General features: G+C 36.6%; 2 protein-coding genes across 4 annotated transcripts; one reads left to right on the forward strand and one right to left on the reverse strand.

Moving 5' to 3' along the window:
* Nucleotides 1-5690: 5690 nt before the first annotated feature.
* Nucleotides 5691-329514, reverse strand: LOC145684271 (uncharacterized). 2 transcript variants are annotated; one of them, XM_081756414.1, is made up of 35 exons: nucleotides 329394-329514; nucleotides 300162-300662; nucleotides 283633-283748; nucleotides 258761-258873; nucleotides 255716-255893; nucleotides 245891-246055; nucleotides 242938-243084; nucleotides 237718-237927; nucleotides 230373-230431; nucleotides 222679-222886; nucleotides 207152-207407; nucleotides 188364-188539; nucleotides 177151-177290; nucleotides 173476-173739; nucleotides 169577-169811; nucleotides 165985-166116; nucleotides 157204-157428; nucleotides 145838-145998; nucleotides 143038-143220; nucleotides 137705-137872; nucleotides 130941-131057; nucleotides 125821-125960; nucleotides 120878-121021; nucleotides 108440-108578; nucleotides 96068-96200; nucleotides 88427-88620; nucleotides 84643-84808; nucleotides 72386-72474; nucleotides 65697-65939; nucleotides 60693-60828; nucleotides 47633-47813; nucleotides 29231-29469; nucleotides 19903-20076; nucleotides 16480-16698; nucleotides 5691-6304 (listed from the first exon to the last, which is right to left on the reverse strand). In XM_081756414.1, exons 1-35 carry the CDS (start codon nucleotides 329407-329409, stop codon nucleotides 6140-6142), a joined length of 6132 nt encoding a protein of 2043 aa, XP_081612540.1. In that variant the 5' UTR covers nucleotides 329410-329514; the 3' UTR covers nucleotides 5691-6139. The 2 variants fall into 2 exon arrangements, with proteins under 2 accessions (XP_081612540.1, XP_081612541.1); XM_081756415.1 differs by lacking the exons at nucleotides 5691-6304; nucleotides 16480-16698; nucleotides 29231-29469 and having other exon boundaries at nucleotides 19921-20076.
* A 38507-nt stretch (nucleotides 329515-368021) lies between these two features.
* LOC145684272 (nuclear protein AMMECR1) lies at nucleotides 368022-434049 on the forward strand. Of its 2 annotated transcripts, XR_014131266.1 has the most exons (5): nucleotides 368022-368309; nucleotides 375151-375261; nucleotides 396648-396853; nucleotides 409791-409933; nucleotides 420395-420530. XR_014131266.1 is itself a non-coding variant. In XM_081756416.1 (4 exons), exons 1-4 carry the CDS (start codon nucleotides 368104-368106, stop codon nucleotides 420559-420561), a joined length of 690 nt encoding a protein of 229 aa, XP_081612542.1. In that variant the 5' UTR covers nucleotides 368027-368103; the 3' UTR covers nucleotides 420562-434049. The 2 variants fall into 2 exon arrangements, 1 of the variants encoding a protein (XP_081612542.1); XM_081756416.1 differs by lacking the exon at nucleotides 409791-409933 and having other exon boundaries at nucleotides 368027-368309; nucleotides 420395-434049.
* Nucleotides 434050-477031: the final 42982 nt, after the last annotated feature.

The raw sequence follows: 477031 nt of genomic DNA on the forward strand, positions 1-477031 counted from the left end.
TAACAACTGGTGTCTGTAAGATCCATCAGAAGAATTAAAATAACAACCTGGCTACGAGTTTGATTTTCTCAGCATTTTTTGCAAGTACTACGACATAACCTACTGTAAATGTAATATGTTGCGAAACTGTTTTTTATCGATTATGTTAATAATATTGTAAAAAAAAAAAAAAAAAAAGTCAATCCATTCTTGAGACAAAAAATAAAATGAACATGGTTACAACAGCGAAAGATAATCTTACCTTATAGGTAGATGTCACTTCATGTTGTTTGATCTTCATTCATACACCCACAAAATGATTCGTAGAAAACACTAAATAAGAAAAAACTAGAGTACACTATTATTTCTTCTATTTGCCTGAAAAAAAATATTAACTGTTGTTTTAAGCAGTAGCCTAGGTCGGAAAAGTTCATAATTCAAATCTGTGTACAAAACTGTTATCCAATAGCAATCGTGCGCGCGCACAACGTAAACAGAAACACATCAAGTACCAACATGTTTTTGCCACGATAGTGACAATTTCAGAATGTGGAAGGTTTTTATTAATAAGAAATAGCAGCAATAATCATCTCACACAAAGGATTCTTTTGTACATCTTGTACTTTTTATTGTTAATCATGAATATTAGAATTAATTTCTTTTTCACACTTCATGCGCTTCATAGTCTAGATATCTGTCAAACGGGTGGTCTTCTGTTCGTTGCGAGGAGTGAAATTGGGGGCGTTGCTAGTAACTTAACTCATCGTCTGCTACCGGTCTCTTCCCGCCTCGTTATCATAATATCAGTGCAGATGGCAGCACGTTCCTGTGCTGCTTAATGCTAACATAGTTGCCATATGCATATGACATATTGTCATTCTTAAAAAAAAAAAAAAAAAAGTTTCGAGAAAAAAGTCGAGAGGAGATGAAAAGCACTTTTCGGGAATCGAGACGAGATTAGAATTAATAATTCTTCGGAAATGGAGACGAGACAAGAAAACGTTATTTCTCCTCTCATCAACAACATTACGTACGTAGTGTTCTGCCCAGGGCCGTAACTTGTGGGGGAGCAAGGGGCTATTGCCGTCCCAGAGAAGCTCCCCGCCGTTCGAGCCCCATTTTAAGACAAAATTTTTTTACTCTATTTAAGATACGAACATGAAATCATAAATGAAACATCAAACCCGTTCACTACATTACATAAACAAAACAGCACACAAAAGGTCAATAAAACAAAAATGAGTCGTGTGCCCATTTTAGTAAAAAAAAAAAAAAAAAAAAATCTACTATTAGGGGACCTAGAGGTAATATTTATTCGCACGGTTTTGAGATTTGTCAATATTGTTCCCTTAATTAATTTCTCATGTACGGAACGGGCCCAGGGGCGTAACTAATGGCCCCGCAGACCTTGCCGTACGGGAAGACCGACAGGTTCCGGAATCCCATAAAGAGTAAGAGACGGATGGAAAGAGGGGGCCCAAGAATTAGAAAAACAACTTTTCTAGGGAGCCGAAATACGCATATTAATGCTTGTCCCCCCCCCCCAGAAAAATTCTCAGTTTCAGAGCTGGTTCTGGCTGCTCACAGGTGTAGAACATTAACTTTATTTCACTTTAAATATTAGATTTAAAGTGTGGGAAGTACGGTATATTCTAAAAGTATATAATGCTAAAAATTCAATCAAACACTTTATGCCTCTTCTTATAAACTACAGAATATATATATATATATATATATATATATATATATATATATATATATATATATATATATATATATATATATATATATATATATACAGGGGCGGATCCAGGATATGATAAAGGGAGGGGCTAAACCATAGTATACCGCTTTATCGAGTGTAAAGCAGGATTGAAGCCCATTTTATCCAGTGTATACCTGAGCGTCAAGGGGGGGGCTACAGCCCCTATAGCCCCTCCCTTGGATCCGCCACTATATATATATATATATATATATATATCAGTTTAGCACCGAACGATTATGCCCTTCTAGACTGAAGGAGACTAATGATTAAGGCAAGTGAATGATTGATGATGGAATAATTGGTAGAATGAAAATTCGGGAGGAAAAGGAAATACCTCGAGAAAACCCAAGGACACTATGTTGTCCATCACAAACTTACTTGGCCGGCATCGAACCGGGATCCCACACACAAAGACAAGTCTTCTACCACTGAGCTACTGTGGGTCCCATACTACAGAAATAAAAAAAAAGAAATATATCACTTCGTATGAACTAGAGAAAAAAAAAGTTTCCTCAACAGACACCTTCTTCGTAAATTTAGAAACGTTGACGGTAAATTCCTTCCTGACGTGTCGTTCGGAGGAGGATCTGGAAGGGAAAATCTGTGTGGGGGGGAGGGGGCGGCCAGAACCCAGACTATGATAAGTATATTATGAGTATACTGTAAACTCTCAAAAATATATAAATAATAAATTATTTTTGTCACTCAAAAACCTCGGGAGGCTAAGGCTCCCCGGCCCCAGCCTAAATCCGCCACTGATGTGGTTCTTGTCAAATTGTCTTGTGCGGTAGTCATTAGTCTTAGGAGAAGGTAGCATTTCTTCACTAGTCAGGTTCAGAAAAGTAACGACGGGCACTATATTTAGACATCAGTTCCAGGCAGGCACACATCAAGTAACATAATAATAAGGGAACAAAGTGCTGTGAGAAAAACATCAGTTTTCTTGTCGCATTGTTCGAAATAATTCACGAAGATAGAGAGAATTTATGGGAAAACTATGACCACTGCTTTTTCTCACATTAACTGCGAGCCCAGCTCCACGTACGACTCAAGTGACTAAAAAACGGCTTGGATAAGGTGCCGAATGTAACGAAAAACTTACCGTCTATTTTCCATTAGTTCGGCGCGAAACGTAAAAGAAAATACGCTTGCAGCATGAAAATATTCATTTATCAAGTTCTATTTAAATTTTCATTCAATTCATGAATTAGGGGAGTACGGTGGCCCAGTTGTATAGCGCTTGCCTTTGGTGCATGGGGTCCCTGGTTCGATTCCCGTACAAATAAGTTTGTGGTGGACAACATTGTGGTCGTGGGTTTTCTCGGAGTACTCCCATTTCCTTTCCCACATTTCATTCCACCAATTCTTCCATCATCCGTCACAGTTAGCCTAAAGTGTATAGCCTACTCGTGGGACGTTAAACTAAAAGATTCCATTTCATTTAATTTTCAATTTACGGATTTTCCAGGGCAGAATTACAACAGGTTATAATAATAATAATAATAATAATAATAATAATAATAATAATAATAATAATAATAATAATAATAATAATAATAATAATAATAATAATAATAATAAGCAAAGGCGACCTCGGGACAGGTCATGAAGGCCCAAGGGCAAGGGCGCCCATCAAGGGGGAAAGATGAGGCGCTTGGCCCCCTCTAGAGGAAATTGTACTTCGGAAGATCGAAAACCCAATAGATTTTTTCAGAATAGTAACCGCGAAATTTGAGACTACATTTGAAATGTTGCTTATACTTGCCCCCCTCCCAGGAAACTATAACATGGGCGCCCTTGCCCAAGGGCTGTAAACATGGAGTAAAGAGCAGTCAATTTATTCACCTCAACACTTGAGGGAGCAGCATTATCGAGTCGCTTGTGCTGTCATCTTTTGACGGTTAAATTTAAGCAAATGGGTACCTCTTTTTCTTCTCTACCAATAGATGTCAGCATTAGTTATTCTATTGAGCTTTTTGAACCAGATTACGTTTTCGTTGGTTAAAGTTGAAAATAGTAACGTTCCAGTGATAGTCATTTTTTTTTTTAGGGAGAGGGACAAAGAAAAAACTTTAGGCTAGGGCTAGCCAACACAATTTATTAAAATAACAATGGTACATTTACAGAATCCTTGTAGACCCTAATGTTAAGCTCTATTAATGATTGAAGTTTCTCGTAATCTGGTTACATCTGATGCGTGGGACTCTCTGGTTTGATTCCCGATTAAGTAAGTTTGTGATGTCCCTGTGTTTCCTCGAAGTTCTCCCATCCTTTCCACATTCTCATTCCACCAATTTTTCCATCATCATTCACTTGCTTTAATCATCGTCTCCCTTAGAGTAAAGGGCATAATCGTGGGACGATAAACTGAGAGATTTCATTTTATTCTCATTTTCATAATCTGGTTTCGAACTAAGGATGCACTGACTCACAGTAATGAAGTTAAATGTTCATTTGTCAGTCTTTTTTTTTAAATACAATTCTTTCTTAGTAAAGCTATTCTTCCTTTTATTCGTCGCGGGCCTAATAGAATTTGGCCCGTGGATCATAGTTTGTACACCAGTTATACACCATTTATAAATACAATGCCCCGTGTTGACTACAAGTTTTAGAGACAAGACATAGCAAATGCGTCTCCGGATACCAGAAACCGAATTATTCTGTACTAACTTAAAACGATAACGTTGTATGTTGTCACATATTTTCCGACGGCACACTTGAAATAGAAAGGCTCAACTCTACCAAGGGCGCCCATGTTCTGGTTTCCAAGGGGGAGGCAAGTATAAGTGACGTTTCAAATATAGTTTCAAATTTTGCAGTAACTAATGTAAAGATTCTATTGGGTTTTCGATATTCCCAAGTACAATTTCCTCTTAGAGGGGGCAAGCGCCCCACCTTACCCCCCCTGATGGGCGCCCTTGAACTCTACTAAGACATTAATATGCTTGTGAAATTTGGAGCCCTTATTTCCAAACTCACATTGATGACTTAGAACGTGTTCAGTATAAAATTCTTTGTTATTTGTATTTTTAAAAAGTGCAATAGATCAGCTAAATTAAATAGAGTATCTTATTCTGCTTTGTTGTTAGAATTTTCCATGCCTATGCTAATTACTCGTAGATTGCATGCACAAAATATTTTATTGTATAAGATAATTAATTATTTTGTGGATGTGCAAGATTTTTTTGCAATAGGCCTATATTAAATTAAATGTTAAATCTGTACGTTTAAGATTACATATGCCATTTTCTATAAGGAGGTCAAATATCGTTCAACATCAACAGTCGCCAGCAATTAGATTGTGTAATCTTCACAATCAGTTAGTTATGAAGGATGTAAAGATTGATTTTTTCCATGCCATATGCGCAATATATACGTATCTATAATTCGAAATTACTATAAGTAACAATGTTCAATGTAACTATGTGCTTTAAACTTTATATATCAATAGTCATTCTTGTATTTCCATCATTAACTCATCATATTTTTTAATTTTCTATGAATTTACATATATTTTGTATTATCCTTATTAGTTCTTTCCTACTTTTTGTATTCCTAGCATCATTTCTTTGTATTATATTCTTGTATTCACATATCTTTCTTATAATTTGTCTTGTATTTGTAAGATTTTTCTTAGAATTTTGCATACTTTCTTTTATTGTAATTTAGCTCATGTATTCTTTTATTTGCCACTTGTTAAATGGAGCATATAGCTCTGTCAAGGACATTGAAATAAATAAATAAATAAAATAAATAAATAAATAAATTTAATTAATTTTATTTTATTAATTATTTAATTAAATTAATATTTAATTTAATTTTGAAAATAACTATTCCCAGTTTTGTTACATTCTTTATTGTTAAAGAAAAATACATTATTTACTACTGTTACGAGGGTCAAATGAAATTCATAGCAGGAAAACAAGATACAATAACTGGAAGTAAATACATTCTAGCACTAATCCTGCATAAAACTATGATTATTGTACTTATTTGGAAGACGAACAATCTACTCCTTTTAAACAACTGTTTTACAGATATTCAACACACTAATAAGAGTCGGAATTAATAAGAACATATCTACATTTTACGATCCCTTACAGATAATGCAAATTAAATAACAATATACTGAGTATGAACTATCAGAAACATACAACACATTTATGAAACTTCGCAAAAAGTCATAACGCAATGCTTAAGGCATCCGAATCTATCTAATAAAATTAATTTTACACTTTGAATCATATTCATTCGATTCTCATATAACGGTACTGAATTAAATTAAGCTCTGCAACTAGCTGGCTTTATCATTTGTACAGAAATTATCTTTATCCCTAGTAATCACATATATCAAGCATAACATCATTATTTAGTCTATATTAATTGCATTGCCGACTAACTGAAGGCTTCGGAATTAACTTTTTCCTTAATAAGCTCCTCTGCCGCTGGGTAATGTTCGAGTAAGTAGCTCCAGTTCGAGTAATCTAAGCTGATTACAACAGTTACAGTTTTCGCTATGTAACTGTAATTGTAAGGTAGGCCGTCTTGTATGCCTTGCAACTAAAATGAAAGACATGAAAATATTAATTATTAGATTATAATAAACTTTATTTACTTTTGCATATACTGTATATAGTGGTGCTATTCAGCCGGTTTGCTTGAACCGGTTGTTAAAATACGAGGGTAAGTCAACTGAAAACCATAAAAGTAGAAATAAAAATCCGCATATGGCGCCAGTGAGCTGTAAGTTGGCATGCCTGTTTACGATAGTATGCCGGATGTCTCCTAGGTGGCAGCAGCCGGCAGATGCACAAACACCGGCGCAACAACAGTTCCAAAATGGCAGCCCCACTAGCCACATGCACCAGCGAGGAGCAGCGTTCTGTGATTCGGTTTTAGCGAAGTGAAGGTGTGAAACCGATTGACATTTTTAGGCGAATGAAGGTTCAGTATGGAGATGCGTGTTTGTCACAGCCACAAATCTATGAATGGTGCCGGAAATTTGCAAATGGTGTTACGTCTGTGGCCGATGCTCCACGCCCCGGCCAGGCTCGGCGCGTAGTGACTCCAAAGACCATTGCAGCCGTTGAAGCCATCGTTTTGGAAAACCGCCGTGTGACAATAGACGAAATAGTAGCACGTGTACACATGAGTCATGGATCGGCACATCATATTGTGAATGATGTTCTCCAGTTTCATAAGGTGTCTGCAAGATGGGTGCCCCGACAACTGACGCCTGAACTGAAACAGCGACGTGTTGATGCGTGCGAAGACCTTTTGTGGCGTGCTGAACGTCACGGTAATGCCTTCCTGTCACGAATCGTCACTGGTGACGAAACATGGGTGCATTACCATCAGCCTGAAACAAAGCGAGCGAGCAAGGAGTGGCGCCACTCCTCATCACCGAAACCGGCGGCAGGAAGTTCCACTCCGATGAAGAGGTACGCAACGCGGTGCACGAGTGGTTGCGCCGTCGCCCAAAAGACTTTTTTTCTGCAGGTATTCAGGCTCTTCCGAAGCGCTGGCTGACTTGCATTGAACGAGGAGGGGACTATGTTGAAAAGTGATTTACTTCTGTACCCTGTGTGACCAATAAATAATATTTAAAAAAATAATTATGGATTTCATTTGACTCCCCCTCGTATTTCGAGTTCGCAGAACCGTTTGTTATACCCAGGCATAACACTTAATTCCACCCAGTTATACCCAGTAAGACGTAATATAGTTTATGCTAGGATAGCCATTGGACAGGTAGTATAGAGCTAGTAACTACGCATTAAGGGCATGATATAAAGAAAAACTAATTTATTAGAACGATGAGTAACAAAAGTGTATATAAATTTTAACCATCACCAAGGTGCCTATGAAATGAATAATAGTATCATGACTCTTATGAGGTTCGCATTCTCGCTTTCATGTTAAGACTCTCTTGTGTGAATTTCACTATGGTAACCAACAAAGTTCTTATCAGCGTACTTACAATATGATGGTGTCCATTGCTAACAGAATCTGCACAGCACTTTCCGAAACCACTAATCTCCGTTTCGAGTAAACGCGACTAGTCACTGAGAGGCGTATGGTTGATAGACATTTGATGATTTAACTAAATTGTCTAAGGTTTATATAGTTGTTTCCTTGCACTTTTATTTCTATTATTCGAGGAAACTGAAAGTTGAAACTAGGATTGTTTATGAAGTAATTTCGATTTCACTTTTCTAAAACCTTCCGCGTTTATCAGCAAAACATGTCATTTCTATTTTAAAATGATTTCACTCTCCTATATTGTCTTTGATATTTGAAGGTGACCTGTTTACTATATATCATCATCATAGGTATTCTGCCTTTATTGGCAGGTCACTTGCCGCAGCTGAGAAGCTTCCGTGCTCCACGGTCCTCCGCTAACCTCTTCGTATTCACGTATGATCTTTCTGTTTTTATATCATCCATTAATTGTAGTCTCCTTCGTCCCCTCCCTCTCTTTCCCGCCACCCACATTTCGAAGGCTTCCAGTCGATTTTCATCACCTTTACGTAATGTCCACGTTTCCGCCTCATACAGGACAACACTCCACACGCTTTTACTTTAGTTTAAAATCTCAAAATGAGGAATGTCTTACCAGGAACAAGTAAATTTTAGTTTAACTACGTATCTTTGTTATTAGAAATTCTTAAACCTACATGTTAAACATGTGATCTCTCAGAATAAGTTATAAGCGTTTATTTCTTAATCTCAAATGCTCAGATATCAAGACTGAGAACTGAATCTCATGACTGTAGTGTTTAGGATTATTTATATTTGAAACGCATAACAATTGTTGATCCATTGCTAGATTAAGGTCTTTCCAATATTTTTTGACGACCATCTATCTTGGATAATTCGTTTCCGAGATGTTCGCAGTGCTACCTAACTTCGTTACACCACCTTGTATTAGAATGCTGGTTGGTCCCTACTGGTTATTTATGGTATCCAGTGAAAAATGTGCTTTGTCTATCTTGTATGGTCTGTTTCCTAACAGAGTTATACGAGTTATATTCGTCGTATCTATTTATTTGCCTATCCATTTACTATCTCTCTCTACTGTGTATATATATACCAAACTGGTTGCTAAAAAATTAGAATAATACCAATGCGGTTTATTAAAAATATTGTAGAGTTTATACACAAGTAGTAAGTACATTTTTTAACTTCTGAGTTTCATTATACTAGAAATATACCAATTAACATGGAAAGTACGTTAATCACAAGGTTAGGTATCACTACTGGTACCTTCCAAGCGGTTACGCCAGGCCCGTATTTAGGTAAGTGCTATTTTGTGCTCGAGCACAGGGCGGCAGAATTTAGGGGGCGGCAAAATTTCGGATTTTTTTAAAATTCACAATAAAGTAATATTTTAAAAACTAGCGACCCGCAGAGTCCCGCGCAAGCGCGAGAAAATATGTTCATGTGTTTGATTCGCGCTAATTACAGTAGTTACTAATTAGCTAGCTTATCTGATTATTTTAAAAAGTCATCCCCTCCCACCCAAACAGTGAGGATGAACCTGAACATCATGAAAATTGATGCTGTTAAACTCATCGACCTCAAAAACTATGAACTCAACAGTAATATCTGCTGTTTTCGATTACTTTTAAAATCTCGCCTCCTCCCTGGGGAGTGGAGTGTGACTTGAAGTTGAATTGGATTAAAACTGTCACTATTCATCTCAGCGACCCCAAAAACTGTGAATTCAACTCTAATATAGATAGTTTTCGGGGAGAAGAATTATTTAGAGCACAGGGGTGCACAATATATAAATAGACCTTGGGCTTCGCCCTAACACTCGCTGTTGCTATTCGTGTTATAAACATGCTGGGCATTATACGGAGTCGTTTTACGCGTGATTATCATCATACTAAAACTTTTGACTCACGAATGATTAAAACGACCGCATTAAGAAACACATTCCTGATCTTATTACATGACTTACGTCGAACGCGACCAGCCACAACTTTTCTCCAGAATTATCCAAGCACTTTAAGAGAAACCTACGAAGAGAGAATATTAAATAAATACAGTAGGACCCGGATAAATCGCAGCTGAAGGGAAGGGACAAAAATTCGACTTATCGAGTTTTTCGAGTAATCAAGGTTCGAGTTATCGAGGTGGCCGCAACAAAATTCGAGATACCGAGGTTCTGCGTTCTTAATTAAAAGTGACTACATAACCTCAATAACTCGAAGTTTTATTCATTCAACCTCTATAGTTCGAAGTTGTATTCGTTCAACCTCTATAACTCGAAGTTTTATTCATTCAACCTTTATAACTCGAAGTTTTATTCATTCAACCTCTATAACTGGAAGTTTTATTCATTCAACCTCTATAAGTCGAAGTTTTATTCATTCAACCTCTATAACTCAAAGTTTTATTCATTCAACCTCTATAACTCGAAGTTTTATTCATTTAATCTCTATAACTCAAAGTTTTATTCATTCAATCTCTATAACCCGGCGGGAGCTCATGTGGTTCGGATTCCACGTTAATCAGTAGGTCCACGTCTCATATAGCCTCGCTGCTGAAAGGGACGCTAAACTAAAATCAACTCAACGCAATCTCTATAACTGGAAGTTTTATTCATTCAACCTCTATAACTCGAATTTTTATTCATTCAACCTCTATAACTCAACGTTTTATTCATTCAACCTCTATAACTCGAAGTTTTATTCATTTAATCTCTATAACTCAAAGTTTTATTCATTCAACCTCTATAACTCGAAGTTTTATTCATTTAATCTCTATAACTCAAAGTTTTATTCATTCAATCTCTATAACTCAAAGTTTTATTCATTCAACCTCTATAACTGGAAGTTTTATTCATTCAACCTCTATAACTCGAAGTTTTAATCATCTAACCTCTATAACTCGAAGCTTTATTCATTCAACCTCTATAACTCGAAGTTTTAATCATCTAACCTCTATAACTCGAAGCTTTATTCATTCAACCTCTATAACTCGAATTTTTATTCATCCAACCTCTATAACTCGAAGTTTTATTCATTCAACCTCTATAACTCAAAGTTTTATTCATTCAACCTCTATAACTCGAAGTTTTATTCATTTAATCTCTATAACTCAAAGTTTTATTCATTTAATCTCTATAACTCAAAGTTTTATTCATTCAATCTCTATAACCCGGCGGGAGCTCATGTGGTTCGGATTCCACGTTAATCAGTAGGTCCACGTCTCATATAGCCTCGCTGCTGAAAGGGACGCTAAACTAAAATCAACTCAACGCAATCTCTATAACTGGAAGTTTTATTCATTCAACCTCTATAACTCGAATTTTTATTCATTCAACCTCTATAACTCAACGTTTTATTCATTCAACCTCTATAACTCGAAGTTTTATTCATTTAATCTCTATAACTCAAAGTTTTATTCATTCAACCTCTATAACTCGAAGTTTTATTCATTTAATCTCTATAACTCAAAGTTTTATTCATTCAACCTCTATAACTCGAAGTTTTATTCATTTAATCTCTATAACTCAAAGTTTTATTCATTCAATCTCTATAACTCAAAGTTTTATTCATTCAACCTCTATAACTGGAAGTTTTATTCATTCAACCTCTATAACTCAAAGTTTTAATCATCTAACCTCTATAACTCGAAGCTTTATTCATTCAACCTCTATAACTCGAAGTTTTAATCATCTAACCTCTATAACTCGAAGCTTTATTCATTCAACCTCTATAACTCGAATTTTTATTCATCCAACCTCTATAACTCGAAGTTTTATTCATTCAACCTCTATAGCTCGAAGTTGTATTCACTCAACCTCTATAGCTCGAAGTTTTATTCATTCAAACGCTATAACTCGAAGTTTTATTCGTTCAACCTCTAGAATTCGAAACTGTGAAAGTTGTGTGAAAAATAAAACACTCTACATGCATTGTTTCGAAGGGGAGCTTTCATGTCTAGACATGAGTGAAACACAATTACAGTACACATTAGCAACAATGATAGGACTAGCAACAATGACAATAATACATAAAAAAAACATAGAGCTATAGCTTCGAGTTATCGAAGTCACATCAACAGAAATTCGAATTATATAGAAATAAACTTCGACTTGAAGAGGTTCGCAGATACAAAAGTTCGAGTTATCGAGGTTTTTAAATATGATTATGAATTCCTCAAAATTCGAGTTATCGAGGTTGCAATATCTGAATATTCGACTTCTAGAGGTTATTTTATCATTGAGTGTTGTGGAGAGTTCAAAGGAATATGAAAAAAATCGAGTTATCAAGGAATTGGAGTTACCGAGGTCCAACTGTATAACTCTAGAAATTAACATTTCAATGGACATCCAGCAAGGCAATAGTCTTAAATGATGAAAATACAAGCATGCACAGCATAATAATGAGCTGTTATTTGATATGAAAAGATTTGAGCTGAAGTACATCAAAATTACTCCATACTCGATATCATATTTACAACAAATTGTTCAAAAAATTCCCTGCATGTCACTTAATGGTAAACCTACATCTTTTTAGATATGGAAAACTAGTGGTAGTTGTTCTGACCTCCCTAAATGACGCCCCTGTTTCAAATATAAGGTACTTTTGACTGCACTTCAATTAAATTTTCAGATTAATTAATATAGCCCCTATCATTATTATCCAGTAGTATTTCTTGCATTTTATTATTTAAGCAGGGTTCCCACTGATCTGGACAAATCTATTTTCCTGACTTTCCCTGATCTTTGGCAGGAAATTCCCTGACTTTCATGACAGGTGTCGGATGACGTTGATATATAAATAAGGAATAAATAACATTGAATATATGAGAACATTTATTCTATAGAGACAAATAATAATAAATTGCTCATATGTACATCACTTACCACCCATAAAAATCCGAGCAAGTTTCCATACTGTGATCATTAATAGTTGGCTACGCTGAAATCGGTGTACAATTAATGTTAGAAAAAATATATTTTATAAAATTTCCCTGACTTTCCCTGATTTCCAGTCTTTTCCCCTGAGTTTTCCTAACCTGCACCATTCTCCCTGTCTTCCCCTGACCAGTAGGAATTCTGTTAAGACTATTACTTTGCTTGATTTCCTTCGAAATATCAATTACTAGTGTTATATTTGATTTAAAATTATCTTTTCCTAATTTTGGGTAATATCACGAACGTGTTTCTAAATACATAAATTATAATCATGCGTAGTAAAATTCTTAGTATGACATTGTGTAAGGGTAAAACTACCAGACGACCAAGAGTATCTGAGAATTATGAGCGCGTTAGGAAAGCTTTCTTAGGAAGTCTTAAAAAGTCTCTTAGGAAGGTCAGTCGTGAACTTGCCATGCCAGTAATGACAGTTTGAAAATTCTTAAGAAGACGCTTACATAAGCTTCCTTGCCTCTTATAAATGATACAGACTTTAAATCGTACTGACTAGGATGTGCATTTCAACTTGGCAATTAAAATGTTGCAGCACGAAAATGTGGCTATGCGAAGTTGGAAGAACATAGCGGTAGTGACGCATATTGACAAAAAAAATAAATAAATAAACCACGTGCTTCATCACAAGCACCACCAAGCAGCTGAGGGCTGTCGTCTCCGACGAAATACGAGAAGAACACGAAGAGAACACCTTCACCCCCTCCACAGGCTCCACGTCCATAGGCTGGATATAAAAGAGGATGAATAGCACCAACTGATCACACTTGACCTATCTCTTCAAGCTGCTCTGGGTGGGAAAGGTTCCCTAACCTTAACCCTGCGCTGCTTTCCGGCAAGAAGTTCCTTACCCATCTCCGGGCTGCTCTGGGCAACTGGCCATAAAAGAGGACACATAGAGACAGAAAACATCAGTCACCAACTGATCACATTCTACCTATCTCTTCAAGCTCCTTTGGGCGGGAAAGGTTCTCTAATCTTACCCCTGCGCTGCTTTTGGTCAAGAAGTTCCTTACCCATCTCCGAGCTGCTCTGGGCAACTGGCCATAAAAGAGGACACAGAGACAGAAGACATCAGTCACCAACTGATCACATTCTACCTATCTCTTCAAGCTGCTTTTGGTGGGAATGTTTCCCTAACCTTACCCCTGCGCTGCTTCGAGCAAGAAGTTCCTTACCCGTCTCCTGGCTGCTCTGGGCAACTGGCCATAAAAGAGGACACATAGAGACAGAAGACATCAGTCACCAACTGATCACATTCTACCTATCTCTTCAAGCTGCTTTTGGTGGGAATGTTTCCCTAACCTTACCCCTGCGCTGCTTCGAGCAAGAAGTTCCTTATCCGTCTCCTGGCTGCTCTGGGCAACTGGCTATAAAAGAGGACTCATAGAGACAGAAGACATCAGTCACCAACTGATCACATTCTACTTATCTCTTCAAGCTGCTTTTGGTGGGAATGTTTCCCTAACCTTACCCCTGCGCTGCTTCGAGCAAGAAGTTCCTTACCCATCTCCGGGCTGCTCTGGGCAACTGGCCATAAAAGAGGACACATAGAGACAGAAGACATCAGTCACCAACTGATCACATTCTACCTATCTCTTCAAGCTGCTTTGGGCGGGAAAGGTTCTCTAATCTTACCCCTGCGCTGCTTTTGGTCAAGAAGTTCCTTACCCATCTCCGAGCTGCTCTGGGCAACTGGCCATAAAAGAGGACACATAGAGACAGAAGACATCAGTCACCAACTGATCACATTCTACCTATTTCTTCAAGCTGCTTTTGGTGGGAATGTTTCCCTAATCTTACCCCTGCGCTGCTTTTGGTCAAGAAGTTCCTTACCCATCTCCGAGCTGCTTTGGGCAACTGGCCATAAAAGAGGACACATAGAGACAGAAGACATCAGTCACCAACTGATCACATTCTACCTATCTCTTCAAGCTGCTTTGGGCGGGAAAAGTTCTCTAATCTTACCCCTGCGCTGCTTTTGGTCAAGAAATTCCTTACCCATCTCCGAGCTGCTCTGGGCAACTAGCCATAAAAGAGGACACATAGAGACAGAAGACATCAGTCACCAACTGATCACATTCTACCTATCTCTTCAAGCTGCTTTTGGTGGGAATGTTTCCCTAACCTTACCCCTGCGCTGCTTCGAGCAAGAAGTTCCTTACCCGTCTCCTGGCTGCTCTGGGCAACTGGCTATAAAAGAGGACTCATAGAGACAGAAGACATCAGTCACCAACTGATCACATTCTACCTATCTCTTCAAACTGTTCTGGGTGGGAGAGACTCCTTAACCTTGCCTCTGCGCTGATTCGGGCAAGAAATTTCTTACTCATCTCTGGGCTGTTCTGGGCAGGAGATATTATTCCACAATTGCGCCGCATTGGGCAAGAGATTCCTAACCTACAACTCTAAACCTCCGCGCTGCTCTGGACAGGAGGTTTAAATTATAGAGGAAAGATTATTAGAGAAATTACTTATTTATAATCTAGTGTACAAACTGTATAGAAAATATTGTAATAAAAAATGTGAGGAAAATCTCTGTACCGTTACTTTACCATGCATTACAATACAATGTAGCGTCCTCTTAAGAACTGCTATACTGTCATTACTGGCATCAAGTTCACAATTGGCTTTCCTAACAGACTTTTTAGAACTTTAAAAGAAAGAATCCCTAAAGCGCTCCAACATTCTCCTCAGACACTCTTACTCGTCTCGTACTTTTACCCTTACACAGACAGCCGGTCGTTTCAAACTGGTTATGCCATCGACGAATGTTATTGGTATTTCAACAGAGTACAACAGAGTTCAGAGTAGACTTCCTCACGGGTTCTCCAATTGACCCATTTTTCTCTACCATATAGGCTCGCCTCTACCTTATGCGGAACATGTGCATTTGCACAGAGCCGCAAGTTTCAAGGGATGGCAAAATCTGTCATAACTATATTAAAAAATAAATGTTTCTTGTTGGAAACAGACTTCATGATGATGGTAGTTAAATTTACTTAGCTGACCTTCTATTTGAGGATCGTACTACATTCATAAATCATGTTTAGGTAGCATTATCTTAAGATTACATGGATAGTGCTAAAGCAAATGGTCAAATAAATTCTAGCATGAATTGCTTGATTTTTGTCAAATACAAAAACTCAATTCTAATACAGTAACGAACACTGTTCCATTGTCTTTATCACAAACAAGGTCCTAACCATTGAAGGTGGAAACAAGTGATTTAAAGAAAAGTTAACAGATGTAGAAGGAAAATTAAGAAATAAAGATAAAAGAGCTAGTTGCACTGGAATTGAAAACGGATATATTGAGATTGAAGCTCGATATTGAATTCTATAAAAGGATTACCGTCTTCCTCTGCATGTGTGTTTGCTTTATCTTTTACTAACATACGACCTAATAGATTATTATTTAAAGAAAACACAAACACAACAAGAATCCCCAAAGTAACTATTTGTAGTGTTTAGACCTTTCTGAGTGTGGGTGCACTTTCCTTCCGTGGGTTCACTTCATTGTTCATGATGGGGAAGGATACTTAAAATCATAGTTTTTAAGATTTGTTCTTTCTGGAGAAAGAGGGGCAGCAAATGATACCATTTCAGGGAGCCGCAAATTGCCTAGGGCCGGCCCTGCCACCATGAATTAAATAAAAGTTCCCCGATAATATAAAACTATTGTCTAGAGCTGCTAATCAACTATTCCTAAACATTTCTTGTCATATTTTAGAAACGAAATGATCTACGTGGAACTTTTTTTTCTATAAATAGATAAATCGAGGTGCTACCATTCCAAAACACTCTCCAGCATTCAAAACATTCTCCTCGAAGTCATTCCCTTGTCCATCCGTGTAGATAACAGCAACACTACCTTCCTCTATAAAATACATTGTATTATTCACATCTCCTTCTTGTACGATGTAGTTATCTTGGAAAAATTTCCATGGCTCACATTTCGAAGCTATTTGTCTTAATAGGGTTGGTGGAAGATCTCCCAAGATAGGATTCTGAAATAAAAATAAGTTAGATAAAATAATCCATGTAATAACGATTACTAGGTAGATTACGATTACTATTACCATATTGTAAACTTCTTGGTAGGTATAACAAAGTTTAATAACATCAGAGTCCGGAGTCGACTCCCATTACCGGTTTATTTATAAAAATCCCCTAATTAACAACAGTATTTACAGAAATAGTATGGTACCACTTTTCTCTAATTGTAAGGTAGAAATTAGGTGGCCCAAGACCGTGGGGTCGTTGATAGGATACCTACAGAGCCCCGCAGCAGGCTAAGCAGAATGGCGTAGGAAACTCTAAAACTCCGACAGGCTAAGCAACTGACGTTAGGATCCCGACAGAGCCCCGCAGCAGGCTAAGCAGAATGGCGTAGGAAACTCCAAAACTCCGAAAGGCTAAGCAACTGACATTAGGATCACGACAGAGGCCCGCAGCAGGCTAATCCACGCAGATAGGAATAGCCAAGAGTTCCGAAACAGACTAGAGGCTTTGAGGGTAGGTTAATCCTAGTGTACAAGAAAGTAAGAGGAGGGACACCAGAAAACTGGTGCCGCTCCACTGGCTGCTGTCCAATATATAGGCGTTCCAAAGCAGCGGTGGCGCTACTGTTGTCCTGACGTCACGTGATTTGTAGGATGTGTTGATGGTCCGTCGTCTGCTACTTGCAGTAATCCCACGTGGTATGTAGTACTCCGACGTAAAATCACGTGGTGATGTTTATAAACAGGAGCATGACATTGTGCACAGAAGCACGTAGTATATTACAATATACGTATTGGAACACAAATAACTGTATAGATCCGGGTCCGCTAGTGCAGGTCCTTGCCGTGGAAAATCAGCGCACGGGGCGACAGTATACGACGGCGCCCCCATACATATATTCCAAGCAATTTTTCCTATCTGTTTTCCTTTTTCTCCCGAATTTTTCGCCCCCTTACTTCGGCGCCCGGGGCCGTCGCCCCGCTCGCCCCCCTACGGCACGGCCCTGCGCTAGTGTGATTCTCTAATCATCTCTCTTGGAGACGAGATAATATAATACGAAACGTCCCATATAGTAGTATTCCCCGACGTTGAGATGTATCATGACCACTCCGTCCCTGGCTCAGAATCCATGGTGGCATTATTCATACTACTCGACTAATATGATAGAAATATTTCACTACTTCAGTCAATGTATAAGAAAACAAAAGAGCTTTCGCATGCCAAGCATCTTTATAAATCAAAGATATTAAACTGAATTGTTTTGAAACTAGTAATTATTTTCTGCTTAAATTTCTAAAAGCTGTGCTTCATTTATAGTCAAATTTGGACTGGGATAGTTAATCAGTTTATGAGTTAAATTTATCGTTGTTTCTTTTCCTTGCTATTTGTCTTTTGAGTTGTACACGTTCACTGCTTAATAACCAATAAAAATTTCAAAATTTTATATATCCTGTTTCAGATTCAAAGCATTTGCATACGTCAACCAGAGTTCTGACTGAATGATTCAAAGAGTGGATTATTTCTTGCCTATAATTTGATGAGAATAGTTTTTTTTTATGAGGAGGGGGGAGTTTACAGGTCATTGCTGCTGCTTGTCTAGTGCTCCAAAGTCACTCGCAAATATTAAATTTCACTTCTTTTGTAAATCGATGCTTTAATGCACAGAGATCATACTGCATTTGAGATACTGATAGTGATACTTTATCCAGATACCAAGTCTCAATTTAAAATTTTCGTAAATTTGAATTTACTACCTAATTGGTTTGAATTTACCTAGGATTTTGTTACTTCATTGTACCTCAGTTAAAGATGTTCAAGCAACAACGGACAATTACTTGAAGGACCTTCCAAAAACCTCGTTCGAAGAATGTTACCAGCAATGGAAGCACCGAATGAAGAAGTGTGTGAATGCTGAAGCGGACTACTTTGAGGGTGATAACATCCCAGAAAACTAATTCTGTAAGTACACTGATTTATTGGAACAGTCTTGTTTGTTTGTTTGTTTGTTTGTGCGTGTGTGTGTGTCACACCTCGTATTACTGGCTGATATATCGACTTTTTCTTTTTGTATTTTCACCGAAATCTCAATATTTCGGTATTTTTGAAGACATTTGTATATTTTTCAATATTTGATATTTGAATTCAAGTATCAAAATATCGATATAAAATATTAACTATTACTCGTAATATATGAACAATTTGGTATTTTTCACCGATGTTTTGAAATGGTTTTCGATATTTCAAATTTTTGGTTTTTCGTATAGAACTTTTGGTATCTTTTATATTTTTCATTCTTTTGATAACTTAATATTTGTCATATTTTGATATTTCGAAATAATGGTCAAATTTCGATATTGTGTTGATATCGATTTTCGATACCCAAATCCGGATATTGCATAGTCCCCTATGTTCCAACTTCAAAATTAATATCTGTGCGACACGTGGTGTATAATATCTGGAATTATCGTTGAGGCTAACTTATATATGATGTGTGGTCTCTTTTGCTTAACAGGATGTCGCAGATGTATTTCAAGTAATGATTATACAGGGTGTCCCACATAAAACCGGAACGTATCATATACTGATTAATCATCTCTAGTGAAATTGCTTGTGAGATGCCAACACTGTCTCGAAATTTGGATACACTGTATTTTTATCGGAAAGTTGAGTACTGCAGTGTGTCCGTGCGTCAGTTGTTCTGATAAGCTCGTATTGTTAAGTTATTGCAATGTGTTATGTGTTGAATCAGTGCTTGTGGTAACAAGGAACATTTGTGACAAAAATGGTGAGTTTCCATTAGAACAGCGAATTGAAATTGTAGAGTTTATGAGGATTATTCGATTTAATCAATTGAAAAACAAAGTGTATGCTGATAATCCTCACACAATAGGCGATCTTAAACAGAGCATTACTAAAGAAATTAACAACATCACGCCTACAGAATTACAACGTGTTGCTGGTAACGTCATCAAACGAGGTCAGCGATGCTTGGATGTTCATGGCCACCACTTCCAGCATCTCTTGTAAACGGGTAACTGTTTAACGTTACTATTATATATTCATTTGTTAGTTCATTGTTGCTGTTAAAGTGTTACTTGAATCTCGTGTGTGAGGCGTACCGTTTTATGTGAGACACCCTGTATAAGTAGGCTGTTAAATGATACCCATCTTTGAATATCATGGTGCGTTATGTCAAGATATGAGCTTACCTGATGTAAATACTTCCCATATACTTCATACTTAAGAGAAGTCATGTATTCCAGAGGAAGTTCCGTGCACACGGCTGGGAATTGTATACCACTCGATTTAATCCATAACTGTTGCACGTAATCGGAAATTTTATGAATTATAACACCACTTGCATCATTCTTCTTTAAGTACGCCTACAAGGAAAATAATATACTATTAAATAAATCCATTCATACTAGGTCTACCTGAAAACAAGATTCCATTAAATTCTGTTAGGCTAGGACCAGATTAGACTGTTTCCACTAAGTTTATTCATTTTTAAATACGATTACATATGCTTAAGATACTTAAAAATAACATACTTTAGGATCAAAATACTATCTGCCATGCGATATAGCTCGCCTGGGCATCTTGAACAAAGATCTCTCTCGTCATGGCAACATCTGCTTCGTTAAAAATTCCAAAATAGTTGAAGCTGATGAACAGTAATAAATCAATTAGTCACTGATTTCAGTCTTATCAGCTTTGTCTTCGTATTGGTCCAGTTGAAGAACACTCAATGAAGAACAGTGATCAATCAAATAATCTCAAGTTCGGTCTATGAGCTTTGTCTCCATAATTTATGCCTCATCTAATTTATGAACAGTCATGATTCAATTAGTCACTGAATTAAAGTCTATCAACTTTGACCCCATATCTATCCAGTTGCTGAATACTCATTAATTAATTACTTTCTAAATTTGGTTCAGGAGGTTTGTCCTCATACCCATCTAGTTGATGAACATTGACCAATCAATTACTATGTGAATTCGTTATTGAGAATATCCACTTTGTCTCCACACCAGTCTAGTTGAAGAACATTATCGTTAACTAATCTCTCAATTTACTCTATGAACCTTGTCTCTGTACACATCCAGTTGAAGAACGATCATCAATTACCTAATCTCTCAGTTCTGTCAGAGAGTTTTGTCCCCATATCCCTCTAAGTTTATGAACAGTCAACAATCAATTGGTCACTGAATCCGATATATCAGCTTTGCTCCCATATCCATGAAATTGATAATAGTCATAATTCAATTAGTCACTGATTTCGGTCTATCAGCTTTGTCTCCGCATCCGTCCAATTGAAGAACAGTAATTAATCAAATAATCTTTCAGTTCGATCTATGAGCTTTGTCTTCATACCCATCTAGTTTAGGAACGGTCATGAATCAGTCAGTGAATTCGGTCTATCAGGTTTGTCCCTGTATCCGTCCAGTAGAGAACAATCATTAATCAACTAATCTCTCAGTTTTGTCTCTCAGTTGTGTTTCCATATCCATCTAAGTTTATGAACATAGTCACTGAATTCGATCTATCAGCTTGGCCCCCACATCCATGAAATTTATGAACAGTCATGAATCAATTAGTCGCTGAATCCAATCTATCAGCTTTGCTTCCATATCCGTGAAGTTGATGAATAGTCATGATTCAATTAGTCACTGATTTCGGTCTATCAGCTTTGTCTCTGCATCCGTCCAATTGAAGAACAGTAATTAATCAAATAATCTTTCAGTTCGATCTATGAGCTTTGTCTTCATACCCATCTAGTTTAGGAACGGTCATGAATCAGTCAGTGAATTCGGTCTATCAGGTTTGTCCCTGTATCCGTCCAGTAGAGAACAATCATTAATCAACTAATCTCTCAGTTTTGTCTCTCAGTTGTGTTTCCATATCCATCTAAGTTTATGAACATAGTCACTGAATTCGATCTATCAGCTTGGCCCCCACATCCATGAAATTTATGAACAGTCATGAATCAATTAGTCGCTGAATCCAATCTATCAGCTTTGCTTCCATATCCGTGAAGTTGATGAATAGTCATGATTCAATTAGTCACTGATTTCGGTCTATCAGCTTTGTCTCTGCATCCGTCCAATTGAAGAACAGTAATTAATCAAATAATCTTTCAGTTCGATCTATGAGCTTTGTCTTCATACCCATCTAGTTTAGGAACGGTCATGAATCAGTCAGTGAATTCGGTCTATCAGGTTTGTCCCTGTATCCGTCCAGTTGAGAACAATCATTAATCAACTAATCTCTCAGTTTTGTCTCTCAGTTGTGTTTCCATATCCATCTAAGTTTATGAACATAGTCACTGAATTCGATCTATCAGCTTGGCCCCCACATCCATGAAATTTATGAACAGTCATGAATCAATTAGTCGCTGAATCCAATCTATCAGCTTTGCTTCCATATTCGTGAAGTTGATGAATAGTCATGATTCAATTAGTCACTGATTTCGGTCTATCAGCTTTGTCTCTGCATCCATCCAATTGAAGAACAGTAATTAATCAAATAATGTCTTAGTTCGATCTATGAGCTTTGTCCCCATACTTATCTACTTTATGAATAGTCATGAATTAATTAGTTACTCAGTTCGGTGTATCAACTTTGACTCGTACCCAGCCAGTTAATGAATACTCATTAATTAGTACTCTCCCAATTCGATCCAGCAGGTCTGTCTTCATACCATCCAATTGATGCACTTTGACTCAATCAATTACTATGTGAATCCGGTGTATTCACTTTGTCCCCATACCCATCTAGTTGAAGAACAGTATCATTAACTAATCTCTGGATTTAGTGTATGAACCTTGTGTCTGTGCACATCCAATTGATGACTATTCCTCCATCAATTCTGTGGGTGCATGCAACAACCCGATTGTGACATTTTTTAAAAAATGAAAAGTGAGTTACCGCCATTCATGAATTCTCCAGAGATCATTCGACTTCCTGAAAAAAAATAATAATGCAGAGTTGTGGGAAGTTTACAAGTCCACCAAAAGCTGGCACGCACATCGTATCAGGAATTGGAAATAACGCTTGTAGCGTGCAAAAACCTGATATCTTCTCGCTGTATTCTACTCTTCCTACTCTTAATGCAAGCAACATTGTAGTGGCCGCAGCGACAGTATAAGATAAAACAGCAATAAGGGAACAATTATCGGAAGCGAAAGAAGATTGTACAGGTAATTGATGTTCCCTTTAATAATTATGCGACTTGTACGTCCAGTACGCTACATAAAGCCATTTCGCTAGCAACATTCCGCACTCTCAGGGAGATTTTCGTGAAAGATTTTAATCTTCATTTTGTACATCCCAAACTGCATATGTGCAAAACGTGTGATAAACTTGTTATCGGCATCAACAGTGCAAGCGATGCAGAAGCGCGAAAGAGAAGTGAACAAGAGAGGGAACTTCACTTACGGAAAGCTGAAGCCGTTCAAACCCAGATGGAACACGATTTTCGTGTTGCAAGAGAGAATCCACACGTATGGCTTTTGACATGCAGCAGGCACTGCCTATACCACATATATCCACTAATGTTGTTTCTTATTGTAGGCAACTTTGGACACATAATCTGAGAGTACATGACTTAAATGGAGGATCTATGCACATCTGACCAGAAGATGTAGCAAACCGAAGTTCGCAAGATGAATTTAATGTTAATGTATATAATGGTCTGTATAAAGAATAATAATGAAGTACTTGAAGGAAGAAGAAAATTAGTAGCCTGGTACGATTCTTGTGGTGGCTAGAACAAATACAAAAAATATTATAACATTCTGATACCTCTTAGTGCACGACCTAAGGATTTTTGACGATGTACACTCATGTCCAAGATTATTGTCGCATGTCTATAACTGTCTTCTTGTAAGAATATAATTTGATAATGATTTTGCAGAGTACTATTAATACTGATACTTTGTGTTGTAGCACTCCCGTCCTTCTCCAAGAAAAACGTACACCAGATTTCCTTCAGATCTTTGACGGCAGCATCGCAACGGAAAATTGTTAAATCATTGTATTATTTCTAGGTCGCCACCGCGTGTAGAAAACCGCGGAAAATAACGCTGATTCCGGTTCGGTGGAAAGTAAGTGTGGTACCGATTAAGTTCCAAAATCACACTGCACGGGACAGATTTAACACCGTGTCTTCAAATACGCGGATGAGCGATTGGATGAATTATTTATACTCCCAAATGCAAAGAAACAATTATGACACTTAAATTATTTCAGATAATAAATACATAAAAGTAATTATAACGCATAATATCTTTATGGAAGTTCATCTTCAAAGCTAACGCTGAAGTACAATGGATATTACATAATTAATAACAATAGCAATGTATCATTAAATATTGAAACATAATAAGAAATCAACATTTTCAGAAAAGCGACATTACAATTGAACTTCACAGAAGAAATACTACAGAGATAAAAGGTAGGCATCCGACTGTCTTCTTTTACAATTCCATATATCGGCAGCCTTCATGGTACAGTTTAAATTTAATCATTGTGGTGCATTTCCGAAATGTAGCAAAATTAGGTTAAGTTCAGAAGTTTTGTAGTAAGCTTTCAAGAGTTTAAATTAAGTTAAGCTGATATAATGTTATTCAAGTTTTGCATGCATTTTCTAATTTAGATTAAATTTTGGGGTTAAATTCCAAAGTTGGGCGTCCGTTTCTAGCGAAATTTTTAAAATTTACAGGAAATATATGGATAATTTGATCGTTTGTGTGCTTGATAATATATATGAGTCTCGAAAAATCTGTTTATTTGTTATATATAAGCGGTTATAAACATGGGACTATATGGCGAGCGGAGGGAACTACTTGGCGCAAGGTAATCGAACAGTTGAATTATGGGAAAGAAACGAGCATTTATGTTACCAACATGGCGAATGTACAAGGGCAATGAACTAGCAGTTTTAACATTTGTGAAGGAATACATTGATAACGAGCAAAATCTTTTAAAAGTTTGTGAAGAGCACGGACTAATGAATCTAATAACAAATTGCAGAAAGTGTGGAAAGGAGATAACAGTGAAAAAACTTGACGAAAGCGGGCGCCCAACTTCGGAATATATGCCAAATTTTGAATAGTTACTCGTATCCTGTGCAAATAAAGACATGATAATGTTGAGACAAAGATAAAACTGTTAGTTCGTTAGATTACCGAAGATGTGACATACGTCATCATGTATCATTTGCTTCAGAAGCCTAGTATAACCCAATCTTTCTTCATACAGTTAGGTCTGGCGTCTTCATAACGGGCGAATGTGCATTCTAAATAAAATTCTTATCTTTATATTAAATAATTATTTAAATCTTTTGCCATATGCATTAATTCAAAATATGTATACACCATACATATTCCATTAAGTGTATAACTATTAATACAGTATTTAACTTCATTTAACAATTATACACACTCTATTCCTGTTATTACACACAGATTCTACGGTAACTGTCATGAAAAGGCTTAAAGTACAGACTTACAAAAGAATTATTTAGAACAGGATCTTCATTAACACAATATTATCGTGAATATTGCTATGCCACAGTAGGTAATTAACGTGTCTGAAATTTTGTTATATCCTTTCGATTCGTGCTTCATCGTCATGTATTACAAGCAGAATACGAATAAACTCATCAGTTTATGTAAAATTCCATCATGAAAGCAAGAAACTGGCAATTTTGGATTATTGAAAACATTTGGAGTTAGTATTTGCGCATTCTGGATTTAATTAGTGGCATGGCTATGCAGTAGCATAGGAAAAGGGGAAGCAAAGCTTCCCGAAGATTTGCTTAGTTAATCATTTTATCCATCTTCGTAACACACAAAATAAATATTTTCAGACAATATATAAATTAAATTTAATATTACCTTGAAAAAGGCCACTAAATATTATTTTCTTCAAAAATAAATTTACTGAGTTATGAGCACAATTAAAACGTATTCAAGCATCAAGTTACTCTCTATTTAAATTATATCATTCATTTCATCTGAAATCGGAACTGAAATCGGAAGTATTGTATCTACAAATCGATTTTCTTCTTTTTTCCTACAATATGATACAGACCAACGATCACATTCCTGTAGTACTTTCAATTAGTTATTTATTGGTGCAGATGTTGGTTACATCATGTGTTTCTCAATATCAAAATTTATATTGGTTGATGATTCATGGACAAAAGAACAAATAAATTGAAACGAAATAAATAAACAAGAAACAATGAAAAACCATTAACAACAGCATAGCTGTGATGCTGGAGCATAACAGTGTATAATCGGGAAATGTATATTTGTGGTAAATTTTATAGGAAATGAATTATAAATACGAAAATTAGAGTGAGTAAAACAAAATATTGCTAAGTGGATAAGAAAGTTTTATTTTCGTTTTATTGTTCTTCTTTACTGCTCTTTTGACATGAAATTTGCCACATACATATATTTGCCGATTGTATACATTTTAACATTGTAAGAAATACTGGGCGAATTCGTTATCAAATTATATTCCTACAACAACATATTTATAGATATGCGACAATAATTTTGGACATGAGTGTACAACACAATTTTCCATTACCTGGACACATTTTCCTATATTATGACTGGGATTTTGGAATTATTGGAAATAAGAAGAAGTCTACAACAGCAGTATACACTCCACATCAGTGGATAGACATGATAGAACATCAAGAAGAGCCAAACCTTTCCAAGTAACAGAAATGATGAGAAATGTGTTTTTTTTTCCTTTGTTCCTGTTGTTTCATCATTAATTTTCCGCAAAGAATGTGTTTAAGGTAAACCAGTTTACATATAGAATGTTTCCAAAATTAGAATTACCGAAGAGAAAACCTCACTTATATTCAGCCTCACCAGAATTTCGATACTACTTTGAAGGTATTCAGAGTGTTGCCCCAACGGCAAAAATATATATATATAGTTTTCTGCAGGTCAACATACCGAAAGAGATCTAGAAGTAGAAAGCGAAATAGAAACCGTAGCAAAGGAAGAAAGTGGTGACAATCAAGAGTAGTGTCACTATCATGTAACATCAGGTTCATTCACGCTAAGAACTGTCTGTCTCTATCCAACAATTGTGTACGTAATATTTTCGCACATAACCAGACAGCGATTTGTGGATATTTTGTTTATGATCATTTACTAAATACTAAAACCACACTGTAATGATCAAAGCAATAAATGTAAATATTATATCCCGACAACTTTGCGACTGTCTATTTCACAATGCTTTAATTGTAACATTTCAGGTTCTTGCATGCACCCACAGAATTACTCCCTTTCCCTTAATCCGGTCTGTCAGGGTTGTGCACATATAGTCAGGGTTGTGCATGATTGAAGGATAGTCATCAATCAACTACTCTCTCAATTCGACTCATCAGCTTTGTTCTCATACCCATCAACTTGATTAACAGTCATGAGTCAATTAGTCACTAATTTCGGTCTATCAGCTTTGTCCCTGTATCCGTCCAGTAGATGAACGGTCATCAATCAACTAATCTTGCGATTTGGTCTATCAGCTTTGTTCATATACCCATCCAGTTGATGAAGTCATCAATCAATCAGTCACTGAATTCGGTCTATCAGATTTGTCCCTGTATCCGTCCAGTAGATGAACGGCCATCAATCAACTAATCTTGCGATTTGGTCTATCAGCTTTGTTCATATACCCATCCAGTTGATGAAGTCATCAATCAATCAGTCACTGAATTCGGTCTATCAGATTTGTCCCTGTATCCGTCCAGTAGATGAACGGCCATCAATCAACTAATCTTGCGATTTGGTCTATCAGCTTTGTTCATATACCCATCCAGTTGATGAAGTCATCAATCAATCAGTCACTGAATTCGGTCTATCAGATTTGTCCCTGTATCCGTCCAGTAGATGAACGGCCATCAATCAACTAATCTTGCGATTTGGTCTATCAGCTTTGTTCATATACCCATCCAGTTGATGAAGTCATCAATCAATCAGTCACTGAATTCGGTCTATCAGATTTGTCCCTGTATCCGTCCAGTAGATGAACGGCCATCAATCAACTAATCTTGCGATTTGGTCTATCAGCTTTGTTCATATACCCATCCAGTTGATGAAGTCATCAATCAATCAGTCACTGAATTCGGTCTATCAGATTTGTCCCTGTATCAGTCCAGTAGATGAACGGCCATCAATCAACTAATCTTGCGATTTGGTCTATCAGCTTTGTTCATATACCCATCCAGTTGATGAAGTCATCAATCAATCAGTCACTGAATTCGGTCTATCAGATTTGTCCCTGTATCCGTCCAGTAGATGAACGGCCATCAATCAACTAATCTTGCGATTTGGTCTATCAGCTTTGTTCATATACCCATCCAGTTGATGAAGTCATCAATCAATCAGTCACTGAATTCGGTCTATCAGATTTGTCCCTGTATCCGTCCAGTAGATGAACGGCTATTAATCAACTAATCTTGCGATTTGGTCTATCAGCTTTGTTCATATACCCATCCAGTTGATGAAGTCATCAATCAATCAGTCACTGATTTCGGTCTATCAGCTTTGTCCCCTATCCGTCCAGTTGAAAAAACAGACATGAATCAACTAATCTTTTGGTTTGGCTTATCAGCTTTGTCTCCACATCCATATTTGATGGGAAGTCATTAATTAACTAACATCTCAAATCAATTTGCCAATTTTGTATCCATATTCAGCTAAATGATGAACAAAATTAAATCAACTAGTCTCTTATTTCCGTCTATCAGTTTTGTTTCCATACCCAGCCAGCTGATGATCAGTCATCAATCAATTATTGACTGAATTCGGTCTATCAGTTTTGTGCCTAAACCCATTGAGTTGGTGAATAGTAATCAATCAGGTACTCCATGAATTCAGTCTGTCAGTCTTGTGCCTATACCCGCCATAATATGGTTGGTGAATAGTAATCAATTAAGTACTCCCTGAATTCGGTCTATCAGTTTTCTTCATATACCCATCCAATTGAAGAATACGAATTGCATTGCTCTCTCAATTTGGTATCTTATCATCGTATATCTTGCATGTACGCTCATGTCTAAAATTATTGTCGCATGTCGATAAATATGTTGTTGTAGGAATATAATTTGATAACGAATTCGCCAGGTATTTCTTATAATGTTAGTATGTGTATAATCGGCAAAGCCATGTATGTGGCAAATTTCATGTCAAAAGAGCAGTAAATAAGAACAATAAAACTTTCTTGTCCATTTAGCAACATTTTATTTTACTCATTCTAATTTTCGTATTTATAATTCTTTTCCTATGAAATTTACCACAAATATACATTTCCCAATTATACACATAGTATTAGTATTTAAATTACCCTGCAAAATCATTATCAAATTATATTCTTACAAGAAGACTGTTATAGATATGCGCAATCATTTTGGACATGAGTGTACATGAAAGATCGAGTTATAGTTTTAACTTTCCATATGTATCAGGCTTTACAGTGTTGTGTAAATATCGCCCCACTTACCATCAGGATACTAATATTGTACTCATACTCCACAAGATCTCCATTCTCCAATACAGATGACACATCACCAACAGCAAAAGCCAGAAGAAAGCTTGTGGTAAGAATCATAAATATACAAAACAATTTTTCTATTCGTGTATATCCGTAAATATCACCGAAGCCAACTGTAGTGAAAGTTTCCAAAATAAAATAGAATGACACGTGGTATGATGATAAAGGATCTTTAGGATCAATATGGTCTGGAAATAAATAGAATAGTTATAAGTAAAATATATCCACATTGTACAATATTACCCTCTAATGAATATACAGTACATACATATTGTAAAGATCTCTCGTGCAGTAGTAGGTAGAGCATAAGTAGAACAAATTACAGTCTGGAATCGTTTCCCTCCACCAGTTTTTATTATAAAAGTCCTCTAAAAACAGCATTTAACAGAAATACTACAATAATATAACTTTTCTAATATAAGGTAGGGAAAAGTGGCCCAAGACTCGAGCAGCCTAGAGCAAGACCTCTACAGAGTTCCGAAGCAAGCCAGGTGGAGTAGATTAAGAATTACCAGTGCCCCGAAGCAAGCAGAGGGAAGGTTGAGTCAGAGAGTTCTGACGCAAGATAAGCGACTGAGGTTAGGAATCACGACGGAGCTCCGAAGCAAGCTAGGTGGAGTACATTAAGAATTCCCAATGCTCCGAAGCAAGCAGAGAGGGAGTTAAGAGTCACAGAGCTCCGAAGCAAGATAAGCGACTGAGGTTAGGAATCACGACGGAGCTCCGAAGCAAGCTAGGTGGAGTAGATTAAGAATTACTAATGCTCCGAAGCAAGCAGAGAGGGGTTTAAGAGTCACAGAACTCCGAAGCAAGGTAAGCGACTGAGGTTAGGAATCCCGATGGAGTTCCGAAGCAAGCTAGGTGGAATAGATTAAGAATTCCTAATGCTCCGAAGCAAGCAGAGAAGGGTTAAAGAGTCACAGAGCTCCGAAGCAAGGTAAGCGACTGAGGTTAGGAATCCCGACGGAGCTCCGAAGCAAGCTAGGTGGAATAGATTAAGAATTCCTAATGCTCCGAAGCAAGCAGAGAGGGAGTTAAGAGTCACAGAGCTCCGAAGCAAGATAAGCGACTGAGGTTAGGAATCACAACGGATCTCCGAAGCAAGCTAGGTGGAGTAGATTAAGAATCCGTAATGCTCCGAAGCAAGCACAGAGGGGGTTAAGAGTCACAGAGCTCCAAATCAAGGTAAGCGACTGAGGTTAGGAATCCAAACGGAGCTCCGAAGTAAGCTAGGTGGAGTAGATTAAGAATTACTAATGCTCCGAAGCAAGCAGATAGGGGTTTAAGAGTCACAGAACTCCGAAGCAAGGTAAGCGACTGAGGTTAGGAATCCCGATGGAGTTCCGAAGCAAGCTAGGTGGAATAGATTAAGAATTCCTAATGCTCCGAAGCAAGCAGAGAAGGGTTAAAGAGTCACAGAGCTCCGAAGCAAGGTAAGCGACTGAGGTTAGGAATCCCGATGGAGCTCCGAAGCAAGCTAGGTGGAATAGATTAAGAATTCCTAATGCTCCGAAGCAAGCAGAGAAGGGTTAAAGAGTCACAGAGCTCCGAAGCAAGGTAAGCGACTGAGGTTAGGAATCCCGACGGAGCTCCGAAGCAAGGTAGGTGGAATAGATTAAGAATTCCTAATGCTCCGAAGCAAGCAGAGAGGGGGTTAAGAGTCACAGAGCTCCGAAGCAAGGTAAGCGACTGAGGTTATGAATCCCGACGGAGCTCCGAAGCAAGCTAGATGGAGTTGATTAAGAATTCCCAATGCTCCGAAGCAAGCAGAGAGGGGGTTAAGAGTCACAAAGCTCCGAAGCGAAATAAGCGACTGAGGTTAGGAATCCCGACGGATCTCCGAAGTAAGCTAGGTGGAGTAGATTAAGAATTCCCAATGCTCCGAAGCAAGCAGGGAGGGGTTTAAGAGTCACAGAGCTCCGAAGCAAGGTAAGCGACTGAGGTTAGGAATCCCGACGGAGCTCCGAAGTAAGCTAGGGGGAGTAGATTAAGAATCCCCAATGCTCCGAAGCAAGCAGAGAGAGGTTTAAGAGTCACAGAGCTCCGAAGCAAGGTAAGCGACTGAGGTTAGGAATCCCGACGGAGCTCCGAAGTAAGCTAGGGGGAGTACATTAAGAATCCCCAATGCTCCGAAGCAAGCAGAGAGGGGGTTAAGAGTCACAGAGCTCCGAAGCAAGGTAAGCAACTGAGGTTAGGAATCCCGACGGAGCTCCGTAGCAAGCTAAGTGGAGTATATTAAGAATCCTCAATGCTCCGAAGCAAGCAGAGAGGGGGTTAAGAGTCACAGAGCTCCAAGCAAGGTAAGCGACTGAGGTTACAGGGGCGTCATTTCAGACTTCGCTTGGGGGGGGCAAGAGCACCACCGACATAAGACTTTCATGTTTTGTACTAGTATATTAGTATACAATTGATTAAAATATATGTGTTCCTCAAACTCTTGGGGGGGGAAGTTGCCCCACCTGCCCCCCCTAAGTGACGCCCCTGGTTAGGAATCACGACGGAGCTCCGAAGCAAGCTAAGTGGAGTACATTAAGAATGTCCAATGCTTCGAAGCAAGCAGAGAGGGGGTTAAGAGTCACAGAGCTCCGAAGCAAGGTAAAAGACTGAGGTTAGGAATCCCGGCGGAGCTCCGTAGCAAGCTAAGTGGAGTATATTAGGAATCCCCAATGCTCCGAAGCAAGCAGAGAGGGGGTTAAGAGTCACAGAGCTCCGAAGCAAGGTAAGCGACTGAAGTTAGGAATCCCGACGGAGCTCCTAAGCAAGCTAAGTGGAGTACATTAAGAATCCCCAATGCTTCGAAGCAAGCAGAGAGGGGGTTAAGAGTCACAGAGCTCCGAAGCAAGGTAAGCGACTGAGATTAGGAATCCCGACGGAGCTCCGAAGTAAGCTAGAGGGAGTAAATTAAGAATCCCCAATGCTCCGAAGTAAGCAGAGAGGAGGTTAAGAGTCACATAGCTCCGAAGCAAAGTAAGCGACTGAGGTTAGGAATCCCAACGGAGCTCCGAAGTAAGCTAGAAAGAGTAGATTAAGAATCCCCAATGCTCCAAAGCAAGCAGAGAGAGGGTTAAGAGTCACAGAGCTCCGAAGCAAGGTAAGCGACTGAGGTTAGGAATCCCTACGGAGCTCCGAAGCAAGCTAGGGGGAGTAGATTAAGAATCCCCAATGTTCCGAAGCAAGCAGAGAGGGGGTTAAGAGTCACAGAGCTCCGAATCAAGATAAGCGACTGAGATCAGGAATCACAACGGATCTCCGAAGCAAGCTAGGTGGAGTAGATTAATAATCCATAATGCACCGAAGCAAGCACAGAGGGGGTTAAGAGTCACAGAGCTCCGAAGCAAGGTAAGCGAGTGAGATTAGGTATCCCAACGGATCTCCGAAGCAAGCTAGGTGGAGTATATTAAGAATCCCCAATGCTCCGAAGCAAACAGAGAGGGGGTTAAGAGTCACAGAGCTCCGAAGCAAGGTAAGCGACCGAGGTTAGGAATCCCGATGGAGCTCCGAAGCAAGCTAGGGGGAGTAGATTAAGAATCCCCAATGTCCCGAAGCAAGCAAAGAGGGGGTTAAGAGTCACAGAGCTCCGAAGCAAGGTAAGTGACTGAGATTAGGAATCACGACGGAGCTCCGAAGCAAGCTAAGTTGAGTATATTAAGAATCCCCATTGCTCCGAAGCAAGCAGAGAGGGGGTTAAGAGTCACAGAGCTCCGAATCAAGGTAAGCGACTGACGTTAAGAATCCCGACGGAGCTCCGAAGCAAGCTAGATGGAGTTGATTAAGAATTCCCAATGCTCCGAAGCAAGCAGAGAGGGGGTTAAGAGTCACAAAGCTCCGAAGCGAAATAAGCGACTGAGGTTAGGAATCCCGACGGATCTCCGAAGTAAGCTAGGTGGAGTAGATTAAGAATTCCCAATGCTCCGAAGCAAGCAGGGAGGGGTTTAAGAGTCACAGAGCTCCGAAGCAAGGTAAGCGACTGAGGTTAGGAATCCCGACGGAGCTCCGAAGTAAGCTAGGGGGAGTAGATTAAGAATCCCCAATGCTCCGAAGCAAGCAGAGAGAGGTTTAAGAGTCACAGAGCTCCGAAGCAAGGTAAGCGACTGAGGTTAGGAATCCCGACGGAGCTCCGAAGTAAGCTAGGGGGAGTACATTAAGAATCCCCAATGCTCCGAAGCAAGCAGAGAGGGGGTTAAGAGTCACAGAGCTCCGAAGCAAGGTAAGCAACTGAGGTTAGGAATCCCGACGGAGCTCCGTAGCAAGCTAAGTGGAGTATATTAAGAATCCTCAATGCTCCGAAGCAAGCAGAGAGGGGGTTAAGAGTCACAGAGCTCCAAGCAAGGTAAGCGACTGAGGTTACAGGGGCGTCATTTCAGACTTCGCTTGGGGGGGGCAAGAGCACCACCGACATAAGACTTTCATGTTTTGTACTAGTATATTAGTATACAATTGATTAAAATATATGTGTTCCTCAAACTCTTGGGGGGGGAAGTTGCCCCCCTTGCCCCCCCTAAGTGACGCCCCTGGTTAGGAATCACGACGGAGCTCCGAAGCAAGCTAAGTGGAGTACATTAAGAATGTCCAATGCTTCGAAGCAAGCAGAGAGGGGGTTAAGAGTCACAGAGCTCCGAAGCAAGGTAAAAGACTGAGGTTAGGAATCCCGGCGGAGCTCCGTAGCAAGCTAAGTGGAGTATATTAGGAATCCCCAATGCTCCGAAGCAAGCAGAGAGGGGGTTAAGAGTCACAGAGCTCCGAAGCAAGGTAAGCGACTGAGGTTAGGAATCCCGACGGAGCTCCGAAGCAAGCTAAGTGGAGTACATTAAGAATCCCCAATGCTTCGAAGCAAGCAGAGAGGGGGTTAAGAGTCACAGAGCTCCGAAGCAAGGTAAGCGACTGAGATTAGGAATCCCGACGGAGCTCCGAAGTAAGCTAGAGGGAGTAAATTAAGAATCCCCAATGCTCCGAAGTAAGCAGAGAGGAGGTTAAGAGTCACATAGCTCCGAAGCAAAGTAAGCGACTGAGGTTAGGAATCCCAACGGAGCTCCGAAGTAAGCTAGAAAGAGTAGATTAAGAATCCCCAATGCTCCAAAGCAAGCAGAGAGAGGGTTAAGAGTCACAGAGCTCCGAAGCAAGGTAAGCGACTGAGGTTAGGAATCCCGACGGAGCTCCGAAGCAAGCTAGGGGGAGTAGATTAAGAATCCCCAATGTTCCGAAGCAAGCAGAGAGGGGGTTAAGAGTCACAGAGCTCCGAATCAAGATAAGCGACTGAGATCAGGAATCACAACGGATCTCCGAAGCAAGCTAGGTGGAGTAGATTAATAATCCATAATGCACCGAAGCAAGCACAGAGGGGGTTAAGAGTCACAGAGCTCCGAAGCAAGGTAAGCGAGTGAGATTAGGTATCCCAACGGATCTCCGAAGCAAGCTAGGTGGAGTATATTAAGAATCCCCAATGCTCCGAAGCAAACAGAGAGGGGGTTAAGAGTCACAGAGCTCCGAAGCAAGGTAAGCGACCGAGGTTAGGAATCCCGATGGAGCTCCGAAGCAAGCTAGGGGGAGTAGATTAAGAATCCCCAATGTCCCGAAGCAAGCAAAGAGGGGGTTAAGAGTCACAGAGCTCCGAAGCAAGGTAAGTGACTGAGATTAGGAATCACGACGGAGCTCCGAAGCAAGCTAAGTTGAGTATATTAAGAATCCCCATTGCTCCGAAGCAAGCAGAGAGGGGGTTAAGAGTCACAGAGCTCCGAATCAAGGTAAGCGACTGACGTTAAGAATCACGACGGAGCTCCGAAGTAAGCTAGGGGGAGTAGATTAAGAATCCCCAATGTTCCGAAGCAAGCAGAGAGGGGGTTAAGAGTCACAGAGCTCCAAATCAAGGTAAGCGACTGAGGTTAGGAATCCCAACGGAGCTCCGAAGTAAGCTAGGTGGAGTAGATTAAGAATTCCCAATGCTCCGAAGCAAACAGAGAGGGGGTTAAGAGTCACAGAGCTCCGAAGCAAGGTAAGCGACTGAGGTTAGGAATCCCAACGGAGCTCTGAAGTAAGCTAGGGGGAGTAGATTAAGAATTCCCAATGCTCCGAAGCAAGCACAGAGGGGGTTAAGAGTCACAGAGCTCCGAAGCAAGGTTATCGACTGAGGTTAGGAATCCCAACAGAGCTCCGAAGTAAGCTAGGTGGAGTAGATTAAGAATCCCCAATGTTCCGAAGCAAGCAGAGAGGGGGTTAAGAGTCACAGAGCTCCGAAGCAAGGTAAACGACTGAGGTTAGGAATCACAACGGATCTCCGAAGCAAGTTAGGTGGAGTAGATTAAGAATCCCCAATGCCCCGAAGCAAGCAGAGGAGGAGTTAAGAGTCACAGAGCTCCGAAGCAAGGTAAGCGACTGAGATTAGGAATCCCAACGGATCTCCGAAACAAGCTAGGTGCAGTAGATTAAGAATCCATAATGCTCCGAAGCAAGCACAGAGGGGGTTAAGAGTCACAGAGCTCCGAAGCAAGGCAAGCGACTGAGATTAGGAATCCCAACGGATCTCCGAAGCAAGCTAGGTGGAGTAGATTAAGAATCCATAATGCCCCGAAGCAAGCAGAGAGGGGGTTAAGAGTCACAGAGCTCCGAAGCAAGGTAAGCGACTGAGGTTAGGAATCCCAACGGAGCTCCGAAGTAAGCTATGGGGAGTATATTAAGAATCCCCAATGTTCCGAAGCAAGCAGAGAGGGGGTTAAGAGTCACAGAGCTCCGAAGCAAGGTAAGCGACTGAGATTAGGAATCCCAACGGATCTCCGAAGCAAGCTAGGTGGAGTAGATTAAGAATCTCCAATGTTCCGAAGCAAGCAGAGAGGGGGTTAAGATTCACAGAGCTCCGAAGCAAGGTAAGCGACTGAGGTTAGGAATCCCAACGCAGCTCCGAAGCAAGCTAAGTGGAGTACATTAAGAATCCCCAATGCTCCGAAGCAAGCAGAGAGAGGGTTAAGAGTCACATAGCTCCGAAGCAAGGTTAGCGACTGAGGTTAGGAATCACGACGGAGCTCCGAAGTAAGCTAGGGGGAGTAGATTAAGAATCCCCAATGTTCCGAAGCAAGCAGAGAGGGGGTTAAGATTCACAGAGCTCTGAAGCAAGGTAAGCGACTGAGATTAGAAATCCCAACGGATCTCCGAAGCAAGCTAGGTGGAGTAGATTAAGAATCCCCAATGGTCCGAAGCAAGCAGAGAGGGTGTTAAGAGTCAAAGAGCTCTGAAGCAAGGTAAGCGACTGAGGTTAGGAATCCCGACGGATCTGCGAAGCAAGCTAGGTGGAGTAGATTAAGAATCCCCAATGCTCCGAAGCAGGCAGAGAGGGGGTTAAGAGTCAAAGAGCCCTGAAGCAAGGTAAGCGACTGAGGTTAGGAATCCCGTCAGAGCTCCAAAGAAGGAAAGCCTAGAGTTCCGAAGCAAACTAGAGGCTTTGGGTTGGGTATCTCCTAGAGCTCCGAAGCAAGCTAAAGGAGGGATTGAAATGCCGAAACTGATAGATGTCCATGGAATGTTCTCTGTTATATAGGCACTCCAGGTGAAACGAAGTCGTTGGTGTTTCCTCGTCGTTATTTGATTGGTGGTGTTACTGCTGTCTCCGTTACCTGCAACTGTAGTACTCCATAGTAAATTGCACTTGCTTGTTGTTTATAAATGGGAACACATGTTGGGTATTTGGAAACACAAGTACTGAGACATTACAATATAGGGTAGACCATTTTCTTGATATCCCTTACAACTTTTTAAAATCTATATAGAGAAAGTGCTGAAATTTTGTGTCGTAGTTGGGGAACATTGTTTGCCATACTAATCAATACCACGAGTTTAACACTATTGCAAACCCAACATAAAGTAATGTTTTTTTTTCAAATACTACTACGTGAGGTTATTGCATACTTCAGATTTACATAAAAAGTGAAAACATGCAGTGTCACGCTTGTTACGCAATGTTGCAAATTAAGGATATTACAGTGTTTCAAACTTCGATAAACAATCAAATTTTGGAGGATTGTACAACAGTAATAACTTAATGAGACGAACACGTCTAAAGTACCTTAACGTTGAATACTACGCTCGTCATATGACGCATTTCGAACCAGTAGAAAGAAAATTACAAGGAACTGAAAATTTCACTTTTTTCAAAAGACTTTATTTCGAAAAAGTGTTTGAATAAGTATCAGATCAAATTACGTACATGGTTTTCTACAGATAAAAAGATCATAATGCCGTTTACAGCAATTTCATATCTCAAACTATTCGGAAGGCACGAAACAACAATAAAATATTTATATATATAGCTTAAAATTGCGTATTATGGAAAAATTTTAGAACAATTTTTGACTCACTTTACTTCTATAACATTACAACAATGATTTTTGGGAGGCGTAAATACTCCTCGGAATTAGATAATTTTTAACAGTGTTACAAACTTTGACAACTTCTATCATATCTCCAGAACGGTTTGAAATATTAAATTGCTATGTACCGCACAGTAATCTTCACATTTATGCAATTAGATGATGTACTTATCTAAGTAGTTTTTCAAAGTAAAGGTTTTTGAAAAAAAGTCAAATTTTCAATCCCTTCGAACTTTGTTTGTTATCATAGTCATAGCATTAGACACTAACGTACGTTGGATATTGTAATGTACCATGTGCTTCTGTTTGTAAACAATGACACCTACTCATGTTTGTAAACAATGACACCTGCTCGTGTTTGTAAACAATGATACCTGCTCGTGTTTGTAAACAATGACACCTGCTCGTGTTTGTAAACAATGATGTCTGCTCGTGTTTGTAAACAATGACACCTGCTCCTGTTTGTAAACAATGACACCTGCTCGTGTTTGTAAACAATGACACCTGCTCGCGTTTGTAAACATCAACCTTACGTATTTACGATGGAGTACTACTCCTCACGTGGTATTACTACAAGAAGCAGGCGACAGACTCCAACCACCTACAAGCCACATGACGACATGGGAGCAGCAGCGCCACAGCCGCCTGGAGCGCCTATATATTGGAGAGCATTCAGCGGACAGGCACCAGTTGTCGATTGGTCACCTCCCCTCCTCTTCCTTGCCTGGAGCACCAAGGGAAACTCAATCTCAAAGTCTATAGTCTGCTGTGGTTATCTCTTGGCTTCCCTTTTATCTGGCCTACCCTGCTTCGGGACTCTGTTACTTTTAACCCGCTCACTGCTTACCTGGAGCATTGGGGTTTCCTACGCCACCGTATCTACTCGTAGTTTGCCAGGACCTCTGTAGAGATCCTGTCCTTAGGCGCACGGCCTTGGGCTACCTAATTTCTACCTCACAATAGAGGAAATTATATTGAAGCGCTTCTGAAAATACTGTTGTTATTAGAGGATTTATGTAATAAATTGGTAGTGGGAGTCGATCTCGGACTCTGATTAGTCAATCTAGTTCTACTTACCCCTTCAAAGGAAAGTACTTTTACAATATCCATTGTCATGATTGTCTCACTTGCGTTATTAGTGCTGAAGAAATTACCAAAAATCTGGATGTTGTAATTCCTTAGTTTGTAACACTGAATAGTAAATATAACTTTATAGGTTTTTTGTTTAACATGTAGATTTGAAATACATAATAACCTGACGTAGTGATATTCGAAAAAATTAACCTTTATATTGAGTTGACAACATTGTTAACCTTGTGATATCAAAGACTATACAAAAGCAATGTCCCTCTGCCGATATTTTCAATGGTATAAAATTTCAACGCTTTTTGTCAGTTAGTTTAAAAATTACAAGGGCGTGTCAAGGTGAATGGTCCACCCTATGAGAGGTATGTTCAAAAAGTACGGTCAATCATTTTATTAGAAACAAGGTAATAAACTTACATGTAATTTGATTTAATCTCCTTCAAAGTACTGTCCTTGGCTAGCAATGCACTTATCCCAACGTTGAATCCATGACTTGAAGCATTTCTAGAAGGCTTCTCTTGTTAGGGCGTTAAGCTGCTCTATCGAGACCCTCAAAACGTTTTCCTTTAAGCACGGTTTTCATTTTTGGGAAGAGCCAGAAGTCGAATGGTGCTATATCTGGAGAGTACAGTGAATGGGGACAGACAGGAATATTTTTTTTCGGTCAAAAACTGGCGGATCAAAAGCAAGGTGTGGCACGGTGCGCTCTTCGTGATAAAGGTGGAAGCCATTTGCCTATTTGATCGGCGGTTAAAATGCTTTTCACGGACTCATACGAGATGTTTAGTTCTTCAGAAAGCTCTCCAGTAGTCATTCACCTGTTTGAATGAGTCATTGGTGACACTTCTTGCATGTTTTCATCTGCTTTTGACTCGAAGGATGTCTCCGATCGTTGCTCGTATCCTACCGACTTCTTTCCGCTTTTGAATCATTCATAGAGGAAATATACAAACAGTAAACAGTCTTTAATGCCACCGCTTCATCGCCATACACTGATTTTGAGATTTCGTAGCTTTTTTGGCACTTTTTTTTTTTTTTTTTTTTTGCAGCTTAGAACAAAACTTAATGTTGGCGGGAGACAGACACTCTTAAGACATACTTAATCTTCTGCCTCTGGAAGCTAACTAACATGTCACAACTTGCTCAAAATCGACACTGATTGTACCAAAGCTTGAGGCTACCGAGCTTACTATTTGAAGTGGATACATCATCACTAGATGGCAGTGTGCAACTATAGTCACCGTACTTTTTGAACACACCTTTTACGAGGGTCATTCAATAAGTAAACAGACAGTCTATATTTTTAACACTAATCATTTTTTTTTTTTGTTTCAGGGGTGTTAGTTGGCAACCTTGGGATATGCTCTGATCTGCTGTTTCGTAATTTTATGTCAACATAACTTCAAAAATATCAATTCATCATGGCAAGTCCTCTAGAAGATTGCACCTTAGAAGAACAGCGCTCAGTCATTAGGTTTTTAGTCGCAGAAGGTGTAAAACCAAGTGAAATTTTTTCTCGAATGTTGAGACAGTACGGTAACAGTTGTATGAACCGTGCGAATGTGTACAAGTGGGTTGATCGGTTTAAAAGTGGCCGAACAAGTGTAGGTGATGAACCCCGATGTGGACGTCCAGTGGAAGTTTCTGGTTCTTCGTTGGAATCGAGGATTGACGGACTTATTCGTGATAACAGAAGAATTACTGTTGAAATGATAGCTGAGGAAGTTTAAGTGTTGGAACTGTTCACAATGTCATTAGGAACATTTTAAAGTACAGAAAAACGTGTACCAGATGGGTTCCCAGACGGTGCAAAGGTGGCTTCGGGGTAAATCGAAAGATTTCTTCGCCAAGGGAATTAGGAAGCTGCAAGAAAGATGGGACAAATGCATAACTGTAAAGGGTGATTATATTGAAAAATAGCCTTAGTTTTGAAAGATTGAAATAAATCTTTATTGAGCTATAGCAATTTGTCTCTTTACTTATTGAATGCCCCTCGTATATATATATATATATATATATATATATATATATATATATATAAAAGGTGGTCCTATTTTTGACTCCCGATTTTTTTTTAGTTTTACCCCCTAAAATGGTTCCATATCAGACCGAAGTAAATCGTGAACCCATGAGAAAAATTAACTCAATTGTACTATTATATTAAATGGTGCTCCAAGCGGCCTTAAGTTTTAAATGCGTTTACGTATACAATATGAGACAAAAGTATCTGATAGTTTGGAACGGCTAGGGGAAGAAGTGGCACCCTGTCTTGCCTAGAACTAATGGAAATAAATCCGCATCTATTGCTCTATAATAGCATCATGGCGATCATGCCGAAATCTATCATCTGAGATTCACATACAATTTTCTTAATAGGGAGAGGACATGTGACATATTTTGGGGTATCTTTTCAGTACAAATACATATCTGGTGTTATTTCCAACTTATCTCAGATCATTTAGTTGTTAGGCTATTACCTTCATAATATACGGTGTATGTTTATTAACTTACGATTGTCTTTCCAAATTTACAAGGTAATTTACCTTAATTTATATACTGTAAATCCATTCAAAACTTCGAGGTCGCTTGGGGCACTATTTAATATTATTGAATTGAGTTAATTTTTCTCATGGTTGCTTTCATCTAATATGAAACTATTATAGAGGTGAGGTGAAACTTAAAAAATGTCGGAAGTCAGAAAATAAGAACTCAAATATATATAAGTGGTACTGGGTGGTTTATGGCTAGTCGAGTCAACAAAAATATTTGAGAGGTCAAAGGTCAAGGGTCTTGGCCAGGGTCAATGACCTATATATTATTCGGCCTAAGCTCTAAACTGCGATAAACAAAGCCACGTGAAACTAAATATCGCTGATTTGCTGTTGTCCTACCAACGCTTGTACTCCTCCGCAAAATAGTTCATGTGATTGCATTATTACTTTTACTGTGAAGCTTCATATAAAGCTGCTATATTATTATAAATGACAAAAATATAATACGGATTACCTAATAATACTGCAATCGAGTGTGGCTAATGAAACAATAGAAATAAAACACTAAGCATGTGCAGTAATTATGGCGCCAACTCAACTGTGGATGGAAGTCTGAAAGATGACTGGCATGAATCCCGGTTCCGCGAGTGTTGTGGTGAAACACCAACAAGGCAAACCTTTGCTTACTAAGCAACAATTATTTACGAGCGAAATTCAAATACTTTTTTTTTAATCTTTCGAGTTTCTTTTCTTTCTTTTCTGCTGCTGCTGTAATTATTTGGACAACACGAGACAGTATTGTCAAAATGCACGTGTATAATTTGCTCCTCCCCGTGGGGAGTGGGAGTGATACATCACTAGCCAATCGTATTTGTGACAAGCGGAAGGATACAAATATTTTGTTTATCGGAGTTTAGAGCTTACGCTGAACAATGTATAGGTGTACCTAGGATCATCCCTCTTGATTTTGACAGAAGTCCCCTCAAATTTTGGATATTGCCAAATTTAAAAATTTGGTATGATATTATAGGATCAGGGTATTTACATCTGTAATTTTTGGGGGTCCATTTTGTTTCCTTTCATGGGTAAACAATTACCAAAAGTTCAAATTTCGGAGGTTTTTGACCCAATTTATCCTCTTTGATAAGGTCTTATTACCTTACATATGGTTATATGAATGCTACTACTCTCTATGCATCGTTCAAGTTCCACCGATCTTTGCAACTGGGAGTGACATCGCATGGGGAACTTACTTTCGTTTGTAAGTTCTGCACTCCAGTGTAGTAACGGTTTCAATCATCCATAAGAAGAAAAAAAGAAACATATATGAGCGGCTCGGGCGAACATAATGGTATGCCAGATTTTCTAACTTTCAAGTAAACTAAAAAATATATATATATCGACTATACCTATGCAATTCAGCTCAATGACATATGACAAACAAGCTCCCTCTCCCTTCTGCAGGTACATTTCCGAAATAAAACTACCTACATACTCTTCTATGATTCCATCACAATCCTTTCTGCGAGGGTCATTCAGAAAGTAATGCCTCCAAGCCAACTACTTGGCCAATAGTACTGCAAACATTCTGAACTGTTTATCATTAGTGTACTGATGTTTAAGCTATAGAATGTCACTTGTTTCACCTTCTTATATCTTCTCGTTCTAGAGTATCACCATGGCAACCAGTGGCGACATCTGGTTGAAACAGTGGGTTATCGTTGACGTTCATAGCCAGCGACAAGTCGTGGGTACACCATCGCAACTCAGAAACGAAGCGTCGGTCAATGGGGTAGTGCTACTTGTGCTCTCCTCCGCCAAAAAAATTCGAAGTTGTTCCGTCTGCTGGCAAAGTATTATTGACATTCTGCCTTATCGTGCATATAGTCCGGATCTTGTGCCTTGCGACTTTTGGCTTTTCCCCAAACTTAAGGATCACCTTAAGGGCCAACGCTACAGTTGTAACGCAGAGGTGGAAGCAAAAGTTCGGTAATGGTATCGCCAGCACCCACCACAATTCTTCGCCGATGGCATGAAAAACCTTGCTTTGAGTTGGTGTAAGTCTGTTGCCCGTAACGGAGATTATATTGAAAAATGATGCCACCATTTGTAGCTGATATTGCAAGCTTTCCACTGATACCTGTATCGGTGCTATCTGTCAAACACAAATAAAGGTATCACCTTCTGAATCACCTTCGTACCTAATAACTCAATTTCATCAGAAATGGTGCTTACAATCACTGGCGCAAATCCCGGGGGGGACGAGGGGGACATGTCCCCCCCAATATTGGACCTGGGGGGGACTGTCCCCTCCAATAATCTGATTTAAAAAGCGCTTTTTCGGATAAGTGTCCGACTGCCCCAAAGGAATGTAAGATGAAATTGATTTCTCTTGGCTTTTCCATTTTTTTAAAAAAAGAATCGTATTCTGTAGTATTTCAAACTGAACTTCGTGCTGTAGTAAGTTTAGTAGTCTCATCAATATGTATTAATTCCACTTCCGCTATTTGGGCACAAATTGCAATAAATGCCAGAGGAGGATATGCCCCTCTCCTCATGCTGGAAAGTTGTCTCAGCTGTAGGTACGGGCACAAATTCCGGGGAAATGGGGAGACATGTCCCCCCCCAACATTGGAACTAGAGGCTCTCCCAATAATCCGATTTGAAAAGTGCATTTTGCAGATAACTGTGATGAGTTGTGTCCGACTGCCACAAAGGAAACTTAGATGAAATTTGTTTCTCTTGGCTTTTCCATTTATAATGAAAATGAAGGCGTGCGACTGTGCGTGACGTAACCTCATATGAAATCTTATCTCCTCCTCTCCCCTAGGCCCTAGCACACGAAGAGTATATAGACTATCCAATGTCAGTAGAACCCATCTTTTCAGTAAATGCGCAGTTAATCTATTTGTAGTATCAGCCTAGGCATCTACTCATGCTTCGTAAGCTAACTAACTCTATAGCCTATGGGACCCGGAGGTTCAATGCCGCGTTCACAAAAGCTCTCCACTGACTTCTATTCTTAGCCAACTGGATCCAGTTTCTACTTTGTATTCCTATCTCTGCGAGATCCATCTTAATATTCTCTTCCCATCTGCGCCTAGGTCTTCTTAATAGTCGTTTTCCGATTGGTCTTACCGCTAACACTTTGAAAGCGTTCCTATTTTCTTCTATCCTGGCTACATGTCCTGCCCACCTAAGCCTCCTAGACTTGATGACCTTAACAATGTTTGGTAAGCCATATAATTTACGTAGTTCGTCGTTATGAAGTTTCCACCATTCCCCATTCCCGTTCCTCTTGGTCCGAATATTTCTCTCGGGATCTTGTTCTCAAATACTTTCAGTCTATGCTCTGTACTCAGTAAGCGTATGATTATCGTTTTATACATTTTAAGCTTCAAATCCCTCGACAGAATTCGCGACGACAAGAGGTTTTGAACTGAATAATAACACGAATTCCCTGTTTTTAGTCGACATTTAATTTCTTCGTGAACATGATTTTCGTCTGTTAATATTGATCCTAGATGTTTGAAAGTATCCACTTTATCAAAAGTATTATTTAATATTTTAACACATACATAATTTGCCGTATTACGGTCCCGACGCACTTCCATGTATTTAGTTTTCTCTGCATTTACTTCTAAACTTATGTCCATGCAAGCGTGTCTAATAAGACCTCTGCATTTCTTTCTATTTTTCTCATATCAACCCCTACTAAACTTACATAATCAGCGTACGCATAACCTGGTGAACACCGTTCAGCTCTAGGCCCTGGCTGCTATCCTTCATCTTCCTTATAGCGTATTCCAGGACAAAGTTGAATAATAATGACGACAACGCATCTTCTTGTTTCAGGCCATTCTTAACGTGAAAGCTCGTGGCCAAAACTTTTCCTACCCGGACTTTACTTTGGGATTCATTTAAACATGCCTTAATTAATCTAATTAGCTTTTTCGGTATTCCAAATTCTGTAAGAACGTTGTACAATGTTTCTCTCCTAACCGAGTTATAAGCCTTTCTAAAATCAATAAATAGTTGATGTACCGGACTACTGTATTCCCGCTTATTTTCGAGTATTTGGCGAATGGTAAATATTTGGTCGATAGTTGATCGATTTCGTCTAAATCCACACTGATAATCTCCAAACATTTCATCTGCGTATGGGCTCATTCTTGCTAATAGAATGTTTGAAAGGATTTTATAGGATGTTAACAGAAGAGAGATGCCTCGATAATTATTACAGTCAGTTTTGTCGCCTTTCTTGTGAATTGGAACAATGATTGATTCTTCCCACTCTTGTGGCAATTCTTCCTTGTTGTAGATAAGGAGAATGAGTTTGTGTATCTTGTTCAACAATTTTTTGCCTCCAGCTAAAATTAACTCAGCCGGAATTTCGTTTGCACCCGAGATTTGTGTTTCTTTAATTTCTTTATAGCGATTTTTACTTCTATTCGATTGGGATCTGGAATATATGGTTCTGCGGTGTGTATCTTCCTTTCTCCACGCACATTAGTTTTTGGCTGCGTGTTAAGCAAATCGTCAAAGAAATCTTTCCATCTATTTAAAATGCTATCTGTATCAGAACTGTTCCATCAGCTTTCTTTCATATATAAGAACGAGGTTGACAGCCTTTCTTAAATTCGTTGACCCCTTTATACATGTCCCGAATGTTTTTATTTTTACTATCTTCAAGTTCCTAAATTTTAGCTTTCAAAATATCGCGTTTTTTTGTTCTAAAAGTTTTGGAAGTTCCTCGCCTGGTGTCTACGAAATTTTGTGTAGTTACTTCATTCGGATTTTGTAGCCAACGTAATTTTGCCTGTTTTCTCTTCTCTGCTAGTTCGAACCATGGTTTGTTCCTACGTATTATTTCCGCGTGTCCCAATTTTTCTTTTGAGAGAGGATGTTTCGTAAGCAAAGAAAAGAATTCAATTGCTGGAATATTTTTCTCTCTAATCTTAAGGTTACATCTGTTAAGTAAAGAGTATGACATGCGTCAGATTTCTGAAACGATTCCTGTAATGTTATTGAGATTATAATCATTTTGCTCAAAGAGTATTGTTGCGTCACACATAATTGATATTCTTTCTTCATAGTTTTGGGGAAGTCGTCATTTATATTATTATATTACTATAAAACAATTTTAACGTGGATCTTTGTGGATGCCTAATTAGAAACATACCAATTATAAATATGCATGTATTCAGATTTCAGAATGTTTTCACGGCAGTGATTTGTAATACTGATATGTACTACTACTTCATCTACATCACCTAATATATAATATACTCTACAACAGTTGATCAGATTCATCTACTGTAATATGAGTTTCATCTCCCTTATCTAGAATAAGCCTCAAATCTGCCCACCTTCCAATGTTGAAGACAACCAATGGCGTATTTAGGATTTTCTTTTAAGGGCTATGCCCAATACAAGGAAGGAAGTGGGCAATTGCCCACCTGAGTTTGAGAATTAAATATATTTTAATTTATGCATAAATTGAAGTTATAATGGCAAGAATTACAGATCGATAAATCCTATATGATATGACACAAAAATTTAAAAGTGAATCTAACCCTTTATTCTATTCATACAAGAAAAAGAAAGCATCCTCTTGGCCGTCCTAATTTCCCGGGCTAATTATTCCCCCGTTTTGATTTTCTTTAATTCAAACATTTCCTTCTTTTAAAAATAACTAAACGATATAATTGTTCCTTTGTTATAATAACTAAAGTCCTGTCATGTTGATATCCGCGCATGTTGGTGTGGAACACTAGTTTCGCTTATCAACTCCTCTTAGTTTTGGTGTTACTGATGACGGCCAACTTGAATCACAACTGACAACGGTCGATAAAGTATGATAGGCGAAATGAAAGTAGTAACGTCAAGAAAAAGAAAGAAAAATAGAAAGGATGACAGAAAGAACAATTAAGGACGCTGTTCTTACATGGAATGAAATTTGACAAATACAGTATTATTTCTAAACAAAAAGCATAAGAAAATGGAAAGTCAATGACATTCTTAGAAATGGTAAGAAGGATTATTGTTGTACGTGGAATGCGTAAAACTAACAAATTATTTCAAGGGGGGAATGAGCCCGATAGCCTCCTAAATTCGTCACTGAAGACAATTCTGCTCCCCTGATCCTTCACAGCATTGTTTTTCAACTTCATAAATATTTTGAACATCGCTTATATATATATATATATATATATATATATATATATATATATATACGGGACCGTCTTACCCGTCCCCCCCAATGTTGAAGACAGATTTGCGCCTTTGCTTACAATTATGTTCGCCCGAGTCGCTCATATACTAAACTACTGATTGAAAGAGTTTTACTGATTTTGCTAATAACGTTTAATTTTCAACTTCATTGATAGAAATGGTATTTGTATCTTAATAAAACTTACCATTCTTGGCTGCCCAAGTGTTCGGGAAGCACACCCGTGATCGGCAAGCCAGACAATAGTAGCAACACGTGAAGAAGTGATACACCAGACTACAACGTATAAGAACCGCTGATAGCGTCATCAACGTCATATTCTGCGTTAATTTATCATAGTTGATTTTATAGCATCTTACAAGGATGACCTGCAATAGAAATATGTAACAGTTATTTTTAAGCAGGAATAATTTTAAATATTTTCTATAAGGTATTAGAAACTCAATTTTTGTCAATGCTATTCACTTGTTTTAGAGCCACGGTTGAATGTTATGATAATGGATTGAATTTAGATATACCTGATGTTTCAGTGGTAACTTTACATATGATTCTCCCTGTGAATGTTCTGGCTTTTTGAGGCTGTAGGAAGTCAGAATACTTCATATCGGAGGGATAGTAATTGACGTGTACAGTCCGCAGCAAAAAAAAAAAAAAAAAAAAACCTGCAACATGAGCATGTAAGTTTATTGTGAAACTACGCCTAATAGCGCAGGGAATCAACATAACGTCTAAGTGGCATGAATCACATGCACATTTATTTTGGAGCAAAAGACTTCGTCGTTTCACAATAAACTTACATGCTCATGTTGCAGGTTTTTTTGCTGCGGACTGTACACGAGACTATCCGTATCATAAATGCATTCTGGCGTTCATTTCACTTACTTGGAGCACTTCCTTTGTGAGTTGTGCGCAGTCTAGCAGTGATAATATAGTTTAAGTTAGTGTAAGAGCAGTGATTTATCTACACCCCCTAACACCCTCCCAGCACCCCCTAAAATTTTCGGACAACCTCCCGGAAATAAATTCCTGACACTCCCCCAACTAGGTGGGTACAATATTAAAAAGATTCATTCTCGTTCTGCCTAAAGGCCCCCCAGGACTTGCTAGAAAATATTTTAAATGATCTTATCTTTCCGTTCTGCCTAATCTTTGCCTAATCGGAATTCTATGCGAGGAGGAAATTTTTAGAGAAATATATCACCAGAAAGCTTGACTCCTAGCGTGTTTGTATGCAGATCGGAACCCATGTATAAAATGTTGTAGTAACGAGGGCACGAAGTAAATCCAAGCGTTCAAAATGCAAGGAAAGTTCTTACGAGGACAAAATCCATGGGACAAAATCATAGGAGTATATATTGGATGTACGTACCAGTGCACATCCTATGTGATTATTTTTCCTTTAATTATCATATGTTCTAAAATGTTATCTGTATTTTTTTCATCTAAAATAACTTTTTCTTTCTTTTTAAACACTGACAACTCAATAAAACGTAAAAATGTTATAATAAAAGGACAGATTAGCTCTAATTTCTTTCACACATACCCATATGAAAAGTTCTGGGTATTCTTATTTATTATACATATCTTTAATACATTTGAAATATGTTTAGCGTATTACAGTAAGACAATTCTTTTTAATTACGAAAAGTAACTGTGGTGCTATTTGATTTTTAAAAAGTCGTTCTTGTGTGGTAGCATATAGCAATCTTTTATTTTGAGTAATGTATAAATGTTTATTTTAATTCTGAAGTACTGATCAAGATTTTTTCAGCAAAGATGGAAATGTGAAATATATATATTTACTATAACAGTCTTACGTCTTTTATTGGGTTTTCAGCATTTAAAAAAAATGTTATTTCCGTAAAGTGAAGAATTTCAGATAACATTTTAGTTGAAGCATAACAGTTGAAAAAATAATCATTCTTTTATTAATCTGCGCCTATAATTCTGTTGCTTGAATTTAGTTCGTTTTGTCTGAATTTTCCTTTGGGTTTATCCTCTTGAATTTTGTCTTGCATTCGTAATAATCTGTTTCTAACAGAGAGGCTGTAAGAAAAATAACTATTTCTTCAAATTTCGTCATAAATTTTAGATGTTATTCTTCTTGTTCTCGGAAAAGTGACGAGGAAACAGTTTTTTATCAGCGGTATTATTCACATCTACTTTGATAAAGATGAATGTTATTCTTAAAAATAAAAATAATAATAATAACTGCGTGCAAATGGAAAATTGATTGACTCGGTTGCAAGAAATCTGTTTGACATTCTAACTAAAATGGACATAAAATAAACTTAATTCGGTATAATATCAAATTATTTCACATCAAGATTTTTATTCACTTTTGCAGTAGTTTATCTCTAACATGCTAAGAGGCGCAGTACGTAAAATATGCCACAGTTCACATCCTCAAGACATGTTTGGCCATATATTAAGTAAACAATGCAAAAGGATGCATAAGACGACTCTTAAGAAAGAACGTTAGTGTTTTATATCACAACTCCTTTTTCGGCATCACCTTATCAGCTGATTTCTCTTATATACATAATTCAATACTATATGCAATAGTATCATATATACTTCTATTTGCATATTTATATTGTCAATGTAACTAGTAGCAATACAAAATATCAATATCAGAATTGAAATACAGTAGAGTTACGATTATCCGAGCTAATGTGGACCGAATCTAATCGGATAAGCAAAAACTCGGTTAGCACGGATGTATTCATTTAATAAAATGTACAGTATTTATCATTATTGTTTATTGATTATTTCTCTTTATTATTACTGTATTTCTTTTTTATTTTTAGTGGACATACAGTACAGTATCTACATACGTACATAAGAAATTCACCAACGGTCACTTTACCTATCACTTGCTACCTTTTTGATAGTTTCACCACGATCTAATCGTTTAATAGCTGTAGGCTTATCTTCTAATGATAAAACACGTTTTCTTTTCCCAGCTATTTCTACAAATAGTCACGAGAACTAGAAGAAACACCCACGCCGCTCACACTGCTCTGTTGTTAGAAAATATGCTACGTCTTTTGTGACTTCGGCGGAAAACTGATACTCAAGACATGCAAGAATCAAAGCTCACTGGCGTAAATGTTTCAATGCCTGGCGGGGGTCGTTATCTTTACTAGCTTCATGTTCACTTTGTTGCTTAAACAAACGCCTGTAGACTACTTATTGTTGTAACCAGTCTAGTTTTTAAAAGGTTTTTTTTTTTTTAATTTTTATTAAGCTCGGATAACACGGAGACTCGGTTAATCGAAACTCTTCGGATAATCGGGGCTCTGCTGTACTTGTATGTTTTTTTGGAGTTTCGATCAAATAAAAAAAAGATAAGATAATCGGGAATAAGGGCCGTCTTGTGCATCCTTTTGCATTATTTGCTTAATATATGGCCAAACATGTCTTGAGGATGTGAACTGTGGCAGTTTTAGCGGGTTCGCCGGATAGGCACGGGTCTACCCCAAAATTTTGAAAAAATATATAAACACTAAGAGATACAATAAAGAGTAAAGATATTTTCTACTTTTTATATTAATGGTAAGCATCAACCACTGCTATAAAAGTAATTTCCGATTTTGTGTATCCATACGCGAGCGAGCGGGTCTACACAAAATTAAAATCTTAAAGCCGCCCCTGCTACGAGCCTTAGCATGTTGGAGGTGAACTACTGGAAAACCGAATAAAATTTTGTTGTGAAATGACTTGATACTAGACCGAAGTAAGTTTGTTTTATCTTCGTTTCAGCTACAATGGCAAACGGCTTTCTTGCAACTGAGTCAATCAATTTTCCATTTCTCTGCAAGTAGTTTTTTTTTTTTTTTTTAATCACATTAATTTTTACAGAAATAGATCGAAAGATTAGGAGGGCTTTTAGGCAGGACAGAAAGACACCATTAAAAATCTTAGTGTTTTGTTTTTTTAAAAGATTTTGAATTCTTGTTTTTAAATGCCAATGTCTTACTTTCGACTAGATAAATTTTCAAGCAAAGCACGTAACGCAAGATTGAATGGAAATCAACCTTTACACGGCTGTAATCGTCACAACAACATTTGGACGGACTCAGGGTAAAAGGTAACAAGTCACTTTTTTCTTTTACAATTTTCGGTTTTTAACACAGAGTTGTAGTATTTTAAATGGCGCTTTTTTGTATGAAAAGCCCTATGAAAAAAAAAAAAAAACGTGACCAAAAACAAGTACAAGGGACGTGCAAAAAGGGAATAATTAAGCTACAATGGAATCCACACTGGGTAAAAGGGAATAAGATGACTCTCCTGAAAAATGAATAAAAATGACTTGTTACCTTTTACCCTGAGTCCGTCCATTTGACCAATCAATTGCGAACGATTTCATCTCGACGCCACACAAAGCATGAGAAACTCGACCGCTAATTGGCTCTGGGTGAGGAAGGAAATCCACTGCTATCGTTCGTTGCATCAACAAATTTTAAAGTTTGAAAAAAAAAAAGGAAAAAGCTAATTAAAAAGACGATAATAGTATACGACCTTAATGCAAGCTTGCACACACACCCAGATTTTTTGAACATCCCCCTAAGTTCAAAATTCTGGATAAACCACTGGTGTAAGAGTCATTCGAGAACCCCCTCCCTGACTTCACATTTGTAGCAAGAGGCTGGAATTATGATCAAACTATCCTTTAGAGAAAGTAGTGGGGGGGGGGGAAGGAAGGAAATGGAAACTTTCTTTTCTTGAAGAGATTCGCGGAAACCAAACAACTTGAATCTCTTTATCAATTACGTGAAATTTTGTGTATTGACTTTCTAATTTCGGCTTTACTAGGATTTCTGGCTAACACATGAAAAGAAAAGCCTTGTTACACTGAGGGAAGTCAACATCATATTTATTGAGTAGTTCGTTGATGGATAGAACTATTTATAGAAAGTGTCTTAAGAAGTTGATATACAGGGTGTTACCAAAACTTGTCACAGTATTTTGGGAATAGATTTCTCACATCAAAATAAGGGGAAAAAAAGTTCATGTGGATCTGGGGTCGAAAGTGCACAGTTTAGTAGTTATAGGGTGCCGAAAACGTGAAAAATGAACTCTATAGTCCATAGTTCTACTACTATATTACCGATCGTAGTCGGGTCAAGACACCACTGAGAAACTAGTATGTGAACTTTCGAAATATACATCTTTCAAAACCTCCAGTACTTGCACAATCATTTTTTTAGAGAGAGGCAGTTTGGGAGTACTTGATCACTCTCCACCTACCTCTAAAAACTAATGTGCAAGTACTAGAGCATTCTCAAACATGGATATTTGGATAGTTAACATACCAGTTCCTCAGTGATGTCTTGACCCAACTACGATAGGTCCCATAGTAGTGGAGCTATGAACTTTTAAAGTTCACTTGTTTTACGTTTTCGGCATCCTATAACTCCGAAATTATCCACTTTTGAGTGCAAGTCCATATAAACTTTTTTCTTACTTTGACGTGAAAAAAATATTGACACATTTTTGTAACACCTTGTATATATATATATATATATATATATATATATATATATATATATATATATAAGTATCTTAGTAACGCCTAATAATACGATGTCGATACTTCAGTAGTTATAAAAGTGACCGCGAAGACTCGTGAAGCCTAGACTCTACTCTACACCAATCACAGAACTGCTTTTCCTCCCGTGTGATGCATCGGATGAATTCGGCACGATTCGTGCAGCTTCAGATGCCTTCCGAACGCACACTTGAGAAAACGTGAAATAACAGTAGTGCACCAACAACGTTGCCAAACTTAGAGGACATGGCAAACGAGCAGCGAAAAAAAAAAACAACACCCAGACTTAAAGAAGCATAATATGAACACTAACAATAAATAATTCGAATTGAATGGTAACAATATTAATAGCAAAAATATAAAACAATAGCAACAAAAATAAACAAAACGAAACTTAGTAGTAATCAGACAACACTGTACTCTTTGGAGATGTTATCCCTATAGTGCAAGAGACGAAACTGGCAAAATTTCATAGATGGGAGTTGACTTAGCAGGACACACCCTCCTATTCCATTGGATGTTGAAATTGGCAGATCTAGGTCAAACTTCACGACTCCGTGCGATCACTATAGTTGTGCAGAGATGACGCACTGTATGGTTTTGAAACAGAGTATTTCTGAATATAAGTTTTAATGGTAACAGTGTTTTCTCTATTGTAGATATATTTTGGTCTCTAAAATCAGTGTGTGGGCCCAGAATAGACTAAAAAGAGTGTACAGAATAGACGGAGAGTATCTCCAAAAAGAAACATTCTTATTTTGGTTGGTAGATTTGGAGTTTAATGTCCCGTTCACAACCGAGGCTATATAAGGTGTGAGTCTACAGCTTAAAGTCGAATCCAAACCACATGAACTCTAAACCGAGAATGAAACGCTATATTTTTGAATTGAGAAGAAAGACTTATAAAATGCTTCGTGTTGTACTGTATGGGGCAGAAACAGGGACATTACGCAAAAGTGATTAAAAAAGAAACGACTGGAAGCTTTGAAAATGTCGGTGTGGAGAAGAATAGAGAGAATTTGCTGGGTCGAGCGGAAAACGAATGAAAGGGTGTTCGAAATGGTGGGGAAGAACGATTTTAGATTAGGGATGACCATTTCCGGAAAAAGAGTTTTCCGGTTTCCGGAAATCACATTTTCTGTTTTTCCGGAAAATTTTCCGTCTTCCGATTTTCTGGAAAATTTTCCGTTTCCGTTTTTCCGGAAATTTTCCGTCTTTCGCTTTCCCGGAAAATTTTCCGTCTTCCGCTTTCCCGGAAAATTTTCCGTCTTCCGTTTTCAATTTTCCGGTTTCCGGAAAAAATATTTTCCGTTTTCCGTTTTTCCGGAAAATGTGGCCATCCCTATTTTAGATATGATTAAGAAGAGGAAGCGAAACTGGTTGAGACATTGGCTAAGAAGGAACTGTATCTTGAGTAGGGATGGCCAAAAATTTTCGGATCCGGATATCCCGGATCCAGTGAGATCCGGATCCGGACCTAGATCCGGATCTCGGATCCGATTCTCAGATCCGGATCTCGGATCCGAATCCCAGATCCGGATCTCGGATCCGAACCTCAGATCCGGATCTCGGATCTGGATCCGAAATTCGGATTTCGGATCTGGGTCCGGATCTCGTATCTGGATCCGAAATTCGGACCTGGATCCGGATCTCGGATCTGGATCCGAAATTCGAATCTCAGATCTTGATTCGTATCCAAATCTACATCTGAAATTGTGATGAGAAAATTGAATATCTAAAATTCGTTAAAACTTTTCTTTTTTTTAGGATTCACTGATATAGTAGGTTGCTGTGCTTTTAAATGTTTCCATAACACGTTTGTGTTACCTTTGTTGTTTATTTTATTTTATTTTAACCTTGCAATATTTACATGTTGCACTTTCTGTCGAAATCTCTTTAGTAAAATGTTTCCCAGTTTGATTTCTTCCCGTTTCAGAGTATAGTGAACTGTCCGAAAACTGATGTAAATTGTAACAAATTCTTCTGTTTAGCTCCTCTTCGAAACTTAATGTTAGCTTCACATTGAAAATATTTATTTTATTCTCAGAAAATAAATTTTCTTCTTTTCTCATATACAAATGAAATATCTTTTAGATAAGGCCCTTCTAATCGCAGGGATAGTAGACAAAACAAACTCTTTATTAATAGTAGTTTCTGACTCACGAGTCCAACCACCAACAAATGTAATAATGAATATCTTTCACTTTGAAGGTATATACAACAAAAAAATATAGACTGGTTGGCGTGGAACAACAGTAGATTTTTAAACATACACACGAGAATTTCAGGAGAGCGATATGGTGGTGTTCGTTGTATCACTTTATTACCTAACTTGTGGCTTGCCCTTCTGAGTTTGTTGAAGGAGTAAATATAAAAGAGATTTGTTATTTTTTCTTCACCCTCCTGGCTTCTTTAATCATACATTGCAGGACGAAACCAAAACATATCCATGCATCGTATCATTGAAGCGTTTTGTGTTTTGTATATTAAAGTGTTCAAAAATATTTAACATATTCGCATTTGTTCATGTGATCTCAGGTTCAATTCTCGGTGGGAACATACATGAGAAAATTGAAAGCTGAAACAATATGAAAATAGTATATAAAAGTCAGAAAATTGATATTAAAACTTTAGCTATCTATTGGGACTGTAAGACTGTAGTTAAATTAACCCACATGTTTCCTGAAGATATATTACGTCGTTATTGTTTATTTACTATAAGCTACCAGATACATCCTCAGAGGCCATTTTACACTGTAGTAATCAACAGATGAAAACATTGGAAAAGGAATGAAAGGAAGGTCTCCAGAGCCTTAGATCAAGGTACTAACCTAGCATTTGCCCAGTATAACTGAGGAACAACCCTGGGAAATCCTCAGTCAGGATGGCTGGTCTCCGAATTCGAACCCGGTATTATCCAATTGCGAAGCAAGAATCCTAACAAGTAGCCTGAGCTCGCTCCGTATTATTATTATTATTTAATTAACGTAATGTTTTAAAATTAGTGCAAATTAAACCGTATTTTCTTTATTGCTGATGTTATAGTTAATAAGCCTACATGAGACATCAGTCCCCCATCAAGAAAGAATACTAGAACTGGAATTCAGGAAGCGGAGGTGAAGAGATTAATAAGGATGAGGAAACTATGTACGATGCAAAAACTGAGTAATTATGACTTCGTCACAGATATATTCACTTACATACGTCAATTAATATTTCTCTGATACAGTGCACTCTTACTTTCTATAGTGGCAGGAAAATGACCCGCTTTTGTAAACGAACACACTAAGCACGTGAGTATAGGCGCAATGTCCGTGCAAAGAAACATAGGTAAAACTAGAAAAAATAGGCAAAGCGAGGGAAAAATGATAAACCGCCCTACAACTTAAAAAAAAAAAAAACTAAAAATAACTAAGCTTAGAGCTACGAAAGACGCGAGGCGAATTTTATTGAAAAGATTGTTTTTCCTTAGTGATTAGTTGTGCTAACTATGAACATGAATTAAAAAGAAAACAAGTAGCTAGCTCTGAGTTTCCCAAACTAGTTAAAAAGAAAATATTGGATAAAATTTAATAATAAAAAAGCCATTTATGATAATTAAAACAAACTAAATTCTTGGCACGACAGTCCTTTGGTTCCTACCAGCGGGCTTACGTTGAAAGTGGGGATGTGTAGTCGACGCATCGACACCCTCTTACTGAAGATAACTCCCCAATCGTCCTCACGATGCTGGGTCAACATCGAAATTGTTGAGTGCCTCTCCGGGAATTGAACCCATGACCACGGGCACCTAAGGAACGCTCTCTGTCTTCTATAGACGAAAAGCTATAGTTACCCACATTGTTTAATACAGAAATAAGTTCTGATTCTCTAATAGCTGCTGATGGTGATAGTCAAGGTTCACCGAAGCATGATCCCAAACCCAAACTGAGATATTGATGTCACTGGAATGCCTGAAAAGCCATTGTGGGTAAGTGAATTGCCCACTTGTCAGGATGAAGGGCGATGGTGATGTGAAATGCGGGGCTGTCAGAGGTACTACTTATGATAATTGGATTTATAATATTCTATGTTGCCATAAACCCTCTTCAGGAACAAAACTGTTAATCTTCGCTTTGAAAATGTTACATAAGGAGTTTTATTGCTATCATTAGGTTGCATTAGGAATTATCGGATTTATTTTAACGCTTAACTTTTACATCTCTTCTGATTTACGAATATTTAAATCGCGATTATCCCCTTAAGGTCAATTAGTGATATTTTAAATCATTTCGAACCAACTTTATATATGGTTAGTCTTGTTATATGGGAATAATTGAGACCAGAAGCAGTCTACAGGCTAAGTCCAAAAGAATCTTGGTCGACCTCCTGATAAACCACGTCTTTCAGCAAGGTGAGTTGTGGCAATCCGATACCTACATGAGGAAATTTTCGGTTCGGTGTGAAAGCTTCCGTAAGAACCAGCACTCTAATCAGTGAAATGTGCTTTGCTAATTTTTATTCAATGTGAAAGTACCTAACTTTATTGCAAAAAAAGAAAAGGCATTTATTTCAAACAAGTCGCCATTACAGTTTTCGTACTTGAACACAACACTCACGAAAAGTCATGTTAAAGCGCAACTTGTCTCTGAAAAAGAATATTTATCTGTTTTTAGTTTCTCGTGTTCCCCAAAGTACCGGTACATGCGGAATTAGTGCTCGCCTTCCGCTCGCATTACCTAGGTAAAACGGCTACGATCTTGGTACTAGCACTTGTTTCGGAGTCCAGGTCTCAAATATTTATCTTTCAGCCTGATTCTATGTATGAATGCGAAATTTCAAATCTAGATAAGGGGCACCAAAATTTATAGTTTATTCTCGGTGCTCATATTGTGATTTACTAAATAACTATTAAATCTAATTGTAAGGTATACATTTGATATTTAGAGCAGACTGAGCAAGATAAATATACGTAAAAACTAGTCAATACTTGTCTTAACTGTTTGTTTTCTTAACTGTCAATGAAATAGGTGTATTGAAAACATTTAAATATTCGAGTTTTGTATTCCGGTTTCAAATATAAATATGTGTATATTTCATCTCGGTCCTGCAACCGGGTGTACCTAGATTCGACATTCGAATTCTCATCCGGGTCAAATCAGATTACTTTTTAGTAAGGCAAGCATTTGATCTTTAGTGAAGAATAAAGGAGACAAATAGACTTGTCAATATCCGTCTTAATTTTCTGTTTTCTTTTTCACTGTCAGGACTTCGTGAAATTACTTTCGGTGAATTTTTGATATTCAAGTTTATCACAATTTGGGTGGGATGTGTTTTTGGATAAGAATCAAGATCTGAGATCCGGATTTCGGATGCAGATCCGAATTTCGAACCCAGATCCGAGATCCGGATCCAGATCCGAAATCCGAGATCCGGATCCAGATCCGAAATCCGAGATCCGGATCCAGATTCGAGATCCGGATCCAGATCCGAGATTTGAGATCCGGATCCAGATCCGAAATCCGAGATCCAGATCCAGATCCGAGATCCGGATCGAAAGGATCCGGACCCAATCAGATCCGGATCTTCGGATCCGGCCAGATCCGGATCCGGCCATCCCTAATCTTGAGGGACGTGTTAGAGGGTATGATGGCAGGAAAGAGAGGGAGAGAGCGACGGAAATTACAATTAATTGACAATATCAAAACAGAGAAAGCGTAGTGAAGAGGAAAACGTTAGCGAAAGACCGTGGAGCATGGAAACTTCTCAGTTGCGGCAAGTGACCTGCCAATAGTGGTAGGAGAATACATATGACGATAATCTTTATAGCCATAGTATTCTATCGATTTACTCACACTTAATCAAGTTAAACTTCGCCAGATGAAATATCAGAACTATTTTTCATAAACTTGAAAGTAACAATATCTTTCAACCCGACTTTTAAATGCATATGGTATATACTCTGGTTCTATAAAGGTAACCGAGAAAGTTCTGTCCATTTTTGCGAAGGTATGTGTTCAATTAGCCCTCACGCCGTGAGTTGAATGCGAATGGAGATAAGGCGAAGGGCAGTTGTTGATGTGGGTATATCCAATATACTACCTGGTTGTGGCAGTTCAGTTACACCGTGAACTTGCGTAAGGTCAGAGTGAACATGAGACCTCTACAGAGTATATGCTGTACGACTTCAAGCTGCGGTCAAACGCCGCTGACGCGGGGCGTAAGATATGCTAGGTCTTTGGTGAGGGTGTCGTGACTACGCGGACAGTGCAGCGGTGGTTTAACAAGTTGAAGGCCTGTGACGAAACACTCGAAGACGCACCACGTGCCGGAAGACCAACACATGTACAAAATTAAGATCTTCAGGTAACAATTGAGGCGAACAGTGGCCAGACATGTGAGGAACTGGGACTACAATTCAGTGTAAGTGGAGAAATCATTCGACAGCATCTCCATCAACTTGGGAAGCACTATAAGTTGCGTCGATGTGTCCCACATGATTTGATCTGGCAACGCGAGCAGACACCTATGTTTCTTTGCTGTCTTGTCTGAGGAAGGAGCCATTTCTGGACAGGGTGTTGGCATGTGATGAAAAGTGGGTCCTATACGAAGCTCCAAGCACCGCCATCATTAGTTAGCATCCAATGAGCCGGTTCCAAAACAGCCGAAACCAACACTGCACCAGAAGAAGGTCCTCCTGCGTGCCTGGTGGACTGGTTGCGGCATCGTGCATCGGGAATTGCTACCAGCTGGTTAGGGCATTAATACAACTGTGTGCTGTCAGCAGTTGAGCCATCTTCAAGAAAACTCAAAACTTTGGAGCCAGCACTTCCGAGTGGCAAAGGGATCATCCTGTTACAGGACAATTCTAAGTCCTTCGTGGCTAGGATAACCCGGGACACCATTCTACGCCTTGAATGGGAAGCACTATTGCATCCGCCATACTTCCCGAACATTGCACCGTGCGATTATCACCTGTTCCATTCCTTGAACAAACACCTTAGAGGACACCAGTTCAAATCCCTAGTAGAGGTGCAAAATGCACTTGATACCTTTTCTTCGGTTCATGGCTCATCAAGTTCTACCGCGATGGAATTCATGGCTTTCCAGAACTTGGCAGAAGATCTTCGATGCTGATGGGGACCATTTTTGATTTTCTAGGTACATGTTAGGTGACATCGATGTTCGAAGGTGGTGGGTGAAAAAGCGACAGAACTTTCTTGGTTTCCTTTATAGTTTTCAAATTGGTTTAAATTCACGAACTCATTTTAACAAGTAATGCTAGAGATGCTGTACTTTTAAAAAAATACTTCAGAAAAGGTAGCAGTACTGTGAACCATCGCGTACCACCAGAAAAAAGTGCTGATATTATTATTATTATTATTATTATTATTATTATTATTATTATTATTAGTTATCGTATGTCCTACACACATACGAGATTCGTCCAGAAAGTAAGTTTTTGTATTGTCACCTGTGCTGTATGTGTGGTAATAAATGTTTCAAGGTCACTGTGCCTTCTTTGTATTTACCGCCTTAGGGAAACTTATTTTCCGGACGATCCTCATGGTGTTCAAATGTCAAAGAGAGAAAACATTACAAATAAACTGTTAAGGCAAGGAAAAGATATTTGAAACATTTAAAATAGAAGTCAAAAATAAAGATATTAGAAGCATTTATAAATTAGAAAAATAAAAAATGAAGATATCCTTACTACTCGGAGGAATCGCATCAGACGATAGTAACTCAAATGTTCCAATATTTTGTCTTCAGCTGAGAATGCTGCCAGTATCTCCAACGGCAAAATAGAAATAACATCCAAATAAAACTTAAAATCATTACGCACGTACCTTAAATATGAAAAATAAAGGTAATTAAAAAAAAGTAAATACAAAAATTATTCGTAACAATTTGAGGAATGATCCCAAAAAATGGATCAAAAGATTGCGACCTTCGTCAATAATGAGTTTTTGGATCAGGGGCCACAAAATTTTTGAACGGCCCCTAAATCGAGTTTTCGTTTTCTTTCTTTTCCTTTTCTTTTTTATTTTTACTTAATAAACATATCGTACTGAGTCTGCCTTACTAAAAATAATACAAAATTTTCCATTTTTCTTTTGCTAATTTATTTCATAAGTGAAAGGAGATAATAAAATGCAACTTACCACAATCGTAGATAATGTTATTCTACAACAGAAAATATGGACTTGAAGAACTTTCAGTGTTGCCATCCATAGAAATTACAGTGTTGCCAGAATGACAATTCCCCTAAAAATCTAAGTTAAGGCAGCGACTAGGGGAATGAACTACACTGCATTTGATTATGTATAATGTTGTTTTGGTTTGTTGTGAACTACTTTTTAAATAAGAGTTGTATTTAGTTCGTAATAAACAAATTAGTTTTAACATAGAATTATTAAAATTAAATAACGTTATTTAAAAAGTAGTTCCCAACAAATCAAAACAACATGCTATGTAATCATATGCAGTTGAGTTCGTTCCTCTAGTCGCTATTTTAACTTAGATTCTGGGGGAATTGTTATTCTGGCAACACTGTAATTTCTATGGATGGCAACACTGAAAATTCTTTAGGGACATATTTTCTGTTGTAGAATAACATTATCTGTGATTGTGGTAAGTTGCATTTTATTATCTCCTCTCAGTTATGAATAAGCAAGCAAAAGACAAATGGTAAATGTTGTATTATTTTTAGTAAGGCAGGCTCTTAAGTGGTAGTTTGGGTTTGAGGCTACACTATATATAGCTCTCCAGAAATAAGGCCTACAAGAAAATTTTTGATTGAATGAAATATATTGGATTTTTTGCATGAGTGGCCACAAGCCTAAATTATGCCATTTTGATGGTGAATTTGACATCAGGTCTCAGAAGCGAAATATAGGACACAATTGGTTTCAAAGCCTTTTCACTCTCTCATACCTAGAGTTGACACCATCCTTGGATAAACTAACATTACAATAGCAATAATATTTACACAATGTTAATTACTGAAGCAGTACAATCTATTTTCCTTTCAATAAGATTAATTTTAATGTGTTTACGCACTAAAATAATAATTTTACATTTAAGTTTCTGTTTTATGAATTTGAACTATATCTCCTGCTTTTATATATTTTAATTTTATATACTTTATATCATATTGTTTTTATTGATTCAAATTTTGATTCTCCCTTTCTTTTGCAGCAAAGAGATGACGTGAAATTTATTATCATTATTGTCAGCTTTTAATTTGTCATTTGTCCTAACTATTTTCGGCAAATCAGAAGCAGACTACTTAAAATAATATAAAACTAGCATTATGGACAAATAACATAATACAAATAAATTTGGGAACTATAGAAACTAAAATGCATGTAGTGAAACAACTTGTAAAGCAATAAAAATATTAGCTCTACAGAAGTTTTATGATAAACTACAAGTCCTGGAATACCATGTCTTAACGCTTGCTTATTCCTTACCACCACGGACTCCAACACAAAAGGTCTACCGTCGCACATCTAAACCAACACTCTTACCACATCTGTACAGTCTTCGCTCTCGTTACATTTAACGCCGCATAGCGGACGCTCATCCGATTCTACATGAACTCTTACATAAGAAGAGTTACTAAAACCCCATGTATTGTTCGCAGGGCCGGATTTAGGCATGGGCCACGAGCCCGGGACCAGGGCGGTAAATTTTGAGGGGCGGCAATTTTAAAAAATTTTTTAAAAAAACTATAAAACTATTGAAAATACATATTTTACTGTTTAGACTGTCCAGACTGTTCTTGAAACTGATGGTGAATGCCTAAGAGAAACAGGCCTAAAAGATTAAGAAAAAGGAAGAAATTCATTGATGAATCAGAATCATCTGAATCAGAAGGGAAGAAAGGAGATAGAAAACCCAGATTATTGTCTTCAAGAAACCTTTGTTGTGGTCATTGACAAGCTTCTTCAGAATTGAACACAAGAATCGCGGTCTACAACTAATTTCTCAGCAGATTTTCCTCCTTAACAAATCCATGCAATTTGAGTGCCGAAGAAATCACCTCAGCTGCGACTTCTCTGCAGGAAGTGTATGCAGCTGACATCGAGGAATCTTCGTTTGTTGTTGAGTGCCTTCATTTAAAAGGACTTTAGCTCAAGAGAATTTGGGAAGTGCCGAAGAAATGTAACTATTACAACTTAACCGATTTCTCATATCGAAAACCCTTCAGGACTTATCCTAACATAAGTATTTTGTCTTAAAGTGGTATTATGTACAACAGCAACTAACTATTCGGCAGAAAGTTCATTTTACACACTCTCAAGAATCAAAAACTATAAATTTTAAGATCTACTCTTTCTCAGAAGAGACTGGTTCATCTAGCTGTTTTAGCCATCGAAAATGACTTGACTGTTAAACTTGATTTTGGTGACGTTATTAATGATTTTGCCAATATCAAAGTAAATCATTTTCGTAAATTTTTAGGTATAATAGTATAACTCTTTATATCATTTTATCACCGACCCGAAGCTCATTTTTTTAAATTTAAAAAGACATTGGAAAAGACAGACTTAATTTCAAACTTTATTAACCAACCCTCGTATATAAAAGGAACAATTTCCAAGCTTTCTTCATCAGTTTGGTATTTCGTGAATTTGTGTTGGTAGGCCTCACTTCGATTTTACGACCATATATGGTCGAGCAATAGGGACTGATCACGTGATAGTAACATGTTTGGTGAACGTCCCTCTGTGTCTGATTTTCAAGACAATCACTTTCCACCTACACACTTTTACAACCAAAAGCTAATTGGACGATAATTCTGGTCCCGACGCTAGGAGTGAAAATCGGGATTTTCCCGGTTGACCATATACAAGCTTTGGTTTGCTAAATAGAGTCCTCAGTGCTTCGCACGCCCGCCTGTTTGTCACTTCGAAGAGCACCCACCAAGACGAGTGGAGTGCATTGTTCTAAAGATAATACGTAGATGCTCCCCTCGTACGGGTTGAGCTTCGCACGCTGAATCGTCGCTTGCATATGTGAGAGTTAATTTTTATAGTTTATCGTCAGTGATATTTTACGCATCCGTATAAAATAATTATTCCAACAGTGTGTGGAAATCGCACGTGAAGCGAGTCGTATATACGTGTTCGCACTTTAACATTCGTTTGTGGTCTCAATTTTATGTGGTGGACTCTGGGTTCAAACCATTGCGCAGCAGGAAATAATTGCACCAGCTTCGATGATCGTTTATTCCTACCAGTGGGGAACTACATTGAGACTTCGAGATTAATCGACGCAGCGCCAAGCTTATTCCGGCTCCAGTACAGGAACTTTTTGTGGACCTTTTTTTTTTTACGCCCAGGACCCGAGTGGTATCAGCTGACCGGTCGAAAATTAACTGTGAGTAAGTGAAACCTTAATTTGTTGATAAAGCCACCTAGCCACTTTTTCATTGAAAGAAAGCAAATAGAAATGAAATAAGAGGTTGAAACAATCGAAGAATATTGAACAAAAGTTATTTGTTCGCTTGTAATCTTTTAATGTTCTTTTAATTTGCGTAAATCATGTTCAGCAACATTATATTTTTTGCACAGTTTAATTATGTTTTGTGATTTGTATTGTAGGATAATTTTTATTCGTTAACATTTGTACGTAAACTAATCATCTACACATTTTTCTATTTTTACGGTACGGCACTTATGTTTTTTTTCAACCGTCTTTGCCCAGCTTCGGTTTCCGATAAAATATATTTACGGATGGAATTGCCGTAGTAAAGCTGGGATGAATGCAAATGAATTACATGACAGAGAGAGAGTCATGCTTAATAAGATTCATAAAATTCTAACAACGGCAAAACACGATTACAATTTAGGATTGTTTTATATTTTACCGTATTTTATACCATGTAATGTTGAATAAGTTAGGCAGAACCCAGGTAAGTTTTAATGAATCTACTCTAAATGCTGGCCAGATACAGGAATTAAAATACATTACTACATAAAATGAGTAATAAGAAATAAGAAAAGTAATAACTAGTAATAGTAATAATTATAATTTAGTAGCGAACGTAAAAGTAATATTTTAAGAAATGGATTCAGGAGATTGGAGGTTTTGGAGAGTGATGCGATTGGTGTGGTTGGGGGCGGCATTTTCGCTAGGGCCTATGGGCGCAAAACATGGAAATCCGGCCCTGATTGTTCGTAACAATCAAGCGTCAAATCACAGAAGAATAATATAAATAAAGGCATATATTCCGAAGTTGGGCGTCCGCTTTCGTCAAGTTTTTTCGCTGTTATCTTCTTTCCATACTTTCTGCAATTTGTTATTAGGTTCATTAATCCGTGCTCTTCACAAACTTTTAAAAGATTTTGCTCGTTATCAACGTATTGCTTCACAAATGTTAAAACTGCTAGTTCATTGCCCTTGTACATTCGCCATGTTGATAACATAAATGCTCGTTTCTTTCCCATAATGCAACTGTTCGGTTACCTTGCGCCAAGTAGTTCCCTCCGCTCGCCGTATAGTCCTATGTTTATAACCGCTTATATATAACAAATAAACAGGTTTTTCGAGACTCTTATATGTTATCAAGCACACAAACGATCAAATTATCCATATCTTTCCTGTAAATTTTAAAAATTTCGCTGGAAACGGACGCCCAACTTTGGAATTTAACCCTAAATAAAAGACAAACTCGTAATAAACTAACATAAGAAAAGATAATACTTACATCCGTCTAATTTTAGCTAAATCTGTAATGATCTCCCCCGTTTCGTCTTCGTATGCTGTACGAAAATGTATAATAAATCTGTACCAGAAGAATGCTTCCACAGAATATACAATAATATACAGAACTGGACGATGATCTTGAAATGCTGCGTGGTACAAGGTCAGAATACAACTTATGTAGGAAAACGTCCCTACAAGAATGGTTTGCAACTGATAAGCAAATGTTCCCGGCATAAGCATAAATCTGTAAACAAATTTAAAACACTAGTTAATGATTTAGTTTATGATTTGATGAATCTATTGTATAGTTTCACCTTTTACGTGGACTATTACATTTACTTTTTTTATATATTGAGACTCAGCACAGATCAAGGACGTTATAAAATAGAGGATCTGCCTTTACAACAAAATTTTGAAGCCATACGTCACAGTTTCACCACCCCCTACTCTGCCCAATAAGGACGCAATGTTTTGAGCCAATATTCATGGCGACAACGAAAGTAGCCAATCAGACGATGGCGGAAACGAGAGTAGCCAATCAGACATGCCGATACTCGATTGTTTTTTGGCTTCATTTAGTTAATAGGATGAAGATACTTATGGGCAAATCATCTATTTTATAACATCCTTGGCGCAGATAAAGAAATTTGTTATAAAAGATGACAACAATCAGATGTGCTTCTCTGTTTTAACGGAATAAGCTTCCCGCTCGCATATTTGCACAGCTTGCTATGAATCAGTGAAAATACAAAGCACAAATCCCGTAGCTCGACAATGGTAAGCCACTGAGAACTTAAATTTTATAGTTAAAACCATTGGTCCTAACCAGGGCTGATTCTACCATATGTGCAACACGTGCATTTGCACGGGGTGGTGACAAGTTTCGAGGGGCGCCAAAATCTGTCATAAGTATATTGTTTAAAATAAATATTTCTTGTTGGAAATAGACTTCATGATGATGGTAGTTAAATTTACTACGCTGACCTTCTATTTGAATACTAGATTCATAAATCATGTTTAGATCTCATTACTTTAAGGTCACATGGGCAGTGCTAAAGCAAATGGTCAAACAAATTTCAATTTGAATTGAATGATTGTTGTCAAATACAAGAATTCAATTCTCAAACAGTAACGAACAACTGTTCCATTTAGTTAATTATCACAATTTTGATATGAAAACTAGTCTTGTCTTTGTCACAAACAAGTTCTTTATCATTCAAGGTGGAACAATTTAAAAAAAATAATATAGAAGAAAAATCAAGAAATAAAGTTAAAAGAGCTAGTCGCATTGGAATTTCAAAACTGATATATTGATATTAAAGCTAGATATTGAATTCTATAGAAATGATTACCATCTTTGCTCTGCAGGTGTGTTTAATTTATCTTTCACTAACATAATAGATTATTATTTAAAGAAAAATAGACCTAACGAGATTGTATTTGTAGTGTTTAGGCCTTTCTGAGTGCGAGTGCTTTCCCTCCCCTTCGTTGTTAATGATGAGGTAGCATACTTAAAATCGTGGTTTTGAAGATCTGTTCCTTCTGGAGAAAAGGGGCGGTAAATAATGCCACTACACGGAGCGGTAAATTGCCTAGGCCTGGCTCTAGTCCTCACCCATAACCAATTTTTATTTTCTGTTGTTGCAGGTAAGCTATCATGAAAAACTAACATAACATTCTACTTTGGCAACATGCAGCAATCCAATTCATCTTCAAATCCGAGGACAACTCAGCAACATATTTTCCTCATTCACACCAGGTAAATGCCGGGACGGTACCTAGCATAGAGGTCTCAGGTCACTTCCTTCCTTCCCTTTCCTCGGATAGTGTGATCGCTGAGGGACGTCATCCCTCATATCTGACAGGCTAACATGGCCATAGATGCTGACTTGAGAGTCCAGAAATCTAAATCCTAATCCTAACTCAGCAACATGGATTTAGAGTAAGCTGTTGTAGTCTATGGAAACAACACAGTGAATTGAGCTGAGAACCCAGAAATCTAAATCCTAATCCTAACTCAGAAACATCGATTTAGAGTAAGCTGTTGGTAGTCTGTGTGAACAACACAATAAATCGAGCTAAGAGCCCAGAAATCTAAATCCTAATCCTAACTCAGAAACATCGATTTAGAGTAAGCTGTTGGCAGTCTGTGTGAACAATACAATAAATCGAGCTAAGAGCCCAGAAATCTAAATCCTAATCCTAATTCAGAAACATCGATTTAGAGTAAGCTGTTGGTAGTCTGTGTGAACAACACAATAAATCGAGCTAAGAGCCCAGAAATCTAAATCCTAATCCTAACTCAGAAACATCGATTTAGAGTAAGCTGTTGTCAGTCTATCGAAGTAATGTGTGCTGATGGCTTCAGAGATTTTGGTGTGGTGATTGCAGCGGCCAGGTAGACTGTGAACCGTCACAACAAATGGAAACGCATCAGCCATCGAGTAACTCATCCCAAAAAACAAATGCATCATCACCAGACAGATGCTGATGCACAGAGGTATGGCAAACGGATTGTGTTAGTGGTAATCCAGAGGTTAGCTGCGAATATACTGAATAAGCAGTCGCGGACAGACGACTAGGAGTGGTCCTCCAGCTTGGGGGTTTGGGTAAGGCTAACAACCTCATCCTGTAAAAAAATAATAATAAAATAAAAAAGACATTTTTCAGAAACATTCACAAAAGCGTTGAACAAGGACTGATAACTTGGCACGACCTCAGCAAAAGAAAATGGACATGAGATTTGGAACATGGAATATTAGAAGTCTTTATAGGGCAGGCGCGTTAAAATCCGTAACGAGTGAGTTAGAGAAATACAGGATGGATCTAGTAGGAGTTCAGGAAGTTAGGTGGGAAGGAAATGGATCTATTAATTCCGGAAATTTTATCTTCTTTTACGGGGAAGGAAATAAAAACCATCAATTAGTAATAGGGTTTTTCGTTCACAAACGAATATTACCAGCAATTAAGCGCGTTGAATTTGTTACTGACAGATTATTACCCTTAAGGGTCGATGGTGTGATATTATTGTTTTAAATGTACAGTACATGCCCCAACTGAAGATAAGGATGACGATATAAAAGACAGTTTTTACGAAGAAGTGGAACGGATATTTGACCAACTCAAGAGATACCATATGAAAATTCTACTAGGGGATTCCAATGCGAAGGTAGGACGAGAGGATATTTTCGAACCGATTATAAGGAACGGAAGTCTGCATAAGGAAAGTAATGACAACGGTGTTAGATTCGTGAACTTTGCAGCATCCAAAAACCTAATCGTGAAGAGTACAAAATTCCCACATCGCGACGTTCATAAATACACATGGACCTCACCAGACGGAAAAACACATAATCAAATTGATCACACTTTAGTAGACCAAAGAAGGCAATCTAGCATAATTGATGTCCGATCGTTTAGAGGGGCTGATTGTGACACTGACCACTACCTGGTAGCAGCGATAATGCGAGAGAGGTTATCGTTGAATAAAGGTAATATTCATTGTCCGAAAACGGAGAGATTCAATTTAAAGAACTTAGAAGAGAGCTAGGTAAGAGAGAAATATCAGAGTGAAGTTTCGAATAGATTCTCGGCCTTAGAAGATTCGGAGTGTACTAGTGTTGAGGATACCTGGATTGAAATTAGAGATAGCATTAAAATTTCAGCAAAAGAAAAATTGGGACACGCGGAAATACATAGGAACAAACCATGGTTTGACCAGGAATACATTAAACTAGCAGAGAAGAGAAAACAGGCAAAATTACGTTGGCTACAAAATCTGAATGAAATAACTACACAAAATTTCGTAGACATCAGGCGGGAAACTTCCAAAACTTTTAGAACAAAAAAAGCGATTTTTTGAAAACTAAAATTAAGGTACTTGAAGATAATAGTAAAAATAAAAACATTCGGGACATGTATAAGGGATCAACGAATTTAAGAAAGGCTATCAACCTCGTGCTTGTATATTAAAGAAAGCTGACGGAACAGTTCTCACTGATACGGATAGCCTCTTAAATAGATGGAAAGATTTCTTTGACGACTTGCTGAACACGCAGCTAAAAACTAATGTGCGTGGAGAAAAGGAGATTCACACTGCAGAATCGTATATTCCAGAACCTAACCGAATAGAAATAGAAACCGCTATTAAAAAAATTAAGGAAACACAAATCTCCGGGTGTAGACGAAATTCCGGCTGATTTAATTTTAGCTGGAGGCGAAAAATTGTCGAACAAGATACACAAACTCATTCTCCTTATCTGGAACAAGGAAGAATTGCCACAAGAGTGGAAAGAATCATTCAAAGTTCCAATTCACAAGAAAGGTAACAAAACTGACTGAAATAATTAACGAGGCATTTCTCTTCTGTCAACATCCTATAAAATCCTTTCAAATATTAGCAAGATTGACCCCATACGCAGATGAAATTATTGGAGATTATCAGTGTGGATTTAGACCAAATCGATCAACTATCGAACAAATATTTACCATTCGCCAAATACTCGAAAAGAAGTGGGAATACAATATCCCGGTACATCAACTATTTATTGATTTTAGAAAGGGTTACGACTCGGTTCGGAGAGAAACATTATACAACGTTCTTACAGAACTTGGAATACCGAGAAAGCTAATTAGATTAATTAAGATATGTTTAAATGAATCCCAAAGTAAGTCCGGGTAGGAAATTTTTTGTCCACGAGCTTTCACGTCGAAAATGGCCTGAAACAGGGAGACGCGTTGTCGCCATTATTATTCAACTTTGTCCTGGAATACGCTATAAGGAAAACCAAAGATAGCAACCAGAGCCTAGAGTTGAACGGTATCCACCAGGTTATGGCATATGCTGATGATGTAAATTTAATAGGGGATGATAGGAGAACAATAGAAAGGAATGCAGAGATCTTATTAAACGCTTGCAGGGACATGGGTTTAGAAGTAAATGCAGAGAAAACTAAATACATGGAAGTGCGTCGGGACCGGAATACAGCAAATAATAGATGCGTTAAAACAATAAATAATACTTTTGATAAAGTGGATACTTTCAAATATCTAGGATCAGTATTAACAGACGAATATCATATTCACGACAAAATTAAATATCGACTAGCAAGGAATTTATGTTATTATTCAGTTTAAAATCTCTTGTCGTCGCGAATTCTGTCGAGGAATTTGAAGCTTAAAATATATAAAACTATAATCATGCCTGTTGTTCTATATGGTTGCGAAACATGGTCTCTTACTCTGAAAGAAAAACATAGACTGAAAGTATTTGAGAACAAGATCCCGAGACGTATATTCTGACCCAAGAGGAACAGGAATGGGGAATGGCGGAAACTTCATAACGAGGAACTACATAATTTATACGGTTTACCCAACATTGTTAGGATCATGAAGTCTAGGAGGCTTAGGTGGGCAGGTTATGTAGCTAGGATGGAAGAAAGTAGAAACGCTTTTAAAGTCTTGACTGGAAGACAATCGAAAAACGACCATTAGGAAGATCTAGGCGCAGATGGGAGGACAATATTAAGATGGATCTCGCCGAGATAGGAATACAAAGTAGAAACTGGGTCCAATTGGTTACGGATAGAAGTCAGTGGAGAGCTTTTGTGAACGCGGCATTGAACCTCCGGGTTTCATAAGCCACAGAGTTAGTTAGTTAGTTTTAGCTTGTTGGATTTGACGGCTCTTGACACGACATGATGCGAGATCGTATGACAGTTCAGAAAATTGGTTAACTGGACTGAACAGCGGCGAACAACTCCTTGTTTGAATGACTAAAGGCTCATATGCATGGGAAACAATTTCGAGGTGCCAACAAGGTCATTGTGTATGAAAGGAGTGGTGTAATGGCCAATTTCAAAAGAATTTTAAAAACTTGCATTTCTGTCATGGAAACAAAGACAGCTGCAATGCAGTAAGTAGTTCTTCCAAAGGACCAATGCTTCTACCATCAAAATTTTATTTCTTTTGTGTTTACCATTATGAAGCTATAGTGAATTGCGTGTTCTTTTTTGATGTGCATGCTATTCTCCATGAAACAAAGCTAATCAGTTTTTAAATGCATATAAAGATCCAGTGTTCGGTCTCTCAACTGACTCACACACAGGCCCGTATCCAAGGGTGTATTTTAATTATATTGTACTCTTTATTACAAAATAAATACAAATATTATTTAAAAAGAAGTTAATAAGAAACACAGACAGCATGATAAGTTATCAATTGCCGTTGAGTTCATTTTTCTAGTCGCTGCCATAACCTAGATTTTTGGGTAATTCAAATTCTGGTTACACTGTAATTTCTATATATGGCAACACTGAAAATTCTTCCGATTCGTATTTTCGGGTGTAGAATAACATTATCTATTACTGAGGTAAGTTACATTTCATTATCTCTTTTCACTTAGGAAAAATTGGCAAAAGAAAAATTGTTAACTTTTGAAAAATATTTAGTAGTCTGCCCCCTTATTTGTGTAACCGCAAGTTAGTTGTTACACAAGTGTTGTTAGACAACTGAAAAAAAAAAAAAAAAAGAAAGTTCACTCTAAGGAATTAGATATCTTAATTAAGCACGATATTAGCCTATAGAGTACAGCAGGGTGAAGGCTTGGGTGCAACAACTAGTGAGGACAATAAATTTATTAAAATTCAATAAAAAAAAATTGCTTACCATAAAACGATTTGAAAAACTTACCTTCTTTTCTTAACTACTTTTACTTCTCCTTTCTGTGTTTCTTCCTCTGCTCCAGCGTCCCCCCATCCACGAATAGATGGTATGAACTCCTAAATTTAGGGGGGGAATCTTTGTATTAGAACTAGTGAAACCTATATATAGATACCTATATATATCTATATCTATCTATCTATAGGTTAATACTCTCTCTCTCTGTATATATATATATATATATATATATATATATATATATATATATATATATATATACAGGGTGGTAGGTAACTCCACCGACAAACTTTGGGAAGTGATTCCTTACATGAAATAAAAGAAAAAAGTTATTATAAACATAGGTCGAAAAACGTCTCATTTCAGAGTTATCAACTGCTGAAAATTCGAAAAATCATGTTTCGGAATGCACTGCCTTAGAAACTATAGGACCTATAACAAGCGGTTTAAGGAATTACACAGGAACTAGTAGGCGAACTATCTAAATATCCATGTTTAGATAGTTTGAAAATCGGCGAAACGAACGCGATATTAGTATTTAAAGGAATATCTCTATATCTCAATTTCCTTTTTACAGTTCGTTTCGCCGATAACGAAGGATGGTAAAACATGAATATTTAGATAATTCGCATACTAGTTCCTTTGTAATTCCTTAAACGGCTTGCGATCGGTCCTGTAGTTTCTAAGGCAGAGAGCGTTTTGAAACGTGAATTTTCGGCAGTTCATAACTCTGAAAGGAGACTTTTTCGTCCCATGTTTATTAGAACTTTTTTCTTTCATTTCATATAAGGAATCACCTCTCAAAGTTTGTCGGTGGAGTTACCTACCATCCTGTATATATATATATATATATATATATATATATATATATATATATATATATAGGGTATTCCAAAACAACACTGACAATGTTTAGGAGGTGATTTCTGATATCAAGATAAGACAAAAAGTATAGACCAACCTGAATGCACAAATGCTTCCTTTCGGAGTTATAGGCTGCCGAAAACATGAAAAGAAATTGAAGGTCCATAGCTCCAAAACTATGAGACGTATCGTAGTCGGGCCAAGATTTCCCAAGCTAATATGTGCCATATCCAAGAATCCATGTTTCAGAATCCTAAGATATTCTCGCAACAATTTTTATAGAGGGAGTTTGGGTGTGGGCATATAATTAGAAGTATTTATCCTTTAAAACTTGTTGCCTGAGTACCTTACAATTCTGAAAGATTTATTTTTCGGAAGGGCACATATTAATTTCTAAGTGAAGTCTTGACACGACTACGATAGGTGCCAGAGTTTTGGAGCTATTGACATTTGAAGTATTTACTAGTATGATAAGAAAAAAGAACGATATCACCCTGAGATCGGAATGAACCTACATTTTTTCATGTTTTCGGCACCCTACAATTCCGGAAGGAAACATTTGTGCACCCAGGTTGATCTATACCTTTTATATTACCTTGATGTCAGGAATCAAGTCAAAAACGTTGTTATTGTTGTTTAGAAACATATATATTGTGTCAGAGTCCGTATATCTTATTTATTTCAAGTATATTTTAGTTAATCATATTTTATTAAAGATTTAAATTTTGAGTTTTAAGATTTATAACAACAGCAAAGTAACAGGAAAACATAATCAATGGAAAAACAGATTACATAAACGTTGTAGTTATTGCTTTTAAAACTTATGTAACGATGGTATGTAGCACGCTTTCTTTAGCAAATTGTTTTCATGACAGGAAATTAAAGATAAAATCCAATTAATGTCTGATCGGAAAGAATGGTCAGAATTCATTGTAAGTGAATTTGTAAAATGTTTGTGAACACCAGACACTTTCACGGGTATGTTAGAATTGCCAGGAATCGTGAGTCGAAGCATTCCAAGGATTGCCAGTCGTCGACCACAATGAGGAAACGACTGCGTTTCCTAGACAAAAAAGAGCACACGCCTCTGACGTCATGCAGAAACGGCGGATTCCAAAACTGAGGAAGTTCCACAAAACCAGGAGGACCGCAGGTCACGAGAGAGTTGACACCAGAGAGTTGAACGGAGAGAGTTCGACAGAGAGTGGAGAGACCGAGTCAGTCGTAATAGTCGGAGATAGAAGATATGGGTTTGAAGTTAAAAGATTCTATCTCATAGAATATCTAGTAACAGCTTTTCTTAAGTCACGCGCTTCAACGTTTTACTAGACGATCTCTGAAAGTTCATTATACGTTTCGAAGTATAATTAATGCTAGCCGTTGGCAGAACTTCGATGCATTCACAATAGATCGCAGCTTGTTCGGAGTTCGAACTTCGGTACCTTCCAGTGAAGAGACCAACAGCGAGACACCGCCCAGCCTGCGGCCTGACGACAGAGAGGAATCATTGGACCGGCAACTGCAGGAGTAGCAGAGAAGAACACCAACAGGTATGTGCTCCTTTCTAAACATTTGTCGACAGCTCAATGTTTGGTATGCAATGTTAGACCTGGCAATCTTCTAATTACCCGAATTAGCACACGACACTTTACACTTACTTACACCAAGTAATAAAAATACAACAGATATTTAATTGTCAAAATCTTGAGTTGTTATTCAGATATTGAAATCCCCGTAATATCATGAATCAAACCATTACCTCTCGCATAGTAGAATATTACGTTCCCACTCATTTCAGATAGTGAATGGAAGGTGACTTCTCTGGGTTCACACAAACACCCCCAAGTTTAGAAACGAACCAGGGAGGTTGTCAATATGTAGGGTGTTAATGAACTAAACTGGCAAACTGTATAAGAGGTGATTCGTCACATCAAAATAAGTGAAAAAATTCATATGGACCTACGGTGAAAAATGCATAGTTTCAGAGCTAGAGTTGTCCAAAATTGCGAAAAAGCCAAATTTCAAGGGAACCTATATTGAATTCGAGAAACTGTGGATGTTGGTCCTTATCAGCGTAAAGGAAGTCACGCATACGCAATCCAAAAATGCATATTTCATTAATGTTCAGTGGGTGTATAGATTATTCCCTACAGGGTGAAATTCCCATACATGCCATCAACCGAATTTTGAGATATGCTCTGATTTTATGATTGGTCAAAAGCAGGCAAACGATACGCCTCGATAGCAGTGAACACGGAATCCTTAGACGCGATTCGGAAGTGTTAAGGATCGTCAGCAGCACAGTCTCTCGTATTCGGGAAAACCCATGCTGCGATTTTTTCTTTCACGCTTATAAGTGAAGAAAATGTGAAATATATCGATACGAAATACATCGCATCACACGTTATTCTGAACACACACACACAAAGAAAAACATGCAGCTGCCGGTTCCTTACACTTCCGACTTCCCTCCGAAGCATTAGATGTCCATTGTTGTGAAGGCTTACCTCCTGCCTACTTTGGACCCAGTACCGGATCTAGAAATGTTGCCCCCCCCCCGTAAGAAAACTTGAAAGGACTCTCTATATTCCATACTTTTTTAAAACAGTACATGCTAATGAAATATCCCTAGTGTTCTGTTTGCTATGGAATAGAGATTCAAATACTTAATGTTTGACAAAAAATCGTTCCTCCTTGACTTCATCTCCGCGAATTTCCGTATAAGATCTCTCTTTTCAATGGTCGAAGCTGTCTCATGGTTGATTGCCAACATTCCCAAGTCCCTCATTCTCTCCTGTGTTATTAAACACCTCGAATAGCTCTTGATTGTGTTTAAGATTGAGAATGACCTTTCAACGGAAGCCACGGTCACGGGTACAGTCATCGATAAAGCAAGAGTAGTCAAAACTACAGAATAACTTGGAGCAATAGCATTAAACTCGACGTATAGTAATACCGCCAATTCAAGAACAGTGTTGACCTTCGAAATATGTTTGATAACTCTAGTGCGAAGGGAAATTAATTTCAATTGTAGCGACGGGCCAATGTCTTGCTTGCACTTCTATTGTAGTTTTTCTAAAATTTCTTCGTCTGAAAGGTTCACAAGCACTTTCTGGAATATGACTGAATATTCATCAAGAACTGTTTCTAACGATGTAAACCGGTTCTCTATTTCATTGTACGTGATATCTAGAAGTCTGTTGTAAACATTAACCCTAAAGCAAGCCTCTGTGCCCAAAAACCGATTATCTTCTACCAGTTCATCAAAGTTTTCAAAAAAAATAATTTTATCTATTTATTTATTTTTACTCTGGGTTACCTTTTCCCTATGAACACAGGGTTGACTTTCCACTTCCCAGTAACATCTGTGGCATCTTGTTTTATTTGGTATTCTTTCATTTTCTCAAGAGTGCTTAAAGCTTTCTCAAGATCAATTTATTTAGTTTGGAGAAGTTTTGAAAATATTTTTGACAGCACCACAGTCAGAAACACAAAATCGAAGGAATCCAGGACTATCACCAACCGCTCTGCTTCTGATACCTCGTTAACCTTCTTACTTGTCAGTGCAAGTTTTCAGAGAGTTTTCATTACATCAGCATACCTCAAACTGATAGCTACAATGGTCTCGTACTGTGAGGCCCATCTTATTGGAGTGAGCTTTTTCAAAGTTACATCTGATTCTCCTGTCAATGATGACAGAATATCCCATATATTTATACTTTGGCCAAAAAGTGTATACAAATTCTGGAGCATTGTGAAGTAACTGGTAGCTTCTTTTACATTTCTGATGGTATCATTAATGACAAGGTTTAGGTTATGTACCGCGCAATGAATATATATAGCTCGTTCCTAGTCTTTTTCTCCTCTTGGCTGTTCCACTTGTTTTACTTAGCTCCATACTAACGGGATAAAAAGCACCGAGCCCACGAGCGGGACTTGGGCCTAAAAAGCATATATCACTTTGGGTCGGGACCGGGCTCGGGCCGTGAATTTTTAACTATACAACCATATTTCTCGGGCCTTTTCGGGCCTAACTTTGTAAATATATTATACAACGATATTTTTTGGCCCGTTCTTTCTGGAGAACTTTTAAAGAATAATTGCAAAATTAAACCTCTAATTGCTGTAAATAAAAATACAATTTTGCGTTAATTATTAACTTTCTATAACTTGGGCTTATTTCGGGTTCATTTGATTATCACACGAGCTCGGGTCTGGTTAGGGCCTAAATGCTCAAATATATTTCGGACTCGGGTTGGGCCTCACGGTATACATTCACGGGCAGGGCTATAAATTCCGGCCCGTTTAGACCTCTAGAGTTAACTGACCAGAGCGCTACTAAACGAATTGCATCCGTCCACTTCAATAGTGTTGCAACTTTTGCAAGAGGCACAATGTGCGGATAAACTTATTTTTAAAACCCTCGAAAGTAAGAGACATCTGGTGCGTCGTTGTCAGTCTTGGTAGCTCATTATTTGGTTCAAATAATTAAACTATTTTTTGAAAATATCATTCTTTTTCAAGTGTCTTAAAACTTAGTATTTACATGCCAGACGCAGGGGAACCATTAAAAACCCTTGGGCCCCTTAGGGTCCTGCCCCACCGCACCGCGGGGTCTTGCGGCTTATAGATCCGGCACTGTTTGGACCCTCCTTGAAATCAGGGTATATCTGAGAACTCTATTGAGAGCATATCTGAGAATTATACCCTGTAGGAAATACCCTGTACAGCTATTGAAAATTGTTGAAATATGCACATTTGGATTGTGTATGCGTGGTGGATTCCTTTACGCTGATAAATACCACCATCCAGTTTCTGGAATTCGAAATAGGGCCTGTTGAAATTTAGCTTTATCGCGATTTTGGACAGCCCTAGCTCTGAAACTATGCACTTTTCGCCATTGGTCCATATGATTTTTTTCTCTTATTTTGATGTGAGGAATTACGTCTTACAGTTTATCGGTACAGTTCATTAACACCCTGTATATATATAGATATATATAGATATGTATACTGCATAGAACTCAAAATCTCTTATCTATTTGCAAAGACAAAGATTTTGCTATCCATATTGTTGCAAAGAAAGAGCAAGATTTATCACAGTTGTGTTTGAGCGTAAATGTATGTTTTGTGAGTGTTCACATTTATTTATTTATTTATTTGAACACAACGGGCATGATGCCTAATTACAGTGTTGCGTATAATGAAATTTATTACATAATAGTCTAATACAAAGTAGTTTTTAGATGCATCTACTATTACATAAGTTTGTTTACTGGTCTCCAGTCATCACTTTGCGCACTGTTCTTATAAACACATTTTCACTCATTCCAAATATATTGTAATGTGCCCAGCCATGTGACGTCTGCCTGCCACGCGCTGAATGTCAACGAAGCAGACTAATGTTACATACACTTCATATGCGTCACATGTCACCGAAGAAAGAAGACGTCATCTATGCTAGCGCCAGTGCCGAAAGGGACCCGAAGATTCGCCTTAAAAGGGACATCCAGCATCTCGGTGCCACTCTAAGCCCAAGATTGAGCGCAAACAATCTCTTCTACTCTGGACCATGAGATACTTCTTAACGTTTACTCTGTTCGGCTGCATTGGGCCGTGGATTACTTCTTTATAAACATTCACTCTGTTCGGCTGCTCTCGACTGTAAAGTGCTCCTTAAAGGTTAAACCCACACACTCTGTTCGGCTGCACTGAACCATGAAATACTACTTTATAACAAATCACTCTGTTCGGATACTCTAGGCTGTAGAGTGCTCCTTAAACTCAGTTCGGTTGCATTGGGACGCTGCGTGCTCCTCAAATCGATCCACTCTGTTAAGCTGCACTAGGACGTGCATCCTAAATAACACTCGAATCACGTAAATTGAAAAGGAAGGAATTAGAGATTCAACGGCGTCTTCGGGCTATTTTTATCAACTTTTTGAACATAAATAATTTTGTAATAGTGTACTATTCTTTTGTAATAAGAAGTGCTGAATAAAACACAAAGTACTTGTATTTTAACTGCTCTACCAGCCCGGCATCTACAAAACATTGCATGGTGATGAGCCACCAGAGATTCGGGGTAGGACATTTGTACTTGGATTTATCAATTAGGAGTACTTTTTTCGTCGGGTGTATCACTGAAGCATATTTGAGGTTTTTCTTTTCCAAAGTATTAATTAAGATGGATGACTGGTGAAATATATGCCTAAAATGAGAATAGGAAAAGCAACTTAGGACGAGAGAAACGACAATATGACGGACGCAGGAAGCACGCTGGGAACTCAACCTAAGTTACATTTAACATTCTTTATTTGACCAAATATTAGTAAGAACTAGTTGAATATACCCATGCTTCGCACGGGGGCTGTATTTGGAAGTCAATGTCTGTAGGAGTATCACCATTGATCTCAGCGACCGCGAAAACTATGGATTTGATACTAATATCGGTCATTTTGGGCTTTTTTTTTTACATGTCTCGGTATCCCCCTCTCCGCTGACTCCCGGCTCGCATACAATTGTAACTAAATTTGCAAGTCATCGCTAATGGAAGTGTCACCATTGATTTCAGCGACCGCGAAAACTATGGATTTGACACCAATATCGGTCATTTTGGATTACTTTTATATGTCTCGGTATCTCACCCCCCGCCCCCCAGTGACATCCGACCCGGAGCCGAATAGCGTGAATTTGGAAGTTAATGCGATCGGAGTTTCACCATTGATTGCAGCGACCGCGAAATCTATGGATTTGACACCAATATCGGTCATTTTGGATTACTTTTATATGTCTCGGTATCTCACCCCCGCCCCCCAGTGACATACGACCCGGAGCCGAATAGCGTGAATTTGGAAGTTAATGCGATCGGAGTTTCACCATTGATTTCAGCGACCGCGAAAACTATGAATTCGACACTAATATCGGTCATTTCTCTAATTTTACATGTCCCGGTAAACGCCCCCCTGAGACCCTCCTGGCTCGGATTTTGACAAAAACGTTTAACTCTGGTCTGGAGCTTGGACCAAGGTATTCGTGACTAAAATCTGGTAACTCTCGGTCAATTTGTCTGGTTCCCAAGCCGGTTCCGGTAAACTCCCCCCTTTGACCCCCATGATTCGAAATTTGAAAAAGGGCTTCGTCTTGATCTAGGGCCTAGGCCAAGGTACCCCTGACCAAAATTTGGTAACTCTCGGTCCACTCGTCTGGTCTTCAGGCCGCACATAGGCAGACAGACAAACACACAAACACTTTATTTTATTTATATTAGAAGATTACGAAGGACCCAGAAAAGTTATGCTCTTTAATCAATTTGCACTTCTCCAGTCGTGGGGATCGGACAAAAAGAAGGAAATTCTGCCGATGTACATACAGGACGTTACGCTTGGTTTATTCTTTCAATTACATAATTAAAACCAATTAGGAATATTAACTTATGAACAGCTAAAGCAAAAATTAAAAGCATTAAGTTGTCCGGAACTACCGAACATAAATACATTTTCTTTAATTTGACCACAAAGATTTTTTTTTTTTTTTGCAGAAAATTACATTGGAGTCATGTAATAGCAGCCAGAAGCTGCAACAACGTCTCAATTCGTTAGAAGGGGCCCAAGATCTTAAAGAAACGGGGCTTTGTGGAATTATTTCTAGCTATACATATTTTCATCGGCCAATTTTTATTCTGTATACCTTCCCATGAAAGCGAATCACATAAAACATCAATGTATAATCATGCAATTCCTAATTTGAATATGCAATAAAATCCTTATATTTGACCAATATTGCAAAATCCTATCTCACTGTCAAGTACTCACAATATTCAAATTTTGCAACCATAGCCGTCAGTAACACCTATACAAAATTATTCAACTCTCCAACCATCCCTCACATCGAACCTACAAACGATACAATCCTCTACTAGAACCTCTCAAATAACAGCTCAAAACTCATCACCTCATTCGCAACAACCTAACGACATTTCCCGTTCAGCTAGTCAAATGACCGATTTATAATTTGGTGGCCCAGGATACTATGCCCACTTCGGAATGGCATGAAAGACTACGAAATTTTAGCAATCAAAGAAGAAACGGTAAGGAAAATCGAAAGGGAAATAACAATAGCTAGATTTATAACTATACTAAAACTTTAAAAAGAGGACAAAATTTCGATCTGTGCCAAGTTCCAGGGAGCAAGTCAATGTCAGAAAAACGAATAAATCACGCCGTGGATAGCAAATTCCCGAAGGCTACCGCTATCACAACAACAGCTACTACTTTGAACAAATTAATACTAACCAGCATTCGTTTGGCAAATAAGAAATACAATCTAATCATTTAGTACTCAGATGGCAAACATGAAAGTAGAAGTCTAATATGTCAGGAAAATAAATTATTAATAAATGTGCAGGCAGACCACAAAAATATACAGCAATAATAGATACAGGATCTTTTTCTTTACGGTCTAAGAAATACTTACTACAAAACTGTAATTTGATAACACTTGAGACACCTAAAAGGGATCTCAAACAAAATCATCAAACTGAAATATATTGTTCTTATCAAATTCAAGATTGGACATACGACATACTCCCATTACTTCCATATTTGGGAAGATGACAATCTTAATCCTCTTTTAGGAACAAATTTATTGAAAAATATACTGCTAGATAAATATAAAAGATATATCTTTATATCATAACCCCGAAGAAAAAACAACTCTTTCAAAGGAGCAGCAAATAAAGAATACATTCGCTCAATGGATTGTTAATTTCATCCGTGAAAAAGTTAAAGTGACATATTCACAACAATGAAATAACAACTTCACTTAAGTCGTATTTCTTTCTTCCTATTTTCATTCCGAACAAAGATCCTGGCACAGCACATTTGTACGTTGCACTATTACAAAGACTGAAAGACCGATACGAATTGGATGCTTTATCAATGAAGATCCCGAGTAATAACTTTACAATTTTGTTATCGAATCCATCAAGTCATTAAATGACTTTACAAAAAAAGATACACCAGTGGCGTATACGCAGAGACACATAGAAGAAGTTTCTTCCAAAGTTACGGAAGAACAAACAATGAAAAATGTAAACAACGAATTTCAATGAAGGGCTCCAGAAGAAACACCAGAATGACTAAAGCAGACAGCCAAATCATTTTAACACAAATTTAATTGATATAAATCCAAGCCTACCATCAGAACACAGTAAAAATACAACATTTTTTTGCACAAATATAGAGATGTACATATATAGAGTTGTACAAATATAGCGATGTATTCCCCTATTCCCCAGACGATATGGAATATTTTAGGGGATATTTATTCATAAAATAAGGATAGATAAGGCAGCAATATTTCACGATAAATCCCCAATTCCCCACAGGGTGAGAGATAAGGTTGATAGGAAAATAAAACCGATAAAATAGATGTGAAAATCATTAACGAATCGAACGATAGCTCATTTTCCTCCCCCTTGTTAATAGTTAAAAAGCCAAATTCCCAAGATTTTTCGCATTGTCCTCAATTTGCAAAAAGCAAGCAAATTACTAAGTATTTGAGTATCCCATTTCAGTCCACAAGAGATGTTTTCAACATGCTAAAAGGGAAAAGAATTAATCAGTACGATCGATATTGCACAATCTTACTTCCAAAAAAACTTCACCAAAAGAGTACAACGTTCATAACATTTGAACTAAACCATACCCCAAAAACATAGTTTTTCATATGTGTGATGGGCATTGGCGGAGTTACGAATTGCCTCCTGGGGGGTAGACCTGTCTGCTGGGAGCATGGTAAATACAAATGAAAATTGAAGGATCTTATAATGGAATTTTTATTTTTTGTCAAAAAGTTGGGAGTAATTTCCCCCTGTGCCCCCATAGCTCCGCTATGGTGATGGGACATACAACGTCCGCCGAAGCACTATCCATTGCTACGAAGATGATTTTTAGATGCTTTATCTAACAGATTAACATCATTCGCAGATGATTTGGTAATTGGATCTCATACCCCCGAACAACAAGTCGTATATTTGGAACTTCTCTTCCAATGTTTAAGGAAACAAGACTTCCAAGCAAATAAAAAAACTCATATATTTTATAATGAATTGGACTATTAGTTTTAGAGCTTGGGAACAAAACGTAAGCATTTCACCAAAAATAGAAAAGAAAACTTGAATTTTTTAAATTGCTTACGAAACGTACAGTACCTTGAAAAGTTTTATTGGTCTCTACTCATATTTACGAAATCACCTAAAAGATTTCACAAATAAAATCAAACCATTTCAATTACTTCTTTCTAAAAATCCTAAATTCGAATGGGACACGACGAACTTTTCGAAAAGTTGAATTTAGACATTCTAAGAATATAATCTCTTCACCACTTCGATAGTAAACCGTAAATAAGAGCGTATTCTGACGCCTACTTGCATGCTACAATCCAGAAACAGGCATAAAATTTGAAATCTCGCTCTGCTCTTAGGATATAGTATAGATAAAATCTATTAAATTTCGTACCATGCAACTGTCATAAGGGTACATTATTTGACATACTTCACGACCATCCAATTAAGAGTGTTGCCAACCCAACAGAGTTTTGTCTAAATTATAGTCATGTTATTACATGTTTCAAATCTGCATATTAAACAAAAACTTAACAATACCACAACTATTTCTCAGTGTTACAAACTAAGGACGCTACAGTACCGCAATCATCCGTAAACATCCAAATTTTGGGGACCTCTACAATAGTAATAACGTAAATGAGATGAACACGTGTCAATACATATCGGAAGTATCTTAGAGTTGAATACTATAACCATGATATGACGTACTTGTAACAAGTAGAGACAAATCGAATACCATGACCATAATATGTCGTATTTGTAACAAGTAGGAACAAATCGAGTACTATGACCATGATATGACGTACTTGTAACAAGTAGGAACAAATCGAATACTATGACCATGATATGACGTACTTGTAACAAGTAGGAACAAATCGAATACTATGATCATGATATGACGTACTTGTAACAAGTAGGGACAAATCGAATACCATGACCATAATATGACGTATTTGTAACAAGTAGGAACAAATCGAATACTATGACCATGATATGACGTACTTGTAACAAGTAGGAACAAATCGAATACCATGACCATGATATGACGTACTTACAACAAGTAGCAACAAATCGAATACTATGACCATGATATGACGTATTTGTAACAAGTGGGAACAAATCGAATACTATGACCATGATATGGCAAATTTCTAACAAGTAGAAACAAAGTTACAGAGGCTTAAATATTTTACTTTATTCAAAAAGTATTTGCACATTACAAAATTTTATCTATTAATTTAAAAGACTTCGCACACAAGAAATGCTGTATTACTTACACTATTGCGACTTAATTCCCAAGAAAGTCGTTCCAGAGCCCTAGGGTAATCTTGAATAATGCTGTAAAACTTCATAGTATTAATGGCCAAAACCTCTACGTGGGTAGCAGCTACAATTCTCATGGAAGTGCGACTAGATTCCACGAAATCCAAGTTGCCAAAACAACTGAAATAGAGGATAATACAGAAAAATATCAAAGTTGTTGAAACGCGAAGAAACTTCTAGCTATGAAATCTAATGGATTTTAATCCGGAGACTGTGCTAGCCAGACTCTAGCATTTCTGTGATTTATTCTTCGACAAAAGAAACATATGCAATACCTTCTACATGATAACATGTTTAGGTAACAGAGTAAGTAGGGTATTTCTCAGAGTGGGGGTCTGTAAACTACTGCTGAGATTGCCAATTAACTGACTCAATTCAGTGTCTGTTTTCTCAGGTTAATTATGAGTCTCGATTACATCCTGTTAGATTCTTCAATTTTTCTAACAGAGGACGACAGCATTGCCACCTGATCCTTGATCCATATTCTTCACAGTTCTTCCTCAAGTTTTCTAACATATTATTGAGTTCTTTCTGATTACGTAACAAGCTCCATATCATCTACAAACCATATAAACGTAATCATTGTACCTCCTACCGAAATCCCGTCTTCATTATGCACGCTCTTGTTCACTATATTTTCTAGATAGATATTAAATAATATTGGCGAAAGACATCATCTCTGTCGAACTTCCCTTCCAATTACACTCTCCTCTCTCATTTCTTGCCCTATTCTAATAGTTACTAGCTGGTTCAAAACTAGATGGAAAACCAAAAATCACTGTTAAATAAATACAGTAATTGAGAACTACCTTGAATATTGAACATCAGGCAAAGCTTCTGCCCCTCGACTCCGTGGTTATTGCCGCATTCGGCGGCTCGCAACAGTCATTAAGTACACAAAGATTAAGCCAATGGTAACAGACCCCAAAGTTATTGCTGCATTCGGCGGCTCGCAACAGTCATTAAGTACACAAAGATTAAGCCAGTGGCTACAGACCCCAACGTTATTGCCGCATTCGGCGGCTTGCAACAGTGATTAAGTACACAAAGATTAAGCCAGTGGCTACAGACCCCAAAGTTATTGCCGCATTCGGCGGCTCGCAACAGTGATTAAGTACACAAAGATTAAGCCAGTGGCTACAGACCCCAAAGTTATCGCTGCATTCGGCGGCTCACAATAGTAACTATGTATACAGAGGGCATAATTGTGAGACGTTAAACTGAAAAATTTATTTTTTTCATGATTTTCTTCAGGTGTATAAATGTGTAACATTTTTACATTTCCTGTGTTAAAATGCATTCCAAGATATCTGCAGCCCACAGATGAAATGTACCAAATATTTGTCACAGCCTTACCAGTGTACTAATTGACGGGGGGATGCCAGGAATTTCCCCCTCACAAACATTTATCCGTCCTTTGGCGAAAAAAATTCATCCCTGGCAGGGATAACTTCTTCCCCTTCTAGAATTATTTCGAATAGTCATGAAGATAGAAACAATGGAACAACATTTATATTCTGTAGCAAAAACTAAAAAGGCGCACTTTTCTTTAAGTTGAAACAGTTTATGAAACATTTTTTTCTTCTCAACCTTGTAATCGTTAGAATCACACACTTTCGTCTCTTGCAGGAAATACATTACTTTTCCAGTAGCTAACTAAAGATGCTTGAAAGTGGTGTAAAAGTCACCAAATGTTTAGGTCTGCAATTCCTGGAAAAGTACTTGAGGGCTGATCAATAAAGATCATAAATGAATAAAACAATATTACCTGTATTAATCCTCCAAATGTTGATGGTATTTTTTTCAAAATAGTCCCCATTACATGCAATACACTTCTTCCGACGTTTTGTGAGTTATCAAGGACATACTGGAAGCCATTTTTGGACAGATCCTTCAAAATCGCCTGCGTAGCTTTCACCACTGCCCATGATGATGCGAAACGCCGTCCCTGGAGGTGTTTCTTCAAAGTTGGAAAAAGAAAGAAATCACAAGAGGATAAATCAGGGCTATATGGAGGATGGGGTACAAGGGAACGTTGATCTTCGCAAGATATTGAATAACAACATTGGCAATATGAGGTCTGGCGTTATCATGGTGTAGCATCCATTTGAAAGAAATGTGATCGTTTCCGATGAGTGTTACCTTGGAGGGTTTGCAATACACCCTTATAATATACTTCCGTGACAATTGTATGTGGTAGGATGACATGCTGGTACGCCATGCCTCGAATATCGAAAAATAAGATGACCATAATTTTGTTAGCAGAAGCAACCACTCTCTCGCTTTCTTGGGTGTTGATGATAAAGGAGACTTCCACACAGAACTCTGCTGCTTGGACTCAGGGTCATAATGATGAAGTCAACTTTCATCGGCAGCGATGCTTTTCGACAGAAACATAGCATCTTTTTGCATCTTTGATTTCTACTCCGAACAAACCTCCACACGCATAGCCTTTTGATCGGTAATGAGCACCGCACACACACACGTGACATATGCAGTTTGTCAGTGAGCAGCGTATGAGCAGAACCAAATGAAATGGCCATTCTTTGTGCTAGTTTTTTTAGCATGATTCGACAATCTTCTCTCATTATCACAGCAGTGCTGTTGATGTTCACTTCCGTCAGAGCAGTTACTGGAGCGCCGGATACACCTTCCTTTGAAGTTGATTGTTTCCCATCTTTAATCATTTTGAACCATCTTCGCGCTGTGCTATAGGGAAGAACAGACTTCCCATACGCCTCCTGTTACATCGCATATGCTTCAGCTGCTGTTTTCTTTAAGTGAAAGCAGAATTTCAATGCACTGTATCGTTCTTCGCGTGTCACTTCCATGCTGCCTTATGCGAAACTGAAACTCTGTGTGCTTGAACGGCTGCCAAAGTCACATTCCTGACGTCATGGCCTTTAAACTTGCTCGATCTATTCGTCACTTCTCCCACTATCATACGTCTTTCGTTTTCTGTGGCTTGCTGTTGTATTCACCTCATAAATAATGATGATCGGTCTTTATTAATCAGCCCACGTAGTTTCGCCTAGAAACATGTATATATTAGTAATACGAAGAGAATACTACTATTACTACCACTACTACTACTACTACTTTACAGGGTGTCTACTAAAATTCCAAAATGAAATTTCGTGACTTTTTCGTAACCTTTTCTTTACCAAATCATAAAATTTCCTAACATTTCCAAGAGCGAATTTGAGTGCGAATTAGGCAAAATTTTAATCCATGCGATAGAAACGTACTTTGCTTGCGATTTGGTAGCGTCTAAAGCCGACCATAGACATTTTTGGTGGTGAATATTGACATTTTATAGAACAAAACTTTCCAATCTGTACTTACATTTGTACAGTTACAAAAAAATCGTGACCCAAAAGCTAAATTTCGTGACTTTTTCGTGACTTTCGTGACCGTTTTCTGATTTCGTGACTTTTTCGTGACATTCGTGACCGATAGACACCCTACTACTACTACTACTACTACTACTACTACTACTAATAATAATAATAATAATAATAATAATAATAATAATAATAATAATAATAATAATAATAACAATGAGAACAATTTCTCCTGTTAGTGGAATTCACTCCCACTGAGAAAGATATTCAATTCACACTCTGATTATAATATACACCCAATGTTCTTTATACTGTAAATAAATAAATAAATCATTTTGATTAGTCTTTCTCAGTAGGTTATAGGTATTAAATAATTACAATTATATACTCATACCTTCCTACGTGTAAGTTGCACAGCTTAGTGCCATCAATAGCATACACACTGATTTTCCCCTTGTTTACAAACCAAATATCACTCAGCACTTGATCACAGTTGACAATGGTAGCTCCTTTGGTAAAATACTGTTCTTGGAAATTTGTGCTTATCATTCGTAACAGTGATTCGTGACCATGTATAAGAACAGGGGCCTGAAAAGTAAAAGAAAAAATACACGAAAATATTTAAGGCAGCAAAATATTTTTTTCCTGACAATTATGTTGCAACATTACGCTGTACCCCGTATATCATCTGGATATATACTCCTAGCAGACTCCTCCCTCGTAGGGTTGCCAACCGTCCGGTATTTTACCGGAGAGTTGAGTTTTTGATTTCCTTGTCCGATGTCCGGTACGACCTCAAAACCGAAAGTTAAATGTCATGTAACTGTTCCTCTTACTAGTTCTGTTCTCTATTTTATTCAGATCATTTTTTTTTTAAAACCGTGGAAAGTAGATTTAGTTGAATCTGGATTCTAAAATGAACCACATTTGACAACTGGCTGATCACGACCATAGCACAATTCCATTTCACACCGAAATTGTTGTTCCATCGCAGTGATGTCATCGTTTGCAAGGTGACAGTGATGCTAGTTTTTTTTTTTTTTTTTTTTTTTTTTAAATGTAGCACATTTGGAGAGGCATTTAGCCACACAAATATACGAAATGCTGATAGCCTTAAATACCGGTATAGCTTATTTTATGAAACACTTGCCATTTTTGGCCTTTTTTAGAGTTTAAGACAGGAAAAATTTACTGAACTTATCAAACCTGCTATAAGTGAACAAAATAACATTTTCAACAGCGCAGCTAGCACTGGTTCATCCTCAGCTACATCTTCCAATTAAATTATGGATCCAGATCCAGTAAAAGTATGTAGGCATGATGAGTCATTACCAGCCCCAGTGAAGCTGGTGAAACTTATTTTTCAAGTATATTTTGTGCATGTTATAATTATATTGTCAACTATATTTGCTTTTCTGTTTTAAATACAATGTATTATTGATGGTACACTACAAAAATTACATGTACCGACTCAACCAAAACTCGAATAAGTACGTTTAATAAATGCTTCCAAAAGTAATTAAAGTTATTAAATTCGAACTCTGAATCGCTCAATTTTAGGTAATCACTTTCAGATTGTTTACATTTTTGACGAGCGATGATGTCACAATCTTAAGAGTATACGTACTTGAGGAGGGTGTCTGATATTTACATTTTCAAAAGTTGCCAACCCTACTCCTTCGTTTTACGCCCAAATTGTCAGAATTTTCCTTAACTAAGTTCCTATAATAGCCCCCGATGTCGCCTGATTTCAACACTAGAGATACACAAAGAAAGCCTGGATTTGGGGGATGGAAGTTTTTCCCATAAAAGCTGGGTTTTTGGAGGGGAAAACGGAAATTCTCGTTTTCTTGACTTTCTATGGTTTCCTTCTTCATCAGACTAAATAAAAAAAAATCCTGTAAACAAATATATTTAGATCACAAAAAATTTTTAACCCTTCCAAGCCTATACATATATAAATCTATACACTTCGTGTAACAAACCAAACAGATGTTTATACAAACAACAGATATTCATGCATACAACACGCGACAATTAAACGGCATTTACGTAGTACAACAAAATTACTCCAAATACCAAAAAAAAAAAAAAAAAATGTATATTTAAATTGTACGAGACTTTATAATATGTTACCATCACATTATAAAGAGGTAAATTTTAATACCCAAAACAAAATTCGTACTCTGTTACTTTCTAAAGCATATTATTCAGTTCAGGAATTTGCAAATGATAACGATGTATGAATATGATGTAATGATGTAACAAATTTAACATGTGATGTTTGTTTATAATTGTGTACTACAAATGGTGTAATAAATTGTAATTACAATTTGCATTTATATACATATGACAACTGTAGAACTTATAGGAGATACTCTCCATATTGTAAGTCAAAACAGGCAAAATAAATAAATAAATAAATAAATAAATAATCTCTTTCGCTTTCCTATAGGGGATTCTATAAAACATCTTTACAACATTTACTATTTATAAGTACTAGGCTCAGCCCGGGGTTGGCTATCTTTATTAGTTTCCAGGGGGGGGGGAGGCACAATGGCTCAGTAGCAGAGCGATTACCTCTGCTGCATAGGGTCACTGGTTCTATCCCCGACCAAGTAATTTTGTGGTGGACAACATCCTATCCGTGGGTTTTCTCTGGAAACTCACGTTTCCTCCCATACTCTCATTCTACCGATTCTTTCATCATTATTCACTTGCCTTAATCATTCGTCTTCCTTAGCCTAATGGGCATAATCGTGTGACGCTAAACTGAAAGTTTTCGTTTATTGATTTATCTGTTTATTTATTTATTTATTTATTTATTTATTTATTTATTTATTTTTGTTTCCGAACTGGTATGTCATTGATGGCTAGCAAGTGTAATGCAAACTAACGTATCATGCTAGATTGTCTGACCACTCTTATCAAGTTCCTGAAAGTTACACATCTTGTCATATGCGTTACACAGGTTTCCTAAATTCATACAGGCAGACAAGAAAAAAAAAAAAGTATCATAAACCAAGAAAAAGAGATACAAAACAAACCAAACCAATAGAAACCAAAGTCACCTAAAAGAAGAAGAGTGGTTTACCAACTCTTTGTGTTTTGGAAGCACAAATACCAAAGTGAAATACTTAGGTGAGATAAATATGACCTCATTGGTGCAGTGAAACGAGCAACTTTTGAACGAAAAATTATTTTGTTTCTTAATGCATCGCGTATTTTCTCCTAAATATTGTACCATAATAATAATAATAATAATAATAATAATAATAATAATAATAATAATAATAATAATAATAATAATAATAATAATAATAATAATAATAATAATGTTAATTACTACAAAACATCGATAATTCAGTTAGATAGATAGGGGAAGAGAGAAAGCATAAATAACTTCACCATGGAATTATACGAGGGGTGTCCGGAAATATGTTTCCCCGCTCGTTTTCCCCCAGGAAAGCGAACAGCAATGTGGGAAACAAGACAGCGGTTGCGCGCGCAACACACCCAGACACAAGTGGGTATCGTTCGCTCGATATCCTGCAGATGGCGCCGTCGCAGCTCCTGCGCAAAGCGGAGACGAGTCTCTTAGTCTGAGCCTGGTAGCTATGGTGAGAAGGCGCGTTTTCACGTCGTGGTCAAAGGAGGAAGTACAAGCGGTTGTCCATTATGAATGAGCACGTGACGTATCGGAAGCAGAAATCTATAACCACCTCGTGGAAGTCTATGGGTCTGATGTGATGTCGACATAAATGGTGTGGAGATGGTGTCGCCAATTCAGTGAGGGACGGCAGCAAGAGCTGGACACACCGAGACCGGAAGGACGTGCACGGCCACTACAGACAAAAATGTCAGAATGGTGGATAAAGAAGACTCTCGGTGGTAGGCGCTTTGGAAGCAATGCTGAAGTCACAGAAGCTGGTCAACGCTTATTCCGTATGCAGAGCCCTTTTTTTTTTTTTTTTTAAGAGTTTTGAAGCTTATAGACCGGTATGACAAATGTCTCAATATACGTTGTACTTATATGTAAAAATAAAGGTACGCCTGATCTTTAATATCACATGCTATTTTTGGTCTTGCATCCCGACATCTGTCCACATTGAAAAAAAAAGTCCATTTCTTCCTTTCTTGTATAGTAACTTTGAAAATTACGTCTGTTTCCATAACATTTCCTTCATCAGGTCCATCAAGCAGCGTGAAAGATTTTCCTTTCGATTAACGCATGTAGTTTCAGCAATGTTTTCCTTTGGATTAATGCTTGTAGAGTTTCAACAATGTTTTCCTTTCGATTAACGCTTGTAGAGTTTGAGCGGCATTTTCTATTGGATTAACAATTGTATGGTGTCAGCAATGTTTTCCTTTGGATTAACGCTTGTAGAGTTTCAACAATGTTTTTCTTTGGATTAATGCTAGTAGAGTTTCAACAATATTTTTCCTTTGGATTAATGCTTGTAGAGTTTCAGCAATATTTCCCTTTGGATTAATGCTTGTAGAGTTCCAACAATATTCTTCCTTTGAATAAATGCTAGTAGAAGTTTCAACAATATTCTTCCTTTGGATTAATGCTTGTAGAGTTTCAGCAATATTTGTCTTTTGGATTAATGCTTGTAGAGTTCCAACAATATTCTTCCTTTGGATTAATGCTTGTAGAGTTTCAGCAATATTTCCCTTTGGATTAATGCTTGTAGAGTTTCAGCAATATTTCCCTTTGGATTAATGCTAGTAGAGTTTCTACAATATTTTTCCTTTGGATTAATGCTTGTAGAGTTCAGCAATATTTTTCTTTTGGATTAATGCTAGTAGAGTTCCAACAATATTCTTTCTTTGGATTAACGCTTGTAGAGTTCCAGCAATATCTTCTTTTGGATTAATGCTAGTAGAGTTTCAACAATATTTTTCCTTTGGATTAATGCTTGTAGAGTTTCAGTAATATTTCCCTTTGGATTAATGCTTGTAGAGTTTCAACAATATTTTTCCTTTGGATTAATGCTTGTAGAGTTTCAGAAATATTTTTTTTTATTAATGCTTGTAGAGTTCCAACAATATTCTTCCTTTGGATTAACGCTTGTAGAGTTTCAGCAATATTTCCCTTTGGATTAATGCTGGTAGAGTTTCAACAATATTTTTCCTTTGGATTAATGCTTGTAGAGTTTCAGCATTATTTTTCTTTTGGATTAATGCTTGTAGAGTTCCAACAATATTCTTCCTTTGGATTAACGCTTGTAGAGTTTCAGAAATATTTCCCTTTGGATTAATGCTGGTAGAGTTTCAACAATATTTTTCCTTTGGATTAATGCTTGTAGAGTTTCAGTAATATTTCCCTTTGGATTAATGCTAGTAGAGTTTCAACAATATTTTTCCTTTGGATTAATGCTTGTAGAGTTTCAGAATTTTTTTTTTTTTTTTTTATTAATGCTTGTAGAGTTCCAACAATATTCTTCCTTTGATTAACGCTTGTAGAGTTTCAGCAATATTTCCCTTTGGATTAATGCTGGTAGAGTTTCAACAATATTTTTCCTTTGGATTAATGCTTGTAGAGTTTCAGCATTATTTTTCTTTTGGATTAATGCTTGTAGAGTTCCAACAATATTCTTCCTTTGGATTAACGCTTGTAGAGTTTCAGCAATATTTTTCCTTTGGATTAACGCTTGTAGAGTTTCAGCAATATTTTTCCTTTGGATTAACGCTTGTAGAGTTTCAACAATATATTCTTTGTATGCTATTGCCCTAGTTTACCTTAGTAACAAGCGCATATATTAAACGGGATTTATATTGATAAACTATAACTTAATATTCAAGGTATCCGAGAAATCCCCATACCCTTAGGTTTGAGTATCACAAAGAGCAATTCGTAAGTGTAAATTTAGTTTATTTATTTCTTACATACAACAGCTGAGCACTTATATACAACCTGTGTCCAGTAGCTCTGTATGTACGCCATCGTCCTGTACACACGGATATATGCGTCTCCATGTCCTCTTTCACATGTTTCCGAGCATCTAATGAGTAATCTTACGAAAGTCTTTCCCCGTTTCTTCCAAAGATTGCAAGCAAAGATTCTAAGCAAGATTGCTGTACGAGGTGCTGCTTTGAGAAAATGATCTCTAAACGCAATTACTACCTATTTCCTTGTTTACCTGTGTGTGTGTGTGCTCGTTCGTATACACACCAACTATGTAACAGCAATCATTGACATCTGCCATGGCTTCACAACTGAAATGCTGCACGCAAATTTGAAATCAGGGATACCAGATAGAGCTGTCTGTGGTTATGAAATCAGTGTTACCAATACTAGAAATAAAATTACACTGACATTGCTCTCTCTGTGATACTCAAATCTAGACGTACGAGGATTTCTCGAACATTCTGTAGATATCAAAATTTAATTAAATTATAATATGAAACAAAGTTCTCGGAATTTTGGAAACATATCGCGTACAAGGAATGCAAAATGAAGCAATTAGGTTTTACCAAGCTCTAAGCTCTGATTGCCTAAATCTAAAGTAGTGGGTTCATTATTTTTCCTATGAAATTATTATTAAAAAACAAAAATGGATAATGGATCAGAGCGTTACATAAAGTGATTTTTTATTATACAAAAGAAGCAATCTACGAGGGTAGGTCAAAAATTATCCGCAACGTTGACATAACTCTTTTTACATTATTCATACTGACCACTGTCCTCGTGTATTTTATTGTTATGCTGTTGTGGTCATGCTATGAAAGTTTGATGCTAATTCCTCCATTTGTTTTCCTTTTGTTGCAGATAGATCATGGCCACTTCATGAGAAGTTTGCACCAAAGAGGAACAACAAATAGTGATCCGGCTTTTGTAGTCGGAAGGTGTATCACGAACCAATGTGCCACTTCATCAATAGTCACTTGTCTATCTAACAGAAACATGTCACGTGCACGCTCAATGTTGTTATCATTTGTGGCCGTCGATGATCGTCCAGCTCCTTCCTCATGCGTAACACCTGTGCGACTATTTTTGGATTTTTCAATCCATTCGTAGACACTCTGTTGCGGCAAGACGCTGTTCCCATATTGTGCCGAAAGTCTTTGATGGATTGTAGCCCCAGGTACCCGCCTTCCGACCACAAAAACCAGATCACTGCTTGTTGTTCCTCTTTGGTGCAAACTTCTCATGAAGCGGTCATGATCTATCTGCAACAAAAAGAAGACAAATGGAGGAATTAGGATCAAACTTTCATACTTTCAAACTTGTACTGGAGCGGCCATGATCTATCAGCAACAAAAAGAAGACAAATGGAGGAATTAGGATCAAACTTTCATACTTTCAAACTTGTACTGGAGCGGCCATGATCTATCAGCAACAAAAAGAAGACAAATGGAGGAATTAGGATCAAACTTTCATACTTTCAAACTTGTACTGGAGCGGCCATGATCTATCAGCAACAAAAAGAAGACAAATGGAGGAATTAGGATCAAACTTTCATACTTTCAAACTTGTACTGGAGCGGCCATGATCTATCAGCAACAAAAAGAAGACAAATGGAGGAATTAGGATCAAACTTTCATACTTTCAAACTTGTACTGGAGCGGCCATGATCTATCAGCAACAAAAAGAAGACAAATGGAGGAATTAGGATCAAACTTTCATACTTTCAAACTTGTACTGGAGCGGCCATGATCTATCAGCAACAAAAAGAAGACAAATGGAGGAATTAGGATCAAACTTTTAGCATGACCACAACAACATAACAATAAAATAAACGAGGACAGAGGTCAATATGGACAATGTAAGAAAAGTTATAGCTACACTGCGGATAATTAGTAACCACGATTGACGGTCAAAATTAAAAGGCCGGGGAAAAGTCACACTGCGGGAAAGTCATAAAAAGTACATTTTCTATCACATACACACTATTGTGATCACAATGCTGCATGATACTATTGTACAGTATATGATACTCACTATAACCTTATAAATACTTCATATTTTGTTTGAATTCAGCAAGTAACTTTCATCTATTTTAACTTTAGATAACGAAATTTTACCTACATTTTGAAGGGTGTTCCGATACAGTGCCAAACAAAAGTCCTCCTTGAGCAACGGATGCAATTTATGATGCACGTCACTGGCCTGTATACCTTTCGTTTTCGTCCAGATATGTTCAAAATGGTCAATGATAGATCTAGACATGAAAAGAGAAATGATAAAGAGTATGGCTTGTTACATAATTATATACATCCAATGTTCTTTACATTGTAAATTAATAAATATATCATCCTTATTACAGTCTATATATTAAAATGCTAAGTTTACATGTTTGTGGTCAAGAAAAGTTTATATGTTTGTGGTCATTTCTTTTGACAATGATATCTCAGAAATCATAAGCTCTAAAAAGATGCCGTTATCACTGATCAATTGCAAATTTTGTGTAGCTTGTTTAGTTCTAATTGAATATTTTTTTTTTTAAAAAAAAGTAGCCGTTATGTCTTTATTATATTTATTTATAATAGGTTTCAGATACAGCACTAGGCCATTTTACACTGAAACATTTTAACAATTTGATAGCATAACAATTCAATAACAATTTGAGGTCAAGATGGTACAATACAACAGCGACATTACAAAAAATAGCTTATTTATAGATGATCTGAAAGTATACTCACTTGAAAAAAACGTCTACAGTTCCTCTGGTAACTGATTGTAGGTACTGACAATTCGGTTTAGAAGGGACCTTTGGACAATATTAACTCTCGAAGCTCGAGTGTAAAAGAGATCACTAGACCGTGTTGTTCTAGCGGGTACGCGAACATTGATCTGACTTAACAACTGTTCACATGATATGTGGCCATTTACAATTTTTTGCAAGAATATTAGATCAGGAATTTGTTTCTCACTAGGGGAGGTTTGATATTGAGGGATTTTAAAACGTCATTTTTTGGAAGTGTTCGGAGGTGAGGTTCTGGGTAGGATACAATGGCTAAAAAGAAATGAATTACGAAATTTATTTTTTTTAGATGAGTGGGGCAAGCCATATACCAGATAGGAGAACAGTACTCAATAGTGGGAGCAACATATGACTTATAGAACAAGCTTAAGTAATTAGGATTTTTTATGTCAGTGAAGCGATAAAGGAGCCCCAGTTTTCTAATAGCAGTAAAAGATATTGTGCTTATATGATCAGCAAAAGTAAGCTTACTGTCAATGATAACACCAAGATCTCTGAAAGAGGAGACAGGATTTATGTTCTTATGACCAATTTTGTAAATGTCTTTTATAGGTTATTATTATTATTATTATTATTATTATTATTATTATTATTATTATTATTATTATTATTATTATTATTATTATTATTATTAGAAATCGTAATAGAAGCACATTTTTCGATGTTTAAGCTAAGTTTCCAAGAGTTATACCAGTTGAAAAGAATTGAAGCATCATGTTGAAGAGCAAGCGCATCGTACTCGGATTGAACTTGTCTGTAGAGTTTGCAATCACCAGAGAATGGAAGAATATTGGTAGAGCTGTTTGTGAACAAAGAAGGCAGATCGTCCATGTATAATAGTAATAGAAGTGGACCCAGAGCACTGCCTTGAGGAACTCCAGAAGTTACGGGAATAAAATCAGAAAAGTAACCTGAAACTCGTTGTGTCCTATTATTGAGGTAGGTTTCCAGAAGACTAAGCAATTTGCCATGTAAATTGAATCTAGAATTGAGTTTGTATATAAGAAGATTGGGTGGAAGGGAATCGAAAGCCTTAGCCAGGTCCAAATACAAAATATCCAGTTGAGAATTTTCTGAGAGGCTGTCCGCAGCATCGGACAGAAGAACAGACAAATTAGTAACACAAGATTTTCCTGGCAAATAGTCGTGTTGTGAGGAGTCTATAAATGAAGCAACAAATTGAAAGATCCTGTTTTCGATGATCTTTTCATAAACGAGTGAGAGAGGTGATAATAAAGAAATAGGTCGATAGGAGGACACATCATTTTTATTCTTACCAGACTTATGAATAGGAGTGATATTAGCTCTCTTCCAACAGTTGAGAAAGACACTTTCTGCAAAACAGCCATTTAGTAAATTCGAAAGGGGTTGAGAAAGCGAACTGGCAACACTGCGTAGGAAGCAAGTGTAAATATTATCTGGCCCTAAGGCGCGCTGCTGGGACAATATCAAGAGAAGAGAAAGTACTTAAGTCGGAGTGCTACTGATAAAAGACAAAGATTCAGAACAAACAGGTTGAAGAGGGTAGGGGAAGGAAGGAGATGTGGGAGGGGATGAAACAAAACTAATGGCAAAATATTCGTTAAACACCTTTGCCCTGTCTTTTTCATTTACACATGCATTTTTGTAGGTCAGTTCTGTCGGTATACGAGAACTATTTCTTCGGTTGTTTACTAGGGTTCAGAAACGCTTAGGGTTATTACTTGTATCGATTGTAATGTGTTCAATGTACTCCTCATACTTTCTTTTCATAAGATATTTACTATGTCTTCCAATATCTGTAAAGTTCTTGTAGGTATATTCACTGGGAAAATCCTTCCATAGCTTCCATGCACTTTTTTTGTTGCGAAGTATGCACTTTAGTTCCTCATCAAACCACGGGGGGAACTTTGAAGAAGGTATTTTACGGAAAGGCATAAAATCTTTATCCACAGCCTGTGACGTCAGTAAATAAGTCAGCTGCATCGTCAACTGAGCTTGAGGCAAGTAAGTACCATGGAAAAGTATGATGAACTTGACGTATTTCACTCCAAGGGACCTTTTTCCACTGGGGTAAAGAAGACACTGATTTTTGCCGTTGATATATTTTGTGTTTGACGTGAGGAAAGAACACACTGAGGGAATCGTGATCATATGGGGAAAAAGTTTAACTTAGGGACCACAACCGTCGATTTGTGGGTTGACACAATATAGTCCAGGTTACTATCGCCTCTAGTAGAATACGTATTATGCTGTGCTAAGCCCAGAGCAAGTACCGGTATAAAATTGTCAAAAACCAAGAGTCATTATTATAGTTTTTAGAATGTGGGGGAAAACCAGTCAATGGAGAGATTGAAATCTCCAAGAAGTGTTGCATTGCAGTCTGCTACGGCGGCAATCATAGAGTCACGACATGCTTCCAGTATGTACAACGGAGAGTTTTGTGTGGTCGATAAAAGCAGCCTATGAGTTGTTTTGGACCGTTTGGAATGTTTATTTCAACCCATAAGATTTCACAGTTCTCACTGTATAAGTCGTTACGTTCTTTACTTTTTACACCACCATCACGTGAACCCCTGTCCCTTCTGTATCTAGTAAAGCTATTGGAGAATGGCAGTTCACAATCAAGCACATCATCAGTCATCCAAGTTTCAGAAAAAACTAAACAGTCATATTCTAGAAATTCAGGTAAATGTATTTCGCAGTCAATTAGTTTGTTTTCAATGGAGCGAACGTTTTGATAATAGATAGAAAGGGCATGGCCCTCACTGGGTCCCGGATTAAGGTGGACATCACCACTAAGCAGAACGATCAGCAGTAGGTGGTGCCATCTATTGATAGATTTCTTACCTGAAGCTGTCTGCCCGGAAGAAGAAGGTTTCGTAATGACATTCCAAAGAGCCTTTGAAAAGGATGATGCAGGAAAAGAAAAAAAATCCTTTCAAAGCAAAACAGATCACAAACACAACACTGAGAGCCACATTGTTTTTCAATATCACACCATCGTACAGATACAGATAACCAAAACGCTCTAACACTCGGACAAACCAAACAAAAACTTAAGAATATCAGAGCAAAACAAAACACCGACACACCACTAGACGCCATCTTGAATTGAATTTTTTAGGGGTAAACAGGAAGTACTGACACTTTAGAAAGTAACGTATCATATCCTACGAGTTAAACATCCCAACACCACCCATTTGTATATAGGGGTAGTATATCTCTCCGGCGTTTGTTTCGCAGCTAAATGATAATGAAAAACGAAGGATAACCATTTCTCCAGTCTAAGATGAATCTTTATTGCTTGGAGTGTTTTGCCCAATGAACACTATATATCACTGACATTATAATTAAATGTGAAATGTATATATGCTTGTTATATATTGCATACAAGAAGAACGGTAACACTGATCATACATGAATTAGAAACTCCAACCGGAATTAGGTTCAAAACTTGCAAACGGTGCGAGATAGTTAAAAATAATCTAAAAAAATCTCCCCTTTACGGTACGCCCTGCCGATTTTTTTTTTAAAATCAAGACGTCTTTCACTTGTGTTTGTAAAGGGACATGTAGAGATGTTGTGAGAAATGACAAGGAGATTCATGCTCATATGTAATTGATGCGCTGTGTAGAGAGCGCAAGTTCAGCTAGTATATATAAAAATGAAAGTGACTCTTTTTTTAGCATAACTCTCAAATCACAAGACCGATCTCAATCAAAATTTCAACATAGATGAAGTTCGGGTCTGGGAGCGATGTTATTATTTAACTTTGACGGTACAAGGTAGGGGAGGGGGAGGATATATATATACGAGATGTGGCAATTAAATAACAAGACTGCCCATTTCCTGTCGCGCAGGATCGTGGGGGGAAGGTAGCTAATGATGTGCTGTTGATCTTGAACCTTCATGAGCAGTCACTGTTTGTTTCATGATTCTGAAAGCTTTTCTTTTCTTTGCAGGCTTCCACGAAGAGGACAGTGTTCTGTAGTAGTGCCGGAATTATGGTGAACAGTAAAGTTGAGCAGCGCATTAACATCAGATTTTTAGTGAAATTAAACAAAACACCGATGGAATGTTGTGCAATGTTAAAATAGGTGTATAGCAATAATGCTATGTCACGTGCGCGAGTTTTCGAATGGCACAAACGATTTTCAGAAGATAGGGAGGAGGTTGAAGATGGTGAACGACCCGGCCGCCCTTTGAGTTCAAGAACGGACGAAAATGTTCAAAAAGTTAATTAGCTTGTGAGGAAAAACAGACGTCTGAGCATTCGGATGATCGCAGACATGACGAACATTAACAAAGAGACAGTAAGACAAATTTTGCATGACAATTTAAACATGACAAAAGTTTGTGCAAAAATTGTCCCGAAAAACCTCTCTCAGGAATAAAAAGGCATTCGAAAGACCATTTGCTGTGACGTCATGGAACGACTCAAAGCAGAACCAGACTTGCTAACACGTGTCATCACATGTGATGAAACATGAATTTTCCAGTATGACCCCGAGACTAAGCGTCAATTCATGCACTGGAAGACTCCCACATTGCCAAGAATGAAAAAAGCATAGTAAGACTATTCATGGCTTTGGATTGATTATTTTAACAAAAGAGACACTGACCAAAGCTTAAAACCCACTTTATTTTAAATTATAATTTGTAACTGTTTCGGATATCTAGCATATCCTTCTTCAGACACTATCGAAAATAAATGAAAATACAGACATATATATATAATTATTGTTATCTTATAATTATTATACATATATGTCTGTATTTTCATTTATTTTCGATAGTGTCTGAAGAAGGATATGCTAGATATCCGAAACAGTTACAAATTATAATTTAAAATAAAGTGGGTTTTAAGCTTTGGTCAGTGTCTCTTTTGTTAAAAGAAAAAAGCATGAATGAGCAAGTCGAAAGTGAAGGCAATGGTCATCTTTTTTTTAACGATATCAGGGGTATCATCATGACTGAATGGGTGCCTCAGGGTCAAACGGTGAATCACACCTACTACAAAGAAGTCCTAATCAAGCTGAGGGAAAGAATAAGGAAGAAGATACCGGAATTTTGGAAGAACGATGCATGGATCCTCCACCAAGACAATGCGCCTGCCCATAATGCCCTTTCTGTGAAGCAGTTTTTAGCAGCCAAACGCATTCCTGTGCTCGACCATCCTCCGTATTCCCCAGACCTGGCTCCCTTGTGACTTTTATTTATTCCCAAAAGTGAAAAGTGCATTGAAGAAAACACATTTTCAGTCTGTGGAAGAGTTGAAACGAAAAACGGTAGAGTTTTTGAACAGTGTGACATCTGATGATCTATAGCATTGCTTTGAACAATGGAAGACACGTATGCAGAGATATATAGATAGGGGAGGGGAGTATATTGAAGGGGATAACAGTCAATTGTAACTTTCGTTGCAACACATCACATTTATGACACCATTCTCATTATTTAATTGCCACATCTCGTGTATATACAGGGTGGGCCATTTTAATTAATCCACGGAAATATCTGAAAAATGATAAAACATAGAAGAAGTTTTTGAAGTACACGTTATATATTGCTAAGGGGGAAAACCAATTCCGCCAAAAGTACCCCTCTTCGCCCCCCGTAAATGGGGATAACGGGGGGTAACTTTGAAATGTCAAATGGGAACATGGGTCGAGTAATACCTCGTTCGAAAGGTCTTGGAAAATTAAGTAACGCTGTACCAAAAGATGTTTCATGTTGTGCACCAGTTTCAAAATGGCCGCCATGATATGGTTCGGAAACTCCAGTACCCGTAGTATGAAAACCATGGAAGGTAAATGAATGGAACAAAATTGAAATACGTAAATATCATAGGGCATATCGAATGATGTAGTCCCTGTGATCCCAGTGGCCTCCCTGAAGGTGTCTTGTGGGCTAACTTCAAAATTTCAATGTCCGACCGGACAACGGTTCGGGCGTACGCTTGACCTATCCAATGCTGTTTGGAAGGCAGACTTCATGCATAGAGAATTGGTGCACTAAGTTAACGCGGATGGCCACAGTTACATTTTGATTAACTATAAAGGCGGATTTTCATGTGTCCTTTACCTCCGTGAGTTGCGAGCGATTGTGCTAAACAGCCAATGAAATCACGCATCGGAGATGGCGCGCTACACTCGCGTCAGAGTAGAAATTTGTTCAATTCTGACGGAAGTAGCGCGCGTACACTATTGTATTCACTGACTAACATGGCGGAAGTCGCAAACTTTCTATTTTACGCATGCGCATTAGCTAGGGAGTAGTAATTTGGCGCAATACACGCACGGATGTATGAAAACGAAAATAATTTACGGTGAATACGCTACATGTGATGCTTCCGTTCTAACGCGGGCATGAAAATCCGCCTTTAGCATTCATGTCATATTGTAAGCTTGAGGGACGAAACGGTGTGTACGTATATCCCCGAAATGCTTTCTGAATAAACAGCACGCATTGCATAAAAGTTTCTCTTCTTTTAGTCACTACAGCGTCATCCTTACAAACAAATGTTTCAACCACACCATATCTATTTGTAAGGTTAGCCTTAATTTACGAATTAAAGTAGAGTTCTCGTTTGAACTTTCACTTTATTTTCCACCCCACTCACATACAGAGCGCAGGGAGAGATTATTTTGCAGGATTTGGATTTCTCTCTATACATTATGACAATTTTACTCTAATATTTTTATCTCTGTTGTATTATTCTCGAGCCTTGGAACGCCTCCGTGGTTTTCCTATTTAATTTTCGTTATTTTCATTTATCTCTAACAGTATTCATACTATGGGCACTAGACGTTTTCTTAGACACAGTCACCATGTCTTTGTGATCATTTTGAAAACGGTGTCTCATGTCGAAAATTTTCTTACAGAAGCTGTTTGATATTAATTTGTCTATGTAACGTGATGTTACTCACTTCAAGCTGCTATTTGAAATTTTCAAGTTGGCCCCGGATACCTTTCAGTTGGCCCTTGGAGTCACCCCGACAACACCTCTCGATGTGCCTTACGTCAGTTAGCTACTCCAGTTTTTCTTTTGTTGATTTATCTCCAATCGCTTTCATACTACGGGTACTAAACCTTTTCTCTGACACGGATACTATGTTTCGGCAGCCTTTTGAGAACACTACCATTTCACATCAATCGTTTTCTCCTGCAATATGTTAGATTTTGCAAGATTTATCGAACGAGGTACCACTCGACTCATGTTACTATTTGAAATTTTGAAGTTAGCCCCCAATACCCCTTCAGGAAGGCAACTGGGATCACAGGAATCGTTATGCCACACCGTTCGTTATGCCCTATGATATTTACGTATTTCAATTTTGTTCCATTCATTTACCTTCCATGGTTTTCACACTATGGGTACTGGAGTTTCCGAACCATATCATGGCGGCCATTTTGAAACCGGTGCACAATATGGAACATCTTTTGGTACAGCGTTACTTAGTTTTCCAAGACCTTTCGAACGAGGTATTACTCGACCCATGTTCCCATTTGACATTTCAAAGTTACCCCCCGTTACCCCCATTTAGGGGGGACGGGGAGGGGTACTTTTGGCGGAATTGGGTTTCCCCCTTAGCAATATATAACGTGTATTTGAAACATTTCTTCTATGTTTTATCATTTTTCAGATATTTCCGTGGATTAATTAAAATGGCCCACCCTGTATATATATATATATATATATATATATATATATATATATATATATATATATATATATATATATATATATATATATATATATATCGGGTGTTCTAAAAATGGCGCCCACGGACCACAATGTACTATTCTACAGGTCAAAGTAAAGTGAAAATGTTATATGATGATATGCCCTCTGGGGCCTCCTTCGGACGCTGTGGGGAATTAAAATTTCACAATGTGGCAACGTCGCAGATTAACTTGGAGCCATTAGCATTACTCTACGAATACAACAAGCAGTTGAATCGACTGCTACACTAATAAGTGATGCTAGTGTCAATCAACATCGACTTTAGCTGACATCTGGAAAGAATGGATATAACTACTTGATAGATTGGTAGATCTAATCTATGGTTCTTTATTTTCGACGTTGCCACATAGTGCACTTTGTGTCTCCAGACGAGGGCTCGAAAAGTATACAAATATATATGTTTTTTGGCTTTATTTTGACTTATAGAATAACGCCCTGTGGTCCGTGGGCACCATTTTTAGAACACCCGATATATATAAAACTTAATAACTCTTGAACCACGAAACCAATCTCGATCAAATTTGCCACATAGATAAGGTTCGGGTCTGAGATGGTTTTTATCATTTAACTTTGACAGTGCAACGTAGGGGAGGCGGAGGGGAAAGATATATAAAAATGAACGAAAATGATCGATATTAGTGTCGAATCCATGGTTTTCAGAGTTGCTGAGATGAACAGTGACACTTCGGGTGACGTTAAAATACAAATTCAGTCCCGCAACTTAGGGAAGCGGGGAGCCTACGGCTGAACCTCGCCTCATGAATAAACGCATTTTAAATTCAATTCAAATGATCGAAAATGATCGATAATAGTGTCGAATCCATAGTTTTCGGGGTCGCTGAGACGAACAGTGACACTTCCGATGCCGTTTAAATCCGAATTCATCTTTCATTAGTACTTTATGTCCAAAATGAAACGTATTCTCCCCGTGAGAAAAAAAAATTTATTCTGCTATTGAATTTTCTCTCTCTAACAATTTTCCTTCCTCACCATTACTCCCAGAATTCACCCCATTTCACTACTTGCTTTCTTTTTCCACTAATCTCCTTCCACTTATGTGACTGAGTCTAATATGGCATCCGACTAGATACATTACAATTACTGATCTATTCTCTTTCTTTTCGATGAAGTATTTAGCGAAAGTGCTCGTAGTTTATCTTTTTGTTGGATTCAAAGATTCATTATATTTCAGTCGAAAATGTTCTTTTAGGCCTTATATCTGGAGAACTACATATAGTGTACCGAAACCCAAACTATCACTTAACTTAGTATGCTTATTTCGCAGAAATACGAAAACTCGATTTAGGGGCCATTCAAAAATTTCGTGGATGATCTTACTGTGACCTTTGCCATTTTCCATGATCAAAGATTAGTTATTTGTATATCACACGAACAATTATGCTTAACTGAATTTTTTGGTTTAGTCAAAAGATCCATTATTTCACACTTGAGTTGACTTTGAATGATCATTTTAGACGAAATTTATTACGAAACAGAAATCAAATTTTCAAAATTTCTTATATAATGAAAGCATAAACAATCTTATACCTTTCTGCTGTGATCAAGTCGTCTGCAGTAATTGTCATGTCATTGACTAACATGATGCAGTTGTTTAGTAAATTATATCCCACTGAGAGAACGTGGTTTAAAAGAACATCATTTCGTCATAAAACATCATTTCAAAGTGTACGTAAGGACGTGCGCTGCAGATTTTCCGTTAATTGATGTCCAAAGTTCAAAGATCTAATATATTTTAATCAAAAATTTTCTTGTAGGCCTTATATCTTGTAATGTATTCAGAATCTAGTCATTTATAAAATATTATTATTATTATTATTATTATTATTATTATTATTATTATTATTATTATTATTATTATTATTATTATTATTATTATTATTATTATGTTATTGTTCCCTTGCTTTGGTTATTTTTTTATTTCACGGCATTGTAGTTTTGTTTTACGAATTTAATTTTTCACTTGTTATCAACTGGAGCATGGTGGGAGTTTGCTGGCTCGCCATGTAAAAATTCTCAGATGCTTCAGTTGACGTAATTGCCTGGTGAGTTTAACTTCATTTTTTTTTTGGCTTATCAATTTTCTATAGTTTTGCGACAATATAATTGAGTCTTGCCAGTAATATACGTATTGCAGATAAGTTTATATATATACATATATATTTATGTGAATCTTACGAGTATTAGTTCATACATTCTCATACATAATAATTATAACTATTTGTCCTTTTTTTATCTTGTGGCTGACGCCATTTTTGTAACAAAAAGAAGGACTATTGTGTCCTCGTGGTTAAGGTAATTTTGAACAAAACAAAAAATTACATACACAACTTGGAGTAGACAAGTATTTGGACTAAATTGCGTTTAGTTTCTTGTTGAATATTTTTGATTATTAAAAAATATATATATACACAATTGTTAATTTTTTGACTTTTATATTTCTAAAACCAGCCGTATAACCTCAATAGTATATAGAATTCATATATGTATTTTGGCCAGAAACCAAATTAGATTCTCGGGAAGTTAATTTACTCATCCAGATGTGTGGGCTGTTTTGTCTCTCTGGCCTTACAGCCTGCTTTCCAATACATGTTTAGATTTATTCAATTTTGTCTTGAGTGGGTTGTGGGGATGGAGAGGGAAAATGGTTACAATCTAGAGAGCTACATATAGTGTAGCCAAACCCAAACTATCACTTAACTCAGTATGTTATCCTTATTCCGTGAAAAATACGAAAACTCGATTTGGTTGCCGTTCAAAAGTTTTATGGCCCCTGATCCAAATACTAATTATGGCTAGGATCGGGATCTTTTGATTCATCTTTTTGGATCATTCCTAAAATTCTTGTTATATGTTGTGTGATAGTGTTTTTCTTTTCTTTTTTTTTTTTTGATAAATTATAATACTATATATATCATAGGCACCGGAACCTGGGGGTTCAGACCCCTTCAGCCCCCTCCCCCAATATTATCAATGAGGAGGTTGAACCCCCCAATGTTTCAATTATGTTTTCAGGGGGCGCGGTGGCTCAGTGGTAGAGCGTTCACCTCCGGTGCTTGGGGTCCCTGGTTCGATCCCAGCTTGCGCCGTGTGGACTTTGTGGTGGACAAACACCGTGCTCGTGGGTTTTCTCGGGGTTCTCCCGTTTCCTCCCACTGTCTTCATTCCACCATTTTCACTCATCTCTCATAATCACCGTCTCCTTTAGCCTCACCGGCATAACCGTGGGACGTAAAACTTAAAGATTTCATTTCATTTCATTTTTCAATTCTGTTTTCGTGTTATCATTTCATCAAAATACTTTTTCCTGACTTAGTTTTAAAAAATTACCATTCAAGTGCATTTTTATTTTCAAAATATAGTAAATATAGTATTTGGTTTCTCTGAAGTATTTAGCAAGACAATTCTACACTATTCTATTTTAGGAGTGTTTCCCATTCAGTAGCGGCTTGTGAGGAAAGACATATCAGTAAAAATTACAATTTTATAGCTACAAAGTAAGGGAAGGAAACTTGAAGTATGTAGCAATTCTTACATACACCAAAAATCAGATCTTTTGTTTAATTTCTAGGATCAATCACAGTGAAAATTTTCTTCAACATGTAATTTGCCTAGCATCGAAACTTTACCAGTTACACTGACGAAGATGAGAATTGTGCCTTGAAACTCTATGTAGTAACAATATTTAATTTATGTCAAGAGTACCATTTTGAAATCTATTTAAATATTCTTTAAGCTATGTTAACATATACAATTTTCAAGTGGCATATGTTCGTGATGTGGAGGCTAACTTTAATTTTCGTTACTCTCATTTTTTCACTACCATTGTATAAAAATGGAAACACCCAGTTTAGCTATCAACTCTTAAATTATTAGGTTATTATTATTATTATTACTGTTTTATTGTTACCTATTAATGTATGAATCAATTAAATAGCGCATATCTTACTTTTGTAACTCTTTGTTTACTTCATTAGATTCCATAAAATTACTGAGTTCCTTCATTTTGTCCTGGTACGCTCTTAAGTTTGCGTCAGGACTCACGGTTGTTGATACAACACAAAGGACAGCCTCAAACAAAAGAGCACCTGCAAAAAAATTGAAAAACAAAAGAATTACACTTGCTTAGAATATAGACTTAAAGAAAAAATGAAAATGTGTACTTTCTGCATCACTGGAATGGTTCCTTTGTTCTTGTATATATACAGAATGTTAGAATAAACCGTATTATACGTTGAGAATTATATAAAGAATTACTTACCTACTAATATTCCTCAGTCTATCTTTTCATGCTGATAACGAATTACTCATTTACTAATGTTTCTCAGTCAATTTTTCTTCCTTACGATATCAAATTACTCATCTACTAATGTTCCTCAGTCAATTTTTCTTCCTGATGATGTTGAATTACTCATCTACTAATTCCTCTACTAATACTCCCCTGTGAATTTTACTTCCTGATGATAGCGAATTACTCATCAACTAATATTTCTCAGTCAATTTTTCTTCCTGATCATAGCGAATTACTCATCTACTACTGTTCGTCAGTCAATTTTTCTTCCTGATGTTAGCGAGTTACTCACCTACTAATGTTCTTCTGTCAATTTTTCTTCCTGATGATGACGAATTATTCATCTACTAATGCTCTTCAATCAATTTTTCTTCCTGGATAGCGATTACTCAGCTACTAATGTTCCTTAGTCAATTTTTCTTTCTTGTGATAGTGAATTACTCATCAACTAAAAATTCTCAGTCAATTTTTCTTCCTGATCATAGCGAATTACTTATCTATTAATTTTCCTCAGTCACTCTTGTTTCCTGATGATAGCGAATTACTCACCTACTAATGTTCTTCAGTCAACTTTTCTTTCTGATGATGACGAATTACTCATCTACTAATCTACCTTAGTCAATTTTTATTCCTTGTGATAGCGAATTACTCATCAACTAATATTTCTGTCAATTTCTCTTCCTGATGATGGTAAATTACTTATCTATTAATGTTCCTCAGTCAATTTTTCTTCCTTATGATATAATGAATTACTTATCTACTAATGTTTCTTAGTCAATTTTTGTTCTTCCTAATGATAACGAATTACTCATCTAATGTTTCTCAGTCAATTTTTCTTCCTGATGATAGCGAATTACTCACCTACTAATGTTTCCTTGTCAATTTTTCTTTCTGATGATAGCGAATTACTCACCTACTAATGTTCTGTTAATTTTTCTTCCTGATGATGGCGAATTACTAACCTATTAATGCTCTTCAATCAATTATTCTTCCTGCTGATGGCGAATTACTCACCTATTAATGCTCTTCAATCAATTTTTTTTTCCTGCTGGTAACAAATTACTTATCTACTAATGTTCCTTAGTCAATTTTTGTTCTTCCTAATGATAACGAATTACTCATCTAATAATGTTTCTCAGTCAATTTTTCTTCCTGATCATAGCGAATTACTTATCTATTAATGTTCCTCAGTCAATTTTTCTTCCTGATGATAGCGAATTACTCACCTACAAATGTTCTGTCAATTTTTCTTCCTGATGATGGCTAATTACTCACCTATTAATGCTCTTCAATCAATTTTTCTGTCTGCTGATAACAAATTACTTATCTACTAATGTTTCTTAGTCAATTTTTGTTCTTCCTAATGATAACGAATTACTCATCTACTAATGTTCCTCAGCCAATTTTTCTTCCTGATGATAGCGAATTACTAACCTACTAATGTTCTGTCAATTTTTCTTTCTGATGATGGCGAATTACTCATCTACTAATGCTCTTCAATCAATTTTTCTTCCTGATGATAGCGATTACTCATCTACTAACGTTCCTTAGTCAATTCTTGATAGCGAATTACTCATCTACTAATGTTTCCCAGTCATTTTTTCTTCCTAATGATAGCGAATTATTCATCTACTAATGTTCTTTAGTCAATTTTCTTCCTGATCGTAGTGAATTACTTATCTGCTAATGTTCCTCAGTCAATTATTCTTCCTGATGATATAACGAATTACAAAACTACTGAAGTAGATCATTCAACTTCGGTGCTCGGAGTCCCTGGTTCGATCCCAGCTTGCCCCTTGTGGACTTTGCGGTGAACAAACACCGTGCTCGTGGGTTTTCTAGGGATTCTCCCATTTTCTCCCACTTTCATCATTCCACCATTTCATTCATTTCTCATAATCACCGTCACCTTTAGCCTAACTGGCATAACCGTTGGACATAAAACTTAAAGTTTCATTTCCTTTTTTTCAACTACTGACGTTCTTCAGTTAATTTTTCTTCCTGATGATAGCGAATTATTTATCTACTAATGTTTTTCAGACAATTTTTGTATCTGATGATAGCGAATTAATCTACTAATGTTCCTCAATCAATTTTTCTTCCTGACGATATAACGAATTACTCAACTATTGACGTTCTTCAGTTAATTTTTCTTCCTGATGATAGCGAATTATTCATCTACTAATGTTCATCAATCAATTTTTCTTCCTGACGATATAACGAATTACTCAACTATTGACGTTCTTCAGTTAATTTTTCTTCCTGATGATAGCGAATTATTCATCTACTAATGTTCCTCAATCAATTTTTCTTCCTGACGATATAACGAATTACTCAACTATTGACGTTCTTCAGTTAATTTTTCTTCCTGATGATAGCGAATTATTCATCTACTAATGTTCCTCAATCAATTTTTCTTCCTGACGATATAACGAATTACTCAACTATTGACGTTCTTCAGTTAATTTTTGTATCTGATGATAGCGAATTATTCATCTACTAATGTTTCTCAGACAATTTTTGTATCTGATGATAGCGAATTATTCATCTACTAATGTTCCTCAATCAATTTTTCTTCCTGACGATATAACGAATTACTCAACTATTGACGTTCTTCAGTTAATTTTTCTTCCTGATGATAGCGAATTATTCATCTACTAATGTTCCTCAATCAATTTTTCTTCCTGACGATATAACGAATTACTCAACTATTGACGTTCTTCAGTTAATTTTTCTTCCTGATGATAGCGAATTATTCATCTACTAATGTTCCTCAATCAATTTTTCTTCCTGACGATATAACGAATTACTCAACTATTGACGTTCTTCAGTTAATTTTTGTATCTGATGATAGCGAATTATTCATCTACTAATGTTTCTCAGACAATTTTTGTATCTGATGATAGCGAATTATTCATCTACTAATGTTCCTCAATCAATTTTTCTTCCTGACGATATAACGAATTACTCAACTATTGACGTTCTTCAGTTAATTTTTCTTCCTGATGATAGCGAATTATTCATCTACTAATGTTCCTCAATCAATTTTTCTTCCTGACGATATAACGAATTACTCAACTATTGACGTTCTTCAGTTAATTTTTCTTCCTGATGATAGCGAATTATTCATCTACTAATGTTCCTCAATCAATTTTTCTTCCTGACGATATAACGAATTACTCAACTATTGACGTTCTTCAGTTAATTTTTGTATCTGATGATAGCGAATTATTCATCTACTAATGTTTCTCAGACAATTTTTGTATCTGATGATAGCGAATTATTCATCTACTAATGTTCCTCAATCAATTTTTCTTCCTGACGATATAACGAATTACTCAACTATTGACGTTCTTCAGTTAATTTTTGTATCTGATGATAGCGAATTATTCATCTACTAATGTTTCTCAGACAATTTTTGTATCTGATGATAGCGAATTATTCATCTACTAATGTTCCTCAATCAATTTTTCTTCCTGACGATATAACGAATTACTCAACTATTGACGTTCTTCAGTTAATTTTTCTTCCTGATGATAGCGAATTATTCATCTACTAATGTTCCTCAATCAATTTTTCTTCCTGACGATATAACGAATTACTCAACTATTGACGTTCTTCAGTTAATTTTTCTTCCTGATGATAGCGAATTATTCATCTACTAATGTTCCTCAATCAATTTTTCTTCCTGACGATATAACGAATTACTCAACTATTGACGTTCTTCAGTTAATTTTTGTATCTGATGATAGCGAATTATTCATCTACTAATGTTTCTCAGACAATTTTTGTATCTGATGATAGCGAATTATTCATCTACTAATGTTCCTCAATCAATTTTTCTTCCTGACGATATAACGAATTACTCAACTATTGACGTTCTTCAGTTAATTTTTCTTCCTGATGATAGCGAATTATTCATCTACTAATGTTCCTCAATCAATTTTTCTTCCTGACGATATAACGAATTACTCAACTATTGACGTTCTTCCGTTAATTTTTCTTCCTGATGATAGCGAATTATTCATCTACTAATGTTCCTCAATCAATTTTTCTTCCTGACGATATAACGAATTACTCAACTATTGACGTTCTTCAGTTAATTTTTGTATCTGATGATAGCGAATTATTCATCTACTAATGTTTCTCAGACAATTTTTGTATCTGATGATAGCGAATTATTCATCTACTAATGTTCCTCAATCAATTTTTCTTCCTGACGATATAACGAATTACTCAACTATTGACGTTCTTCAGTTAATTTTTCTTCCTGATGATAGCGAATTATTCATCTACTAATGTTCCTCAATCAATTTTTCTTCCTGACGATATAACGAATTACTCAACTATTGACGTTCTTCAGTTAATTTTTCTTCCTGATGATAGCGAATTATTCATCTACTAATGTTCCTCAATCAATTTTTCTTCCTGACGATATAACGAATTACTCAACTATTGACGTTCTTCAGTTAATTTTTCTTCCTGATGATAGCGAATTATTCATCTACTAATGTTCCTCAATCAATTTTTCTTCCTGACGATATAACGAATTACTCAACTATTGACGTTCTTCAGTTAATTTTTCTTCCTGATGATAGCGAATTATTCATCTACTAATGTTCCTCAATCAATTTTTCTTCCTGACGATATAACGAATTACTCAACTATTGACGTTCTTCAGTTAATTTTTCTTCCTGATGATAGCGAATTATTCATCTACTAATGTTCATCAATCAATTTTTCTTCCTGACGATATAACGAATTACTCAACTATTGACGTTCTTCAGTTAATTTTTCTTCCTGATGATAGCGAATTATTCATCTACTAATGTTCCTCAATCAATTTTTCTTCCTGACGATATAACGAATTACTCAACTATTGACGTTCTTCAGTTAATTTTTCTTCCTGATGATAGCGAATTATTCATCTACTAATGTTCCTCAATCAATTTTTCTTCCTGACGATATAACGAATTACTCAACTATTGACGTTCTTCAGTTAATTTTTCTTCCTGATGATAGCGAATTATTCATCTACTAATGTTCCTCAATCAATTTTTCTTCCTGACGATATAACGAATTACTCAACTATTGACGTTCTTCAGTTAATTTTTCTTCCTGATGATAGCGAATTATTCATCTACTAATGTTCCTCAATCAATTTTTCTTCCTGACGATATAACGAATTACTCAACTATTGACGTTCTTCAGTTAATTTTTGTATCTGATGATAGCGAATTATTCATCTACTAATGTTTCTCAGACAATTTTTGTATCTGATGATAGCGAATTATTCATCTACTAATGTTCCTCAATCAATTTTTCTTCCTGACGATATAACGAATTACTCAACTATTGACGTTCTTCAGTTAATTTTTCTTCCTGATGATAGCGAATTATTCATCTACTAATGTTCCTCAATCAATTTTTCTTCCTGACGATATAACGAATTACTCAACTATTGACGTTCTTCAGTTAATTTTTCTTCCTGATGATAGCGAATTATTCATCTACTAATGTTCCTCAATCAATTTTTCTTCCTGACGATATAACGAATTACTCAACTATTGACGTTCTTCAGTTAATTTTTGTATCTGATGATAGCGAATTATTCATCTACTAATGTTTCTCAGACAATTTTTGTATCTGATGATAGCGAATTATTCATCTACTAATGTTCCTCAATCAATTTTTCTTCCTGACGATATAACGAATTACTCAACTATTGACGTTCTTCAGTTAATTTTTCTTCCTGATGATAGCGAATTATTCATCTACTAATGTTCCTCAATCAATTTTTCTTCCTGACGATATAACGAATTACTCAACTATTGACGTTCTTCAGTTAATTTTTCTTCCTGATGATAGCGAATTATTCATCTACTAATGTTCCTCAATCAATTTTTCTTCCTGACGATATAACGAATTACTCAACTATTGACGTTCTTCAGTTAATTTTTCTTCCTGATGATAGCGAATTATTCATCTACTAATGTTCATCAATCAATTTTTCTTCCTGACGATATAACGAATTACTCAACTATTGACGTTCTTCAGTTAATTTTTCTTCCTGATGATAGCGAATTATTCATCTACTAATGTTCCTCAATCAATTTTTCTTCCTGACGATATAACGAATTACTCAACTATTGACGTTCTTCAGTTAATTTTTCTTCCTGATGATAGCGAATTATTCATCTACTAATGTTCCTCAATCAATTTTTCTTCCTGACGATATAACGAATTACTCAACTATTGACGTTCTTCAGTTAATTTTTCTTCCTGATGATAGCGAATTATTCATCTACTAATGTTCCTCAATCAATTTTTCTTCCTGACGATATAACGAATTACTCAACTATTGACGTTCTTCCGTTAATTTTTCTTCCTGATGATAGCGAATTATTCATCTACTAATGTTTCTCAGACAATTTTTGTATCTGATGATAGCGAATTATTCATCTACTAATGTTCCTCAATCAATTTTTCTTCCTGACGATATAACGAATTACTCAACTATTGACGTTCTTCAGTTAATTTTTCTTCCTGATGATAGCGAATTATTCATCTACTAATGTTCCTCAATCAATTTTTCTTCCTGACGATATAACGAATTACTCAACTATTGACGTTCTTCAGTTAATTTTTCTTCCTGATGATAGCGAATTATTCATCTACTAATGTTTCTCAGACAATTTTTGTATCTGATGATAGCGAATTATTCATCTACTAATGTTCCTCAATCAATTTTTCTTCCTGACGATATAACGAATTACTCAACTATTGACGTTCTTCAGTTAATTTTTCTTCCTGATGATAGCGAATTATTCATCTACTAATGTTCCTCAATCAATTTTTCTTCCTGACGATATAACGAATTACTCAACTATTGACGTTCTTCAGTTAATTTTTCTTCCTGATGATAGCGAATTATTCATCTACTAATGTTCCTCAATCAATTTTTCTTCCTGACGATATAACGAATTACTCAACTATTGACGTTCTTCAGTTAATTTTTGTATCTGATGATAGCGAATTATTCATCTACTAATGTTTCTCAGACAATTTTTGTATCTGATGATAGCGAATTATTCATCTACTAATGTTCCTCAATCAATTTTTCTTCCTGACGATATAACGAATTACTCAACTATTGACGTTCTTCAGTTAATTTTTCTTCCTGATGATAGCGAATTATTCATCTACTAATGTTCCTCAATCAATTTTTCTTCCTGACGATATAACGAATTACTCAACTATTGACGTTCTTCAGTTAATTTTTCTTCCTGATGATAGCGAATTATTCATCTACTAATGTTCCTCAATCAATTTTTCTTCCTGACGATATAACGAATTACTCAACTATTGACGTTCTTCAGTTAATTTTTGTATCTGATGATAGCGAATTATTCATCTACTAATGTTTCTCAGACAATTTTTGTATCTGATGATAGCGAATTATTCATCTACTAATGTTCCTCAATCAATTTTTCTTCCTGACGATATAACGAATTACTCAACTATTGACGTTCTTCAGTTAATTTTTCTTCCTGATGATAGCGAATTATTCATCTACTAATGTTCCTCAATCAATTTTTCTTCCTGACGATATAACGAATTACTCAACTATTGACGTTCTTCAGTTAATTTTTCTTCCTGATGATAGCGAATTATTCATCTACTAATGTTCCTCAATCAATTTTTCTTCCTGACGATATAACGAATTACTCAACTATTGACGTTCTTCAGTTAATTTTTCTTCCTGATGATAGCGAATTATTCATCTACTAATGTTCCTCAATCAATTTTTCTTCCTGACGATATAACGAATTACTCAACTATTGACGTTCTTCAGTTAACTTTTCTTCCTGATGATAGCGAATTATTCATCTACTAATGTTCCTCAATCAATTTTTCTTCCTGACGATATAACGAATTACTCAACTATTGACGTTCTTCAGTTAATTTTTCTTCCTGATGATAGCGAATTATTCATCTACTAATGTTCCTCAATCAATTTTTCTTCCTGACGATATAACGAATTACTCAACTATTGACGTTCTTCAGTTAATTTTTCTTCCTGATGATAGCGAATTATTCATCTACTAATGTTCCTCAATCAATTTTTCTTCCTGACGATATAACGAATTACTCAACTATTGACGTTCTTCAGTTAATTTTTCTTCCTGATGATAGCGAATTATTCATCTACTAATGTTCCTCAATCAATTTTTCTTCCTGACGATATAACGAATTACTCAACTATTGACGTTCTTCAGTTAATTTTTCTTCCTGATGATAGCGAATTATTCATCTACTAATGTTCCTCAATTTTTCTTCCTGACGATATAACGAATTACTCAACTATTGACGTTCTTCAGTTAATTTTTCTTCCTGATGATAGCGAATTATTCATCTACTAATGTTCCTCAATCAATTTTTCTTCCTGACGATATAACGAATTACTCAACTATTGACGTTCTTCAGTTAATTTTTGTATCTGATGATAGCGAATTATTCATCTACTAATGTTTCTCAGACAATTTTTGTATCTGATGATAGCGAATTATTCATCTACTAATGTTCCTCAATCAATTTTTCTTCCTGACGATATAACGAATTACTCAACTATTGACGTTCTTCAGTTAATTTTTCTTCCTGATGATAGCGAATTATTCATCTACTAATGTTCCTCAATCAATTTTTCTTCCTGACGATATAACGAATTACTCAACTATTGACGTTCTTCAGTTAATTTTTCTTCCTGATGATAGCGAATTATTCATCTACTAATGTTCCTCAATCAATTTTTCTTCCTGACGATATAACGAATTACTCAACTATTGACGTTCTTCAGTTAATTTTTGTATCTGATGATAGCGAATTATTCATCTACTAATGTTTCTCAGACAATTTTTGTATCTGATGATAGCGAATTATTCATCTACTAATGTTCCTCAATCAATTTTTCTTCCTGACGATATAACGAATTACTCAACTATTGACGTTCTTCAGTTAATTTTTCTTCCTGATGATAGCGAATTATTCATCTACTAATGTTCCTCAATCAATTTTTCTTCCTGACGATATAACGAATTACTCAACTATTGACGTTCTTCAGTTAATTTTTCTTCCTGATGATAGCGAATTATTCATCTACTAATGTTCCTCAATCAATTTTTCTTCCTGACGATATAACGAATTACTCAACTATTGACGTTCTTCAGTTAATTTTTCTTCCTGATGATAGCGAATTATTCATCTACTAATGTTCCTCAATCAATTTTTCTTCCTGACGATATAACGAATTACTCAACTATTGACGTTCTTCAGTTAATTTTTCTTCCTGATGATAGCGAATTATTCATCTACTAATGTTCCTCAATCAATTTTTCTTCCTGACGATATAACGAATTACTCAACTATTGACGTTCTTCAGTTAATTTTTCTTCCTGATGATAGCGAATTATTCATCTACTAATGTTCATCAATCAATTTTTCTTCCTGACGATATAACGAATTACTCAACTATTGACGTTCTTCAGTTAATTTTTCTTCCTGATGATAGCGAATTATTCATCTACTAATGTTCCTCAATCAATTTTTCTTCCTGACGATATAACGAATTACTCAACTATTGACGTTCTTCAGTTAATTTTTCTTCCTGATGATAGCGAATTATTCATCTACTAATGTTCCTCAATCAATTTTTCTTCCTGACGATATAACGAATTACTCAACTATTGACGTTCTTCAGTTAATTTTTCTTCCTGATGATAGCGAATTATTCATCTACTAATGTTCCTCAATCAATTTTTCTTCCTGACGATATAACGAATTACTCAACTATTGACGTTCTTCAGTTAATTTTTCTTCCTGATGATAGCGAATTATTCATCTACTAATGTTCCTCAATCAATTTTTCTTCCTGACGATATAACGAATTACTCAACTATTGACGTTCTTCAGTTAATTTTTGTATCTGATGATAGCGAATTATTCATCTACTAATGTTTCTCAGACAATTTTTGTATCTGATGATAGCGAATTATTCATCTACTAATGTTCCTCAATCAATTTTTCTTCCTGACGATATAACGAATTACTCAACTATTGACGTTCTTCAGTTAATTTTTCTTCCTGATGATAGCGAATTATTCATCTACTAATGTTCCTCAATCAATTTTTCTTCCTGACGATATAACGAATTACTCAACTATTGACGTTCTTCAGTTAATTTTTCTTCCTGATGATAGCGAATTATTCATCTACTAATGTTCCTCAATCAATTTTTCTTCCTGACGATATAACGAATTACTCAACTATTGACGTTCTTCAGTTAATTTTTGTATCTGATGATAGCGAATTATTCATCTACTAATGTTTCTCAGACAATTTTTGTATCTGATGATAGCGAATTATTCATCTACTAATGTTCCTCAATCAATTTTTCTTCCTGACGATATAACGAATTACTCAACTATTGACGTTCTTCAGTTAATTTTTCTTCCTGATGATAGCGAATTATTCATCTACTAATGTTCCTCAATCAATTTTTCTTCCTGACGATATAACGAATTACTCAACTATTGACGTTCTTCAGTTAATTTTTCTTCCTGATGATAGCGAATTATTCATCTACTAATGTTCCTCAATCAATTTTTCTTCCTGACGATATAACGAATTACTCAACTATTGACGTTCTTCAGTTAATTTTTCTTCCTGATGATAGCGAATTATTCATCTACTAATGTTCCTCAATCAATTTTTCTTCCTGACGATATAACGAATTACTCAACTATTGACGTTCTTCAGTTAATTTTTCTTCCTGATGATAGCGAATTATTCATCTACTAATGTTCCTCAATCAATTTTTCTTCCTGACGATATAACGAATTACTCAACTATTGACGTTCTTCAGTTAATTTTTCTTCCTGATGATAGCGAATTATTCATCTACTAATGTTCCTCAATCAATTTTTCTTCCTGACGATATAACGAATTACTCAACTATTGACGTTCTTCAGTTAATTTTTCTTCCTGATGATAGCGAATTATTCATCTACTAATGTTCCTCAATCAATTTTTCTTCCTGACGATATAACGAATTACTCAACTATTGTTCTTCAGTTAATTTTTCTTCCTGATGATAGCGAATTATTTATATACTAATGTTTCTCAGACAATTTTTCTAAGTAATACTATATGTGTGTACTTGTTGCTTATAGAGAGGAGTAGAGGAGGGGCAAAGTTGGCCAATTTTTTGAGTCTCAGTGTTCTGACGTAAATTATATTTACTTTCAGGATGGTTTCATATAAGACAAAATATCTTTTCACTGAATTGGTCTGCACAAATGTTACTTCATTGGGATTTGTGTTTCATAAGCGTTCAAACGATGTATGAATCATGACTCTGCGATAATTAGGGAGGGCAACAGAGTCGACAACGTGAAGGTCTGCAACAGCTCGTCGAAAATGATATACAGAGCGTTTTTATAGAAATTTTGTTCTGAATTTTTATCTTGCTTTGTATGGCTAATATTTTTTAATATTATTTTCACAAATGTATTTCCTCAACATTAGCTTCATTTTGTCAGTGTAGAGTGACTGTAAAGGTTGCCAGGTCTCCCCAGATTCTGTTTTTTCTTCATTTTTTAAAGGTTTTTGTTTCTTCTTATTTTACAAATAGGGCGGGAAATGCATAAGTGTTACCTCGTTCGAATCAGTGTTTCATACGCTATCCAACGAGGTATGTATCATTATCCTGTGATAATTAGGGGGGGTCACCAGAGCCCCGAACATGAAAGTCTAAGATTTCGTTCAAATCCCTGCTCGATGTAAAAAGACTAATCTTTACTAAAAACGGAAGTAGTAGAAGTCTAATACCACTTCCAGTTGAATAACATTTGAGAAAATATCACGCCATACAAACCAAACTCCTTCACGTGGTGTACACGTAACACTGCTACCTGCTCTCTACGAAGAAGGTGCCATCTTTTACTTGCGTGAAAATTCTGAGTTGGCTCTATGAGGAACAGGTCCCACTATTTTGAATATATTTCATAACCCAAGTTGCTTTTCAACAAGTAAACTCACCAGTAATAACTGTGAATACACAGAAGTGCATTTCTCCTGCAGTTTTGGCTGTTATATCGCCAAATCCAACAGTGAAAGTTATAACAGCTGTCCAATAGAGAGCAGATACATAGATATCAACTGTTGAGTTTTGATCAGCAGCTTCTGCAATAGGACAAAATAATAGCTTTAAATTAATTCATTTATACACGTTAATTGTCATAAAAGTAAGCAAAATAAATAGGTACATCTACTTCTTTCTACTTTAAAAATGATTTTTTTGTACTTTAAAAGGATCTTCTTTCTACTTAAAAATGATCTTTATCTACTTTAAAAAGGATCTTTCTACTTTAAAAAGGATCTTCTTTTTACTTTTAAAAAGGATCTTTTTACTTTAAAAAGGATCTTGTATTGTATCAAAAATTTCCATTGCAGTTCGGAAAGTATTGTAAAATGCAGTGGAGGACTTGCGTTTTTTGCGATGGTATAACGTTTTACTGCAAGATACATTATACTTATTTATAATAATTTTACCGCATTCCATAGTGTAACCTTTACTTCAGAATACATTCTTCTTTGTGTTAACCTTTTAAACTATGCTATGCATGTTGAAAGTGTTATAGAACGGTTTTGTCCGTCCGTCTTTCAATAGGTATCAGAGTAAAAACAGTAAGAAATATCGAGAAGAGGCTTTTTGTAATCGATTCGCCCTCCCGAGAATAGGTTCCATCTCCTCCGTTAACTCTCTATTCAAATTGGAAGTGGTTCATATTAGCCATTTCCGGTTTCAAGTTTATCACCATAGGACCAAAACAATAACAGATAACGAGAAACTATTATTTTTTTCTTTGCAAATGATTCAGCATCTTAAGGTAATATACCAGGAATATCCACAACACTCTACCATAACCTGAAGTGAACCATTACTATTACTTCCGGTTTCAATACTAATTTCCACAGATCAAAAACGCTAAGATATATTGAGTTGTGCTTTCTTCCAATCGACTGACTGTTCCAAGAATAGATCCCATCTTTTCCATTAATCCTCTATTCAAACCGTTAGTGATTCAAATTAACCATTTCTGATTTCAACACCTATTGCAGTAGAACAAAAATGGTAAATAGATAGCGACAAACGTTTTCCTGCAAATCGATTCATCTTTCTAAGAATAAATTCCGCCTTCTCAATTAACCTTGTTTTCAAACCGGAAGTGGTTCAAATTATCCTTTTTTAGTTTCAACGTTTGTTGCTATAGAACAAAAACGGTAATAGATAGCGACAAACAGTTTTCTGCAATGGATTCAAGGTATCAAGGCAACGTATCATCACAATCCGCAATGTTCTATCTAAACTGGAAGTGGTTAAAATTAACTATTATTTTAGATTTCAATACTGATTTCCGTAGGGCAGAAATGACAAAATATATCGTGATACAGTTGCTTTGTAATCGATACAGCTTTCCAAGCATAGGTTGTGTCTCTTCCTTTAATCCTCTGTTCAATCTGGAAATAGTTTAAATTACCGATTTCCGATTAACGATTAACGATTAACGACTTCAACCTTTATCGCGATAGATAGAACAAAATCAGCAAGGGATAGCGAGTAATGGCTTTCTAATAGATTCCCTGTCTGATGAACAGAATCTATCTTTGATCTTATTAATCTATTGCAACCAGTAGTTATAGATTTACTACATCAAGTCTGAGTATTGATTTCGCATAGTTTGGAAGTCTACTGACACTGTTTGGAAGTGGTTTGACACTGTAATGCTTATTACCAAAGAACTTACGACAGAGCCAAAAGTTTTTTTGCTAGAATACGAAACCATAGTTTTAAAATAGAAAGCGTTTGATAAAAATAAAATAAAAAAAAAACTGAAACTTGTTTCGTAGAAAATCGAACCCGGTTTGATAGAAAACCTAAACCAGTCTGATAGAAAACCGAACCGGTTTTGAAAACAGAAAACTAGTTTGATGAAACAGAAGCAGTTTTGAAAACCCGAACCGGTTTGACAGAAAACGTTTTTCAATGTTTTTAAACTGGGTTTGATTTTTCTAGAAACCGGAAAACCGCTTTTTGTGCCCTTCAGGGACGGCTTTAGGATTTTAATTTTGGGTAGGCCCGCTCCCTCGCTTCTTCTTCTTCTTGTTCACCTCAACCTTAGGTTGGTGGGCAACATGGAAATTTTAAAACTTTTCTCTCACTTGGGAGAGCTGTTTTTTACTGTGATGAGTTCTGTTGCTATCTTCAACATTCTTATCCTTTCATTGTATTTTCAACTGTCTATGACTTTCTGTCCTATCTTCTTATTCAAGACAAAACCGATTCCTGCCGTATCGTTTGCAGCTCCTGAGTAAATCATTCTGAAGTCCCCGTTTCACGTGTCTCCTCCATCAGGCCATCTAACTTCGCTGATTCCCAAGATATCTATCTTCATGCGTTCCATTTCTTTCTTCAGGTTTTCCAGTTTTCCACACTGTAACAGCGACCGCACATTCCAGGTTCCTATCCTGCAGGGTTAGGGATACATATATACATTTGACTGATTAATAACAGTATGAAATTACTTTTACAGTAGTGGTTGATGTTATTTATTAAATAATTATCTAGCATTAATATAAATAGATGAAAATATATTTACTCTTTATTGTATCTTTTACCGTTTATATATCTTTCAAAATTTTTGAACAGGCCCGTATCTACCCGGCCTACCTGCTAAAGCCGCCACTGGTGTCCTCCACTAATAATAACAGATGAAGAAATATCAATGGATTAAGAATAAATAGCAAAAAATTATAGCGTTTCACCCAATAGTAACAATAATGAATAAGTTTTGTACCTTTACTATATTATGTTTCTGTTGTAATATATATGTTATATTTATGTTATGTAATATATTTTATTATATTACAATAAGAGAAATTAGAAAGTAAAAACAGAATTATTGTACATGTTTTAAAGAAACAGACACACACAAATACACACACTCAACACACAAATATTATAGTGTTACACTACAGCATAATGTATACGTACAATATGTAATTTTGAGTGCTATGCTCTTACAGCTAATTGACAAGCTGCTCTATTAGCTTTTTTCCCTTTGTGTACATTCAATCCTGCTTCGATAACAATAAATTGTAAACTGCTCTTCTGAAAGCCACTACAGAGCTTGACTCACGTATCGAGGTTGACAAATCATTCCAATCATGACAGATTGAAATTATGTATAAGTTTGAGGAATAAGTAGATCTATGGAGAGGAGTTGCAAACTGGTTGTTAAAACGTAATCTTGTGTCCTTGTCATGGAAATAACTTTAAAAGTTAAGGTGTTTTAGAAGGTAAGACATAGTTGTCGAAATAAGTGTTTTATAAAGCAGTGCCAACGAAATGAGTGCAATTTATGTCGTTGTTGCATTTTTGGCCATTGTAGCTTTTCAAAGAATAGTGTTACATTATCAGAGAATTAAAAATGAAACGTATGCAAGCATTTTTGTACCTGCTGCAATCGGTTTTGCAAAGTATATCAACGTAAGTTAAGGCAGTGTCACAGTAGTCCAGATATGGTAAAAAAAAAGTTTGTACAAGAGTTTTTTTTCAACTGTATTGGTAGAAAGTTCTTTTAACTTGCTGAGGAAATGAAGAACTCCAAAAGACTTTTTGCACGATGTGTTAATTTGATCAGACCAAGTTAAATATTTGTTAAATATGACACAATATTCTTCACAGAGAAAGAAAAGGGAATATCTAAGCCGTCTAAAGTTATATTGGAAACAAGTGAAGCATCTAATAACGTAGTCGTACGTTTGGAAGCAATCAAAATTAACTTTAATTTTAATAGATTTACATTTTAAACAATTATTTGCTGACTATTTAGCCAAATTTCTCAAATCTTCGTTCACCTTTGTTATACATGCACCTATTTGCCTTCGTGAAGAAGATAGATACAACTGAATATCGTTCACATGCATGTGATACTTAAAGTATTTTAGAAATTGTGGTATCATTAACATAAAGACAGAAAAGAAGAGGCCCTAAAATACTACCTTGAGGATCACCATAAGGGAAGTTTCGCTGATCAATAACTAAGTTGGCAACTGCCAAATACTGTTTTCGGTCATATAAATAATTTTGGATCCACTTAGCATCTGAAGTAGAGAAGCTAAATTTCTGAACAAATATCTGCAATAAAATCTCATGGTTTACTGACTGGAATGCATTTCCAGTATAGTAAGCATGGTTATTTCCTTATATACAAGTGAAAGAGTATGTGTTTGAAGTAGCGTTGTAGCAACTCCGACCAACTACACCAATGAATGTTGTATTTATCTTAAAATAAAATGTTTAAAGATTTATTTGTCACGCTTTTTTTTTCTAACAGGAAGTTGGAGTTTGCATAGCTATATAAACGCAGTTGCAAGAGTGTTCATGCAAATATTAGTAACATTTTTATCGGTGTATCTCAGTGATGTAGCGCTCACTCTGGTGCGTGGCGTCTATGGGTCAATCCTGGCTTGTACCAACTGGACTTTGTGGTGGACAAACACCGTGTATGTGGGTTTTCTCGGGCTCTTCGGTTATCTCCCATTTTCTTATTTGCACTATTTTGTTCATTCCATCACCTTCTGCCTTGGACTCAGTGCAAAATTGTGTGTCTGGAGGGGGGTAAACTAAGTAATAATAATAATAATAATAATAATAATAATAATAATAATAATAATAATAATAATAATAATAATAATAATGTGGCTACTTGAACTATAGAACAAGCGTGTTTTCAATTTTAAATTATTACTAAGAAATTGTTAAGATTCGATCTTAATAGTATTAAAAAGGAATTTTGTCACGTTTTGCATTGTTCTGCATATGCCTCTCATATTATTTTATAACTTTGGGATCTCATTTCTTTTTAACTCTATAGATAGCGGCCAAATATCTATTCTCAACGTGTGGTAATACTTACCTAGTTGTGTCACCCAAGAACCTGGTGAACATTGCACTAAATAATCATCCTTTCCTACGTAGAATTCACACGTGAATGAAACGATGAAACTAGCTAAAGAGTTTATAAAGCACAGGCTTATTGGAACCCATTTAACAGATCTGGAAGAGTAGGGATGCAAATATACGTTAGAAAGTAAATAAAATTACTGAAATGTACTTAAATTTTATTTTTAAAAAAATCTGAACTGTATCGTCGATTTGAAATGATTCAATTAAAAAAAAAAAAAAGTTAACTAGAAATTCTGAGTTGAGACGCCATTTTAAGATGTTCTTAATTTGATTATATATATATATATATATATATATATATATATATATATATATATATATATATATATATATATATATATATATATATATAACCATAAAAACGAATCCTGACTTGGGTTTATCAATTCGATACGTTTTATAAAACTAATTAAATAAATCCTTGGGATTGGGTCATCCTTTTTTGTAAAACACTTTACAACTCTACAATTTCAAATAAAAAAATTCCTTGGCTGGAACGCCAATTTGAAATATTACTTATCAAAAATTGTTTTCATAAAATCCAGATTCTTACTGAAGTCATATGCAATATCTTTATTGTTAAATATCTTGTACCTTAGAATCTTTATTAACTATTTAACAGCTTTACTTTAGTAATAATTCGAATTCTAAATGAATCAATTTTATTAATTTCAAATATCGAGGAAAATAAAATTTGGATTTCAAGTTACAACAAATCAATAATAACTTATAATCATTATAAACTGGATTATAGTGCAAACAACCTTAAATAAAATGTACAGAGGAAAAATAAAAGAAACTTCTTACATATTTAATATACAGTGCGTTCCACAAATAACACTAACGCCCATCTCCTGAAGAAACCAAGGCAGATAGAAACATGAAACCTTTTGTAACCTTAAAGGGACGTAAAAGACAACATTATACTGATAAGGAAAATCCCTATGAGGGGGCATGAGGGGATTACGAGGAGTAATTACAAGTACTTCGACCATACTTACGGATGGCCGCCATGTTGGATAGGGACATGCTAGCGACATGTAGTTTCCAAAATTGGTCTCTACACGTGATTACCTTTCAAACAAGATACACACGGGGGTTGCTATTTAAAATTTTGTAGTTACCCCCCGTAACCTCCTTGAGCGCACCTCATGGGGGTTCTCCATAGCAGCAAAATGTTACCTTTTATGTCCCTTGAAGGTAGAAAAGGTTTCTTGTTTCTATCTGTTTTGTTTTCTTCAGGAGACGGGCTTTAGTGTTATTCGTTGAACGCATTGTATATATATATATATATATATATATATATATACGAGTGTTTCAAAACAACGTTTGGGAGGTGATTCCTGATACCAAAATAAGACAAAAAGTATAGACCAACCTGGGTCACAAGTGCTTCCTTTCGGAGTTATAGGCCGCCAAATACATGAAAAAATGAACTTTAAATGGCCATACCTCCAATACTATGAGATCTACCGTAGTCCGGTCAGAACTTCACTTAGGAACTAATAGATCTATGTGCGCTATTCAAAAATCCATGTTTCAGAATCCTAAGGTACTCGCGAAACAATTTTTATAGAGAGAGTTTGGCTATGGGCATATAATTTGAAGTACTCACGAACTATCTCTATAAAAATTGTTACGGAAGTACTGCAGAATTCTGAAACATGGATATTTAGATAGGGAACATACTACTTCCTAAGTAAAGTCTCGACCCGACTACGATAGATCCCATAGTTTTGGAGCTATGGACCTTTAAATTTCATTTCTCCATGTTTTCGGCAGCCTATAACTCCGAAATGACGGATTTCTGCACCCTGGTTGGTCTATACTTTTTGTCTTATCTTGGTGTCAGGAAGCACCTCCCAAACGTTGTCGGTGTTGTTCTGAAACACCCTGTATATGGTTTACACAGCATTATCTCTTTCGTCCATAACACATTAAATTAATTATCACTACTACTAACTACACGAAAATGGAGGATGAAATATTATACAAATGGACAGAGGAAACACATAAATAGATGAAATAAAAGAAAATCCAAACAACAACTATTTTAACATATTATGTAATATTCGTCCTGGAGGAAATTACAATTAGTACTTGAAGAACAAATTTTACAAAATAGAATGAAAACATTGAGAACCGGCGTTGACCTCAATCATTATAGATGAGTCATTACTATTGAAGGGCAGCAAACTGATAAGTTTGAAAACGCACACAAATGAGCCTAGCAAATAATCCTTTCTATTAATGAACTTGATATTTTATATATATATACTAGCTGAACCTGCGCTCTCTACACATTCACATATGAGCATGAACCTCCTTGTCATTTCTCACGACATCTGTACATGTCCCGTTACAGACACAAGTGAAGGACGTCTTGATAAAAATCGGCAAAGAGTTTCATAAAGAGAGTTTATTTTTTCTATTATTTTTTCAATATCTCGCACCGTTTGCAAGAGTTGAGCCTACCTCCGGTTGGAGTTTCTAGTTCATGTATGATCACTGTTTTCTTTCTTCTTGCATCCAGTATGTAATAAGCAAATATATTACAGACACAATTAATTATAATGTCCGTTATATATGGTGTTCTTTGGGCAAAATACTCCAAACAATAAAGATTCATCTTAGACTGGAGAAATGGTCATCCTTCGTTTTTCATTGTCATTTGGCAATGAAACAAACGCCGGAGAGATATACTAACCCCGTATACAAAGTGTGATATTGGAATGTATAACTAGTAGGATATGATGCTTTACTTTTCTAAAATTTCAACACTTCCAATGTACGCCTAAAAATGTAATAGAGAAATAACGGCCTTTTAAAAAATATTTAATTAGAACTGAACAAGCTACACAAAATTTTGAATCAACCAATTTGGAAAGGCACGTTTCTAGCATTTGTGGTTTCCGAGATCTCATTCTTGAAAGATTGGAGACAAACATATAAACTTAGCATTTTAATATATACGAGGTGTGGCAATTAAATAACAAGAGTGGTGTCATAAATGTGATGTATTGCAAAGAAAGTTACAATTGACTGTTATTCCCTTCAATATACTCCCCTCCCTTATCTATACACCGCTGCATACGTGCCTTTCATTGTTCAAAGCAATGCTGTAGGTCATCAGATGTCACACTGTTCAACAACAACTCTGCCGTTTTTCGTTTCACCTCTTCCACAGACTGAAGATGTATTTCCTTCAACGCACTTTTTACTTTTGGGAATAGATAAAAGTCATAGGAAGCCAGGTCTGGGGAATACGGAGGATGGTCGAGCACAGGAATGTGCTTGGCTGCTAAAAACTGCTTCACAGAAAGGGCATTAATGGCAGACGCATTGTCTTGGTGGAGGATCCATGCATCGTTCTTCCACAAATCCGGTCTCTTCTTCCTTATTCTTTCCCTCAGCTTGATTAGGACTTCTTTGTAGTAGGTCTGATTCGCCGTTTGACCCTGAGGCATCCATTCAGTCATGATGATACCCCTGATATCGTAAAAAAAAAAAAGAAAAAAAAAAGAAGATGAGCATTGCCTTCACTTTCGACTTGCTCATTCTTGCTTTTTACATTCTTGGCGATGTGGGAGTCTTCCAGTGCATGGATTGACGCTTAGTCTCGGGGTCATACTGGAAAATCCATGTTTCATCACATGTGATGACACGTGTTAGCAAGTCTGGTTCTGCTTTGAGTCGTTCCATGAAGTCACAGCAAATGGTCTTTCGAATGTCTTTTTATTCCTGAGAGAGGTTTTTCGGTTCAATTTTTGCACAAACTTTTGTCATGCAAAATTTGTCTTACTGTCTCTTTGTTAATGTTCGTCATGTCTGCGATCATCCGAATGCTCAGACGTCTGTCTTCCGCACAAGTTCATTAATTTTTTGAACATTTTCGTCCGTTCTTGAACTCAAAGGGCGGCCGGGTCGTTCATCATCTTCAACCTCCTCCCTACCTTCTGAAAATCGTTTGTGCTATTCGAAAACTCGCTCACGTGACATAGCATTATCACCATACACCTCTTTTAACATTGCACAACATTCCGTCGGTGTTTTGTTTAATTTCATCAGATATTTGATGTTAATGTGCTGCTTAACTTTACTGTTCACTATGATTCCGGCATACTACAGAACACTGTCCTCTTCATACAAGCCTGCAAAGAAAAGAAAAGCTTTCAGAATCATGAAACAAACAGTGGCTGCTCATGAAGGTTCAAGATCAACAACACATCATTAGCTACCTCCCCCCCTCGTGATCCTGCAGAAGGTGGGCAGTCTCGTTATTTAATTGCTACACCTAGTAGATACTATACTTTGAGAACAACCCCCGATGTTCATTTCTTGATGTGAATGTGATCTAACGGATATCTGATGGCAATAAAATAATTTTAAATATTGATATTTCGAACTAACAATCAAATTAAGCAAAATTAATACATAACTCTAGAAAGGAAAAAAAAAAGCAATTTTCCCTTTTACAATCCACATTCATTTCTCCCATGGTTCCTCCATTAGGTGAGTTCAGGATACATCTAACGTTTTATTAGTGGAGATTTTTTCAGGCATTAGCACGACATTTTCATTGGTACGCTAAACATATTTATCTCATACCAGTCTACAAAATGTTTGAAATTTAAAGTTTGCAATTAAATTCAGATTAACGCTGGCAACCTATATCAAAAGTTTTATTACTGATAATAATCACTTATCAGCCAACTTGCATGATCTCCAGTCGCCATGTTGGATTTTGAAGACTTTGAATCTTATCAGAGTTTAAAGAAGTTAGAATGTTACGTGGACATAGTTGAAACAAAAAAATTGAAACCTCGGCTCTCGTATACATTCTACTATCATTTGTAAAGATATTAAGTTTCAAAGAACATTTTTGTTGATATTAAAATATCAAAATATTAAGAAAACTATAAAAACAATATTGTCTTATGTTTTATACACACAATTATAATATGATTTGTTTTCTACATCTTTAAAGGAGCATACTTTTAAAAACTTTTGCTCATATAATATACAAATTTAACAAATATAGTAGCCTTTAAAGATATAACTGATTCTTACTTCAGAATATCGTTTTGCCGGAGAATATCTTCCTCTAAATATGACACTCCTAATACGAGCCGATGCATTTGCAGTTGTCTTAGCATTCTAACCATATTTTGCGCAAATGACATATATCTGTAATAGAAGAGATATGCATTTTTATATTTCCACAATTAAAATAGGTATCCTTTGGAAGAAAATGTTTCATGAATTTTTACATGTAAGCAGTGTTCTCCAGTCGAATTTCTTTTTACATAGGTAATGTTCGTCACAAAGAGTATCTAGCTGGATATATTTTATTTGACAATAGATCATTAATTTATCAGATTTCGGATGTAAAGCACAGAATTTGACTAATGTGGCAAATGTTAATAATATTGCAGCTACTTAAAAATGAAATGAAAACCATATTAGCTAACGATTGTAAGCAGCTGTTAAATGGAAAGGAAAAGAAGTAGATTTCAAGATATTTTTTTAAAAAATCTTCGATCTCCATGAAACAATGAAGAATTCTGAGTTTAATGTCAGTGAAGATGACATTGTACAATGAAACTATGCCTAGTGTTGCAAACTAAGGATGCTGCAGTATCGTAACACTTGTAATAACTAAAATTGGACAGACAGGGCAATGCATATCCAAAGTACCTCACAGAGGCGGCTTTAGAATTTTAATTTTGCATAGGCGCGCTCCCTCGCTTATGGATACGTATACACACATTTGATTGATTAACGGCAGTAGGAAATTACTTTTACAGTAGTGGTTGATGTTATTTGTTAAATAATTATCTATAATTAACATAAATAGTGTGAAATATATGTACTCTTTATTGTACCTTTTAGCGTGTATATATTTTTCAAAATTTTTGGGTATGTCCGTGCCTACCCGGCCTATCCCCTAAAACCGCCACTGGTACTATAGTGTCTAATACAATGATCATGATATGACGAATTTCGAATTGGGTAAGTCTATTTTTCTTAAATTCATAGCATGCGTCAGATACGTACTTGAACTTCCTATCACACCTTCGTACTTTCATTTTACTTAATTACCTATTTCAGCAAACTACAATCAAACCAGAATTTATTCTAAGTAAGAATAGTAAGTATAAATCCTTACTATGAAAAGAAAAAGAAGGAAAAAACGTTATATTTAGTTGCAACCGAAATGAATTATTCAATATTAAAGTAGAAAGTTCAATCTATTATATACATACAGGGCCGGATCCAGGATTGTCTGAGGGAGGTGTACCAATAACTACCAAAATTACCAATCATACTGATCCTTCTAAGTGACATGTGACAATATTCTTTGCCCCTGACAATACAAATGCATGGGATGGTGGAAAGTATTTTAAAGAGGGCTGCAAGTAGAATGCAGGACAAAAATGTCATTTTCCCCTCCTGCCTTCTATTTTCTTCTCTACTTGACAAATGTTATATTATTTTGCTTAGTGAATCCTTTTCCTTCAACCTTCAGAAAATCCACTCAAACTATTGATTTTGCAAAGTTCTGCTTTCTTTTAAGCCCTAAACGGAAACATGATAGCAGAAAGTTTCGAAAGTCTTGGTATTTTCACTGCCAGCTTCTAATTTTAGATAGTGTATATTTACAACGAAGAGGGGCGGGGGTGCACGTGCACTTTTGCACCCCCCTAAATCCGGCCTTGTGTATATATATATTTTCATTCGATCGGATATTGAAGTTGAGCACAATTTTTTTTTTCACTGTAGTGTCAACAAAATATGGAATATCAAGAATCATTGCTGTGTCTGCAATCTTCTACAAAAAATATGAAGCTTGGCTATTACATATTCTATTATCTACTACAGATGGTGATCAGAAAAATGGAAACACCTGAACGAAATTGCAACTTATCAGATTAATATGGTGTCGGGCCAACTTTCGCCTTCAGAACAGCCTTGATGCGACGTGGGATGGGGGTATAGAGGTCGTGAATAGTAGCAAGTGGAATTTTACACCATACCTCGTGCAGGGCATCGGCCAGTTCTATGAGAGAGGATGGAGTTGGAAATCGTCGCCGGAGTCGTGTTTCCAAGACGGACTACAGATGTTCAATTATGTTGAGATCTGGGGATTGGGCGGGCCAGGGGAGGTGTTGAACTTCATCCCGATGTTCCTCAAACCACTCTGCAACAACGCCAGCTGTGTGAATGGGTGCATTATGATCCTGGAAGATGGCGTCATTGTCCGGGAACAACATCCGGACCATAGGATGCAAGTGGTCTCCTAAAATTGCGACATAATCGTTGGCAGTGATTCGTCCGCTAAGTGTGACCACAGGACCCAATGAAAACCTTGATATGGCGGCCCACAGGGCATCACCGAGCCGCCGCCATGTTTCACAGTTGGGCGGAGACACTGCAGATCATAAGCTTCTTTGGCGTTCTCCACACATAAACACGGCCCGTGGTTGGGAATAGGGTGAAGAATGACTCATCCGACCATATCACACGTTTCCAGTCCTCAACGGTCCAAGTTGCATGGTCGCGGCATCATTTGCGGCGTGCGAAAGCATTATGGTCTCTGATGAGCGGTTTGGCCCGTGCAACACGACCCCGTAAGTTCATGTCATGTAATTCGCGGCGGACTGTGATTGTCGAAACAGGGTGGGGGAGGTGCTGATTGAGTTCCTTCGTCACTTGCTCCGCAGTGGCACGACGGTTCTGCGTGACAATGCGCTTTAATACCCGGCGTGACCTGTCACTCATGATTTTCTTCCGCCCACTGTTCCGCTTCCCCGATGTGGTTTTCCCGTGTGTTGTGTGGGCCGTCATCACCTTCGACACTGTCCCACGCGACACACCTAACACAGTAGCCACTGCCGTCACACTCACTCCACATAACCGCGCACCAATAATTTGCCCTCTTTGAAAATCTGGGAGGTCTCCCATTTTACACTACCTCCGTCTGCTGCAGCCACTGGACACTGCTGTTCCACTGCGCCTGACGTAGTATGGAGACCGACCTAACACACCACCACCAGCGGTCCGACGCTGCGGGCGCCACGACACCACTGCCAACCCATACATCTGACGTGTTGCCAACTACAGGTGTTTCCATTGGAGTGCACACTGCAAAGCATCATGCCTTTGTTTGAAAGTTATTTCAAGAATAACGACTCTGTTATTGCTACTCAGCGTCTATTTCGGCAACATTTCAACTTAAAACGTCATGGGAAAGTTCCGGATGGACGGACCATTGTGAGGTGGGTACGTGCATTTCGACCAACAGGTTTTGTTTGCAATGGCAAACCGGGAAGAAGTGAAAGAACTGTGCGGACACCAGAAGCCGTGGAAAATGTTCGTGCTGCAATATTGCGTAGCCCAAAAAAATCTGCTCGTCGTCATTCGCAAACTGTGCATATGTCCGATCGCTCATTCAGGAGAATATTGCACGAAGATCTTCAGTTTCACCCATATAAGCTGCAGATTGTTCAGGAAATTAGGCCTCGCGATTAAGTTTCACGAGAAACGTTCTGCTTAACCATGCGTGATCTCCTTTGCCAAAATCCACAAATGTTGCACACCATCCTGATGTCAGATGAACCTCATTTCGAGTTATGTGGTTCAGTGAATAAACAGAATATGCATTATTGGAGTGATGTAAACCCGCATAAACTGCACATCAAGCCCTTGCACAGTTCTCGTGTCACAGTGTGGTGTGGAGTTGCTTCCTTTGGGATTATTAACCCTTACTTCTTTGAGGATGACAGCGGTGTGGCTGTAACTGTCACCAGTGAACCCTACCTAAAGATGCTGCAAGACTTCGTTTTTCCCCAATTAGGTATGGTCGATGTGGATATGGAACAATTATGGTTTCAACAAGACGGAGCGACCTCGTATACAGCCAGAATTTGCATGGATTTCTTGCGATAGACATTTCCAGGTAGAGTAATTTCCCGTTTTGGTGACATTTCGTGGCCGCCTCGCTTACCTGATCTTTCATGTGCAGACTTTTTCCTTTGGGGCTACCTGAAGCAAGAAGTGTTCCGAACACGTTGTGCCACCATTGCTGAGTTGAAGGATTGCATCAGAACTGCCGTCGGCAAAGTCCCAGGGAATAAGTTACGCCGAGTTATGGAAAGCTTCCAACGCCGCCTAGATGGATGTGTTGTGCAGAGGGGGCATCATTTGACAGGAGTCATATTCAAAAAGTAATCCACACAATGGATAATGACTTACACATTAGTAAATGGCATACTTTTAACTATTAATTGACATAAGAGGTAATAAATAAATTACAGTTACTGCCTGATGGTATGTTTTTAATATCCTACTATGAACGCTGCCGCACCCTGTATATACTGACTGAGCAAAACTCATGGGATAGCAGGTCACTGACTCGCGGATGGACACAACGTGTGTTCAACGCCACCTGCAGGGCTCCGCAACGGCTTCAGTTGTGTGTAAGACGCTGTGGGAACTGGCTGTGTGAGTGATCCAGTAAAATGCAACGTCGTCTCGAGTTCATGGCATTCGAACATGGCATGGTGGTGGGTGCCCGATTCGATTTCGATTTCGGAGGTGGTGCAGGACTTCGGCTTCTCACGTTCAACCGTGTCGAGAGTGTACCGAGAATGGGTGAATGAAGGTGTCACAGCCCACAACAGACACCATACCGGGCGTCCAGAGGCCCTCAATGATCGAGACCGGCGACACCTGAGACGAGTGGTCAACAGAGACAGGACAGCAGCTGTGCAAGACATCACGGCCCAATTCAACATTGGCCGTGCCAGAAACGTCTCCCAGTGGACAATCCGTCGAAACATGCGTGTCTCGGGTATAGGAGGCGTCGCCCTACACGTGTGCCACTGCCAACCTAGCGTCATTTTACACTCCGGCGTGCATTTGCCACCAATCACCACGGATGGACACTGCAACAGTGGCGTGGTCCGACGAGTCACGTTGTCAACTGTACTATGCCGATGGGAGGCACTGTGTGGCGAAGATCGCGTGAAGCAATGGATCCCGCATGCCAAGAGGGCGTGGTCCAGACAGGTGAGGTATCAGTCATGGTATGGGGTGCATTTTCCTGGCATGGAATGGGCCCCTTATTGTTCTGAAAGACACATTGACTGGTCCGCGGTATCGTCAGCTGCTCAGAGACCATCTCCACCCGTTTGTGATGTTTCAACACCCTGACGCCATTGCTGTCTTTCAAAAGGACATCGCGCCAATATCGGCCGTGACTGGTTCGACGAGCATGCAGGTGAGATCCAACGGCTGAACTGGCCACCCAGAAGCCCTGATATGAATCCATTGAGCATATTTGGGATGCCCTGGAACTCAGGCTTCGGGCATTGGATTCTCAACCCACGAACAGGCTATAATTGGCTGCCACTATGCAGACTGTGTGGTGTCAACAGCCTCCGAACGTGTACCAGGGATTTGCAGATCCCGTTCCACGCCGTATCGCTGCGCTTTACAGGCCCAAATGGGGCCCGGCCACATATAAAGTGGGTATCCCATAAGCTTTCCTCAGTCAGTATATATACAGAATACATTGTAAAGTTCTTCCAGTATAAGAGTAGGTAGAGCTTTGGTATAGCAAATTATAGTTTGGTTGTTTTCATTATAAAATTTACTATAAACAGTATTTTGCAGGTATAGTACAATAATGTAAATTTTCTAATATAATGTAGGCAGGGCCGGATTTATGGGAGGTGCAAAGGTGTACGTGCACCCCCTTCGTTGTAAATATGCACTACCTAAAGTGACAAGCTGGCAGTGAGTTTTGCAAAAAAATCAATAGTTTCAGTCAATCTTCTGAAGGTTGAAGGAAAGGGATTCACCGAGAGCAGAAAATTAGCAATTCCAGGGCAATTACTCATTCACATCACAGATGCCTAATGGCATTTTAGAAAAAAAAAACTCAATTTAATTCAAATAAACTGGCAGTTACATGATGCACCCCCTCAGAAAATCCTGAATTCGGCCCTGAATGTAGGTATAGCGTTCTTTTTACTAGATGGTTTTGGGAAGAATCTTTCAGTAGCGAACTACGTGAGGAGGTGTAGGACATTTGCTACTCCACTGCAAGCAGAGAGGGGTTAGGTTTCCGACAAGCCTTCACTGTAAGCCAGGCCGGGTTGTGATTAGGTTTCTCTCGCTGCTCCATTGTAAGCAGAAAGAGAAGTAGTTTCCCACATGAGTAGAAGGAACCGTTAGCTCCATTGCAAGCTAAGGCTTTAGGTTAGATTAGGTACCTCCTAGGCTCCACAGCAAGTCAACAAAGAGGATTTAACCAGTCGAAACTGATGGCTGTCCATAGAATCTTAGCGGTTATATAGGTGCTCCGGGAGGTGGTAGTGCTGCTGTTCCCTCGTTGGCATGTGATTGTAGGTGTCGCTGATGTCTCCGGTCTCTGCAACTTATAGTACTCCATCGTAAGGTGCACATTGTTGTTGTTCATAACCAGAAGCACGTGTAGAATGTTTGTAAACACATACACATGGTACATCATTACCATATATATATATAAAATATCACGGGTGCCCAAAAGGGGGGCTATGACGCAAACTGCGTCATTGAAATATTTGGGGGATAAAAATCTATATAAATATGTTTGAGGGTATGTAAAAATTAATCGAAAAGATTTTTTTTTCATGTAAGAACACCTACGAATAGACAACTGAGGGGGGGTGCGTCATGGACATGAGGGGGTGGGCACCACTGATATATATATATATATATATATATATATATATATATATATATATATATATATATACACGAAGTTATCAAATAAATTGGAAACTTACAAAACTCTGCCGTGTAATTCCTTCTTTTGATAAATTATTCTTGCAAAAGGAATGCAGCCCAGGATATCAATAATTCCAGAATGTTTGATGTAATGCTTTGCCGTTTTCAGTGGATGACTCACTAATATGCCTTGAGAATCAAAATACCCTACATGCAAACCGACGTACCTGCAAAGAAGCATCCAAAAGTGAGATTGATCATGTGTATTATTATTATTATTATTATTATTAAATGTTTTTAATTTAGGCCTTTTATCACAAAGAAGAAAACAACAGGCGTTAAGATTTTTAGAGTCTATTCTAGAAAATACGTTATACAGTAAGTACTTAGTAAATAATATATAATACAGAGTACCAACTCACAGAAAAAAATGAAATGAAATCTTTAAGTTTTACGTCCCACGGTTATGCCGGTTAGGCTAAAGGAGACGGTGATGATGAGCAATGAGTGAAATGGTGGAATGAAGAAAGTGAGAGGAAACGGGAGAACCCCGAGAAAATCCACGAGCACGGTGCTTGTCCACCACAAAATCCACACGGCGCGAGCTGGAATCGAACCAGGGACCCCAAGCACCGGAGGTAAACGCTCTACCACTAAGCCACAGCACTCCCTACGAACTCACAGAGTAAAGAAAGCAAATTTATTTGTAAGAACGGTACAAAGAACTCTGTATTATGTGCGTTACTTACTATGTTTAATAACAGAAGATAGGACTCTTAGAAATTAGGGTTTTGTTAGGTTTCGAGTACTTTTATAATGTTTCATCCTGTTATAACAATAATTCATATACTATTCTCTTCTATAAATAGTTATATTTATATTTTAAGATTAGACAATCTAATCATTAAGATTAGGGCAATTTTAGTGGTTTTACTTTGTTATGTTTTACTTTATATGACTGAATTATGAACTATGAAATATTACAATTGTACTCTTATATTGTTTAAACATTGTATTTTAACCCTTTAAATTGTATTATGCGCAAAATATTAAATTACCCTGTGCAGTGCTATACTTGGCTATTACTGTTCTTAGAACTTTAAATATGAAATTAAATAATAATAATAATAATAATAATAATAATAATAATAATAATAATTATTATTATTATTATTATTATTATTATTATTATTATTAGTAGTAGTAGTAGTAGTAGTAGTAGTAGTAGTAGTAGTAGTAGTAGTAGTAGTAGTAGTAACAGTAGTTTTATTTATTGAAAGAGTTGGACTGGGTGCGTCGACAGCGAGGTCTTTCCCGTTTAGTTCGAACTCCGGAAAACGTAGACCGAGTGAAAATGGCAATTCTTGCTAGTCCGAAACGATCTCCTAGGCTACAGGCTGTATCGTTATAACCGTCACCAGGTTATAGAAGTATTTTTTGTGGACGCTCTGTGTATTTTGGAAAGACAGTAATTTTTTTTCGATTTATACTTTATTCTGCGACGCAAATAAGTTATTTCTTCGGTGGGAATTGCTTCTTTCCCACGCAATTGAACAAAGAAATCTTTATCGTCTATTCATATATATATATATATTTAAAACGTTGCTTTGTGGTGAGAACATTTCGGTGAGCAATAAAGCTTCTCAGTGTTTCTGCCCGACATATTAATATGCAAAAACTATGTTCTATGTTTATTTGGAACTGAATTAAGTGTTTTCTCCAATCATTCATGGAAATACTGCGACCCAAAGCACATGCCAGGTGTCTGAGCACCAAGGAGACGCCAGCGATAACGCTTTAGCAGTTCGTTATCTAAATGTTCCCACAATCAAGTTATCACAATGTCTTGTGCGTCGTGGCCAGTGGACTAAAATTAACGTCAACTCTTATTTATATTCTATATGCATGTGCATAAAGGTGATTTAGCCTGAGTGTTTTTGAGAATGAACAGCCAACATTGATCAGTCGATCAATGCAGCTCGTATCTCGAACCTCGGAATTCGAGGAGTGTTACTCCACGCTTCGAGGCAGCAACCACGCACGTCGCGCCGAGCATCAAGTATAATGTTGTGCTAAGGGGTATACGTTTTTAACCACCAGTCAATGACATAATTGTGGCTAGCCAAAATCAGTGAAATCCCAGGTTTACACAACTTGTGCGTATAAGTTACTAGCATATATTACCCGCTTCGCTGGGTTGAAATGAAAATTTAAATGCACAACTCCATATCTCATGTGTTTAATACCCGTGAAATATGCTTGCAGTAAATGTTAACATTATATCGCCTGTCATTTATGTTAACCCTCCGAGTGACACGGTCATGCGGGTTGCATATAAATACGTTTATTTTTACCTATGATGAACTAACAAAGGATTTGTACGTTATGGACACTTGAATGGTCAATTATCTCAAGACACTGGTAATTAAAAATTAAAGTGATATGATAAAAACCATCTAGGGTCCAAATCCTAATAACCCCCCAAAAATGAAAGAAATTGGTTCAGCCGTATTAGCGTGATGAGGGAACAAAGGATTTGTACGTTCTCTTTTATATATAAGATAAACGCGCCCTCCAACATTATCATTTCACTTTAGACTATCTATTTTTACTGAAGATTAAAGTCGACATTCGAGGATTGTTTGGAGCAGCAACTATACTACTTCGTGGGATTATCCTGGCGACATTTCCCCAGTGCTAATCCCCCAAGTGCATTAGTAGTGTGAGAAAAGTATATCTGATGGAATCATTATCTTAATCTTCAATTTTATTATATAAAATGACAAAGGGCTAAAGTATAGTGAGAAAGTAAAATGTGATTTTATTAAAGGAAATAATTATACATATGTAGGTTGTGTGTTGTGATTATTTTTCTAATCCTTTATTTGTTCATTAAATCGTATTTTAATAAATAAGCATAGTGTCGTTTAATCTAGTGTGTTTTTGTTGTGTGTATGAATAATGTTTGTGTTCGTTGTAGTCTGAGTGACCGTCTGATCATCCGTGAGGTTTTCGAGACGAGACATCCGAACCTCTCGGTGCCTAATACCCATCTCATTATTGAGACCGGCAGGCAATTTAGAGATAATTTTGTAATCCCTTTTGGGAGACGTCCTTCAGCGCCTTACCCAAGTAAGTCCAGGTATCGAGAGGACAGACTCATTGGCAGGATCATGGAGGACAGACCCCGGAAAACTGTTATATAAATAAATGGTACGCTAGCAGCGACCCGATACCAGGCGATTTTATCGTTATGTATGTCACGACGTACGCTTCATCGCATCTTACATGATGATCTCAAATTTTCTTTTTCATCACAGATCCAGTACTTCTGAACGCTTCAACCCATCGGAGTATAGTGTTTCGATCTGGGACTGTACCTCGACGTTTGACATTTAACTTTCGACGGAAAAGACGTTGAGCTGTGACCACAGAATCATTGTTTCTAAAGAACTGCTCGACCGCAAACACACGATGCTCTACGCTCCAACGCTCCATAGCACCTGGAACTGTATTGCCTGAGCTGTCTGCGAACGGTCGCTCAAAATCAACACCCCTACTCGTCGCCGAGTACTAGCGGTTTAAAAAACGTGCATTTTCTCTGCTCCACTCTGTATTATGTTTCTGGCAAATTCCGTCACTTCTACTATTCTACATAATAGCCTAAAATTAGCATCTTCTCTTCCTTTTCTTAAAGAAAAAATAAAATAAAATGGAATAATGCTCATTATGCCCTATCTTCGTCGTGCTCTTGGATCACTCTGTCACTATATAGGGTGGGGATCGGTTAAAGACGTGCGAATTCTGATTTCAGATAAGGGGGCGCGGTGGCTCAGTGGTAGAGCGTTCAACTCCAGTGCTTAGAGTCCCTGGTTCGATCCCAGCTCGCGCCGTGTGGACTTTGTGGTGGACAAACGCCGTGCTCGTGGGGTTCTCTCGGGGTTCTTCCGTTTTCTCCCACTTTCTTCCTTCCACCATTTCATTCATTTCTCATCATCACCGTCTCCTTTAGCCTAACCGGCAGAAACGTGGGACGTAAAACTTAAAGATTATTCTTTCTGATTTCAGATATTGTTAGCTCGAGATCCTGCGCTCGCAAGGTGTATTTTCCCTCACAGAGACGCACCAAACTTCTAAAGAAAATTACATTAATAAAAGTAAACACTAAAGATAGCTTACTTGTGTTATATACTAAAACAGGTTTGTTCAAGCCAAATTTATTTTAACATGAGAGAGCACATCTTAAACTATTTTCGACATCATTTCCATCAATATTCAAACAACTGTCATAGTGACCAACTTGACCAAATTTTCCTTAAAAAGGAAAAAAAAAAAAAAAAAAAAAGCCATCTCTCCGCCAGTGAAGATAGCCATCACTCCACTTCGTGGTTCATCGTGGACATTTGTCCACCCTTCACTAAACTGCCTCGCCCACTATCACACCATTCCCTCACTCATTGCATGTTCACCATAAGTCTCTACAACGTAACGTTTATTGCATACAAAAACAGGATAACAAAACGAATCCCCACCGTCGACGGATTCAGCAGTTGTTTTAAACATTGTTAAACGACCAGAGGACACAGTACACTCGCTACAACTCAAGAGTACTGGCGTCAGTGGAGAGGCAATAAATCAGTTAAACTTGCGCGCATGTGCGGAGCGCCAACATTAACGTTGAGGTGGTGTTTAAACGTAACAGTGCGTACTTGTCGGACACTGGTGGGATGTTTCGCAGAGGAAGATTTGGGCGAGTTGGTCACCCGCTCTGACAAGTGTTTGAACATTAGTGGAAACTATGCCAAAAAAATATATTTTAAGGTGTGCTCTTTCATGTAATAATAAATTTACTTTGAACAAACCTGTTTTAATATTTTCTTTCAAAACGGTACTTACTTTACGAACAAGCCTCGTATACAGGTGTCGCCTAGAATCATTAAGAAAATTCAAATATTTTATCATGTATAATAGTAATGTCTTTTAAAGTTCTGAAGAGTTTAAAAAATAAATGATAAATATATAATTAATAAAGAAAAATCATATTTTCATAAAATAACAATATATAGTTTATTTGTCTGCTAAAGTTTAGCGTCCCTTTTCACCACTAAGGCTACGTGGGACATGCATCTACAGTTTAAAGTGGAATGGGCGCCCTTGTCCAGGACCACGTGCATCAACGGTGCACGAGCTAGCAACTAGACCACCAGGCATGGCCAGTAATATGTAGTCTTAAGATAGCGCTTCCTACTATAATATCCTGCAATTTATGCCATTTATGTCAATATTGCCTGGTTTCCCATACCTACATGACCTTGTGTGCATAATTCAATGTAATGTTATCCTTAATAATTAAATGTAGCAAAACATTAATTGGAATTTAAAGATAACTTACAAATTCAGCCATACAATGGAATCCAGTAACCAACAAAATATATCTAAGAACGGGTAAGCCACACCAAAACAATACATAGCAGGATACAATAGTGATGAAATGACAGCAACTATTGTTTGGAAGAATTCCCAATAATGAATAAATGGACCATCTGGCTTGATGGTTCTTTTCATCAAGATGTATCTGAAGAATAAAGAGAAAGATAAATGAATTAACAACAATAATAAAAAGAATTCTAGCATAATTTTTTCAGCAGTGATCCTCAAAACCCTCAAGAAACAAATTTGTTAGTTTCTCGCATTCCAAGTATAACAATAATCCTTCTTACCATTTCTAAGAATTTCATTGACTTTCCATTTTTTTTATTTTTTATTTATTTATTTATTTATTTATTTATTTATTTATTTATTTATTTATTTATTTTGGTCTTTGTTCAGAAATAATATTGTATTTATAAAATTTCATTCCATCCAAATCGGCTGTCGTCAGTAACACCAAAACTTAGAGGAGCTGATAAGCGAAATTGGTGTTCCACACCAATTTATACGGATATAAACATAACGGGACTTTAATTATTATAGCAAAGGAATATTTACACCGTTTAGTTATAAAGAAAGGTAAATGTTTGAATTAAAGAAAATCAAGATGGGGAGGAATAAATAACCCGGGAAATTAGGTAGGCCAAGAAGATGCTTCCTTTTTCTTCCATGAATAGAAGTTAGATTCACTGTTAAATATTTGTGTGTATCATATCACATAAGATTCACTAGTCTGCAATTCTTGCCATTAAAACTGCAATCAGTATATATCAGTTTCAACTTGTCTCAACATTTTCTTTCAGGTAAAAACGTACACAGATAAAACTGAATATTTCCATTTTTGTAAAATGAAATCAGTTAAGTTGAAATGAGATTACAAATATTCAACGTGTGTTTGCAGGAGCGTCATTTCAGATCTGTCTGGGGGGAGGTAAGATTATCCTCCAACATATGGGTTTCACGTTTTTTTCCTAGCAGATTAGTAGACAATTGATTAAAATATATTGTAATGGACCACTTGCTTCTGTATACAATCAATGCTATATACTCCAATTTTTAAACATCACCACATGGATTTACAATAGGGTACTACACACCACGTGGGACTACTACGACCAGCAGATGACGGATCACTGGCACCTCCTACAAATCACATGATGACAGGACAACAGCAACGCAACCTCCGCTCTGGGACATCTATATATTGGACAGCAACCAGCGGACCGGTACCAGTTTTCTGGTCTTCCCTTATTAGACATACAGTGGAGTCTAAGAGATAACTACCCTTCCCCAAAGCCTTAGCTTGCTGCGGAGCTAACGGTTCCTAGACTTTACCTCTCTTTGCTGCTTACAGTGGAGCAGCCGGAGAATCCTAACCACAACCCAGCCTGGCTTGTAGCGGAGCCTTGACGGGAATCTTAACCCTCTCTACTTGCAGCAGAGTAGAGTGTGTCCTACAACCCCTTAAGTAGCACACTACTGAGGTTTCCTTCTCGAAACCGTCAGATCGAGGGGAATCTGTATTTACTTTGTACCTTATATTAGAGCACTTTATTACTATAAAACAAATGCACATTGTTTTAGTCAAATGTCAACTTGAGTAGTGGACATGCAGAGATCTTATTAAACACTTGCAGGGACATGGGTTTAGAAGTAAATGCAGATAAAACTAAATACATGGAAGTGCGTCGGGACCAGAATACAGCAAATTATGGATGCGTTATAATATCAAATAATACTTTTGATAAAGTGGATAGTTTCAAATACCTAGAATCAATATTAACAGAGGAAAATCATATTCACGGAGAAATTAAATGTTGACTAAAAGCAGGGAATTCGTGTTACTACTCGGTTCAAAATCTCTTGTCGTCGCGAATTCTGTCGAGGAATTTGAAGCTTAAAATATACAAAACGGTAATCATGCCTGTTGTTTTGTATGGCTGTGAAACATGGTCACTTACTCTGAGGGAAGAACATAGACTGAAAGTATTTTAGAACAAACTATCTGTAAATAATATTGTATTTTATTAGTTTATAATAAGAACCGGTAGTGGGAGTTAATTCTGGACTCTGTTTTATTAACCTAGCTCTATCTCAAACTGAGGTGGGCAATTCCCCCATCCCCCTGCTTTCCCAATGTCGCCCTTATTTGTTTTGGTTTAAAGGGTAAAAGGGAAAAATATAATTTCTTATTCACGTCTTGTGCATAGCCCCCCCCCCCGATACAAAATCCTAATTACGCCACTGCACATGCCTCTGATGTTCCTATTAATGTTCCGAATCAATCAATTACTATTTTTGAAATAAAATACTAACTATACAACAATTGACACTACTTGTCCTTTCTCACAGTTCGCTGTGCGCACATGGTGCTCAATGCTGTGTTGCCAACTTTTGCATCGGGTATTGAAACACGAAACTATTCACTGCAAGTAAATCTCAGTTTTATAAAATTAAATAACACAAAAGAGAGCTGGAAAGAATGCTCTCAATAACCTGCAGGTCCACTACTCAAGTTGACATTTGACTAAAACAATATGCATTTGTTTTATATTCAAATTGGCAACGTGCGGAAAGGGTGGATTGTTTACCATTGCAGAGCGAGAGAAATGAGCCACTGTAATTGGCTGAACGTGCTGTTACCATAGAAAGAGTTCTTCTTGCCTGATTGTTATGACCACGTGCAGGAAGGAGAAAACCGAGGAAAGCTACTGTCAGACAGAGCAAGTTGTATCAGATAGACTATATATATTCAAGTTTACCTTACAATTTTTAAAAATCCCATGTCTTCAAAAGGAGCATAGTAATCTATTTTCAGCGGACTTCCTTCTGAGAGATCATAAACAAACCACGAAGATTTTTCCTCTTCTACGACATCTTCATGAGATATATCTCCTGACTTATGGATCAATTTTGATAAATCCTACAACAAAAAAATGTATTTGATATTTAGATATTGTGGATTGAAATTTTACATAAGTTACATTACAATTGATTACTGATAATTTCATGTTAATACTTTTTATTGGTTAGACTTTAGACAATTTGTTTATTTATTGGGATTACAAATTAGTTCGGTCCGTTTTCAAAAGATGGCTCTGGGTGTTATGAATGTTTCATAGTGACAGCTGATTTCGGTGGTTTCAGAGAAGTTAGACATCTGTCAATATCATTCTTTTTTATATTTCGTTGAGTTTCATACAAAACCCCTGTTTTTCACTGTGTTGAATATGTCATATCTTTTGTTAACTAAGCACCATTTGCGGGAGTTTTAGTTTTCTGTTTTAATTGGAGAAGAAAAGTGCAGCTGAAGCGCATCAAATGCTTGTAGAAGTTTATGGTGACACTGGTTCAACTGATAAATCACGTAGGGAATGGTTTCGACGTTTCAAGAATGGTGGTTACAGCGATGAAGACAAGCCTCGCTCTGGACAGCCAAAATAAAAAAGTTGAAGACAAAGATTTAGAGGCATTACTCGATGGAAATCCGAGTCAAACGCAAGAAGAGCTTGCAGAATCATTGGGAGTTACGCAACAAGCAGTTTCCGTACGATTGAAGCCAATGGGAATGATTCACAAGCAAGGCAATTGTCTGCCTTATGAACTGAAACAGAGAGACGTTGAAAGGCGATTTTTTTCACTTGCGAGCAGCAGATTCAAAGGCAACAAAGAAAGGTTTCTTTACATCAGATTATGACTGGGAATGAGAAATGGATATTCTACGACAACCCCAAGAATAAAAAAAAAATATTACACTATGCCCAGTCAATCGTTGCCATCGATCTCAAATATCAACACCAAAGCCGAATATTCATGGTTCGAAAGTCATGCTGTGTATCTGGTGGGACCAAAAGGATGTATACTATGAGCTGCTACAACCTGACTACTCCACTATGGGCAATCGGTATAGGCTACAATTAATTCGTTTGAGCTGTGTGTTACGAGTAAAACGACCAGAATACGAGCAAAGACATGACAAAGGTATCGGCCTCATGTCGCAAAAGTCGTAAAAAAAAATATTTGGACACGCTTAAGTGGGATATTTTAACGCACCCACCGTATTTGCGGGACATTGCTCCTTCTGATTATTGGTTGTTCCGACGGGTACAGCACAATTTGGCAAGTCACCAGTTCACTTCTTTTGCAGAACCCGAAAACTGGCTTCTAGCTTGAATCGCCTCAAGACGAGACATTTTTTTAAGAGATGAAATTCGAAAATTGCCTGAGAGGTGGGGAAAAAGTAGTAGCCAGCGATAGACAATACTTCGATTAATCTGTTCATTCATTTTGTTCTGAAATAAATGCAGTTTTGACTACAAACAAACGGACCGAAATAATTAGTACTCCCAATACCAACTTATTTCCTACGACAAAAGTAAGACAAAACAAATTAAAGTACAAAACACTGAATGAAGGAATAAAATGTTTATGAAACATTAATACTGTAACATTCCAAAACGAAAGGCGAATGCAGGGCCATCGCGTGGGTTGTAAGCGCCCGGGGCGACAATTCCCAGGCGCCCCCTCCCCAGTGTGTTATGAGAAACAACCAGAGTAGTCTGTACTCCTAGATTTAGATATGGAATGTAAGATAAAAAAGTTGGTATTATATATTTAAAAAAATGAATGGCTTTTGTAGTTAAAACATAAAGTTAAGGTGGATCACCACCCGGAAGTGAGTACATATTTTAGCTCATTGCCTTAACTACTGCGCAATGAAACGATACATATTATAAATATTGTACTATAAGATAGAGTAATGTTTCAGCTACAGCACAAGACACTGATTCATTTGGTTGTGTTTCCTAATGTCGAAAAATGTAACAAATAAAAGAAAATATTCAATTCGTTTTACAATGAGCACACAAGATGGCACTTGCTGTAAAATCTTACTAGAAGTGCTCAGTTTTACGAAATGTTTATTTGTATGTGTAAATTATTTTAAAGTAATGATCTTATTACGAAATAGATATATTGTTTGACCGTTTTTCGTGTTATGTTTCATATTTTATTTAAATATTAATTTGCATTTAAGGAAATAGATTTTGATAAGAAACTTACGCAGAACGTCATAATGCGTTGTTGCCAAATTTGTACGTTTACTGTAGTAATCACATAAGAAAATTCCTGGATTCTAGCGTTGCAGTTCGAGAAGAGAAATTGCGGTAAGGGTCGAAAACTAATTTTTCTAGTAAGTATTCAAGTAGAATTCCACGGTTACTTCCTTTATTATCTGACATCAGTAAACACTCGACACTATCTGGCAACGCCTCATTATTTAAGCAGCGTTTAGCATAGCACGGGGAACACCTAGTGATCCACCTTAATGAAAACATGGTTTTGAATTACTGAAATCGAGTGCTATTCTTGTTTATTTTGAACTTGATACACATCAACATAGTATAAATAACGATACAAATATTAAATTCCAAGATTTAAAAAAAAAAAACTCTTCTCACAGAGGACTGGAGGGAGATTCAGTTGAATAATTCTAGGCCTAGACAATGTTTTATATTACTGGTGATTCTCAAGTTCAATACTCTATCGGGAGTCCCTCAAGGATCTAATCTAGGTCCCCTGTTTTTTCTTCTTGTTATTAATGATATTCTTCTGTGTATTAAAACTTATCAAGTTCTTCTTTTTGCCGATGATCTCAAATTATACTCCAAAGTAAGTTCAATTTATGACTGTGTGGGACTTCAACGTGATATACAGAGTTCAAATAATAAATTAATAAATAAATTAATAAATTAATCCTGAATATGACCAAATATAAATCTGTATCTTTCACGACGAAAGGAAATATAACTAACTTTACCTATAAAATAAGTGGCACTTCTTTGTCTACCCCAAATACTATCAGAGATCTAGGAGTTATATTTGATAGCAAACTAACCTTTGCTCTTTACGTTGACGCAACAACGAGTAGTACATTTAGAAATCTATGTTTAATTTACAGGATAGGAAAGGATTTCTACAAAGAATCAACATTTATAAGGTTATATTTTCCGTATGTGAGGTCAAATTTAGAATACTGTTGTACTGTTTGGACACCAAATGCCACTAAATAGTCTGATGCAATAGAAAATATACAGTTTATTTTTTTTTTAAAACCTTGCATACAAAAACACCGGTTTCTACCCAAAGTATGTCCCCTATGAAGACTAAGTAACGAATTTTAGTTTTCAAACATTAGAGAGAAGGAGATGGGTTTTTGACTTGTTGTTCTTACATAAATTATTAAACGGTAAAATTGACTGTGCAGAATTAGTTTCAAAAGTGTTACTATTCTGTGTCCCAACAGGTAAGACTAGAACAGCAAATATTGGGATATTCTACTGTAGAAAAGCAAGAACTAACATATATTACATAAGTCTCCTCTGTAGAGAATGTGTGCTTCATGCAAAGAAATTATTAGATTTCATGTAGTAGATGCATTTAGTATGTCCGAAAACAAGTTCAAAACAATTCTCAGGCAATAACTTCTAAATAATTATACGACGTATATTTGTGTATGTATAATAGTGTATGTTAGGTAAGTGTACACGACACTATAACTCGGCATTAAGACTGTTGTGTTGTCCTTATGAAATAAATAAATTTTACTTAACTGTAGCCTGATCATTATTGAAATATCTGAATTAACAATATTTTTAAAAAATAATTTACCAACATAATCTGAATTCCTTGAATTTTGTTGATTTGTCGTCCCGGCGCTTACCTGATCGCGACGGCCCTGGGCGAGTGTTACACTAATCCATAAATGTTTTACTTGTTTATTTATTTTTCATATAAAATATTTAAATATGAACTGTTGAATCTTACATCTAAAGAGTGCGGTCAAAAAAAGCATTAGCCTGAAGTCCCAATTTCATCTCCCCGTGAATTTGCTCGAACTTGAGTACAAGCGATAGCTTCCAATGCGTAGTACACGCCTGTGAAGGAACCAGAGTGGCCAGGTGTAGCGTTCCTGCGATATCGCGTTCCAAAGGAGTGGGATGCCACGAGATGTTGGTAGTATCAAGGCGCAGCTGCGTGATCGCCTCTTCACGCCCCGAGGGTATTTATATAAAGGGTGAATCTAACACGTTATAGTGGTCACAGACATAACTCCGTATCGTATAAAGCTCGTTGTTTCTATATTTTCTTCTCACAACTGATGTATTCGTGTTTGGTGCTTATATTGTAGTTGCTGCAAAAGAAAACGATTACACTGAACTCATTTTCACTGCTTTATTGCGCGTATTTGAGGAGAACTATGAAGGTCTATTGTATTGGATGCAAAACGTGAAAACGGAAGGACTCTGGTAAGTTTCAATCATTGCCTACTACCGTACGTGCGAGTCTGGAGCACGTACAGTAGGATATTGTTCCTACGTAGTCACTATTATTTGGTACTTCTCTTACGGTCATAACCATGAGTTTGTTGTGTTGTCCGGTTATCGATTGTCTAACGCTTCTCTTCGCATTGAAAATGCTTCCGATGATGAGGTTGTTTCTGATTGAGTTTCATAAACTAAAGTGCCACATCGATCTCAACCTCGATGCTGGCGCCATCTGGTAACATCCCACACTTTTGGAACGCGATATCTCAGGAACAGTGCATCTGACTACTCTGGTTCCCTCACAGTCGTGTTCTACGCATCGGAAACTATCGATTGCAATCACGTTCGGGTAAATTCATGAGGAAATGAAATTGAAGCTAAACTTGGCTGCACTCAGGGCCATCGCGTGCCCGGAGCGAAAGGGGTGATTTCCCCTGGCGCCGCGAACAAGGGGGCGCTGGCACGACAAATAAACAAAATTGAAATAATTCAGATTCTTCTGTCATCTTAGTATTTTTTAAAAAATTTAATGTTAATTCAGATATTTTATTAATGATCAGCTAAAGTCAAATTACCGGCAATATAAAACATCGTCTAGGATTATTAAACTGAAACTCTCTCCAGCCCTCTACGAGAAGAGTTTTTATCTTAGAAAACTGACCGAGATCTGCTAGTACTTACTTCTTATCCGTAAGACAGTTTGGTACAAACTAAAGAAACATCATTAGAATTCAATAACATTTCTTTATTCCTACTCAGTCCAAGAAATGCTCAAGTAATAGACATATTTACTCTCAACAATAGCACAGGAAAGACTTAATTCATTGGCCATAGTAGCTACTGAAAAGGATGAAGCCATAAAGTAGATTTCAAGGAGATATTCCACATTTTCTCAGAGAAAAGTGAGTGTTAGTGTTTGAATAAAGTATTATATGTCATTATCCAGTTAATTTTGCTCACTTCTATTGTAATTTATTAGTATTTTTATGTTATCATTATATGATCTTTACACTACATGTTTTTGAACAACGTATCGTTAACATCGTCTTGTAGAACAAACATTAACAAACCGTACATTTTGATTTTGAACATACACCCTCCATTCCAAAAGAAACCGAACTTTTGAAAACAAATAGTACCACTAATGCCATCTGTTGTAATATTTTACCGGTAGATGGCGTAGTCCCTCATTGACAACTGGTATAAATGTCATGACATTTGGATGCACGGCAACAAAGTTATTACGTTTCAACTGTCAGTGTGTTGTGTACATCGGTCGGAAAATAAGTTTCAAACAACGAGCTGCAATTGAGTTTTGTGTTAAACTGGGTAAAACTTTTAGTGAAACGCACCAAATGCTACAAAATGCATATGGTGATGAGTGTCTATCCCGTACGCAAGTTTACGAGTGGTTCAGGCGATTCAAATCGGGTAGAGAGACGCTGGATGATGACGAAAGATCAGGCCGTCCCAGAACCGGATTATCGGAAGAAAACATCGAAGAAGTGCGTGAATTCATCAAACATAACAAAAAATCGTCGGTGAAAGTTATTGAAATGGAATTAGGCATTCCTCAAACAACCGCATACCGCATTTTGACCGAAGTTTTGGGCCTTAAGAAGGTTAATTCGCGGTTTGTACCACACAAACTCACCGAAGACCAAAAGGTTGATCGAATTGCGCATTGCAAAGACATCGTTAAAAGTGCTCGGCAGGATCGAAACTTCTTGAAATCGATTGTAACTGGTGACGAGACGTGGTGTTTTGAATATGACCCCGAAACAAAGCGGCAAAGTGCTGAATGGAGAGCGCCGGATGAAGGAACACCCAAAAAAAGTCGCTTGGTGAAGTCAAAAGTTAAGGTGATGCTGATTTGTTTTTACGATTCAAAAGGAATTATCCACAAAGAATTTGTTCAGCCCGGCCAGACAGTCACTGGAGAGTTTTACTTGGGCGTCATGAAGCGTTTGCTGGCAAGAATTCGTCGTATTCGGCCCGAATATCGAGAAATCGGCAGTTGGACTCTTTTGGACGATAATGCACCATCACATCGTTCGCGACTTGTAACTGAATTTTTGGTCAAAAATCACATTATTCGGTTGCATCATCCGCCCTATTCACCAGATCTCGCTCCGTGCGATTTCTATCTGTTCCCAAAACTGCATTTGGCGATGAAAGGAAAGTGGCACGCATCGATTGATACCATTGAGAAGGCGACGACCGCCGTCCTAAAGACCATTCCAATAAAGGACATGGAGAAGTCGTTTGACAACTTGTTGGAGCGTGCAAATATGTGTATCGATGCAGAAGGGGAATACATTGATTAATAAAAATGATTTGTTCCAAAATGTACATTGCTTTTTTGTTTTTTTTTAAAACGTTCGGTTTCTTTTGGAATGGAGGGTGTAAATTATAAATGTAGGATTGAATTGAAGCAAACACTCACAAATAATTACAAACGTCACCTGAAAAAGTTACTTTAGTTATCCAACGCTATGATAACTTCACTGAAAAATTTATGTTAATCGCAAGGAAAGAAAAGTTTCTTTTGTTGGATTTCAGCGAAAGTCAGAAAACTAAAAAGTTTTTGTTATCACTTATACAATGGGCTTTAACATTTGCATCGTTACTTGTATATTCTATGCTATTATTAAATCTAGGAGTACATAATAAACTCTGGTTGTTTTTCATAAAGTGCAACGGGGCACCTGGGAATTCTTGCTTACAACCCACGCGACGGCCCTGGCTGTACTCTTATCTTAACAATAAAAGGAACATTTAGGCCTGCCATACACTATAGAATAGATCCTAGGAAATCTCTTATGATTTGTCCTGGAGTCAAAATCTCAACATGTATGGCATCAGATCGCATGTTATTCCCTATGTTCTGAACGATCCTATGAGATTTCTCTTGTTCAAAGCATGTGCTATTTCGGAAAGAAAATTCATAAGATTTCGATTTAAGCGACACCAGGTGAGAGAAAGTGAAAATAAATTTGTTTTCTCCTCGCCAGCAAAGATGCTATTTGTGCACTTATTGGTGCATACGAGGAGCGTATATTTTTATATAATACAAAGGCAACGCTCTATCACAACAGAGATGCAAGGCAAGAAGCACTGGAAAACATTGCTGGCCGAGTATGCGTTGTGAGACCTGGCATCTCTTCAGAGGAATTAAAACAGGAAAAACCTTAACATGTATGGCACAAAAGGGTAGGATTCCCTACGAGATATGTCGCAACATTTTTCGTAAGATAAAACCTAAGATATTTCCTAAGATTTCTCTCATAGTGTCTAGCAGTCCTGATTAGTGAGTTCCATGGAAAGGCACGAATCAAATCTCAGGAAATAAAAATGATAAAAAGCATGTCTTTAGCATTTTAGGTTTTTCCTTATTCATATATAATAATTAGAGTCCATTAAAATTGAAGAAGTAAGTAGTGTATGAGCTAAGTTCTCTAATGATTTCAGAAATACTGTTTTAGTGCATTCAGGTGACCATAAATCAAACTGAAATTCAAATCTTCTTTACAATTATCATTATTATTATTAGTGATGGGCATAAAAACCGGCTTTTCGGTTTCCGGTTTTTAGAACAACCGAAACCGATTTTTTGAAAACTTTCAAAAAAAGGTTTTTTTCCGAAACCGGTTTCGGTTTTCCCCAAAACTGTTCGGTATTTTACCGAATCCGGTTTCGGTTTTCTCCTAAACCTGTTCAGTTTTTCATCGAAACCGGTTTCAATTTTTCCAAAACTGATTCTATTTCTAACCAGAATAGTGTTTCGTTGTTCTCAGGAAAACGATTCTGTGTCTACAGAAATAATTTTGTGTTCGTGAAAAACCGAACTGGTTTTGAAAAAAAAAAAAAAAAAACGAAATGTCGGAAAAACATACATTGTCAGTTTTTCGGGAAAATATACATTACATTTCCGATACATTTGTTTATTTCTTAATTTACGCTTCCAAAACATCAACGACATCAGTATATAGGTATAGAACATTATCTATAATTCTGGTACAAAATGAGAAAAGGGCCTATCTAGTTTGCCATAAGCACCAGACTGTTTAACGTGATCCAGGTCAAAAGTCACGTTACGTGCTAAATCGAATCTGGAGATTCCAAATCAAGATGTGAGATATTTCAAGCACGTAACCTCCGCGTGGGGCGCCCTGAATAATTTGAAGAAGATGCATATACTTTATCATTATTATTGATTGCCCCTAATGCTTTATCATTATTATTATTACTTTATCATTATTTTCATTAAACAACTTGACTTTTGACAATGTTCTATTCATATTTATCTTACATGCTATACATCGTTTTTAAGCTCTTTATTATGTCTTTGCAATGAGCTTTCAATTAGCCATCTCCTTATTATAGTTTTTGAGATAGGTGGACGACTTCATTTTTTTCACTGATTTTCCATTAATTTTAATGTTCATGTTTCGTGATTTTTTATTCTATTTTATTTATTTATTTATTTATTTATTTTTGACTATGTTCCATCCATTTAAGGACAAATTGTTTTTTGAATATAGAATCTACATAGTCTCTTTTACATTTAAACTGAATTTCAGCCATCTCTCCCAAAGTCTGTTAACACCATTGCAACCCTTTGTCGGTATAGTTGGTTTGAGCAGAGTTGGAATCACCGTGATCTTGCTATATGAGTCACATGTGAGTCTTAGCTTGAATAAACCAATGACAACTCGTTTTCGTTGGATTCTGTGCAACTGAATCATCTGCTAAACCCAGGAGACTTCAACTTACGATAACTCCCGGTAGAAGGCGAAATGACGATTGTACGCAATGCAGTCAACTTCTTAAAATTCGCTTTACAACTTTCAAAAGGAAGGAGATTCTATTTCCAACATAATATATTTATATAGAAAATATGAACAATATCAAAATTCTTGGATACCATATTAGGTATTTACTTACCATGGTTTATCACAATCTTCACGTCAAGTCTTATACACGGTACGATTAAGAAATATAAGGACATACAACTCACACTAAAAATACAAATCGCTGAGCAAATCAACGTTTATTTAAAAATAATAAATGTGTAACAGTTTCGCCAACTAACTGAACATATTGACTTCATCAAACATGGAAGACAGTGTCTGAAACTTGGTTGGCGAAACTGTTACACATTTATTATTTTTAAGTAAACGTTGATTCGCTCAGCGATTTGTATTTTTAGTGTGAGTTATTTAAGTTCCGCCAACTGTAATAGTTTCGCCAACCAACTAAGTTTCAGACACTGTCTTCCATGTTTGATGAAGCCAATATGTTCAGTTAGTTGGCGAAACTGTTACAGTTGGCGGAACTTAAATAACTTACACTAAAAATACAAATCGCTGAGCGAATCAACGTTTACTTAAAAATAATAAATGTGTAATAGTTTCGCTAACCAACTAAGTTTCAGACACTGTCTTCCATGTTTGATGAAGCCAATATGTTCAGTTAGTTGGCGAAACTGTTACACATTTATTATTTTTAAATAAACGTTGATTTGCTCAGCCATTTGTATTTTTAGTGTGAGTTATTTCAGTTACCAAAGCGAGCATGAACTATTTAGTTATTGGAAGATCATAAAATGTTATTCTTCGTTATTGAACAACCTTCGATATAAACAACATATTTATACATTGCTAATCATGTAAATTTACGAAGATAATCAGCACCACCCAACGAATGCCCATTTATTTAGCCCAAAACGTTTTGCCACGGATACAACTTCTATCCCACAAGAGGGAATGTGCTTTCCCAACTGATATAGTAGCTAAAGCACGCGCCTTTAATGCACGGGAACTCGATCGATTCCCACTGGAAAAAAAAAACTTTGAAATTTGAACGCACTGCGGCGGTTCGAACTCTACTTTAAACTGTAGGTCCATTTCTCATATAGCTTCGGTACTCAAAAAAGGATGCTGAAGTCCAATCAATAGAGAAGGTAAAAGTGTTTTTCACTCAAACATATTTGCAATTTATTCCCTGTTAGCTTCTAACTGTTGATTGTATAACTTTGTTTACCAATTTTTACGAAGGGTCATTCATCGTTTTAAGGTACTAAGCTTAAAGAATCTTCACCTAACAAAATAATAGTAAATACATATACAAGGCGTTACAAAACTTAGTCACAATATTTTGGGAATAGATTCCTAACACAAAATAAGAAAAATAAAGTTCATATGGACCTATGCTCAAAAGTGGATACTTTCGTAGTTTTAGGGAAACGAGAAAAAAGTGAACTTCAAAGGTTCAAAGTTCCACCACTATAGGACCGATCGTAGTCGGGTCAAGACATCACTGAGGAACTAGTATGTGAATTATCCAAATATCCACCTTTTCGAACCTCCGGTACTTCCACAATCATTTTTAGAGAGGCTGTTTGGGAGCACTTGATCACTCTCCCCTACCTCTTTCAAAATTGGTGCGCAAGTACTGAAGCATTCTTAAACATGGATATTTGGATAGTTCACATAACAGTTCCTCAATGATATCTTGACCCAACTACGGTAAGTCCCATAGTAGTGGAGCTATGAGCTTCTAAAGTTCACTTGTTTCACGTTTTCGGCACCCTATAACTCCGAAACTAACTTTTGAGCACAGATCCATATGAACTTTTTTTCTTGTTTTGATGTGACGAATCTGTTCCCAAAATATTGCGTCACATCTTTATAACACCCTGTATAAATGGGTATAAAGTACAATAAATGTTAAAAATAAAACTCTATGGACCCAAATTTGGAAGTTCAACGTGCTAATTTAATGTAACCAAAAATACTTACAATTTCTTGTTTTTCGTCCTCAATGGTAGCTATTAAATCTCTTTCTATATCCACATATTTGGATACAACATGAAATAATGAAGCCCTTCGAATAGTAAGAATCTTACAGTGGGTTACTGTTCGTACAGTGTTCATACAAGGAATATCAAGGAACATTTCTAAATCATTGAAATGCGATCCGGGACCAATAACTTTAGGTTCTTCTCCAGATACGCCTGACTCAATCTAAAATGAAAGAAATAATTTTAATAACTAACAATATTCACCTATTATATGCCGTAAAATAATTTTAATAACTAACATTAACCTATAGTATGTCCTAAAAATAATTCTAATAACTAACAACATTCACCTATAGTGTGCCCAAAAAATAATTCTAACAACTAACAACATTCACCTATAATGTGCCTTAAAATAATTCTAATAACTAACAACATTCACATATAATGTGCCCTAAATTAGTTCTAATAACTAATAACATTCACCTAAAAATCCTAAGAGCATTGTTGTACTCCTAGAATGATTCTGGTAACCAACCATGTTGCCTTCAATAGCTACACAGTAATGAAGAGCTTCGGCTTCTCAACTTTTTAAAATTTATTTTATTTATTTATTTTTATATTTTATTCTACTTTAGTATTGTTTCCTCCCAAAACACTAAAATCAACAATAAGTTACAGATCAATACACACACTAACTCAGAATTGAACGGTACCAACATAAAAAACTAGGATATTACACTTAACACGTGTTTCAGTGAACTTAAAATATTTAACTTCACTTCATTTCAGTTGCTTTCATAATCATTTCTTTTTCTTTAATCCATGGCAAAATTTGGAGCAATTATAATTTATGGCACACAAATTCAATGTTCCGATTCACTGCTCCAATTACAAGTGATTTAAGTATATGGAGAATCACTTAAAGAAATCAGAGTAATTGGATCAGTGAATCGGAACAACCTAAAGCAATAGACAATGAAATGATAACGAGCATAAGTATAGAACATGTATACCCTCCAAAAAATAGATTCATTTTCAGCACAATTTAAATGAGAAACAGGATAATAACCTAAACCAGTGTTTCTCAAAGTGTGGGTCGCGGGCCGTTTCTTTGGTGGGTCGCGAGAAGTTTTTCCTTTTAATTGTGAAAATTTTATTTTGATGCAGAAACATATGTTGTAAAGTAAGCGCCATTCAGGAAATGAAAATTGAAAGCGTTTCTTAATGGGGTGAAGAGTAAGTGGTTACTCAGAACCCTGCTCTGCTGTACAGTCAGTAGAGATGCTGGGTTAAGATGGAAAGAGAATGGTTGAGTCAAAATCTGTCACGGGGTAGGGCATTGCGTTGAAAAAATAGTGTTAGCTCTGTGTTACCTTTACATGAAAAAAATTAGAAATATGATTTACAAAATTTAATTGGTTTGAAATACCACCATAAAAGTAGGTGGGCCACAAAGTACTTTTTAATATTTAATGTGGGTCACGGTAACAACAAGTTTGAGAACCACTGACCTAAACTAAAGCGTACCTAACTGTAAATTGAAAGGAAATATTCCACAAATTAGTCTATTATCTACAAGATGAGCCTATGTTATATACCATTACTATAAAGTGTACAAATTTACTTTAATAAGTTAACTCATTGTTATGTTAACTTACATAACAGCAGAGAAAAAATATCCCAACAATGAAATAAGAATAATGTTCCTCTCTTTATATCCAGGTTCTGAATTAAGACCCGACAATGACGATAAAATATTTGTTTATAAAATATCAACAAAATTGAATGAGTCTCATTTGAAGAAATTGTCATAAAGAAGAAATAACTCACCCTCAAGAGTAAATTACCATTTGTGGATGTTTCCATGAGAAATGACTTACCCCGTATTTTAGGGTTATTACTGAAACATTTATTTATGAAATATGAAAATGATCGTCTAGATCGTTATTGAGGTCGTACGAAAAGAACTTACCTTCAAGAGTAAAATCGTAGATGTTTTCGGGACAATTGAGTTACGTCATATTGTCAGATCATTACTTAAACATTCTTATTTCACGCACTTTCATTCAGTAAGTTTCTAGCTATGCTAGTAAGAACATCGTACTGCCTCGGTCTGTTGGTTTTGACGTCCCTGTTATCACGTGAAATGATAAAGACTCCTTTGGGCAAAAAGTCTGTCAGCTGGAGACATTTATCGTGAATTGTATGTTGTATACGGCCCAAAACATTATGAGTAAAGGTGTTGTGCGTCAATGAATCAGATTTTTCAAAGAAGGAAGAACAAACGTTCATGATGAACTGTGGAGTGGTGGGTCTTCCGTACTGAGTAATGATTTTGCCAAGAAAATTTATGACAAAGTTCATGAGAATCAGGACGTACTTGATCATTCTCAGAGCAGTCTAGACTTGATTCCTAATTTCGTTTCTGGACTAATCGCTGCCCAGACAGTGGCCAAATGAAAATTTTAATAAAGAGAAGAGATCACATAAATTTTGAATAAAATTACGTAAATTGAAATAAAAATTCATTAAACCATTTTCTGGTAGCAATATTAAGATTTTCCATAGATAATTTCTTTCCTGATCTTTTATCACGTCGCAAGCATGGTAGATAATTCCATTACGACACCCTGTAGGCCTATATGTGCACACGATTTGCATAAACACACACAATCTGGGCACTTGACATAGTTCGTGGACCACAAGTGCTTGCTGATATTAATTTCCTTACGAGAAGATTTTGTCATGCTTGTTCCGGAAGGCATACCCCCCCTCCCCCCGCGGAAAAAATATTTCAGGCTACGTGCAGTGGGCGTTTCTTTGCAGCTTATCAAAGCCCAGTGAGTAAGAGGGCAACAAACAGTGGTGATTATAAGTAATGTCCGGATTTGTATGTAATTACATATTTTTTTCCTTCATATGTAGGTTCGTCAAATCCTTAAATGTTTGTGATTCACACCTGTAGGATGCTTCAACTCAAGTTTCATATTACATATTTTTACACATTTTGACCAATAGTACATATTTCTATGGTTTCTACATATCTTTTTTAACATAAAACTGTCTTAAAATTTTGCGTTTACTGAAATTTTAATTTAAAATAAAATAAAAAAAAAACTCTCCAGCTGTGCAAGACTTGCATCTAGATTCAATTTTGTCATATCTATCTTTTCGTTTCTTTACCAAAAGAGAAATCTCTCTCCCCCCCCCTTTTTTTTATTTGTCAAACCATGTTTCGCAGAATTTTCGCCGATAACAAAAGAAATATATGAAGAAACAAGTAAAAATCCTCCCTCCGTGGTACATTGGCAGCGCCGTTTATTCTCAACTCTGGAGGAAGACAGATCACGTGCCTGACAGGCGACTGGCCAGGAAATTCCTAAAATGAAGTCTATTTAATTGTTATCGAAGGTCAAACAGGAAAAAGATGAAATCAAATCCTGCAATTCAAGTTAAAACTGTATGCTAGTGTGCTTCCAGGAATTTACTGCAAGAGTTCGTTCCAAGAAGCTGGCGACAATGGCAATATCATAGCAGGTAACCTAAGCTTTCAAAGAACTTTGCTTGTTCAACTGAATGACAGGAGGACAGTACTCTAGTATTGCAGTTGCAAAACGCACGTGTTCTGTATTGACCGTCGAAGTTAGAAATGGCTCCGGTTGCCTCAACTTTATCCGCGAAATTGCAGTCGTGGGTAACTATCGATGATGCGTTTACTACGGACGGTAAAGTGATGTTGTGCCAAGTGTGTGATAAAAAAAATTGGATGTTCAACGAAATCTTAGTTAGAACAACATGTACGAAGTGCACTCCATGCACAAAATAAAAATTTGCGAACTGCAGAAAAACAAGTACTCTTGACATAAATGCATCAAGATACTTCAGTGAGTGAGTTTTTCAGACTTGTCCCAAGCAATGATAGCAGCAAACATTCCTTGGAACAAAGTTCAAGTGCCAAAATACCGTGTTTTTCTGGAGAAGTACTGCGGACGTCGAATTCCTGACGAATCCACTCTTCGAAAGTGTTATCTCGAAGTTTGTTATAGGAAAGCTATAGACACCATTAGGGCAGAAATAGGTAGTTCATATATTTGGATTTCTGTGGACGAAACAACAGACGTTTTAGGACGTTATGTAGCAAATTTAGTGATTGGAAAATTAAGTGAAGATGCTCTATCTAAATCCTATCTTATTGCGAGTAAATTGCTGGAACGCACGAATCATTCCACGGTTGCTCGCTTTGTAAACGATAGTCTTAAAGTGGTGTAGCCAGGAGGAGTTCAGGAAGAAAAGTCCTTGTTCTCTATACAGACAGTGCAGCGTACATGTTAAAAACGGCTAGAGCACTTACAGTTTTTTACCCTCACTTAATTCATTTCACCTCTATGGCCCATGCTCTTCAGCGTGTTGCTGATGAGGTGAGAAACAACTTTTGCGAAGTAAATCAACTAGTTTCTTCCACGAAAAAAAAAAAATGTTTGTTAAAGCGACACAACGTCCTCAAGTTTACAAAGATCAACTGCCAGACGTGCCACTTCCTCCGGAGCCTCTGCTAACGCGATGGGACACTTGGATACAGGCAGTACATTTCTACAATGAACATTTTCAAAAAATTAAGCCTGTTGTTCATTCATTTCCATCGGAGTCTGCTGTGTCAGTTGGCATTGCTCAGAAACTGTTTAATGACTCAAAAGTAGCGTGTGATATCACATACATAGACAGCAATTTTGGTTGGCTACCTACAAACATTAAAAAGCTAGAGACTGTTGGGCGGCCTCTTCCGGAATCCATTGAAATCATAGAGGATTCAAAGAGAATGCTGCAAGGTGTGTATGGAAATGTAGAAGAAAAAGTTCGAAAGAAACTAAATGCAGTGCTGGAAAGAAACCCGGGTTACGACAGCCTATTGGCAGTGTGTAAGATTCTCAATGGTGAAACAAGAACCCCCTCCTGAAGATTTTCTCCCAACTACATCCCCCTGTTGAAATACGCTCCTATTACCTCATGTGATGTGGAGAGATCATTCTCTGCATACAAGAATATTTTATCCGATCGCTGACAAAATTTTGCTTCTGATCATTTGGTCATGTACCTTGTAACCCATTGTGTAACAACACACAGTTGAACTGCAGGCACATCTTTTGTAAGTACTTTATTTCAAATTAAAAATGTTCATTAGTAGAAATATTCTTCAATCTTAGTTCAGCTTGCATTGTTTAAAAGATATAAGACTGCTTTTCCCTGCATGAAATAAATATATATAAAACAATACATTTCGTCTTAAGTTGCTTTTAGTATTTAAATTTGTATATTGCGTATAATTCATTTCAAGATTGGGCCGTGGTGACGGATGCGCATTTAGTGTAATAGGTTCTAGATTTGAAACGGGACCACACCACACCACATGAGAATTCTGACGTACAATTGCCGTATGCATTGCTTTTCTCGGGGCTTTCCTGTTTCTCTCTAACCGATTCACATCTTCCTTCATTTGCGTCTGATTTTTATTATACTGCAGTCACGTCAATGACGTATGGCTGTCTCAGCTGTTCAAGCATTTCACTTCATTGGGGGACTTGCATTAAGCAGGATAAAGTGTAGTAGATTTTCCTTTTTATTTTCATAATTCGTTTAAATATTGCATACTCATACGCGTGTTAATATTATGTTTTCATAAATATGTAACATATGTAATATTACATATTCTTATATAATATTGCATATTTCTTACATATTTATAAATCGAGTTTTGTTACATATTTATGTACATATTTAGGGGGTTGATATTACATAAAAATACGGACTCTAATTATAAGTATAAATACCAGTACCAAGTATTTACCCTTCATACTGATCCTAAGAATGCTGCCAATAAGATCAATGAAACGATCGTTAATTAGTTAAGAACTAGAAACTACGATATATAATGTGAAAGAACTTAGAGAGAAATGAATAAAAATATGAATGAATTTATAGGATGAATTCATACGTAATACTAATGAAGTTTGTACTCATTTAAGCAACCGATCGGTAGGATATAGAATCTTCACTTTAGACGTTTCAATGAGATTTGTCACCTTCGTCAGTTCATATCCTTGCCTCCCTACAGTACAGGAAAGCTACCGACAATGCAAGTCTACTAGCAACGTTGGTGACACTACTAATATAAATAAAATAATGATAGTAACAGAATAAAATTCCAAACACGGAGATTTTAGAGCAAGAAAGAAAGAAAAAAAGAATTAAGAACAGATTACTGAAAAACTGTTATGTGTAATTGTTGAGAAAATGATGTAGCTTAATATTGTCAAGAAAATAATACTTGAGAATTAAAAAACAAAAGTCAACCGGACTTCACACTTTAGGAAGGAAACATAGTGAAAAAAGAGGGACAAAGAGCATTGAAAATTCACTCAGGAAAGAGATGCAAATTTTTATGTTTTTTTTATGTTTCTGTTGTTCGCACAGTCGAACAATTAAATTTTGTACATAAAAGTTTGTTAATAAAAATCTCCATCATAAAGGCGATAAGGTTAGTAGCGAGATAACTATCTAACGCTTGTAGTTTTCTACTTCCCGTTTATAGCGCTAGTAGTATTTGTTACGTCGTGCCTGAGACCACCTGCGGGGGAAATCAGTTGTTACGCGTCATAGTTGATCATCAGGTATGAAGGCGGTAGGTACTTAAAAAATTTTGTGCAATTGACTTTGTTAACTTGATTGAATGACTCTTTGATGTGATACGTGTAATAGTGTTAAAACTCTTAAAAAGGAGATACTTGAAAGTAATATTGCTGGTCTTGGCTATAATGAAGAAGCTATTTAAGATTTCTAACTACTAAAATCGGCAATATTCAATCCTTTGGCTCGAAGACATATAAAAAATAATTTTAAAAAGAAAAAGAAAAACAAGAAGGAAAAAAAAAGAAATTAGTGATTTGTTTCGTGCTTTCATTAACTTGATTGGTTTGACCGGTGTGTAGAATATATTTATTGTAGAATATAATTTTGTATTATCTGGTGTGTAGAATATATTTATTTATTTTCCATCAACACAACAGGCATAAGACCAATTATAGTGTTGGTGTATTACATAATATATTTAAATAGTTTTCTTAAGCATACAGTTCATATTACCTATGTCTATTTCTTTGTGTTCGATACATATTTTGTTTATTTTGTTATATATAGAGCTCATTCTCCAGATTGGTGATTTCAATAATACGTTGGTCTTTGCTTTTTTTGCAATAGAACAAGCCAGAGTTATCAGGACAAGTTTTAAGTGTCGGAACATGAAAATTTAGTGTTGATATGGGATCCGTACAATTTAACTCGTTTTGTATTATTTTACGGAGAAAAATCAGATCTATTACGTTTCGCCTTTGTTCATATGTAGGGATACAGAAGTTTCTATTAATGTTAGATAATTTTCATAATATGGATAGATTCTAGTTCTCTTGTACGTCAAGTATTTGATAAATTTAGATTGGACCTTTTCCATTTGGTGTCGGTATTGCTGTTGTGATGGGTTCCAGATAGCAGCAGCATATTCCATTTTTGATCGGATATAGGAATAATACATTTTTGTTACTGTGGTACTATTGTTAAATTCCTTTCCAGTTCTAATTATGAACCCTAACATCTTGAGAGATTTATTAACTATGTTCTCTACATGGTTATTAAATGTCAGTTTCCTACCAAATGTAAATCCAAGATCTTTGACTGAATTTAATCTATTTAGTAAGATCTGATTCATTGAATAATTAAACTTTATTTGATATACATATATATATCTTTGTTACAAATATTAATTTTTAATAAAGTTTTGCTTGTTATGAAAAATGTGCATATTTGTTGAAAAAAAAACTGAAACTGATAACCTGTTATAACGTTTATTTGGAACTAGCAAATCGTGTGTCACCGTTAATTTTCAGTATTCGTGAATTTGACTTGATAGTTCCTTTAACTTAATTATTTAAATCTAAGGAAACTTTGTGCAAAATAACGAATACTGCGAATTTCCTGGGGCATAAATATATATATGTGTACACAGTGGCGTATTTAGGATTTTGTTTCGGGGAGGGCTATGCACAACATGTGAATAAGAACTTATATTTTTACCTTTGCGTGCCGACAAATTTCAATGAAGATGTGCAATTAACAAATTTATTTCGGGAGGGAGGGCTTGAGCCCGAAAGCCACCCCGTAAATACGCCACTATATGTATATATAATACGCAGAACTATGCGTATATATATATATATATATATATATATATATATATATATATATATGCTGTTTCTTTTACTAATAAACAAAGATTAAACAAAGATTTAGATTTTTTTTAAGATTGCTATATTCAAGTTGATTCATTCTTGAATTCTAAATTATTCCTTTTAAATTAACATCCTTATATTATGCAGCCCGACTGATAGTTGGCTGCATAATATAATTGAACAAATTGAAAGAAACATTTTCCTTCCTGGGCAGCAGTGGCTCAGTGGTGGAGCGTTCACCTCTGGTGCATGGGGTCCCTGGTACGATCCCAGTTTGCACAAGTAAGCTTTGTGGTGGACTGTGTGGGCGGATTTTTTTTCGGGGTTCTCCCATTTTCTTTTACTTTCTTCATTCATTTCTCATCATCACCGTCTCCTTTAGCCTAGCCGACATAATCGTGGGACGTAAAACTTTAAGATTTCATTTCACTTTTTTTTTTTTTTTTTCATTTTTCTTCTTTAAAGAGAACTATATTCTATCTTAGATGAAGTACATCATTTACCTCACAAAACCCTTCCTCAATTACATAAAAATAAACTGAACGCTCATCAATACGTGTTATTATCTCATTCGGAGCAAGTGTAAACTCATCGGCTGTGTCTGCCACTTCCTTTACAAAATCTGGATCAACATCCTACAATAAAAGAAAATAAATCTTTACTAAGTTTAGATCAACATTTTACAATACAATAAAAGTAAACCTTTACAATTACATAATAAAAAAATGTTTTACTTACCTTAAACGCGTTTATTAATTTATATAAGATTATAAAGTTTTAGGGTTGATTGTACGCCCTGGTATACACATGCGTCAATCCCACCGGGGACGCTGAGGACGTGTTCCTCCGATATTTATAAAACGGTTGTCGTCCCCTTCCCCCTCCACCAATATTTCAAGTATCTTAGATCAACTATGACCCAAAAGGGGTTCAACTATGTAGCAGTTTGCTATGTTCATAAAACAATGTTAGACAATGTGGATATGAAAAAATAGCACAAAAATTTGTTTTCCATTGTGAAGAAAGACAATCAGTTTTTGGCCTTATGAAGGTGAAGGTGGAGTAAACTGTTAAGTAACAAACTGTTTTGTTTAGATAACGAGCAGCAAAGCGAGTTTAGTATAGCTAAAAACATAATTTTCAAATAATTTTTAAAACTATAGATTGTTAAACCTCATTTACATTAGTTCTAGGCCTAAAACCTGTTTTCAAAACTTCATTGTTTCTGGGTATTCACTTCACCCTACTTTTTACCATTATTTTGTTTTTGACAAACTCTTGGTATCATTTAAGTTTAACTAAAATTGTAAAACAAAAATGAATTTTACTGTTTAATTAAATAAACCAACAGTAAACTATGTGTGTGTTTTTAGTATAACATTTTCCAAAAATTTAGATTATCGAAGGTAAAAATAAAACACAAAAAAAATCTTAAGTTTTTGTTTGCTTTTTAAGTCAAAAATGCTTTAAAATGCAATGTACGAAGACCCTTTTTTTTTATTTTCAGGGGAAGAACCCCCGGACCTACTGCCTTCCTCGGGGTATTCCATACACCCCAGTCACCCCGGTAATCTGTCCCCTCCAAAGTTTGTAACAAACTTTTACAAATTTGAAATCAACACCCTACAATAAAACAAATTAACATTTACAAATTAGGGAATGACATAATGTAAAAAAGACAACTTAAATCTTTATAAACCTGTGATCAGCACCCCACAACAAAATAGACCATTATAAAATTGGGATCAATATCTTGCTATAAAGTAAAACAAACCTTCATAAAGTTGGGATTAATATTCAACAATAAGAGAAATAAATCATTAAAAAGTTGAGATCTGCATCCTACAACAGAAAAAAATAAACCTTTACCATTACAAAGATGAAATCAATATCCTGTAATAAAATAAACTAAACCTTTATACAAGGTAGGGATCAATATCTTAGAATGAAACCAACTAACTATTTACAAATTTAGAATTAACAACCTACAAGAAACCAAAACATATCTTTACAAAGTTGGAATAAACATTCTACAACAAAAAATAAACTTTTACAAAGTTATGATCAACTTCTTACAATAAAATAAAATAATCTTCTACAAAAGTGGGATCATCTTACTATAAAACAAATGAAACCTTTCCAACTTGTGATCAACATCCTATAAGAGGACAAACTAAATTTTCACAAAGTGGGGATCAACCTCATATAATAAACCAAAAACTGTCCTTTACAAATTTGGGATTACCTCACAATAAAACCAATGAAACCTTCACAAAGTTGCGATCAAACATCCTACAACAAAACAAAATAATCCTTTACAAAGTTGGAATCAATATCCTACAATAAAACAAATTCAGTCTTTATATAGTGGGAATCAACATTCTACAATAAAACAAAATTAAGTTGCAATGAATATCCTACAATAAAACAAACTGAAGCTTTACATAGTGGAGTTGTTCCTCTAGTCGCTGCCTTCACTTAGATTTTGGAGGAAATGATATTTTGGCAACACTGTAATTTCTATGGATGGCAACACTGAAAATTCTTGAGGTTCATATTTTCTGTTGTAGAATAACACTACCTATGATTGTGGTAAGTTGCACTTCATTATCTCCTTTCACTTTAAATAAACAAGCAAAATAAAAATGGTAAATTTTCTATTATCTTTAGTATGTCAAGCTCTTAGACGCCTAATGGTTATCTTCGTCTGCAATACAATGTGAATATCTCTACTTTACCATATTTTACTCTACAGAAATAAATGCAGTTGTTGATACTTAATATCTATTTTAAAAAATGTGAATTTTCTTTGGATAACTACATTTTACACAACAAAAATAAATTCAAATTTTAACACTAAATATTTAATGGTTAACTTTTGGGATTGTATTCTAAATATATACTCGTACGACTCATCAGAGCTTTTACATCTTTTGATAATGCTTAATGCTTAAGTCTTCATCGCAGCATTTACTACACAATTTAATCGACCACCTAGTACTATCGAATCCAGTCAAAATATTAAATAATTTCTAGAAAGGATATATATATATATTGTAAGGATTCCTATCATAATGGTTAAATTTGTAATTGTATTATCAGAAACTTTACCTCAGTTCATTACAACTGTCTTTTTCAAAAATAATCTTGTATATTATTTTTTTCAGTGTGGGTGTGTGTGTAAGGATCCCCACATTACAGCATGAGCACATGTTTACAGACGACATGTGCTATTGTTTATAAACAAGTAGACGTTACACGCATCAGGAAGACACGAAGATCAACACGATGGGAACCGAAAGAGGACGAACCCTGAAGAGAGCCTATAAAAGTGGAGCCAAAAAAGAAGGAGAAATCAGTGGACCACTGATCGCTATTCCTTAATAAGCTCTGGAGGTCGCATTGGACAAAAGGGATCATTTCCTAAAATCCCAGGAGGCTACCTTGAATCAAAGGGGATGCCTCAAAAACAAACCATACCTGGCGAGGCTGCCATGAGCTGAGGAGGTTACCCAAGGACCTTAACCTGAAGTCGCTACAAGACACTCCGCTGGCTGCCATGAGCGAAGCCTTTCCCGTATGGAACATTACTTCCTTCACCTCTGGTCATAAGGAAGATAGATAAACTTTGTAGACACCTTGTGTGTATTTTGTATTTTTGTAAAATAAATAGGTGAAGAGTTAGAATCTCGGACTATCTCGGACTAGGGCTAGAATCTCGAACTATCTCGGACTAGGGCTAGAATCTCGGACTAGAGCTAGAATCTCGGACTATCTCGGACTAGGGCTAGAAAAAATGCAATGAAATCTTTAAGTTTAACGTCCCACGGATATGCCGGTTAGGCTAAAGGAGACGGTGATAATGAGAAATGAGTGAAATGGTGGAATAAAGAAAGTGGGAGGAAACGGGAGAACCCCGAGAAAACCCACGAGCATGGTGTTTGTCCACCAGGACTAGGGCTAGAATCTCGGACTATCTCGGACTAGGGCTAGAATCTCGGACTATCTCGGACTAGGGCTAGAATCTCGGACTATCTTGGACTAGGGCTAGAATCTCGGACTACACAAATTATTACAATATATATGTTAATTTACCTTGAATAATTCCATATTCTGGAACAGAATATCTGCTTTTCCAAATGCCAATGCAGTAGCTCTTAATTTTTCCGTTGCACCATTTAGAAGTGGTTCACTATTCAAAGCATGATATCCTTCCCACTCTTCCCACTCAATAGTTAAATAGGCGTATACTCTTTTCTTAATGGTCTCTGGTAAATTATTTTGTTTCATATATGTTTGTATACCATTGACAGTTTCTTGAAAATCAGTCCTTGAAATACAGTATAGATCTCTGTTGAATTACTATTTGACCTTCTAAACATACTACAGAGTAGACACAAAGTTCCGTTACTCTTTGATAAATGCTAATATAAGTTTTCCCGTTATTCCTTAGTAAATGCTAATGTAAGTTTTCCTGTTATCCCTTGATAAATGCTAATGTAAGGTTTTCCATTGTTTCAGACTGTGTGAACTACTACAGACGTTCGATACAATACCAAAACATGGCAAAGTGATCTTTACCGATGAGTGTGCAATTTAGAGGAGTTCTCGCGCACGCAATGTTGTCTTTTGGTCCAAGAGCAATCCACACTTTTATGAAGAATTGGGACACACTTCCCCTAATGTGATGATATGGGCAGGCGCGGAGATTAGACGCGTGTTTGAGGCGTTCTTTTTCGACGGTGTTGTGAATTACCAGCGATACCTGGACATACTGCAGAACTGGTTTGTTCTTCTCTTGGGGGAGCACGGAATCAAAGAAACATGTTGGTTTCAGCATGATGGGACACCTGCCCATTACGCCTTCGCCGTACGCGAATATCTTACGGAAGTCTTTCCTGGGTGTTGGATTGGTCTTGGTAGTCCGGATCTGCCCGCACCACTTGCCTTGCCACCACGAAGCCCAGACCTAACCATTTATAACAATGCACTATGGTGGTTCATAAAGGGCATCGTTCCACAAAAACATTACGATACCACTGCCGAACTGACAGAAGCTGTGAAACAAGCTTTCACTCAAGTTACACCTGCAATGTTCCGCAAAATGTCGCACAGAATCTGGCGGCGTATTATCCTTTGTCATGAGAATGACGGTTGACAGATTGATCCTTTGCACACTTAATGTTTTCTATCTCAATAAAACTTTTCGAAAGCATTGTTGCTAATGTCATTCAGTTCTTTCCGTGTAGTTATTTACGTACGTTTAGTGGTTTATGTTACTTATTTTCAGAGGTAATGGGACTTTGTGGCCACCCTGTATATTAGATTGATACTAATTGTAAACAAGATTCATTAGATAAACAAAAGAATCTGATCTGGATCTGGATCCGAGATTCAGATCTGAACTTGGACCCGATATCTGGATCTCGAATCTGGATTCTAATCTTAGATCCAGATTTGTATCCATAACTTGAATCCTGGACCCAGACTCAAAATCAATATCCCGGATCCTCTGCTGAAAATTTCTGATTCTAACGAAGTGTCTATCTATTCTAACGAAGTGTCACCCGAAATATTGCATTTTTTCCCTTCCAACTGTAGTGCAGTTTCCAAAACAATTTTTGTATTATTATTTATAATCATACTATTTAACCTTTCGGTAGTCGCGTCTGTCTATGTAACACGGGCAGTCGCGCGTTGTACTTTTTACAACACTTAACAGTAAAGATGTTATTGACTTATATCCACATTGTGATCCCATTGTCACATTCAAAATAGTAAAAATAAATAAAAATACAAACGACACATGCAATAAATTCGGTCAGTTGCAATTCAGTCAGTTCAGTCAGTTAGTGACTTACAACAAAAACAACAACACTGTTGTACTTTTTACAACAGCGCGACTGCCGAAAGGTTAAGTTAGTATATAACTAGATGATATAAGATGTTGCTTCTAGCTTACTAAATCCATGAATTAAGCAACTTTAAAATGAACACTTATTTTCCTCCTAATTTCTTGGAATAAAAACTAATTCGATCTGCAAACTACTTTATTCTGTTGACTTACACCTATGAACCCCTATGCTCATAACTATAAATTATTATATTTAATAACCCATATAACTCTCAACGATCCTTTGTCATACCTTATCTTTTCTTAAGAGCATGTCTTACTAAAAAAAAAAAATACAAAATTTAAATAATAAAAAAATAAAAAAGTACAATAATACAATAATAATGAAATGCAACTCACCACAATCATAGATAACATTGTTCTACAACAGAAAATATGAACCCGAAGAATTTTTAATGTTGCCATCCATAAAAATTACAGTGTTGACACAATAACAATTCCCCCAAAATCTAAGTTAAGGCAACGACTAGAGGAACGAATTCAACTGCATTTGATTACGTATCGTGTTATCTTGGAATCCTATGAACCACTTTTTAAATAATAGTTGTATTTAGTTTGTAATAAACATAACAGTTTTTACATACAGTTATTAAAATTAAATAATAATGTTATTTAAAAAGTAGTTCACAGGATTCCAAAACAACATGATAAGTAATCAAATGCAGTTAAGTTCGTTCCTCTAGTCGTTGCATTAACTTTGATTTTGGGGGAAATGTTATTTTGGCAACACTGTAATTTCTATGGATGGCAACACTCAAAATTTTTCAAGTTGATATTTTCTGTTGTAGAATAACTTTATTTATTATTATGCTAAGTTGCATTTCATTATCTTCTTTCACTTATGAATAAACAAGCAAAATAAAAATAAATTTTGTATTATTTTTAGTGACAGACAGACTCTTAACGACGAGTCAACAACAGACTGTTACCTAAAAACAACAAATACATAAATGTGTCAATTTACTAAGACATTTTCGCCACCTACCATCCTCTCGGGTTTACCCCAAAATATTTTCCGTGGCTTTATCAATGTTAAGCTGCGTCCCCACATTCACCTTGAAACTGAAAATTTCCAATTTTCTTCTTCTTTCTCTTTTCCTTTCCTTTATTTTTTTCTTTTACTAAGTCATTATCAACCTTTTCATTGTTCTTTTCTTTCTTATCATCCTTTTTTTCTTGTACTAGTCAACGAACTCCAAAAAAAAAAAAAAAAAAAAAAAGGTTTGTTATTGAATTCTCTATGTCTGTATGTGGGTCTGTTATTTGCGAATTTTTAAATTTTGAACCTTCCATTCAATAGAGCCTCAAAAACTATCTGACAGAAGTGATGGAACTTTTCGCGTCACTCTTACCGTTCCCGAGATATTGGCCAAAAAATTTCCGATTTCGGGAGACTTAAGAAGCCATATCTCGGGAACTGTAAGTCATAGAGAGATGATATTGGGGTTGACCAATACCTAAGAGAAATAATGAACATCTTAGTACCAAATAGTAAACTGTGGCCACTGGTTTGACCGGTGACCATCGGTTACTATTCGGTACCAAAGTATTTACCATCCTCTTAGGTATTGATCAACACCAATATCATCTCTCCATGACTTACCGTTTCCGAGATATTGGCCCAAAAAGTTCCGACTTTCGGGAAATTTTACGAGCCATATCTCGGGAACCGTAAGTCATAGAGAGATTATTTTGCGATTTTTTTTTTTCATTTTTGAGCATGTGTCTTCGTAAAATAACATATTGAAGAACGTTTTAACAGAAATCTTAAACAAAACATGTGGGGAAAAAAAAAATTAGTACGCAAGGAAATTGTAGATATATTACAAGAATTGTTTAATGAGTATAATAATAAAGTACATAGAACAATTGGTATAAAGCCTATAGAGATTAATAAGAATGCTCTCGGAGCATTCTCAACAAGTATTTTTTTTTTTTTTTTTCCTGTAATTCTGCTCTCAGTTCGTTAATAAAGATTATAATGTGCTGGCTAAGCTGTGAAATTTGAGAACTGAACTTCGTATTGTAAGGAAATTCTTAATACGGTTAATACTTCTAAAAATAACGAAAGTTATCTTACCAAGCAGTAAGTATCAAGCTCAAGGTAGCAGATAATTCAGCAGCACAAAATGAAACCAGAAGCATTCCTAAGACAATCATTAAGTAAGTTATAATCATATCCTGTTTATTGTGTGGGGTTATATCACCGAATCCTGCGGAAGACAGTATTATGGAACCAACATACAAACATAATGACAGATGTAATCTAAACATGGGAGATGGGTCATCCACGTCCAGTTGCGTATTTGCTAGCACACTGTACCAACTATTATGTGAACACAACCTAAAGAGGAAAAAAAATACACGTTAAAATATCAGTGTGTCATATTTTTAAAATGGAGCGTAATAAATAAATAAAAATAAATGTTTTTTTTTTTTTTTTGGTTCATATTTATTACAAACTCATTACATTGATTACACAGTAATCTCTGATGGAACGATACAAGGTGTGACAACGCAACTCTTTTAACACTTCGGAGTTTTTAAAGGAAATTGTAGACTTTCAGTAAAGTAGCTACTGCTTCGGTGCTATTCGGTCAGAAGTTGTTGGTTCGCACGTCATTCTCTACAGAATGAAACCAGCTTTCAGACGGCATAATGCTCATAGCCCCGTAACGTACATGAAAGGAAAATTAGGGGGAAATCTGGAAAAATCCCTGCTAAAACCTCTTTTTGGGAGTTTTGGGCCTCCTAGAACGACCCCGTGTGAATGTACGTGCTTGTAATATATCATAAAAATGTGCGCGGGTATTCTACATATTTTCACTAAGCACCAGTCCGATATTGTTTCTAGTTACGAGAAAAAAAAATATTTCCAACCCTGTTGTACAAAATCGTCGAGAAAAGATAGGACCTGAAATAAAATTTTCCGGACAGAGCAATATTAATTCGATTTTCACGGTTGATGTATGATTTTGTTCAGAATGTTACTAGCTTTCAGACGGTATGATGCTCATGGTCCCGTAACGTACGTGGAAAGAGAAATTAGAGGAAAATCAAAAAAATTCCTCGAAAATCTCTTTTTGGGAATTCTAGGCCTCCTAGAACGGTCTCGGTTGAATGTACGTGTTTATACAGTAAAAAAGGTATACGGGTATTCTGCATATTTTTACTAAGCACCAGTCCGATATTGTTTCTAGTTACGAGGGGGAAAAATATTTCCCGATTCTTCTGTATTGTACAGAGAGAAAACGGAAATAACTTATTGTGTGCTGCAAAATCCAGAAACAACACTCGAAAACTGAAGAACTGTTTATCAGTAGTCCACACAAGCAAGAATGAAACGTTTGTTCTACTAGCACGCAAAAAAAAAAAAAAAAATCATTCAGAACAACGAATTGTTTCTTTTATCACAACTCCGCGAAACTTTCTGTTCAAAGTCCGTAGAGTCTAATGGGAGGAGGAGGTTGGGGAGGGGAAATAAACACATGGGTTAAGAGTATCTTATATCTTTCTATTTGTTTTTCAATTCCACACGATAATACGTAAATTTTATTTTATAAAGAACTAATGAAATATGATACTCAACAATTTAAAATTTTCCATACATTACGGAAAAGCAATAAAAATTAGATAGCGGTTTCAATCTTACACTAAATGAACATTTTTAGTATCATTTTAATGAACTATGTATATATTACACAGCGGGGAGGGAAGTGAAAGAAAGTCACCTACTCCAACTTAGTTTTGATGGCAGAGGAAGGTTTTTTCAAGTTATTTATACGGGAGTATGGTAGAATGCCACGAGGTGCCACTTTCATCTCATATTTGTCTCCGTTTCTGGAAATGGCACAAATCTAAGAACATGACAAGTACGGAATGACGGAACCACAACGTACGGGTAGCTTCTATATTCCATCAAGGACGCTATCTTTGTGAAACTGTCGAATGGTTCGGGTAAGGGCTGCAGAAAACTCTTCCAGACGTGGAAACCGACGTCCATGCATATGATGCTTCAACTTTGAAAACAGGTCGTAGGCTGATGGAGTCGTGACCGGACTATAGAGAGCAAGAGGTAGCATTTTCCAACCATATTTGCGAAGCTTTTGGCGTACAGCATTTGCGGTGTGCAGGCGAGCGTTGGCGTGAAGAATCAGTGAACTCGCCCTGAAGAACTGTGGTCGGGTTTTCTGTATTTTTTCTGCGCAGTTTCAGCAGAAATTGACAATAATGCGCTGCTGTGACACTTCTTCCACATGGAATTCTGTCCGTTATGATAATGCATTGGTGATTGTAAGCAAAAATCATTTGCTTAATCGCTGATTGAGATCGGCGGCACTTTTTTGGTCTTGGAGAAAAGGAGCTCTCCATTCGTTGAATTGTGATTTCAACTCCAACTCAAAGTATCAGATCCACATTTCATCGATAGCAATAATGCAACGCAGAAAGTCCTCATCTTCAATGTTGAATCTTTATTTCAGCTCCGTTGCAATGTCCAGACGTGCCTACTTCTGTTCAGCAATCAAGACCCATCGGACGGAATTTTTTCTCTTCTGTAAATCACTTGTCAGAGTTCGGTATACTGACGCAGATAGGATCCCTGTGATGTCAGAAAGTTCCTCAAGTATCACACGGCGATCTTGTTAAAGTGCGTCTGTCATAAGTTGCACACTTCTTACATTGGTTGATGATTTCGGCCTTCCTGATTTTGCATCATTCTTTATGCTCACACGACCACTACGCAAACGAGTAGTCCAACGATAAACTATACTACGGTCCACTGTTATCTCACCTCAAACTTCACATAAGGCACTGTGAATTTCTGTGGGAGTTTTGCGACATAAAGTTTCAATCTTCATGTACGACCTCTGATCTTCAATAGATACGTTACCCGAGACACTTGCATCCTCCATTTCCAACTTGTCACAGCCACATTGTATTTACTAGAGAGCACATAAGTACACGTCCTGCTGCCTTGAGACCTCAGCTTCAACTGACAAAATGTTTACCTCGATTTCATAATCTAATCCGCAGTTTCGCCATAGTGTGCATTATTTATGAAATGACCCTTGTAGTTACAAGCTTCATATTAGCAAGATGCAACTATTCAAACCATACTGGCTCAGCGATAAAAAATTAGGCCTATACTTTGGAGAGCAGGTTCAAGAGTTTGAGATCAGATCATGGTTGAAGTTTAGCTTTCCTTTGCAGCATTAAGGTTACATGAGACGTTTACATGGATGCAAACTACACGAAGTTTAGCTTTCCTTTGCAGCATTGTTACATGAGACATTTACGTGGATGCAAACTACACGAAGTTTAGCTTTCCTTTGCAGCACTAAGGTTATATGAGACGTTTACATGGATGCAAACTACACAATTCCCTCAAGAAACATCGATTCGAACTTTTAGGTGGTTATATACTTTTTCTAAGTTTACCCAGTACACTTCATTTTTTTTTCTATCAACGTTAATATTCGAGTAACTTTGCTTTTCTTCAAGGTCCATTCCACAAAAACGACGGACAAGAACCCCATAAACCTTGTTTTATAGTGGCAGGCTTCCCCTAGAATACCGCCGGACCACGAACTGAAAATGAAAAGTTATTTCAATTCTCAGAAACAAAGAAGCCATGGCCCCACTAATCAAAATTCTAGTAACGTCAATGTCTGTACCTTAAGTATAATTCAGTAAATACGTATGCTCTTAGTATTTGATAAAAAAAAAAAAAAAAAAAAAAAAAAGTAATACTTACTCGGTAAAGCAGGCTTGTAAATAGAAAAATATTCCAGCTATGTAGTCAACTAGCAGCAGATACAGTGCGTATTTAATTGGTCTTACGATTAGAAGATTGATATTAGGTCGATTTTCAATTTTCCGAAAATAAGCTGGTATCTGAAATGATAAAGAATGTGAATATTTACTTTTATTTACAAAAAAAAAAAAATAATAATAATAATAATAAATAATAATAAATAAATAAAATAAAATAAAAAAAATAAAATGAAAAGGTATAATTTTGTCAATAGAATTTTAAATGGGGAATTAAAAATTAAATAAATAAATCTATGTATGTAATACACAAATGCCCAAAATGGGAACTATAATACTAACCTTCGGGTAGCTTTCGACTCCAGCCCAGACCCCAAAATTTTCTCAACCTACGGCCTCGCCCCTCATAATTCACCTGTTGCTTCTATTCTTCGCACACAAGAATACATGTATGTCATTATCTTTTGCGAAAATTTTAAGCCCTTTCACACTTACAAGGTAAGAAACACAGTTGTCTCAGGCCTATCGCAATCAAACTCAATGGGAAAGTAGACCTTGATTAAAAACAATGTAATCCGTTGAAATTTTTTGCGACTTTTGCCTGGGGCCGGAATTATACAATTTTTGAAACTTTTGTTAATTTGTTTTTTTTGTACCCTTATAGGGAGATAATGGATCGTTTCTATTTATAAATACATAATACTCAGTAGGTACCTTAATTATATTGATATCATCAAAATGTTATTTTGTTTGTAAGCGACACTTTGGTTTTAATATTTACAGTTCGATTTCAATGTTAAATTACGAATAAAACCAGAAAATAATAACACAAGGAAAAACGTTTGTTAATTCTTCGGTTTGTCTATTATATAACGGTAAATTAACACAATATTCCTCAGCAATCACTGATAGATTTTTGCGCAATTTAATTTTGAGTATACTGAAAATTACGTTGAAAGAATAAGGAATGTAAGCACCTTATTTTAAAGGGCCATATATTTTTTGCAAGAATATGCAGAAAACTTCTAATAATTTGGTTTAAAATAAAGATTTTTATTATCCAAAGAAAATCCACATTTGGAAAAAAAAAAATTCTGGTAACGTAATTTCAGTAAATCTCGAGCTATCTACCTGGTGAAGATACTGACACCCGACGTTTCGAATGCAGACATCATATTCATTTTCAGGGATTGTATGTATATGTAGTGACTATTTCGGTATTCACATCTGACGTTTCGAATGCAGACATCACATTCATCTTCAGGGTTTGTAATGAAGAGACCGGAGACGAGAGCATGTATATGTAGTGACTATTTAGGTATTCACATACAACGTTTCGAATGCAGACATCACATTCATCTTCAGGGATTGTAATGAAGAGACCGGAGACGTGAGCATGTATATGTAGTGACTATTTAGGTATTCACATCCAACGTTTCGAATGCAGACATCACATTCATCTTCAGGGTTTGTAATGAAGAGACCGGATACGAGAGCATGTATATGTAGTGACTATTTAGGTATTCACAGCCAACGTTTCGAATGCAGACATCACATTCATCTTCAGGGATTGTAATGAAGAGACCGGAGACGTGAGCATGTATATGTAGTGACTATGTGACTATTTAGGTATTCACATCCAACGTTTCGAATGCAGACATCACATTCATCTTTAGGGATTATAATGAAGAGACCGGAGACGTGAGCATGTATATGTAGTGACTATTTAGGTATTCACATCCGACGTTTCGAATGCAGACATCGCATTCATCTTTAAGGATTGTAATGGAGACACCGTAGACGTGAGCATGTACTTAGGTATATACAGTGATTATTTAGGGACAGAGCTATGAATGGAGGCTTGTGATTTGCTGAGGGAAATGCTGGCCTCTGATTGGCTGAGGGATGCTATCTCCTGATTGACTGTTATTATGGTTACGAAAAGTGGCTTTGTTGAATGTCTGTTTCTGTTCGTGAGAAAGGCCGACCAGATATTGCTGAGTTGAAACCCATTGTCTCTATTGAGGCTGTTCCTTTCCGGTGAGATAGCTATGGCTTCCTTTTCAAGTCTAGTCGGCCCTTTTTAGGAAAAAAGCAGACACTCAACAAAACCATTTCCCGTAGCTACAACAACAGCCAATCAGGAGCCAGCATCCATCAGCCAATCAGAGTCCAGCATTTCCCTCAGCCAATCACAACTAGCTCCCATTCATAGCTCTGACCCTAAATAATCATTGTATATATATGCTCACGTCTCCGGTCTCTTCATTATAATCCCTGAAGATGAACGCGATGTCTGCATTCGAAACGTCGGATGTGAATACCCCAATAGTCACTACATATACATGCTCACGTCTCCGATCTCTTCATTATAATCCCTGAAGATGAATGCGATGTCTGCATTCGAAACGTCGAATGTCAATCCCTTCACTTGACTGATAGCCCGAGAAGTTACTAAAATCAACGTTTATTTGGCTTAATTCGAACTGTGGGTAAGAATATAGGGCTTTTCAAAGAGAGACTGTACACAAACTAAAATTATAACAGTAGCAATGGTACGATAGATTTACTGTAACAAGGTGCTTCTTTCATATTAGCTTATTTCGTATACACAAGATAGCACTTCATGCCAGTAACACTCCTTTCTCTTGTGTCTTGACACCCATCTCCCTCCTTTTTGATTACCTGCTTTTTTATATCCCTTTAGTGCCAAATCAAATTAAATTCGAAACCTACAATTGGCTTTCACCCCATTTTTATTTTTTCGGTCCAACTACCAAAGAGTATAGTGGCGTATTTAGGAGAGGCTATCGGGCTCAAGCTTCCCCCCTTCCCCCCGAATTAAATGTGTTAGTTTTTCGCATTCCACGTACAACAATAATCCTTCTTGCCATTTCTAAGAATTTCATTGACTTTCGATTTTCTTATGCTCTTTGTTCCGTGTAACGTGGGTTCCTGTCACCACGGCATGGCGCGTCCTCAGGTTGCGGATCGAGGAGAAGGCCTCTAGATATAGAGGTTAGCTGCGAATATACTGAATAAGCAGTCGCGGACAGACGACTAGGAGTGGTCCTCCAGCTTGGGGGTTTGGGTAAGGCTAACACCCTCATCCTGTAAAAAAAGGTACTTGTTCAGAAACATTCACAAAAGCCTCGGACAAGGACTGATAACTTGGCACGACATCAGCAAAAGAAAATGGACATGAGATTTGGAACATGGAATATTAGAAGTCTTTATAGGGCAGGCGCGTTAAAATCTGTAACGAGTGAGTTAGAGAAATACAGGATGGACTTAGTAGGAGTTCAGGAAGTTAGGTGGGAAGGAAATGGATCTGAGAATTCCGGAAATTTTACGTTCTTTTACGGGGAAGGAAATAAAAATCACCAGTTAGGAACAGGGTTTTTCGTTCACAAACGAATATTACCAGCAATTAAACGGGTTGAATTTGTTACTGACAGACTTTCTTTTATTACTCTTAAGGGACGGTGGTGTGATATTATTGTTTTAAATGTACATGCTCCAACTGAAGATAAGGGTGACGATATAAAAGATAGTTTTTACGAAGAAGTGGAACGGATATTTGACCAACTCCCGCGATACCATATGAAGATTCTATTAGGGGATTTCAATGCGAAGGTAGGACGAGAGGATATTTTCAAACCGATTATAGGGAACGAAAGTTTGCATAAGGAAAGTAATGACAACGGTGTTAGACTCGTGAACTTTGCAACATCCAAAAACCTAATCGTGAAGAGTACAAAATTCCCACATCGCGACGTTCATAAATACACTTGGACATCACCAGACGGAAAAACACATAATCAAATTGATCACGTTTTAGTAGATAGAAGAAGACAATCTAGCATAATTGACGTCCGGTCGTTTAGAGGGGCTGATTGTGACACTGATCACTACCTGGTAGCAGCGATAATACGGGAGAGATTATCGTTGAATAAAGGTAATACTCAATGTCCGAAAACGGAGAGATTTAATTTAAAGAAATTAGAAGAGAGCCAGGTAAGAGAGGAATACCAGATTGAAGTTTCGAATAGATTCTCGGTTTTAGAAGACTCGGAGTGCACTAGTGTTGAGGATACTTGGATTGAAATTAGAGATAGCATTAAAAGTTCAGCAATAGAAAAACTGGGACACGCGGAAATACGTAGGAACAAACCATGGTTCGACCAAGAATGCATTAAACTAGTAGAGAAGAGAAAACAGGCAAAATTACGGTGGCTACAAAATCCGAATGAAATAACTACACAAAATTTCGCAGATATCAGGCGGGAAACTTCCAAAACTTTTAGAACAAAGAAACGGGATTTTTTGAAAGCTAAAATTAAGGAACTTGAAGATAATAGTAAAAATAAAAATATTCGGGACATGTATAAGGGGATCAGCGAATTTAAGAAAGGCTATCAACCTCGTGCTTATATATTAAAGAAATCTGACGGAACAGTTCTCACTGATACGGATAGCCTCTTAAATAGATGGAAAGATTTCTTTGACGATTTGCTGAACACGCAGCCAAAAACTAATGTGCGTGGAGAAAAGGAGATACACACCGCAGAACCGTATATTCCAGAACCCAATCGAATAGAAGTGGAAGCCGCTATAAAGAAATTAAAGAAACACAAATCTCCGGGTGTAGATGAAATTCCGGCTGAATTAATTTTAGCTGGAGGCGAAAAATTGTGGAACAAGATACACAAACTCATTCTCCTTATCTGGAACAAGGAAGAATTGCCACAAGAGTGGAAAGAGTCAATCATTGTTCCAATTCACAAGAAAGGCGACAAAACTGACTGTAATAATTATCGAGGCATCTCTCTTCTGTCAACATCCTATAAAATCCTTTCAAATATTCTGTTAGCAAGATTGACCCCATACGCAGATGAAATTATTGGAGATTATCAGTGCGGATTTAGACGAAATCGATCAACTATCGACCAAATATTTACCATTCGCCAAATACTCGAAAAGAAGTGGGAATACAATACCCCGGTACATCAACTATTTATTGATTTTAGAAAGGCTTACGACTCGGTTAGGAGAGAAACATTATACAACGTTCTTACAGAGCTTGGAATACCGAGAAAGCTAATTAGATTAATTAAGATATGTTTAAGTGAATCCCAAAGTAAAGTCCGGGTAGGAAAATTTTTGTCCACGAGCTTCCACGTCGAAAATGGCCTGAAACAAAGAGATGCGTTGTCGCCATTATTATTTAACTTTGTGCTGGAATACGCCATAAGGAAAATCAAAGATAGCAACCAGGGCCTAGAGTTGAACGGCATTCACCAGGTTATGGCATATGCTGATGATGTAAATTTAATAGGGGATGATAGGAGAACAGTAGAAATAAATGCAGAGATATTATTAAACGCTTGCAGGGACATGGGTTTAGAAGTAAATGCAGAGAAAACTAAATACATGGAAGTGCGTCGGGACCGTAATACGGCAAATTGTGGAGGCGTTAAAATATTAAATAATACTTTTGATAAAGTAGATACTTTCAAATATTTAGGATCAATATTAACAGACGAAAATCATATTCACGAAGAAATTAAATGTCGACTAAAAGCAGGGAATTCGTGTTACTATTCGGTTCAAAATCTCTTGTCGTCGCGAATTCTGTCGAGGAATTTGAAGCTTAAAATATATAAAACGATAATCATGCCTGTTGTTCTGTATGGTTGCGAAACATGGTCGCTTACTCTGAGGGAAGAACATAGACTGAAAGTATTTGAGAACAGGATCCTGAGACGAATATTCGGACCCAAGAGGAACGAGAATGGGGAATGGCGGAAGCTTCATAACGAGGAACTACATAGTTTATACGGTTTACCCAACATTGTTAGGGTCGTCAAGTCTAGGAGGCTTAGGTGGGCAGGTCATGTAGCTAGAATGGAAGAAAGTAGAAACGCTTTCAAAGTCTTGACTGGTAGACCCATAGGAAAACGACCATTAGGAAGACCTAGGCGCAGATGGGAGGATAATATTAAGATGGATCTCGCAGAGATAGGAATACAAAGTAGAAACTGGATCCAATTAGCTAAGGATAGAAGTCAGTGGAGAGCTTTTGTGAACGCGGCACTGAACCTCCGGGTTCCATAGGCCATAGAGTTAGTTAGTTAGTTATGCTCTTTGTTCAGAAATAATACTGTTATTTTTCAAATTTCATTCCATGCTAGGACTTCAATCTTTTTTTCTTTTTTTCGTCCATTCTACTCTTCTGTTTACTTTTCTCAGTTGTTACCTTCTTTCGTTTCTCCTATCATATTTTCGACCGTTGTTAGTTGTAACTCAAATCGACCCTCGTCAGTAACACCAAAAAACTAAGAGGAGCTGATAAGCGAAACTGGTGTTCTACACCAACTTGTACGGATATCAACATAATGGGACTTTAGTTATTATAGCAAAGGAATATTTACATCGTTTAGTTATGAAGAAAGGTAAAATTTTAGAATTTAAGGAAATCAAGAGGGGAGATAAATAGCCCAGGAAATTAGGTAGGCCAAGAGGATGCTTTCTTTTTCTTCTATGAATAGAATAAAAGGTTAGATTCATTGTTAAATTTTTGTGTGTATCATATCACATAAGGAACGGTATTCACCAGGTTATGGCATATGTTGATGACGTAAATTTAATAGGGGATGATAGGAGAACAATAGAAAGAAATGCAGAGATCTTGTTAAACACTTGCAGGGACATGGGTTTAGAAGTAAATGCAGAGAAAACTAAATACATGGAAGTGCGTCGGGACCGGAATACAGCAAGTTATGGACGCGTTAAAATATTAAATAATACTTTTGATAAAGTGGATAGTTTCAAATATCTAGGATCAATATTAACAGACGAAAATCATGTTCACGGAGAAATTAAATGTCGACTAAAAGCAGGAAATTCGTGTTACTATTCGGTTCAAAATCTCTTGTCGTCGCGAATTCTGTCGAGGAATTTGAAGCTTAAAATATACAAAACGATAATCATGCCTGTTGTTCTGTATGGCTGCGAAACATGGTCACTTACTCTGAGGGAAGAACATAGACTGAAAGTATTTGAGAACAAGATCCTGAGACGAATATTCGGACCCAAGAGAAACGGGAATGGGGAATGGCGGAAACTTCATAACGAGGAACTACATAATTTATATGGTTCACCCAACATTGTTAGGGTCGTCAAGTCTAGGAGGCTTAAATGGGCGGGTCATGTAGCTAGAATGGAAGAAGGTAGAAACGCTTTCAAAGTCTTGACCACTGGCGGATCCACGTGGGGGGCGGAGGGGCGACCGCCCCCCCCAAAGGTCTTCTACTTCCTGCATGTATCATTCGGAAATACAAATATTGACTTCCCGGCCGATCCAATCTGTGTAACAAGCCTAGTAGAGTCTAATCAAAATGTGTGGTACTTAATGGTACTTAATACAGACATATTTGAATTGTGAATACTTCTGTCCCTAGTTCCTTGGGACGGTTACCATAAGCCGCAAACGAGAGAGAATGATTCATACGTTGAACGAACAGCTGTAGGAAGAAGGAAAGACGGCTCACTCTATGAACTAAAAATTATATTTTAAAATTGTGTCCTAGAAAAAAAATGTGGGGGTGGAATTCAAAATCTGAAACTTCAATTACCTTTACCTTGAATAAAAAGAAATATAGAATATTCAGCGCTCCTTACTGTAATGCTTTCTGAATCTGAGATGAGACTTTTAGGTTGGTTGATTGATTGACATGTATTTACGTCGTTCGTCAAAAGTGATGCTTTACAGAACGAGAACTAGAGTTTAAAGTTGGATCTGAACCACTATAGTGCGTTCGATGTTCACTCACCGGGTATCAAACCACAGACCTCAGCATCAAAGATCAACGGTACTCTCGCTAGATACTACATCAACAAAGAACTGTGACTTTTGAGGTTCAACACGAAAACATTCATTGTGACTTTTAATGGCATATCATCTTTTCTTGGGAAATAATACAAGCTACAAGCCGTTATTGTAGTCATATATAACAGAGGTGGTCCTGATCTTCGCACAGGCCAAACCGCTGAAGCTAGAAACTTGAAATTCGGACAGTAGATAGGATTTGTTATCTAGGATACCACTAAGGAAGGATTTTGGGAAATTCAAAGAAAGGAAGGGGGAAAGGGGTGGAAATTATTTTAATAAGATGGTCATCTCTTCAAATCTCTTAAGGTTAGAGACTTGAAATTTGGATTTGGATTTCTCATTTAAAGTAATTTGACAAGCATTTCAACATTTTTTGATAGTTTATTAAAATGGGGAAAAGAGGTGGAAAGAAAAGGGGGCGGGGATTGCAATTATTATAATAAGATATCTAAGAATCTTTGAAGGTTAGAAACATGGAATTTGGTATATGGACTTCTCACTTAAAACAATTCAACATGTATTTTTGTATTCTTATTCTTATTATTATTATTATTATTATTATTATTATTATTATTATTATTATTATTATTATTATTATTATTATTATTATTATTATTATTATTATTATTATTATAATAAGATGCCTGTATCTCGGGATCACTTACGGCTAGATATATGAAAGTTGCTAATTTGATTATTCATTTAAAATAATGAAACATGGATTTGAGCATTTTTTGCCACTTAACGTAGAAGGACAAAAACAGAGGTAAGGGTTCACTAAAATGTTTGTGAGGTGTTTGAATTACGTGACAGCGTTTTAGCTCAATCCAATTCTATATGAAAAACACAGAAGGGAGAACGCGAAATATTGTGCCACAGTACCACGTAGAAGCATTTGCTATATTGTACGAAGCCATATTTCGAACAAATTGGGGGGTCTGGGAGCGAAATTTCACCTAAGCGAAGGCTACTATAATATACTTTTATTGTTGTAAGCGTAACTATAATTATACATGTTTCTAAATGCTGCTTTTAAGAAATTACCTAATAGAGCCAATTTCCAACCGCCTGTTCCTAATCTGGTTTAATGCGTTTTTTTTTTCTTTACATACTCAAGTATACCACTGCAAAAGCGGAGTATTCGGACAAAATACCCTATATGGTGCTCATGGTCCCGGGTTCGATTCCCGGTGAGGGTACATTTTAATGAAAAAGGTGGTTCGAATTCCACTATAATCAGTAAGTGCACGTCTTCTTTAGCCGTCATGACATTGCCGTGAAACGTTAAACTCAAGCAACAAATCAAAATACCCTATGTACAGAGGTCTATACTTTTGTAATAATGTCCTATACTTGTCTTCTTGCTCTCTCCTATTTAAGTGGAAAATCCCTGGATGTACCAGAAATTGAATTCCTTACACATTCATCTTTAAATACATCAATTGAGTACAGTTGGGAGCTTTACTTGAGAAATGAACAATTCCATGGGTGTCAAAGTTTATCAGTCAGTGACTCCTTAACTCCTCGTGAATCCTGTGTTCTATACCAATCATAGAAATGTTTTCTTCACCTTTGATACATCAGAAGATTTTGGTACGATTTATATACCCGCAATCTTAACGCACACTTAAGAAAATGTCAACAATGTTGAAAAACTGAAATCATGGTGAAAAACTAAACGTAACGGAAATTCAACATCTTGCCCTCAGGAAATGTTATTCGCATAGCGCCAGAGATCAAAGATAATGTCCCTCTCAGAGAGGCACTGAAAAAGAAATGACACGTATACGGATCGACGACCGGAACGTACCCTCTCATTCTATTGGATAATGAAATTGATAGAGTTATGTCAAGCTTCATGTTTTCTTGCGATCACTTTAGTGTGGGAAGCTATATTTATATACACAGAGGAAAAATGGGACAGGCCTCGTGGCAATAACAGATGACAGGATAAATACCATCGTCAATATAGCATTTTTTGTGTGTGTGTGTAAGTACTGTCCAATACAGCGCATCTGATAAATCGCAGTGACTAAGTGTGAAGTGATTCATGATACCGCCACGCCTCCGAAACGGAAGTGCGTATTTAATTTAAATCTAGAGAAAGAATATAATTTCATTTAAAAAACTTACAAATTCGGGTCATAAAATATAATCTGGAAATCAAGTTTACACCGGATTCATATGTGTCTCATTTTTGCAAATTGAAATTCTGGTCACTTTGAGGCTATGCTCATCTTCCAGGAAGCGAACCGCCCCCTCCAAATGATTCTTCTGGATCCGCTAGTGGTCTTGACTGGAAGACCAATCGGAAAACGACCATTAGGAAGACCTAGGCGCAGATGGGAGGACAATATTAAGATGGATCTCGCAGAGATTGGAATACAAAGTAGAAACTGGATGCAGTTGGCTAAGGATAGAAGTCATTGGAGAGCTTTTGTGAACGCGGCATTGAACCTCCGGGTTCCATAGGCCATAGAGTTAGTTAGTTAGTTAGTTAGTTAGTTAGTTAGTTAATCATATCACATAAGATTCACTAGTCTGCAATTCTTGCCATTAAAAATGCAATCAGTATATTTCAGGTTCAACTTGTCTCAACATTTTCTTTCAGGTAAAAATGTACAAAGATAAAAATGAATAGTTCCATTTTTCTAAAATAAAACCAGTTAAATTGAAAAAAGATTACAAATATTTAGCATCTGTTTACAGGAGCATCATTTCAGATTTGCCTTGGAGGGGGAGTTAAGATTCCCCACCAACACACGAGTTTCACGTTTTCTCCTAGTATATTAGTAGACAATCGATTAAAATATATTCAATTCTCAAACTCAGGTGGGCAATTTTCCCCCTGCTTCCCCAATGGCGCCCTTGTGTGTTTGAGTTTTAAAGGGTGAAAACGAAAAATACAATGCTTATTTACGTGTTGTGCATTGCTCACCCCCTAAATAAAATCCTAATTACGTCACTGATAGCCTCTTACTCCTGGTTTTGTAATCTACCTTGCATTGCTCATGTGCCGTTCCATATACACTTACCTTTCCAAATTAGTTGTGTTCCGTAAACCAGACACAAACTCAAAGTAAGAAATAAGTTTTAAATTGGTGTTAAATATGTTAGCTTTTTATGTTTCAGTTTTGAGGATAGACTTTTAAGTATAATAATGTATACGTAAAATTACCTTCCAAGCTTTGAAGTATATGTAAAATTACCTTCCAAGCGTTGAAGTATGTGTAAAATTACCTTCCAAGCTTTGAAGTATATGTAAAATTATCTTCCAAGCTTTTAAGTATATGTAAAATTACCTTCCAAGCTTTGAAGAGTTTATTAATTGTTAGAAATGCTATCCATCTAGATTGTTGGTTGTCCTTTATCAAACCAATAAAAATAATTTCCAATGGAATTACAGAAAAGGCATCCAACCAAAACGAAATATGACCAAGCCTCAACATTACTATCTCTCTTACTGTAGACACAATCTCTAAAATAAAATAAAATAATTATCATTACATGTACTTTTAATTTATGTGGCAATAGTCACTAATAGTCATTGACTTTATAGCTAACTCGTTAGATGAAGGATGCCAAGTTGACGTAATATATTTATTGACTTTGAGAAGGCTTTCGACAGAGTAAATCATAAAATACTGTTAAACAAATTTGAATATTATAATTTTTCTTCAGCCCTCACAATTTTTTTTTCATCATATCTAAGTGAACTTAAGCACACAGTTGTCTATAAAGAATTTAAATCAGACGAATATTTCGCGTTATCAGGGGTTCCACAAGGCTCCAACCTAAGCCCTTTACTATTTCTATTATTTATCAACGATCTTCCAGACCATATATCCAACAGTGAAAACTTATTGTTCGCTGATGATCTCATAATATACTCCAAGATAAAATTTGTGCATGATTGTCTTGATTTACAACACGACTTAGAGATTATTACGAACTGGTGTTCAGTAAATAAACCTAGAGGAACATACACAAATATAACGTATTGTCATTCAGCAGGAACAAAAGTATTTGTATAATGGTCTATAGTTTTCTGTGCCTTAATTATTTATTACTTAATATTTATAACAACATTTTTAGAAAAAAAGCTATAAGTGGACATTCTAAAGAACTCTGAAAGTTACGTAACCGGCCAGTTATAATTTTTTATTTATGTTGTACCTTGACTTCAAATTTAACATTAATTGCCAAAGAAGATGAACAAAACAAGGAAAAAGATTCCTTCACATAATTTCAGGTCAGAAAATCTATTATAAAATGTTACGTATTATTATGTAATTTTGTGTGCGAATTCGCTTTATGTGTTGAAGACAATTCGACTTACATAATGAACTTCCTCATTATGTAAATGTAGCGTTGACAGGTTTCATCGTCTGAACCAAATTCCGTCTTGTACATGAACCTAATTTTTCTGGGTCACTCTTTTTCAATGGTGTTGTTTTACATCATAACCACGGGCACTTTCAGTAACAATCTCAGCATAAGCAAGAGTATAAAACCTCAAGATACTTCCGGGATAGGATGGTGTGTTACCAGATATCATATCGTTAGCTGTCTCGATGTAACTTGGAAATTGGAATCACATTTTATCTTCAGGCTCCGAATATCATAGTCTGTGTTAGTTAAAGTTCCGAAAAGTGACAGTTTCATCAAATAACAGACTTCTCTGTGGATCTCCACGATATTAAGTACCTGTGCTGAGATTGCGCCTCAAGTGACTGTTGTGGGATAATAACTTTAATAGAAAAAGCAGGTATGTGCTTAAGAACTCTGTCAGCTGCCAAGAATGTCTCAATATACAAAACAATTCACAAACACCACATAACAAGTAATCAGAAACATTAAATTAATCACACATTTGAGGTTTGTATCTTTTTATTCATGGCTAGAATTACCAAGGTTTATTAATGTTATATAACTCATCTATCAGGAGTATAGGAAAGAGTTGGTTATGTTTAAGATACAAAACCTCTCGCAATGCACTCCAATTAGGATTTCAAGTTAAGCATATCCACAGTTATTTCGAGATTAATCAGAGATCAATGAAAATCTAAATTGGTATGTGATTCGCTAAGGTATTTAAAGAGGTGAGAACTGCTTTTCGAAGCTGATGATGTTTCTTCAATATAGACTTCTTCAGACTTTCCCACTAGTTGGTACCTCTATCGATTTCTGATTTTATTCAGTTACTGCTTCTCAGCTGCTATATAACTACGAGTTTTTGCGAGAATAGCAATCAGCCTTAAGTCTTACACTTTGCTCCACCTGGCCACTCCTAGTGGAGGAGGAACATCGTCCTCACTGCAGACCTGCATAGCCAAGATTCGTGTGTACAACATTTGGCGGAAGTCGTGAGTGCAGGACATTTTGTTCCTATTCCACTGAGATCTTAAGCCCCTACATTCTCCCACCAAACAATTTCGGCCCTTGTCAGGACCAGTAGAACAACACTCGCACATAACCAAGGGTAGGAATAAATATTAAAAAGGAGCGATGAGAAACCTCGAACACCTTACCCGTCTTCAACAAGGATCAATTCCAGCACATCAGAAGAAGTTAAAAAGAAACAACACAATTTGTGGGCCCGCCTTCTAATGTTGGACTCACTAGGGATAACTAAAAAGTTGAGCCTTGAATCTGGGGATAACCTATATATTTCCTGAAAGAGATTGTCGACCAAGTTCCAAAACAAGTTTCAATTCCTTGCATGGAAGTGACTCAACCCTTTCAAGGGTGGAAATATATAGAATAGCTTGACCTACAGGTATATGTCCTATATATCAAAGTAAGGTATGTTGCAAAATGATACGAACGATTCAAATATGTGGCATAACTCTAGTAAGTACACGTCACGGATGCACTAGCGGATCCAGAAGGATCGTTGGGGGGGGGGGCGGTTCTCTTCCTGGAAGATGAGCGTAGCCTCAAGGTGACCAGAATTTTACTTTAAAAAAATCGGACGCATATGAATGCGGGAATTGAGGGGGGGTATCTAAACCTGATTTAGCTAAATCTGATTCCCAGATTCCATTTTGAGACCCGATTTTTTTTTTTTTTTAATGAGAGTATTCTGAAGATTTAAATTAAATACGCACTTTCATTTCGGAGACATGGCGGTGTCATGATTTACTAGTCACCGCAATATATCAGATGCGCTGTCTTGCACAGTAATTGCACAAAAGAAAATACTGTATTGACTATGGCATTCATTTTAGCGGAAAAGTGTAGAATTTGCTCTAATCATTTATATTTTGAATAACAATTGCGGAACAGCAGTTGAAAAAAAAAAAACAAAAAAAAAAAAACGATTGATTCGGTGTACGCAAAAATCAATATCAAATGTATACATGCATAAAGAATAATACAAAATGTCAACAAATAACAAAATACATTATTATATTTCTGTATACTTTTCTCGGTAGCTTAAAAAAATACATTAATTAAAAAGTGATGTTTAATAGTATATGGCACACAGTATTCAAATGGGCCAAAATATAGGGGAGCAATCTTTACATATTGCTTTCATTTCTGTTTATATCAGATATAATTCAGCAAATCGAAAATTGAAAAGAAAGAAATATAATATTCAAACTGAACTCCCAGGATGTTTAGTGGCTCCGTGATTATTCCTCGTAGTAGTGATTGCCCGAACTTGAATTTCGTGGCTTTCCCCCGAAATAAGGATGTTATGGCTTTTGCCTTAAAATAACTATGGCCTGCGCTTTCAAGGGCACAGATCAGTACAGAAGAATGAAATAGATACACTTTCTAATACATAATACTAATCATAGCTAATACATAATACTAATACATCATAGTACTAATCATTGTACCGTACTACTAATGAATCCAGAGCGACGATTTGAAGTTAACCTACAGAATTAACATACAAAGAAATGAATTGTGAAGATAAATCCTACATAAATATAATATATTGCAGTACTCCTTAACCATATAAATCATTACGAAGGTAAACGCACAATTTATTCAGTAAAATACTGCAAATAATATAATAACAAACACATCAATACTAAACTTTCTCTTACACAAACTCAACAGAAATTTTGTCGTATCTAGCACGAAATGTGTATAAATTTTACACGAATTAAAATTATATAGAATTACAATATAAGCCATTATAATGTATAACTAGTAAAAAAAAAAAAAAAAAAAAAAACTCTGAAAGATTAGCGAAGTCTACAACAAAATGAATGAAAGAAGATCAGAAATGTAAAATCAAAGTGATGTTTCCGTTACTTACAGCACAAAAGTTATATTTCCTAAAACATACCGACTGGCGATATTATTTGACAATATCAGATATTTTTTTTAAAAAAATGCAAATTAAAATTTAATTTTGAAAAAAAAAATTATCACCTTTAAACGAAATTACCAATAGAGAATAAAGTACGTATAACTTGTTTTTCTTTCATCTCAGATATAATATGGACCCCGTTTGGTCTAATGGCTAACACGCTTGCCTTTTGTGCGCGTGATCCCGGATTCGATTCCCGGTGGGGGTACAGTTGAACGAAAAACTGGTTCGGATTCCACTATAATCAGTAGGTCCACGTCTCCTTTAGCCTTTCTGGCACACACGTGGGACGTTAAACAAACAAATATTATATGTATAATATATAACTGTTTATTAAAAATATAATATACTCTATATACCGGTACACATCTTTTAAGATTGTGGTTGTACCCTTTTGTTTCAGTTAAAGATTTTAAAAAAGCAATTTCAGAAACTTTTTCGAGTTCGTTCATATTTCTTGATTTTGTTTGCGATTCAGATACATCCAAGGAGTTCAACTTATACTCAGGCTCATGACTTTTGTGGAGTACATACGAGTTGAAAATAATTACGAGGAAACACCACTACGGGCGAAAACAAAACAACAGCCTTAGTCACCTTGCATTGCATCTCTGTGAAAGTTACAGCACAAATTCAAATCTACGCTCTATCTTGTTCCTGGCAAATCTGTCGATGATACGAGCGTTATCTACGTTTGTCTTGATGCGTATATAGTAGTGCCAGGTCGCTAAGTCGATCTGCACCCATCCAGGACCGTAGCCATGTCTTCAACCTCTTTAGCGTTGAAATGTTCTTTCGGCTGATGCTTTGTATAGGGTATTTTGTACGAATACACCCCCTCTTTTGCAGTGGTATAATTGAGTATGTAAAGAAAGAAAAAAAAGGATTATACCAGAGTAGGAATACGGGTTGGAAATTGGCTCTATTAGGTAATTTCTTAAATGCAGTTGTTAGGAACATAATATAATTATAGCTATGCTTACAACAATAAAATTATATTATACTAGCTTTCGCCTAGGTAGGGCTTCGCCCCCAGACCCCCAATTTGCTCTGCATACGGCCTCACACAGTATAGCAAATGCTCCTACGTTTTACCGTGGCACGCCTTCTTCCTTCTATGTATCTCTTTCATATAGCATTGGATTGAGCTAAAACTCTGTCACGAAATTCAAACACCTCGTAAGGCATTTTAGTGAACCACCCCCACCTCTTTTCCTTCTCTTCTACGTTAAGTGGCAAAAAACGCTCAAATATGTTTAATTATTTTAAATGAAAAATTAAACTACCAACTTTCATGTCTCTAACCGTAAAGGATCCCGAGATATGAGCATCTTATAATAATAATAATAATAATAATAATAATAATAATAATAATAATAATAATAATAATAATAATAATAATAATAATAATAATAACCGTCCCTTTTCTTTCCCTCTATGTAAAATATCAAAAACGCTGAAATAGATATTAAATTATTTTGAGTGAGAAGTCCATACACCAAATTTCATGTTTCTAACCTTCGAAGATTCTTAGATATTGATATTTTATTTTTATAATTGCAAACCCCGCTCCCTTTTCTTCCCCTCCCTTTTTTCCACATTTTACTAAAGTATCAAAAAACGTTAAAACGCGTGTCAAATTATTTAAAATCAGAAATCCAAATACCAAATTTCAAGTCTTCATCCTTAAGGGATTCGGAGAGATGGCCACCCCTTCCCTTCGAATTTCCAAGAAATCCTTCCTTAGTAATATCCTACGACAGAAATCTTATCTACAGTCCGAATCCCAAGTTTCTAGCTTGAGCAGTTTGGCCTGTGCGATCAGTTACTTACTCAGGACTCAGATGAAATGCCATTAAAAGTCACAATAAATCCCTGGTCCCTTCCTAATGTTACCGTGTTTGAACCCCAAAAGTCACGGCTCTCTTCGTTGATCTAGTAGCTAGCGAACGTATCTTTGATCTTTGATGCATGAGGTTCTGTGATTTGATTCCCGGTGAATGAGCATAGAACGCACTATAGTGGTTCAGATCCAACTTTAAACTCTAGTTCTCGATCTGTAAAGCATCGCTTTTGACAAACGAAGTAAATACATATCAATCAATCAACCAACCGAAAAGTCTCAGATTCAGAGAGCTTTTAGGTAAGATTCTATATTTCTCTTTATTCAAGGTACAGGTACTTGAAGTTTCGGGATATGAATTCCATTTCCATATCCTTTTTCTAGGACAATTTTTAAAATATATCTTTTTAGTTCAAAGAGTGAGGTGTCTTACCCTCCTTTCTACAGCTGTTCGTCCAACGAATGAATCATATTCTCACTCCTTTGGGGCTTATGGCGACCGCCTCAAGGAACTAGGGACATAAATATTCACACTTCAAATTTGTCTGTATTAAATAGTACTAAGTACCACACATTTTGATTAGACTCTGCTAGGTTTGTCACACAGATTGAATCGGTCGGGAAAAGACCATATTTGTCCCCCCCCCCCCTTGGATCCGCCAGTGCACGGATGTAATACGTGATATGTAGAGATGTATAAGGAGGATATGTTTACAGACCATGGATAGTTCACTCATTTCCATGGCTAACCAAATTGAAAACAAAAAACAATCAAAACAACATGATAATGACTGTTGCAAAATGATACGAACGGGATACAAAAGCTAGTTCTAAAAGACAATAAATGAGCCACTGCATAAGACCAGCTTGAACGCTCGATTAAACATGATGTTTACCAGCGTTTACAACAGTCACATCAATTTGATTCCATGCAGCGATGATGGCATCCTGCAACTCACGAACATTGTTGTACTGGGTACCGATGGCGATCACTGAGCGACACAACATTTCCTAAAGATTTCCCATCGGGTTTTTGTCTGGGAAATTGAAAGGCCAATCAAGTACAACCACGTCTTTCTCCCGAAAGCAATCCTTGGTAGTTCCAACAACGTGGATAGTAGCATTATCCTGTTGGAAGATCCACTCGGAACCAGCAATTCGCGAGGTAAATGGCAACAAATTGTCTGCAAGTACTGTTTAGTACGTGGTTGATGTCATATGAGATGTAAGAAATTCGTGATTTGTTGTACCATAACAACCGAAGCCCTCCCCCACACATACTTACCGACTGTCCTTGCTATCGCTTGGAGAACATCTGCTCCTACTTCCGCAGATCGTGTCAATAGTATCATCAGCCATCGGGACCATTCAAATTAAATTTCTTTTCGTCACTGAAGATGACACGACGCGTTCTGCTTCCAGGTCACACGTATTTTGGTCCAGATCACCCGTCGCTCCTTGTTCTGCGCGGTGAGTTGTGGCTGACGCTTACGCTTCCTATATGAGATATATGTTTACAGCGTTTCACAGGTCTGGATAGTGTAGACTTATGTACACGAATGTTAGGGTCTTGTGCCAACTGTGTAAGGCATATTCCAGCACAACTTAGCTTCGAACAACCTGTCTTTGCTGTTGTGGCGTTAATTAACGCGCCATTCCTGATGGTCTTCTTACTTGATACCGCATCCCAAGTTTAAGAAAATTGTTCAGGACACAAGCACACTGCCCAATTCGACGTGCGATTTCATTAACAGATACACCTTCTTCTTTATATGCCATTATTTGGCAATTTTCGCACTCAGATAATACTTTGCCAGGGCCTATTATGCTTCTTTTACTCGTCACCTCACACAGATGTCCTCGCCGTAGTAAACTAGCCTACACTTCTATCACTCGTCTGCTATACATTTTGCCTTCTCGTCTAGCGCCCTCTATGTTTGTAGCAGAGACCTAGCTACATGTTATTACACTAAACATATCATCGTTCGTATCATTTTGCAACACTTTTCTTGGGCTGATTTTTCATTTTTGTTTCGCCCTGTCCTCTATACGTGTATATTTCTACAGTAATTACTATAGGATGTAATTGAGTAGTGATATTATATTCTTAACCTAAAAGTCATGCAGATCACTTTGATATATAGGACATATAGATCAAGTTGTTTTTCCAACCCTGAAGGGGTGGGGTCACTTTCAGGTAAGGAATTGAAACTTGCTTAGGAACTTACTCGACAAACTCTTTCACGAAATGGGGGCGCGGTGGCTCAGTGGTAGAGCGTTCACCTCCGGTGCTTGGGGTTCCTGGTTCGATCCCAGCTCGCGCCGTGTGAACTTTGTGGTGGACAAACATCGTGCTCGTGGGTTTTCTCGAAGTTCTCCCGTTTCCTCCCACTTTGTTCATTCCACCATTTCATTCATTTCTCATTATCACCGTCTCCTTTAGCCTAACTGGCATAACCGTGGGACGTAAAACTTGAAGTTTCATTTTCTTTCACGAAATATATAGGTTATCCCCAGATTCAACGTTCAACTTTGGAGTTATCCCTAGTCAGAAACAGAAGAAGATACAACATGCAGCCCTTTGTAGGACTACAATAGGCTCGCAATCAGCAACAGGAACACCAGGAGTAACAAAAACAACACGGAACTACCACATCACACTCAATGCTTCCATACTTTAGATGATGATGAAGCACGTGTAGTACAGGAAGCACAAACAGATATAAAACCGATAAACCGACCGCCTGATTTGTAAGTTTTACAGGCCACAAGACATATACGTACCTATGAAGACTGAAGAAGACTCGTGATTCCGTCTTCACAAAAATAAGAAAAACTATGCTCCTTCACGATCTCTGGCTACAAAGAAACCAATTAGTCGGACCATCTCAAAATAACATTCAAAACTTCTACGGACACAAAGGTATCCCCTGGAAACTTACGAGGGGGTACCCAAAAGAAATCGAACTTAATTTTTTTGAACATATTTATTCACATTTTAAGCACAAACCTTCAATCCCCTTCAAAGTACTCTCCACGTGCACTAATACACTTATCTAATCTTTTATTCCATTTTTCAAAACATTGTTTAAATTCAACTTTTGTGATGGTTGACAGCGCCTCCGTCATTTTGTCTTCACCTCAGCAACCTCAGCAAAACGGATGTATCTTTTCTTGTACCAAGTTTCGTCACCTGTTATAATTTTTGAAAAAAGAAAAAAAAAAGTTTGGATCATTCTGGACCTCTTTTTTCAAAGCACACCATGCTTCCAAGTGACCTTGTTTTTGTTCAGTAGTCAGCAGTCGTGGCATGAGTTAGGCAGCCACCCTTTTCATTCCCAAAATTTCTGCCAAAATTCGCTGCACTGAACTCCAAGTTACTCCCGACAACTCCACAGTTTCTACAATGGTCTGTCGTTGATCTTTATTGATGATTGCACGAACTTTTTCAACATTTTCATGTGTTAGGGCTGTGGAAGGACGACCAGAACGAGATTTGGCATCAGCTGACATTTCATCATTTTTGAAACAGGAAAACCACTCAAACACTTGAGTTTTCCCCATAGCATCGTCCTTGTACGCTTTTTTTTTTTTAACATTTCAAGAGTTTCTGTACCACCTTTTTCGAGCAAAAAGCAGAATTTCGCCGCCACATGCTGTTCACGAAATTCAGCAATTGTAAAAAAACGACTATGACACACAACAGTTGTCACTATAAACTCTGCCGAAACTAGACCTGACCTTCTTCAGCAACGGTACTCGGTTTACTGACTTAGGATTGTTCGCTCTATGTGGTTATAGTGGGAAAACGCTGTACTACAAAAGCTCTGCTAACCGAAAAATTAGTTCGGTTTCTTATGTGTACCTCCACGTATAGCAAAGCAGATTTTTGGACCACATGCTTTCTTCAGCAGCTGCATAAAGTACGAGAGAACAGAAAAGAAGAATCAAACAATGACCAAAACTCTCAGAAGAAGCAGGCGACTTAACACAAAGCAATACAAACAATTTAGAACACAATACATGACAAACAAAACACATACTCTGCATACACAGTGAAAAGCACCGGACACTCAGAACCGAGAAGAACATAGAAGATAATTGCACACCTAACAAAGAAGTAAAAGGTAAAACACGTTCGAACAAATAATAAAAGAAGAACTACCCATGTTACACTTGTGTAATCGAAACAGTAGATCCCAAGATCAATATACTAGTGCTTTTTTGGGGGGGGGGGAGATCGGCAAACACCGATCGGGAGGAGGATTGGCGAACATAAAGTTTTTTTTTTCTGCAAATATATTCATATATGGTTAGTTCATGTACATATGGAAAGAATTCAACGTACAGGGCATGTTCATTTATTCCTTGACTAATGCTGTAAAAACTCATAGTGACGGCTTACCACCAACTCATTCTTATCCCCTTCAAAGTACTTTCCTGCTCATCTATACAGCGTCATTCTGAACGTTGCGTCATTGCTGGAAGTATTCCTGGAACGCTTGTTATGGAATGCACCTGAGTCCATTCGTTTGTGTCAAACTGTTTCCCTTTTAAGTTGGATTTCAATATAGTTTCTTTGTAGTGCTTCTTTCATGTATAAAACAAAATTTAATGCAGATTCGCTGTTCCTCTCAATATCCAATTTTACAATCCGACACGGATCACACAACATACAATCACGTCTTACTCAACTCTGCCTAGGCTCAGCGAAGTAATAGCGCTGTTATGTCATCATGAGATGTTGCCACATGCATCAACGGTGATGTTTCCGGGCGATAATTAACACTTTATATTTAAAAAAAATCTTCGAATTAAATGAACAGCCCTTGTATTTCTTTAAATTTGTGACGAAAACCTAGGTCAATTTTTTATGTTTGTAATTTGTTCGTTGTGGTCAGCTAAATATTCTGAAAGACCTTAATGGATGAACATCTTTGGAGGCCATTATGCGTTCTTTAGTTCTAATCTTCATATTAGTGTAGCCATGATCATATAGGGTGGTACATGAACGTGTCATAATAACTTTGGAACAGATTTCTCACATCAAAATAAGAAAAAAAAAAGTTCATATGAACCTTGTGCTCAAAAGTGGATAGTTTCGGAGACGACCCGCTCGGGAGAGTAATACTCCCGGAAGTACGTTTTTTCGCGCGCTACTCTAGCCAGCTGTTTTACGCGCTATCCTAGTCAGTTGTTTTAAGTTGGTCACAAAATCTATATCATTTAGTACAAGGGGAACAAAACGAGCCTTATATCATGGAGTACAAGGGCAACAAAACGAGCCCTGCGGGGCTTCTAACCCGTTCCTACTACTACTACACCTTATCTGCACAAAAGTAAGTAAATCACATTTTTGAGTATTATTTTCGTATTATTTTAATTTAAAAAGTGTTATAAAAATGTAAAAAAAATGTTTAAAAAACTTTCCTCGGGCCGGGTTTGAACTCACACCAAAAGGTATTTTCGTTACTAGCATATAGCGCTAGCCCACTCTTTTTTTTTTTTTTAACAGTCAGTTTTATTGCGAGAAATTACATTACATATATGTATATATAATAAGAATAAAAGAGTAATCACAAATTACAAAAAGGATACCACTGCAATACAACTGAAAATCAATCACATGAAGTATACACACAAACACACACACGAAAAAAAAATTAGTAAACAGCAGTCGGGTAGTGAGCAAAATGACGCAAGCGTAGATCTGAAGGCATTGTTTTTAAAGAGCACTGTAGTCTAAAAATGTACATGGCTTGTGTCACCAGCTCATTTTCGGCAAGTAGGATAGCCGCTGTGTGAATAGTTAACCAGGGGTGCCCACAAGGGGGGGCTATGACGCAAACTGCGTCATTGAAATATTTGGGGGGGGCTAAAAATCTATATAAATATGCTCGAGAGGGTGTAAAAATTAATCGAAAGGATTTTTTTTTCATGGAAGATCACCTACAGATTGACAATTGAGGGGGGGTGCGTCATGGACATGAGGGGGGGTGGGCACCACTGAGTTAACCACACTATGATATTGTGTTTAGGACGTGGGAAGTATTTGAAATCAAGCAAAAGAAAAAACGGCTCACTATTAATAATCCGTTGATCAACACGAAGTATTCGTGCTATAATATGTGTATAGCTACGCCACAAATGCTGGATGGATGGACATGTATGCAAGCGATGGATGAGTGTATCAGCTTGTCCACATCGGATACATTGAGCATCTGCTCGAAAACCGAGTTCCCATGCTCGATGGTTAGTAAGAAATACATTATGCACTAACCTATACCATAACTCTCTCATTCCAGAGGGTAAAAAAGAGGAATTAATATTATGCCAAATTTGCGCCCAAGAACAATTGGGATGGCGAGTAACACATTTAGGGGGGGTATAGAGATAATTTGCATAATAAGTATACAATTTCTTCACAGTCATATCTTCAATAGCTGTGTGACTGATAAGAGCATACGAAATGTCTAGAATGACGGTGCGCAGGTAATGGTAAGGTTGGGACCAGTTCAGAATAGAAACAGGTGAACTGAGAGTCACGTGCCGAAGGCAACGCATGATATGGCACGCGGAGAAAGACTCAGAAAAGGAAGTTAACAGCTGACACGTGCGTTGTAGTAGTAGACAACGGCCTTGAAGAGCCACGTCTTTAATACCTAACCCTCCTACTTGCTTGGTCGTACACACAGTTCGACGATGTACTCGCAGTGTCGATTGATACCACAAAAAGGCAAACAGATGTTTGTTAAGTGTGTTAGCGTCTGAGACAGAAAGCTGAAAAATCTGCATTATATAGTACAATAGACTGAAGGCAAAAATATTTAAGAAGGTCGCTCGCTCGTGTAATGTAAGATTGCGAGCTTTGTGTTTATAAAGCAAGTTAATGACCTTAGGAACAGCCACTCCATATGTTGCCTGAATAGATGCTTTTATAGTGGTATGCCAAGTAATGCCGAGAATTTTATGAGTGTTAACGACAGGGAAGGGGGAGACAAAAGGGTCAGAAGACGTATCATTCAAAACAAGTAATTTGGTTTTCGTGGGATGTAATTCTGCACCAGACAGTTGACTAAATATCTGGAGATTAGTGAGGATAGTATCTAAATCGCGCTGGGAGCGAAAGAAAAAGCAAATATCATCTATGAAACTCTGAACTTTAATAGTAGCCGGAGGAACACACAATCCCGTCATTTCATTCCGGATCTTATGCAGAACCGGCATAACGGCAATGCTGTAAAGCATGGGGGACAAGGGACAGCCCTGAATAAGCCCCCGGTTAATTGGAAAGACCCGCGTTAAGGCTCCGTTCAGTTTAAGTTGGGCAGTACGCTGGGAGTATAACGTCTTAACCATATTTAAAAATACTGGCCCGAAATGAAGTTTCTCAAGAACTGTGAATAAGTACTGATGGCTTAGTTTATCGAAGGCCTGAGAAAAGTCAGTACTCAAAAGCGCTGCAGTTAATTTCGGACGACTTTCAAAATAAGCGATCGTGTCCCTAATATTCGATAAAGCTAGATATGTAGGATGCTGCTGATCGTGACCAAATTGTTCCGGTAACAGAATGGAACTTAAAGTATTACGTAACCGAGCTGCTAGAACTTTTGCGAGAAGTTTATAATCACAACATGCGAGACTGATAGGTCTAAATTGGTTGATGCGGGTGCTCTTGGGCTGCTTAGGAATGATCACTATAATACTGTGTGTAAATGTTTTGCCGACTTGTAAATTAGAACGAAAGGCATTAAAAAGTTCAGTAAGAAAGGGAATGAAAAGATCTGGGAATGTCTGGTAAAATTCGTAAGGTAGGGAGTCAATGCCACTAGATTTATTCCTTTTTGCCTGGTGGAGGGCATGCTGAATTTCTGCTTCAGTAAAGGGAGCATCAAGCTCTGCTTGGAGTTCAATTGGGAGAGGGTTCAAGGTATCGAAAACACCGTCATTACTAGCTGGAACATCATGGTTGCGATATAAATCAGCAAAATAGCGCACAAAGTATGGAATAATATTAGTTCCTTCATATAAAACACCTTTATCATCCAGTATATTATGAATAATCTGTTGCTTGCCTTTGCGACGTTCAGCACTGATATGTACAAGACTCGGAGGCTCAGTGGGTGACATTGATGAGATTTGGCTGCGAACAGTAATACCGTGGAGTCTTTTGCGGCGTAATGTTAACAATAAAGCCTTTACCTGTTTAATTTGTGGAAGTACAGGTTCACCGTTAAGGAATGCCGTATGATAGTCGCGTAGAAGCTGAGAGTAGTAATTATATTGTTCATGGAATCGCTGTGACCGTTCTCTGCTGTATTCCTTACAGATTTGTTTCAAAGCTGGTTTGCCCCGTTGTTCCCACCATTGGATAATATTGTTCCGTCGCAAAAGTTGCTGATTAATTTCTCTCCAGCGTTGGCGTAGCAACTGCTGGAATTCTGGCTCAGAAAGGATGCCGGTATTGAGGTGCCATAAGCTATTATGGTTCAGAAGCTTTTGAAGCGGTAGCTGGATAGTCATAACAGCCCCATGTGATCCGAAAAACAAACAGGAATCCTTTCCACAGATTGCACATGTGGAAGTAATGATCGTGAGATATAAAAGGAATCGAGGCGTGAAGATCCAGTGGCGTAGAAAAAGGTGTGTCCAGGATTGTGGGGATGTAAATGACGCCAGACATCACATAAATTAAATTGGTTAATCACCTGTAATAAAGTAGGGCAGAAGTTCGAAGTAGAAGTGGAATCTTGAGCGGAAACTATACTTTTATGATCTCCACCCCATATAATCAAACGAGAACTGTCATGTAAGGCGGTGGCTACCTCGGAATTAAAGAAATTATGACGTTCACGCCGTCTGTGTGAACCTGCAGGGGCATACGAGTTGCAAAACCGGATATTGGCCACATTTTCAGTAATAATCCGGCCGGTGGGATGTTTGTATAACTGTTCAAATTCTATATCATTACGAAATATAAGTGCAGTACCCGTGCCGTTAACAGTTTCGTTAGAAAAAAAGGTGTGCTGATAAAAACCTTGAAGGTCGGTCAAGGTCACTTCCTGAGCAAATAGTATATCAAGAGAATAACAATTAATGAAATCCAAAACAGCACTTTGCTTGGTAGGAGATGTTAGACCATTAAAATTGATCGTTCCTATTTTAAAAGAGTACATTAAGAGCTGCAAGGAAAGGCTTGGTATGGAGGAAAAGGCACACACAAAAAAACCGGCAGGCCCAAGGAAAGCAGCAAAAAGATGCAATATTAACAAAAACAAAAGTCCCAAACAGACCACTAGCATATTCTCACTGCGTAGCGCGTCTGTCCAAAGTCTCGGGGACAACCTCCCCATCATTACATGTAGTAGCATCTAATTGAGACATCTGTCGTAATCTAGTGCGGGTTAATCTACTGGTCGAATCATAGGTCTTCCCGGTCACTTTCAGAACTTTCCCAGTATTCACCTCGTGACTGGAACGTTTCTTCTTTTCAGTTGTTCACTAATAGGGGGTTCAGGAGTGTCATCAACACTGGATGTAGGCGTAACTGGGGAACCACTACCAGTCGAGTCGAGCACATCGGAGAGAGGAGGCACCGTGTTAAGGAAATCACTAACAACAGGTTCAGGCCGAGCAGGTGCTGAAGTATCGAAAGTCATTGGCTGGGGTCCGGGACACTCAGTCTTATCAGATAAGTCACCTACCGTATTTGCGTCGGGGTTAACCTCAGGAAGAATTTGGCTGGTCATCCCTCCTCATGAAACGGGACCTGTGAGGAGGTATCACTTGGTCGGGACACAGAAGCTGCCTCGCAGGGGACTGGCGGGGTAGAGTCATCCAGAGTTGTCGGCATGGCAGTAGTAGCGGGCCCGCTTTTTGTCGGCAAAACCGGAAACACTATAGTTGTGAATAGCAGGCGCATCCTTCAGTTGTAGGATAGGTCGAGCAATTCGGCTACCCAAAGTAGAAATTCCAGAAGGATCACTGGACCGATGATCTAAACGGGCACTAAATGTTCGGCGATCACAATGGGACACCAAATGCGTTTCACTGTCACACCTCGCACAAGTTTTTGTCTGTCCGGGATACGTCACAAAACAACGAAGAGAACTGAGAGTAATATAGGAAGGGATATTCTTTTTAAAAATCATTTTCACAACTTTGCGGCCAGTACGTACTTTATAATAATGACCATCAGTATAAAGTTCGTCACTAACACTAAGAATTTCACCATAAACTTGAAGCACTTGTTTCACTTGGTTATCAGAAATTTCCATAGGTACCGCGTGGATACGTACCAATTTAATTGTATGAGAAGCCGAGTCAAGCGGAAGGTCGTAAGTACCTTCTGCATCTACATACGTTACTTTATTGTCAAATTTAGTAATGATCTGTTCACAGAGCTGTTGAGTAATTAATTTGATATATAGAAGTTTACGTGGAAAGTCTACTTCAATACTTAATACTGCATCTTGTGCAAGCTCAAAGGTGGTTCGTATCCACTCATGGAGCGAAATCGAATTGGGAACTTTGGAGACAGGTTGAAAACTAACGCGAAGAGTGTTAAGCCTAATATTGGCCATCGTAATCAGTCGTAATCTTGCACTTCACTTAACAAAAACGGGGAGAAATCACCCAAATCAAGTGGTAAGCTCACTCTGCTCAAGTCCAAAAAGCACAACAAAAACTCGAACAAAAAAAAAACGATCACTACTGGCAGAATCAGCACCAAGGCGCGAGCAACACAGAACGTGTTGACTCGACGAAAACTCAGGCGCAACTTCTCGGCCACGACGACCGACAACAACTGTCGTCTGAATTCTGCTATTTGAATGCAACGTGGCAAGACACAGATAACGCCAACCAATCAGAACTGTGTTTTCCGTTCCTACTTCCGGGAGCATTACTCTCCTGAGCTAGCCCTTTTCGGAGTTATAGGGTGCCGAAAACGTGAAATAAGCGAACATCCAAATTTCATAGCTCCACTACTATGGGACCTATCGTAGTCGGGTCGACATCACTGAGGAACTGCTATGTGAAATACCCAAATACCCATGTTTAAGAAAGCTCCAGTACTTGCACACTAATTTTTAGAGAGGTAGGTGGAGATTGATCAAGTACTCCCAAACAGTTTCTTTAAAAACGATTGTGCAAGTACCAGAGGTTCTGAAAGATGGATATTTGGATAGTTCACATACCAGGTCTTCAATGATGTCTTAACCCGACTATGATAGGTGGAGTTATGAACTTTTAAAGTTCACTTATTTCACATTTTGGCACCCTATTACTCCGAAACTATCCACATTTGAGCACAGGTCCATATGTATTTTTTTTTTATTTTGATGTGAGAAATATGTTCCCAAAATATTGTGACACACTTATGTAACATCCTGTATAAGTATTTTTGCGTTCGCAAATAACGTCATAGATGTGAGAAATCTGTTCCCAAAATATTGTGACACACTTATGTAACATCCTGTATAAGTATTTTTGCGTTCGCAAATAACGTCATAGATGTGAGAAATCTGTTCCCAAAATATTGTGACACACTTATGTAACATCCTGTATAAGTATTTTTGCGTTCGCAAATAACGTCATAGATGTGAGAAATCTGTTCCCAAAATATTGTGACACACTTATGTAACATCCTGTATAAGTATTTTTGCGTTCGCAAATAACGTCATAGATGTAAGAAATCTGTTCCCAAAATATTATGACACACTTATGTAACATCCTGTATAAGTATTTTTGCGTTCGCAAATAACGTCATAGATGTGAGAAATCTGTTCCCAAATTATTGTGACACACTTATGTAACATCCTGTATAAGTATTTTTGCGTTCGCAAATAACGTCATAGATGTGAGAAATCTGTTCCCAAAATATTGTGACACACTTATGTAACATCTTGTATAAGTATTTTTGCGTTCGCAAATAACGTCATAGATGTGAGAAATCTGTTCCCAAATTATTGTGACACACTTATGTAACATCCTGTATAAGTATTTTTGCGTTCGCAAATAACGTCATAGATGTAAGAAATCTGTTCCCAAATTATTATGACACACTTATGTAACATCCTGTATAAGTATTTTTGCGTTCGCAAATAACGTCATAGATGTGAGAAATCTGTTCCCAAATTATTGTGACACACTTATGTAACATCCTGTATAAGTATTTTTGCGTTCGCAAATAACGTCATAGATGTAAGAAATCTGTTCCCAAAATATTATGACACACTTATGTAACATCCTGTATAAGTATTTTTGCGTTCGCAAATAACGTCATAGATGTGAGAAATCTGTTCCCAAATTATTGTGACACACTTATGTAACATCCTGTATAAGTATTTTTGCGTTCGCAAATAACGTCATAGATGTGAGAAATCTGTTCCCAAAATATTGTGACACACTTATGTAACATCCTGTATAAGTATTTTTGCGTTCGCAAATAACGTCATAGATGTAAGAAATCTGTTCCCAAAATATTATGACACACTTATGTAACATCCTGTATAAGTATTTTTGCGTTCGCAAATAACGTCATAGATGTGAGAAATCTGTTCCCAAAATATTATGACACAGTTATGTAACATCCTGTATAAGTATTTTTGCGTTCGCAAATAACGTCATAGATGTGAGAAATCTGTTCCCAAAATATTGTGACACACTTATGTAACATCCTGTATAAGTATTTTTGTGTTCACAAATAACGTCATAGATGTGAGAAATGTGTTCCCAAAATATTGTGACACACTTATGTAACATCCTGTATAAGTATTTTTGCGTTCGCAAATAACGTCATAGATTCCAGGTTGTATTTGTTCCATTATAATTTTCCGAATATAAGTCTAGTATAATTAAAATACTATCTCTATTGTAAGTCTAAGTAAATATTATTTAAAAAAAAAAAATATTACCTCCTTTCGTTTCCACAGCAGTCTGAACACAAATTTCGAAATCTAAAAAATACAGAATACTAACGATGATATGTGGAAGTACCATATAGTCAGGCAATTTTCGTTCAATAGCAATGTAGTAAGGATAAACTGCACAGACACATAACACCACTAAGAATATCAAGGTTTCCCAATAGAATAAGAATTCAGTATTAGGATTGAAGATCCAGGGCCAATTAATCTCCAAACACACGTCATCAATTTTCAGAGCAACAGGCTGGGAAGAAAACAATTACAGAGGTTAGTTACAGATAGATAGATTATATAGATCACACAATTTCATGAGACTCGATATCTAAATCAGAGCGCAAAATTTCCGGTCGCCAGGTCGCCATTGGCGACTAGAAATTTAGACCTGGTGACCAGTGTTTAGTAGGAATGGTTTCTGCCTAAACTCACACGGTATCGCAGTTTCTGTTCCGCACGAAAATAATTGTCACTGAGAGAGAGAGAAAACGCAGAATGTGAAGTCTTCACAACGTTGTAATTCGCCCCTCCTTTCCCACCCTCAATCGAAATGGTTTGTCTTCGTGGGTAGGGGGACCTCTCGTAATTTATACGTGAGAAATACTGGCGATCATCATTTTTGGATTGGCGATTACCACTGACTTTGAAATTTTGCGCCCTGATGTAAATTATTTTCGGCCTCCTATAGCTAGTATTGAGTTGATTGATTCATTAATTTGTGTCGATCATTTTCGGGATTTTTTTTTTTTTTTTTGTCAGACATCAGTGATGATGGCAGTGTTGTGAAATATGCCAAATAGCAGCTGTTATCAGTAATGTGTAGCACTTTTCAGTGGCGTAGGAAGAGGGTCCAGTCCCCACCTTAAAGATTTCCGATCATGTACTTTGATACTTTGATGTTTGTAGTTTTTTTTTCTTTCGGAACGAACAGCAATTGCCTTTTATGTACTCTATTTCAAAACAAAATATTACACCAGGGGTGCCCACAAGGGGGGGCTATGACGCAAACTGCGTCATTGAAATATTTGGGGGGGTTAAAATCTATATAAATATGTTTGAGAGGGTGTAAAAATTAATCGAAAAGATTTTTTTTTTCATGGAAGAACACCTACGGATACGCTATTGAGGGGGGGTGCGTCATGGACATGAGGGGGGTGGGCACCACTGATTACACTATAAACAGTTCCTAGAAAATGAAATGAAATTTTTGAGTTTTATGTCCCACGACTGTGCTGGCTAGGCTAGAGGAGACGGTGATGATGAGTAATGAATGAAATGGTGGAATGAAGAAAGTGGGAGGAAACGGGAGAACCCCGAGAAAACCCACGCACACGGTGTTTGTCCACCACAAAGTTCACTTGGCGGGAGCAGGGTTTGAACCCAGGACCCCATGCACCAGAGGTGAACGCTCTACCACTGAGCCACCGCGGCCCCCAAAACAGTTCCTAGATAAGGTGTTCGCCAACTGCGTCTTTATTCTTTAAAAATGTCTGAATTTTGGAGGTATGGAAATCGAGTTTGCCAAGAATCCCTGCAGTTCAAAGAAACGAAAGAAAGAGAGGGAGGAGGCCTTATATCCATATGGTGATCTTGTAGTTATTTGTTCTATTATTTGCTCTATTATTTGATACAGCAATGACCACAGTTTTCAGTATCTTCTTTGACCCAAAACCGAAGTTTGCAGACTGAGCAGGTAATACTGAAAAGAATCAGTACCTTTCTGATCATAAAAGGAGATCCCCCCCCCCAAAAAAAAAACAACTTTACCTTAGTTCAAGGGTTAAGGAAAAATGGACGTATTTGAGCTCAAGATATCATTGACCTCGACAAAAAGTAATAAAACACGTGACGTGTCATCGTCTATTTTGATTGGGAACGGTCAATCTACAAGGGAAAATAAAAGAAAAAAGAAAGAACGGAGGAGTAAAAAATAGAGATTTTCCTTTGATGTTTTGGTTTCAATCAAATGAAAAATATTTGAAGGAAAATGTTTAACACGAGAGGATGCAAAGCAATAATAAAAACTTGTAGTGTCTGACTATGTCAAGGCAATCTCTAATGTTTGATCAATTAGAGCAGTTCAGAAGATTTGCATGAATTAGACGTGTTTAGAGTCTCGAAATAAGACACAATTCCGATTGCGAAATGTCGGAAAATGTTTTACAACTGATTAAAGCGGAAAGAAGACAATTGTGTTAATTTCGGTGAGGAAAATGTGCAAATGAACCGAAAAAAACAACTGAGAAAGATTTAAACAAGATATTAATTCAGAAAAAGGCTCGAAAACGTTTTAAAAAAGTGGGTAGAACGGAAAAAAAGACGTAGTGGTGTTAATTTTGGCGAAGAAAATGTGCAAAAACAGCAGTCGAGAAGCAACGAAGAAATATCTAAAGAAACCCTTCAGACAAAATGCAAGTATTACTATTATTATTAAAACTAAATCTTCCGGCGCAACACACACACACACACATAAAAAATTCTGAAATGTACAAATGATGGAAGGTTACTTCATATGTAAACATTACGTGTAGGGAGATGGATGAATACACACAACCATAAAGATAGAGCACGAGAAGAAAAATACGAAAAAAATTTTGTCGTTCCAAAAGTGATTCTGTCAATTCCAACAGTATACAATAGTACATTACAAACTACGTGCATGCCATGACATCAGGAGTCTCCCCAAAAATCCACAAAATGGTAGGGACTCTAACAAGTAAAGGTTATCTCCCAAGAATCGGGGATCCGGAAACTGCGCATATATTTAGATAGAAAAGTGCCACGAAGGAATACTGGTGAAATATGTCGGGCCGACAGCAAAGGATAAATCAATATGGCCGCCCGAAGGTCATGCCAATCGACTTTTGCAAGCAAACTCTCATCCACTTCCCATCGACAGATTCACTTAATGTTCTGCAGATTGATAAATGTATGAACACTACACATCTGTTGGTTTGAAATTTCGCGGACGTTGACGTATTGAACCCAATATGGCGGATCAAAATATCAATGTGTCAACGACTCGTATCTGGAAAACGAATTGTACTATGGAAGTACAGTATCACTAAACGTGTACGAAAAGCATTAAACGGTTCAAAATATCGCCATCTGAAAACCAATATGGAAGAACAAAATCCTGAACCAAACAGCTAGTACTACAAAAACGAAATTTGGTGTAAGGTCCATTACTACTAGTAGGTGAGCAAAATAATACGAATGGATCAAAATTTCTACATCGTGTATCCAATATAACCGCGAAATACGCATATAAAATATACGCTGTAAACAGTTCAGGTGGTTTCGCATAAAAATCATCTACAATTCACTTGAAAAGATTTTGCAGGTAAAATGCCAGTAAGTTAAAAATGTTGCCAGTGCCTGTGTTATCTGTTTGAAGTGTTACATGCAAACATATACTGTTCATTTGGTAAGGTCTAGAACGCACTAGCCACAAACGTCCTAGAATACGCGTCTTAAAGTTTGCAAACCATATCATATATAACAAAAATCGCCCTTGCCAACACTCACCGTGGCTACACAGGTAAAATCGTGGTTTATGATCCAAGGGTCCTATGTTCGAACCCGGCGCAAATCAAAAACATATTTTTCGTTACTCACATAATTATTAATTATTCTATATATTGTTACAGCAAACTAAATATGTAACAGGTAAGTTTTAGAAGAACTGTAACTGGGATAGGTTTAGAAGAAGAAGAAGTAAAATTCGAAAACCAAATAGCGGCAGACATCAAAACGTATAGGAGCTAGAAAGGTCTGAAGTTAAAATTGTATCGATTGAAAATCATATTAGCACATTATTCCCTAACTTTTGCAATGGCTACGTTTCAGACACGAGTGATTGACACATTGACATTTTGATCGACCATATTGGGTTCAATACGTCAACGTCCGCGAAATTTCAAACCAATAGATGTGTAGTGTTCATACATATATCAATCTACAAACATTAAGTCAATCTGCCCATGGGAAGTGGATGAGAGGTTGCTTGCAAAAGTCGATTGGCATAACCGATTGAATTTAGTTGAATTGATTAATTGAATTTAGTATTTTGTCTATTATTTCTATTATCACCCCCACTAAAACTACTTCTTTCATATTGGATTTATCCTTTGCTGTCGGCCCGGCATATTTCACCAGTATTCCTTCGTGACCCTCCTCTATCTAAATATATGCGCAGTTTCCGGATCTTTGATTCTTGGGAGTGAACCTTTACTTGTTAGATGTCACAGGTACGTGGTTTTACCCCTGAAACGACAAAAAAATTTTCGTCTTTTTTCTTGCGCTATATCTTTATGGTGGTGTGTGTGTTCATCTATCTCCCTACATGTAATGTTTACATATGAACTAACCTTCAATTTGCATATTTCAGAATTTTTTATTCGTTACCATTTTCGAGAAAAAGATGGTTGTCATGACTTTTGCAATGACTCTCATATATATATATATATATATATATATATATATATATATATATATATATATATATATATATATATATATATATATATATATATATATATATATATATATATATATATAAGACTAAGCCCCCCTCCCAAACACAAATCTGGCTACTCTACTGGCACTTTTTATGGTTTTGCTAGAGCTATTCAATTTCTGTTTTTCAGGATCTGAAGTATGGAGCGGAGGCAACTGCATTCGTAAGTGCCTTATTCGCTCAGTGCAGACAACAAGATCTAGCAAATTACCATATGTGGTTCTTGGCCTATCCGCTATTGTAAATCCTGTCGTCAATATCAGTTCTTTCTTTCACGTATTGTTATCGGAAATGAGAAATGGTGCCGGTATATTGACTTTAACGAGAGGGAAAAATGCGTCTGAACGGTATCACTACCGTTCCAAATAGGATTTGAATCGCCAGAAAACAATGTTGTGTGTCTGGTGGCACATGGAAGGGGTTATCCACAGTGAACTTCCACCCTCTAATCGTACCATCACTACTGCTTTATAGTGTAATCAACTTCAACGTTTTCAACTCAAGAAAAAAAAGTAGAGTGAAAAGGATGAAGAAACAACATGGCTTCACCACCCACATGAAGAACTCTCGACCACATGTAGTACACATGTCAACCGTTACCATTCAGCAACCTCAATGGGAGATACTTCTAAATCCGGTGTATTGTCCTCTGGGCTGGTCTAGTGGCTAGCGCGTCCCTTTGCTGCACGTGATCACGGGTTCGATTCCTGGTGGAACAACACATAAAAATTAATTTCGCAATCATTCAGTTTCATTAATCATCCGTCTTCTTTAGCTTCAAGGACACATCCCTGGGTTGTGATCTTAAACTAAAAAAAAAAAAAAAAAAGACATTGCGTTTCTTATCCGGCTTATTCCCCAGATATGTCTCCTCCAGATTACCATCTTTTCCGGTCCCTGTCGAGTGCACTTGTTGGAATATCCATCGAAAACGATTAGCAACTGCAAAATTCAATTGATGAACTCTATGCATCAAGGTAACTAGGTCATCTTCAGTATCTCGCCCATCCAACGTTGTTTAAGTAGCGACGAGCTTCAATGCACCAGTAGGAAAGTGCCCTACAAAGTTTTTTATGAAGTTAACGAAATAATCTTTTACCACTTATGGAAACAACCACAACTGTACAACGTTATTTTTGCAATTTTTGACAACTGTATGCCTCAATTGTATGCAAAACAGGGTAATAAATAAATAATGTGTTCACCTTGAAATGTTCAGTTTTTAAATTTTAATATTGATAATTTGGAAGCAAGCGTTCTGTTGCCTTCATCGAAATTTTGCAGCTTCGTTCTGCTACATTTTTAGTATAAATATAAGTTAAAATAAGTAGTAGTAAGTGTAAAACAGAATTTAATTTAAGCGTCATAAATATTATTATTATTATTATTATTATTATTATTATTATTATTATTATTATTATTATTATTATTATTATTATTACCCCTCCCTCTCCAAAACAAAAAAAAAATCTGATCATCTTCTAACGTAATGTGTCCAGGGAAAAGTAAAGCATACAGGGTGTTACAAAAAAAGTCACAACAATATTTTGAGAATAGATTTCTCACATCAAAATTTAAAAAAAAAAAAAAGTTCATATGTGCTTGGGGTCGAAAGTGCACAGTTTGGTAGTTATAGGGTGCCGAAAACGTAAAATAAATAAATAATTTTAAAGGTCCACAGTTCCACTACTATAGGACTGATCGTAGTCAGGTCAAGATATCACTGAGGAACTGATATGTGCACTATCCAAATATCCATGTTTAGGATGCGCCAGTACTTGCACACTAATTTTTAGAGAGGTAGGTGGAGAGTGAACAAGTATTCCCAAACAGCCTCTTTAAAAACGATTGTGCAGGTACCGCAGGTTTTGAAAGATCGATATTTGAGTAGTATTAAATAGCAGTTCCTCAGTGATGTCTTGACCCAGGTCCCATAGTAGTGAAGCTAGAAACTTTTAAATTCGCTTATTTCACGTCTTCGGCACCCTATCACTCCGAAACTTTCCACTTTTGAACACAGGTCCATATGAACTTTTTTTTCCTTTTTTTTTTTTTTTTTTTTTTTTTTTGTTTCTTATTTTGATGTGAGAAATCTGTTCGCAAAATATTCTGACACATTTTTGTAACTCTTTATATACTCTAACCTTTTCAGACTAGTATTGAGCTCTAAAATTTAAGTATTTCACACAGATAATTACAGTATGAAGAGTACAATTCTTCCCATCTACGTTCTATATACTGATAATAATTCTCTAAGTCAGCAATGAGCAAATGACAGCCCTAGGCATGTTACATCTGGTCCGAGGATAAAACTGAAAAAATGTACAATATTATCATTTTTGTTTCTTTAATGCCATGTACTACAGAAAGAATGTAGCTTGAAATCATAATACACCTGAATCAAGATTCGATTTTTAACTGGAGAGTTATTTCCTTCTTTAATCTTTTGGGGTTACCAAGCTGTTAGGTTATTGTTTAATTTTTTTACAAGCCCAAAATATTTACTTTTAATTAAATTTCAAAATGTACCAGAGCCTATCAATGAATGACTATACCACTTGTTGTTTACAGTCTACCTTTAATTGACTTATACCACTACACTTAATACAGAAACCTTTCTGTAAACCCAAAACTAGTCCGATAACATAAGCCACACCTGGCTTTACCATATACCTAAAAATATCAGAAGCCACACTTGGCTCTTCAACCTAAGATATCACTAGCCACTCTTGGCTCATCAATCCCAAATATCAACACCAACATTTGGCTCTAGCTTCTCTTAAACATACGCATAACATCAGGCACTTATGGCTTACATTCCTAAAACAACACAATTTTTCATTATTTATATTCATAGTAACGCCTTTCTTTTGTTACCACGATTTTTTAACACCTTGTCCGATTGTTCACAATCAGTATCTTCTCCGATACCCTAACACAAGCTCAGTCTGCAAGATAAGGCTATTGATAGCTGTCTTATTATTATTATTATTATTATTATTATTATTATTATTATTATTATTATTATTATTATTATTATTATTATTATTATTATTATTATTATTATTATTATTATTATAAAAGTACAGATTTCATATAAAATTACTTATAACTCAGGCCCCAATTGTCTTAGATATGAAGCAAGAAGCAGGATACATAGAACAGAACAAAGATTCAGAAAATGTATGTCATGGCCCTGGCCCGTATGTTGATTCGGGGAGGGTAAGGAAAATGACCCTCAAGTATGATTTTTTTTATTTGATTCAAACCTCGTGAAGGGTAAGGAATATGGTCCCCAAGTATGATTTTTATTTTGTCGTGGTCTTGGGAGGATACGTAAAATGGCTCCCAAGTATGATATTTATTTCATTGTGGCCTCGGGAAGCGTAAGTAAAATGGCCCCCAAGTATGATTTTTATTTTATCGTGGTCTCGGGAAGGGTAAGTAAAATGGCCCCCAAGTATGATTTTTATTTTGTCGTGGTCTTGGGAAGAGAAAGTAAAATGGCCCCCAAGTATTTTTATTTTATCGTGGTCTCGTGAAGGGTAAGTAAAATGGTCCCAAGTATGATATTTATTTTATCGTGGTCTCGGGAAGAGTAAGTAAAATGGCCCCCAAGTATGATTTTTACTTTGTCGCGGCCTCAGGAAGGTAAGTAAAATGATCCCGAAATATGATTTTTATTTTGTCCTGGCCTTCTGAAGGATAAGGAAAATGGCCCCTAAGTAAGATTTTTGTTTTGAAGTGGCCTCGAGAAGGGTAAAGAAACTGGATCCTAAGTGAGATTTTTATTTTCTTGTGGCCCGCAGTGTGTTATAAATTTAAAATCATTGCCATAACTAATAAGAACAAGAATTAAAGAATCCATTTGTGAGCTCTTTAAGAAATTACACTAGTAGTTATCTATATAGGAGGTATATTTACCTCTAGGACTAAGTTGTGTCCTACTCTAAGTATATTGAAATCAAAATTTCAAGATTTTATTATGATTTCAAATAGCGGAATCCTGAAATGAATATATTTCGGATCCGGCTTTCAGAAAGGTTTTGATTATTTAAGACAGATTTATGGCTTTCAAAATATCCAGTTACTGTTCAATAATACCCTTCGTATATATACATAAAACAAAGAGACAGATACGTAGCACGAACACTAATGATACATAACTATGAACACTTTCGCTGATGCTTCATTAGATGGGACTAAAAGTACGTAGGACAGTAGAAAGTTAATGAAGACACTGGCAATAATTAAGAAATCATATCCGACATTGTATTGGCTTGCTCCCATCGTTCTTCAGTTGCTTTCATAACTAATACTGATGAGCATGACAATGGAGCCTATCGAAAATATTCCAATAAATAAATATCGTAATGAATTACAAGATAGATTATAGTTAATACGTATTAACGGGGCAGACTACTAAATATTTTTGAAAAGCTAACAATTTTTCTTTTGCCAGTTTTTCGTAAGTGAAAAGAGATAATGAAATGTAACTTACCTCAATAATAGATAATGTTATTCTAAACCCGAAAATACGAATTGGAAGAATTTTCATTGTTGCTATCCATAGAAATTACAATATGACCAGAATTTGAATTACCCAAAAATCTCGGTTATGGCAGCGACTAGAAAAATGAACTTCACAGCAATTGATGGTTTAAAATGTTGTCTATGTTCCTTGTTAATTACTTTTTAAATAATATTTGTATTTCAATTCTACTGTTTATTAAAAATTATTTATTTTGGACTCTTTATTCCAAAATAAATACAAATATTATTTAAAAAGTAATTAACAAGGAACACAGACAACATTTTAAACCATCAATTGCTGTTAAGTTAATTTTTCTAGTCGCTGCCATAACCTAGATTTTTGGGTAATTCAAATTCTGGTCACACGATAATTTCTATGGATGGCAACACTGAAAAATCTTCCGATTCGTATTTTCGGGTGTAGAATAACATTATCTATTACTGAGGTAAGTTACATTTCATTATCTCTTTTCACTTACGAAAAACTGGCAAAAGAAAAATTGTTAGCTTTTCAAAAATATTTAGTAGTCTGCCCCCTTAAATCATGCAACAGTTCAGATCTATAACTTATTAAAAGAATACACAGTTAAAATTTTGTACGGCAAGTTCCACGACTGTCAATTAATAACTCTCCTATCCCCTTCCATTAGCTCAGTCAACCCTACAGGTTTGGGAGTAAAGTAGAACAAAACATCTGATAATTTTACTGACAGAATCATCTAAATAGGATTATAGTGTTCACAAGGAGTCATGAAGCTTGACCTGCATCTGCCGATTTCACCATCCAACAGAACGAGAGGGTATATTCCGATCTTCAGCCAAAACGATGAAATTTTGCCGGGCTCGTCTCTCTTGCAACACGCAGAACATCTCCTGAGAGTACAGTGTTATTCGATTGCCATGAAGTTTCATTTTGTTTATTTTTGTTGTCGCTGTTTGATATTTTCCTATTATTATTATTACCGTTTAATTCAAATAATTGTTTCCGTTCATGTCAGTGGCGTATTTACGATTTTGTTTCGGTGCGGGGGGGTTGCTTTGCCTGAAAATGTGAAAATTCTGCAAGATATTTCATATACTTTACTATAGTAAGATTTCGGGGGGCTTAAGCCCGGAAGCTCCCCCTAAATTCGCCACTGGTTCATGTTATATTTCTTTAAATGCTGGTTTTTCGTCGCTCGTTAACTATGTCTTCAAAGTTTAGCAACATTGTTGATGCACTTCTGATGTTTGATATTTTCTCAAGTGTGCGTTCAGAAGGCAGCCCCACAAATCGTACCAAAATTTTCCCATGAATCTACCACACGTAAAGCAAAACAGCTCTAGGCTTGGTATAAAGCCCAGGCTTTGCGGTTCGTTGTGGTCGTTATAGACAAACTGAATAAAAACACAAGTTAAAATACAATGAATGCCTGCTGCAGGTTTTTCAGATGGCAGTGTGAAAACTTCGCTTTCCGTTAGTACAAAGTCTGTAAAAGAAAGAAAAAGTTGGATATACACTTTAACGAATGAAAACTCTATATTATGTAATAGTACTAATCATATCACACGTTTAATACATATTTCAATAAAGCACAATATATGTTTCATGCATTTGTACAGTTACTGAACATGCTCAACGTGGTTTGCCAAACTTTTCTGAAACCATCGAGTAAGAAACAAGTCTTTTAGCCAAAGATTTGACCTAACGTCACTCAGTTTTATACTCACGACATTTATCGACATCATCCTTACTCGACCTCACGCTTACATCACTTTAGCGTAGCACGCACTCGACCTCATGCTCACAACATCTTTTCGATATCACGTTCATTTCGATCTCACGCTCGCATCAGTTTAACATTACACTCACTCAACCTCACGCTCACAACATCCTTTCGATATCAAGTTCATTTCGACCTCACACTCATATTACTTTAGCATCACACGCACTCGACCTCACGCTCACAACATCCTTTCGATATTACGTTCATTTCGATCTCACGCTCACATCACTTTAACATTACACTCACTCAACCTCACGCTCACAACATCGTTTCGACCTTACGCTCACTTCACTTTAATATCATACTCATTCAATCTCACATTCACATCTTTTCGACATCATGCCCACTCGATCTCACGTTCAGATCACTTTAATATCATTCTTACTCGACCTCACGATCAGAATATCCTTTCAGCATCACACTCATTCGACCCCACGTTCACATCATCTCGATAGTACTCTTACAACATTATTTCGACATTACGTTCATTTAATGTCACTCTCATAACATCATTTCGACATCACGCCCACTCAGCTTCTCCCTAATTTCATGAGTTTGAGGTTGAGTGAGCCTGAGTTTTCAACTCATGAGTACCAACGTCATGAGTACGCTTCTGTTTCAGATTCATGAATTAGCTGACGTTGAACTTCAGCGACATTTTCAAGCTTGAAACACCACTTTAAAATGGACTTTCATTCCACAAATGTCAAAGTGTGCACCGCCCATTTTTTTTCCCCCACTATCATGCGTCATACGTCACCTGTTACAGTCATGAAAGTGTGACATATATTGACGAAACTCCATACTACATATTGCCAATTTCGAAAACACACGCATACACTTTATTTAAGTTGTGTATGCATTTTTTGACTCACTCTACACCACGTAGAATGAGAGATCAGATACAGTTAAATTGCCAGTTACGACCAGCAGTCTCTATAACTGACGAAATTACAAAAACTACAAAGAAAAGAAAAGATTGGAAAACAGCAAACTAACTCTCCTTGCAACGAACAATACAAAGGAACATAACCACTCATCGCTATAGTTGAATCGCGTGTGTTTTTCTCTAAGCCCTCCAAAAGAGTAAACTTTCTATTATTCTATTGTTCTCATATAGACCACGCAGTGATAGCATAGTCGGATATTTTTTTTTTTTTTTTCATGAGACAAACTGACTTCTTTCCTTTGCAGAGGCTGAACAGAGAATTGGTGAATACTAGAATGAGACTAAAAGCAGACGATAGAATGTGTTCTTTCGTTTGGTTAAGTATCTTATCAACTGTTATTATACCTAAAATTTACGCTGGAAAGCATATCTGTAAGAGTACTAAGACGGTATAGTAAGTTTCTCAAAAGTTATTTCTCCTATAATCATTGGTGCTATTAATTTTTTTTAACAACTGGTGCTGTGTATATATATATATATATATATATATATATATATATAGGGTGTCCCAACAAGAAAGAGCCATATTTTGAGGAATTATAGCATGGGTCATGACAAGCAATTGATCGAGATATCGGAGAAAAGACAAATTTCGTACACATTACTTTGAAGGCGCATATCTCCGGAACTAATGAATATATTGGAGTCATTAAAAAACACGTAGATAACACACGTAATAGGCATTAAACAAATATCACATTGGTTACAATTACAGATCCTAATATCCCGGAATTCAGATTCAAATTCTATCTGCCTATTGAGTTGAAAGAATTCAAACTTGTTTGTTTTCACAACAACGTAAGAAAGCGGGAAAAGTTCAGAGGTGTTTTCACAAGTTTGTTTGGCTTCTTTCTTTCACGGCTAAGCCAATGTGCATGTATGTCTGGGTGCAGTGGCGTAGCACACTTTTGCGCCCCCCCCCCCCCGCAAAGTATAGTGAATGGGCCCTAGTTGTAAAGCCGACAGAAGTAAGGTTGAAGTTCTACTTCTTTAAATCTTTATTCATCGCAAGACTTTGCCCCCCCCCCCGCACTGCGGGGGTTGCGGGGGCAGCTGCTACGCCACTGTCTGGGTGCGTTTATGTGTGGATATAACAAACGGTTCTGCGAACTGAAAATATTTTAACAATCGGTTCTAGCAAACCGGTGCGAACCTGCTGAATAACACCACTACCCATAATTGGACCTCCTGCCTGTTGCAGCTCGGAGGTTTGAGGTTTGTTGGTTACGAATGACCCTGACCGTTGCAGCTAGATCTAAAGGAATCTTTTGCCCGTTGCAACTCAAAGGTACGGCTGGTATATCCTTCCCGTTACAACGCGGAGATGGGTGAGAATACCTGTTGCCCGTTGCAGCACAGAGGTAATATTAAAGGAGTCTCTCTAGCTCGTTACAGCTTGGAGAAATAGGGAAGATAAGATCAGTTAACAACTAATGACTTCTGCGTCAAGTTATCCGTTAATATAGCTAGTCTTTGGAGTCAGAGCCTGTGGAAGGGTTGAAGTGATTTTCTTTTTATTTCTTCGTGTTCCATCGGCGTGACGGCATCCATTGGTGTTTCTGCCGAAACACGTATTCTATTTATTAATTCGGAATGCTTCTAATATGACGGGATATTGCAATATAGAAAAAGGCTTCTAGCTATCTATTACAGCTTTTTCACTATAGCAGTGAGGAAACCGGAAATAGTATAATTCCACCAGTTCCGGTTTGAATGAAGAGATAAAGATTGAGGTAAAATTTATTCTTCGGACGCTGAATTCATATCAGAAATCCATTTCTCCCTATTTCTTACCGTTTTTCTAATAGAAAGTTCATTATTACAACTGAAAGCGATAGCGGATTTCCACCGTTTCCGGCTTTAGTATAAAGACAAAGGTGGAGATGTAATATATTCTTGGGGAGCTGAAACGCTTCTAAGAAAACGCTTCTTGCTATATTCTTAACGTTTTAGTTTTGATACCTGTTGACAGACAGACGGACGGATCTAGCCGTTCTATAAGACTTCCCATACTTACAGGGGATGAATAAAATTATGGAAACACCTGTTATAAAAGAGGTAACCATTTCAAACATGATTTGCATAAATGTAAGTGTCACTTTGTTCACCCGTATATCCTGTGAGGTATACAACCCGCCAATCGAACAGATGGACTAGTTACAGTTCAGTGAATGGTCCGTGCAGGTTATTGTGAATCATGTCTGATCTGACAGAGTTTCAAAGACGGCAAATTGTGGGTGCGCGTATGATGGGAGCTTCCATGAAGAAAGTAATGGAAATGTTTGGTGTATCAAGAGGCACAGTCTCGAAGACCATAACTGCCCACGAGTGTTCCGAAAAGACCGCATCAGCGAAGCACCAGTATGAACGCAAGTGTATGTATTGCGTGACAGAGACAGATGCACATTGGGTAGGATTGTGCATCCACACAATGCCAAAAGTCACAGCTGAGCTGAATACAGTGCTTACAAATCCTGTTAGCGTCAAAACAGTTAGAAGAGAACTTCACAAGCAGGGTATTTATGGCAGATTTGCAATTCCCAAACCATTCGTGACTGTTGATCATGCTGCTATAGGAAGACAGTGGTGCAACACCCATAAAAACTGGACAAAGGAGCAGTGGAAAACTGTCATCTGGTCGGATGAGTCTTTCTTTACATTGTTTCCAATTGCTGGCCGAGTTTACGTGGGGAGAACGCTAGCACAAGCGTACGATACAGATTGTCTGTTACCAAGAGTAAAGCATGGTGGTGGTTCAGTGATGATTTGGACAGCCATATCCTGGTATTCTGCCGGACCCATCATGGACATGTCACTGCCAAAGGCTACGTAACTATTTTGAGTGACCACCTGCATCTCATTATGCAAACTTTGTTTCCAGATGGTAATGCCATGTTTCAAGATGATAGAGCTCCTGTTCATAGAGCTCACATTGCCCAGGACTGGTTTGATGAGCACGAAGATGAAATGTCACATCTGCCATTGCCTCCACAATTGCCAAACTTGAATATCATTGAACCCTTGTGGTCAGTTTTGAAGACCAAGGTGCGAGCCCGCTATTCACCTCCGTCGTCTCTATAAGAACTTGCAGATGGATGAGGGACAACATCTCTATAAGGGACAACATCCCTTTGACAACCATACGCGACCTATATATATATATATATATATATATATATATATATATATATATATATATATCAATTTCCCGTTGACTGCAGGTCTTTCTGCGTGCCAAAGGTGATCCTACTCGCTATTAATACAGGTAATGTGCAATTTTTCAGATGTTTCCATATTTTTCTAGTTTCCCCTGTATGTGTAACATGGTTTGCAACTCTATAACATCGCGAAGTTCATTGCTTATTTGGGCTATACTAGTAATTCCTACAGGGTTGTATTGGTGCTTATTTGAAATTAAATTCTTTGTACATCAAAGTAAGAGAATTATATTTACAATTTGAAATTAAAATTATTATTATTATTATTATTATTATTATTATTATTATTATTATTATTATTATTATTATTAATAATAATAATAATAGTAATAATAATAATAATAATAATAATAATAATAATAATAATAGTAGTAGTAATAATAATAATAATAATAATAATAATAATAATAATAATAGTAATAATAATAATAATAATAATAGTAATAATAATAATAATAATAATAATAATAATAATAATAATAATAATAATAATAATAATAATAATAATAATAATAATAATAATACATTTTTCTTACCTTACTTAACACATATAACTGTATGCTGCCCGTATCTCGCACTGGTATAAAAGTTTCTTCTTCTTGTGTTTTCCTTAGTGTATACTGGAAATCATGTTCAGACATGCTTTCATAGTCCGGAAGCCATTTAATAAAATTTTCATTCACATTCTGAGCTTCCTTCGCACGAAGATGTTCTTTTATAGACTTCATAGGTTCACTTCTTTTTCTAATAAATCAAATAGAGAAAAGTTTTAATTTTTTTATCTATTTAGAAAGTAAAATAATATTGCTATTAATCGAGAAGACAGATAAAGTCTGGTAAAGATAGTGAAAAGAGGATCACGTGAAATTTACATGTATGAGATACAGATACCCAACACTAAGACTCCGTTACCCGTTAAAATGTTAACGAATTCCCCCATCAACCAACTTACTCAGAATAATGACTATGGTTCTATAGCAATTTATTGCCAAAAAAAAAAAAAAAAAAAAGAAAGAAAGAAAGAAACTCAAATATTGGCTTACATATACATTGGGATAATAGCATCGATTACCCACTTCGCTGGGTTAAAATGAAAATTTAAATGCACAACTCCACATCTCATGTGTTTGGTACCCGTGAAATATGGTGTTTTCGTTTTTTAGTGTCATCGATTTAAACGGCATCGGAAAGATCACTGGTCATCTCAGCAATCCCGAAAACTATGGTTTCGACACTAATATCGGTTATTTTTGATAGTTTTATGTATTTCCCTTTCCCCCTCTCCCAAGATGCGGGGCTCAATTTGGATGTAAACGGGATCGGAATTCACACTGTTCATCTCAGCGACCCCGAGAACCATGGAATCGACACTGATATTGGTCATTTGAGATTACTTTTATATATTTCCTTCCTCCCCCTCCCCCAAGTTGCAGTGCTGAATGTGGATTTAATCAGCATCAGAAGTGTCACTGTGCATTTCAGCGACGACGAAAACTATAGATTCGACACTAATACCGCTCGTTTCCGATCATTTATAACTGTTCCTCCCCCTCCTTCCTCCCCTATGTTGCACTGTCAAAGTGATATGACAAAATCATCTCAAGTCTGAATCTCATCTATGTTGAAAAGTTCATCGAGATCGGTCGGATGGTTCAAGAGTAATGAAGTCACAAAGACAATCACTTTCATTTTTATTGTTTTACATATATCTCCCCCACCCCTTTCCTAAGTTGCACCGTCAAACTAAAATAATAAAAAATCACCACATGCCCGAACCTCATCTGTGCTGAAAATTTGATCAAGTTTAGTAGGGTGGTTCAAGAGTTATTAGGGTTTATTTATTTTTATATATATCTCCCCTCCCTTCCCTCACCCGCCCCTAAGTTCTACCGTCAAAGAGAAAATATGAAAAAAGAACTTTCCAGTCCTGAATCTCATTTATGTTGAAAGTTTGATCGAGATCGGTCGGGTGGTTCAAGAGTTAAGTTTTATTTATTTTTTTTTCTATTTCCCCCTCCTAACTCCTCTCCAAAGTTCTACAAAGTGAATAGCTAAAAATACTCTCAGGCCAGAACCGCATCTACGTCAAAAATTTGAGATTAAGAGTCACAAACATAGTTACTTTCAATTTTATAATATAGATAACATATAGATACCCATCGTTAAGTAACCGTTACCCGTTAAATGTTAACGGATTGCTCCATCAACCAACTTAGAATAATGACTATGGCTCCTATAGCAATTTATTGCCATAAAATGAACTCAAATATTGGCTTATATATATGGGATATAAGATATAGAAATCCACCGTTAAGTAACCGTTACCCGTTAAGATGTTAACGGATTGCTCCATCAAACAACTTAGAATAATGATTATGGCTCCTATAGCAATTTATTGCCATAAAAGGAACGCAAATATTGGCTTACATATATGGGATATAAGATATAGATATCCACCGTTAAGAAACCAGTACCCGTTAAGATATTAACGGATTGCTCCATCAACAAATTTGGTCAGAATAATGACTATGGCTCTATAGCAATATATTGGAAAATGGGCACCATTTTGAAAAATAAAACATTTTTCAGAATATCCATTTTAATTAGCTACAGCTTCAACACTATTCACCGAATTTCATGGTTAATACGTCATTCTCTTCAGAATAAAACAGGCTTTTTAATGCAACGTGGGACGTTGCGCATATGACGTACAAGAAAAGGGAAATTTCGAGGAAATCGAAATTTTTTCTTTAAAAATCTCCTTTTTGGAAGTTTGAGCCCCTCTAGAGCTGACCCAGATGAAGGTACGCGACCCAAACATATACTCTGAAATAATACAAAGATGTTATGGTAATATCTTTTTCCAAATAACATTGGAATATCATATATAATGACATGTGAAAAAAAAAATTCCTAATCCCGTTTGAAAGTAGAAAATTTAGACTAATAGGGAAAATTGCGATCTAAAATTTCTGTATAAATTAATATTTCAATTAATTTCATGGTTATTACGTCGTTTTCTTCAAAATGATATAATTTCTCAATTGCAATATTGTCCATGCCCCTGTGATGTATGGGAAAAGGAAAGTTTGGAGGAAATCGGGAAATATATCTAAAAAAAACCTTTTTTAGAAAATGAAATGTTTCTTGCTCCTAGAATGATCCCGGGTCAACACACGCGATCTTAATTTACTCTGAAAAATACATTGGGTTTCTGCTAAATACCATTCCGATATCACACATTGTAATGTTGTGAAAAATAATTTCCCAATCCTCTTAATTATACAGTTGTACTAGGTCTTCCTAATTGTCGTTATCTGATTGGATTTACAGTTAAAACTTTATAAAAGCGTTCCTAGTTTATTTCATTCCGGTTACACGACCTGCCCACCAGAGTCTCTTAAACTTGATGATTCTCTTAATTATACAATTGTACTAGGTTTTCCTAATTGTCGTTATCTGATTGGATTTACAGTTAAAACTTTATAAAAGCGTTCCTAGTTTATTTCATTCCGGTTACACGACCTGCCCACACCAGAGTCTCTTAAACTTGATGATTCTCTTAATTATACAATTGTACTAGGTTTTCCTAATAGTCGTTTTCTAATTGGATTTACAGTTAAAACTTTATAAAAGCGTTCCTAGTTTATTTCATTCCGGTTACACGACCTGCCCACACCAGAGTCTCTTAAACTTGATGATCTTAACGATGTTTGGGAAACGGTATAAATTATACAATTCCGCGTTATAAGTCGCCGTTACCCGTTAATATGTTAACAGATTCACTCTCTTAACGAAGTCGGGCAACATAATAGCTATAGCTATCTAGTGCATAAATTAGAATTCACAAGTTATGTTATACAGGGTGTTACAAAAATTGGGTGTTTGGGTGTTACAAAAATTTGTCAATATTTTGGGAATAGATTCCTCACATCAAAATGAAAAGAAAAGTTCATACGGACCTGTAGTCGGAAGTGCATAGTTTCGTAGTTCTAGGGTCCGAAAAGTGTAAAAATGAACTTTAACTCCTTCAGTGCGTAATTTTCAGATGCGAACCGCTGTAAAAAGTGTAGGTTTTTTTTTTTTTTTTTTTTTTTTTTTTTTTTTTTTATAGAAGTTTGGAATTTGTTACCTTTTAATAAACTTTTTTGAACCTCTCAAGCAATCACAATGAAATTTTCGGCATTATGATCTTTGTTGCTTCTAATTAGCTACTATAACTTGTCATTGTCGTATTTATGGTTATCACCATCATCATCATTATTATCATCATCATCATCATCATATAATTAGGTTACACAAAATTTGGGAATGCCTCAACAGATCAAGCGCAATTTTTCTGTGTGGTCTCTTGGGGTTCCTAGGTGAGCGCAAACTCGCTAAATATTGTCGGGAATAACATTACTCATATACTATGGGCAAGTATATTCGCCATACGCAATACAAAATAGCCAAAGCAAAATGAAAGCGTATATATATATATATACGCCATCCGCACAGCAGGTGCGTTTTGAAGACACGAGTTAACTCGCCACCCACTCTGAAGGGGTTAAAGGTCTATATTTCCTCTAGTATAGGACCCATCTTAGTCGGGTCAAGACATCACTGAGAAACTAGTATGTAAACTTTCCAATTATCCATGTTTCAGAACCCCCGGCACTTGCACAATCATTTTTAGAGGTTGTTTGGGAGTACTTGATCATTCCCCATCTACCTCTCAAAAAAAAAAAAAAAAAATAGTGTGCAAGAACTGGAGCATTGTTAAACATCGATATTTGGATAGTTCACATACGGGGTCCTCAGTGATGTCTTGACCAGAGTACGATAGGTCCCATAGTAGTGGAGCTATGAACTTTTAAAGTTCACTTGTTTCACGTTTTCGGCACCTATAACCAGTGGCGGCGATTGGACGTTAAAAATGGGGGGCAAGACATGATCTGAATATTTGTATATCAATGTTAGTTTCCCTGGTTTCTTCTAATGTTTGTTAGACGAAAGGTTGTATAACTAATAGGATACTGTCTTTTTCAGTTAAAATACCGTATATCGTATTTCAAATTTTATTAAGTAAATTGATAAGAGCAACGCAAGTAGGTATTAGTCCTTTATATTCTTAAACGAAGATGTAAGATTTGATTCTTTGCTCATGAACATCTTAAAATTGTCTGGAAGATTATGTGACCACATTATTTAATAACAGATTGCAAAACAAATAAATACAAAGGATAATATTAATCATAGTAATACATAATGAGGCTTGTTTTGAAGAAGTTATATTGAAACTGGGGATTAATGAACAACTTAATTTTTAGTTCCACACATGCTATTAAATGCATTACTCTTAGAAAATGAAAGTAAATACTACAAGCGTATGCTACGACATTTAAAGAAATCTCGAAACATGTTTGTTCTCGTACACTCCTAAACACACCACTGCAAAACAATGGAAAAGGTTGAAGCTGTTTTTTATTACTCTCCTTTTAATTAATATTTCTTACTGAGCTCCCTTGTGGCTAAGCGGCTAGCGTACACGCCTTTGGCGTGGAAGACACGGGTTCGATTAGCGGCGGGAGTCCATCGGATTCCACGTTAATCAGTAGATCGACGTCTCTTATCTCCTCGCTGTTGAACGGGATGTTAAACTCAAAATATTTCAAATCAAATCAAATCAAAATATTCCTTACTATTAGAAAGAAGAAAAGGCATTTTACGAACTGTCAATTTTTTTATGCAATTAGAATAATTTGTGAAAGTTTTTTTTTTCTGCGAAATGTTATCTCAGTTTCAAAGCGGCTGATTAACTCATATTGGACTTACATTGAGCCCTTGTAAGAAGAAATGAAAGTATGCTCGAAATGTTGCGCTCCAATAGATTAATTTTTGGATGATATTCGTGACAATTAAAACGCAATTCCTGTAGCTTTCTTAACTCCACGGGAAGACAACCAATACGTACTCACGCAACGGCAAATATTATAGAGACTATGGAACATTTTTTTCTAATTACATGCAAATAAAATTTACATTTCAAAATTGAACTCTATACATTAATAGGTCATTTCAGAAAAGTGGGGGAGCAACTGTCCCCCTTTGCCCCCCCCTAATCGCCGCCCATGCCTATAACTCTGAAACTATCCACTTTTGAGCACAGGCTCATATGAACTTTTTTTTTTCTTATTTTGATGTGGGGGGAATCTGTTCCCAAAAATACTGTAACACATTTTTGTAACACCCTGTATGTATGGGATATAGATGGCTTCCGTTAAAGAGTTATCGTTTGGAGTGATGAGCAGATAACTGACGTACTAACAATACAACCTTATAAGTCTTACTGTGTGATTCTAATAAATTCAAATATAGTCACAGAAATACTAAAGTTAACAAGGATATTAATATTCGTCATAATACTATGAATAACAAAATATTGACAGAGCGCAGAACACACTCACAAGTAGCTACAGAAACGAAGAGACTTATTACGAAGGTAGGAAGGAAGATAATGACTAATCAATGTCCAAAATATACAATACAAAAAAATCAAAATGTTGAGAAACTACTTCTGTGAAAAGGAAGAAAATTCAAAATTTCACAGAGCTATAACAGAGTGGAGTGTATTTTATAGCCGTCTACAAATTAACACTACTCCTCCTAAGTCAAACGGAGAAACAGAAAGTAATAAGAGCACTTCAAGGAACAAATGCTATAAGGAAGTAATGAAGAAATAAAGAAAGAAAAAAAAGAAAGTTACACGGGCGATTTCCGAAACAAGTCAACTAAGAACATTCAAACAGAGATACGACTTTCCAGTGGATGAAAATATGAGATTTTATATCCAGAGACAGAAGGCTTCAAGCAAAGAATACAAGACCGCATAATAAATAAAAAGCACGACAGAAAACACCTTCTAAAAACATTACAATACAACCTGACGAATACAGAACATGTCAAATATATCCAGAAACAATACCGGTACAGCATATCACAAGTGGGATGCGCAATCATGACACAAACTGAATACAAGGGAAGACACGACAAAATAACAAAAATCACCCATTAATAAATAAGAATGAAACAGAAAATGACACCAAAAGAAGAACCGTATTACAAATAACAACTGCAAACCACACTCGAAAAAAAAAAAAATACTGGTAGAGCACAATACTAACCGACACGGTAGTACATCATAACAGACGGGACATCACAGAAATAAGCAAAGAAAAAGAAGAGATACACCTAATAGACCGAACATCACATTAATAAGCAAAGAAAAAGAAGAGGTGCACTTAATGGACTGGACATCACAGTTATAAGCAGAGAAAAGGAGGAGGTACACTTAATAGACCGGACATCACAGTTATAAGCAAAGAAAAGGAGGTATACTTAATGGACCGGACAGTCAAGGTAATAAGCAAAGAAATAGAAGACGTAAACTTAATAGACCGGACATCACAATAATAAGCAAAGAAAAAGAAGAGGTACACTTAATAGACCGGACATCTCAATAATAAGCAAAGAAAAAGGAGAGGTACACTTAATAGACCGGACAGTCACAGTAAGAAGGAAAGAAAAAGAAGAGGTACACTTAATAGACCGGACATTACAGTAATAAGCAAATAAAAAGGAGAGGTAGATTTAATAGACCGGACATAACCGTAATAATAAAGAAAAAGAAGAAGCACATCTAGTAGACATCACAGTACCAAACTTGCAGGAAGCACACAGAGAAAAATATAGAAAAATACAAACAACTAGCTGGAAACAGGAGAACTTCAAAAAAATCTACGTAGAAGGTGTTTGTCTACCACAAAGCTCACTTGACGGGAACTGGGATTAAACCAGTAACTTCATACTCTAGAGGTGAGCACTCTACCTCTCCTCAGATGACAACTGGAGAAAAATAAACAAATAATAAAAGTTATAATTATATTGTTATTCCATACAGCATCTTATCTTAAGTATAATCTAATATTAAATGTAAAAATCTATATAAAAAATAATCTTGAGTATATGGTGGACGTGAAACAGATTTTCCCACAGAATTCTCTGGAAAGTGTTGATAGTTATTTCTTTCACAGTAAATGACAAAATCAATAGTAAATTAAAATAACACAATTAGTCTCTACTTTCTAAATTATCTTTCAAAGTTTTTTTTTTCTAAAGGGAGAAAGACGTAAATTTGTATTATAGTTCTATGCTTTAAAAAAACTAAAAACTAAATTAAAATATCTACCTGTTAAATCCTGTCTTGCCTACAACGCGAATATAACTTCTGGCTCTCCAAATTTTCATCTGAAAAAAATATAAATATATAATAGATGTATATTTATACAGAGCAGACAATTTATTTTAATACGCCATTGTGAGTTTAAAACTAATAAGCAAAAAACATTGAAATTCAATATATATATATATATATATATATATATATATATATATATATATATATATATATATATATATGTGTGTGTGTGTGTGTGGTTCATGTTAGCTTTGCTTTAGTAAGTCCAAATAGAAATAACACATAAGTCTCTGATGAAAGCACAATATTTTTTATTACAATATCAATATGTAACAATTTCACCACCTAACTAAACCTTTGGCTTCATAGAACATATTATCTACTCGTATAATAGATAATGTCTGATGAACAGTGGCGAAGCGTACTAAGAGGCAGGGCCTATCTTGTTTTTTTTTGTTTGTTTTTTTTTTACCTTTTTTTTTTTTGTCTTTGGTTTCTTATAAAATTAAGTCAATACTTCAACATTTCGATTTTTTTCGGTAATAAAATAGTAAGTTGAAAACACTTGGAGACCCTTCCACCTGAGCCTCACAAGCTCGATAGACAGGCTTACGGGCTATGCTGCTCAGGGAGGGAAGCTATTATCGCTGAGGATTACACGCATTGAGGAAAGGTGCGAAGGCTCGCGTCTGGGAGTTTAGTTTTAGCGTTGAAGTTATCTTTCAATGCTAATATGTTATAAAATTATTTCCTTTTTCTGTGTACAATTATGTATTTCTATTAGTGATAATTTGTTATTTAGGAATATTCTCTCAGGAGTTATTCAGAGTAGTTTTTTTTTTTTTTCCTACATGGGGCCTGATCCATAATAGCTTGTAGAGTATGTCTGATGTGTTAAACATATATATAAACATTTACCAAACGCTACTGTGCAGGATAAAATAATATTTCTGTGTAATTTTAGTCGAGTTTTTTCATTTAATAGAATCAGTGGGGTAGTTACGATTTTGTTTCTGGTTACTTTGCTTGTTTCGGGAGGGGCTTAGCTAACTTTATACCTGGAAATATGAAAATTCTGCAATATATATATAAAACAATAAAAAGTTGTGATAAAATTTCGGTGAGTGTTTAAGTCCGGAAGCCACCCCCTTAAATATGTCACTGCATAGAATACAATATTAAATATCTTTCGTTAATTCAAGTGAAGTTCCTTCTGAGCATTAACATTTCTAGTGAAGTAATTATCACGTGATGCATTAATTAAATACAGTATTGTACTTAGTTTAAAGTGGGAGATGCAAGTAACAAACGCTTATCCAAGAAATTTGACAGTTAACTGTAAGACTACTTTCTTTTTCTCTCCCTTCATTTGCAAGTATGCAGGAAATGAAAAGTGCAAGTGAGGGGGAAATTCCCCTCAATCCTCTGCAAATCCCAGACAGAAGGAAAAATATGAACTGCGCTTGAAAATAGTTGTAGTGGAGCTAAATGGGAATATTCCTTTAATACATTTTGCATGTTTTCCTCGTGTAAATATAATAATAATAGTAATAATAATAATAATAATAATAATAATAATAATAATAATAATAATAATAATAATAATAATAATAATAATAATAATAATAATAATAATAATAATATTTAGTTCGTTCAATATTGATTAGCACTCCTCCCTATAACTGGGGCCAAGTAGCAGTTTGAAATGTTTGTTGATGTATGCATTAAGATAGACTATAGTACTATCAAATCCCACTAACTGGTTTTGTTTCTTCCCGTAGGTAACACATTGTAGCAGCAGTTGTTCCAACTTGCCAGGACGCTGGTGGACAGCGAAACGTCAGCATGGAAGCAGACACATATGGGCAACGGAGGACAGCGTGGTTTCTCTGGACGGAAGGAGTGAAAACTTCAGAATCCACAATAGATTATTAGCCGTATGTGGGGACACAGCACCAAGTCGCAGATCCGTGTTTCGTTGGGTATTCGAATTCAAAGAAGGCAAAGACAGTGCTGCAAAAACCAAAAGCACTGGGCGTCCTGCAACTGCACGCAGACCAAACAATGCCGCGCGAGTGAATGATTTGATAATGGAGCACAGGAGAATCACGTTTGATGAACTAGAGAAAGAAACAGGTCCATCACGGGGTTCCCCGTACACTATCATTCATGAGGATTTGAAGCTGCACAAGGTATGTGCACAATGGGTGCCTCATGACCTCGCTGTTGCACAGAAACAAAAGGGTGTGGAGATTTGCCAGCAGTTGATGCAACAGTACAGTGAAAATCCGACCGAGTTCTTTGAACGTCTCGTCACCGTCGATGAAACTTGGTTTCTCTACGAGACATCAGAAAAGAAACGTCAGTCCATGGAATGGAGGCATACTGGAAGCCCTCTTCCCAACAAGGCACGGATGGGACTATTCGTGCGGAAACAAATGGCGACCGTTTTCTTAGATCAGGAAGGGATACTGCTGGTGGAATTGCTCCCTCCCAATACATCCATCGACAATAAGAGCTACTGCAGTTTACTGCATAGACTCCGCCGACGCATCCAACAACGCCAAGGAAAATGGGGCCGTGGAGTTATTCTCCAACACGACAATGCACGGCCACATGTCAGTCGCCAGACAATTGCCACAGTGCATTAACTAGAGTTTAGTGTACTGCCACATCCTCCATATTCGCCGGATCTGTCTCCTAGAGACTTTGCTTTTTTCGACACAATGAAAGAGAGCATGAGAGGTAAAAAGTTCAACACAAATGATGAACTTCACGCATTTGTCCGCCAGTGGCAGAGAGATAACCCCCAAAGAATGATTTGCTACACAAATAAGGAAGCTTCCAGAACGGTGGCAAAGGTGCATAGACATTGCCGGGGAATACCTCTAAAATAAACTGTAATCGTTTGTTCAATAAATGGTTCCTGTGAAAACAAAACAAAAAAAAAATGAAGTGCCAATCATTTCCGAACGCCCCAAGTAATAATAATAGACTACTTTCCGCCTACATTTGCTTATATAAATATTCATTCTTTCTTGTTAATTTTTTTAAAAGTACTACTATGTGTACATGCACATAAATTTAATTCTAAACAGTGTGTTAAAAATACAGCAAAAGAAAGTTCTTTGAAATAAATAGACTTGATAGTTTCTTTTATTTAACTCAATAAAAAAAATTCTGACTATAATTTTAAACATTTTATGATATATTATATCTTATTTATGTTATTAGTTTATCGGGCCTACCATACTTGTTGGATTACGCTTCGTCACTGCTGATGAAGCCAAAAGATTTGTTAGTTGGTGGAACTGTTACATAGCGATATATTTATAAAACATTATGCTTTGCTCAGACATTGTTATATATATGGTTAAAAGGGCTTAAGCTAGTTTTTGGACGTTTGGTGTTTCTAATAGATTATTGATTAGAAAAACACTTCGTTTGATATTAGGAGTGTATGGCTGCTTGCAATGACCAATGTGCCTCAAGCCATATTTCATAACTTATTGTCGATTTTAAGTTCTTATGTTGATTTCTTTTGAAGTTTGAGCTCATCTGAAAAATTAATTTTTGACTTAAGCTCTTTTGACCGCGTACTAAATATATATAGGGTGGGCCATTTATTTTGATACTATCTTGATTAGTAAGTTTTTACAAACAGACGAAAAAAGCTGAAATTTTGTGGAACTGTTATATATCGGCAGGGGAACATTGTTTGGCATACTCTTATACACCATCAGATTAACAGTGTTACCTACCCAACATAAAGTTATTCTTTTTCAAAATGACATTACTTCAGGTTATTACACGTTTCGAATCTACATATTAAACGAAAACTTACTATAGTACATTGGTTATTCAGTGTTGCAAAGAAAGAATATCCAAACTACAATATTACGAACATAAAAATTTTGGTATTCTTTACACCAGTAGTAACTCAGGTGAGACCCGCGGAGCAATGTATATCTACCTAATGTTTAAGTGTATCATTCAATTGCCTAGATGGTTTCTCAATAGATGTAAAGAGCATAATGCAGTTTACAGCAATTTAATCACTTAAACCGTTCTGAAAAAATATAAATAGCGGTAAAGTTTGCAACATTTATTAAAATTATGTAATTCTAACAACTTGTTTTAATTACATCTACCATAAAGTATTATTGTAATGTCAAAATCAAAGTAAATCAAGAAGAGTTTTAAAAAGTTCCCATATATATATATATATATATATATATAGGTAGGTAGGTAGGTAGGTAGATAGGTAGATACACACACACATACAGAGAGAGAGAGAGAAAGAAAGAAAAATACCCATAGATATAGATAGATATGTGTGTGCGCAAAAATCATGCGTGCTCTGAAACGATGTGAGATAATGCTTGTACTAGGGTTGCTACTTTTCGTAAGCCTAAAGCAGGACACAGTTACCGAAATGTCCAAATCCCTGATTGCTCATACTGAAATTCGTACAGCATATAATTTAATAAGAACAATAGAAAGAAATACAGATCCATAAACGGAAGTTGCAATGAAAATCCATACCAAAAATACACAAAGCCGAAAAAATCGTAGTGTCAACTTGTTGATGGTTAGTTGAACGGAAATTATGAATCATTGACTCAATACAAACAAATAAAAATTATTTAATGATGTCATACTCCGTTCGCAAGCCATGATGCTTTCAAGTAAAAGTTATTCCAGGTTGATATTGTTCTCCGTTTCAAATCTACGAGGCTTTCAAATAAAAGTTATTTTCTGTTAATGTCATTCTCAATTTGGAACCTAAGATGTTTTTCAAATAAAAGTTATTTTATGTTGATGTTATTTGAAATCTAGAACACTTCTAGATAAAATTTATTTTATGATGTCATTCTCAGTTTGAAATCTAGAATATTTTTCAGATAAAAGTTTTTTTTTTATGTCATTTTCTGTTTGATATCTAGGACATTTTAAGGTAAAAGTTATTTTATGTTGATGTCATTCTCAGTTTGAAATCTTGGACGCTCCCAAATAAAAGTTAGTATATAAATAACCCGTTTGGGATCTAGAATGCTATCACATAAAAGTTACTTCATGTTGATGTCATTCTCCGTTTGAAATCTAGAACATTTTCAGATAAAAGTTATTTTATGTTGATGTCATTCTCTGTTTGAAATCTAGAACATATTCAGATAAAAGTTATTTTATATTGATGTCATTCTCCGTTTGAAATCTAGAACATTTTCAGATAAAAGTTATTTTATGTTGATGTCATTCTCCGTTTGAAATCTAGAACATTTTCAGATAAAAGTTATTTTATGTTGATGTCATTCTCCGTTTGAAATCTAGAACATATTCAGATAAAAGTTATTTTATGTTGATGTCATTCTCCGTTTGAAATCTAGAACATTTTCAGATAAAAGTTATTTTATGTTGATGTCATTCTCCGTTTGAAATCTAGAACATTTTCAGATAAAAGTTATTTTATGTTGATGTCATTTTCTGTTTGAAATCTAGAACATATTCAGATAAAAGTTATTTTATATCGATGTCATTCTCCGTTTGAAATCTAGAACATTTTCAAAGAAAAGTTATTTCATGTTGATGTATTTATCTGGTTGAAATGTAAGATGCTTTCAAGTAAAAGTTATTTCCTGGTAGATTTGCTGTTTGGAACCTAAAATTCTTTCGAATGAAAGTTGTTTCATGTTTTTGCCAGTCTCAGTGTGAAATCTAGGACGATTGATGCTATTACCCGTTTGGAATCTAGAATGCTATCACATAAAAGTTATTTTACCTTGATATCAATCTCAATGTGAAATCAAGGACTATTGATGACATTACCCGTTTGGAATCTAGAATGCTATCACAAAAGTTATTTTATGTTGATGTCATTGTCCGTTTGAAATCTAGAACATTTGCAAATAAAAGCTATTTTCTGTTGATGTATTTCTCCAGTTGAAACGTAAGATGCTTCCAAGTAAAAGTTATTTTATGTTGATGTCATGCCTTGTTTGAAATCTAGGACACTTTGTCATAATAGTTATTTCCTGGTGATGTTATTCGCAGTTTGGAACCTAAGATGCTTTCAAATTAAATTTATTTCATGTTGATGTCATTGTCAGTGTGAAATCTATGACGCTCTCAAATAAAAGTTATTTTATATTGATATCATTGCCCGTTTGGGATCTAGAATGCTCCTACATAAAAGTTATTTCATATTGATGCCATTCTCTATTTGAATCTAGAACATTTTTAGATAAAAGTTACTTTATGCTGATGTCATTTTCCGTTTGAAATCTAAGATACTTTCAAATAAAATTGTTTTTCATGTTGATCTAATTTTCAGTTTAAAGTCTAGGATGTTTTTAAATAAAAGTTATTTCATTTTCATACCATTCTTCGTTTGGAATTGATAATGCTTAAGTCTAGCAGGACTTAGAAAATACTCTGCAAATTACATTAGAAGTATAGTTTTCCTTATACTATATCCTTTATAGGTGGAGATTTCACTAACGAATGTATAATTTTGTTACTGTTATTAAAAGTATACTAGATGAACCTGTGCTCTCTACACAGCGCATCATTTACATATGAGCATGAATCTCCTTGTCATTCTTCACAACATCTGTACATGTCCCTTTACAGACACAAGTGAAAGACGTCTTGATAAAAATCGGGAAGGGGTACCACAAAGGGGAGATTTTTTTGATTATTTTTTTTTCAATATGTTGCACCGTTTGCAAGATTTGAGCCTACTTCTGGTTGGAGTTTCTAATTTATGTATGATCAGTATTCACTTTCTTCTTGCATGCAGTATGTAATAACCAAGATATTACATTACACACAATTAATTATGTCAGTAATACGGTGTTGAAAACACTCCGAACAATAAAGATTCATCTTAGACTGGAGAAATGGTTATCCTTCTTTTCTCATTATCATTTGGCTATAAAACAAACGCCGGAGAGAGATACTAACCCCGTATACAAATGTATAGTGTTGAAATGTATAACTCGTAGGATATGACACTTTACTTTTTTAAAATTTTAACACTTCCAATACACTCCTAAAAAATGTAATAAAAAATAACAGCCATTTTTTTAAATATTCAATTTGAACTGAACAATCTACACAAAATTTTCAATCGATCAGTGAAAACGTCATATTTCTACAGCCTATGGTTACCGAGAACTCACTGTTGAAAGGATTGGCCATAAACATATAAACTTTTCTTGACCACAAGCATGCATTTTAATATATAGATGGTACCGTAAATTACTAAAATAATAAAACAACAAAATAATATAAAATAATATTTCATTCGATTAACCTGATTGAAACATATTGTTACCTGTATAAGGTCGAATATCATTATGCGCTGATCTGGAAAATTTTTCGCCACTTCATAAATATCTTTTTTATATATCACTTTCAATTCGCAGTATGTAGCAGCTTTTACAGAAGTTAATGCTTCACTATTCAGGAAAACACTGCATTCTCCGAGACATGTTCCTGTAGTAAGGGATATTACTGGGCTTTTGTCATTTTCCACTGAAAGTATCTGTAAAATAATAATAAAAAAATTGTCATTCATGACCGGAAGCAAATATTATCATAATCATTATAATAATTGGATTTTTAAAATTATTATTACTGAACAAACACTGCATAGTGTCCAAATGTCGTGGAATAGTTCACACAATGGAATGTTATTTTCAGATCATTATAAGTGGATTTAACTCCTCGGAAAGTGGAATGAAAACTTGTAATTCTGTGACACCGTGTATGAAACCCATAACTCCACAAAATTTTGAAAATGGACATAATGGTATCCCCGCACTACTAGACCTTTAATACATCACCCCTCAAATCGTTCATGTTGCATCTGCAGTAATATAAGAGAAACAGAAATGTCAGCATATTCTGCAAATCTTTAATTAAAGAAATTTCCATGCATGAAATCCATAAACCACACAACTTTCTTTACATTCATTTCAATTTAATACAAGCCACGATACAATTTGTACCGTATATAATCAAGTATAAAATATAGGTAGTAGTAGATACATATAGTAGTAAATATCGGTAGTGCGATTTACAAAGAGCTTCCTCGCTTGTATAATGGTAGGAGATCCATTCAAACATCGAAACTAGCAGATTTGCTTTTATTCCAAGAGGGTACCGCAATTTTTAAGCTGGTTTACGTAGTATTGCAAAAAGTCCAATCATTCCTCGTAACAAGACAATAGGATTCCACATAACAGAAGTAGACTCTAACACAGCCATTGTGACATCACATTCGGAAGATTAATGATTGTTCTCCAATAATGGTTAAATATCTTAGTGACTCTTCTCCTGTGAAACTTTTCTTTACTGTGTGTGTTTCTCTTTCCAAAATGATAACATAAACATATTATTACGTCACATGTTTAATGTATGAAGGATATCATAGTCACCAGAGAGTGTGTCAATATTTTTACAGGGGTTTAAGGGAGTCCTACAAGAAAGATTCTAACCTAACTTAATCGTTTAGCTATTTATGAATAATATACAAGGTCTTTGAAAACAAAACCGACAACGTTTGGAAGGTGATTCCTGACACTAAGGTAAGACAAAAAGTATAGACCAACCTAGGTGCACAAATGCTTCATTTTGGAGTTATTGGCTGCCGAAAACATGAAAAAACAAATAACTTTAAAGGTCCATAGCTCCAAAACAATAGGACCTACCGTAGTCGGGTCAAGACTTCACGTAGGAGCTAATATGTGCGCTATCCAAAAATGCATTTTTCAGAATCCTCAATTTTTATAGAGACAGTTTGGCTACGGGGATATAATTTGAAGTACTTGCCAACTACCTCTATAAAAGTTGTTGCGGAAGTACCGCAGGATTTTGAAAGTTAGATATTTGGATAGGGCGCATACTAGTTCCTAAGTGAAGTCTTGACCCGTCTATGGTATATCCCATAGTTTTGGAACTATGGACCTTTAAAGTTCTTTTTTTTTTATGTTTTCAGCAGCCTATAACTCCGAAAGGAACCATTTGTGTACCCAGGATGGTATATACTTTCTGTCTTATCTTGGTGTCAGGAATCACCTCCCAAACGTTGTAGGTGTTGTTTTGAAACACCCTGTATATTGATCATTTAAGTTTTCACTTACTGCAAGTTATTATTACAATAGTATCTCCAGTGTATGACATAGTTATATGAGTTGTAAGGTTATGGGTTTCATACACTGAACACTTAACTCTCAACATGTGAACATTTTTTTTAATTATTATTATTATTGTTGTAGCTTTCTATATAATGATATTACAGTAATAGTTTAACATTTAATGCAGCATATACGCAAATTGATATTGACAAAGTATGGCATCAATAAAGAAAGTTGTACAAAATATATATTCATTACTTTACTTAAACTTGATTTTCTCTGAATTTGTTTTGTGTGTTATAAGTTTCATGCACAGTGAAACAAAATTCATCTTTTGGACTATATGAAAAGTCTCAAAATTCTTGTTATTTTTATCAACAAATCAACGTGTGCTGATTTCTTGTATTTTAATTGGAAATATTTAAGTTGAACTGTTGGTAGCTTAGATAAAAAAATATATAAAATATTATTATAAGTATTTAATATTTAATAAATTTACTTTGCGCAGTGGTGCCCCCACCTTATGTCCATGACGCACCCCCCCCCCCAATTGTCTACCCGTAGGTGTTCTTCCATGAAAACATCTTCTTTTCGATTAATTTTTACATTCCCTAAAACATATTTATACAGATTTTTAACCCCCCCCAAATATTTCAATGACGCACTTTGCGTCATAGCCCCCCCTTATGGGCACCCCTGCTTTGCGGGTATAGAATACTGAAAGGAAGCTAAGAATAAGTTTTACAAGCACAAAACAAAATTTTTCACTTTTAAAATCTCTCTTTTTCGATCGTGCCTTACATCACTCTTTTTTAAATAAATAAATAAATAAAACTTAAATTTCTATTTCTGTGCTCACTAAAAATCCTATATCTTAACGTTATATTATGCGGTAAGAGGTAGTAACTCTTTTCTTCGCAAATTGCCTTTTTACCATTGAAATCAGCTGTAATTCTGGGATGAGAATCGAACATGTTTATTGTGTTGCCATCTACTGACGGAAGATACAAGTATTAAGTCTAAGTAGATTGAGCAACGCACGTTAAATGTCATTAGCGTCTGAGATGCACATAGCTCATTCTCCTCTACTCTTTTCTCCCTGATGACGACCAACACTCTTGACAAGTGCCTGACAGCGCACTTTGCACTGGAGAATACTTTCTTGCAGGCGTAAAAGGAGTATTTTATTTAATTCCTGTCGAGACGATTTAGAGAATCCAGAAAAAAATCGCATGGAACTTAGAAGAATAAAAGGCGGTGTTCTAGTAGTCGTTGGTCTGATTTCACGAATCTGACCACATGATACGAGGTCTCCCAGGTTCTAAGTTTGACCGTATTGTGCCCGTATGCACTTCGTCCATATGGAAGCCTTTCACTCTGTATATCTAAGGTGTGTATAAAGTATACTTGCTTTTGCTTATATTTGTATAAAAATGTTTTGTGTTATGGATAGGGTTGCCAAATCTGGAAAATAAAATTACCAGTGCCCCTCTCAAAATTCCCTATGATATAGGCCCAAGTGTGAAATACCTCTATTCCGACCCATCCAGAGGAAAGAAATGTACTATCGTGGACAAAAGTACATTAGCACCTGTATTTTACATATCTTAGTACATTTACTAATAAGCTTAATAAACACATTGCGGGGGGCCACGGTGGCTCAGTGGTAGAGCGTTCATTTCTGGTGCATAGAGTCCCTGATCGATCCCAGCTCGCGCCAAGTGAACTTTGTGGTGTACAAACATCGTGTGCATGAGTTTCCTCGAGATCTTCCTCCCGTTTCTTCACACTTTCTTCATTCCACCATTTCATTCATTTCTCATCATCATCGTTTCCTTTAGCATAGCCGGCATAAACGTGGGACGTAATACTCAAAGATTTCATTTCATTTTTGAAATACATTGCGCTAAAAATGAGAAACTGAAGTCAGTATTACATTTTATTGTATTTACCAGTAACTTCTTTAAAATTATCGAAACAGATGAACAGAAGTATATTATTCCTTACATGACAAACTTGGATTTGCAAAATGAAATTTACTCTTTAAACTTATACTTCATCTATGGAAAATTGCTTTAGGAAGTCCTAAGGAAGGAAGTTAGAAGTTTAAGGAAAGTTGTCATATGCAGCAGTTAGGGACCTGAAATTAAACAATGCTACAAACATTATACTAACAAAATGCCTAGGAGTTATTGGCCAACAATCGATGGACAATTTAAATTTATCGCTATATTTATGCCGCACAATTATAACTAAAGACCGGATGTTAGGCAAAATGCCTATTCTTTAATATTAAAGATGTGATCAAAAATAACATTTTAAAGTTTATATGGGGAGTTATAGTTTCAATTTAAGCCAATTTTATTTCGTCTATTTTGGCTATTTCGCCTATCCCTGCCTAAATAATTGCTTCAGTGCCTAATGTTGCCTATTCACTGCATTTTCTTCAAAATAAGACTTTATTGGAGGAAAATATATAATTTAGTATTTCAAGGAAGGATTCTGCCTCTTCCGAGAAATATAAGTGCTGTTTGTAGTGATAAGATGTAAAACTTTGGACTGCTATGGATACTGATAAAGTGCTGTAAAACTTTGGACTGTTATGTGTACTGATAAAATGCTGTAAACTTGGAGTGGTGTATATACTGATAAAGTGTATAAAATTTGGACTGTTATATGTAGTGATAAAGTGCTGTAGAGAATGTATTTACCAAATATACATGAAATACATATCAAACATCGTTTTTATATATACCTAGGTACAATAAAAGAAGATATTAACAACCAGGTATGCTCCTATATTTTTAAATATTATTCATAACTTGAACTTATTATTTTTTTATTGTATTGAGCATTTATCTTAATTATTTCAAGTTACAATTTAGTGCCTATTTTACAGCCTATTTTTTTTTAAATTTTAAGTGTCTATTTGCCTGCCTATTTACCAGGTTTTTAATGCCTAAACATCCGGTCTCTAATTATAACAAATCATACACTTCTGTCTCTAATATTAAAAACAATGTTGCACAATAAAATCTAATTGTTATCAAATTTCTTATTTTAAATAAATAAAAACAAACTGTCATAAATTAAAAAATATTTCTTAGTACAACGGAAATTTATAATTATGAAGGTACTGTTGAAGAATTTCAATGTTCGATGTTTTATTTTGGATTACAGATTTCAAAATACCGGTCATAAAAGATCTCGTAAAAAGTTTGTACCGGCCTTAATCAAATTAATAGCAATATTTCTAACCAGACCGGTGAAATACCGGCCAGTTGGCAACCCTAGTCATGGAGTAGACTTATTGAAATTGTGTCATATTTTCTTTTACGTTACTTTCTCTTTAAATTTTAGTTCCCTCGATTTTAAATTTTGTCTATTACGTATCTAAAATAGTAGCATTTACTTACCTGAATAACTCCTTGCATCACATAAATAGTTTTCTCTTTTATTTCAGAATGCGTATAAATTAATTCTCCAGGCATATAAATTTCAGTCTTCACGTATAATGATAGTGCTCTCAAGAACGAGTTATCCATTGCTTTCAAAATCTGAGACTAGAAATAAAAATAATAGTAATAAGTGTTTTTTTTTATTTGTGGTAAGCAGCGATATACAGTAGAGCTGTTAAAATTCGAATAATAGATTCTATTCGTATTCGAACAACAGCAGAAAAAATGGTTCGAATAATATATTCATGAAATATTCGTTATTCAAATATAACAGTGTTCTTATTCAAATATTCTAACAGTATTGTTATTCAAATATTCTAACAGTATTGTTATTCTAATATTCTAACACTATTGTTATTCTATTATCTTAACAATATTCGTTATTCATATAAGTACTCTAACAATTGTTCGAATAACAAATATTTATTCGAAGAGTGTGCACATTTTATTACCGGGATGATCGTTAGTACTTTTTGGAATATTTTATTACAATAGAAGTGTAAAGAAAAATGAATTGAAATAACGATTAATGACATCATTAAACTTCATCATGACATCATTTGAATTAAACTTCAACATTATTAATAATAATTGACAAAAAGAAATAGATTCTATGTCAATTAATATTATATAACAAATTATAAGTGGAGAAACTACTTTCAGATATAAAACTCATTAAAAATTTATTCGAATAATTGTTTGAATGTTGAAAAAGAATATTCGTATTCGAATAACACTAGAAAAATTATTCGAATATTATATTCTTGAAATACTCGTTATTTAAATATTCTAACCGTATTGTTAACCAAATATTGTAACAGTATTGTTATTCTAATACGAGACTTTTTTTTTCTCATTAGCACAAGATCACTAAAATTAAATTTGGACATGGGTAGTCTGCACAGAAGTTGGAATAACATCATTGACATCTTCACTGTTGCTACTAACCACTAAAAAGGTAGAAGGACGAGGACGATTTTAGATGTGAATTCTGTAGAACAAAGAGATGCTTTTATTTGTTAACTAGTTGAATATACTCATACTTCGCACGGGGGCTGTATTTGGAAGTCAACACCTGTGGAAGTATCACCATTGATCTCAGCTACTGCGAAAACTATGGATTTGATACTAATATCCGTCATTTTGGGCTATTTTTTACATGTCTTGGTATCCCCCCCCCGCCGACCCCCTGCCCGCATACAATTGTAGCTGAATTTGCAAGTCATTGCTAATGGAAGTGTCACCATTGATCTCAGCGACCGCGAAAACTATGGATTTGATACTAATATCGATCATTTTTGATTACTTTTACATGTCTCGGTATCCCCCCCCCCGGTGACTCCCGGCCCGGAGCCGAATAGCGTGAATTTGGAAGTTAATGCGATCGGAGTTTCACCATTGATTTCAGCGACCGCAAAAACTATGCATACGACACTAATATCGGTCATTTTCTACTACTTTTACATGTCCCGGTAAACGCCCCCCTAAGACCTCCCTGGTTCGAATTTTGACAAAATCGTTTAACTCTGGTCTGGAGCCTGGACCAAGGTATTCGTGACTAAAATTTGGTAACTCTCGGTCAATTTGTCTGGTTCCCAAACCGGTTCCGGTAAACGCCCCCCTTGAGACCCCTCTGCTTCGAAATTTAAAAAAAGGGCTCCGTTTTGATCTGGAGCCTGGGCCAAGGTACCCCTGACCAAAATTTGGTAACTCTCGGTCCACTCTTCTGGTCCCCAGGCCGCACACAGACAGACAGACAAACACACAAACAAACTCTTTATTTCATTTATATTAGATTAGACATAAACATTTAAATTTCATACTCCTAGCCCTCTCCACACACAGTGCTGACAGTGAGCAAAATTTGACGCTCAATGTTATATTCCTTGAACAACTTGTAAGAACTTAGAGGAGCAAAATGAGTACCTTTCAGTTCGTTGGTAAGACCGAATTTCAAGAGCATCGCATTATAATCCTCATGGACAGTTTACTACTAGTAAATATGAAGATTTATGACTGCTCTGATATCGTCATTCTTAGGTTGATACTAGAAAGCAAGATGCGATCTAAAGGTGACGATCATACGAGTCGAAAGATACATTAAAAGTGTGGAAGTTGCTTTAATCAGAGCCGACCTGAGGCAATTTGCAGCCCTGTGCAACAATAGCATTTGCCACCGCCCTTCCCCCGCCCTTTTTCTAGAAAGAACATATCTTAAGGGGGCAGACTACTAAAAATGATACAAAAGCTAACCATTTTTCTTTTGCCCGTTTTTCGTAAGTGAAAAGAGATATTAAAATGTACCTTACCACAATAATAGATAATGTTATTCTACATCCGAAAATATGAATCGGAAGAATTTTTAGTGTTAGCATTCATAGAAATTACTGTGTGGCCAGAATATGAATTACCCAAAAATCTAGGTTAAGGCAGCGACTAGAAAAATGAACCCAATGGTATATGATGACTTATTATATTGTCTTGGTTCCTTGTTAACTCCTTTTTTAAATAATAGTTTCATTTAGTTTGTAATACACAGTACAAAATAAATAATTTTATAATAAGCAGTATAAATTAATATTGAGGCAATAAGTGGTATTGGTATTAATCAACACCAATATCATCCCTTCTATGACTTACGGTTCCCAAGATATAGTTTCTTAAACCTCCCGTAATCGGAACATTTTAGCCAATATCTACGGAAAGGTATGAGTGACGAGAAAAACTCCATTATTTCTTTGATAAATTTTTGATGCTCTATCGTACGGAGAGCTCAAAATTGAAAAAAAAAAAAAAAAAAAAAAAAACTCACAAATAACAGGCGCGCACACACACACAGAGAGATATAGAGAATTCAGTAACGAACTTTTTAAGTTTGTTGGAAATAATGTAAACAAATTAGAATACTTACACATTGAAACATTTGGTAGGAAAAATCATATGCTGCTTCTTGTTTCAGAGGAGGTGGAAGTGAATCAAATAAATCCGACGATTCTGTCCCTTCATTTCTTTCCCAGAACATCTTGTAATATTCGATTGCTCTTATTTTGACCGTTTTCGGAATAGTTGGCTTACTCTATAATGGACACATTAAATATTTTATTATTTATTCGTAATTGATTAAAGCTAAAAAAAAAAAAATCATTTAGTGGCTTATTTTTGTATGAATAAAAAGCAATTTAATCATACAGTAAAAAACCTGTTTAAAATTGTTCAACCTTCGTTTTAAAGAAAATATCCAACTTGTTGCAAAAGTGGTCAGGTTAGAGTGATTAATTTATCAGGTTTTAGAGTTTATATGTATATCTATAATACAGTGTGTCCATAAAGTGACGCGACCCAAAGTTTGATTGCGTATATTTTTTGAATCAAGCACGATAAAGGCTTGAGGCTTGAAACAAATGTAAGCATGTTCTACACAAGATCTATGTAGATGTTTTCAAGATCATGAATAATGTAATTTGTAACGTTTTTTGTGTAGTAACGAAAGAAAGTAGCAAAAGTGTAAAATAAAAAATAAAAAATGTACAAAATGAAGAAAATAAATATTCAGTTGCAGAAAACTGATTTCCTGAGAATGAATCTGTATGCATATGTGCAATATACATCAACATTTGTCCATTGGTGCAAATATGTAACAACAAAGTTGATGAAGTGTTGCCATGTAATAAGACTATGTAATGCAAGTCCGTAAAATGGATGTTTCTTGACAGAAACGCGGCTCCTGCCAACACTGTTTTCGTAAAATTACTGCATCAGGTGTGTTTTAGGTTAATTGATGATAAGCAATGAGAATTTGCACATAATTGATAACCTGAGTTTCTCGTATGCAAAAATTTGCGATAAAAAGTTACTCTCGTATAGCTGGCAACCCTGGAATTCTCGTGGAAAGAAAATGGCGCTTTACAGCAAGTGCTCAAAGTGGCTGCCGCGTTCTTTTAAACACAAATTTACACGCTTCACTATGTTTCTTGACACATTTTTAAGACTATTCCTGATAATTGATTGGATTTTTGTTTCAGTGTTCGTCTTTAGTTCCTCAATAGTCCTAAGGTTATTCTTCTACACTACATTTTTTAGGTAACCCCATAAGAAAAAGTCAGGTCAGTTAAGTCCGGAGAACGGGAGGGTCACAAATTTTTTGAGATGATATGGTCATCAAAAAATTCTCCTAACATTTTTAATGTTTTGTTGGAAGTGTTGCCAGGGTTGCCAGCTGTATGGGAGTAATTTTTATCGCAAAGTTTTGCATAAAATCGCTTCTCATTGCTTATCATTAATTAATCTAAAACACATCTGTTGCAGTAATTTTACAACAACAGTGTTGGCAGGGACCGCGTTTCTGTAAAAGAAAAATAGCCTTTTTACATGGCAACACTGCATTATATTTTTCCACATTCTCATACCATTGGATACATGTTGATGCATACTGCACATATAAATAGGGAGTCACTCACAGGAGATCAGTTTTCTGAAACTGAATATTGATTTTCTTTATCCTGTACATTTTTTATTTTACACTCTTGGTACTTTATTTCGTTACTACACAAAAACGTTACAAATCCCAACATGGGTCATGATCTTGAAAACATCTACATAGAGCATGCTTACATTTGTTTCAAGTCTCAGGTCTTTATCGTTCTTGGTTCAAAAGATATATGCAATGAAACTATGGGTTGCGCAACTTTATGGACACACTGTATAACAAATGATTTTGAAGATATGTATCTGAACTTTGGTAAAGATTTTTTTATTTATTTATTATTATTATTATTATTATTATTATTATTATTATTATTATTATTATTAATAATAATAATAATAATAATAATAATAATAATAATAATAATAATAATAATAATAAGTTTCTTATGAATTCCTCCTGAACTCAAAGAGATGAAATTATGCATATAAACACGTCATTAAAAATAGCTGAGTCCAGTGTTATTTGAAGATTTCACTCCAAAATGGGGAAAAGCGGTAATTTCTATAATATTAAAATTTCCCACTATTTGTTCAGGAATTACTAAACGTAAGGATTAACTTTAGTTGGAATTTTGGAATTCAGTATTTTAACTCAACTAAAAATAAGGGAATACGTATTTTAGACAGGTAAAGAAAGATAATTTCTACAATATTAAAATTTGAGATTCCTTAATCTGAAAATGCAGAACGTGAGGATCAGTGCTTAAAATCTTCATTAACAAGAATTTTAGGAATGATTTTCTTTTTTAAAAAAAGGATCTAAAGATCGCGATCTTGGCCAAGAATTTTAAGAATGATAAAAAAAAAAAAAAATACAACAAGAGATTTCTATTTTAGCCAATAATTAGTTTTTGGATCAGAGGCCACAAAATTTTCGAACGTCCCCTAAATCGAGTTTTCTTATTTCTTACGGAATAAGCACATCATACTGAGTGAAGTGATAGTTTGGGTTTGGCTACACTATATGTAGTTATCCAGATATAAGACGTACAAGAACATTTTTGATTTAATTTTTTGATGCATTTTTGGATCAGGGTCACAAAATTTTTGAACGGTCCCTAAATCGAGTTTTTTTTTTTTTTTTTTCGGAATAAGCACCTCATACTGATTGTGACAGCTTGGATTGTGAGTTAAGTGACAGCTTGGATTTGATTACACTATATATAGTTCTCCACATATAAAGGCGTACAAGAAAATTTTTGCCTGAAATATATTGGATCTTTTGATTCAAAAAATGAAAAACAAAAAATCTGTTGCAGCATTGTCTAAAATTCCTCTTCTAGAGGGAGAAAGGGGACAATTTTCTATAATAGTCAAATTTCCAGTTTAATGTTTATTAAATGTATTCTAACCTTGCAAAGAACAAGCACTTCTAGTATACGTAAGTAAACGTAAACTAAAATCATTATTACAATACAGAGAAAGTGCACTGTATTATAAGTACCTTCGGAATAACAAAAACTTTTCTGACCAGAGTATATAGACTTAGTTGTTAAAACTAAAATACAATGTTACGGTTTCAACAATTTAACATTATCTTCATCAGACACAAACTGAAAGAAATATCTTAAGAATATTGAAATATATACTCAAACAGGAAAGGCCTAACACTCCGTGCTTATTTAGGAAGTCACCTATGTCTTCCTTTTTCGGGCCTACACCTTTTCAACCGGTCACCTGCCTGGACTTAATTACGCGTCCACCTGTGTTTGTCTTTTCCATCTGTCAAGCCACCTGTTGTTTATAAGTGTCCATCTGCTTCAATAATACCCTAAAAACACTTTCCCTTTGTTCTCCCTAGATACATATTAGATATAACATGGCATTCGAAATGAATTTATCTTGCGCTTCCAAACAACAGACTTTTAGTCCATAACCAGATGCTAAAAAGTCGAGATAGATAGCCAACACCAGATCCAACAACCACAACATATGAACACTGAAGCGAATCAGCTGTCAAAACTGCAAATTTTGTGAAAAGTGGGCTCCACCTGGGTGTAGGCCCGAAAAAGGAAAACATAGATGACTACCCAAACAAAGAAGGAATGTTAGGCCTTTTTCTTTTATTTTAATGCTCTGAAGATATTTCTTTCAGTTAGTGTCTAATGAAGATAACGTTAAATTGTGAAAACTTAAAACACTGTATTTTAGTTGTAATAAATAAGTGTATATACTCTGGTCTCAGAAAAGTTTTAGTTGTTGTTGAACTACTTTCGCTATATAGTTTATCAGATAAGCGAGACAAAAATACGAATTAAAAAAATTAAAGGAGTGTAAAGTATATTCAATTAAAGGAAATGTCAAACTCATCATATAAAGGTACGTGCTACAATTCCGCTATGTTTTATAGCTACGAGGGTCGGCTGATAAGTTCTCGGCCTGACCCCCTTCCGAATGTACTACCCTGATGTAATTGATGTCTTGTGAAATGTTGATCTTTTATATGTTTAAGTACCAAATTTCACGATTCTACCATGAACTGTTTTTATTTTACAGGTAATTGAATGAACCATGGCGGAGCCAGATGTCAAATTCACCAAAGAGGAGTTGCGAGGTATAATGAAGTTCTTCCTGCAACAGAAATCGCTCAAGGAAATCCATGGTTGCATGCTAGACACATTGGGTGGACAGTGCCCTTCATACTCCACTGTGAAGAAATGGTGTGCGAACTTCAAGCGTGGTGAATTTTCAACAGAAGATGGTGACAGGTGTGGCAGGCCAGTCAGTGTCAACTCCAGAAAAAGTGGACCAGATTCATGACCTGATTTTGAGCAACAGACGGATTTCGCTTCAGGAGATAGTTGACAAAGTGCACATATCCAAAGAATGTGTTGGGTCAATCGAGAGCTACTTGAAAGGGATTCCCAACTAGAAAGTTAGCATTAATGGCGAGGGTATCCGTTGTCTGATTGCCAACGCCATTCCAAAGGCATAAGTACCTGAAGTCTTACATTTCTTTTCTTCCTTCAATTTTCGGCTGACATTATGCCTTCCTTTTAGTACTAAAGTTTAAATTCTGTAGCTGCTGTAAGAACTTTCAGAGGGGTCGTCCAGAAGGTAAAGAATGTTTTGGCATGGTTAAATAAAAACAAAAGATATCAGCACAAAACTTTATTTACAAAGCTATTTACTAGGACCTTACTCTAGTTTTCTATGTAATCGCCATAGTTGTAAAGACAATTGTTATAACATGGGACCAGTTTTTCAATGCCGATGTTATGCTCATATGCCGCCAAAGATTTGAGTCAGGCTGTCACTGCTTGCTTAAGTTCATCATCGTTTTCGAACTTTTGTTCCATCTAAAAATTCCGGCTGAAAGTGAAACGTCGGTTTTCCTGAATTTTTTCTTCGACTTTTTCCTTCAGTTCTTCCGTAACAAGTAATGGCTTCCCACTCCGATCTTCATCATGCACGCTGGGCCTTTCTTGATTAAACATAATGCACCATTTCCCCACTGATGACACGTTCATTGCACTATCACCATAAACATTCTTATATTATTTGCCTATAAATTTCAATAGGCTTGACTTTTTGCTCGTTCAGAAAACGAAAGACACTCCGAACTAAACATTTGGAGAGATTTTCGATTGGTGCCGCCATTTTAAATCGCTGCAAACACAAGTAGCATGACCGCATAGCATTGAGATTAGGCTCACACTGAGGTGAAGGAAGAAGCTAACTGCCACGCATGCAATCGCAGTGGTGGGAGTCGGCGCCGCGCGCGATGCGCAATCAATCTTTACTTTCTGAACGGCCCTCGTATATTGAATTCTCTAGAAGAGAGAACTCAAAAACTAGCACAAATAAATGTTAAATAGTATCATAGCACATAGATATATCGTAATGAGGGATGAGGTACGTTACATTGGTATTATTGCATATAGGTCAATGATAGTGAGAGATAGATCGTGTAACAGTTGGTTAAATTCTATAGTATCACAGTGGCCCCGCGTGGTGTAGTCACTAGTGCTCTCGCCTTTGGTGCGAGCGGTCTCGGGTTCGATTCTCGGTAGGGACACTCGGTCGAAAAAGTGTAACAACTTTTTCAGGTCGTCCACCTTGAGTGATGTTTTTCCATCTACCTGAGTAAGGTTTTTCCATCCATTCACACCAGGCAAATGCCGGGATGGTACCTAACATATAGATCCCAGGCCGCTTCCTTCCTTCCATTTCCTCGGATAGTGTGCTCGCCGAGGGACGTCATCCCTTATATACGTGACGGGCTAAATGGCCTTAGATGCCGAAAGCCGAGAAATCTAATTCCTAATCCTAATCCTCTATAGTATCACAGCATATGGATAGATAATAATGAGAGGTACAACGGCAAGAGTTGTATAAATGCTGTAGTGTCGTAACATATAAATAAATGGTAATTAGTGATAGGCTGTATAGGAATTGGATAAATGCTAAAGTGTCATAGCATATAAATAGATGGTAATGAGAGAAAGAGTGAGTAAGAGTTGGAAAAATGCTAGGTAGGTAATAATAGGAAATAAAATGTGGAAGAATTGTATAAACGCTATAGTGTCGTAACCTATAGAAAGATGGTAATGAAGGATATGGCTTATAAGAACTGGATAAATGCTAGAGTGTCATGGCATATAGGTATGGTCATGAGTGTTAGAATGTATAAAAGTTGGAAAAATGCTATAACAGCATAACTATAGGTAGATGGTAATGAGACAAAGAGTGCCTAAGAGTTGGATAAATGCTAGGTAGATGATACGAACGACAGAATATGCAAGAATTGTATAAATGCTATAGTGTCGTAACATAAAGATAGATGGTAGCGAGGAATTTAGGATTTTAGATTTCTGGGCTATCGGCAACTATGATCATGTTAGTCCACACGTTTGAGGGATGACATCCCTCGGCGAGCACCCTATTAGATGAAAGGGAAGGAAGAAAGGATTGGGTAAGGAAGGAAAAGGTCTGGGACCTATATGTTAGGTACCACCCCGCCATTTGCCTGATGAGAATGAGGAAATCCCAGGAAAGCCTCGTTCAGGACGGTTGGCATGAAAAAGCTTTTTACACTTTTTCGACCAAGTGCCCCGACCGGGAATCGTACCCGGGACCGCTCGCACCGAAGGCAAGAGCGTTAGCGACTATGCTACGCGAGGCCACGATGGTAATGAGGGATAGGACGCATAAGAATTGGATAAATGCTAGAATGTCATAGCATATGTTGGTAACGAATGTTTTGGATGTATAAAGTTGAAAAAATGTTAAGCATCATAATATATAGGTAGATGGTAATGAGAGAAAGACTGCGTAAAAGTTGGACAAAGCAATAATGTTATAACATATACATAGTGGTAACGAAAGAAAGGATGCGTAAGAGTTGGGTAAATGCTATAAATCAGTGTTGCCTCATTACAAAAATAATTTAGGTGAACAGCAGCAGGAAACTGTTTTTCTATAATTTTATATTTTATCATTTAATGCCTACATTTTTAACTTTGTATTATTTGAATCATCAAGATGTAATACATATGAAAATCACTGTAATTTTGTAATTAGAGCAAGATACATACCGTTTCCTACAACTACGACTATTAAGTTCTAGACAGAAAACCTGGGATAAAATGACTGAGCGATATTCTTCTCTGTACTTGTTTTTACAAGACATATACAGATGGTGATCAGAAAAATGGAAACATCTGTAGTTGGGAACACGTCAGATGTATGGGTTGGCAGTGCTGTCGTGTCGCCCGCAGCGCCGGACCGCTGGTGGTGGTGTGTTAGGTCGGTCTGCATACTACGTCAGGCGCAGTGGAACAGCAGTGTCCAGTGGCTGCAGCAGACGGAGGTAGTGTAAAATGGGAGACCTCTCAGATTTTCAAAGAGGGCAAATTGTTGGTGCGCGGTTATGTGGAGTAAGTGTGACGGCAGTGGACACTGTGTTAGGTGTGTCGCGTGGGACAGTGTCGAAGATCATGACGGCCTACACAACACACGGGAAAACCACATCGGGGACGCGGAACAGTGGGCGGAAGAAAATCATGAGTGACAGGTCATCACGCCGGGTATTAAAGCGCATTGTCACTCAGAACTGTCGTGCCACTGCGGAGCAAGTGACGGAGGAACTCGATCAGCACCTCCCCCACCCTATTTCGAGAATCACAGTCCGCCGCGAATTACATGAACTTACGGGGTCGTGTTGCACGGGCCAAACCGCTCATCAGGGACCATAACGCTTTCGCACGCCGCAAATGGTGCCGCGACCATGCAACTTGGACCGTTGAGGACTGGAAACGTGTGATATGGTCGGATGAGTCATCCTTCACCCTATTCCCAACCACGGGCCGTGTTAGTGTGTGGAGAACGCCCAAAGAAGCTTATGATCTGCAGTGTCTCCGCCCAACTGTGAAACATGGCGGCGGCTCGGTGATGCTGTGGGCCGCCATATCATGGTTTTCATTGGGTCCTGTGGTCACACTTAGCGGACGAATCACTGCCAACGATTATGTCGCAATTTTAGGAGACCACTTGCATCCTATGGTCCGGATGTTGTTCCCGGACAATGATGCCATCTTCCAGGATGATAATGCACCCATTCACACAGCTGGCGTTCTTGCAGCGTGGTTTGAGGAATATCGGGATGAAGTTCAACACCTCCTTTGGCCCGCCCAATCCCCAGATCTTAACATAATTGAACATCTGTGGTCCGTCTTGGAAACACGACTCCGGCGACGATTTCCACCTCCATCCTCTCTCACAGAACTGGCCGATGACCTGCACGAGGAATGGTGTAAAATTCCACTTGCTACAATTCACGACCTCTGTGCCTCCATCCCACGTCGCATCAAGGCTGTTCTGAAGGCGAAAGGTGGCCCGACACCATATTAATCTGGTAAGTTGCAATTTCGTTCAGGTGTTTCCATTTTTCTGATCACCATCTGTATATATTGAACGAAATTGCAACTTACCAGATTAATATGGTGTCGGGCCACCTTTCGCCTTCAGAACAACCTTGATGCGACGTGGGGGTGGAGGCATAGAGGTCGTGAATGGTAGCAAGTGGAATTTTACACCATTCCTCGTGCAGGGCGTCGGCCAGTTCTGTGAGAGAGGATGGAGGTGGAAATCGTCGCCGGAGTCGTGTTTCCAAGACGGACCACAAATGTTCAATTATGTTGAGATATGGGGATTCGGCGGGCCAAAGGAGGTGTTGAACTTCATCCCGATGTTCCTCAAACCACGCTGCAACAACACCAGCTGTGTAAATGGGTGCATTATCATCCTGGAAGATGGCGTCATTGTCCGGGAACAACATCCGGACCATAGGATGCAAGTGGTCTCCTAAAATTGCGACATAATCGTTGGCAGTGATTCGTCCGCTAAGTGACCACAGGACCCAATGAAAACCATGATATGGCAGCCCACAGCATCACCGAGCCGCCGCCATGTTTCACAGTTGGGCGGAGACACTGCAGATCACAAGCTTCTTTGGGCGTTCTCCACACATTAACACGGCCCGTGGTTGGGAATAGGGTGAAGGATGACTCATCCGACCATATCACACGTTTCCAGTCTTCAACGGTCCAAGTTGCATGGTCACGGCACCATTTGCGGCGTGCGAAAGCGTTATGGTCCCTGATGAGCGGTTTGGCCCGTGTAACACGACTCCGTAAATTCATTTCATGTAATTCGCGGCGGACTGTGATTGTCGAAACAGGGTGGGGGAGGTGCTGATCGAGTTCCTCCGTCACTTGCTCCGCAGTGGCACGACAGTTCTGCGTGACAATGCGCTTTAATACCCGGCGTGACCTGTCACTCATGATTTTCTTCCGCCCACTGTTCCGCGTCCCCGATGTGGTTTTCCCGTGTGTTGTGTAGGCCGTCATGATCTTCGACACTGTCCCACGCGACACACCTAACACAGTAGCCACTGCCGTCACACTCACTCCACATAACCGCGCACCAACAATTTGCCCTCTTTGAAAATCTGAGAGGTCTCCCATTTTACACTACCTCCGTTTGCTGCAGCCACTGGACACTGCTGTTCCACTGCGCCTGACGTAGTATGGAGACCGACCTAACACACCACCACCAGCGGTCCGGCGCTGCGGGCGCCACGACACCACTGCCAACCCATACATCTGACGTGTTCCCAACTACAGATGTTTCCATTTTTCTAATCACCATCTGTATATATATGACCAAAGTATAAGTAAGAGAAAGAAGAAAGTTTACATTTTATTTTAAAAATCTATGAATGAATTATAAATAGTTCTAAGAAACTCACCAATGCTTTCAACACGAGATTGACATGATGAATATAATCATTGTATCGACGATTTGCTGCAACCACGTGACCAGACACAGCTCCAATAAAAGCGCCGTAAAGAATTACAAAGCTTGCTAGCATTCCGACCATGCAAAGCCATCTTTCTTGTACATTATTTGCAGCAATATCTCCAAATCTACAAGAATAAAACCACCTATTTGATGTTCAATGATTAAATTTAGCAGAAGGTGAACTAAATTTAGTCGAGACTGAATTACATTTGTTGGGACTAATCTATATTTAGTAGAACTCAGTTTTCAGCACTTATGATTCTAGATTGATTACAAGAACACAATTATTTTGCATTTCCTACCATATGAATGCAGTGACGAAAATATCGACATGTAACAGAACTGTAGAGGTGAGTTCTGAACCTTATTTTAATAGGTTACCGTGGCCGCACGAGAGAAATATTTTGCGAATTAATTTGAGCGAGCATCTACAATTGGACATGATATGCATTTATTTGACTGTCCATCTGTATCCTTGTCTCGGTTCGTAGTAAATTTTGTTAAAGTTACCCTATTTTAATGAAAGTTGATGGGTACTTTCTTCGCAGTTCCCTAACAGGCTAATTACTTGGAGCTGAAATCGGTTAAGTGTAAAGGGAACTTTAAAAAAAAAGTGAACATAAATTGAATCAAACTTGAATTTTTTCCCATATATACACACACAGGGTGTTACATAAATAACATCCGTTTTGGGAACGGATTCCTCATACCAAATTAAGAAAAAAAGGTCATATCGACTTGTGCTCAAAAGTAGATAGTTTCGGAGTTATAGGGTGCCGAAAACGTGAAACAAGTGAACTTTAGAAGTTCATAGCTCCACTACCATCGGACCTGTCGTAGTCGGGTCAAGACATTACTGAGGAACTGGTATGTGAACTATCCAAATATTCATGTTTAAGAAAGCTCCAGCACTAGAAAAACCAAATTTTGGATAGGTTATTTTGGAGTACTTGATCACTCTCCACCTACCTCTTTAAAAATTGGTGTGCAAGTATTGAAGCATTTTTAAACATGGGTATTTGGATAGTTTACATATCAGTTCTATAACGTTTACTCCATAGGATGGTAGAGCAAACATTACATTAGATAGTCGTAGATAGGATGTTTGCTTGAGCGTTGACGATGAAACAAGTTATTATAAGTAATAGCTCCCTTCAACGCCAACTACACATAAGCAAAGATTCTAAATACAATCTTTAAAAACACCAAAAATTCAGCATCATAGTTTTCGAAAGACAATAAACACTACAAACAATGAGTAAAAATTATTTTCAGTACCGTGCACCTAAATGGATGGCCACGAGGCTTGAGGACCCAATCACGCAAACCATAGTCAATACTCACAAATAGACTTAAAAATTTTAATGGTTAAGCATACTTACAAATCCCAATATTGTGGTATGGGATATTATTTTGTAATTACATTTTGATGGATTTCCAATATGGTGATATGAATGGATAATTACATAATTGTCGAATTATGTTTCGCAGCTAGAAAGTCGTGCTGTTGAGTTGTGAGTCCCTTGGCGCCGAATAGTGCTGCCTACCGCACAATGTCTTTAGTTCTCGCTGTTCGCGTGAGTTTCTCGCGTTGGGTGACGTAAGAGCGGACAGAGCTGTGATTGGCTGGAGGAACACTGGCCAAGGTCAAGCCAGTCGTCTGCGCCTTCCGAGCGAGAAAACGCACACATAGAAACGTCGTCTGCTTGTAAGTGACAGTCTTTTTAAATAGAAGAGAATTAAACTGCTTGAGTCGCATACAGCCAAAATAATGCACAAATGAGTTTATGACAGTTCCTCAGTGATGTCTTGACCCGACTGCGATAGATCCCATAGTAGTGAACTTTTAAAGTTCACTTATTTCACATTTTCGGCACCCTATAACTTCGAAATTATCCACTTTTGAAAAGAGGTCCATATGGACTTTTTTTTCTTATTTTGATGTAGGAATCTGTTCCCAAAATATTTTGATACATTTTTGTAACACCTTGTATAATGTGTTAATGCCATAGTTTGCCATTCTTACAAGAAATTGTGAATAAATGCCCCATTTATTGGAATCGTAGTCATATGTCACTTTATGGTTGGTTTTTAAATTTTGTTCCGATTTCTACCAGAAATACAAGTTAATTGCTCGCCGTTATCGTGGAATGCAACTCACCTCTGACAAGTAAAGGTTCTCTCCCAATATTTTGAACCGTTTAATGCTTTTCGTACACGTCTAGTGATACTGTACTTCCATAGTACAATTCCGTTTTCCAGACACGAGTCGTTGACACATTGACATTTTGATCGGCCATATTGGGTTCAATACGTCAACGTCCACGAAATTTCATCAAACCAATAGATGTGTAGTGTTCATACATATATCAATCTGCAAAACATTAAGTCAATCTGCCGATGGGAAGTGGATGAGAGGTTGCTTGCAAAAGTCGATTGGCATGACCTTCGGGCGGCCATATTGGATTTATCCTTTGCTGTCGGCCCGGCATATTTCACCAGTATTCCTTCGTGGCCCTCCTCTATCTAAATATATGCGCAGTTTCCGGATCCCCGTTTCTTGGGAGAGAACCTTCACTAGTAAGATATATGGTGTTTGAGGCTTCTCGCAGAAGGGATAAATGTCATTGATGACCAACCAAATACACGGAAAGCATGGTTGATGTTACTACGAACTCCAAGGTTGTGAAGTGCTTCAAATATGATTCTGTCACATTGGTGATTGGGTATTGAAAACCTCAAGAAAATTATCAAACCATTCAACCAGAAGTGAACTATGTCGTGTAAGGCAGCACTGTTTTATCAAGGACTAAGGACACGTTTGCCTAATATGAATACCTAATATGAATTGAGTTTTCATTCAACGTAGTTTTTGGTGAAAGTATTCATTAGTGTATTTTCTCTACATTTTTATAGAGAATGTAGAAAACTTATGCTTATGCAGAAGCAAGCTCCCAAACATTTGTAACAGAGACAATAAGTAAGTACATACCCTGTACTGAAAAGCATCACAGTTACAAAATAGTAGCATATTAGAAGACTATCCTTTTCTAAGCTGAATGCTTTTTCCAAATGCAAAGTCCATCTATTTTTAAGAGAAGGATCCTGTAATGGATATAATGGATGTGTAATTAGTTTGTATTCACAATACTAATTTTTTTAAAAGAAGCACTGTTAATAGCTTGACATACTAAAAATAATATAGAATTAACAATTGTTATTTTGATTGTTTTTCATAAGTGAAAGAAGATAATGAAATGTAACTTATCACAATCATAGATAATGTTATTCTACAACAGAAAATATGAACCTCAGGAATTTTCAGTGTTGCCATCCATAGAAATTACAGTGTTTGCCAGAATAACATTTTCCCCAAATCTAAGTTAAGGGAGCGACTAGAGGGACGAATTCAACTGCATTTGACTACGTATCATGTTGTCTCGGAATCATGTGAATTACTTTTTAAATAACATTATTATTCAATTTTAATAACTGTATGTTAAAACTATTTTGTTAATTACAAACTAAATACAACTATTAATTTAAAAAGGAATTCCCATGATTCTAAGATAACATGATACATAATCAAATGCAGTTCAGTTTGTTCCTCTAGTCGCTGCCTTAACTTAGATTTTTGGGGGAAATATTATTCTAGCAACACTGTAATTTCTATGAATGGCAACACTGAAAATTCTTCAGGTTCATATTTTCTGTTGTAGAATAACATTATCTATGACTATAGTTGCATTTCATTATCTCCTTTCACTTATGAAAAACAAGCAAAAGAAACATGGTTAATTTTACATTATTTTTAGTATGTCAGGATCTTAAGATCAAAAGTTCTACTAGTGCTGTAATCATTCGAATATCCTTTATTTCACTAATTATTCGAGTACTTAATTCCTTTTCAATTTTTTCATTGTTCGAATATTTCTTTATTTATTGAATAAATTGTTTGGGTTATTTTATTTTGATGCGGTTATTACAATTTGGACAGCTCTGAAATATCTGTTCTTCAGACATAGGGACAAAAGTTCAAAATAAATCAATGGATAGAGATCAGTGCGGATGCAGGTATCTACAGATGTATCTGCGGATATTCACATTATTGTAACGTTTGCGGGTATATATATATATATATATATATATATATATATATATATATATATATATATATATATATATATATATATATTTCCTGTACGGATAATGGATAATAATGTGGATATTCGTGAAATGACAAAGAATTTTAGTGCTCAATCTTCTAAACACTAATAATTATTTTCATCTTGTAATGAAGTGTGATTGCTCTTTCGGGGCAAATAACCGCCTGAATAAAATTAAGTTATTTTTCTCTTTTTCTCTGCTTTTAAACCCAACAATAAATATGGCGTGTGAATCTGAATTCATGACAGTTTGTGTAAGATGGCTTATTCTTCTTTCTCTATCTTTTTTATCTTTGCGTTCTGAGCAAAGACACTTATGAATTACGAAATACAAAGAAAAAAGATTTATTCTGAAATTAGTTGTCAGATAAGGTATTATCAGCTTGGTAATTCTTTTTTGCCAGAAGTTTGTATTTCAGAAGATCTTAAGTAGGTATATTTTGCATTTTTAAATTTTTTTATTTTTTATTTATTTTGCATGAATTTAATCTATATTTATATAAAAGAGTAAATTCACTGATACATTCACTAAATCATCCATCAACAGATCTTGCAAACTATTACACACACAATTTTGAAATTTTGAAATTTTTGTTGTGCCCTAGGCTGTAGGTAAGACGGGATTTTGCGAAATACAGATTCTAAGGGGGATGGGATTTTGCGAAATATATATATTTAAGCGAGAATGAGAGGCTTAAATAATTTTTGCTGTTCTTCAGATCTCTGAAACTTTTAAGAACAGAGTCTCGAAATTCTGTCCAAATGTTTTCATTGAACCTCAAGCTACAAAGACACAGTGTTTTGTGAATTTTGCCTCTTAAGCAGGGGTGCCCACAAGGGGGGGCTATGACGCAAACTGCGTCATTGAAATATTTGGGGGTGTTAAAATCTATATAAATATGTTTGATGAGGGGGGGTAACATTAATCGAAAAGAAGATTTTTTCATGGAAGAACACCTACGGATAGACAATTGGGGGGGTGCGTCATAGACATAAGGGAGGGTGGGCACCACTGTCTTAAGGGTAGACTGGAAAAGGATTTGGGACTTCTTTCCGTTTTCTGGATCTCCGAAACTATTGGACGTAGAATATATACGTAGACGGATAGACTTAGATAAAAAAAAAATGTATAAATGTTCTCTTTGCAAGGCTACAGATAAGATAGGGTTTTGAGAAATGCATATCTTAATGAAGGAAGGGGGGATTGACTTTCTTTTCCATTCGCCGCGAAGAAACCTTAAAATTTTGTATATCTTTTGTTGCACTTCAGGTTATATGTAAGATGGTGTTTAGTGAAATGTGTAACTGTCATCCATTCTAGTAGTAACAGACAGTAATTTTTTATGCTCACTCTCAATAAAATTTTGTTAGATAGTGATCTGGTGGTAAGATAATTTGATGTTCGGCATCAAATTAAAATTAAAACATATAATATACATTTCTCTTTGATGCTTGTAACTCAGCGTTTCTTGTTTGTTTGTTTGTTTTGGAATTGCAGGCAATAAGCTAATACCCTCTAAAGCTTGTTCAAAGTATATAATCTTGCAATCATAACATTGTCTTGGGTAGTCAACATATAATTTGATTTTGATATCTTCTTATCAAGAATTTCTTTCAGTAGTGCCAGCAAATGGATTGAAGAGCTCTATAGCTATTAAGAGCCGTTCCACTACGAGTCAATATGCCTTAATTTATTAGAATTTGTTTCTCTTCAGATAATATCAGCAGGGTTTTCACTTAAAGCTATTTGTCTCCATTCTCATGGTTATTGCACTTCAGGAAATTGATAAGGAACAAATGTCTTCCATCTATTTGGGCTAGCTCTTAATCATGCTGAGACCATCATAGAATCCGTCCACATGTATACTTGGAATGTTCATAGTTTTAATGCCTTCCTGACAAGTTTCAATGATAACACTGCTGCCCACAACTCAAAGCGAGGCGATGAAATCTTCTTTATGTGCATCTACCTTCGACCTAGCATATAATAGTCAAGTCCTTGATTACCATTGTTAACGGATCTTAAATATATACATACCTTTTCTGATGCGCTTGAGAAAGCATGAACTTGAATGTCTATCAAGGTACCCAATTGAAAAACCATGCTGTCTACATTGACATTTGATAACAAACGAATTCAAGTATTGCCTTGCATCTTAGCTGTAGTTCTTTAGGAAGGTACGTCACTGTCTGCTTCAAATTGCTTGACAAATGTCTTCGCTGTTGTAAGGCTAGGTTTAGCTAAACCTCTAGCTTTTATTAATGAATTTATATTTGTATGCATTGCACATGATTTGACTTCTCTTTTCTTGAGGTATTTATAACAACGAACTCTTATATAGTTAAAAACGAGAAAAGAATAATTAGCTACGTGACTGTTTACATGTTTTTGTTTTCTTCAGCTGCAAATATAAGCTGAAAGCGGGGAGCAATAATCTGTAAAAAGTTCACTTGAGAAATAAATGTATTTCATTTTCTCACTGTTCTTAATATACATAAACACCGATTAACTTGAAAGTTTGAATATACACTCTCTTATTTTTTCTGGGAACAATTCCTACCTACGGCCCGGAGGACCAAAAATGTATATGTTCGCGATAAATTTAACTGTTTGTGAACTGTATTAAGCAATGAAAGACTTGAATGTTTGTTTTGTAGTTTTATTATAATTCACTAGTCACTGGTTATCACTTACAGTCCTGTACAATAAAAAAAAAACAATACGTATAATAACCAGGTCCGTATCCAGGGGGGTCTAGGGGGGCCGACCTCCCTAAAATTTTGCTGCCCCCACTAAAATTTTTCAGGATAGGCTTGCAAATAAACTATGGTAATATGGTGATGAACCATAATATGCTTGGATCGGGCCCTCCTAACTTCAGCCCCCCCTACATTTTTGGGCTGGCTACCGACCTGATAATAACTTCACTAATATTCGTTACATTCGCTAATTTACTTAAAAACCACTATTATTAGAGACATTGTTGTATCGTCCGTGCCTTATGTATCCTTTCTTCAACAATCACCATCTTGAGCAAACGATTGATATCTGTATTCCACTTTTATAGTTTCCAGCTCTCAAGAAGATTAAAATCTGTATTCTAATTATACAGTTTCCAGCTCTCAAGAAATATTAAATAAACTAAGATTTAACAATTACTGTAGTCTGAAAAATAAAATCTATTGGTAGGTCAATTGATAGATAAGATAAAAGGCAAATCAATGGACGCAGTGGTCTTTCTAGTCTAATAAATTCTTTGAAGGGCTATTAGAATAATATTCAACAACAAAAGTGTTCTAGTAAGAAATTTAGTAGTGTTAGCAGAAACTGTTCTGAAAATGTCATAATTTCGTGGAACAATATTATCGTGTACAATTTATGCATAAGCTAGAACTTTAGTTAGTAAAGAGCTAGACGAGTGTTTTAAAGCTAAATATACATTTTATGTAAGAGATTATGCCAAACAAACATATCTATCTATATCTAATAGAAGATCTGAAGCTCACAATATTGTTTCCCAACAGAGGATGAAATGTAAGGAAAATTTTACGCTAAAGGTAAATTGATTTTGTATCTGTTTCTTGATTTATGATCCTTTTTTTCTTATCTATGATTTTAATTTTAGGCAACCCGTGATTTTTCTTAACTCTTTCATATTCTCACATGAGAGGCAGATGTTCCGTATTTGCGACTGGCGACAAAGAAGCATGGTTTTCCACGATTTGTTTTTGGAGGTCGATGGCCAGAACATTACTCTGATAAAGGGGTGTTGAAGGCAGTGATGTGCCGTAAACTATAATTTTACGTCTACGCGATTGTCTACTGTCATCTATACGTAATCTACATTACACCTTTTCTCGTGTAGACTATGTAGACAACCACGATCAAATGTAAGGAAGAATTTCGTTGCTCGTTTGTTCATATTTCCTCACTCAGTTGTTTTGCTTCGGTACAGCGAAAGATTAGGGAAACGACTGACATATAAAAGTAGAGGGAATTATCTAATCTGAAAGTGATAAGGATGACAACGCTGAAATTGCGCTGTCGATGCTGCTGTAGTGTTTAAGAAAGGTAGAAGAATGAATCCTATATCCTTTGTCTGTGCATACCACTTCCTTAGATTTCCCACTTCGAGCACTGCTTTTATAATGAAACGTACAAAACTAATTCTCACCTGTGGGCTTTCAGTCTTGAAGCTGCTGTATTTGCCAATTTTTTCTTGCATATTTTACAAAATGCATAATATTTGTTATTTTCCTTCATCAAGACGAAACTAAGTTACTATTCGCTGGTCTAGGTATTTTATTTTGTACGCAATTTCGCAAGGTAACGACAAAAGTAAGCTCCTTTATTGTTCACGACGCCATATTAAATTACGTGTTGTTGACATATTCTACATAGTCTACGTTGTTTACATTGTCTACGCATTGTTGACACCAGTGGCGGCCGGTGGATTGTGGTTTCGGGCGTTGCAGTACGAACGATCGGAAACAGAAGATATAAAATGGACTCATTGACTAATCAGCATAACTTTAGATGCAAATGCTATGTAACATGTTAAATTAAATAAAATTCTGTTTAAAAAAATAAAAAAATACAGAACATTTAATCCGATTAATCACCTTATTTAATTAATAAGTTCATTCTTCTCATTTTGATTGGAACATATCTGCCTAATACATGCTGGTTGAACTCTTGTATTCTTATTGTCAGGTCTTTTTCGATGGAAAGCATAACCAATGGTGATAACTTTCTTGGGGCATCCAATTTCTTGAAAGTGTCAATTCTTTCTGATGTGAAAAAAAAAACTTTTCTTCTTTTACTGACGCCATAGGTACAGTTAATATTAATTTCAGAAGCTTTGTAGATTCACTAAATATTTTTTCTAGATTATTGTGAACAATTCATTGTAGCAAACTCAGTCCCTGACAGTGATCCGAATCCCTCTTCAGTGTAGACTGAAGAGAGTTCATAGCAGAGATTAATGTTATTTAAAAAGAAATGTACATTGAACACGCTTTATTCACAATTTATCTAGGAAAATTTAAATAAATTGTGGAAATGTATCTAGTGCATACAACATTACTGCCGTAAGATGTCCTGTAAATTTAAACCGTTTTTTTTTTTTTTCGAACACTCTCCTGAATTGCACTTTGCTTGTTTTATCTAAGCCTTAATTGTGTTTTTCCTCGGTTGAAAGCTGGACTTTTTTTTTTTTTTGTAAGTTATTTACAGAAGTCATGGTATGCATTCATTCAGAATTTGTAGGTTATGTACAGAATTAAAGCACACACAATAAAATTAAATCTAATAACCAAAACAGCTGATACAAGAGATACTGGTATATGAATTGCGAATGTTACATATTCATACATAGGGCTGTCAACTGGCCGGCTTTTCATTGGCCTGGCCGGAAAAATTGCTGTTATTTTGATTAAAGCCGGTGACGGGTACAAACTTCTCACCAGCCCCTTTATAAGCGTTTTTTTTTTTTTTTCAAATTTGTATCTAGTTCGAAGTATAGATATTGAAAAGTAGCTGTCATTCTGTAAACTCAAAACTGTTACATTTCTCCATCTATCAACGATTAATATTAATATATTTTGTTCACTTGTTTAGAAAATTTTAGAGAGATGACAGGGACTGTATCAGGGAAAATTTGAAATTTACATTCAAGGAATTTTATATATTTATTAAGAGTGGAAGAGGACTTCTTAAAGCAATTTTCCATAGTTGAAGTAGAGACCATCCACCTTATGCAGAGTCGTTTTGACGTATGATTAGTGTCATACTAAAGGACTGACTACTGCAGGAAACATATGTTAGTCGAGCTCTTTGGTAGGGCACTAATCATGCCTCAAAACGACTCTGCATAAGGCCCTATATGTTTAAAAGAGTGAATTTCATTTTCCAAATCCAAATAAATTGATCACGATAGTACATTTCCTTTCCATGGATAGGTCCGAACAGAGATATTTCACGCTGAGACCTATGTCACAGAGAATTTTGAGGAAGTGTCGGTTCTTTTTATTTTGCAGAGTTGGCAACCCTATTCATATATCAACACACACACACACTTGTGCGTAAAAGAAAAAAGAATTACATTCCAAATCATCAGTCTTGGCTGTTACGCAATGCACGATGAACACAATATACTTCCACATGAGGCGAAACAATGTTTATCAACGTTCTGAAAAGCAACCTTGAAACCCGCCAGATATAGGAACATGTTAACTGGGAGGGGTCCAAAGTATTTGAGGAAGGTCCAATACGTCTACGTAATAACGAACCTGTCTTATACTGTACCCGAAAAGATAAGTAATTCTTAATTACTGTCACCTATATTTTTAGAAAAAAATGATAGAAAGATTATTTCTATAAGAAAAGAAAGAGTACATGATGAGGCTTAAAATAAAATATTTACCGTACATCAATCATTTCTCTGTTAAACAAGTATAGTTCGTTAGGAAAGTCTACAAATGTTAGTCAACTTTCGAAAATTTTGGGAGGTCCGGACCCAGTGCCCCCCCCCCTCGTGGCTACGCCTCTGAGCATTGCTAACTAGTCCCAAATTCAATGTAGCGTTCCCCACCATAAAGTTTTATCAAGAGTATAAGATATACTTATTTTATAAAAGAAATACGTGTATACTAAAATATTATCCACAGAGGGGGGGGGGATTCTGCATATTGACTTATTAATATTTGGTTCACAAATTACTGTAGAAGAAACCTTCATTATCTATATAAGCTAAGAATTAACTTGTAAATGAGGATCTACTTTCATTTGATTTCTGCTTTACTACATATTTTCTTTCTTAGTTTGTAATTCTGCTATCACTTTTTTTTAAAAAAAATGTCATTATATTGATTTGCTTCAGTATAAGTACCGTAACTTAAAAATATGAATGCATAAAAACAAATTCCATTTGTTAATTTCTAGTGAAATAAAATTCAGAGAACTTATTTAGCGCGAAAACCCTTCTCATTCACTGGAAACCGTGCTGTGTTGCAGAAGCACTGCAACGACCAGTCCCTTTACCTTCTGAGATAGGGGAAAGGAGACTTAACATTCGCTCCAATTCCCGCGCTGAAGGAATCTGGTCGTTACATGCTCGCTGCAACACAATATAAATTAGAGACTCTCTGACGGATTATTTTTCGCTTTTTAAAAGGATTAACGAAACGGACAGTTACAGAAGTAAAAAAAAGAATATATATTACTAACATTAGCCGCCACTGGTTGACACGTAAACGTAAAAGTAGTACTCCCCCCCGTATGCCCGAATGACTCATCCTCACTCTCTTTTGTGACGTCATAGGTCAAAGGTCAATGACCTGGCCCGGGGTCAATGACCTAGGGGTACCTAGGGCCACCCCCTCTAAATTTTGGCAGGGGTACCTTGGCCCACCCCCTAAATTTTGGCAGGGGTACATAGGACCACCCCCCTTAAATTTTGGAAATTGCCAAATCTAAAAATTTGGTATGGTAGCCTAGGACCATAGTATGTACCTCTATCAGTATTGGGTGTCTATGTCGTTCCCTTTCATGGGTAAAAAATTGCCAAAATTTCAAATTTCGGGGGTTTTTGACCTAATTTATCCCCTTTGATGAGGTATTATTACCCTATATAGTTATATGGGCGTATACAGGGGTCCATTACCTTTCATAACATATGGGTATATTAATGCACCCCTTGAAAAATTTGGGAGGGGTACCATGGCCCACCCCTTAAATTTTGGAAATTGACCAATTTAAACATTGGGTATTATAGTACAGGACCCTAATATCTATTATGATAAATTTGGGTGGTCCACTTCATTTCCTTCTAGGGGTACAAAATTGCCAAAAATATAAACGTAAGCAATACGTTATACCACGTGTTTGGTTTTTGGCTCAATTTATCCCCTTTGATGAGGTGTTATTACCTTATATGGTTATATGGTCATGTATAGGGGTCCATTCCCTTTCATAAGATATGGGTATATTTGTGCACCCCTTAAAAAATTTGGGAGGGGCACCTTGGCCCACCACCTAAATTTTGGAAATTGACCAATTTCAACATTGGGTATTATAGTACTGCACCCTAACATGTATTATGATAAATTTGGGTGGTCCACCTCGTTCCCTTCTAGGGGTACAAATTTGCCAAAATATAAACGTAAGCAATACGTTGTACCACGTGTTTGGTTTCGACCTAAGTTATCCCTTTGATGAGGTGTCATTACCCTATATGGTTATATGGGCGTATACAGGGGTCCATTACCTTTCATAAAACATGGGTATATTAATGCACCCCGGGAGAGGTACCTTGGCCCACCCCTTAAATTTTGGAAATTGCCCAATTTAAACATTTGGTATAATAGTATAGGACCCTAATATATATTACTATAAACTCGTTCCCGTTTAGGGGTACAAAATTGCCAAAATATAAACGTAAGCAATACGTTGTACCACGTGTTTCGTTTTTTTTACCTAATTTATTCCATTGGATGAAGTCCTATTACCTTATATCGTTATATGGTCACGTATGGGGATTCATTTCCTATCATAAGACATAGGTACATTTGTGCACCCCGTTTAAATTTTTTGGGAGGGGTACTTTGGCCCACCCCTTTAATTTTGGAAATTGCCCCTTTTACATGTTTGGTATTATAGTATAGGACCCTAATATAGATTAGTATAAATTTGGATGATTCACCTCGTTTCCTTTCATGGGTACGAAATTGCCAAATTTTAGTACAACCACGTGTTTGGTTTTGGCTCAATTTATCCCCTTGGATGAGGTCCTATTACCTTATATGGTTATATGGCCATGTATGTATTGGTCCATTTCCTATTATAAGACATGTGTACATTGATGCACCCGAGGGAGGGGATTCGGTATCATAGTACATGCCTCAACATGTATCATGATAAATTTGGATGGTCCATCTTGTTCCCTTTCATGGGTAAAAAATTGCTAAAATATAAACATAAGCAATATGTTGTACCATGTGTTTGGTTTCTGGCCCAATTCTTCCCCTTTGATGATGTTCTATTACGTTATATGGTTATATGGACATGTATATGGGTTCATTTCCTATCATAAGACATGGGTACATTGACGCATACTTTAAAAATTTGGGAGGGGTATCTTGGCTCATCCACTCGGTTTTAGAAATTGTTTAATATAAGCATTTGGTATTATAGTACAGGACCTCAATATGTACCACTATAAATTTGGATGGTCCACATCGTTCCCTTTCATGGGTAAAGAACTACCAAAAATCAAATTTTGGAGGTTATTGACCCCGTCTTATAAGGTTTTAACGCGTTATATGGATATGTACAGAGGTTTATTACCTTCATATGTTTATGTTCCCTTTTAAATTTGGGAATTATCAAATAACAAAATTCGGTAAACGTTTTCTAGGACCCATTGGTTTCCCTCTTATGACCAAATATTCAAAATTTAAAGGTTATTGACCGGCTTTATTATTGAATAAGTACAGGATTTATTACTTTTTTCATAAGACACAGGTGTGTTTGTGTACCAATCTTAAATTTTGGGAGGGGGTACATTTCTTATTGTCATATCAATAATTGGTAATTGTTCTTAGAATTGGGTGGTATCTCTTTCTTTGGGTAAATCATTGTCAAATATGAGTATGATCACGTGATCAGTTATTGACCTATGATGGGATTAGGAGCCCAGGACATTGGTACATTTAAACTTTATAGGATAATTTGAGAATGCGTCATTGGTATTGATTATTACAGCCAAATATAAACGTAAGCAATACGATGTACCACGTGATTGACCTTGATGAGGTCAATGACCTAGGGGTACTTAGGACCACCCCCTCTAAATTTTGGCAGGGGTACCTTGGCCCATCCCCTAAATTTTGGCAGGGGTACATAGGACCACCCCCCTTAAATTTTGGAAATTGCCAAATCTAAAAATTTGGTATGGTAGCCTAGGACCATAGTATGTACCTCTATTAGTATTGGGTGTCTATGTCGTTCCCTTTCATGGGTAAAAAATTGCCAAAAATTCAAATTTCGGAGGTTTTTGACCTAATTTATCCCCTTTGATGAGGTGTTATTACCTTATATGGTTATATGGGCGTATACAGGGGTCCATTCCCTTTCATAAGACATGGGTATATTAATGCACCCATTGAGAAATTTGGGAGGGGTACCTTGGCCCACCCCTTCAATTTTGGAAATTGCCCAATTTCAACATTTGGTATTATAGTACCGGACCCTAATATGTATCGTGATAAATTTGGGCGGTCCACCTTGTTTCCTTCTAGGGGTACAAAATTGCCAAAATATAAACGTAAGCAATACGTTATACCACGTGTTTGGTTTTCGACCTAATTTATCTCCTTGGATGAGGTCCTATTACCTTATATAGTTATATGGTCATGTATAGGGGTCCATTATCTATCATAAGACATGGGTACATTGGTGCACCCCTTGAAAAATTTGGGAAGAGTACCTTGGCCCACCCCTTAAATTTTGGAAATTGCCAAATCTAAAAATTTGGTGTGGTAGCCTAGGACCATAGTATGTACCTCTATCAGTATTGGGTGTCTATGTCGTTCCCTTTCATGGGTAAAAAATTGCCAAAAATTCAAATTTCGGGGGTTTTTGACGTAATTTATCACCTTTGATGAGGTGTTATTACCCTATATAGTTATATGAGCGTATACAGGAGTCTATTATCTTTCATAAGATATGGGTACATTGGTGCACCCCTTTAAAAATTTGGGAGGGGTACCTTGGTCCACCCCTTAAATTTTAGAAATTGCCCAATTTAAACATTTGGTATTATAGTACAGGACCCTAATATGTATTATGATAAATTTGGATGGTCCACCTCGTTCCCTTTTAGGGGTACAAAATTGCCAAAATATAAACGTAAGCAATACGTAGTACCACGTGTTTGGTTTTTGGTCGATTTTATCCCCGTTGATGAGGTCCTATTACCTTATATGGTTATATGGGCGTATACAGGTGTCCATTACCTTTCATAAGACATGGGTACATTAATGCACCCCTTGAAAAATTTGGGAGGGGTACCTTGGCCCACCCCTTAAATTTTGGAAATTGACCAATTTAAACATTGGGTATTATAGTATAGGACCCTAATATGTATTATGATAAATTTGGATGGTCCACCTCGTTCCCTTTTAGGGGTATAAAATTGTCAAAAATATAAACGTAAGCAATACGTTGTACCACGTGTTTGTTCTTTTGGCCCATTTATCCCCTTGGATGAGGTCCTACTACATTATATAGTTATATGGTTATGTATAGGGGTCTATTTCCTATCATAAGACATGGGTATATTGGTGCACCCCTTGAAAAATTTGGGAGGGGTACCTTGGCCCACCCCTTCAATTTTAGAAATTGCCCATTTTACACATTTGGTATAATAGTATAGGACCCTAATATATATTACTATAAATTTGGGTGGTCCACCTCGTTCCCTTTTAGGGGTACCAAATTGCCAAAATTTTAGTACAACCACGTGTTTGGACTTTTGACCTAATTTATCGCCTTTGATGAGGTGTTATTATCCTATATGGTTATATGGGCGTATACAGGGTTCATTACCTTTCATAAAACATGGGTATATTAATGCACCCCGGTAGAGGTACCTTGGCCCACCCCTTAAATTTTGGAAATTGCCCAATTTAAACATTTGGTATAATAGTATAGGACCCTAATATATATTACTATAAACTCGTTCCCGTTTAGGGGTACAAAATTGCCAAAATATAAACGTAAGCAATACGTTGTACCACGTGTTTCGTTTTTTTTACCTAATTTATTCCATTGGATGAAGTCCTATTACCTTATATCGTTATATGGTCACGTATGGGGATTCATTTCCTATCATAAGACATAGGTACATTTGTGCACCCCGTTTAAATTTTTTGGGAGGGGTACTTTGGCCCACCCCTTTAATTTTGGAAATTGCCCCTTTTACATGTTTGGTATTATAGTATAGGACCCTAATATAGATTAGTATAAATTTGGATGATTCACCTCGTTTCCTTTCATGGGTACGAAATTGCCAAATTTTAGTACAACCACGTGTTTGGTTTTGGCTCAATTTATCCCCTTGGATGAGGTCCTATTACCTTATATGGTTATATGGCCATGTATGTATTGGTCCATTTCCTATTATAAGACATGTGTACATTGATGCACCCGAGGGAGGGGATTCGGTATCATAGTACATGCCTCAACATGTATCATGATAAATTTGGATGGTCCATCTTGTTCTCTTTCATGGGTAAAAAATTGCTAAAATATAAACATAAGCAATATGTTGTACCATGTGTTTGGTTTCTGGCCCAATTCTTCCCCTTTGATGATGTTCTATTACGTTATATGGTTATATGGACATGTATATGGGTTCATTTCCTATCATAAGACATGGGTACATTGACGCATACTTTAAAAATTTGGGAGGGGTATCTTGGCTCATCCACTCGGTTTTAGAAATTGTTTAATATAAGCATTTGGTATCATAGTACAGGACCTCAATATGTACCACTATAAATTTGGATGGTCCACATCGTTCCCTTTCATGGGTAAAGAACTACCAAAAATCAAATTTTGGAGGTTATTGACCCCGTCTTATAAGGTTTTAACGCGTTATATGGATATGTACAGAGGTTTATTACCTTCATATGTTTATGTTCCCTTTTAAATTTGGGAATTATCAAATAACAAAATTCGGTAAACGTTTTCTAGGACCCATTGGTGTCCCTCTTATGGCCAAATATTCAAAATTTAAAGGTTATTGACCGGCTTTATTATTGAATAAGTACAGGATTTATTACTTTTTTCATAAGACACAGGTGTGTTTGTGTACCAATCTTAAATTTTGGGAGGGGGTACATTTCTTATTGTCATATCAATAATTGGTAATTGTTCTTAGAATTGGGTGGTATCTCTTTCTTTGGGTAAATTATTGTCAAATATGAGTATGATCACGTGATCAGTTATTGACCTATGATGGGATTAGGAGCCCAGGACATTGGTACATTTAAACTTTATAGGATAATTTGAGAATGCGTCATTGGTATTGATTATTACAGCCAAATATAAACGTAAGCAATACGATGTACCACGTGATTGACCTTGATGAGGTAGTGTACAGGGATACATAGCTAACCTTATTGAATCTTATGACTCATAGTCTTAAGGAAATACATGCTACAACACTGGCAAAGTTATTGTTGATGCAATTTGATTGGTGGATCACTATCTTTCGTGCAATCTGATTGGCTGATCACTATCTTTCGGGCAATCTGATTGGTTGCTGATGTTCAAATCTTTGCTGCATTCAGTTTTATTTTAACATTTAAAAAGTTTGAAACTTTGGTTTGACATTTTTTCGTTTGAAATTTTTCGTTTAAAAATTTTTGTTTCGAAATTTTTTGTTTCAAAATTTTGTTTGAATTTTTTTGTTTCAAAATTTTGTTTGAAAATATTTTGTTTAAAATTTTTTGTCTGTAAATTTTTGTTTCAATTTTTTTGTTTAAAATTTTTCGTTTGAAATTTTTTTTTCTGTTTCAAGATTTTTGTTTGAAAAAATTTTTCGTTTCCAAATTTTGTTTCAAATTTTTTGTTTGAAAGTTTTTGTTTGAAAATTTTTTTGTTTGAAATTTTTTTGTTGCAAAATTTTGTTTGAAAATTTTTTGTTTAAAATTTTTTCGTTTGAAATTTTTCGTTTCCAAATTTTTGGTTTAAAATTTTTTTTGTTTCGAATTTTTAAAGAACCGGAACTGTTAGAACTAAAACCTCTGGCAACATTGTGGTGCACGTCAGAACATGATAATGCAACGACATCGGTTTTGCATCATCGTTCGAGTTAGTATTCGTGGTAACGTCATCATGGCTACTTGTCTGCAGTTTCTAAATACGCGTGATGTGATGAAATCATTTACCAAGATTACTGATTTACAACAGAATGTACCTTATAGAATCTTAGCTAGCCAAAAAATCCCTACAAAGTTTGGATTAAGAATCGTAGTGAAGCTTGAAAATGATAAGAATATAATTTTACCAGCAAGATATTTACCCATGGAGGCATCAAAACAAGAAGAACTGCTGCGTTTCTTAAATACTGGATCTGTATCTTTATGTTACAAAGGATTCTTGGGTCGAAGTCATCAATTTGAATTTAGTACACAGCCGGATTCGTCAGCAATTGTGATTCAAACGTCAGCACATTAGACATAGTTGTATGAATTTGGTTGGTCGGCATGACGTCTGTAACTGTGATGAAATCATGAATCAGCACATTCGACATCAGCAATAACTATAAACCAGCAAATACAGTGTCATCCCACGAAATCATTTGAGCAAGTGCTTTTCAGGAGGAAAGATGTGTACTTCTAACGATAAAGAGTTCATCTTCGCAAGCTATTATCCAATAAACAAAACATGTGATGATTGGTATCAGTGCTAGAACATTTGAACCAGTGATTCGATTGGGCAAAGCAGAACAATTTGGTGTACAACTGACCTGTGAAGAATGGCACGAATCGACCAAATGAACGATTATTTTCATGATGAGCTAAATGTGACCATAGTCAAATCATTAGGCTCAAATCATGAAGTGGTCCTCGAAGAGAAGATGGTGCTGTTACGTAAAAAGAGTACATTCCAAGTCCCTCGCAACATGGTGTATCTAACACAAACTGAATGGAACAAATTTATCAACGTATTTCAGTGTGTGAAACATGCAGTGGAAGTGTGTAACAAAACAAGTATATTCCTGAAAAAGTACTATTTTGAAAAATGTGTTATGCATATTGTACAACATGTATCTAGATATTGTGATGGTTGTTCGTGGGTGCATACCTGTATTGATAAACAGTTTATTTGTGATCAAATGGACATTGAGTTTCCACCAATTGATATCGCAATAGACCTTAAAAGACTTCAATTGGAATTAAAATTATATGCTGAAGACAAACTAGTGCACGAAGTTCAAAATACATTGTATCGACAATATCCAGAACCACTATCTGGTATGGATGTATGTGGAGTGTAATAAAATGATCCATTTCAATGAAGTGTTTTTTTTTAATTTCAAGTACAACCCCATGTTCTGACGTGCACCACAATGTTGCCAGAGGTTTTAGTTCTAACAGTTCCGGTTCTTTAAAAATTCGAAACAAAAAAAATTTTAAACAAAAAATTTGGAAACGAAAAATTTCAAACGAAAAAATTTTAAACAAAAAATTTTCAAACAAAATTTTGCAACAAAAAAATTTCAAACAAAAAAATTTTCAAACAAAAACTTTCAAACAAAAAATTTGAAACAAAATTTGGAAACGAAAAATTTTTTCAAACAAAAATCTTGAAACAGAAAAAAAAATTTCAAACGAAAAATTTTAAACAAAAAAATTGAAACAAAAATTTACAGACAAAAAATTTTAAACAAAATATTTTCAAACAAAATTTTGAAACAAAAAAATTCAAACAAAATTTTGAAACAAAAAATTTCGAAACAAAAATTTTTAAACGAAAAATTTCAAACGAAAAAATGTCAAACCAAAGTTTCAAACTTTTTAAATGTTAAAATAAAACTGAATGCAGCAAAGATTTGAACATCAGCAACCAATCAGATTGCCCGAAAGATAGTGATCAGCCAATCAGATTGCACGAAAGATAGTGATCCACCAATCAAATTGCATCAACAATAACTTTGCCAGTGTTGTAGCATGTATTTCCTTAAGACTATGAGTCATAAGATTCAATAAGGTTAGCTATGTATCCCTGTACACTACCTCATCAAGGTCAATCACGTGGTACATCGTATTGCTTACGTTTATATTTGGCTGTAATAATCAATACCAATGACGCATTCTCAAATTATCCTATAAAGTTTAAATGTACCAATGTCCTGGGCTCCTAATCCCATCATAGGTCAATAACTGATCACGTGATCATACTCATATTTGACAATAATTTACCCAAAGAAAGAGATACCACCCAATTCTAAGAACAATTACCAATTATTGATATGACAATAAGAAATGTACCCCCTCCCAAAATTTAAGATTGGTACACAAACACACCTGTGTCTTATGAAAAAAGTAATAAATCCTGTACTTATTCAATAATAAAGCCGGTCAATAACCTTTAAATTTTGAATATTTGGCCATAAGAGGGACACCAATGGGTCCTAGAAAACGTTTACCGAATTTTGTTATTTGATAATTCCCAAATTTAAAAGGGAACATAAACATATGAAGGTAATAAACCTCTGTACATATCCATATAACGCGTTAAAACCTTATAAGACGGGGTCAATAACCTCCAAAATTTGATTTTTGGTAGTTCTTTACCCATGAAAGGGAACGATGTGGACCATCCAAATTTATAGTGGTACATATTGAGGTCCTGTACTATGATACCAAATGCTTATATTAAACAATTTCTAAAACCGAGTGGATGAGCCAAGATACCCCTCCCAAATTTTTAAAGTATGCGTCAATGTACCCATGTCTTATGATAGGAAATGAACCCATATACATGTCCATATAACCATATAACGTAATAGAACATCATCAAAGGGGAAGAATTGGGCCAGAAACCAAACACATGGTACAACATATTGCTTATGTTTATATTTTAGCAATTTTTTACCCATGAAAGAGAACAAGATGGACCATCCAAATTTATCATGATACATGTTGAGGCATGTACTATGATACCGAATCCCCTCCCTCGGGTGCATCAATGTACACATGTCTTATAATAGGAAATGGACCAATACATACATGGCCATATAACCATATAAGGTAATAGGACCTCATCCAAGGGGATAAATTGAGCCAAAACCAAACACGTGGTTGTACTAAAATTTGGCAATTTCGTACCCATGAAAGGAAACGAGGTGAATCATCCAAATTTATACTAATCTATATTAGGGTCCTATACTATAATACCAAACATGTAAAAGGGGCAATTTCCAAAATTAAAGGGGTGGGCCAAAGTACCCCTCCCAAAAAATTTAAACGGGGTGCACAAATGTACCTATGTCTTATGATAGGAAATGAATCCCCATACGTGACCATATAACGATATAAGGTAATAGGACTTCATCCAATGGAATAAATTAGGTAAAAAAAACGAAACACGTGGTACAACGTATTGCTTACGTTTATATTTTGGCAATTTTGTACCCCTAAACGGGAACGAGTTTATAGTAATATATATTAGGGTCCTATACTATTATACCAAATGTTTAAATTGGGCAATTTCCAAAATTTAAGGGGTGGGCCAAGGTACCTCTACCGGGGTGCATTAATATACCCATGTTTTATGAAAGGTAATGAACCCTGTATACGCCCATATAACCATATAGGATAATAACACCTCATCAAAGGCGATAAATTAGGTCAAAAGTCCAAACACGTGGTTGTACTAAAATTTTGGCAATTTGGTACCCCTAAAAGGGAACGAGGTGGACCACCCAAATTTATAGTAATATATATTAGGGTCCTATACTATTATACCAAATGTGTAAAATGGGCAATTTCTAAAATTGAAGGGGTGGGCCAAGGTACCCCTCCCAAATTTTTCAAGGGGTGCACCAATATACCCATGTCTTATGATAGGAAATAGACCCCTATACATAACCATATAACTATATAATGTAGTAGGACCTCATCCAAGGGGATAAATGGGCCAAAAGAACAAACACGTGGTACAACGTATTGCTTACGTTTATATTTTTGACAATTTTATACCCCTAAAAGGGAACGAGGTGGACCATCCAAATTTATCATAATACATATTAGGGTCCTATACTATAATACCCAATGTTTAAATTGGTCAATTTCCAAAATTTAAGGGGTGGGCCAAGGTACCCCTCCCAAATTTTTCAAGGGGTGCATTAATGTACCCATGTCTTATGAAAGGTAATGGACACCTGTATACGCCCATATAACCATATAAGGTAATAGGACCTCATCAACGGGGATAAAATCGACCAAAAACCAAACACGTGGTACTACGTATTGCTTACGTTTATATTTTGGCAATTTTGTACCCCTAAAAGGGAACGAGGTGGACCATCCAAATTTATCATAATACATATTAGGGTCCTGTACTATAATACCAAATGTTTAAATTGGGCAATTTCTAAAATTTAAGGGGTGGGCCAAGGTACCCCTCCCAAATTTTTAAAGGGGTGCACCAATGTACCCATATCTTATGAAAGATAATAGACTCCTGTATACGCTCATATAACTATATAGGGTAATAACACCTCATCAAAGGTGATAAATTACGTCAAAAACCCCCGAAATTTGAATTTTTGGCAATTTTTTACCCATGAAAGGGAACGACATAGACACCCAATACTGATAGAGGTACATACTATGGTCCTAGGCTACCACACCAAATTTTTAGATTTGGCAATTTCCAAAATTTAAGGGGTGGGCCAAGGTACTCTTCCCAAATTTTTCAAGGGGTGCACCAATGTACCCATGTCTTATGATAGATAATGGACCCCTATACATGACCATATAACTATATAAGGTAATAGGACCTCATCCAAGGAGATAAATTAGGTCGAAAACCAAACACGTGGTATAACGTATTGCTTACGTTTATATTTTGGCAATTTTGTACCCCTAGAAGGAAACAAGGTGGACCGCCCAAATTTATCACGATACATATTAGGGTCCGGTACTATAATACCAAATGTTGAAATTGGGCAATTTCCAAAATTGAAGGGGTGGGCCAAGGTACCCCTCCCAAATTTCTCAATGGGTGCATTAATATACCCATGTCTTATGAAAGGGAATGGACCCCTGTATACGCCCATATAACCATATAAGGTAATAACACCTCATCAAAGGGGATAAATTAGGTCAAAAAACCTCCGAAATTTGAATTTTTGGCAATTTTTTACCCATGAAAGGGAACGACATAGACACCCAATACTAATAGAGGTACATACTATGGTCCTAGGCTACCATACCAAATTTTTAGATTTGGCAATTTCCAAAATTTAAGGGGGGTGGTCCTATGTACCCCTGCCAAAATTTAGGGGGTGGGCCAAGGTACCCCTGCCAAAATTTAGAGGGGGTGGTCCTAGGTACCCCTCGGTCATTGACCCCGGGCCAAGGTCATTGACCTTTGACCTATGACGTCACAAAAATGAGTTCAAGGTCAAATCGCGCAAACGCGGGGGAGTACTACTGTAAACTATCGTTTTTTACGCGTAGACGCACATCTCTGGTTGAAGGAAGGTGTGAATAAGAAAAAGCACGTACAGGAATTCAAATAATGGTTGTACGATTTTTTTTTTTTTTACCTAGTCTGTTTTGGGAAAACCATTAGCTACATCGGTTCATTTCATCAGTAGGGAGCTTCAGTAATTCCGCAAAATTCTCAAGTTAAAGTTAACAAACTAAATTGTCAACTATTGGCACCTGGCGGCTTGTCGAAAAGTAGCGGAGATTTTGAGATATGAAATCCCTTAAGATTTTCTCAAAACACCTTTCACTCCAAGGGAAACATTTGTAGCTCATTCACAAGAGGTAGACGATACCATACAAGAACTAAAAAATTAGAATATGCATGTGTGCCTAGAAGTATAAAAGAAATACTGTAAAACGTACTTTGCACACCAGGGGTTACTTTGCACAAAATATGAAAAGAGTTTCACAGTCCTTTGTTGGTAAAACCATGAACTGTAAAGATTAAGTTTCAACTGCCACCATAAGACAGAACATCTAACTGTATTTGGCTATAATATTGGCGGTTAACACCAGTTTTAATTACCTGGAGAGTTTATTGTTGTAGAGGTATGAAAAGCAGTCACTGTAAAGGCCGCCAAAATTTGAAAGATATCACGTACAACAGAATTTCCGTCAAAGTTAAGTCAGTTTCGTAAAATACTACTGTGTATAATGGGACTTTGATGCAATAGTTCAAATTGAAGTGTGAAATGTTTTAAACAGTGGCGAAGCGTAATCTTACAAGTGGAGTAGGCCCGATAATCTAATAAGATAAATAACATTTAATGTATCATAGATAAATAACATTTAATGTATCATAAAATGTTTAAAATTATAGTCAAAATTCTATTTTTCTTATTGAGTTAAACAAAAGAAAACTACCAAATCTATGTATTTGAAAGAACTTTCTTAGCTGTATTTCTAAAACTGTTTCGAGTTAAACTTATGTACACGTATACATACACAGTAGTTCTTTGTTGTTGTTTAATTTAACAAGAAAGAATGAATAATTATATAAGCAAAAGTAGACGAAAAGTAGTTATAATAATAATAATGCTATTATTATTATTATTATTATTATTATTATTATTATTATTATTATTATTATCCAAGAAATATTTACTTGAGGAAAACACGTAATATGTATTAATCGAATGAATATTCCCATTTAGCTCCACTACAAATATTTTGAAGTGTAGTTTATATTTTCTTCTGTGTGGGATTTGCAGGGAGGAGGAGGGGAATTTCCTCCCCACTTGCTGTTTTCATTTCCTGCATATTCGAAAATGGAAGGAGAGAAAAAGAGTACGTTCTTACTGTTAGCTGTCAAATTTCTTGGATAAGCGTTTGTTACTTGCATCTCCCACTTTAAAGTAAGTTCAATACTGCATTTAATTAATGTATCACGTGATAATGACTTTACTAGAAATGTTCAGAAGGAACTTCATTTGAATCAACGCAAAATACATATTTAACATTGTATTCTATGCAGTGGTATATTTAAAGGGGTAGCTTCCGGGCTTAAGCACTCACCGAAGTTTTAAGGGAACTTATATATAGACGGCTCAGACGGAAGGGGCTTCAAGTGTTTCCAACCTACTATTTTGTTACTGAAAAAACCGAAATGGTGAGATATTGATTTTATTTTATAGAAACCAAAGATAAAGAAAAACAAGGTAAGCCCGGCCTCAGAGCCTCATAGTACGCTCCGCTAGTGGTTTTAAAGTCATAAAAAAGTAAAATTGGGAGAAGGCGGTTTGAGCCTCTACTCGGGGTTACTTTGCACCGGTCGAAAATACCGCTTAGAGGAAATTATTACTACTGAAACCTTCTGAATTCTAAATTTAGGTAAATTTCCTATTTAGGTAGATGCTTAGAGGAAATTATTACTACTGAAACCTTCTGAATTCTAAATTTAGGTAAATTTCCTATTTAGGTAAATTTCCTGAATGAATTTCTTGTTGGGAAATAAATTATGAACAGTGGTGGATCCAAAAAAATAGTTTGAGAGAGCTTCACTCACAAAGGCTTTGATTTTTAGAAATCACTAGACTTGGGGGGGGGAGATTGAAGCTTATACGCATAGGAATGATTAACATTAGATTAAAAAAAAAAAAAGACCATGCAATTTGGGTGGGCTTCAGTCTGAAAGTCCCAAACTCCATACATGTTCCACTGATTACGATTGGGATTATATTCTTGGACATAAGGAATAACAAAGGCAAATCAGTTTACGGTGCTATTCCTGAGTTGGCATTTTGATGGGCATTTTGATACTAAACTATTAGAATACGGTTCCTGTGCCGCTACCAAAAAATACATAATTTTCTTTACAAATATCTAGGGATGCGTACGAGACAAGATTTGTGGCTGTCTCGACTCGAAAAAGTGATGTCTCGACTCGAAAAGTGTATATTTCTCTATTGGAAGAGCCGTGTCTCGACTCGAATTTTGTCAGGAAAATCCTGTCTCGACTCGTCTCGTGAGCATCCCTACAAATATCGATAATTCAAACTAAGTACTGATACCGGTACCATCATTCTAATATCAATATTTGTAGACAGCATGCAGTTTTGTGTAGAAAGTAAAATGTATAAATACTGAAGGGAAAACATTGCACAGAAACGTCATGTTTATATGTTGCACAGAAACGTCATTTTTGTATATTGCACATACTTTTTGTATGTTGTGCAAAGCAACCCCAGCTATGGGGTTACTTTGCACCAAAGTCTATATCTCAATAACTATGGTCATACTGAATGTTTACTAATGAACTTGCACTAATGTTTTCTTTATGTAACTAGCTATTATATGCTTAAAATACAGTATTCTAAATCATTACGTTTGTAAGTTACGTACGATTTTCTTTAAAATTACTGAAATCTTGTGCAAGGTAACCCCGTCTTACGGTACGTCTAGAATGAATCACCATAAAATATGCATTTTTCTAGTGTTAGTGCTCTATATAGTTATTAGTTTATATACATTATTTAAAAATAGCTGTTGTGCCATTGCTTATTAAAATTCTACAATCAAGTAATACTAGAAATCCTATTCTAAAAATACATCAATCACACTTATTTTCTGTAAGCTGGCCACCTGTCTAAGGTGGCCACTTTTCAATAGAACTGATCGGTGGCCAACATGAACAGGTTTCACTGTACTTGAAAAAGAAAGCCACAAAAAGTTAAAATATCCTAATTTTTCCTCAAGAAAAAGTTGGCTTCTTATGAAAAAACACTTTCAGCTAAAAAAAAAAAAAAAGAAAGAAAGAAAAAAAGCCGGCTCTTTTGCATCTCTAGTTAGAAGTAACGGTGGTGATAATAACATGCAAAATAAACAAATCTTCAGATTGAACTTTCCCCAAACTAGACAAATACCTCTGGTCTCTGAGATTGCATTTAGTTCAATCTGGCAATTTGAAAGTTATCTTTCGCTGTAAGTTGAACAACTGTTATTGATCATATAAACAAAAGAATATTTTGTAAAGTATATTGCAAATAATAAAAGCACTTAATTACAATCTATCATGGCAAGAGTACTACAATATATATATATATATATACAGAGTGGTAGGTAACTCCACCAACAAATTTTTGAGAGATGATTTCTTATATGAAATGAAAGAAAAAAGTTCTAATAAACATGGGACGAAAAACGTCTCCTTTCAGAGTTATGAACCGCCGAAAATTCGAAAATTCACGTTTCGAAACACTCTGCCTTAGAAACTATAGGACCTATAACAAGCGGTTTAAGGAATTACACAGGAACTAGTATGTGAACTATCTAAATATCCATGTTTTACCATCCTCCGTTATCGGCGAAACAAACGCGTTATTAGTACTTAAAGGAGTATCCCTATACCTCAATTTCCTTTTTACAGTTCGTTTCGCCGATAACGGAGGATGATAAAACATGGATATTTAGATAGTTCGCATACTAGTTCCTTTGTAATTCCTTAAACCGCTTGGGATCGGTCTTGTAGTTTCTAAGGCAGAGTGTTTCGAAACGTGAATTTTCGAATTTTCGGCGGTTCATAACTCTGAAAGGAGACGTTTTTCGACCTATGTTTATAAGAACTTTTTCCTTTCATTTCCTATAAGGAATCACCTCCCAAAGTTTGTCGGTGAAGTTACCTACCACACTGTATATATATAAGAGCGTTTCTATGACTGATAAGTACGCACCTTTGGCGTGGGAGACCCGGGTTCGATTCCCGGCGGGAGCTCATGTGGTTCGGATTCCACGTTAATCAGTAGGTCCACGTCTCATATAGCCTCGCTGCTGAACGGGACGTAAAAATCAACAACAACAACTATGACTGATAACCAGAAATTTCCAAATGTAACAATACAAGAAAGCCTGGTCCTTGAAAACATATTTACATGAATAACGTGACAATTTAAAATACGAAATTACTTACGATTCCCATCATATACCAAATACATCCAAGTGTATGAACAATGAGCACAACGAACATTCCATAGTGAAAATATATATATTTCAGGCTTGAAATTCCTACTTTGTTATTCATGTGCTCTGAAAATAGTAATGAAACATACGCTAATGCTTTTTCCCTCTCTTGAGATGTTACCATATACAACTAATAAATAAATAAAACAAAGTGGCTCAAAAATCAAGGTAGAATAATATTAGTTGAATTTTCGTAACATTTAACTCTAAATGTTCATATTTTGCACCATAATGAGAGAATATCTCTTTGTTCTATGAAACAAATTGAAATGAAATCTTTCTGTTTAACGTCACTCGATTATGTCCTTTAGGCTAAGGGAGACGGACGATTAAGGCAAGTGAATGATTATGGAAGAATTGGCGAAATGAGAATCTGGGAGGAAACGGGAGTACTCTCAGGAAAGCCACGAACATGGTGTTGTCCACCACAAACTTATTGGGCGGGAATCGCCACAACTAAACGCTTTACCACTGAGCCCACCATGCCCCCAATTTGTTCTTTTTGTGTCGGGCGAGATGTAACATTAACTGGTGCTGTTAACCGTAGCCCAATAAGCAGTATCATCTGAAAAGAGTCTAAGGCTGGTAGAGCATTCCTTACTAATAGATGTATCGTTTCAGTAGGTGCACGTCTCATATAGCCTTGCTGCTGAACGGGACGTTAAACTCAAAAATCAACTCAACTCGTTTACATATTATAAATAAATTAATGGGGCAATGGCCAACTCCTTGAGGAACATCTCTGTATAACAGAATTGGGGCCGACATATTGTCTTTGTATTTGACTCGGGTGGTTCTATTGGTTATAAAATTATAATTCCAATCCGTAAGTTTGAGTAATAGGACATCGTGAAAAATCGAGTCAAAAGCTCCCGTTAAATCTATAAACCGAGATTAAAGTTTCTGCAATTCCGTTGAATCCTTGATTGAATGCGGTTTGTACGTTGGTAAAGATTCTTATGAGCTGGTCGATTGTGGAATTGTTAGGTCTGAATAATGCCTGTTAACCCTTAAGAGATCCGGGCTTTTTGGGCTATGTTTTAGACTTTCAGTCAAGCAGCTACTGCATCATCACTATTTATCCTAGGATCATGGTTCATACCTCATTCTCTTCAGAATGGAGCTGGCTTTCAAATGATACCACTTGCATGCTCATACCATATACCAGGAGCGGGAAAAATTATGTCAAAGGGAAAATTTCGGAGGGAATTTTTTCTCTCGCACTTTGGGCCCCCCTGGAGCGACCCTGTGTGAACGTAGCCATCTAAAAAAATTTGATAAATAGTACTTGGTATACTGAATATGTGTGCCAAATTTCAAGTTTCTATCTTGAATACCAAGGGCGGGAGAAATTTTATCAGGAATTCCCACCATGCCCCAAATTACCGTAAAACACCATGATTTCAGGTAAAAAATTTCCTGAGACATCCCTAATTACCCTAGGGTCATGTTTCACCCATCATTCTCTTCAGAATAAAACTGCCTTTCAGGCGGTATGACTCACGTGTCTCCATCATGTATCTAAGGCGGGAAAATTAGGAAAAACGGGATTCTTTTGGGTCTAAATATCCTTTTTTCAACTTTTAGCCCCCTGGACCCCCCCTGTTTTAATGCAGAGATCTAAAAAAATCTGGTAAATACTACTCGGTGGGCTGAATGTTTATGCTTAATTCCAATTTTCCAGGTGCAAAAGTAAGCCCGCCAAAAATATATATATATATACCGACAATGTCCCATATTCCCGTATACAGAGGGAAATTTTTAAACATTCCCTGAGACATCCCTAATTACCCTACGGTCATGTTTCGCCCATCATTCTCTTCAGAATAGAACGGCCTTTCAGGCGGTACCATTCACTTGTCCCTATTATGTATCTAAGGCGGGAAAATCCCGTGAAATGGATTTTTTGATAAAAATTTCCCTTTTTCAACGTTTAGCCCCTCTGTACCCCCGTGTTTTAACGCAGAAATCTGAAAAAATATGGTAAATACTACTCGGTGGACTGAATGTTTGTGCACAATTTCAATCTTCTACGTGTAAAAATAAGCCCGCCGAAAATACTTTACATACCCCCCCCCCCAAAAAAAAGTATTACACGAAAAGATAAATTTTAGACTTATGACGTCATCACCTCCTATGTCTCGACACAGGAAGGTGTGAAACCATCCGTATTATCTTCTGCAATGCCTCTGGACTTGAAAAACAAAAGAAAAAAAAACCGGACGAAAAAGCTCAAATGGGAGAGTTATAACGCAATGTACCATGAAACACCCCGTATGGTACAAATTGTACCACGGGATCCCCAAAGGGTTAACGGATAATTTGCTCGACCATGGAGCTACGTAGCGAACAAACGGACGACCTAAAATCATGAAAATAGAACGTGAAGATTTGAACTTTCAATTGGTTTTAGTTTTCCCACAATTCATCGTTCTTCGTTCAGAGTAAATAGGTGAAATAAGGGAAATTTGAACGGAACGTTGTATTTTAGACAAATCGTTTTAAATGTGACATTTTTTTTTCTTAAAAATAATAATTTGTGATTAATCATAAGCATTTGAATATTGCCAAGTAATACTGCAGGTTAGCATATTAAAGGTAATAAGTTTGTGTGAAGTATGACAGGAGTATCATCATATCCATCTGGCAAGTTGATGGAATTTTGCTAATTTATAGTCCTAAACTATCAATATCATTGGCGTGTTTACGATTTTGTTTCGGTGGGGGTGGGGAGCTTTGCTAACCTTATTCCTGGAAATGTGAAAATTCTGCAAGATATTTCATTTAGTTTAACACAGTAAATAAAATTCCGGGGGGCTTAAGCCCTAAAGCTCCCCTTAAATACGTCACTGATCAATATATTACCAACGAAGAAAGAATAATATTATATTTCAACTTTGAGTGAACTTCGGCAGTTAGTAATTGGTAAGTCGTTTAGGAAACGAAATTCTTTTTTTTAAAAATGTAGAAGTTGCCATTAAATATGGTGGGCAGCCGTTCCGACCAGAAAACTATTTGTTGCAATTTTCCAGTTTTGGCAAATCAAAAGTTTTGGCATTTCCCGACATCATTCGTCTGTGTTGGAATCAATTTAGCGTTCTAAGAATAAGTATCGTCTTCTCTCTTAGCCTTCTATTCAAACCGGAAAACCAAATATGAACCATTTCCGGTGTTAACATTGATCACTCTAGAGTAAAAATAAAAAAAAAAGCTCAAAATTGTTAGTCAGTTTCAATAAGCAATCAGTTAAGCGTATCAAAAATATATTCCACATTCACTCTAATCTCTCTACTAAAACCAAAAGTGGTTGAAGTCTTCCGGTTTCAATATTAATTGAGAAAGTATCACGCCACACAAACCAAACTCCTTTGCGTGGTATACATATGAAACTTGTACTTGTTTTTATTACTGCAATTGTTTAAGTTCAGCTTTTAACCTTGGGTTCGTTTTAATTACGGTTCCCAGATGTCCTGGTTTAGCCAAGAAAGTCCCGGATCCTTTAGAAATTGTTCGAAGTTCCATAAATGTTCCACTTTGTCTCCAAAATACAATTTCATTCGTGCCTTATATATATATATACAGGGGCGGATCCAGGATATGATCAAGGGAGGGGCTAAACCATATTTTGCCGTTTTATCCAGTGTAAAGCAGGATTGAAGCCCATTTTATCCAGTGTATACCTGAGCGTCAAGGGGGGGGGGCTATAGCCCCTATAGCCCCCCCCTTGGACCCTCCACTGTATATATATATATATATATATACAGGGTGGTAGGTAAAACTTTGCGAGACGGTTAAACATGGATCGAAAAACGTCTCCTTTCAGAGTTATGAACTACCGAAAATACGAAATATTACGTTTCAAAACGCCCTGGCTTAGAAACTATAGGGCCTATCCCAAGCGGTTTAAGGAATTACACAGAAACTGGTATACGCTCTATCTAAATATCCATGTTTCAAAATTCACCGGTACCAGCGAAACGAACGCACCACTAGTATTTAAAGGGTATTCCTATACTTTAACTTCCTTTTTACAGTTCCTTTCACTGAAAACATGGATATTTAGATAGAGCACATACTAGTTCCTGTGTAATTCCTTAAACCGCTTGGGATAGGTCCTATAGTTTCTGAGTTAGGGAGTTTTGAAAAGTGATTTTTCGAATTTTCAATGGATCATAACTCTGAAAGGAGACGTTTTTCGGCCCATGTTTATTAAAACTTTTTTCTTTCATTTCATATAAGGACTCGCCCCCAAAGTTTTTCGGTGGAGTTACCTACCACCCTGTATATATTCGTGGTGGACATCGTGCTCGTGGACGTTCTCGGGGTACTCCCGTTTCCTCCCTCATTCTCATTCCACGATTCATTCCCCATCATCATTCTCTTCCTCTAATCATCTGTCTCCTTTAGCATAAAGGGAATAATCGTATGCAGTACCGCGCCGTGAGGGGACGGGTGGGTCGACGGCTCCGGGCGCCGGAGTAAGGGGGCGCAAAATTCAGGAGAAAAAAGGAAAAGTTACTTGAAATATATGTATGGAGCGCCGTTATATACTCTCGCCCCGGGCGCTGATTTTCCAAGGCATGACACTGATCATACGACGTTAATGTGAAAGATTTCGTTTCATTTTCTTTTTTCAGTTAGAAATAATTTACTTTCTCTCACTCAGTTTTCGTGAGTGTTGACCTATGATATTAAAAAATATTAAAATGTCCGGGAGAAACAGTATGTCAAGAAACACAGGTTTTCAGGAGGCAATTTTTTTTATTTACCAAGCATAAGCATGAATCACTTATACTAACAGTATCAAGACGCGATTATTCAACTTACGTTTAGAATTTACTTATACCAAGTTAACCAGAGGTGGAACATGACACATAGATCTTCTGACCAATTTCTGACTTATACTGTTTGTCCCGCGCAGTCTAGAATTAATTCTAATATTTCAAGAAGAAGTAAGTGCATAAGTAGATAATGAATAAAATGCAAATTTTAATAGGGTGTTTCATTATCTTAGCCTAGAAGTATTGAGACCCTAATATCAATAGTACACAAGAAAAAATCATTATCCGGACAGCAGTATATTGTACAAATATACGGATTCCTTATGCTTACTACGGAAATCTTTAAGGAGCATACATTATCCACATGTTACATATTTATTGCCTTTTCTCGCTTACGTGCCGCTGCAGAATGTCTTTCATCTAACAGTCTTTCGTGTATTACATACGCATATTACATTTTTTTAAATTCTGTATATAGCAGTAGATAACTAGAGCAATTATCAGCAGAATTCGTTAATGAAATCGGTTCGTTATCATCTTAACGATGACCTATATTCATCCGTGACTAAACACAATAATTCTTTAATGAAAGCGATTTTTTATTTTTATTTATTTATTTATTTATTTATTTTGCAATAGATAGTGAATTTTTAAGTTATCGTTTTGTAGTAGATAGCTAGAGCGATCATCTTGTCCGAGTTCGTTAATAAAGTTAATCCGTTAATATCTTAACGGATAACGGTGTCCATCTGTTAGTCCACGCTATACCTTAAACGAAAGTGAATTTTCAATTGTTTTTTCGCTATAGATACCCAAAGCAATGATTTCGACCGAGTTCGTTAGTGAAATCAATCTATTTACATCTTAACGGGGTAACGGCGACTTTAACGATATCAATCCATATCGCATTTTCTACTATTGAAGCAAGGGTAGTAGAAGTTACATATTTCGCTGTGAGATGGCAGCAGACATTCTCCAACGGCTGACATCTAATGGATGAAATTCAGTCACGTATTTTGTGGGCTACCGGACTTACCGGCTGTAACCTATAGTACAGGGTGGCCCAAAAGTAGGTATACAATCTCGTACTGATCAACTCATTGCTTTTTGTATCTTTTCTTATTGTTATCTATCAGGTACACTTAATTCCTTTATTGTTTGTTCTTAATGTCTTTGTACATATACTTTAAGCTCGGAACAGACAAAGCAAATAGACCCATAAACTAGAATGTTATACTTCATTAATGCATGGGTGTATACCTACTTTTGGGCCACCCTGTATTACAAGATAAAGTTATTATATTATAAACTAAATTATATTGATAATTTTATACTTTATCTGAGTGCTGTATGTATTTAGAAATGTCCACTAAATTCTTTGCACGCATCTGTCTTGCTAACTTAAGATATCTTCGATATGACAACGCAATAGAAACTATTCTCTAGTTACTACAGAAAGAATCATATCAGCATAGTCCCCTTCGCTCCACCTCCACCCACAGGGTACGAATAGGCTGCCAGTAACAACAGTTGCCTCTAGAGAAATCGGTTTCTTGGGCGTGCGCGAAGAGTAAAGGGAAATTATATGAATAATGACAAGGCATTTTGGGGATCTCTGGGAATTATCTCGGTCACCTTGAGCCTCATTCCGTAGCGGTTTGCGTTAACGCAACGAAAATTTTGTGTTTTATAGTATTTTAGGCATAGCTGTTATAAATACTTGTTTCATTATTTCTTTTTCGTAGCCAAGGCTCTCACAATCAGTGTGACCACCGCTAGTAATTTCGTACTAGATCTAGTATTTTATAATATTTTAGTGTTCTAGTACGTTCACCAACAAATCTAGTACAAATCCCCTTCTTTTTTTTTTATAAATATTGTAAAATTCTCTTAGTTTATGTAGGGTAAATCAATTATCGTACTCGGGAGATTGGACTTTCCCATCACCTTTTATTATAAAAAGATCCTCTTGAATACAGAAATATATTACAATAAGTAGTTTCCTCTAATATTTTAGGTAATCAAGTGGAAGGAACCCAATGACCTAGCGTCGTAGGGCTTTTGTAGGTGAAGTTACTCTCTTTGACCAGGCGCACAGTGCGTCGACCAATGGACAAAAATGTGAAAAGTAACAATGTTCCTCGGACTTGGAAATCGTATGGAATGAAGCACAAATGATCCACAAGACAGTAATCCCTAGCCGCAAACTGACGACACCCCGTCGCCCTACATAAGGTGTGCGCGAAGTTGCACATTAGACCGACCCGTGTCGAGATTACACTCTTGTGGGTAACAATCCGCATGCACAACTACTATATTAGAGTGGCCTGAGTCATTATCTACACAGCGCTCGCACTAGTGTTCGAGGCCAAAGCGAAGGGTGAGACTTCACGTCTCTAGTGGACAGTTATAGTCAGGGTGGAAAAAAATCATGATTTTTTTCAAAAAAATCATTTTTGTTGATTTTTTTGATTTAAATCGATTTTTTTTATTTAAATCAAATCTTTTTCTTCGTATAATACAAGTCGCGAACTGAAGAAAAAACATTAGGAATTAGCATTAAATGTTAATTATGCCATTTAAGTGAAAGTGTTGGGTTTTAATTTTGAATTAATTCCCAATCGTTAACCTATTTCAATCCCAAACAATGTTTCTTAAGCATTAAGGAAAAAGTACAGCAATGTATATCAACATGACACTTTTCTTTTCACGAAGGTTACTGATATTTGGCAGGGGCATATTTTTAAACAATTGGAACTAGCTAGCGGCACGAAATAAATATAAAGTACATAAATTTCGCCAAAAATTAACTAATTCACTCTATGACCTATGGAACCCGGAGGTTCAATGCCATGTTCACAAAAGCTCTCCTGACTTATATCCTTAGTCAACTGAATCCAGTTTCTATTTTCTATTCTTATTTCTGCGAGATCCATCTTAATATTGTCCTCCCATCTGTGCCGAGGTCTTCCTAATGGTCGTTTTCCGATTGGGCTTCCAGTTAAAACTTTGAAAGGGGTCCTACTTTCTTCCATTCTCGCTACATGTCCTGCCCACCTGAGCCTCCAAGATTTGATGACCCTAACAATGTTTGGTGAATGGTATAAATTATGCAGTTTCTCATCATGAAGTTTTCCCATTTCTCATTTCCGTTCCTTTTGGTTCCGAATATTCGTTTCAGGATTTTATTCTCAAATACTTTCAGTCTGCGTTCTTCCCTCAGCGTAAGCGACCATGTTTCACAACCATACAGCACAACAGGCATAATTATCGTTTTATATATTTTAAAGCTTCAAATTCCTCGACACAACTCGCGACGATAAAAGATTTTGAACTGAATAATAACACGAATTCCCTGCTTTTAGTCGACATTTAATTACTTCGTGAATATCGTTTTCTGATCCTATACATTAGCCGATGGCAGAACTTTCTTTGTCTTTATGCGATGAGCTTTTGTAAGTCAAAAATTTTCTGCAGGAATTCCAAAATAAAAAAAAAATAAAAAATTAAAATCAAGATCAGTTCCAGCAGAAGAAACACTTGTGATTGTTAAAAATATGCTTTATGTGACGTGAAAAACAGTTCAAATGCGAGTTGTCCGTGCATTTAAGACATCTATACATAGCAGGCACGTTTTTATACTTTTCTGTTCGCTATTTTATTTCCTCTGACAATTTTTCCTACACAGGCGCGGCAAATTTTCTGCGATCACATCGCAGATCTCGGCATGTTCTGCAATGGGGTCAAGTATCCACTTTATCAAAAGTATTATTCGATATTTTAACGCATCCAAAATTTGTCGTATTACTATCCCGAGGAACTTCTATGTATTTAGTACATAAATTTCGCCCAAAATTTTAAAATCTATTTTTTTTATATTTTTTAATTTTTTTTTTTTTTTGTTTAGGAGAGGGGATCGGACCCCTCTAAATACGCCCATATTATCTGGAAACAAACATATAGACGTGGACACAAAAGAGTTTTCATCTTAAATGTCCATGGTGATTCCCTCGTTGGAATAGAAATTTCAAAACCCTGTGTTAAAAAGAGAAGAAAGCAGGGTTCACCCGCAACCCGTTCAAACGGGATTTTCCCTGATCGTTCTCTACATAATACTCGTTTTCATACTGTGCTTACATACATTTGAGTCTCATTGTATTATGATTATTATCTTCCATAATCGAAATAACAGAAGAGAAACGGGATTTTACTTACTTTCACTTTAAATTAATTCACTTCGGAATTTGATTTAAATCAACGATTTTTATTAAAAAAATCAAGTGATTTAAATCTTGATTAAAATCGTGATTTAAATCAGACTGATTTAAATCAATCCACCCTGGTTATAGTACAGGTACGTTCTTTCCTTTACGACGAAAGTTTGGTAAACAGTTTGCTGCGGTATATTTGGAATATCTCTAAAAAGCCTAAACATGTCTTGAGATCTCTGCAGGAATACCTTCCTTTAATGATTTCCTTTGGATTCAGCAATAGTATGTGTGCAAGTGTCCGCAATAGTGACTGTAATTACTGAAATTGCATAAGAAGACACCATGAGAAACAAGGACAATTTTGAAAGATGGATAGCAACCACCAGTGCTAGTCGGAAGAAAGCGGAAATTCTGCAGGCTATTTGTATTGGTTATAAGCTTGAAGACGCCAGATAAGACGTGTACAGCAGTTTAGAGAAATTAACAAGTTATTACGTGTGACCGTGAGCAGAAAATGGCAGATGTCACACAGAGTTCGGTCGGTTTTCCTAGTTAAAAATAAAGACTGGCTCAATCGTGCGTGTTCACTTCCAAACTATGTATCAACAGTGATAACTGCTCGGTATCCCAGCAGCCTGAAGACCGATGGAGCTTGCTCTACTCGCGGTAGACTCACAAGTAAACCTTACGTTTGGGTGAATCGAGTTGCTGACTGAGACACATATGAGAAAGTAGTACTAAATGTGGTCAGTATTTCAGTGAAGTTGTAGGTGCGAAGCTCCAGGGGTTTAGGAGATACAGCTATCAGAACATCACATGGAAGTACAGAATAGTCTTCATACAGTTGGAGGTAAAAGCTCTGTAAGACCTCTTGTAACGACAAAAGGTGAATAACAAATATATGGGTATATATTAGGACTAGGGGGAAGTCATATAGTAAGGGTATACCTGACGGCGGCCATCTTGAAATCCGCCATTTGGAATTAAGGTTAAGTTTTTAAAATAGGAATAGGGTCATGTGATACATGATTTAAGGCGCAAATTTAATCAGAAGAACAATGGTCACGTTAATTTTGAGTTACGCACAATTGGTAAAAAGTTACAGGGAAATTAAATATTGTTGCAGCATATGTATTAGTCCTTTACCCCACCTTGTAAATTTTGTTTTAATGATAATAATTAAATAGAAAGCAGGTGGATAAATATTAGGTCTATGGTAAGAGTTGCCTTGATGGTGGCCATGTTCAAATCCGCCATTTTGAAGCAGACAAAAGTTTTAAACAAAACGCATAACAGTGATACCTTATTAATAGCAAATTTTACCATAACTCCAACGGTATAACCATTTTTGCTTTATCATTAACCAGCACAAAATTAAATGGATCGCTCCTTACGACTACTGCTTTGACGGAATTGTTAACGACAGATGTGTCATGTGTAACTTGATTGCCTTTGTCAGGTGTGCTCACTGTGAGCAGAGCATTTGTGCAAGTCATGTACTCTTTTCTGAACTACATATTGATTGTACTAATTGAGGACTTTTCTGGAAGAAAGACCCAAGTTCAATTATGACTCAATTATTCTTTGGTCATTTTTCCTTAAATTAGCAACTTGTTTATGAGATAACAAATGATACTTAATGATAAAGCAAAAATGTTATACCGTTGGAGTTATGGTAAAATTTGCTATTAATAAGGTATCACTGTTATGCGTTTTGTTTAAAACTTTTGTCTGCTTCAGAATGGCGGATTTGAACATGGCCACCATCAAGGCAACTCTTACCATAGACCTAATATTTATCCACCTGCTTTTTATTTAATTATTATCATTAAAACAAAATTTACAAGGTGGGGTAAAGGACTAATACATATGCTGCAACAATATTTAATTTCCCTGTAACTTTTTACCAATTGTGCGTAACTCAAAATTAACGTGACCATTGTTCTTCTGATTAAATTTGCGCCTTAAATCATGTATCACATGACCCTATTCCTATTTTAAAAACTTAACCTTAATTCCAAATGGCGGATTTCAAGATGGCCGCCGTCAGGTATACCCTTACTATATGACTTCCCCCTAGTCCTAATATATACCCATATATTTGTTATTCACCTTTTGTCGTTACAAGAGGTCTTACAGAGCTTTTACCTCCAACTGTATGAAGACTATTCTGTACTTCCATGTGATGTTCTGATAGCTGTATCTCCTAAACCCCTGGAGCTTCGCACCTACAACTTCACTGAAATACTGACCACATTTAGTACTACTTTCTCATATGTGTCTCAGTCAGCAACTCGATTCACCCAAACGTAAGGTTTACTTGTCAGTAAACAGTTTGCAGAGTGTTCAGTAAAAACAAAGAAAAAGCGCGTAGATCCTATTCTAGCGACTAAATCGACAGAGAAGCTTGCCTTTGTTGCTAAACAAGCAGCAGAGAAAGAAAATACATCAAGAAGCGACGAACAAACCAAAAGCTTATCAGTTATGCAGGCCTTATCCTTATTTGTAGATCTCTATCTTTCCGAAAGGCAATACAACACCTTGCGGTCGGTTGTCAACAGCATTCATGAAAACTGTTTTTTTAGCCTATATAGTGTTAGAAAAACAAAGAAAGAACTATTGCTCCAATCTATTACAGTTACCGAGACATCTGCACAGGTGGACCTATAAGAACTTTTGTATAAAACTGTTGAAAGTATTTCCAAATCGTTGATGTCAGAAGAGGATGTAACGACAAAATTGATCTGTAAATGGGGGTTTGATAGTAGTGAAGGTCACAATATTTTCAAGCAAAAATTTAACGATCATGATGTCAAATATACAGATCAATACATTTTTTGATTGCCTTTGTCCCTCTTCTATTGATTGATGTTATATTCGGAACAGTTCTGTGGTTTAACGATCGTCCAGGATTAACATCCTATTGTAGACCTATTAGATTTATTTTCTCTGAAGAATCACCAGTATTGGTTTTACGAGGAGAAGCTGACATGAAGACTCGCATCGAGAAGCTTGTGAACTGTACTTTGTCCCTTGGTGATTGTACATTAGATGTCGCCTTTGATTTACATTTAACAATGATAGATGGCAGCGTGTGTAACATTCTAAGTGGAACCGACGCAACTTCAAATTGTTTCGTTTGTGGTTCGAAACCAACGGAAATGAATTCAACCACAAATTGTGGTAAGGCTACAAACGAAGCTCTCTTTTCATTTGTTCTATCCCTCCTTCATTTCATGATAAGAACTTTCGAATGTTTATTACATATCGCGTACCGTCTATCCTTCAAATCGTGGCAGGTGAGGAGTCCACTAAACAAGGCAGTTTTTGAGAAAGAAGAACAGAGTATTCAAACTGAGTTTCAAGAGAAGATGGGACTGGTTGTGGATAAATCCAAACAAGGCTTTGACTCCTCAATTGATGGTAATACAGCCAGAAAGTTCTTTGCTTATCCCAAGCAGGCTTCTGAAATAACATGCATTGATGAAACCCTTATTCGAAACGTATCAGTGATTTAACGGTAGTTGCTAGTGGCCGAGTCATCGATAAAGACATGTTTAAAGTTCTTATATGTGATACCAAGGACTTATACTTATGGTTATACAAGTGGTATTACACGCCCAACAGTTTGCACAAGCTACTGGTCCATGGAGTAGATATATTACAGTCTTTTGAGTTACCCTTAGGACAGTTTTTGGAAGAAGCTTTGGAAGCTCTCCACAAAGTCTTCCGTCACACTAGGCTACATCATACAAGGAAAACGTCCCGCTCCAATACTTGTTTAAACCGGATGACGCACATGCTTACTCTATCTGATCCTATTGTCTCCTCCAAGATACAAATTTACGCAAAGAAAAGGAAGACAGATACGGATATAGAAAATTTTTCAAAACTGGTGCAGCTGATGCTGTCCAGCTCCATAATTCTGTCGCTTTTGAATTTCATAACTTAGACAGTGACTGTGATGACTGATCTGCAGATACTCTGAGACTGTTGCAACCATTTCATGCATTGCTTTTCATTATATTTTAGTGTTATGTAGCTTTGAGTCGTTTGGGTTTGTGTTTACGAGTGCCGTGAACAGTGAATTTTTAAGGTTTTTTTTGACGTTCCGGAACGAGATATTACTTTCTGTATAAGTACAGTTGTCAAGTTCAACAACTTCAAGTACGTTTGCTTCAGTCTAAATGGCCCTGTGACACAATAAACATGTGATAAAAGCTTCATTATAATTTGTTTTATTTTTGTCCACTACTCCCATATGCTCGACGCACTGTGAGGCGTCGTGAAAGGGAATGAGTTTGTGCGATTAGGTATCTCTCGCTGACCGAGCGTCGTGAGAGGGTAAGGTATTCCCAATGGCCAGGCGCCTTAGGGCTTTTGGCAGTTTGATCAACCTGGATAGATTGATGCTTCTTGAGTTGAGTTAAGTTCAGTTGAGTCTTGGCGAGTTTGGAGTGTGTGAAGTGTCGGGCACTGCTTGTGCCCCTGGCTTCTATCTGTGATGCTTCTTGGCGTTGGGCTGAGACGTATTTGTGTTGAGGAGTAGCAACTGTCGCTTACTCCATGGAGTTGGTCCTGTCAGTTCTAGTTACTGGCGTCCAGGGCCTGGAATGGGGTAGATGCGTCTTCTTGGTTCTCTGGAGCCGATCGACGAGATGAGCCAGTTTCTTGAGTTGCGCATTTCATTCCACACCCTGGCAGACTGGTGTTGTCTCAATTCTTGGAGGTAAGGGATCTCCAGATCTTCATGCAGTTGCTGCACTCGTATGTCCATGGAGTGCCCCGTGATTGCGCGGGCCACTCCGTTCTGGACCACATGTAGGTGTTTGAGGTAGGTTTTGTAGGTATGCTGCCAGGCTGGGTGAGCGTACATGAGAATTGCGCGAATACACATCTGATAGATGTGTCTTCGGGTTTCAAGGGAGAATTGTGAAGTTAGGAGAACAGATAGGAGAGCTCTGAAGCGGGTCAGTGCTTTCTTGGCTGTTGTTGTCAGGTGTTTTTCGTATGTGAGTCGTCGGTCCAGAGTGACCCCTAGGTATTTGGCTTCTTCTTGTGGCCTCAGCTATACTTCATGTAGTTAAAGTGCATGATCCCTCGGGGTGATATTCTTGGTGAAATCCACCAGTGCTGTTTTGTCCGCATTGAGCTGTATTTTCCACTCTCTGGTCCATTCTTCCAGCAACGCGAGGTGACGTCGGAGGTAGAGAGTGGCGTATCTGGGATTCTTGTGGCTCGCAAATATTGCTGTGTCAACTGCGTAGGTTGCAGTCATCGTGTTGATTGTAGTTGGTAGGTCGGCCGTGTAGACGTTCAAGAGAAGCGGCGAGATACATGAGCCCTGGGGAACTCCAGCTTCAGTGTTCCTCGCGTCTGTCATGTGACCAGCGTGAGACCCGGAAGGTTCGATTCTGTGGGTAACTTTGGAGCACTTTTATCTGGTAACTCGAAAATTTGGTGCGATGCATTTTGTGCATGAGTTCTGTGTGCCACACCCGGTCGAACGCCTTACCCACATCGAGAAAAACCCCTAGAGTGTGTCCACCTTCGTTGAATTGGTAGTTTATGTTGTCAGTGACTCGGACCAGCTGTAGTGTGATGCGTGCCCGGCCCTGATGCTTCTTGAGGCGTGCTGCTGTCTTTTATCCTAAAATGTCGACTACCTTCGGTGATCTTCGTCTTGCCGACTGTTGGCGATGGTGGGCGAACCCTCTTCGGTACTGTCGTCTGCGTTGTATTTGTTTATTGCAAACACGTGTAGTACACACATGGTTACTACAGCATGATGTGAAGACATGCGGAACCTTACAATATATTTGGGAAATAAAAAGGAAACTCATGAAAATTCATCGATTTTGTGTTGTAACTTATAGTTCATTCTATTGGGGAAAATTGGAAGTACAAAAGTGTCAAAGAACGAAGGGTTAAAACTAATAAATGACCACGGTGATCCGTTTAAACAGTAGGCCACTAAGGAGTTAAAACTCGGTTTTCTCAATAAGTTTATTTTATGATATTTCTTGTTTTCTCCCGACATCCTGTATATTATTTGTCATACTTGCGTTACTTTAGTGGTTTTACAGTGAGTTCGTGTACGACAATTAAGCAGAGGTTCCGCCAGGATTTGTCATTTGCGGGTGTAAAGTCAAAATTGGGAGGGTATTAGTGGTTTGCACGGTTTGTATCGAATTTTGACTATATAAAGTTTAAAGTTGGGGGTTCTTTCAAGAGTGTGGGAGGTTACTGCCCCACCTATAGGTGAGAGATGCCGCCGGAAACCTTCTAGTAAGATACTAATATCTTAAAATGTCAAACAGGGTGAAACTGGAACAGATAAAATTTTAGTACTTTTTCCCCAGATCTAGTACTTTCTTTCTGCATAGGTTAGTACGAAATATTTTTGCTGGGTGGTCACACTGCTCACAGTCTGAGGCTCCTTCGTTGGCCTTCATTGGCTAATCGCCTATTTCAGCGTTCTTTATTACTCGGAGAGCTTCTGTTTGCTCTAGTGAGTAGAGTTACCACCTATCCAAAGCAAAATGTAGGGATACTTCATGGAACAAATGAAGATAGAAATGTACGATCGTTTTTCCGTAATATTAATAATATAAACCTTTCTAATGAAGAGAAAATCATATTTATCTGCTTGCTGAAAGGAAAGTGTGTTGTAATTTATTTTTCTTATTTTGAGACTGTTTAATAAAGTGGAAACTAAACTCCAATAATAATAATAATAATAATAATAATAATAATAATAATAATAATAATAATAATAATAATAATAATAATAATAATAATAATAATAATAATAATAATAGTCTAGAGGCCTCGGGCTATAAAAGATATATGGCCCCTGCTGACTTCACCTAATAAATTTCTGTGAAAACGCAATAGGGAAGTTAGAGCTGCTTGGTGGCTAAGCGGTTAGCGTGCGCGCCTTTAGCGCGGGAGATCCGGGTTCGATTCCCGGCGGGAGCTCATGTGGTTCGGATTTTACGTTAATCAGTAGGTCCACGTCTCATATGGCCTCGCTGCTAAAAAGGGGCGTTAAACTCAAAATCAATAGGGAAGTTAAAGCAATATGTTTTAAATTTTTTGTAATACTTTATTTTATGATTATGATTGTTGAGTTGAGTTGATTTTAGTTTAGCGTCCCTTTCAGCAGCGAGGCTATATGAGACGTGGACCTACTGATTAACGTGGAATCCGAACCACATGAGCTCCCGCCGGGAATCGAACCCGGGTCTCCCACGCCTGATTATGATTGTATCTTCATGATTCTTTTTAGATAGCCAGTTGAGATTTTGATCAGAGTGGAGGCCCCTATCCACCTGGAAGCCCTGGGGCTATAGCCTCCTTAAGCCCTGGTGGTAGTCCAAGCCATCAAACCAGTATACGCCACTGACGAAATTTGAAACTTTTTAGTGCGTGATCTTTTTCATTGTCTGTCGGAGTATGTGTCTTATGATATAATATTTACTTACTGACAAAACACCGCACCCTGTTGATCCTTGTACAGCGTATGAAGTCCAATGCTTGGAGAAACCTAACATCTTTGGCAAGTTGTGTTGTTTTGGTTAGAATCCACATCACTTCTGGAACACAGGACAGCACATCCATCAAAACATCCCACCAGCCTTTAGGTTCTTCACTTCTCCTTTCTCTGACTGAAGCCATAGTTATGTGCATCGCCGAGAAGATAAGATCCAACAAAATAAATGCAAAAGTAGCATAGTTAATCAGCTCTTGGTAGTCGACCTCACTACGAAAGCACAATCTATATACAGATAAGCAATATGAGGCAATGGAAAGCCCCAGTATAACGAACATCCATGCGAAATTGAAAGGTAAAAAGACAATACATTCCAAACAGAAATCCCAGGACGCAATAACTTTATATTCTTCTTCTTGTTTCTCATCTGTTTGAGCTGTATTTAAACTGGCCAAGAAAGATTTTCTCCCAAGTGCTCTGCGTCTGGATTTACCTGTAAAGATTTTATATCTATATATCTATATCTTTAACCATATCTATCTATATCTATAGATATGAGGGCCGTCCAGAAATTAAAGAACGATTACACATCGCGCGCGGCGCAGACCCCATCCCGTATTTCGATCGCGTACTCGGCAGTTAGCTCCTTCCTTTACCTCACAAGTAAGGGACCATATGGTTGTCGCGCAAATCAGATGCAGACATACGCCATCTGATTGGGCATGGAAAGATATGGAGAACACAGAAACTTAAGGTGCTAAGGGCCGTAGGGAGCGGAGCGAGGAAGTAGGAAACATTGAATGTCGGCAAAATTGAAGAAAGTCAGGAATGACAGGAAAAGTGTAATTTCTTGCAAACAGGGAAAGAAAGTCAACCAAAAGAACGAAACTAAACATAACAAGAGCATCAAGGACGAAGAAAGATCATAATCAGGATTGCCATCATGACCGCAGTGTTGCCAGCGCTGCTTAACATTGATATGGAAGGTATAGCACAGTATAGCAATTCATGCACAAGGAAAAATATTAGTAACACAAAAGACAATTGAAAAGACTGTACACGTGCGTAAAAAGGTTTAACGATAGTCGCGAGTGAATAATGTACATGAGGGAGGACAAATATAGACATGAAAGTGAAGGGGGTACACATGATAACACAGAAACGAGAGTGTTTGGGAGCATCGTTCCATGATGATGATGATGGTCGCTGAATTCCCCAATGTGAAAGCATATGCAAGCAGAGCAGCGAATCTGACCAAACGGGATTTACAAATCTTCTTGGAAGAAGGTTTGTGGCCGGACCTTCAGCGTAAGGATCGTGTTTTGCTTTTGGTTGACTCCTGGACTCCAAACAAGGATGACACTCTTTACAACATGACAGTTCCCGACGGTGTTCAGTTCTACAAAATGCTGATTCCTCCGAAATGTACAGGCCTTATACAACCTGCTGATATGTTCTTCTTTCGTCCATTCAAAAACATGGTGAAGTTCATCACAGATACGTTAGTGTTCTCCAGTATTAATGTGTGGCAACGTGAGAACTTACCAGTTTTCCTCTAGGCGATTCCAAAAGATGATACGCTTTGCGTTTTTCAAATGTGGCTACTCCAATGAACATCCTGGACAGTTTGAAACACCTTCTGCATATTGATTTGAAAAAGGACTCACAGAAGAATGCTGCAGAGACGCGTGTGACGAGCTTTTTTTCATCCGCTGTGTTCACTGCGAGAAATTTTTGTGTGTTGACCACGCATTCATTCGTGATCTTCACGTCAACGGCAATTAAACTACAAATGGTGCGTACTGTTCTCTACTTTCCTCCTTTTGTATTCACGCGGGTGCAATATTCACCCACGACTACGTTAAACCTTTTTACGCACGTGTACAGAGTCTTTTCAATTGTCTTTTGTGTTACTAATATTTTTCCTTGTGCATGAATTGCTATACTGTGCTATATCTTCCATATCAATGTTATGCAGCGTTGGCAACACCGCGGTGCGGATGGCAACCCTGATTATGATCTTTCTTCGTTCATGATGCCCTTGTTATGTTTAGTTTTGTTTTTTTGGTTGACTTTCTTTCCCTGTTTGCTCGAAATTAATTTTTCCCATCATTCCTGACTTTCTTCAATTTTGCCGACATTCAATGTTTCCTCTTTCCTCGCTCCGCTTCCTATGGCCCTTAGCACCTTAAATTTCTGTGTTCTCCATATCTTTTCATGCTCAATCAGATGGCGTATGTCTGCATCTGATTTGCGCGACAACCTTATGGTCCCTTACTTGTCAGTGTGAGCCGTGTATCAATGCTGTGCTACTTGTTTTTGCAGCGATTCAAAATGGCGGCGCCAATACGAAAATCTCGCCAAATGTGAAGTACGGAGTGTACTTCGTTTTCTGAACGCGCAAAAAGTTAAGCCTATTGAAATTTATAGGCAAGTAAAGAATGTTCCTGGTGATAGTGCAATGAACGAGTCGTCAGTGAGGAAATAGTGCAATTATGTTTAATCAAGAAAGGACTAGCGTGCATGATGATCAGAGTGGAAGGCCATCACTTGTTAGTGAACTAAAGGACAAGTACGAAGAACAAATTCAGGAAAACCGACGTTTCACTTTGAGCACGTTATACATCTCTTTTTCCACAAATTTCACAATCACTCCTACATGAAGTAGTGACAATACACCTTGGTTTACAAGAAAATGTGTGCTCGGTGGGTGCCAAATCTTTGGTAGCCGATAACATCGCCATTGAAAAACTGGTCCAACGTTATAATAACTGTCTTGACAACTATGGTGATTACATAGAAAAGTAGAAGTAAGGTATTGTGGCTTTGTGAATAAAGTTTTGTGCTGATATCTTTTGTTTTCATTTAACCATGCTAATACGTTCCTTACTTTCTGGACGACTCTCGTATATCTATACTGGCTTATGCTTCACAAAGAAGGAGCAAATTTAAAATATTTATTTCTAATAAATGACAAACGATACAGACACATAGTAATCCCTGTTTAAAGTTTTAAACCCCTACCATTCAATTGTGAAATTGACCCATTCAATGTCTACAGCGGTGTTGTCCCGGTGTGCTGCCCACAGTTGAAGCTGCCCATGCATTACCGGGGGGTACAAGATGAGCAGCCAAAAACTACCCCCCAATAAATCATATTGACATCCGCTTTTATTCTTTCCTTCTTGTGGAACCAGATATATTACCAAAAGGATACCGTCTTTTAAGTTGGTTTCAGGGTTGCCAGTAATATAAAGGTACGAGTAAGGGACAGGGTGTTCATTCAGCGAGTTCAAGTAGTGCTTATACACAAAGATTACCCCCCAATAAATTATTTTGACAAACACATGTAGTAGCTCTTTCTTCTAAAAGGAGATGACTTTCACCAACAGGTGCCGTCTATGAATACCAGTTTTAAAGAAAACCGAAGATTGACAATAAAGCAGGAGGAAAGGATAAGGAGGAAGTTTAGTTCTCCCTACCTGCTCACGCGGTCATCGGGTCTCTAGTTGGCGTCAAAAGACATAAACAAAGCTCTTTATTCGATTCACAGCCACACCCCTAAATTCTTCGACCTTTTTAGCCAATACGATTCCAGTGTCTAATGTCAAACTCTAATCAACTCCACGTGGAGTAACACTTCTTTGAGAAACTTTTGTGTATCCGTCTGTAATGAGTAACGTAAGTTACGAGGAGCAAAAGCCAACGAAGAGAATTATGAAAGTCAGCTCAAATAATTGTCATATTTCTTACCTGCTGCAATACTTACAGATTCATTGAAGCTATTATGTCTATTCCTTCTTGCGTTTCATGTTAATTTTGTCTGATTTTAAAGTAGGAAATTTTCCATAATATTATTGTAAATATATATTTGTTTTGTGGTTTTCTTTGTTTTGTTTCATTTTCAAAGCGTGTTATTTTTTAAAACATTTTTTTTACTGAGAGTTACTTTTTTAAAAAAAAAAAATCCGACTTTAAAAAGTCAGTTATTATACAAGAATAGCTATTATTTATTACTTTATTTATCGTACTGTTTATTAATTTTTCTTTGTTTCTCTGCCTGCATTATGTTTTAAATAAATATTTTAGTAATGCTTATAAGAAAAAGAGACAAATGATTGGATAATGAACCAATTAGTTAAAATAGATACACATATTTTCCCAAGTTGTAGTTCATAAAATTACCTGTATGCTTATTCGAAGTGACTGCAAATTGCAATTTCACTTTGAAATAAGTATAATAGGCTATCTGATTCTCGTTTTATTGGGTTGGATTAGATATCTGAGTTTAGTGTCCCGTTCAGCAGCAAGGCTGTATGAGACATGGATCTACAGCTTAACGTGGGATCCGGACCACATGAATTCCCGCTGAGAATCGAACCTGGGCCTCCCACCCCAAAGGCGCGTATGCTATACACACGAGGGAGTTTTTTCTAGTCTGCTATACACTAACACACATACATATTATATATATATATATATATATATATATATATATATATATATATATATATATATATATATATATGTGTGTGTGTGTGTGTGTGTGTTATGTATCCACATAATTAAAACAATACACAACTAGATAGATAGGTATGCAGAGAAGAAATATCCTGGCGATACAAGTAGTTGATGGAGAAATCATAACAAATTCCTTCAAATTGGAAGCATTTCATATGTCAATGGAATGAAAAAAAAAATCACTGATAGTGATCCGTCTTTGAAAAAGACGAAATTCGCTGGGTTTAGTTATGACCCTTAAGCTCCTATTCTACAACTGCTTCAACTTCAAAAATGTTATTATTCCCCTTGTTTACCTTCATTTTCAACGAATTTAAATAGTTGGTTACTGAATTCTGTATGTCTGTGTGTCTGATATCTGCATTTTTTTTTCCAATTTTGAGTCGTCCATTCCATAGAGCATCAAAAAATACCTCAAAGAAGTGATGACATTTTTTGCGTCACTCTTACCGTTTACAAGATATTGGAAGAAGTTCCGATTTCGGTAGATTTAAGGAGCCATATCTCGGGAACCTTAAATGATAGTGAGATAATATTGGTGTTGATCAATAGCTAAGAGAATGGTGAACATTTTGGTACCAAATAATAACCGATGGCCACTGTTATATCTGCATTTTCAGTATATATACGGTGATAAAAATGTGACAGCTCTATATAGCTAATTCAATAGATGCCCTAATACGCAGGTTCCAAATATGTAAGTGTATATCTATCGAATTTAAACAAATAAATTTATTATTAAATTTCATATAAATTTCGGAAAAAAAATAATTCGTTCTAAGTTAGTTCTGGCAATACTCTTTGAGCATTCTCGACTGGTTAATGTTCCTGCGCAAACAGTAACTTGCATGTCTCTTCGCTACTCTCATTTTCATATTTTCATTCTCACCATCGTGGTTAATCTGATTGAGTAAAAAATTATGATTAACTAAGCAAATTCATCACCATCGCAATGCCGAACACGTATTTCAAATTGGACCGGTTCCGATTTTGAAAACGCTCCTCCGTACACTATAAGATATTATTACACCCTACCTTGTATATCACATCGTTATTAAAAAATCATATAATACATTTTTTTAAATAATAAGTTAAAACTTGCAATCACTCTTATTGAAACGTTCGAATTGCAAGCGGAGCGAGTAAAAAAAAATTTTTTTTAATCTATTTTTTTTTTGCAAACTGATAAACATATTGATTTAATAGGACACCAATAAGTTTTTGGAATGACTCGTCATTTACTCATTTCCAGCGCTTTTTCTTTCTTGCTTGTTCGTCGTCCCTTACTATCTGCGCCCGGTGCGACCGCTCTTCTTGCCCCCCTCTTTAGCTACGGCTCTGACAATGTACGAACTGCTTTATATATATATATATTTGAGTTTTCAAAATAGCAGGATATTGAAGAATTTATTTCGTGTTTTCATAATTACTAACAAATTTCAGTGAAAATATATATCCTATATCCTAGCACAATGGTGAGCAAATTTTTGTGAGTCCAAAGAGAAAACTTTAGGTGGGTATATATATATATATATATATATATATATATATATATATATATATATATATATATATATATATATATATATATATATATATATATATATATATATATATATATATATATAAGGAACTTCTTGTAATAGTAAAACAATGTTATTAAACTCTGAAAGATTATGAACTAGATGGTGAATACATGAACATCCGAACCAAATAGAATATACTTACATTATTAATATTTATTTATAATAATTAAGGGTAAAAGTGAGGGGAAACGCGGGGAGATACCGTCCTTCGACCTTGAAAAAATATGCACGGCGTCCCTCCAGTTCCTAAAATTACAATGGGCAAAGATAGGCAAGGGGACGGCGCGACCTCATGCCGCTATCTACCATACCCCTACCTTTTCAGATCCGCTTTTACCCGTAATAACAATTAATACGATTATCAATAACACGCATGCTAAGATAATTTTATAATTAATGTCACGTATTTATGTATTGTTATAACGTATTAAATAATCTTAGTGAGTGCCTCATCATTACAAAACATTCATCCTCTGAAACACTCATCGCAGGTTTGACAACAGCGCGCTGATCACTAATTGGTTGCCAAAAGTTAGTTTAGCTGGCTCACTGTATGGTAACTAACTACAGTGAATATAAGTGTTGTCTACTGTAGGGATATGTATCTTTAACTTAGAAATATTTAGACATTTCTGGTAACCGTAGGGACATATGGACGGAATTTTATAAATTGGTGCGGAAGATAGGGATTTAAATAAAAACTTTGTGAGTGAAAATAAAATGCAATTAATCCTAATATTGGTAATAGTAATTGTTCAAGGTCACAGTGTTTTATACTAGAGATGGAGTGGGTCATTGGGTCGTGGGTCAAGAGCATGTGACCTACTGAGACCCACCACCCATCATGACCCACTGCAACCCACCACTCACCATGGCTCACTCTGATCCACCGACTCTCTGCATTATAGACAGCATCTTCTGAATACTGGTGAATTTGTCTACGTTTTACTTGCATGGCTTTCATTTCCTTTCCTTTTTCATTTGTTTCTGTTTACTTACTTGAAATGAGTATATTTAAGTGAAAAAAGAACTTCAGGCATTTTTGGATATTGATATTTGTAATCGTAATAAAAGCAATAGGACTTATACTACTACTTGGCTTTTGAGAAACAGCGTGTGAGCTTTTAGAGGAGCTAAATACTGGAAATAATAATTTTTGAATTACTGTAATATATAAATTATTATAATAAAAATTTGAATGTAATTATGTGTGCTTAATCATCACGGCCAAATTGAAAAGTCAAATAAAATGAGTTTTGGCTTAGGTCTTAATCCAAACTGGGATGGTATAACATAGCTTTTATTATAAAACATATCCTAAGGGGGTAGTGGGGATCCGATTTTTTGCGCAAAAAAAATGAGTATCTGCTACGGATGGGCACGGGAGAGTTTTCTTTGAAACTCGACTCGACTCGAAACAGACATTTTTCAGCTCGACTCGAAAATTTCGTGCAACTCGATTCGAATTTGGGCTGTTTCGAGTCGAGTCGAGTCAAAATGAGCCAATTCGAGCTAAACCCTGTGTGTAGTTCAGAGTTGGCGTGGGTCAATGAAAACTTGACCCGCGACCCACTGACCCACTACCCACCGTGACCCACGACCCACTGACCTACCACACACCATGACCCACTCTGACCCACGACCCACCGTGACCCACCACCCACCGTGACCCACCACCCACGGTGACCCACTCTGACCCACCACCCACCGTGACCCACCACCCACCATGAACCACTGTCATCCACTGTGACCTACTCAGACTCACCAAAATCCATCATCATTAACTCTGAACACGATCCACGGCCTCTTCTGAACTGACTAAAGAGTTTACACTTGTAATAAAACAAGACTGTGAAATTGTCACTAATCGGAGTTTGAATTTCTAGTCAATCGCTCAATAACGGTGGATCTGACCTTTACGATATAAAATGGTAAAGTGTTTGTCAGTGAGGAAATTGAAACAGTTCGAGGTAGGGGGAAATTAGTGTGTGCCTAAAATATACTTGTATTAAGAGAGTATTCTTGCAAGTGTTAATTTCTGAACGCATTCCACAAGAAACTTTTATTCTCAGGGAAATACCCCTGTACAATATGGAAAAGGTTATGGTTTCTCAGTTCATAGTATTTTTCTCACAAAAGACCTGAAAAACCAGTTGTTCATACGGTATAAAGGTGCTCGGGTACCCTATGTGAGAGCATTTCCATAAAGTATGCTCATAATTGTAATTTGTGTAATCACTAAAACACCACGTTAAATTTAAGTTACAAATATGCATAATTGCAATTATTATGAACATTTATTCAAAGTAGTTTACCTAAAGCAAAGAAGAGACTTACTAAAAATTAGGTACAAAGTTGAATAACACAAATAAGCCATTAGTAATACAAGTATACATTTTCCGAAACTCGTAATTTTCCACCTTAAAACAAATCTGAAATCGGATTTATTTCCTGTTGGTAACTTTTTGGTGGTAAATCATCCGCAGTGGAATGATGTCCATCCTTCAGCCAAGAAATAACTAGCTCGTCTACTTTGAGCATGTCTAGCGGTGGGCCATTAACAATGATGAGCAACAAGTTAGACAATGTTTGAGCACTTAGTCTATTTCTAATATCAGTCGTCCGTAAATTCATAAGGGGAAATCCCCGTTCGCACTCTGTCGTGGAAATTGATAATACTTCTACCCGATTTCTGCAACTTCTCATCGACAATCTAGTTGTTAGACTTAAGTCTGATAACGATTTTTCTCGGTCAGTTTTGAAATACTCAGAAAGAAGTATCATCTCTCTATCACCATACAAAATCTTTTCCATATCGACCATGTCAGTTGGCAATGTCGACTCATGGAGAACAGAAACTTCATCTACCACACCTTCGATAGGGAATCTTGTGCATAAATGATCAATTATAGCTTGATGATTTATTATTTGTTTATAAATTTAATTTTTGTAATTACACATGAAGGCTTGATGCCATTACCAAGTTTCCTCTCCCCTCTAGAAAACGAAAGGGAACGAGGTTCCTGGAAAGTGTTCAGAGGTGAATGGGAATTTCCCTCCTTCTTCCCCTTCAATTACCACACTGCTGTTTGCCATGGGCCAAATTACGATGAATTTCAATTAAATTATCATAATATAATTATTTCTTTGTTGAATTATCGATACTTTTCAGTGGAAAAAAGGATGAAATTTCAAAGTTCCAAATCAAAGGAAGTAGACCAACGTAAAGGGGAAAAAGGTGTAAAATTTTCCATACAATTATGCGTACAATCCAAACCTCAAATTTCCGTGTAATTAAGCTTACAGTACAAATTTTATGCCTATTTTTCTCACAACTTTATGGGTTGATTGCCCTGTGCTGTAAGTGCTCCATATAATAAACATCAGCTTCAGCAATTATTATAGCAGAAAACAATGGATATATGAAGCCAAGCACTGTATTTTTTGTTTCTGATTTTTTTTCTTAAATAACATCGATCGTTTTCGATCATTTTTACAAACCAACTCACTACCAATTTTCCATATATAAAAAGTCCCCCCCCCTACATAAAGGAGAATTAAAAAAATGCTAGAACACATTCTGTTTATTTTTAATAAAGAATTAATACACTGAATTTCAGCTCCATAAGTTTAACGGTTTGCGAGATACTCATTTTTTTTCGCAAAAATTCGGATCCTCACTACCTCCTTAGGATATTATGCATTATAATAAAAGCAATATAATATCCCAATTTGGATTAAGGCCTAACTATATACCAAAAGTAATTTCATTTGACTTTGCAATTTGACCATAATGATTAGGCACGTATAGTTACATTCAATTTTTTTTTTATATAATAATCTATATATTACAGTGATTCAGAAATGTATTTTTTCCAGTAGTTAGCTCTAAAAACTCACAGGTCTCGAAAGCCAAGTTGTAGTGTAAGTCCTATTGCTATTATTACTATTAAAAATATCAATATCCAAAAATGCCTGAAGTTCTTTTTTTACTTGGTTAGATATACTCACCTCAGGTAAGTAAACAGAAACAAGTGGAAAAGGAAGGGAAATGAAGGTCTTGAAATTAAAACGGAGACAAATTTACCAGTCTTCAGAAGATACTCTCTACAATGCAGTGAGCAGAGAGGGTCGGTAGATCATACTGAGTCGGTGGGTCGCAGTGGGTCACGGTGGGTGGTGGGTCGCAGTGGGTCACCGTGGGTGCTGGGCCACAGTGGGTCACGGTGGCTGGGGGTCACAGTGGGTCATGGTGGGTGGTGGGTCGCAGTGGGTGACGGTGGGTGGTGGGTCACAGTGGGTCACATGCTGTTGACCCGCGACCCACTGACCCACTCAGAAAACTTGACCCATTTGACCCACCGACCCACTCCATCTCTGGTGTAGTTCCAAGTACTCTTTTCAAGTATCCTACAGAGACAAAATAATTATCAATTATTATACTCCTACTACTACTTCTTATATTATTATTATTATTATTATTATTATTATTATTATTATTATTATCAGAACAATACCGTGTAAAACCATGAAAGGTAGGCGGTTTGTATCTGAATAATGAAAACTATTTGACTGTAGATCTCGGTCTTCGAAAAGTCTTCAGGAGGCAAAAACATCGGTCACGAGGTTCTGGGTTTGAGTTCCGGAGGAATAAGTATTCGGACTCGAGCGAAAAGTTGTTAAAAGTTATACGGCGCCGGCCAAAGATGTTCAATACTGCTCGGCCTGGGTTTATGGTTGTCAACAGCTCGAACGGCTCGGCTCACAGCTCATTCATATCGAGCCGAACCGAGAAGTGACCTGAGCCAACAGCTCACCTAAATGAGCAGGCTCGAGCCGATGGCTCAACCAAGCCGAACCAAACCGAGCTGATTGATCACTCAACCGAGCCAGTTCGAGCCATCGACTCATTTGACCTGAGTCGAACCAAGAAGATGGACTCGTTTCAACGGAGCTAGCTAGAGCCGAGTCGGTGGCTCATCTCAACCTAGCTGGCTCGAACCATCGGCTCAGTCGATGGCTTGTCCCTACCGAGTCGATGGCTAATCACAATCGAGCCGGAGCGAGCAACTCGCTCAGTTGAACCGAGCCGAGTTGGTTGACATCACTACCCGGATTGAGCTTTTGTTTGGGCTCAAACATTAGACCGTGCAGGTCTCAGCCTTGATGGTAAGAACTACATACTTATATTGGTGGTCATGACATTTGAGGCAGTCTCGTTATTAAAATCTATTGCCTCGTTATCAAGATGAGACGAGACGCACTAAAAGTTCCCCACAAGAGGCACTAAAAGTACGAGACGAGCTGCGTCCCTGTCGTGAACAACATTAAAAGTATTCCGTATTACTGTTTACATTCCTCATGACTTTCGTTTTCCAGGCTAATCTGGCGATGATTTCAAAACGAGTTAAAACGAGCTGAACGAGCAAGCCATTTATCAAACTCGACTCGACTCGAAACTCGACCTCAAAACAGTGACTCGACTCAAGAAAATTGAATTTGACTCGACTCGAAACTCAAGTCGAGTTGAGTTATAGCTCGACTCGTGCCCATCCTTAAGTATCTCGCAAGTCCTTAAACTTACGAAGCTGAAATTCAGTGTGTTAACTCTTTATTGAAAATGAACAGAACGTGTCCTAGCATTTTTAAAAATTCTCCTTTATGGGGGGGGGGTCTTTCTGTATATGGAAAAAGGATAGTGGGTTGGTTTGTAAAAATAATCGAAAATGATCGATATTAGTTGAGAACAATTCAGAACAATTCAGAAACAATTATTAATTAATTGAGAAACAAAAAATAGTGCTTCGCTTCATATATCCATTGCTTCTTATTATTGTTGAATCCTATGTTTATTATATGGAGCGCTTAGACCACAGGGGGCAATCAACCCATAAAGTTATGAGAAAAATAGACACAAAATTTGTACTGTAAGCTTGATTACACGGAAATTTTAAGTTTGGACTGTACGCGTAACTATATGGAAAATTTTACACTTTTTCCCCTTTACGTTAGTGTACTTACCTTGATTTCAGACTCAAATTTCATCCTTTTTCCATTGAAAAGTATCAATAATTCAACAAGGAAATGTTAATTTACTACAATGATAATTTAATTGAAATTTAATTTAGACCATGACAAACACTACCATTTTATATCAAAAAGGTCAAATCCACCGATATTTTAACAGAACGGTGCTTGAGCGATTGATCATAGAAATACAAACTCCGATTAGTCAGAATTTCACAGCCTGGTTTTATTACAAGTGTAAACACTTTAGAGGCCATGGATCATGTGTCAGACTTGATAACGATGGGTTTTGGTGGGTCAGAGTGGGTCACAGTGAGTGAGTGGATTATGATTGGTGGTGCGTCGGAGTGTGTCATAGTGGGTGATGGGTCAGAGTGAGTCATGGTGGGTTGTGGGTCACGATGGGTAATGGGTCAGTGGGTCGTGGGTCAAGATTTCATTGACCGACGGCATCTCTGCCCATTAGTACCTCTGGGGTAGTAGGAAGGAATTGACATGTGAAATTAATCAAAAACGATCAATATTAGTGTAGAATCCATAGTTATCGATATCGCAGAAATTAACAATTACAATCCTGATACTGTTAAAAAATGAAATGAAATCTTTCAGTTTTACGTCCTACGGTTATGCCGGGTAGGCTAAATGAGACGGTGATGATAAGAAATTAATACAATGATGGAATGAATAAAGTGGGAGGAAACGGAATAACCCCAAGAAATCCCACGAACATGGTGTTTTCCACCCCAAAGCCCATTTAGTGAGAGCTGGGATCGAACCAGGGACCTCTCGCACCAGAGGTGAACAATCTACCACTGAGCCTTCGTGCCCTGATAGCGTTAAACTCCAAACTCAGCCCCCACAGGTATGAGGTTGACAAGATTGAAAAATGAAATGTCTGAAATGATTGAGATTAGTGTCGAATCTATAGTTTGTAATCGTCAAGCTATTAGATTACAATAGCAATGGCATTTAAACAGAAGTTTAGGCATAAACGGCATGTCAGCTGCATTGAGAATTTACAAGGGCAGCACTGAAGGCGTTGGTCGCACAACTATAAATATTTTGATGTACGTGTATGAATTTATATTCCAGCGAACTTCTGGAGCTATTTTAACGAAACTTTCATATGAATTTCAATATTAAAAGAAATAATTAAAAAAGATAAAACTGTGGAAGTAAGTAAGATACTTCAATGGATGGGAGTTTGGTGGAATGGCATGTAAAAATAATGCATAAAGACTGATATTAGTATGCTATCCATAGTTTTCTGGGTCGCTGAAATGAATAGTGACGCTCCCAAGGACGTTTAAGCCCAAGTTCATCCCATCAGCAGAGAATTACAGAGGGAGGGGGTGAAAAATAAAATATTAAAAAATACTTAATTTTTGTCTAATTCGTAATTTTCGAGGTCAGGAAAACGTCTGATTCATTTTTAAAGGTAGGTAGTATTCACAAGCAGGGTGTTTTATTCATATCAATTTGATTAAAGGAGTATTTAGGGAGGTTAGGGTTTTTCAATATTTATGTCAAAAGTAGAGTATTTTCTGCATACTTTTATTAAACTTGCATTGAAATAAATATTCTAAGGGGAAGGATATTCGAATACTTCTCGTAAACCTACATATATTATATAACGTGCGCGCGTTAGTAAAATCTGTTGAGTGTATAAAACTATTAGCCGTCTTTCGGAGTGAAGATTAAAGAAAATTATCTCAACAATTATAATAGAACTCAGAAAACGACATACGTAAAATAAAACTTTCCAATTGAAAATTAACTCTTGATAATATGGAACCAAGGAAAAGTCGAATTTCCAATCTTTTATTGCAAAAAGAAATGTAACTCCACGTTCGAAATTGAAACAATGACACACCGTGGGTAAAGTTATGGGCATTTCTTTTATCTAAGACTGTCCATGTAGAAACTATACAGTTACATGATCGACCTACAGTGACAACAGAGTGGTATGTTACTTATTACCTTCCGAGTCTCTTTGAAGCTTGGAGATCTACTCACAGAAAGTCTTCACTGTCTCGCTTTCTTTATTAACACGACAATGGACGGCCATACATAGCAGCGAAAAGTTTAGAATTTCTACAGAAAATGGGTGTCCATATTTTACCGTACCCGGCTATCTTCAGATTTACCGTACCCGGCCATCCTTGTATAGTACTAGGTGAGTTGTCTACTTGCGTTTCTCACGAGGTCTTGTTCTAGCGGATTAGGAACAAGAAGGCCGAAGATCCTCATGGGACCAAGTCACAGACTGTGTAGTGTAAAAATGATCAATCAGCTACTCATCTGTTGTATGAACATCTGTGAAATAAGCAGTATGTTCGTCTCGGAGAAATAAAGGCGCTTTTCTTTATTTTCAAGACAACAAACTATAATGTCAATCACGTCTGGACATACTGAAACTGGCATAAAAACAAGTTCTCTGTTTTAATATAAAATGTTATCAGACTTCCTATCAAATAACACACAGCATTTCCAATCAAAATCAAGTATAGTACAAGATATAAGCTTCAAATAACATACAACATGAATCAAAGTAAATAACCTTGTGTCTTAAGAGGGCAGAAAGTTCATTGTCACAGAAAAATAATGGCAATGGTGACTTATGCTTTCAAGTTCATATAATTTCAGGCACATATCTCAACACAGGAAATATTTGTTTTTTCATGATGTCTTACTCAATTTTAATCTTAAAGTAAACATCTTCTTTCGACAAATCAAGCAAGTAATTTAATAAATTACTAGGAGAATGTCCGTTCTTCACACGGAAAAAATAGGTTTATGAAAAAATATTTGATATATGTGCAAATTTTCTTCATTTAAAACACTTGTTAATAGAATTTTGATTTCCCTGGAATTACGTAAAACTTCACGCAACAGCTCCTAAATAACTTTTCGCAACGTTAAGGCTGGATCAGACCGTTTTTAGCAGCAAAAAATGGCGGATTCACCAAAATCTACGTAAATCATTAGGCAAAATTTTTAGGCGATACGCATAATCCCAAAATCTATTTTTTTAATGTATTTTATCAGAGTTGAGACTGAGGTGAATCAATTTCTTGCACCGGAAATCACAAGATTTTCACAGTGTCAACGAAAATTGTTACTAAATCTCATATTCATCGAAATTAATTTTCCGCAAAGCACCTTTAAATGTCTTTTCTCAGTTTCCAAACTTGACCAAATCGATCTCTCGCACAATATACTAATATTCTGCATGCCAAAATATAGCTAGTTTCAAAAGAAGTTACGGAGAGGAAGGTGGCTCAGTGGTATAGATACGCTTACCTCTGGTATGTGGAGTCCCTGGTTAGATCCCCGGCCACATAAATTTATGGTGGGCAACATTGTGTCCGTGATTTTTATCAGGATACTCCCACTTCCTCTCAATTCTCATTCCACCAATTCTTCCATCATCATTCACTTGCCTTAATCGTCGTCTCCCTTAGCCTAAAGAGAGGAATCGTGGGACGTTAAACTGAAAAGTTTCACTTCATTTCATTCAAAAGAAATTAGCAAATTACTAATAATGCGAACTCTTTTGATTCTAACTCGTGTCCTTGGAGTTATTACTCAAATTCTGTCTTCCGTGCTCGTGGGTTTTCTCGGGGTTCTCCCGTTTCCTCCCACTTTCTTCATTCCACTATTTCACTCATCTCTCATCATCACCGTATACTTTAGCCTAACCGGCATAACCGTGGGACGTAAAACTTAAAGATTTCATTTTCAAATTCTGTCTTAAAGTATACAGTTTATTATATATTCACAAAATTTCAACTTTCTAGCGCGAGAAAATTTCTAACCCCATTTCCACCTTCTTACATAATTCATTTTTTAAAAAAGTTTTAACCATAAATTTATACCCTAATATATATACAAAATTATGATTATGTACACCTATTTCGGAGATCTGGGGAACGAGAAGGAAGAGATACAGACCGTTTCCTCAGACCGAGGATCTCATTTCGTAAAACCGTGTCTAATTCAGATGGTAGAAATGAAAAGTTTTCAAGATCAGGCACCTATGTTTTAGGAAATCCAGAATGAAAAAAATTACATCATGTTTTTTTTTCTTATTTGTTTTTCTTAGTGGTACCATTTCAAAAATCCCGTGTCATCTAGAGCCTGAGTGAATCAAGAATATTTATGAAAAAGTTCAAAGACCAACAGAAAGGCAATAAGTTTAAGCCTCAGTCTCCCCTTGAAGCTCAAATTTCGCAAAATCACTTGGTGTGAATTGAAAACGCTTAAGCAAATTGTTCAAGGTTTTATACTTAATAGGGTTAAAGATCTGGAGAACGGAAAGAAGAAAGCCCTTTTTCCCATCTTTTTAGGAAGTCACAATTTAAACAAAAAAAAAAAAAAAAATCTGCAGTAGGGAAAAATATTTACTCAAAATGTAATAGTTCTACTCTCAAAATTGTACTGAACGACAAGAAAACAATCTTCCCTCCCTTACATAGGAAGTTGCATTTCGAAAATACCCGTATAGTCCACAGCCCAGGGTGCGATGAAAACAAAAGATTTTAAGGTTGTACGGTGAGTAGTTTCGGAGATTTGTTGAGGGCAAAAATCATTGAAGCTCTCCCCTCGTTCTTAGCTTTAGGAGTTACATTAAAAAGAAAAAAAAATTGTCTTATCTACAATATAGACTAGAAGGAGAACATTCATAAATAATTTCAAAGTTCGTCTAATAACAGAGAGATTTGTTTATGAATGACTCAGTGAATGAGCCATTGAATTTATACATATTACCTTAAATATCCGTTCTTCGCACGGGGAGAATGCGTTTCATGTTGGACATAAAAAGCGTCAAAACTGTCCCCAATCAACTTAGGGACCGCAAAAAATATGAATTTAACACTAATATCGGTCATTTTCAATTATTTTTATATGGTACCATCTTCTCTTAGAAGTACTAATAGGGACTGAAACGGCATCGAAGTGTCACTGTTGATCTCACCGACCCCGTTAATTTTGCACATTTCCCCCTCCCCAAATTGCACCATCAAAATGAAATTATGAAAATCATCCCAGACCTCATTTATGTTGAAAATTTGATCGAGATCAGTCGTGTTGTTGAAGAGTTAATAAGTCACAACATTGTCATTTTCATTTTTATTTATACAATATAGAAAGATAGATTTGAAAGTAAAGATATATGTTAAGTGTATAAATAAGGAAGAGTAGTTCCCTTGGCGTTGTACCCAGGAGCGTACCATGGGCCAGGCAACCCGGGCAACTACCCGAGGCGCCACATTCAGGGGGTGCCAAAACGAGTCTCAAAAAGCAAATTTTATAACGTGTTCTCTACTGATTTTTTTTTTTTTTTTTTTTTTTTTTTTGTTTATATTGTTGTAAACTAGCGTCAATTAGATAATCTTTTTCCATTCCACCATGGAAGAAGAGAGTTTCATAGTAGGGGACTGTATCGACAAATGGAGACATGGCATGTACAAGAGAGAGTGGAGGGGGATTTAATATTGTTTATAGCGGCCCATTATCTTTGTAAACTTTTCCCAGGCAATGAATGTTATTGGAGTTTATATGTGCTACTCATTTAAAGTGGTAGTGGAGGGTTAACAGGCACCACTTATTTTTGTTTTCTTAGATACGATGCCGCCGCACCTAACTGTCGGCCTTTGTTGAAAGTAGTGTCTAGGAAATGTTATTGTATCGCTATGTACAGTTCTTGCAAAATCATTCATTTCGACCCAACAACATGACCTATTTGGGTTTTTATACAGGATCAAAAAGGAAGACTATGATACCCTGATGAAGAAATTTGCTGACCTAGAGCATTGTGATATTGAGGGTTTCCAACTTCAACAGGAACTATTGGTTTTACTCCTCCTACTACCAGGTGAAAATGAAAAAAAAAAAAAAAAAAAAACGAAGCAAGGTCGCCGATCCTGGAGAACGTGGGGGCCCGGGCCTTCCATGCTTATGTGGCCTCCCATGTATTTTTTGAATATTTTTTATTGTTATATTTTTTTATGAATATACAATATTTTGCATAATTTGAATTTAATTTGTCTTAAAATCCTTATATATGCCTTCTTAGACCCTTATTTGCAACCAAACACATCTTAATGCCCTCCACCCTCCCAAAGTTACAAAGAAAATGTCAGCCTTGCTTTGAAGTATTAAAATACTTAAGGAGTAACCAGCAGGCCCGTATCCAAGGGGGTTTGGGGGGCCGCCCCCTCTTCTTGTCAGCGTGGCTTCAGGCGAAAGGAGATTCTCAAAATTAAAATTAATTAAAAATTATTTGAGATCTACCATGTGCCAGGAGCGCCTCGTGGGGATCGCCATGATGCCGATTGAGTTCGACATTCTTCAAGACATTGACACAGATGTCATTGTTAGGTATTTTGCAGACAAAAAAGACTTGAAAAAGTATATTTTAATTGTTGTGAGTGCTGAAAACAAATATATTTAAAGTTGTTTAATTTGTTGTTAATTTTCAGTAATAGTAAAGTTTAACTTTTTATTTAGTTTCTAAATTTTGTTACACTATTAATTATCACGCCTGATGCTAAATGTTGCAAAATTAGGAAACTAATTTGAGTAAATTATTCAAGATTTTAAGGTACTGTTTTTATAGAAGAAAAAGACATGGACGCTCTTTCTCATAAAGTTCCATAAATTGACATTGATATGATCTACTTACTTATCAAAGTCAGAGGATTTCTAATACTTAATAAAACCTGTTATTAAGCTTTAGTCTTGTAAGAGTGTTCAGCTTTTGTACAAATTCATGAGATATGTTTTATGAATGCTATGGACTTCAACTAGTAGGACCTACTTAAAAAGGGTGGTTTATATTACTGTGCGTAAAAGACATTCAACATATGTGAAGTGTCTTTATTGGTATTTCACGTTATTAGAATAGATTGTTACATAGTGGGATTTATGGTAGTGGGTGGTATTGAATACTACTACGCAGTGTAGAACAAAATGTTGTACAGAATAATAGCAGAAAGTGTTGCGTAACTGAAACAACCAAATGCTAATATCTAGCAGTAGACGCGCTAGTATTAAATGTAAATAAATTATTGTGAAAGTTCCATCGCGCTTACGTATTTTTCGCGAAGTTGCGACAAATGTTCCAGTACCTTCTTATCCAGTGAAGAGCTCGTGGCTCCAAGCTGTGCAGTATTATACAGATATCTTAAAAATCAATGAAGACAGCCGTAGACTCACTAAGTTTCGATGATGTAGCCGCTATTTATGTATTTCAAAAATGTTTCTCTACAAGTGGCATTGAGAACAAAATTAAGTATATACATAACCACTTCTCGGCAATACCTGAAGTTGTCAGACAGTTGGAATCCTGTAAGAAGGCTTTGCAGCATTCACTCTCCTTGTTGGGCGAATTATCGCAGACTTTGTCCAGTGAAACAATTCATGGTCTTGCCAAAATAGCGTCAGATAAACTTTGCAAAGTATTTGGCAAAAAAAAAAAAAAAAAATCCGGGTACAAAACAATCTGTGCCATTACAAATGTACTTAATGGTGAAAACATGGAATGGGAAGAGAATGTAACACAGGAAGACTTTCATGTATTTCACATGTACGAGTGACTTCTGCTGATGTAGAAAGAAACTTTTCGATCTACAAAACGTTTCTTACTGATAAACACAGAGTTGACAGAAAAAAAAACTTAAGGAAGATAGTTCATTGCAACAGAGATCGTTAAGATAAGATATTTTTGTAAGAACCTGATATTTTATTTTCGTAGTGTATATTTCAGTGCATATGTTAAATTTTTAAATGCATATTTTAGTGCATATTTTTATACTGTATTTTTCGTGCATGTTTGGATGAATATTTTGGGGTTTGTTTATGTATGGAAATCCGCGCTCTATTGATGATAATGATTGAATAAAGAAAGCCGAAGGTAACAGAATACCGAGAAAACTCGCGCACACAACTTGTCAGTCACTAAACTCACTTGCCAAGAGCTGAGATCGAACCTCGGACACATCGACCCACCACTGGACACAGTAAGGCCTACATGACTGAACAACTCAAAGGTCAAATTTCTTAACCTGGAAACTTTAAATTTTTACAGTGCATGGGATTTGTAATGTGGGATACCATTAAGGAGAGATTTTTAGAAAATCGATATGGAAGGAAGGAAAGGGTGCTGGCAATAATTATACTAAAATTTCCATATCTCCGAATCTCTGAAGGCAGAGAGAGACATAAAATTTGGTATATAGACTTGCCATTTAAAATAATTATACACGTGTTTCGTCGGTTTTTGGTATTTCCCCTAGAATGGAAGAAGAGGAAGGAATGGGGTTACAATTGTTATAACAAAATGAAAATATCTCAAAATCCTTTAAGGTTAGAGACATGAAATTTGGTATTTAGACTTTTCATTTCAAGTTATTAAAGATTTGTTTCAGCGTTTTTAGATATTTCCCTTAGAAGGGAAGAGAAAAGCAGAAAGTGAAAAAGGCGGTAAGAAAATTGGTGGATGCTGCAATTGTTAAAATAAGATAGCCATATCTCGAAATTCCTAAAGCTTAGAGACATAATTTATTTTATTTAGACTTTTCATTTAAAATAATTAAAGAATTGTTTCTGCATTTTCTGGATTTCCTTAGAAGGGGAAGAGAAAGGTGGGAGGAAAAAGGGATTGGTTTGCAACTGTTATAATAAGATGGCCCTATCTCGAAATACCGAAAAATTTGAGACATATGAGGAATATGAAAAGTGGTATTTAAACTCTTTAATCAACTAACTTCAATATGGATACAGCTCAAAATCTCAAAAAGGCGAGCGAGCATTCAGAGCACTTGACTTGACAAAATTAACAACTTTAATATCCAGTGATAATGCCTGCTTCAGGTTTCTGAAAAAGTTTTTTTTTTTTTTTTTTTTTTTTTTTTTTAACTAAGGCTTGTGTGTGAATTAAGTAGTGCAAACCCATAACTGTAGAATTTTTGTTCTTTGCCAGCTTTATAAATCCAGACTGCGAAGCTAACATCACTGGAGCTGCATCACCACATATTTCTACAACTCTGTTCCAGGACAAACCATTTTCAAGAAAAAAATATTGCGAGCAGGAAAAACAACAGAACCTTTTGATGATGTCTCCAATCTTTTTGAAAACAATATTTTCATGGAGTGCTCTGCTTGTGTCACCGTGTAACCTATTGCTGTGGCTATCCGAAAATCTTACATGATAAAGTATGTAATTTGATATATCATTGAAAAGATAATGACAAAAAGAAAATTTATATAGGAAAAAGTTTTGTCTCGCTGTTCTTAAACAATAAGCGAGATATCAGATATATATGCCCCTTCGACAGAAACTTATAAAACTGAGAAATAGTGGGTAGGTTATTCATTTATTTATGTTTGGAAGACTTAAGTACTCGATATATTTTTAATTTAGATTATTTGAGTTGGTCATGTCAGGACAGTTGCGTGATCCTCTAATCCAACTCTCTGGAAAATGAGACAGTGTGGTGGCAAATACTTATTCTGAGAAAGTTGATCTTATATGATTGTCTGTACACCCGCCGGTGGCTGTTCAAGGCCCACGTTCCGTCCTTCATAACCTTGGTGTTGCGTAATGACTAAAGAAATTGAATTTAATTGAAACATATTCTGGAGTAACATTTCTGGAGTAATGTTATCTACTAATAACGTTTTCCATTAGTATTTCATTATACACCTCAGACTTAGGGAGCATAAATAAATAAATGTCATTCCTGATTAAAGTAATACATTTCATTTCAAGTAATTTAATTTTAATATATACAAAGATAATATTTGCAGTCTGGAACATAATTTGTCAACACTGATCAATTGATTTAAAATATATATATAGTGGACGCTCAAGTGCACACTGGATAAAATGGGCTTCAATCCTGCTTTACACTGGATAAAAGTGCAAACTATGGTTTAGCCCCTCCCTTGATTATATTCTGGATCCGCCACTGTATATATATATATATATATATATATATATATATATATATATATATATATATATATATATATATATATATATATATATATAAAAGTTTATGACTGATCCAATGAACAGTGACAGTTTTATTTATCTTGTGAAAGCATTAATATTTTACAAAAAGTAAAATGTATTGATTAATATACAAGATTTTTCAAGAGACCGATTCTCCGCATTGAGCGGTTGGTTTATTACCTGTCACTCAATGTGTCGCGTGCCAATTTTTCCTCTCCTAAATTTGTGGTCAAGACGTGTGGTAGTTTTATTGCTCCGTGCCTTTTCCTTATTTTATTGGGGGTACAGAAATATTCTATCGTTGGACAAACTCCTCTCTGCAGTCCGTGCACTGGCAACCATGTATGACAACAAAACTTGTACCTCAAAAGCCTTCGTTTGAAAAAGCCATCTGCTGTTTTAACACAGTATGTTTTGACATTTTACAACTATGATTTATGAGGGGGTAAAAATTGGGACCCCGGTATTTCGTGCGCGCCACACCGGTTCGTTTACGAGGAAATGACAACGCTCGCTCAAAGAGAAGTCGTTTTGTGTGCTGCTTCCAAGGTTCCCAGATCTTAACCTTTGCAATTGTTTTTATCTGTCGATAGTATACAGGGTGTCCATAAAGTCCGTTGAAATGACTGCGAATATGAAAAAACGCAAAAACACTTCCGTCATTATTGTGAGAGGCTTGAATTTTGAGCTATAAAAGGTCCATCCCAGACACCTTCATATAGGGGTACGTGGGGTTAACTTGAAAATTTCAAATGGCAAAGGGGTTCGAGTAGCATATCATTGGAAAGGTCTTGACAAGAGAAATATCTTGCCGAAAGTTTCAAGTCACTATGTTGACCCCATCCAAAATTGCGGGGTTCACATTTCATGTCCGTAAATACCGTTACCATCTCATGTCTGCGAAACGACTGCGAATATGAGAAAACGAAAAAAACATGTCTGTCATTATTTTAAGGGGTTGCAATTATGTGCTATAAAAGTTCCACTCCCTCAAATAGGGGTACGGATATAAACTTCTCTACCCTCCAGTAGTACTGATCCGTTGTTTTTATGATGTCGATATTTTCGCAACTATTTATTCCCGCTTTTGACATAACCATTTCGTAAAACCTTACTCTCATGGCAATACAGTGTAACAGTAAAATGGGCCTCCGTTTCCCAAACTAGGGGTAAGATGCACAGAAACAAAGTCTCCACCCAACAACTCATCATTTTCTCGCTTTACAAACATGTTTACGATACTTACACTCTGCCTACAAATTACAAAAACGTAGAAGGACCATATTCACAAGCCATATATATCTAAAAAAACATCAAAGGCCTTCACTCCGAAATGTCTTTCTTCACTGCTGTGGGGACTTCAGGATCAAAGAAACTGAAACCAATAAGTTGTTCATTCAAATTCCACAGATGTCGTGTGGAAGTGTGCATTGCTGCTCTTAGAACTTTTACATTATCATTCGTGTAGGAATAAATGCGTCTTAAGATATTCAGGTCATTCCTTGCAGCTTGTAAGTACAAGAGGTGCGACGATAAATAAGTTGAAATCGCGAAGCCCGTCCAGCTCACGAGATATAAGGTGAAAAAGTGACCGAAAAAGATATATCTTCAATTTCGCCAACCATCGTCTACGATGGTAGACACCAGAAACATAGAATATGATACCTCCTGGAAGAACTTTGCCAAGAAATATGAGAGCAAGTTGTAAAAGTTCTCTGTAATCATCTCTGGGCTGATAGTGCGTCAGTTGCTGCTTGAAGAAAGATATCAGTTCATACTTTACTAGGGTCAAAACCTCTTGTTACAACTTCATTCTAGATTCCGGTGTTCCTTGTCAGCTTCTGGTGTTCCTTCAGCTTGTCAATTGAGTTCCTTGCCCCAGAGAAACGTTGAAAAGGTTTTACGTGTGGACGCATTGAAGCACCGAAAACCATGTCGAACACTCTCGCCATAATTTAGTTCCGTTATGTGATGCCTGAAAGGCACTCTGATAAGATTCTTCAGCATTTTCTGTTTCAGCAGGATATAAGCTCTATTTTGTGACCCCGTGTTAGATGCTGTTGTGTCAAAGCACATGAAATGCACATGTGGGGTTTAGTTCCAATCCCTCCAGCAATTTAAAAGCAGCTTCAGACTGGAAGACACCACTTCCATTTGGAATAGCAGGCACTCCTAATAGTTTTGTGTCACCATTCCCAGAAATGAGAACCGCTATGCAATTAACTGATTCCTTAGAAATGAGAGCAGTAAAAACTTCTTATCCCATTTTACTGTAAGAGGACTACCAAATGGAAAAGATAAACAAATTTCACTAGTAATTTCCTTGCGGCTTCCTCTGCATGGTCTTCTAATAAATTCCTTATTCACAGATTTCTCATGAACTGTGGCCCAAAGCTTCCGCTGCAGCAGCTAGAACATAAGTGACATTTCTGTCGCTGATTTTTGCATGATCCAGTACTGAAGACAGCTCTGGTGTAATGATGTTGGCTGGTCGACACAACCGTGGTTTCTTTGTAATGGACAGCTTTCGGGAAGTATGGTCTGCATAATATACTCACAAGCACCCAATGTAATATACTCGTCACGCACCCTATATATGAAACCACTAAACACACCGAACTTTACAATATGTCGTGAATACATCCGGAGGTCATATACGGTACTGTAAGTGTGAAAACTGCACCTCAAAAGAGAGAAAGTTGGGCTGATCTAGGTTAAGACACGCTGGGCCTTATGCAGAGTCGTTTTGAAGCGCGATTAGTGCCATACTAAAGAGTTCGACTAACATAAGTCTCCTACAGTAGTCTGTAGTTTAGTATGACGCTAATCATACGTCGAAACGACTCTGCATAAGGCGGGCTGAGTTTGATGCTTAAGTAACGTAAAGGTAGCTATAAGTTTGAGTGCGTTGAGCGACCTTTATATATTAAAATACTTTCATAAAATTTTGCATGCATGCTTAAGTAACCAAAAGGAATAAATTTAGGGGGGAAGACTTTTCTAAAACAAATTTCGAAATTTTCCCATATACCTGGTTGCCACCCTAATATAGATAACGAAAAAAATGATAAGAGAGAAATGTTATTGGAAAGTATGTATTTTCAATCTAAAATGTTGGAATTTTCCTAATTGGACCAACCGTTTGCGCTCTACTCTGGTATAGCGCCCAACGTTGCCACATCTTTGTTGGACAACAATGAAGGAAAGATGTGTAGTTTGAAGTATCCTGGACCAATGAGAATGGAAGGGACGACCAAGGGCGCCGACTTCTCTGTAAATTTGGGGGGGGCATTCAGATGCAGAAGGTATATATATTCAGATGCAGAAGGATTTTAAGACCAATTGCACTCAAATTATGCCAAATATTGTATATTCATAAATATAATAGGGGCCCATATGAGCTTTGGGGGGCCCGGGCCCCCCAGGATCGTCGCCCTTGGGGACGACAACAATGAAGTATTGAAGAAGGATCACACGCGACGTGAATCCAAGGCAGTGGCGTCAACATCAGAAGGGGCGCAGATACAAAAAACAAAGTGAATTGGATTTAGCCCTTTCCAATTTTATTCAATTGTACTCTTGTCCTGTCTCGTTGACATCACTTAGCCATTAATACCAGTTTACCGCGAATAATTTCAATTGATTTTTTTTTCGTACCTGTCCCCTCCCTTCTGATGCTGACGCCACTGCCTTGGATTGACATCGCGTGTGATCCTTCTTCATATCCTTCATTGTGGTCGTCCCTTTTATTCTCCTTGGCCCAGGATACTTCAAACTACACATTCTTTCCTTCATTGTTGTCCAACAAACATATGACAACGTTGCATTTTTCTTTACCATTGGGCGCTATACCAGTGTAGAGCCCAAACGGTTGGTCCAGTTCGGAATATTCCAACATTTTAGATTGAAAACACATACTTTCTAATAACATTGCTCTCTTATCATTTTTTCGTATCTTCAATAGTTACCGACATGGCTTATGTAAACGGACTTATGAGACACCCTGTATATGTAATTGTTTCCGATTTGAATGTGGATGTTAGAAATGAAATGAAATCTTTTGAGTTTAAAGTCGCACAATTATTCCCTTGCGACTAATAGGGCGTTTACACTTGGTCGATTTAGTCGCACGGCTAAATCGACTCGCTGCATTTGCGACTAAATCGAAGCAACTAGACCGAATGAGATCGATGGATGTGTTCAATTGTTTCAACCGAAATTAAATGCTCCTTGTCGACTCGCTCTCCTCTGGTCGATTCGAAATCGACTGGCAATTTTAAAGATGTCCAAGCAAAAAGTAATTGGTACAATTTGCGGTGTTATAGCAGAAGAAAATAGAATCGACCACAGAAAATAGAACGTCTTTCAATTCAGTTGCTAGTCGATTACGTAGTCGCTTTTTATCAACAAGCGATTAAGTTGAAGTCCCGTTTACACGGTCGATTAAGTTGAAAGTGACGTCAATTCAACTGAATCGAACGCAAATCGACTAAGTGTAAACGCCCCATAAGGAAGACGGATTACTAAGGAAAGTGATGACGGAGGAATCGGTGTAATATGAGAGGGAGCTGGAACCCCGAGGAGACCCACAGACACAATGCTGTCCACCACAAACATACTTGGCCTGGGATTGAACCAGGGACCACACGCACCAGAGGTAGGCGCTCTACAACTGAGCCACCGTGTGCCCCGATTGAATCTTAAACAAAATACCTAACTTTTAATGTTAGAAATATGATAAAAATGAAAGCGCCCAACCTCATTAAAGGTTTTTGCTAAAAATCATGAAAAAAAAGTATTTTCTATTTTGTTCTACACAGTAATCAGTGTTGCATATGAGACTAGACATAAGGTTTTCTCATCTCGTCTCGTAAACTTTGTAAAACTCTCGTCTCGATACTTGAAGAGCATCTCTCGTCTCGTTTTATAAATTTATGTACAAAATTTATGCTCGGATTTTTTTCTTTATTTCATCTAGAAGCAGGGGTGCCCATAAAGGGGGGGCTATGACGCAAACTGCGTCACTGAAATATTTGGGGGGTTAAAAATCTATATAAATATGATTGAGGGGGTGTAAAAATTAATCGTAAAGATTTTTTTTTCATGGAAGAACACCTACGGATAGACAATTGAGGGGGGGTGCGTCATGGACATGAGGGGGGGGGCACCACTGTTTAGAAGTCATGAAAATTCTTCCACATCATGAGAAGTCCGTGAAAAGTGTGATATAGCAACACTTAACGTATATTTATTATTCTATTATACAGGGTATTACAAAAATTCGTCACAAAATTTTGAGAATTAATTTCTCATATGAAAATAAGAAAAAAAGTTCATATGGACCTGAACTCAAAAGCGGATAGTTTCGAAGTTATAGAGTGCCGAAAAAGTGAAATAAGTGAACTTTACAACTTTATAGCTATATGGGACCTACCGTAGTCTGGTCAAAACATCACTGACGAACTAGTATCTAAAAACTATCCAAATATCCATCTTTTAGAACCTCCGCTGCTTGCACAATCATTTTTAGAGAGGATGTTTGGGAGTACTTGATCACTCTCTACATACCTCTCTAAAACAAATGGTGTGCAAGAACTGGAGCAATTATCTTTGTTCAATTATTCTTTTATAGTGTTTCAAAAGCAAAGTTTATCGGCATTTTGGCCTTTCAAAATATGGTAACTCTACCTATGTGTATGCCGGCAGCAAATTCAATGCAGTGTGTTAAGTCCTGATCAGTAGCGATAAAGCTATTCGACAGGTAATGACAGGTGTTTCCACTATCCTCATTTACGCACATATATCCACCGTCACTTACGATCCTGACACCTGTAGTCGCATTCCACGGGGTTCATCAGCTTCACCCTGCCCTTACGTGGATTAAATACAATTCTTGCTTTTAGTATCCACTTAACACAGGTTGGTTGCTGTTTGTTGCTTGTCTCATTTTTATGGCATATGTCCACACATCATATCAGATATGCGCATGATACGGTTATTAGAGCTAGGACTGAAAAAGAACTAGAGAGATGACTGACAAAATAGTTGATATTGAGAAACTCTATGGTATGGAAATCAACATCAAAAAATCGAAAGTCTTGAGAATGTCCCCTGGAAACGTGCTTGTACGGGTCAGAGTAGAACAAACAGAATTTGAAGTGGTGAATCACTTCAAGTATCTGGGAAGTATTGGGACGAAAGACGCTTACTGTACCAAAGAGATCAGGTCAAGAATTGCTATAGCGAAAGAAGCATTCAACAAGAAAGCTACTATGTATGGAGTATTGGACTTTATGGTTCAGAGACTTGGACATTAAGGAAGTTAGAGAAGAAATATTTAGAGAGCTTCGAAATGTGGTGTTGGAGGAAGATGAAGATGAAATGGACACAGAAAGTACCGGTAACAAATGAAGATGTTTTGAAATGGATAGGAGAGAAGAGGACGCTTCTAGCCAGCATCCTTGGATTGGACACATCTTGCGAAGAAATTGTCTTTTTTATATCACCATAAAAGGAAAGATGGAAGGAAAGCGAGGGATAAGAAGAAGAACACAAGTGATCGATGATTTGAAAAATAGAAGCAAATATTTTGAGTTAAAAGACGAAGGTGAAGATCGTGAAACATGGAAGAAACATTTGCAGGCCCGAACGAAAAATTGAAAAAAAAATCCTCAATAATCCAAGGACCTGCCAAAAGACAATAATAATAATAATAATAATAATAATAATAATAATAATAATAATAATAATAATAATAACGTAACTTCTTTTATAATTATGTAAAACTCAAGGAGTGCATATCGCGATGAAAATGACTAACTCATGAATTCATGTATAGTTCCCAAAAGTAGGACTGAATGTGAATGTCATATCAAAACACTAATTGACCAAAGGAAAAAATATTTTAAAGTATAAAATGTATGAAATGTGAATTTAAAACTGTGTTATGAATCAGGTAGAAATGTATCGAAATCGTAACTGTAATTAGTCCCGTTTACTACCATCACTTAAATATTTTTATTACAAACTGAAGTTGTTTTTTTTTTTTTTAAATTTTAAAACCACTTACCCTTTTCAGATTCCATGTTGAAATAATGGGTGCTTATTCAATATAGATTCTACAAAAATCTTGAATACATATTTCTTTATTCAACAATCTTCCACTTTCACCTATCCATAGGTGTTAAAAATTGAAGAGTGCAGACTAAAGTCTGTTTCACCTACATCCTTAGTATGGGAAGCGATGTAAAATTGTGATTGTTAGTTGAAAGGTGTGCTAGTAGGCCTTTTCCGGTGAAATTGAAAAAGTGAATTTGAATAACAGTTCAGTTTGGTAATAAAACCGGATATTATGATTGTCAGAATATAGGCCTATGTAAAGTGTAATTAAGCATTTTTCTTTTGCACTGGAAGAAAAGATGCTTTAAAAATTATAATTATATATATGTAACAATCTTCTACTTCGATTATCATTCGAGGTAAAGCTTATTAGTTATAGATGCAAATATTATCAGAGGAACTTTTTTTAAGGCACAAACGTAGCCCATGGGCCACATTCCGTACGGTTTACGTCAACGCAACGCAAACGCTGCGTTTTCCCTTGCGATAATAGTCATACTAGTTATAACTGATTTCTCCATGTTGTTCGTTGCGTTACGCTGCTTAATTTTTGCAAGTCAGGTACGAAAAAAAAAGGCTCGTAACTAACCAATGATTCTATGTAATGGGTGATATTTACATGATGATGGAAATATGAACAGATTTATCATCATTTCATTTTTCCATTGCTGCATAGTTACATTATTAATTAATGATTATGGTAGTTAAGTTCCATAGTTTGTGGGTTCCTGCAGGCCGGTAGCCAGCCCAGAAATGTAGGGGGGCGGTAGAAGTAAGGAGGGCCCGATCCAACCATATTATAGGCCATCACCATATTATAGTTCATTTGCAAGCCTACCGTGAACATTTTAAAGGGGACCAGCAAACATTTAGAGGGGCCAGGCCCCCTAGACCTCCCTTGGATACGGGCCTGGGTTTCTGTCATTAAGGAATGGCGTATCCTTAGGTTGCGGTTCTAGGATAAGACCTCTTGGTGTAGAGGTTAGCTGATTATATTGAATAAGTAGTCGCAGACAGACGACAAGGACTGGTCCTCCAGCTTGGGGATTTGGCGTGAGGTCAACAACTCCTTTTATTTAAAAAAAAAAAAAAAAAAAAACGTGTGATTTTCAATGAAATACTTCCCTCCCCCCAAAAGAAGATCTGATAGATACATCCTGCGCCTTAAAAACTATCTATGGGCACCTTTGGGTTTGGGTGGAACTATATAGGGAGTCCATAAAGTCCTGCAGGAAAGTAAAACTCTATAGCTTGGGAACTACTTAATGTATTAACAAATACTTTTTGATGTACTTACAGAAAGGTTCAAAGTTTTGTTTCAGGTAGTTAAAGTTCATCGCCAAACCTCCAATTATGCACCATTCACGTCCAAACACTCTTGCAATCTTTTGGGAAACCAAGAATTGCGTGTTGGCGGTGCTCGTCTGGAATGTTCAAAATCACATAAGTTATTTTGTTCTTGAGATCGCGCAGATTAGCTGGCTTCTGCGAATACACCTCGGTCTTCACGTGTCCCCACAGCCAGTAATCACAAGGAGACAAATCTGGTGATCTTGCAGGACAAGGTGTGAGTCCTCTTCGGCCAATCCACCTCTCCTTAAATTCTTCGTTAAGAAATTGTCGAACTTGAAGGGCATAGTGCGGCGGTGCCCATCCTGTTGCTCAGTAGCGTAGTCAGGATGTGTGTTTGGGGGCGGCCCAAGTGCTGTTATAGGTACACATAGAAAAATTACAAACATAAAAATATATATAAAAAAATTACAAACATCAAAGTGCCAAAGTACATTGTCGGACCTCTTTGGAGGGGCCCGGCCCCTCTGCCCCCGCTTCCCTACGCCACTGCTGTTGCATGTGGACCTCATTAAGGGTGACTAACCTAGTAAGTTCTGGCAAAAGAAATTTAGCATGTTCAGATAATTGTTACCATTTATCGTCTCTTCCGCGGAGAAAAAAGGGCCGATAATGTGGTTCATTGAAACAGCACACCATACATTGACTTTGGGACTATTCCGCTTGTGTTCCTCGAATTCACCTGGATTTTCCACCCCCCAAATTCGGCAGTTGTGCCTGTTCACTTTTCCCGACACATGAAATGTGGCTTCATCTGAAAACAGAAATCGAGACAGAAGGTCACCATCTTGTAAGCGGGTAAGCATTGATTCACAGAATTCCATTCTCAAGTCACAGTCTTCCTCTATCAGCTCGTGCACAAATTTTAACTTATAGGGCCAGACCTTCAAATTCTTGCGTACGATCTTGTGTAACTTTGACTTCGGTATTCCCAGTTCCAATGACCTACGTTTAAGCGAATTAATTGGACTCCTGTGTACGCTGTCCTGCATCGTGTGAATCACATTGTCACTCGTTCCTGGCCTTTCACTGCGTGGTAAATCTGACACACTTCTCGTTTCTTTGAACTTCTCGTACCACCTCTTGATATTTGTTTCTGCTGGGGGTGATTTCCCATACATTGTTTAGAAATTTCTCCGCACAGAAACGCAAGATTAATTCTGCAAACCACAAAACACGTTGTGCCTTTTCTTTAATAAACGCCATCTTAAGTCACATGATTACCAGCGCGAACGTCATCCAGCATTGTGACCAGCGTCGAGCATTGTGGCCAGATCAAAACTTTAAACTTCCCTTCTTCCATCCCCAAAAATTTATACACTTAAACGTAACGGTTTCCAAGTTATAGAGTTTTACTTTCCTTTACCCACCCAACACAAGCACATACTGGTCATGGGTAAAGAATGTTCCTCGAGGTGCATTGGAATGTACATGATAGGTACGTGAATTGAGCAATCATGTGAAATACACATGTAAGGAATAACGTTACTTCCGCCCAAAAGTACGTGCATGACACATACCGAGGAATGTATCTATTATGTGTATATCACGTACCGTGTATGTACTTGACACATTTACTTGGCAAGTGCCAAGAATGTACTAGGCATGTTAGTAATGTTCCTTAGGGCAGTGCTATTCAACCAGGGGTGCGAGTACTTAAATCCTAAACGCTTCATTTTTACGTTCGAATGTAGAAGCATGTACTACCATGAGCAAAATAAATGACGCGTCTCTTTATTTTGAAGTTTTTTGAAAATATCTCCGTTTTCTTTATATGTTCGAAATTTCGGAAAGTTTCCCCAGCAGGAAACGTTAATAACAAGCCCGTTTTAAATATTTGTGTTAGATATTAGTTTAAAATAAATAAATTAGAAGCGAAAAACATTAAATCGACTGAAATTACGGGAATTACCAACTCTGCTAAAGTGGGAAATTTTCAAGAACGCGAGGGAATTCTGCAGTTCAACACGAAGCAGCGACATCTATGTCATTGAGAGAAATGTGGATTAATTCTACAAACGAAACTTTTAACGAAACATTTCTAATATGTCTTATTACGTGCATTATCTGCAAACTCCAAATATATGAATCTATACTAAGTATTAACGTATAGATAGAGCATATAGTGGAAATTGCCTATGGAAAAGGACGAATTGGTAGCACGATCGTAATGAAAAATCATCTTTACCGTATAACATGTTCAATTTGCGTAAGAAAACAAATAGCTCAGTTAGTTAAAGCAACGAGTCTGTATGCCGAAGGTAGCTGGTTCGAATCCCCACAGAGGTGCAACTGTCATTTTTATTACTGTGGTTATTTTATTTATTTTTTATGTGGGAAAGAATCAAATTGTAACATATGTGTAAAACTCATGACGATACCAAAAAAAAAAAAAAAAAGAAAGAAAAAAATGTTGTCGCACTTGCATTAGTGTCCCTAAGTTTTGTTTGTAAACAGTTACGTAATTATTTTCCCTGTGCTCACTGCTCACAATATGCTCGCTGGTGCATAATGAATGTTTCCCAGTAAAAGCTAATTCTAATTTGGAGATTTTTATAAAGTTTCACAATGTTTATCATTAAATAGTCTTCTATCTACTTGTTTGGACACTTTGATACCAGATTTCCCTATTAAATGTTTAATTTTCAGTAGATGTTTCATTACGGAAAAGTTTTACAGTGTATTTGTCTTGAATTGAAATTGTTTTGAATTTACCCCACGAGGTAAGTAGCCCGGAGGAGGAGAACTGAAGTAGCTGATATTCTACGTAAAAGCAACCAATTTTAGATTGATGACGCTTCTTACCTTCAGCACATAATCTTTACGTTAGAGAGTCAGAGAGAAAAATCCTTTTTTTTCCCTCCCCTTTGACCACTCATCTTAAAGCTCTACATGTAATGATTCGTGTCACATAATTTCGTCTCTCCAAAGATATTCATATAATAATAATAATAATTATTATTATTATTATTGGCGTAAATGGCGCCCCCACAACCCTGTGGCGTGGGGACCGCACAAGCTGCAAAGTCAAAAAATATATAGAAAGTACGCAGGGACGGACCAGGCCAAATTTTCACCTGGGCAAAGTGACTTTATGGCGCCCTCCCCCCTAGTATTAGCCCATATTTTACATTTATCCTAGCGTTTTTAATAGTTTAAACCCATTTTTTCAGAAAGACATTCATTACCTAGGAAAACTTCACAAAAAATATGGCCTGCTATAAACAATACGAACAACGCCCCCCCCTCCAGCTTGGTCTAGTGGCTAGCATGCCTGCCTTCTGTGGTCCCGGGTCCAATTCCCGGTGGGTTACTGTTGAACGATAAACGTGGTTCGGATTTCACTATAATCAGTATCTACATCTCCTTTGGCCATTAAGGCATAACTGTGGAACGCTAAACTCAAGCAAAGAAACAAACAATACTTACTCCCCCTCCACTCTTTATTCTACATGCCATCTCTCAATTTGTCGATACAGTCCCCTTAGTGCTATGAAACTCTTCTTCCATGGTGAAATGGAAAAAGATTATGTAATTGCCGCTACTTTACAAGAATATAAACCAAAAAAGTCAGTAGGAAACACATTATAAAATTTACTTTTTGAGGCTCGTTTTGGCGTCCCTCTGACTCTTGCCCCGCCCAAGGTCCGGCCATGAAAGTATGGACGCATAACTAAGGGCTGCGGACGTGAGGTTAACCTTCATGTTATGCGACTGGTGTTTGAAATGTTCAGTAACTGATGGGTTAGTAAAATAATTTCGACAGTTAAAGTTTAGCTAAGACAAAGTTACCTAACCAAATACATTTGATACCGCGATGTTACAATTTGATTTTTCCTCACATAAAAAAAGAGAAAAACAATAGTAAAAAAAACTCTTACTCGTATTAAGCTCCAACTAACAACCTAATTCGTACAGACTAGTTGCTCTGACCAACTGAGTTTCGATTTCTTACGCGAAAGAAGTCTGTTATATTACGAGGCATGCTTTTCATTATGATCGTGCTGTTAATTTATTCTTTCGATAGGTAATTTCCACTCTTTGCTTTACCTATATAAATAAATGTATGGATTCATATATTAAGTGTCTTTGGATAATGTGTGAAATAATTTCGCGACATATATACTTGCTTAAATGTATTGTATGCTATGATTTGCCCTGATTGTCTGTTGATATGGTGGTTGGAAAACACACGTCAAAACTATTCGAAGTAATACCAACACAGCTTAAGAACAGGGACTGAACTGAATCATCACTCGATTGACCTTGAGGGCAAAAAACACCAAAGGGTAGCTATAACGAAAGTTCAGCATGCATTTCTGTGGAGCTCTGTTCAGTATCACGGTTCTCTGGCAAACACGTTTGTTCTTAGGAGTATATATTACAAACCTAACCTTTCGATACAGCGCGATTGCAGAAAACCAAAGTAAAGGAATTCTTGCCCTTGTTAAGTTGGGGTACCACCATGTGCAATAAAAAATATCGCGTCTCCTTGAAGTGATACTTTATCGAAAATAACTCGTTTTCCTTTATATATTCGAAGTTTCTGAAGGTTTCAAAATGAGGAAACATTACTGAAAAACAAGGACGCATTTAGGGGTGGGTTCAGGGGGTCCAGACCCCCTCTGAAATCCCAACTTTTCTGTAAATTTAACCTAATTTTGGGGGTTATTTTTTTTAAAAAAATATTATAATTTATCCTAATATTGAAGTCGGACCCCCAGATAACTTTGGACCCCTCCCGAAATAAATTCCTGCATACGTGCTTGCTGACAAACATATTTTCAATATATTCGTTAAATAATAAAGTAAAATAACTAAATTAGGAGCAAAAAGCTTCAACACGGTCCAACTTTTGTCCACTGCCAATATTGTTAGAAGGTATATTAATAGCAAAAACTTATAGTCAATGCTTAACCTTGGAACTTCATCCCGAACACAAGCATATTTTCGAAACACACTAAGGCCTAGCCAGAAAGCATTGTAAGCGAGTTACGTTTGGCAACATCGCACGGAAACAAATGAATGCTGAATTGCATTGTAACCCGTTTCTACTACTACTATTTTTATTACTAACTTCGCTATGGATCTGTGGAACTGTATAGTACAACTTATTTTAACGAAAATAAAAAAAAATAATTGTTAAATCACTTTTTGAATATTATTTTAAATCTTTTTTTTAAACGAAAGAAGTGTTATAAACTTTTTTTAAAAATAATAAAAATAATCGTCCCTAGTCAGGATTTGAACCCACGCCAAAACCAATCTTCCTTACTAGTATGCTGCGCTAGCTCACTCAGCTACGAGAGCCGACAGCGTTTATCGTTTATTTTGTGCTATATTCAGGTCATGACTCGTGATGTCACCAACAGGATCACGATATAGACGTCATTATTTTTCCTACATTGCAGAGTCCCCCGAGAATTGATCATTGTCTACTCGGACTGGAATTGTCATTTGAAACAAACACTTGAATATGAAGCCAAAAGTTCCTTTAAAATAGACGAAAACTTCGAAAGTTTTAAGAATTTTAATATTTTTGCCTTTTCCCATAAGGGGGTCATAGCCTCTACACCAGCGTTTCCCAACCTTTTTCAACTTGCGGCACACTATGGGTGTTACTTGAATTCTCGCGGCACACTTATAGATATTATTATTTGTAAATATAAAACACAGAGGTATTTTTTCTATTATTATTGATCTCCTCCTCACAGAGAAGAAAGCTCGACCACTGGTTTTCCTCGTGATAAATCATTATGCTTATTTTTCATTCTAATTTAAATATAGAAAACAATTGCAATGAAATATTTGACTCAGGTTTGTAAAAATACGCTTTCTTTTTTAAAAACTGTATCCAGCCTTTTACTAAGAAGGAAGATCACTAAATAACGAACGAACAAACAAATCTCCTATACTTTTAAAACACAAATGTAGGTAATTTGTTGAAAGGATTGAATGATATTTTAAATCTTCAAGTTACGAAATAGTCTGCAACAATAAAGAAGCTATAATGGTCATAAAAATGATAACAAATACTTTTTTCAACATTAGAAATGTACCAAATTTCACAATATTAAATCCCCACGTTAAGCGGGTTTGCATATCCAGGCTCCTAACTATGAAAACATTTACGCTCAGTCCAACCTCAATCATTTCACGAATTCAACCTGTTTCACGTATGTTATTAGGACATAATATCGATTGTGATTTATTCTAAAAACACTTTTATACATTGCAAGAGCTGTAACGTGCAAATATTTACTGAGAACTCATAGTCGTATCGGAATAAACAAAAGCGAATATGGAACAGTAAACTGCTATAACAAAAGGCAAAAGAAGGTATGCAAAGGCATACAAAACGGCCGAGTGGTTAGGGTCGATACACTATCAATCACATGTTTGTGTGTTCAAACCCGGTAGCAAGATGCTTCCTTTTTTTTTTAAGTGTCTTCCTGTTTTCATCCGGAGGCTGAAAATATTTCTTTGAGTAACTCATTGAAAACTTCTTTTGTTTCAAATTCGATTAGAACGGAACATTATATGAATTGCGAATCTTAAATCCATAGCTAAAAAAATGAAGTATACTCACTACTCTATTATCCTCTGATTTGTAACGAAAAACTATTTATAAACAGTGGTGACTTCAGAAAATTATCCTCGGGGGGAATATCAATATGCGGGTGGAGGGCAAACATTGGTAGTCCACATTGAGCACGATCGAATATATGGTCCTGAAGGCGGAAATTTCTTAGCTCGAGAGGGGTCTCAAATTCTCCCTCAGATCACGTCCTGAAAGCATCATTGCTTAAAAGCTTTTCGTAACAAATATAATATTACACTTGTTTCTCGTTCTACATTTAGAATTGGTAAAATCATAACTTATAGAGGATTATAATAAAAGCATAAAATTACAATACCAATCATGTATAAATTATCCTGTAAGTTACTAACTTTGGGTCAGATTAAAACTCAAATATTTGTTTTCGGATTGCACTTAGAAGTAAGTCCTCTCTATATAATCCTGATTGGAAAGCCATGTTTAACACTAATTAATTAATGAATATTTATACGAATATTTTTTTATTTTACTATTTTTACTATTCAATATTATATGCACTTCATTTCCAAAATCAAAATCTCGAAAATGTATATTGCACGAGTGCAGACTCGCAAATAAATGATTATTTATCATATATATTAGTCTCTTTTCGAAATTCTATTTAATCGAATCCAACAAGAACACAGACAGAAACATCGAGAACAGGTGAAAAAAGAGAGAGAAAAAGGCGTTGTACCCGGCGGGGAATCGAAGTAAGTTCGAAGGGTGCTTTACAAGCCGAACGCCTTAGACCACTTGGCTATGGTAACTACTAGTGATTGTAGCTAAGACTTCGAGTAGTAGTTCTTATTACAGAATAACATTTTCTATTGCCTAAAATTAAAACCTAATTTACTTTGATATAATATATCTATTAATTTGTTTTATGAACGTTTTCGTTACTTTGATGAATGATGTATGTTGTTGATATAGATTCTATTACACGTTCTTTCGTAAATATTATAGAAAGTATCAGGGTTATTTATGATCATTTATGGAAATTGACTGGCGCATGCGCAGTACACAGACAGTTCAATTGGAAGGCGAGGAAGGAAACGCTAACACACTGTTAGAATGTTTCTCTCGCAAGCAGTAGTTCCCAACCGAGGCACGGTGGGACGCACTTCGTCCTCCTAGGGTGGCGTGAAGGGTTTACGAAGTCCCTTCGTTGTCTTGTATTTCTTGAATGATTATACACAATATCCAGTCACATCTTCTACACATTTGGAAGTGATAAATCGTAGAATAAATAAACCGTCCTCCACACACAGTGATTGTTGCTTTTCCAAGATTATAAACTGAAACACTTTTTATTTCAATAGAATATAAAAGTTTCAATGGGAGGGGTTTCAACCCCCTGGGTCTTCGATATGTCACCGCCTAAACTGTAACTTTCAAGTTAGAATCGAAAAATGGAGACATGTGACCTACTAAATATATTTTTAGTTCATTATACATTTTCATAAATAAAATATCCACAATTACAATGACAGTAAATGCTAAGTAATTATTGTAAATCTTTGTACTTTCATTTTTCCTCTTTCTTCTCAATTGAGCTTGAAAAATGTAAAAATGGGAGGTTAAGAACTTCAAATATTACGTATATTTTTTTAGCGTATTACGGAATTATATTTAATAGAATCCGACAGGATCACAAATAGAAACGTCAAGAAGAGGTAAAACCAAATTGTACTGTGGTGGGATTCGAACTACTCTTGAATGGTGCCTCAGAATTTCTATCCGAATGCCTTAGTCCACTCGGCTAATGTGACAAGTTCAAAATACAGTAAGCGTGTTTCATGTTCAATCTTTTGTTACAGTATGAAATTTATTTTGTATTTTCTGAAGTTTAAGCCTATTTTGGCCTGATGTAATAGTCTGTTGAAATTGTTTTATGTTTACGGTATTCTTTACTTTGACGAATGATGTTGTTAATATAGGTTCTATTACGTATTCGTTCATAAATATTACAGCAATTGCCAGGATTATTTATGATCTTTCATGAAAATTGACTGGTGCATGCGCAGTAGAAACAGAAAGATGCACTTTACCGACATTTGTCATACACGCCAGAACGCAAATTTCTAACAGGTTCTCAAAATGCCTCGTTCTAAAGGTTGTGGAGAACTGTCTGTTGCTCTGAGAGGAGAAATCATAGGCCGAGCAAAAATGGGACAAACTGTGCCTCAGATTGCTAGAGATCTGGGATGTGACAAGAAAACGGTCAAGAAATGGGTTCAGCGACATGAAGAAGGTGGTGAATGGTTCAGGTCTCGGTCAAGAAGTGGAAGGCCAAAAGTGACAACTGCAGCTCAAGATCAAGCTTTAGTTACAGAAGTAACCAACAGACCTCTACGCCACACGTCAATCCTCTTGGACAAAGCCAGAGAATATAATTGTTCTCACGAAACAATAAGAAGAAGATTATTGGGGGCTGGTCTACACTGTTCAAGACCCGCTAGGAAAACTCTTCTGACTGAAACTCACAAGGCCAGACGAATGGAATGGGCACAGAATAACATAACCCAACCTGAGTCATCTGGACCGACGAGAAGGTTTCCAAGTCTAACCAACAAGGAAGAGTTATATTGTATAGACCGCGCGGAACCAGGTATGCTGAACAAAATATTATCAGAACTTCTTGTTCAGGACGAATATCAGAACACCTTTGGGGATACACGACGGCTGCTGGTCCTGGAGATTTGGTTGCGGTGCCTGAGAGAATGAACAGCAGTGTTTACATTAATATCCTCGAAAATACGTTGTTACCGTCCTTAGAAAGAAACTTCCCCGAACAGGAAGAATATATATTTATGCATGATAACAGTGCTGTTCACACTTCCCGGCAAACACGAGAGTGGCTAAGTGAACATCCAGAGTTAATTTGTATTGAGTGGCCCCCTCTATCCCCAGATTTGAACCCAATTGAACATCTGTGGGCCTACATAGTGCAAGAATGGGAAGAGAGACGTGAAGACAGACACCAAACGTTTCTTCAAAATCATGTTATGGAACTGTGGCAACATTTTCGTGACACACCGTCGTATTGCTCGAGACTTGTATCTAGTATCCTCTCCAGACTTCAAGAAGTTACTGACTCTGGAGGTGACTACACGAAGTACTAGTGTGTTATTTTTTGTGTAAACATTTATTTAAGTTTCATTTATTTATTATATTTTTTCAAGAGCAATACTTTCGTTCTTCATTCTTTTCCTTTGCTTGTTTACTTATTAGTTCGTTAAAACGTTAAGGAAGAGTAGTATATCTTCAAAAAGTATTTGTGAATTTACTTTGAACGTTTCTAAGAATACATTTACTTTTTTTTTCTTACTCTATATCATGCCCAATATTACTTTCATTTCAGTTAATTAATAAATTTATTTCACATCTCGGATAAAAGTATTATTGTCTTTTTAACGATATTTTTCCTTTTGATTGTGTAATTTCTAGTTTCATTGAATTATCTCAATTCAAATGAATAAATCACATTTTGTTTATTGTCCCTTCCTTAGCTAGGTTCGAATTCGAGAACAATGTGGTGTAATATACGTTCTTTATTCTTCATATTGTGCTGTAATGCCAATATTAATTATTTTTCATGAGTCCAGTTGATTAGTGAGAACTTGGACAAACATTAACCTGGTGATTCTTTACGCAATGACAAGCGTAAAATACATTTCAGCTTTTCTTTATACTTCACAGCGATGAAACATTCTAACAGTGTGTTAGCGTTTCTTTCCTCGCCTTCCAATTGAACTGTCTGTGTACTGCGCATGCGCCAGTCAATTTCCATCAAAGATCATAAATAACCCTGATACTTTCTATAATATTTACGAAAGAACGTGTAATAGAATCTATATCAACAACATACATCATTCATCAAAGTAACGAAAACGTTCATGAAACAAATTAATACATATATATTTTCAAAGTAAATTAGGTTTAAATTTTAGGCAATAGAAAATGTTATTCTGTAATAAGAACTACTACCCGAAGCCTTTGCTACAATCACTAGTTGTTACCATAGCCGAGTGGTCTAAGGCGTTCGGCTTGTAAAGCACCATTCGAACTTACTTCGAGTCCCCGCCGGGTATAAGGCCTTTTTTCTCTCTTTTTTCACCTGTTCTCGATGTTTCTGTTTGTGTTCTTGTTGGATTCGATTAAATAGAATTTCGAATAGAGACCAATATATATGATAAATAATCATTTATTTGCGAGTCTGCACTCGTGCAATATACATTTTCGAGATTTTGATTTTGGAAATGAAGTGCATATAATATTGAATAGTAAAAATAGTAAAATAAAAAAATATTCGTATAAATATTCATTAATTAATTAGTGTTAAACATGGCTTTCCAATCAGGATTATATAGAGAGGACTTACTTCTAAGTGCAATCCGAAAACAAATATTTGAGTTTTAATCTGACCCAAAGTTAGTAACTTACAGGATAATTTATACATGATTGGTATTGTAATTTTATGCTTTTATTATAATCCTCTATAAGTTATGATTTTACCAATTCTAAATGTAGAACGAGAAACAAGTGTAATATTATATTTGTTACGAAAAGCTTTTAAGCAATGATGTTTTCAGGACGTGATCTGAGGGAGAATTTGAGACCCCTCTCGAGCTAAGAAATTTCCGCCTTCAGGACCATATATTCGATCGTGCTCAATGTGGACTACCAATGTTTGCCCTCCACCCGCATATTGATATTCCCCCGAGGATAATTTTCTGAAGTCACCACTGTTTATAAATAGTTTTTCGTTACAAATCAGAGGATAATAGAGTAGTGAGTATACTTCATTTTTTTTAGCTATGGATTTAAGATTCGTAATTCATATAATGTTCCGTTCTAATCGAATTTGAAACAAAAGAAGTTTTCAATGAGTTACTCAAAGAAATATTTTCAGCCTCCGGATGAAAACAGGAAGACACTTTAAAAAAAAAATGAAGCAACTTGCTACCGGGTTTGAACACACAAACATGTGATTGATAGTTTATCGACCCAAACCACTCGACCGTTTCGTATGCCTTTGCACATCTTCTTTTGCCTTTTGTTATAGCAGTTTAATGTTCCTTACTCACTTTTGTTTATTCCGATACGACTATGAGTTCTCAGTAAATATTTGCACGTTACAGCTCTTGCAATGTATAAAAGTGTTTTTAGAATAAATCACAATCGATATTATGTCCTAATAACATACGTGAAACAGGTTGAATTCGTGAAATGATTGAGGTTGGACTGAGCGTAAATGTTTTCATAGTTAGGAGCCTGGATATGCAAACCCGCTTAACGTGGGGATTTAATTTTGTGAAATTTGGTACAGAACAGTAACCTGGTATGAAACTTAAAATTGTAGATTCATAGTAGAGGTTCATAGTAATGTAAAATACAAATATATATTTCCCTACGTTTTGCAATTTGATTGCTATAAAATTTTGTTTCGATTCCTCGCGGCACACCAGTGGCCCATTCATGGCACACCAGTGTGCCGCGGCACACCGGTTGGGAAACGCTGCTCTACACCGAAAAGCCCCCCAAGATTTGATCATTGACCACTCGGACTGAAATTCTCATTTGAAACCAAAACTTTAATATGAAGTAAAAAATTAAACTTTTACATCAATTTGAACTGACTGGATTCCGGTTAACCACACCATTATGTTTAGTTTAGTTAAGTGGTAATTTGTGACAGCTTCATATCAACAAAAGAATCCTTCACTTCACCGCTTCCCCCCCACTCAGGAATCCGTGCTGGATCAGCCACTAGAATCAATAGACACTTTTCCTATTCTTTTTGTCACCCTTGGTTGTGTAGGAGCTCCCTCGAACAAATAAAGAAGCGGTAATATTACAATCAAGGGGAGCTATGTATTAGGTATCTCTTTAGTTACTTACCCCTAACCGCACAGGGTTATCTTCAGTAGAATTAAAAATGCTACGTGATATTCCAATCATGAACGGGGAGAGGGTGATATAAATATATTTTCTTATTCATTTTGTCTGCCCTGCTTATCAGAAATTACGTAACGTTGTCCCTGTTTGTCAGTAACGTTGTCCTTGTCTGTTGGGAGGAAATGAGAGGGGCAAAAAACCGTCGTGCCGCTTCCCACATGGTTGCTCAAATTATTACAAAAGAAAGCATTTTAAACTAAGATGTCTAAGGTTACTACATTAGGTAAGTATGGTATCATGGGCGGCATTAGGGGGGGGCAAAGGGGGCATTTGTCCCCCCACTTTTTTGAAGTAACCCATTAATGTATATAGTTTCATTTGGAAATGTAATGTTTTTGTATGTATTACGGTCTCATAGAAAAAATGGTGCCATATAATATTTGTCATTGCGTGAGTATATATTGGTTGTTTTCCCGTGAAGTTAAGAAAGCAACAGGAATTGCGTTTTAATTGCCACGGAAAACATCCCCAAAATTAACCTATTGAAGCACAATAATTCCAGCATACTTTCAATTCAGTGGTATAGAAGCAAAACCTGATAAATCCATTATTCAATTTTGTCAGGAAACGAAGAAGTGACGCCCTTATGCTTCAGAATTGTTGAACATTTTTTTGTTTAGTGATCAATAATACAAATGAGTGAAATCAACAACTAAACAAAAAAGTTGTTAAGAAATTCTGAAAACATGAGGGCGTAACTTTTTCTTCGTTCCCAGCCAAAATTCAAAAACGAATTTAGAAGGTTTTGCTTCTATACAACCTTCTTACAACGGCTCGATATGTTAGTCAGCCGCTTTGAAACTAATTGAGAGAACATTTGTAAAAAAAAAAAAAAAAGTATTTCACAAGGAATTCTTTAATTGCACAAAAATTGACAGTTCCTAAAATGTCTTTTCTTCTTTCTAAAGTAAGGAATATTGATTAAAAAGAGCGTAATAAGAAACAACTTCTACCTTTTCCATTGTTTTGTAGTGTAATATACGAGTGAAGTGGTGTGTTTAGGGGTGTACGAGTTTATACACAATTAGATTTAGTAAATTCAACATAATTCTAGGTTTTAGAATTATTTTGTATAACTGGAGTGTGAAATGATTCTAAGTGTGGTTGTGTTTTGATGTATTCCAAGTGAGTTAAAACTGCACCTAATGGCAACGAACATGTTTCGAGAAGCTGCACAAGCAAATACATGTATTGCTTCGTTATTCATTACTATGATTAATATTATCCTTTTTATTCATTTGTTTTGTAAATTTGTTATTAAATAATCTGATTACACAATTTTCTAGACAGAATGTTAAGAGAAAGAAATGAAATGAAAGTTTTGAGTTTTATGTCCCACGCTTATGCCGGCTAGGCTAAAGGAGACGGTGAAGATGATAAATACTGTAAATGAAATGGTGGAATGAAGAAAGTGGGAGGAAACGGGAGAACCCGAGAAAACCTAAGCACAAGGTGTTTGTCCGCCACAAGATCCACTTGGCGGGAGCAGGGTTTGGACCAGGAACCCCATGCACCAGAGGTGAACGATCTACCACTGAGCCACCGCGACCCCCAGAATTTTAACTCATTTGTGCTCGGTGGTGCGCTTTTGCATCACTCCCTGTTGTTCATTACTTTTGTTAATAATTTCTCTTCTGTTTATGGAAATGCATATGTTATGTACTTTGATGTTTGAAGACAAACCAAAAAGTAATTTATTTATGTTTGTTCTGGTACCATTGACTCTTTTCGGTTGTTAGAGCCATCTGAATGTAGGTTTTGGAACAACAAAAGGAAATTGGCAAAAATAGCAGCAGATTTGTCGAGTAAAAGGTTAGTATAACTAATATATTTTCCAATGTTATGTTAAATTTCCTGATAATAGAAATAAAAATGTTCATATTAGTTTCACAAAAAATATATTGTCTATTGAGAAATATTTTGCTTGGTCTTTGCGCTCCGTAATTATGGGTGTTGCGTTTTCGCACCACCGAGCACGTACGAAGTCAAATTTGTAGAATGAAAGTTTTTTTCCTTCTTGAAGTTTATAGTTTGTGTTCTATTTAATTGAATTTTTACTGAAACATATTGTGGTTTAAGAAAAAAAAAACATATCGTAGTGTGTTAGTCAAGGTATCCGGTGTCCCATATACCAGCAGTACCGGTACCATTCAAGACCAAGTAATACAAAGCTAAACGATACAACAGTATAGATGTTAGATTCAAGATGTAAACAGCTTTCTTGATGCACTATTGTTTCAGTCATCACATTTTATTCTTCTTATATGGTTTTACATCCTGCAAAATTAGCACAGCTAAGGTTAGGTTAGGATGCTAGAACCTAACATAACTTTAATGGACCGGGTATTCCGATTGTTACTTTCGATACAATCTTCTAAAATATAGTTATGATAGACATGATGTGTAACAGAAAATCTTGTTTTGAAGAAGCAACAGTTTTAGATTGTGTCACTGTATATTGATAAATGAGATGCACTTTATCGAATTTGTTACTAAGGAAGTTCATTATGTTTATTTTCAGGGAACTTACCGTCAACGAAATTTTGACTATATTGGAAGAGAACAATGAATTTGATATCAATGAAGCCAGTAGAATGGATGTGTTTATCACTCCGCCCAGTGTTCGTGAGGACACAGACGAGGACAGTGGAGATGAGGATGTTGAAAATGATGTATACCATCTAACCGGTAAGCAACTCATAGCTGAAGCGGAACTCGTTTTGTCATGTGGTTCGGAAGACAAGGTAATACGGACTGGTGACAGTGTTTGTGATGGAAGTGAAAGTGTTACAGAATATGTTCCTAATACTGGAAACACATATAATTCTAAGAAACAAAGTCATAACACCAAGATGAAGAAAACTTGTAGAAAATGGTTGCAGAAGGATTTGCCGCAGCGAACGGAATTACGTCAAAAAATTGAGAATGTGGAACCTATCTGCTTTGCACCTACTCATGTGGACAGACCTATGGACCCAACAGATTTGTTTGAGTTGTTTTTTACAAACGAATTGTGCACACACATAGTCCAGCAAAATGTCTTATACGCTGTAGAAAAAAGTAAAAATAACTTTTATCTTAATGTGGAAGATCTGAGAGTAATGGTAGGTGTATTTTTGCTAAGTGGTTACGTGTCACTTCCCAGAAAACGCATGTTTTGGGAAGAAAGTCCAGACATGCGAAACGAGGCAGTTTCAAGTGCAATTCGCAGAAATAGATTTGAGGATATATATGAGGTATCTACACATGAATGATAACACAAATTTAGACGAAAACGATAAATTATCCAAGGTAAGACAGTATTTAGATATGCTTCGCGACAATTGTATCGAAAATGCTATTTGGGAAACAATGACATCAGTGGGCGAAGCTATGATCCCTTATTTTGGAAGGCATAATTTGAAACAATTTATTCGAGGTAAACCTATTCGATTCGGTTATAAGGTTTGGTGCTTAAATTTTCCATTGGGCTATTTAGTCGATTTTGAAATATACTAAGGGGCTAAAGGACGCAGAAACAGACATAAAGAACAGTTTGGGCTTGGTGGCGGAGTGCTCATGAAATTTTCAGAAACTTTGCCAAACGTTGAAAATAAAATTCTTCCTCATCAGATTTTTGCTGACAATTAATTCATCTCCTTGAAGATCATGGACAAATTTACTGAGATGGGAGTAGGTTTAACTGGTACCACCAGGCAAAACCGAATTGAGAACTGCCCAGTAAAACAAGCTGCGTCTATACAAAAGGAGAAAAGGGGTAGTTACGATATGTGGTGTTCAAACAATTCAGTAGTTGTGTGCCGATGGAACGATAATGCGGTTGTTACATTAGCCTCAAACTGTGACGGTGTTGAACCATTAGCAAATACTTCTAGGTATTCAGCTTCGGAGAAAAAGAAAATTTCCATTAAGCAGCCATACCTGGTTGAAAAGTACAAGTATATGGGAGGCACGGATCGAATGGACCAAAACGTGAGTGAATCCAGGAGTAAAATTCGTTCTAAAAAGTGGTGGTGACCATTATTTATCTGGGGTATTGATATGACAGTGCAGAATGCATGGAACTTGCATAGGCGTTCAGTTTCAGTAACAGAGGACACTGAACTTGATCTTCTTGGGTTCCGAAGAGCAATCAGCTTGAATTACCTTCAGAAATATTGCCAAGGAAAAGCAAAACCAGGTCCAACAGTGACTCCTGTCCAAAAACGGATATCAGAGACTATACGTTTCGACAACACAGGACACCTAATTGTACTCCAGGAAAAGAGAAGACGCTGTGCAGAGTGTCATTCTCATACAAGAAAGTGTTCTAAGTGCAATGTGTCCTTACATGACAAGTGCTTTGAAAAGTTTCATGTCGGTAAATAGCAAAGTATCAAATGGCACTTCGAAACACTATTAAAATTATCCACTTGATTATTGTAAGAACTCTCAAATATTGTGCTTGATTTTTTTCTCAGTAAGTATTACATATATTACTAAACTACTTTTGTATTGTATTGCTTCACTAATGTAAAGTTTGTATGATGTATGTGCTCGGTGGTGCGTTTTCGCACCAGGTGCTTTTCTACAAAATGTAACCTTAAGTGCCCGGTGGTGCGTTTTCGCACCAGCACAATTCTGTAAAACTAATGTAGTATTAGATTAAAAAACAATAAAAATGGGTTTAATGAGTTCCATTTACATAATTGATACACAAAAAATACAACTTTCCGAAAAAAAAATTCTGGGCACGAATGGGTTAAGATGTTCATGAGCAAGTAATCAAATCTCTTCTTACACCTTTGTTGTTTAAGAATACAAAGGGCTAGTGCCTACTTCTGTTGCTCTTGTCAATTTATTTAATAAAATATAAAAATACGATATACGGTATTTTAACTGAAAAAGATAGTATCCTATTAGTTATACAACCTTTCGTCAAACAAAGTGTTGGAAACAACCAGGGAAACTAACAGTGATATACAAATATTCAGATCATGTCTTGCCCCCCCACTTTTAACGTCCAATCGCCGCCACTGTATGGCATATTCAGGATTATTATTATTATTATTATTATTATTATTATTATTATTATTATTATTATTATTATTATTATTATTATTATTATTATTATTATTATTATTATTATTATATGAATGTCTTTGGAGCACCGAAATTGTGTAAGACGAACCATGGTATGTAGAGGTGGTTTAAGATGGGTGGTCATAGGAGAGGAAAAAACAGGATTTTTCTCTCTGACTCTCTAATGTAAAGATTATGTGCTGAAGGTAAGAAGCGTCATCATTCTATAATAGGTTGCTTTTACGTAGAATATCAGCTACTTCAGTTCTCCTCCTTCGGGCTACTTCAGTGTTGGGAAGTAAAGTAACGCAAGTAACGCGTTACTTGTAACGCGTTACTTTTTAAGTAACGTTTCCTAGTAACGCGTTACATCTTTTCCAAAGTAACTGTAACGGTAACGCGTTACAAATTTTTAAGTAACGTACCTAGTTTGCGTTACTTTTTTAGCGTTACATTTCGGATGAGTAACTACAATATATGTATATTTTTTTCGGAAACAAATGTTTCTTTCCTGTAAGTGAATTTCTCAGAATGAAACAATCGAGCATGAACTACGTATGTCAGTGACCGACAATCACAGACACACAGAGAACAGATAAGTTCGTAGTGCCACTTGCTGTTTTTTGAAGATGAGGACAGCCTTAGGGAAATCACGTGTACTGATTGCAAGCACCTGGAAGATTTTGTCGTAGATTTTGACAGCTCCAAATCAATACATTCAGTGAGTAAACTAGGAGTGCAATGATACTGGTAGTCTATTTTACTTTGATTGGTGTTGTTTTTATAAAGATGGAGAACGAAAATATTTTACTGTTCGAACATTTGAAAGAATACTTTTTCTTAAGAGCTGAGGATGATTGTGGACAGAATTTAAAAATAAAGTGTCTGAAGTGCCCCGGCGGAAAATATTTATCAACAACTAGGGTGCCATAATTAACGATTTACAGTCAGGGGTTAATATGAATAAACTGTGTTCTGATGAGCAGGCCTACTTTATTACTAGAAAATAGTTTGCTGATGGTATGTAATATTGGAGTTCTTTCAGATCAGTTTCAAGTCGAGTCAAGTCAAGTCGAGTTTCGAGTCAAATCAAGGGTAATATCCTCGAGTCGAGTTTCGAGCCGATTCAGTTTTTCCCGTCGAGTTTCGAGTCCAGTCGAGTTTGATAAATGGCTCGTTCGTTTTAAGTCGTCTTGAAATCATGGCCTGATTACACTGGAAAACGAAAGCCATGAGAAATGTAAGCTAAACAGTAATATGGAATACTTTTAGTGTTGCTCATGAGAAGGGACACTGCTGGGATCTCGTCTCGTCTCGATAGCGAGACCACAAGAGCTTTTTTATAACAAGCTCAGCTCGGCTCGACTCAACTGAGAAGATAGCTCGAGCCGGCTCACTTGGGGTGAACCATCGGCTCGAGCTGGCTTGGTAGGGATGAGCCATTCGGTTCGACTCAACTGAGCCGAGGGCTCTAGCCGAGTCGGTTGGGTGAGCTGTTGGCTTGGCTCACTTCTTGGTTCGGGTCGATAGTGAATGAGCTGTGAGCCGAGTTGCTCGAGTCGTTAACAATTCTAAACTCGGGCCGAGCAGTTTTGAAGATATTTGGCCAGTGCCCTATAACGTTTAACAGTGTTTGGCTCAAGCCCGAATACTCAACCTAGACCCTCAACATAAATTCAGAAGCTCATGAACAATGTCCTTGACTCCTAGACTTCACGACTACCGAGGTTGATAATCAACTAGTTTTTTAGTATTCAAATACAAACCGCCCATCTTTCATTTTTATATACAATGTTGTTATAATTAATAATAATAATAATAATAATAATAATAATAATAATAATAATAATAATAATAATAATATAAGTTGTTGTAGTAGTGTCATTGATAATAATTATACTGTCTATGTAATATACTTGAAGAAGTACTCGAAACTACACACCGGATTTGGCTCGAGTCGACTCGAAACTCGACCCCAATTCGAGTCGAGTTGGAGGAAATTTTTCGAGCCTAGTTCTCGGTTCGAGCTCAAAGATGTCTGTTTCTAGTCAAATCGAGTTTCAAAGAAAACTCGCACGTGTCCATCCCTATGAGTAACGCAGTATGGCATTTTATCAATGTTACATTATATTGAAGTGTTCATATATCAAGTAAAAATTTGTCCTTGCATTTACATAAAGCGATTCAGAACGTGCAATAATAATAATAATAATAATAATAATAATAATAATAATAATAATAATAATAATAATAATAATAATAATAATAATAATAATAGCGGTAGTAATAGTAGTACGGAAAATTGAAGTCATATTTTTTTCACATTTTTTAAAGTTTCGGACCTAAAAGTAACGCGTTAGTAACGCGTTACTTTCGAAGTAAAGTAACAGTTACTTTTTTGGAGCAAGTAACGCGTTACTAACGCGTTACATTTTAAGAGAAAGTAAAGTAACTTGTAACGCGTTACATTTTTACAAGTAACTTACCCAACACTGGGCTACTTACCTCATGGGGTAAATTCAAAACAATTTCAATTTAAAACAAATACATTGTAAAACTTTTCCGTAATGAAACATCTAGGGAAAATTAAACATTTAATAGGGAAATCTGTTATCAAAATGTCCAAACAAGTAGATAGAAGATTATTTAATGATAAACATTGTGAAACTTTATAAAAATCTCCAAATTAGAATTAACGTTTACTGGAAAGCATTCGTTATACACCAGCGAGCATATTGTGAGCAGTGAGCACAGGGAAAATAATTACGAAACTGTTTACAAACAAAAATTAGAGACACTAATGCAAGTGCGACAACATTTTTTCTTTTTTGGTATTGTCATGAGTTTTACACATATGTTACAATTTGATTCTTTCCCACATAAAAAATAAATAAAATAACCACAGTAATAGATATGACAGTTGCACCTCTATGGGGGTTCGAACCAGCTACCTTCGGCATACAGACTCGTTGCTTTAACTAACTGAGCTATTTGTTTTCTTACGCAAACTGAACATGTTATACGGTAAAGATGATTTTTCATTACGATCGTGCTACCAATTCGTCCTTTTCCATAGGTAATTTCAACTATTTGCTCTATCTAAACGCTAACACTTGGCATAGATTCATATATTTGAAGTTTGCAGATAATGCATGTAATAAGACATATTAGAAATGTTTCGTTGAAAGTTTCGTTTGTAGATTTAATCCGCATTTCTCTCAATGACATAGATGTCGTTGCTTCGTGTTGAACTGTAGAATTCCCTCGAGTTCTTGAAAATTTCCCACTTTAGCAGAGTTGGTAATTCTCGTAATTTCGGTCGATTTAATGTTTTTTGCTTCTAATTTATTTATTTTAAGCTAATATCTAACACAAATATTTAAAACGGGCTTGTTATTAACGTTTCCTGCTGGGGAAACCTTCCGAAATTTCGAACATATAAAGAAAACGGAGATATTTTCAAAAAACTTCAAAATAAAGAGACGCGTCATTTATTTTGCTCATGGTAGTACTTCTAAAAAAGCCACGAAACTAACTCTGAAAATATATTCCCTCCTCAGGCATCTGTAAAATGCTATTAAAATGCTACAGTAACAGTTAAGAATGAGCGAGCTCTAACCTATAACCTTAGCATTCAAATCTTTCATTTACGGTTATTTGTGATTTCACGTTTATAACAAAGACAAATATTTTTAAAAGAGTGTAGTTTAAATAAATTACTTAAAGAAATATTTTTCACAAAGTTTATCCTTTTAAATTATTGTTCAAAGGCCTTTGCCTTTAGTAAGCCTTCTCCGAAATAAATGCAAATGAATTGTGCTGCCATCTTTGGAGCTCTTTTAAAATACGCATATATGTTTTTCGACAATGAGATCTCAGAAACTACAGGCTCTAGAAAGATGACGTTTTCACTGATCGATTGCAAATTTTATGTAGATTGTCCAGTTCTAATGGAATATTAAAAAAAAAAAAAAAAAAAAAAACATGGGCACTATTTCTTTGTTACATTTTTACGGGTAAGACTTACATTGGAAGTGTTGAAATTAAAAGAAAATAAAATAAAACATCACATTCTAATCATTATACATTCCAACACCACACTGTTGTATATAGGGGTTGTATATGTCTCCGGCATTTGTTTCATAGCCATATAATAATGGAAAAGGAAGGATAACCATTTCTCCAGTCTAAGATGAACATTTTTTGGGAGTGTTTTGCCCAATGAACAGCATGTATAACTGACATTATATTAATTTTGTATGTAATGTATTTGCTTATTACATACTGCATGCAAGAAGAAAGAAAACACTGGTCATACATGAATTAGAAACTCCAACCGGAAGTAGGCTCAAATCTTGCAAACGGTGCGAGATATTCAGAAAAATAATCGAAAAATCTCCTCTTTATGATACCCCTTGGCTATTTTTTAATCAATACGTCTTTAACTTGTGTCTGTAAAGAGACATGTACAGATGTTGTAAGGAATGATAAGGCGATTTATGCTCATATGCGAATAATGCGCTGTGTAGAGAGCGCAGGTTCAGTTAGTTTCTTGCAAAAATTCTTCAATCGAAGATTTATAATCGCCACTGATTTTCAATTTTGTCGATATTATCTTCAAATTCCACAGAAGGTGAAAGAAGAAGCTAAATCAGTAAATGATGTTTCACCGGTTTCAGGCTTATTGCCACTGAAAAGCGACATTTCCTGAAGGATGTCTATATTATCAGGCTGAATTTCTTTAAGAAGTTAGTTTATACTTAAACTTACGTCTTCCCGAAAATTTTATTTAACGTCTAGTTTTAACGTACAGGTTTTGAACTAATTCTCTGCTGTGTAACGTCACAATATAACTATCAATGCTAATTTTATGACTACAATTCTGACAGTGGGGTTTAGAATGTTACAACCTAGAGAACGCATCAAACGTCAGAAAATTGCAAAATGACACACAGAATATATTAAAATGTGGCTAAACTCAGAAAGTGGCTATAGAAGTGAAAAGCATATGGCTAAAAAAAACACTATTGGCTCTTTGGAAATTATGTGACTAACGACGTTCTCAAAATGGCCAGATCTAGTCACAAAGTGGCTAAATTGGCAACCTTAGTCGCAATACGAAGCAACTTACGCACAACCATGCCATGGTACATGGGGTATGTGCCATTCACATTCCTCACATTCCAGTGAAGCATGTAAAAGTACCTTTCAAGTGTCAGAAATTCCTCGAGAGGCACATACCTAGCGACACATGCTATGCATATGAAATGTACATTTCTCAAGTACCAGGTACGTAAACGATACATATGGAACTTAAATGGCACGTTCCTAGAATGCACCTAGTTGGGTGGGTAGTACTTTATGGACTCCATGTACTTCTTATGAATATACAATACAAAGACGATTCTATTCTTAACCTATTTCGAGGGAGTTAAATAATTCCATTCATTACACCAAGGTTCATCGCTAGGTGGCGATCAGGGGGACTCAGCCCCATGAAACTGTCAGTTGTTTGTTTAGGTTGATTTGTTCCGCTGCCGCAAGCCTTCAGCTCATCTGCAAATTACCGGCACCCTAGCGGTTTCTTTTGGTATCAGCAGAAGGCAGAGCAACTAGTGACACCTATTAGCTTGACTCTGAACTATTGATAATTGGCTGACTGACCGACGGAAGCGCCTTATGTTTATAAGGAAGATTAAGAATAAGAATAGCCAAATATTTTCGCGTAGATTTATGCCCGTTTAGTTAAGGGGGACGATGATTAAGGCAAGTGAATGATGATGGAAGAATTAGTGGAATAAACATGTGGGATGAAACGGGAGGCACTCCAAGAAAACCCACGGACACCATGTTGTCCACCACATACTTACTTGGACGGGGATTGAACCAGGGAGTCCACGCACCAGAGGTAAGCATCTACCACTTTTTTTTTCAAAGATCAACTGATCATAATTCAGTTTCCTGAGCAACCGAGTTTCCTCGTATACAAGGCCTCTTGGACCTTTTACCAAATTCGTCAGGGACATGGACACTTAAAATTCCAAAGGCTCCCCCATCAGGAATCGAACCCGGGACCCCGTACACCAAAGGTGCATGTGCTAGCCACTAGACCAACGGGAAGGGCACAAACTGAGCCACCGTGCCCCCTGATGCTTTTAAGAATGGCAATGAAGTTCTGAAATTGAATAAAGTTTTAGTCTACAAATCATCATGGTTTTGTCCAGTGGTGTAACTTGAAGCTTCAGCGCCCCCCCCCCCCCCGCAAACCCTTAGTTATGTGCCCCTGCTTTCTATGCATTTTTCACCCTAGTTTCTATATATTTTGTGGGTTATGTGGGTGCTATTTACTCCTGCGGTTTTGTCACCAATGAATTCTTGTGTCTTTTACTACATTTTTCTTGTGTATGGGGTTGTGTCAAGGCACTTGAGGGAGATAGATACGTACACTCATGTCCAAAATGATTGTCGCATGTCTATAAATATGTTCTTGTAGGAATATAATTTGATAAAAAAATTCGCCCGGTATTTCTTATAATGTTAGTATATGTATAATCGGCAAAGACACGTATGTGGCAAATTTCATGTCAAAAGAGCAGCAAATAAGAACAATAAAACGTAAACAAAACTTCGTTTATTCATTTAGCAACATTTTGTTTTACTCCCTCTAATTTTCGTATTTGTAGTTCTTTTTCTATGAAACTTACCACAAATATACATTTCCCGATTACACACATAGTAACAGTATTAAAAGTACCTTGCAAATTCATGATCAAATTATATTCTTACAAGAAGACAGTTATAGATATGCGACAATCATTTTGGACATGAGTGGACCTCTGGGTCTGCACATGTGGACTTTGTGGTGGACAAACACCGTGCTCGTGGGTTTTTTCGGGGTTCCCCCGTTTCCTCCCACTTTTTCATTCCACCATTTCATTCATTTCTCATCGTCTCCTTTAGCCTAACCGGGGACGTAAAACTGAAAATTTTCATTTCACTTTTTACCTCTTATAATAGACTATAATTTAACGCAGAACATTGTGTTAAGATGGTTGGTAAGAGTTTTAAAATGAAATCATTAAGTTTTACGTCCCACTCTTATGCTGGCTAAACTAAAGGGGACGGTAATGAGAAATGAAAATGGTGGAATGAACTAAGTGGGAGCAAATGGGAGTACTCCGAGAAATCCCACGCACATAGTGCTTGTCCACCACAAAGCTCACTTGGCGTGAACTGGGATCGAACCAAGGACCTCATGCACCAGGGGTGAGTACTCTAGAACTGAACCACCGCGGCCCTATTGATAAGAATTCTATCATCCCTTTAGGGATGCGCTCGAGTCGAGACACACCTTGTAAAATTCGAGACGAGTCGAGACCAACATACTTCTCGACTCGAGTCGAGACGGCTCGTAAAAATCTCGACTCGACTCGAATGTCTCGAAAATCTTTCTATAATTTTTAATATTATTTTGAAGAAAGTACTTACTCAGAAACAGCCTTGAAACCAATTCAAGTGAGCATCCATGCATAGACGTAACTTACGGAGAGCAACTCCCCCCCCCCCCCCACACACACACATTTCTGAGGTTTATTAGGATAGTCATTCAGTGTAATCTATGAACTGAGCTGAAGCGAGTACAACACCGTTTTGCTTAAGTTTATGATTTTGTTTCACAGTAATACGGTCTTTAGGCGCTAACCAGGCCAAGAGAAAGGAGGGTCAAGGAAGTGAAAAGACAGCGACCCTGGTCTAACAAAACGTACCAGGTAAAACTTCAGTCAGGATGGCCGATCGGAACAGGGTTCGATGCTCCACCTTTAAAATACTGCTCGTTAGGCATACACACTGCCCAGGGCTTAAAGTGGCTTCAGTGAATAGCCACCTCGCCAGAATGCTTATCCACAGTGATTTGCGAGAACACAGTCAACAATTAAAGTAAATAATCCCTGATCCATGTTCCTGATGTGGTTTGATAAATCATTAATAGTCGTTTCATAGACGGAACCAAAATATTAATTAATAATTAATGCACTATGTTTGTAAAGTAACAAATGTTGCACTCGAACTAAATTCTGACAGCAGGCTGATGTGTCGGAAAGCAGCGCCGGCGCGTTGCGGCTCACTTTAAGCCCTGACATTGCCTCTCTGCTACTAGCTGGCTAATTGTAACTCACTTTCGATGCATGTGATCTGAATTGGTTCACACCTCACTTTATTGCTATTTTCGTTTTTAGACACTTTGACGCTTTACGACGGTAATAATAATTTATAAACTGTATCGTCAAATTCAGGATTTCTTTATTTTTCTGTTACATCAGAAATGATTGTAATTTGAATAAAGATAGGACTTATTCTGAACATGTTTTTCTTTGGGAAAGGGGAGGATCACAGAGGCAGTGTAAAATTGTGATTGAACTATATCTTTAAAAAAAAAAATGCTAATGTTCAGAGATGTTCATATACCTTCGCCCTTACTGATTCTGGCTGTTTCTTACGCAATGGACAGTTATTAAAAATGTTCTTATCTATGCTGATATTATTATAAAATGTTCGACTGTAAACTGACTTTAAACCTGAAAAAAGTTCTAGAATAACAACGCGAATGGAACTATGATTTTAACCATATTTGGTAATATCTTGCAATAAATGTTTTGCTACATTCATCTTAATAAAGGTCAGTGAACTTGGAGTGTGCTGGAGAAAGGGGTTGCGGTGTACATTGATGGTCAAAGGAAGTACAGGTCGATCTGTTGTCTGGGTGTGTTTTATACGGATAAGCAGAGACATACAGAACTCGGCTCTTTGTCGGAAATCTTGTGGTCCTAAATACAAAAGATATTTTATTGCTTTCCCTGTAAGTCACAAAAATAGCAACATCTGGTATTGTAAAGTGGAAAGGGAGAATTGTAAGGTTAAAACAACGAGTCATTTTTACTAATAGCCACCCTGGAACCCAAACCAAAAATAATACACTTGATTTATTCTGAAGTTTGTGTTTGCAGTGAGCAAGGTCGCCGGTCCAGGGGGGCCGGTGGGCCCCGGGCCCCCAAAGCTCATATGGGGGGCCCCTATGTACTTTTCTGAATATGTATGTTTTATATGTATTTTGTATTATTATATGTATTTTTTATAAATATACAAACCCACATCTGAATGCCCCCCTCCCCAAAAGTTACAGAGAAATCGTCGCCCTTTGCAGTGAACATTTTTTTTTTTTTTTTTTTTTTTTGTATATATAGCCTTCACGTGTATTGGTGTATAGTGGTTACATTTTTTTATATTTTATCTGTGGTACCTGAACATTTCTCAAGTTTCACAGGAAGTTGTGACTAATATGCAGTGCTAAAAAAAAAAAAAAAAAAAAAAAAAAAAAAAAAAAAAAAAGGAATATTTTAGTAAGAAGCCGAAACAGCAATATTGACAATGCCAGCGGAGATAATGAAATAGTGACTAAATAATCTACTTCTTGCGTTTCAGAAGATAAAAATTCAAGTGCTAGTGTGAAAACAGTGTCAGGAGATAAGAATTCAAATGCCGGTACACTATTGAAAAAGTGACACAAGATGAAATTTCAGAAGATCGTGATCCAGTCAAAGGTTGTGAAAAGGCAAAGACATTTCTGGCAGTAGGTCTAGGTCCCTTTCAACCGCAATTGAAAACATACCCCAATAAAAATAGCCGCCGGTTCCGATCTGAGTGGTATAGGCAACTTAGTTGGTTAGAATATAGCATTTCTCGAGATAGTGCTTTTTGCTTTTATTGTCGCACATTCTCCGAAAATATTCCGAAATCTGAAGACACCTTTACTAAGGAGGGTTTCCGTAACTGGAAGAAGGTCGTAGATAAATTCGGTACGCAAGTAACGCTCATAAGACTTGTATTTCTAAGCCTGCGGAATTCCAAAACGCACTATTGCACGGATCAGTTGCGCGTAAATTAGACGAACCAAATAGTTAACGGCAATAGAATATATCAGATAGTATTTGTATTGTGCTCGCCGATGTGTTCCTCTTAGAGGCCATAGGGAAAATAACGAAAGTGGAAATAAAGGTAATTTACTAGAACTCTTATTGCTAAGATACAAAGACAATGACGTGACTTTTCTGTACTATGTTAACAAAGAGAAAACCTTTAGATACGTTAGTCCCGAATACCAAAATCAATTTCTAGATTTAATGTGTGAGTATGTGCTGGGAAAAATAATTGATCATGTGAAGACTGCAGGTATATATAGTGTCATCATGGATGAAACTCAAGATTTGAACTACATGAACAAGTATGAATTGTTTTGCGATACTGTGATGAAACATTAAACGTTCACGAAAGTTTTATCGGGTTTTACAACACAAAAAACACACGGTGAAAGTTTATCCAAACTGTTAACAAATGTGTTAATATCACTGGGTCTGAAAGTAGATAACATCCGAGGGCAATGTTACGATGGTGCAGCCGTTATGCGTGGTCAGCACTCTGGTGTTGCAAAGAGGATCAGGGACGTGAACGATTTATCCATTTATATTCATTGTTACGCTCACATTTTGAACTTATGCATTGTTGATGTGTGCGGAGAAGCGTCTGCGATTCGAAATATATTTGGTGTTCTGAGTAGTTTGCATGCCTTCGTAGAAGCGTCGTCAAAAAGGCACGCTATTTTTGAAAATATTCAACGTTAAGGAGAAAACTTAAAGCATTTGATAACATTAAACTTTGAGCGACACTAGACGGAACTGTAGGGCCTAGATTAGAAGCTATTCGTGCAGTTTTAGAAAAGTTTGGACCAGTAGTTGAAACTTTAGAGGAAATAGCAGATCACGATCAAATTTATGGCCCAGACGCGCATTTCCTGTTAAAAAATGTTCATGACTTTTTATTTCTGTTTCGTCTTAAACTGATGAGACGTGTTTTTGAATACACGAATCAACTGTCCATGCACTTACAGAATACACGTGCCAATTTTTCTACTGTGAAAAATTTGTCGCAAGCCACTATCTGCAGCCATCAGTCCTTTCGGAGTGAGAAAAATTTCAATATGCTGTGGAAAGAAATTGCAGAAACCATGGGGTGTAGTGCACCGAACGTTCCACGAAGAACACAAGTCCCACGAGCATTGGATGGTGATGATACTTCTTCCGAGTGTAAGACAGCAGCTGAATATTACAGACGCGAAGTGTATTATTCCGTTATTGACTCCTTGTGGCAGATATTAGCAATAAGAATTCGAAGAAAATGATATGCAGGTTCTTCATTCCCTACAAGACATCTACACAAGCCATCAGCAGAAAGTATCACAATTGTCAGCAACACCTACAAAATCCCCAAAGTTGAGCTGATATCAGAGTTAACAGTTTTCTCCAATTTGTGTGCAGAGAGATAAGACTGAAAATGATTTTTCATCGCATCTATTTTTTTTTTTTTTTTTTTTTTTTTAAATTGAACCTTTACGAATTCTTCCCAAACTTGAACCAAGTTTATAAGACTTTTCTAGCCGTGCCTTTCAGTTCCGCTACCAGTTCCTTTTCGCGCCTGAGACGGCTAAAAACATACGTTCGTAGCACTATGGGTCAAGAAAAATTTCGTAATTAGTTTAGCTGTGTTGTGCTTAGAAAGGTCTTACGACATTAACGTTTCTCGGATTATCGACACATTTGATTCAGAAACAACACTTCGAGGAAGGCGACTGCAGTTCCATTAACAGTTTAAGTCCAGCTTCCATAGTATTACATTTAGCAGTAAGCAAAATATTAACTTATTAAATCAAAATTATAAATGTAATATTTACTGGCTAATATTTGGATTTCCTAATATTGTGATTTCCTTGTATTATTGATAAGCAGTATTTTTTTCAGAGGGTGAGCCGGGCCTACCCTTCCATACACACACATTCAAGTGCAAAATACTCTTCAGGCAAATTTTCAGAGAAAATCAGGATATCAAGAAACATATGTTTAACTATAATTTCCCTCTTTACTTTTCAAATATCCTCTTTGGAGATTTCTTCTGAAAGAAACACTATTAATGAGCTGGGGTAAACGAATATGTGGATATTGTGCTGATAGGTTGTGCCAGGTAATTCCTTAACAACATTTAAGGCTCAGGTCAATATGACGGTTTGGGCAAAGATCAGGGGAATATTGGCTAAGTGCGGCTTAAAATGGGCCGGAACGCACAAGTTCTGCGTTCCAGTAAGTCAGTCTGGTGTCCGAATTCAGTTCCTGTGCTGTACTTGTCTCGCTCCAAATTTGTATCTTTTCAGTTTATTATTTTCATATTTTACGCAGATTAATATCCTATTAAAGCACGATAAAGAACTAATCTAGAACTTTTCGTTCTGCGTCATTGTGTTCCGCGAAATAATTTTAGGGAAAGGCGTTCCGGCTATTGAATAAAACAATTTTTAGCACAAAGGCAAAGGTTTAATTTTAGGTCTCATCCGCAAAAACTGACGTAAAGTTAGGCTGGATATCTACCGGAGTAGTATTTATATCATTCCCACACTCCAACTACACAATGATGATCCAAAATCAGAGAGGGTTTCTTGAGACTACGGTGCTAAATATTTGGTTAAAACATTAGAAGCAAATGTATGGTTGGTTTCAAAAACTGACAATTTAAGGTCGGAGACTACCTACCCAAGTGGAAATTTGTGAATATATTTTTGTCGAAACAAAGGAAAGTTTACACGTGCACAAGTGAGCAATGTATACTATATACTTCTAATTACAGCTTGGGAATCTTACAGTCAATAAATAAAACTTGTTGTCTCTTAATAATGAAAGAAAAGAAGAATCGCAGTTCACTCTCATGCCATGTAGCTGCCACCGCAAATTCAAACTTTATAATCGATTTTTATACCAAAGGCAATAATTTGAAATATGTTGCTGTTTCCAATATAAAGTGGAATTAAAATCTACGCCTGGTTGAATTCGCAACTTTCTGTGATCAGTTGTTAATGTATAATGCTCTTTCTTAAATTTCCATTGGGAGAGAGCATACACAACTCAAAAAAGCATGGAGAGATGTATGCTTGCAATAATCCGGGGAGATAGAAAAAAAAATACATGGATCAGGAAAATGACAAGAGTGACCGATATCATCGCGAAAATAAAAGGACTTAAGTGTCAGGTAGCTGGTCATATTGCAAGAAGAACTGACAATAGGTGGACAAAAGCAATTCTTGACTGGATCCTAAGGGAACGAAAACGAACTAGAAGACGTTGTAATACAATATGGTATGACGAAATTAGGAAGCTCGAGTAAAGCACCATGACGGCCGAGCCGTATCGCACACTGCTTGCAGACTACGTACACTCCTTCATGACGACCATGTTTCCCAACGGTAGTGGCATTTTTCGACAAGATAATGCACCATGCCACAAGGACAGGAGTGTGATGGAGTGGTTCGAGGAACACAGAGGCGAGTTTCAAGTAATGTGTTGGCTCCCCAACTCGCCGGATTTGAACCCAATCGAACATATTGGGATATGATTGAACGTGACGTCAGAGCGCATTGCCTCCCTCCCCGGAATTTACAGGAATTAGGTGACCTGTGTGTGCACATGTGGTGCCAATTCTCTCTCCAGCGACTTACAAAGGATCATTGCGTCCATGCCAAGAGCATTCGCCGTTGTTATCCGTGCCAAAAGTGGACATACTGACAATTAGGTAGGTAGTCATAATGGTCTGGCTCATGTGTGCATATATTTTAACTCGTACATTTTGTCTCGACTCGAATTTCGAGACGTCTCGACTCGAATTCGAGTCGAGTCGAGACAGACACCGTCGAGTCGAGACAACATTTTCTCGAGACGAGTCGAGACAGGCTTAAATCTCGACTCGACTCGACTCGACTCGACTCGTGCGCATCCCTACATCCCTTTCAATTGCGAGATTACATTAGATGTGGAAATACAACTTAATGTAGGATTCGAACCACATGAACTCATATCGGAAATCGAACCCTAAACGCTAACCGCATAACCGACAAAGGAGCTCATGTAATATATATATATATATATATATATATATATATATATATATATATATATATATATATATATATATAGATATAGTGGTAGAAGGAAAGTGGAATTTATATCATTTCGGGTAAACAGAAGGAAAAAAACATCTCCATTAGCACGAATTCTTGAAATACAGTTGAAACCTTGTAACTCCTGCTTTTAATAATTTTAATGAAGTGTATTTATTTAATATATCATTTTCCTATTTACAAAATCCTAATCTTTGTCGATATGTTCGTTATGTTTTGCACCTGTCTTGACAACTTCCCGCCATCTTGTGAAATCACGTATGATATTATAGACATAACGAACATATCGACAGAGATTACGATATTATAGTTTAGGCATGGGAAAAATAAATAAAGAAGAGTTCGTTTGTGTTGATAACACAAAAAGGGGGAGAACAACAAACAGTGATATGTTCAAGAGCTTCCCATGGCATAACTATTATGAATAGCATAACTATTATAATTATTATGAATACGAATATACCGGTAGCATTGTACAAGAGTATTCCCAATCCCACTATTTGTTATGGATCATTTAAGTTGGATTTATAAGAGGATATTTGTAAACAAGTAAATTTCGTTCCACAGTGTGAAATTATGGTAGACTTCCAAACTATGGGAAATCAATACTCCAACATGACGAAATACATCTATAACTAGTGGTGGCCACAAAACCGGTTTTTCGGTTTCCGGTTATTAGAAAAACCGAAACCGGTTTCCGAAAATTTTCAAAAAACAGTTTCGGTTTTTCAACGAAACCGGTTATCGGTTTTCTCCAAAACCGGTTTTGTTTTTCACCTGGTCCGGTTTCGGTTTTCTTCAAAACCGATTCCGGTTTTTTCCAAAATTTGTTCTATTTCTGACCAGAATGGTGTTTCGTTGTTCTCCGGAAACCGAATCCATTTCCACAGAAATAATCTTATGTTTTCGAAAAGTTTTCACCGAAACCAGTTTCGATGAAAAACCGAACTGGTTTTGGAGAAAACCGAAATGTCGGTCTTTCGGGTTTCGGTTTTTATAGAAACCGGTTTTCGGTTTTTATAAAAACCGGTTTTGCCCATCCCTATCTATAACTGCGATTGCAATAAATTAATAAGATCAAAGATAGAACTGTCGTTCCTCGGATGCTGCATTCATATCAAAAAGACATTACTCGCTATGCTTTACCGTTTTTGTTCAATGGTAATAAATGTTGAAACCGGAAATCATTCATATGAACCACTTCCGGTTTAATAAGAGATTTAACGGAGGAGATGGAACCTATTCTTGGGATGCTGAATCATTTGCAGAAAATAGCATCTCGATATCTCTTCGCGTTTTTTGCTTGGTGAAAATCAGCGCTGAAACTGGAAGTAGTAGTAACTTTCAACCATTTCCGGCTTTGGTAGAGTGTTACGGATTGAGGCGATGTACTCTCTTGAGACACTGAAACGATTGCAGAATACTGCTTGCCACTATTTTTGTTCTATGATGATAATGGATAGTTTGACTTACCTTCGTTTTGAATAGGAGGCTAATGGAAGTAAGAACGCAAGTACCGGTAGTTAGGTCTGTCGAACATTAGTCCTTTCTGAACAAAAGCAAGTACAGATAGTTACAATTGGATTATTAGGAGGAGCACGAAAAATTCGAATTTAAGTTTTAATCCTTGATTTTCTAGATATAGGTATATAATTATTATTATTGCAAACTTCATTTCTTAAATATTGGCATAATACTTCTAGGACGTATTAGTGGTGTACCAAAGTTAATTTTAAGATTACTTGCCTATGTCTAGCAGCAGTGTTTCCAGACATTAAAAAATAATTTACGATTTCAAGTAAAAATTATGAAAAATCCCATTTATCTCTCTATAATTGGCTACATAGGAACAAACCTACCAGCATCTGAAAGCCTCATCTTTGTACTACAAAATGCACCTTTGAAAATTTCAATTGTACAATTAGGGGAGCTGCAGTTGCAATTTACAATAGACCTTGTTCTCTAAGTAGAAAAAATATTTTAGAGTGAGATTTAAAAAAAAATTACATGCTTGTTTGTTAGATATCATCACGATACTTCTAGGTTATATTAATGGCGTACCAAAGTTTGTTTTAAGGTCGCTTTAAAGGGACAAGTTTTGCCAATAGATGTCACTACGCTCTCCGTATCTCTCTCATGTATTTTTTACCTTTCTTGAAAATTCACGATTTCTCTTACAAATTTCAACCTAGAGACTTCAAATTTTTAGAGAAGGAACTTCATAACCTATCGAAAGCAACAATCCTTGCCGATTTTTTATTTAGAATTTTCTTCATTATTGAAATGGCTTCATTGTTGAAATGGATATCGAAACCTTTAACAATATAACTTTTTCAACAATAAAGAAAATTCTAAATAAAAAATCGGCACGAATTGTTCCCTTCGATAGGTTATGAAGTTCCTTCTCTAAAAATTTCGAAGTCTCTAGGCTGAAACTTGTAAGAGAAATCGTAAATTTTAGTGAAAGGTAAAAAAATACATGAAAAAGATACGGAGACCGTAGTGACATCTATCGGCAAAGCTTGTCCCTTTACACCAACCTTAAGATGATTTGCATCTATATAGTGGCAGTATTTCCAGCCATGAAAAATTTTAATTCCCGAGTTTAGGTGAAAACTGGTAGGTGGAAATCCCATTCTCTCCTTTATAATTTTCTTTTTATTGAATAGATTGAACCAAACGTACCAGCATCTGAAAGCCTCGTCTTCAACACACCACAGAAAGTGTCGATAGGATAATTAAGGAAGCTGCAACAGCTGCATAGCTTTTGACTTTTGCTTCTGAGGTAAAAAAAAAAAGAAAAAGAAAAAAAATGTGTGTACGTTGTGGAAGAATTTTTCCTTCCAGTCTTTGTATGGCAGCTAATGACTTTACGCTTTCCCTGTGCATTATCGACAAACCAAAGATTTATTTTATATGACTTGGACCACAGCCTTCTCTATGGTACATATATAGAAGGCTGTGCTTGGACAAATGTGACGACAGTAGTGCCAGCTCCAAAAAAATCTTAAAAATTCTGTTAGGGATTTTTTGGTGAATTTTCACCCTTATACTTCCCTCCCTTTGGCAACACTGCAATTAAACTTACGCCATATCCTTCTTCTTAAAAAAAAAAAAAAAAAACAAGATCTTAACCATATCAATCGCGTAAATAGTCTTTGAGCTATAATTCATTAACTGAAATTCGAGGAAAATACCAAAAAGCACCCATATTAAAAGGATTGATCTGTTGAAATTTCGATTATATATTTTTTTTTCATGATAACCGTATTTTCTCCTCTTTGCTCGAAAGAACAAAAATATCGCTCCCTTCTACACTGCAAAATAGCATAACTACTGATAGTTCGCATTTATTACCATCATTGATTACACATGGAAAGGAGAGTTATACAGACTTTTTAAAACTTCTTTGGGACAAGAGGATCTTATCGCCTCCACTACGTTAGGATAGATTGTACAGTATAATACATAACGCGCTGTAAAAGCGAAGGTTCTATATTAACGAAACATTTAACTTTCTTATTATACTGTATGGGATATACTTTTAAAATCATGCGAGTTTGGAACACATATAGATAACAAACCATCCTTGCTGGTCTAGTGACTAATGCACGTGAGCCCTTGGATTCGATTCTCGGGGTAAATCCATTAAATTTAAACATGTTACGATGGTTTGGATTCCACCTTAAAACTAGAGGTATATATTCTATATATACTCTCGCTTCTAAGAGGAACTAAACTTTAATCAATTACTGAAACCAATCAGTGACATATTTAGGATTTTGTTTCGAGGGGCTACGTATAACGAGGAATCAGGGGGTTAATTGCCCACCTAAGTTTGATAATTATGTATATTTTAATCGCTTGTCTACTAATATACCAAGAAAAAACCTGAAACTCATATGTCGGTGGGGGATCTTAGCCCCCCCCAAGGCAAATCTAAAATGTTTCTGCAAACACACATTGAATATTTGTAATCAGTGGCATTATTTCAAACTTCACTTGAGGGGGGCAAAAGCACCACCAGCATAAGATTTTTCACGTTTTGTACTAGTATATTAGTAGACAATCGATTAAAGTATATGTATTCCTCAAATTCTTGTGGGGGGGCAATTGCCCCCTCCTTTTCCCCTAAATGACGCCCCTGTTTGTAATCTTATTTCAACTTAACTGATTTCATTATAGGAAATAAAAGGAAGTATTCAGTTTTATCTGTGTACGTTTTTACCTGAAATAAAATGCTGAGACAAGTTGAAGCTGAAATATACTGATTGCAGTTTTAATGACAAGAATTGCAGACTAGTGAATTTTATGTGATATGATACACACAAAGATTTAGTAGTGAATCTAATCTTTCATTCTGTTTATAGAAGAAAAAGGAAGCATCCTCTTAGCCTACCTAATTTCCCGGGCTACTTATTCCATCCTCTTGATTTTCTTAAATTCAAACATTTACTTTTGTTTATAACTAAACGATGTAAATATTCCTTTGCTATAGTAACTAAAGTCGCAGTATATTGATATATTGCAAGTTGATGTGGAACACCAATTTCGCTTATCAGCTCCTTTTAGTTTTGGTGTTACAGCCGAATTGAATCACAACCAACAACGGTCGAAAGTATGATAGGAGAAGCGAAAGAATGTAACAACTAAGAAAAAGAAAGAGAAGAGTAGAATGGACGAAAGAAAGAAAAATAAAAGAACGCAGTTCTTGTGTGGAATGAAATTTGACAAATACAGTATTATTTTTGAAGAAAGAGCATAAGAAAATGGAAAGACAATGAAATTCTTAGAAATGGTGAGAAGGATTATTGTTGTACAGTACGTAGAATGCAAAAAACTAACAAATTTATTTCGGGGAAGTCTTGAGTCCGATAGCCTCCTAAATACACCACTGAATAATAAAATAACAAGAGATTCTGTCCCTTCCTGGCGTCTCACAAATACAAGAAGCAAAAGTTATATTTAAGACCATGAGAAGAAAAAAGGAGGAAAATATTAAGTGTTTAGAGCGATGTATTATGTATATATGACGTTGTTACATTCATTTATTAAAAAGAAAACACGTATGTACTGGATTTTTATTGGATTTCATTTGAAGGACGCTTTTTTTTAAAGCGCACCTATTTTACGCTTAGTTCGCCGCATTTAGTAACACTTCAGAATACAGCCTTTGTTTGCACTCTCCCTCCTACGTAATTAGCATAAAAGTAAACTAATTTGAAGGCAATGACATGCAAAAATTGAACATTCTTGACCATAAAAATTGTCTTTAAATAAAGTGTTTTAAATTTAAAATGATTTTTTTGAAAGAAAGAAAATGTTTCAATGTTATTCAGTGTTATAGTTTCCACAATTTGGCTACTATATAGACAAATTATTTGCATATAATTGCAATTGAATATTCATACACTCCCAAAAGTTTTTGCGAAATTACTATAATCTAGCGACCTTGATGCTTTCCTGTAGTTTTTCCTTCTCACACATTTGTAGAAGCATGTCAGCTGTAGATCAGCTGATTCGCTTCTTTGCACACTACTGCCATCTACAGAATAAGCGAACTAACTCAGCTTGTTCAGGAAAAGCGCTCTAGCTCAGGGAGTTCCGTTACTCTTTCCATTGTTATTCGTATGTGGAAAGATGGCCGCTGGATGTTGTGGGACTAAAAAGCAGAAGTTGAATAATTCGTCAAGTATAACGTGTAATGGGACCTCGGTTATTCCAAATGGTATTCGAAATGGAATGGTGGCACATCCAGAAATGTGTTTTTTCTGTTTTGATGTTTTGTACTGTCACCTTCACAGCTTAGATCCTCCAAAAAGCCCGAACTTCTGCAACGATCCATAGTGAGAATTCCATTGTTTTCAGTGTTATATATTGTGCATGGATGGGGTTTGTGGATACATATAATTTTTCGAGTGTGCAAAAGAATAGGAGGCATAACAAGAAATATTCTAGTGTGTTGAATCGGTGAATTATAAAAAAGAATGGCAAGAAAATGCATGTTTTCCATATTTTTAGGATATGTATAAACCATCAACAAAAAGTGGGTCATAGCAAGGCCAGTACCTTGTGGTGCTGTGGTGGGGAGAAAAAAAAAATAATTGATCGTTTAAAATGTATGCCTTATAAGTAGATATATTGTTCGGTAGCCTTTTAAATTTTTTTAAAAAAATATTTCACACCGGTACATAAGTATTTAATTTGTTAGAAAGTAAAACTTACTGTAGTACTTGAATTTCAAACAGGTATATTATTACAATTTATAATATCGAATTACCTCTTAAGGATTCATGAGAAGTTAATTTTAAGTCTCGGGAGCTATATTAGTGTAAAAGGATTTATCTTGATAAGCTTAGAAACTTACAATGTGGGCTATTTGCAGTATTTGTGTTTTTTTTTTCTTTCTTTGTTTAGGAAAGTGAATATTATTGTGTTTTTGTCTATGATTTTTATAGTTTAATATTGTTGAGCAAATTATATAGGTATTGGAATTAAGGGAAATAAAATTCCTGTACGCAGTGGCAATTTTTCGCTCAACTGATGCGTGTAAAACCTTGCCTCGAGGCTCGTACATTATACTAGTGAAAGTATGGAGTTATTTTTTCTTTGTTAATGATAAAGTTGCAATAAGTCCTTGAGGATACATTTAGCGAAGGAGAAGCTTTTAATCGCATAAAATTTATATATCATTCCATGCGAACCGTTGTAGTTAAAAACCCGAGCTATTTTAGATGTATTTTTATAATATAGAAAGGTATATTGTAGTTATACTAATTTCCTATTTACTATGCGTTATATGACCGAGATAGGCTGTGCATGGAGATTTGGCAATATTACACGGCATATACGAATAGAATATCTTAGTTCTTTTATATTTTAAGTTAACGGTAGTGATATTGGTTAGAACTGTGTTTTGAATATTTCGGTCATTTTACACTACATAAAAGTAGAAAGAATGGGATTTGTAATTTTGTTTCCGGAGATATCGTGAATTGTTGGTAAACCTAACAGGTATGCAAAGAAACACTGTTATTTGCATTTAGAAAGCGCTTGTTCCAAACGGAATGTTGCTGTTACGTTTTAATGTTACGGTATTGCTCTTCCTCGTCAAACAAAACTTCCGCCTGTTTTTAGTGTTCTTTTTACACTTGGATGAACGATGTATTTAATTAAAATCCTAGTCTTCAACTGAATGTCTGTCTGCTGTTTTCTGTACTTCATTTGCGCCAAATGGTATTATTTGCTTTCTCCCCCAGATCACTTTGTAATGACTGCCTCACTTAGTCGTAATTATGGTTCGTTATTTGTAATTGTGATGAGTGTAAATGCAGTGTGGACGTATAACATGAAAACTATAGTGTATAAAACACGAACCAACTTGTGCTAGGTGGCCACTAAAAAAAAAGCATGAATGCTTTCTAACCGAGTCAGGGTAGGAGCGCAGCTGGGAAGCCCCAGCGGTATCGAGGGGTGCGTCGGTAGGGAGCAGGCACGTCACTGACGGGGGATATACGCATAAACGAGGATAGTGGAAGAACATACTTACACATACAGTACAACTATCACTCAGAATTCATTTTAATATGCTGTGCACTGATAGTGATTACTTAGCTATATTCACATTCTCATTTCTTTACGAAAAATGTTTCACATATTTTACCTGCAAATTTTTTATTTGGTAGAACCGTGTGCGCATTATTACATATTCTTTGTAAAGTAGTGATTTCTTTAGTAAATTTTAGAGGTCGGTATCTGTATTTGGATATAGCGTATAGAAGTAGTTTAAGATTGCTGAAAAATGTTCGCAAGTGTGGAAAAATATACCCATTTAGAATTGCTATTATAACCAGTAAAAGCAGAACATCAATAGCATCATTTCATACTTTGCGTGGAGTGAAACACCTGGGTTCGATTTTCAGGGAGAGCTTATGTGGTTCGAATCCCACGTTAAGCTATAGGTCCACGTTTTGAGCCTCGCTGCTGAAAGGGACGCGGAACTCAAACTATTTTATACTTTACTTGAGGGAGGGGAGACCACCGACATAAGTTATTTTACGTTTTTCATTACTATTGCATCAAAAGCTCAGGGGAAGGGGCAGAAATTGCCCCACCTTAATCCCCTAATTGATGCTCCTGCAGACAAGTACGGTACTTAGGAAGACGACTTGATATTTTTGAAGAATAAAGTCACATCTGTGTATCGGGCAGATAATAATTTTGTTTCTAGATATTAAGCGGTGGCCCCGCGTAGCGTAGTCGAATGCTTCCGAGCTCGATTGCAGGTGGGAACACTCGGTCGGTATACTTATTAAAAGTGTATTTACCTTAGAACAGGCACAATTATTTTAAAAGGTATAATAGATTAAGAATTTGCCCGGACGTAATTTATGCAACGTATATTTTACGTATCTTATAGGAAACAGACTTAAGGACGAGTAAGTTAAAAGGATATATTTAAAATTTGTTGGCTGATATATATAAAGTTTGACAAAACTACATGTCCTTGCATAATTTAAGAGTTTAACAATCCGGAAGGCCTCAGATTTCCCACGTCTGAACTAGAGCAACATACCAAGAATGTTACGAGTTATCTTATTACAGTAATTATTTTAGAGTGAAGTTATTCTCACTTCCATATTTGGATGTGGAGTGTCGGCACATATTGTATCGTTAGCTTATATACTTCGTTAAAATGTAGTTGTGACTCTTTTTTCCCGTTAGCAGGTAGTAATTCATTGAAATTCAGATTGAAGAAGTGTGACTGGGTGTCTGATTGAACCTGGGTCTTTAGCTTGTCTCGCTTTGTTGACCGCTAGGCTGCTAAGCTTGTCACTTGTGGCCTATATGGTTCCGTACTCGAGGCAGGCACAAGTCTCGAATTAGATTCCCTGTGGAAGCATATATGGTTCGGATTCCACGATTCATATATTTAGTCTTGGTGCTGAAAAGGAGCGTTACACTTCACAACAGCCCGTTATATAAGTTATGCCGGACACCATGCCACAAGCCTTTCCTATCGTTATTGTATTATTAATGCCTTAATCTTGTTTCAGTTGTAACATTCAGAACTGTTAATACGTAGCTTTAGGTCTAAAAGTGTCGTAATTCGATGAGTAAATTCATTTTTGTGATGTTGGAAGTGATAGGAACGATGGTGAAGTAATCGGGTAAAGTGTTTTTTTTAAGGATAGTTAAATTATAAGTTTGTTGTTTATTAGTAGTAGTTAAATTTATGAGGGAAATAAATGTTAGTGTTTTTTAAAGATTTTGTAACAGTCGATTTAGAGTTTCGCTGCCAAATAGAATGTAAGTCATACGAAATGGGACACTTGAAAGTGTCAACACTGCCAAGCTGAAGCACATGATGGTGCTAGTTGCCATGCCGTCTACATCACAGAGGTCTTCCATTTAGTTTACCGTGAGTCGTTAGCCAGTGCACGTGCATGTTCAAGCGATGGAAGTCTTTGTTCGCAAGAAGAGTATAGTTGCTGTTGAACGGGAGCTGCGACGTGAGTAGGATCGGCATTTTAGTGTGCCAAACAGGGAACCAATTACCAAGTGGGTGATACAATGCCACAACAACACTGATGCCACACCAAACGACAACCTGAGGGTTGTACTGGAGTCTCATGGAGAATTTTAGGATTTGTGTCCGACCAGTTCACACGTTCATTGACACGTCCATTCAGGTGGAAACTCGCCTTATCCGACATCATAAGGTTGTCTAGCAAGTCTTCATCGCGATTCAGTTTGTCAAAAAACAGTTCACAGAAGTGTTTTCTAAGCTGTTTGTCAACCGGCCGTAGCTATTGCACAGTCTGTATCTTATATGGATGATATATGGTGTAAGTCTTCTTTCAAAATGCGACGCACTGATCTTTGCAGGCTTTGCTACAAAGGCTGGTGTTACACGATCGATGTTTTCTGGTGTACGGACTGGACTGTCCTTGAAGGTTCTTCATGCTTCTTGTTGACGACAGAACCAGTTTCTCTCCATTGTTTCACCTACCTGTTAATTGCTTTCCTGTTCGGTACACTAAAATGCTGGTCCTGCCCACGTCGCAACTCCCGCTGAACAGGAACTATACTCTTCTCGTGCACTGGCCAATGGTAATCTAAATGGCAGACCTCTGTGATGTAGAGGGCATGGCAACTAGCGCCACCATGCGCTTCAGTTTGGCAGTGTTGCCACTTTCAAATATTCCATTTCATGTGGCTCACCCTATTACTTATATAATAAACAAAGAATTGGAAGAGAAGTTAGTTTTTACAGAGGTATAGTTAGATTCTATGGAGTACCTTGTGTAGAAGTTAGTTGTCGTAGCAACTAGTGATACATCAAGGAAAGTAGTATGGATTTCTTAAGTAGTTGCTTACAATATAATAATCACAGGTGCCTCTCTCGATAATTCAAAGCCTAGGATAGTTATAAAACTGTTATCACGAGAATCTAAACTGTAATTACGTTAACACTCATTAACGAAATTAATAATGCTGTACATTGTACAAGCTAGCGAAAGTTGTAATATTATTATTATTATTATTATTATTATTATTACTGGATGTTTTCATCACTTTACCCTGTGCCAATTCATTGTTTCATAATAATAATTTAAGAATTTTTACGAAATTTTCGCGAAACACAAATGCAAAATTCGTGGGAGGGGCAGAGGAAAGTCTCATAGAAAACTTTTTTCGTTTTCTTTTTCTTTTTTTTTAAACTATAGTTACCGTGGAACGTACTTCCTAAAGCAACAGTAGCGTAGGGGGTTAAAATTCATTTATTCTTGACTGATTTCAAGCACACGCCGCGAGGTTTAGAGCAACAACTCAGACTATAAGCACCATATTATATCAAAATCCAGTTTGTTTAAGAGTATTACCACGAATTTTTTTTAAAAATATTTTAAGGATGGTCATCAATATTATTGTTAAACTTTTGTTTGTAATTATACTTTTAATTAATTAAAAAAAAACATTAACAAACCACAAAATATATTAATAAATTCTTTATATGTAAAACTACTATGTAATTCCGTCTTTAAAATCGTCGCCAAGCACTGGTAAGTCAGTTAACTTTCACAGGTCAACGTGCAAAATCATGCATTGACAAATATGATGAAAAATAAATTTATAAGTACACCTTCTTACAATTTCACCACAAATACGAAAAATTCCATAACCTTAGCCCAAGTCAAAAATCAAAATCACTTAACTTTCCAAAATTATAGCTATTAACAACAAAAACTTATATATAAAAAATAAATCTTATAAATACTATTTGTTAGTAGTGTTGTATTCTATCAATCATCAATACTCTACATCAATAATATAGAAATATGTACCTGTTTCATGTTTGTCAATGACAGTGCTTGAAAATTTTCAAATAAACACAACTAAACAAGAAGTTACATTAAAAACATTCCCCCACAAATCCTATTCTTTCATTTCAGTAGTAGTTGGGGGGCGCGGTGGCTCAGTGGTAGAGCGTTCACCTTCGGTGCTTGGGGTCCCTGGTTCAATCCCAGCTCGCGCCGTGTGGACTTTATGGTAGACAGACGCCGTGCTCGTGGGTTTTCTCGGGGTTCTCCCGTTTCCTCCCACTTTCTTCATTTCACTCATTATCACCATCTCCTTTAGCCTAACTGGCATAACCGTGGGACGTTAAACTTACAGATTTCTTTTCATTTCAGTAGTAAAAGAAAATGTTCTTAAAATATTTGTGTACACATTATCAATGTCTAAATTTCGAAAAAGAAGTTGGTTATTGGTATAATACCTCTTGCGTACGTCCCGTTCTATGCAAATCATAAATAACACATAGCATAACCGCAAATATACGCCATATTGCGTCAGAATCCAATCCTTTTGATCCTAGTCGTGGAAAAAAGAAATTATTTTCTTATATCTAAATGAAAAGCTTCAAAATTTCCTGTCCCATCTCTTAGTTCTTGAAACCATTATGAAAGTGGTTTCATTACGGAACATCCATGCTACCTCACCTTCCTTAAGTAGCTAATACCGTGCAGGAATGAAGCAAAGAAGAAAGACTTGGATCGTTTTTCTAAAGCTTTTTAACATGATTCAGATAGCCTTTTGTTAGTGTGATCATGTTACGAGTATTCTCCAAAATGAAAATGCTTCAAAAACAGTGAAGAAAATAAGGGACATCATAGCGGAGCAGATAGTCTGGACTGAATACTGAATGCCTTAAAATTGTAGATCATGAATGGAAAGTCTTAATGGTGCTGATTTATTTGTACACTTTCCGATAAGAGACTTTCGAAAAGCATAGAGACAGTACCATTGATCGTCTCCTGTATTTTGGGCAACTCAGTCTTAATGGACAAGTCTTCCTTTATTTTTACTTGGGTTCGTTGACCTGCGGAAAGAAGAAGAATCACCTAAGAAATGAATGTTCTCGTATGTCTTGAACGTACAGATTAAGAACGTTTCACATATATAGTTGCTTCAATGCTGGTAACTTCGAAGATAAACGGGTGGGCAACATAAGAGTGATAAATAATGCATGTCATACGGAAAAATGCACGTTTCCATAGAAATGCGGCCAAGTTAGCTGGCGAAAGTAAGAGGTTTTACTGTATACCTTTATTTCTATGTTGTATACTTATATAAATTATCACATATACGTTTGTATTAAAGTATTCTTTCCTTTTTTTGCAGCCCTTTGTTTGTGACGTGGAAGATAGGGAAGGACAGGCGCTTACGAGGCTGTATAGGCACCTTTAATGCTATGAACCTCCATTCAGGGCTTCGTGAATACGCAGTTACAAGGTGAGCAGGCCTCTTCATTCTGGTCCTTGATGGGTCAGTGCTGCTTTTGTTTCTACTATTATGTAGAGTTTTTTTTTTTTTCTTAAGCATTTATGCAGCCACCAGCAATAAGTTAGAAGTTTTCTGTAAAATTTGTTGTATTTTATTAAACCCAATGTCTTGAGTTTGTACAAAAGTAAAAGGTCTATCTTATGCTATAATAAATCTGTGAGAATGCTATTATAGTGCTCTCTCTTCTCTGTAGAGAATGGAATGGCGTAATCTTACTATTATTTGTATATATCTTATTTATATTAGATTATTTAATTGAAGGGTATGATACGTGACATTTTATATCTCTGGTACTAGTTCAGAATAAGCTCCCTTGTGGCAATATATTTAGTGCATACGCGGTGGGTGCGGGAAACTGGGTTCGATTCCTGATGAGTGTCATGTTAGGAGTTCACATTAAGCTGTAGGTCCACTCCTCGAAAAGAACTCTAAATCTCCAAATTAAAAAAAAAAAAAAAAAAAAAAAAAAAAAGCTGGCGTGAGGTATTGTAAATTGCTTTGCATTATGTTTAAGACGTTTATTAAATGAAGAAAATAAATGCGTACCTCAGTACGTCATTAGCAAGGTACGCAGTCATTTTGTTAATTTAACAGTATGTGTTAGTTGCGTACTCTTGATTAAGTGCTTATTATACAGGTTGCAGCAAGAGGAATCTGATCGTCAACGTAGAACAGTGGTCGAGACAACACCGTGCTTTTGTCATACAGGCAGTTTTCAAAAATAATGAATCTGTAATTGCTACATAGCGTGCTTTTCGAATTACACTTTCATAATTGCCATAACCGGCGTGTTCCCACGTGGAATACCATTTTGTGAGTTAGTAACTTCCATGCGACGAGATCCGCTCTCAAAATATTATCTTCAGGTGGACAGCGCACAGGTCGGACTTAGAGAACATTGAGCAAGTTCGAAGGTTTGTTACGCGTTCCTCAACGATCTGCGAGGAAACATGCTTTGCAGTAGACAGATAGTTTGTATTTTCGAGTATTGCATGATTTGCACGTCCAGCCTTAGAAAATTTGTTGCTGTGCAAATGTTAAGTGCTATCGACAAAGTGATCAGAAGAAACCTTTGTACACGTTTATTAAATAGTTATGACAGACAAAGCTTCCCCCTCCCTCCATGGTGACATTAATAAACAAAACTGCCGGCACTGGCAAAAGAAAATCATCATCAGCTGCATTAGATGCCTCTACACAGTCGAAAGATCATAGTGTTTGGTATGGTGTATCAGTGTTTGGTGTTGTCTTGACTATCAGGGTATCCCTGTCAATGAATCCAAAGCGATACACTAACATGTTAACTATATTTGTCGAATCTGAATTGCGGCGATGTGATTATGATTTTTTATTCAAGATGAGACCATAGCCCATATGTCTATTCAGTCCATGGCTCTACTTCACAATATGTTCCCGAACATGGGATTTCTCATCGAGAGAACATTGAATAATTCTCGATGTAAACGCATGTATTCCCCCTCCCCCTGTCTGTGTTACATGAAAAGTGAGGTTTTTATAAAGTCCATCCGAAAGACATCCACACATTAAAGGAAGCAACTCGAACCACAGCACTTGGGATTACTCAGTCAACTCTGTGTAGCCTTTTGTACAACTTTCGAGACCATCTTCAGAAATGTGTTCTCAGCAACGAAAACCATGTCGCAGACGTGATTAAAAAAAAAAAAAAAAAAAAAAATGAATATTAGTTTTCAATGACACACTTGTTGATAAAACTTGGATGCAAATGCCTGCGCCACTATTTTCCTAAAATGCTTTGGGCTGTAACACAACATATATTAACTTCAATTGGATCGAGTTTTTGCTTTTTATTTACGGTGAAAACTCGACAGATTCCCCTGCCGAGCTATGCTAAAGGATTCTTCCACTATGCACTAGAACTGACTTCTAAAGAAAGTTATTTATGTGGCGTATATAATTTCGCGTATTCAAACCTGCGTTCACTTTTATATATACAAGTTTATGTATTATGTTTATATAACAATTGGCATTTCTTTTTTTTTTTTTTCTTTCTTGCTTTCTTTCGCCAAATGTAAAAAAAAGTACTCCCCACTGTCGAGCAGGCTAGTGGATTTTTTCAACCGCTGTATATCATATATATATTGATAGATAGATATAGATATAATATGTAACTCATTTTGTATTAGTTGGTTAGGAGGGAATACACTGAAATTGCGCAAACTTTCACTTTCTTATCAGTTGACACAGATAAAGCGTTAATGAGCAGGCAACAAATTGGAAATTGTGCAATAGATGGTGTGCAATATTGCCATTATTACCATAAGCATTTCGACTAATAAAAACAGTCACCAAAACGCAAGTCGTTTTAGGGGAAAAAATACAAAGTTATGGATGGAATAGCATTTTCAGTTATTGCTATTATATGTGTGCATGGGCGTCGTTAGAGAGGGGAACATGTCTCACTTAATAATTTTCTGTATCATAAATGCCAATTGCTTGTAAGATTAAAACTGCAGGGAAATAGTCATTGGAAGCCAATAATTATTAGAAAACTGTAAAGAAAACAAAGGCGTTTGACCACTCAGATATAAGGATTTGTTTACATTTTCCAGTTTTGGGCAATCACAAACAAATATTTATTTACATATTTGAGGTGTGTCTACCACGTGTCCTAGTAGCTGTCTTTCACCATCCGGGCTACGTCGAACAACACATAGATCAGAAGTTTTAGATAGACACTACAATAGTCAATTTTACTTCCCTGCTCCTGGTGTTCATACGGTTATTTCTGTTTTGCTAGAGACCCAAACGGAAACTGCCATGAAAATGACGTCGATAGTGAAAGGAATTTCAAAGACCGGAAGGAGTCAAAAGTGAGTTCGCGGAGCAGAGGAATTCACAGATAAATCATGAGAAGGCAACATTTTTAAAAGCTGTAGGAATTAAATTCCAGGATTCAAGCTGGAAACGTGAAATGTTCTGTAAATATATATATTTTGCTTTTTAATATTATAATGCAATACAAGTATGTCTCGGAAAGGGATGGCATTTATACATCTTATTTCGGTGCAAAATTTCACACACTTTCCTTAATCTTGTTGTTGGCAACGTCGTGGTGGAAATTTGCGCAATTTCAGCACTTTCTGCTCCTTTTTAATAAGTCATAGATTACAGAGATTATCAACGATCTAATCTTTAGAAAAATTTGCGCAATGTCGTTGCACCGGGTAAGAAGAAATAGAAAGGTTACGAAAATTATACGTAGCAATAAAATTTATAGGCTTTTGAAAGACAACATTTTTTTTTTATTATTATTTATTATTATTATGTGACGAGTTCACAACAAACTCCGCACCAGTACCAAAGGAATATTTATTATAGCGCATAAACCGTTTACTGAGCAAAGAAGTATATAATATTTACTCGTATATTATGCACTACTTCGGTAGAAATTTTTGCATAAAACTTGGAGTGGTAATAGATGCAGGGAATTTATTCCCCAGACTGAATGAGTAGAACAACTATTATTTTAACATGTAGTTGACATAAGTTGTACAGATGCAGTAGTGTAAGTAAGTCTGATAAACTATCGATGCATATATATATATATAAATATAAAAAACACAGAAAATCGCTAAATTTATATCCGCTAAAATGGAAACTAACCTAATATCGTATCTTCCTGCATTTGTGGTTTCGAAAAGTACTTGCTACGCATAGGCGCACCGATACCTATATATGAATCTCCAAATTTCTTCCACAAGCCACGTGCCTAATCTACATGCCCGAGCGCATTTGCGCGAATAAATGCGGTAGCTGAAACGGCGTACTTGAAAGGTTTTGTTGAGATCCGTATTTTCAGCTTTTTTCCTGTTTGCTAATTTCAAAAGTTTTGTCTACATTGTGTTCAAGATTTCTTTAGTCTCCTCTCTGTTCGAGTTTTCTAAATGACACACATGTATTCATACCTTGGTGGCACGATGGTTCAGTGGTAAAGAATTCACTGGAACCCTGTTCGTTTTAGCCTGTTCTTCTTTTAGTGTTACAGTCCTGAACAACCGAGTCCATCGTGACGGAGACATATAGCCTCGATCCTGGGGTCCCCATTGATCCCCCTACTCATTCATTTCTAGTCCGAGGGGTCCCTGGTTCATTCCCAGACCGTGAAATTTCGTGGGACAAACGTTAACGTAAGATTGTCACGTTGTTCATTCAGCACCTTCTCGAAATACTTGAATATATCTATATATGCTAAATATATTCTTATGTAAGTATAGATCCAAGATGTGATGAACGTTGCCTGTTCTTAATTTGTGCATTACGAGTACGATAAAGGTCATTGTTTTGTTAAATAAACCTGGTATCTTTTTTAAATATATATAGATAAATCTTTTTCTGGGTAGATTTTCAGCCACTATTAAAGCGTTCGTTTATTGAGAAAAGTATTTTAAGGTATTATACATAGATCTTACCTTAGGGACAAATGAAAGTTTTTACTTTGTGATTTGCCATCTGTATTCCTCGGAAGATATTTGACCACAGAGACCTAGATAATCGGAATACAACAGAATAATACTTAAGATTCTGGAAATCCATAGTTATGTACAGTCCGCAGCAAAAAACCTGCAACATGAGCATGTATGTTTATTGTTAAACTACTACTAACAGCGCAGGGTATCAACATAACGTCTAAGTGGCACGAATTACACCGGGAGAAACCTCGGCGTCCTCCCCTGCACACTTATTTTGGAACAAAAGACTTCGTCGTTTCGCAATAAACTTACATGCTCATGTTGCAGGTTTTTCAGGTCTCGAGAGTTGCACAATAAGAGTTACATATTCTTAAAGTGCATCAAATTGTTAGTTAATTACCAAGTTATTAGCTGCAGTTTCCAATAGGGAAAAAGTGATAAGACCTCAAACTTAATGTGGGGTCTATTACAAACACAAGAAAAAAAAGCGTTTCTCCCGTCTCTGCTGTGTATTTGGAAAGGTGAGATAGCGATTCGAATGACATGTTCAAACCGTACAGTTGATGTGGAGAGTAGAAAGGATCGAATGATCCAACCAAAAGCAGTTTGTACAATGTGCACATCTTACAATGGCCATCGACTCGCAGTGATAACACAATTCAACAATTCAGTGGTAAGGGAACCGAAGCAGTACTAAATGGGTGTCTGGAATGCTTCCGGTTCGATATCCAGGTATCCTCCTTTGTAGAAAGCAAAGCGAACCATGTTGCGGAACAGGAAGCACAGAACTGATACAGCGTAAACGATTGGAGATTCAAGGACTTGTCGCGGTGCCAGATGGTCGTATCCTGTTACTGTGTCAGTGACGAATTTCACAATGTTCTTGGAAGGACGAAAAAGCACAGTCCAGGGGCTGCACTGGTCCAGTGCATCCATTTGGGATTAGTTTCTTCGTGAACATGACATTCACAGGAACAAATTTGTCGGAAAGCCCATTTCATTTGTTAGTTGTTGTAAGATGTGCCATTGTACAAACTGCTTTTGTTTGGATCTTTCGATCTTTTCTATTTTCCACATCAACTGTGTGTCTTGAACATGTCATTTCAATCGTTATCTCACTTTCCCAAATATTGAATACATAGGAAGGACGGAAGAAACGCTTTCTTTCTTGTGTTTCCTATACGCGCCTCCTCCTTCATGTTACCTTCGATGTTCCATTACTTTTTCCCTATTAGCGAACTGCAGCTAATAACTTCGTAATAAAGTCACTACTTGGTGCTCTTTAAGGATATATAACTCTTATTGCGTAACTCAAGTCCTGATATCGTACCCTTTGCTTGTAAGCAACGCACCGGGTGGCAGTTACGTCCGAGCTGTGACGCAGTTAGGATCAGAGATGTGGCGAAACTTTTTGAATTTTTGTCACGGCAGCGAATGTAAAAAATGAATTGTTCGCTGGAGCAGTGCTACGCGATTAAATTTTGCTTTCACTTGGGCAGAACCTCTTCCGGGAGCTTGCCTTGGTCAAGGAAGCTTACGAAGACTACGACACCCTATCAAGGTCCAGGTTTTCCAATGGTTCAGCGAGTTCAAGAATGGACGGGAAACCGTGAAGACGCGGAGCAGACGACGGTCGGGATCCGGAAGGTTTTTCCCTTTGGCCACATTTTTGTTTAGCGCTGAAGAGCGTCAATGGTCTGCCATCCGTTCTTGAGCTCACTGAACCACCGAGATATCTGGTCGTCCTTGCTAGCTTTCTTGAGCAAGGCAAGGTCTCGGAAGCGGTTTTGCCTAGGTGAATGCAAAATTTAATCGCATAGAGCTGTTCTATCATATGCTTCATTTCTCACATTCTCTATCGTGACAAAAACTCAAAAACAGATTTTGCGCCACGCATGATCCTCATTGCGTCGGAGCTCGGATGCGACTGCCGCCCGGTACATTGCTTAGCTTAGACCTTGCACCCACTTGTGTTTGACAATATGAAAACAAGGCCTGATAGAATACTATATAAATTGCTGTATGTTGTGGATATAGGTTATTTTTGAATATTTAGGTCGGAAATTATCGGAATGTTCTTCTTTATCTATCTATCTAGATATAATATAAAACCAGTCAGTTCTTTATGAAATAAGCACTTTAGTTGTTTAAGTTTTTTGAATTCAGATTTAGTTGAAATATGAGAAGCAAGCCCTGGAAAGGTTTGTGATATATTTCTTCATGAATGATGGATAACAACATAATTTACAATCGTAACATTGGATTCAGCGATTAGATTTTAACGTACTTTTCAGCACTGAGGCCTATATGATACAGTTTCTGTGGCTTAATACGGGATCCAAGACACCGCTTGGCATTGGTATCTGGGTACCGGCTCATTTAATTAAGAGAATCATAAAAGTAACATCCGAAATTAAATGATTCGGGGACCAACAAACTCTCACAACAAGTAAAAATTTCACCCGTTGTCATTCAATGTAGCAAGCAGCAGGAATGCGCTTCCTCATAACTTGCTCAGAAATGGAGATAAACCACCTGCAAGGAAAGCTAACAACTAACGGCATGCGACAATAACCTAAGTGGATGAGTCAAAACCACTGAATTAAAAATTACAATATTTATTTGGTTAAAGCCCAATACTTATTTATACTTGCAAAGTATGTTACAGGATAAAGATTGCTTAAATTTTCGTCCACTGTTCTTTCAAAATATATATCAGTGAATTTATTGACGCGACTGTACGCCGGAGCACGGTCTAACCGGTTAAAATTGGTAGTGGGGGAACCCATCTAAGCAGCGCTCCGTCGTTCACTGTGCTCTATGCATCAGGAGAGTGAGGACGGGCCGATCCGTGGGGATTGTTTTTTGGTCTTGTGCAAGTGAAAATGCAGCGCTCGTTAGAACAAAGAATTGCGATCAAGTTTTGCGTGAAACTTGGCAAGAACGCTAAAACTGTTACTATGATCAAGACTGCTTACAAAGAACATGCTCTGTTAGATCGGCAATTTTCGATCACGTTTGCACATGTCGAGGGTTTCTTGGCACGTTTCAACGCGGCGTGACTTTCGGTCGTCAGTGAGCACTTTTGGAACCATTTTTGCGCACCTTACGCATGCCGATATGGTTTGTAACGATTTCATGAACTTGAGTTTACGAAATGTGTAACATGTCGGCCATTAAACGAACACTTAATCATTGGTCTGAGTTCAGCAGTTCCCTCACTCGCGTCACATTGTCAGAAGTGGTGGTCGTGGATAGCCGTCTGGCGCTGTCCTCGTCATCAACCTCTTCCCGACCTTCCAAAAAGGCCTTGTGCCACCGAAACACTTGCCGATCGGACAGGGCATGTTTTTCGTAAGCAGTTTTGATCATAGTAACAGTTTCCGTAGCGGTCTTGCCAAGTTTCACGCAAAACTTGATTGAAATCTTTGTTCTGACAAGCGCTGCAAGTTTAAAAAACAACCCTCACGGATAGGCCGCTGCTCTCTCTCCGGATGCTCGGAGCACACTGAGCGATGGAGCGCTGCTTAGCTGGGTTTCCCCACTACCAGTTTCAACTGGTTAGACCGCGCTCTGACGTACAGTCGCGTCATAATAAATTTACCGACATTACTTGCAGGACAGACCTTGTGATTATAGTATCAAATAATGAAGCACAGATTTCTCCTTATTTCTTCACGTTGGGAGCCCTTTACTTCCTCCTCCTGTGGTCTAGTTCAAAGTGAACGAGTCGCTCCTGCTGCTCGTAAATTATAGCTGCTTGGTAAGCTCGTTGACTAGATAGCAGTGTTGCCAGTCTTTAGTGTGACGTCACTCGGGTAACTGTGTATATGTACTGCATTATCATTGCAGAACTAGTATGATCAAATACCATTAGTTTGGTTTTAATAGGGAAATTACTCTGTATTTAACAGGGAATTGTATTTGAAAGTAGGTTGTCCAACTGTCTTAATAATAAGTTTATGGAGTACTACGTAAGTTTTGCTGGTAGAAGGGGACCAATGTACTTGGGTCGTTCAATATGTTTGCCTAAGCTGTAAAAAAAATTATATTTTGATACATTTGTAAACTATCCATACATGTGTAGGTGGGGCCTTCCTCACCTCTCTACATAATCACCATTGAGATTCAGGCATTCCACCGTTGCCCCAATTTGTCCAAACCCTCTGCAAAAAAATCAGGGCTCTGCCTATTTAGCATTCTCCTCTTGTTCCACCTCATTCCTTCTCTATTTCGAAACTTTCACCTTGCAATGCGTACTTTAATACCGACAAAAGATGGAAGTAACTCGGCGCTAAATTGAGGCTGTATGAAGAGTGGGGCAACCGTTTCAAACTTAAATGAAATCTTTGAGTTTTACGTCCTACGGTTATGCTGGTTTGGCTAAAAGAGACGGTGATTATGAGAAATGAATGAAAATGGTGGAATGAAGAAAGTGGGAGGAAACGGGAGAACCCCGAGAAAACCCACGCACACGGTGTTTGTTCACCAGTTTCAAACTCAATTCTTCAATTTTGTTTTGTTTGCGTGCTGAGTGGGAGTGGGCATTATCATCAAGAAAAGACCAGATCTCTTAAGTCGAGTGGCGTTTCCCAGAAGAAGAGTAAAGGTTGACGTAAGGTCTCTTGTCAACTAATGATGCAGAAGTGAGGAGAGTGCTAAATAGCCAGAGCCCTGATTTTTTGCAAAGGAATTGGGCAGATCGGTGCAACGGTGAGACAAATGCCAGAATCTGAAGGGGGATTGTGTGGAAAGGTGAGGAAGATACGACCCACCTACACCTAAACTATACCTGTATCAGGGCACAAATTTTCCGGTCGCCATTGGCGACTAGTGTTCAGTAAGGAATGGTTTGTGCCTAAACTCACAGGGCTGCGCAGTTTGTTTCGTACGAAGATAATTGTCCCTGAGTGAGAGAAAACATGGAATGTGAAGTTTTCACAACATTATAATTCGTCTCCTCCTTTCCCACCCTCAGTCGAAATGGTTTGCCTCCTGGCGCGTCAACGCTAGATCGTTTTCCCTGCTGTTTGAAGCTAAAACAGCTGGGGGACAGCCCAGTGCCTAGAATAAATCAATCAATCACGTCATAATGTCAGTGATAACTAAATTAATAACAAAATAAGTGAATACGTAAAATATTTTTACAAACTACATATTTGCATAGTATACCGTTCTCTCTTTTCAGCCAGTTAGTCAGTCAATAAATGAATAAAGACGTAGGGAGGAACTACTTCCATCTGGCTCTAGCCGTGAAATTCATCGACAACAGTAGTACCTCTATGCGAATAGTGAACAACCAATTAAACAAGCGCGAATCGAAACAGCAATTCGTGCAAGGATTGGAGAAGCATGCCATTGTCTGGTTTTGAAATTTTATACCCTGATGTAATCTCTTTCTTTGTCAAGCCAAAGGCCGTGGAGGAAGGGGGAGGGGCTCTCATAATTTGTACGTGAGAGATACTGGCGACCATCATTTTTGCATTGGCGATGCATCTGACTTTTGAAATTTTGGCGCCCTGCCTGTATATATGGTTTACAAATTTATATATAATTTCAGCTTAGGCAATCTTATATATTGAACGATCCATGCGCTTCATGTAAACAGTATGATGTTCAGATGTATAATAACGACTTTAATTTCTTTTCGGTCGACAAATTGAAAGTTACGTGTGAACCATTGCGTTGATATATCGAATTACTGTTGAAAACCAATAAACCTAGACTTCGAAAGGTTTTTTTTTTTTTTTTCAAATGAAACTTAAAAATTTGTAAGTAAAGTTAGTCGAGAAATAATTTGTTAAAAAGTTGTGTTGCTAAGATATTTTGAGAATCACGTGCTAAATTAAACTAAAAAAAAAAGAGCATATTAATTGTTCTTAGCGTTCATTAATTAAGTTAATGAACGTTAAGAACACTTATTTATTATATAGAGGAAACAACCAATTTAAACTTATTTTTACACCAAAATCCTCTGTGGGTGCGAATTCAATAATAATAATAATAATAATAATAAACTGTAAAAGCGCACAAATGGACCGAGACTCGAAGCCTGGATTTTCGGCGTACCGTGCCGATGCGTTACCTACTACACTACCCAGCCCCCGCAACACTTAATAATATAAAGCTTACCTCCATGTTTTTTGAAATCTGGTAGATAAATTGTAGTTTCTAAAATGTTTCGTAAAAAAAAAATTAAAAATCTTGTCTTCTTTTTCCAACAGACAGGGCTTTAAAAAAAAAGCAGCGTATAATATCTTACGGAGTAACCGTAGTCTAAGGGTGGCGAGCACCAACCGAGAGTAAGTGAAACTAAAGTAGTAAGTTACTAAGAGAGAAGGAAATCGGCGACTTCCAGTCGAGAGTACTGAACTAAAGGAGTAAATTACTACAGGAGTAAATTTTTCGTTTACTACTATAGTAAATTTATTTACTCCAAAACTGGTGGAGAGCGCCATCAAAGAGTACGCTACTTCATTAGTAACTTGAGGAGTAAATAAGGCCAAAATTTACTCCTAAGCAGTAGTAGGAGTAAAGTTAGAGAGTAAGATGAATTCTTTGGTTTCTACGTGTTAAATATCGAATTCTATGGATTACCTGGACTACGAAGTATATATGGAGATGGAGGAAGAAGTAGACATCCCAAGAATGAGAGTTTTAGTGGAGAAAAGAGACCTATTTGCAATGTATAGTGACATTGATTTCAAAGAGCGTTTTGGGTTGCTTAAGGAATCTTTTGAGCGGCTGCTTGATATGTTGAAGCCATTACTGCAGCATAATTCTGACAGGAACCGTGCTTTGTCTCCTAGGCTGCAACTTCTTTGTAGATTGCGAGTCCTTCGCATTGGTACTTATCAAATCTTAGCAGGGGATCTTATTAACATACATCGTAATACTACTGGAAGAGCTTTTAACAGTGTGATAGACAGTTCAATTACCTTAAAGCTACTGTGTGTGTGTCCACGTCACAGAACAAATATATATATATAGTGGCGGATCCAAGGTGGGAGCTATAAGGGCTATAGCCCCCCTTGACGCTCAGGTTTACACTGGATAAAATGGGCTTCAATCCTGCTTTACACTGGATAAAACGGCAAACTATGGTTTAGCCCCTCCCTTGAAATTGCAAGAATTTAGCCCCTCCCTGCAAACTATACAGAAATTGCAAGAATTTCTTTTCTATCAATACACAAATCATTTATGATGCCAATATGAAGATTTTGAGCGTGGTAAGCCATTGGCTGAGTTCCACGCATGATGCACGCATTTGAGACAATAGTAGAATTCCTCCAGAATTGGAAAACGAACAATATGATGGGTTGCTTGTTGGGGATAGTGGATATGCTCTCTCCAAACATTTTATGACTCCTATGTTTCGACCTCAGACAGGAGCCGTAGGGCGCTACAATAAAGTCCATGTTGTTACAAGATGTGTAATAGAACGTACATTCTGTGTTTGGAAGAACCGTTTCCAAATTCTCACTAAAACAATGAGATATAAACAAAACATGTGTGGAAATGTTATTGAGGATACTGCAGTTCTGCACAACTTTGGAACAGAAGTAGGTGTGTTTCACCCTGATACTGCGCAGTGTTTCTTTGAGAAAAAATGTCCCGGAGGGAACACTTAGTATTCGAAGGGGATCATATTATTTTTACATGGTACTATTCTATTTATTATTATATTATAGAAGTATTATTTTCGTCTCCTACCGGAGAAAACTCTCAGAGCATCCGAGGGGCATTCCCCCCCCCCCAAAAAAAAAAAAAACATGTCTAGAAGAAACACTGGTGTTGTGGATGTGAATGGCATGAACCAATATGCATTTCAGCCAGAAGCAGATGCTGCAGGACAAGCTGTCAGAAAAATTATACCTAATTTGCTCGTAAAATAATAAATTAGTATAAATACTTTTCCTTCTTAAATGAATAAATAAGGCACTGGATTGTCACTACTGCAGTGAAATGTCACCCATTTTATTTATGTATAATTTTAGTTATGTTTCTCTCTTTTTCTTTCTTTTCTTTCTTTCTTCTTTATTTTGCAATTAGGGGATGTGGTAATTAGAAAAATTAAATGTACTGATGCTTAAACACAAATATTGTGTCATGTGAAAAACAAGAACATATTAACCATTGGAAAATACGGTATATCAAGCAAAAAGAATATGTTTCATACATATAAAATATATTCACATTCATTTATAAAAGCATAAATTTCTGGAGCACATTGCCTAAAGAACCGGAACCTGAAGTCTGTTCCATTTCGTTCTTGAATTGTTCTTATTCATAACTTCTATTTTAAGGTTATGGTCTTCCACGATTTCTCTTTATCTTTCAATTAACAACATTTTTGTATTATATTCCCCTCGTATTAAACGCATTTTTAACGAATGAAGCTCGTCTGCTTTTTCCAATAACCTGCTGTTCTTCACTACAATCGCATGTAACACCTTTTTTCATGGGCACTTCTTCTGATAAGCTTCAGCTCCCAATAGGAAACGAAATGCACGTACCAGCAGTGGGCAGAAATGGCTTACTTCTTTAGTAAAAAGGCGTTACTACATTAGTTAAAACTAAAGAAGTAAATAGAAATTGAGCTCTCCAACAGTTACTAAAAGAGTATATTACTACGGAAGTAATTTACTAAAGTAGTCCAGACTAAAGAAGTAAGAGTTACTACAAGAGTAATTTACACTAGTTTCGTGCTCGCCACCCTAAGAAAATTGTTTGTATCAAAAATTTTGAAAATCATTTACAAACGAGTACTTGGAAATTCCCTTAGCTTGTAGTGATACACATTATATATTAGCGTTATAACATCCCTCAAGATGCACCACTTAAACTAACAAAACTTTTTACTAATGTAGCAAAAGGTAACAAGACATTTCACGTAAAATGCGACATAATTTAAAGGATGCGGAGTAAAAGAGCTATCAAAATAATTCTAAAGCTACTTTTTCCTTCTGTTTTTGTTACATTTACCCTCCTCACTTTTTTTTTTTTTTTTTTTTTAATTATAGTTTAGCGATCCACGATTATGCTCCGAGGCTAAGGAAAGTGGTGATGGTGATGATGATAATGACAATGAAATGAAATGAAATCTTTCAGGTTTACGTCCCACGGTTATGCCGGCTAGGCTAAAGGAGATGGTTATTATGAGAAATGAATGAAATGGTGGAATGAAAGTGGGAGAACCCACGCGCACGGTATTTGTCGACCTCAAAGCTCATTTGGCGAGAACTGAGATCGAACATGGGACCCTATACACTAGAGGTGAACGCTCTACCACTGATCCAGATAATAATGAACGAAATGATGGAGTGAAGAAAGTGGAACTTATGCTTGCACAAACCGAAGAAATGTCAGTTTCAAACCAATCAAGATAGCCTGTCCTGGACTGAAAATATGACTCACAAGTACTGAAGCTTGGCGAGGTACTTTTTTCTTTTTCTTTTAATAGAATCTATTACAGGAAGCAAGGTGGTACTTTTAAATAAGAAAGTCACAAATAAGGGGAAACTTCATTAAAAAAACACTTTTTATGGGAATGAACTCCATCCCGCCAAAAACAAAGAAAAACGACGTTTTGGTATCTCTGTCAAGTGGTAACATTCTTTGTATTGGAAGGTTAGTATCACAAGGAATAAATTACTGTGTACTGGTGTATTGGTTAGCTGGTGGCTGTTAAATCTTACAGAAAAGTAACAAGTATAAAGGTAAGTAGATGCGTATGAAGAAATGAAAGCAGCACGACTTATCTCTGGAAAGTTTAAAGGACCAGATGGAGTCCTGTATGTAAGTGGGGGAGGTAGTCTCAAAGGTGTTCCATGCAGCCTTGTGATGGGGCTGTCTTGTGACAGTTGTTGGAAGAAACACGGACACCCTGGAGCTCTGGTAGGATTGTTTTTGTTGAAGACCATCTTGGAGAAGGTGGCTTCATGTTTAATATAGTTTGATGAATTAATTTTTTTAAGAAGTAAGGGTAAGGCAAAGCACAAGGTAAACTGATTGAGTCTTATAGTTGAGATAAGGCTTCTGTAAGAATTAACCACGTTTTCCTCTAGACGAAAATGAAAGAGTGCTCTGACCCTGCCTAGAGTGCTGAAACATAACGACATTGCAGTGGAATAAGAATTGTTACAGAAGCTATTTATGATCACATCATCTCAATAATAGAATTCGGTTAGACAATAGATTCAAAGCAAAGTGTGATATTAGCTAGGATAACTTGCACAGTTTAATTTATATGATAGCAGTCCATTAGTTGATTAGCTTTTGTCTTGAGACTACTGCTGTTGTTTCGTGAGTGTTCTTTTAACTTTTTACTTTAATATTATGTGCTAACAGCATTAATGTAACAAACGTCGGGAAGTGATTCCTGACACCGAGATAAACAAAAAAAGATCCTATGAACATATAGCATGTGGGACATTGACAGTAAGCGTGGCCAAAAGCTGGGAACAGTAAGTTTGAAGCGTTAGATATCGACGTGCAGAAAGACAAAAACGTACATTCGTCGAGCATATCACAGATGATGTTCAAACCGTCTGCTGTGGACAGCAATGCGTGCATGACAACGCAGGATCATGGATTGCGAACAACCGCACAGGCGTTATGGATAAGCTGTTCGAACTCGTTGACAGGAGTAGCATACATCATACTTCTAATGTGTGCCCATAGATAAAAATCCAATAGATTCAGGCCCAGAGACCTGGCAGACCAATGCACTGGACCACCATGCCCGATCCAACGTCTTAGGAAGTTATTGTCCAACTACCGGCGGACATTCATACTGAAATGCGCAGGAGCACCATCATGAATGTGCCACATGTTGCGACGAATCGCCATTGAAACATTTTCCCATATGTCGGCCAACATATCCTGCAAGAAGGTCAAATACTGTGCTCCATTCAGTCTTCAGGGTAGCATATATGGGACGATCAGTTGATCATGGACAATACCACCCACACATTGAGTCCAAATTGATTATGATGAATGACAACTCTACACCATGGGGATATAGACCGGTCCACATGTGTGTGTTATTCATGTTGATACAATCTCTTCCAAAAATGGCCTCGCCAGTGAACGATACTGATGCCTAAAACAGCATGATGGTAGTGGTGTGTAGAATGAACCGCTGGCAGAATGCTTCACGTGGTTAGAAATCCAGTTCTGTCAGTCCTTGTAGCCTTTGCAGGTGGTATGGTTCAAGACAATTTCATGTAACGCACACCGCACAGTTATGTGACTAACAGGCATTTCACGGTTAAGTTCACTCGTGTTAAGTTAGAGTCGTGCTTCTTCACGTTTATTGCCTTATGCATGACTGTACATGAAAAGCATGTTGGCCTGTTCGCGGTTTGAATAAGGCACAATGTTTTAGTTGATACACTCGGAGCACTGTGACCGTATTCCTGTACTGTAGCATCTTGAACACAAGCACCACCTCTAGACTTTCTAGACCGTCATCTCTAAGCGTATTGGTTTTCGATATCTACCGCTTCGAACTTACTGTTCCCACGCTTTCAACTTTTTATTATTTTTATTTTTCTTTCAAAGAATAAAGTTTGCAGAACTTCCTGAAGTTTGAAAAAGGGAATTCCATAAGTAAAATTCTTCCAAACGTTCATTCAGCCAATAATCCTGTCGCAACCAATAAATAGATACCGGCAGTTGGAAGCTTGGTTCTTTATAAACAGAGCAAAGCGCGAATCGTTATTCTGAGTTAAATTTACAGAGGAAGTTACAAACATCAGTATAAAGGTCATAAAAAGTTTAACACAATCACCAATGTAAAAGAGTTAAAATTCCCGTTCATTCAAAGTTAAAATGTTCTCCCACATACAGTAAATCAATGGGTTGACAGTCAAGATGGCGCTGATACTGAATAATCTTAAGAATGGATCCTGTACTGGCAAAAATATAGAGGTAACTATATCATTAAGAGTTATTCGAAGTAAAATTAGCATGATTTAATACTTTATGAAAATAAACTTTTAATCAAAATTCAGTGTTAAAAATAAGCTTCTAGAACTTCAGGAATTATTACGGTATGTATGAATTTCGCGATTGGAAAAAAAAATTCTCGTCGTCCATTAATTTTGGCAAATCTTTATTATAAGTACATACTCCATTTATTTAACGTTTAACCTTAAATTAACGTTTGTTTCATATATTCTACGAATAAATAGCAACTAATGTTCTTTCCCGAAGATTTTATTAAGTTAAATCCTGAACTTGGATGGTCAATAAATGTCTACACAGGAAAATGTTTCAGATGCGCATTAAGCAAGTGGAGGTCACTATTCCATGTCAACTTTCGTCATGATCGGATAAGTTTTTAGATCACAAATTTGGTCAAGATCGAATGGATTATGTAGATCAAAAGCTTCGCCAAGATTAGGTGTGTTGCGTGGATCTCAAGTTTCATCAAGATCGAATGACTTGTATAGATCACAAGTTTCATCAAAAACAATTGAGTGACGTATATCACAAGTTAAATCGAGGTTAGGTGAGTTGTTTAGGTCACATTTGCGTTCCGTCAAGATTTGATGAGTTGTGTAGACCACGAGTCTCAACATAATCTATTGAATTGTGTAAATCACAAGTTTCGTCAAGGTCGGATGAGTTGTGTAGATCAGAAATTTCGTTAAAATCGGATGAGTTATGTAGATGATAAGTTTTGTCAAGATTTGATGAGTTGTGCAGGTCACAAGTTTCATCAAAATCGATTGAGCTATATATATATCTCAGAAGTTAAATCAAGATTGGGTGAGTTGTTTAGGCTACAAGTTTCATCAAGATAGGATGAGTTGTGTAGGTCACAAGTTTTGTCATGATCTAATCACAAGTTCCATCAAACAACTAATCAACCGCCTCATTATTTACTTTATGCCTCAAATTAACTTTTAATTAAAAGAAAATCGTTCATTGTAATTTTGTTCTAAGTAGTTGGGTGTATGAAAATTGAACTAATCCAAGCCCAAGTTTTGATGGCTTACAACGTGTCAAGATCTGCCAACGTACCAAGTTGGGTGAAAATCGGGTGACTTTTATGTGTACTATCCTTTAAAAAGTCCAATGAAAGAAGGAAACAAGAACTCATGTTGCCGTTAACTAAAACGACGCACACTGGACGAAATGCACAATCTAGCTGTGCAAAAGTCGAAAATGAAGTTGCTTGGAATTGCACCCATTGTAGCTGTAATGAGTCACAAGTAAGCCACAGATAACATAAATAACAGTAGAAAAAAATATTACGTTCTGCAGGGAAGTGGGTTTACACTATAAAACACGGGTTGTAAGACAGCAGCAGGTATTACTAATAGTGGTCAGATTTAGAGGGTCAGAGTTAACCAATCATGCTCAACGTTTGCTCGACTGTTAGGAATTGAAAACTGCTACAGGAATATGTGATTGAAACACAAATTAACTAAAAATAAAATAAAATAAATAAATAAATGAGTTTACCACAAGTACCACGGGTACAACATCGGAAATAGCTGTTCGTACGAAAAAGTATATGATATTGCATTTTAATGGAAAATATATTCACCTATATCCACCTCGAAATGTTTGTATGCAATACATCAATGTTCTGGTATACAATAATAGTGACATTAGCTGTAGAAAACTGCAATCTGATGATGTGTTTAATCATTTCAGATACGATATCTGTATCCCGGAGAGAGTTGTTTCTTATTTGGCGTAAGGAAAGATCCCTAACTACCAAAAATGCTGCAGTTGCAACATAGATTGGGACTGGAGAAGGCAATCACAGATGAAAACGTGTATATTCAACAAGTAAACAATTTTAATAACAAATTGTATCATAAATGAAAATCGAATCGCGTACTGAAGGCATTTTTATCACGAGAAGGTAAGTGGCTGAATAACAATGTCAGCTTTATGTCTCAACAGCAACAAGATGATCCAGAACCAGGGTCGTCATCCTGCAGAACACTCGGAAGACAGTCGAAGGAATTTGAACAATTTTCTGTATCATCAAAGTAGAGAAATTCTCCTCGTTAGCGAAGGCACATGCAATAGAAGGATTACCATTTGTCGCCCAAAGTAGTTTACGTTTGTTTGGGAGAACAGATACAGCAAACTTGTGGGGTATTGTTTCAGAGACCTCATCTTGATATTGTTGAAACATAAAGCTGACATTGTTATTCAGCCACTTACTTTCTCGTGATAACAATGCCTTCATTACACGATTCGATTTCTGCCATTTTTGATAGAATTTGCTATTAAACTTGTTTACTTGCTGCTGCATGTACATGTTTTCATTTGTGATTTTCTTCTCCCGTCCCAATCTACTCCAGACATATGTTGCAAGTGCAGCATTTTTGGTAGTTAGGGATCTTTCTTTACGCCAAATAAGAAACAAGTCTCTCCGGGATATAGATATCGTATCTGAAATGATTACACACATCATCAGATTGCAGTTTTCTGCAGCTAATGTCACTATTATTGTATACAAGAACATTGATGTATTGCATACAAACATATTTCGAGGTGGATATAGGTAAATATCTTTATTATTTTACATTAAAATCCATTATCATATACTTTTTTGTACGAACAGCTACTTCCGATGTTGTATGCGTGGTACTTGTGGTAAACTCATTTAATTTTTTAGTCAATTTTTTGTTTCAATCGGAGTATGTTTCTGCAGCAGTTCTCGATTCCTAACAGTCGAGCAAACGTTGAGCATGATGGGTTAACTTTGACCGTCTAAATCTGACCATTATTAGTAATATCTGCTGCTGTCTTACAACCCGTGTTTTATAGTGCAAACCCACTTCCCTGCAGAACGTAATATTTTTTTCTACTGTTGTCGCTGTCATCTGTGGTTTCTTTACTACTCATTGCTGGTACAATGGGTTCAATTCCAAGCAACTTCATTTTGGACTTTTGCACAGCTAGATTGTGCATTTCGTCCAGTGTTCGATGGGGAGAACTATACATACCGCAGGCAGAACTATGAGAACGATTATTAAAATCGTATAGTTTAAAAATCTCTTATGATTATCTGGATAAAAGACACTGTTGCACAAGCGGTGACCACGAGAAGAAAACAATTGTTCTACAGTTGTGAACTCTGTTCCTGTTAGTTCATATATTATGATTTTTCATACTATGCAGAAAATATTCATAAACTTGGTAGATATTGTGTTCTTGTAATATTTTGAGCTTAAAGTGTTTTAAATACGAGAATATCGAGTTAGCAGCCAGCTAGATGCATTTAATATTTGATTTCACGTTGAAAGCTTTAGTTGTTCAGTGCAAAATCGATGTTAGAAGTACCTATACGGTATATGTAAAGTTAACACTCTCTTCGCACAAATATCGTTTAAGATTCAGTGAGTGAGGTTTGAGTAGGTTCAGTTAATTCTTTTTTGATTTCTTGAAAAACTTACGCAAGCTCAAGAAATTTTATATTGATTGTAGCAACATTGGTATATCTCTGTTATTTGACCATATGATTAACATCACTTGACATCAAAGGTATTAGTTTGCAACCTTGACGTCTACACAGATATTTTATGCATGTATTACAATTATTTTTTATATATTTATTTTTAATAAAAATGACTAATTTTACTTCGAATAACTCGTAAATTTCTTACAAAATACAAAGTGTGTCAGAAAGATGGACCTAGTTTCAAAACTGTATCATGCAAATTAAATAATTTATAATTAAACTGCAAATTAAAATGTCAGTGAGTCGTCAAGTTTTATTCGCCATGTTGCAGATGCCCTCTGTCTGCTGCATGGACAATATCAAGACGATAGGATATTTCTTCCCAAACTCTCAGTAGAGGGCCTTTCTTCCACTGAGTTCACTGCTGCTGTAATTCTGTTTGAGGTCATTTATATCATTTGGTAATGGAGGCACAAAAATACATCTTTCACGTAACTCCATGACCCCACTGTGTGATGTATGGTGAGCGTGGGTCCCAAGAGTAATGCTAAGTCTTCGGGCTTTGTGGGATCTATCTAACGTTGAGGCAGAGGTATTTTGAAAGTGTAGAAACTGGCGATACCAATGGATAAACCTCCGTTTTGTTGGCCTTTGGTGCGAGCGGTCCCGAGTTCGATTCCTTGTGGAGACACTCGATCTAAAAGTGTAACAGCTATTTTTAGGCCAGTCATCCTGGGTTTTCCTCATTCATACTTGGCAAGTCCAGGAATGGTACCTAATGTGGTGTCTCAGCAACTTCCTTCTCTTCCCCGGATAGTGTGCTCGCCGAGGGAAGTGATCAGTCATATGTAATGCCAGAAATATGTATAAATGAAGTTGTGGGAGAAGCCAGTTTCCTAATATTTCGAGGAACGTACACCCATTAACTGTGGTTTTTTCCAAATAGAAAGGGCCGTAAAAGTTTCTTGCAGAAAAAGCCAATAGCCAAAGCTCGTAGCTATGGGCCGATTAATCCCAAAACTCCGTCTAAATGCACGCTGCACTGCAATTACAGAACCAATCCTCTGCAGTTCCAGAGCAAAAAAAGCTTTCTGTTGCAGAGTCGCTACTTCACGCAAGAAACTTCCTTTTAAGAAAACCGTTTAGATTTCAGTTCATTGAAAATTGAGCAGCAATTGTTGCGTTCGATTATTTGGCTCTTGCATTCGGAGACACACCTAGGATAAGTAATTAAAAACTGTATGACTTACCTTTAAAATGATATGCCTTTAAATCGCTGTTCACCCTTGCTACAGGGATAAAGTGTCCTGAAATTGGGTCCAACTTTTTGATACACGGTGTATATTTATTTCTTAATATTCTATGGTTCACAAGCCCTTATCATAAGTTGATATATATAAATATATGTGTATTCAATAAGTTGTAGTTATGTTTTATTTTCTTTCAAGTGCTTTTAAGGACTCCCGATTTAGTCCAATTACCAGGGAGGAGTTCTCGAAACTCCATGTTTCTGTGTCCATTTTGAGACACTTTGAAGATGGCACCGACTACCTGGATTGGGAAGTTGGAGTCCATGGAATTCGGATCGAGTTTCACAACGAGAAAGGCAGCAAGCGAACCGCTACGTACCTGCCAGAAGTTGCCCCGGAACAAGGTAGTTATGAGAATTTGCTGTTAGTAATTTTTAATTGCTATTAACTTATTCAGAAGTCATTAGTTTATATATAGGGTGTTTCAAAACAACACCAACAACGTTTGGGAGGTGATTTTTGACACCAAGATAAGACAAAAAGTATAGACCAACCTGGTTGCACAAATGCTTCCTTTCGGAGTTATAGGCTGCCGAAAACATGAACTTTAAAGGTCCATAGCTTCCAAACTATGGGGCCTATCGGAGGTTGGTCAGGACTTCACGTAGGAACTAGTATGTGCCCTATCCAAAAATCCATGTTTCAGAATCATAAGATAGTCACGCCAAAATTTTTATAGGGGTAGTTTGTGAGTACTGCAAACAATATGCCCGTAGCCAAACTGTCTCTAAAAAAAAAATTGTTGCGTAAGTGCCATAGGATTCTGAAACCTGTATTTTTGAATAGTGCACATATTAGTTCTGAAGTGAAGTCTTGATCCGACTAAGGTGGGTCCCATAGTTTTAGAGCTATGGACTTTTAAAGTTTTTTTTTTTATTATTTATTTATTTTTTTATTTATTTATTTTATTTTTTTTTTTTTTTACGTTTTCGGCAGCCTATAATTCCGAAAGGAAGCGTTTGTGCACCCAGGTTGGTCTATACTTTTTGTCTTCTCTTGGTGTAAGGAATCACCTTCCAAACGTCGATGTTGCTTTGAAATACCCGATATATATATATATATATATATATATATATATATATATATATATATAAATAAATAAATAAAATTAGGTTGTCTAGCAAGTATGGAGCCTTTGGAGGTCAAAATTGAGCCTACATTTATTATAATTTGAAGATAACATTATGAAGCCATACATGCACCATTTTTATTCCATGAACTTGTACCACTTTTTCGAGAACACGACAAAATCGTCGCTGTAGAACTTTGTGGTTTCTGGTTAGTAAAACTGTTCCACGTGGTTTTCATAGGTTTCTTGTGAAACTACTATTCAGAGAGTTCTGCAGAGGCCGAAACAAATGATAGTCTGACAGTGCAAGGTCGGGACTATACGGTGGATACATTAAAACCTAGCAGTCGGGATTCCCTCAATTTCTGACGGGTCGTTAAAAATGTATGCGGTATGGCGTTATTACCATGATATACGGCACCTTTTCTATTGACCAATTTCTTTGTTTCTTTTAAATTATTAGGTGCACTTGTGCAGTGTTCGTAGGTTTCCGTAAGAAAATTTCCCTCAGTTGACTAAAATTTTCCGTAGTTTATTGAGTGTCCAATTCCTATGACAGAAATTATATGATAAGATTAATTTTAGCTATATTAAAGGAAGTGCCAACCACATTTCTTTTATTCATTTGCTTTTTACTTGCAATTTTCTTTTTCTTTTCTTTTTTTTTTAGAAGAAAATATACACTAATACATCCAGCCAACAATGAGTGCACATTTTGCTACTTTGAGCAAATATATACACAGAAATTATTGCTATTGTATTGGTTTCTTTCAGAAGAATGAAGAAAAATTTGAGCATTTATATTTGTCAATCAGTCGAAGCGAAAATTGTCTTTTTACGTTTTATGGAAAAATCCCTTTTTGTTAAACTTACCCACGAAATTTCCCGAGATTTAGGAATTTTCCCTCAAACTACGAACACTGCACTCGCGTTAATTGACGACACTACAGGTCTGAGTCTATCATTTTGGCTAGTGACAGGAACTCGTGATGCACAATGTCCTCCTTCCAGTCCCTCCAAACGCACAGCATAATCTTCCTAAGTGATAGTGTGGGCTTTGCCACAGACTTTGGAGATTTTTCTCGCTTGGACCGTGATCGTTTTCTCTTATTGTTGTTATAAGTTGTCCATGATTCATCATTAGTGACCAACTGCTTCAGAAATGGCTCGAGTTCGTCGCAGATAGCATTTCGGTCGAGTAAGTGTTTTAGGGTCAAATAATGTGATAGCATCACTTTTTTTTTTTTTTTTTTTTTTTTTTTTTTTTTTTTTTTAATCCAGCTTTCTACAACTGTTTAACACTGTTTGATGATTGATCTTCAGGCAGTTGGCCATGTGATGACTTGGTTACATGCCGGTTTTGACAGAGTATCTTCCACATTTGCTGTGATGATTGTTCACCCACTGTGAGAAATATCTTAGCCATCGAAATTACCAGAACGAAAGCGATTGAACCATATTTTCACTGGTGCTTTTTATAACATATCTTACCCCAGCGCAGCATTTGTACCTTTATCGAAATAAAACAGTAAATATATATTGTAGTTTTACGGAAAGTTCACTTATCCTCACGGCATTAAAATGTATTCTAGTTTTACGGAAAGTTTACTCATCATCATGGCATTAAAATATATTGTAGTTTTACGGAAAGTTCACTCATCTTCATGGCATCTATTTTAAGAATTCCAACATATTTTGGATATCTACTAACTTAAACACTCAGCTGTCAAGTGATGCTAGTCCTGACCCGCTAGGACTCGTATACCCTGCAATTTGGAACTAACGCCATCTCGTACGCAAAAGGCTCGCTACTTTTTAGACTACCTGATATATATATATATATATATATATATAATAGTATTATTTAATTGTATATTGTGAAACAAAACATGTTTGTTTGGTTGCTGCTGAGAAATTTATTTTATACTCTCATACTCTGTGTCTCAGTCATCTGCTGTATAAAGCAGTTGATGAAATAACGTAATTTATGGTATGGAACACTTTCCTACCTAACATTCGCACCAACAAATAATTATTTAACATATTTACTCTTGACCTTAACACTCTCCGCAAACGATCTGATCACTCAATTGCTGTATGCACCACCTCCAGCAGTATGGATACTGCTGCCTGCACCAAATCGCCTTTCAGAGCTTCAATATCGCGATGAGATTTAGAGCAGGCGTTCTCCTTTAATATGTTCCACAATCGGTAATTCCAGAGGATTAAGATCGGGACTGCCTTAAGGCCAATCATACTGTAAAGTCAGACACATTGGATACAAGCCAGAGAAGGGTCGTTTATGTCGTATGCTCAGGTGCAGAATATTGTTGGAATGTCCCTAATCTCCTTAACAATTGGACGAAAAATGTTTCAATTACTGACTCTTTTCCTCTTATTTGTAGGAAGTCAAAATAGCTTCCAAGTTGGTTTTGTGTGCATGTTAAAGAAAACTGAGTAACTGTTTGATTTAGAAGTTGGTGAATTTAAAACAGGTCACCCCATACAAGTAGGGTATGCGATGAATGGTCTATCTTAAAAGTATTCCTTATGGAAGTTCAGGCAGTTTATACCTCACTATGACAGTAAGCTGTGATTAGTAGTATTATGGAAGATACTGGGGTCCAGGAGCAAGTCTGTGGCTACATCTGGTGAAAACTTCCCTACATAAATCTCGTTTCACCTTAAAAAAAAAAAAAAAAAATCGAGTTAGATGGAGGGTGATTATTTTTCCTACTGGAATTTTTAGAGTGAGTGATTTGGCGTTACGTTAACGCCATTTGATGCAAAAGGATAACGTAATTGTGTTTGCCTCCAATTAATGCTTGATAACTGGTACCCGGATCTACTTCTCGTCCAACTCATGCGGTTAGTCACGTAAGAGTGACATGAATACCATCTGTTGTTAGGTACAGTTAACTAGGTTGTGTGAAGAGTTCAGTATATTCTTCATATTTATAGGATGGTTCATATTGAGTTCACAGAGAGTGTATTTTAGTTTATTTTATCACTTATTGTGAAACACTAATTTTTAAGTGAAGATCGAGAGAAAAATGTTTAATGAAAAAAATAACTATCAGGGCTTGTTTCCGTATTGTCAAACTAAAAACAACAACACTGAGCAAGGCTATGTAATAATATATATATAAAACACAACCACGTAATAGTTTCAACACAATAACTGTGTCTTCATCAGACTTGCCAACTCCTCTATTGGAAGTCTGATGACACAGCTATGGGGTCGCGGTGGCTCAGTGGCGCTAAACGAGCTTTGTGGTGGACAAACACCGTGTGCGTAAGTTTTCTCTGGGTTGTTCCGTTTCCTCCCACTTTCTTCATTCCACCACTTCATTCATGTCTCATGACCGTCGTCTTTAGCGTAACGGCATAACTGTGGGACGTAAAGCTTAAAGATTTCGTTTTCATTTCATTTCAAGACACAGTTATTGTGTTGAAACTGTTAGGTGATTGATTTTATATATATAGCCTTGCTGAGTTTGGTGTTATGTTTAGTTTGATAATTTTTAGTAGTAGTAGTAGCATAAGAATAATTATGATTTAGTGTACAAGACCTCCTACTTACCCCAACTAGGATCACACCTTTGTCTTGGTTGGCAGTATTAGGAGGTACATTAAAAAGCTTTGAGTTCTCCATGTTAGTGTATAATCAAATGTGGTGCTTTTTTAGGCTGACATATTGTGTGTTAATTTCTACGTTGCGTAATAAAACATTTTGTTGGGGAAACTACACATAAGGTTTTCTTATTTTAATATTTGTAGTACTTTGATTTGCTTAGGTTATTCTTTAGTTATAAGCTTTCTATACTTGGAGAAAAATAGGAAACGAATTGACATTTGAAAGGGGCACGTGGGCCTTCTGTGAATATTCCGGTGACATGTCTGCTATAACTACCTCTATACCGAAAGATGATGAGGTTTAATTTGTATTTGTTTGAATCAGGGTTGGCTGGTATAAACCAAGGTGGTTTAAACTAGTTGTTTAAACGAAAGGTTTAAACGAAAGAAAAGAAAAAAAAATGCTTTAAATCGTGTGAACTTCATGGTGACGTCTCCACATATGAAACCATCTGCATTACGTTTATGTACTTTTCCCCTTTTAATCAAGGGGTCCCGTGTTCAATTCTCGGTCGAACCACAACCCATCTTTCAAGTGTAAACCAAGTAGCGATTCGAGGTGTCCCTTTAAGCGAAAGTCTTCTCCGTGATAACCTTGGTATTTCATAAGGATGTTAAGCCTAAACATACGAAATAAAACCAAATTATATATTTCTACTTGAATGAATGCCTGTTGTTTTATAAAGAAGCCAAGGTTCCTAATATACTTATAGAAATGGGCAAACTTTATCAACTGCCTACGCAGCTTCCAACATCAGCTTGGATTTGACTTTCTTTTAATTTTATTGAATGATATCTACATACCAAATTTGTAATTTAATACCTCAGTTTTAACGTATTGATTATGATACGTTGACGTTAAAATTTTGTATACAAATGCATTTAAAGTAATAACAGTATTTTCCCAATGGCTAAAGCGGGAGTTTCCCGATTTATATATAATTGTATAATGTTTTTACTTGTGTAACTGTTTATCTTTTTGTCCTTCTGAAATGACTCTTGATAATTATATTAACAACTAGGCCTATGTAAAGATCAGTACAACGTATTTTTATCAGGAGTCCTTCGTGAGTGAGTCGGCAATCGCATTTGTGACCAATTAGTCCCGGTTTCGACAATTCTTGGATGAAGCCGAGAAGCGGTTTGGATTCCGCTTTAAGCTTATGTGACCCCTTTCAGCATAACTTTGTTGTTGCATAATAACACCAAGGCGAAACAAACTAATTTCTGTCCATATCTAATATAAATACATAGAGTAAATTATTTAAATTAAAAAAACCTAGTTTAAACAAAAAAAAAAAAAATTGGTTTAAACCAAAAAAAAAAAAAAAACGGGTTTAAACCAAAAAACCAGGTTTTTTGTTTTTTTCAATAAAAACCATAGTTTTTGCCAACCTTGGTTTGAATGGATGAGAATGGGGCAGAGAGAGAATTCTGTGATGTAGATTCCCTTGTCTACACAGATTATTGTTTTTATTTATTTATTTATTTACTTTGTTCCTGACAGGAATTAATGTGGTTCGGTTACATCGTTGTGTAGATCCACATTTCATATATCCTCACCGCCAAAACGGAACGCTAAATTCCATTTCAAACCAGCCAACATATTTTCACTTAGATTTGAACTGTCAATTCGTTTCTAGTTTTTATGAGTGATGGCTCGTGAGGGAAGTCACATGAGAGAAAAAGAAAGGAAATTGCCTCAAGCTAAAGAAAACCTATTCAGTGTCCCTTTAGTTAGTTCGTTCGTTTGTTAGTTTAAAGTCTCATTATTTTGCAGCGAGGCTAAGGGAGACTATGATGAAATGAATAATAATGCCGAAATGACGAAAATGGGTTGAAACGAGAGATCCCCGGAAAAAACTGCACACACAGTGCTTGCCCACCACAAAACCCCCTTGGCGGAGCTGGGATAGAAGTATAGAAGAAGTAGTTTATTATGCAAGTCCTTCTATCCCAATTCACCGCGATAAAATTTCCAATTTTCACCAATGTGACTTCTCTTAAAAGTCTACTCTCCTGCATGTATAATGTTGATTTTATATTTTATTAATTTTGTGTTCTTGAGTTGGGGGATCGGTAAGCACATCTGGTCGCTAACTGTTGGGATATTTTCTAATTTTTTAATTCTTTTTTTTTAACGCTTAAATATATCTATAGAATGTTTACTTTCTGTTTCTAGTTACTCGCACCTTTTTTTTTTTTTTTTTTTTTTTACTTAGTTCCATAACTTTCTTTTTTTTATTTTTTTGTTTAAAGGAAGGTTTTTGGACTTTTCTGGCTGTAAAAAGACTTGCTTTCAATCCAGCATTTCATATTTTAATATTATATATTTTTAACTGCATTGTCATACGTCAGCGTGTCGGAGTTTGAATGATCATTTTTAAGTCTGTCTCTCTATCTCTCTCCCTAATAACGAAATTAAATAACAATTTCCAAATCGAGAAGTATTCCTTATAGAATTTGTCCGTCCACAATTATTACTTGTTGATATATTTTGTAAATAACTAGAAAAAAAAACATAGTTGATGGGATGTTAGAGTTATGTTCCCTATAAGACGAATATACTGATCTTAGATACAGTGACCTTAATGGAAATCTTTTGAAACTTTCTTTTATGCGCGCCCAGAATGTCCGTTTGCTCCCAAAATACAGTTGCGAGAATGTTCTTGTACATCGTTAATTTCGCTAGGTGTTGTGTTTTTTCAAGCTTCGTTAAGTGTTCATATCTCAGGTGGTGGTGAACACAATGGATTCAATGAAGTTTCTTATGAAGAAAAAAAACTCCATGCCTTGACGTTGTTCGTCGGTGGTGTGTAAAGGCAGTGAGTTGAAAGAGTCAAAACAGGACATTTACGACCTATGAGAAGCCGAGGCACTCTTTTTAGATCGAACATAATCTGTCTTAACACTTTCTAACTCACTGGCTATACAAATCACAGACATATCTTGCTCAAACGTCAAGATATAAGTCTTCTTCACAAGATGGCTTCTATTCACTGGCACCTGAGATATGAACACCTAACAAAACACGAGAAACACATAACTTAGTGAAATGAACGACGTACATGGAACGTTAGCCCAACTGCATGCTAGGCGCAGACAGACATTCTCTGCGCTCATAGCAGAAAACTTCCACTATGCATTTATGACTCACGTGATATGATTGGGGGTCATGGTGGCTTAGTGGTAGAGAGCGCTTCCTTTGGTTCCGTGGAATCCCTGGTTCGATTCCCGGCCAAGTAGATTTGTGATGGACAACATCGTGCTCGTGAGTTTTCTCGGAGTACTCCCGTTTCCTCACACTTCCTTATTCCACTAATTCTTGTATCATTTACTTTCTTTAATTATTGTCTCCTTAACCAAAAAAGCATTATCGTGGGACGTTAAACTCAAAGATTTTCACGTGGTATGACCGCTCTCCGGCTTTTATTGGGTAGCAGTAGCACGGGAACTAGATTGATACTAAATCACCTAATGATTTCCCCACGTAAAGGTTTCTATTGCAGCCACAAAATTTAGATTAGTGGACACGTTTCTATCAAATAAAAGAAAAACATCAATTTTGACGGTAAAAGTCTAACACCCACCTAAATCATCCAATCTAATCCACAAGAATCAGTTACAATATTTATAGATGTCTGTATTTTCATTTATTTTGGATAGTGTCTTAAGAAGGATATGCTAGATATCCGAAACAGTTACAAATTATAATTTAAAATAAAGTGGGTTTTAAGCTTTGGTCAGTGTGTCTTTTGTTAAAAGAATCAGTTAAAAAAGAAAAGTAAACCGTTTCAGCGATAAATTGTCGACATCCTCATTGCAATTTTAACGATACTTGAAGAACTACATTGTCAATAATGTTAATTCTTCGAGCAACTTTTTTTTTTTTTTTTTTTTTTTAATTAAAGAAATAGCTACTAACAATGTCCAGAATATATCACTGAAACCGTTCACAACGTGTTTTTACTCGGATGCTTTAGGTGATATTATTATTATTTCAAAAGTTTGGTGACACCATTTTATGCTTAACGTAAGTCGAAAAGAAAATTCTTGGAAACTAATGTATTTTCCTTTTAATTTTCGCGGATTTCTTTGTCACACTTTTTTTGGGCCATAACCATATTATGAAACCGAACTAGCAGGAGTCTTTCCCGCTGGTTTAGTGGCTAGCACTTGCGCCCTTGAGGCATATAGTCTGGTATCGCTTCGTAGAGCGGTAGCTTTATTCTTGCTGAGACGAGTAATGACAATGGGACTAGAAGATAAAGCAAAATCTTAGAGACGAGTAGTAACAATTTAAAATGAATTCAAATTCCACAGAATAGAATCCAATGGAGAGGTCTCGGGTCTATGGAAATGAATCTTCGTATCGTTTAATTTGTAGAAATAAAATTCTCCCACTTGGAATTTATTCATTTTTCATTCATATTGATGGCTTAAAATCATAAAACTCTTTTGGAAAATCAACCACTGCGTGTTTTGTATTCAGTTACAGAGTTTCATCTGTAAGGTAACACATACCCTAGGACATGCTTTACTGATACTATGTCTATAATAACTCGCCTTTATTGTGTTTTCAATTACCCAATATGAATTCCACAAGATTCATGTTCTTCTTGTACTTAATATTTATCTTTAAGTACAAGATTCCTTAACTTTCCTCACCTTAAGTCATTAACATGATCCAACTTGAATCTCAGTCAGCAACATATGTACAAAATACACCTTATTCTAGCTTTAAAATATATATGAAACTTTCTCCCACATCACTATTGGCCGAGAAACTACATTGATCAGTTTTTAGCAGAAATACAAGCACGTATTGTCATCTATTTTCCGTAGTCTAATCAGGTTTTTAGTTGGCTCTCCAAATAAAAACAAAAGAAGAAAACAAGAAACTAATAATGTTTATTTATAGAATGACATAGAATACATAGAATAACTCGAGGGAGGTTTTCTCGGTGTTTCTTCAGTTTCTTCCACTATCTTTTTGCAGCAGTTCTTTCATTCACTTCTATTATCATTCACCTCTCTTTTCCAATAATTATTCCATTATTATTCACTTTCATGTATCATTTGAATGTCATTTCCGCAGTTACCCTTCCATTATCATTGTCCTATTTTTTCAACAGTTCTTCCATTACCATTCGCGTATCTTTTCCAACAATTCTTCCATTATTATTCATGTGCATGTATCATTCACCTATCATTTTCCAGCAATTCTCCCATTAATATTCACTTCTATTAACATTACCGTGTCTTTTTACAGTTTCATTATTATTCACTTCCATTATCATTCGCCTGTCTTTTCCAGCAATTCTTTCATCCTTATTGGCTAGCATGTAAGGTCTATCAATCTTTACAGCAATTCTTTTATAATTATTCACTTGCATGTATAACTCACCCATCTTTTTCTGCAGCTGCTATTGCTGTATTATTCATGTCCATTATCATTGCCGTATCATTTTCCGACGATTCTTCCATTGTCATTCGCCTATTTTTTCCAATAATTATTCCATTATTATTATTCACTTCTATGTATCATTTGCCTGCCATTTTCCGCAGCCACCCTTCCATTATCATTGTTTTATTTTTTAAACAATTCTTCTATAAACTTTAGCCTATCTTTTCCAGCAATTTTTCCATTATTACCTACTAGCATGTAACATCTGTTAATCTTCTCCAACAGTTCTTCCATTATTATTCATTTGCATGTATCATTCACCCATCTTTTTCCAGCAACTCTGCCATTAATACTCACTTCCATTAACATTACTGTATCTTTTCCAGCAATTCTTTCATTATTATTCATTAGCATGTTACACCTATCAATATTTCCCAACAGTTCTTCCATTATTATTCACTAGTATGTAACATCTATCAATATTTCCCAACAATTCTTCCATTATTATTCACTAGTATGTAACATCTATCAACTAGTTTTTTCCATTAGTACTCACTTGCATGTATCATTCGCCCATCTTTTTTTGCAGCCATTCCATTATTATTCAGTCCCATTATCATTGTCCTATCTTTTCCAGCAATTCTTCCATCATTGTTTACATGCATTATCATTCGCTTCTCCCTTAGTGTGTAGAACATAAACGCAGAACGTTTAAAGATATCATTTCACCAGTAGTTGTTTATACTGTAACTGGTTGTTCTTTACTCAGAAAGTTGGTAATTGAAAGACAAATAACCGTATATAAGCGTAAAATATGTATATAATCCTTCTGTGGTAAACATTATTCGTTAACAGCTGATGTGTTTTATGTATATATAATTTAAGACTTTAATGAAAAATTTGCGTTATTTCTCGGCGGTGCTGTGTAGTATTCCTTTTTTTTCTTTGTTCAATACTTCCCGATATGTGCATGTTATGCTATTTTTTCTTCGATTATGTTCTTTCAATATGAAAAAAAAAATCTTTATAAAGTAATATAAAGATTAAGTAAATGTTTAAGATAATTCAAAACCAAATAATTTGATTTGATAACTTTTTTAAAGTAAATTAAGGCAAAGAATAACATTCCATTGAATTACACGCCAGAAGGAGAACGAACTACTACTCAAGGTAGAATTCATATAGGGCATACCTGTGTAACAGAAATACTATGGAGAAACTGTAATCTGTTGGCATTTAAAAAAAAAAAAAAAAAAAAAGTCTTCAAGACATCGTATTTGTTAAATTAACTAATTTTGTAATATATATGAAGGGTCAGGGGAAAGAACGCTTTCAGTCCATTTAATGAAATTTTTCAGGAGAGGATAAAAACAAGTTATTCATTAAATAACCATTGTAATTACATTGTTAGAAAAATAGCGTTCTTCCCTCTGGCCCTTCATATATATATATATCGGGTGTTCTAAAATGACGCCCACAGACTACAGAGCATTATTTTATAAATCAAATGGAAAAATGTATATAATTGTATACCTTTCGGGTTGTTGTCTAGAGTTGCGAATTGCACGATGTGGCAGCGTCGCAAATAAAGAAACACGGATAAAATCTACCAACTCATCAAATAGTTATATCGATTGTTTCCAGATGGCAAAATCGATAGACGTTGACGCTAGCACCATTTATTAGCACAACAATCACTGTAAGTGCTGAATGGATTCGAGGAGCAATGCTAATGGTTTCAAGTTAATCTGCGACGTTGCCATATCGTGAAATTTTAATTCCCCATAGCGGCTGAAAACGGCCCTGAAGAATATATCATTATATAGCATTTTCGCATTATTTTGACCTGAGTAATAGCGCTGTGTTGCCCGTGGGCGCTATTATTCACCTCCCCTCAATGTGACTCAATTTAAACCTCAATAGCTCAGCTCCTAATTAAGCTTCGGAAGATAATTTCCGTATCAATGTCTTCCTGAAGGATGAAGCTTTCCACTGATATGCGTTTTCACAGATGGACACAGAACCAAGGGCAAGTTACCCAGTGCATCCGAAATGTGGGTTTTCAGCAAATCTAGATAAGTGTTTTCCGTCAGCCTCTGCAGGAGTATATGTGTGGCTACTAAAGTGTCACCGACAATATCGCAACATACACTGAGAGCAAACTGTTGTTGGTCTCTCTTGGGACTGATCGCATGAGGATTATCGTCCGCTCAAACATGTACATTATGGTAATTGAAGATGCCTTTTCGTGTGAACTGAGCCTCATCTGTAAACACTAGTGCGGGTGGGAAAATGAGATTAACAGCACATTGCTAGAGGTATCACTGGTAAAAGCGTACTCGTGGCAGATAGTCGGTTGACACAGACTGCACCCGCTGCAGGTGATACAGATACAGCCTCACTCGACGACATACACGCCATATCTGTACGTGGTTTACACTAGTTCATCCTTCAGGAAGACAAAAATTATCGTCTAGCTTAATTAGGAGCTGAGCAATTGAGGATTAAATTGAGTCACATTCAGCGGCGTCCAAAATGTGACTATTTCACGCCGGCAGGAGGCCCAATGGCCGTAACTCTGTAACGATGCATTTTCCGACATATGGTCATATGAACTTATTTTTTTATTTGTTTATCCATAAGGAATCCTCCACCGCTGAAATTTTGCCGTATCTTTTTTGTTACACCCTGTGTATGTACGTAATTCATTAGATAATCGACAATACTACTTCTTCCTGAGACAGAAATATGCTCGGGAGACATTGTAGATTTATCTTTGTTTCGTGCCATGATGGAAACTTTTAAAATATATGTCAAACTATCTCTTTAAGACATTTTTCATATTTTTTAAACTGATTATTCTTGATAAATTGTGACACACAAAGGGAAAAAAGTAAACATTGTTTTTGAAATTCCACCTTTGTCTAAAAACTAATAAATGCCTTTGGCTACTTAATAAAAACAAATGATGAGATTACTCTAAAATTACTCATTCTGTATGCGAAAAACCTGTTTTAACATGACTCAAACAAACCAGCGGTTTTAGTTTCTACGAAAAAAAGTTATGAGGTCAAATTCATCAAAAAATTTCCTAACCGTAGTGTTGTGCATTGAGTGCTGCGTACTTTTCTACTCAATATCTGCTGTTCTTTTTTTCATTTCCTTACAGTTATGTCGTTGCCGATGTCATTCATCATAACTTCAAACCATCTGATGTGTTAAGCAGCACACAATAATAGTGCTTCAAACCTAGTTACCCAAAGCAACCTACTACCACCTGGACACCCAATGTTTTTGTGGTCTATATAGCTTGTAAGCAAATGCATAACTTATTAAGTTGGTGCAGCTGCACCATTATTATTTTGTTTTTTCTTTATTTTCTTTTTGCAGTAGTAATTATTAATTATCAGTATTATGAATTTAGAATAGCACATGTTTAATGTTTCAGAAATATAAATTGTATTGAACTGGCGCTTTTATGAGGACGGTGATTATAATTTAAGAGGGTTTTGCATTCAAACCCCGACCTCGGTATCTCGTGGTGCTTTCCTTTTAATCGTCGGTTTACTAACGTGAGAATCACACAGTTAGTAATTAGGTGCTGCCCATGGACACCCGCAGGATTTTTCCGGGGAAGGGGGGGAGTGAAACACACACACACACACACATATATATATATATATATATATATATATATATATATATATATATATGGAAAAGCAACAAATCATCTTTTCAACTCAACTGACGGATGATATTATCCAAAATATTTTGCTATTGCATTCATCTATCTATTAAAATGCTACAGTACCAATTAAGAGAGACCGAGCTCTAACCTATAACCTTAGCTTTCAAACCTTTGATTTACGGTTATTTGTGATTTCACGTTTATAACAAAGACAAATATTTTTAAAAGAGTGTACTTTAAGTAAATTACTTGAAGAAATATATTTCACAAAGTTTATCCTTTTAAATTATTGTTCAAAGGCCTTTGCCTTTAATAAGCCTTCTCCGATATAAATGCAAATGAATTGTGCTGCCATCTTTGGAGCTCTTTTATACTACGTTTATATGTTTGTGGCCAATCCTTTCGACAATGAGATCTCGGAAACTACAGGCTCTAGAAAGATGACGTCTTTACTAATCGATTGTAAATTTCATGTAGATTGTCCAGTTCTAATTGAATATTTAAAAAACATGGGCAATATTTCTTTATTACATTTTTACGGGTACATTGGAAGTGTTGAAATAAAAAAAAATCTAAATCATCACATCCTAAGCATTATACATTCCAACACCACACTTGTATATAGGGGTTGTATATGTCTCAGGCGTTTGTTTCATGGCCAAATAATAATGGAAAAGGAAGGATAACCATTTCTCCACTCTAAGATGAACCTTTTTTCTTTGGGAGTGTTTTGCCCAATGAATACCATATATAACTGACATTATAATTAATTGTGTATGTAATGTATTTGCTTATTACATACTGCATGCAAGAAGAAAGAAAACACTGGTCATACATGAAATAGAAACTCCAACCGGAAGCAGGCTCAAATCTTGCAAACGGTGCGAGATATTGAGAAAAAATAATCGAAAAAAGTCTCCCCTTTATGATACCCCTGGTCTTTTTTTTTAATCAATACGTCTTTCACTTGTGTCTGTAAAGGAACATGCACAAATGTTGTAAAGAATGATAAGGAGATTTATGCTCATATGCGAATAATGCGCTGTGTAGAGAGCGCAGGTTCAGCTAGTAGGTTGAATATAATCATTACTGAAAAAATATAAAACATCACACGGGGGAGACCTCTGGTGCTTGGGGTCCCGGGTTCGATCCCAGCCCTCGCCAAGTGAACTTTGTGGTGGACAAACACCGTGCTCGTGGGTTTTCTCGGGGTACTCCCGTTTCCTCCCACTTTCTTCATTCCACCATTTCACTCATCTCTCATTATCACCGTCTCCTTTAGCCTAACCGGCATAACTGTGGGACGTAAAACTCAGATTTCATTTCATTTCATCACACGGGGGAGGGGAGTAGGTTAAAATCTTGGGGAAGGGCTCGGACTAAATTTTGTTACTCCTAATCATTTATTTGAATGTTGAATTGAAAACAAATCTTTCGTCACTAGAAGAGCCTATATAAGTTAAAACCTTTTTCGAAAATCCAAGGGGAAACAATTGCCTCTTCTTGCCTTCTCCTGTGGGCGTCCATGGTGCTGTCATGTATAGTGACCGGCATGTAGCATGGCTGCTCAAGGTCACTGCAAAAGCAGACGAATTCCGAACAGCGATCCTACCGTCAATCAGCTTTCCAATAACCGACAGTGCTGCCAGCTCTACACAGTTATTCCAACATCCAATAACAACAAATGCAGTCAGTCACAGAGGGATTAATAACAGACAAAAAAGAAGTCTTACAGTAGAAATAATAAAAAATAAATTAATAATGACATGTGTGCGTGTATTTATTTCTGTCTTAAAATTTATTTTGAGATCAAAGTGCATCATTTCTCAATAACCCACTTTTATTTTAATCCGAGAAAATGGGTAATATATTTAAACTTTGTTACAAATATCCGGAAAAATAACACGCTTTGAAATAAATAACGCTGCATATCTTTAATTTAGCACGAACAATAGCACCAATTTGTCGTAAAGAACATCTATTTTGGGCAGAAAATAACGAAAATTTGACGTCCCTATTAATCAGTACTGTGTAACATGAACATAATTCCAGTATGTGAGCGACAATATTTTCGCGTGTTTGCTAGAATATTGTAGTTGTGTTTTATACATATACAGATACGCATACCTCATAACTCTGAGACACTGCAACGTACATTCTGCAGTGCAAAGTAGCTAACTACCCTGCCAACCCTACAACAAAATAATGTGGAAGCTCGCCTCGGCCAGCACATTCTGACCTTGAGCAGCCATGCTACGTGCCAGTAACTATATCTGGATCGATGTTGGAAGTTCGCTTTGTGTGTTTCTCATCTTGGGTTCGATTCCTTGCAGAAAATAAAATGGAGCGAAATCCGTAGTTCTACTCTTCCACGGAATGTCAATTAAACTAAAGGAGACGGATAATTAATTAGAGCGAGCGATTATGAAACATTAGTGTGGAATGAGAATGTAGGAGAAAAAGGGAGAACGCCGAGAAAACCCACGGATACCATATCAACCACAAATTCACGTGTGCGAGGATGGAACCAAGAACCTCACGTACCAGAAATGAACGCTGTTTCATTGAGCCACAGTGTCCCCCCCCCGCTCCACATATATACATAGCTCGAAACGTTAAAAAAAAGTATGGGGAACTCCAAACATTCATTCATTCTTTATTAATCCTTTTCGAACATAATCAGTTAGAGATCGGTACATAGGATTTGTATTGGTCGAGATATCTGGCTAAATTTAGTAATCCAGTTTTCCTAACGGCTCGTTAAGTCTTTGGTGCTGATTTTTCTAACTTACAGCAAAATTCATTGTTCGTCATTCGTTCAATGTTATATAATAATTAAAAAAAAAAAAAAAAAAAAACTATGACTGGGAATCAGGGTGTCTTCGATGACCTATATTTAGAAGCACACAGATGCTTTTTCTACCAAGAACTCCGTGCCTATATGGTTAGCGTACACGCCTTGTGCGCGTGAGATTTGGGTTCGATTCCTAGTGGGAGCTCATATGGTTCAGATCCCATGTTAAGGTTCACCTCTTATATAGCCTCGGTGCTGAACGGGACGCCAAACTCCAAATCATCACTTGTCCTGTAAAACAATAGTATAGAGTGGCATGAATGATTCATTCGTTTTGAAAAGGCTATATTTTCAAAAGTATTATACGTACACACATGGAAGATATATGAAAACAACCACAAACTCACCAAGTTTATACACCCTCTACAAATATGTGCCCCTTGGTAACACGACACACGTCTAGACGATACTTGAGCTCATTCCATACATTTTGTAGCATACTTCTGATGCATTCTTTGAGCTTGACTAAGGATCGCGGTAGTGGGGGTACGTAAACAAGGTCCTTAACGTACCTCCAATGGAAGAAATCACAGGGCGTTAAATCAGGTGATCTGGGAAGCCAGAGGAACAAAGCTAAGTCATTCTCACCAATACGCGCAATCCAGCAATGCGGGATGTACCAATGAGAGGGTGGCCCGTCGTGTGCCCCCCCTCCCCCTCGTGCTGTGCCATCTGGAATACACAATACAAACTGGGTTAGTTTTTGGTTCTTTCCACATATAGGGTTCGATTCCCGGCGGGAGCTCATGTGGTTCGGATTCCACGTTAATCAGTAGGTCCACGTCTCACATAGCCTCGCTGCTGAACGGGACGTAAAACTCAAAATCAATCAATCTTTCCACATATATCTTTCTCGTGTGTACGTGTACTACTTTTGAAAATATAGCTATTTTAAAACGAATGGATCATTTATGCTAACCCTGTATATTATTATTAATCTCTCACGATCTTTTTTGTCGTTTGAAGTTACAGAGTTATACTATATATAGACCTTGTATATATTGCGGGATGCTGCTTAAACTTACTAAAGAAACATGTCAAGTATCTTTGTGTGCAATATTGTGCGGAGTATAAAAGTGAACTAATATACAAACGAACAATAAAAAAAATGATTTGAGGTAGTTTAAATGTGGATATGGAAAAGAAAAAGAAAAAAGCCGAATGAGAAAATTATAGAAATGGTAGGAAAGGAAAGGATAATAGTAAAGAAATTGATGGATATCTAGTCGTTATTTATTTGCAGTTCAGTATGATAGGTCAGAAGATATTTAACAGTGATTTAAAGAAATAGGTTTTTAGAGAGCATTGCTGTGGAACTCTGTTTTGTTAATAATTGTCGTGTTGTTAGTTTTATTGCAATATTTATTATAGTCCTTAACTGTTGTCAGTTGCATTTTTGACTGTAAATAAACTTTAACTACGCAAATGCAACTGTTTTGAGTATCAAATAACGGAAAATACTTAGTGCCATTGTTTCAAAATATACAGGGTGTCCAAAATAACACCGACAACGTTTGGAAGACAAAGATAAGACAAAAAGTATAGACCAACCTGTGTGCAGAAATCCGTCTTTTTTGAGTTATAAGCTTCCGAAAACATGAAGAAATGAACTTCAAAGGTCCATTAACTCCAATACTATGGGACCTACTGTAGTCGGGTCAAGACTTCACTTAGGAATTAGTAAGTTCCCTATCCAAATATCCATGTTTCAGAATCCCGCGGTACTTAAGCAAAAGTTTTTATAGAGGTAGTTGATGAGTACTTCAAATTATATGCTCATAGCCAAACTCCTTCTGTAAAAATTGTTGCTTAAGTACCACAGGATTCTGAAACATGGATATTTGGATAGGGAGCATACTAATTCCTAAGTGAAGTCTTGATCCGACTATGGTAGGTCCCATAGTTTTGGAGCTATGGATATTTAATGTTCATTTTTTCATGTTTTCGGCAGCTTGTAACTCCGAAATGAGGGATTTCTGCACCCAGGTTGGTCTACCCTTTTTTGTCTTAACTTGGTGTCAGGAATCACTTCACATGTGTTCTCGGTGTTTGTTTTGAAACACCCTGTATAAATGACAAACTTTTCTGTTAAGTGTAAATTGCATTCCATAATGTCCTAAATTTCTCTCGGTACACTAGTAGTTCCATCGTGGAACACTAATGTTTCGGGCCACACTGTTTGCAAATGACTGACGTACTTTTACAAAATTTGTTTCGCCCGACTAACAAGCTATTTTAAGTGTATAGTATTTATAGCGTTACTAAAATCTTTCTGTACAACGAATTCTCTATAGTCGGGACCAGTGGCGGCGATTGGACGTTAAAAGTGGAGGGGCAAGACATGATCTGAATATTTGTATATCAATGTTAGTGTTCTTGGTTGTTTTTAACACTTTGTTTGACGAAAGGTTGTATAAGTAAAACTATACTTAAACGATACTATCTTTTTCCGTTAAAATACCGTATATCCTATTTCATATGTTAAGTAAATTGACAAGAGCAACGTAAGTAAGTACTAGATCTTTGTACTCACAACGAAAATGTAAGAATAGATTTGATTCGTTGCTCATGAACATCTTAAAATTCTGTCTGGAAAATTGTGTGATCAGATTATTTAACAAATTTGCAAATCGAATGAATAGAAAGGATAATATTAATCATAGTAATGAATAATAAGGCTTGTTTTGTAGAAGTTATATTGAAATTGGGGATTAATGAACAACTTATATTTTTAATTCCACACATACCATTAAATGTATGATATTACTCTTAGAAAATTAAAGACATTAAATACTACAAGCATAAGCTACAACATCTAAAGAAATACGCAATTCCAATATTAATTGCTTTGCATTGAAATTAAAACGCAATTCCTGTTGCTGTCTTAACTCCACGGGAAGACAAATAACCAATACATACTCACGCAATGGCAAATATTGCATGGCACCATTTTTTCTATGAACCAGTAATACATACGAAAACTTTACATTTCCAAATGAAACTATATACACTAAAGGGTCACTTCATGAAAAGTGGACCGCCCCTGATTGGGATTTAAGTATTCATGATCAGTTTGAGTTGCAAAATGTCTGCTGTATTGAAGAAAAATAAGAATGTTGTGTCTCAAGAATTGAGATGTATACTTAACGTTCCTGATATGAGAACCTAATAGTATTAATACAGGGTGACCCAATAAAACCTCAAACATTTTAAAGGCTAATAAAACAAAAAGTATTGCAGATAGAAAGTTGTTTATTCAAAAAAAAGGCATTGAAAACAGGTTGTAATTAAGTAAAATTCTTCTTACACTCTCCCTAGAAAGCCCAACAGTTGCAGCATGCTTCTTTGCAGAATGTTTTGGCGACTGTGGAACAGACTATCTCATGTTGTCAACATTTTCAGGGGTACAGGCACTTTTAGTTCGACCAGCTTATTATTTTTTTGAACGTTGAACTTGTTTGGAAATTCTCAGCCCACTTCCGATCAGAGACATTTTCATTATGTGGAATAGCAAACTTCAAGCAAAAAAAAAAAAAAAAAAAAAACTCTTTGCATTGTAATCACAGAACTGCTGGCTCTGAAGAATATTGGTCTGCGTACGCGATTAAATACTGACCAAACCATAGTGGTGACTGAAAGCGAAAGGAGAGTGGTGAGCAAAAAGGACGACCCCCACTTTTCTCGCCCCTCCGCTGACATCGCTACAGCCAATCAGAAGTGGCAAGTTTTGTTGGGAATTACTGGATATTACGAAGGTAAATCAAAAGTTATCCGCAGATTAGCTATAACTTTTCTTACATTGTTCAATTTTATTGTTATGCTGTTGTGATCATGCTGTGAAAGTTTGTCGCGTCTGTCGTCGCTTCAATTTTCCATTTCGTGATGGTTATTACTATTTTTTGTTCGAAACATGTTTGTGCTATTTCAAGATCTAATAAGATACTGTCGCCTAGAGCAGCAAGACTGTACTCGTCTTTGTCTGCTGAATGCCACATAACGAGGCATGCGGGGCAACAAACATGCAGACACAGCGGTCAAGCACAGCATGTCAGGAATTGTTTGAGCAATTTTTTTCTGTTGGTCCTAACAATATAGCTATTTTCTCAAATTGTGTGCGCCCAGTCTGACAGGCAGATTTGAAACTAGGCGAATGAAAATAAGCTACGTTCTTTGAAATCACTTTTGTGTAATTGACAAGACGTCATTGCGTTTGGTGCCAAGACGACGGTTTATTCTTAAAGAATATCCTGGCTACTCAGACCTCAGAGAGCATTTAGGGCTGCCTAGTGTTACGGTTTTTGGATAATCATGCATGTATTGACTTGTTTTTATTATTATTTTGTAATGCTGAGCTTTATATTTCGTCTGTCTCGTAGCTGCCATTAATTTCAATATTTATTATTGTTTGTTTTTTTTTTTTCTCCTGTGCTGTTAATACTGTTTTCTTTATTATTGTTTTGTCAGAATCTTCTATTTTTGTCGCTTGTGACTTTTTACTCAGCTTATTATATCTTTGAAGTTAATATTCCTTGCATAACCAGTGTTTTGGCCGCTGACGTTATCGTGACGGGGATAAATAGTCTCGTCATAGGTGTTCCCATAAACTCCTACCTAACCTTTTATCAGCCTAACATTGTCCTTGAAATTGTCATTTTGTAAGGTGCAAGCTGGAGCAAAATAAGTTGATGGAAATTATTTCGAAAATTTCGATTTGAACAGTGCACAACAGTAAAATATCGCACAGTACGTATATTTTATATGCCCTTCTTAGAAGATTTGAACTACATTGTAGAGCTGTGATACATCCGGATTTAGATATCGAAAATTTTATCCAAATATCTAAAAATGTAGTAATATCAGATTTTTTTTTTTTTTTTTTCTCTCGTGGGGTCAAAGAGGGCTATGATGCTAATGAATAAAATGGTGGAATAAAGAAAGAGGGAAATAACGGGTGAACTTTAAGAAAATTCACGCCAGCATTGCCAGAACGAACTTAAAAAGAATTCATTTTTCTTATTAACTTCTACAGGCTTTATCCAAATTGTTCTATGTACTTTATTATTATTATTATACTCATTCAACAGTTCTTGTAATATATCTATCTATCTATAATTTCCTGGAGTACCAATTTTTTCCCACATGTTATGTTTGAGTTCTGTTAAAACGTTCTACAATATATTGTTTTATGAAGACACATGACCAAAATTAAAAAATTTGCAAAATATTATCTCTCTCAGACTTACGGTTTTCTGTGATTATAGCTCCTTAAATCTCCCGAAATCCGAACTCTTTTGGCCAATATCTCGGGAACAGGAAGAGTGACGCAAAAAAGTCCATCACTCCTTTTAGATAGTTTTTGATGCCCTATCAAATGGAAGGTTCAAAATTGAAAAATTCGGAAATAACAGACACACACAGACATAGAGAATTCAATAACGAACTTCTTAAGTTCGTTGGACATCGCAATATCGATCAGTAATTAACTGAATTTGTACGTATCAAAAGTAGTTAGAATATTCTTGTACTGTGTTCATTTCAGCAAAAGATAATTGCCACTCTCAGGAAAAGGGCCCTTTATTTTCTTTCTTAAAAGGGTCCTTTTGAGGATGGCAATAATCTTTTGCCGAAACATGCACGGCATAAGTATGTCCTGAATGTTTTTGTTTATTCACAAATATTGATCAGTAATATCTTAGAATTTATTTCGATTTTTGACAATATAGCACATAACCTGGATTATCAGGGTGTCTGTTGGTCACGAAAGTCATGAAAAAGTCACGAAATCAGAAAACGGTCATGAAATCAAGAAAAAGTCACGAAATTTAGCTTTTGGGTCACGGTTTTATTATTATTATTATTTATTTATTTATCTGTACAAATATAAGTGCAGACCGGAAAATTTTGTTCCATAAAACGTTAAAATTTACCACCAAAAATGTCTATGGTCGGCTTTAGACTCTACCAAGTTGCAACCAGAGTATGCTTGTATTGCATGTATGAAAATTCGGCTTACTTCGCACCCAAATTCGTACTTGAGAATGTTACGAAATTTTATGGTTTGGTAAAGAAAAGGTCACGGGAAAGTCACGTTAATGAAATTTTAATAGACACCCTGATTATTTGCACTAATCATTATTATTCAGTGACGCCTAGATATTGTAGAGTTTGCGGTGTGTAACTTCCTCTCTACTTGTTCGTCTGTATTTGACTAAGTATCTTCCTCAAAAGTTTTCTTTCATAAACAAGACTCTTACATGCGGAACTAGTTGAGAATGCTCCAAGAGCATTCCCAGAACAAACTTAAAAATAATTAATTTTTCTTGTTAACTTTTACAGGCTTTATACTAATTGTTCTATGTACTTTATTATCATACCCATTAAACAATTCTTGTAATATATCTATCCATTTATAATTTCCTTGAGTACTATCTTTTTCCACATGTTTTGTTTAAGAGTTATGTTAAAACGTTGTACGATATGTTGTTTTAAAAAACAATAAACATTACGAATGGATTTAGCAGATATGCAAAATACTGCAAAGTATAATAATAATTACAAATATATATTATGTTGTAGTGATATTTTTTCACGATATTCATATTGTGTTCCGTTAGAAACAAAGAAAGGTCCTAAAATTGTAAAAGGAATAACATTTTTTTTTTTAATTGAATTGCCCGTGTTTAACACACAAACAGATTTAGGTGGTGAATTTTATAATCAACACGTAAAAGGGCTGTTAAAAGAATATAATAATTATTCATTATAGTGCTCAGAATGGAGGGCTCAAAATTGAAAACTTCGCAAAATATAATCTCTCTGTGACTTACGGTTCCGAGATATGGCTCCTTAAATCTCCCAAAATCGAAACTTTTTTTAAATATCTCGGGAACGAGTGATGCGAAAAATTCCTTTACTTTCTCAGATAGGTTTTAATGCTCTATCGACGAACTTTTTAAGTTCGTTGAAAATACTTGTCTAAATATTTTAAATTTTAAAAGTAATCTGAGGTTTGTAATGTCATTTGCACGAATTCTCAACTTGTAATAATCTAAATGGACCCGCCACGCTATCAAAACTGCATTCATATTTATCAATTCAGTGGAGCAGTCGTTATCTTCTGCCAATTTCTAGTCCCGAAAAACTCGTATATTTTCACTCATATTTCCTACGTTAAGGAAAAAAGAATGTCAGATATGACGACTAATACTGCTTCTGTTTCTGTCTTTTTCAGGATGGGATCGTATACAGACAATAGATTCGCTACTACGGAAAGGAGGTTACAAGGGATCTGTGACCCCAGATGTGCGTCGAAATATAAAATTGACGCGGTATCAAAGTGAAAAAATAACAGTGAGTTACCAAGATTATCTTAATCATTGGCGGAACCGGCGGTGCTAGCAAATATGGAACTTAGGTGGTGCAATTGTTTGGACTGCGGCGCAAGCTCTGAGTACAGTGGATTGTGCATGGGGCTATCAGGAATCCTTTCCCGAACGTTCTGTCGAAGAGCGGCGGAAGTGACAGATGTGTAATATGGCTGGCACCGCCTAATTGACATAATACTTCCCAAGTTTTCAATTTTTAATTACAACTACTACTAGGATGTGATTCAAGATAACAGCAGAGGAAAAAAAAAAAATAATAAATGAGGTTTTAGGAAAATAGTAATTAAAAAAAGAAAATGAAAAATCATCGCCAGAATAGGCCCCCAAAAAGGCCTTCATTCCAAGAAGCAGGTTTTTATCACCATGCAAATAGCTTAGTGATATGTGATTTTTTTTTAACAACAAGAAAAAAAAACTATGTTCATAATCATGCTGAAAAAGCGGCCTTAACAACAGTTAAATCTGTTTCAAGAACTGCTTATATTTTTTTCAATCTATATATGTATGTTATACATATATATATATATATATATATAATATTAAGAAAAACAAGATTAATCAATTGGGAGCGGCTAACTTAATTAAAAAAGGGAAGTTTAAGGTCATCGAGATGTACTTGGCGTTATTGATATACACTGTCACTGCCATCCATAACTTAAAAAAAAGTTTTTTTTAAAAAATAAGGTAGTTTTTAATGTAAAAAAAAAAAAAGCTCACTGGGAAAGTTTTTAAGAGTTAAAAAAAAGGTGTGTACTGACTTGGATTTGATGTACATATATATAATATGTGTATAGTCGATCTCTTGAGAGAAAAGGGTACACAAAAAAAAAAAAAAAAAAAAAAGTAGACTTGGTCCTGCTATGTTGTTAAGACTTTGTATAATTGTGTGTGGCTTTTTTTTTTAATAATGAGGAAAAAAATGTGTGTCTATTTAAGATGATAATAATAATGGGAGCGATCAGGCGTTGAATTGCCGAGTGAAATAAGAAAAAAAAAATTATCTTAAGGCGTTAAGCTGAAGAATAATTGATAATCGTGAATAATTTCTACGTACGCAGAGTTTACGAAGCAGTCCACTTTTATTGAGATGAAAAGAAAAGAGAGAGATTTCCCAGTCCCGAGCCAATTTATTAAGTAAAATTCAATTGTCTTTCAGTCACACATGACCTGCTCAGGTATTGGGGCTGTTCCACCGTTCTGTAACTGACTAATAACAACAAACAAACAAACGAACATTATATATTATATAGATATTGTGACTGAAAAAAAAATATGTAAAAAAAAAAAATCGGAAAACATTCTTTCCTCCTTTCCGACTATTTTTTTCTAATCCAATTTATAATAATTGCACGCGAGGCAACTTGTAGACATTTTGCGTCCCCCTCTTTACCTTGTCTTTAATATATATATATATATCACACATCCATTCATATACATATTCATATAGTTAACATACAAGCGTGTGTAGTGGTTAAAAAAAAAAGTCTATCTCTCATTTTTTCCTGTATGTTTTTTTAAACATGAAAAAGAGAAAAAAAAGAAACTATTGACACAAATGCCTTACGTAGAGTAGTAGTTGATATTGTATGCTGATGATATGTTATACTTGTGTGAGAAAATGTGACCAAAAGAATGTTAATGATCACTAATACTGACCTATGACGCCATTATACAAAATGCATACATACATACATAATATAGATAGACAACAATAGCTGTAGACATTTTTTTCTCTATTTTTTTTTAAATTTAGAATTTGTCTTCCAAAGTGAGTAACAGAATGTTTAAAAAAAATTAGAAAACACCAATTACTTCTTTTGTTTTTCAAGTCAGCTCATTAGAATACCAACCGCATTTTGAATAAGCATCATTCATAATATTTGGAAGAAAACACAATAGATTTAATGAGTGTCAGTATATGTGTGTGTGTGTGTGTGTGTGTGTGTATGAAGGATGGATATAAATCCTTGTGAAGACATGAACCAAAGAAATGGTTCTTTGGAAATTACAAGGAGCAGAAATCTTTCAGAAATTACAAGGAGCAGAAAATATGAAGAATCAGTTTTTATAGCGTCCTAGGTGTAAAATGTACGAGGGATGATTAAAATAAAAAGTTAACAAAGCCTATTATGGCTTATGTGTGCACACCTGATGATAGAGGACACTCAACTATAGTCTTCGATGTAACCACAGTTTTTGTTCAACCTCTTATCACGAGGGCAGATAAATTTTCTATACCATTTGCATAGAAATTCGCGTCAAGTTCCCGTAGCCACCGTGAGGCAGCGGTCGTGATATAATCGCATGCCAGATGATGGTGGGCAGCCATTTTTTTGCTTTGGAATCAGAACTGTAGAAGGGGTTCTCTAGTCATTCCAAGCGTAACGTCAGTGGGTGAAGTTATTGAGTTTACCGCTGTGTTCAGGGTTGTCTTTCTTTGAAGGCATGACACAACTTTTCTGCGTGTTGCTTTGAAATTTAAGCTCTTCCTCACACATCTCTACAATCTGCCTGTGAATGTCAGCAGATGTAGTGTTTTGGTCCACAAGAACCACACCACTAACCTCATTTCTACTCTTGAGTAATTTTCGACACGAATCATCATTTTAAGAGGCCTCATTACTGCGAAATTAAAATATCGCTAATTTTGCAGTAATTATGTGATATCTTGAAATAGATAAAAGATAATCGAAAAGTGGAACAAGATCTCCCTAGACAATATTATTTTGCGTGAGATACCGTTATTACGACTCATTTATCTGCTTTCGATTTCCAGCCATTGAGAAAATAGGCATTTATTTTCGCGTTTCTAAATAACTGCAAACGGAAAGCTACTAGGTGACTCGTGATAACGGTACCTCATGCAAAATAACATCGTCTAGAAGGGTCTTGATCCACTTTTCGATTATCTTTTATCTATTTGAAGATATCACAGAATTACTGTAAAATTAGCGGTATTTTAATTTCGCAATAATAGGGACTCCTAATGTCCGCTTTTCGGATATATATGATCAGAATCCAAAGTCCTCAAACCTGTACCAAGACAGACATGTTATTAATCTACAAATAATTTTTCATTAAGTTACAGTGAGTGAATAACATAAAAGTTTTATGTTTTGTAACTTTTTTTTTCGATCATCCCTCGTATTAAGAAGTTAAAATATTAAACACAAATTGATATTCGCGAAAAGTGAATTGTTTCTGCGAAAATTTTTCTAGCTAGGTAAGGGAAGAAAAATTAAACACACAAAACATTAATCACATCTCTGGTAGCGCAGTTGTTTATTGAATCGAGTTTCTGCTAGGCAGGCTCAGATTTTCCCCTCTTTTCGGAAAAAAAAATAGGCATGCTTCAGAAACTTGTATCTGCCTACAAATTTCAGAAAGTAAGACACGGGGTCGGAAGAATAACCAGTCCACTGTGGAGGACCGTAATGAAACTGAGTATAAAACAACAACAACCAAAGAAAAATAAACTATCATTCTATTCTTCTCTCAACACTGTCAAGTCGCCTACCGCTGATTGAGAAGGTTTCTTACACCATCTTTGTCAATTAATTTGTTCATTCTGGCGCAAGTCCCATTTTACTTTTTAGTGCATTTTTTTCTTCACTAATGAGACAATTTCTTCTCAAAAAATATTCTCCCTAAGCAACTTTTTTTCTTTTCATCTTCATTTTAACACTTCGATATTGTTTTTTCGTTCCAGCAGTTTTGTCGGGTTTTTATCGCAGTGCTTCCAGTATTGTTCAAGTACAACATTCTAGTTTATGAATTTATTTGCTTCGATTGTTCCGCTTAAGTTAACAGGTAAAAAGACGTTAAGAAAAAATAATAAAGAAACTAGGTGTACCTGTTTGATAACAATAAGAAATGATATAAAATACGGGACGGGACTGTATACTTACTTTTGGGCCACCCTGTATATAATACGATCATAATATTACTAACTTTGGTAACATGAGGGAAGTGGTGTTGTTGAATATCCTTTTTAGTAATGATAAAGTTCATCTTTTCTCTAGAAATAATGGGAAAATAGACGAGTTATTACCACATCGAGTTACGTAAACACTTCTTGCAGTTTACGTTTTAGTAGATTTCGCACATGAGAAATATATTTCATTAAAAATAGTATGCGATTGTAACTTTTGGCTCAGCTTGTGTGTAGCGAGGTAGAATTATAAATAAATTTCTGATTTCTCAGATTATCGGCAATTTATAATTGGAAGCATGCAGTTTTTTGGTCTACAGCGATAAGGATTTTTTTTTTTCTGTAATTCTTATTATTGGAATACGAACAAGGATTCTATATTCATCTTTATACATACACACACACACGAGTGTAATGCAATTCTCTGTTTGGTAAAATATATCCAGAAAATACGAGGGTAAGTCAAATATTATCCGTAATGTAGATATAACTTTTTTTTACATTGTTCACACTGACTTCTGTCCCCATTTATTTTATTTTTATGCTGTTGTTGTCATGCTATGAAAGTTTGATCATAATTCCTCCGTTTGTCTTCCTTTTGTTGCAGATAGATCATGGCTGCTCCATTAGAAGTTTACACCGAAGAGAACAACAAACAGTGATCCGGTTTTTGTGGTCGGAAGGTGTATCAGAGGCCGCAATGCATCAAACACTTTTGGCACAATACGGGAATAGTGTGTTGCCGCAAAGGAATGTCTATGAATGTATTGAAACATTGAAACCATCCGTCCTCGTGCGTAACACTGGTGCGACCGTTTTTTTAATTTTTTCAATCCATTTGTAGATACTCTATTGCGACAAGACACAGTTCCGGTATTGTGCCGCAAGTCTTTCATGGATTGCGGCCCCCTGATACACCTTTCGACCACAAAAACCGGATCATTGCTCGTTGTTCCTCTTTGATGCAAACTTCTAATGCAGTAGTCATGATCTATCTGCAACAAAGGAAAGAGAAATGAAGGAATTAGAATTAAACTTTCATTGAAGGACCACAACAGTATAACAATGAAATGGAGGAGGACAGAGGGCACAGTATTAACATTGTAACAAGAGTTACAGCTGCATTGCAGATAATTTTTTGACTTAACCTTCGTATATCCCAGTGACGATAAAATAAAGCAAAAATTATTTTTAAAAAATAAGGCATTCATATATCACTTAAAAAGCAATTATGTCAAAATGTGTGATTGAATGAATGTTGCTTTCATATCAAAGTAATTTAAAAAAATAACGGTGTTACTGTTTATATAACATATATATCTATATCAGCTTAGGAAATTTTATACTGAATTCATAGTTGTATATCGATATAACTGTAACAAGTTATAGATATATATTCACACCATACATATATACAAATTCCACATTGAGACGCTAAAATAATAAAAATAAAAAAAAAAATATTAAATTTTGTGCTATGCACAAATTTATAACAATAATATTTCATATAGTTTCAATGCTATAAGCAGTTTAATGTGCAGCATATACTAATAAAAAAAGGATTTAAAATGTAGGTTTTTTTCCCAAATGTCCTTATTAGTAACACAAGAGACTGACATTTTAACATGGTCGCTAAGAATTGCACAAGGACAGACATATATACATATATTATATGTATGTTAGTGTTAGATGTGCGGTCGTGTGTGTGTGTGTGTGATGGGCTTTTTTCATTATAATGAAAAGAGTATTGTAATGAATTAAGAATGATGAAATAACGAAATGTTTACACTTAATTTTTTCATAATACAGTAGCACCTTGGGTATATTATGTATCTATATACATGTTTTTTGTTTTTTTTATTACTATTATTATGATCTTTTTATTAAGTATATATATATATATCTTGTAATGATTAAAAATTATTGCAATTTCCGTAGAGATAAGTAAGTGTGTAGTTGTGAATTTAGAATGTTAATGTTAGTTTTCTTTTTGTTTCCTTTTTAATTGACAACTGTTTGCAAACAGTGTGTTCCTTTGAGACGTTTCAGCACTTTCGTTTTTCTTCTTTTGTGATGTATTATTGTAACATGTACTGTATTTTGACTTAATTTTTTTTTCTTTTTCTTTTTAAGTAACCAAACTGTGTGAATTTTTGTGTTTATACGATGAAACCTTTCTGGTGGTTTATTGACGAGTTTGATCTCCACGTGTATTTTTTCTTCTCTCTGAGTACACCTTACTATGTAGGTGATGACGATTATAGTAAATAGCTTAAATATATATTTATATAGTCGAAAGTATGTTTTGAGTGCAGTTTTCTTGTATTTTGATTGGATTATTGTAGTTGGATGTGAAATTAGGAATGCTTGATTTTTCAGAAACTTATTTTTTTCCTCCTGGGACGAACAGTGTTCAGTGAACGAAATTCGCAAGTTTTCTTGCTTAATGCTACTGAAGTGCGTTTAAATTAATATTTTTTCCGTATTTTTTTTTATTTTTCTTCCCGTGAATACTTAAAATATTTGCTAAATCCAAACATGAGTCAATGAGAAACAGGTCCACTGACTTGGCAATGTTGAGTCTTCAAGATGGCGACAACTTACTAAAACCTACTTGTGGCGTCTTCTGGCGACATTTTTCGGAACTTTTCGTATTGTTTCTGTAAAGGGTGTCGTGTGCTTTACCGGCCGTGGTAACGATACCTATTCTAAGTCGAAGAATTTTAAACAAATAAAAACAGTTTGCTCACAATCGCGTAAATACGGTATCCGGAATTCTAGCTGGAATATAGTTTGTTCATACTTTGAAGTGTTTAATTTTCAACTGCTTTTTTAAACTAAGGGACGAGGGCAGAGCTAAATATACTATCATTGGTTTAAATTGGGCCACAATTTTCATTTTTGCTATACGACAGGTAAATGAATAGTTCAAAACTTTACTTCGAGAACGTGATGTCCTTTTAATAAATTTCTCGTTTTTGGGCACTCGTATATTAAAACCAGATGTGTGGATAACGCCTTTAGTCCAATCATTTTTCTGCTACCATTGGCAGTATATAACAAGAGAAGTCAAAAATTTGACCTCAGGATAACAGTTAAGAGGTTCAAATAAATGACTGTTCGTTGCGGAGAATTTCTTAAATAGATAAGCTTACTTGTTATATTATTAAGTAAATTGCCTTAAAACACACACAACGTACGCTGATTTGATTCACCGGTGAAAAGATGTATAACTACCCATTTCAGAGTTTTATACTACAGACAAATTTTGTTTTTCCATATATAGAAGAGTACTCTTTTACTCATTTTAGAGGATGGAAAAGTTAATTTTATATACATTAGATGCTAGCTCCTTGGTATGACATGGTCCTTGCATGACTTTTTTTTTTTTTTTTCGTTATTTAGACAAAGATGCAGACATAGTAGGCTAGTCTTAATATTTTTTTATTTGCAATAATAGATTTTTTTAGCGTATTGTTAGTACCACATACGTGGTACAGTCGAAAGTAATTCAAACATTTGTGAAATATTGATTACACAAGAATTGCAAGATTTTACAAATTTTGATAGCGACCGTGCCACTCATAAGGGTGCTCACCTGGTCTGATTGAATCTAGGAGGGTGTGAGGATCTCTGGTTCGACCGCAGTCCATGTGTGCTTGTGGTGGATAATATAGTTTCCGTGGGTTTCTCGAGATTCTCACCTTTCCTCCCACGTTCGCATTCCATCAGTTCCCCATCATTATGACTCACTTCCATTAAGATCTGTCTCTCAGCCTACAGAGCACATACGTGGGACGTGAAACAAATATTTTTATTGTGACACCAAAACGTTCCTACAGGCTATTTTTGGTAATCTTATTTAAGTGTGCATTGAGCATGTATTTACGTCTTCTACCGAGGTGAACTTGTCTCCTGTGATCACGTATTTGAAACAGGAAGTAATCATCTGGATCAAGATCCTTTGAGTACAAAGGCTGTAGAATGCTGATATGGTCCGAGTTCTTCCACAATTTTATTCTCAAATAGTTCGAGAAAACGATTGTGAAACGCAGTACACGCCAAATTCTTCCTGTTTGCTGCAAAATGTTTGTGGATAAAATCAGTTATGCATTTGATCAACTTACATATCCGCACAGGTCATCTTGGCACAAAAGTAAATACTTGCCAATATCAGTAAATTTTAGGTACTCACCTTTGCTGCTCTACATTTTTATTAATCGTTCAGAATATGTCCAAAGAATGGTATTTACAATTGTTTATATTTGAAAACAAAAACATCTCGTAGTTTCTACAGAATACATATCCTACGTCTTTTCTGTAGTGGTCAGTAGCGGCGGTGAAGGTGTCAGTGATGGTATTCCAACTTATGTCCAGAATGCCTATGCCCATATTTTGATTTTGGTATGCTCTGCCTATCTGCCGCTACCAACCATTGAAGAAAAGATTACTATTCTGTGGAGCAGCGAGGTAATTTTTAAGTTTTCGAATACAAAGAATTGTCTTTATCTTAATCTTCAGAATGCTAAAAGTGTTCAGCGAAAATCCCACATATAATATTATAATCTGAACAATTAATAAAAATATAAGATCGAAAAGTCTACTGATAAAATAGCCCTTCAAGCAATACACGTTACATTAAATACTTAAAAGTATAGTCACCAAAACTGGTATGCATTACTGTTTTGATGAAGGTACAGATTATGTCACTGCGCAAGTTCTTAATGTGAAACCGAAAAATGAAAATGAAATCTTTGTTTTACGTCCCACATTTATGCCGCCGAGGCGAAAGGAGACGGTGATGATGAGAAATGAATAAAATGACGGAATAATAAGAGGGAGAACCCCGAGAAATCCCACGGACAAGTGTTTGTCCACTACAAAGCTCACTTGGCGCGAGCTGAAATCGAACCAAGGATCCCATGCCCCAGAGGTAAACGCTCTACCACTGAGCCACCGTGGCCCCGCTAATGTGAAGCCGAGATATACAAGCTCGCAAGTCTGGCTCGGCTGAGTATAAGCGAGCAAGAACCCGACTCCCAGTGAACGCGAGCTTAATGAAATTTAATGACCTCGTGTGAACGCGAGCCTCAATGAGGATAGTTAAGTCTGACTTCAAAATAAATAACCATCTCCAGTTTTAAACTTAGTAGTTTGAAATCTTGCACGTTCCTTGTGTGTGTGTGTAATAAATACTATTCACAAGTGTCTGATTTAGTTTTGACTACACCTTGTATATGTATAGTCACATAATTCCTGTGAGATGATAAACTATTCTACCTCATGTGTTTCGTATATCATAAATTGTTTTTTTTAAAGGGCATTTAACCACCAGGAAGGTTTTTGAAAATATTTTTTAAAAAACAATGGCATGGGTTAATTTTAATATCGTGTAAAAGTATCCGTTAAATACAAAAGATAAATCAATGAATAGCATTGTGTTCCTTTTTCTGTTGCTACTTTTTGTAGACTAATTGTATTGATCATCTTGGGAATTTAAAGTGCACGTAAGTTGATGATTGTTTTCAACGCAATGCCAGAAGGGTTTCTTACTAGCTGGTTTGACCCATTACCATTTTCTGAATTTTAGCAAGTAACTAAGAGCATGTTGAAACTTGTCGCTTTCTGCGACAAAGTGTGTATTTGGCAATTTGAAGAAAAATCATGCATAATTTTTGTTTTCACAGACTAGAGCCTTTCTAGTTTCAAGTGTTCCCTCGGAAAATATGTGAAACACTTCGGCCCCACCCCCACCATCCTCTGACGGAGGAACCCCTTTCTTTGCTTAGGGAAAAGAAGTGAATGATCTCAGCTGTGTTGCCAATTTGTCATTCAGTCGTTTCGTCTTGGCGAGTGAAGATCGTAGGCTACTTAGAATGGCTAACAAGACAGTGCAGAGCGAAGTCCGTGAAGTAATTCCTTGTGGCAACGCTTCCGCATTTAACAACTGAATTATCTCTGTCGCAGCAACTTGTCCCTCTTCTTTCGAGGGAGGTATGGGAAAGCACATATCGACAGCAGCGCTAGCAAGGGCACACTTGAAATAGAAATGCTCTAGCGTTCGATCAGTGTAATATATGAGTACATAACTGAAAACATTCAGGGATTCAAATGATGACTTGAAGTAAATAAGAATATAAGTACCATTGTCAACTTTCCAGAAAAAAATATTTTGGTTTCATTTAAAGCAATACAAGTGTTCACTTTCCGCTATGTATGGAAATAAGTGTGTCCCTCTATATGTAGCACAAAGGATCTTACTTGTATTTGTAATTTGATTCTTACTTATTGGCCCATATACATGCATTTTTTTTTTAAAGAAACCTCGGGATGGTTCAGTAGTAAAACGCTTACCGCTGGTACGTAAGGTACCTGGTTCGATTTAAACTCAAGTGGGCTTTGTGGTGCACAAACACCGTATGCGTGAATTTTCTCAAGACTCGCCCGTTTCTTCTTTCTTCATACCACAATTTCATAATTATCATCTTCTCCTTTAGCCTCAGGACATAATCGTGGGGTATTAAACTTAAAGAAATGAAATCTTAAGTCATGTTATGAGACACTTTCACAAAATAACACTTACATTCATATCTACGAGTAATGTACGGTCGTCAATAAAGTTATATACCTGCTCCGTATTTATTAACTGATCAATTGCCTCAAACAAACGATACAACCTGGAAACAGTTTTGGTTGACACAAATGTATATATTACTGAAAATTGCATTCAGAATTATTTCTTCTTATTGATAGAAGGACAAGTAAGGGGAAGATATGCATTTCACTAGCGACTATTGATCATACCTGTGTAATAGTCTGAAATGTTCTTCAGTTCTCTCTAGACGTGAAGGAACTCTAAAATGCTCTCAGTGAAGAGTAACGTTGGACACTGGTTTCAGTACTCGTAAAAGAAATTTCGCGAACATCCAATGCTGCGGAATATGTCGAAACTTCATGGACTCATATGTACCGAATATGGAGAATCTTCCAATACTACTCACATAGTTTAACGGAAGCGTGCATTATCATACAGTATTGACTCCTTTTATTTCAACTGATATTCATCACGTCAAGATATATATGTACAAATATCGTATTTGCCAAGTTTTCATGCATGGTTCTTCGTAGTTGGTGGTCTCTAATTATATTTTCTGATAACGTGGTTAAATTGGGGCGATTGTTTGTTCTTATCAGCTCTGTGATTGTTCTCTTAATGATTCGGAGTTTTATTCCCGGTAGAAGTTAGTGATGGCCATTAGACTATAGAAACTACTCACAAGGATGCTTTATGTAGTCATAAAGAGTGTTACTGTGCAATTTATTGTAATTTTTTGTATTTTTTTTCCGCTGATGATCCTTCTGTTAACCTAAAGTGGAGTAAATTTATCGTGTATTTCAAAATGTAAGGGTTTCCCCATGTTCAGTAACTGAGAAACTCGTAAAGTTTTCTAGTAATATCGTTCGGATTGCAGTTGAACTACAGATTGCGTGTCAGATAGTCTCGGTGTTGAAGAAAGAACTTAAGAAGTTATACGCTTTTCGTGAAGAATTTACATTTTAACAATACATACATGTATATACACATGATGTGTATATATATATATAATATGGGAACGAAAGAAAGGGAAGAGCGTATAAGGATTTTGAAGATGCTAATTTTATGCCACACACCGTGATGGCTGTCGTCCTTTATATATCGAATTAGTACACTTAGGAACGAGTTATGTAAAAGTTTCTAATTATGGTAATTCCTTAGATAGAAAAAAAAAAAATAGAAATAATAGTACACTTTGTGTAATCACAGTGAATTTCCACCGTGATGCTGATAATGCGCGGAATTAATTATAAATGACCAGCAGTATGATATTCATTGGCATTGCGTGATTGAAAACGAAAATCCCATAAAGAATTACTTGTAAGAGAAGTGTTTTTCTTTTATGAGAATTTCTGTGTTCTGTACTAAAAGAAATAGTGGCAATTGTAAAAAAAATTATATGTATAATATTGGATACAGTCATGGAGTTAATATAATAAAAGAATGGTAGTGTATCTAAACGAACAATTTGAGAGACGGCAAAGGTTGTAACGACCCTCGCTTTCTTACCGTAATTCCCTCGTGGGTAAAAACGGTTAGTATATCCACCTTTTGTTTCGGAGGGATCGATCCACGTTTCATAGGGACCGATGTTGGAAAGCGGCATTAAACCAGACAATTTAAGGAAGGCATATAAAAGGTTAATTCAGTAAAAAAAAAAATCCGCTGCAGATAACGCCAACTACAGCCACCAAAATCTTGGCTTCTAGTATTTTGACTGAAACCCGTCTTCCGATAAGTGTTACATATTCACTACTTTTATATATATTAACTCCATGATTTAAGTGTGTTCAGTGGTAACGTGATTGTGAGCACTCCGTATAGCGAGACGAATGTAATGAAAGAGCTTGGTTACATAATTCTGTTGTCTAATGTAAAACTTTACACCAACAACAAAAGAAAATCGCTTATGCCATTGTTGGATCAAAATAAGAACAATCCTCCCAGCGTGCAACAACCACCGCCTAAGTAGAGTTAGTTGTAAAATTTTATCATGATAATAATAATTCTCCATAATTTCTTGGGGTAAAAATATATGTATATGTACACACACATACACAAATATATACATATATTTATATATATATAGATAAGCATAATATGTTAAGAAACACAAAAATATGTCAGATGTCGGGCTCTGATAGGATACACACATTCAATACCTCATGTCTACTAGTTGCCATCTTTGTTCTAAAAAGAAAAAAAAATTAAAATCAAATGAAGAATATTTTTTTGGAGAAACTGAATGTGAACTGTCTTATTAACAGAGTTCAGAAATTACTTATGAGGGTGTGGTAGCTTTTGATTTTTATTATTTGATGGAAGCAATTACCCACCTTCTTCTTTGTCATCCCGTGTTCCTCAACAACAAAATGTCAGAGGAGAGAAAAAAAACACAGAAAAACTTCCCCTCTGATCTATGGATATTACTCCACTGTCACCTAAGGTAATTTCTGGAACAGCCCATCATTTTTTTAAAAGAATTTAAAAAAACGGCAGCACTTTTATATATACAAAAAAAGTAGATCACCAGACGTTTAATATAAATATATACATATATAAATATATATAACTATTGTGCCTAGTTGTGATTTGAAGTAGTAAAGGGGCCATCCCAAAAAAATGTGTAAAAAAAACAAAAAAATGAAAAAAAAACATTATTGATCGATTGATGTGTAAAGATTCTTCATCACCGCTCCTTTCATGAGGTAGTAATGGGGTTTTCATGAATAATAATTATTGGTCTTTTTTTTTAAAACCACATACACATATATACACACTAATGTGTGATATTTTGTAAACGCAGTTAATAATTAAAAAAATGAAGTATATGGCTCCTGCTATGTTTCGAAAGCTGGTATTCTGTAGTGTTTAGGAAGGATTTTTTTCGATTTATGTGAATGTATTGGACTGTATTTGTTGTGATTTTTATACTTGATGGAGAGATAGAGAAAAAATGCATAATTATACTTTAAGTGTGTGGTTTCTTTTCAGACTCACCTTTTCTTTCTCCGTCATTTTCCACGTGGGGTAAAGACATACCGAAGATGCCTCGCGGTCGCTGCTTCGATGATGGCACAACCTCATAGATTTAAATGGGTAAGCGCATGCCGGAGATACACGCTACTTCGCGATCTAGAGGTTGACCGCGATGGTGAATTAGTGGTCGCGATAATAAACAACCGAGTTTGTTTTTACATCGATGTTTAGCAGAAGCATCACTGGCTCGTGTTCTCATTATTTCTCCCTAAAACGCTGAATGGAATAAAATCTTTCGTTTTTTCAGAATTTCGTCCGCAAAAGATTGTGCGTGTTTATGCTTCAGAGGTTTTGCTGCACTGTTAAATTTGACTATGAAATACATATTAATAGAAGTAGTGAGGAATATTCCAGCAGTAAGGGATGTGAGTCACATTTTAAATGGAGAATGGAAGAAAATAGCAACTCAAATATGAATGTCAGATGAGCTGTTCTATTTATTTGAAAATTATACTGTAGATTTTATTATATAAGCTAATGACGGTTATGGAGAAGGTGGCTTTTGGGCTGAAGCCCCCAAATTACGTAATTTCTAAAGAAGAAAAAAATCATATCTGTTATCAAAAAAATCATAGCTACTGTTAATCATATCTATGCTTAAAATCTTCAAGTCCTCCTTCCCCCCAGTTCCGAGATTAATAAAAAATGAATTTCTTCTAAATTCGTTACTGATATAAGGTAAATAGCTGTAAAGACAGGCACGTATCCATAGGGAGGCCATGTCGAATAATGGAATTGCAGTGACGAAATTTCATTTGGTGAAGTTAATACCCCCTCCACCCTGAAACCTGAAGGCATACTTGTTTTTTATTTTACTGGGAAATAATTTTCTTTCCGAGTGCTGATAGACGACATTCGAAATTGAAAAAAAGGTAAAAGTCTTTGATTTATTGTTAGGGAAGGACAAGAGTTGAGACTCAAATATTTTTGCGAAACAAGAGACGAGACTTTGGCATTTCTCATATCTCGTCTCGTGTCCATCCCTATTTATAACTGTTTGGTCGTTTCAATTTCGAAATATGGTTTCAGAGTGATTTTTATATACTTGCGGAATAATTTCACACATATCACAGCAATGTTTCTCTTCAAACTGAGAGCTTACAGCGAGAACGCGACCTCTTCGCTACGTGCGCCCTTCATCCATCGCGACCTAAACATCGAGGTAGTGACCGCGACTTAAACCTCCACCTCGACCGTGAGGTATTTTCAGCATGTCTTTACCCTTACGTGGGATCGGTGTTTCTGATAATTCTTTGCCATAAAATCCTGTCTCGAAATTCATTTTCTCTTAGACCTTTCTCCCTGAAATAATCCTTAACATATCCGTCTATTTACTTCATGGTCTCTTTTCTTCCCACCCACTTCCATTGACATCACTCACCTGCCACGTACTCGTTTGTTCTCATTAGATGACCATACCACTGCAGTCTTCCTTGTTGGATCATCTTGGTTTTATAAGAAAGTATTATTCGTTTTGCTTAGTCTTAAAAAGTCACAATTTTCTTAATCCAATACATACAGTACCTAGAAATAGATGCTACTACAGGTATTCATTCAGTTATTTAAATAATAGCAAATCAATTGGAATTCGTAATACCTATTTATTGTAGTTGTTATTTTGGTATTCTCTGGGTTAATTGCAAAAGGTAGATACAACGATAGCATATAGTATTAACGATTCTGGGTTCGAGGAGCGTGCCGTCCAAAACATGAAATATTCTACCCTCAATTGACAACCTTAGCGCGACTTACAATATCGCATAGAGCAATTAATAGTGAATTCAGAAAGTCATTCGCTATAAAGATGATTACGAAAGAGAGCAATATTGAGCTCCCAATCTACTCTAGAATACACTGGGCCAACGTCATAATTAGATCTAGTTAACTTTTTCGTGAGTCATCTTGATTAATCAATCGTGCACACTGATAATATTAGACGTACGCTCATGTCCCACATTATTGTCGCATGTCTATAAATATGTTTTTGTAGGAATATAATTTGATAACGAATTCGCCCGATATTTCTTATAATGTTCGTATGTGTATAATCGGCAAAGACATGTATGTGGCAAATTTCATGTCAAAAGAACAGTAAATAAGAACAATAAAATGAAAATAAAACTTTCTTGTCCATTTAGAAACATTTTGTTTTACTCATTCTAATTTTCGTATTTATAATTCTTTTCCTACGAAATTTACCACAAATATACATTTTCCGATTATACACATATCAGTATTAAAAGTACCCTGCAAAATCATTATCAAATTATATTCTTACAAGAAGACAGTTATAAATATGCGACAATCATTTTATCTGTACATAAATACAACCATCCTAAACACTAATCGAGATGTAACAAGTAAAAGTGGCTTAGGCAGAAGCGCACTGGCCGTAAGTTTAATATAGCTTACAATTATTCGGAGCTATAAGTTACTGCCTTCGTGGCTTATGAACCACGAAAGACTACAGAGATGATCCAGCACACGAGTAGGACTGAATCGTACTGATTTGCCAACTCGACTGAGTCAAGTCGTTATTTGCTTCCTCAATTCTCTTCCACATCACAAACCGTAACTTTGACCCAACTACGTCAGAGCCCTGTATCCTTTTCCACTTTGGCCAAAATAATATTTCTAAAATTGGTCACTGTTTTCCTTCCGTCTTTTAATGAGGACGTTTAGGTTTATTTCCATTGAAGAGATCCTATTTCTTCCGTCTCTTTCAACTGTGAAGTCACTCAAAGACTGTCAGGTATCTGTAAAATGGTTATTAATAGTTCTGTGAAGAATTCTCTTCCGTGTTAAGACGGTTATTTTTATGCTTTAGATGGAATTATGCTTTTCGTTTTTCACTAATGTTTTGGTGCCTCTTTCTTTGAATAAAAGAAATAATTCTGGATATCGTCCTTTTGTCCACTACAGCGTGGCATTAGATATCTAAGACGTCTGTTGTTCCCCTTCCTCTGTCGTTCATCACTCTCTCGTTATCCTACATATCCTGCGCAACCTTCTCATTTTGGTAACATTCAGTCCTTTTTTACCCAAGCCTTCTTTATTGGGCATGCTTCTGCATGGTCTTTATTGGGTAGTTGCTTGCCTAACCACTGTTTTATACCCAAATTATCCCTTTGTCCTTTACGGTGATTATGTGGTCACAGAACAACACACACTTTCGCCATCCCTCTTCTCCATTCTTGCCTTCATCTGGAGATGAGCCTAAATATTTAGAATTTTTCACTACTCAATCGTTCTTCTTGTAGGACTTAATTCTTCATTTTTTCTCCGTTGAACTAGAGGTATTTTTTTCCTACTAATTTCTAGGTCTCTGTCTTTGAAAGATTTCCTCCAACCCTCTACTTTCCTTTCAACGTCTTTCCTATTTGTATTGCATATATATATATATATATATATATATATATATATATATATATATATATATATATATATATATATATATACTCACCAAAGCACCCATATAACGATTCGACGCGCGTACCTTTCAACGACCAATTGTCGTTAACCTCAGCGCGCGTTCTTTAAGTAATCACGCTGCTTAACTACATATTGTGATCAGTTTCCACCATTGTAGAAATAATGTTAATTTATCTTGAAGTACTGCCTTAAAATTTCCTTGTTAAGACTTTCATAAAGAAGCCAGTAAATTAGATATATCTGCAATACTCACTCACTTACTCTGTGGCCTATAGAACCCGGAAGTTCAGTCAAGGCCTAAAGAAAGCTCTCCACTGACTTCTATCCTTAGCCAACTGGATCCAGTTTCTACTTTATTCCTATTTCTGCGAGATCCATCTTAATATTGCCTCTCATCTGCGCCAAGGTCTTCCTAATGGTCGTGTTCCGGTTGGACTTCGAGTTAAAACTTTGAAAGCGTTCCTACTTTTATCCATTTAGCTACATGGCCTGCCCACCTAAGCATCCTAGACTTGATGACCCTAACAATGTTTGGTAAACGGTCTAAATTATGAAGTTTCCGCCATTCCCCATTCCTGATCCTCTTTGGTCCGAATATTCGCCTCAGTATCTTGTTCTCAAATACTTTCCGTGTACGTTCTTCCCTCAGAGTAAGTGACCATTCCACCTTACCTGTACTCAAAAAGTTTACTGCAAGCCTGTCTGTGCAACATGTAAGTATCACTTCACTTGATACGAAGAACCGGTACCACTACGCTACGTCGCATTCAGGAAGTTTCGTTATTGTTTTATGCGGCAGTCAGCAAAAATTGATACAATACCGAAGAGATACATTAGATTGGAGCTAACGAAATGTTTATCTCAAGTTTGTCTTTTTTCCAAAGGCTTTAAAGAAAATGAAAAGTACAATATCTGGCTAATCTCCGTCTGCAACCAGATACTTTTCCGCGCAGTCAGCGTGGATTCCATGGTAAAAGCAGTCTGCGATGCAAAAAAAAAAAAAAAAAAAAAATAAATAATAATAATAATAATAATCCTGAACCACACGTTGCACAGCCCGATTATCAGTGATCTCTCCCAAGAAATGATCTAGATACTGGAAGAGAGAGTAGCTGGCGGGAGATATATCAGCAGAATACACTTAATAACGAAAGGTTTCATACTACAACCCATGCAGTCTATCATTGTGAAGCAGCATGAAGATACCATGTCATTTGAACATTTCTGGATGCTTGTGGGCAAAGTTGCGTTGTATTTAATGAAATTCAGCATTGTATGATTCGCAATGATGATTTCGCCTGAACGGAGAAAGATATGGATTAACCCCACTGTAACGATCCACAGAGATGGTTTCGTCTCGACTGTAACGATTCATAGAGATGGTTTTGCCTCGACAGAAAAAGACATGATGGATTATCCTCACTGTAACGATCCACAGAGATCGTTTCGCCTCGACAGAGAAAGATATGATGGATCAACCCCACTGTAACGATCCACAGAGATGGTTTCACTTCGACGGAGAAAGACATGATGGATCAACCCCACTGTAACGATCCACAGAGATGGTTTCGCCTCGACGGAGAAAGATATGATGGATACCCATTATAGACAACCAAACCAGCAACGTCCAGTTTTGAAAACTGTATTGCACTTTAATCAAGATTCAACTACTGTCCTGACTATTTACGATTGTTGTAGTAGATACATTTTTCATCTAACGTGACAAATACTATACAGGAAACTCCCCGATTGTTCCTTATATTTAGAGAACTGCATACTTCCAATGGCTATTCTTGTTCGCCGGTGTCAACTCATATGTGTACCAGAGTCCCAACTTTTTCAGCTTACCGATTGTATGGAGCTACCGGTCTCCAGATGGTGATTCTTGTTGGCCCATGTCAACTGATGTGATAGCCCTAAGTCCCAACTTTTTCATCTTACCGATTGTATGGAGCTACCGATCACCAGATGGTGATTCTTGTTGGCCCATGTCAACTGATGTGGTAGCCCTAAGTCCCAATTTTTTCACCTTACCGATTGTATGAAGCTACCGATCACCAGATGGTGATTCTTGTTGGCCCATGTTAACTGATGTGGTAGCCCTAAGTCCCAATTTTTTCACCTTACCGATTGTATGGAGCTACCGTTCACCAGATGGTGATTCTTGTTGACCCATGTCAACTGATGTGGTAGCCCTAAGTCCCATTTTTTTCACCTTACCGATTGTATGGAGCTACCGTTCACCAGATGGTGATTCTTGTTGACCCATGTCAACTGATGTGGTAGCCCTAAGTCCCATTTTTTTCACCTTACCGATTGTATGGAGCTACCGATCACCAGATGGTGATTCTTGTTGACCCATATCAACTGATGTGGTAGCCCTAAGTCCCAACTTTTTCACCTTACCGATTGTATGAAGCTATCGATCACCAGGTGGTGATTCTTGTTGGCCCATGTCAACTGATGTGGTAGCCCTAAGTCCCAACTTTTTCACCTTAATAGTTGCACGGAGTAGCCGGACGACTCCCAGTGGGCTGAAATTCCAAAGAGCTGGTCAAAAGAAAAAAAATCGATTTGACATTTCTTAGGTCTTGAGCCGTGTAGTAGAATGCTTGAAGTATCAACTTTCGTCAAAACATCCGTCCCTTTGTTATACCTGCGGAGCAAGCAGTCATTTGAAAAGTGTCGTTTGACCGGTTTGGATGTAGTGAACGTAAACATGGAAAAAAAGAACATTGACTTAAAGTGTCAGAACTTAATTTTCATTTTTTTTAAATTTTCAAAATAGATGAAGGTATGTAAAATTGTCATGTAAATAATTTAAGCTGAGAAAACAATTGAAGTTATCAAAATTTACCATTAGAGTTAACGAATAATGAAGAAAAAGAACAAAAAGTAGATAAATGCAAAAAAAAAAAAAAAAAACAGTTATGAATTCCGCATAATTCTATCGATATTTACGACACACGCAGTACTATACGCTAACGGAATTCACACAAAAACACACGAGAAAAAAAGCTGTCCATAGGTGTACTAGCAAAATATATGCACGTGTATCCCAATAGATGTCAAGAATACCGATTTGTATAACATTAATATTATTTTCATTATTAAAAAAACATTAATAATTTGACTGCATAGCAATAACAACTATATATGCAGTTATATTGCAGTTTACTTCATTAAGCATTTTGACATTCTGACTTCATAATCGTTATCAGCGACCTCAAACATAATGAAACTAATTTTCAGTCTATATAGAGAAGTTTTAAATCATTTTACCCGCCGTGTTGATTTTTTTAAATTTTTGATCTCAATCGTTATCAGCGACTTTAAAAATATGATTAAACTAGTTTTCAGGCTATTTGGAAAATTAAAAAAAAACATTTGCCCGCCATTTTGAATTTTTGATTTGTGACCTCATAATTGTTATCTCCGACCTCGAATACCTATATATTCATATTATGATGCAAATTGATCAATGTTTTCATATTTTGACCAGGCTTTTTTTTTTTTTTTTTAAATTTCAGTTCACTGTGCAACTGTAGTATAATGTATGCCTAACTCGTCTGCAATGAGACGAACCATTTTCCGAGGCCTCACTTCCACGGTAATCCTCACAAACTCATCCGAAAAATGATGTAAATCGGTGCCCGTAGGGCTCGTTCTACAATGCTGTGACGGGAACAAAATTTTGACAAACCACAGCGAATGATGCGATTTTTTCGCCATTACTGGCCCAAATGCACTATTAACGTCTTTTGCGACTTGCTATGCAAAATGTTCCAGTTTGAATTTATGCTCTATGGTTCACTTTCAAGCGACCCTATTCTGTTTGCTGCACATGTACCAAGCTTTTTAAGTTAGACGCGTAATCTTAATTCATCCCTGTGTTGTGTTGGTCAGATAAGTTTCTTAACAGACCTCAGAGCGGACTTTCATTTATACCAATCTTAAAATTATTTCACTTAACAAGCTAGAAATATTCTAATAAAAAAAAGGCAAATCTTTCACTTGTTTCCCAGGTTTAAACATTGTTCTAATACGTGAATATTCAGGACACACACTCACGCACTTAATCCTGGATTTGGTATTTTTTAATACCTGTTGTTTCAGCTGCGTAGCATATCCTAGCAGTAGGAAAATCCCAAGATAAAATAAATCACATAATGGGCGCTTGAAATGTGATTGTGCGTGACAGCAATGCGCAAATTACAACTGGCTAAAGTTAAATCCACCACATGGGTTGCTCATTCCTACTTCGATTCTCTAAATTCACTTCACTAATTAGGGTTATCATATGTCAGTATTTATGCGGACAAATCCACATTTCGACACTAAAAATTTCCGCCCGCATATATTTTGCGAAATTCCCTTATTAGTCTGCATTTAACAAGCTCAAGTGTATTGATAATTAAATTTCAGACAATTAACATGTAAAGATACGTTTACCTGTTTGTATTTAAAGAAGTTGTTTTTTAAAAAAGTTGAGTTGAGTTGATTTTGAGTTTATCGTCCCGTTCAGCAGCGAGGCTATATGAGACGTGGACCTACTGATTAACGTGGAATCCGAACCACATGAGCTCCCGCCGGGAATCGAACCCGGGTCTCCCGCGCCAAAGGCGCGTACGCTAACCGCTTAGCCACGGAGGAGCTCTTTTTTAAAAAAGATCAGATATACTGAATAAATATAAATGGACAAATCAACGTGACACTATATAAGTATTCTTGTTTAATATTTTCCAAACATTCCAATGTTTTTCATAATGTTTTAAAAGGATGAAAGTAAAGCCTGTTATACATAATCAAATATTGTATCAAATATTTGAGCAAAGTGGAATCTGAATTTGTACGATACTAAGTTGTATGCTACTTTTGGTTAGTTACAACATTTGATACAACTGTTCAAAAAAGTTTTATTCCTATAGAACATTACATTAAAAAAAACGACCACTGTGCGGTCATAAACGTGTACAGTAAGGGACACTTCTGGATGGTACACCCATATGGGGATTTATGACAAGAGTGTTCCACTAGTCGAGTCCGAAGCATTTGCTTAGAAGTATTGCAACCGAATTAGCTTTAAAGGAAGGTGGGTGGCATAATCTCCAGACATTGAAAATTCCCGTACACTTGGGCGAATTCCCCACTACCGTGGCAAACATATTACTTGATATTTGTCCTATTCGTGAAGATAAAGTGCAACAAAAAATGAAAGCCCAATCCTGTTGCTGTTCGAACGAACACTCTTTCAGTTGTTTGATCTGAAATGACTTTGCAGAACCTGAATAAATATTCTGTCACTTCACGAGGGTAGGAAGAGCGAATCCCCACCCCTTCAATGTGAAAACATACATTGAATCAAATGCTTAGTCTGAGCGAGCCCATTGGTATAGCGCTTTTATGATTTGAAGTTTTGATCCCAAGCCATCTTATGTAATAGTTGATGACATTGAAGAACGAGAATGCAAATATGATGAAGGAGAAATACACTCACATGTGCAAATTTAGAGTTTGAGACAAAATGATCGGATAGCATCCATATTTTGTCGCAAATTTTGATTTTGTAAGTAGATATGCAAAAGTTCAACCGAACCTAAGAGCATCCCGCTACCAATTGTTGAATTCAAGTGGAGAACTCAGTTAAGAGCATCAGATGATTACGGACGGGGAGAAACATCTTAAGATATGGGAAAAAAGATTGAAAAATTTTCAACTGCCCTGGATGTGATTCGATCCATGAACCTCACGATTACCAACCAACGACTACTCACTCAACCTCGGAGCCACACAGAACGATAGGCAGTCAAACGTAAGACACAAAACGTTTGTTACTTATTTGTAATGGGGAAAGCTAGGGAAATTCCCCTCTCTACTTTTTCTTTACCTGGCTCTAACTTAATTACTGTTGCTCTAGCCTGGGAAAAGTATTTTCCACCCCTCTAGAAACTTTCCTAACAATTTTCATACATTTTTAGCAACACAAAACATTTATCCATGACTGTTCTGCATAATTATACTTACACAAAACAATTACTTCCAATTCTATTAATTCTAGTACCAAATACGGTACTGGAATCCATATCCAGTATGGATATGGAATTCTATATCTCGCGAATAGTCTAGCAGAAAATATCCAAATTCAATTTTTCTATTTGGAAAAGGGGGAGCATATACGCGGGGTTGAGGGAGCAAGTTGCGCCCATGAGATTTGTTTCCCGGAGGGGACAGAAATTTACATTCAAAGTGGCAAAATCTCATGTTTAATTATACCATAATTTTACTTTTAAGAACGCCAAATGTGAAGGGGAAGGAATGTATTCTCTTTGGCTTGAAAGAATAAAATTATGACTGGAGGTGGAAGTGAACAGAGACTGATGATGTTTAGGAAGAATGGATACTACCAAGCAGTGGCGTAACCAGGAGGTCTTTAACCTCCGACATTTGTATAAGTTGTTAAAATAAGGCCTAAGCGTAGAAACATACCGAAGAAGCCTCGCGATCGGTCTTGCTTTAAGTCGTGGTAGCACCCTCGATACTGGCACAAACACACGGAATCAAATGGGTATGCGCATGTCGAAGATGTACGATACATCGCGACCTAGAAGTCGACCGCAGGGGTGAATTAGTGGTCGCAATGATAAACAACCGAGTTTGTTTTTACATCGATGTTCATCGGAAGCATCGCTGTGGCTCGTGTTTTCTTTGGTTCTCCTTGAAGTGCTGCAAGGAATAAAGTCTTCATTTGTTTAGAATTTCGTCTGCAGTGGATTCTGTATGTCTATGCTCGAGAGATTTTTCTGCACTATTAAATTTGATTATGAAAGACATATTAATAGAACTAGTAAGGAATGTTCCAGCAAGATGGGATAAGAAACACAAACAACATCATAATAGACATATTTTAAATAGAGAATGGAAGAAAATAGCAACTGAAATGTGAATGTCAGATAAGTTATTCATATTTATTTGAGAATTATACTGTAGCTTATATAAGGCAGTGGCTGTTACAAGGAAGGGTTTTCGGGCTGAAGTCCGTAAATTGTGGAATTTCTTAAGAAAAAAATTATATCTATGCCTAAAAACTCCACTCCTCCTCCCAATTCCAAGATTAATAAAAAAAGGGTTCTCCCATACTGATATAAGGTAAAGGAATACCTGTAAAGACAGGCACATATCCATAGGGAGGAAATGTCGGATAATGGAATTGCAATGACGAAACTTCATTTGCTGAAGTTAATACCGCCTCCAAATCGAAACCTGAAGACATACCTGTCTTTTTATTATTTAACTGGGAAATTATTTCTTCCCTGGGTGCTGAACGAGAGCATTTCTTCACAGAAAATTGAAAAAAAATGTAAAAGTCTGATTTATTGATACAGATGGACAAGAGATGAGACTCAAATGTTTTTTGCGAAACAAGAGACGAGATTTCAGCATTTTTCATGTCTCGTGTCGCGACTATCTCTATTTATAAACTGCTTGGTCACTTCAATTTCAAAATGTTGTGTTGCAGTGATTTTTGTGCAATAATTTCAGACGCGTTACAGCAATGTTTCTCCTCAAACTGAGGACTTACAGCGAAGGTGCGACCTCCTCGCTATATGCGCCCTTCATCCATCTATACCTAGATATCGAGGTAGTGACCACTACTTAAACCTCAATCGCGAGCTCTCTTAGGTATGTCCTCATCCTAAGATTGTGGTTTTATTCAAAAATTTTCTGGGGTGGATCCCGGAATCCCCCAAATGTACGTTTAGCCAGCGCCTCCCGAAATCAAATCCTGATTACGCCCTTGGTACCAAGTGATGTACTCTCCTATGCATGTGACATGCAAATCAGTGTGGAATTTATTAGAGAAGGGAAGAAATCTCGCTAACAACTTAGGCACTCTTTTTCTGGTGTGGAGGAGGAGAACGATAAATGTGGGAGAAATTTCGCCCAAGCACTCGGAGGGATGGTCACCCCTGGCCCATAGCCAAGAGTCTAAGTTCTTCCCCCTCTAGAAAATCAGTAAACAAAACATTGGTTACTACTGTGTTTTGTTTGGAAGAGCCGTCTGCTAAAAACTACTGTCAAATAATCAGACATAAAGCAGCATAGCTAATATTCAAAAATGTCCGAAACATGTGATATTTGTTAAACATGATAGAGAGAGAGAGAATTAGACCTGCAAATAATAGTGTCCCTCGGTTACAAATTTAAACAAAGGAATGCTTTCCATTAGGTTTCTTAGATGAATGGTTAGCGTACTAGAGTAGTACGTATAGGATCTCGGGCTCGAGTCCACACAAAGCACATTGTTTTTTTTAGCAAGGTTTATTCTGAGCATTCCACAAGTTCTGTTGAGACTTATATGTAGTCTCAGGCAGTTTGAGCCGAATTTATTTTCAAATATGAGACTTCTTATTACATGCTTTTCTTTTACTTGCAAATTGCAAATTTGATTTCAAATCTTACAACGTTAATTCCACTCATTGTCCTACGTCAGATTATGATGAAATTTTGCACAGCGACGACAGTCGGGTGGTACTATAATATTCCATTCTTACTGTGGTATGTTTAAATATAGTGCGGAAAGGTAACTAAGAAGATAAGTCTGGCAGTTCGTACGATACACCACAGACCCCTGGAGGAATTTCATACAAATTTAGCATACGTATATATTACCAACGAAAAGATTTACTGTAGGGGCAAGACACTAAAACCATCTCTGGGAGCAGGGGATAACCAGAGGATGGGTTCGGGGTGTGTGCACCTCAAACTTTGTGAAAATATTTATAAGAATTGAGATAAGGTTTTGTTGCACTTTCTGTCCTGAGAATAGTTCCGACACAAATGGATTAAAAATCCACAAATTCCGAGGGGGCACGTTTATAACAAATACCTCAAAAGTGCCAAATTGGTATTGAACTAATATTATAATCAATAATAAGAACCTGTGAAGCAACAACACTTGAATAGCTTAGGCCTGCCTACGAAATTAGCATAAATAAAGGGGAAAAAGTGGGACCATGTGTTCCCACAGCGGAGGCAAGGGGTCGAAGTTGCCCCCACTCTGTATTTGTAAAACAATTTCGGTTCTTTCCAAATACGTGTCAAAATACATTCCGCCTTATGCAGAGTCGTTTTGACGTATAATTAGCATCATACTAAAGGCCTGACTACTGCAGGAAACATATGTTAGTCGAACTCTTTAGTATGGCACTAATCAAGCTTCAGAACGACTCTGCATAAGCCCGATTAGATTTATTTACACAGGCCTACTATAATATTGAACGTATTTACTGCCGTTATGCAATGTGCGTAAATAATAGCTGTTTTACATTAAGTATTGCGGGCCACTATTGCACAATGATAGAGCGATCACCTCGTAAGTGGGGTCCCTAGTTTGATCCCATCTCGCGCCAAATGATTTCCGTAGTAGACAAACTCGATGTGGTGGGTTTTCACCCGTTTCCTCCCACCCTTTTAATCCCACCATTTGATTATTTTCATCACTGTCTCCCTTAGCCTACTGTGCATAATCGTGGGACGTAAACCTGCAAGATTTAATTTTACATTAAGTATTGTGTGATTCAAGGTCTATGTATTCGCAACTTAGGTTACGTCAAGTTTCTCAAAAAACACTTTCAGTGACCATACTTCCTAATTCATGTCTCCATTGAGTTTCATGTGACAGAAATGTGCATCACAATAAAACCAAGTGAAATTTCACCACTCAATTGCAATAAAGTATAAAATAATAGAAAGAAACTCGAACGCGGGACTGCTGCGTGGAATGCAAGGAGTTTTCCAATACGCCATTACGACACTCCGCGACACACTTAATTTATATTCATTATAATTTGATAGAAATAGCGTACTACTTTACCACAAACATAATCACACGACTTGTTGCCTCCAAATTGCAATTCACGTGGACACGTAGATTTTTTCTCACGAACATGAACAATGTCAGAAACGTCTGACGATTAGAAAAATAGGAGAAAAACCCACACAAAGAATCGAATATAGCACCTTCGGAACTTGAGACAGCCACTATAACCACACGACTACGAAACAACTACTTCGTAGTGTCCTTGTTCAATTATTTCCAACCACAAAATTATCTATTACACGTAACAGCGAGGGATCATTGTGTTTATTGGGAACTTACATTCATAACATGTAATACAATCACCTTGTTAACAATTTTGTTAGCTATTTTATCACACTATACACGCGTTCTGTTAGAACACTCTGAATTCTACTGCGAGAAAAAAAACGAAACAGTAGTAAAGAAACAGAATTGTCATCAATCACAATATACAAATGAAAACGCTTCGTAAGTTCATAATATAGCAACGAAGCTTCTTGCAACTCAACACGTGTGTATAGTGTAGTGGTTAAACCACGCTACTTCTGTTCGGTGGACTCAGGTTCGAATCCGCAGTAGTGTAGCTTCAATTTTTCCTCAACAGAAAGACATTATTCTTGAAAATAGCTGCAACGTAATATAGAAATCCGTCAGTTCCATGCAGAAAAATACCAATACAGGATTCAGAAGTGTTCTATTCAACAACGATAGTGTGCAAGCCGAGTTCAATTACCAGGCATTTCAGACATCTTACCAACATATCTTAGTGAGCTATTACTGGCCTCCCGTCCAGTGATCTCACCAATAAAGTGAAAATGACAAAATGAGCAGAGGCAAACAGTACTTTCACGTCATTTATTTGTTCATGTTTTCTTTGTAGAAAAGTTATTGGACAGTTGGCTGTAAACAATATTACCCATATAGTTTGAAATAATTTGATCAGTCCATCATTGTAGTAAATTTGCGTTACGAACGTGTAAGGGGTGGTAGTGCATTTTGTATTAACAAGTTGTTTTCCAACATTCGTGAATGTTCGCATTATGCAAGTATGTAAGTACAGAAAATGAAATATGTATCAGCTGCACTGTTGCAGCCGTTTTCAGGTCTTTTTCAGGTTAGCATCCAATTTGGATAACGTCGGATTCGTAAAAGAAGTCTTCTCTCTTTCTCGCACACACACACTCTTACTGCCCAGTACCTGGTTATACCTCTGCTTCATATCTCAGTTCAAAATAACCACAAAAATACCTCTGGTATACGGTTTGAGTAACCTACAATTGAATCAGTGAGTAGAAAAAGGAGAATATTCCCCAACACGTTACTTTTGAAAAACGAAAAGTAAAACTGCTTACCGGAAATACCATTGCTTACGTAAAAATAACTGTATGGGAGATTTGTAGCGTATGTTAAGACCTTTCATTTCCCAAAATTCCAAAAACGTAAACGACCCGCTCGTGAGAGTAATACTCCCGGAAGTACGTTTTTTTCGCGCGCTACTCTAGCCAGCTGTTTTACGCGCTATCCTAGACAGTTGTTTTAAGTTGGTCACAAAATCTATATCATTTAGTACAAGGGGAACAAAACGAGCCTTATATCATGGAGTACAAGGGCAACAAAACGAGCCCTGCGGGGCTTCTAACCCGTTCCTACTACTACTACTACTACTTATCTACACAAAAGTAAGTAAATCACATTTTTGAGTATTATTTTCGTATTATTTTAATTTAAAAAGTGTTATAAAAATGTAAAAAAAACGTTAAAAAGAGTTTCCTCGGGCCGGGTTTGAACTCACGCCAAAAGAGATTTTCGTTACTAGCACATAGCGCTAGCCCACTCGGCTACGAGGACCGACAATAACGATCGTCTGAATTCTGCTATTTGAATGCAACATGGCAATACATAGATAACGCCAACCAATCAGAACTGTGTTTTTCGTTCCTACTTCCGGGAGCATTACTCTCCTGAGCTAGTCCTAAACGTAATAGGATTGGATATTTAGTTATAGAGAAATTGTTATCGTGGAATGTTATCCTTTATTTTTGAAATGTTGTTCCTCTTCTACTCACCGATTTAATTGTCAGGGACAACATAATTATTGTTTGAGAATAAGAAAACACCAAATATGCCTGGGCAATTCGGCCAAGTCATTACCTCTAGGTTTGAAACATTGCCCAAATGTCCTTGATGAAACTAGTGCAGTACAGAAGGTTGTTCGATTTATATCCATTTTGACAGGTACTCGCCCGTAGATATATCGCGCTGCCACAGCCAATCATGTTCTATTGGATCCCTAGCATTGCGGACTATCGCAAGGCATCTCCGTTTTTACTGCAACTACTACCGGCGAAGTACAAGGATGGAAATTCTGTCCCACTCCTTCCCACAATAATTCCTAGATCATCCAGGGTACGCAGAATGCTATGTTGAAGACGTCGTTTCAATAGTTCAAATGCGCATAAAATCCATTGTGCTAGTATCTGTGCTCTTTATAAAAATATCTCCAAACTGAATGACACGAATTCCTGAGTCCCCTGCTATTTTCTGATAAAATGTAGTAATGTTCTGGTGGTATGACTCGAAGTCTTGTTCATATGGCTCATCACCTGGTCTGCGTCGATTCTATGCAATTGTTGGATGACTCTTTCTTAGATAGGTGTCCAAATGGAGCCTTGGAAGTATCTGGCATTCACTTTCACGTTTTTGTCCACCTTGTGTATCACCAACTTATCCTCATATCCTAATCTCGTATCGACCGCAAACAAAAGAAAACTTTCCCTGCGCGGACGAACAATTCCGATGCACCCTTTGCCGCCCATATCACAGCATGTGATTGCCCAAGTGTGACCACCAGCAGTGAGATGGACAAAAGATTCATCCATTGCCACGACTTTCTTCCATTTGGACCCGTCAGGTATTTGTTCATACAGTTTCATGCAGTTCATCTTCCGTTCGGCAATGTAACGCGGTAGAAGGTGGTATACATGGGCCTTCCGACCACACTTGAACCGGAGTCGCTTGGGAATTGTTTTGTTCACAGTTGACGATGCGAGGTGAAATTCTTGACCCATGTAACCAGGGTGCGAATTGGCGGGGGGGATGCCAGGGATTTCCCCCCCTGACAAAAATCTTTCCCACCCTGGAGAAGGAAAATTTTATCCCTGGCAGGGATAACTTTTCCCCCCTCTGGAGTATTTTTAAGTGGACATAAAGATAAGTAGGTCTACTTTGCGTAGCTAACCTAAATATTACTTGAGTGAAAATTTATGAAAGATCTCACATCTCAACTGTTTTGTACTTGTTAGTGTATATATATATATATATATATATATATATATATATATATATATATATATATATATATATATATATATATATGGGGGAGGACTGGGTGCGCATATGGGTGAAATTCATCCCCCCTGGGAAAATTTTTCAATTCGCACACTGCATGAAACGTTGAGTTATTGAATTCTCTTGGCACGCCAATCGACGGATCCCGCTTAACTATGGGTGCCACTCTACTTGCAGCCCTTCTCTTGATGGCTTTCATGGGTGAATGTTTCGCAAGGGGTTCCTGTTGTGTATAACGAGCCACAATAGCTTTCGCAGTAGTCTCCCCCGAGTGTTAACCTCATTCTCCCGACACATTTTTACAAGTATGCACGAAAACATGGAAAAGGGCAATAACATAACCCTCCCAACACCAGTTGCCTTCCGTCGCCATTTGATAATACTCACCACCAACAATCACGCACCTGCAAGGTCAAACACAGCAGTGTTGTCACCAGCAGACACATAGTTCCAGCATGAAATGCCAGGTGGCAGCACCACATCACAAATTGTTGGATATAAAGTAAACAATCTTCTGCATTTAAAATAAGACTAATGTTATAAATTCACAACGATGTAATTAGACTTGCAGTTCTCTGTGAATTCGTGTATCCTGTATATTTCCATGGATTTCACAAAGAAAATTGTAAAGCTGACGTGAAATGTTTTGGGTTCCACCTCATCCTGCTTCACTATAAAACTACTGATTGGTTTAGTGGATGCCGGTGGCAATAGCCGAGAGGTCCCGGTCTTATTATAATAATAATAAAAATACCATTAACAGTTTCTCTGTCTTGGGGCGCCTTTCCGTAGTACCGTACCGTATAATAATTGAATAATTGTCCACTCAAGACATTATTAAATAGTTCATTGGAGTAGTAGAAATATATGACAAGGAAATCATTTGTTGTAGTTGTTATTTTTATTATTATACATTTCCATGTGAATATAGTTATTTCCATGGGCGGCGATTAGGGGGGCAAGAGGGGGCAGTTGCCCCCCACTTTTTTGATGTGACGCCCTAATTTATATAATTCAATTTGGAAATGTAAACAGGGTGTCCACACAATTTGGAGAAAAGATCTCTGACTTTTACTTGACTTTCCATGACGAAACTTCCAGATTTCCCTGACCCCTGAATAACTTAAAAATATAGGAAAAAGAAAGAAACCCCAGCCTCCAGACTCCCCATAGTTGGCCTTGTTCTCTTCCGCTTCTGTTTATTTCTTTTTTCAATTTTCTTTCCAAAGGAATATAAATTTACAAATATGTGGATTAGGCCTACATATTACACAAAATGTAAAGTTACAAACGAAAGTGTGCAGTATACAGAGTACTTAAGATATGAAAAAAAATTACACATTATATGCTTACACATTATAATACCAATTACACAGCATTATAATATTACCGGGGGCCGCGGTGGCTCAGTGGTAGAGCGTTCACCTCTGGTGCTTGGGGTCCCGGGTTCGATCCCAGCCCCCGCCAAGTGAATCTTGTGGTGGACAAACACCATGTGCGTGGGTTTTCTCGGGGTTCTCCCGTTTCCTCACACTTTCTTCATGCCACCATTTCATTCATCACTCATCATCACCGTCTCCTTTAGCCTAACCGGCATAACCGTGGGACGTAAAACTCAAAGATTTCATTTCATTTTTTTATAATATTACCTATAGTAATAAACAGTTCATACATGATTTTACTGATTATTAAAAAAAAAACACACACACATTATGTAACATATTTTTGTGGGTGCAGTTGTTAAATGCAACCCATTTAGACATTTGTTTTCATCCTTTCTCACATAGTTTTCTTCTCATTGATCTGAATATCCTTCTTGTTGTGTCCGCAGTTTGATTTTCTTCTCTTCTTCCTCTAGCTCCTTTAGTTGTTGCTGAATCTTCCGTTTCTCTCTCCTCTTCTCGTCTCCACCATTTATTTCTCTTTTGTTTTCCAATTACACCTGATATAGTCTCATTGAACTTCTCACTGAATGTATCATACCTCTTATAATTATTAATCCTGATGATCCACCTATTCTCGTTACAGAATCACATATGATCCGTTGAGCCACCAGAGATTCTTCTTGTAAGTTGTCAACAATGAGAATTTTATTTATTGTAAAACTACTTTCAAAAAACGATTTTCTGTGAAAGAAGATAAGACACAATTTCATAACTGACCATAAGTCAACGAAGTTCTTCCCATTTTCTAAGACTAAGTAAAAAAAACTCATCAAGTCCAATACCATCTCTATCATTGGCTATGAATTCATTCGATTGTTCCTTAGATTCTTCAGTCTGAGCTTTCACTGTGAGCTGGAGGTCCTATTTCTTCGCGTTTTCAGCCACTTGTCCAGATATTCTCTTGGCACCATGCAATTCTTCTAGAACAGCGTCTACCCTTTTGAGCAAATATGCCAGCAGTTAAATGTGTTTTTCGCAGAAAATTAGTTTCAACAACTATATCAGAGAACACGGACTCCCCCAATATCATGATTGAAAACACCACATTTTGCATCCAGTAACAGTAAAGAAATCAACCCTATTTCATAAATTCAGTAGTTGAACAATGGACCTAAATCGATTTTTCCCTGACTTACCCTGATCAATCTGCCATTTTCATGACTTCATCTGATACATTTTTACTTCCTTGAGTTTCACTTATTTTCCAGAATGTGGACACCCTGGTAAAGGTTTTGTATGTATTACTGTTTCATAGAAAAATGGTGCCATATGGTATTTGCCGTTGCGTGAGTACGTATTGGTTATTTGTCTTCCCGTGGAGTTGAGAAAGCTACAGGAATTGCGTTTTAATTGCAATTCAAAGCGATTAATATTGCAATTGCATATTTCCTTAAAATGTCATAGCATATGCTTGTAGTACTTACTGTATTTCATTTTCTACGAATGAAAACACTCATTTAATGGCATGTGTGGAATTAAAAGTATAATTTCCTCATTAATTCCCAGTTTCAGTATAACTTCTGCAAAACAAGCGTCATTATTATTACTATAATTAATATTACCGTATTTATCCCTTCTACTTATTTGTTTCGCAAATTTATTAAATAATCTGATCACACAATTTTAAAGACATAATTTTAAGATGTTCATGAGCAAGAACTCAAATCTCTTCTTACATTTTCGTAGGAGCAGGCACGTAGCCAGGATTTCGTGAAGGGGGGGGGGGTCCGTGACATGAAATACTGTGGTCATCAAAAAAGGGACTCGAACACTCTAAACTATTTTACTGGAACATATATTGGTTCGTTTAGCCAGGATTTCGTAACGGGGGAGAGGGGGAAGTGACATGAAACTCTGAAGGCCCAGGAGCTCGATCAATCTAAACTACTTTACTATCAACATATATTGGTTTGTTAGGACAATAAAATGAGGATATGTTGGCAACTATTTTAATAACAAACTATGAAGAAATTTCGAGCAAAATAATAGAAAAAAGTATTGAAAAATTTACGTCCTTCTCCTGTTTATTCAAATATAACAATTTTCCTTTCGTTATGACCTCAATTATTATAAAAAGTACATGCTGAATACTGTCTTGTAAACTATCTTCTAATATAAATTAAATAAAGAGTTTGTTTGTGTGTTTGTCTGTCTGTGTGCGGCCTGGGGACCAGACGAGTGGACAGAGAGTTACCAAATTTTGGTCAGGGGGGCCTTGGCCCAGGTCCCAGATCAAGACGAAGCGGTTTTTTTGTAATTTCGAAACAGTGAGGTCTCAGGGGGGCGTTTACCGGAACCGGCTTGGGAACCAGACAAATTGACCGAGAGTTACCAAATTTTAGTCACGAATAACTTGGTCCAGGCTCCAGACCAGAGTCAAACGTTTTTGTCGAAATTCGAACCAGGGGGTTCTCAGGGGGGCGTTTACCGGGACATGTAAAAGTAGTAGAAAATGACCGATATTTATTTATTTAATTATTTAACAATAACCAGATACAGCTCAGAGGCCATTTTACATTGAATATCCAACAACATTAACAATGGAAAGGATTTGGGAAGGTATCGGCCAGGGCCTGTTTAGTAGGTGCCATCCCGGCATTTGCCTGGTAGGACTGAGGGAAACTCTGGAAAACCTCAGTCAGGATGGTAGGCAGCGGGATTCGAAGCCACGACCTCCCGAATGCGAAGTCAACGCTCTACCACTTGAGCTATTAGTGTCGGATTCATATTTTCGCGGTCGCTGAAATCAATGATGAAACTCCAGTTGCATTAACTTCCAAATTCACGTTATTCGGCTCCGGGCCGGAGGTCACCGGAGGAGGGTGAGATACCAAGACATATAAAAGTAATCCAAAATCACCGATATTACTGTCAAATCCATAGTTTTCGCGGTCGCTGAAATCAATGGTGACACTTCCATTAGCGATGACTTGCAAGTATGCGGGCCGGGAGTCAGCGGGGGGTGGACACCGAGACATGTAAAAAATAACCCAAAATGACCGATATTAGTATCAAATCCATACTTTTCGCGGTCGCTGAGATCAATGGTGATACTCCCACAGGCGTTGACTTCCAAATACAGCCCCTGTGCGAAGCATGGGTATATTCAACTAGTTTTACAATATATGCGTCCCTTTCTCTGTTGAATCAAATGCTAACAGAACTTTCTTTCAACATATTTTTTTGTTTTTATTATTCCGTCAACTACTGTCGGTTCCAAATGACAGGTTAAAGGAGCAACAGAAAATTGTCCTTGAAATAACATATTTGATGCTGCAAGGATGCGATGACGAAAAGTTATGATTGAAAATATCCACGCTGTTACACAACGGCACTTATGCTTTCGAAAGCTTGAAATCTCCCTGACTAGTAGCGGGAATTCTGAGAATTCCATAACTTTTCTTGAAATTTCAAATTCCTTGACTCTTCCAGAATACCTCGCTTACCTCGCCACATTATGAGGAGTAATACAAATCTCCTCATAAGAAAGAGTAAGCAAAAGCTTCCTGTAGTATTCTTTTTAATTTTTAACGCTGATCCTTCTTTTTTCCATTTCATTTTGTTTTATCCTTCCTTAATTTTTTCATTTCTGGTCTCGAAGGGGGGTCCGGACCCCCCCTTGGCTACGTGCCTGACTAGTAACTACCTGTATTGCTCTTATAAATTTACTTAATAAAATACAAATACGATATACGGCATTTTAGTGAAAAAAGATAGTGTCCTATTAGTTATACAACCTTTCATGAAACAGTGTTACAAACAACCAGGAAATCTAACATTGATATATAATTGTTCAGATCATGTCTTGCCCCCCACTTTTAACGTCCAATCGCCGCCACTGGTTATTTCCATCAATCACCTTTATTCTCTGATTACCCTAACTTGCACTATTTAACAACAAATGCGACGTGAAATAAAGAAAAACTTTATTAAAAATAGAAACTACAATGTTATGAGATTTTCTGTACATTTGTATAAATATCACATGCTATGCATATTGATGAAATGTTCTAATTTCTACGAAATACGTACTTGTTTTCAGTTGATTTTCCTTTGTTTTCAGTTTGTGTACAGACGTCGGGAGATTGAATGTTTACTTTCTACAGATGAAAAGACTACCAAAGATGTTTCATACGTACCCTACTTAGAAATGTGTCAACCACCCATCGTTGTCCAAAACTTTTTGCAGTAGCTGATGCGTGCTGTCAACTAGCCTCCTGTATATTTCGGGGCGACGTCGCAGCGATTTTCAAACGTCAAACACATGTTCTACCAATGTCGCCTTTGTTTGTCTTTGACCTCGATCCCAATCTAACCATTATGGCCCAAAGACTTTCAATGGGGTTGAGGTCAGTTGATTTTGATGACCACTGCAGAACTTCGATTTCTGGATGTTGTAATAACCAATTGCTAGTGTGATTAGCAGTATGCACACTGAAGTTGTCATGAATATGAAATCTGGGTACTTCTCGGGGATATATAGCCCTAAAACTTTGAAGAAAATGTGTTACCAGGATTGATGTGTATTCCTCGGCATTCATCCTTGGAGTTGTCACGACGAATTCTCCGACTCCACCATATGCATTCATCCAAACCCAAACAGACATGGATATTCTTCCTTGTCTATGTTGTTGCAAAACATGTCCAGGGGATAATCTTGTGTTGCCTGGTCACCAGACGAAAAGCGAACCTCTTTCGTCCGTGCAGAATACTTTTTCGTCGCTCCAAACAAAATTGTTCCAGTAATCCTGGTGGTTTCCTACATGTTGCTGGGCGAATTTTAATCTTCTTACCTGGTAACAATCATCCATTGGACCTGCACCGAAAGAGAAAATTTACTGCCATTAGTGAAGCTGATCTCATTTGCATTGAATGTTGAGATGCTGTATTACAGGACCTGAAAGTGTATGAGAACTTGGACATTTATAGTTGTTGCTGTGGAACAAATGTGCACTCTCCTCATGGCAGTCGTTTTGTATCTATAATTTCAGTCTTGTAATTTTCTACGAGAAAACACGGTCTATTACTATTGAACGGCACTACTTTCTTCAATGGCCACGGTTTTCAGAATTGAATGTTGACGGTCGAAAGGCAAGACGAAGTGGAACGAAGTCAATGATATCAGCTTGCGCTAAGTGAACTTTTTGGAGAAAAAACACCGTGCACGTGAATTTCCTTTGAGTTCATCCGGTCCCTCCCACTTTTTCATTCCATCATTTCATTCATTTCTTATCATCACCGTCTCCTATAGCCTAGCTGGCATAAGAGTGGGACGTAAAACTCAAATATTACATTTCTTATCAAATCTCAGAGATTTTATCTCTTTTCATGAATCTGTAGCAATTTTATCCACGAATTACTCTGAGGCCTTTCACAGAATTAATCACAATTATCTCTTCCATGTTCTAACTAAATACGGGATTGGTGATATTTTCATTTCTCTTATCAAACGGATATATTCGAAACGAATTACAACATTGAAGCTAAATGTTGGTTTAAGTGCTTCCATCTCAGTTTATAATGGTATTCTAAAGGGGACAAAATGTTTAGTATTTTATTCAATTTATCTTTAGTATCACTTTTATATGCAGCTCACTGCCCACTTCCTGGTATTTCTGTGTATAATAGCAGTCTAGTAGTGCAATCATAGATAGATGATACTATTGCGCAATGAAGCAGATCTGGAATGTATACAACACCTACTAACCCTATATTAAAACGCCTCTGGCGCGCAACTTAATAAAGCAAAAGCAAAAATATTCTGTATATATGAAAAATATCAGTCCTTGTATAGATTGGCTAATAGTAATACTGAATAGAACACCACAGAAACGTTTGCTGCACTCACGTTTATATATACCCTTGAGCGATGTATATCTACTCTCAAGGTCAATCGAGTGATAATTCTGTTTCAGTCCTGTTCGTATTGCTTAGAGCAGTTACACCGTATTTGTTTTGTTTCCCAAACGTTAGTCGTATGAGAGATATAGACAGAAATAAATTACTTCTATTTTATTTCCATGTATTAGTATCTCCTTGCAACAGTGAAGCTGTATAAGACAGGTCATGACGTGGAGATTTTACTTTGGGATTCGTAGGGAAAAGGACTTTTCGCTTTCCTCTTCGCAGAATTGACAGAAGGGTAACGTAAGAATATACTGTATACCATGACGGGTTGATGCATAATCATTTCAAAATGAATACCTTTTAACAGTGTTCGAAGTGGAAGAAAAGCAGAGGCGGTATATTTTATTGGGATTTTGACTTGACATACCGGCTATTTAAATGTTGAACTACAGTGAGGGTATGTTGCCTAAAATATTGCATTTCCATTTACATAATTACTGAAAACCATAGGAGAACTTCCCTGTAATTCCGAAGGATGAGACATGGAAATACATTGATTCCCCACAACTTTCTAAAAAAAATAAATAAAAAAAACTTATGGTATAGAGCAGGGATGACAAACTACGGGCCTGCGGGCTGTATGCGGCCTGCGAGGCCTTGTCATGCAGCCCTCGAGAAAATAACATATTTTATTGCGTGCATATTTTTAAATATAGTTACAATGCAATGATTTGGACTAATACATCAATATCAACTTAGAAATGTGATTCTTCCTATGTCGGTTGTTTGGTTGCCGATTGTTTAATAGATACCTGATAACATAATAATTCATTTCTGTGGGGGCGAGGGTGTAATGAGTTATAGTATAAATGTAAAGAAAAGTATCATATGAATTTGCGGCCCTCGCCACACAGAAATTTCCATGATGCGACCCCTTTGTTTAAAGAAGTTGCCCATCACTGCTATGGAGAATTATACACGAAAATGCTCAAAACCCGAGTGTTATACTAACAATTTACTGTGGAAAACTCCCGAACCCCTCATTCAACTGAGAGGTAATCCAAACTCCCGGAAATCCGAGCTCCGCAGCAGACAACTCCTAAGTCCGCCTATATTCAAAACACATTTATATGCATTAAAGCAAGACGACACACATATATAAGAAAAAAATTAAATGTGATACATCAAAATATAAACTAGATGAACTTCTTTGAAGATACTTTATTTTTAAAACAAAGGTAGGAAAATGGTAAAAGTGTCTGATGTCTGGGTTGACAGCTTAGAAATTATATATATATATATATATATATATATATATATATATATATATATATATATATATATATATATATATATATATATATATATATAATCTCTTTACTTGCATAGGTTTTCGCCAATTTATGTTTAAAAATGGATTTATTAGGGTATTTAGCGTCTACTCTCCAGTGACGGTGTCTTGATCACTTAAAAAACAGAGGCAGTATGGCATATCACCACATACCATCTCACTTCGACCACCGCCTTTTAAGTAAAATGCATTTTACTAGAGGTTCTGCTTCTATGATGATGAACATTCGATGTTCTTAAGTCATACGGTAAATTCAAAAAACAAAAATAAATGTATTTGGAAAAAGAACGGCAATAAACATAGAAAAGAAAGAAAGAACAATTAAAACGCGAAAGCATTATTTACTTGTTAGGAAATTTCATTGTGTATGAATATATTTTCCATTCAATGAAAGTATTGACAGCAACGAAAATAAATGACTCGTATTATCAATGATTTTCCACGACAAGATAGCGCAGGTGTTTAAGGCATAGTGCTTGTAGTCTCACGGACGTAGGTTCGAGTCCCGTTAAAGTAAAATTTTAGTTTTCTTTATTTAATGCAGCAGTTTTTTACGCCTTACGAAATGTTCATTGACAAACGCAAAACCAGCTGAGATGTTGGAGGTGACAGAATTTGTAGGTAAAACTCAACACATGGTTGTTTCATGATATCAGTCTTGAACCAAATCAGTCTGAAAACTTTGAACACTTTCCATTACTTGATGTGAACCTCTGTAATACTTTCAACTCAAGCAGAATGAGGACAATTACTGTTTTTTTTAAAAAAAACTACGCTTTTAGGAACTTTATTTTGTAGATTAGAAATATATTTATTAATTTCTTCAAATAAACTATATACTAAATTTCATACCTTTCGCTTCTGGCGCTCATGGAATTAAAAGAAAATACTCCCGTCTCCACCTTAGTCGCAACATTTCTAAAATTGTTAGTGAATAACTAAATTGAGTGTTCGAAATGCGATATGTGTCAGGAATTCGCTACTTGTTCATTTAATTAAAAGTTTTCGAAGGTTACTGATATTTAAAGGTTGCCCAGGACAAAGTTACCTAATTTAAAAGTGTAACCGCAAGACGAGATTGTAGGCTGTTTCGTCTAGTCTCGAGCAAATGCCGTCTCGTATAGAAAATTATATAACTGTCTCATCTCGAAGTCTTGTTATTTATATTTATATATATATTTATCGAGACGATATACGAGAAATATTTTGTCTCGTGAAATCACTAGTTTTGCCACGGGACGAGACGAGGCAGTTTAAAATCTCTACTCGTTTCGTTTCGTGAAAATGCTGTGTCGTCTCGAAATATCATTGTTTAATTAAATGCGTTATAGAACTTTTACCTCAATAAATGCTTATAGAGAAAATCAAACATTTACTGGGGAAGTATATGAAACAAAGTAGTGCTGCCACGAGACAAGACATTCATATAATTTTCGAGGTGATACGTAATGTGAAAATTGATTAATAAATTCCCTATATTAGTGCTTTTAAGAAATAGAATTTATTGGAAAATTTTCTTTATGCACAATGAGCATACAGGCAACACTTACGAAACCTTTGCAAACAAAAAATGAAGAGTAGTAATAAAGTTGCAAGATGACACTTTTGTCATATTTTGATATCGTCATCAGTCTTAAACATAGAAGTTTAATTGTTTCTCATATATATATATAAATTTCTCAGTACGAGGTTCGAACAGCTTACAATCACATCTACTGATTGACTACAATTTCGCGTTGATCAATTTTGTTATCGATTTCTTACACGCAATCTACCTGCTCTACTAGAAGATATGATTTTCATTATTATAGTATTCTAATTCGCCTATTTTAATAGATAATTTCTACTGTTTGCTTTATTTATATGGAGTCTAAAGATATAGGAAATATTAGAAATACTTGATTAAATGTTTTATTTGTGAATATGAATTCATTGTTCGCACTGTCAGTGATGTAGAGGTCTCCGGTATATGTTGAATTACAGAATTCTTCCTCAGTCTAGAAAAATATCCTTTTCAATAAAGTTGATAATTTTCGTAATATTGGCCAAATTAAAGTTTTTGGCTTCTAATTTCTTTATTTTAAAATATTGAATATAAACACTACAAATGCGTTTGTCATTAACCTTTCCTGCTGTGGAAACCTTCCAAACGTTCGAACATATAAAGGAAATACAGTTATTTTTAAACAACGTTATGTTGAAGAGACGCATCAATAATTTTGCTCATACCTGTATATTTAAGCACTCTTCCTATCCTTGGGATACGATTATAAATCAAAGTTAAATGAGAAAAAACGAAGCCGGCTTAAGTCACAAATTAATTTTAAACGGTTTAATTCGTGCGAGTGGACAAGAGATGGCGCAACCAACGGAGCGTCCCACAGTTCCGTGTATCCACACATGTGTTGCAAACCCCTGTCATCGCGTATCGTTCGTAGTATAGGGCAGTGGATTAAAGCGTCAACAACACCAGTTTGTAGTTAAGTGAACATGGCGCAATTTGTGCCTGATAAAGTGTTTTTGCGGGGTGTCCTGCTGCATTACTTTAACATGCAGAAAAGTGCGACTGAAAGTCATCGTATTTTGGTGGGTGTATGGTGACCATGCTCTAGCTGAGCGAACGTGTCAGAAGTGGTTTGCACGGTTTAGAAGTGGTGATTTCGGCTTGGCAGACCAAGAGCGAGCTAGACAGCCAAAAAAATTTCAAGACGAAGAATTGACAGCATTGCTCGAGCAGGATTCGTGTCAAACGCAGGAACAACTTGCAGCAGCATTAGGCGTTGATCAAACAACAGTCTCCAAACGCTTGAAAGCCATGGGAATGATTCAAAAGATGTCACATTGGGTTTCACATGAATTGAAAGACAGAGACGTTGAAAGACGAAAAACCATTTGCGAATTGCTGCTTCAACGACAGAGCAGAAAGGGGTTTCTGCATCGAATTATTACGGGTGATGAGAAGTGGATCCATTACGAGAACCCTAAACGAAAAAAGGCCTGGGTGAAACCAGGTGAACCAGGTCCATCACAACCAAAACGAGATATTCTCTGTGCAAAGGTTATGCTCTGCATATGGTGGGATATATAACGAAATACTTTGGATAGTTTAATAATTACCTGCACCTTGGGCAGAAAGTGTTCATACATAAGCAATATACTTAATAGAATGTCAATTTAATAATAACAAAAGAAGAATGTTTTTTAATATATGTAAAAAAATATATTATGGGATAGTGTTATGTAGTTGGTTGCTATGTAGTTGTTTATGGATACCTAATCATCATGTCTGTGTGCAGGACAGTTTGAATGAAAATATATTAAAAGTGTATCAACTAATAAACCATTTAGTACCGTTCATCGACTTTATAATTCTTATAGAAAAGGTGAGAATAATAATATGTATAATTATTAAAGATATTTTTACATACAAACTATTACTACCACTCGAGATTCATATATCACCGATCGAACCAGGTTGACGACTACCCTTGGTGAGTCGTTATAAAAATTTTGGTTTACCTCACCCGGGACTTTTCATAAATTCATATCCCGAAGCAAAGTAAGGGTGAATTTACTTTTGTAATAAGGTTAATGAATACAAATTTCACAATACTAAGAAGTGGTAGAATTATCATAAGAAAAATGAACGGTGAGGCAATTGAGAAAGAATCCAATAATAGTGATAACGGTGAACATAGTGTAGCACCAGGAATGACATCAGAAGACCGAATCTTGCTAGCCTTACAGCGACAATTGATTCAGATGTCTACCGAGTTAAAGCAGACGATAGAACAGAAGATAGAACAGAAGTCCGAAGAATCTAACAAGCAATACGAGGAGTTAAAGCAGACGATAGAGCATAAGTCCGAAGAATCTAACAAGCAATATGAGGAATTAAGTAGACGAATGGAACAGAAGTCGGATGAAACGAAACAGTCAATTGTCCAGGCGATGAATGACATCACCTCGAAGTTCGAGGAAAAGTTAAAAAGAATATCCGAGGATTGTCAGGATAAGCACAACCACCAAATCCAAGAAATCAGTGGTGTAAAAAAGGATTTAGAAGTAATCGAATCTTCTGTTCAACAGCAAAAGATTCAGGTCATCAATAATTCTAACAACATACGTGCAAATACGCAATTGATAGCTACTCTACAGGAAGAAATTAGAACGCTACAGGTTAAGGACAACACATACCACAATAATATGGGTAGTGATCGCTTGGAGTTTCCCCACTCACCAGAGATGACTTCGCCTTCACCTGTGTCTGATGAGGATATTATTTTGGAAGAAATTCATCCGAAGAGGACAGATGGGCGTAAAAGGGATGGTGCAACGACACATCACGTCATGGATAGGAATTGTCACCCAATAAGTACACGGAATGATAAAAGGAAGGTAAAATTAAGTGTTAAGATGAGTGAAATACGGGCTATGAGTAAATTCAGTGGTAAATGTAATGAGAACGCTACTTCTTTCCTGGAAAAATTTCAGGACGAATGCAATATAATGTGTATAGATAGATCACAATATATGAAATTAATCCCTCATGTATTACTCCCACCATGTTCTTTATGGTTTAAAGCCGTACGTGATCACATCAATACTTATGAGGAATTCAAAGCAGCACTGATTGCGAATTATGAAAATGACTTTTTGCTTGCAAATCGAGATGCCACCATTAGAAACCAACATTTCAATCCTCGTTTGCACAAATCTGTTGTTGAATTTGTTGTAAATACATACAACGAATTAAAAGTCGTTAATCCATTGCAGTCGGAATCTAGAATAATAGCATCGATTCGAAATTTGCTCCCATTTAAGTTACAACAGATCTTGTTCTCTACACAGTGTATGAGTTTCAACCATTTATTAATGCTTGTCCAATGCTATGAAACTCAATACCATGCTATGAATCAACAAGCAGGAATAGGTAAAAGTAAAAATAATTCAGATCATTTTGTACCTGTTCGGAATCTAAATATCAGAAGTGTGAATGATACGGAACACAACCTAAGCCGAGTAAATTCTAGCAATCAAAACGAGCAAAATAGGCAAAGTTACGTAGGGAATACGCCTAACCTAATTAGTCGTAGCAATCCTTATGTTAGGCCATATAGTCAAAATAGGTTTAAAAATAGACGGAATGTATGGCGAAATTCCAGGAATACAACAAACTACGTGGATAGACGTAATTGGAGAACAAGAGATGGCACTTCGCATCAAGATCCAGGTATCGAAGTAATTCCTGTACAGAACAATAATATGGGACATAACCAGGATTGTGCTGTACAATGTACTTTATTGGAACCATACACGAGTATGAATTTAAACTAATTGCGGCTGATGTGGTAGGGGTTAAACCCATATCAGCTGTAGATTCTCATGAACATTTATTTACAAATTTAAGCGATAATTCTTATGAACATTTATCTTCCAATTTACATGTTCATGTTAATGATGAAAATGATCTTTCACATGACGTCTCTGTAAATAATTATTCGGAAATAGCAATTAATAGATGTCAGTACCAATTTATACCTGTTGTAAATCGTTGTTGGTTCGAAGATGATACCGTCAATGATGGTTTTAATATTGAAGAAAATTTTGTATTTTTAAAATCATATAGTACAGCTAAAATACCTATTAAAGTCAATGGATTAGGTACTGAAGCTTTACTTGATACGGGAGCAAATGCCTCTCTATTATCGTATTCAATGTGGAAAGCAATTACTAGTAATTATTCGAATCCTAAGCTACAAAAGGCTGAGAACCTTATTATAGTTGATTTTACCGGTAAACATAAAAAGAGAGTAGCTGGAATTACTCGTGTGACAATAACTATTCAAGATTTTGAAATATCAATCCCTATTTTGGTAATAAAGGAACTTAACGAGAAATTAAAAATAATAATAATAATAATAATAATAATAAAAGGGTGTCTTCTGTCTGTGTAAAAATAGATTTATTTTCTTCCTTTTTGGTTATTCAAACGTAGGTTATGTTTAATTTTTGGTTTTTAGTCAATTTTATTTTCTTTGATTTTCATTAACCAACGATAAGTTTCCAATGATTTTAATTCTTTCTTATTAACGTGAAGGGTTATAATTTAATTCATGATTGATTAAACACAAAAATTGTTTTCATTATATTAATTTGTGTTGAAACTTTATTGTCAAAAATAAGTATTAATGAAATGAAAGATTTGTTATAAATGTATCTATATCTATGATATGTAATGAAGATACATACGAGGAGCGATCAAAATGTGAAAGGCGTAAGTAGTGTAAGACCACTATTGTAAACGGACCAGTGGTTCTTGAAGATAAAAGCCAAGCTCGCTTATGACTTTTATATTCAGTCCAATTGTCGGGCGACATTTTATATAACGAAATACTTTGGATAGTTTAATAATTACCTGCACCTTGGGCAGAAAGTGTTCATACATAAGCAATATACTTAATAGAATGTCAATTTAATAATAACAAAAGAAGAATGTTTTTTAATATATGTAAAAAAATATATTATGGGATAGTGTTATGTAGTTGGTTGCTATGTAGTTGTTTATGGATACCTAATCATCATGTCTGTGTGCAGGACAGTTTGAATGAAAATATATTAAAAGTGTATCAACTAATAAACCATTTAGTACCGTTCATCGACTTTATAATTCTTATAGAAAAGGTGAGAATAATAATATGTATAATTATTAAAGATATTTTTACATACAAACTATTACTACCACTCGAGATTCATATATCACCGATCGAACCAGGTTGACGACTACCCTTGGTGAGTCGTTATAGATATGAAAGGTGTGGTGTACTATGAGCTGCTGCAACCGGGTGAAACTATGAATGGAGAACGTTATCGACGACAATTAATGCGTTTGAAGCAAGCTCTGGCCAGAACACGACCAGAATGGGAGAACAGACATGATAAACTTATTGTTCAACATGATAACGCTCGCCCACATGTCGCAAAACCGGTCAAGACCTATTTAGAAAATGTCGGATGGGAAGTTTTACCCCACCCGCCGTATTCACCAGACGTTGCTCCTTCGGACTACTACTTGTTCGATTGCATGAACAACGATTTGATTGGACAGCGGTTTACTTCTTCAGAAGATATCGAAACATGGGTCTCTGACTGGATCGCTTCCAAGGATGAGGACTTCTTTCGCCACGGAATCCGTACATTGCCTGACAGATGGGCGAAAGTGGTGGCTAGCGATGGACAATATTTTTCTTAAAGTATTTATGTATTTTGTGTTTGTACTACAGCTTCAATGTGTGCGTACCAACCGCACGAATTAATTCCTAGTCCAAATAGAATTTGATCTATTCTCAAAATCGAAAATTTTGAAGGTGATGGGACTAGTATCAACTTACTCATATACAGAATTTGAAAAAAATGAAATGTAATTTTTGAGTTTTACGTCCCACGCTTATGCCGCTTAGGCTAAAGGAGACGGTGATGAGAGATGAATGAAATGGTGGATTGAAGAAAGTGCGAGGAATCGGGAGAACCCCGAAAAAATCCACGCACACGGTGTTTGTTCACCACAAAGTTCATTTGGCGCGAACAGGGTTTGAACCCGAAACCCCTAGCACCAGAGGTGAACGCTCTACCACTGAGCCACAGCGGACCCTACAGAATTTGATCTATCTATCTTAAATGGGTTCTAAGATATATTTTGATATTGTGATCAGTGTTGTGACGTAGATTTCCCAAACATCCTGTTGGCATATAGGTATAAAAGTTTAAATAAAAATTGTTTTGTTGGGACGTTCCATTGATTCTGAAAGAGATTCTCGATGTCCCTTAGCAGTTTTGCTCTATGATTAGCAATATCTAAACCGGAAGTACTAGTAAATTTTTACTACTTCCGGTTTTAGTAGAGTAATAATGATGAGATGACTTTTTACTTGAGATATTAAATCGAAAACCCGCTTGTCTCTTCTATTACCGTTTTTGTTCTGACGATCAACAATGTAACTAAAAACAATTTCTAGCAGTTTGGATTGAATAGAGGCTGACGGAGTAGGTGGAACCTATCCTTAAAACGCTGAATCAGTTATAAAAATATCGCTTCTCGATATCTTAATATTTTTGTTCTCACAGATGTCGAGAGACGGACGGTGACTTTCGATATTTAAGCATTGCAACTCTAATATCCCTGCAGGAGCCAAGTCATAACTATATTCATTTCAAACGGTTCTGCCATTTTCCTGTGATGATGAGGAAGACAACTTTACAGTTCTTGTTCATATAATGAGAAAAATATTATAGTTATCTAATTATATATTTTAGTTTTTCTTTAGGTGTAATGTCCCACGATTATACTCTGAAGCTAAAGGAGACGGTGATAATGAGATGCATGATAATGATGAAATGCAAAAATGGAGAAAACGGATGAACCCTAGAACACCCACGCTTTTTGTAAAATTCTTGATCATTGTAACATTCCTTAAAGACATAATTTCGAATTATTTGGAAACATTAAAAAAAACTTGAACGAAGAGAATAATACTAAGAAACATTATTAGAACAAAACATTGTTTAACGAATTCATAGAATCTAGCTTTTCTTAAAAAAAAATAAAAACGAGAGAAAGAAAAAAGTCACTGTAGAGTATGGGATTTGAACTGACGAAAAATTTGAACATCCAACGATCACGCGTTATCCAACTACTCTACGAAAACAACTTAATATACACTTACTTGGTACTTGGTAGTAACACTCACTCATTTATAAGGAAACCACTGAGACAAAATGCCTTATCGTTTCACATATTTTGTGTGTTATTTCTATTTAATCCTTTCTTTACGTGTAAAATTTTTAATACCTATGATTGTTAGAGCTGTGCTATATGTATAGTAACTAACATTATGAAGATTTACGTTATATTTCTAATAGAGTATAAAATTCCCTCTCTTTGCAAATTTCGTTGCGCGTTTACCACGTTTATGAATATGGAACTTACAATTTGGCGATCAAAGTTTCGGAGATTTTTAAAATTATAACTTGCTTATTATTTTTTTATTGAAACATTTGGAAATGTGTGTTTCCTTCTTCTGCATATTTCCAAGAAAACATGTGACAATTTTTATCATAAGAGAGTTATTCTCATTTATGTAATTTCTAAAGACATGCAACAGAAATTCTGGACAGAAGTATACCTACAGGACATGAGGAATTGCAACAAGACTATGTGAACGGACAATACGCAAAAACTAAACGAAGGCAGTTTTTTTATGCTCTGCGGGGGAAACTGTTTTAGGGGGCAAAAGCACCCACCAAAAGGTCTTAAATTTGACGTCCGCAAGGCAAGAAGTGAACCGAAATGAATAAAATTTTGCACAGACATTGTAGACGTACAATGAGGGAATACCTGTTTCGTTTTTCTGGAAAAACGATTGGGTGGTGCATAGACCTCTCCAAACAGTTGAGCACGAAATATGGACTGTAGTAATACGTGTACGTCAAAAGAGAACTGTAACGAAACAATGCAAGAAAATACGCAACAAATAATAAAAAACTATTTTGTTAGTTTGTGTGGAATAACCGTATAGTGGCCAAGCCCTTTCCAAAAAAAAAAAAGATATTACTGTAGGAGCACGTTAATTCCACTTGATGAAAATGTAGCTTAAAACACAGAAAATAATGTGCTTTGCGTGGACTCGAACCCGCAATCCTCAACGCAGAAGTCCAGTACGCTAACCACTCATCTAAGAAACCTAACTAAAAGCAGTGCTTTGTTTAAATTTATAACCGAGGGACACTTGTTATGTGCAGATCTAATTCTCTCTCTCTCTTTCTTATGTTTCACAAATATGTTTCGGACATTATTGAATATTAGCTATGCTTTATGTCTGATTATTGGCAGACTTAACTAATACAGGGTGCGGCACGTAAAACCGGCCTGTAAAGTGAACACATAAAATGAAATGTAATGTATTGAATATGATTAACTACAACACATAAATGAAATGTAATGTATTGAATATGACTACTCACCTTCACAGCAGGTGCTGAAAGTGTCCTCCGCCCACTTCAACACACATGTGAGCACGATTGAGGAGATTCATATATACCCTTGTCAGTTCTTGTGTTGTAATGCTATTGGTGACATCCTGGATCCTGGTCTTGAGTTCTTCAATTGTGTGTGGATTTGTTTCGTATACTCTTTCCTTTAACAGTCCCCATAAGTAAAAGTCACACGTGGACAAGTCTGGTGACCGAGGAGGCCACAAGCCTTTGCCATGAACAGAAATGCACCCTCTTCTGCAGGTCAGGCTCCTTCAGTTCTTGCACAACACTTATCCAGTACGGTTTTAACTTCAGTCCCCTTAAAACACGTCTGCAACTTCTCTCACTCGCATGAACCTGTTGACTCAATCTCCTGGTTGACTTTCGAGGACTTCTTGTCATTATCTCCTCCACCTGCATCTTTAATTCAGGTATGCAGACAGATGGTCGTCTGTTCCTGGGAGCATTTTGAACCGATCCTGTACGCCGCCATTTTTCAATCAATTCCTGAATGGTGCTTTTTGCTGGCACAGAACGTCCTGGAAATTTCTCCCGAAACAAATTCTTTGTTTTCACAAAAGATCCAGTGAGAATGAACCCTTCAACAATGGCAACACGCTCGGGTATCGAATACGGCATTATCACACACTGACACTCACCCGGCTTAACACAACGAGACCTTTTTCTCAACTGGTTTCGACAAGTTTCACTGGCTGCGGCTGCACGTGACTGCTGCAGGTCACGTAAGTCGACCCGACCTCGACACGCCATCTCTTGGTAGGAAGGTAGATTATTTAAGTGTTGCCAAAAACACAATATACCAGAATATTACGACGGACCGGTTTTACGTGCCGCACCCTGTATTTTAGTAACCGATGCTTTGTTTACTAATTTTCTAGAGGGAGAAAAATTTACTCTTGGAAACTTCAGAATTGCAGCCCCCCATCCTGGGCGAGAGGTGACTATCCCTCCAAGTGCTTAGGCGAAATTTCTCCCACATTTATCATTCTCCTCCTCCCCACCAGAAAAAAGTGCCTAAATTTTTAGCGAGATTTCTCCCTTCCTCTAATGAATTCCACATTGATTTGCATATCACGCACATAGAAGAGTACATCACTTGGTGGCAGATGTGTAACCAGGATTTGATTTCGGGGGGTCGTTGGCTAAACATTAATTTGGGGTGAATCCGGGGTCCACCCCCAGAAAAATTGTAAACAAAACCGCAATCTTAGGCCTTATTTTAACAACTTTTACAAATGTCGGAGGTGCCAGACCTCCTGGCTACGTCATTGCTTGGTAGCATTCATTCTCCCTAAACATCATCAGTCTCTATTCACTTGTACCTTCAGCCATAATTTTATTCTTTCAAGACAAAAAGAATACATTCGTTCTCCTTCGCATTTGGCGTTCTTAAAAGTAAAATTATGGTATATTTAAAATTATTAAACGTACGATTTTGCCATTTTGAATGTAAATTTATGGCCCCTCCTCCGGAAAATAAATCTCATGGGCGCAACCTTCTCCCTAAACCTCGCGTTGTGCTCCCCCTGTTTCTTATAGAAAAAATTTGGATATTTTCTGCAAGATTATTCGCGAGATATAGAATTTCATATCCAGTATTTGTTTACTTTGTACTGAAATTACTAATTGGAAATAATTGTTTTGTGAAAGTATAATTTGCAGAACAGCCATGAATAAATGTTTTGTGTTGCTAAAAATGTACAAGAACTGTTAGGAAGGTTTCTAGAGGGGTGGAAAATATTCTTCCTAAGCTGGGACAACAGTACTTAAATTAATGCCAGGGAAAAAACGTAGAGAGGGCAATTTCCCTAGCTTTCCCCATTAAAAATAAATGTTTTGTAAATAACAAACGTTTTCTGTCTTACGTTTGACTACCTTTCGTTCTGTGTCGCTCCGTGGTTGAGTGAGTAGAGTCGTTGCTTGGTAATCGTGAGGTTCATGGATCGAATCACATCCAGAGCAGTTGAAATTTTTTTCAATCTTTGTTTCCCATATCTTAAGATGTTTCTCCCCGTCCGTAATCATCTGATGCTCTCAACTGAGTTCTCCACTTGAATTCAACAATTGGTAGCGGGATGCTCTCAGGTTCGGTTGAACTTTTGCATGTCTACTTACAAAATCAAAATTTGCGACAAAATATGGATGCTATCCGATCATTTTGTCTCAAACTCTAAATTTGCACATGTGAGTGTATTTCTCCTTCATCATATTTGCATTCTCGTTCTGGGAGCAAAACTTCAAATCATAAAGGCGCTATACCAATGGGCTCACTCTGACTAAGCATTTGATTAAATGTATGTGTTTTGACACTGAAGAAGTTGGGATTCGCTCTTCCTACCCTCCTGAAGTGACAGAATATTTATGCAGGCTTTGCAAAGTCATTTCAGATGAAACTACTGAAAGAGTGTTCGTTCCAACAGCAACAGGATTGGGCTTTCATTTTTTGTTGCACTTTATCTTCACGAATAGGACAGATATCAAGTAATATGTTTGCCATAAGAACTACACGTCTGAGATTCATCTCATTTTGGAGAAATGATGCTTTAGATGTTAGTGGGAATTTCGCCCAAGTGTAAGGGAATTTTCAGCGCCTGGCGATTATGCCACCCACCTTCCTTTAAAGCTAATTCGGTTGCAATACTTCCCGGCAAATGCTTCGGATTCAACTGGTGGATTACTTGTCGGAAATCTCCAAATGGGTGTACCATCTAGAAGTGTCCCTTACTGTACAAAGCAATTGAACTGCTTATTGATACCTACAAGCAGCATCCTCTTTTGTATAAGTGTAAACTTAAAGAATATCACAATAAATAACGAACACAAAGAAGCCTTGGAAAAAATTGTGGCTAAAGTTAGTCTGACAAGGCTAGACTGAGACTACAGGTTAGTGAGCGTTCACGTATCACATGCATGGTTCATATTTCCGATTGCTCGTTTATTTTAAGATTTATTATTCAAACAGCTTACTTTTAAATAACTTGCTCAAGCGAGTACCGTGTTGCACTCTATACCTGCTGTCAAATGTAACAATTAAATGAAGAAATGTAAACAAATGAGCAACAAAATTAAGTTTTGTATTTGATCATTTATAGTGCGTGTAAAAGTTTTAGCTAATTTATTTGATCAAATAACTATCTCAAAGATAAGTTTGATACAACATTTGATGGACAACTAGAACCATGTATAAATGGCTTAAGAGATAAAACAACCAATTGTGTGCCGAAAGTTAGTTTATTTAAGTTAGCCAGACGGAAGTGTGTCCACATTTTCGCATTTTAGAATACGATAATCTTAAAATTACCCCCTTCGTGAAAAAAAAAAAAAAAAAAAGTAATACTTACTTTCACTTAAAATTAGTTTTGATCTCTAATCAAGACATCCCATCCTGGGTACAGCCTTGGTTAAGTCTTGTTGCTGTTGTATAAATTACGTTAAAAAAAAAATACAAATGCAATCTTGAATGTCTTACAGTAATGCCTTTTCGGCTAAAGGAGACGGATAATTAACCCTTTGAGTCGGGAGTTAAATACCCAGCAGCCGTTGCGAAAGGCGGTAATTTTAAATCATCAAAACAGCAGTTTTCGCATAATGTCACAAACTTGATTTTTTTTAAATGCTCAATTAAAATGGAATTTTCAGGAATTGTAAACGAAACTTCACACTGTACAAAAATTCGTACGTAATGGCATTTATACTATAATAAAAATAAAAATTTACATGTTGCGCTTACAAAATACTCTGTCTGTCTTGTGTTTTGGTTAGTTTGAATGTCCAACTTTGTATAGTACAGTTTGGAAAACCAACATACGACAGCATATTGAAGTCTACTCTTGCGTGCCATGCGTTTTAGTTCACGTGGAAAAGCAACAGATGGCAGAATATGAATAATTTCATTAATACTATACGTGGCGTATACATGTACGTCGAACCGTCTCTAGAAGCATTGGGAGAATCCATACACGTATACGCCGTAACTGGCTTGAAGAGAACACAGGAGCACCAAGCGTTTTTTTTTTTTTTTTTTTTTTTTGACCTGTCGTGAAAATTTTCAGTTATTAACGAATCGCGTTACTTTGTTTTTTCCTTGACTTATATACTGTATTTTTCAAATAACACTGGATAATCAGCTGTAATTTTATGCATTTTCACTTACTTAACATTATACAGCCAAATAATAATAATAATAATAATAATAATAATAATAATAATAATAATAATAATAATAATAATAATAATAATAATAATAATAATAATAATAATAATACTTGGTGCTTCTAGGTATAACACGCTAAAGCTCTCTTTCTCCTCATCATTTTCTAATACCTGATATTTCTACAATTTATTTTTTCCTCGCTCGTATTACAGAAGTTCTTTATTTTTTGCATTGCTTAACTTTATGCAGGCATAAAAAGCTTGGTGGTTCTAGATTATAGCAAACTATACTCCCTCTCTTGATCATTATTTATTTAAACTTTCCGTGAGTACATCAAATTGGTAAATAGACAAAAGTCAGAGTCTGAGCGACGAATTAAAAACTAAGACAATACTGCTTAGCATTAGCTAAAGTGAATCATTACGGAAGAACTGGTAGAATTGAGTATGTGAGAGAGTCCCATTGACACAATGTTATCCACAACAAACGCACGTGGCCTGGGACCTATCACATAAAAGGTGAACGCTCTACCATTGAGAAACCGTGGTCCCCCATCATTTTAAAGTTTCTCTTTTGTTTAACAGGTTCTGCCAAAATTTCTCAGTGACGCAAAATTTTGCGTCATATCCCTGGTGCACTGGAGGTATAACTGTCTGCCATTCTTCTAGAACGTGGTCGATCTTTGATATCTTGCTGTACAAAAATAACGTTATGAAACAAATTTATGCCAATCACTGGGCGCATTAACCCGTTTCATGAACTTCCTTCACTTCAAATGAATTCGATATCGACAAACTTGGATGCTGTACAGCGCTATCACTATTTTAAATTTTGCATTGAAATAATGATAATGAAACTACCATTTAATTCATGCAAATCCAACTATAAACACACAGAACGGCACTAAACGTTGGAAGTTGTGTGTGGATTTTGTCAACGGTACGGCGCTATTTAATCGGGCGAGAATAGTTACGAAGTTGAAATCTTGTTATTTTCTATGTTTTTGTTGTCTTTTTAACTAATAATAAGGAGAAAGGAATGAAATTAAGATAAGAAATATAGGTTTATAATGTTCAGAAAGTAATTATTCAAAGCATATATCAAAATTCATTAAAAAAACTGCGTATTTCATATGTTTTGTTTAGTTACAGATATGTCACAGATTACTACCAAAAAGTTGCAAAATTGCTTCCCCTATACAATAATGCTGGGCGTGTTTTGACATGGCACCAGGTTTTGACTACACCTTGGGTATTGTCAGGTTGAAGATGAGGTTTATTAATACATGCTGTCTCCTCTAGCAGTGGTCGAGTTGAGACGGTATGCGGTGGTATGCCATACCGCCTCTGGTTTTTCAGTGATCAAGACATACCGTCACTCGACAGTAGATGCTAAACACCTTTAATAAATCCATTTTTATACACAGTAATTGACAAATAGCTTTGCACGTAAAAAGATTTTATTTCTTGTGTAGAAATAATTTCTAAGTTGATAACACCGACATTTTTGTTATCTTTTTCCTACCTTTTCTTTTCAAAACGAGGTGTCTTCAAAGAAGTTCATCTAGTTAGAAGCACCATATTGAATTGTTTCTTTCGTATGTATGTGTATGTCCTCTTGTCTTAATTCAAATAAATGTCGTGTTTTGAGCATGAGCGGATTTAGGGGTAGTCTGTTCTGGGGGCGATTCTTCCAGGGGTTTGGAATACCCCTCAGTCGAGTGGGGTCCGGGAGCTTTCCCCGCAGGAAATTGTTAATATAAAAACTCGGTTTTTAAGCATTTTCGTGTATAATTCTCTATAATACAACATAAGGGGATATTTTAATTTTTTTCCAGCAAGTTGTTGCGATGGATCAAAGTCTTTCCATGCCCCCTCCCCCCCACTTTCGTTGTAAATAAAGAGAAGCTCTCCAGTGGTTTTTAGCCTTTATGTAAATAGAAATGCATCTTTTAGGCAACATACCCTCACTGTATTTCAACATTTTGACAGCCGCTATGTCGAGTCAAAATTGTAATAAAACATACCGCCTCTGCTTTTTTTTCCACTTCGAACACTGTCCTCTAGCATTAGGGAAGACTCATAAATACAGGCCTTAGTGTGAGTAATACAATAACTCAAATGCTAAATACGAGTCCCCTTTATTACCCTGCATACATCAATTCTGTAATCCAATACCTCCCAGACCCTTTACATCATTCATTAATAGTTTTAACTACAGTAGCAATGTTCTCTTGCAGTTCATGGACATCTTGGGATATGTCTTGTATATATTGTCTTTGAGATGTCCCCGGAGCAAATTTTCGACTAGCTCTTTAAGGGCTACGTTGGAAAATAAGCTCGAACTCTCTACATCTGTTTCAGACGTGGAATGTCCACCAGACGTTCTTTCTTACAAATGCATCCTGTTGCCTTGGATTCTTGATACAACTTACGAAAGGAGTTTTCTAATGGTGGTTCTTCACGAAATTTTGTACAGAACTCACGTTGAACGCTTACACAGATTGACTAACGTGAAATTGTATGACGCAAAATGCTTTATTTGCACCACGGGCAGCCATCTTCCAACTTGCCACCTGGCGGAAGAATTTTGAACTATTACGACCGTAATAAACAAAACCTAAGGATACGGTCGACAGTATTTGAATACAATTTTAATCACCGATAGGGTGTTGACGCTCATGAAACGATTTCTTACCGTTAAAATTATTTTGAAACACGCTGTACAGGCAAGTAAATACGAGGAATGATCAGAAAGTGAAATTACAAAGCTGTAGTGAAACGCATATATTCCATACAACAAATACAGCCAACTGATACTACCTACATTGGGTTATTTTTCGACATAGTCTCCACTTCGGTCGAGTCACTTGTCATCGTGGGATGAATTTGAACATTCCCTCCTGGTCAAAATCCTGTTTTAGCGTGTTCAGTCACGTTGTCACGAAGTGTTTCACCACCTCGTCTGAAGCAAAGCGATCGGCTCCTAGGTGCTCCTTCAAGCACAGGAACAGGTGAAAAGTCGCTTTGAGCGAGGTCCGGACTGTAGGGAGTGGTCGTTTGGACTGTGTACAGCAGCGTGTTTTCTCTACCAGCCGTAAACTTTCGACACCATCCTACGACATGCTGACGAGACATTACAGTCTCTTCGTAAACCTCTATCAGTTGCCAGGGATGTCAGCCATGGTTACGAGTACATGTTTCACCCACAGAAATCAAATAACTGAACGGACTTCTTCACGAGTCCAGTTTTCCAAACGCATTGCCATTTATGTTTACATAGAACTAGCGCCGTACTCGTAGGTAGCTGAAACTCTGCACAGTTGCCAACTCCATGTATTAAAATTAGCGCATACTCCTTATTTCTCTATAACAGACGAAACTCCAGAAATATCGGACTTCTAATCTTAATTTCTGATCCCTCCTTATGA

This window comes from Thermobia domestica, chromosome 4 (assembly GCF_964235325.1).
Source record: "Thermobia domestica chromosome 4, izTheDome1.hap1.1, whole genome shotgun sequence".
NCBI classification, from domain to species: Eukaryota; Metazoa; Arthropoda; class Insecta; order Zygentoma; family Lepismatidae; genus Thermobia; species Thermobia domestica.

Bases quoted from the DNA above. Each gene is read 5' to 3' on its own strand.
- LOC145684271 (XM_081756414.1), bottom strand. The intron at 166,117-169,576 runs GTAAATTAACAT...CTTTTATTGTAG, and splicing joins AGAATATGGAATTATTCAAG to GATGTTGATCCAGATTTTGT. The intron at 65,940-72,385 runs GTAAGTTTTTCA...ATTTGTTTACAG, and splicing joins AAAGTAGTTAAGAAAAGAAG to ATTTATGCTTATGCCGGGAA.
- LOC145684272 (XM_081756416.1), top strand. From the start codon at position 368,104: ATGGCCGCTGGATGTTGTGGGACTAAAAAGCAGAAGTTGAATAATTCG. The intron at 368,310-375,150 runs GTGAGAATTCCA...CTTTTTTTGCAG, and splicing joins AACTTCTGCAACGATCCATA to CCCTTTGTTTGTGACGTGGA. The intron at 375,262-396,647 runs GTGAGCAGGCCT...TTTTCTTTCAAG, and splicing joins CGTGAATACGCAGTTACAAG to TGCTTTTAAGGACTCCCGAT.